Source organism: Lynx rufus, unplaced genomic scaffold (assembly GCF_022079265.1).
Source record: "Lynx rufus isolate CCGP_SWC_20201006 ecotype Redwood Valley unplaced genomic scaffold, mLynRuf1.p SCAF_24, whole genome shotgun sequence".
In the NCBI taxonomy this organism is placed as follows: domain Eukaryota; kingdom Metazoa; phylum Chordata; class Mammalia; order Carnivora; family Felidae; genus Lynx; species Lynx rufus.
The window spans coordinates 1,034,684-1,562,851 of NW_025814839.1; the positions used below are offsets into that span (position 1 = coordinate 1,034,684).

The window sequence follows — 528,168 nt, forward strand, 5'->3', positions numbered from 1 at the left end:
TGCTGTGAATATAATATATATTAAAAAAAAAGGCCTTCAAAACACAACCCACCAAAAGCCTCTGTCCACATGATGTCTGCCATTGTGAAAAATCTAGTAGATGCTTTAGTCACATTCTGATGCTGCATTAGGTTGCTCACCACTCATCCCTTGAAACGCCACTTCCATGGCATCCGTGATATAATCTCTCCCTGGTTCTGCTTTACCTCTCTGCCTGACTTTACTCAGGCTGAGTGCTCACCTCTTAGATACACACTCTGAGGGTTCTGCCTTTGGCCCCCTGCTTTCCTCTCTGCATTCTTTCTAGCACAGTTTTATCCTTCTTCATGTTTTAATCCCCATCTAGATCCTCAAGCTGTAGACTCCCAACTGCTTGCTAGACCTCTCCACTTGGATGTCCCATTGGCCCCTCAAAATTCCTCATGATAGACTTACTTTCATGGCCTCCAATGAACAATACCTCCTACTGTTCATATTTTTTTAAAGATTATTTTAGGGACGCCTGGGTGGCTCAGTCGGTTAAGTGTCTGACTCTTGATTTTGGCTCAGGTCATGATCTCACAGTTGTGGGATTGGGCCCCGCATTGGGCTCTGCACTGAGCATGGAGCCTGCTTGGAATTCTCTCTCTCTCTCTCTCTCTCTCTCTCTCACTCTCTCTCTCTCTCTCTCTGCCTCTCCTCGACTTGCGTGCTCTCTGTCTCTCAAAATAAACATTTAAAAAAAATTTTTTTTAATGTTTATTTATTTTTGAGACAGAGAGAGACAGAGCATGAACGGGGGAGGGGCAGAGAGAGAGGGAGACACAGAATCGGAAGCAGGCTCCAGGCTCCGAGCCATCAGCCCAGAGCCCGATGCGGGGCTCGAACTCACGGACCGCGAGATCGTGACCTAAGCTGAAGTCGGACGCTTAACCGACTGCGCCACCCAGGCGCCCCTCAAAATAAAAATTAAAAAAAAAAAAGATATTGTATTTTCAAGTAATCTCTACACCCAATGTGGGGTTTGAACTCACAACCCAAGATCAAGAGTTGCATGCTCTACCAACTGAGCCAGTCAGCCCTTCCCACCCCTTCATACCCTTGTGTTGTCTTTCCTTGAATCTTGTGCGGCCTTGTTAATTGACAGAATGTGATGGAAACATCACTTGGTCAGTTGCAAGCCAAAAATTCAAGAGAGGCTGTAAGCTTCTGCTTTTGTGTTTTTGGGAGCCCAGAGCCACCATGTAAGAACCATGAGGCAACTGGAGAGACCACACGGAGAGAGAGAAATACAGCTATTCCAGCATCCTGGCTGAGCCCAGCCCAGCTTGCAGCGTGAGAAAAAACCAAAATGGTGGTTAAGTCATTAGGTTTGGGGGTGTTTGTTACATAGTAATAGATAAGCAAAACTTTCCCCATTATCTAAAGCCAAACTCATTGTCTTCCTCTTCACATGTTGGTCTTCCTGAGGTCATAGTTTCAGCTGTGGCACTATTATCTACCTAGGTTCCGAAGAGAGAAACTGAGGCTTCCTTATAGACTCCTCCCTCCTCACAACCCCTATACAACTAGCCACTGTGTGTCGTTGGCTTTATCTCCTAAATATCTCTTGAACCTGGACCTCTTCTTTTGCTCAACAGAATTTTGCTCCATATCACCTTCTGTTCTAATCTTCTCTTGATCTATCTAGTCCTCATATCTGCAGCCCAGTTCTTAGATCCCTCTGCTACACTGCTCCCAGAGTGATATTCTAGAATGTCTAGCCAACCATGGCAGCTCTCTGCATAACAGGCTTCTGAGCTCCCTGTAGCCTACAGAATAAAGTCCAAACTCAGTTACAAAATGCTCTTGGAGAATGACCTTCATCTATTTTTATAATCCTACTGATAATTCCCTGTTACTTGCTATGTCAATCAGGGTTCAGACAGGAGGCCGAAACTACACCGGGTTTTGAATAGAGATCCATTAATGTAAAGAACTGTTAACTGGGTCTAAGCTGGTTAACTAGGTGACCTGAAAGGGTGAAAAGAGAACTTTAAGACATCACCTCTCCAGCTGCAGGAAGCAGCTCCCACCACTTGGGCTACGGGGACGCAGGGAAGGGGTTGGTGTCATTAAACTTAGAAACACAAAAGAGGGACCCGTGTTGCTCAGACCTAAACTCCAAGGAGGGGGCTCTGCTCAGCTGGTGCCAGCATCTCAGACCTTACAGGGTGGCCCTGTGGAGGGTCCTGCTGGTCCCGCCCCCTGAGAGGAGGGTTTGGTGGGACTATCCCGCAGGCCTGGGGGACACTGAGGAGAGCTGCTGCTACAGGAAGGAGAGGCAGCTGCTAGGGTGAAGAAGTGTTGTTGGGATGACGTTCACAGGAAACTTTCTCCTCCTCCAGCTTTGTCGTCTCCCTCTGGCACTCCCTGTTGCAGAAACAAACACTGAAACAGCTGGCAGAGCAGAAATGTGGTTTTGCGCATCACGATACAGACTAGAGAGGCCTGGGCTTGGAGCTGAGAGACGTCTGTCTTAATGACCCGTGCGCTTGCCTTGTTACTGTCGCTTCTCCTTGCTTTGCTCCTACCTGTTTCAGGACATTTGCATGTGCTGTTTCCTCTTCTTGAAATGCAGTTCCCTCTTCTCTTTGCCCACTTAATACCTACTTTTCCCACTTCCTCAAGGAAGCAGCCTTTGAGTCCTCTGGTGAGGTCAAATCCCTCTGTAATAGGCTGTTAGCTTCTTTGTAACAATGTCACAATTACAAGTTTACATTTTGTGTAATTTTTGGATTAACACCCACTACAATGTAGGGATATTAAACAATTTTTTAATGATTATTTATTTTTGAGAGGGACAGAGTACCAGCGGGGGAAGAACAGAGAGAGGGAGACACAGGATCTGAAGCAGGCTCCAGGCCCTGAGCTATCAGCACAGAGCCCAACACAGGGCTCGAACCCACGGACCATGAGATCATGACCTGAGCCAAAGTTGGACGCTTAAACGACTGAGCCACCCAGGTGCCCCAACACTGTAAGGACATTAATCTATGGGTAGGAACCATCCCCGTCTCTATTCTCATTTGGTTTTCTTACATTTGTGCCCCTAATTTCTAACAATGTACCTGGCCCATAGTAAGGGCTCAATAAATACTTGTTGAATGGAGTGAGAAGTGCAGTTTTAACAGCCATGGAGAAGTCAATACCATGCCTCAACAGGGTTTTGTTTTGTTTCTGAATTAGCTGCTTCCAATAGCATCTCTGTTCTGGGTGGACCCAATAAGTCTTCCTCCTGCTTCTGGTCCTCAGTAGCTTGACTCCCATCCCGATACAACTGCTACTTGCATTGTCATTCTGAGATGCTCTATGTGTACACGCAAGCAAAATATATTATTATACATACTCATAGATAGAGGTGCTTCATTCTCTTGAACAACTGTTTTTCACTGTAGGAAAGTGCCACAGTTCAGTTAACCAGTCCTTTCCTCAAAGACATTTAGTTTGTTTCCCATCTTTGGATTCTACAAATAATGCTGCAGTGAATAACCTTGTGTGTGACATTGTGTGCAAATACACAGTTATATTGCAATATCTCCTGAAATACCATCTTTTACTTTGGTCCCAGAGAAGGAGATTATGCAGATCTGGCAGCAAGGACCTGGCTTGGATGCTCAGAAAGTATCACTAAAGGTGGGGGTTTCTAGGTCAGACCTCCACTTTTTGGAATCTAGTATTTACCTAGTCCTAGCCGGCAGCTAGAGTTTGAGGGCCACTTGGAAACCAAATTGTACCAGCCATGCTCAGAAGACACTGATTCATTAAATACAGTGTTTTAGATTTTTTTTTTCTGCATCCTTTCTCCTTTCATTTCCTTGTCTTTTCATAATTTGACAGATTTGTAATGGCTTGTTTGGTGTCATCTAGACCATAAACTAGGGCTAGTCTAGTGGCCAGCAGTGAACAGGACACATGAGGGCCTTGTTCTTATGGGACTAGTTTTATCATTTTTACCTTTACCAGGTTTCTTTGTGTGTAAGGATGAAATGAAATCATGAAAGCAAAGTAATTAGTCAGCAATTTAAAATGTTCACTTATATGAATATATATATACATATATGACACATACTTATGTATATAAACGCCCAGTTGGAAGATTCATAATCATCTTGCCATGACTACTTTTTTTTCCTCCCCACTTTCTCTCTACTTTCTCCTGAGGAGCTCACACCTTAACCTCCAAATGTTTTGGGGACTTGGTTTTCAACGCAAGGCGAGCGGGATGCGCCGCCAGTAGGGGGCAAGACTCACCCAGGCGTGCCTATTACCTAAGCAACGGAGTCAAACAGCATTCAGAATGACTTTACAAAAGGGTTACCAAGAAGTTAATTTGTTTATTCTGTCAGGTCATTTAATAAGAACAATAATAATAGTAGTAGTGGTAAGAATAAGGGGAAGGAGAAGAAAATAAGGAAGCGAGAGGTGGTGGCGACAAACCTTTTCTGCAGCAATCATTAATCAAGAGCAATAGTTCAGAAAAAAGAAATGGGGCTGACTCTGCTCACACTCCTTAGGGTATGATAATGACAGTGGACCAGCCGAAGGTCTCCGAGTTATACTGCGGTTTCATACTGAATAAAGTGCTTTGAGCGAGCCTAACAAGCAAAGAATAAGCGAATATTTTTTTCTCGGATTGACTGGGTAACGAAGAGCTTTCCAAAGTGATAGAGACGCCACTAGGTAACTTCCTGGGCCGAAGCCACACACCAAAAGGTTTTGAAAATAGCTTCGGGCCCCTCCTAGCCCGACTTTTGAAAGCAGGTGTGGGACGCATGCGCCCGGACCACCGGCTGACCTCCTCGTGGCAAAACCAGAGTGCGGACCTTCCTCCCGACGGCCCGCGGGGCAGAAAGGGAGGGGGAACGGAATTCTCGCGAGGTGTTTGAGCGCCGGCGGAAGCAGTAGACACGTGACTCTTCCAAGAGGCCTTCGCCTTCCCCCCTCCCCCTTCTCGGAAACCCGGCCCCCTCACCCCTCGCCCACCCCGGAGACGCGGTAAAGGACCGTTTGGGTTCCGGAATTCTCTTGGATCCAACCACTGGTACCGGGTCGGCTGGGGCCGGCGGAGTCCGTGCTTGGCAGCGAAGGCAGGGGGCGGTCAAGATGGGGGGGGAAATCATCTTCCTTCACCTAGGAGGGAGGCGGGGCGGAGGGGGGCGCTGGGGAGCGGGTGGGGGGGGGGAAGGGAGGAAGTCACGTGGGGCGCGCGGCGCGCGCTGCGTGCGCGCGGCGCCTCATCCGTCGCCCCACCCCCTCCCCTCCGGCGGGGCGGGGGGGCCGGGGGGAGGGGCGTCAAGATGGCGGCGGGGAGGTAGGCAGAGCCGGACGCCGCTGCTGCCGCCGCCACCGCCGCCTCCGCTCCAGTCGCCTCTAGTTCTTCAAGCTCTCGCCACCCGGGAGAAGCTGTTCCGGCGTCGGATCCCGCGGGGAAAGTAAGTCCTTTCCTTAGCTCTCTTCTGCTTCCACACTCCCCCTCCCGGACAGCCAGCCTCCCACTCCCACCCTCCTCAGGGGGCCGTGTGGGGCCGGGCTGGGGGGGGGGGCAGCCACCTCACCCCGGCTTGGGGCCTCCCTCGCCCCTCTTCGCCCCCTCAGCTGCGCGCCCCAGGGTTCTCGGGGGCACGGTCCCAGCAGCAGCCCCGCCGCACTCGCTTCCTCCGCCCGTCAGCGCCGGGCCCTGCGGTCGCTGCGCGTGGGGCTCTCGGGCCCCGGGGGCCCCGCTGTCCCGGGCCGGAGGCACCCAGTTTGGGCGGGGAGGCAAGGTCTGCGGACTCCGGCTCCGACTCTACTTGGGTCGCCCCCCTTGCTTTCCCCGCTCCACTCGAGGACTGCGAGGTCCCGGACCCGCAGGAAAGTGAGCTCCGCAATCCTTCAAAAGTCCTCCTGTCGGAGGATTGCCCCCGGCTTACGACGAGTGCGGGAGGCGATGGGAGCGCCCCAAATCTGGACCCCACACCTGCAGTTTTCTGATTACCTCGCTCTCAGGGTGTCGAAGCGGTACGTGGGACACGTGGGGGCCACCTTCAAGCCTCACCGAGCGATCAGGTTAATTTTGTCTCCAGCTCGCTCGCCTCCCAGACCCTAAGCATCTATGCAGAGAAAGGCGGTTGCGGATTTGCTTGCTCTAAGAGTGCTTGGCGTAACGAGCATCTAAAGTTCCCCAAACCAGTGCTTGCTGGTGGTTTCCCTGAAGTGGTTTGGGATCGGTTTAACCGCTGAGGAGATTTGGATGTGCCCGAACCCTTGTGATTGTTTCTTTCCTGACCCTGGCATCCAGCTCCTCCCCTTTCCACCCCGGCTTTGTGCTGCTGTTTGGTTCATGTTTGCGGACCACTAACTTGATCCTCGCACAGAGAAGCCCTTTTTATGTGCGGGCTCCGTTTACTGTAGGAAGCTTTTGTTTTGGGGAGTCGCTGGTTGAGAAACGTGGGGAAAGAAGGGCCAAGAAAATGAGAGTCAAATAAAGCAACGTTTTTATCCATTGAATTGCGCAGCCAATTGTAACCGCACCCGGAAGTTTGTACTAAACACGTGTTGCTGAGGGAAGGTTAAAAGCTGGGTCCCCTTTGACCTTTGAGAGTTGATTATTAGCAGTTGATGTTGGGTTAAATGGTTGTTTGTTTGTATTTTTTTTTTCCAGACAGCCATGATTAGGGACGAAGTAGGGCTTGTACAGAGTCGGCCAGGAAGGTCTAGAAAGCTGTCAAATCCGGAGTTGCCCTAGAGCAGATAGACTCGGAGACACGAGCCAGCTAACAGTGCGAAGGGATTCCTTTCCCCCAGTATATTTACGGCAATCAAGTGATTTTTTTTTCCGTAAGCTGCGGGGAAAGCCAGGATCATTGCCCCAAAGACAGTTTGTATAGAATTTCTAGGACAAAATGCAGAGTTTGGCATGGGAGCCTTGCATGGGACCGTGATTTTGAGAGCAAGGGAACGTTTCATTTTCGCGTTTAAAGAAGCTGCTTCCAAAATTTCCTTTATCTGGAAAAACATCTATATTCTTTTGGCTTCTGCTCTTTTGTCCCCCAGGCTAACTTAATTACACACAGTTGTCTATAGAATTTTAAGTGAATTTTACTCTAGCTTGTGGGTAAGTATTAGAAGGGGAGGCTTAGTTGGTGGCTGACAGTCCCATTCATTCATTCATTGAATGCTGTTAAGCGTCTGGCAGTTTTACTTAAGGGCTTTGCTGAAATTACGTACTGCTTAAAAACGGACAGTGTGGAGATTCTTTCATGCTTTTTAAAATGATTCATCTCAAAGACTCTGGCTGCAGATGCATTTCTGCGTTTCTTAGTTTCTAAATTGAGCTTTGATTTGAGACTTGCCTCCTGTGAAGGTCCTGAACGCTCGGATCTGAGATCTGGTCTTGCAGGTACCCTGACTTCATGAGTCTCTCAGTTCCCGTGCTTTGTCTGCCTAAAATTAGTGTAAAGATACTTTCTGAGAAGAACTGCTTTCACATGAAATAGCTACGTAGTTACCAAAATGATAGGATCCTAAAGTTTTTGCAGTTGTCTTTTTTTTTTTTTTTTTTTTTAATGCTGAAGATTGACTTTGATGTCGTTGAACTTATTAGGACAGTCTTGGGATACCACTGAAATTTTGTGTAGATGGAAAGATAGGCTCTTGAAGAGCAGGAACTCTGGTTTTATGAGTACAGTACAGAACCCATCAAGTTAGCTTGCTTATTTAATTCTGGGGAGGCAGTGTATAGTACAGAGTAGTGATTTTGAAACCTTTTTACTGCATCCCATGGTATTTTTACGTTGTGTAAACATAATGACATGTTTTACGTTGTGATCTAGTATATACGCACACACGGAACTGAAAAAGTCATGTCGTGAAATGTTTATCCTCTCTACGCACTCTGCGCTAGTTTTCTGTTCTGTATTGAAATATTTAAGAATGCTGATCATGATACACTGAATTGACTTGACAACTCACTGTGGTGTGACCAGCAGATTGAAAAATATGTTCTAGGGTTAAGAGTACAGTATCTTGGGGGGATGTGGGGTCAGAGCTCCTAGGTTTCTAATTCTGCTCCATGCTTGCTTTGTTGTTACCTTGTTACAGTTCATCTCTCTAAGGCTCAGTTTTTATCTGTGACAAAGGGATAACAGGTAATATTTATTCATGGGTTATCTGGAGGGTTAAAAGAGAAAAAAAATCAACACTGTAGTAAATCTCAAGGTGTCTAACCATCTGGATTTGATGGTGGTAATCAAGAAAGTTGTCCCACCCCCTCCATTCTTTCATGTGTTTTTTTTGTAAAGCATATTTGAAATTTTGTTATCTGCACGTTCCTTTGTGAATCCATTCTTCCTATAAGTTTTGTAGTGAGAGCAGGAAGAGGCAAACTTCAGTGAGCAATTGCTCCCTTGAAAAATAGCTATTAAAAAATACAAATTATATTCCTCAAGGTAATGAAAATCCTTGTTAATGAATTTTTTATATTATCTTTTATATCTCGTGATGTTCTTTTTGTTGTTGTTGTTAGTTTCACTTATTTATTTTGAGAGAGGAAGAGAGAGCGAGAGAGTATGCATGCATGAAAGGGATAGAGAGAGAGAGGGAGAGAGAATCCCAAGCAAGGCTCCCCACTGTCAGCGCAGAGCCTGATGTGGGGCTTTGAACTCACAAAACGTGAGATCATGACCTGAGCTGAAACCAAGAGTTGGACACTTAACCAACGGAGCCACCCAGGTGCCCCTCTCCTGATGTTCTTAATTAAGGAATTGCATTCAGTAGACACTAAATAAATACCTTGTTCATAGATTATATTAGCTAAATTCTGAGTGGATCATTATCCTTCAACTTCTTAAACTAAATGTCATTCGTTACGTGTGGGCTTTGTAAAAGCAAAGTTGAAGCGGAGTTCAAAGGCAGACATACTTAGCGTTGTTAAGGAGAAAAAGTCCTGTTTGTTATTAGTTCAGGCAAAGAAAGATACTTGCTTTACATAAAGAGGTCTACCAGTCTCCTCTAGGCAACCTAACTGATTAGCTGGACAAATTGAATATCTGACACTTATAGGTAAAAAGGAACTCGTATTTTATAGAACTAATGTGGAAGTTATTGAATAGATTGCCCACAAGTAAAGTTGTATTTTAGGGAATAAAGCGTTGGATCAGTGATGTGGAAGAAAACCTGTATTTTTGACGTGATACTAATATTTATCCAAATGATATTTAATAGCTAGTAATGTAACATTTATGCAGCAGCAATCCTGTAAAATAGGTTCTGTTTTTATTCCCATTTGAGGAAACAAGTTATTACTTGATCACATAAGTTATTATTTGACCGTATTGTACTGCTAGTGGATGATGTGGCCAGGATTTGAACCCAGATATTGTTTGACCCCATTGTCTGCACACTTGCCACTGCTACAGATAGACCCCTTGTATCTGCCCAGAGCTATAAAGATCTGCTTTAGGTCTCAACAAGAGCAATCTTGTCCTGGTTGATAGGTTTCAGTGTTGGTATTCTCAGTGGGAACTGTACCCTTGCATTCTTCTGATTGGCTCTTGTTTCTCAGGATTCTCTTCTTGCCAAGGATGGCTCTTCATTTCTACTACTGTGTCCTTGTTTCTTATTTATCGTAGATGCTTTCATAGGTGTACTATTTTGAAATAGGTGGTATTTTTGAATGTGTTTATTTAGGATAGAAATGGAACCTTTTGTTCATTGTTTCAGATAGAGTCACTCTGAGGTTAGCAATTTTGGGGTTTGTTTAAACATTGCTACATGTTCAACTTCACCTAAGGTCTACGAAATCCTTTGTTAGATACACTGTAACACAGTTCTTTTATATCTATCTAACAGTATTTGCATTTATATTGTATTTAAAGGGTTCAAAGTAAAATTGTTGTTTTTCCTCTCAATAAATCTTACTCGTAAGGTGAGGAGAAGATTGAATAATATAACCTTTTTAAGAGCTCTCTTCGCCTGAACACTGAAATTCTGTGAGTCTGTAATAGTTTCAGAATAGGAAAATTAAATATTAAGAGTATTGCCTAATGGCATTAGAGAATGGCATTAGATGTTCCTCCATATCCCTTTCCCCCTTTTTCACTGCAAAAAAGTGCAAGTAAAGAATTTGTGCCCAGTTGACTAAGAAAGGATCCCTAGGGGCGCCTGGGTGGCTCAGTCAGTTGGGTGTCCTACTTGGGCTCAGGTCATGATCTCATGGCTTGTGGGTTCGAGCCCTGCATCAGGCTCTGTGCTGACAGCTCAGAGCCTGGAGCCTGCTTCGGATTCTGTGTCTTCAGATTCGGAGTGCCCCTTCGCCATCATGCTCTGTCTCTCTTTCAAAAATAAACATTAAAAAAAAAAAAAAGGATCCCTAGATTTTGTGTATAAGATGTGTATAAACCTAAAATCTCCTTCATTAACAGCTTGTAAAAGTCATTGTCGTTACTAAGTCACTACTGAGGTTAGAGGTCTCGAATTATTATTCCTGTGAATGAATTTTCAGTAGGTCATTGAGTGTTATTTATAACTGTGCTGTTATTTCTTGTAAAAATACCAAGTTTTTCCCAAATTTTTCCCTTCCCTGATAATATTTTTGTACTTTCAATTCTCACTGTTCAGAAAATATGTTTCAAAAACCTCTCATGAATTTAGTAACGCTTTTCAATGATTTTTTTTCATTAATGATGTTTTTATACTTTTTAGTATAATTAGGTAGGGCTTGGTGTGCCTCTAGTGGATTAATGGATCCCTTGGCCTCCCAAGCGTTCTTTGGTCTGTAGTTTAGGTGTCACTGGTTCAAAACAATGTTTTTTTTTTTTTTTAACGTTTTATTTATTTTTGGGACAGAGAGAGACAGAGCATGAACGGGGGAGGGGCAGAGAGAGAGGGAGACACAGAATCGGAAACAGGCTCCAGGCTCTGAGCTGTCAGCCCAGAGCCTGACGCGGGGCTCGAACTCACGGACCGCAAGATCGTGACCTGAGCTGAAGTCGGCCGCTTAACCGACTGAGCCACCCAGGCGCCCCAAAACAATGTATTTTTATTTCAAATGTAAGTAAATCATTATTTCTAATATTGACTTTAAAAAGATGACATTTTGATAGTTTCTGGAGTTTTATCAATCGGCCTAGGTCAGGATTAGTCATAGCAAGCAGACCAGGACCACCACACATTCCGCCAGGTCACTGGTCTTAGTGAAGTATTTTGTGGATTGAAAATGTTTTTATTTATTTTTTATTTTTAAATGTTTATTTACTTCGAGTGAGCAGGGTAGGTACAGAGTGAAGGAGAGAGAATCTCAAGTAGGTTCTGTGTCGTCGGCATAGAGCTGGATGTGGGGCTTGAACCCACGAACCGTGAGATCATGACCTCAGTCGAAACCAAGAGTCAGATACTTAACTGGCTGAGCCACACGAGCGCCCCTGAAAATGTTTCTAAAGCATTGGCTTAGCTCTCAGTACATGTTTGTACTACATTACTAGGATTAGTTTGTAAAATATGGTCAGCTATTTATTTTACATCTTCATTGGGACATTTCTCCTATTTGTCTCCTCTGTTCATTCCCTTCATACCGTTTCCATCTTGCTGTGCAATGATCTGTCTTCCTTCTGATTTTAAATCAAACTGGCATTTATTCCAAAGTTAAGTATTGAAACTTCTTAGGTTAGCAACATTGACTTCTTGATCTATTCATTGGAAAGAGAATGCATGGGCTTTGGGAGTTTGAACAATCTAGATCTGGGTAGGTGTAGGTAATATAAGCTTTCTGCGCCTCAGTTTCATCTCTGGAATTATAATACCTACCTTTTTCGGGGTTGTTGTGGGCTCATAGTGTACATGAAGAGCCTAACACTGTGAGCTTTGTAAAAGATACTTAGTTGTCAATTTCCTTTCTGTCCTTCTTCCTGCTCAAAATGTATTCCAAAGACTTCTTTTCCTTTTTCTGAAAAATTTTGGGGGAGTCTCATTCGGCTTATCTGCTCTTCCTTGGGGCTGTTTAAGACCCTCTTTAAACAGTCTGCCCTTAGTTTCATTTCTGGGTATCTGTGGTTTCTATCTTAAACTCATTCATGTTTCTGTTAGAACTTCTTTCTAATTGATACTTAGGCTCCTGTGACATAGGCCTACCTAGTAGAGGATTTCTCTGTTAAGTATCTTGCTTTCATTTGAAACAGTATTTCTGCACATTGGAAGTCATGGTCATAGTGACTAACACCTTTCTTTTAGTAGGACATAATGAAAACACTGGCATTAAATTCTGTCACACAGCCTGAGAACAAATGAACTAGCTGAAAATTAGTATATTTATGTAACATGAAATTAGTGTTTTGAGAAAAACAAGTACAGTCATTTTTTTCCCCGTGTTTATGTATGTAAATTGGTTATTTCAGATAATGACAAAAGTTAAAAATTGAGAAAGTTGTTTTTTTCCCTCTACAAAATGGATAAAAATCTGTTTTGGTGCTAAATTACTTTGATACATTGGATCAAAGTACATTGGTTCCTTAGAGTACAGTTGGAAAACCCAAACCTGAAATGTATTTGCTTGCTTCATTTTCCCCTACTAAACCATATAACTCCTTTTTGGGTCTCCTGGGCTCAATGCTTATTTTTTCACTTTGTGTTGGCTTATCTCTAATCGTCCATCAATTCATGCTTTTTGTGTATTTCATATTTTCTTTGATCTTAAGAGCTTCTGTATAAACTTAGCCTTATGGATTGTCCTTCCTAAATATCTTGGAATCCATCCCCCCTTCTTTCCACACTCTGTTATTATAGCACATCATCTCTCTCTTGGTGTGTGTAGTGGTTTCCTAAAATGTCTCTCTGCTTCTGGTCTTATTCTACCCATTCTCAGTTTGCTTCCATACTTCTGTGGAGTAACCTGTCACAAATCTGACTGTGTTCTGCAGTCTTCTATCTGATAACTCTTCAGTGACCCCCACCACCCACGGGATTAAGTGAACTCTCTAGCATTGTATAGAAGGTTGTGGGTGACATTTTCCTCATCTCTCGTCATCACCTATCTGAGCCTTGGATTTCTGTTCTGAGCTTCCGTACCAATGGTAAATTACTCATAAACGTTGTTCTTAAAGTACTAATGTCTTTCATGCCTCCATAAATTTTAATGCACTGTGCAGAAGATGCTTCCCCACCTGGTGATTTCTTCCTTGAGACTCAGTAGTTCCCGGTCGTCTTTGTCCCCTCTCTCCCCAGGCCAAGTTTAACATTGCTTTTGTGTTCCCACCACATTTTGTGCACAAATACTCTTGCTGTGTTTTACATATTTCTCTGTCCTTTCCATCTTGTGAATTTTTTGGAATCAGAGACTATTTCTCGTTAGTCGTTCTTACTTGATATGTAACAGGTTCTTCATAAATATCAAGTGAATGGATCTAGTAGAAAATGTTCGTTTATATTTAGAAGAGAGTTAATTGTCATTTTAAGTTTTTTATGTTAACATTAAATCTTTTGTTCTAAAGATGGTGGAGCCAGGGCAAGATTTACTGCTTGCTGCTTTGAGTGAGAGTGGAATTAGTCCGAATGACCTCTTTGATATTGATGGTGGAGATGCAGGGCTTGCAACTCCAACACCTACTCCTCCAGTTCAGCAGGTAAGAGTTTTCCAAAGCCTCTGTAAAAAGTAGATTGCTTAAATTTCATTTCTCCTTACAGAAATAGGTATTAAGATACATTAAAAAAATTTTTTTAATGTTTATTTTTGAGAGAGCGCACGTGTGTAAGTGGGTTAGGGAGGGGCAGAGAGAGAGGGAGACAGAGGATCCTAAGTGGGTTCTGGGAGCCTGATGCAGGGATCAAACCTGCTAACTGAGCCATGAGATCATAACCTGAGCCCAAGTCGGACACTCAACTGACTGAGACACCCAGGCGCCCCAAGACATAATTTTAAATATGCATGTGCATGTTATTTTTATGTTATTAGTCTTCATTCATGAGAGGGACATTTTTGCAGTGAAAAATTAAGACATTTTCTGCTCTGATATACATATATATTTATATAAGAGAGACGTATTATTTAGAGCTCTTGTGGGAGGGTTGTTAATTTCCTTACTAGTTGTCTTTGTACTTCTTGGGGACCTTCTGAGGTTTCACTATATACTTTCTCTGAAAGTTAAAATAAGATTCTGGTGTTAGCATAATTTTGTGAAGATATTGTACTTGGAAAGATTATTACTTTATACTTGGTATCATATTTTTTTGAGGGTAAAACTTTTTTGTTTTTGTTGTTTTGATAAAATGAATACATCTTTGGTTCTTAAAACAGTTCACTCCCATCATATTTTATTTCTTTCTCTGATGTTATTTTCTCTCCAGTCAGTGCCACTTAGTGCGTTAGAATTGGGTTTGGAGACTGAAGCAGCAGTTCCTGTTAAACCAGAACAAGAGACAGTACCTACTCCAGCACTGTTAAATGTTAGGGTAAGAACAATTTACATTTGACATTGTTACTAAAATGGTTTAGGATCATAGTCAGAAAATAACCTATAAGATGAAGTCATTTTTATCTTACTAGTTCTGCTTTTTGCTGCTTTCCAATATGCTACTCTCACATCCTACTTGCTAAAATAATGCTTTCATTCTTCTGGTAGCTATGTTGATCAAAAGACAATTAGGACAAAACAGAAAATTTTTTGAATTTACTCATTGTAAATGATAATAAAATTTGTGAACTACACATTAACCCACTGCACTTAATTTTTCCTTGTTTATTTCAGCTTTTGTCCATTATGTGATCATAATTGTGCTTTAAATACAGAGTTTACCTTAAACGTAGCATTTATGAACTTAAGCCTAGTGGTGTAAAGGACATCCTAGTTAAAAGTTTGATAATTATGATAAATTATTGTTGAGGGTTTTATTTGAAAGTGGTAAGTGGTGGGACGCCTGGTTGGCTCAGTTGGAAGAGCATGTGAGGGTTGTGAGTTTGATCCCCATATTGTGTGTAGAGATTACTTAAATCTTTAAAAGAGTTCCCTGCTTTAAAAAAGGGGGGATAAGTGGCAGCCTACAAAATTCTTATTATAGGAGTCATGGAAAAATACCAAATACTTTGAAGAGGGAAGGAAGTAGAAATAGACTGAAATTTATAAAAATACTCAGTTGTACTTCAGTCGTTTAAGATCACAGATATTTTATCATTCTCAAATCTTTGACTTTTTTTTCCTGCATTTTTGTCCAGCTTCTAATGTCCCCTCCCCACCCCCCAACTATAAAAGATAAAATGCTATATGGTTTTTCTTAGGCTCAAAGGTAGTACCTGTATTATCACCAATGTTTGATATTGATGATATTGGTGGATTCCCTGGATCATTCATGCAAGATAGGTATTTAAAATGTTGCTTGGGGTTGCCTGGCTGGCTCAGTCAATAGAGCATGGGACTCTTGATCTCGGGGTCATGAGATCAAGTCACACATTGGGTGCAGAGATTACTTAAAAGTAAAATCTTCAAAAAAAAAAAAAAATGCTGCTTGATAGTTTTCTCTTTTAAGTTCTAAATGTTGGTGTAGTCTGTATGATAGCAAACAAAACATTGTATAAGAATCACAGAATGTTAGAAATGGAAAATGGACTTCAGAGAGCCTGGGCCTCCAGGGGTGAAGTGATTTGCTTAAGGTTATTGACCTAGTTGAGGCAGTGCTGGGATTAGAAATACTTTCTCTTCCTAGCCCTTGTATTATATAGGGTTGCAATACATCACAGCTTGCTTGGGATAGTCCTATTTTATGCTTGCTGCCCCTGACAGTTATAGAAAATGTCACACTACTACTATACCTTTTTTTTCCCCCTCAAAATGGTGTGTTTTAACTTGGTAGTTTATAGTTAGGCATATTTAATTAAAAATACAGCACCAATAGTTTGGTAAGAAAGTCAGTTTTAAATTTTATTTTTTTATTATTAACTTTTAAATGTTTATTTATTTTGAGAGAGCGAGAGAGCCCATACATGTGCACGCATGGGAGCAGGGAAGGGACACAGAGCGAGAATCCCAAGCACGTTCACAGAGCCCAGTGCACGGCTTGAATCCACAAACCATGAGATCATGACCTGAACCAAACCAAGTGTTGGATGCTTAACTGAGTGAGCCACTCAGGTGCCCCACCATTTTTTTTTCTTTTTTTTTTTTTTTAATTTTAGAGAGGGAGTGAGCAAGTGGAGGGGGCAGAGGGAGAAAGAGAATCTCAAGCAGGTTCCATGCAGATACCAGGCTCGATCCCATGACTCTGGGATCATGACCTGAGCCGAAATCAAGAGTCAGACACTCAACTGACTGAGCCCCTAGTTTTAGATTTTTAAATGGCCTTCCATGTGTGTGGATCTAGGCTGTGTTAGAGAGTAAAGTACTTCTCAGTGGTCTGATGTGTTATGGTTTTCTTTTATAGCAGCAGCCTCCATCTACTACAACATTTGTGCTGAATCAAATAAATCAGCTTCCGACCTTGGGATCTACAATTGTAATGACTAAAACACCGCCTGTAACAACGAATAGGCAGACCATCACATTAACAAAGTTTATCCAGACTACTGCAAACACACGCCCTTCAGTCTCAGCACCAGCAGTACGAAATGCCATGACCTCTGCACCCTCAAAAGACCAGGTTCAGCTGAAGGATCTACTAAAAAATAATAGTCTGAACGAACTCATGAAACTGAAGCCACCAGCTAATATTGCTCAGCCAGTTGCAACAGCAGCTAGTAAGTCTTTCTATTTTCTATGGTGTCACCTGTCTCCCTGAGGTAAGATAGGTCAGTGTGTTTTTAAGGGTTTGCTTGGGTCTTAAAAGAACTGGGCAAGAAGGAGATGTCTGCATGACTCTGTACAATTACAGTATTTATACAGTACAAAGGAAGAAGGAATTTAGAAGCCTTAGCATTTACCTTGAAGTAAAATATGAAATTTCCAGGTGGCTACAGTCATTAACACCATGAGATACTGGTTTTATATACTGGGAATAACTGGTTAACACTTTCTTGGTCCTTTAAATCTGTGCTTCTCAAACTTTATGTGATCTTGCTCACAGCCAGAATCAGATTCAGTAGGTCTGGGTGGGGCCCAAGATTCTGCATTTTTCTAACAAGCTTTTTGGAGGTGTTATTGCTGGTGGTCCTTGGACCATGTGTGAGGTAACTGGCTTTAAACTGATACTTTACTGCTTTACTGTGACTTTTACAGCTTTATGATTTTGCCTGTCACTGGCTTCATTGCTTGTGGATAGTCGTATATTTAGTAAATTCCCTTTTAAAATACATATGTTTTCATTATAAAATAACTTACTGCATTTTTTTTGAAGAATGAGCACCCATATAATAACTTTCTAAAAAAACAGCTTTATTGAAATATAACGTGCATACGATAAATTTTACCTTTTTAAAATTTTTTTTTTTTCAACGTTTTTATTTATTTTTGGGACAGAGAGAGAGACACAGCACGAACAGGGTAGGGGCAGAGAGAGAGGGAGACACAGAATCAGAAACAGGCTCCAGGCTCCGAGCCATCAGCCCAGAGCCTGACGCGGGGCTCGAACTCCCGGACCGCGAGATCGTGACCTGGCTGAAGCCGGACGCTTAACCGACTGCGCCACCCAGGCGCCCCTCAACCGTATACTTTAAAAAGGTAAAATTTAGGGGCGCCTGGGTGGCGCAGTCGGTTAAGCGTCCGGCTTCAGCCAGGTCACGATCTCGCGGTCCGGGAGTTCGAGCCCCGCGTCAGGCTCTGGGCTGATGGCTCGGAGCCTGGAGCCTGTTTCTGATTCTGTGTCTCCCTCTCTCTCTCTGCCCCTACCCTGTTCGTGCTGTGTCTCTCTCTCTGTCCCAAAAATAAATAAAAACGTTGAAAAAAAAAATTTAAAGTATACGGTTGAGTAGATTATAGTATATTCACAGTTGTTAAACCATCACCACTAGCTAATCCATAATACCTTAAGGATAGGGTTTAACGGGAAAAAGTTCCACAATGGTTTGATTACATTTTTAAAGAGTTCATTTATGCATAAAGAATATAGATTTTGTAGTTTTTCTTTGGAGTTTGTTGTTGCTCATTTATTCAACGAATATTTATTGAGTGCCTTCTATATGCCAAGTACTGTTCTGGGGTTTTGAGGCTATGGCTGGGAGAAAAACTGTTGGAATCTCTGCTCTCATGGAGCTTGCATCCTAGTGGAGAGATGCAGACAATAAACAAAATAAGTTAGTTATACAGTACATCTGATACGGACAAGCTCTGTGGAAAGAAATAGAAAATGGGGTACAGGGCAGGAAGAGGTTACAGTGTTAAGTGGAACGTTCAGAGGAAGCTTCGTGTTTAGTGTATTGAGGTAATTTTTAAGGGTAAAATAGAATTAATTGGTGTTTTTAAAAATTTTAGCAATGTCATATTTTAGTAGTATAGTTTTAGAAACTGAAAAATGTGAACTCTTAAGAGGGATATTCTTTCCTTCCCTCTACATTCTGCTGAAATATATTTGAGTGCCTTTTTTTTTTTATTATTTAAAAACAATTTTTTTTAACGTATATTTATTTTTGAGACAGAGAGAGACAGAGCATGAACGGGGGAGGGTCAGAGAGAGGGAGACACAGAATCGGAAACAGGCTCCAGGCTCTTAGCTGTCAGCACAGAGCCCGACGTGGGGCTCGAACTCACGAACTGCAAGATCATGACCTGAGCCGAAGTCGGCCGCTTAACCGACTGAGCCACCCAGGCGCCCCTATTTGAGTGCCTTTTATGTAACAGTACCATGACAGGCACTGTTGGAAACGGTAACTGACCTCAGTCATAGTCTGAGCTGACCACTATTGTATAGTTTTAGCATAGGAATTGGTGCCTTTTTTTAAAGTAGATTTCTTGGGGCGCCTGGGTGGCGCAGTCGGTTAAGCGTCCGACTTCAGCCAGGTCACCATCTCGCGGTCCGTGAGTTCGAGCCCCGCGTCGGGCTCTGGGCTGATGGCTCAGAGCCTGGAGCCTGTTTCCGATTCTGTGTCTCCCTCTCTCTCTGCCCCTCCCCCGTTCATGCTCTGTCTCTCTCTGTCCCAAAAATAAATAAACGTTGAAAAAAAAAAAAAATTTAAAGTAGATTTCTTTGGCATTATTGTATGTTTGGATTAAGGAGATAGAATGGAGGTTCCTGATGATTTATACTGGCACATAAATAGCATTTTATTAGGGTTTTGGAATGAGGTGATAGGTATTGTACAGTTCCTTTTTCCAAAGGAAAAAGGTATTTGTATTTCTAATTGTGGGAAATAAATAAGTTCTAATACCTGATATAGACCAATATATAATTTAGGGACAGAATTGACTGCTTGGAAGTTGTGCTTATGTTTATAAAGAAGAAGGCTGGGGCGTTCGAAAGCAGTGGTCAAAAAGTGTTTGTAGCGCGATGTAGAACTAACATTGTCTCCAGTGAGAGATGCGATTAAAAATATCAAATTATTTAATCTTTTCTTTGAGTCCATACCATTGTGGCTTTATGGTTATAGTTTACTCAAGGTCATTGTCCTGAACCAACTGCAGCCTGGCAGCTAGATGCCAACTGAAAAATAATTTTAACTGCCTTAGGACAGATTTTTATTTTCTGCCATGGAGAGCAGGACCGTGGCCCTGACCTGGCTGGGGTGCAGGGCAGCATCTGGGATGGCTCTTGGGAGACTTAGGGGTGGGGTGGGGTGGGGTGATCAGTTTTGGAAGCAACTTTCATTAAAAGTTTTTGGGTTTGAGGAAATACTGCTGCTTTTTTGAGTGGCTTTCTGAGCATTCTACCCCTCAGAGCAAATGTCCTCATAATGTAAAGAAGACTGTGTTATTGTGAGGGAAGTTCAGAAAGCAAAACAAAACAGGATAGGTTTGGAGCTGATCCAGTAATACTTAGTAAGTACAGTAACATCTACCACATCCAGTGGAGTAATTTTAAAAAGACAAAAGAGTACAAATCAAGGCCATCTTTGTGTGGAAGCCTGAGAAACCGTCAGACTAGACCAGGGCTGAAAAAGAAACATGTAAGTGAATGCCGAAGATAAGCATACTTTTGTGTTGTAGCAGAGGATCATCTTTTTACTAAAGGGGAAGAACAATAAAAGTATGAAACTGCAAAGAGCAAGATTTTCATGTTCCTCCCTCACTTAGCTATGGGTGTTGCGCCTTTTGGAGCCATGAGCTCTTTGGGTCTCTGGGTTCTGAGTCCGCTTCTGTAACTCTGTGAACTGTTCACTGGCTCTCGCACAGTTACGTTAAACAGATAAATCCGTTATCTCTGTTCTGACCTCCTTATTTTGTTAACACTTTGTTATTTTGGAGTCCCAAGTGACAGGCCTCCAAACACTCCTATCTTTTGGTAGAATAGATCAGATCCGGTCAGTGCTCCTGGTGTGATTGTCACACTGTGGTCTCAAGGATCCCAGGTACCTGAAGCGAGCACTTCAGGGATGTAGGCTGGTTACGGGGCTCTAGACTCCTCAGTCAAGAAGTTCTCCTTGGCCTAGTACTCGAATTGAAGGATTCAGTTCTCTTGCTGTGTGTAAAAAGAGTTTGCAAACCACTGGTATAGAAGAAGAAAAAATTCATTGTTCGGATCTTTGAGGAGAGGAGGAACGTAGAATTTCCAAATTTTTTTCTTTTTTCCTTCCAAGAAAGAATTATTTTGCCTTGAAAGCAAGTATCATCAACTCAGGTGAGATTGATTCTGTCTTGGTGATAATACCAAGTTTTGTGGGGTTTTTTGATGAACCAAGTGAAGTGTCCCAAAGCAATGCTAGCTCTTGGTGTTTGTGTTGAAAGAAACTATCAAATATTCTGATTAAGGTGTCTTTTTGATAGTTTTCAAGTTTCCTGTACATGCATATCCGTTTAAGGTAACTTGTTTTCTAAGGTTAATTCTTACCTCCACGATAACACATTGCCTTGCATGTTTTTATCCTTATGCTTAATTTAAGGTAGTGATAAGCAGATCGGTATTTTTTCATTTGTGAAGTGGGTAAACTACTGAGTTTTTAAAAAACTGTTGGAAAAGAAATTTAGAAATCGTTCTAAAATGTAATGACTCTCCCCCTCAGCTGATGTAAGCAATGGTACAGTCAAGAAGGAGTCTTCTAATAAAGAAGTAGCGAGAATATGGATAAACGACATGAAAATGAGGAGTTTTTCCCCAACCATGGTGAGTTTTAAAAGCTGTATCTGTATTGTGTTATGGAAGTACACTTGGCTAAAAGTACTCTAAAACAACCCTCAGAAAACTTTTTTGGGGTGAAGGGGGGCTACTCAACTGCATAAACTAATGAGTAAGCATTAAATCTCACTGAAGTAAACTAACATACTGAACAAGGTGATAATAACTTGCATATTTGATAGGGTGTAGTATTACATGCAGTACTCACATCCTTTTTGTGTGGATCTCATCTGGTAGAAAAAGACAATGTGAGTTAACCAAAAGTGTTTGATAACTGTCCATTTTAGGATTGAACTTGCATGTATAGCTAGTTCTGAGCTGTCAGATCATATAATGTTCTAGTTACAGTAATCTTTTTCCTTATAGTTTGGAAATGTTGTATGTTTTGGGTTAATTAATTCTGTACATTTATTTCATTGCTGTGTATAACACTGCATGTGTGTGGTGGGTTTGTACAAGAGGTATACTACATGGTTGCCCCTTCCATAATCACACAATTTGACAAGCACATGGTGTAAGTAGTAATAGAAGGTACAGCAAAAAGTACATTGGGACAGTCACAATTAGGGTTATGACTTTGGAGGAAGAGGAGGTCTCCCTGGACTCACATGGCCTGAGAAGATTTCATTTTGTGGCAGAGATATAATGGAGATTGGGTGTTGAGTTTGGAGAGACTGTAGGAGGGCATTTTAGGAAGGGAGCTAATGCATTGGCACAGAGGAGACGGCTATATGTTTAGGTGACCGTAAGCCATGAGGAAGTTCGAATAGTTGGATTTGGCACTTTGGAGGGTTCTGAGTTGAGTTTGAAAGATTTGGACTTGGTGCAGCACCAGTCGGGGCCACTGGAAGTGGAGGATCCTGTTAGTGACTCAGGATGGGTTGGTGGGGGGAAGACCCTTTGGTTAAGTACTCCAGAAGGAAGTATTAGAAATTAAACTTGGGGGACTACGAAGAGAATGATTGGAACAAGGTGAGAGGGAAGAAAAAAAGGAAAACATGTAACAATACCAGAGGATTGCTAAGACTTGGGGACGGAATAAGGAACTGGAGACACAGCGCAGCCGTCTGTGCCTGAGGTTTTGAACAGGGACTAGGAGAGTGAATGCTGGCCGGACCCAGTTTACTTAATAGTTGTGTGCCAGCAACTTACATGGAAGTTGATTTTTAGAAAATACAATTGCGTTTTTCTTTCTTTTTTTTTTTTTTTTTTTTTAATTTTTTTTAAGTTTATTTTTGAGAGAGAGAGAACCAGCCAGGGAGGGGCAGAGAATGGGGGACAGAAGATCCCAAGTGGGCTCTGTTCTGACAGCAGACAGCCCCATGCATGGCTCGAACTCACGAACCATGAGATCATGACTGAACCCAAGTCTGACACTTAACCAACTGAGCCACCTAGATACCCTGGGATTGCGTTTTTCTTTAAAAAATGTATGTAGTACTCAGGTTCCCAGTTCAGCTTATGTTTGCCCATAATATGCCAGAAGTTCTTTGTTGTCCTTGCAGTTAAGAAACCTCTAACAGGGAGTGCCTGGGTGGCTTCAGCTCAGGTCATGATCTCTCGATTCGTGAGTTCAAGCCCTGCATGGGGCTCTCTGCACAGAGCACGCTTCAGATACTCTGTCTCCTTCTCTCTCTGCCCCTCCCTCGCTCATGCTTTTTCTCTCTCTCTCTCAAAAATAAATATTAAAAAAAAAAGAGGGGCACCTGGGTGGCTCAGTTGGTTGAGCATCCAGCTTTGGCTCAGGTCATGATCCCACAGTTTGTGGGTTCAAGCTCCACGTCAGGCTCTGTGCTGACAGCGTGGAGCTTGCTTGGAATTCTCTCTCTCTCTGTCTCTCTCTCTCTCTCTGTCTCTGTCTCTCTCTCTCTCTCTGCCCCTATCCTACTCATTCTCTCCCTCCGTCCGTCCCTCCCGCTCTCTCTCTCTCTCTCCCTCAAAACCAATAAACTTTAAAAAAAAAAAAAGAAAGAAAGAAAGAAACATCTAACGGGCGCCTGACTGGCTCAGTCAGGGGAGCATGTGACTCTTGGTCTTGAGGTCTTGAGTTCTGGCCCCACGTTGGGCATAGAGCTTACTTTAAAAAAAAAAAAAAAAAATCTGTATCTCTAGCAGAGATCACAAACTGGTAGACTGTGGACCAAAGCCAGTTGACAAATGTGTTTTGTTGGGTGGGACTCCACAGTATTTTGAAAAAATTTGAACTTGTTGCTACCACATAAAAATCCTCTGATTTCCGGGTTCTCCTGAAAAACAGGAGTACCTGACGACCGTGGGCCCACATTCCCACCTGAACAGGCTTCTGGCTGAGTAGGAACGTGGACTTTGTGTGTTGGGTGGGCGTTCCGCAGGTACCATAGTCTCCCCACTCCCCCTCATTTATCTCCTTGACCTGAAGCTTGGGGACCCTCAGTTGCCTTTTTATTGGCTTTGAAATTTACCTGTGTGTCCCTGGATTTTGTGACCAGACAGTAGACCAGCTTATCTTCCAGTTAACACTCTTGGTGATTTTTTTTTTTTTTTTTTTTAATTCAGGTAAGGGAAGATAAGATAGAGGGAGAGGGAAGGAGGCTGGTCATTTAGCATAGTATGCATTCTTTTTGTTTTTTTCAATGTTTTGTGTTTTATTTATTTTTGAGAGAGAGAGCATGAGTGGGGGAGGAGCTGAGAGAGGAGGACAGGATCTGAAGCGGGCTCTGCACTGACAGCAGAGAGCCTGATATGGGGCTTGAACTCACGAACTGGGAGATCATGACCTGAAGTCGGAAGCCCAACCCACTGAACTCTCCAGGTCCCCTAGTCTTATTTGATAACGTGGGGAAAGGGCTGAAGGTGGGATGGGGAAGACACAGAATTTAAGTGATTTAAGCAAGGCCACACAAATTAACAGCAGAATGAGGATTTGTATGTGTTTCTTTGCCAACCCCACTTTGTCTCCGGTTTCTCAAATTGAGTTTTATTTTGGCATACTTTCTAAGAACATTCGGAACTTTTTTGGATTTTTTTCCTAAGGATTCCATGGATTGATGTTGATTGGATGTTTATCTACCATCGCCCTCTTCCTTCCCACTTTTATTGAGCATCTGTTTGCCATCATAACTCTAGACAAAATAAAAAATCGAAGAGCCTGCCCTTACCTTTCAATGTTTTGTTATCCTTGGCGTTGCCTGTAGGCCCTGACTGGCTTCTCTCTCTCTCTTTTTTTTTTCCCCCTCCTTTTCTGGATATACTGGATTTCACAGATTTTTCTCTATAGTCTTTCTTTTTTTTTTTTTAATTTTTTTTTCAACGTTTATTTATTTTTGGGACAGAGAGAGACAGAGCATGAACGGGCGAGGGGCAGAGAGAGAGGGAGACACAGAATCGGAAACAGGCTCCAGGCTCTGAGCCATCATCCCAGAGCCCGACGCGGGGCTCGAACTCAGGGACCGCGAGATCGTGACCTGGCTGAAGTCGGACGCTTAACCGACTGCACCACCCAGGCGCCCTTCTATAGTCTTTCTTGAACAAGCACATTAATAAATATCTTTGGTGTTGGTTTACTTGTAGTGAAAAGAGACTTGTTCAGGGGCTTTCTATTCCCCTATTTCTCCCTACCGCTCCTCCTTTAAGATTCTGTGAAGAAAAAAAGGAACGTGATTGGTAACCATTCGCACAAGTTGTCTAGGACAGTCTGGCTTTATTCTAGTTTTCCTGGTGTACTTAACTAATAGCTCCCCATTTCATTTTCACGTGTGCCAAGGATTAGAGAGTAAGTGATATGGCTTTCTTATATGTGATTGTTGTGTTTGTGGAGACACAGATGTCTGAAGTAAATGCTCCGTCCTTCAGAAGAACCTTTAAATCCAGAGTTTTCTGGGGTTTTAGTTTCAATGTCCGAGGGAGAGAAGACAGGTGACGTGAAGGTTCACTAAAATGAGGGTGGGATGTGTGGCTTCAGTGGTTTCTGCCATTGATGTTGTAGGATGAGCTGCCGGGGCTCATCCACCTTCCTTCCTAAGCCTTTTGGTCCTTCTCTTCCTGGAACTGACACGGACTGAGGTTAGAAAGAGTTCTGGGCATCAGGGAGGGTGGTAGGCAAAGGGGAAAGTAGTTTGAGAGGTAGTGACTGGAAGGAAGGTGGAGCCCTGAGGTGACCCAGCAGTGTGTTAGAGCTGAGAGTAGGGCATGGATTATCTTTGCTCATCAGAGAAGCACGAAAGAACCAAAGTATGATCCAGCTTTGAGGGAACATAGAAGAGGAATGTCATGTTTCCAAGACTGAAGATTGCTAGTATTCCTACAGAGGAGTTTTCCTGTGTGTTGGCTGGACCTCCAGTCTCTGATCATGCTCTATGTTACAGAAGGTCCCTGTTGTGAAAGAGGAAGATGAACCAGAGGAGGAAGATGAAGAAGAAATGGGTCATGCAGAAACCTACGCAGAATATATGCCAATAAAATGTATGTCTTTGGGATTTGTCAAAATGATGAAAGACTTTTGGGTTCCTCTTGAACTTAAGTAACTTTCCCACACATGTTATTACCTATTAGGATCTATCAATATTGGGTACCTTGGAATTTGACAAGTGTGAGCCTTATAATCTGTTTTAAATTATTACAGGTTTTAAAATATCTAGGTGAAAATTTTACTGGTGTATTTTTTCCTACAGAAAGTTAAAACTGTTTTGGGTTGAAGTCCTTTAAAACTTAGAGTAAAAAAGCTTGGGCTTTATTTTGTTTCAAGTTAATTTTGCTCATGTCAGCAGCAGGTATAAAATCATAGTGAATTATAGAGGCGTAAGTCTGTACCTTAGCTTTATATACTTTATGCAAACAAAAGCATGGGAATCTTAAAAATACAATGTGCTATTTATTTCAATAGTGTACCTTAACATTTCTCCCTTTTTGCCGTAACAACCCTGTTTTATTTTTTCAGTGACCACTATACTATGTCAAACTGAAAATTAATAGTTTTTAACTTTAGTAGAAAAATGTTCACTTTGGGTGGCTCAGTTGGTTAAGTGCCCGACTGTTGATTTAGGCTCACTCAGGTCACGATCTCATGATTGTGCATTTGAGCCCAGTGGGGCTTCAGTTCAGCATGGAGCTTGCTTGAGATTCTCCCTCTCCCCACCTCCCTCCTGCCTCGAGCATGTACTCCCTCCCTCTCAAAAAAAAAAAACAAATGTTCACTCTCATTATATGGTGGTGATAAGATGGAAAAAATATACACATGGCTAGAATCTTTTATGTACTCTGGGTTTCTATAAAAAGCCACTAATATTACCACTTGAACTAAAAAAATCTGTTTACCAACTGTGTATGGACTTCAAGCTCCCATAATTTTCTGGCCATTTAAAAAGAAATTATTTATTTTTAATGTTTATTTTTGAGAGAGAGCGTGCATGCATGTGAGTGGGAGAGGAGAAGGTGCAGAAAGAGAGAGGAATAGAGAATCCAAAGCGGGCTCCACACTGACAGCAGAGTGCTGGATGTGTGGGGCCTTGAACCCATGAACCATGAGATCATGACCTGAGCCGACATTGGACGCTCAACCTACTGAGCCACCCAGGTGTCTCTATTTATTTATTTAAGTTTATGTATTTTGAGAGAGCGAGCCAGGGAAGGACAGGGAGAGAGGGAACCCCCAAGCAGGTCCATGGTGTTAGTACAGAACCCGACTCGGGACTTAATGTCATAAACTGTGAGAACTGAAACCTGAGCTGAAACCCAAGAGTCAGACACCTAATTGACTGAGTCACCCAGGTGCCCCTAAAATGAACTTTAGAAGTAAAAGAAAAACAATTTTTTTAATTAAATTTTATTTTTTAATTTAAATCCAAGTTAGTGAACATACAGTAAAAATAATTGTTTTTTGACGAACTTTAAAGAGCACTTGGCTTGCTCAGCTGGTAGAACATGTAGCTTTTGATTTCAGAGTTGTAAGTTCAAGCCCCACGTGGATGTGTAAGCTACTTAAAAATAATACATACACATATACTTACATACCTGTATACATTTTTAAACTACGAACTTCAGGTTATGGTATCCGAAATGGGTAGTTTCCCCCTCCCACCCATAATAGTTCATAAAAGGATTGAGAGTTTATCCATGGCCCTTGAAACCAAAGTCAGCAAACTAAATTTGGACTTTTGCTTGTTTTTATAAAGTTTTATTGGAACATAACCATGTGCGTGAGTTTATTTATTTATTGGCTATGGCTGCTTTTACATTGCTACAATACCGATGTTCAGTAACACCAGATACTCTGCAAAGCTGGAAATATTTATTGTCTGACTATATATAGAAAAGGTTTGCTGACCTCTGTTTAAAGCTATTCACATAATGCATTTTGGGGAATTAGTTGCTGTTTAATTTTATGGCCAAGATTTCCATTAAAATCCCTTTCAAAATAAAATTACATTCCAAACTTTTGTTTCACTGATGCAAGGGAATGATTCATTCAAATAAATTCCCAAATCTAGGATTGTGTTTGTTGCTATTGGAGAACCTGGTGGTATAAACCAAGTCCATATTTTTCTAGACTTTTTTAATCAGCGGGTCTTTATTTAAAGCATGAGTATTTGATAAATAGGTCCTTTTAGTCAAATTTAAATAGTAATTTACCACCCATCAATGCCTTTATAGAATCCTGAAGTGTATACTTATTTACTTTTACTTTTTCTATGATAGGAAAAATATGGCAATATCATATAATAAAACTGGAAGTGTTATTACCTAGAAAAATTAAAATGAAGTTTTTTAAATTTTTCGTTCAGTAAAAATTGGCCTACGTCATCCAGATGCTGTAGTGGAAACTAGTTCTTTATCCAGTGTTACTCCTCCTGATGTTTGGTACAAAACATCCATTTCGGAAGAAACCATTGATAATGGCTGGTTATCAGCGTTACAGCTTGAGGCAATTACTTACGCAGCGCAGGTAAGCAATAATATTTCGTAGCTACATACAATATTTATCTTTGAATCCTGGTCCATATAATATAGTTGTTTTAATGCAAAGGTTACGTTTTCCTTGCATGAAAAACTTGTGAATGTGATTTTTATAGAAGTTTCACGTGTCTGATAATTAAAGAGGTAGCATGGATTCAGGAGGTGCACATTTCTACTAGAAATGACAAATGTTACAGCCTTTTTGGAATGTGTATTAAAATTAAAAATACATATATCATAAGGCGCCTGGCTGGCTCAGTCATGCAACTTTTGATCTTGGAGTCCTGCAACTCTTGATCTCGGGATCACGAGTTCAAGCCCCACGTTGGGCGCAGAGCTTGCTTGAAAAAATAACATATATCCTTTGACCTAACAAGTGTATTATTGGAAGTCTATTCAACAGAACTATTAGATTGAGAACATATATACTAAAGAGATGGATAGATGGGTGGTTGACTTTGTTTTTGTTTTTGGTGGATGACTATTTGTTGCAGCTTTTTTAACTTTGGTGGTAGAATGCTGGAAAAGACTTAAAAGCCCATACCCTTGTGGGTGTTTGAATAAACTGTGGTATTAGTGTATGGGTATGGTACTGTCTTTTAAAACCATGAATTAGAGTTATGCTAGTTGTCTTGAGAGGGCTTCTGTCGTACTCCATTTCTGTAAAATAAGGAATGGCCAAACAGCTAACCATCCCCCATGTTTATGTGTGATTAAAAGTTTGTATTTGACTCTGCAAGCATTGAAACAGGTATGGGAGAATGCTCATCAGTTTGTTGACTTCAGTTACCTGGTGCATGTGAGTGTGGCAAGAAACAATACTTAGTAAATATAAAGAAAGTATTCATACTAAGCCAAAGTGTATGTCATTTGTATACGCATAAATCACATTAATGTTTTCCTGTTTAAAAGACTGATGGCTAAGGTATTTGAAGGAGTAGATTAATTATCAACTTTCTCTTTTTTAGCAACATGAAACATTCCTACCTAATGGAGATCGTGCTGGCTTCTTAATAGGTGATGGTGCTGGTGTAGGAAAAGGAAGGACGATAGCAGGAATCATCTATGAAAATTATTTGTTGAGTAGAAAAAGAGCATTATGGTAAGTAAGTGCCAAAGACTGTGTAAGCTTTCTTTTGTGAATAATTACTTACGCATGTGAGATGGGTTTTATTACTGAGTAGGTGTATTTTTTAAGTGTCGAGGCCTGGTTTTATTTATCCTGAGTACTGCTAGATTGATGGAATTTGCATTTAATTTGTGTGTGTGTGTTTTTTTTTTTTTTTTCTTTTTTATGTGGCAGGTTCAGTGTTTCAAATGACTTGAAGTATGATGCTGAAAGAGATTTGAGGGATATTGGAGCAAAAAACATTTTGGTTCATTCATTAAATAAGGTATGAAAGTTTTCTATTCAGTCATTCAGTAAATATTGATTCATCTGTGAGATTGGAATGATAACAGGTTCTACTTTGTAGAGTTACAAAGATCAAGTGAGTTATTTTACAGAAAGCATTAGTTGAGGGCTAGCCATTCTCATTGGGTTGTGGATTACTGTACGTCAGCTACTGTGCCAGGTACGGTTGGGTGGTGACAAACAAAATAGGCCTTGTCTCTGTCGTTACGGAGTTTATTCTCAGTCTTCAGTGTTGGTCTTTGTTTCTGAGGTGACTTTATATGCTGAAGCTCACAACTGTGTGTAGAAGGGTGCACTGTAGTAAAGCTGTGTGGACAGGTAGTGTGCCCATCACAGCACATAGGGAATTGTTGACTTTTGGAGACTGATTTGGAGATTTGTCTGGTAGATTTGTGTATCTGTACCTGCGTTTATGTAAGAACAATACTGTCAAGTGGAAGAAAATGTGGGTAGGTATCTAAAGCAGTTTAATGTGATAAGAATCTTCATGTTCATTTAGCAAACCCTTACTGACCTCCTCCTGTGCACCAACTGCTGGAGTTACCAGGGTGGAATAGACAGACCTGGTTCCTGCAGGTGCCTCCCCGTTAGCCTTTTGAAAATAAGTAAGGACAAGCATTCCATGTGGCCCTAAGTTGGTTCAGTGTTGCCTTGCTCATCATCGGCTTTTTGGGGGGGGGGGTATGACTGAGTGGATTGGTGGTGCTGGTTCTTGACTTGATAACCAACAGCTCAAACTAAAAAACTGACTGGCATAGCTCGTTATATATGACACAGGACTGACAGTGACTTGGCATATAGCAAGTGCACAATAAATATTTGTAAAATGAATATCGTGACTTTTTTCTTAGAAGGGAGCTTGGTTTATAACCTTTCGGCTTTTTGTTTTGTTTTTGAGAGAGGGAGTAGGGGAGGGACAGAGGGAGAGAGGAGAGAATCTTAGGCAGGCTCTACATCCAGCACAGAGCCCCATGCGGGGCTTGATCCCATGGTGGCGAAATCATGACATGAATTGAAATCCAGAGTAGGATGTTTAACTGACTTAGCCACCCAGGAGCCCCTGTAATCTTTGTTGTTGTTGTTGATAGAAGTTTTTTGAGGAGGGCCTGGGTGGCTCCCTGCTGGGTTTGGAGCCTGCTTAGGGGAATCTTTTCCTCTCCCTCTGCCCCTCCCCTGCCAGCACTCTCTCAAAAAAAAAAAAGGTTTTTGAGACTTTGATGAAAACTGGATCCTTATGTCATGAAGTTATGTGTGTGTGTGTACGTACATGCATACAATGGTACGTGTGTGTGTATACGTATGTAGAAGAAATTTTGTGTATGGTCTTAGGGGTCCTTTGACTTCCCTAAAACCCATGATAGACTCACCAGTTTCCTGCTATAGAAGCTTAGGTAAGATAAATGTTTCAGAGAAAAAGGTATATTTATAACTTCTTTTTTCTTTTTTAGTTTAAATATGGAAAAATTTCTTCCAAACATAACGGGAGCGTGAAAAAGGGTGTTATTTTTGCTACCTATTCTTCCCTTATTGGTGAAAGTCAGTCTGGTGGTAAATACAAAACTAGATTAAAACAACTTCTTCATTGGTGTGGTGATGACTTCGATGGAGTGGTATCCTTTTCAATAAATGTTTTTATGTTTTTTAATGACACAAAAGTGCATGTGAGAATAAACCTTTGGAAAACTACATCCTGAGGTTAACTGCAATTGCTGGGATGAGAGCTTTTAGGATAGCTCAGCATCCAAGGGGTCAGAAAGTTGATTCTGTTTTGTAGCTGCCATATAGGAGACCAGTATGTAAGCTCCTGGTTTAGGGAAATGTTAAGAGGTGTGGGACGTGATGAATGCTATATTCCTCTTTTTGGGGATTCACGGTGCATATTGATATAGTAAAGCACCTGAGACGACTAAGGGGAAAAAACTGAACTTAGTGATGTTCAAACCCGTTTACCCATGGCAAACCTTTTGCTGTCCTGCATGAGGAATGCCAGTTTTTAAAATGCTCATTAAGTTAGTTACCAATTGTACTTCTACTTAGAGAATTTGCCAAAATTGTGTGGTGGACCTTTCTTGCCAGGGTGGATCCTTTCCTCCATTCTAATCAAGAATTAAATATCAGGTTAATAGAAATACGCAAATCAGAGGTTGCCTCTGAGACTTGAAAGGGAGGGGTTACATCAAAGAGAGGCACGTAGAGGGCTTCATTTATGTTTGTGATCTTAAAAAGAATCTGAGGCAAATAAGGTAAAATGTTATAGGTTTTACAAAGCTGTATGATGGGTATGTTGGTATTATTTTAAAAAGTTAATGCTCAGGGGCTTATTATCCGTGGCAGCTCTCCCTTCCTGATTATCTTGAACTTGGCCCACTCCTCTACCACAGAAATTTGGGATGTTCCCCAAGACCTTAAGGAAATAAAAGTTAAATCTTCTTTAAAGATTAGAAATACTTGCTACTGTGATATGTTCCTTAATTTCACTCTGTACAGATAGTCTTTGACGAATGCCATAAAGCAAAAAACTTATGTCCTGTTGGTTCTTCGAAGCCAACCAAGACAGGCTTGGCAGTTTTAGAGCTTCAGAACAAATTGCCAAAGGCCAGAGTTGTTTATGCTAGTGCCACTGGTGAGTTGTTATTTTATTTGAAAGATACATGTGTGAGTTATTTATTCAGCTATAACATGTTTTGTTTTGGGATTTTTCAGGTGCTTCTGAACCACGAAACATGGCCTATATGAACCGTCTTGGAATATGGGGTGAGGGAACTCCATTTAGAGAATTCAGTGATTTTATCCAAGCAGTAGAACGGAGGTAAGGTAGTTTACGGTATACACTATTTGTTCTCAGTTGCAGTTTAAAAGAGGTGTTACTGCTAAAACCTTTTCCACTTATATTAAAGCCCTACTATATTTAATGATAGTTACTGTGTGTTTTAATTTTATTCAGAGGTGTTGGTGCCATGGAAATAGTTGCTATGGATATGAAACTTAGAGGAATGTACATTGCTCGACAGCTGAGCTTTACTGGAGTGACCTTCAAAATTGAGGAAGTTCTTCTTTCTCAGAGCTATGTGAAAATGTATAACAAAGCAGTCAAGCTGGTGAGAAGTTATTTCTTAATTCCTAGTATTTTTAATGTCTGTCAGCCCACAAGAGTATATTTTGCTGTAAAACAACAGATAAATCACCAGATCCTTACTTTCCTAATTTTCTAAGCTTTCTCTTTGTTAAAGTAATTTATTAGGAGAAAAAAGCTATTGGGGAGCCTGGGTAGTTCAGTCGGTTGAGCGTCTGACTCTTGATTTCGGCTCAGGTCATGATTCCAGGGTCATGAGATCGAGCCCCGCATCAGGGTCTATGCTGGGTGTGGAGCCTGCTTCAGATTCTTTCTCTCCCCCTCTGCCTCTCTTCACCGCTTGTGCACGCGCGCTTTTTCTCTTTCAAGTAAATATAAATAAATAAAACAACATAGAAAATCTGTTTACAATGGGGTGTCTGGCTGGCTCAGTTGAAGAGCATGTGACTTGATCTTCAGGGTTATGAGTTCGAGCCACATTTAGTGTAGACATCACTTAAATGCATAAACTTTTTAAAAAGCCATTTATTTAAGTCGCATAGTTTTGAAATTACAGTGCAACTATTCCCTAAAATGACTGTAGTTGCTAAGAAGAGTTTCGAGGCAACTGTGAACATCCTGAAAAACATTTGTTTAGAGCTTCCCAAGCTACTGAAGTTGGTTTATTAAATTAATGTTAAGTAGTCTTGCACCTGACATTATTTTGCTTGAATCGGTCATTTTTTAAAAATGTTTATTTATTTTTGAGAGAGAGAGAAAGTACACGAGCGGGGGTGGGGTGGGGGGGAGGCAGAAAGGGAGACAGAGAATCCCAAGCAGGCTCCATGCTGTGCACGTAGAGCCTGATGCGGGGCTCGAACTCAGAAACCGTGAGATCATGACCCGAGCCAAAATCAGGAGTCGGACGCTTAACTGAATGAGGCACCCAGGTGCCCCGAATCAGTGATTTTTAAATAATTCACACTTACAGATGAAATATCTAAAATGTTGATTGTGTATCTTCAGTGGGTCATTGCCAGAGAGCGATTTCAGCAAGCTGCAGATCTGATTGATGCTGAGCAACGCATGAAGAAATCCATGTGGGGTCAGTTCTGGTCTGCTCACCAGAGATTTTTCAAATACTTGTGTATAGCATCCAAAGTTAAAAGGGTTGTGCAACTAGCTCGAGAAGAAATCAAGAATGGAAAAGTAAGTTGAAGAACACATTAATAGATTTATTCTTTGGTTATGTTTTCTAGTCTTGTGTGTTCAGGTTTTCTGCTTGGAAAGCCTGCTCTTTCTGAGAGTTGTAAAAGTATTAATGTAGTCAGACTTTATTTTATTTATTTTTTTTTTTCAACGTTTATTTATTTTGGGGACAGAGAGAGACAGAGCATGAACGGGGGAGGGGCAGAGAGAGAGGGAGACACAGAATCGGAAACAGGCTCCAGGCTCTGAGCCATCAGCCCAGAGCCCGACGCGGGGCTCGAACTCCCGGACCGCGAGATCGTGACCTGGCTGAAGTCGGACGCTTAACCGACTGCGCCACCCAGGCGCCCCAGTCAGACTTTAAAATACACATTTCTTTAAAGAATTTAGATAGCTCAAAAAAGTATAAAGAAATAAACCACTATAATTTGGCCATCCATAGATATAACTACTGATGACATGTGGGTATTTATTGCCATACAGTTTTTTCTTTTCAGCAAAATATAGATATACTTGAAGTCCAAAGAACTGAGGCAGGGGCTTTAATTATGTCCACTGCTGTAATCCTATTTCCTAGCTAAGTTTTTTACACATAGTAGCATGCCTCAGATATATACAGAATAAATAAATGAGCACGTATGTACAATAATGGATCATTCTTGTTTGAAATCCTTTTTCTTAACTAAATATGTAAAATACATCTTAAGAAACCACATGCGTGGTATTATTTATAATTCTGTTTTTCTCTCCAGTGTGTCGTAATTGGTCTGCAGTCGACAGGAGAAGCTAGAACATTAGAAGCCTTGGAGGAGGGTGGAGGAGAATTGAATGATTTTGTTTCAACTGCCAAGTAATGTTTTTGGTTTTAAGTTTTTATTTAGATTAGTTTTAAGTGTTCGCGTTTCCTGGAGGCAAAAGTTTTGATTCATCCATATCATCATTAAAGTTTTTCTGATCTTAGTTTTTGCAGTTCTGTGTGATCCATGACAGTATATCCTTTGGAAAACAACATACGAGTGCTCAGTTGTTAAGCATTTTGACAATATTGTGCCCAGTATTTGAACTAATGGAAGGGTATGATTTTTGTCTTGTAGATCTTGGAAATGTGTGACAGCTTGGATTAGTTTCTGTTTTAGTTTCAGCGTTGTGTGTTTGAAATTACCATTATCCGCACGAACAATAAGTAGAGTTTGCCCCAGTTTAGTAATCTGTGTATAAAAATTGCACGCAATCATGGGATATTCAAAAAGAGTTTTAAAAAGAAGTTTTTAGACATCGTTTCTGAGTTTATTTGCCTACCCTAGCCATGTTAACTGTGGTAGTAAAATTAGCAAAATAACCTTTGCCCCACCTATCTTTTGCCTCAGGCGATATATTCATTCAAGTGGTTCCTTTTAAGGTGGATATAATCCAAAACTGCTTCTAAAAACAAAACATGCACCTGCTAATCTGTTGTCTTTTGTACTTACGTGCCTATTACTATGTTGTTTAAAATGGTAGGAGCTAGTCACGGGTGCCTATCAATGGCTAGTCCAAATTGAGATACGCTGTGAATGTAAACACAGGAGATTTCATTCAAAGACTTAAAGTATATGTTTTACATCTCACTGATTGCATTTTGAAATGATACATTGATATATAATACTAGAATATGTCCTGAAATGTATTATTAAAAAACGTTTGTCTAGTTTTCTTTTACTTTTTAATGTAGTTACTAGAAAATGTAAAAATTGCATATTTGGCTTGGCCTGAACTTTATTTCAGTTAGCGTTGACCTACAATATTAAAGTTATTTCAGCTGGATTATCACTGTTTTGTAAAACTGAACAAAGTATACAGTATTTAGTTTTTAGGAAATGTATTTTAAAAATATATTCAGTAAGACTTTACATATAATAAACTATTTGGCAAACTGAACCACTAATTGTCACTTTTTTTCTCCTATAAACAGAGGGGTGTTGCAGTCACTAATTGAAAAACACTTCCCTGCTCCAGATCGAAAAAAACTGTATAGTTTGTTAGGAATTGATTTGACAGCTCCAAGTAACAATAGTTCACCAAGAGATAGTCCTTGTAAAGAAAATAAAGTGAAGAAGCGGAAAGGTGGGTTTTTTTTCTTTAAATGATGTTGAAAATAGTGTAAATTTGAGCATTTTGAAGCAGCTATATTTTGGGATTGAGCTGCCTTCCTTAAATTGGCATGTAGTTGTATATTTTCACTGTTGCCTATGTGGTTTTGAACACACAAGTAACTCCCTGTTTTAAATTAGGACTTGAAAAATTTGGTGCTAGGCACTATATTAAGCACTGGCCATACATTGTTTCATTTAACCCACAAGGGATCCATATGAAAATAGGTCTTGCTTTTTGTTTTCTAGACAGAGGACACTAAGGCACAGAAAGATTAAGAGGTTAAGGAATCTTCCCAGGTTAACATAGCTAGTGGGCAGTACACAGCAAAATCTGGGCCTTGCTATTGTTATAGCTGTATATGCATACACACATATGGTGTTTTTACAGTCTTTAAAGAGTCATTTGTTAATTTATTATTTTTAAGAATACACTCTGTGCTTACTAGACATTTTATAATATGCAAACTTCAGCTTGTGTTTAGATGCTTAGTAAGATGTTTGGCTTTCAGAAGTTAACTTCTCGGGCACCTGGGGGGCTTAGTCGGTTAAGTATCTGACTTCAGCTCAGGTCATGATGTTATCATTCGTGAATTCGAGCCCCGCATTGGGCTCTGTTCTGACAGCTCAGAGCCTGGAGCCTGCTTTGGATTCTGTGTCTCCCTCTGTCTGCCCCTCCCCTGCTCATGCTCTGTCTCTCTTTCTCTCTCTCTCAAAAATAAACATTAAGAAACAAAAGTTAACTTCACAGGCTTTCTCTAGGACAGTGATAACTTCCATTGGAATGTCTGTGATGCTGTGTATTCTAAACACAGTGGCTGATACTTGAGCCTTAATTTTTTTTATCTGTTGTAAGTACATGTTTTTCACATTTTTTAAGTTTATTTTGAAAGAGAAAGCACGCGAGCTGGGGAAGGGCAGGGAGGGTGGAGAGAGAATCCCAAGCAGGGCTCAAACCCACGACTCTAGGATCATGACCTGAGCCAAAATCAAGAGTCAGACACTTAACTGACTGAGCCACCCAAGTGCCCCTACATTTTTAATATGCTTGAAAGTGGGTTGGTTATTATAATTGAGAACATTTTTTTATGGTAGTGGCACAAAAAGCAATGCTGTGTTTTAGAATCAGTGGCCTCTTAAATGGTCGTGTGGTCGTTTCCCTTTGCTGAGTTAATGTTCTTACCATATATATATTAATATGTGAACTTTTAATGGTTTGTTCCAGATCTCTTTTCTGAATATTCAATAAAATAATTCAAATCAGCACCTTGTTTGATTTCTAAAATGGTGTGTTATAGATTTTTTTTAAGTATCCCGTAAGTTATTTTTTTAAGGTATTTTATTTTTTAAGTACTCTATAAACCTATAATTATTAGGTCTGTTCTCTCAACCTGATATGCAGTTGGATTGTGTGAAAATGCCAGAGATTCTGTTTTGTGTCTATTGTCCTCAATTATTTTGAAACATATATTTAAAGGCAGTCTTGGATATGTATTGACATATTTCATTTCTTCTTAATAACTAAACTTAACCTGATTTCTTATGGGAGTCTAAAAGGTTAACACTTGTGAATTTTATGTACTTAAGGAAATGTTTTTCCTCTGTTTTCTCATGTGATTTAAAAACATTTTTTTTTCTAATGTTTATTCATTTTTGAGAGACAGAGCACGAGTGAGTGAGTGAGGGAGGGGCACACACAGAGAGAGATACAGAATCTGAAGCAGTTTCCAGGCTCTGAGCTGTCAGCATAGAGTCTGACGTGGGGCTTGAACTCACGAACCATGAGATCATGACCTGAGCCGAAGTTGGATGCTTACCCGACTGAGCCACCTAGGCGCCCCCTCTGTGTTTCTCATTTGAATAACTCATGAGTTAAATGTAATTTTTTGGATATTTAGAATAGTGTGTTTGGGCTGACTGTCTTGTTTGGGGGTTTGAGGGTAGGTGAAGAAATAACCCGAGAAGCCAAAAAAGCACGAAAAGTAGGTGGCCTTACTGGTAGCAGTTCTGATGACAGTGGGAGTGAATCTGACGCGTCTGACCATGAAGAAAGTGACTATGAGAGCTCAAAAAACATGAGTTCCGGAGACGATGATGACTTCAACCCGTTCAGAGATGAGTCTAGTGAGGATGACGAAGACGGTAAGTGTGTCGGTTAAATATAAACTAAAGGATACTTCTCTCTGTGTCTGAAATGGGATGGATATATATATATATATATATATATATATATATACATTTTTCCCCCCCCGTGCAGTACAAATCATCGCACAGATTCTCATCTTTGCCTGGTGGACAACTCCCAAGCTTGTTTGTCTTTTGGCAGTTTATCTCATTTATGGGAGATGGTGGCCTCCGTTTTGTGTAGTGCTTTTTAACCTCAAACTCTGGCATTGTACCTTACGGTGTGTTGGATGTATTACTGGACCAGTGTAGCTGGTGACAATTATAAGTTACTAGTTAATACAGAAAATTCAACTGTTACTGCCTTTGAAGATTCTGCTTCGTTCACAAATGAGTTGACACATCTCTTCTTAACTTTCAGATCCCTGGTTAATCAGGAAAGATCACAAGAAAAACAAAGATAAAAAAAAAAAGAAAAGTATAGATCCAGATTCTATTCAAAGTGCCTTATTAGCATCAGGTCTTGGATCAAAACGACCTAGTTTTTCATCTACGCCAGTAATTTTGCCTGCTCCTAACAGTGCACCAGGTATCTTAAGAGGAAGCTTGCTTTGTCCTTGAAATGTACTTTTTAAACAAAACATATTTAAACTTTGTACTGATTTTTTTTTTCTTACCAAATGTGCCTTATCTAGCCAACAGTAACACCAACAGTAACAGTAGCCTTATAACGAGTCAGGATGCTGTGGAAAGAGCCCAGCAGATGAAGAAAGACCTACTTGATAAACTAGAAAAATTAGCTGAAGACCTCCCTCCTAATACCCTGGATGAACTTATTGATGAACTTGGTGGCCCTGAGAATGTTGCTGAGGTAAATATGACTCGATCAGGGCTGTGTCTCTCTTTGGTCTTTTTTTTGTGTTCCTTTTGGCCACTTCCAAAATGCTGAGGAATGAGTGCTATTTTGGATATCATAATAATGTGTCTAATTTTCTCTTAGATCTTAGAACCTTGTTCTGTATTTGTCTTCCTAGAGTCAGTGAATTCTTATCCTTAGTATCTGGTGTTTACCCAACACTGATCTGTTACTGCACCTGTCATGCAGCCTTTGTGATCATTGCCCCACATCTGCTTTCTCTGCTGGAATCTGAACTTCTCCAAACCAGAGATTGTATTGCAGTGTTCTCTCCCCCAGGGTGCCTGTGCGGCCCAGGCTGCACAGTACATACTGGCTTCATCATCCCCTTCTGTCCCCCACCACGTTTCTCTAATGAAGGAGTCCTGGGTGTCCTGCGTCTTAATCAGGTAACTTAATTGTAAGGACACTTTGGTTTTTCAGATGACTGGCCGCAAAGGGAGGGTTGTAAGCAATGATGATGGAAGCATATCTTATGAGTCAAGATCTGAACTTGATGTCCCTGTGGAAATACTAAATATTACAGAAAAACAAAGATTTATGGATGGAGATAAGGTATGTTTTTCTGGGATGCTTTTCAATGAAAAGAACAATGCCCATATGTTAAAATTAATGTTTAGGGTTTTTGTTTGGTTTTGTTTTTTCTTTTAAAAGAAACTACGTGTGGGGGCACCTGGGTGGTTCAGTTGGTTAAGCTTCTGACTCTTAATGTCAGCTCAGGTCATCGTCAGAGGGTTGTGGGATTGAGCCCCGTGTTGGGCTGCCAGGATGAACTTTCTTGGGATTCTCTCTCTCCCTCTCTCTTTGCCCCCTCCCTCCACTTCTCTCTCTCAAAATAAATAAACTTTAAAAATAAATAAAAGAAATTGCGTTGAATGTTGTTATTATTCTGTAATTTTTAGTAATTGCCCATACTGCACATTTACATTTTCATTATTTTCTCACAAATTGGATGTAGTAAGTATTTTCTATTGTGCACAAAATTAAGTGTGGATCTTAATAATTTTGGAGGCTTTCTACATTTTTAATCAGAATATGAAAATACTGAGTTCTCACAGGTCATCTTAATGACTTCACATCTAATGCTACTCTCCAGTGTCAGTCTAATTTTGAGTCTAAAAATACATTTAAGCACACACAGATTCCTGATGGTCTTTGGTTTTGCTGATTCTTACTGCTGTGCCGTGTCATATTAGGGTGATTGCTCTGAATGACGTTTAGATTGGCTTGCATACCTCACCGCTGTGGAGACAGACCTTGGTTGCCTCCGGAGGCTCTTTGTATAGCCTCTTACTGTTAAGTAACCATCAGTCAATTTTGAGATTCTCAGACTAGTTCTTCCCCATTTAGTTGGAATTAACCATAAGCATTTGCTGATGAGATTGCTAAAAAGTAGGAGTGCCACTTAAACTTAATTCCTTAATTTAAAAGGTAGAATAAAATCTTAAATCCTTACTCACATTTTTCTTTATATTTCAGTGAGTTTTTCTGCCTTTGCAAATGAAATAATTGAAGGTAGTTACCATTATCAAAGTCTTCTGGAAATACATTTATGTATTTTAAAAATTTATTTATTTTGAGGGAGAGCACGCATGAACAGGGGAGGGGAAGAGAGCCGGAGAAGGAGACTCGTAAGCAGGCTCTCTGCTGTCAGCATGGAGCCCTTCTTGGGGCTCAGTCTCACAACCGTGAGATCATGACCTGAACCAATATCAAGAGTCGGATGCTTAACTAACTGAACTGACTGAGCCACCCAGGTGCCCCTTATAAGTATATTTAAAAGCTCATGCTATGTATTTTAAAGATTGTAGGAAGAGGTATTACCAGTTGTGCTATGTACTTTGTTTCATGAATTTTTACCCATGTGCATTGGGAGTTGTATTAGTGGAATTAGTTTTAGCTGTTAAATGACAGAAAATCCAAAATCCTACTGATTTAAACAAGGTAGAAGGTAATTTCTCCCATGTACAAGTTTGAGTATGTAGACCAGGGCCGTTAAAGCTCCTTGAAGACTATGCGTCTTCTGTCTTATTCCTTTAATATGTGGGCCTCCATTTTCAAGTTACCTATTTTCGATTCAGTCATAATACCTTTACATTTCATCTAGCAGAGAGGAGAAAAAAGGAGAAGGGCACATTCTTGACTTTGAAGGACATTACTTAGATGTTCGTATCACCTACAGCCTACTGGAGTATGCCCACAATTAGCTGCACTGCAAAGTGAGAAATACAATCTTGATTCTGGGTAGCCGTGTACCTGCCTAATTTGGGGTTCCATAATTGAAGAAGGAGGGGAGGATAGGTATTGGTGGACCACTAGTACTCTAAGAAATTTACTTAGGGTACTGGCCTACTTGTCTTTGTGCAAAGGTGATTATTTTTTTCCCCCCCTTACATTTAATACAGAATATTGCTATCATCTCAGAAGCTGCCAGCTCGGGTATTTCATTACAAGCAGATCGGAGAGCTAAAAATCAAAGGCGACGGGTTCACATGACTTTGGAATTACCCTGGAGTGCTGATAGAGCAATTCAGCAGTTCGGTAAGTTCCTACATTGAATATCACTTAATAGATAGCTAGGGATCATTGGGGAAATGTGTACATATCAAAACCTATATTTAATGTCAGATATCTTAAAGCATGAAGTATGTGTAATTTTGGAGTGGATTTTGTATTGCATATACCTAAAAATCGAATACGTGAATTCATTTCTTACCTGTTGTGAGAAATGTAAAAGAACTGTGTTGGATTTCTTGGGGGTTTCTGGCATTATATCTAAGAATAAGGTTCCTCGGGAATATCTTCATTATAGATCTTCAGAATGTATGTGGTCTCTGTCAGAGCACCTGCCACCTCATGTCCTTTTCAGCCCTCAGTGGCTTTACTGAAGGCATATTACTCCTCCCTTGCCCTACACATTCATGTCCCTGTGACTTGATGATTTAAAAAATAAAAATTTTGGAAGAACCCAGAGTGGCTTTGCTTCAGAAACATTGTGGTTAACCCCAAGTGGGGCAGCAGTAATAATACGTTTATCATTGGACAGTTCTGTGGCAGTTTCTGTCCTTTTGTAAGGGGGGAGTAGTGCTCTGAATATGGATGTTGTTCAAGCGAGTGTTTTCTGTTTTGTGCCTTTTGGAGAGTCACAGTAATTGTTACTTTTTTTTTAATATTTACTTATTTTGAGAAAGACACTGTGTGAGTGGGAGAGGGACAGAGAGGGAGGGAGTGAGAATTCCAGGAAGGTTCTACAGTATCAGTGCTGAGCCCGACATGGGGCTCAATCTCCTGAATCGTGAGATCGTGACCTGAGTTGGAAGCTTAAACGACTGAGCCACCGAGGTGCCCCAAATGTTACATTCTTCAGTTTTTCTCTTAAAAGTTTCCAGATACCAGCTTAGTGTTAAAATGCTAGAAATCGGGGCGCCTGGGTGGCGCAGTCGGTTAAGCGTCCGACTTCAGCGGACTTCAGCGGACTTCATCTCGCGGTCCGTGAGTTCGAGCCCCGCGTCGGGCTCTGGGCTGATGGCTCGGAGCCTGGAGCCTGTTTCCGATTCTGTGTCTCCCTCTCTCTCTGCCCCTCCCCCGTTCATGCTCTGTCTCTCTCTGTCCCAAAAATAAATAAAAACGTTGAGAGAGAAAAAAAATGCTAGAAATCGATCTCAGAATACTTTGTGTATAGGGAACACATCAGTATTTTTAATGTCTTTACAGGACGGACTCATAGATCAAACCAAGTCACTGCTCCCGAATATGTGTTTCTGATTTCTGAATTGGCAGGAGAGCAAAGATTTGCTTCTATTGTTGCTAAAAGACTTGAGAGTTTGGTAAGTTTTTGAAGTTGTATAGTTGTGTGTAAGAGATGGTGAATGTTAACCTGTCTTCTGTGCCTTGATTGGAAACTTTCTGTTTTAATAGGGAGCGCTTACACATGGTGACAGAAGAGCAACAGAATCTAGAGATCTGAGCAGGTTCAATTTTGATAATAAGGTACATTTCAGCTTTCAGTATCTCTGAAAATTTGTGGTAGTGTCTAGTTCTCTGGTGAACAAAAAGGGGAAGTGGTTACTGTGTAAAACTTAAAACCGCCTCCTCTTCTGTTTTTGCTGTAAAATGATAGCATCCTGTAAGACACAGATTTTCCCATATCAGACCTTTGGTGATCAACTCTGCAGTATAATCGTATTTTCATCCTTATTAGGAAATAGGAATATAATAAATACTTGTGAATGAATCAAATGTGAATTTAAAGGAAGTTATTTATTGGACATCTGCTTTCTGCTATTGTGTGAACTAACATATATGTATATATATATGTGTATATACATATATATATATACACATACACGCACACATATATACGTATATACATATATATAAAGTCCTGTCGTTTTTGAATCTTTGGTACCATACATAATAGTTTTTATAGCATTCAGCTGGTCATGTGATTGAAGTGTAGCAAGTGCTGGAATTGGTTGACTTTTGTTTTTTATTGCAGTATGGAAGAAACGCTTTAGAAATTGTCATGAAATCTATTGTCAACCTGGATTCTCCTATGGTATCACCACCTCCGGACTATCCTGGAGAATTCTTTAAAGGTAACTTTCAAAAATAATCACTCAGGGGTGCCTGGATGACTTAGTCAGCTAAGCGTCCAACTTTGGCTCAGAACATGATCTCACAGTTGATGAGTTGAAGCCCCACATGAGGCTTCATGCTGGAAATGCAGAGCCTGCTTGGCAGTCTTGCTCTCCCCTTGCTGTCTTCCCCTCCCCCATTCACACTTTCTCCCACTCAAATAAACTTTAAAAAATAAAAATAAAAATAATCACAATAGAGGAAAACAAGTACAAGGTAGGCACTAAAACTTATTCTGACATGCGCTGTTGTTTTACATTTTCTTTGGATGTAAATTGTATAAAATTTAGAAATTAAAGGTTAACAGACACCTAAGTTGACTTCTTACAATCAGATTATTAAATTTCATTTATATGAGGTATTTTTTGCCATTGGCAGTTTATTGCATGTTAATACTAGATTAATAGAGGAAAGTGGATTTGTTACGTTAATGTAAAATGACTATGCCAGGTAGCTTTTAAATTTTAATTTTAGAAAGTGCCTAGGTAAATAATCTGTGGAAGTTGGTACAGGATGTACATAAAACAAAATTAACCATGTATTAATAGTTGTTAAAACTGGATGATGGGTTATGTGTATCTGGTTCATAGAGTAATTCTTTTTATATTTCTATACGTTTGAAATTTTCATATTTAAAAAAAAAAGCCCCAGGTAGTGCTATAGAAATTCTTTTGACCTGTCTTGCAAATCTGTAGAATACATTTTCCCCATGAATGTAAGTAGTCTAAATGATTTTGATTTTTGATGATTTATTTTATAATTCAGAAAGTTATGAAAATACTTTGGAGGGGCTGCCTCGGTGGCACAGTCGGTTAAGCGTACGACTCTTGATCTTGGCTCAAGTCATGATCTCATGGTTTGTGAGTTTGAGCTCCACATTGGACTCTGTGCTGATGGTGTGGAGCCTGCTCGGAATTCTCTCTCCTTCTCTCTGCCCCTCCCCTGCTAGTGTACACGCTCTTTCTCTCTCTCAAAATAAATAAGCCTTTTTTTTTAACGTTTATTTTTGAGGGAGAGAGAGAGTGTGTGTGTAAATGGGGGAGGGAAAGAAAGAGCGGGAGACACAGAATCTGAAGCAGGCTCCAGGCTCTGAGCTGTCAGTACAAAGCCTGATGCAGGGCTCGAACCCATGAGCCATGAGATCATGACCTGAGCCGAAGTCAGATGTTTAACCAACTGAGCCACCCAGGCACCCCTCAAAATAAATAAATCTTAAGAGAAAAGAAAATATTTTGGCAAATATGTAGATGTAGGGTATTTGAAACATTATTGTAGAGTTAGAATTTTTCACTAGAAAGTCCTTTCCAGTTGAACCAGTATTGGTTCATTATTTAGTATTGGTAACAAGCTATATTGACATACTGGCAAGGATGCTTATAATCACTGATGGCATTTAACAAAGCAAAAACTACAGGGGCACCTGGGTGGCTCAGTTGGTTGAGCCTCCGTCTCTTGATTTTAGTTCAGGTCATGGTCCCAGAGTTGTGGGATCGAGCCCTGCATCAGGCTCCTCGCTGGGTGTGGAGCCCATTTAAGATTCTGTCTCTCCTTTTGCCTTTCCATCTCGTGCTGCCTCTCTCTCAAAAAAAGAAAAAAAAAAAACCCAAAGCAAAGAACCAATTAATTCTTTTCCTCTTTCTCTTTTTTCTTCCTGTTTTTTTGTTGTTTGTTGTTTGTTGTTGTGTTTAAAATGACTCCCTCATTTGTTTCTTTTTTTTTTTTTTTTTTTTTTCATTACATGTTACTTGGGACACCTGGATGGCTCAGTTGATAAAGTATGCAACTCCTGATCTCCGGGTTGTTTGTTCAAGTCCCACGCTGGGTGTGATTACTTAAAAATAAAATCTTAAAAAAAATAAGTAAATTACATGTTACTCACAAGCAATGAAAAAAGTCAAAGTATATAATGAAGAACCAGTACTCTCCCCTTAATCCCCCCCTTTCTCATCTGCTGAGGTCACAAGTGTTGACAGTCTGAACAAGGACCGCCTTCTACATCTTTTCTCCTTGTTTGTCTAAACACAGGGCTTTTTTTTTTAATGTTGATATCACGTACAGTGTACTTTTCTCATTTAATGACATAGACCCCTCTTAAAACTCAGTAGCTATAGCACTAACATTTTTTTAACATTTATTTATTTTTGAGACAGGGAGAGACAGAGCGTGAACAGGGGAGGGTCAGAGAGAGGGAGACACAGAATCTGAAACAGGCTCCAGGCTCTGAGCTGTCAGCACAGAACCTGACGCGGGGCTCGAACTCACAGACCGCGAGATCATGACCCCAGCTGAAGTCGGCCGCTTAACTGACTGAGCCATCCAGGCGCCCCTAACATTTTTTTTTTTTTTAATTTTTTCTTTCTGTTAAATTTTATTTATTTGTTTTGAGAGAGACAGAGATAGCATGAGTAGGGGAGGGGCAGAAAGAGAGAATCCCAAGCAGGCTCTGCACTGCTAGCACAGAGCCCAGTGTGAGGCACGAACTCAGGAACCACGAGATCATGACCTAAGCCGAAATCAAGAACTGGACGCTCAACCAACCGACCCACCCAGGCGTCCCAGCACTGATGTATTTTTAACATTTGGATGATACTCTACAGCTAGCTTATACAACAGTTTTTTAATCATTCCCTCATTGGTATTCAGGTGGTTTTCATTTTTTTGCCATCATAAACAGTGATGAAATTATACAGTTATCCTTCTGTACAGATTTTCTTCCACAAGACTGGTTTCCAAAAAGGAGGATTTTTGGCAGCAGAGATCTCTGGCTGCAGAGTTGTCACCTACAGAATTTAAACAGTTTTGTGTGTGTAGCAGGGTACTGACTGATTCATTAAATGTGTAAATAGGATGCAATCATGCTTTCCTATTGACTCTGTTCTCTTAGACCCTCATTCTGTAAGTCTGGTTTGGACCCTGGACGTCAGTAATAAAAAGCCCCATAAACTAGGATGCATGGGTGGGTTCATCGTCCGACTCTTGCTTTCGGCTCTGGTCATGATCTTGTGGTTCATGGGTTCGAGGTTCACACTGGGCCTTATGGTAGCAGTGTGTAGCCTGCTTAGGATTCTCTCTCTCTCTGTTCCTTCCTTGCTTGTACATGCTCGCTCACTCTCTCTTTAAATAAGTAAATAAATATATAAATAAACTTTATTTTTAATGATTCTATTAGTTTTTTGAGAACGAGAGAGGGTGTGAATGGGGGAGAGGCAGAGAAGAGGGAGACGCAGAATCCAAAGCAGGCTCCAGGCTCTGAGCTGTCAGCACAGAGCCTGACACGGGGCTTGAACTCACGAACTGTGAGATCATGACCTGAGCCGAAGTCCAATGCTTAACAGACTAAACCACCCAGGTGTCCCAATAAATAAACTTTAAAAAAAAAAAAAAAGGCCCCATAAACTGCCTTCTTAGTAACATAATTCAGAACATGTTAACTAACTGTTACACATTTTGCTTTTGTACCACCTTGTCAATGCTGATGGGTAACATTTGAGAGGGAAGCAAGATTAATAGCTTGTTTACACAATTATTTAATCAGCTAGTCTTCTTTATGTGTCCAAAATTGTTTATGGCCTGTGGGTGACAGCTGCATAACCAAACATCTCCACTTCCAATGACTTCTGTTGGGAAGATGAGATATTTTAATGAAGTAATATAGAGTGAAGTTTGAATACTATAGGATTTTGGAATGCCTGAAGACCTGTGGGGATGGCCATTTAATTCAGCTAATAGGAACTGTGAAAAATACTTTAGGCTGTGTTTTAATGCTAGAACTTGATGTAGTTTGGTCATCTCACAGCTCGTTGAGTCATTTGGGCTATAAGGTTTTTTATCAATTTCTTGACAGATGTTCGACAAGGACTGATAGGAGTTGGCCTGATAAATGTAGAAGATCGCTCAGGAATTCTGACTCTAGATAAAGGTAAGAGTATGAGTTTTGTACATAGACATAAGTGTTGCTGTATCATTACCGCCCCTTTTGTTTATACTTTTGTCAATTTGAAGTTTCAAGTTTGTAGTTCTCAATCCCTCCTCAGTGCTCCTCCTAAACCACTCTGGCTGGTTTTTGCTAATGTGGTTGTTCAAAAGAGATTAAACCTTTATTATGTCCATATAGCAGCAGTTTTCAACCCAGGTTGCATGTATGATCAACTATCAAGCTTTTAGAAAATGCTGAAGCCAGGGCTGGGGCTTAGACATTGCTATTTCCCACAGTTCCAAATGTTGTAGCCAAAGTTGAGCTTCACAGACGTATAGCACTTAGAACTTTATAAATCAAGATTTCATGTTGGAGAATAAACATTCTCATGTGCTAAATTGTGTTCATACTTTCAGTAAGTGGAGTTGAAGATGCAGAAATTCAATAGGATCATTATCTTTTGGAGCATGTATGTGGCCATACTAATTGTTAGAGGTAGACATGGTCAGGTTACAGCTCTGTTCTGGGAGCAGGGGGAAGTCAAGGCTGTGAGGGAAGAGCATGGGGGAGAAAGGAGACGTGGCCTAGGCCTAGATGAATGAGTTTTTTCTTTTTCCTTTCTTTCTTTTTTTTGATGTTTATTTTTGGGAGAGAGAGACCGAGCACGAGTGGGGGAGGGTCGGAGAGGAAGACTCAGAATCTGAAGCAGGCTCCAGGCTCTGAACTGTCAGCACAGAGCCTGTTGTGGGGCTTGAACTCATGAACTGCGAGATCACGACCTGAACTGAGTCATGACCTGAGCCACCCAGGCGCCCCATCTTTTGTTGTTGTTGTTGTTAATTCCAGGGGCGAGTAGATTTTAATTGCCATTTGAATGTATTAAATCTTTGATATAATCTTGTCCTTCCAGATTATAATAACATAGGAAAATTCTTAAACAGAATTCTCGGCATGGAGGTGCACCAGCAGAATGCGCTCTTTCAGTATTTTGCAGACACACTTACAGCCGTTGTTCAGAATGCCAAAAAAAATGGACGATATGATATGGGAATTTTAGGTAAGTGGAGAAACTTGGAAAATGTCCTGTGTGTTCCTAATAAAATGTTCTTTTTTCACTTATATGTTGCTTTTTCTTTTTTAAGATCTTGGTTCTGGAGATGAAAAAGTGAGGAAAAGTGATGTTAAGAAGTTTTTGACTCCAGGATATTCAACCTCTGGTCATGTAGAGTTATACACTGTAAGTTTGGAAAATGTGCACATTTAAATGTAATTTCTTTTTGTGACAGGCACTCACAGAAATGAGTGTAATTTAAGTTTTATTATTTCTTTTACAGATTAGTGTAGAGAGAGGAATGTCTTGGGAGGAAGCTACCAAGATTTGGGCTGAGCTGACAGGACCAGATGATGGCTTTTACTTGTCACTGCAAGTAAGACTTGTTTCCTTGCAGTGCTAATTGTGAAGATAGATAATGCATCACCATTGCCAGAATTCGAATTATCTGTTTGCTTTGTGCCAGTTTTCCAGTTGTATTTAGCTTTTTCTGTTTTGATCATTTATCTCTGTAACTGGGTTTGTCCTTTTATAGACACTTTCATTTAATGGATTATGAAGGATATTAGGTACAAGTTTTGGATTATTATATATTAGTTAATTGGACTGTTGTGCATGGGATAGTGACCTTCTTTTGCCAATATAAAGGACTACATAGTTTTGTAGTCTTATATTAAGCTTTATGTCTTAAACATTGATTCATTTTTAGCTATTAGTGTAAATAATTCTTTAATATTTGTCAGTAGAGCTAAGGAGGAGGGAGGTGGGTATATGTATGTGTGTGTACGTCTAGACACACATCCCTACATCCACAAATGCATGCACGCGTGTCTGTGTGAAATCACATAGGGCCTAATATCTTGAACTTTCCTCTTAAAGACTGTGGAACTTTTATGTCCTCTCTTCTCTGGTATCTGTGTGTTCTTTTCTTCTGCAGTAATAATCTTTATTCTCCATCGTGCACAGGATGATAAAATAATAACGATACTATACCTAAGTATTCCTGAAAATAATTTGGAAAAAAAAGCATGAGGTTTTTTTTTGGGGGGGGGGGAGCTTCTCCTTCCCCTCATTCTCCCATTTTAAAACATAGCTGTGTTTTTCTGCATTGTTAGCATATGGCACTTACATAGTATGCTTTTCTTTTAATACTTAACCTTAGCTCTTAAATTTAATGCTCACCTCTCACTAGTCCTGAGGTTACTATCACTAATCATCTTGTTTGAAGCCTGTTCTGTAGTAGAATCCTCAAGAAGGGCTTGGGAGCATTACTCCCTGAGTTCTTAAATGGTTAAAGTTTGTGCCTTTGTACTTAAAAACCACTTTACCAGGGGCGCCTGGGTGGCTCAGTCAGTTGAGCATCCGACTTTGGCTCAAGTCATGATTTCACAGCTTGTGAGTTCGAGCCCCATGTCAGGCTCTGTGCTGACAGCCTGGAGCCTGCTTTGGATTCTGTGTCTCCCTCTCTCTGTACACCACTCACACTGTCTCTCTTTCAAAAATAAAGATTAAAAAATTGCTTTAAAAAAGATTGTTTTTTCTCAGCTCTTGTTTTATATGTTTTTATTAAGGTATAGCATACATAACATAAATCTTAATACAGTTCAGTGAATCTTCCCCTCCCCACCCTCGTTTTTAAAATGTTATTTATTTAAAGAACACAGCAGGGGTGGGGCATAGTGAGAGGAAGAATCCCAAGCAGGATCTGCACTGTCAGCTCAGAGCCCGAGGTGGAGCTTGAACCCACAAACTATGAGATCATGACCTAAGGCGAAATTAAGGGTCAGCCGCTTAACCGACTGAGCCACCCAGGTGCCCATAATTTTCTCCTTTTTAATTTGGTTGTTTTGTTTTCATCTACATACTCAAAGGATTCCCTTTAGAGTTTGATAATTTTGTGAACGTATATTGGTATTAGTTATTCTTAGTATTTTCAGGTATGTGATACCCTCTTTCAATATAGGAAGTTTCAAATCTTTTTTTTTTTTCTTTTTCAAGTCTTTATTTCAGAAAATTTTCTAAGTTATTTTTATTTGCAAAGACTTTAGTATGGTTTCCTTGAATTTCTCTTTTATCAAGATTTCTTATCTAAGTATTAGAGGGGTGCTTGGGTGGCTCAGTCCAACTTTGGCTCAGGTCATGATCTTGTGGTTCCTGAGTTCAAGCCCTGTATTGGGCTCTCTTATGGCTCAGAGCCTGGAGTCTGTTTGAGATTCTGTCTCCCTCTCTCTCTCTGCCCCTCCCACACTCTCACGCTGTCTCTCTCTCTGTCTCTCAAAAACAAACATTAAAAACTTGATTAGATTTTCACCTTTTATTTATTTTGTCGTGAGTTGTTTTTAATCTATTCCTTCATTTCTTTTTTTTTAAACAGCTTTATTGAGATAGGATTCATATACCATCCAATTCACTTCAGTGTATAGTTCAGTGTACATTGTTAACTTTTAAAGTTGTAAGATATATAACGAAATCTACCGCTGTAACTCCTTTAAAGTGTATAATTCAGTGGCATTATGTTCAGTATTGTGCAACCATCACCACTCTCTATTTTCAAAACTTTTTTATCATCCCACAAAAACTACAACCGTTAAACACTCTCTATTCCCCCTTCTGTTAACCTCTAATAATCTCTAATCTCCCCTCTGTTTATGAATATGCATATCTACGTGCCTCGTATATGTAAGTGCAGGCATAGAATACTTCTCCTTTTGTGTCTGGCTTTCACCCGGCATAAAAGCCTTCGGGGTTCATTCATGTTGTAGCACGTGTCCGTGCTTCATTCCTTTTTGTGACTGAATAATCTTCCTTTGTATGTATGTGCCACATTTTAGTTTTGATTTGCAAAATTTGTGGAGAGGCCAACTGTAAATGAAGACCAGGTTGAAGATGTAACTGCATAAAAGAGACCATATATGGTGCTGTCATAAATAAGCTATGTAGAACAGGTATCCTTAAATAACTTCTACAATGGATCAGATAGTAAATATTTCAGGTTTTGTAGGCCATAGATGGTTTCCACTGACTATTCTTTTTTGTTTTTGTTTTTCTTTTTCCCTTCCTTTCTTCCTTCCTTCCTTCCTTCTTTCCTTATTAAACTGTTCTTGTTTTGTTTTGATTTTTTTTTTATGTTTATTTTTGAGACAGAGCACGAGCAGGGGAGGGACAGAGAGAGAGGGAGACACAGAATCTGAAGCAGGCTCCAGGCTTTGAGCTGTCAGCAGAGCCCGATGTGGGGCTCAAACTCACCAGCTGTGAGATCATGATCTGAGCTGAAGTCGGACACTTAACTGACTGAGCCATGCAGGCATCACTTTCCTTAAAGTGTTCTTAAGCTTAGGAGCCTCAGGCCTGATTTGGTCACAGTCCTGATTTACTGGCCCTTGATCCAAGAGCAAAGCTCTCAAACTGAATCTGGCTCCTAGTTAATTTGTTTTTTGAAAATCTTACTGAGATATTTGTCGATTCACATGAGGTTATGAGAAATGATACAGAGAAATTGTACACCAGTTTTCACCAACAGTAACATTTGATAAAACTACAGCATCATAATATCAAAACCAGTATTACATCACAATTACTGATCGAATTCAACAGATTTTATTATTCTCCCTTAGATGGGATTTTTATTGATGCGGGCTAGGGTATTGGCTATTCTTTATTTGTTCCAAACTATGGCCAGAATTTACACGCTGGTCGGTTTTGAGGAAAGTGCTGATCCTCGTCTCCCTTTGAGTGGAAGGGCATGGTAAACACTGGTCCTTTGTTACTTCCTGCACGGCAGCGGGCCATTGGATGTGAGGAGACGCAGCCTTAGAAGGGGCAATCCTTCCAGGAAGGTGCAGGTGTTGTTTGACACTCTACAGAAATAACCAGGTGTGCTTTACAGTGTTTAATGTGTGTTAACATTAGGAAAACCATGTCAAAATCACTTTTATTTCCACTGTAACGTGATGATTTATTTTGTAATTGTAATGAATTAATTTGACACTGTAAAGATAGATTACACTGTTAAATGCTTTAAACACTGTCCTCCAAGCATAATTATTATATGGAGTTTCACATCAACTGATAAAACATCAGAAAATGTAATTTTTACCTTAGCTATTGTTTTATAGACTTTGTAAATGTATAAACAATGTTTCAAGATCATACAAATGATCTTTAATATCTGTGAGAGATAAGTAAAATATTAAGTGTTTTTCTTTTATCAGCATAAGAATTAATGTAAAGTTAGTAGCTCAGAGAACATTTTGTTTTGTAGAGGAGCTGAGAAAGTATCTTTACTTTGAAACTTCTTTTTTTCCTTCAGTTTTGCTCCAGAGATTATTGCTTACAAATTGTTCACCATTCTTTAAAGGAGATCTTAATTTTCCAGTCTTAATTTTCCTTGAGTTTAATGGGCTTTTTCCTTCCTCTTAGTGTTTCTGCCATAACTCCCAACTTTTTTAAAAAAATTAAAAATATGTGTAAGTTCCATCATTTGTCTGATACATCCACGTCTTCCCTTTTTACCTATATGTATTTATTATTTGCTCAACATTTTGGCTTTTTTATATCGTAGCTTTACTGTTTACAGATCATGTGATGTCTTAACTTCACCCTACAGCAACCGTAGGGATAGACAGCCCTGATGGATGGATTATAGATGGGTGCAGGGAACTGTGGGTGATCAAAATCATTATCTTAGAGGTTATGGTTCATTGTAACTTCAAGGAGAGTAACTTTTTTTTTTTTTTCACACATTTTATTATGAAAATTTCTAAACATAGAGTAGAGGTAAGGCGCCTGGGTGGGTCAGTCATTTGAATGTCTGACTCTTGATTTCAGTTCAGATCATGATCTCACGGTTTGTGAGTTGGAGTCCCGTGTTGTGCTCTTGTGCTGACAACCTGGAGCCTGTTTGGGATTCTCCCTGCCCTGCCCCTTCTCTGTTCTTCCCTGCACATGGTCTCCCTTTCTCCCTCTCTCTCTCAAAATAAATGAAAGAAGAAATGGGAGGTGCATGGGTGGCCCAGTTGGTTAAGTGTCCAGTTTCGACTCAGATCATGATCTCACCCTTTATGAGTTTGAGCCCCGCATCAGGCTCTCTGCTGTCCCTCTCGCTCTACCCCTCCCCCATTCACACTTGCTCTCTCAAAAATAATAAACACTTAAAGAACAATAGAGTAGAGGTAAAAGGATTTTCCTCTGAAGACCCTTTCTACCCCCTCCCTAATCTCCTATCTCCTGGATCTCTGAGGCAAGAACATGGCCTAGAACAAGCGAAATTGTCTCCACTGGACATTTATGCTTTAAAACTTATTCTAAACAATCTCCTAAGGAGTGTCTTGGCCCTCAACCTATGTTTTGAGTGTACCTAAGAATTCAGGTTCAGTCTTCATTCTGGTGAGACCTTGTAAAAACTCAGGTAGATGAGCAGCTGCTGTCCTTTTCCACAGTTACAGATTCATGTGCCTATTTGGTGTTACAGTCTTTCAAAGGATTGCATTTGCTAATGTGATGGTACAAAAAAGTGTATCTTAAGGTATGCAGTACAGATCTTTATACTTTCTCACTTTTTTTTAAATAGATAAGGAACAACAAGAAAACTGCCATCTTGGTTAAAGAAGTGAACCCAAAAAAGAAGCTTTTCTTAGTTTATAGACCAAATACTGGAAAACAGCTCAAATTAGAAATTTATGCTGATCTAAAAAAGAAATACAAGAAGGTATTTTTTCATTTGTATTATACTATCTATGAATACTTGTTTTATAATAATATATTGAAACTGTTTAGGAGTGCTTTATGTCTATATATAAAATTATGTTGTGAATTTTCCCTACTTGATTACAGGGAAATTATTTTTAGGAAACATTTTGTCACATTTTGTTACATTAACATACCAGTCTTAATGTTATCAACCATTTAAGAAACTTGTAAGATGATTATTTGAAAGAGCTTGTGTTGTAGAAAAAGAAACTTCCAGCGTTAACTCAAAAAAATAGAACTGTTAAAAATATTTGTTTTACAACGATTTGTAGAAAAGCGGTGAATGACTACTTTTTTTCTAGCATTACTATTATTTATTCTTAGTATTACCTTGTATTACTATTCTTCCTAGCCAGTTTCAACAATTAACATTAAACTAGCTATTGGAAACATTTGTTACATAGGAAGAGCCTAATGGCAGGATTTTATGAAGGGCGTTCAAATGCAGCTAGTAACGGGCCAGATTTTCTGTATAGAGAGGATTGTAAATTGGCTTTAGAGAACATAGGAAGGCAACCAGCTTGTTTAAAACAATCCTGTTTCAATGGAATTTTTGTCTTATTTTCACAGGTAGTCTCAGATGATGCCCTGATCCACTGGTTAGATCAGTATAATTCATCTGCAGACACTTGTACTCATGCTTATTGGTTAGTATTTCATGTTTCTCACCGTATTTTCCAAAATGTAATCAAGACTTAATTGAAACACACGTTTGCTCTTTAGTTGTCTGTCTCTCGAAGTCCGTGAACAGATTATCTGATGTTAGGTGTCATTCTTCAGTTAGAATTGCTTGTATGTCTGTGGACCACACGCTGTTCAGGTGTCCCCTGTGTTCTTCACCAGTGCTTTGTTACTTCCGGCCAGCTGCAGTCTGGCAGTACGGACTTGTCTATCCTCCTTGTTAAAGCTGACTTTTTCTCCCTCTCCTCTCCTTCCTTCCCTTCACTTATTTGTTTGTTTATTTATTTCTCTTAAAAAAAAAAAAAAAAGGTACTGGCATCCCAAATCACTTTTCATTTTTAAGGCTAGGAAACTTCTAGGAAATTAGAGTTGCTGACAGCACCAGAAGACTGTTGTTGAGCCCTGGAAGTGGTCCTACTGTGCCACTAGGCTGGCTGGAGGTGTGTTCTTTCAAGTCACTGTGTCATCCCCTAACTTACAGTGTCCACTTCAGCTGAGGCCGTAGGTGTGGAGGGCACGTAATACCCTGCACATCATGGTTCCCCTATTTCCTTACCCACTGTTTCCTCACCCATTAAGTAGACAATGGGGTATCTGGCCCATGTTATGAAAAGGAATACAGGACATGGATGAATTTTAGCTAGTTTTTTTTTTTCTTTTAAGACATGTAGGAAGATAAATTTGATACGAGCAATGTTTTTTGTTTTCATTTTGAGAGCAAATTAGTGTTTTGGAAATTAGGAAAATCTTTCAAGATAAAATATTTTTAAAGTTAACTTACAGTAGTCCTCTCTAAAACATTTGCTTTGAGCATTAGCAAGACAAGTGCCCAATACTACTGTGTATCCTCTTGAATTACTATTAAAAATATAATTTTATTGAGGAATTACATAAATTTATACATTTAAAAATTTTATAAATTGTATAGTTTTATAAACCATGTCTTTTTCTTACAGTTTAAAAAAAAATTTAATAGTTCCATTCTTTTGGTTTGCTGAGGCCTTTCTCAGTGACATGATTTATAATATATTGGTTGTTCAATACTTTAGAAGTAACTGGCAGAATTATTTTATAAGCTAGCGTCAGTATAGTAAACTAACAGATGTTAAAGTGACAAATGTTTACTGGAGGGGTTGTGGGTGGGGGGATGGGCTAAATGGGCAAGGGCCATTAAGGAAGACACTTGTTAGGATGAGCACTGGATGTTACACATAGGGGATGAATCACTGGAATCTCCTGAAATTATTATTGCGGTATATGCTAACTAACTTGGATGTAAATGAAAAAAATTTTTCAAAAGACAAATGTTTAAATGGATATCAAACCCAGTAAATAAACCCTTTTAACTAGGGGTCAGGCCCCAGAAATCTTATTTTCTAAAACAAATTTTAGAAACTTAACAAACCAGTAATGACACCTTACATTGGACAGGATAATCCAATATGTCAATAAGAGTGTAATCAAAGAAACTGTCAATAAAGAAAGGCAAATTGGACTAGGACATCTTCCATTTGAAACCTAGGTAGACTTTGCTAGCTGTTCACGTGCGTGTATGTGTATACGTATATATTTTCCCCTATTTTTCCTAGGCGTGGCAACTGTAAAAAGGCAAGCTTGGGATTAGTTTGTGAAATAGGTCTTCGTTGCCGCACATACTACGTATTATGTGGCTCCGTACTGAGTGTCTGGACAAAGGTTGAGGGTGTTCTAGCATCTGTCAGTGGCACAAATGTGAAAATGCAGATTGTTCGACTGAGAACAGAGGATGGACAACGGATTGTAGGTGAGTCTAATTTTGGGGGGTTTGAGCTATCGGGAAAAATCAGATCCTATTCTTTTTTTATTTTGCTTCTAACATTTTAGAATCAGTATCTCTTCCAGTAATGGGGGAGAGCTTGTTTTATATGCTCTTAAAAGGTTGAACGGAAGTTAAACCTTTGAATGGGCATTGTTGATTCTAGCTGAAGTTACAATGTCATTTATTTTAGGCCGCTCTCAGCTGTTCTTGCTCCCCTTCCTCACTGTCGCTGTCTGTGCAGGCTGTGGTATAAAGACCGAGCCCATGGGGCGCCTGGGTGGCGCAGTCGGTTAAGCGTCCGACTTCAGCCAGGTCACGATCTCGCGGTCCATGAGTTCGAGCCCCGCGTCGGGCTCTGGGCTGATGGCTCAGAGCCTGGAGCCTGTTTCCGATTCTGTGTCTCCCTCTCTCTCTGCCCCTCCCCCGTTCATGCTCTGTCTCTCTCTGTCGCAAAAATAAATAAACGTTGAAAAAAAAAAAAAAAAAAAGACCGAGCCCAGCCTCTTGCCCAGGATCCTCTGAAGTCTACCCGTTTCCAGTCATTGAGCCAAATTGAGACTGGAACTACAGTCACTGCACAGAGGAGGGACTGGAGTTTTAGCAGAGAGCATGGGCAGACCGGGCTAGCTGTTCCCACCATCCTCTAAATGACAGGCCTCGCAGGAATTCATCGTTACTGCACTTTGGCCTGTGGTTTCGTGTTTGTTGCATTTACGACGACCTTCCTTTTTATTGTGGGCTGCAGGTTGGCAGCCCATGGGCCAGAGTCAGTCCATGACCTTTTTTTTTTTTTTTTGACCCTCTTGATATTTTTGGTTTTTGCGAGTCTGCGTTTGAATTAGTTGGCCAACATTTAAAAATCAAAAGCCTGGGTTTTGTTTTCTCAAAAACCGCACGCATGCACGCGCACACACACACAGTTTATGTGGAACATCTAGCCCCTGTTCCCACGTGGGAGGAGTTAAAGTTCCTTTACCGAGGGCGTATACTTTCCACAGTTTGCTAACGCCTGTAGCGTGCCCACTTGGAAATTACCTGCTTCACTAAGCAGTTGAATTCACATCCACTATTCTGTAGCCTTGTTGGTCCGTTAATACTTGCCCAGAGAAGGTCGTGTTCGCCTGCATTTGTGGAGCTGCAAACACAGTAGATAGAGAGACACTATAGTCCATTTTCCAATCCTCCACCGAGAAGTCAGTGTTGCTGTAGACTTTGCATATGCTTAGGTCTCTGCGAGTAATGCTGCTGAGGAATTGGGTTACTTCTGAGGGGGCAGTTTCAGGTCTCAAGTATTCGTTTAGTGTTTGGGTGGAGTCTTATTTGTTACACTTAATGTTATGCTTCATTTGGAATGTGCTGTGCAGCTGTAAAACACAGTATGATTTCTCTTGGATATAGCCTTGATAAGTTCTTGTTTCTAATTGCAGGTTTGATCATTCCTGCAAATTGTGTGTCTCCTCTTGTAAATCTCCTGTCAACTTCAGACCAGTCTCAACAGCTTGCGGTCCAACAGAAACAGCTCTGGCAGCAGCGTCACCCGCAGAGCATCGCCAACTTGAGCAACGCTTAAGAACAGACAGGTTTCAACATGGATGTATCTGAAATGCTGTTGAAGCATATCATTTGCATAAAAATCAGGGACAGTTTCCAAAGAATTATAATTTTTTTCAGTTGTGCTCTCTCTAGTTAATTTTTTTGGGAATAAGGACAAACCTGGAATAGATAGCAAAACTGAAAATCAGCAGTGCCGATGGTGGTACATATGTCTTTCCTTTTGCTTTTCCCATGGTACTTCCCATATGCTTTTACTTTGGGTGAGCAGAGGGGTATGTATGCGTGCGTGTGTCTGTTTGTTTGTGAGTTTGTTAAAGGCTACAAACCACAATTGGTTTAAAAATGCTTGGAACTTCCCAAACTGGCTTTACTTTTATGTTACACAGTGCTCAGGGTTAACGCAGTACATCCATGCAATTGCTGTGGGACTTATCCCCAGATGCATGTGTTTTGAGTCTATAAATATAGAAAATATATATTGGTTTCTTTTTCCAACTTATTAAACAATAGGTTTATTAAAGCATGAAATGAAAGGTTGCATATCATGCATTCGGGTTCTTTTTTAGTTTTTGTTCTGACAGTGCATGTCTTTGAAAGCATGCGTAAACAAGATGAAAACAAGTCAAGTAACGGAGAGAAACATTTGTAGATGTACAGCATTGGTTATTGCATTTTTATAGTGTTTATACCTGGGTATTGCTTCTCACCCCGCGGATTCCCCTCACCCTCTTCTCCCTGCCCCAGGTTTCTTGTCAAGGTAATGAGTATATACATTTTTTTGGTGGTAAAACTCTGAAAGTTAATTTTAATGTATTAATAGTATTCCTAATGTGTGCTGCAAAAATGGCTACAAGCCTGCTTTTCTTAAAACTACATTTTCCTTAACTTAAAGATCGTTTTAGAAAGAAGTACAAATCGGCTTCCATCTTGCAAACAATCTTTTTTTACTCCATTATCTTAATTTGTCACTCATAAAAAAGGAAACCGTACTTGAGCTGTAAACTAGACAATGAGGAAACACTTGAGGCTTCTGCTGTATGTTTATTTCTTGTTGTTATTGTTGTTACCCAGTAACTTGAATATCGTTTAATGTGTTGTAAGACATTGTAGAGTTTATCTCAAGCTGTTAAAAATGGTAATGTACAAATGTGAATAGACACTTATCTATAATATGGGTAAGTTTTGTTTCGCCTATAATAGATGTTTATGAAACAAGTGAGGGGACAATTGGGTTTTTTTGTTTCCTTTTGTTTTCCTTTCCCTTTGTTTTGCCTGCACAGGTTGCACTATTGAAAAATTGAGATTGTATAAACCTGGTCAAAAGCTGCAAGATACCACAGTCTTGTAGATGTCAAATAAAAAGTTGTTCTACTAACCAGAAGTGGACTCTTGCTTAGGCCCTCACCACCTTCAGAGGCAGAGTCTGTGACGGGGATTCTGCAGAACTGGCGTGTTACGCGGCACTCCAGGCAGCCTTTTTGGGCTTAAAACCTACCCCTCAAAACTGAGATGGTGTCGAGAAAGGGGTGTAGCGATAGTCGTTTTGAATGTTTCTCAAGTTGAATTGTTCTCCTTTGTCACTTTTGAAACTTCTTGCAGAATCAGGCAAGATGTCTGTTCGGTGATGGCTAGGGCTTTCATCTTCCTGTGTTTCTTTAAGGCCGAGTTTGCTTACGTCAAGTTTACCGTACGTTTCCTTTGGATTTATTTATGCTTGATACGTGAAAGAACACATCGAGAATCATTTCTGTTCTTTGGCATGTGTTGCCAAGTGGATGCAACTTTTATCCTCAGTCTAGGCTTTCTATCTCAGGCAGTGATCCGTGTGAATATCAACCAGTGTTCTTTGTCAGGGCCGCTGGACCCAGCTGGCAGCCAAGGGCAGACCGTCCCACCTGCAGCAGAACTTCCCAGTTAGTTCCTCTGTTTTAATCCGGTAGCCCGCCCGGCATCCATCCGCGCACTAACGTGAAGTAGAGTTGGGGACGGGGACCGAACCCTGACAAGCCTGCTCCCTCCGGGGAGACGAATGTGGTCAGTTGACCCCCACGATTCCTGATGTGGTGTTGGCTCTTTGAATAGCTGTCTTGATACAAAAGGGCATAGGCGTGTTCTGTTCTTGGAGGAGCAGCATTGTTTCGCTTTTAAAAATAAGGTCCAGAAATAAGGCCTCTGCAAAGTCTGAAAGGAGACCTCAGAAAGGCAACTGGTGTAAGGGGGGGTGGGCGCTGAGGTGCCACACGCCTGTGCTTCTCCCAACAGGACACCACGAGTCCGCTGCTCACCCCCTCTCTGGAGGTTGAACGTACGACCTTCACACTGTGCCCTCATCCTCATCTAAGCCAGCACGTCCAGGTTGGCCAGCATTCAGGGTCCCCCTCTGTTAAAAACCCAAGTCTTAACAACAGCTGACTTCTATAAAACGGCTCCGTGTGTTTCAGGATCTGAATGCCACGTCTGACCCCAGGGCCTTGCTGAACCTGATGTGAGTCCATTTGGCCCCTGCAATGCCTTTCCTCCCTCCCTTTTTAGCAATATGGCTCTGAGCACAAAGATTTGATTGTAAATCATGTTAGCGTTTTCAGAGTTTACAGTGTCGATTGTGCTGAAAACCACTCACTTCCTGAGTCCAGAGCCGCTCAGATGGTATCTTGGGGGGAATTAGTGTTCCCCTAATTTAGCAACCTCCACACCACAAGGTCTTTATCTGCAGTTTAGTGAGATTACCCAGATAGGGATCAATAATGTGTAAAGTCCTACAAGTATTAACAAAGTATGTCTTTAAACACAACTTGATCAACAAGTAAATATCCTAAGCAATTTTCCCTTTTTGCTGCTATGTTGCAGATACAGTCTTCAATACCTTTTCTTTACATCTGTATATAAGTTAGCAAGAACTTGCATCCAAAGCAATGTAGTAGTGTGTGTTTGTGTACATATATTTATTCCAGTCCAATTAATTAGCACTTGAGACATTTTTTTGAGCTGCAACAATAACCCTTTTCATTTTAGTGTGCTTTATCTGTGAAGATAAAAGTTCTAGATTACCAAGTTCCAGGGGAATATAACATTTTAGAGGCGCGATTTTGTGCCTGTAGTCCCTGGGGCATTCATCTGCTAGCCTCCGTGTGATGCTATTAGAACTTCTAACAGGCATGACCAGCACAGCACTTAACAGTTGTGTAACGGGAACCCTTGTCCCTACCCCTTCTACTTCCCAGTTAGCATGAGGGCAAATGATTGGTGCATCTCAATTCACGAAAGAGAGACGAAAAGTATTTTCCCTTTCAGTCCTGTTCTTGGTAAGATGTTAAGAGGAAGGTCCCTATCTAAATACTCTTATTTTAAAAACGTTACCTGGGTGATATTTGATAGCTTCTAAGAATGGTGCTACGTAAGAGTCGCCGTTAGGCCGGGATCCAGTTAGCCAGATGTCTGGTTAGTTCAGGCATCCCAGTGGCAAAGGCAACCGCTGTGACGATGGGCATTTGTTGATTCCCCCTCCTGTGTCCGGGGTCTCCCTGGCTAACCACAAAACCCACGCACAGGGCCGTGCACGCTTTGCTGCTGGAATGAGGCAAGCAGTCCCCGTTGTGGCGATAGCCGCGAGCAGAACCCATTTGTGAAAATTCCTCATGGGATGCCAATTATCCGATACAAATGCGGTGTCTTTTAAGGGGCATGTAAGTGAAGGAAACTCAACTAAATAGATACCTGCAACTCAAGCTAGCTAGTAATTTCTTTCTGAGTACTTGAGGTGAAATCCCAAAACCCACCTTCTGATTTTATGCTGTACTTATATATATGTACATAAATGTGTATATATAGAAATGCTGAGTTCTTTTGAATTCTGAATGTAAATATTTCTTGTAAATTGGGACCCTACCCACTCTTTCTTTCTCTTTCCCCCCTCCCTTCAATCCTATTTATTCTTTTCTTGACTTCCCATACGGGGCATCTTATAATTTTTTTTATATATATATATATATATAAAAGTATGAAAAACTTCTTAGTTGAATTTGTTCATATATTTTAGGATTCAGTTTTGCATCTTGACTATAGAATTCCTATGTCTGTTTTGTGTTAATATTTTTCAACATGCCTGATTGTGTTTTGCATTTTTATTACAAATTTTTACTGTGTGCAATGCATTGTATTGGGGGGAATGTACTTGAGTGCAATTTCTGATACTGTCATTATATGACTAGTTATGCTCATTTATGTTGCTCTTTGGAAGCTGTAGTGAGCCTGATGTTTTCACATAAAAAACATTTCTTCCCAAGACTTCTTTAAGCTCCTCTAACTTCTTCAGTGCATTTGGGATCAAACGTAGCTCTTCAGTAACCTGACTTGCTCCTACCCTTTCCATTCTTCAGGCCCGTACCAAATCCTTCATCTGTGTGGCTTTCCAGCTGAGAAGAAAATCTTGCAGATCTGAACCTTGGTTTGTGGCCTGCTGCCGCAGAGTTTCTGTGTTTTTGTTTTTGTTTCTTGAATTAAACAAGTCAGGCCTCTACCATTAACCTGCAAAAAATAATCAGGAAGTTATTTTGCAGGGAGCACAGGTAATCTGCCTCTGCTCTCACCTGTTAAGGATATTAAGAGCAGACGGGGAGACCGGCCCGGTACACGTGGGTCTCTGTTTGGACAGGTAACGCGGAAGAATGTTCTGTCAGGAACCGTTGTCCTCCCAGAGAGAGCAGCACAGCTGCTGTGGGGGCTTCACGCGAGCCTTCAGCCCATAGGTTGATTCTGCGCTGAGGGTAAAGCAGGCAGTGAACTGTGGCTGGAGTGGCCAGCAGGATCCCCTGAGCTGCTCGCACCACCAGTGGACTGCTACTGGGGCATTGACCTTGACTGGATCGGCCACAGATCCAGTGCCGAGCCAGATTAAGGCCCTCTTGACAGTTAGCGTTGCCAGTAGGGAAGACCCCGGGCTGGCTCGTGAAAGTGGTGGGAATCATCAGCCGGGAGGCAACCGTTGGGTTTTTATGTAAAGATTTTGCACCTTTAAGGAAATGTTCCCCTGTAACTTTGAGGAAGGATTGCCGTGGGCATTTCTTGGGCCTTTTCCTCACATACATGTTGCACTCACCACTACTGAACTTGGTACACTTGCTGAAAACTGAGAAGCTGTTTGCATTTAGATAGCTAAGTCTTGGGAACCTAGCGTGTCCTGAGTCAGGCCCTGTCAGAGATGAGCTCCAGTGGGAATCCCGGCCCAAACCCGCCCCGTCCTCCCCCTTCCTCCGGCGCCCGAGGAGTGGTTGAGCTTGTGCGCAGCAGCGCCAGCCCCGTTCTCTTTGCTACTGGCAGTTCAGGCCGCCTCCGGGCCCGAGGGTCAGTCCACAGGCCCCTCAGTGAGGACACCCCATTCGTCCTTCCGCCTCCCCTCCCCACCACCGCCCCAAGGGCCTTTCTTGCTATGACAGTATTTGTGGCACTGAAGAGGATAGAAGCTTGAGCCTCCTTTCTGACTTCCCCTTTAGGGGGCAGAGAGCTTTTTTTCTACGTAGCACATCTGCAGTCTCACCGCCATTAGAAAAAACTCATCCTGTTCACGGTTTATACTGAATTTGCAAACTACTGATATTATTTTTCAATAACCACTTGTATCTACCATCAACCATGAGAGGTGGGAAGAGGTACGCCGCTGTATCTCTGCAATAAAACTTTTGCCAGGTTCTACCTCCGCTGAGCAAAGGATACTTTTATACGTAGGCATAGATCTTCCTCCTTTACCGATCTGACTTGGTGCATCTTGAGACAACGTCTGATGGAATCCAAAGACAATTTGAAAACAGAGGTGGATGTAAACTCTTGGTTGTTTTTATTTGGTTCTCTTTTTTTAAATCTCCCTTTTTATATTGCTACTCTGTCTTGAATGTCTGTCAGTGTACGAAGGGTACGCACTGTTCTGATGATACTGCACTGCTCCATTCAGCCTTCCGTGATGAAAACAGTACCGAGTGTCCAGAAATGACTGTTCCAACCATTTTGATGTGTAACTTTAAAAATTGGGTCTCATGCAATAAAAATGTGTCGGCTGCATTTAGCGAGGTTTACCCTCGCAAGTAAAAAACGATCAACCATGAAGCATAACCAATTCTGTATTTAGTTTTTTGTTGTTGTGGTTTTTGTTTTGTTTTCTTTTTTTGTAAGATTCTTAAATAAATTAAACTGGCTAATACACTTTTTCCCACCCTGTGTGTTCTTTATCTGGGTGCCGAGCACCTCTTAAGTTTGTTTATTTTGAGAGGGAGAGAGTGGGGGTGGGGCAGAGACTCCCAAGTGGAGCCTGCTTGGGAGTCAGCCCCAAGCAGGTCAGCCCAGAGCCTGGCACGGGGCTCGATCCACGAACCGTGAGATCATGACCTGAGCCAAAATCAAGAGTCGGTCACTTAACCGACACCCACCCAGGCGCCCCAGAAGCCGGCACTCTTTGGGGTGAGAAGCGCGCACACCGCCGCACCCGCAGACGGTGCGGTAGGGCCTGGGCTGGGGTCCTCCGGCCTCCCGCGGCTCCTGAGGCCTCCCCTCTCCAGTGTCTTCCCTGAGCGATGCCACGGAACAGAAGGGTGGCCGCCAGCATCGGAGGACGTGGAGGCAGGCACGAGGCTCTTGTTTAAAATCATTCATTCCTGGCGTTGAGCCACCCAGTCCACGATCCGAGCTCTGCTTCTGAAAAAACTGAAAATGTTTGATGTAGAAAACTATCCGGAAATACGGAGTGCCTAGTGTATGCCGGTGGCTGTGGGGTGTTCTCTGTCTTCATTTCCCTGGTCTTCAGTCCCTCCCTTGTTCTCAGATGAAGTTACTTGGCTCGTGAGCTGTGAAAGGTGTTCAGTTTCCAATTTGGGGGGGTTGGTGCCTGTATTTAGTAAGAGTTTAAGAAGAAGCGTGTGTCTGGCATCGGGTCACATGCTGTCCCCACAGGTGATTCCTCGCGGGTACTTCCTCTACTGTCGAGACAGCAGACGAGCAAGCACGGGAGATTCCTGCGGTCCTGGCAGTTAGGAGAACAGCAGGAATGCTCACGTGTGCCCGAGCAGGGGAGGCCCGGGAGGTGAGTGACCGGAGAAGCTGGGACGGGTGGAGGCCGGTGCGCCGCAGTGTTGTGCTCCCGCTGAGCTCTGGAGCTCGTTGAGAAGGATTGGCCAGGAGGCCCAGTCTTGCGCTGGCCTTGGGAAGCCAGAGAACAGGACAGATGAGAGGACACCACGGAAAGATGAGCCACCTTCCCTGGGAGGCTGGAGTCCCTCCCTCTTTACAGATGAGACCAGCGCAGATCTGGGAGCCGGCGCGGGGTGGGCTCCCGTCCACCACCCAGGTGGCCTGGGCCAGGAGCCAGCACTGTTGTCCTGGAGAAAGGCAGCGGGAGGCAGGGTGGGAACGCGTGGATGGACTTTTTTTTTTTTTAATGTTTGGAATACAGCTTATTTGTGAGTCTTTGTGGGGTTTGAAATGCTTAAGAGAACCATCTCAATTTGTAGCTTGAAATCCTTGAGGGAATTGAATCAAGTTTGTAAATGGTGTTAATGTTTAGGGGGATTTAATCTGTCAAATATGTGAGATAATTGAGTATTAATGGAACGAGTGAAAGGGAGTGTTCTACATTTTAACTAAAATTTTATTAAAATACGTGTAAGTTGAGGGGGCACCTGGCCGGCTCAGTCAGTAGAGCATGTGACTCTTGATCTCAGGGTTGTAGGTCTGAGCCCCACATTGGGCATAGAGATTACTTAAAAAATAAAAATCTTTTGGGGCGCCTGGGTGGCGCAGTCGGTTAAGCATCCGACTTCAGCCAGGTCACGATCTCGCGGTCCGTGAGTCCGAGCCCCGCATCGGGCTCTGGGCTGATGGCTCGGAGCCTGGAGCCTGTTTCCGATTCTGTGTCTCCCTCTCTCTCTGCCCCTCCCCCGTTCATGCTCTGTCTCTCTCTGTCCCCCAAAAATAAATAAAAACGTTGAAAAAAAATTAAAAAAAAAATAAAAATCTTTTAAAAATACAAGATAAAATATTTGTAAGCTGAGCTTAAAGACTGAAACAGGACTTTAAAAAAATTTTTTTACATGTATTTATTTATTTATTTATTTGAGAAACACAGAGTGTGAGGGAGGGAGGGGCAGAGACTAGAGGGAGACAAAATCCAAAGTGTGCTCCAGGCTCTGAGCTGCTGGCACAGAGCCCCGCTCGGGGCTCGAACTCAGGAACCATGAGATCATGACCTGAGCCGAAGTCAAGCGCTTAACTGACTGAGCCACCCAGGCGCCCCTTAAAGGTATAACCTTAGTATTAACCTGAATAAGAAATTAAGAGACCTGACCTTCATTGGACGCCTCCACCATCCCCGAGTTTTTAGTTCCAGTTTGCTTGGACTTTGTTCCCCGTCGGTGTTTTCATGTCTGCTTTCAGCCTCACCGTGGGACCCTGGGCCTTCACGCTATTGACATTTGGGCCGGGCCATTCTTCGTGAGGTGCTGTCCCGTTTGTTGTCGTGGGAAGTGCAGCAGCATCCCTGGTCCTAACGCATGAGACGCCAGTGGTACGCGCTGCTGTCCTCCCGGTTGCGACAGCCCCAGGTGTCTCCAGACATGGCCAAATGTCCTCCGAGGGGCAGGATCTCCCCTTGGTCAAGAACTACTGCCCGAGGGGCACACGGGGGGCTCATTTGGTTAAGCATCCGACTCTTGACTTCGGCTCAGGTCGTGATCTCACGGTTTTATGAGTTCAAGCCCGGAGTTGAGCTCTACGCTGATGGCGTGGACCCTACTTGGGGTTCTCTCTCTCTGCCCCACCCCCTTCTCAAGATAAAGAAAACAAACTTTAAAAATAAAAGAACTATTCTAGGCAAATTAGTCATAAAGAGGCAAAAAGTTGGTGTCTACGATGGGTGTGTGTGTGTGTGTGTGTGTGCACGAGTTTGTGTTCTACAGAGGACAAGGCCCAAGAACAAGGGCCTTGAGATACGGAAAATACAAATGTTAACTGGCTGGGGGGTTGGAGCAAGTACAGTACCATTTCCATAAGTATGAATATTTAACAGCTAGTCATTTGAGAGCATGATGTAAAGAAGCCATCTGTGGAGGCCTTTATGGAGAGAAAAGAGGCTAAAAGAAATGTGCAAAATGCTTATTTTTAGAGTCCGATTCTCGGCACGTTGGCTTCGTCTCCCGAAAGCTACCCACGCCGGGCATCAAGTGCACTATTGGGTTAGGAGAGGCAAGTGCCTTGCGGTTGGTTCCAAATCACCAAACCCTCCTCATTTAAGAATTACCACAGAGTATCAGGCAAGGGTAGGAGGACTACGTGGCTGCTACATCAGTCTGGGAGACTTAACGTTTCGGGTTAGTCGTTCGCTTAAATAATACCACGGGACCGAAGTCGATCGGCAGGCGAGAACACACAGCGAAACCTGCTTCCACTCCTACCACTCGCCCCCGCAGCCCCTCGGGGGCTGTTCCACCCCTCAAGGTAGCCTGTCTCGCCTGTTTCTTCAGTATCCCTTCCTGGGGGAACTCTGGAGGGGACCTCTTTTAGCAACACAAACACCAAAATGCTCACCTTTGGTTCCAGGCGAGATAAGCTTTCACCAAAGATTGATGTGCGAGCCCTTAATTACTAGAGAAATCCAAACTTCCTACTATGGGTAACAGCGTGAACCCATAGTAGGAAGTTGAGTGTTTCGTGAAGGTGCCGCAGGTTAGAACAGGAAGACTCTCCAAAACATCCCCCATTTTCATCTCGAGCCTAAGATCAAGATAAATTACACATTTCTCTCAGTTCCTGCGTTAATCCTGGGTTTTTGTTTAACTTTGTGTTCCCACAGTTTATTTTTTGAGTGTGTTTCTTGTTCAGAGGTATCGATCTGAAACTAAGTTCATTCTGCCCTCGAAGGTTTACATGCCCTGTTTTTTGGTGTTCTACCCACAGGGAATCAAGCTTGAGAAACAAATTTTGTAGTCTAAAACAGGGATTGGCAAACTACAGTCCACGCACGGGTCAAAACCAGTGCATCACCTGTTTTCGAAAGACCCTGCAAGCTCAGAATAGTTTTTACATTCTTACATGGTTGAAAACAATAAAAAGATTGTTTTATAACACGCGAAAGTCACATGCCATCCAAATTTCAGTGTTGTAAATAAAGTTTTATTGGCACGCAGTCATGCCTTTCCTTCTATGTATTGTGTAAGGCTGCTTCAGTGCTACAATGGGAGAGACTGTATGTCCAAACTATACGGCAAATCCTAAAAGTTGGTTATCTGACCCCTCGCAGGAGAAGCTTGCTGGCTCCTGGCCTACAAACGGGAGTAATGGCAGAAACCGAACCGAAAATTAATACATTTGGGAATGGATCTCTGATCAAAACCTGACTTGATATAAAATCAAGTCTAGTTTTACCGTCCTGAGGGCATAACGCCACATTGGAGTCACTGATTGTGATAAGCTAACCATGATACTGCAACCCACAACTTGTCTGGCGGTCAAACTGCCTACCTAACTAGTTTCTTAGGTCACTGGTCTCCAAACTTTTTTGGTCATATATTCAAAAAGGTTTTTTTCCGGGGCGCCTGGGTGGCTCAGTCGGTTGAGCGTCTGACTTCGGCTCAGGTCATGATCTCGCAGTTCGTGAGTTCAAGCCCCACGTCGGGCTCTGGGCTGACGGCTCGGAGCCTGGAGCCTGCTTCGGATTCCGTGTCTCCCTCTCTCTGCCCTTTCCCTGCTCATGCTCTGTCTCTCTCTGTCTCTCAAAGATGAATAAACGTTAAAAAAATTTTTTTTAAGTTTTTTTTTCTGAGAATACCTTTACTACTGTTGATTAGGTTATTTGTAAGTTCTGTGTATGCTGCTGTGCTAATAGGTACACAGTAAAGCCCACTTAAATAGAATTTCTATATTCCCCCAGTCCTATGACTCCCCCTTCTTACCAGGTGCAGCCCACTTTGAGCAGATTGCTCCAGAATGTTGTCCAGTGATGGAAATGGCTCCAACGTGATGATGCAAAGGCCTTTCTGGGCTGATGCTTTAGAGATCATTAGAGAAAATGGTCTGTGCTGTGCATTGTCTCCCTGCTTTCTTAAGATGTTGGAGTTCCCAGAATTCTTAGAGCTCTGTCCCATCAAATCCCCAAACTTACAGTTGAAACTAAAGCCCAGGGAGGTTAAATAAGCTGAGGGCTAAGGAGAAGTATATGGATCCAGAGCATTATTTTTTTTTTTAATTTTTTTTTCAACGTTTATTTATTTTTGGGACAGAGAGAGACAGAGCACGAACGGGGGAGGGGCAGAGAGAGAGGGAGACACAGAATCGGAAACAGGCTCCAGGCTCTGAGCCATCAGCCCAGAGCCTGACGCGGGGCTCAAACTCATGGACCGCAAGATCGTGACCTGGCTGAAGTCGGACGCTTAACCGACTGCGCCACCCAGGCGCCCCCAGAGCATTATTTTAATAATGTTGTTCTGATTTACGTCAAGCTCTTTCACCAGGCTTCTGGTCTCCTTCATCTGCTCTGCTCCTGGCAAGCCAATCTGCGAAATGCCCATTAAACTAATGAGGAACCATTCTAGATCATTCTAAAACCACTCATTAAAAGGTTCTTTGAGTGTCACCACAGACACGTTTTGAATGGAGCCACTAGGTCTGTTTTCTTCTCCTTTGAGGGGTTTTAACTCAGAAACAGAAGGAAGAGAAGAAAAGGGGGGGAATCCAAGTCGTTTTTGAAGCCTGTTGTAGTGGGTTGAATGGTTGCCTCCTAAAAGATGTGTCCACCTGGAATGTGACCTTTTGGAGGGGAGGGGCAGATATCTCTGCAGGTGTAATTAAGGATCTCAAGATGAGGGGCGCCTGGGTGGCTTAGTCGGTTGAGTGGCCAGCTCTCGATTTCGGCCCAGGTCATCACGGTTTGTGGGTTTGAGCACCACATCAGGCTCTGGGTGCTGAAGCGCAGAGCCTGCTTGGGATTCTCTCTCTCTCTCTCTCTCTCTCTCTCTCTCTCTCTCTCTCTCAAAATAAACATTTAAAAAGTAATAAAAAAAGGATCTCGACATGAGATCATCCTAGATTCGGGTGGTCCCTAAATCCAATGACAAGTGTTCATATGAGGGGAGAAGACAAGGAGAGAGGAAGGCCGTGTGAAGACTGGCTTGGAATGATGTGGCCACAAGCCAAGGGACACCTGGAGCCACCAGCCGGTGGGAGAGCAGAAGATTCTTCCCTGGAGTCTTGGAGGGAACCCCTTGACTTCAGGCTTCTGGCCCCCAGAAGCGTGAGAGAACACACTTCCTTTGTTTTAAGCCAAGTTCCGGGTAATTTGTTATGGCAGCGCAAGGAGACGAAGGCATCGATTACGGGAAGTGAGCTGTGAGCAGGAAAAGAGAGGGGAACTGCAGACCTTCCTCCAGAGGAGAACTGATCTCCTTTCTAGGACCGTATGGAGGCCATTTATGAAATGTTGTATGTGCCTGACTAGAACACGCAAGGATGCAATTCTTTTCTTTCAGGAAGCTCAAGACTCGAGAAGGAGGCGGGCCAGATTAAACACAAGAGCAGACACCAGTAGAGGGCAGCCAGCCAGGGGAGACTTTACAGAGGTGGGAGAGTTGAGCCGGGCTTTGATAGACGAGCAGAAGTTTGCGCGCTGAAACATAGGGGCAAGTTTCATGAAGGCTTAGGTGTGAGGATGAACAAGAACCAGACTCATCACCCAGTCTGGCCTGAAGAAGAATAAGAAACAGTGGGAGGTGAGGGGTGAGGTAATGACTCCCATGTGGTGGGGGGAAGGGGGAGAGCTAAGTGTGGCTGCTGTGCCTAGAACAGGAAGTCTCATGACAGCGTGGGGCTTGTCTTCCTTTGGTGCCCCTAGAATAGCGTCTGGCACTTAGGAGACTCGCAAATATTTGTTGAATAAAGGGAAAAGAAATCCCACATGATCTTCTCAAGAGACGCAGAAAAACGCCCTTGACAAAATCCAACTCTCATGATAAAAACACTCAACAGACTAGTGATAGAAGAGAAATTCCTCCACCTGATAAAGGGCATCTATGAAAAGCCCACAGTGAACATCACACTTAGTGGCGAAACACTGAAATCTTTCCCCCTAAATCGGAAACAAGACAAGGATGTCTGTTCTCATCACCTATGCCCAAATTGTTCTTGAGATTCTAGTTAAGGCAATTAGGCAAGAAAGGGAAAAATGAAAGACATCCCACTTGGAAAGGAAGAAGTAAAACTCTTTACAGATGACATGATCTTATATACAGAAAATCCTAGAGAAACCATATAGACACAAGCAAGTCAGTTCAAAGAGTAAGTTCCAAAGAGTAAGTTCAGGGAAGTTGCAGGATACACGACAACACACAAAAATCAGTTGTATTTGTATACACTAGCAGTGAACAATCCAAAATCAAGAAGACAATTCCATTTTCAACAGCATCAAAAATAGTGAAATACTCAGGAATAATTTTAACCAAAGAATTACAAGACTTGAACACTGTGAACTATAAAACATTGCTGAAATCAAAGGGAAAAAACCTAAGTGTAAAGACTTCCTGCATTCGTGGGCTGGAAGACATATGTTGCGATTAAGATGGCAGTATGTCCTGGGGCGCCTGGGGGACTCAGTCGGGTCAGCGTCTGACTCTTGATTTTGGCTCAGGTCACATCTCAAGGTTCGTGGGTCGGGCTCCGTCCTGACTGCATGGAACCTGCTTGGGATCCTCTCTCTCTCTGTCCCTCTTCTGCTTGTGCTCACGCTCTCTCAAAATAAACAAACACTAAAAAAGAGGTAGCAATACTCCCGACTTTCATACACAGATTTAATACGAACCCTATTGGAATTCCAGTTGTTATTGATTGATTGATTGCAAAAATGGACAAGCCGATTCTAAAACTTGTATGGAATTACAAGGAACCCAGAATAGTCAAAACAAGCTTGAAAAAGAAAAAGTTGGAGTGCTCACCCTTCCTAAATTCAAAGCTGACTTCGCCCTACCCAAGGCCAGGGTGATCGAAGCAGTGCCATTTTGGTTTAAGGATAGAAATATAGGTGGATGTGGTGTCTGGGTGGCTCAATCGGTTGGGTTTCTGACTTCAGCTCGGGTCATGATCTTGAGGTCCATGAGTTCGAGCCCCGTGTCGGACTCTGTGCTGACAGCTCAGAGCCTGGAGCCTGCTTCTGATTCTGTGTCTGCCTCTCTCTCTGCCCCTCCCTTGCTCACACTCTGTCTCTCTCTCTCAAAAATAAACATAAATTTTAAAAAAATTTTTTGATTAAAAAAAAATATATATAGGTCAATGGAACAGAATTGAGAGTCCAGAAATAAACCCTCACATTTATCATCTATTGATTTTCAACAAGGCTGTCAAGACCATTCAATGGGGAAAAATAGTCTTTTCAATAAATGGTACTGGACCAACTAGATACACATACAAAGAATGAACTTGGACCCCCCTCACACCATACACGAAAAAATAATTTAAAGATGGGTTAAACACCTAAACGTAAGAACAAAACCTATAAAACTCGTTGAAGGAAGTGTAGGTGAAAATCTCCATGACCTTGGAATTGATAGGACACCAAAAGTACAAGCAAAGCAAAGGGGAAAAAAAATAGATAAATCAGACCTCAAATTAAGAATCTGTGTGTGTCCAAGGACAGTATCAAGATAATGAAAAAACAGGGGTGCCTGGGTGGCTCAGTCGGTTAAGCGTCCGACTTCGGCTCAGGTCATGATCTTGCGGTCTGTGAGTTCGAGCCCTGCGTCGGACTCTGTGCTGACCGCTCAGAGCCTGGAGCCTGTTTCAGGTTCTGTGTCTCCCTCTCTCTCTGACCCTCCCTGTTCATGCTCTGTCTCTCTCTGTCTCAAAAATAAATAAATGTTAAAAAAAAAAAAAAGATAATGAAAAAACAGGGACTCCTGGGTAGCTCGGTCAGTTCAGTGTCCAACTCTTGATTTTGGCTCAGGCCATGATCTGGAGGTTCATAGGTTCGAGCCCTGTGCTGTCAGTGCAGAGCCTGCTTTGGAATTCTCTCTCTCTTTCTCTCTCTCTCTCTCTCTGCCCCTCCCCCGCTCATGGGCGCACTCTCTGTCTCTCAAACTAAATAAATAAACTAAAAAAAAAAAAAAAGAAAGAAAGAAAATGAAAAGACAACCCACAGAATGGAAGAAACTATTTACAATTTGTATATCTGAGAAGAAACTGGTTTCCAGAATACATAAAAGAATTAAGTTTGAGCCCCACATTGGGTGTAGAGAGTACTTAAAAATAAAATCTTAAAAAAAAAAAAAGCATTAAAGGGGTGCCTGGGTGGCTCAGTTGGTTAAGCGTCCAACTTTGGCTCAGGTCATGACCTCACTGTTCGTGGGTTCGAGCCCCGCTTTGGGCTCTGTGCTGACAGCTCAGAGCCTGGAGCCTGCTTGGGATTTTGTGTCTCCCTCTCTCTCTGCCCCTCCTCTGCTCACGCTCTGTGTCTCTTCTCTCTCTCAAAAATAAATAAATGTTAAAAAAAAAAAACCATAAACAACGGGCAAAGGCTCAGAATAGACATTTTTCCAAAGAAGATATACAAATGGCTGGGGAGCACAGGAAAAGATGTTTGACATCACTATTTGTTAGGGAGAGATGTCAATCAGTCATGAGATACCAGTCTGTACTCACTAGGAAGCCTTAAAAAAAAAAAAAAAAGGGGGGGCGCCTGGGTGGCACAGTCGGTTAAGCGTCCGACTTCAGCCAGGTCACGATCTCGCGGTCCGTGAGTTCGAGCCCCGCGTCGGGCTCTGGGCTGATGGCTCGGAGCCTGGAGCCTGTTTCCGATTCTGTGTCTCCCTCTCTCTCTGCCCCTCCCCCGTTCATGCTCTGTCTCTCTCTGTCCTAAAAATAAATAAACGTTGAAAAAAAAATTAAAAAAAAAAAAGGCAGAAAATAAAAATGTTGGTGAAGACGTGGAGATACTGGGCCACTTAACACATCACTGGTGGGAGGGGGAAATAGCACAGACACTGTGGAAAGCAGTCCGATAGTGTCTCAAAAAATGAAACGGAGTTACCACATGGCCTAGGGATTCCATTCCTGGGTATAGATCCCAAAGGATTGGAAACGTGTTCACACAGACACACCCATGTTTACAGCCGCCCTATTCACAAGAGCCAGAAAGTGGAAAGAATCCAGATGTACCTCAACGGGTAAGGAGGTAAACAAAATGGAGTTTATCTATACAGTGGAATATTAGTCAGCCATAAACAGGAACAGAGTACTGGTATGTGTTACAACATGGATGAACCTTAAGAACACCATGCCAAGTGAAAGAAGCCAGGGACAAAAGGTCATGTATTGTATAATTCCATTTTTATTTATATATTTAGTTAGTTAATGTTTATTCATTTTGAGAGAGTGAGCAGGGGAGGGGCAGAAAGAGAGGGAGACAGAGAATCCCATGTAGGCTCCGCGTTGTCAGCGCACAGCCCGGGGGTGGGGCTCGGACTCTTACGGTGAGATCATGACCGGAGCTGAAATCAAGAGGCGGACACTCAACTGGCTGAGCCACCCAGGCGCCCCTCTATAATCCCATTGATATGAAGTGTCGAGCATACGTAACTTCGTAGAGACAGAATTTGGGTTACTGGTTGCCTAAAGCCAGGGGTAGTGAGAAATGAGGAGTGACAGCCATTGGGTGTCTTTTGGGGGTGACAAAAATGTCCTAGAATTAGGTACCGGTGATGGCTGCACAACTGTGAGTATACCCAAAACCAGTAAATTGTATATTTTAAAGGGGAAATTTTGTGCTAAGGAAATTATACGTCAATTAAAAACAAAAGGAGGGGCGCCTCGGCGGCTCAGTCAGTTAAGTGTCTGATTTTGGCTCAGGTCATGATCTCACAGCCTGTGGGTTCGAGCCCCGCCTCGGCCTCTGTGCTGACAGCTCAGAGCCTGGAGCCCGCTTCAGATTCTGTGTCTCCCTCTCTCTCTGCCCCTCCCTCGCTCACGATCTGTCTCGCTCTGACTTTCGAAAACAGATGAACGTTAACAAAAATTAACATCGAAAGAGAATAGCCCAGACCATTTGTCGGAGGGATGGGGCAGGTCGCTGAGAATCAGATTCTTGTGCCGAGGAAGACACAAACAGTGAATGGGTGGAGCCAGATTTAGTGCCCAGGTGTGTGTGCTTTGTGAGCTCTGTGCTTGCAGCTTCTAGCCCTGCGCTGTCCAATAGGAAACCCGCTAACTCTCGTGGGTATTGCACACTTGAACTGTGGCTAGTCCCGGGGCGCCTGGGTGGCTCAGTCACTTAAGCATCCGACTTCGGCTCAGGTCATAATCTTGTGGTTCACGGGTTCAAGCCCTGCGCCGGGCTCTGTCCTCACAGCGCAGAGCCTGGAGCTTGCTTCAGATTCTGTATCTCCCTTTCTCTCTGCCCCTCCCCTGCTCACGCTCTCTCTCTCTAAAATAAACATTAAAAAAATTTTTTTTAATAACAAAAAAAAAGAAATGTGGCTAGTTTGAATTAAGATGTCCTATGAGTGTACAATACACGCTAGGTTTTGAAGGCTGTAAGATGAAAAGAATATAAAGTACCTTAATTTATGTTCATGATATAATCAAATCATTCTGCTCAAGACATATGGGGTTAAGTGTTTATGATCAATTTTGCCAGTGTCTTTTACTTTCTAAACTGTGACCACTAAAAAATTGAAAATGATGTTTGTGGCTCGCATTTATATTTCTATTGAACAGTGCTACCCTGTGGGACCCTGGGGCAGCAAAGGAGAGGGTGACATCAATTCATTCACTAAGTAAAATTTCACTGAGCACCCTTGGCTGAACTAGCTTAAAGCTGATCACCGGGGGCACTGCTTAAGCTGGAGAGGGGGTATCACTTTCACTTTAAAAAAAATGTTGGGGCGCCTGGGCGGTTCAGTTGGTTAAGTGTCCGACTTGGACTCAGGTCATGATTTCACAGTCTGTGGGTCTATGGGTTTGAGCCCCGCGTCGGGCTCTGTGATGACAGGTCAGAGCCTGGAGCCGGCTTCGGATTCTGGGTCTCCCTCTCTCTCTGCCTCTCCCCAGCATGTGCTCTCTCTAATAATAAATAAACTCAAAAATATATATAAATAAACATTAACAAAAATTATTCTTTTTAAGTAGGCTCCACGCCCAGCCTGGAGTTTGAACTCATGACGCTGAGATCAAGAGTCAATACTCTGCGGACTGAGCCAGCCAGGTGCCTCTCACCTGCACTTTTAATCCTAAAGGGAAGGGAGGAAGGCATGTGTGGTATCCCTTCCCTCTAGGCAGAGAGTTTGATGCGTTCCTCACTAGATCCAGATGTGCCTGAAGGTCTGTGACTAATGAAAAAATCTGCAAGGCATGGCGATTAAAAAGGGCAGAAAAGGGTGGGCATCTTGTGTATTTTGACGAACTTCACCATTTAAGCTGAACCCCAAGAAGCAGTACCTTCAAAAGCTTAGTCATCTAATCCAAGATATATATTTGATATGTTTCAGCCAGACCTGAGGATGGGCTGGAGGGGTAGGCGTTGAAGGAGAACCAAAAATTGTAATGCAAACTCCAGAAGAGTAGAAACGTCAAATTCATCCTCCTTGGCGCCTGGACAGGTGCCAGGCACACAGTAGGCGCTTCTCGAATACCTGACTGAGGTAAGATGTACAGTTACATGAATTAAAGAGTGAATTTTCCAGAAAAGAGGCCTTTGGCTTTCCTCAGAATCCAAGGAGACTCGCAGGCCCCCAAGGAGTTAAAAACCACTTAATACAGACAGGGACATGAAATTTATTTGAAATCAATGTCAAGAATTGGTTGTTCTTATTCTGGGGAATGGCCAGACTTCGGCGTCTGGAATGATCTACGTGCTTAAAAATACCACTCGCCACCATTTTCTCCAGGTAATTTTCCATCCCTGCCCCCACAGTCAAGGGGGAAAAAAGTAATTCTGAAATCCTACCTCGCTATTTAAAAAAAAAGAAAGAAAGAAAGAAAGAAAGGAAGAAAGAAAGAAATGAAGCAGTAAAATAGCGAATATCCAGGCACAAGGAGAGCCTCGAAGAAGAAAGGGACCCACGCGGGCCTCGGGCGCCGCCGGGACCCAGCCCCCCAAACTTTGCCAAGTTGCGGGCGCCGAGCGCGGCCGGAGGCGCGGGGCGCGGCCGCGGGCGGAGCCGCCCCCTGACGCCGGGCCGCGGCGCGCCGGGCCGCCCCCTCCCGGCCCGGGCCGGCCCCGCTGGCTCCGCTCAAAGTTTGCGGCCGCCCCTGCGCCCGCCCGCCCGATGTATGGGTGATATACTGCAGCGGGTGTCAGGGTGAGGGACGGCCATATTTGCCGGTGCGGCCCGAGCCGTCAACAACAAAAAGTGCGCGGGAGCTCGGCGGGCGCACGGACGGGCGCTCGGACGCCGGGCCCGCCTCGCCGCCGCCCGGCCTCGCCGCCGCCGCCGCCGCCGCCGCCGCCGCCGCCCTCGCGGGCCTGGCCCCGCGGCGCCCCGGCGCGCCCCGCCGCTCGGGGGGATGTCTTACAAACCGAACTTGGCCGCGCACATGCCCGCCGCCTCCCTCAACGCCGGTGAGTGAGTGCGCCCCGCGGGCCGCGCGCGCCGCGCCCCAAGTGCCGCCAAGTTGGGGGCCGGCGCGCCCGGCCCCGGCCCCGGCTCCCGGGGGCCCGCGGTGGCCGGGGGCGCCGGGCACCGGGTCCCGGCCCGGGGCAGCGCGGCCGCCGCCGCCATGATTCCGGCGCCCGAGCCGCCAAAGTTCGCGGGGGCGCCCCGCGCCGCGGCGGGAATCGGCCGGGTCGGGGCCGGGGGCGCGGGCGGCCGCCGCGGTCCCCCCCACGCCGGCGGCCGAGGGATCGCGGGGAGCGCGGCGGGCGAGGGCGGGGGAGGCTTTTCTCTGCTCCTTTTTCCTCCGGCTTTTGGGCGGCTCGGCGAGGGCCCCTGCCGGCGGGAGTCGGGAGCGGCCGGGCCACGCCGGGAGCGGGGCGCGGGGCGCGGGGCGCGGGGCCCGGGGCCCGGGGCCCGGGGCCCGGGCCGCCCTTGCGGAGCGGGGGCGCGGGCCCGGGCTGGGGGTCCGGGGGCCCGGGCTGCAGGGGTGCACGAGGGCAAGGCCCAGCCACGCGTGGGCCGGGCGGGGGCGACCCGCGTGCCAGGTGCAGGCGCCCCTTAGGGCGCGGGGCCGCTGGGGTCACCGGCGGTGCAGGGGACTCGATCGTCAGGGGGCGGAGGGGGGCTCGGCCGGGCGCGCCGGAGCAGGGGTACCCGGAACGCGGCACGCCGGAGGTCCTCTCAGGCGTGCGCCGAGTGACAGAAGTTGGGAGACTGGGGGTTCCCGAGTGCCTGCGGGCGGTGGGTGGGAGCGGCGTTTCAGCGCAGACCCCGCATCTCGGAGCCCCCAAGTCTGGGCTTGGAAGGCCCCTTCTGCGGAAGCCAGGGAATGGGCTGGGGGCGTCCTCTCTCTTCCTCGGGGGCTGGACCTGGGTGATCCCAGGAAACTCCTCCAGAAGTTGTCAGGAGCTTTAGGCTGTGCCCAGGGGCTTGCCCCAGGGATCAAGGGAGACCCGGGGTGGGAGGGAAGAAAATTGTGAGTTAGGGTGTGACCGGCTTTTTCCCCGGTGCCTGGGTCTTTCTCCTTTAGACGCTTGGTTGGAAATAGACTTCCAAAAAAGCAGGCGCGCTGGAGGGGGGAGGGGGCAGAGGCCTTGTGGGGGAGGGGATTGGCCTTGCTGGTCAGAAATGCCACGTTGGCAGTTGGCTGCAAGTTTTGGGCCTTGTCTCCAAACGATGACTCCATCACTCCAAAAATCTGAAGAGGAACCCAGAAAAGCCATATATATATGTATATGTATTTTAACTTACGGGACACTGATTGGGGGGTTGGAAAGGGTTAAGATTTCAGGGTTCGGTTGGGGGCATAGTTGAATTGATTACGTTTGGTTACTGAGTCCCAAGAGCAAACAGCCACTATTTTCTCAAATGTTCTCACCACCGTTGGGGTCTGCAGACCTTACAAAGACAGGCTTTGTGGCCCAGGTAGGATTTTTCCCGGACTCCCGCGTCTGTCTCTGGGGTGCCTGGACACGCTGGAAAACTCAGGCCTGCCCTAGTATAGTTGAGGCAGGTGCCTTAAACGGGGACTTTTGCGGGTTGGGGTCAAGTGACAGGGGCACCCACTCAGGACCCCTGAAGCCCTGTTCTGGGCTGGCCGGCACCTGTGCACAGGTTTTCTTCTATGGTGAATTCCAGGAGGACTGCTGAGGTCCCCAGATAATCTGGTGTTTTCGTGGCGGGCTGCGCCCTTCCCCATGGACCCTTTAGAAACCCCAATCTCCCCCTGCCATTTGCATCCAAGATGGACTCTCCGCCGCCGCTCCTCCGGCTTCCTTGTCATCATCCCTCACGCCCTCCAGCCCTGCCTCCTCGCGGGTTGCCAAGCCGCGGCCTGGCCGGTGGTGGCAGTGGCGGAGTTAGACAAAGCCCCCGCCTCCCCGCCGGAGAGCACATCCCCCCCCCTCCCCAGGCGCCCCAAGTGGCGGGAAGGCCGCCAGCTCCCCAGGCCCAGGCTGCTCTTTGTCTGGCGTGGGGGCGGGGAGCTGCGCCTGGCCCCAGGAGCTGCTGGCCTCTGCCAGTCCCTCCCTCGGCTCCGGGCCCTCCCTGGTCCCCGCACACTGCGCGCATTGTCTGTGATGCTCAGAGACAGCCGTGCTCACGCCCAGTCTGGTTTTCTCCCTGGCCTCCTGCAGCCCGATGCACCGGCCGTCCCTGCCTCTGCAGGAGTCGAACTCAGGGCCCTTCTGCCAACTCTCTCCAGGACCACAGAAGCCCCCCCCCCACCCCCCGCCGCCCCCGCCTTCAACACCGAGTAAGGGACTGGCATTGGCCCAGAATCGGGGTCATGTACCGCGTCACCTGACGATGGGAGAGGCAAGCCCAGAGCAGTTGTCCGACCTTCCCACCCCCCAGCCCCAACTGGGCGATTTCTCCTCCTTCTCCCTTAGCCCCCCGAGACTTAACCCTAGCCCCGTGGAAGAGTGGGATCTAGAGCCTTTAGACTTTCTATTGGGAACCATTGCCTCAGACAGATGGAGAAACTGAGGCCCAGAGAGCGAAGGCCCTAGTCCAAGGTCACGCAGCCAGGAGTGGCACAGCCAGACCGGTTCCTGGTCCGGGCCCTTGTCAGCAGGAGAGAGGATGGGCCGGGGAGGGAGACAGGAGCAACAAGAGGTGAGGGCAAAGGGTGGTGCAGAGGGTGCACACCTGAGTCCCCTCACCTCCTGCCAGGGAATGGAATCTTCTAGACACTTGAGGTGCCGTGTGGTGATACATAACCCCGTGGGCCCTGGCATTTAGCACTCTGGCCTTCCAGAGAGGGGCGATGTCTTGTAGTAGTCAGGACTGGAACCCGGGTCCGGGGCTGCAAAGACCACACTCACTGCCCACGTCAGAGGGTTCAGGAAGTTGGGGTTTGGCTGACGTGGTGAGGGTGCTTGGGGGGGGCACCCACCCGGTCCCATTTCCTGTGCTCTGGCCCCTGCACATCGCGGTTGCCTTGGATGGAGGTCACGGACGTGCTGGTGGTGCACCCCCGTCCTGAGCGCTGCATGCCTGTAGCACAGGTGTATTATCATCCCCACTCCAGAGGCATGGCGACTGAGGCTAGGAGTGGCCCAGTGATGTGCCCACTTAGCAGCTTAGAGGTGGCAGAATCCGTATTTCCCGACTGGGCATCCCACATTTGAGCCTAAACCTGGGTCCCGGGGTGTGAGGAGGTGGTGAAATCCAGGGCAGGCCTGAGAGCGAGAAAGACATCTTGGGTCCAGAGCTGTCCCCGGCTCCTAGAGGGAGGGACGGGTGTCAGGGGGCTAGCCTCCTCCGTGCCGTGTGGCTCAAGGGAACACCTCCCCTCTCTGGACCATTTGTCTCTCTACCCTGAGGGGCTCCAGGGCCCCCCTCGGGCCCCTTCCACTCCATCAGCCTGCGCCCCTGAGCTTCCTTCCTCCCCTTCCCTCCCCTGCTCACACCAGATGAGCAGCTGGTCGGTTTGGCCAGCCTGGCACCAGCTGTCCATCCCCGGGGCCAAGTCTGCGTAGTCCGCCGTGTGCGCGAGAGACCGTTCGGCTCTGGGGGCGGCAGGCAGAGGGGGAGCTGCTCCTCGACTGGGCGTGGAGGCAGGCGGGCGGCTGCCGAGGAGGGCTAGGTAAATTCTCCATGGTTACCGCTGTTTGTAATTCTGCAGGACATCCTCTACCCGCTAATGGCCACTTGGACGCCATTATGGGTCTGCATGCTGCCAGTTACTGAGCCGGAGCCGGAAAATTCCCTGCTGATGACTCCCCACCCCCCATCCAGGAGACTCCATTCTTAGCTGGGTCCTGTCCCCACGTGGTCCCTCACAGATGAGGGACGGTGTCTCCGAGTGTTGCAGTCCATAAGTGGGGCCCTCTCCCTCCCCTCTTTGGATGTGAGCCATCCGGGGCGTAGAATCAGACTGTCAAGAGTCCTGTCCCCACTTTGGGGAGGGAGCCACGGGGGCTCAGCGAGAGCGAGAGGCTTCTGAGGACACACAGAGAGGCTGTGATAAACTCCGGATTCCTGACTCGGTGTCCGTCGAACCCGGCCCCAGCCAGGGTTGCGTCTCAGATCCTCTAAACCCTCCCTCTGTCTTCCTTACCATGCGGCCAGCGGAGATTTGGGCACGCGGGAAGCTTTAGCCCGATGTGGACCAGCCTCAGGAGCAGGTGCGCTCTTGCGGCAGTGATGTGGCTCTAGGTCATCGACCTCTGGGGAGCAGGACCCAGGGAAAAGGGACTAGCGAGGATTAGGCTGAGAATGGCAGCGGGTTTCATCTTGGCCACCGAGCCTGACTGCACGGATGGGAGGTTGTTCTGCGGTCGATGAGCGACGTCTGCCCTGGTGGCGAGTACGAGGAGCAGTGAGCTGTTAGCTGCCTTCCGCCATTCGTCTGGGCTGTGTTGGCCATCGCCAAACCAGAGGACGGGAGCGGGGTCTCTGGCCCGTCCTACGAAGACAAAAGACCACTGTTGGTGGCCTGGGTCCTGGGTGGGGGGGGGGACTGTTGCAAGACCCAGAGTCTTTGCTTTGGGTACGACTCCACGATTCCCGAACTCTCCTCTCCTCCCCCCACAGCTGGGAGCGTGCACCCGCCCTCCACCAGTATGGCGACGTCCTCGCAGTACCGCCAGCTGCTGAGCGACTACGGGCCACCGTCTTTAGGCTACACTCAGGTATGGCAGTGGGGGGACGCCTGGCAGGAGGGCTTCTGGCCTGGCCACTGAGTGGCCTCAGGGCCTGGCCACTGAGGGAACATGCTTCCCACCGTCCAGGGCGGGGGAGCTGGTGGGACAGATGAAGGAGTAAAAATGATGTAAGGGAGCAGTCGTCTGAGCTTCCTGGCTGGGTGCGTCAGTGGAGGAGCGGCGGGGTGGGGCGGTTCACGGGGCACCGAGAGATGGGGGGCGGCGGGGCGGTTCATGGGGGCACCGAGAGATGGGAGATGGGGGAGCCCAAGGAAAGGCTGGAAGCCCTGAGCGCCGCTGTTCCATTGGTGCCACCACCCATGTGTATCCCTGGGCGGGGGGTCTCTGATCCTGGTTCTTGGGGAAGTAAGTAAGCCTGACCTGGGCTCTGGATCCGAGCCTGGACAGAGGAGAGGAGACCCTGTGGCCCCTCACTCCCCACAAGGTCACGGCCCCAGCAAAGATAGAGGACAGGGCCGATATCCTCCTGGAGCCCAATGCACTTCAGCGGGGGCTGGTGGCCCCTGAGCCAGGCCATTTGGGTTTCCACCTGATTCTGCCACTTCCAAGACTGACCCCCGCTTGGTGACCTCGTGGAGATGCGGTTCCTCGGCATTGAGTGGGGTCGATGCTGGCACTGGCCTCACTGCCTGTTGTTGCTCGTGGAGGGACCTGGCCAGGCCGTGGCCGCGGTAGGGTTCTCTGCCGGAACGTGTCTGCGTTCTGAGGTCGCCGTGGAGGCCGCCCCTGGGACGGGCTGATGGCCGGTCATGCCCCACCAGGCGGTGCTGTCCCAGGAGCAGAAGCGGGTGTGGCGCCACCGCGGGAAGAAGTGGTGGCAGCGTGTCGAGGGCGCTGAGGAGCTGGGCAAGGACAGGAGGAAGGCCCTGGAGGCCAGGAGGCAGAGGCAACAGAGGAGGAGGGAGGAGCAGGCGAGGGCCTTGTCGCGGCGGGGGGAGGGGAGGGGAGACTCACGGGGACCCCCTCCTCACTCCTTGCGGTGCTTGCTGGGGCGGTGGGTGGGATCTGGAGAAAAGGGTTTTGTGGGGTGGGCCCTGATGGGGGTGGGGGGGTGGCAGAGGATAGGTGAATGAAACACATTCTGGATTCTGTCCAAATGGTCTTTGGTAGTTATGTGTAGCCCTGCTGACCCCGAGGTGTGGCCCCCGTCTCACGCACTTGCTCTGGACTGTCATCCCCCAGGATGTTCTGGCGCGTCCACCTGGGTCCCGGGAAATTCCCGGTAGACCCTTTCTTGCCGAGAAAACCAGTTCTCCTTTTCCTCATTTGAGATGATAAAAGTTTTCTGGAGGCCGCTAGTGGTTTCCTCGAGTGTAGGAGGACAGCAGAGAGGCCCGGCAGTCTGGTCTGTGGTCGTCCCTCAGGCTGGACCCTCTAGGTCGGCCTCTCCCTGCCCTGCTCTCGCTGCGGCTGGCCTGTGGTGGGGTCTTGACCGTGGCCTTGGTGTCAGGTTAGGGTTCGGTCCAGCTAAACTTCTCCTTCTCATTCCAGGGAACTGGGAACAGCCAGGTGCCCCAAAGCAAATATGCTGAGCTGCTGGCCATCATCGAGGAGCTGGGGAAAGAGATCAGACCCACCTATGCGGGGAGTAAGAGCGCCATGGAGAGACTAAAACGAGGTAAGTCGTGGGTCCCCGACTCCCTGGACCTCCCTGCTGGGTGCTAACTGCTGTGAAAGATTTTCTGGGAGGAGAGTCCCCTACGCCCCAGGGGCTCCCTGGGCTCCCTTTTTGTTAATCTGATATGTTGACAGCAGGCAGGGGCAGTTGGGGGGGGCGGGTGTGTGGGATGTAGACCATCCTTGGGATCTGATGGGAAGGCCTGGTGCGCCTCGGGGGAGGGTCCTCGTGCTTTAAACAAGGAATCTTTTTTTTTTTTTTAATTTTGTTTTTTTTTTTTGAATGTTTATTTATTTTTGAGAGACAGAGGGTGAGTGGGGGAGGAACAGAGAGAGAGGGAGACACAGAATCCGAAGCAGGCTCCAGGCTCTGAGCTGTCAGCACAGAGCCCGAGCGGGGCTCGAACTCCCGAACCGTGAGATCATGACCTGAGCCGAAGTCGGTCGCTCAACCCACTGAGCCACCCAGGCGCCCCAAATTAAAAAAATTTTTTAAAAGTGGCTCAGTTGGTTAAGCGTCTGGTCATGATCTCACGGTTTGGGAGTTCAAGCTCTGCATCGGGCTCCCTGCTCAGAGCCCACTTTGGGTCCTCTGCTCCCCTCTCTCTCTGCCCCTCTGCTCTACTCCCCTCTCTCTCAAAAACAAACAAACATTTAAAAAACAAAAAAAAGAATCACTTAATAGACTGAGTCACCCAGGTCCTCCCACCCCCAGCTTTTTCAATCTGTGTAAATCCCATTTAAATGTAAAGTATGTTCCAAGTATGCTGTTATTAATACTAGTGAAGGCATCAAATTTTGTTACTGACTCTCTCCCTAAAACAGCTATACAGGTATCCTTAACATAACTGCCCCTGTGTTTCCATGTTGGTTACTTGTTTGTACAGGATAATTGCTTACACAGGTTCAGGAGTGTCTGGATTTAAGTTACATGTCTCTGAGTTTCAAAGCAGGTTGAGAACTGCTAGATGACGTTAGAGACTTCTTGTTAGAAAATCTGTACATAATACTAATCCCAGGCACCCCTAAACAAGGAATCTTTATAGCCCAGATCCTGCAGCTTTGTCTAATGTTGGCTGACACCGGTCTCCCTCCTCTGGGGGAGCTGGTGACCAGGAGTCATGAGGTCCCGGGTCCTGTGCTGCCCTCTGCTGTCAGATCTTTGGAGCAGAGCCCAGTGGGGCGCATGGGTCCGTCCTGGTCTGGGCAGACGAGAGCGACAACACTGTGAAATTCTTCTGTGACTGAAGAGGGAGGGAGGGCGGGAGCATGAGGTCACGAAAACAAGTGACTCCCGTGAAGATGTGACTGCCCGAGCAGGTGAGATAGGTTGTCCCCTCGCTACGTGAGTCGGGCGGAGGGGAGAAGAGGATTTCTGTTTTAGAAGGTGGCAGTTCAGAGCAGCAGTGGCCTAGGTGCGGATTTAATTTCAGAAGGGATGTGGGGTTTCTGAAGAAGGTTGGAGAGGCAAGTTCGGAGAGAAATGAGAAGAACGTTCTGTGGTTATAAGTGTGGGGCATGAGAAGGGGCTGCCGTGGGGGATGTGACTCGGCAGCGATGGGCACGGCCGGCTGAGGACGGGCGCCTGCCCACAGCAGTGGGCTTCACCGCCCTTGATGAAGCCTTTGTGGAGGGACCGGCCGACTGGGTGGTGAACGGGCACCGGCGTGCGGAAGGGGAGCTGGCAGTAAGAGGCTGGACCTGGAGAGGACTTGGGGAGTGGTGGGATTGACCTGACCTAAGCTGGGGGTGAGGTGGGCATCGCTCTGCGTCTGGGCTGCTGTTTGGAGTTAGGAGAAGCAAAACAATCCTGGCACCCGGCGTGCTGGTTCCCTGAGTGGAAATCCCTGGGAAGATGCTGGACGCCAGAGTCGAACAGGCGATCTGCAGTCACCCAAAAAACCTGTTGGTTCAAGTCAACATACAGATAAGCCTGGTGACCCCTCCAGGGCATGTCTTGCGTGAGCACCTGTGAGCACCATTGGCTAGCCAAGTTTATGTCATAACGAGGTTGAAGAAGGGTCATAAAAGGTGCAAGGGAGTCAGGAGCACTGGTGATCGGTCAGCAAACTGTAGCCAATAGGCCAAGAATGGTTTTTAGTTTCTAATGGTGAAAAATGATTTTGTGACACATGAAAAGTATCTGAAATTCACACTTCGGCGTCCATAAATAAAGGTTTATTGGAATATGGCCACACCCATTGCTTGTATAATGGCTGCTTTCTCTATCGATACAGTGGCAGAGTTGAGTAGTTGTGACAGAGACCGTGTGGCCTGCAAAGTCGGGAGATATTTACCGTCTGGCCCTTTCCAGAGAAGGTCTTCTGAAGCTCAGAGATAAGATTTGTGACACGTGGGACGCCTACGTGACTTGGGGGACGTCATTCACAGCGCCCTCCGGCAGTCGTCTCTCAGGAGGAATAGATTCTTGGCGTCTATTAAAATGAGATCAGTATCTCACGGAGTTCAGTAAAGGCTAAACCGAACAAACCCCAACAACCAAATCATAACCACCAGAGCAGAGAGAGAAGAGATGCACAGGGGCGTAATAGGGCAGAAGATGCGCACTAGGCACCCCGGCGGGCGGACGTCACGGTGGACCAAGGTTGAACGAAAATGAGCAGTCTTGCGTTCTAACTGTGCAGGCTGGACATTGGACAAGTCCCTTCTAGAGTTTAGAATGTGAAGAAGCCAGAGAAAAATAAGGATTTGAAGTCACAGACTCTCCAAAGTGGGTCAGGTTTAGTGAAAGCGGGGGACACGTTTACTCCAGTCATCTGACGGTGTGACATGAAGAGAGCTTGCTGGTTGCCCCCTTGTGTGCAGGAAGGGATTGTCAGGGAGCCAGGAAGAGGAGTTTGGCCAGGAGAGAAGGCCTTCCAGGAGGGGATGGGATGCTAGCGCCTTTCCAAACCGCGGGAATCCTGGGGTGGCTTGGATGCAGGGCCCCAGTTCCCTTCCAGGGTGAGGGTGTTTCAGCTGGGTTGTGAAGGGCCCTCTCTTCTGGAATGGGTCCTGCCGCATGACTCTCAGCCTCTGCTTCTCTCCCAGGCATCATTCATGCCAGAGGACTGGTTCGAGAGTGCTTGGCTGAAACGGAGCGGAACGCCAGATCCTAGCTGCCTGTTTGCGTGGAAGGTTTTCCGTCTTCTTCCAAGAAGAGAAGTTATAGCTCAACTCCCACGTTCAGATGAAACTCTTGTTTTCAAAATGGTAACAGTTCGGTTTCTCCTTCCCGTGTCCCTGCCATGGTTCATGAGGCTCTAAGATTGAGAAATATTTTGCCGTTGATTAGGATTTACATTTTAAATAGTTAGGAATTACCCAGGTTTTTTTTTTCTTTTTTTTTTAAGCATTGATTTAGAAGATGCACGGAAAAGATACCTATCTCACAGCAAAGATACCAGTGTCTCCCTTTTATCTTCCCTTTTGAATACCGTTATGTTACCCAGATTGTTCTTCGTTCCTTTTCATAAGCTAATACAACAACTCCAGGGTTTTGTTTCTAGTGCATACGTTTGCCACATGGTGTGGATTCTGCTTAATGTAACTTCTTTTGTGCTTAAGCATTTGCCTGCATGACTATTAGTGCTTTGAGGTCAAATTTAAAAATGCACAAGTTATAAATACAGAAGAAAGAGCAACCTACCAAACCTAACAAGAACCCCCGAAAATATTCCTGCTAAGACTGTGTGTGGATTTCAGTTCTGCCTTTCGTGTAAGTTGATCCAAACATCTGGAAGAAAATGATTAAAACTGTTTGCATCTTTGTATGTATTTATTACTTGATGTAATAAAGCTTATTTTCATTAACAATTTGTGTGAAGGTGTGGGTTCCTTGAATTCTTAAGTGCTATCTTAAAAAACATCTCAGTGAGAGTGGCAGATACCTGTCACGGTGTTTTTCCACCTGGCCCAGAAACATCTTGTGTGACGATGCTGTTAACACCACGGGCCGAGGAAGGAATGTGTTTGCTTAAGTCAGAAGGTAGGGGTCAAAAGTAGCATCACAGCGCGTCTTCACTGCAGCTGAGTTAAACGCGTGCCGGGGATGAGCACAAGACATCAGTGGAACCGGTGTTACTGACTCTGCCACTGCCTCGCTCGCGATGAGGCCATTCTCTGATTGATCCTGTGAGCGTTTCCGGGGTGCTAAATAAAGGAATCTGTTTTTCAGGGGCGCCTGGGTGGCTCAGTCGGTTGAGCGTCCAACTTCAGCTCAGGTCATGATCTCTTTGAATTTGAGCCCCACGTCGGGCTCTGTGCTGATGGCTCAGAGCCTGGAGCCTGCTTCGGATTCTGTGTCTCCCTGTCTCTCTGCCCCTCCCTTGCTCACGCCCTGTCTCTCTCAAAAAAATAAAACCTTAAAAAAAAAGAAAAGGAATCTGGTTTTCATATAATGCAGCCGCTAAACGCAAGCTAGCTCGCTCTGGCGCTCGCCGAAGAATGGCCTGCTCTGTGCTGGGGAAAACCAGGTCGCGCCGGATGTGTTGAGAATCTGGTGGTCTCCAGCAGTGCCTTCCGAAGGAATTTTGCGGTAATTTTTACTACGTTCCGTAGGCACTAATCCCGTGTAATGAAGATTCACTGGGGTGAGGGGGAGACAGACAAATGAGGGACGGGGGCAGTTTTGCAGGCATAAGGCAAGGTCCCAGCCATGTCCGTTCTAAAGGTCGCCAAGAACAGGTTCTAGCAAGCGGGCTTATCTACCTCTCTTTCGTGTACGTGACGGCAAGTCCTGGAAGGTACGAGAAAGGAGACAGACTGAAGCCTCTGTCTCTCCTGTCTACGGCTCCCCATTTCCCTTCCCACCATTACCGGCTTGTCGTGTGCCATTGCAGGTACCTGGCCGCCTTCTGAACGGGGAAGGGCCCTGGATGCCGCTTGAACTTCCAAACCAGGTCACTCCAAGGTGAGAAGAGCCCCACCTGGCTGCCTTAAAGGTAAATTTATTTGGATCCGTGCACTGGGCGTGCCGTCTGTGCCTGCGGAATGGGCTGGTTTTGACTGCAGACCACGACATGGGCCTTCTCGCCTCATGGCTTCTTCCCCCTACTTGTGTTATGTGTGAACTCCAGATGTGTTCTGACAAGCCAAGCTACTACTCATGCCTAAAAACCCCAAACAGTTGTAGGGTCAAATGCAGCTTGAGTGATCGGTGTTGCACAAATTCGCAAACAAATCAGGTTCTGGGCCTTCATCTCGTAAATCAACTTATAAGTCAACTCCTAGGGAATGTCGGGTATATATATATTTTTTTCTTTTTAAGTAAGCTCTAAACCCCACGTGGGGCTCGAACTCACAACCCTCAAGCATTGCGTGCTCTACTGACTGAGCCAGCCAGGTGCCCCCATTGTGTGTATTTTGACATCAGAGAGGATATTTGGCAACATACAGTCTATTAAGTTAATGGGGTAAATGGGCAAGTAACTTACTGACGTGTACATCTTTCTCCACGTGGTTTTCTCTCATTCTCTTAGCCTGACGTTAAGCTAAGGGATGTCAAGTATCACCTAGCCATGACCTCCCAGTGGATGAACGGTGGCGCTAAATGCCATTAATGTTTGGCTCAATTCCACAGTTCCCCCCTGCCCCCAAAATGGACCTTATTAATGTTTTCTTTTTTGATAATAAAACAAGATACACAAATGTGTAGCTTAAAAAGATATGGTGACATCCTTCTAACTACCGCCAGCCATCCGACACCCCTCTGAGTGTCACCTCGTGGCGACCCCCTTCCTCCCCACAAAAAGTAGCTGCTGTCCTTTTACAGTAATGACTTCTGTGTGTCTCTTTATAGTTTTATTCTCAAAATGTGCATCTCTAGGGCGCCTGGGTGGCTCAGCCAGTTGAGCGTCTGACTTTGGCTTAGGTCATGATCTCGCATTTCAAGAATTTGAGCCCCGTGTTGGGCGCCTCGTTGACAGCAAAAAGCCTACTTGGGATTCTCTCTCTTCCCCTCCCCTACTTGCACACGTGCCCTCTCTCTAAATAAATGAATACACTTTTATTTTTTAATAATAGTATTTTTTAAAGTTTATTTACTTTGAAAGAGAGTGGGGGGGAGGGGCAGAGAGAGAGGGAGAGAGAGAGTCCCAAGCAGGCTCCGCACTGTCAGCACAGAACCTGACGTGGGGCTCAAACCCACGAACTGTGAGATCATGACCTGAGCTGAAACCAAGAGTCAGATGCTCAATCGACTTAGCCACTCAGGTACCCCAAATGAATAAACTTTTTTTTTTTTAATATTTGTTTATTTTTGAGAGAGAGAGAGAGTCAGAGCGTGAGTGGGGTAGGAGCAGAGAGAGAGGGAGACACAGAATCCGAAGCAGCTCCAGGCTCCGAGCTGTCAGTACAGAGCCTGACGCAGGGCTCAAATCCACAAACCGCGAGATCACGACCTGAGCTGAAGTTGGATGCTTAACCAACCGAGTCACCCAAGCGCCCCTACACTTAAAAAAAACACACACAAAAAAACACATTTAGGGGCATCTAGGTGGCTCCTTTGGTTGAGCGTTGGACTCTCCATTTCAGTTCAAGTCATGATCTCATGCTTTGTGAATTCAAGGCCCGCATTGGACTCTGTGGTAAGTGTGGAGCCTTGCTTAGGATTCTCTCCTTCTCTCTCTGCCCCTCCCCTGCTCTCTCTCTCAAAATAATAAAACTTAAAAAAAAAGTGTATCTCTATCCACCAGTTTAGTCCGCCATTAAAAAATTTTTGATTTTGGGGCGCCTGGGTGGCGCAGTCGGTTGAGCGTCCGACTTCAGCCAGGTCACGATCTCGCGGTCCGGGAGTTCGAGCCCCGCATCAGGCTCTGGGCTGACGGCTCGGAGCCTGGAGCCTGTTTCCGATTCTGTGTCTCCCTCTCTCTCTGCCCCTCGCCCGTTCATGCTCTGTCTCTCTCTGTCCCAAAAATAAATAAACGTTGAAAAAAAAAATTTTTTTTTATTTAAAATTTGAAGTCGGTTAAAAATACAGAAACACTATAGTAATGCTTGAGGTGGAATAGAACTCCCCACCGTTATTCCCTGGAAGCATCTGGCAGGTTCTTTAGTCAGAATCTGCTGTTCTTTCAGGGGTGCCTGGCGGCTCAGTCAGTGGAGCGTGCGACTCTTGATCTCAGGGTCGAGTTCAAGCCCCACATTGGGTGTAGAGATTACTTGAAAACAAAACAAACAAACAAAAAAGCATTTCTAATTCTTTCTCAGTGGACGTTTTTACTTGATTCCCACAGTTCTTTCAGGAGTTTCTTTTTTTCTAGAGTTTCCTTTGCTCTTTTTTTCCTCTCTTGCTTTTTCTTCTCTGCCTCCCGTTTTTCTTTGTAGACAAGACTGTTTTCGCCGTTGTAGAAAATATCCACTTTCTCTTGTAGGATTATCCGGGCTAGCTTTCTGTTCTGATCGACTGATCTTGTCTGATGGCACTGCAAGAGACAGTAATTCACACCGTGAAAAAGTTCATTCTGGACACAACAAAGACCATATTGCCCTCCTGCCTCTGCTCTGCTCCGCCCTCGCCCTGCCCCACCCTCCCGCATACGTATGATGTGGCTTCTTCTGTGATTATTTGTAATTAAGAGCGTTGCTTTGTTCGGAAGCAATGACAGCAGTAACATAACGTCCCCAAATGGTTTTGAAAATATCAATTGCTATGTCTAGCTTGTGGCCAGGGAACAAACACTCTGCACCATTTATAAATGTAAAATTCTGGGGGCGCCCGGGCAGCTTAGTCAGTTAAGCGTCTGACTTCAGCTCAGGTCACGATCTTGTGGTTTGTGAATTTGAGCCCCGCGTTGAGCTCTGCACTGATGTGTGGAATCTGGGATTCTCTCTCTCCCTCTCTTTCCTCGTGTTCTCTCTCTCTCTCTCAAAATAAACTTAGAAAAATTTATAAATGTAAACTTCTGTCTCAAGGAGGGAGATAGCATCTTTATTATTAATCAACCGTAACAGTGATTATGTCATACCTGAGTTAGGAAGGGTGAGCGCCTTGCAAAGCTATCTGATAAAGCCTGTGAAATCAGAGTCAAAGCATACTACTAAAGGCGAATCTGCAGTGAGGTTATAAAATAGTTAAACAAAAACCGTGTCAGGTTTCAGAATTTTATTTGTTGCTCATGAATGACACCGTTTCTCAAGGAGGAAAAAAGCGATTGAGAAAAAAAGAAAAGCGAGTGAGGTTTTTAGTTGATAGGCTCTTGGCTCAAAAACTTGGCAGTGAAAAAACAGTTGTTCGGAGCCAGACTGTGGGCTTGCTCTCGGTTGATGCCTGCGGCTGTGGGATCTTGGGCAAGTTACTTAACCTCTCTGTGCCTGATTCCGCACTTGTACTGTGGAAAAGGTAAGGCAGGAGGGCTCATGAGGACAAAGACTGTGCGCCTCATTGCACGGCGCCTACCACGTGTGGATGTGACGGACGTCGCTGCGGTTAGTACCGCCGGCACACGGAACAGCGGCTTCGCCATCTCCTCTGTTCCTCTGCCCGGGCCGCCCCTCGGGCCCTTGGGCCACTCAGAAGGGACTGCCAGCTCCACTGAGGCAGCGGGGCCACTACTTACAAGCCAGGAAAACGGGGAAAAAGCATTTCCGTATTTCTGGGGGCTTCGAACCGTGCTGAGAGCTGGTGATGCTCTGATCGGAGATTGGTTTTGGTACAAAAAGGGAAGACTCCTACAGGCAGCCAGCCGTCGCGTGTTTACTCCGAGGGCTAGAGAGGCTTCGCCCCTGTTACCTCACGCTCAGAAGGGCGGGTGTCACTGACATTTACCCAAGAGGGGACGGAGGGACACGGCCAGGTCGCTGAGGGCCGGGACGGCGGGCAGACACCCCAGGCCAGCGTGCTGCTCGGGGACCCCGCGGCTTCTGCCGGACTGCAAACACCCCACGGCTCTGCGAGAACCGCGCTGCCTGCCGGATGCCAGGCCCGCAGGTGTCCCCTGGCGCCACGGGCCCCCGGAAGGAAGCTTCTGAGGCTCTGCCTCAGGGCCGGAGGTGGGATCTGCAGCGCCAACTGAACCGGGCCGCAAGGAGAACGCACCTCAGCCCACCACCGCCGTCACTCAAGCCCCCCCCCCCCCCCCGAAACCCAGGGACCCCCAGCGGGCTTCCTCCTCTACCTTGACGACGATGCCCGAGGGGATGTGCTTCAGCACCACACAGTTGCTGGTTTTGTTGGTTGCCTGGCCCCCCGGACCGTGCCCTTTCACGAACTGCTCTTCAAGGTCACGCTCATCCAGGGGAGGCAGCAGAGCGGGGCGGTCCCTCCTGCCTGCCATCTGGACCGCGGTGACTGCCGCTCCCGGGGCTAACGGCGCTGGCTTCCCCCGAAGCCCGAGTCCCCACGGCGCCGTGCACATTCTGGCCAGCGGTGCGGGCCAACGAAAGAAACCCGAGGTACTCATGGAGAGGAGCTCTGCTTGTTGAGGACCTGAGTTGGAGGAAGAAAGACAGCCTTTCAGGAAGACGCGTTTGCTCCCAAGAGGACACTTCGGGATCTAGGACGACCTTTTAGAAACCAGTTCAGACGACGGCCCCCCACCCGTCACCAAGGTATTTAGGAAACTGGCAAAGACAGAGCGTCGAGCCTTGCGTTGACCTCCCGTGGTCTTAGCAGCACGCTCCCTGCCAGCGGATACATGTTTTCTTATGATGGACTGAAAATATCTTCGAAGCACCCGGAGGTGCCGTTTTCTCAGGGAGGAGAGGTTTTGAGTGTGTGACACACAACAGAAGAGGGCCGTAATTCGCTAAGGAAATATTATACAGAGCATCACGCAGGAATTAGGATCTGAGTCAAGCGGCGTTATTTCAACGTTTGAGAATCTTTGAAATGAAAATGTAAAGAACGACAGTATGCGAGTCTATTTTATAGCTGAGCTTACACAGTCTGACACGGTAAATATCACTATCAATCAATGTCATGATTGTTGTTTTTTAATGTTTCCAGTTTCATGGATTTGAATAGGAACATCTGTTCCCTCAGACGCACTGCCAATAACGTGATCCAAGTGGCGCTCCTTACTGGAACCATCAAATCAGCGCATTTTTAGTAAGGTGCCTGTTAGGTTCAAAATGCCACACGGGGTGTAGTGAGTGGTGCGAGGCGGAAAAGAGCGAAGCCTCTGTCTTCATGGAGCTTGGAGTCTAGTCAGAAGATGCTAAAAAAAGAAAGCAGTATTTATTTAGACAATTTTTTTTAACGCTTATTTATTTTTGAGAGAGAGACAGAGAGTGGGAGCAGGGGAGGGGCAGAGAGAGAGAGGGAGACACAGTCTGAAACAGGCTCCAGGCTCTGAGCCGTCAGCACAGAGCCCGACACGGGGCTCGAACCCACAAACCGTGAGATCACGACCTGGGCCGAAGTCAGATGCTTAACCGACTGAGACACCCAGGCACTCCCAAGTAAGCAGTATTGAACCACTGGATTTAAATAGCTGCTCCCGACGTAGCAGAAGGCTGAAGTGTCTCAGCTGACAGGTAACAGTATGGACAGGAGCTCCTAGAACATGGTGGTCCCACGGGCCTTTGCTTCCAGGGGAAGAGGGCAGAGCGAGCTGAAAGGTGTTAGCTCCTTTCAAAGATCGGTAACCTCGCCATGCGGACAGGGACAAGTCACAACGGGGGCCCGTCTTATCTGGAAAATGGGTGAATAAGCCCTTCTCCACCCATCCCGCACAGGCATAAAGATCAGAGAAAAATATATATATCCCGGAAAGATCTGTTTTGAGACCAATTTGTAGCAAAACTCCTGTCACTCAGGTGGATTATGGGAACTATGAGGTGCCGCTCCCTTGCTTGACGCTTCTTGATCCGAGAGGGCGCGGGCGCTAAAAAGGGATGTGCGGCCCTTTTTAACAACTGCTGCTTCCTTTCAGACTCTAAATAGCTGCTTTTACCGTTTGAGACCCTGTAAATTCCACCTGATGGCCCCCGGTCTCCAACATAGGTAGGAAGTGGCGTGTGCCTAAGCCACAAGTAGCTTAACCTGCACCAAATACTTCCTGCAGGCTTGCTCTTGGCTCATTTACCTTTGTTGTCGTGGGATGTCAGGTCTGGCTGCTGACTTCCACTGAGCCCACGCTGGTCTCCAACTAGCTTTGTGGAAGCTCAATGCAGACACATGCTGCTGGGCATTGCTGCCTTGTAACTACGTGCACTTCTGTCATTTTACGTGTATCTATCTGAGTAGTCCTTTCAGCCGGCCCTGAGATGACACTGGCCATCTCTAGAGTGACAGTAAGGTGTTCGTCTCTCTCCCTCTATGGAAAATAAAAACAATGAAATCTGCTTTTCAAGCCTTATGCCAATGCTAATTTTCAATTCTCTGACATTGTAGTCTAAACTCGTAACTTCTTCCTTCCTTCCTTTCTTTTCTTTAAACAAGTGTTTTATTTTTGAGAGAGAGAGAGACAGCACGAGCGGGGGAGGGGTAGAGAGACAGAGAGAGAGAGAGAGAGAGAGAGAGAGAGAGAGAGAATCCGAAGCAGGCTCCAGGCTCTGAGCTGTCAGCATGGCGCCCGGCGTGGGGCTCGGACCCACAAACCGGGAGATCATGACCTGAGCCGAAACCGGATGCTTAACTGAGCGGGCCACCCAGGCACCCCTAAACTCGTAACTTCTTTCTGAAAAGTACGCCATTCAGCGTGTAGGTCAGTCCCTGGGGGCGAGGACTAGCGTGGCATTGGCAAGATGCTCTGTGGCTGCGAGGGGCTAGATTTTGAAACAGAGTGTGCCGGTGCCACTTAAAAACAACAACCGGGTTTGTTTATCGTGTGTCAGGTCTCTCCAAAGTCCGCTCAGGAGCAGAGAAACGATAAACCCATAAACTCAGGCGCTTTTCTGAAATCGCTGCAACAAAGAATCCGCTCCCCTGTAACCGAGTGAAGTGAATGAGACTGAGTCGATGCCCAAAATTCCCCTTTCCCTTATTTCTGCTTTCAATCCACAGAACAAGATCCCTTTGTGTACCAGACAGCATCTAGTCCCTGGATCAGATTTGTTGTGGAACTCAAGCCCAGGGCCTCCCTTGGGGTTTCTCTTCCGCTGGTTGGTAAATCTGACCGGCCAGGGCAGCCTTGGAATTGAGTGCAGGGACAAAGAAAGGAAGAGAGTCGGAGACAAGGCAAAACTCCCAGACAAAGGGCGGAGAGGAGAGTGCGTTTATCAGCTGCTCTGTCCCCGGCCTGCTGTGTTTCCAATCTCTACCTTTCTGTCCTAGTTCAGAGCCGACACACACGCTAGAAGGTCTCCCACCCAACTGGAGTTCACGAAGGCCCCCGGTGTTCAGTTACTGGCTGCTTTGTTTAACAGCTAATTCCAACAGCCAATCGGACGATTCTAAATACTTGTAGTATCTCCTGGAGCTTTGGCTCTACGCCAACGACTGCTCAAAATGACAAACTCACCCGTGGTTCCGCTTCCCCAAAGCCCAGAGAAGAATACGGATTGGGTTTCAGTTTTTGTGATACCTGCAGAGCAACCCAAAGTCTTTGGGGGAACAATACAAGCATCTTCAATTAGAGCTCATTGTGACATTAAAAAAGAGAAAAGGACAAATGGTAACAAGTGCTGGCAGAGGGAAACCAGGAGTCATGACAGCTTGCCCCAGTTCCTTTCTGTGAGCGTGCGCCTCCATTCAGGGCTGGCTCTCCACCCCGGCGTCGCCTCAGTGCTGCTGTTCCTCTGACGGCTTCAGCCCCCAACGGCTGATGCAGTTGGGCTTAAAGCCTCTCTCGCTGTCCCAGTCCCTTCCCACTTGGTCAGGTCAGAGATAACGGGAGTTAGGACTTTACAAAAGGGAACGTTCATTTGTTCAATGAATGTTTCCAACACCTCCTATGTGCCGGGCGTGGGTCTCAGGGAACCCAGGGGGCCTGTTGCATAAATGAGAAATTAAGATGCCCCGAAATCTGACACGTGCTGTAGCCCGGAATGGAGAAGATGCCACAGAGAGCGGTGGTTCTTGGTTACTGTGCCCGAGTCCCTTGGCGTGCTCATTACTGAGACTTGGAATCTGCATTCTGTTAGGTGCCTCCTCTCCTGACCTGGACCCAGCCGCCACACATTCCCGCCTCAGGCCTCCGTGGCCAACCCAAACCCAGGAAGACGTCTAGCTGCAGGGGTGGTGTGGTCTGCTCTGGGATGTGGCCCGTGACTGTGGCCAACAGTCAGACATAAAGCAGATGCAGCAAGGCGAGGCTCGCTTCGCCTGCAGCATTAATGCTCCTGAGACGGGCAAAGGGGATGCTGATGCCTTTCCCGTTGTGCCTCCAAGACAGATAAGGGTATCTGAATCCATTTGCAGGAAGTCATAGGATTTCAATCTCTGGACTCCCCTTCCGGATGCCATTTGCCCCAAATTCACTGTTTATTCTTCTGAGAGACAGAGAGAGAAACTATTTTCTCTTAGCCACAACTTTCATATTGTCTCAACCTCGGAGAGACTTCATCAAAGCCAAATGAAAGAACAGATGTGGAGCTCAATGGGAACAGGGTGCTTTAGGAAAGGCAACCGGTAAAGCTCTTGAGAGAGACAAATCCCTGGGAATCCTGCAAACCAGGATCCTGCTTCATTAGGCCTGGGGTGGCGCCTGAGACTCTGTATTCCTAACCAGCTCCCTGGTGAGGCTCTTGCCTCCAGGAACCCCATTGCGAGAGTCATGGCCAAAAGCTCTGAGCAAAGGTGCTGCCTGGGTGGTGGCTCTTGGGAGCGTCTAAATACTGGATGGGGTCCTGGGACGACGATGGAAAAGATGGCGATGAGGAAGGTGTGAAGGACAGTAATGGTGGGAACAGAAAACACAGAAAGAACTGAATGCATATGGATTTGAGCTAATAGGGAATGTGAAATGGTAACCAGGGGACTGAGAAATGGGGTCATCCGAAAAAAGAACGCCAATAATGTGTTCTAGAACAGCGTTGTCCGACCTGAACATAATGTAGGCCACGTGTGAAATTCTAAATTTTCTAGTAATCACCTCAAAAACAGTAAAAAGGGGCACCTGGCTGGCTCAGTCGGTGCAAAATGTCACTCTTGATCTTGGGGTTGGAAGTTTAAGCCCCAAATTGGGTGCAGAGAGCACTTAAAAATAAAATCTTAACGAAACAAAACAAAACAAAACTGGGGTGCCTGGGTAGCTCAGTCGGTTGAGCGTCCGACTTAGGCTCAGGTCATGATATCGCGGTTCGTGGGTTCCTGCCTTGCGTCAGGCTCTGTGCCAAAAGCTGAGTCTGGAGCCTGCTTTGGATTCTGTGTCTCCCTCTCTCTGCCCCTTCCCCACTCGTGCTCTCTCTCAAAAATAAATATTTAAAAACATTTATAAAAAAGTAATAAAAATAAACTCAAAACAGTAATAAGAAACTGATGAAATGAATGTTAACATATTTGAAAGATACACATTTAATATACTTTACTTACTATATTAACCTGGTATGGCCAAAATATCATTTCAATATGTAATCAATATAAAAATTATGCACACCTTATTATTTATATGAAGTCTTCAAAATCTACCCTATCAGACAGCGTAGCTCCAGAATCTTTCTCCTCATTATGGTCCGCAGAGCGGTAGCAACATAACCACTTGGGAGCTTGTTAGGAATGGAGACTCTCACGCCCTACCCCAGACTTCCGAGCTGAGAACCTGCATTTTATGAAGATCCACAGGTGATTCAGAGTCACACTCCCAAAGTCTGAGAAGCACTGTACTAGGACACAGGAACGAGCAAGTTCTTTCATCTGTTGGGACAGACGCTTCTAGAAACTGGTGTTTCTCATGTAATATTTAAGAAGTTGAGGCCAGAATTCTGGAGTGCCGACAACCTTCTTGGTCACGGTCCTGTTTCCCTCTCCGTAACAGGACTGAAAGTGACAAGTCGCGAAACAATGACCTGATCGATCCTGAGGGACCAGAAACGGTGACTGCTGGAATAGGCGGATGTGTGGTGGTGAAGCTTGAAAAGGACAAAATGGCCAGCTGATGGCACCAGAAGCTAAGTGAGAGAATGACTTTCTGAGAAATGCTTAATCATAATCCATGTTGCCTAGTATGTTTCGGTGCGCCCTGGAAAATGGGAGTTAAAAAAAAGCAGCCGTTTCCCATGGGCTCCAACTAACTTGTCCCTCTGTTCTGCGTGTCTGAAGTCCTTGCAGGGGCTAGAGCACCTCCTGGAAAGGAACGACGGGGCCGCGGCTCAGGCCTGAAACAGACCAAGTCCTTTCCTGGGCTTGGGGGTTTGCCCTGAAGATAAGGTGCCTTTCACTCACAGGAAGTGCTGGCAGAGGATTATTTCTCAAATAAGACGAGCATAATAGATTGAGCAGGAAATGCCCAGCTGGGGACTGCGCCAGGTCTGGTCTCCACGTAACAGAGCTCAAGAGACAACTCATGAAGGAGATAAAGAGAAAGGCTTTCAATTCACATGACACTAACATCCCATTCTGTTTTGTTTTTTTTTAACAGAAAACTCTGAATCCACAGAGAATGACACCTGTCCTATTTGTGTGCAGTGCTGTGATTTTTCCTCTATTTATGGCATCTAACAGTTACTTTATAATTTTATCACCTGCGGTTTAATTATAATTTTTTAAGTTTATTTATTTTGAGAGGGAGAGAGAATGAGCAGGGGAGGAGCAGACAGAGAGGGGGAGAGACGGAATCCCAAGCAGGCTTGATGTGGGACTCATTGTGGGACTCGAATTCACAAATCTGTGAGATCGTGACCTGAGCCGAAATCAAGAGACGGACGCTTAACCGACTGAGCCACCCAGGTGCCCCCAACTGTTAAAATAAGGCAGAAACACATGAAAAAGCAGCAGTAATAACACTTTACATGTTCTTAAATTCTCAACGCCTCCATTATCATGATTGATACCTTGTATTCGTTTAGGACTTAGATGCTTTCAAGGTACTTTTCAAGTATATTATCATATTTGACACAAATAAAGAAAAAAAGGGATTAACTCAGGAAGACTTATCTTGGAAGAACATTGGGTATCCCATTATTATTATTATTATTATTATTAATTATTTTTAATGTTTCATTAATTTTTGAGAGAGTGCAAGTGGGGGAGAGGTAGAGAGAGGGGGACAGAGGATCTGAAGCAGGCTCCCTGCCGACAGCAGCAAGCCCGACGCGGGGCTCGAACTCATGAACCGTGAGATCATGACCTGAGCTGAAGTCAGACGCTCAACTGACTGAGTCACCCAGGAGCCCCAGGTATTCCATTTTTAAACTAAACTTATCATTTCGACAGCTTTCTTTTTATCCCTTTTCCCTTCACCTTTCATAACATCTCTAGATGTTCCTTCTCCAGCTCCTTAAAAGTGTTAGCTCATTTTCCTCAACTTTCTCTTCTTGATTCTTCCTTTAATTTTTTTGTCCCTGAAAGGCCACACTGCCTATAGTCACTGTCTTGGCTTCATGATTTGCTCACTGTGCAACTTTGGTCATATTTCATCATCTGTAAAGTGGAAGTGATACCACCTACAATGAGAAAAAAAAAAATACAAATCTCCACAAACATTGAGCACTTAGGAGTACTTCAGATCCCTAAACTATAACGCTAAAGAGCCTCTGACTAACACACCATATAAATTGTGGTCTTATCCCACAAACCTAACCTGCAAACTGATTGTTTCATAGGCTTTAAAAAAAAAAATTTTTTTTTTTTTAAATTAAGTCATCTCTACCCGCAACATGGGGCTCGAACTCATGACCCCAAGATCCCAAGAGTGACGTGCTCTTCCAACTGAGCCAGCCAGGCTCAGAGTGAAAAGGCATCTAGAACAGTGACCTGCAAATTATTTCAGTTGGTACGGTCCAATTTAAGAAGTACTTGAAAACCATGAGGTTACCAAAGACATGCTATTTGGTGAGGTCATAATTGTGGTCTATGAAATCAGGTGCCAGGAGATAATTATGATGCCACGAATACAGTGTGACTTCTCAGCAGGCTCACATTGAAAGATAAACCACCTGCATCCAAGCAAGTCCTGGTTTAAACATGAAGATCATTAGGGATTATCTCATATAGGAAGAAAAACTGTGAAGGACAAGAAAGATGAAAAAATTTATATTTAAATTTTTTTTTTTTTTTAAATTTGAGAGAGAGAGAGCGTGCGAGCAGGGGAAAGGGGCAGAGGGAGAGAATCCCAAGCTGTCTCCGTACTCAGTGCGGAGCCCGACGTGGGGCTTGATCCCACAACCCTGGGATCATGACCCTAGCTGAAATCAAGAGTCGGATGCTCACAATCTACCACTCTATCACTCATGAGCTACCCGGGTGCCCTGAAAAAACTTAAATATATATCCGACGATTTCATGTTTAATAATTAAACTATAAAGTTTTAATGTTCCTCATATATATATATTTTTTGCTGTAGAGAACTGCCCCCCCCCCCGTGACAAACAGTTTGGACATAATAATCAAAGAGTAGCAACCCTAGGGTTAACAGAAACCAAATGCTGTAAGCTATTATCAGCCATTATGACTGCACAGCCTGGTCTTATCCACACCAACGTGAAAGGTCTCTGCTCAAAAAAAAAAAAAAAAAAAGATCTCCGCTCAAAAGCTGTCAGTGTGAAGCCTTCAAGGTCAAAGAGATACTTGAGCAATTTGTTATGATAAAGTCCTATAGTAATCATACCATCATAAAGGGCATAAAATAGTGGTGTCAGCTTGCACACAAATAGTGCAAAATCTCCAGGATGGGTGGCAGGTTTAGATTAGATGAAGTTATTATACATTTACTGGAATTTCTGAAGCCTCTACTTCTGTTTTCTACATTCAGAAATAATGTCTATGGGTTTTAAAAACTACTTTTTTAGGGCCGCCTGAGTGGCTCAGTTGGTTAAGCGTCTGACTTCGGCTCAGGTCATGGTCTCATGGTTCGTGAGTTTGAGCCCCACATTGGGCTCTGTGCTGATAGCTCAGAGCCTGGAGCCTGCTTCTGATTCTGTGTCTCCCTCTCTCTCTGTCCCTCCCCTGATCACACTCTGTCTCTCTCTCTCTCTCTCTCAAAAATAAATAAACATTAACAAAACAAAAACAGGGGCCTGGGTGGCTCAGTCAGTTAGGCATCTGACTTCAGCTTAGGTCATGATGTCGTCATTCCTGAGTTTGACCCCTTGGTCAGGCTCTGTGCTGACAGCTCAGAGCCTGGAGCCTGCTTCGGATTCTGTATTTCCTTCTCTCTCTGCCCCTCCCCTGCTCACACTCTGTCTCTCTCTCTCAAAAATAAATATTAAAACAACAACAACAAAAAACGACAAAAAAAACCAAGAAAACTTGGTTAACCAGAATAGTAACTCCTGAATACACTGGCTTATTAGGACATTAATAGATAAAAAGTTACCTAAAACCACACAGCCAAAACCAAAAAAAACCCAAAAACCTACATCCTCAAACTGAACAGAACCCATTGGATTTTGCAGCCATAAGTGATCATCTGCCTCTTGCATGGTTAGGAACTAATCACCAGTACTCAATTTTGGGGTTAATATTTTTTCTTGTAAGGAAACACAACTCGGTCTGCCTGGAGATGTCTCAGTAATTCACACTTCTCAGTTCTTCTGAGTGTAAAAGATTCTACAATGTCTTGGGACACCTGGGTGGCTCAGTCAGTTAAGCAACTGACTTCGGCTCAGGTCATGATCTCGCGGTTCGTGGGTTCGAGCCCCACGTCGGGCTCTGTGCTGACAGCTCAGAGCCTGGAGCCTGCTTCGGATTCTGTGTCTCCCTTTCTCTCTGTTCCTCCCCTGCTCGTTCTCTGTCTCTCTGTGTCTCTCAAAAATAAATAAACGTTAAAAAAAAAGATTCTACAATGTCTCAAATAACAGACAACTGAAATTATGTTCAATTATGACCAAATGAAATTAGTGATAAAACTTTTTTTTTTTTGGTGGGCTTGAAATACCACTGAAGTCAGAGCCATGTGCTTAGAATTAGTTTGATTTTGATTTTAGTGAGGTATTACATGAGCACAGATGGATTAACACAATGGGGCGGGTGTGGATTAAGTTTATTTAAGCTTGAAATCTATCATATACAGAGGGGGTTTTGGACACAGACTGAATTTTTACTCTTTGAGACAGAATTGTTAGGAAGCTCAGATGACATGGAATGCCTCGAAGATCTGTCATTCCTGCCAATAACATTTCACGGTCCATCCTGGCTTTTCAGCCATAGCTACATGATAGGGCTAGCAAAGTTCTTTCACTTTGGACCCAGGAACCCTGGAGGGAAATCTAAGAGCTGGCCTTAAAGGTTAACTAGTCTTAAGAATGTGAACTCAACAGGGGTGCCTGGGTGGCTCAGTCGCTTAAGCATTTGACCTCGGTTCAGGTCCTGATCTCACAGCTCTCTGCTAACGGCTCTCGGAGCCAGCTTCGGATCCTCTCTCTCCCTCTCTCTGCCCTTCCCCTGCTCATGCTCCCTCAAAAATAAATAAATATTAAAAAAAAAAGTGAACTGAACAGAGAGAATGAAATGGTGGGGCCTCCAGGAAGGGGCACAGATTCTTTGTCGTCCTTGAAAGGCCTGGCAAGAGCCATGCTGACACCTACTATGTGCCAGCTTGGAACAGCACCTGCTTCGTGCTAAGAGATCTATAGAGCTCTGTTGGACAAGTAAATGAAGCTCTTTCCATTTCTTCTCGGGCCTCGGTGGACCCGTTTTCTCCAAGGCGGTGAGCTGTCCTCCCCTCCCCACACCAGTCCTTGAAGAGCCCCGGGAAAGACCCCCAGCAGCTTAGGGTAAACCAGGTGCAGAGAAAACTTAGCTTAGTGTCTGGACAAGTTGCACCTCACCGCCAGCGGTGTCTCAGGTCAATTGGTTGCACGAATCAGGACCGCAAGCTGGGAAAGTCAGGCTTCCTAGCTCCCAGTCCTCTCTTCAGAGTCCTTGACAATCGCAGGCAACCGTACAGGCGGCTGGCTGCTCCACGGACGCTTACCTGGCTGCGGACGTGGTCTCCCACCCGCCACTTTCTGGGGTAACAGGAACCACTGCAGAAGGTGCATCGAAAGCGCACTCCTGGGTTTGCGCACGCGCAGTACTCCCACCGTCGCTTCCCTCACTTGCCCTGGGCTCATTCTTACCAACTGCGCATGCGGAGAGCGGAAGCTATTTTTAGCGTGGCATGTACGTTCCCAGAGAACCAATCAGACGGGAGGGCTTCGCAGAAGCTCCGCCCCCTCCGAGTTCCCAAGCGTAGGACCTCCCCCTTTGGAGAAAGGGGCGGGAAGAGAAAGGGGAGAAGGACAGACGCTCCGCGGTGCGACCGTCTCCGCCCCCTTTCGTGCAGCCAATCACAGGCAGGACGACGGGCGCGCGCACGCTCCCTCGAGTTTAACGGTCGCGAGAGGCCGCTCGCCTGACGCTGACATCCACTGTGGGAGCCCCGGCCAGGTGAGTGGTCGCCGGCCTGCGGGGAGCGGTCAGTCGCGGGGGGCAAGGGGACGAGGCTCGGAAGACATGGACTTAGCAGAACCCTAAGTGTGCTGATGGGCTCAGGGCGGGGGTGGGGGGACGACGGCCACACGACGCAACCCCCACCACAGTCCTCGGATGTGTGGGGGCTTTGCCTGCGGCCGGGTGCCTTTTCTAGACTCAGTGCCCTTGAGTGACACCCGCGCGGCCCAATCGCAGAGCGCCTCATCCCGAGTGGCGGGGGGCTTGTGGGATCTGTCTCCTTTTTTTGATCTTCCCTGGTTGACTTTGGGAATCGCGGTTGTAATTGTGGGAGCAGCGGCTTTTCCTTCCGCCTCCCCGCTGCCCACAGTTCAGGCGACCGCATTTTGTTCTTGCTCGCCGTCCCACTTTGACCCGAGAGCCACCCCATCAGCAATTGAGGTCTGGCTGTGAAGGCAAGGGGGTCAGGATCTGGCCTCAAAACCTCTGGAACCCTGTCTTCCATACCCCCCTCGGGCTCCTAGCAAAGCGAAACACCTGGTTAACTTTCCGAGTATCAGGCCCCAATTTGTACCATACCATCCCCCATCCTCCCAGCGACCTTCTTTTTGGCTAGGGGTTTTGGGGACCAAGAGCGTCACATTTCGTTACTGGGAAATATAAAAATGGCTCTGTGCTTATAACCGTTGTCCATCGCGTGTTTTTGTTTTAATTTTGCATTTATGTCGGGTCCCCCCCCCCTTTCATTTCCCCTTCCACTCCCTCCCTCCCCCACTGGAGAAGCATCTTTGCGTTTCGAGTGGTTTTCCATCTCCATCTTCTGCATCCGGATTACTTGAGCGGGCGAAATAACGGATGGGGTCGCAGATCCAAGTCCCTGGAGAGCCTTGTGTTTTCCTGCTAGAAGAGCAGGGTGATTTGAATCCAGATATTTTCGTTGCCAGGTGGAAGGTGCAGCCCCAGACCTTTTCGGTACCCCATTTGTGGCTGGTGATGGGCTGAGCCACTGGGGAGAAATCCATTTACGTAGGTCCAGTTACCCTTGGCTTTCACAAAACCTACCTCCCGCCAAGGAAGTGGTTCTTTTATGAGCTGATGTTTTTTAAGGTTGTGCTTTGTAAAACCAGGCCCTAGAAGTGGGAACCTAGTGGAATCTTGTAAGCAGCATAAATGGTTGTTTTTTTTTTTTCTTGCTCTTTCACTTTTTCAAAAACACATGAATTCTCTAAGTAGGAAGCATGGTGTTTGATTTGTTATGGCCAACTTGCCTCTGTACACCTGGCATCAGTTAACCTGCATCAGTTAGTTATTTTTAGTTGACCTGGTGAATAGTCTTTAAAGAAGTGATACGTGCATAGAGTAATAAAGGCTATGTAGTGCAAGATGCATTCCAGCCAGTGGACAAACAACTGTTGTTAACCATTGAATTGGCTGTTTTTTGTTTTTTGTTTTTAATTTTTTTTAACGTTTATTTTTGAGACAGAGAGAGAGCGTGAACAGGGGAGGGGCAGAGAGAGAGGGAGACACAGAATCTGAAACAGGCTCCAGGCTCTGAGCAGTCAGCACAGAGCCCGACGCGGGGCTCGAACTCACGGACCGTGAGATCATGACCTGAGCCGAAGTCGTACGCTTAACCGACGAGCCACCCAGGCGCCCCTTAATTGGCTGTTTTTAATATCAAATTAAATACTAAGTAGTTCCAGTTTATCCGCCATGTAGATCAGCAAGCATGGATACTTGGTAGAGCTTCTTAAATGAACAAGGCATGTACGTATTCCAGTTGTTACGCAGTAGAGTAGTGTCTAGAACCTTGATAGTTAAACACATAAAATTCTGAAATAATACCTGGAAAAGATGAAGCTACTTTTGCAAATCACCCTTATTGTAGATTTTTTTTTTTCAACGTTTTTTTATTTAGTTTTTGGGACAGAGAGAGACAGAGCATGAACGGGGTAGGGGCAGAGAGAGAGGGAGACACAGAATCGGAAACAGGCTCCAGGCTCCGAGCCATCAGCCCAGAGCCTGACGCGGGGCTCGAACTCACGGACCGCGAGATCGTGACCTGGCTGAAGTCGGACGCTTAACCGACTGCGCCACCCAGGCGCCCCACCCTTATTGTAGATTTTTTGAGATCCAATTCATGTATCGTAAAATGCATCCCTTTAAAGTGTACAATTCATTGGTTTTTAGTATATTCACAGATGGGTTGTGTAATCATCGCCACCATTTAATTCTGGAATTTCTCATCACCCTAAAAAGACACTCCATACCCATTTTTTTCTTTTATATTTATTTATTTCCGAGACAGAGAGAGACAGAGCATGTGTGGGGGAGGGGCAGAGAGAGAGGGAGACACAGAATCCGAAGAAGGATCCAGGCTCTGAACTGTCAGCACAGAGCCCAACGCAGGGCTCAAACTCACAAACCGTGAGATCATGACCCAAGCCGAAGTCAGTCGCTCAACCAACTGAGCCCCCCGGGCGCCCCTCCATACCCATTTTTGGTCACTTCATGCCCCAGCTCTGGCAACCATAAATGTGCTTTCTGTCTCAAAAGATTTGCCTATTCTAGATTCCTCACATCAATGAAATCCTACATTATGTGATCTTTTACTGAGCTTCCTTTACTTGATTATAATATTTCGGCGTTTGTCCACATTGTAGTATTGTATCAGTATTTCATTTCTTCTTATGGCTGAGAAATACTCCATTATATGTATATACAACATTAGTTTATTCATCAATTGATGGACACCTTAGTTGTTTCTGCATTTTGACTATTGTAAATGATGTTGCTATTCTTAATGCCAATTTATATAAAAGGATCAAGGTTTCCAAAGTAATGAAAAAGCAGTTGCTAGATTTAGTGGCTTTTTATAGTATTTTTTCCTCCATTCATTTTCAGACTCTCTTGGGAGCTTAGGATATTTCCCAGTTCTGAATGTTAGCCACTGAAAATGCCTGTAGACGATGAAGCATCTGAAGATGACTCGGATTCAGTTTCTTCAAACATTGAAAGAACCTACATTTTCAAATAAGAGAGTGTAACGATTTCTATACACTATGGAAGATTTTGATTTGGTGAAACCCTTACGGAAAACTTCATCTTCTGTAGAATCTGATATAAAAAATTCTCCCCATTCTTTTGGACTGAACTTAAATATTAATAGGTAAGAATGGGATAGATAGATTTTTTTTTTTAATGTAACAACAAATCAAAACAAGTTTATTTGCCCAGTTGACCCAAATAGCATCACAGTTATCGGTTCGCATTTAAATAACAACAGCCCCTGAGCAGGAACTGTTCAGGGATAGTTGTTTTAAGTCCAGAATAGTTTCATTCTTTTCCTGTTTTTTGTTTCTCCCAGAGATTATACACTTTTGCATGGGGAACATTGTGGAAAAGAACTTGTTTTCCTAGTTACGGTTCTCTGTACGCTTTTAAAACTTCCTCATAGATTACCAACATGCCTTTAGAATTTAATTGACTAAATACTGTTTCTACATACAAATAACGTTTAATATTTCAGAACTACCTCACCAACCTGGGAAGTAACAATTAAGTTGAATACTAGGAAGTAAGCAGAAAAACAGACTCTGAGTAGACAAAAATAGATGCTATCCAACAATGCATTTTATGCATTTTCTTTTTAAGCTATCCCGTGTTTGCACCTTTTTTTTTTTTTTAAGTTTATTTATTTTTGAGACAGAGAGAGAGGGAGGGGGGAGACAGAGAATTCCAAGCAGGCTCCAGACTGTCAGCACAGAGCCTGATGCAGGGCTTGAACCCATGAACCGTGAGATCATGACCTGAGCCAAAATCAGGTTTTGGGACGTTTAACCGACTGAGCCACCCATGCACCCCTTTGGTTTGTTTGTAATCAGAACCTGTTTGCTTTCATTTTGTACATAATCTGAAAAACTTGGGTTATTTGATTTCTAAATTTCTAGTAGCTTAAAAACAGCAAAGGGGTAGAGTCCATCAGAGAGGAGACCACCTATATACCAAGCAGGTACAAGGGAGCAAAAACTTACCAGTCTGGGCCCTACTGTTAAAGGGTCAGATATTTTCGAACACAATAGATCTTGATGAAATTAATAAATTCATTAATTCCTTAAAAAGTTTGTTCATTCTCTGCCCTTCTCAGGAGGAATATAAGGCAGCTTACAAGAATATATAAAATGAAAAAGCAAGGTGAAAGGGTGGGAAAGTGTGTGGCAAATGGTCCAGGAGAGATGTCTGTCTTTGTAATCTATACCCACGTACTGAAAGTTTGTTTCCTGTATCACCTGGTGGTCCCTATGAAGAACTCCCTTTAAAATTTTTTTTATGTTTATTATTTTGAGAGAAAGAGAGAGAGAGATCCCAAGCAGGCTCCCCACTGTCAGTGCAGAGCCCAATGTGGGGCTTGAACTTATGAACTCTGAGATCTTGACCTGGGTCAAAACCAAGAGTCAGACACTTAACCAACTAAGTCACCTAGGCGCCCCTGAAGAAATCCCTTTTAGAACACAATTTTCCTAGGGGAACCTAAATATGTCCTTTTTTTTTTTTTTAAGATTTAATTAAAAATTTTTTTTTAATCTCTACCCCCAACATGGGGCTTGAAGTCACCAACCCGAGATCAAGAGTTGTGTGCTCCACCAACTGAGCCAGCCAGGTGACCCCTAAATATGCCCTTCTAATGAAAATTATGTAACTGAACTTGTCTCCCTTTTCATTGTGACTGGTGGTTAAATCAGCCAAATTTAGACTTGATAATTACACAACTGTGTAAATCCGTTACGGACGACATGTATGTTCTCCTTTCCCTTGAGTTTTTATTAATCTTTCTCTGATCCTACTTGTCACTATTTTTCTGTTATTTTAATTAGTATTGTTTTTTTTAAATGAACTCTTTGTGAAACAATATAGGTTATCAATAAATAAATGAAAAATGGTCTCTTAGACTGGAATTTAAACAGATTTTATTTTCCTTAATTATGCTTTGTGTTTTTATAAAACAAATCTGAAATAACTTCCTCTTAAGTTTGGGAAAGCAGTCCTCCTGGAAAGAATGAGTGCTATTTTACACAATGAACAGGCTAAATAAGTCCTGAATATTTGCTGCTAATTTACTTGGCACAACTTTTATTCAAAGACAGTGCAAAAAAGATAAGCATCAGTTTATCACACCAAATTAGGGGGATGCGATTAACAACACTTGACTGCAGTTCTGGGCAGTGGAAAAAGAATCTCTGCTACAATAAAAAAGGCTCTTCTTACAGTAGAGTGCAATAATCCTCTGGAATAATGTAGATTGGAGAAGCTAGACCTTTTTCTTATCGTATGGCAGAAACTTACTTTCTGTTGGTACTTTGGAGTGTTCTGGCGCTTTTGGAGAAAGTCTTTCTGTTGGGTTCTTAAATAAGTGTTGTCTTTTTACTGCTATTTTCCTTTTGTGGACAAACGTGATCAGATTTTCAACAAACGAGGTGCCATTAAGAAGGATTAAATGTCAGTGGTTTTGTACTGCTCTGCTAAACTTGAACTGCTGAATTATTCAACACTTGGTAGAATGAAGAAAACCATTTGAATTATTTATGTTTCAACAGAAGTAGTCCCCACCTTAGTACAAATGGGGTATCCTCTTTCTCAGGGAAGACCAGACCATCTGTAATTCAAGGTACAGTTGAAGTCCTAACCTCTTTAATGCAAGAGCTACAAAACAGTGGAAGGACTGATTCGGAACTTTGGAAAAACTGTGAGGTATCTAGTTTTGTTTTATTTGTGGAATCTTAAAAAATATAATTGTACATGTGCCTCTACTAAACTCTAAATTATTAGAGATTTATCTTCTAAAGAGCATGATACTTATTGCTAAAGTGGTCAAAAGTAGTAATTGGGGAACAGCACTGAACGCATACGAAAAAGATGATCAAAAGCATGTTTTGACAAATATCAGTCATTAGACACATTAATTTATATTTTAAGTGTCAACTAAAATATTAGCTTTGTTCAGAGAAGGGAGAAGTCCAAATTTACTAATACTATTACTAATTCTAATGTTTTAAGTAACACATACAGAAGTGTTACCATTTTGAAAAACCTAAATCCTCTTTGAACTATTTATAAATTAAGGCTTTTGCTTAGTTGTGATACATTGAGTTATATTGATTTTTCAGGTCAGTGGTTCTTTCTTTGGTCTACAGGTTAAATTGTGCTATAAAAACTTAGCAGATAAAAGAATACATAATATGTAAATTTTGATTCACAGAATAATGCCCAAGTTAGATTTTTCCAAGGCTAGATTTGGTAATGCTTTATAGAAATGTATAAAACATTATTATTATTAAATTGTTTATTTAGGGGACAGTAGATTTTATTTTAAATGTTTATCATACTTTTAAAACCATTGTTTGTGTAATTGTCAAAATGTAAAATGGAATGGATGAATACCTGGTTTAAGAATTCAGTAGCAGCCACCCCTAATTGTAATTATTTGTATTCATTATCCATAATCACTGAAGTTATAAGACGACTGAGTATTGGGGCACCTGGGTGGCTAAGTCGGTTAAGGTCCAACGTCGGTCTCAGTACAGAGCCCGCTTTGGATCCTCTGCCTCCCTTTCTCTCTTTCAAAAATAAACAAACATTAAAAAAAAAAAAAAAAAGAAAGAATGAGTATTAATGCAAACTTTAAGAAAACTGAGTTTTAAGTGTTTACAGTTTTTATGTTTTTTCCATGTAATTATCAGTCCATGATAATGCAAGAGACCAGTAAAATGATGCAATTAAAAGTGAAATCTTTTGTGAAATATTTCCCCTAATATACTTACTCATTAGCTTATGAACCTGAATTAGTATGCTTTTAAAAAAATAAGGCATTGCTTTTCTGGCAAATTCATGTTTAGCTAGAAATTGTTGCTTTTAATACTTCAAAATCAGCATCTTTGAATCAGTATTTGTTTGTGAATCTAAGATACAGGTTTTTATAAGCCAGCATACCGACTAGCCACTAACACCTTAACATTTGAGCCTGTTTCTTTACACCCTTTCTTCTTCACCTGGGATATAATATTATTATTTTTATTATGTTTAATAATAACTAATTTTTGTAATGTAGACATGTAATTGATTATTCAGTGAATAGTTTCTTAAGATAGTTCTTTGACAGAATATGAAATCTCCTGGTCATTTCAGTAAAATTTCTCCAATTTATTAGTGTGTTTTGTGGCAAACAAAACCAAAATATGATGTTTTAGTGTAGTATTGTAGGAAGAACGGGAGGGGTAAGGATCGTGCAAGCCTTATTCCTATTTCCCCTGAATTTCATGTTTTCACCTTCTTCTGGAACTGTAACATTTGTCTGATTTCTACTACTTGTAGTGTTATTAAAATATAAACCTTCCACAGAGCTCAGAGCTCTGGAGATCTGATTTCTGTAGAATTTTTTCTAAAACCTCTTTCCTGGAATTCTTTTTTTTTTAATGTTTGTTATTTTATTTTTGAGAGAGAGAGTTGGGGGGGGCAGAGAGAGAGAGAGAGAGAGAGAGACAGAGGATTTGAAGCAGGCTCCGCACTAATGGCAGAAAGCACCATGTAGGACTCGAAGTCACAAACCTTGAGATCGTGACCTGAGCCGGAGTTGGATACTTAACCGACTGAGCCACCCAGGGGCCCCCATCTTTCCTGGAATTCTTGAGTTTATCACTGCTTAAACTTGAGAAGGTTATGTATTTTGATTCATGGGAAATAATTTTTTAACACATTTATATAGAAATACTTCAATATATTCTTAAAGACTTGCTATTGCTAATATTTCTGTGATGGTAAATTTTTAAAACACATTATTAGCTAATTTGTCTTAATTCATTATTTTAGTATTTTAACTATTTAGTGCTACTGATTACATATTTAAGAGTAACGGTTGTACAATGATTGTTGTTATTATGTGTACTGTTTATTGTGTGTCGATTTGCCAAGCAATATACTAGACACTTTTTTTGTCAGTGGCACTCAACCTTATTAGACCCAAAGCCCTCAATTTGTAATATTACAATTAAATTACTAATTTACACATAAATTTTACAATTTCAAAAATAACATCAACTTATATTGTCCTGAAATGAAGTTCACAGATATATCCTGCCTGTACCCACTTTAAAAACAATCATCCTTTTAACTGTGATATAAAGGAGGAATGACAGTTACTTATAGCATGATAACAGGTATTTCAGTATACACGTGCTCAGGCACATCCACATTACAAGACCTAGTGAAGCATAGCCTGGTGTTTATACGTAGACTCATTGCGAAGGCAGTGGCTACAGACATGGACCGATACAGCTCTTCTGTATTGACAATCCAGAACTGCATTTGGTGACACGATTTTCTGAAACGGTGACCAATTTCTGATCAAGTTCTGAAGCAAACATAACATCTTTGTAGTTGGATTCCTGGACAATTTGGTGATTTGAAAGCTGTGCAAAATATATGTTATTTTTATAATATAAAGTGGACACAGGACAGTTTTTCGTTGTCGGGGACCATCCTGTGATTTGCATCCCTGGACTGCCCACAAAGTGCTGGTAGTGCTCTCCCTAGCTTTGTGACACGCATGACCTCACAGATTTTCAAAATCTAGTTCCCCCCCTTGAGATCACTGTTTTCACATCCATCATATTGGAATTTAAAATTTATCCTCCCAGCCACCTGGGAGGTGTTCCTCTTCCGATTTTATACTGCCCCCCCCCAATTTATAAATTAGTAAAGAGCATAAATGAAATATACTTGTTGAGGACCATACAAGTTGTTAGTGGAGAGCAGGGAGTCAGGCCTAGGATGTCAAAGCCAATGGAATATTTACTAGGCATACGATAGAAACCCCATTCAGGCTAATAGCATCAAAAACTGTACAGGGGAAAGCTTTAATTAGATGCCTAAGTCCTCCAACAGTATGTACAATGCAGATCATATAAATAATGTTGGTTAGAAATGAATAATAGTTCTTAATAATTATGTGAAAAATGTTATTTGCTGCATTTATAATGTTCTTAAATATGCTTATTGAAAATTAAAATATTAATTATAAAATCTGACTAGGGAGAACAAAATCTTCTCTACCAATTTATATCCAGAGCAAGCTCTATTCATTTGTATCCTAAATAAGAAAATGATAATAAGGATGTGGTTAACATTGCGTGCCACATAAATATAAGGCCATTTTTTGGTTATTTTTTTGTTGTTGTTATGTAATTCCGTCATTATTGTAATTTAGTTTTTTGTGACTAGTAACTTTGTCAGATTAAAATAACCCCTAAAGTAGTGCTTAAGTTAGTATAACTTAATAAGAAAACTGTTCCCTGATTTATTTTTTGTTTTGATTAAGATACTTCATATTATAGGTAAGTTGAGAAGATAAGGAACTGAATTTGATGTAGCCTACCTTATCCTTATCAAGTTAGTTGATTTAGAATTAATACTTTCTATTAGCACTCTTCTATTTTCTTTATTTTTATTTTTATTTTTTTAATTTTTATTTTTTGAGAGAGAAAAAGAGAGCATCCACCCAGTGTGGAGCCCAAAATGGGGCTCAGCGTGGGGCTCGATCTCACGACCGTGAGAGCATGGACCTGAGCAGAAATCAAGAGCTGGATGCTTAACTGACTGAGCCACTCAGGCGACCAGCACTGTTTTATTTATTTGTTTTTAAAAATGTTTATTTTTGATAGAGACAGAGCACGAGCAGGGGAGGGGCAGAGAGAGAGGGAGACACAGAATCCGAAGCAGGTTCCAGGCTCTGAGCTGTCAGCATGGGGCCCGATGCGGGGCTTGAATTCTCGGACTGTGAGATCATGACCTGAGTTGAAGTTGGACGTTTAACCGACTGAGCCTGCCAGGCGCCCAGCACTGTTTTATTTCAATCCTGGGGTTTTTTGCTTCCTTTGTTTTAATACAGTTATATAGTCTTCAACTTAATTCTGCTCTATTATAATTATAGAAACGGTTTTCAGTATTAATCTGAAGGACCTCTGAATTGTGTAGTCTGTAATACCAAGAAAAAAAATTCATCTTGAACTTGACCTTTTTTTTTTTTTTTTTTTTGAGTAAACCACACCCAGTGTAAGGCTCAAACCCTTGTCCCTGAGCTTAAGAGTTGCATGCTTTACCACCTGAGCCAGCCAGGTGCCCCTGAAATTCACATTTTTATACCCTCATTTAGACACTCTTTCCTTGGTATTGTGTCCTAGGTGCTGGAGGCAAACGGGTTAACAAAGTGAATAAATGAGATGCCCTCTTATTGTGGTAAATGCTCTGAAGGCAAAAACAGGATGACATTGAGAAAGAGAGCAACTGCAGGATGGTTTGGGAAAACTGTCTTTGAGAAGGTGGTCGTTAAGCTGAAATTGCAAGGGGCGGGGGTGGGGGGGAGAAGGAAGCCATAAGAGCTGGAGAGAGAGCTTTCCAGGTAGCGGGTACAGTGAAGGCAAAGCTTTCAAGGTGGAAGACCTTTTTGTCATGTTCAGGGAAAAGGTAGAGGCCAGTGTGGCCGGTGTGCTTTGAGCACGGAATACATAGGGATGAGATGAAGTTGGGAGGTGTGCATGGGCCGGGTCACTCTGGGGCCTGTGAGGAGTACAGGAGCGTAAAGATGGTGAATGGTTTTAAACAGGGAGGCTCTTCTCACGGTAGCTACTTACTGATATTGCATATTATTGTGTAGAGTCTCTTACTGTAAACCAGCCTTGAGACTGAATTTAGCTTCTGGAGATTTCCCCGAACCCTTTTCTGGCTTGTTTTGTAGTCTGATTATAAGAACACTTACTATACTCTTGAGTCAGCATGGATCAGAACCTCAGAATGAAGGGAGTCCTAGGTCAGTTCCACAGGTTTTCAGACTGATTTTTTAAATTCCTTTTTCAGCTGTGGCGCTGTAAAACACTTCAGCACCTGACTTGAAAAAGTTTTGGTTTTTTTTTCCCCACTTAAATCCCATGTAAATTAGGGGTTAAATTTCCATAATATCAAACTATCTCTTGTTTTAAGACGTGGGATTCTTTTTCCTAGGTACAAGTCATTGTTTAAGAAAATCACTAGGGGCGCCTGGGTGGCGCAGTCGGTTGAGCGTCCGACTTCAGCCAGGTCACGATCTCGCGGTCCGTGAGTTCGAGCCCCGCGTCGGGCTCTGGGCTGATGGCTCGGAGCCTGGAGCCTGTTTCCGATTCTGTGTCTCCCTCTCTCTCTGCCCCTCGCCCATTCATGCTCTGTCTCTCTCTGTCCCAAAAATAAATAAACGTTGAAAAAAAAAATTAAAAAAAAAAAAATCACTAGCTGTTACAAAGAAAGGAAGAGAACTTAAGACAAATACGACGTATGACTGCCAGTTGTTGATGAATCAGAAACGATAGCAGATGACATGCCATTTGAAAAATAAGATTTACCCAGACCTTCAAATTTACCCAAACTACAGGTTACATATGAAAGGGGTGACCAAGCCTGTGCCTGTATTTTTACATTAAATACAGTTTTATAACTACTTAATTCAGCTTATAAATTTAAATTAAAATACATTTTAAAAAGGTCCTTTCCCACTGGAGGAATTTTTCTGTGAAATATTACATTGAAAATTATTTTTAACTAAAACATTTTATAACTTAATAGACCAGGTGGTTACAACTATTCAGTTTGGTGGAAAAACAATGCCAAGAGCAAATAGCCGCTCAGCAGGAGCAGTTCCACAACCAAATTCAAGTAAGTTGTTATTTGTATTGATTCTTTTTTATACTGTAAGATTTGCAAGAAGAACCCGTTAATACTTTATATCAGTTTTGCTGATGAACTAGAAACATATCGTCTTTAGAGTAATACCTCGTATTTTTAAGCAATATTTTCATAGTATTTATAAAAAAATGCAATGTTTAGTATACTTACCAAATCTGTAACTTTGTTTTCAGCGTATACAGGAGGAGATAAAAAATTTAGTCAAGTTACAGACCAGTAATGCTTCCTGGGCTTCCTATGATACTTCTTTAAGTAAACAGTTATCTTCAGGAAGTCAAATGGGTTTTTTTTCTGAAAACAGTGAGAGAAATGAACCTATTATCAGTTATCCTAAGTCTGAAGAACCAGAAATGCAGCAAGAAACATCCACATCACAACCAGACTGCAATGTGGACAGTAGCTCAGTGAGCAGTGGGTATGGTACCTTTTGTGTCTCCGAATTAAATGCCTACAAATCTAAGGACCCTCGGGAGTTCATGGAGCACACAGAGGTTTCTGAGGGACAGTTTGGAGCATCTTTGGGGCAGATGGAGTCACTTGCAGAGGGTGTAAAAAACAAGAATTTTCGTATACATACCACTGAAGAGTTTTGTGCATCTTTAAAAGAAGATATTTCCATTTTTCCTGGTGAATTTGAACACAATTTTCTTGGTGAAAATAAGGTTTCAGAAGTATACAGTGGAAAAACGAATAGGTAAGTAGAATTTCTCCAACATTTGAAGGGAGGTTTACTTGTTTATTACATTTAGAATCTAGTAAATCAAGCTGCTTTTAGAGTCTAAATGTATACATGTGCATGTAATTTGCAACCAAAAATTATACACAAGCATACTCAATTTTATGCTTTTTATATAGAAGAGGAAATTTTCTAAGTTTGATGATAAGTGTGGCTGAATGTTTATAAAGCAAACAATCATTTAAAATTTGTCATTTACCCTAAATGTTGAGTTTTATATCTCTGAAAAATACGTGTTTAGCTATAGCAACACAGATCTTGTATACCTGTAAGTACAGTCACTAGTCCTTGTAAACAAATAAGCTTTTGCTGTAGAGCTATATTGAGTATGTGAACAGGTCACTGTGGTGGTTTTGTTCTATTCCATGGCTACAGGCTAAATCCTTTATTAATCACCGTTAGTCTTTGTGTTCACTTTGCCTTTGGTAATAAGAAATTGTAAAAAGAAATGTAGGTGAATGGATAAAGATCCATTCTTTCTCTGCGGTTAGAAAAAGAACTCAAAGCATTTCCCATGGACACAATATTTATTAGTGTTTAGTTTTATGTGCAAAGGACAGCATCTAAAGAGAATAATTTTGTTTTCTCTTTCTGAATAGTAAGTCTGTAACATCATGGGCACAAAAGCTGAAGCAGAACCAACCAAAGAGAGCACTTACAGAGGAGGGGTGTTCAAAATCTATGCAAGGAAATGAGCAAGCCAAGAAATCACCAGTTGAGAAAGTAGGTGATGAGTCACTTTATTGCTAATTATGGTGGAGTTTACTACGCGCTTGTCAACATAAGTTTTTTGCCCTTTCTTTTGTATTGTTAATTTGTTCCATTGACCTATCTTTCTCTGGGTGTCCCAGAGGATTGGAAACAATGATTTGCTCTGGGTATTGCTTTTTTAGTAGTCTGGAAATCAAAAATAATGAGGAATAAAGTACAATAGAAAATGAAAACCGTTTTGTAAAGGTCCTAATTCTCTTTGTGCTGTAACTGTTTACATTTAGCCAGAGAATAATCCATTTAACTTTTTTTTTAAACTCTCAAATAGGGGCGCCTGGGTGGCTCAGTCCTTTGAGCGTCTGACTTGGCTCAGGTCATGATCTCATGGTTCATGAGTTCGAGCCCCATGTTGGGCTCTGTACTGACAGCTCAGAGCCTGGAGCCTGCTTCGGATTCTGTGTCTCCCTCTCTCTCTGCCCCAACCCCTACTTGTGCTCTGTCTGTCTCTCTCTCAAAAATAAATAAGCATTAAAAAATTAAAAAAAACTCTCACATAATTTATATTACTATTAAGTTGTAAGAAGTAGTACTGAATTTATAATCCAAATTGTAAGAGGTTAAATGTTTAAATTCTGTGTGGCCCTTTTACTAATCTAGCAGCTGCTTTCGTTAAAGAGGTGTAGATATTGAGTAGGTTTTAAACATCTTTGAAGTCCTTTTGGCTTAAATCGTCATAGAGTAATGTTGTTTATTCTATGATACTGAATTGAAATTGCAAAATCACGTCTCTCTGCAAACTTGATACCTTTAGAAATTGGCCACTGTTTTTAATGTTTATTTTTTTAGAGAGAGAGAGAGAGAGTACGTGCACTGGCAGGGGAGGGGCAGAGAGAGAGAATCCCAAGCATTTTCTGTGTTGAGCGTAGAGCTAGACGCAGGACTTGAACTCATGAACCGTGAGATCATGACCTGAGCCAAAATTAAAAGTCAGATGCTTAATGGACTGAGCCACCCAGGCGCCCGTGGTCTTGATTGCTGTAAACATGGTCTTTCTATCATCCTGTGAAAAAGATTAAATAGAAGTCCTAAGAAGACAGTCCTTCAACCTTTATAAAGCACTATTGTCTTTTCTTGCCATAAGTTTTCTTCAGCCTGTGATATTTAGGCTTCTCAAGATCACCATTCCAGAACCTATTCAGATTTGTGTTCAGGAGGGAAGTGAGGGTGATAAAGCTCCAGGGACCACTGGCCTCACCTGCAGGCACCCTGTAGTACTGTATCTGTGGGTCTGTTCTTTTGAACTTGCGTGCCATTGGGATGGTACATCTTTGGTGTGAGCGCATAAGAGTATTTAGAGACGGGGTGAAAGTTGCTTTTTCCATTGGAATAGGTTGGCAGAAATATGTTTTCATATATGCTAGTTTCTCTTCTGTTTTTACATTAAGTAAAACTCAGTCTTGGGGAGGCTAGCAAAAAACAAAAAAACGAACAGAACAGACTAGTCTTTTGGAGACTTTCTCACCGCTGATAAACTTTGGGTCTTTGGTATATACCTTGGTGGATACAGTAGTTTTCTTTTCTTTCTTTTTTTTTAACGTTTTTATTTATTTTTGAGACAGAGAGAGACAGAGCATGAGCAGGGGAGGGGCAGAGACACAGAATCTGAAGTAGGCTCCAGGCTCTGAGCTGTCAGCACAGAGCCCAATGCAGGGCTCGAACTCACGGAGTGTGAGATCATGACCTGAGCTGAAGTCGGACACTTAACCAACTGAGCCACCCAGGTGGCCCTATAAATACGTTTTCATTCTGAACTCATTAAGTAACACCAGCTCCCAGTGTTCTTCCAGCTCCACAGAACCAAAATAAACTTGTGTGAACACACAGGAAAAGAAAATCCTTCATGGTTAATTCCTATCATTTTGTATTCTTGTAATCACAGGGAAAACTGGACTTTCGTAGTTCTTCGTGAACCCTCTGAGGCTTTCTCTGTGCCTTGGTTTGATACCTGGCTCTCTTTCTTTGGGTCAGTAGTTTGTACCTAATGATTTTTATCCATCGACTAATGGTTTTCTTTCTTGCATTGCAGCCTAATTTCACTGCTGCTAAGCACCCTCATGCTTTTTACCTCAATAAACCAGATGAGAGTCCAAATTCTTGGATGTCTGATTCAGGAACAGGTATGAGACCTGTTGTTTTGTTTTGTTTCGTTTTGTTTTGATAACAACTTGTCTGCATTTCTCACGGGATGTTAATTCTATCCAGTGTATTAGCGTGCTTTCTGTAAATGTGTTCTGTGGTGCCTCTGTTAACTATAACTTCCTTACTTGCATTAGTGTTACAGATTCTGTAAAGATAGATGGGAAAAATACTTTTGCAGTTGTTTCAAACAGCTGCAAAAGCCATCTCAGCATTTTTCAGATGCTCCAGAATGAATTAAGACATTCAAACCCTTTATGAGTCATTCTTTACTCTCCATGGTAAGCTTATTCTAGTTTTAATGACTGAACATACTGATTCCCTACCCTACCCCCCACAATCCCACATCCAGTTTGTCAGGATAAATTAGCTTTGCCTGATGAAAATTGCCAGAATTCAACCACTGTCATGCTGTCACCCTAATAGAGTCCCCATCACCTGTCACCTGAGTTCCTGCAACTTCCTGCCCAGCATCCATGCCCTCACCCTTGCACCCTTCCATCCGTTCTCCACACAGTAGCCTAAACAGTCCTTCTCTAAGATGGGTCAGATCATGTGACTCCTCTGCTCAAAACCCTTCTATGCTCTTTCCCTCAGGGTAACAGCCAGAGTCGTATAGGTGCCTGTAGGCTCAGCAAGATCTAGCCTTGTTCTGTTTGACCTCATTTTCTGCTGCTCCCTTTCTCTGCTTCAGCAGAGAGGCTGTTTGCTTAAATGTGCCAGATAGGTTCTCATTTTAGGGCTTTTGCTTTGCTGCTTCCTGTATTTGAAATGTTCTCTCCACCCGTTATATAGGGGATCTCCCTCATATATGGCTAAAATGGCTAACATTATCTTGTGACCTTGCAGCGAGCCAACCCTGAGCACCCCTCCCCACACGCTACATATATTCCCTTTTACCTGATTTTTAAGTCTTACCATTTGGTGTTTACTGCCTTCTAACCTCCTGTGTATACGTTGTGATTTCTTTACTGTTCATTTCTCACATTTTCTGCTCCCCAGCCTGGCACGGTAAACACTCAGTATGTATTTGAACCACTGAATTATTATTCTTATTAATTTTTAAAGTTTGTTTATTTTGAGAGAGCACGTGAGCGTGTGCACAAGTGGGGGATGGGCAGAGAGAGAGGGAGACAGAATCCCAAGCTGGCTCTGTGCTGTCAGTGCAGAGCCCAACGTGGGGCTTGAGCTCACGAATCGGGAGATCATGACCTGAGCAGAGATCAAGAGTTAGACTCTTAACCGACTCAGCCACCCAGGTGCCCCTGAACCATTGAATTCTTTATATTGTTTCTATCTAAGTCTGTGCTACTCATAAAGAATTTTTTTCTTTTTTAAGAAATACATTTTAGATTGTAGTAGTTTATCTTGACTTTAAAAACGTTTTTAAAAATAGTCTCTACACCCAGCATAGGGTTTGAACTCACGACCCCGAGATCAAGAGTTGCACTCTTCTCCAACTGAGCCAGCAGGCACCCCACATCTTGACTTTTAATAATATACTTCATTTTTAAATATTTCTATCATCAAATTAGAACTCTTCCGTGGGAAGGCATTTAAGAGATTCTTGTTCCATTAAAATTCAATTTCCTGTATCCAGATAGCCAAAAACTAGTTACTTCTCGTATTTAATTTTCTGTAGGTAGAAGTAAGTTATTCTAGAAAGCACTTTTCTCTTTTCTTAGTCTTCTCTTCTGTGTATTTGTGCACAACAGGCCCGACTTACTGGAAGCTGGAGGAGAAGGACATGTATCACTCTTTGCCTGAGACTTTAGAGAAGGCATTTGCACCGTCCTCTGGAGATAGGTCACCAGGCCAGGTGATTTAAAAACACATTGTGTGTATGTGTTTGTGTCACACAATTATAGTTCAGAGCTTCGTTTCATTATAAACGTTGTATTTTTCCAATTATTCGTTTAATGTTTTATTTATCCTTGAGAGAGGGAGAGACAGAGCGTCAGCAGGGGAGGGAAAGAGCAAAAGAGGGACACAGAATCCGAAGCAGGCTCCAGGCTCCGAGCTGTCAGCACAGAGTCCAACGCGGTACTCGAACTCACAAGCCGCGAGATCTTGACCTGAGCCGAAGTCAGACACTAACCAACCGAGCCACCCAGGCTCCCCAAAAGAAGCGTGGGCTTTAAATTGTACTTGCTTTCAAATGTAATCTCTCATTCATTGCCTATGTGATCATAGTAAGGTTACTTAAAAATGGAATTTAAAATGCCCAGCTAATGTGTTGTAAAATTAAATGAGATGATTTTGCGCCTACTGTGCTAAACGTAGTAGGTCTGCAGATAACAGCTTCCGCTGTTCCTATACCTGGTTTTGATTCTCTGTCTTATTCCGCCCTCCTGCTAATCCATTTGTACCAATAATGCTGAGCATTTTAATTTGCTGTCGTCATTTTCTTTGAGCATGAAATGTAAATATTTTCTTTACTTCAGCACGGTGAAATCAAACTACCCAGCATGTGTACATTCAGGTGATGAGAAAGGTTGGGGAAAAGGAGTGATTACAACGAAGGTAACCAGGAGAGCTATAAGCATGAGTAATAGGCATCGGTAGGGGCAGTGGGGATACAGCGTATGTGTAGACAGCAGAGTCCCAAAGAGGGGTACAAACCAGCATCTCATCCTTCAGGAAGGGAGCAAAAGAGAGAGACAGATAAATGCAGGGAAAGGAAGGCTGGGGAGTGAGATTGTGAGGGGCTGGAAGCCTCGGTGGGCTTTGTGATTACAGAGCTCACTGTGTGTGACGTGATCAGCACCATCAGTGAGTGAATACTGTATTTTGGTGCTTCTAAGATACTGTCAATTTTAAAACTTCCTATTTCATAGTCTAACAAAATTATTCTAGGGGCGCCTGGGTAGCTCAGTTTGTTGGGCCTCCGACTCTTGGTTTTGGCTCGGGTCGTGATCTCGTTGTTCGTGAGCTGGAGCCCCACTTCGGGCTCTGTGCTCACAGCTCAGAGCCCGCTTGAGATTCTCTCTCTCTCTCCCTCCCTCCCTCTATCCCTCTATCCTTCCCTTGCCTGCTTGCTCGCTCTCCCCCCTCTCTCTCAAAAATAAGTAAATAAACTTAAAAAATTATTCTAACAAAAATAAAAAGCAGTGTATATCAGTGCTTTCTTACCACTTAGAATTTATATTTTATTCTTAATGAAAGATCTTGTAACTGAACCTTGATTTTTGTCATATAACTCTTATACATACTTAAAAAGGACGATATAGGGGCGCCTGGGTGGCGCAGTCGGTTAAGCGTCCGACTTCAGCCAGGTCACGATCTCGCGGTCTGTGAGTTCGAGCCCCACGTCGGGCTCTGGGCTGATGGCTCAGAGCCTGGAGCCTGTTTCCGATTCTGTGTCTCCCTCTCTCTCTGCCCCTCGCCCGTTCATGCTCTGTCTCTCTCTGTCCCAAAAATAAATAAACGTTGAAAAAAAAAATTAAAAAAAAAAAAAAAAAGGACGATATAAGTGAAATAAATTTGTTAAAACCTCTTCACCTACAGAGGCTTATGCTCTCTTTTCAACCCAGTGTTCCTTTCTGTGTTTTTCCGCATACTGTTTTTCTTGAGCCATCAAGAGCTTTGGGGATTGGCAAAGATGAGAGGCCTTGGTGCTGAGTTTTTACCTGGCCTAGTAGTTCTGTAGATCTGGCCTACTTTTGGCACCCAGATGGGGAATGCTGCTAACCATCTATGATTCACTGTCCCTTAAATACTGGTTCTCAGGGCTTCTGGTGTAGGCTCTAGGATTTTTTTCCAAACTGCTGACACCTGTTCGGCCAATTTGGATGTCTTCTATGTGTGCTTATGGGCAGACAATGACAATTATATCACAATTGCTACTTGACCAAAAGCAATGTTAAGATGCCGTTAATTACAAGAGGCATCCTCACTTCTGAGATGTTAAAATATAGTGATCATAGAAGTGGAAAATGGTGAAGAATGGTTCGTTATGCTACCACGACCTCTAAATAGAGTAATTCCAGCAGCTCTGCCTGGGGGTGCTCCACCAGGTTTGGGGCGTCACCAGGCAGGGATTCCTCAGGCTCGAGGCCATTTCCTGAGTGCTCTGCTTGTTACAAACTTTCAGCTTGAAAGGGTCTTTTAGGTTGTTGGTGTATAAACAGTAAAATTCCAGGGGCTCCTGGGTGGCTCAGTCAGTTGGCCGTCCGGCTTTGGCTCAGGTCATGATCTCCCAGTTCATAAGTTCGAGCCCTGCATTGGGGCTCTGTGCTGACAGCTTGGAGCCTGGAGCCTGCTTTGGATTCTGTGTCTCCCTCTCTCTCTGCCCCTCTCCTGCTCTTTCTCTCTCTCTGTCTCTCTCTCAAAAATAAGTAAACATTAAAAAAAATTTCAATTAAAAGTAAAATTCCAATTATAGAAATTGTAGTAAATTTTAAGGGCTCACATTCAGAAAATTAATGTTTTTAATGCACACGTAAAAAGTTCGATTGTCCTATTCACAAGCTAGTTACAGGGTTTGTTAAAACATGTTAATGCATGGCAATCTGCAGCCTGTGTAGGGTCTGGAAATGGGACACATATTTAAAGCTATATGTGAATATATTCTTTGAGTACTTTCAATATATCTCTTGCTGAATCTATAATCTCATTTAAAACAGTTTAAATTTGAGACCCAAGTTAAATGATACCCCAGCATGCCCTACAGTAGGTCCCACTTTGAAATAATTTGAGGCTGAGGTTTTAAATTTGGAGCTTTAGACCTCTTTGCAACATTTCCAGCGTGACAAAGCCCTGATTTCAAGCTGTAGGAATTAGGGTCGTATCTTCTTATCTTATTAATTTAAAAAGGGGCTTGTTTCCATTGGGTAACTTCTTTCTTAACACTTTTTCTTGGTCTGTGAACTCTTAAAAAAGTAGGAAAATAACTACACAGATAAGGAATTTCATCTCTGTATACCTGTCTCCCTGAGTCACATGATGTTAATCTAGCCAAAAGTCTTCTTAATCCTGCTTCACTCTTTTCATCATGAAGTCTTTTCATACCTCAAAACTTGGTTTTTATCTTGAGTACAGGGGACTACCAAGGTTTTTTATTCTTTGGAAGTATTCTGAGGCTATTAAATAACTTAGGTTCAGATTATCACCTTAATATTTATTATTAGGGGATATCATTTTTTTTTTTCATTCTGAGGGAGACTCATAAGTAACGGGTAATGACATCTAAACTTGTTTTATAAGTCTGACAGTCCAGACTCTCAGTTCATTTAAATTCTTTCAGAAATCTTTTTGTGGTGCTGATCTTGTGTCAGTGAATTTTTTCCATCATTGATAATACCACTTAAATAATTTTGTTTCATATCTTTAAGTCTAATACTAGTAATGAGATGAAGCTACCATCACTGAAGGATATTTATCATAAAAAACAAAGGGAAAACAAGCAGTTACCTGAGAGGAATCTCACTTCTGCTTCCAACCCAAATCATCCACCAGAGGTAAAGTTGGCAACACCCTGCCGAATGAAAATGAAAGATGCTTCATGACTCTTAACTTTTATCTCAAGCTTTATTTTCTGTAGGAGATCTAAAGCCTACTCCCTTAAAAACAAACACTGAGTGCGGAGGGCAAAATCTTACTACTGTTGTCTGTCTTAATTTCTAGGTACTGACTCTGGATCCAACGTTACACATGAAGCCAAATCAGATTTCAGGAATTCAGCCGCAAGGCTTTTTGAATGCCCTTGATGACAGAATGTCCTTTTCACCAGACTCTGTTCTAGACCCCAGTATGTCTAGTCACTCTGACATAGACTCATTTTCACAAGCAAGTAATATCGCTTCTCAGTCATCTGGATTCCCCAAGTATCCTACAAACACAAAAGCTTCACCAGTGGACTCTTGGCAAAATCATGGCTTCCCAAACGAAAGTAGGAGCAGTTCCACGTTTCCTTCGGTGGCTACCACTGCTAGTAATGACATCTCGGTCAACACTGTAGATGAAGAAAACACGGTCGTGGTAACTTCAGCCTCAGCCAGTCAGTCCCAGCTTCCAGGGACAGCCAACAGTGTCCCAGAATGCATTTCGCTGACCCCTCTGGAAGATCCTGTAATACTGTCAAAGTATGTGTTTCAGCGCGTGGCTTGTAATGTTAATAGCTTTTCTTTGATGTCTGCTTGAATTATGAAAATGATTTTTATTGACCTTCACTAATGTATAAAATCTTAAAAAAAGAGACGCGGCGCTTTTAAAGTAGGGCATCTAAGTATCCGCGTCTTTGTTTTTTTTACTTAATTAGTTGTTAACTTGTGTATCGATCTGTTACGTTTTGTGTGAGTGTGCAGAGGAAGAAGGCTGTAGTTTTGCTTTTGAGAAAGATTGTATTCTTAGTTTCTCTTGTGGGGTAGAGTGAGGAAATGCTTTCCTAACAAGTTGTTTTGCCCTCACCAACAGGATTCGGCAGAACCTGAAGGAGAAGCACGCTCGACACGTAGCCGATCTTCGAGCTTATTATGAGTCAGAAATAAATAGTTTGAAACAGAAACTGGAGGCAAAGGAGATTTGTGCAGTTGAAGATTGGAAGAAAACCAATCAAATTCTTATAGACAGGTAAAGCTTATAATTCAACTCTAAAGTTAGTGTTTCTGCAACTTGGAAATGTTATTTTTTCCTAAGTATATTTAATTGTGATAAAACATTTTGCAAAGGTGTGCTTCAGATTTGAAATTTTTAACAGAGACCTATTTGCCTAAGGAATTATTTTCACAGATCAAAACCAACCTCGTGTAGCACACTAATGGCTGACGTGAGAACATTTGTTTCACATGGACAGAATACTGGAACAGTTGAGCAGATACCCTGTATGTAAAGGAACGTCATTTATGAGTGGATTAGTATTGTGTACAGATTTTCTCAGAAGTCTCTAACATTCTCTAGCAGTTCTCAACCTGCTTTGAAACTCAGAGACATGTAACTTAAATCCAGACACTCCTGAACCTGTGTAAGCAATTATCCTGTACAAACAAGTAACCAACATGGAAACACAGGGGCAGTTATGTTAAGGATACCTGTATAGCTGTTTTAGGGAGAGAATCAGTAACAAAATTTGATGCCTTCACTAGTATTAATAACAGCATACTTGGAACATACTTTACCTTTAAATGGGATTTAAACAGATTGAAAGCTGGGGGTGGGAGGACCTGGGTGACTCAGTCTATTAAGTGATTCTTTTTTTTGTTTTTTAAATGTTTGTTTGTTTTTGAGAGAGAGGGGAGTAGAGCAGAGGGGCAGAGAGAGGGGAACAGAGGACCCAAAGTGGGCTCTGAGCAGAGAGCCCGATGCAGAGCTTGAACTCCCAAACCGTGAGATCATGACCAGACACTTAACCAACTGAGCCACCTTTAAAAATTTTTCTTAATTTGGGGCGCCTGGGTGGCTCAGTTGGTTGAGCGACCGACTTTGGCTCAGGTCATGATCTCATGGTTTGTGAGTTCGAGCCCCGCTTGGGCTCTGTGCCGACAGCTCAGAGCCTGGAGCCTGCTTCAGATTCTGTGTCTCGCTCTCTCCCTGCCCCTCCCCTGCTCATGCTGTGTCTCACTCTGTCTCAGAAATAAATAAACATTAAAAAAAATTAAAAAATTTTTTTTTAAATTATTTTGAGAGAGAGAGAGAGAGAAGGAGCAGGGGAGGAGAAGAGAGAGAGGGAGACAGAATCCCATGCAAGCTCTGTGCTGTCAGTGCACTTAACTGAGCTGACCAGGCGCTCCAAGTGTCCAACTCTTGATTTTAGCTCAGGTCATGATCTCACAGTTTGTGAGTTTGAGCCCCACGTTGGACTCTGTGCTGACAGTGCAGAGACTGCTTGAAATTCTCTCTTTCCTTCTCTCTCTCTCTCTCTCTCTCTGCCCCACCCCTGTTTGCTCTCTCTCTCTCTCTCAAAAATAAATAAATATTAAAAAAAAAAAACTCAGGTCAGTATAGCAGCATTCTTTTTTTTGTTTTTGTTGTTGTTTTAAATTTGTTAATGTTTATTTATTTTTGAGAGAGAAAGCGTGAGCAGGGCAGGGAAGAGAGAGAGAGGGAGACACAGAATCCGAGGCGGGCTCCAGGCTCTGAGCTGTCAGCACAGAGCCTGACGTGGGGCCTGAACTCATGAACCATGAGATCATGACCTGAGCCGAAGTTGGACGCTTAACTGACTGAGCCACCCAGGCGCCCCTAAAGTATTCTTTTTTAAGGCAAGAAAAGACAAAGCCCCTTGAAAAAAAGATGAGGGAACTGAAATCTTCTGGTCCAGTTAGTAGTTTAGCTTGGAGAATTGTAGGAAAACTAGCCTTTATACTAGTTTGTGGTTGCTGTGGTAGTTAACATGCTGTTAACTACCTGAGTGTTACTATAGCTTCGGTTTTGCTGCTGGGAGTGGGGCTGGAGGTGGGGTTGGGGGTGGAACTGGGGGTGCCATGGTAGACAGCAGTAATTTGAAAAGAGCCAGAAATAGGTTTTCTAGGATAAAAGGAAAAGAGTAGATGTCAGGCTAGGGGAAGTTGGTTCTTGTTTGTTTTTAAGAAGTCAAAGATGAAAAAAAAAAAAAAGTCAAAGATGACTGTAGGTCCTTCCTGTGGAAAACGAGTATGAAAGAAGCTCGTAGACCTTGTTGGGTTAAAGAGAGGCCACCAGAAAAGACACCTAGGAAATGATAGCTGATTAACGCACTTTTCTGTCTAGAAGCTGCTAGAGCCATGGAGCGGTGAGGCAGTGTAGGTAGGACAGATTGGAAGTCAGGATTTGACTAAGTGGCTGTGTCCTAATGGTGGCGGCAGCAGTCAGGGCGCTGGGGTGGGCGCAAGGACAGTGTGCAAATGAGTGGCAGTAGTTGCAGTCAGCCAGGACTGGAGAAATGATTCGCCAAAGACGAAAACCAAGTTTAAGTTGTCAGCATACACATCAGGGTTTTTCAGACTTAAAATTGCAGTTGGGAGAATCCCCCTGGAACTGCCGATGGGGCCATGGACACTTCTCTCGTAGGCCAGCTGCGATATCAGATTATGTGACACAGCCTCATGCCGGAGTCAGTGTGGGAATTAAAACAGAGAAATACAGTTAACATACCTACACTTGACTATTTAGTGCTCTTTCTTTCTAGAACGGTTTTATCAGTTCTACGTGGCATCAATGCACAGTGGTGAGGAGCGTGAACTCTGGAGCCGACTGCCGGGTTTAGAATCCCAGTTTGATGGCTTACAACCCAGGAGGAATTAAGCTTCATATTGTTTTCTTATCTGTAAAATGCTAATGATAATAGTCCTAACTCATAGGATTGTGAGGTTGAATGTAAGTGCTTAACATGGACTTGGCATATAATCAGTGCCAAATAGATATTGGCTTGTACTCCCAATTCATGAACACGGAGTCAAAATGATAACCGAATTCTTCCATGTATTTTGTTATTTTAAGGTTCTGTGATGATTAACTTTATGAAGAAGGTCTTTAATTCTAAGAAGAATACATTCATGCTCATTTGGAAAACTACAGGGGGATATAATAAGAAAAGTCTCCCTACCCAGCCTCTAAGTTTCCAGACTTAAGTTTTATATCCTACAAATCACAATACACATATTTATATATGTTTTCTTTCATAACAAAGATCAAGCTGTTTAATGCATTCTTTTATATCTTATATTTTTTAATTTAAAATTTATTTTTAATGTAAAATATAAATAACAAAATTTACCATCTTAATCATTTTTTTTTTTTTTACCATGTTAACCATTTTTAAGCGATCATTTCGCTGGCATGAAGTACATTCACATTGTTGGGCAACCATCACCACCATCCATCTCCAGAACTTTTTTATCTTGCAAACCCAACCCCCTGGACCCATTAAACAACAAGTCTGCACTCCCACCACCCCCACCCTTTAGCACCCACCATCCTACTTTCTATGAAATTAACACCTCAGATGAATTTGGGTGCCATGTATAAGTGGAAGCATACTTTTGTGTCTGGCTTATTTCGCTGAGCATAATGCCCTCAAGGTTCATCCATGTCGTAGCAGGCTTTGGACGGTCATCCTTTTTGAGGCTGAATCATATTCCACTGCATGGATAGACCACATTTTGTTCATCCACTCAGCCCTCATGGACACTTGGCTAGCTTCCCTTTTTGGCTAGTGTGCACATTGCTGTGAACATAGGTATACAAATGTCTTTCATATTTTGCCTTTTTCACTTATCTATTAGGTATCTTTTCATATTGTAATTTTCTCTGGAAGATGATATCAGGTTTATTGGGATGTATTTTATTAAAATGGCATCCTCTGTGTTCAATAAATGGAGAATTTGTTTTATATATTGGCAAATCAGATTTACAGAATACTTCTAAGGGAAAGGATTTTATCTTCTAATTTTTTCTTTCCAATTTATGGTTTTTAGATGTGGCCAATTAGATAGTGCTCTAAATGAAGCAACTAGTCGTGTGAGAACACTTGAAAATAAGAATAACTTGCTGGAAATAGAAGTTGTAAGTATTCTTCTGTTGTTTAGTGGCTCAACGTTAAGAATTTAAGCCTTTTTATTAACTGAACTTTAGAGACAAATTAATAGTTTTATGAAAATATTGGCTCTGTGTTTTTAATCTTCTTAGGTTGTCTTATTAAGTAAGCTTATATTTTGAATGCTGCTGGCTTCATAGGATAGGATAAACTTTTACCCTTTAAATTTTATATTTTTTTTATTGAGGTATAATTTGCGTATCATAAAACTCACTGTCTGAAAGTATAGAATTCTGTGGTCTTTAGTATATTTGCAAACTTGTGCAAGCATCACTACAGTCAATTTTAGAATATTTTCTCACTCAGAGAGAAACCCCAGAGGCACCTGGGTATCTCAGTCAGTTGAGTGTCTGATTCTTTATTTTGGCTCAGGTCGTGATCTTGAGGTTCGTGAGATCGAGCTCCACATCAGGCTGTGGTGCTGGCAGTGTAGAGCCTGCTTGGTATTCTCCCGCTCTCTGCCCCTCCCCGCTCTCTCCTTCTCTCTCTTTCTCTCTCAAAAATAAATAAATGAACATGTAAAAAAATAAAAAAATAAATAAAAAGAAACCCTGAAACCCTTAACCATTAGCCTTTCCCTCCTAACCCCAAACCCCCTTGTTCCCAGCCCTGAGCAAGCACTACCCTACTTTCTGTTCTTTGGATTTGCCCATTCTGGACATTGGTATAAATGGAATCTTATATATATGACCGTTTGTGTCAGACTTCTTCCACTTAGCATGATTATTTTCAAGGCTTATCCATGTTGTAGCATGAATCAGTATTTCATTATTTTTTATGGTTGAATACTATTCTGTATTTATTCATTAGGTGATAGATGTTTGGGTTGTTTTGATTTTTTGGCTGTTATGAATGACAGTGCTATGAATATTTGTATACAACATTTTATGTGGAGTTAGGTTTTAAATTTTCTTGATGTATAACTAGGAATGCATAAACTTAAAATTAAAAAAAATTTTTTTAGTGTTTATTTTTGAGAGAGAGAGAGACAGATGTGAACAGGAGAGGGACAGAGAGAGAATGGGAGACATACAATCTAAAACAGGCTCCAGGCTCTGAGCTGTCAGCACAGAGCCCTATGCGGGGCTTGAACTTGGGAATGGCAAGATCATGACCTGAGCCGAGGTCAGACACTTAATATTTTAATATTTTAAAATATTTTTTCATGCGTTACCAAATTTTATTCTTCTGTGTGTAACCTTGTTAGTAACATTTTGATGGAAAATGCCACTTACGTTCTGTGCACTGTTTGTCTTTCTTTGATATATATTTTTTTAGTTGTCTTTCTCCTAAACTGTAAAGTTCTCAAAGTCAGGGACTTGTCTTTCTTGCTAATCTTATATTTTTTGCACCCTAGTGCCTGGCACCTAGTGGATATTCAAGAAACGATTGTTGGGGCGCCTGGGTGGCTCAGTCGGTTAAGCGGCCGACTTCGGCTCAGGTCATGATCTCGCGGTCCGTGAGTTCGAGCCCCGCGTTGGGCTCTGTGCTGACAGCTCAGAGCCTGGAGCCTGTTTCAGATTCTGTGTCTCCCTCTCTCTGACCCTCCCCTGTTCATGCTCTGTCTCTCTCTGTCTCAAAAATAAATAAACGTTAAAAAAAAAAATTAAAAAAAAAAAAAGAAAAAAAAAAAAAAAGAAACGATTGTTGAATGAATATTAATATAGCAGATGCATTTTGAATTTTCTCTTTTATTTTCATAGTAAGAGAATAGGGTAAGAAATGCTTGATTCTCCCTAAATATTAATGTGGGGCAACAGACTCCAGCTGCCCTTTCAGAATCATTTCCCTAATAGCCATGGTTATTTTTTTCATTAAAGTGACCTACAGGTGGGTCCAGCAGTTCAATGCCAGAAATGGTTTTCTGTCTGTACTTCATGACAATCTCATGAAGCTGTTATTGATTGATTTTTTTTAGAAAAATATTTAAGTTTTATTTATTTATTTTGAGACAGACAAAGATAGCACAAGCAGGGGAGGGGCAGAGAGAGAGAGAGAGAGAGAGAGAGAGAGAATCCCAAGCAGGCTTTAAGCTGCTAGTACAGAACCAGATATAGGGCTTGAACCCATCAACCATAAGATCATGACTTGAGCTGAAACCAGCAGTCGGATGCTCAACTGACTGAGCCACCTAGGTGCCCTTTTATCTTTTAAATTTTTAATTAATTATTTTTTTAAATGTTTATTTTTGAGAGAGAGAGAGAGAGAGAGAGCGAGCGCAAGCAGGGAGGGGCAGAGAGAGAGGGAGACACAGAATCCAAAGCAGGCTCCAGGTTCTGAGCTGTCAGCACAGAGCCCAACATGGGGCTCGAAGTCACAAACCATGAAATCATGACTAGAGCTGAAGTCGGATGCTTAACCAACTGAACCACCCAGGTACCCCTAAAGATTTTATTTTTGAGTAATCTCAACACCCAGTGTGGGGCTTGAACTTAAAACCCTGTGAGCAGGAGTCACATGCTCCACTGACTGAACCAGCTAGGTACCCCTGAAGCTGTTACTTTAGTAGAGTGATCCTTTTTAGTCTCCATCCCAGGACATAACAAAATATTAAAATTGTTAATTCCAATTTGTAGGTTTTATTTTATTACTTTTCTTTCATAGTTTAATGCCCACAATTTATTAGCTGCTACTGAAACATCTATTTTTTTTAATTAAAAACAATTTATTATCCTTGTTTTTATTTTGTAGAGTGATTTTAGAGAACGCTTCAATGCAGCCAGCAGTGCTTCCAAAATTTTGCAGGAACGGATTGAGGAAATGAGAACAAGTAACAAAGAAAAAGACAATACCATCATTCGACTAAAATCTCGACTGCAGGATTTAGAAGAAGCATTTGAGAATGCTTACAAACTCTCAGATGATAAAGAAGCAAGACTGAAACAAGAAAACAAAATGTTTCAAGATGTAAGTGACAAAAAATGGAAACTTAAGACAGGGTTGGCTAAAAGTTATTTTAGATGTTGTACTCTTACAGGCTATTATGACTTTTTCCAAGTTTATTTTTGTTTGACATAACTTTGCTGTGGCTGCAAATATAGATTCTCCCGATTGAGTCTGTTAGGTCTTATCTTGAAGCAGGAAGTCAGAGCATTCAGAACTGTGGTGTTTCCCCCATGCTTTTTGTCTCTATCGAGTCACCTTTTGAGCTATCTTAAATAAGCATCTATGTGGCTAGATGGGTAAAATGAACCAGATTTAGAATAGGTTTGATTGAATTTTTTCATTTTGCTATAATGTCACTTAAAATTTGGATTTGTACAACATTGAAACTGCATTAGGTTTCGGGTTGTGTATTTTTTTTTTCTTAGATTTTTCTTTTTTTTTTTTTTTTTTTTTTTTTTTTTTTTTTTTTTTAATTTTTTTTTTTTCACCGTTTATTTATTTTTGGGACAGAGAGAGACAGAGCATGAACGGGGGAGGGGCAGAGAGAGAGGGAGACACAGAATCGGAAACAGGCTCCAGGCTCCGAGCCATCAGCCCAGAGCCCGACGCGGGGCTCGAACTCACGGACCGTGAGATCGTGACCTGGCTGAAGTCGGACGCTTAACCGACTGCGCCACCCAGGCGCCCCATTAGATTTTTCTTAATATTCTTTGTCATGGTACATAAATCTGAAAGCATTTCGGCTGTTGCAGTTTTCTCCCTGAGAGCATTAGATTGTTGTTACTTTGATTTTTTAAATATTTATTTTCATGAAGATAATACATGTACATTTTTTAAAAATTTTTTATTTATTTCTGAGAGAGAGACAGAGCACAAGGGGGGGGGAGGGGCAGAGAGAGAGGGAGACATAGAATCCGAAGCAGGCTCCAGGCTCTGAGCTGTCAGCACAGAGCCCAATGTAGGGCTCAAACCCACAAACCATGAGATAATGACCTGAGCTGAAGTCGGATGCTTAACCCGACTGAGCCACCCCGGTGCCCCCATGTAAATGGCTTAAATATTCAGATGTTAAGGGAAAACGGTGGTCTTCCCCACCTCTCCCTTCCTAGGTGTCCCCTACCTTAGAAGTCATCACTCTCAGCTCTTTTAGTGGTTTCTCGTAGCATTTTTCTCCATGTTTCTATGTAACAAACTTATATTTCTCTTTCTCTTTTTTTCCTCATCAGTTTCAGACATTACATATTGACTTCTGTGCAAGGAAAGCCACAGTTTAGCCTTCTTACACCATTTGCTCCTGATACAAACACTTCTCTCCTTTCTTTTTCTTTTTTGTTTTTAAGTTTATTTATTTTTGAGAGAGAGACAGAGAGACAGAGAGACAGAGTGCTAGCAGGGGAGGGGCAGAGAGAGAGGGAGACACAGAATGTGAAGCAGGCTCCAGGCTCTGAGCTGTTAACACAGAGCCTGACATGGAGCTTGAACTTACGAACCATGAGATCATGACCTGAGCTGAAGTCAGACGGTTAACCGACTGAGCCACCCAAGCGCCCCCTCTCTGTCTTTTCAGTGTGATTAATATGTTAACTTGATTCTAAGATATTGTTCTTTTACATTTTAACAACTTGAAGAATTGGTATACATCTTTACACCGTGGTGTCATAGTTTAATTGGCCGCATTTTATTTTCTCTTTTAGTAGAAAATAGTAGTAAATAATGGTATGATTTCTGGTGAATGGTGTTTTAGATTTGAAATGAGATGTATTATCATTGACAGTTAGATCAGTATTCAGTATTTCTTACTGTCTGTGTAAATATTGTTGAGAGCCAGGCTGCAGTGTTCAGTGATTACATTTCCTTTCTCTTATTTTCCCTAGAATTAATAATTACTTTGTTTTTTTTTTTTTTTTAACTTGATTAGTAGCCTGTATTTAGTACTTGCTCCCGCCTCCAAATACTTCTGCTTTGTTATGAGCTGCTTGCTCTTGGGGTCGGATACACAGATGTCTGGGACTTACCTTTGCCATCATCCTGGGAATGGTCTTTGCTTCTTTCTTGTATTAAGTCTCTTGTTTTGTGTGCATCCTGTACTTCTTTCTTAGTTGAATTCTCTGTTTTGCCAGCGTGTATCTCTTGAGAAAAAGAGTACTTGGGAGACAAATTCTGAAGCCTTCCATGTCTGAAAACATTTATGGTTTGCAGTCACACTTAAAAAAATTTTTTTTTTAATGTTTGTTTATTTTTGAGAGAGAGACAGAGTGCGGGCAGGGGAGGGGAGAGGGAGAGGGAGACACAGAATCTGAAGCAGGCTCCAGGCTCTGAGCTGTCAGCATAGAGCCCGATGTGGGGCTTGAACTCATGAACCGCAAGATCATGACCTGAGCCAAAGTCAGAGGCTCCACCGACTGAGCCATCCAGGTGCCCTTGCAGTCACACTTTTTAAAAAATACTTTTATTTTTTACAACAGTTTTAGATTTACAGAGAAATTGAGAAGATAGTGTCGTGTTCCTGTATGTCCTGCACGGTTCCCCTGTTATTAACGTCTCACATTAGTATGGTATTTTGTGGCAATTAATGAACCAATGTCGACTCATTATTATTAAGTGAATTCCATAGCTTATTCAGATTTCCTTTGTTTTCACCTAATGTTCTTTCTCTGTCCCAGGATTCTGTAGTACATTTAGGTACCATGACGCCTCCTTAGGGTCCTTTTGCCTATGACAGTTTCTCAGACTTTCCGTGTTTTTGATGACCTGGACGGTTTTGAGGAGGATTGGTCAGGGGCTTTGTTGGGTGTCCCTTGGGATGTTTCTCTTATGACTAGACTGTAGTTATGGAATATTGGGAGGAAAACCACAGAGGGAAAGTGCCATTTCAGCACATCTTATCAATAAACCCTATGTATTTTATTCTCTGATAGTCAAGTTTCAGGAGAGAGTGGATATAAACACTCTGTTCACTATGTCATATTTGATTACAACTTCACATGGTTTTGATTATTACTCTTTTTTTTTAATGTTTGTTTATTCATTCATTCATTCATTCATTCATTTATGTATTTTGAGACAGAATGCAAGCAGGGGAGGGGCAGAGAGAGAGCAAGGGGGCGACAGAATTCCAAGCAGGCTCCACGTTGTCAGCCATGGAGCTCGATGCAGGGCTTGAACCCACAAACTCATGAACCATGAGATCATGACTTGAGTAGAAGTCAAGGGTTGGACACTTAACCAACTGAGACACCCAAGAGCCCCTGGTTATTACTGTTCTTATTCATGTGTATTAACAGTATAATTTTGTGTGCAAGTACATGATGAGATCCTGGTTTTTAAAACTTCTTGCACATTTTACTTTGCCATAATATCAGACATACAGAAAGTAGCAAAAATTGTATAAAAACTTTGCAAATACCTTTCACCTTGATTCTAAATCTTAACATTTGACTCTATTTGCTTTATCAGTCTGTCAGCGGCCGCATGAGGCTGTCGCTGCCCCATTAGGCAGCACAGATAAGAGAACATCTCCAGTGCTGCAGAAAGTTCTGTTGGACAGCACTGTTGCAGAATGTTCTTCAGTTCGGGTTTGTATTTTGCAGTCAGATTCAGGTTGTTGTAATGCCCAAGAGTGGAAGGAAGCTGAGCCTTCTTAGCACATCCTATCAGGAGGCCCATGTTCACTTTGTGGTGTTAACCCTGATCTCTTGGTTAAGGTGCTGTTTGCCTGGTGTCTGCACTGTAAAGTTATAACTCCCAGTTTGGAATTTGTAAGTATTAGGGGATATTTTAAGACTTTGTAAATCACCTTCTTCTCATCAGACTTTACCCACTAGCTTTAGCATGAGGAGTCTTTCCTGAAACAGGTAATTACTATGGTGGTTGCCAAATGATGCTTTTCCTATTACCCCTCCTACATTTTTCTGAAAGGAGGACCTCTCTGCTCTCCTTTGTTTATTTATGTCAGCGTGGACTCATGGATTCTTATTTTATTCAGTGGGTTATATAGTTCTTTTTTCTGTCGCTGTTATGGTTCTTATTCTGACGCTTGCTTTGTCCTAGTTTTGGCCAGTGGGGTAAGTGTTAGGCTGGCTGGCTCCTGTGTCCTTTTGACGTGTTCCTGTCATTCCCTGAGCACATCCACGCTTCCTGGCACAGCAAGATATTCCAGGCTCAGCTTGTACTTTCCCATAGCTCTAAATCACTCATGACTGCAACGAGCCGTGGTTCCTTTAAGTGGAAAATATGTAGAAACGGAGATCTAGTACTAGGTATGTTCATTGTTCATTGGATCATTGGAATGTTGTTTTGAATTGAGATTATATTAATGTTGCCAGTGATGACACTGTTTGTTTGCATTTGCTATGTCAAATACTTCAAGCCTAGGGAGATGTACAGAGAGTAATAGATAGAACATCCACATACCAGCTGTCTGCAAATCCAGTTGAAACACCCTCTTCTATTCCTTTCTCTCCTACCTGCTATGCTGAATACACTCTTGGTTTCCCCATGAATTTCTTTCTACTTTTGCTCCAAACCCACGTGTCTATAAACAATATATAGTAATGTTTATGAACTATGTATGAATTGTACTACCTATATCTTCCAGCAGCCTGTTTTGTTTTTTTATTTTTAAGCGGCCTCCACGCCTAGCGTGGGGCTTGAACTCACGACTCTGAGGTCAAGATTTGCATATTCTACTGACCGAGCCAGCCAGGCACCCCTCCTACAACCTGTTTTTTTGCAGCATTGCTTCTGAGATTTACCATGCTGATATATGCAGCTTTTACTCATTTTTAAACAGCTTTTAAATATTTCAGGTACATAAAAAGAAAAAGCACATGTGGACCAAGCACTCATCTTCGGATTTAAAATACCACAGATACAATTGAAGTCCCCCCATGCACCCATTTCTGATCACCCCTGCCTTCTTAGGAGTGACTGATGGAATGAACACATTTGTTACACAGTCTCTCTCAAAGGTCTTCCAGGTTCAAGGAAAGAAGAAGTAGATACCACCTCTTGATGGGGTGTCTCGAGGTTCTGGAAGACCTTTTGTGAACAGAATATTGCCGCTGCCTCTTTGGGGTACACAGTATCTGCCACAAGAGCCTGTGTTCTGTATGCAGTGGCTGGGACATAGAATGTGAACGCTGTCATCCTCATTAGATGCTGCTAATATTGCTAAATTGCCCTCTGAAATAGTTGTACCAGTTCATTTTCCCACCAGTAATCGATGAGTGTTCTTATTTTCTAGAGTATTTCCAATGCTTTGTATTGTCAGACGTCTTAATTTTTTGCTGGTTTGATTGATGTGCAGTGATTAATCTGTATTGCAGCTCTCTTGGCTTGTGGTTTGCATTTAACTTGGCGTTCTCTTTTATGGGGTACAGGTTTTAGATTGTAATATTCAAAATACAGTCTTTTCATTTACAGTTTAGGCCTCTTTTATGTCTTGTTTACACAGTCTTTTCCTACTCAAGGATCAGAAAATTAATCTCCTATATATTGCCTTCTAAAATTATACCTCTATTTAAATCTTTTTTAAAAAAGTCTCTTAACAAAGTGTTGTAGTTTTCTTCATTAAGCCCTTTCACATCCTTTGTTAGGTTTTTCTCCTTAGATACCCTATTTTAATATTTATGTATTTCTAAATAATGTGCTTATGTTATTTCTTGAATTTTTGTTTATTTTTTATTTTTGTCTTAAACTTTTTAAAAATGTTTATTTTGAGAGAGAGAGAGAGGGAGAGTGCATGCAGGGGGGCAGAGAGAGAGAGGGAGGGAGGGAAGGAGAGAGAGAGTAAGAATCCCAAGCAGGCTCTGCGCTATCCTCTCAGAGCCTAACACAGAGAACCATGTTTCATGGACGGTGAGATCATGACCTGAGCTGAAACCCAGAGTCATACGCTTAACCGACTGAGCCACCCAGGTGCCCCCAATTTTTTTTTTAATGTTTATTTATTTTTGAGACAGAGAGAGACAGAGTTCGAGCAGGGGAGGGACAGAGAGCGAGGGAGACATAGAATCTGAAGCAGGCTCCAGGCTCCGAGCTGTCAACACAGAGCCTGACACGGGGCCCAAATTCACAAGCCGTGAGATCATGACGTGAGCCGAAGTCAGACTCTCAACCGACTGAGCCACTCAGGTGCCCCAACCCCCAATTTTTTTTTAAAGTAAGCTCTACACCTAAAGTGGGGCTTGAACTCACGACCCCAAGATCAGGAGTTGCATGCTCCACCAATTGAGCCAGCCAGATGCCCCGATTTCTTGAATTTTTAACAATATCCATAATTATTGTGGATGAAGATTTAGGTCTTTCGCATGTCATTTGGCTAAGAGTATAGAATTCTAGGGTATATTTTCTTATCAGATTTTTTTAAAGTTTATTTATTTTTGTGAAAGAGAGAAAACACAAATGGTGGAGGGGCAGAGAGAGAGAGAGGGAGACACAGAATCTGAAGCAGGCTCCAGGCTCCAAGCTGTCAGCACAGAGCCCAGCTTGGGCTTGAAACCACGAACCATGAGATCATGACCTGAGCCAAAGTCAGATGCTCAACCGACTGAGCCACCCAGGTGCCCCTGGGTTGATTTTCTGAGACTTATTTATGCTTTACTTTCCATCATAGCCTCTTCATTCTCTATCTTCTGGTTTTAGTATTAAACTTATTTTCTCTCTCATTTTTAGTTTCTAAGAGCTGTTTCTTGTCCTTTCATTGCTAGTTTTTCATTGCTTTCTGGTCTTGCTTTATGTATATAGCAGCTACTTCTCTGAGGATATTAGTAATAGCTTTCTTGTAATACTTCTTTAGTTTTGATTTATTATTTCTTCCAAGTTAACCTTTCCTTTTGAAATCAGCTTCATATTGAATGTTTTTGCCTTTTTTTTTTTTTTTTAATGTTGGTTCTTTTACTAGACTCACATTTAAGGGGGAGGCAATCAAAAGCCATTTGGAGACTGTATGTGTACAGACGTGACTTACTTCCTGGTAGCCTTTACTTACCAGCAATCATGGAGTAATTATGTAGAGGTCTTCTTTCTGGGATTGTTTGGTTTTCCCAAGGAAGAGTCTCCCAGTCTCTTATCTGGGACCTTTCATCCAAGATCTGGTGGCAGTGAGGGATGGGGAGCCAAGGTGGGTTTTGTTTTGTGTTTTGTGTTTTGTTTTTTTGAAAACTTTTCCATCTTCTCCTTATCCCTTTACTTCCTCCATGTGTTGCACTTGGGTTTCCAAAGTTGAATTTGTGTCTCATTCACCTTCACTGAGTCCTGTTGCCTGACTGGTCAGTCTGCTGCTGTATAGGATGGGGAAAGGTCCTGGGCTCTAACCACTCAACTTTTATTTATTTATTTATTTATTTATTTATTTATTTATTTGTAATTTTTGTAATGTTTATTTTTGAAGGAGAGTGAGACAGAGTATGAGCAGGGGAGGGGTGGGCAGAAGAGAGGGAGACACAGAATCCGAAGCAGGCACCAGGCTCTGAGCTGTCAGCACAGTGCCCGACGCAGGGCTTGAACTCAGGAGCCACAATAAGTAATCTATATTAGACTTGGGATTATGCTTTTTTTTTGGTAATTTTTTAAATGTTTTATTTATTTTTGAGAGACAGAGACAGAGAGTGAGTGAGTGGAGGAGGGGCAGAGAGAGAGGGAGACAGAATCCGAAGCAGGCTTCAGGCTCTGAGCTGTTCACTCAGAGCCTGACATGGGGCTTGAACCCACGAACTATGAGATCATGACCTAAGCCAAAGTTGGCCGCTTAACTGATTGAGTCACCTAGGTGCCCCACAAATTTTAATCATTTAAAATATTGCTTTCTTGAGGCACCTGGGTGGCTCAGTGGGTTGGGCATCCAGCTCTTGATCTTGGCTCAGGGCTTGATCTCCAGGCCGTGAGTTCAAGCCCCACACTGGGCGTGAAGCTAAATAAATAAGTAAATAAGTAAACAAACAAACTGCTCAAGGGGTCTGGACTGCCACTAAATTGTTTTTGTTTTACTTTTTATTTTGAAGTAAATTCAAACTTAGAGAAAACTTGTGAGAACGATTATATTCCTTTTACCTAGGATCACAGTTGTTAGCATTTGCCATATTGGCTTTATCATCTCCCATATGTATGTGTTCACACATACATTTTTTTTTCTTGAACAATTTGAGAGTAAATTGCAGACCTGGCCCTTTACCCTTACCTTTTGGTGTGTATTTCCTAAGAACAAGGGCCTTCGGTACATAGCCACAGAACGAATCAAAGTAAAGAAGTCTAATGTGCAATTTACATCCAAATTATTGTTTTATGACACTTTTTTTTCTAGTCCAGGATCCAACCCAGCATCATGCCTTACATTCACTTCTGTTATCTCTTTAGTCGCCTTCAATCTGGAACACAGTGTTAACCATTCTGTTTCATGACATTTGCATTTTTGAAGAGTAAGGGCAGCTATTGTATAGACCATCTCTGAGTTGCTATTATAATGTTTAACTTTGTGGTGCAATTTTTTTGTTTTTCCTTATAGCTCTTAGGAGAGTATGAGTCCCTTGGAAAAGAACACGAAAGAGTAAAGGTAATGGTTGATGATTCATGTTCTGAACATCATGTAGGGGCAGAAACACTGGGTTGGAAATGAAGAGGGGTGACCCTTTCTTCTCCCTTTCTCTCCCTCTTCTACCTCCATCTAGCCGCCTTAGTTAGACTGTCTCTCCATCACCTCATCTTTGTCAGCATCCTTATAGGCAAATATTTGCCCGCTTATGTTGCAGATTTGTTGGATTTCTTTGAAATCTTCAGAAATGTTGAATGGCTGTTGTATTTGAGATGAGTTGAGATGAAATTTTTAGAAGAATATAAGAACCATACAGATGAAAATAATTATTTAATAATATTTAAATACAAAGTTTTGTTTTTTAAAGCAGTAGCTTTTTGTGGGATTGTTTGAGTTTATTGATAATGCTTGAATTCTTAATGAAAGCTCTGTTTGGGAACTATATGTTTGAATTCCGCAAAACCCCACAATAATGCTGTAAGTGGGGTCCAAAGTACTTGTGTTGCATAAAATACAGGGTTGTGATCATTCAAGGTTGGTGAAAGGGCCTGCACAGCTAGGCAGGAGGGAATTCTGGAGGGTCAGGAGCCAGTTACCACATGTGAAATCTTACTAAGTGGCAAAACAAATACCTGTGTGTTTACTACTGAGGTTTTAGGCAAGTTGTAGTTAGAATATGTCCATTTTGACACTGGATTGTGCAGAATTAAGGAAAGCATCATAGGCTATACCTATTACACAGGTCATGTACATACAGCTACTTGTATCAACCAGCATTTTGCTGTCTCATTTTTTCCCCTGAATTGTGCATATTGGCTCTGTGGTCAATGCTGTATTTGCTGAGTATCTGCATAATTTTCTTTGTAGCTCTCTGGTGTGACCTTAGATTTGTTTTATATTATGTATTTTAAAATAAAAGGAGTATAAACCTGAATATTCCAGTTATCTGAATTTTTCCTTTATTTTATAGGATACATTAAATACAACCGAGAACAAATTGCTTGATGCACATACTCAGATTTCTGATTTGAAAAGGTAAAATGTGTTATCTTTCTAATAAGATAATTATGCCTCTATTCTTTTAGCATATAAATATGTGTCTGTACCGAAAGCGATGAAAAGGAAGTTTTCCTTGAGGATTTTTAGGTACTTTGAGGTCAGGTTTTATCCTGATCTTCCCCTGACCTGGAAATACATTTGATTTTAGCCAAAGATTTTTAAATGATTAGAGTAGATTGGTAGTTGTGCTTGAGAAGTGTGCACTCCTGAAACATTTGTTTGGTCAGCGAAGCAAAATCTAAATGGTACTAAACCTTTGAAAGGAAATTTAATCTATCCTTAAAAAAGAAGAAGAGAATTTTAAGAGGCAGTCTAGTTCACCAAATGATATTTGTGCTCCCAAAAGAAAACAGCATTCACACCAACTTTATGACCATCTACTTTCTTAAAAACCTGGTTTGGGGACTACATTTGTGATCTCATTTGCTTAATTAGATAGAAACAGAGGCATAAATGGTCTCTATGGCAAATGATTAATTATTTTTAATTGGCTTTGGAGGGTGCTTTTGTGTTTGTATTTGGAGATACGTCCCTTCTTTGGAGATTTTACTGCGCTCCTAAGGACTTCAGGTTGGAGAGAACGTGAATGCTGCCTGGCCTGCTCATTTGCTTAGGTCTTTGCTGGGATGCATTCAGTTCTGCCAATAGCTTCCTTGTCAAATTGGCACGAAGTGTCAGCCCTGCTAGAGCTGTTGTTCTTCCTCAAACCCTCCTCGCAGCAGGGCAGACAAGAATTTGAGGTTAGAAGGAGATGAACACATATGCAGAGTTTAAGAGAACAGAAGGAATGCCAAGGTAGCTTCAAAACAGAAGTACCAGAGTACTTACCCCTGTTGGTGAATTTGAAAATAGGCTTTTATTCTGAACATGGCACAAATGAGGTGAGTTGCCTGTAGGTAGAGAGTTGTTCAGGATAGTTTAGCCTTTGTGTCTTTTAAAAATTAGGAAGTTCTTATTAGCTCTTTTATTGGATGTTATATTAAAATTGCTTCCTCTTTTGTGAAAGCATTACCTGTCTAGATTTCATATGCATGAATATATACGTTCAGAATGAAACATACTAGAACTGCATTTTATTTGAGTACTTGGTTTTATTTTATTTTTAAAACTTATACCATGTGGTTTGATCTGTAGTCAAATTTATAATTTTTCTTTTTTTCCTTGGCTACATAAAAGCCATTTGTTGTCTTTTCCTTCAGTTGTAGTATGTGAAATGCTTCTTTGTAGAGTTTAATGTATTTGTCTTTCAGTTTATTTTCCAATTTTGTTCAGCTTTTTTAAGCTTACTGGTGGCATTTTGCTGTGGAAACAGGTGTATGGACCAGCAGTTTCTAGAAGGGTCTGTTAAATAAGTAATTTGTAGTTGAGCTATATTTAAAATCTATCGTGTACTTAATTTATCTTATTGCTTTTGAATTAGAACAATTTCAAAACTTGAAGCTCAGGTCAAGCAAGTAGAGCATGAAAATATGTTAAGTCTTCGTCATAATTCTAGAACTCCTGTGAGACCCTCACGTGCCAAGTAAGTGATTTTGTTTAATCTCAGTAAAGCTAGAAATAGGTGCACCCTTTTAGTGAACTGAGAAACTCATCTGTCTAAATCATGAGAAAGTCAGGGTTAAGTGTCATTATAGAACTTAGATGTGTAAAAACATCTAATTATGGGGCGCCTGGCTGGCTCAGTCATGAGTTAGAGCCCTATGTTGGGTGTAGAGCTTACTTAAAAAACAAAAACAAAACCATCTAATTATTAGATATTATAAAAGGTCTTATGCAGAGGCATTTGCCAAAAGGAGGGAATAGAATCTGATGGGGTGTAAAGAGACCTAGAATGTTTTTTATTCATTGATTTTGCCCAGCTGTGTGACCTTAGGCAAATCACTTAATTTGAGGTTTTTTTGGAGCTCAATTTTATTATCTGTAAAAACCAGGACATTGGGCTAGAGCACCTCAAAAGGTCTTTTAGCCCTAAAATTCCAGAAATTGTATCCCTATGTTAATGGACATATCTACAAAGATAGTGGATTTTATTAGGTTGTAAGGATTTTTCTTTTTAGTTTTTTTAGTTATTCAGAATTAGCTTTGTTGTAATCTCAGAGCATTATCTTGATGATACTTTTATAGAGCTATTTTTTTCTTTTTTCTTTTTATTTTTTTTTAATGTTTATTTTTGAGAGAGAGAGAGAGAGAAGGCGAGCGAGCGGGGGAGGGGCAGAGACATAGAGGGAGACACAGAATTCGAAGCAGGCTCCAAGCTCTGAGCTGTCAGCACAGAGCCTGACACGGGGCTTGAACTCACAAACTGCAAGATCTTGACCTGAGCCAAAGTCAGACACTTAACCGATTGAGCCACCCAGGTGCCCCTAGAGCTGTTTTTTTTCGTATTAGAATTGGTTTTTATTATGATTTTATAAAGAATATTAAATGAGTAGATCATAAGGTCATAAATTGATGTGTATCGGAAAGATTGTTAAATTGTAAACTTTAACCTAGGTTGTAATTGTCGAATGAGAAACTTTCTTTAGATCTTTTTATTTATTTATTATTAAAAAATTTTTTTTTTATTGTTTATTTATTTTGAGAGAGAGAGACAGAGCCTGAGGGGCGGGGAGGGGCAGAGAGAGAGGGAGACACAGAATCTGCAGTAGGCCACAGGCTCTGAGGGGTCAGCACAGAGCCTGACGTGGGGCTCGAGCCCACAAACCATGAGATCATGTCCTAAGCCGAGGTCGGACCCTTAACTGACTGAGCCACCCAGGTGCCCCTAGATCTTTTTTTTTTTAATGTTTATTGTTTTTGAGACAAAGAGAGACAGAGAGCAAGCGGGGGAGGGGCAGAGAGAGAGAGGGAGACACAGAATCTGAAGCAGGCTCTAGGCTCTGAGCTGTCAGCACAGAGCTTGACCCGGGGCTCAAACTCACAAACTGCGAGATCATGACCTGAGCCGAAGTTGGACGCTCAACCAACTGAGCCACCAGGCACCCCTCTAGATCTTTGTTAATTAATCTTAAGTTAGAACATAGTGAATTATTTAAAGAAAAAAAATTGTAAGTAACTGAAATTGAACGTTTGTGGGAGAACAAGAGTGGGGTGGGATTGGGGTCAGGAAAGGCCTTTCTGTGGAGGTGACTTGTAAGCAGGGAGGTGTAAGCCCTGTGCTGAGTGGTTGGGGTGGGGACGTGAGGGCGGGGGATGTTCCAGGCAGAGAAATTAGCCTCACTATGTCCTGAGGTAGGAAAGAGCTTACATGTTTAAAGAACCTGGAGGAAGCCTCTGTGGCCCGAATATTGCCAGCAAGAGGTCAAGTAGGTCCAGATGAAATCGTAGACTATCATCCATCACCTTCTAAGCCATACATGGTCGAGAGTTTGGATTTTACTCTTAAGTCTGTTGGGAAGCCTCTGAAAGGTTGTATATGGTAAAATTAGGTCATCTGATTTCTATTTTTTTTTTTTAACGTTTATTTATTTTTGAGACAGAGAGACAGAGCACGAACAGGGGAGGGGCAGAGAGAGAGGGAGACACAGAATCCGAAACAGGCTCCAGGCTCTGAGCGGTCAGCACAGAGCCTGACGCGGGGCTCGAACTCACGGACCGTGAGATCATGACCTGAGCCGAAGTCGGACGCTTAACCGACCGAGCCACCCAGGCGCCCCTGATTTCTATTTTTTTAATGCACCTGCCATGAGGAGAAGAGGGAGAGGAGAAGAGTAGAAACAGACACACTAATTAGGCTATCGTAGTGCTGGGAGAGGTGGTGTTCGCTGGGTGATGTCTGTAGAAATGGACAGAAGAGAAAGGTGGGAGGGTTCTGGAGGTGGAATCCACAGAACATAGCTAAGAATGAGGTAACAAGATAAGAAAGGGAAGTGTCCAATAATGTCTTGGTTTCTGTCTGGAGCGACTCAGGGTTCCATATATTGAACTAGGGAAGGAATGGGAAGAGCAGGCCATGGGGTAAGGATCAGAATTTCTTTTTTTTTTAATTTTTTTTTTTTTAACGTTTATTTATTTTTGAGACAGAGAGAGACAGAGCATGAACGGGGGAGGGTCAGAGAAAGAGGGAGACACAGAATCCGAAACAGGCTCCAGGCTCTGAGCAGTCAGCACAGAGCCCGACGCGGGGCTCAAACTCACGGACCGTGAGATCGTGACCTGAGCTGAAGTCGGACGCTTAGCTGACTGAGCCATTCAGGCGCCCCAAGGATCAGAATTTCTATTCCAAATATTTTAGTTTGAGATTCCTACAGATTCCAAATGGGAATCCAGCAGGTGATTATACATTTGCATTTGGAGCTCAGAAATAAGGTCTCAGGCTGGAGTTACAAATTGTAGAATTATCATTCTATAGTGCTTGACCACGGGATAGGTGGTGTAGGACGCAGCTCTGAAGAGCCCTGAGGTCCCGATGTTGGGGTGGGGGTTGGCACAAGAAGCTGAGAAAGAGCTGCCAGCACGCTGGGAGGAACCCCCAAGTGGCCAGTGTTGTGGCCGCAGCTGAGAGAGCGAGCGAGCGGGACTTGGGATCCCTAGGTGCGCCAGCCAGGGGTTGGTGGCCTGGAGAGCAGTTTGCACAGAGGGACAGATGTGAACGTTGGTTGAGAATGTTGTGTAGAATAAGTGAAGGCGACCTGTGTGTCTAACAACTGGAACAGTAATATATTGTGATATATTTGTGCATGGTGCTGTATGTGTGAGAGTGCACTTGCTAGATCAGGAATTGGCAAGCACAGCCCCCAGCCCAAATCCAGCCTGCTGCCCATTTTTGGAAGGCCCATGAGCAAAGAAAGGTGTTTTGTTTTTAAATGGGAAAAAAAGCATAATATTTCATACATGTAAAAATTACATGAAATTGAAATTTCAGTGTCCATAAATAACATTTATTCATTTACCTATTGTCTGGCTGCTTTGCGTTACAATGGCTAAGTTGAGTAGTTGCAACAGAAACCTCTTCCATCTGGCCCGTAAAACCTATTTATTAAGACAAAATAGGGGTGCCTGGGCGGCTCAGTCAGTTAGGTGTCCGACTTCTGCTCAGGTCATGATCTCGTGGTTCGTAGGTTCGAGCCCCGTGTAGGGTGCTGTGCTGACAGCTCAGAGCCTAGAGCTGCTTCTAATTCTGTGTATCCTTCTGTCTCTGCCCCTCCCCAGCTCACACTTTGTCTCTTTCTCTCAAAAACTAAACATTAAAAAAATAATAAAAAACAACACAAAAAACTTATTTATTATTTGACTACAGGAAAAATTTGCCAACCACTGAAGTTGATCATTAACATGATTTAATCTTAGGAACGTAATTTGGAACAACGAAAAACCAGTTGCAGAAGAAGTAGGATACTATTTATATTGACTTCAGCATGTAGAACAGTTGTACGTATTCTTACAGGTTCATATAGAAGTAGTAAAAGTATAATGTATGTACACATTACAAATTTAGTGTAAGTGGTTGCTTTGGGGAGGAATGATATTGGAGAGGTACACAGGGGACTTGAGTTGTATCTGTGGTATTTCCCTGTGTAAATTTTTTTAAAATGTTTATTTATTTTTGAGAGAGAGCGCACACACGAGCGGGGGAGGGGCAGAGAGAGGGAGACACAGAATGTGAAGCAGGCTCCAGGCTCTGAGCTGTCAGCCCAAAGCCCGACGCGGGGCTTGAACCTGCAAACCGTGAGATCATGACCTGAGATGAAGTCGGACGCTCAACCAACTGAGCCACCCAGGCGCCCCTGTGGTGTTTCCCTGTTTAAAAATCTAACAGAAATATTGCAAATAATCAAGATTGTATAAGCAGACAGTTGGTGCATGAGTATGATCTGTGTGTCTATGCATGCTGAAGTGAACATGAACCAATAAAGGATTCATATCCACCATATAAAGAACTATGAAAGAAAAAGTCTCCTCAATAGAAAAATGATAAAAGAACATGAACAAACGATTCGTAGAAAAAGACATATAAATGGCTGATAAAATGAAAAGGTGTTCATTTTACTAGTAATCAAAAAATGTAAATTAAAACAAGCATGGGACACCACTCACACTGTCAGACAGGCCACACTTTAACTCTAATCAATGCAAAGTTTGGCAAAGATGTGAAGAAAGAGGTACTCTCAAAGTAGTGGTTGGACTGAAAATCAGTAAGCTTGACTGGAGCGTGATTTGGCAGTATCCACTAAGACTGAATATATGTGCACCCCAAATCGCACACTTCTGGTTTTAGATATTTACCTTAGAGGAATTCCTACATGTGTTAATCGTAGCACTGTTGAAAGGTGATGTGTTGGGGGGCGCCTGGGTGGCTCAGTCGGTTAAGCATCCAACTTCGCTCAGGTCATGATCTCGCGGTTCGTGAGTTCAAGCCCCGCGTCAGGCTCTGTGCTGATGGCTCAGAGCCTGGAACCTGTTTCGGATTCTGTGTCTCCCTCTCTCTCTGACCCTCCCCCGTTCATGCTCTGTCTCTCTCTGTCTCAAAAATAAATAAACGTTAAAAAAAAAATTAAAAAAAAAGAAAGGTGATGTGTTGGAAACTAAACATCCACAACCGGACGAAGAATCAATAATGGGCAGTATAGTCATTCTGCAGGCAAATGATTAAAATGACACACCTGTCTGTGTTAACATGGGGTATCTGAAACATGTTGAGTAGAAGCAGCAGCATTAGAAGGATGTGTACATTAAGTGGACATTATTAAAAAAAATACAAACAACCACATATATAGAATTTTGTCTTTCCATTGAAAACACATATGGTAAGATGTTAACATTTGTTAAAACCAAGTACAGGTGCTCATAGTGGTCTTTGTCACTTTTGTTTTTTAATAAAAAAATTTTTTTAATGTTTATTTTTGAGAGACAGAGACGGAGCAGGAGTGGGGGAAGGGCAGAGAGCAAGGGAGACACAGAATCTGAAGCAGACTCCAGGCTCTGAGCCGTCTGCACAGAGCCTGACGCTGGGCTCAAACTCACAGACTGTGAGATCATGACCTGAGCCGAAGTTGGATGCTTAACCAACTGAGCCACCCAAGTGCCCCATGTAATTTTCTAAAAATGTTTGGAATGTTTCTTAATTTAAAAATTGAGGACCAAAGCAAGGGAGTGACTGGGAGTTGAAATGAAAATAGAGGCAAGTCGTAAGAAATTTGTGAAAGGGAGCAGAGGGAGGAAGACGGCTCTCTTCTCTAGGTTTCTCTTCTTCGCCTAAGTGTGATGCGAGGTTATCACCTGACCATCAGGGTTGGGTAAGAGGTTTGAGGAGAGTGGAGAAGCTGAAAGGTAGTCCTGTTGGAGAATTGGAGCTCGTTGATTACAGAAAGGTATGTTGCCAGCCGGTGTCGGGTGTCTGTTGAGATGGTGATAGTGATTCTGTAATGATAGCCCAGTCTGCACGGATGGGTGGCTTTTTTCCAGCAAAGCCCAAGTGTAGGACTGTAGACGCTCAGAAGTGAGGCCACTGTGGTCCTCCAGGGTTAGGGCTCTGCTGCCAGTTGGGTGTGATGGGAGGTGAGCGGGGAAGGGGGCAAGGCAGTGAGTAACTATTATCGGGGGTGTGCGTCTCAGAGTAGGTAGAGAGGAACTGGAGGGGTGATACATAGAAAATGGTGAGGCCAAGGATCACAGGCCTTGGGGACACAGTGCCTTGGTGACACTTGAGTGGGTGAGCCAGAAGAATCTTTGAGTTGTGATTTCTTAAGTGGGGGGTGTTCACTGTTGATGACAAAGTCCATTGAGTGTGTGCTGAGGGGGGTGAGTGAGCAGGAGCAGAGTCCAGTCACTAGGAGAGGTCCTGGACCACTCCTCTGCATGGACACTGACGTTGCCCAGAGCGGGGTCAGAAGCAGGTGTGGAGAAGATGAGACCAGTTCTGGAGTCTAGCGAAGGGCCAGGTAATGCATGATGTGTGAGCCTCAGCTGGGCAGGGTTTTCATAAGATGGGGCAGGTACTAGCCTAGAACTGCACTACTCAGTACATTAGTGCCAGTCCCCACGTGTGGCTATGAAATTTAAATTAATTGAAATTACCTCACAGTTCGTGAATTCGAGCCCCGCGTCGGGCTCTCTGCTCTTAGCTCGGAGCCTGGAGCCTGCTTCGGATTCTGTGTCTCCCCCTCTCTCTACCCCTCCCCTGCTTGTACTCTGTCTCTCTCAAAAATAAATGTTAAAAAAAGTTTTAAAATTCATTAAAATTAAGTCGCATTTAAAAATTGGTTCTTCACCTCACTAGCCACAATTCAAGTGTTCGATAGCAGTATGTGAGCAGTGGCTACTGCATTGGACTGTGAGACGGAGGATGTTTCTGTGCCGGTCTGGCAGGAACAAGAAGGGTAGTCTGGCTGGCGTGGCCGTGGCCTGAGCTACGGGGTGTGTACGAAGCATAGGAAGTGTGGTGGGAGGTCGGTTGGGGGTGTTCAAAGCTGTGTAGAGAGGGGAGTACCTGAATCTTGACTGAAATGCAGAAATACTCCAAAGTAACAGAAAACCTAAAATAACAGTTCAGTTGGATCTGAAAACGATGAAACAGAGTTCACGTATCTAACGTAAGGTTGCTTTATGCGGTCTTTAAATTCCTGTACAAATGCGTAGATGACGTTTCAAAGCAGGTTGTTTTCTGTATGTGTTCAGTCTGAACTGAAGCACGAGCCTGTAACGCCTCAGATCATTTCTCATTGTCCTAGCACGCTGGCCACCTCCGACGTCAGCAGACGCAAGTGGCTGATACCAGGCGCGGAGTATTCCATCTTTACTGGCCAGCCTTTGGACACCCAGGATAATAGAGTGAATAACCAGCTGGTGGAAACCTGTGTTCCCGGGTAAGGTAGCTTTCTCAAGGGTCATATTTAGGAACTGTTACGGTTTCATAGAGATTTTAATTGCTTTTAAATGTTCAGGAAGATATAAAGAGCCTTCTCTTTCTGGCTTCAATGCCTTAATTTTGAGGACCTGATTTTTAGTTTACTTTGAAAAACAAATGCTTTTAGGATTCTTGACCATCAAAGGCTGTGCAGAACGTCCCCCACTCTGTGCTCCCGACACAGTGGTGCGCTGTGCATGGGCTCTCGGTTTGGGTAAGGTGTCGATCCTCTCAGGCTCTGGATAGCTCGAACAACCGTATTACTCCAGAGCACCATATAAATACGATATTCCTGCCTGTGCGAGGCTGGGAAAATGATTGGGAAGCACTGGACTATTACATGCAGGTTCGATCGTAATGTATTTATATTGTAAAGCATACATTTTCATTGTGGAGCGTAATTGTCAGCTCTCGTGTTATTCCCCTGACAACGCCACGAGCTCTGTCTTAGCTCAGGCTGCTGTATCCAATCACCGCAGACTCGGCAGCTTAAAACAAGAAACACTTACTCTTGTGGTTCTGGAAGCTGAGAGTTCGACGTTGGGGTGCTGCCAGCGTAGTTGGGTTCTTGGTGAGGCTCCTCTTCCTAGTTATATGGTCTTTCTTTGGTGACTGTGTCCAGACAGATGTTGTATCGCTTTTTTTTATAAGGGCACGAATTCCATCAGGGGGGTCCCACTCTCATGATTTCATCTAAAGCTGATCACCTCCCCAAGGCCTCACCTCCTCCCACCATCCACTGAGGATTGGGGCTTAAGCATACGAATTTTAGGGGGAGGGGACACAAATATTCAGTCCATAGCATTGCATGTCTTGTAATTATTATTTAAGGTACCATTCTCCTCCGGAAAAGGATTCTTCATTTGGAAGTTCACCAAGAAGCGTATTGATAAAGAAACAGAGAGAGATTTCAGATACACCAATCATGAAAGCTTTAAAAGAACTTGATGAAGGAAAAATATTGAAAAGTTGGGGCACACAGACAGAGAAAGAGGACACCTCAAATAGTAAGCATTTTTTCCTTGTTTGATATAGCTAGGTAATAGATTATAGATACCTTCCCCTTCGCCCCCCAGTTACACCACCTTCTTTAAATCCCCTGGTTCATAACTTATCACAATCATGGCATAATAGGCACCTTTTATACAAAGCAGACTACGTGTTACGTTCTGATTAGTAAAGATTTATGCGGCATTCTTAAAGATATTTGAGAAATTTCTACATCAGTTTGTCTCACGTCAGAACGTTAAGACAGACCGTTGGTATTCATAAAGTGAGATGTAACGTTTTTTTCTCTCCCTTTCTTGGTTAATGAGCATCTCTCAGCAGGACGAGAAGTATGGGAGGCCTGGTTTTCTCGCAAGTGCAGGTCAACGGTACTTGCGTCTCCTCCTACTTACTCCAGTGCTCACTTGGTCGGGCCTGCTGATCACACGGTTAACATCTTCAGCATTGCATCTCCAAAGCACTATCTCCTAGTAAATAAATTAGTGACCTGGTTTCTAAAAATAATCTCTCTTGAAAAATCACCTTGAATGGCACTTGTAAACGGAGCCAGAATGAATTCGTTATAAACTCCCACATTTTTCTTCATCCAGCATTTTTTTTATCCTTATAACGTGCATTTGCAAATAATCATTCTAACCTAAATGATGACAATTGCTTGCTTGGTGTAATCATCTGTTAAAGGGAGGTAACTGAAGCTAGGTTTGTTTTGTTTGTTTATTTTTTGACCTTTGTCTGTTACAGAATTAGTGAATCCTCGGCAAACCGAAACGTCTGTCAGTGCAAGTCGGTCCCCAGAGAAATGTGCCCAACAAAGACAGAAGAGGTTTAACTCTGCTTCGCAGAGATCCTCGTCTTTACCACCTTCGACTCGTAAATCAAGTACTCCAAGTAAGAATTAGATGTATATATCTCCTGGACTCCAGAGTGGCATCCAAGCCGTGCACACATGCCTGATGTTTTCTGTTTGCCTTCTGCTCTCCCTGGCACCTAGTAGAGTACTTTGAACGCAGGATCCCAAAATAGAATCTTGTTCAATAACAACATTGCCTGATTGCACAGATACTACAACTCGAGCTGAAGAAATCACAGTATATTAAAATATTTTGTGTGTCCAGCAAATTTTTTTTGCAACTAATACCACTTCACAGTTTTTCAGATCGTTGACAGTTGTCTAATGAAACATTAGTTCAAACAAATTAAGCTAGCTTAAAAAAGATGCTTCTTTGCATCTATTTGCCTCAGGTTTCTTTAGCCAGTTATGGATGTGGTTTTAAAGGTTAAACATTGGATTTCTGTTTTCTCAATTTTCCATTTTGAGAACAGCTGAAGATATCTGTATATAACTGTGTTATAGGAATGTTCACTGGTGTACTGGTGTTTCCATCTTATTTCCAGTCGACTTCTAAAATCCTGAAAAACCAGTTTTGAGTCAGGGTGCTGAAACTACAGTCTGATGTACTAAAGTGTTGGCAGTGGTTCCCTCTAGATGATATAGGATTGTGAGTTATTTTTATTGTGTATGCTTTTATTTATCTTTTGGAAGGTTTTACAATGAAATTGTATTCCATTTAAAGTTAGAAAACGTCCTGAAAAAGAAAGCTTGTTTTGCCGATGTATGTATTATATAGAAGAAAAAGAATATTTCCTCTTCATTTTCTTCTGCAGCAAAAAGAGAGATTATGTTAACACCAGTGACTGTGGCTTATAGTCCAAAGCGATCCCCTAAAGAAAATTTGTCCCCGGGATTCAGTCATCTACTTAGCAAAAATGAAAGCAGTCCAGCTCGGTAAGTTCTCTAAAATAGTAGATTAAAATATATATATTCTCGATTTTTTTTTTTTTTTACAAGTGTCAGCTTATGCCTATAGCTATCACTCATTTTTCATTCATCAGTGGGAACTCTGTGGTTTTAAATCACTTAAATGAATGTCATACTAAAAAAAGTACTATAAAACATGAAAACAGTTTTTAACCATATAAACTAGCTACTAGTAAATTTAAATACCGCCTCAGAATCCCTTCCAGCTTTTGGATATAGAATGATAATTCTTTGTTTTCCTGAAAAGGTTTATGATAGAGGGAAATTTTTGAGCCATTTGTACAAGAAGGTGGGCTTTCCTGGTAAGTTTCCCTGGGCGCCTGAAAAATTGTCCTCTGAAGTGTACTCAGCAGTGTGTGCGGCCGGGGGAAGCCTGACTCCTCAGATGTAAGAGCTGGTGACCTAGCTCTCTATCAGGCTCTTGGAGAAATTACTTAAGCACATTGAACCTCAGTTTCCTTTTCTGTAAAACGAGGATAATAATACCTGCTCTGTTTATTTTGTAAGGTTGTTATAAAGATCAAAGGAGATAACATATGGATAAATGCTTTACGTGTCTAATATATAATTTTGTGTTAGAAATACAAATTTCAGTTTTAGAAAATCGTATGACCAGCTTTCTTTTTAAAAAATATGTGAGTTAACTGGATGCCAGTTCGTCTTTCTAGTGGAGATAGGGAAAATCAGTTAACATTTTTTTCTCACAAGTAACTTGCTTCATTCAATAGATTTGATATACTTTTGGATGATTTAGATACTGTTCCTGTGTCTGCGTTACAACGTACCAATCCAAGAAAACAACTCCAGTTTCTTCCTCTAGATGACTCGGAAGGTATCTTTTCCTAAAAAATTATTAGTTATGGTTTTAGTCCTTCATTTTGTGAATTTCTGGTATCTTTTCAAGGTTCTAAATGTTCTAATGTCCTGCACTTAAATAATTTTTCCGCGCAAGGGCCTTTAAAAATAAGCATGCGTGATGTTCATATTGTGTGTCAATGTTGTGATCCTCATTTAAAAGTTGGGAAACTGAGGTACAGGGATTGTTAATGCTTCCTTACCAGGGCCATACTGTTCAGTTTTTCTGAATATTTATATTCTGTAATTTCTATGCAGCTTAGGTATTCGGTGATTTTTTTTCCTTTTTTCTCATTTATCTTCTAAGTTTGGAATAAAGTTCTAAGATAATGCATGTGGATCACTGGGGCAGGCCCATGAGACTCTCGCTCTTCACCGTTGGTGTGGCTGTGTATCCACTAAATGTGTAGTTAGTATTTAACTTTTTTTTTTGTTTGTTTTTTGTTTTGGCTTTAAGGTTAAAGTTCATTTAACTTTACAGAAAGTTTACCTACCTTGACTTAGGGAAGTTGTGCAGGGTGCCAAATCGAGGGTAAGACTTTTAGAATTCTTTGGAGAAAAAGCACTGAGTAAATATGATTGATTATTGTGTCTCTTTTCATGTTTTTTGGTTTGTGGCAGCCATTTTCAGAAAGTGAAGTTGGATGACATATATAGTTATGTAAAGGATCTATTAAGAAAATTGATAAGAAATAAATTTCTTTTCTCTCTGACAGAAAAAAAATATTCAGAAACAGCCACCGACATCCATGTTAATCATAGCTCTTCTCCCGAACTGTTGCCAAACGGAGTGAAGAAAGTGTCTGTGAGATCAGCCTGGGAGAAGAATAAATCAGTTAGCTATGAACAGTGTAAGCCCACGTCAGTAGCACCACATGGTAATGATTTTGAGTATACAGCAAAAATTAGGACCCTAGCTGAAACGGAACGGTTTTTTGATGAACTTACAAAAGAAAAAGACCAGGTAAAAACAAACAAAACTTAAAAAAAAAATCTTTCTCTGAACTCAAATGCTTATGTCTGAGGGATGGTCAGAAGGGAGTTACTTGAGTCAGACCATCCCAGGAAGTTACTGTGGATGCACACCAGTGCTGTGCTAGGAGTGCATTAGAGCTAAGCTGTCCTTGCGGATTAGGGCGGAGGGACTTACGTGAAGACGAGACGGACAAGAAAATACTAGGCTGAAGTCTGTCTTGTCCATTCTGTTATAAACTCCCCAGCCATGAATTAGATAGAATTCTTCTGTTTTTACTTAATTTGTTTTTGTGTGTGTTAACAGATCGAGGCAGCGCTAAGTCGAATGCCTTCTACTGGAGGACGAATCACTTTGCAGACAAGATTAAATCAGGTGAAATATCTTACTTAGCTTGAATCTGCTTTAGAAGCGTGATGCCGGTTAGCGCTCCATTTATCCAAGATGATGTTTTAGGCATCTTGAAGCAACTGGGAGGAAAAACTTTTAGCCTTTTAGAAAAGTGGTGATTATAGTGCATTTTAGAACTGCAGGCTAGCTTTCGGGAATAAAAAGTGATTTTACCTTTGTACTTCATGAAAAAGATGTTCATGCCTTCATGCCACTCTGCAGTTTGTCTTTTAAAAGATGGTACATTAAGTTAATACTCTCACATTAAATGTCCCTTTTGGTGTTTGTTTCTTCCTCCCCAATCTAATTTATTTCTGAACCCCTTTCCATTTAGTAAACATGTAAAAAACAGTTGCACTTTGCAGCTGGATGAGCTGTAGAGGTTAAAGAGAGATGTGATTCCACCATCGGGCAGGAGGGTGCAGGCGAAGCGACTCGTGTGCGTTTCTTTTCATTGCTTTTCAGAGAGAATTAAAATGCACGAAACCATGGGACATTTAAAATCGGCTCTTTTTGTAATGTTTTAACCATAACGATAGGGATAGGTCTCTTACATAACTGCATGTTTTGGCTTTTCAGTGCTTTAACTTTAGGAGAAGTTCATTTTCAGGTTGATCTGTGATACCAGAAGGAACAAAATGCTAAGAAAACAACAGAGGTCTTTTTCTAGGACCTATTTCCCTAACTTCTCTTTAAGACTTTAAGTCTTTTTTATTATTTTTGTTGTTCTGAAAGTCTTTACTCAATAATTGATAAGACTCAACACAGGAAACCCTTCCTCCTTTTTGGGAAGGAAGAAGGAAAACTTATAGGTACTCTGATGCTAAATTGATCTAAAACATTTGTTTAACATATTTTTATGTAATGAATATAAGCTCTTAAAATAACTTAAAAGGCAGTAGTTTCTGTTCATACATGTCAAAGCTGTTTCTGTCCAGTAAGGAGACCAGTGACAGCAAAAAGGGGCTGAGCATGCTTATATAGGATTCATAAGTGGAAAAGGTAAAATTGGGCAGAAAAAAGATGAAAAATATTCAGCCTGACCAATGAGTAAAAAACAGTACACATTTGAACAAAAGCATTATTTTTAAAAAATGTTTTATTTACTTTTGAGAGAGATGGCGGGGGGTGGGGGGGAGGAGGGGCCGAAGGGGGTGGGGACAGAGGATCTTACGTGGGCTCCGCATTGACATCAGCGAGCCTGAAGCAGCACTCAAACCCACAAACCATTAGATCGTGACCTGAGCCGAAGCTGGACATTCAATCGACTGAGCCACCCAAGTGCCCCCAAAGCATTATTTTTTAAAAAAAACGATTACATTGATAGGTATTTAAAGAAAAATGGGGGAAAAAATAAAGCCCAGTACCCAGGATGGAGAAAATTATATTCTCATACACGGCAGGTGGAAGTAGAAATTATCATAAACTTTCTGGAGTACAATTTTACCTAGGTCCAAAGCTTTAGAATTTTGGATTTCTTTGGACATAGCATTTTTATTTCTGGGAATACTTCCAGGTGTTTGTAAAGAAATATTTTTTTAAGAGTATTTATTGCAGGAGCGCCTGGGTGGCTCAGTCGGTGAAGTGTCTGACTTTGGATCAGGTCATGATCTTGCAGTTTGTGAGTTCAACCCATGCATTGGGCTGTCTGCTGTCAGTAACACAGAACCTGTTTCGGATCCTCTGACTCCTTCTCTCTCTCTGCTTCCCCCCGAAAAAAACCCCTCCAAATATTAAAAAAAAAAGAATATTTATTGCAGCATTATTTATGATATCCAAAATTAGAGGCAACCTAAATTTCTACTAAAAGATTCTTGGTTAAATCTAATGGAATATTGCACATTGATTTAAAAGGATATCATAGAAAGATATTTCATAACAAGTTCAATTGAAAAATGTGTTTTTTTTTAAACTGAGTTGAATCCTCAGCAGCTTTTTTTTTTTTTAAGTTTATTTATTTTTGAGACAGAGACAGAGCATGAACGGGGGAGGGGCAGAGAGAGAGGGAGACACAGAATCGGAAGCAGGCTCCAGGCTCTGATCCATCAGCCCAGAGCCCGACGCGGGGCTCGAACCCACGGACTGCAAGATCGTGACCTGGCTGAAGTCGGACGCTTAACCGACTGAGCCACCCAGGCGCCCCGAAAAATGTTTTTAAGTAGAGAATTTGTTTTTATTTTTCTTCTTAAAAATGATGTGCATATCTGCAGGAAAAAAAAAGGAAAGAGGAACAATGGTTATTTTTTTTTTTTTTAATTTTTTTTTTCAACGTTTATTTTTGGGACAGAGAGAGACAGAGCATGAACGGGGGAGGGGCAGAGAGAGAGGGAGACACAGAATCGGAAACAGGCTCCAGGCTCTGAGCCATCAGCCCAGAGCCTGACGCGGGGCTCGAACTCACAGACCGCGAGATCGTGACCTGGCTGAAGTCGGACGCTTAACCGACTGCGCCACCCAGGCGCCCCAAACAATGGTTATTTTTACTCATCTGTCTTCTAAATACTTTATCGTGAATGTGTGATCTTTTAATAATTAAAGTTGTTAAAGAGGAATTTTTAAGTTTTATTACAGATACCATTGGAGTTAATACTGAATAAAGTATCTAAAATGATAAATATATATTCCAGGCACTATTTACTTAACACTGGTACTGCTTATTTAAAAATAGCAGTTGTGAGGCACCTGGGTGGCTCAGTTGGTTGAGCGTCCAACTTTTGATTTTGGCTCAGGTCATGATTCCAGGGTTGTGGGATCGAGCCTCATGTCAGGCTCTGTGCTAGGCATGGAGCCTGCCTCTCTCCTTCTGCTCTTCTCCCCTGCTTGTGGTCATTCTCTTTCTCTCTCTCTCTCTCTCTCTCTCAAGAAAGAAAGAGAGAGAGAAAAGAAAAGAAAGAAGTTGTTACATTGCTTTGTTGTGAGAGCTCTTGCTTCTTGGGAAGCAAACTCCTCCATCATTTTCCTTCCTTTTTAACTTAGAAATTCTTGTCAGAAAACAGTTGTTCGATATATGTATACGTGAGATAAGGCACCAGTTCAACGTGTCCATTTCTTCTGGTGAAATGTATGAAGAACCTCCTTGGTTCCTCTTGTTCTGTTCGCAGTTCTGGAGTCAGGGAATTCCCTCGTTCCAGTGAGCCGCACTGCCCTTGCTGGGGTTTCCACGTACTCAAAGCGGCACATGTACTGAGGATATGTTAAGGTGCAGCAGTTGTTTTGAGTGGTTGAAACGTTGATTCATGTTGTTAGTTTAAAGAAATCAGATGATGTGCATAAAAAATATAATAATTCTGTAAGTTTAATGTTTATACTAGTTCTTTTGTGAAAAGAAAGGTCAATTTGGTGGTAATTATAGAACCAGTGAACTTGATGTAGAATTCTAATTAAACGTTTCCTGTTATTTTCCCTTAGGAAGCCTTGGAAGATCGTTTGGAAAGGATTAATCGAGAACTGGGTTCAGTTCGAATGACATTAAAGAAATTTCATGTTTTGCGCACCTCTGCAAATCTCTGAGATTTGTAGCCATTAAATTTTGAGACATTTTTGTTTGCACTAATGTATAATTATGCACTCAGAAAAGGCGAACTATTTTGTACTGTTTATAAGCCTTCAAATAGTAGTTTTACAATCATGCTATTCTTTACACTTGCTATTTTATACTTCAAATGGCCACATATTTTCAAGATATTTTTGTTATGCTCAGGAATCTCTTGTATATTTTACTATTTAAAAAGTCTTATTTTTAAATAGTATAAGTCTCCAGTTTATATCAATAGTAAGGAAATGTAAACAGTGGAGGCAGCTTGTTTCTAAACAAATAGTGTTATCCTTTTACAATGAACTTTGCACACTAATTTTATATACTTGTTCTACATTGTGAATATGATTCTTTTTTTTTTTAATAAATGCTTAAGAACAGCTTCCATAATGATAGACATGCTGAATGCAAAAAGCAAAAGAAAAATGCAGCATTCCCTGGATTTTAGTTGTGTTGAGATTTAAAAAAAAAAAATTGCTAATGCAATTCCTATTAGGAACATGTCTTAGAGTGAATGTTAGAATAGTAGTAGTGGAAATACTGGAAATGATGGAATATCGGAAAGCTTTGAAAACTATGAACAACTCATTTTGTTTCCCTTGAACTTTATTATTTGTAAGGAAAGAAAAATGAGAGCTGTAATACTCTAATTCTTTAGTCATATATGTAGTGCTTTTCAGAAAACGTTAAACAATTGGAGAGCTGTAGCTTTCTGCCCATCATTTTGAATCTGTGACCCACTTGTGACAATAAATCGATGGATAAAACTTTGATGAAATACAGGCCGCCGCCCCACTGGATCGTCAGAGCGGCCGTGCTTCTCAGTGCACATGGCTTCAGTTGTCAGAGCCCTCACACAGACATTTTTAACCCGTCTCCCCCTCTCCCCCCCCCCCAGCCCCGCCCGACTCCGGCCACAAACTACTCCCATAGTAGGTGCTGTAAGGGCGCCAGGTTTAGATCAGGGCAGCCCACCCTGCTAATTCATGGATGGGGAACGTGTGTAGCTGGAGCCTTAGACCTTTCTTCTGGCCTTGCCGGAGGGCTCCAGCTCACCGCCTTGGCAGTCCCTCTTGGCTCTTGGCGGTGGCACGTGGGCAGGAGGCTGTGCTCTGATCGGCGCTAGTGAGTCTGTGTTCTGACTGCTGGTCTGGTTTGGTGGCCAGTCAGAATCCAGTGCCCACATATTGTGTATGTGTTGATAAATAGATTCAGTCTAAACTTTCCAAATTGATTCCCATTAACAATGCTCAGGTTTTAAAGTTTGGTGTTCTTTTGAGTCTTTTCTTCTTATGTAACCTCTTAACAGCTTATAGATATTATAGTTATGAGCCAAGCCAACCATTACTCCACCAGGATCTACGTATGCCTTTGAGCTGGGTTCTCAAACTGTCTTTGAGCACCCTTCACCAAAGCTTACCTGGCTGAGCTCCAGGCCTGATGCCCCAGCCGAGCACCCTTCTCAGCTTGGAGGGCGTCTCCGCAGGGAGCGAGGGGGTCTCCGCAGGGAGGGGCCGGCTGACCGATGATGCCCCTCTTACTCCTATCCGTGAATCGAACCTTAGATCCCAGCTCCTGCCACCAGTTGAACACCTCGAACTAGTCACAATTATTCATCAACGGAATAAGTGCCTTTATTTGTGGTTTTTTTTTTTTTTTTAAGTCTCCTAGTTGTAGTAAAGAAAAGTTAATTTTAATCAAGCTCCAGTACAGCTGTGTCAAAATCCAGTTAAGGGATTGACTTTACTGATGGTATTCCCTTTGTGTTCTATACGTGATATTAAAAACTAACTTGAAAATTAGTATATTCATTGTTCCCTACTTTTATCATAAGTAAAGTCTACTACCTTCTTAAGAATAGGAAATTGCCATTTCAGAAGAGATTATGGTTTTATCTTGTGAAGGAGTTATCTTAGTCTCTGTTGGCTTATTCCAAGAAAGATATGAAATACCTTCAAAATCTCTTCTGTGCTCACTCTCAGAAAACGTACGCTTTTATTCTTGAAATGTATAATAGATTGGAAGTATCAGTCACTTATTTAAAAATTAAAAAAATTTTTTTTCTTCTTCGTAGCTGTGAAGAGAACCAAGGAAAATCCTTTCAGCCATCTTTCCCTTTTTTGTGCTTAATTTACCCACGGGAACACTCAAAAACAATTGAACCCCAAAGATGGCAATCTTAGAAAGCAGCTGTTGTTCCTGGGAGGTGAGCCACTTTGTTCCCGCAGGGGCTAAGCTGCAGTGTAGTAAGAACCCGAGTGGGAGTGCCTTTTTAAACGCATACAGAGTTCTCTCTTTCACTTGGGTCTGCCCCCTACCTTTCCTTTCCAGAGTCCCGAGGCACATTAGGTATTCAGCTGACTCTACAGAGGTAGCTAACGTGGCTGTGGCCGTGCTGGGAGGGCACCGTGCTGGGACGGAAGGGACAGGAGAGCCAGGTAGACCTGGGTCACCACCAGGCTCAGGCCTGCCTGCCTCGGCAGCCAGCCCAGCGGCAGCGGAAGATAAGATGAAGTGATAAGAAACTTCCTAACAATTTAAAGAAGATTATGTAAAGTACCTGGTGCTTAGTCAGTTTTCAGTAAAAGTACATTTCAGATTCATTCCTAGTTTAAAAGGTCTTTCAATTTGAAGTAGTGATTTAGCACTTTTTAAATAGAAAATAGGTTGTGTCCCCAGCAATTGACTTAAACATTACCTTGGGTTGGTTGATATTTGTTAGGTGGTCTAAGGTGTTCTCTCCACCTTTTTGCAAAAAAAAAAAAAAAAAAAAAAAAAATTCTTGGAGTTTGATCTTCTGGTATAAGGTTCTTTTTTTTTTTTTTTTTTTTTTTTTTTTTTAAGTGACAAAGCTGGTAACCTATTGAGTGTAAGTTCAGAAGCATCTTAAATAGGTGATTTGGGGGTTATCTGATATAGGCGATTTTTCTTAAAAAAAAAAAGTGTTGGCAATGTAACCAAAATAATTGCTCCTTGGAATGTTCTGTAATTAGACATGTAAATTAGGTGATGGCCTGTGAAGCAGGACTACATGAAGAAGTGCCTGCCACTAGAAGATCCACATGAAGGTTATGATTTTAGAGTTCGATAAACAACCGAAACATGTTCCCCTTTTTAACTCTAAAAAGCCAGGTGCTTTGCCAAATGCTATTTAAATTTGAATCCTGCACTTAACATCTGTAGTAAAATTAGACATTTTTGTCATTTTAATTTTTATCTCAAAAGCGGTTTTCACTACATTTTAAAGTGCCACTTGTGCTGCGAGTCTTTCAGAAGCTTTAAAAACTAAGTGTGTACCTAGAGCCCTTTAAGAATCATACAGGTAAATCCTACTTACCAGCCATGAGTGAGCGTGTGTGGCCTATGGTCATGAGGTTTACAGGTCTGATTCAACCAGTTCTATTGCACAAACTTTGCAGGAAATTATTGTTGCCAAGAGTTCTGTGGCAGTTTGATAATAAACTACACCAGTATTCTTAGGACCTGTGTTATGAAGCTTTCTCCTTCTTATGTGTGTTTTATTTCAATAGATGCCTCTCAAATAGGGGGAATCAAGCCATAAATTTGCATTTGCTGGACATGATACACCATGTCATTGCTGTGACTACAACCTTCAAAGATATTTATCCACAATTGCACTGTAACAGTGACCAATATAATGTGAAAAACTTGCTTCCTCCAGTGCTGCTGATGGTTGGGCAAAGACAAGTGCTTCTTGCCGCTGTTTTTAAAGCTAGGCAAGTACTGGAGTGGTGGAACTGTAAGCTCCAGGAGAGCCGGCGGCCATCCTGTCTTCATTCTTGCATATAGGCACTCAATAAATATTTGTGGATATGAACTGTCTTGCGATGTTAGTGTATTTATTTCTGCCGGGTAACCATGGGGTCTGCTTTTTGATGGTAGTAAGGCCTCTGAGTTTATGGGTTTGGGTGTAATCATGGCAAGGTTACAATGGTATGCAGGTGCTCAGTTCTGAGTGGCTGATGGGCAAAGGGCCTCACTGGAGATCTGCGTGTGCTCCTAAAATCTTCCCCAGTGGGTCTCAAAGGCACATCGTGGTGGAGGGAAGGTGAGAGTTTGGTGTTCGATGGGTCACCTTCTCTTGTCTCAGAGGGATTGTCATAAGGTCATAAAATGGATTTTTAAGGAGAGTTCTGTAATGATGGCTTTCCTGGCCTAGTCCCCAATTCTGACAGTGACCAAGGGGATGAGCAGCCTTTGGTGGTTTTGCTCTCTCTTTGTCTCAACAGAGTCTTGGACTGCTTTAATTTTAGCGCTTGCCCTTTCAGAGGAAAGCATGCCTTTCAACTGCAGAAGGTGATATACTTGGTGATAGGGAAGCTGGGTTTTAGGTGTGCCCATTTAATTCTATGACTTCAGATCTTGGCAAGCAAGTCCATTCTTGCTCAGTCTAAATACACACTTCACGATTTCTTTTAAATTGCACCCACTACCCTCTTGGTCTCTTTGTTTGACTGGAGAGTCCAACCCGGAGGGAACATCAAGATGAAGCTATTTCTGACCCTCTTCCAGTTTCTTTTGAGGTCGGTGGGCTGGAGCTGCGGACGTACCCTCTGGCTGTCACTACTCCCACCTTTTCTGACGACCAAGGGGCGTTTTCATCTTTTTAGCCCAGAGCGAAAGTATTCGGTGTCGTGGAAAAGAACTGGCTGCCTGTGCGCTGCAAACCGGGTCTCTAAACCGATAGGAGTATCCAGCATCTAGGTTTGGGCCTCAGTTAACTACCTCCGGTTTGGCCACAACATTCCAAGTGCTTCACGACGTCGCACGCGCTTTGTTCCCCTAGACTTGTCCTCTTACTCCTCAAGAACTTGATTGTTTAAAAAAAAAAAAAAAGCCACTTAAGGGTGCGGATTGCCGCAAGCCCTCTCGTGCCCTTCCGCAAATGCACTTGGCTACTCTAGCACAGTTACAAGTCTGACGGGCAAGGCCGACGGGGTTGCAGGAGCCACGAGGCTCCCCCTCCCCCGACCCCCACGCCCCGGAGAGGGGAGGGGGGCGAGCCCAGGCCGCGGCGGGGAGACCGCGAGTCGGCCCCGAAGTTTGCCGGGTTTCTTCCGGCGGAGCCCAGCCCTCGGGGCGGGCGGGCGGGGGCGGCCCCTCGCCGGGACTCGCCGCCGCTCCCCGCGCGGCCTGACGGAGGCGCAGGCCCGCCGCCGAGTGGGGGAATGCGAGGCGGGCCCGGCGCGCACGGGCAGCAGCGGCCGCTGGGGCGCGCGGGGCACGGCGGCGCCGCGGCGTAGAGCTGTCCAGCCCCGTCCGCGGGCGCGCCCGGCCCCGCGCCCCGCCGGCCGCCGCCTCGTCGTCCGCCGCGACCCGCGGGGCCAGCACGTGCGCGCCCGCCCGCCCGCCGCCCGCGCCGACGGCCCGGGAGCATGCCCGCGGGGGCCCGGCCGCTCGCCCGGGGCCAGCTGGCGGCGGCGGCGGCGGCGGCGGCGCGCGGAGCCGCGGGGCGCAGCCGGCCGGGCCGGGGCCGCGGGGCCCGCGCCTCCCCGGCGGCGTGAGGCGGGCGGCGGCGGCCCAGCGCGGGCCGAAGAGGACGGAGCCGCGGCCGCGCCGAGCGGGGTGAGTGTCGCCGCGGCCCGGCCGGAAGGCGGCGCGGCCCGGGGACCCTCCTCGGGCCGGCGGCGGGCCCCCGGAGAGCCGGGCGCGGGGCGGCGACCCCGGAGGCCCCGGCTGCCCGCTCGCCCGCCCGCCGGGGAGGGAAGGAAGGAAGGAGGGAGGGGAGGGAGGGGGGGAAAAGTGGGAGACCCGGGCCCGGCCGCCCCGCGCGGGGAGGAGGGTGTGGCGCGCGCGGGGACCCCTGCCTCAGGAAGTCGCCCCGGAGCCCGGCCCCCGGGGACTCGCCGGCCCTCCGGAGTCGGGCCCCAAATGCTAATTGCCGAATTTCCGTCGGTTGCGGCCGGGGCGCGGAGGACTCCCCTCCCCCAGTGACAAGTGTCACCGCGGTCGGGGGGCAGGTGTGTGTGCAGCACCGGGCCTGTCCGGGCCGGCCCGCGCTCTTGAGGAAGGGCCAGGAAGGGGCCGGGAGGAAGTGGTGGGCACAGCGCTCTGTCCAGCCTTGTGCGGTTTCCCGCCTCCAGCCGGACAGCCCTCCAGCGCCGGCTGTGGCCCGGTGGGTTGTGTGGGGCCTAAGCACGGGGCGTGGCCCTCGGAGAGGGGCCAGAACTTAGAAGAAGGTGCTCCCCCTTAGGCTGGAGGAAAATCTGGCCCATCTGCATCCTGAGAGTCTCCCTTTCCTGTTGTAACCTGGCGTGCCGGCTGTGTTAGAGCAGGCAGCTTCCCCTTCCAGCCTTTCTCGTCTGGGGCTCATGGCTGTTTGGGGGAGAGGGGGACACTTCCCGCCTCCCCCATAATGTGTAAGTCCACCCCCCACAAGAAACCCCAAATCCACATTCTAAGTAAACAATGTGCTTGCTCCGCAAATGTCATTTCAAGGCTTTTCCTCTAGCCCGGTCTCCTTTCAGTGGACCTGCTGCCCCTATATCGAAATTCTAGATTCCTCACCCTACACTCCTCTCCCTGCCTCATAGGGGCTGGGGCACTTCTGCGAAGTCTCAGGCCTGCATGCTTCGCCCTCTGCAGAATCGGGATTCTTCAAAGGAGACCTCATTTGAGCATCTTTCTTGGTCCACTAGCAGCTCTCACCCCAGCGCCCACCTGGGAGTCCCTGGAGCTGATAGGGTAGACCCCTCTCCTTCATCTGGACCTGGACTAGCACCCAAGCGCCCGGCGGGACTGTCTCTGTTCTGAAGTGTCATTGCATTTTATGTCTCTTGTGTGGCTCTTATCGCGCTCTGCCTTATTTTACGGTTACTTTTTGTGCCTGGCTTATCTCCCCTTGCTGGCTTGTGAGCTCCTGGAGGATGGGAGTGGAGTTTGATTCATTCCCAGTTCCTCCGGCCTGGCTTGGCACCCTGGGCACAGTGAGCTTCTAGATGGAGTAGAAGCCCCCACCCCAGCTTGCCTGGGGTGGGGGTGGGGGGCAGGCTATCTAACGCCTGGGCTGTTGCAGTGAAATTATTTTGCATCTGCTAAGAATCTGTACGCCCTGATCGGAAGAGATGCCCGGCCCTCTCCCTTTGCAAAAGAAACACCATGAGTTAGGTAGGGCTGTTTTCTTGTAGGGAGTGAGTCGCCAGATGACTAGGACAGTACGAGCTCTGCTGTTCTCTGGGTGGTGAGCGTGGGATGGTCCTTCTCTCTGGCCTCCCACAGCTCACTGTGGGCGGGAGGCAGTGGGGCAGAGAATTGGACTCCACGGGTCAAGGTTCCAGGCCTGTCTGTCCCACAGTGTCTGTGCGAGCTTAACTAAGACACTTGGTTTCTCTTGGTCTTGGTTGGTCCTTGTGGAATCTGAAAGAAAATTCCTCTGCAAGTACGGGCCCCTCAGGATCTGGGCCCTGCCTCTTCCCTTCTCTCTTATCAAATTTCTCTTATCAGGACCCAGGCTTGTCTTTACAGGCCTTCCCCGGGTAAAGGGGATCACCCCCACCTTTGTGCTACCCCAGTATGACTCACGGCGTGGAACAGCAGTTATCTGTTTATAGGCGCCCCCTCCCCCAACCTCCCCACTTAGACTGAGCTCCTGGGGGAGTGGTGCTGAGTGCTTTTCTCTGTACCCCCAGTGCCTGGCTCATGGTCTGCTCTCAGGAAAATGTTGGGTGAATGTCAAGGAGTTGGCTCGGATGCTGCCAGGAGCCCTTTTCGTCCCAAGTTGACTTCTTGTAGATTCTCAGGGGATCCACCTTTCCTCCCTCTCTATCTAGAGGCCAGTTTTAAAACCAAGCGGATGCTTCTAACCATCCCATCCGGTTAAGTCTTTCCGACTTGGCCTCTGAGAAGAGCTATTCATGGAGAATGTGCAGCGTTTGTAGAGATTAGAAGAGGAAACTGCTGGTCCTTCAAGATCATTGCCTTGCTGCTTTTGAAAAAGATGTCACGGGCCATGTGCCCTGCAATGGAGGGGTCCTAAGGATCTCACTCGTGAGGCCTTAGTGCTGGGCAGGGGAGGTGGTCAGAGCCAGCAGTCATGTGTTCGCACGCCTCTTCTCAGCCCTGCTTACGTGAGGTCAGCCCCTTGGCAGACGGCCGTTCTGAAACCAGCTTACCAGGATCCCGTGCAGGGGGACACGGATGTGGCCAAGTGGTCTTTGCTTCACCGTAGCTCATTCTGTTGATGTTTATTAACCTTCTACTGGGTACCTGGGGATGTTGTTAAATAGAGCCATGACAAATCCCAGTCTGGTTTGCTCCAAAACCTGGAACAGGGGGCATTGACCCCCTCTCTGCTCAAGGCTTCCTACGTAGTCTTGTTTGAAAACTTTGTTTTAGAATCTAGGGCCAGGCAAACTTTGCCTCCGGCAAGAAACTAGGTTGCCACTTCCTTTGACCACGAGAAGGAAGGTGGGGAAAGACATGCCGTGTGTGTGTACTGTGTGACGGGCTTCCTCGTTAGTCCTGGGGGTTAGTAAGTAGTGTTCTTCCCCCATTTTCTCAGAGAAAGAAATGGAAACACAGGGAGATTAACTGATTTGCCCAAAGGCTCTCTGGATTTGTACCCAGTTCTACCTGACCCTCCCCGTACCGCCCACGCAGTCTTTTCAATTGATTTACGGTTACCTTTTCTCCTTGGCTTCCAGGATGCTTGGTGTACAATGCATTATTCCATCTAGCAATTGTATTCACTGACCCTCGTGGTCAGCATATTTATTCCTACTTTCCTTTGTGTCTGTGTGTATGTTTATGTGTAAACCTATCTGTATTCTTTGTAAGTCACAAAAGGTTTCTGGAAAACAGGACAGGTAAAGTGAGTTAAATACAATAAGTAACATTGCACCTAAAACTTAGGCCGGCTCACCGTGTGGTTAGGGAGATGTACCCCACAAGTTACACAGGTTGTGTGTGTTAACTGTTGCTTAAATGGCAGGCACAGGGGCACCTGGCTGGCTCTGTTGGTACAGCATGCGACTCTTGATCTCATGGTGGTAGGTTCAAGCCCCACGTTGGGTGTAGAGATTACTTAAAAATAAAAATCTTAGAAAAAAAAAAGATATTTAAATGGCAGGCACAGAGGAGGAGACGCCCTTTCTGGGTCAGGCAATCAGGGCTGACTTCCTGGAAGAGGTAGGATTTGAACAAGGCCTTGACAAATAGGTGGAGTTTTCATGGCCACAGCACCTGTGAAGGTGTGTGGGATTTAGGGTCTAATTACAAAGGCCACACCAGAAAAGTGTGGGTGTGAAGGGAGAGGACTGGTCTAGAAGGTAAAGGGGGGGGGGGGGCTGGGTGATGCCTTTTCACACTGTCTCTAGCCCTGGACAGAGTGCCTGAGAACACTGGAGTTGGGAGAGTTGCACCCCATTAAAGACTAGAAGTTGAGGCCAGCAGAAGAGAAGTGACTTGCCCAACACCCCTCTTTCAGCCTGGGCCCCAGGTCTCTGATTGCCAGTTCAGTGCTCGCTCTTTATACTTAGCAAGGCTGATGACAGCGGCAGCCTCACACGTTGGCCCTTTCTTCCTGTAAAATGGGTAAAGGGGTGCCGACTCCCTCACACCCAGCCCAGCAAACACCATGACAAACCCAGGCTCAAGCTTTATGGCCAGAGACACAGGGAGCGCTGTTGGAGAGGAGAGCTGGCATTTGCTTTCATTACTCATATTAACAACTGCCCTTGCCAGAGGACGGGAAGAAAATTAACCAACAGGCAGGGTTCCGGTAACAGACAAATCAAAACCCGAAGCAACGGCCTTGGAGGAGAGCATGGAGAAAGCAGTTTCACATCCTCTCCTGGCTGAAGGCCCTCATCCTTCGCAAAGCTTTTCTGTTGTGGGAATGGGGTCAGGAGTCGGGGTGCAGGGCAAGAGCAGAAAGTCTCCAAAACAGCAGCAGGACTGGGGGACCGGGAGGCAGATCCCGTCTCAGAGCCATGTAATAGGCGGGGTATGGACCTGCCCACCTACGGCTGCGGGAAGGAGAGCCCTGCAGAGCAAAAGACTTCCACTCATAATGTATCATACATCGCTTGTGCACACAGTCCAGTCTCCTGAATCCCGGCCATTCCGTCTCTAAGGTGTCACGAACACTGCATCAGGGAGCATAGAACCGCTGCCCTAGGGGAAGGGCAGGCTAGGTTCCTGTGAGCCTCTGGTCACACGTTGGTTCACCGATCAGTACATCACCTTGTTTTATGTATGTTTCTGTTTAAAGATGCCTAATATAGTAGATACTGTTATTCATTAGCACAACACAGCCAACAGCAGTTACACTCACACCTGAATGAAGCTTATCTAACATGGGTATTTCCTCTGTGAGGCCCATCACTGCTCGGAAACAGGGGGCTGGTGATTCAACACTGGGCCCGTGGCCACTTCACATGGTGGAATCACAACGAAAAGCACCAAAATGTGAGAAAACGTGGCACTAAATAGAAAGCAAAAAGGACACTCGTTTACGGTCCTAGAGCTGAAACAAAAGGCAGCGTGTTACCTTGTTCAGCCTCAGCTGGGATCACACACACTGGATGACTCAAAATCCTTCCCTGCCCTGCGCATGTTTGCAAATGTCCACGTAAGCACCACGACATGGTAACGTTAGTAAGGAATTCGTAAATACGGAATCCGTGAATAATGAGGACGACCCGTGTGTACAGAGCGCTTCCACAATGGCTTCTTTCCACTTGAGTGCCACAGCATTCCTCAGAGATAAGGACGGACTGTTACCCAAACTTTACAGAAAGAGGAAACGGGCTCAGAGAGGTATAGTAACCTGCTTGCGCTCGCAGAAGCAGCTGGGCGGGGCCGAGATTTGCACCCACCCCTGGTCGGCTCCCGCGTGGCTCTTCCTCCTCACGTCTGGCACACATGCGGTGGGATTCTTTTCTCCTCGTGTCTCCCCCAGTGCAGGGACCTGGTCTGCCATTCATGCCATCGTGTCCGCCCCCCCGTGGTGGCTCCAGCATCTAGCACAGGGCACCTCATTGGTGCTCAGTGCCAATTCCCAGTGGGGAATGGGAGCTAAGGCTGCAGATTCTGGCGTTTGCTATCTCGGGTGCCATTGAAAAGGACGAGTTCTCGGGCATAGGTCCCCTCCTTTGGCTCCCCTGTGCCCTCTTTCAGAAGGTGCACCCACCTCTCCTTTCCACAAGCCTGCTGTCTGGAGATGCTTGTGGGCCCCCAACAAGGGAGGGTCCGCAAGCCTACGTAGGTCCCTCTAACTGTTCTCTGCTGAGAGGAGCTAGGGTAGTCCTTCACCCAAAGGAATGACCCTCTTAGGGAGGTGTTTCAGGCCAACGTGGGGCTTCCTATGGCTTCGAATCCTGGCCTTGTTCCTCCTGGGAACCTTTCCAGAAACGTTTTGCCCCGCGTGCCCTGTTAAGAGCTGGAACGCAGGTAATACAGATGATTGCTCGTTCTTCTCTCTGAGGCTGTTTCCCTTTGCAGAGGTGGTTCCTGGGGATGGATGGCCTGTTCTCTTTGGGCACCTGGGGGGGGGCTTCCCCCCCCCCCCCGCCCCCTCGCGGCCTCTGTAGGGCCTGGCTGACTCATCGGCTGTGCTGTGGAGCAGGGTGCCAGCTCTTTCCCCACTGCTGCCCTGCCGGGACTGAGTCAGGCTCTGCAGCCTGCTGGGCTCACCTGGCCTCATTCCACAAAAGAATCCAGCCCCCCGCTGGGGGCTTACCAGGCGCCAGGGTCCCGAGTGAGGCGGGTAGAGGGAGGGCCAGCTCAGCAGGTGCAGCCAGCTGTCCCCTGCTGTCCCTGTGCAGCCCTTTTCGAGGCCATCTCGAGGCGGGTGAGGGGGAGGGAGTGTGTGGGGTAGAAATAAGGTGACCATTCTCATCTTCAGTGGAGAATACTCGGGCACAGGTTGGCCGAGGGGCAGGGCTTCCCCGAGGTCCGGAAGCTCCGCTAAGGCTGGTTTCGTGATAGCACGTCCACTCCCCTCCTCCGTCCTACTGGAGGGCCCATTAATTGCTTTTCTTGGCACTTTGTAAGAGTTGACTTTTCACTTGCATTTTCATGAGAGGGGGGAAAAAACCCAAACCTTCTCTGCAATTACAGTTTTTCCCTCTTGGGTAATCACAGTGGAAAAAAGCATTTAAGTCCTTTGGAAACCACACATCAGCGAGGCTCACCGAGCCGGGTGGGGAGCATTCGTCAGGGCCAGACACGAAGGCAATTCGGCGGCTACCGTGTAGGGAAACAATCATTTCACATTTATTTTGGGTTTGCAGCATATTTCAATTAGTTCGCCAGTGTTGTGCATCTGACAGGCCAAACGTTTATTATGGTTGAACCATCTGGGAGGTGGGAGGCCCGCAGCCCTTCCCCCGTGGCAGTCGGTAACTACTAGTTTAAAGGAAATTTGTTTGATGTGTTGGAGAACCCGACGCTAAAACACCATTAATAACAAAAGCCTGGAGAGTTCTGAAAGCTCACTCCCTGGTTTAGCCAGGGACATGGATAATCCAAGACCTAATTTTTCCTCTGCGTGTGTGACATTTTCCAATACAGTGAAGCAAAGTTCTGAAGTGGCTTGTTTAATTGGTCCAGAGCACGGTCTGTATTAACCCCGTGCGGAAAGGAGCTCATTAATTTGGAGTTGGATGCAGCGAGGCCCGAAGCCTGTGCCTTTGCTGCAGGGAAGTAGCAAGGGAGGTGGTTAACAGATCCCTGCATTAGTATGCAGTTGAGCTCCCGTCCTGTGCTGTGCTAGAGAACGCTGGTTTTATTTCGGTTCCCAGCCTCTGGTGACTCACCGTAGCGTCGTGAGTTCACGGTAATGACTGCTGACCAGCCCGGTCCGTCCCGCGCTCCTTGGGTACCAAGGCTTACAGCACTCAATTACACCCATTTTTCTTTTTACCTCTGTTATTTCCCCTGGCTAGAAAGTCTCTTTCCCGAGGAATGTTCTGTCTGACTTTCCAGCAGGGGGGAAGAAAGGAATTCAGAATCTTACGACTGGATGAACCGGAAGGAGCATTGGAAAAAACCAAGTCCAAGGGTTTGACCTTTCCGCGTGGAGGAATGACTTTCCGTTTCCCTGAAACCTTAAGAGCCTAGGGCTGGACGTGGAGCAGAATTGAGACTCAAGGACACAGTAGTGAACTGGAGGCCGGCTCATAAATTCTGGGCCAACCAGTTCACTCAAGTTTGTCCTGGTGGCCTGGTAGCTGCAGGACTGGTGTTTGGAGGGTTTAGGCTAATAATGGCACGTGTCTCGTACCCAGTTAGGTCGACCTTTAATTATGGACTTTTCCAGATACCGAGATTACTGCTCCAGGAGAAGGCTCTTCCCTCTCGAAACCACAGTGGGAACCCCTGGTCTGGCCCAGCTGTTCCGCAGGCTGAGGGACTTGGCTTGTTTGTCTTTGAACCTAGTGCCTGGCACAGTGGCTGGTCGTGACGCAGGGCCTGATGACCATGTTGGGAGAGGCAGCGACTGTAGGGTCCAGAGGTGAAGGGGCCTTTCTTGTTTATCCACCTTTTTATAATACCCTGCGGTACACACGGTGCTTTTACCCACCGTGCCTCATTTGACCCACATAAGTGCTGCTGTGCCCGTTTGACAGGTGAGGAAACTGAGGCTCAGAGGGGTCATGAATTGGCACCCTGAGCTTCCACCTGCCCTGTTTCACACATGGGGACACCATAACTCAGAGAGGTTGTGATTTGGGCCAACTGCAGAGGAAGCTCACTGTTGACCTCGCCAGGTCCGGATTCCTCACAGTCGTGTTCATGTTCAGTCACGTCTGTTACACGCCCTTGCTGTGGTGTTATGTCCCATCAGTATTCCTGATCTGATTCAGTCTGAACAGTGCAGAGGGCTTCTCATTTTGGGTCCGTATGTGATTTTCTCGCCTTTTTTCTTTTCTTCCTTCCTTCCTTCTTTTTTTTTTTTTTTTTTTCCAAAGGGGAAAAAACAGAATTCCTTTTCTGTTTGTTACGTAGCTTTTGCTTTTCAAAGAGGCCACAGAGCTCCACAAACTTAGGCAGATTCCCTGAGACAGCACGCTCTGAGGTCATGGCTGTTTACAGACTCGGGCCCTGATGTCTCCAGCTGTACACCTGGGAGGCTCCCGATCAGAGACCCCGAAGCAGGGCCTTGGGCCACTGGGTATGTCTCGTGCTTTGTTTCCCTCCTCAAATGAGAACAGCATTCCTAGGAGAGTGATGGCTGGTCAACCCCTGTGTGTGGGGGTGATGAAGTTTTGGGGTGATGGTGAGGTGGTCTGGAGCTGACAGCCAAGAAAGAATTCTTGAAGATGTCTTTGGTGCAAACAGGTGATTTTATTAAAGCACAGGGACAGGACCCGTGGGCAGGAAGAGCCCTGCTGGGGCTTCATATACTGTGAAGTTGGGGAATAAAGTCAAAAGGGAGGCCTCCAGAAGGACTTTGATATGCTAACAACTCCTGAGATACCAGAGGCCTTGCTATTGTCAGGCTACGGTTGTTTTCCCTCTAGTGAGGCATTAACATTAGGACCGTAGGGGGTTCCTGGAGAAATGTTATACTCTGGATTTGCTTCAAGTGTTTGTCAATGGGGCTGCAGGTTATAAGGAAATTTAATTTTACCTGCCATTTCCTTCTTGTCTTTGTTCCCACATCACTATGGAGGGGAGGTTGATACCGGGGCTCCGGGAAACTGAGTCTACCGGTTTCTAGAGATTAGGCTACTGATAGGATTGCCTTTTCTTGTAATTTACTAAGATGTTTGTAAACCCGATGGAGACTCATGTCCTGTATGACTGTGATCTCTGTCAGTTAACCATTGGTTTTCCCCTTTCTTTTGTTCTTGGGCAGCCAGGAGTGTCTGAGGAATTTCACACATATGCCACCTGGGGGGGGGGGTGTTTTTAGCTTGTGTTTTGCCCTCCGCCTGCCTTATGCTCCCTCATCAGGGGTGGGGCAGGCAGTTTTTTTAGAAAGGGCACAGTTCAGAGTGAGCTTGTTGGGAAGGGGGAGGACCCGTTAACCATCCAGCCTGGATTCTCACCGGAGGCTGGGTCAGCTTGGACTGTGTCTGTCCCCTCTTCCTGCTCTGCTGCTGCCCTTTTCCTCACTCTGTGGCTCATTAGAGAAAGAGAAGGGACCAGAGTGGCCATGTTAGGAGTGCAGCAGGAAGCCAGGTAGAGGAGGAGGAGGGGAGGTGCATAGGCTTTGTGTCTCCTCCCTGCACCACCATCACCTGCCTGCCTTAGTGTGTCCGGGCTCCTGGGAGTGGGGAGAGCAGAAGGGCCCATGGCCCCTGGGCCGGAAGGAGCGCGGCTGATGGAGGTGGGTCCACGCAGGAGCCTCTGGCTCAGATCAGGGACCCTTCACCTAGAGGTATGAGGGTTTGCTTTCCCCAGAAGGCCTAGAGGTGTATGTCCAGAGTGGCAGATTTGGGTCCTTGCTCCCGATGGAGATACACCCCTGGAGCTTGTCCCCCCTTGCGGTTATTCTTGGGCCCAGGTGTCCTAGCCACCCATGCGGCTCAGGGCAGGGGCTGAGTTATCTCGTTTTGGCTTTCCTTGGAGTGCCTCACCTCGTGCTGAACTTGGAAAAGGGGTTCACAGAATCTCTGAATGAAACATGGGGAAGGTGGCCTGGCCCACCTGCCTGCCTGAGTTTTCTTGCTTCCACTGAAATCCTTTCTGGTGCTTGGAATAACCCAGAAGGATTTCAAGCCTCTGGCTATGCTCAGGCTTGGATCCTGAAGGAAAATGGAGATTCCAGCCTGTGTGGCACATGGGAGCAGGCAGGAAGGGCCGCAGGATATCCTTTCCTTCCCTTTCCTTTCTGTAAATTGAAGTGAAATTCACAGAACATATAATTAACCATTTCTGAAGTGTACAATTCAGTATCAGATAGTACATTCAGAAGGCTGTGCAATCAGCACCTCTGTCTGGTTCTAGAACCTTCTTATTACCCGAGAAGGAAACACCCCACCCCTTCCCCCACCACAACTAATCTACTTTCTGTCTCTATGGATTTTCTATTCTGGGCGTCCCATATAGAAGGAGTCCTACAATGTGTGACCTTTTCTTTTTTTCTTTTCTTTCCTTTTTTTCTTTTTTTTTTTTTTTTTAATGTTTATTTACTTTTGAGAGAGAGAGAGGGAGAGGGAGAGGGAGAGGGAGAGGGGGAAGGGCAGAGAGGGAGACACAGAATCTGAAGCAGGCTCCAGGCTCTGAGCTGTCAGCACAGAGCCCGACAAGAACTATGAGAACATGACCTGAGCCAAAGTTGGATGCTCAATCAACTGAGCCATCAAGGCGCCCCTGTGTGTGACCTTTGTCACGTCTGACTTCTTTCACAGAAACATAATGTTTTCGATGTTCCTTCACGTTGAAACAAAAGTCAGAACTTCGTTCCTTGTTTTGTGTGTGTAACATACATATAATATCAAGTTTACCGTCGTAACCGTGTTTAAGTGAACGGTTGTGTGGCAGTAAGTGCCTTCACACTGCAGCTGCCACCACCGTCCGTCTCCAGATCGCTTTCACCTTCCCCAAGCAGAGACTTGTGCCCATGAAACACTGACTCCCCAGTCCCCTCCCCCAGCCCTTGGTGCCCACCATCCTACTTTCTGTCTCTAGGAACGCGACTCCTCTGGGTGCCTCACGTAAGTAGAATCATACAGGATCTGTCCCTTTGTGACCAGCCTACTTCACTTAAGACAGTGCCCTGACAGTTGACCCGTGTTGTAGATTGAGACAGAACTGCATTTTTTTTTTTTTTTTTTTTATGGCTGAGTCATATTCCACTGTATGGGTTTATCCATACATCTGGTGAAGGAGACACTTGCGTTGTGATTCCGGGCCAGTGAGGTGTTGAGTCTGGATGGGAACAGTGAAAGACAGCTGAACTAGGAGGGCCCGGGGGTCGGGAGGCAGGAGTGGTACTCTTTCCGAGGGCTGTGGCCTTGGACAATTGGAGCTTTCTGTGCCTTGGTTTCTGTATCCATCCGATGGGTAGAGATGCTCCCTTCTAGGGGTGCTACGTGGATGCAGCTGTGTGTGGCATGGGGGACTGTCATGCCACTGTCTTCCCAGTGAGGGGCATGAGGCCCGGGGGTGCCTGGCCTTCCACCCATCTGGGCTCACCTGTGACTTCCACTTGCCGGAAGTCTCTCTCCCTGGCAGAGGTTCCAGAGAGCCAGCTCCAGAAGCGGGTGGCTGTGGGTCCTGCCTCTTGGTGGCTTTCAGAGCACTCGCTGATGCCTCGCTGATAGCAGTGCCAGTCGCACGGCCTCCTGAGGCATCATCCCCATCCCCGGGGCCGCTCCTTCATTGCTTCAGGAAATCAAAGCCAGGAGGATGACATCGGCAGGCAGCCTCCTGGGGTGGCTGAGTCAGAGCAGAAAGTCAGTCTGGAATTCACTAAGTCACACTTGCCTTCATTAGGCTAATTAACTTTTGATGTGAATTAGCTTTATGAGCTGCTTTAGGAAATCCATGACCAGGCTGGGGCCAGCTTCGTGTGCAGCGGTGCCTAGGAAGCTGTGCTGTACGTTTCCATATCTGCCAATTAAGGATGCTTAATTGTTAACCTAAGGCCGGGTGGCTAACGAGGAGCCGCATACGTTGTGCTTTATTTGAGCATTTGAAGGCCTTTTAAAATTAGCCATAATGGAGTCAAGATCGTACTAGGCATCATAAGCTGTGATCCATGTTGCAGATTGCTTGGATTGTAAACCGAGGCTGTGTGTGTGTGATTAGTGGAAGTTCACACAGATTGAGAGTGAGGTGGGGGGGGGGCTCAGTGTGTGTGAGCTGCCAGCTAACAGCTAATGTGGGGACTTCAGTGGCAGGTTCTCAGGCTGGCCTACCGACAAAAATACCACCCGGCAGACGGCCAAGTGACTGAGTTCTTGGGGCGCCTCTTCTGTGCCAGGTCTTCCACAGCCCTGTGCACGTAACCCCGTCGTACGGATGAGACCCCTGAGGCCCATGAGGGAAAAGCGACTTCCCCGAGAACACAGAGCCAGTGGACTCGAATCCAGCATTCTGGCTCTCCCATTTTGAGAGCCCACCTAGGCATCTAAGCATTATGTGAACTTTTTTTGAAGTGGACAAGCTTGTCCCACGGTGCAGTTGGAGAAGAAACACTTCTTACTTCCAAGGCTTAAGTGGGCCTCGTGAGGCCTGCCATGAAGAGAGCACTTGTTTGTGCCTGAGGGTTTGTGCCCAGAGGGCAGGGTACTGTCCGCCTGCTGGCCCTCACCCACGTGGGGTCCGTTTGTCCAGGACCCTGTGGGTGAGAGTCTTCGCAGACTCCTCCAGGGGAGTGTCACAGGTGGTGATTTATGTTACCAGTGACCTGAGTGTGCTGTCACCTGTTTTCACAGCTCAGGGGTCTTTCTTTGCTGCTTAGGTGTTGGTCACCAAGTGTCACCGAGCTGTCACAAGCCCCCATGCAGCTGGAGCTGCACAGACGGGGGGGGGGGGGCGGGGGGAGGGGTTTCAGGAGGTAGAGGTTTTATTTTTAGTCCTGCAGCCTCTGTGATTGTGTCACTATGGAGATACCAGGCTGGGGGCCCACGAGGCTCCATGCTTCCCCTGACATAGAGGAAAGAGGGTCCTGTTTCCTTCCTGGAACTTGGTTCCCTGGACAGCCTGGGTTTCTCACTTGAGACCTCAGTCTCTGTGTGAGTGTGTGTGTGTGTGTGTGTGTGTGTGTGTGTGTGTGTGTGAGTGAGAGAGAGAGAGAGAGACAGAGACAGATGCCACTGCCACTGCTCGTGGTGAGGACGAAGTAGCTCTGGGACCAGGCCCTGTGTGGGGACCACTGGCCACGGCCGTCTTGTGCTGTGGCTGGACTGTGCCGGGAGACCAGAGGCTCTGTTTAAGCTGTGCTGTGCGGCCTTGGGCAGGATTCCGTCCTCTCCCTGGATCTTCATTTCCTCACCTGACAAGTTGGGATGAAAATTCCTGCCCTGTGTCCTTCTCTGGATCTGGTGACATGATTTTTGGGGGGCAGACTTCGAGTCTATAATGAGGTGTGAGTGCCACGGGTGTGTGTGTGCGCGCGCGAGTGTGTGAGCATGTCCAGTAATTATTGTGACGCCAAGGTCACCCTCAGCAGATCTTCTAGAATTTTTCCTGGTCCTTCATCTTGCTACTGGTCCCTGTGATTTGGCTCCTCTGTTCGAAGGCAGAGAAAGAAGAGGTCGGAGGGAAAAGGATTTAGTCCTTTGCATACATTGTCGTAAAAGATAAATCAAGGGACGACGTGGACACCGACCCCCCTTCCCCACTACCTGTGTGCCATCCCGTAGAGTTTATGAAGGTACTCTGTCTTCCATTCCCGTGGCAGATATCTGCCTCCAGAGGGAAGTGACACTTGGCCCGTTAGCTCTGTTCCTACAGTGGACATGACTGAGGCGCGCAGCGACTGAAGCGCTTGTCCGGAGTTGCCCAGCGGTGAGCACCAGAGCCGGAACTAGAACTGAGTTTCCCCTGACTCTACGACCAGCACGGTCTCTGCGGCTCCATACAGAACGGCAGGCATAAAGCAAACAGATGCTACTCTTTGAAATTCTCCTTTTAAAATCTCAGGCGTGGCTGTTATCCAAACACAGGAAATACGGGTGTTGGTGAGGATGTGGAGAAATGGGGACCCTGGTGCCCTGCTAGGGGGAACGTAAAGTGGGGCGGCTGCTCTGGAAGACAGTCTGCCGGTTCCTTAAATGGTTAAACACAGAGTTGCCCTATGACCCGGCGGTTGCACCCATAGGTCACTATGCTCAAAAGCATTGAGAGCAGGGACGTGAACAGATGTTTGTACACCAGCCGGAAGGTGGAAAGACCCCCAAGTGTCCATCAGCTGATGGATGAGTGAACATGGACGTTTGTCCAGTGGAATGTCATTCAACCATAAAAAGGAGGGAGACTGACACCTTCTCCAGCATGGATGAAACATCAAGTGGGGTAAAAGAAGCCAGTCACAGAAGGACAATGTCATATGATCCTACTTATCTGAGGTGTCCAGAATGGGCGAATTCACAGAGACAAAAAGTAGAGTGGTGGTTACCGGGGTCTGGGGGAGGAGGGGTGGGGAGTTAGTGTTTAATGGGTATGGAGCTTCTGTTTGGGGTGATGAAAATGTTCTGAAATAGTGGTGGTGGTTGCATGCCATTGTGAATAGTCTGTGAATGGTGCACCTAAAAATGATTACAATGAAAAAAACCCCCCAAAAAACCAAAAAAACCAAACCCAGGCTTGTCTTGGAATCCCAAGTGAGACTTGTGGGCTGGATCCCACCTTCCTTTTACTTTATGGAGCCCCTAGCTTCCCCCCCCCCCCCCCCAGGGAATTGGGAGAGGCCCGGCTGGTCCTCGTGCTCTTTGGGGAGTGCACTCCCAGCGGCTAACGGCCACGCTCGGTCCCTGCGTGCGAACGGCATCTGTCTCTGCGGAACATTTGTGCGCCTGACGTCGGGCATGTCCTTTTATGGCTCTGCTTGCTCTCCGCGAGTGGAAAGACAAATACCTTTTCAAAGAGCAGATGCCATCTGCCCGGGGTCCCTGGCATCCACAGCTGCGAAGCGAGTGGGAGCAGGCTCCGCCGAGGGGCAGGTGCCGCGGCCCCGGGGGGAGCCAGGCGGGGGGGGGGGGGGGTGCGCGGAGGAGTCAACCCCGCGGGTGGCCGGGGCCCCGTGCAGACAGCCAGGGCGTAGAGTGAGGCTCTGCCACCCACCTGCTGTGGGGACCAAGCGGGGCATGGGCTCTCACCAAGCTTCTGTTGGCTCACCTGCCTCTCGGCTGGTCGTGAGGTTTCCAGGAGATTGTGTGTGCCCAGCACAGTGCCTGGGGCCTCACCGAGCTTCTTGTTCTGGCCCCGCAGAGGTGCTGGGGTCCTTGGTGTCTTCTAGGAAGAGGCCGCAGCCTTGGGAGGGTTCTGGAGGTGTAGCCGTTTGGGAGGGTGAGGCCTGTTGACTGGGGCAGGGAGGAAGGGGCCATGTGATTTGAGGGATTCTGGGCCACACCGAACTCCCCCTGTGCCTCACGGAGCCCCTGCTCTGTGGGCAAACACATTCGAGTTCTGGGGCCGGGTAACAAATCACTGCACACCACGGGGCTCAAAACACAGAAACGTGCTCTCTTCTAGTTCAGGAGACACAAAGTCTGCATTTAGGCTTTGGGTAATGTTGGTTCCTTCCGGGGGCTCCGAGGGAGAATCTGTTCCAGGCCTCCCTCCCGGCTGCCGGTGGTGTTCCTTGACACTGGACTCCCGTCTCTGCCTCTGTCTCCATGTGGTTGTCTTCCGTGTGTGTGTGTGTGTGTGTGTGTGTCCGTCCCCGGGTCTCTTCCTGTGAGGACACCAGTCATATTGGATCAGGGACCCTCTAGTCTAGTGTGACCTCACCTTAACTAATATATCTGTAAAGATCCTATTTCCAGATAAGGTCACATTTTGAGGTTCCAAGAAGGACGTGGATTTTGGGGGCACCCCCTTCAACCCCGTATCATCTCCATACTTGTTGGATGAGCGAGTGAGGGGAATCACTCTGAAAAGCCGTCCAAGTGTGTCTGTGTTGGTGAAGAAGGTAGGGGCCTCCCTGTCGACCTGGGTGTGTGAGAGGGCGGCTCCAGGATCTCCCCCTTCTCCCGGCAGGCCCTCGACCGCTACCTTCTAGCCCCTGAGTGAGCACTCCCGCTGCCTCCTGACTCAGCCCCCTTCGAGGTAGCAACAGCAACATTTATTACTGGGAAAGTCATGACACAGCGGGGGTTCTCTGCTTCCTTTCTGCCCGAGCTCTCAAAGCTCTCTTTGTTTCTCTCCCCTCCCCTTGGAGCCAAGGAAGACTGTAGGGGTGGCCCCGTGGCCTTGGGCAAATCAGCTTCCCTCTTTGAACCTCAGTTTCCGTCTGCAGATGAAGGAAGCCGAGCTGGGTGCCTCTGAAGGGCTTTTCTGTTCCATGATTATTTGTTTTACTGCCGAGAAGATTATGGGCTAGGAAAGCATGCCCTTCGGCTCCATAGGAGGCAGGACTCAAGTCCAGAGGTTCCCGAGTCTTCCCTGCCACCTCCTGTAGGAAGCCCTCTGTGATTGACCCCATTCATGTGTGGTTCCTCCAGTCTTCACTGTGCCCCGTGTGTGACACACGAATTCACAAATCCTAGCCTGCTCTTCAGATGTGTGCCGTTGTGTTTGTGTGCGCATGTGTGCACACGCACACTCTCTTCTTCATGTTCCCTTCCCTCCTTTCTTCTGTAGGCAGGAGCTATTTGCTTGGGGTCTCTCTCTGTGTCCCACCAGAAAGGCACCGGGGAGAGGGTTCACTGTACTGGGCTGTGGACCAGTCTCAAAAACATAAGCAGATGATTATTTACTAGGAGATCTGCTAAAAGAAAAAAAGGGGGGTAGAAAAACCACTTAGATGCTTTCAATAGATGCCAGGAAAGCATTTGATAAACTGCAACATCCATTACTCTTAATAACGTAGAGACTGAGCGATAGACACAGATCGCACCGTCCTAGAGAGCATTTCCACTCAGTGGCGGCTCACTCCTTCGTGGCGAAGCGCTGTGGCAGCACCTTCCAAAGTTGTTTGAGGGGCACGGAACGCTGTTGCAGGTTGTGCCTCAAAAGGATTTCAGGGCCAGCCAGTATCTGGAAACCCCTTGCTGCGAGAGGCATCCCTCTGAGACACGTTCACCCTCTGCCATCAGTATTAAACATCTCTGTAGATGGAAGGAAGCCAGGCCAGTGGGCCGGGGAAAGGAAGTTGCAGAATTAATGTTTTGAGATGGATACAGTGTTCATCTCAGGAAAGCGGACATAACTGACAAGCAATTAGAAGCAGTAAGACGGGGCACCTGCTCGGGGTCGGTGAAGCGCCCAACTTCTGCTCAGGTCATGATCTCACGGTCCGTGGGTTCGAGCCCCGCGTCGGGCTCTGTGCTGACGGCTCGGAGCCTGGAGCCTCCTTCGGACTGTTTGTCTCCCTCTCTCTCACTGCTCCTCCTCCACTTGTGCTCTTTCTCTCTCAAAAATAAATGAACATTAAAAGAAAAAAGGAAAAATAGCAAGACAGTATGGTGGCCAAGTTGCCACACGCCCATCACTGCCTTCCTGGGTGTCAGGGGTAACTGGCTGGCAGCTGTGATGGGAAGAGCGCCTCTGGCATCCTGCTCGGGTGTCGACAAACCAGGGGCCTTCTTTCCTGGTTAGGAATAAGAGTGACACCCAGGCGGTCTCAGCCGCCAGCATCTCCTCCACCTCCCTGGAGCCCAGAATCCCAGGGAAATGTGGGGGAGTGACGCAACGCGGAGCATTCCAGATCTCTCCTTGCCCTCTCTCCTGGGGTCAGGCAGGAGCTGTTTCGTGGGGCCAAGCTCCCCGCCCGGTGTTCCGGTTACGGAGGTGTGAGCCCCAGGTCCTGAGTCTGGTGATACCACTTTCTGCCTGTGGGGCTTAGGCTGGGCTACTTCACCTGAACCGGAATAACATCTTCTGGGAAAGAGGGGCCACAACATCTGAGCAATCTCCGAGAATGACTTGCGCACCTCTGTGCGTCAGTGAGCCGCTATTACAGCGGCTGGAGTCCGTGGTCTCAAGCTCAGCACCAACCCGGGACCCGCGGAGAGAGGACCCCAGCGCGCTGTCCGAGACTGGCTGTCAGGGTTCCCCTCCACCTTGTCACACGTCCCTGCCGGGGCATCCCAAGGCAGCCCTTGAGGAGAATCTGGGTGTAGGAAGTAACTCGGGAACCCCTGTGAGAAGCCAGAGCACAGGCCAGGCCACATCATCGTCCTCGTACGAGGTCACCTCATTCGCCTCGGACTCGGGAGGACTTCACACGGCCCCAGTAATGCTCCTGCTCTTTCTCGAAGGCGTTTCTGGCCTCTCTTCAGTGAACGGTGAACATTAGGTAGAGAATTCAGTCTCTTTGGGACCCGGCATCACCGAATCGCCCAGCCGGCCGGCACTGCGGAGACACAGATGGAGGTTGGCCGTCGGGAGCAGTGCTGTGCGCAGAGGCCTGCGATGGGGCGCGTCTGCCCCTCAGGCCGAACCTGCGGGCTCCCACTAATTCCTTTTTAGGTGGCCTTCCCGCCTTCCTGTTGCTTTTCCTTTGCTCTCCTTGGTATGGTTTTGCTGCTGTTAATTTTTTGCCTTAGTTTAACCACGATTGTTTTACAACCACTCGCGGGGGCCGGTGGAACTTTCTTTTTTTTTTTTTTATTGTCTTAAATGTTTATTTATTTTTGAGAGAGAGGGGGAGACACAGAATGCAAAGCAGGCTGCAGACTCTGAGCTGTCAGCACAGAGCCCGACGCGGGGCTCGAGCTCACCAACCGCGAGATGGTGACCTGAGCTGGAGTTGGACACCTAATCGACTGAGCCACCCAGGCGCCCCCAGTGCAACTTCCTAAGGACTGAAGTTCTTGGGCTTTATGACAGCTTTTTCCTGGAAGCCTGGCAGTGTTGCTTGGCCCACTTCTAAAGGGTTAAGGTTGCTGCCAGCTGGCCGGCGGGGTCATGGAGGTTAATAGGGCAAGAGTTAGGGGTTAATAGGCAAGAGTTCCCAAGCTGGGTTTGCACCCATCTCTGGAGAGCTTTTAAAAACTGTAATCACCTCACTGGGGAGTGATGGCTTTTTGATCTACTTCCTGATTCTTTAGGAATGTGTGGTTCATGGACTTAAAAGGTGGGCTGTAATGTGGTTAAAAAAAATATATTAAGGGGCACCTGTGTGGCTCAGTTTGGTTGAGCATCCGACTTTTGATTTGGGCTTGGGTTATCCTCTCATGGTTTGTGAGTTTGAGCCCCACATCGAGCTCTGTGCTGGCAGTGTGGAGCCTGCTTGGGATTCTGTCTCCCTCTCTCTGCCCCTCCTTGCCCCTCTTTCTAAAAAAACAAACAAACTTTTAAAACATTTAAAAAATATGTTAAGCGGTGCCCGAATGGCTCAGTCAGTTGAGCATCTGACTCTTGATTTCCGCTGGTCACGATCCCAGGGTCGTGGGACCAAGCCCTGTGTCGGGCTCCACACTGAGTGTGGAGCCTGCCTAAGAGTTTCTCTCCCTCCCTCTCTCTCCCTCTGCCCTTCCCCTACTCGTGTGTGCTCTCTTTCAAAAACAAAACAAAACAAAACAAAACAAAAAAACAAATTTTTGTTTCATCGTTTGGACCACTCATTATTTTCTTTGCATTCTGCTATATCCAAAGAAACATTAAATACTGGCTTTTATTTTATTTTTTTTTTATTATTTATCTTAGTTTCTTAATTTACATCCAAGTTAGTTAGCATATAGTACCATAATGATTTCAGGAGTAGATTCCAGTGATCCATCACCTACGTATAACACCCCATGCTCATCCCAACAAGTGTTCTCCTTAATGACTTACCCTGACTTACCATATAGCCCTTCCCCCATCCCCCTACCCACAACCCCTCCAGCAATCCTCAGTTCTCTATATTTAAGAGTTTCTTGTGTTTTGTCCCCCTCCCTGTTTTTGTATTATTTTTGCTTCCCTTCCCTTATGTTCATCTGTTTTGTATCTTAAGTTCTACATATGAGTGAAGGCATATGATAGTTATCTTTCTCTGACTAATTTTGCTTAGCATAATAAACTCTAGTTCCATCCACATTGCTGCAAATGGCAAGATTTCATTCTTTTTGATCACCGAGTAATATTCCATTATACATATACATCACATCTTTATTCACCCGTCGATGGACATTGGGCTCTTTGTATACTTGAGTTATTGTCTATAGAGCTGCTATAAATATTGGGGTGCATGTGCCCCTTTGAAATAGCACACCTGTATACCTTGGGTAAATACCTAGTAGTGCAATTGCTGGGTTGTAGGGTAGTTGTATTTTTAGTTTTTTGAGGAACCTCCATACTGTTTTCCAGAGGGGCTGCACCAGTTTGCATTCCCACCAGCAATTAAATGCTGGCTTTTAAAAACATAGTTATTAAAATTAAAAATGTAAAACCCTTGTTCAGTAACCTGTCTTTTCTTTTTTAAAAATGTATTTATTTACTTAAGTAATCTCTACGCCCGACGTGGGGCTTGAACTCAAGGCCCTGAGATCCAGAGTTACATGCTGTGACTGAGCCAGCCAGGTGCTCCCTTGTTCAGTAAACTCCCGACGTCAGCTTAACCATACGGTCAGTGGTGTGTCTCTTCCTTTACCGAATCTACTTTTTCTGCTGAGATGATCAGTTATCAGCCAGTGTCTGCTTCCAGCCTGCCTCTTCCTTCTCTAACAACTTAAGACTCACCGTTTTCTAGTATTCAAAGAACGTTCATAATTTTTCAAACACTTTTCTTCACTCTTCATTCACGTATGCTTTCATTTATTTAAAAAAATGACAGGGGCGCCTGGGTGACTCAGTTGGTTAAGCATCTGACTTCGGCTCAGGTCATGATCTCATGGCTCGTGAGTTCGAGCCCCGCGTCAGGCTCTGTGCTGACAGCTCGGAGCCTGGAGCCTGTTTCAGATTCTGTGTCTCCCTCTCTCTCTGCCCCTCCCCTGCTCACGTTCTGTCTCTATCTCTGTCTCTCTCTCAAAAATAAATAAACGTTGAAAAAAAAAAGAGTAGGGGCGCCTGGGTGGCTCAGTCGGTTAAGCGTCCGACTTCGACTCAGGTCATGATCTCGCGGTTTGTGGGTTCGAGCCCCGCGTCGGGCTCTGTGCTGACAGCTCGGAGCCTGGAGCCTGCTTTGGATTCTGTGTCTCCCCCTCTCTCTGCCCCTCCCCCACTCACACTCTGTCTCTTTCTCTCAAAAATAAATAAACATTAAAAAAATGACAAAACACACACACACACAAAATGTACATGATGTTATGCCAGACATTGGCGAGGTTTTAAAAATAAATAAGATACGTTGCTTGATTTATGGAACTTAAAACTCATAGGTTACGATAAAATAATAAAACAGAGGATGGGGCACCTGGCCGGCTCAGCTGGTGGAGGCAACTCTTGATCTCCGGATCTTGAGTTCAAGCCCCACATTGGGTAGAGAGATTACTTACAAGTAAAATCTTAAAATAAATAAATAAATAAATAAATAAATAAATAAATAAATAAATAAATAAAATAGACGATAAAGCTATACTTGATATGAAAAACACTTTGGGTACGTATAATCTTACATTTGGTTACCAAGCTGACTTACCCTGGTCTGTGGGCTCCCTGTTTTCCTCCCCAGAGGCAACTACTGTCGCTAAGTTTTGTGCGTGTGTATATTCTTTCGGGAAGATTCTCTGCATATATGAACATATATGACTTAGGAAAAAAACCCAGAAAACCGAAACCACAGACAGCTGCCTACCATTGTGCCCCTGCTGTTTTGACGTAACGATTGGTGGATCCTGGAGGTGGTGCTCTGTGGGTTCACTTAGATTGTCTGGGTCTTTTTAGCGATGGGCTTAGTGTTCGGCTGATGGATGATGCACCATCATTAGGTGAACCGACTCCCGACTCACGAAGCTCTATATTGTTCATGGCAGAAGCCTGGCAGCAAACAGGGCCGCAGCGAGTGCCCTGGTACAGAGGTGCTCGTGCGCATAGACTCTCCTATCTGCGGAATAAATTGCCCGAAGGAGAAGCGCTAGGTCAAGGGGTGTTTTCCTTTTATTTTCGATAGCTGTTGCCGAATTGCTCTCCGTGAAGGTAGCACCAATTTACACTCCCACTTACAACGTGTGAGTGCGAGGTAGTGGTTTTTAACCTCAAAACCCCAGGCAAGGAAGAGCTTTTAAGTAAAATGAAAATCTGGAGAAAACCGTGAGAGCCTTTGCTACCGCAAAGGGCGGCTCTAGCAGAGTTCCTGGCACAGCCGGCTAAGGACGCTGGTTCCCATTAGGTGCCTCCTCGCACGTGGCAGGGAGGGGGCCCTTGATTCCATCAGGCACGTTGTGGCCTGGGTGGTCCCTTCCTGGAGGGGTTTGGGCCTCCTCTGTCAGCTTGTCCATCACCAAGTATTGAGGAGCACCAGACGCTTTAAAAATGACACCAGGACGTGTAAAATTACAAAATAATTTTGCCAAGGTAAGGACACTATTTTTATTTGTTATTGTTGAGAAGGAGAGAGAGAATGTGAGCAGGGAAGGGGCAGAGAGAGACGGAGACACAGAATCCGAAGCAGGCTCCAGGCTCTGAGCTGTCAGCACAGAGCCTGACACGGGGCTCGAACTCATGAACCTTGAGACCATGACCTGCGCTGAAGTTGGACGCTCAACCAACTGAGCCACCCAAGCGCCCCTGAGGGCATTATTTTTATTTTATTTATTTATTATTATTGTTTTTTTGATGTTTATTCATTTTTGAGAGAGAGACAGAGCACGAGCAGGGGAGGGGCAGAGAGAGCGGGAGACACAGAATCCGAAGCAGGCTCCAGGCTCTGAGCTGTCAGCATGGGGCCCGATGCGGGGCTTGGACCCGTGGACTGCGAGACTAAGAACGTTATTTTAAAAATTTTTTTTTTTTCAACGTTTTTTATTTATTTTTGGGACAGAGCGAGACAGAGCATGAACGGGGGAGGGGCAGAGAGAGAGGGAGACACAGAATCGGAAACAGGCTCCAGGCTCTGAGCCATCAGCCCAGAGCCCGACGCGGGGCTCGAACCCACGGACCGTGAGATCGTGACCTGGCTGAAGTCGGCCGCTTAACCGACTGCGCCACCCAGGCGCCCCAAGAACGTTATTTTTATTTATTTTTTTTTTTAAATTTTTTTTTAACGTTTTATTTATTTTTGAGACAGAGAGAGACAGAGCATGAACGGGGGAGGGGCAGAGAGAGAGGGAGACACAGAATCGGAAGCAGGCTCCAGGCTCTGAGCCATCAGCCCAGAGCCCGACGCGGGGCTCGAACTCACGGACTGCGAGATCGTGACCTGAGCTGAAGTCGGCCGCTTAACCGACTGAGCCACCCAGGCGCCCCAAGAACGTTATTTTTAAAGAGCTGTACAATTCACAGACGTTACCAGGGGCCAGAGGAGGGACAACGGGAAGCATGTGTTTAAGGGGTACAGAGTTTCCGCTTGGGAGGCGGAAAAATGTCTGGAGATGGGCGGTGGGGGTTGCGAGCGGCATGAGTGCGCCTGATGCCGCCGAACTGTGCACTTCAGACGGTTAGGGTGGCGCATGTTATGTTCCGTGTAATCGACCACACACACAGAGAAGCACCAGTCATCCTCCCGTGAGCAGAGGACACGGAAAAATAGGAACGATCTAACCCAAGAATGAAAAGAGGAATGGATGGAGCTTTTTGAACAGCTTGCCCCGTTAGCCGTGTTTGCGGGTCACCTTGCACTGCTGAGAGCGTGGCGGCGCCTGGCGCGGACCGCTCCCCGGGTGTGAGAGCGGTCAGGAGACGCTGAGGACTGGAAACAGAGAGCTCCCTGGGGCAGGCGCTTGGCTGGGCCTGCGGGGGCTCCGTGGTCCCTGAGAAGACCCCATGTGTGACCCGGGAGGCCCGAGGCTGACCTACTCTCCACCCTGAGGTGCTGGACTCACCTTCACCTGTGTCATCGCTCTGTGTTTAAACAGGGTGCTTGTCCCAGGCCTGCCGCTGGGTGTTTTCTGGGCCTGGTATGAGTGAAGCTGGCAAGCAGTAACTGGGTGCGAGCTTTGTCACGATTTTCTGTGTCCCCAGTGGCTCAGATAACTTTTGCAAAAAGAGCATTTGCCTGGTCCTGCCTAGAAGCTGGGAAGCGGAGCGGGTGTCTGCCTGGAAGTGCGCAGAGGCTCAGAACAGGTGCGGGGGCTCCAGGGCTCTGGCCAGAAGGAAAGTCTCCCCACAGAGGTCGCTTGGACTTCTGCACAGCGGCCACCAGCCTCCTTGAGGTGCTGCGTGTGTTACCGGTGCAGTCGTCACCCCAAAGTGTAACGATCGTCGGGAAACCCGAGCTGTGAAGTCCCTGATTTTAGAGGGTGTGGATGGGTGCGCGAGCAGACTCTCGCTCAGGCAAGGTTGCTCCTGCGGAGAATGGGCCTCCTGCTTTGTCTGGCCGTGGGTTATGACTTGCTTTAGGGCCCTGTCTCCGTTGGGTGAGTCTGTGGCCTTCACCTCACTTGCAGAGAGAGAAGCACCAGACCCAAGAAAGACCAGGATCCTGGGTTGGTTGCAAGACCACAAAGAGCCCCCTGACCCGGGCTAGTACGTCCCCGCCACCCTGTGACTGGAGCCACCCTGTGACTGGACGACCAGCTCGTGATTGCTCCAAGTCACACAGTCTCACCCCGCCTTCCGTTGCCAAACTCAGATTCCAGGAGGCGAGGTGGCCACAGAAAGCTGGAGCCCAGTCCGGGTGCTGCCCTGGCCCCCAGCACTCCATCTGGGGCATTTTGCGTCTTAGAGGGTAATCGTGAAAAGACCCGAACACTGTGGGTTCATGGTTGACGGAAACACAGCCCCACCTTTCCTACGGTGCGCCCATCCGAAAAACCGGTGTCAGAGCGCGAAGCCACCGCCGGAGGCTGTGCAGGCACCTGTGACGAGTTTCCATTTGACTCACATCTGTCAAGAAGGTGACACGACGTGCCATAGCCACAGGCCGCTGTGATCGCTGAGCTGACACAGCTCCTCATGTGGGCAGAAGCATATGCTTCCCATTAAGAAAATCGCTACTTTTGAACAGGCTCCGAATAGACTTTTTTGCTTTTGCTGAAATTAAGACAATAATAATAAAACAACCCACCCGACACCCCAAATTTCTTAAAAAAGGAAAAAAACATTTGATGTCAACCCAGAAATCCAGCGTGGTATCGGAACCCGGCAGAGCCACGGGGACAGAAGGATGGCTGAGGCCGCCGCCCTCCATCCTCCTGGAGCTGTGACACCGGATCGTCGTCCCCGCCCCCACGCCCGAGCGTGACAAAGCTTCAGTAGAAGGGGCCTCCGACACGAGCCAACAGGGCCGGATTTGCCTGCGAATCTGCCGCAGCCCCCGTGGGATCACTGGAGAAACCCCCCAGGTGGCTGCAGCATCGAGCGGTCATGTTGAGTGAAGCCTCGTTTAGAGCACTCGAGCCCTGAAGGAGTCTTTGATAAATGGAAGGGAGACTTATTATCGGTGCTCAGCCCAGACAGAGCAGAGGGTGGGAGTTTGAGAGCTCTGCTCCCCGCCTGCAGTGGCCGAGGCCAGCGGGGCACAGGCCGGCTGAGACTTGGGCTGCAGACCCACCCCTCTCTCGGGTCCCTGGGGTTGGGAGCGTGATGGGGATGGGGCAGACGGTCGCTGCCTGAATCATCGGTACCAAGGCACAGCGTTTGTGGACGGGCACGTGTGTGACAATAGTTACTGCGTCTAGTAGCCAGATGGTCTAAACAACCCGTCAGTGGTACGGTATGTAAATATTTTCCGTCATTATCATGGTGCTGCCGTGTTCACGTTAAGGATGAAGAATTACTCAGGAGCTTGCTGCAGTCAAGAGCCAGTTGGGCCACAGGCAAGGATAGCTTTTCGGGCGAGCTTGACCTCCTCTTGCTGCCTCCTGCCCAGACACCGGATCCTTCACGTGGAGACCCCAGAGAGCATTCCCTTAGAGCTCTTAGCAAGGACAGAGTTTGTTTCTCATCTTGAACCAGTATGTTTTTCACCGTTGGTGAAAGCTCTGTGACCCAGAATATTTCCCTTTTTGCTTTGCCTACCAGGAAGCACACAGCTAAGATGATGACGATGATGATTGTAACTCATTTGCTTGTGGATTGTCCTTGGGAGTCTCAGGATAGCTTTTCTCGTCCATTTTGGTTTCTTTCGTTCTTTACTCATCTAGTGTTTTGGGGGAGGTAAACCTACATAGTAAGGTTTTGAGAAGCAGGTAGTATGAGTGGAGCTCACATACATGCAGGAACTCTCATCACGTGCTTAGCCTGTGATTGGCGGGTGCAGAACTGGGCTGTACCTGATCTCCCTGAACTGTTAACTACACTGGTGATGCCTAGGCCTGATTCTCCTGTGCATCCTTCACACGCCTGACGCGCAGTAACGGTTTGGTGAATGTATCAGTTAGGATAGGTTTGCTGGCTGCTATAACAAACCGTTGTTACAGTCTCAGTGGCTTATCCCAACAAAGGCTGTTCTCACTCTTGCAGTTGAATTGGATGGGCTGGGGGTGGCCTCTGTGTGGTGATTCAGGGATCCCACATCCTTTCCTGTGGTGTTTCTGTCATCCCCTGGGGCTCCCTTGGGGTCCTCCACTGGACCTGGGCAGTCAGCTGCCTGGTGAACGAAGAGAGAGAGGGCATTGAGGATCACGTGGGCATTTTAGGGGCCAGGCCTGGAAGGGGTGTACGTGCCGCTGCTCCCAGAACTCCTCACGCATCTTGAACCTGGGGGGCTCCAGCTGTAATTTAGGAAGAGGAAACTGGACCGAGCCGGAGTGGCATGGCAAGTGTTGTGGAACGAACAAACGTGTGAAGGGCACGGAGGTGAGGGCGGGGATCCTCAGGGGGCAGAGGTGAGGAGACTGTGTGCCTACCTTGTAAATCTGGGTGCCACAGTCGTTTGGCCTTTGTTCAGTGCTTTGGATTCTGTTCCCGTGTTCCCTTCTGCCCAGACTAGGAGGTCGCAGAATGTTGGAGCTGAGCGGAGAGGCCCTTTAGAGGCCAGCCTCCTCACTGTGCACATGGAGAAGTGGGTCCTGGAGAAGGGAACTGGTCCACCTGGAGTCAGCCAGTGAGAACGCTGGTCTCAGCACCACATCTGGGGGCATTCTCTGGGACTCCCAGGGCGCATCTCTGCTCACAGCATACTGGACGGTACGGCTGAGCCAGCCAGCAGAAGTCTGGCTTCTGCGACGCATCACTGGAGAAACCCCCGGCCTCCACAGCAGCTGTTTGATTTCAGCCTGTGTTCCGTTGGGGTTTGGGGAATGGAAAAGGAGTCTCTCCCTGGCACTTATTTAGGCACTGCCTTGTCTTCGTGACTCACCTGTGAGAGCACCAAAGAGCTTCATTGGTCCCACATTAGAAATAGAAATCTCCCCCAAAGCCATTAGAGCGCCCGACCACCGTGTTCATCGTTCATCGCTGCAGCGAAGTACTCCCAAACTTAGTGGCTTAAAACATCAACCGTTTTATTTATTTGCTCACGGCGTGGCAGTTGGGGCAGGGCTTGGTGGGGACACCTCATCTCTGCTCCACTGGTGTCAGCTGGGACAGCTTGACCGGGGGTGGAGGATCCCTCTCCAAGATGGCCTCACTCCCGGGGCTGGCGTGTCGGGGCTGGCACTCGCCTCTATCTGCTGGGGCTCTTGGCTGGGACAGCGGTTCTCCTCCACATCACTTCTCCAGGCACTGTAGTAAAATACACGTAACATAAAATTTACCACTTTAGCCGTGTTTAAGTGTCCAGTTCAGTGGCATTAGGTATCTTCACACTGTTGTGCCACTGTTTCCGTCATCCATACCCAGATTCTTTTCTTCTTCCCATACTGAGACTCTGTCCCTGTTCAACGACAAGTCCCCCCTTCCCCTCCCCCAGCCCGTGGCACCCACCCTCCTACTTCCTGTCCCTGTGAACGTGACTCCTCTGGACATGTCAGATAGGCGGAACCATGCAGTATTTGTTGGCCTGTGACCGGCTTATTTCATTCAGCACAGTGGCCTCCAGGTTCATCCAGAATGGCCTTCCTTTTGAAGACTGAGTAATAGTTCATTGTATGGAGAGACCACACATTTTGCTGATCCATTCGTTCGTGGATGGACACCTGGGTTGTGTCCACCCTTTTCTATTGTGGATGGTGCTGCCGTGAACATAGGTGTGTGAATATCTGTTTGCGTCTGTGCCTTCAGTTCTTAGCCAGGCATTCCTGAAGGCCTGGGTCTGAACCTGGTGCAGAGTTACTTCCAGCACATTCTGTTGGTCAAAACAGGTCTTGGGGTCAGACTAGATTCTAAGGACCGGGACTCCACAAGGCTGTAGCTCATTGGGCCCTCCACAGAAACCATCTGCCACGACCCCTCTGGGGAAAGATCTTTGCAGGAGAGGCAGGTGGACCCGCTCGCACACACCCCTCCAAGGCCCGATTCCCCTCTCGGATGCCTCCGAATGCCCAGATGCCTGTGGCCCCGGCTTCCAGAGGCGAGGTTCCGTCGTCGGCAAAGCTCAAGCCAGAGCCCTGCTGTCCCCTCCCTTGGGGGGGCTGCAGCGCTCGCTGTCTGTTTTGTATCGCTAATGACTGTGCCTCTTATTATATAATCTGTTATTCTGTGCCGCACCAGGCCCTGGTTACTTGTCAAAAGTTTCTAGAAGCCAGCTGTATCCGCTCCAGGCAACTGGGGGTGCTGCCTGTCCCTCATAGTATTAGTCACTCTGTACTTAGCTAAATTTAACTTTTTATCATCCAAATGATATTTTTGTGGGCTTGGAATTTTACATAATGCTACCAACTGCTGCAGGCTAAGAATTTCTCCTTTGTGTTGTGAGTGTGCATGTGTGTGTGCGTGTGTGTGTGCGTGCTGGTTTTCTCCCCCGTGAACTTTTGCACGCCCAAGGAAACATTCTTCAGTTTCCCTTCCCTGTTCTGCCTTCCCAGGCCCTGGGTTTCTTCTCAGGCTCTGCTTTGCCTTTTGCCAGCTGGGAGGAAAATTGCTCCTAACAGCTTTCTGATGGCCCTGCTAATGCTTCCTTCCTTACTCGAGGGCTCTCCACTTTGAAGGTCTCTGAGGGTTTCCCTGCTGATTCCGACAGTCTGGGATTCAGAGAAGGAAGCTCAGCTCCAGAGTAGAGAGTGTCTGTTGAGAAAGCAGAGAGAAGGGTCCAGAAGGGAGGGTGGGGGTGGGGGCGGTGGTGGTGGAAAGGGACAAGAAGTAAGAAATCCAGTGACTTGTCCAAGGTGTGGGGTCCAAGATGCAGGCGATTCCTTTGTGCCTGTGGGAGAGACTCACCTGTTCTGTCACCACTGGGAGAAGTCAGGGCTGCGGGGGGTGGGGGTGGGGGGGTGTGGAGCTGGGAGATCTGGCATCTCCTTGGGGAGGGGCTCCGGAGCTCTGACTTCCCTGAGCACCCGCCACTCAGAAATGGTAGCATGCTGGGCCCTTACCCAGGGGTCTCGTGCGGTCCACACGTAACTGTGCAAGCCTCCGTTTTCCAGATGGGAAAACTGAGGATCAGATCAGAGGGTGAGCACTTTGTTGTGTGCCAGGCATGGCACCCACACTCGCATCCTGTAGCTCACCGGCTCTTGGCAGAGGTCTGTGAAGTAGGGGCCCATGTCAGGGCTCTCTTACAGACAAGGAAGCTGAGTCCCAGGGAGATTAAGCACACTGCTTAAGTTGCTTGAGGCGAGGCCACAGCTGAGAGGCCACCCCAGACCTGCCCTCAGACCACCCAGCCGTGTCACCTCTTCATTGCTCAGTGGCCTCAGATGGGACTCGCACTGGGCCCTGGGCTCTTCCCAAAGCCTATGAGGCTGACTCCAGCCTCACCTGGTCTCCAGGTTTCCTGTAAGCAATCTTTAAGTACGGGTGTGTGTGTGTGTGTGTGTGTGTGTACACGTACAGGCTGCTTCTGGGAGAATCTACCTGGACTGGGATTGGCTTCTTGAGCAGGGGAACCCTGTTCCGGGAAACAGGGACAAGGCTGAAACTCAGGCTCACCTCGCACCCTTTTTATGTTTTCAAAAATATAGATGTAATGCTTGTTTTAAATTATTTTATCAACAAGTTAGGAACTCCTGGGTAGAGACCCCAAAGAATTAAACACACCTGCGCACAAAAGCTTGTATGTGATCGCTCACGGCAGCAGTTCTATTCACAATAGCCCCAAACGCGGTGTGTTCATACAGAGGAATATTATTCGGCCACAGAAAGGAATGAGGCGCTGACACCCACTACTACACGGATGAACCCTGCAAACGTGATGCCAAGCGAGAGAAGCCAGACGCAGAAGGCCACGTAGGACGCGCCCGCTTCTATGAAACGCCCAGAACAGGCAAATCCGTAGAGACAGAAGCAGGGCGGCATTTACCGGGGACTGGGGGAGGGGGAACAGGGAGTGACCGGTGGTAACGGGTGTGGGTCTCTCTTTGGGGTCGAAGGATACGTTCTGGAAGTGGGTAGCGCTCAGGGCCGCGCAGCTTTGTGAATGTGCTCAATGCCGCCGAATCGGGCGCTTCGGGAGGGTGAATGTATGGCATGCAGATTATATCTCAGTAAAGCAAAAAATCAGAAGCCATGTCTCAGGGTGGAGTCAGACGCCCCAGCGTGTGCCAGCGACCTGTGCGGCGTGCCGCGGCCCCACTGCCATTTGCATCTGTCCGCGTCTGCACGTTTTTCGCCGCCTGCTTCACGGTCTCCATGTCAACGGGGGATGGAAACCACAGTGTTTAACTTCAGTTCTACCACCCACTCGTTTGGAACTTATGCTTTCAACCAGGGCCAGCCTGAGACACGCAGACGTCTGGGCAAGCTCGTAATTTGGCACCCCAGCAAACCGGTATTCTTTAAGTGTTTGTTTGACATTTATTTAGTGGGATGAGGAGAGACTGATAGCCTATTAATAGAAGTTGGGTAGAGAAACAGATTCACTTACTAATTCACGTCCACTGACCAAAATCAGGCAGGGATCTGAAAAATTTTCAGGAAAGCGGTTCTGACTCCTCCAAAAGGTGGGTTTTATTATTATTTTTTTTTCCCCTTGCCGTTTTTCAAATTACTCAGGAGGTAAGATTTAAATCTTGTTTTTTACCTTTATTTATTTATTTTGAGAGAGAGAGCAAGTGGACGAGGGGCAGAGGGAAGAAGAGAGAGAGAGAGAGAGAGAGAGAGAGAGAGAGAGAATCCCAAGCGGGCTCTGTACTGTCAGCTCAGAGCCTGACACGGGACTCGAATCCACAAACAGTGAGATCATGACCTGAGCTGAAATCAAGAGTCGGATGCTTAACCCACTGAGCCACCCAGGTGCTCCCTGAAGATTTAGATTTGCTCTGTGAAGGAGAAGATCTAGTCTGTAAGGTGATGAGTGTAGTTGATTATACTGTATCGTATGATTGAAGTTTGCTAAGAGGATAGAATGTTCTCCCCACACCCGCCCCCAAAAAGGGTTGCTGTGGGAGGGGATGGATGTGTGAATTAACTCCATGGGGAGGAATCCTCTGCAGTATGTCAAACATCACCTCGTACACTTAAAAAAAATTTTTTAATGTTTATTTATTGAGAGAGAGAGAAAGAGCGAGAGAGACAGCATAAGCAGGGGAGGAGCAGAGAGAGAGGGAGACACAGAATCGGAAGCAGGCTCCAGGCTCTGAGCTGTCAGCACAGAGCCCGACACGGGGCTCGAACTCACAAACCGTGATATCATGACCTGAGCCGAAGTCAGACGTTTAACCGACTGAGCCACCCAGGCGCCCATCCTCGTTCACTTTAAATATATCACCGTTTTGTCAGTTGTATCTCAGTAAACCCGGGGAGAAAAACTTTGAAGGCACAGAACGTTTTCTTTTTCTTCCTGATAATCAGCAACTCACCACCAGCATATTAATGGGTTCCGGAACCCCGCCTCCCTGGGGCCACAGCCACAGGTGTGCACGGACCATGCACGCGACAGCTCTCAGCCACGAGGCTTGTGTTTTACTTTGACTTCTGATCTTCCCGAAGGGAGAGGGCTGATTTGCTTTTTGCCTTTGGTGCGAGGGGTCACGGGAGGAGACCTGAGTCACCTAGCAGCATCTTCTATTTAATCCCCGTGATGTTTTCCTGCCTCCCGCCACCCACCCCTAGAGGTTCCCCCAAGGAGCTGACCGGCTTCTTAGGCTGATCCTGCATTCACTTTCTGGACTTCAAATGCTTTCTCTTTTTTTGAGTCAGAAAAATGATCTCCCCGCGGTGCACCTCTCTGTAAGGAGCCTGCGCTTCTCTCTCGCAGCCCCTGCCGGTCTCATTCTGCCGGCTGTGAGTCACAGCTGACCTTCTCACCCACAAGAGGCGTCACGGTGGCGTGGAGAGGGGCCAGCCTCCAAAATCTGGCTTGCCATTGACTGTTGTGTTGCTATGGCAAACTTCTGCCCTCTCAGTGGGCTTCCTTACCTCTGAGGCTCACGGCTGACCTCACACGGGGTGAGTTTGGAGGTTTTGTGATGGCCGCTAAGAAACAGAACGGAGACACCACATGGAGGCAGGGCGTGTGTGCGGTGAGCTGTGGAATTTGGTGCAATGGAGAGGAGAGACGCTGGAGGGCCCGACGTGCCCAGGCGGGGGCCCGGAACCTGGGAACCCTGAGGTGTGTTGTTCGTTCGGGATCCGGCGTGCATATGGGGGTGTATGTGCGGCCGTGGACAGGAGCGGCAGGTGCAGGGCCAAGATGGAGGCTCACCCCTGCAGGCCCAGCCCAAAGAGGACTTTTCAGAGTTGGCCGAGCCTCCTCCGGGAGTGTGGGCCCGCACCGCTTCGGGTGGGCGTGTGAAAAGCTGGTCTCCGCTGCTTGCAGCCACACCTCCCACTGCTGTGCTGTCCCCAGTTAGATTCTCTCCCTCCTCTGAACTCTTACTGCCTGTGCCCTCATTCGGCAGTTTATCGCTTCTGCTGTCCCGAGCCACCACAAAATGCCCCTTACTTTACCTTTACCTTTGTCGAGGATACTAGCCCCTTGCGGGCACAGGCTGGTGACCCCAGAGCCGCCAGCGCCTGGCCTCAGCCCTTGGCGTGAGGTTATTCAGGACCTGGGGGGATTGGTTCCTGAAGAACCATGGCTTCTATGGCCCACGCAGGGGGTGGGGTGGGTAGGCTGCCTTCCAGTCATGGTCAGGGGAAGGCCTCCCGGCTGCTGCCCACTTCCTGGGCTCAGTATGGGGTCTGGCAGGCATGTCAGACAAACAAGACTATGTTGAGGTCGAGCTGCAGGTGTGGGGCCACGGCGGGAGCCCCGGGTTGGGTGGCGGCTTTAGCAGTGCCTGTGGATTTTCTGACGTCTCGTAGTCTGATTGTACCCGGGACTCCCCCAAAATCCATTTCTCCACCTTTTCCGTTTTGTTGTCAGTGCTCATCTCTGGCCTTTGGATATCTGGCAGAGGTGGGTCTCCAGTTACACACCGCCCAACTGCAGGGACTTGATGGGAAGGAGAGAATTATCTGCATCACCCCATGACGCTGCTCGTGACCCCGCCCCGGGCACCAGGATGCTCGAGGCTGGTGGCCAAGAAGCCCAGGCTGCCGTTCCCCCCTTTCTTCCACTTGCCTCCCCTCTGCAGCCTGGGGTCCTGCAGTCCCAAAATTTGATAGGTGAGGAATCTCAGGTTTGACGCCGAGAGCTCTGAGCTGGGCTTCTGAGATAAGAAAGCTCGCGTGTGTGCAGGGGGGTGTGGGGTTCTGATTGTCTCCCTAAGCAGAGGGAGCTCTGGGCAGTGCCGGGTGCATCAGCCTCCGTGATTGAAAGGACTGGGCCCCTTTGTCGAGAGAAGACTCCTTCAGCCCAGCGTCCCCTGTCCTGTCCCCTAGGCACAGCTAAATTTCTGGTCTTTGGCGTTGCTCGGGATGAGGCCAGGCCCTGTGGGTTTCCTGGTGAGTTTCCCAGGCGCCTCACCTCCTCCCCGACTGGGCTTCTCCCTGCAGGATGCTGACTCGTGCTTCCTGGTCCCCGACACCCTTCCGTGTGCCTAGTGAATCGTCCCTCCTCCTGCAGCAGGACGTCGAGGGAGCCTTCTGACGCAGACCCACAGGTAAGGACCGCCCACTGGCTTTGGAGTTTGGGGGAGCTGGGGCTCGCTTGCTATTTCCTCTTTCTTAAACATCTGACTTTATCTGATTAATGGGGTAGATTGTATTAATCGATCCTGCTTCTTGCAAATATTGATTGCTCACTAAGTAGGTAGGACTGATGTTCTGTCTGTGGTTCCTTTAGATGCCAGATATGATACAACCCCCCTCTGGTGGCCCTTGTGACTCTCCACTGTACAGGGCACCCTGAGGAACTTCTCTTCTCTTGGACCCCCTGGCCCAGCCTGGGCTCCCCACCCCCAGGAAATACGGCAGGACAGGAGTTTTGGGATTCCTCGGCCTTGGCAGAGGGCAGGGGCTGGGCACTGCCTCTCGGCGTTTCCCATAAGCTGTGATTGGCGACATGGAAAAAACCTTGTGTGTGTTTTCACGTAGACATTTGCCTAGATGTGAAACCGAGCAGGGGCTGTGGCGTGTCTGAGGTCCTCTCTGGAGTCAGTGGTAGCCCCAGGACTAGGGGTGGAGCCTCCCTGTGCTTAGTTCTTTCTCCCCTTCTGCCCTGGATCCTCCTGGGCTTCTTGTCCATCCAATTCCATTTCCTGTCCCCGGGTCTCTGGCACAGGCCTCTGTCCGTCCCCTTTTTGTCATGCCAAGGCCTTCGGTGGGTAGAGCAGGTAAAGTGGTGTTGCCTTTTCTAAACTCCAGCAAACACTTCTCGCTGGACACTATTCAGCTAAACACGCTGTGAACACACTGACCCTGCTAAGCACACAGGGTCCATTATGACCCCGTTTTCCACGAGGAAGCTGAGGCTCAGAGATGGCAAGTGTCTGGCTCAAGGTCACCTAGCAAGTCAGTGGTGGGCTTGGGATTGGAGCCCAAGTCTAGACCCTGAAGCACATGACATGGTTTTCCAAATATGGCATGACTTCCCCAAAAGATGGGGTTCAGACTGTGCCCTTCCTTGCGGTCTGGCTTCACATCAGTCCCTTGCCTCCCCTGGGCCTCTGCTCCTTGCGGCGGAACAGGGCAGGGCAGACAAGGCCTCAGCTGTGTCCCCCTCACTCCTGGGTTCCCATGTTGGCACCGCAGGCTGTTTTCTCTGTAACTGCTCATTCTTTCCAGTTGCTGTAAAAAGGCCTCCAAGTGCTAAGGAGGGAGAGTGCTCTGTTGTATTTTTGTTTTGTTGTCTTGTGTTAATTCACTGTGTGAGAGTCTCGGAATCTCAGCCGCCAGGGTGGGTTTGGGGGAGGGCTGGCAGGGGAACGCAGGCCTGACCCTGAGCCTCCCCGAGGTCGCTCATCATCCTGCTATGTCCTGCTGGCCTGCGGGGCCCTGGCGAGCCCTTCTCTGCCTGTGAGGCCTGAGCTCTGACGACAGCTTCTTTGCTTCCTGTTTCCTTTTCTACCAGAAGGCAGTTCTTTTTCCTTCCTTACAACTGCATTCCCCACGTACGTGGTTTTAGAGATGGTGGCCTTGTGGCCACCTGATCTGGGAGGGGAGACCCACTTAACCCCAAGAGTTCTCAAGGATTCCTGTGCTTCACTCGTTTATCCCGTGAACAGTTATTGCGTCCTTCATCCACATAGACCAGGTGCTGTTCTAGGTATTGGGCGCACAGCTGTGAACAGAGAGATGGGAGTCCTGCCCGCGTGGAGTTAGGCTCTCGTGCTTCAGGAACACTCCCTGCCCTACGGTCTCACCTCTGCTCTTTGCACAGGGGAAGATCATGGTTGCCCCTACCCACCTCTGAACTCCCCCTGGGAGTGTGTGGCCCTGACAGGCGTCAGGACCCCTGGGCCCTGGCTGGCAGGAGTGTGTGGGGGGGTGATGGGTATCGGCAGGCAGCCCTTCCCCAGTGGCTGAGAATGTGAAATCCCCTCCTCATCCCCACAGTGGGGTGAGGAAGGAAAGGGCTTAAGGAACAGGGTCTATTTTTAGAGGAGCTCTTGCTCCAAAGGAACAGGAGCCCTTCCTTCCAGACGGTGGGGGTGGGGTGGGTGCAGGGCAGGGGGCTGCTGGAGTTGTTTTCTCCGCTCAGCCTGCCTGTGTTCTTCATCTGCTTGACTTGGATGCAGGGCCGTCTGCAGAGAGGGTTTGCCTGAAAGAGGCAGGGGGAGGGGGGTGTCCCAGCTGGGGGACAGCATCTGCCCTCAGGCACCCACCCAACCCGGGGCAAAGCTGAAGACGTTTGCCATGAGCTGAGCCCGTGGGCAGAGCTTCTAGCATTTGACCTTAACCTCCTCGGGTGGGGGCCTGGGGTGGGGGAGGGTCCGCAGGCACAGGTTCAGGGTCCTCACTTCCTTCCTGACTCCCCACACTCGCAGGGAGGGGCGCTTCCTGCCATTGTCTCTGTGAGGCCTCAGCAAGGTCACTGTCTCCTGAGGAGGAAGAGAGCGGATGTCACCAGCAGGACCTCAGCCCACAGCAGCACTGACACACATGTTTTGTCCCTGCCACCCGTGCTGGCCTCCCAGCCTCCCTGTAGCCCAGGACACAGACCGCAGGCAGGGTAGGGGCTCTTCTCCTTCACCTGCAGAAGCTTAACCCTGCCCGGAGCCACCCTAGCGGCTGTCCCCTCGGGGTTTAGGTCGGTGACGATCCGTGGCTGCAGCCAGCTCGCCTGGGCACAGAGAGGCAGGAGCTCGAGGTCAGGAGGCAGGGCCGTGGGACGCCGTGTTGTGTCCTAGAGCAAGGATGCTTCCCGCTTCCCGTGTTCCTTTGCTGTCCCCCCACAGTGCTTGGGAGAGAACTGGGTGAGATCTGAGTCCCCCTCCTGTCCCCTCCTGACTTCCCTCCGCCATATTTCTTTTTCTTTTGTGGTCCCTTGACACGCAGCCAGCCCTGCCCGGGACCTGGGCCGGAACGTGGAGGGGCTTTCAGCAGAGAGATCGCAGGAGCCTCCCTGCCCACCTACGGCCTCTCTGCTCTTCCTCAGCTCAGGGGCCTCTGGGAAGCCATTCCCTGGCTTTGCCCGCTGACTAGGTGGTGCGCGTCTTCCCGAGAGCATACTATGTTTTCATCCAGGTGGCAGAAATGCGTTCCTCCGGCTGCGTGTCGGGTCCCTGCTCCTGGTCACCTGGGGAGGTTTGCACAGGTGCACCGTGGCTCTCAGAGAGCCAGGCTGCAGTGCACTCGGCTCTCACACTCCAGGGTCGGCAGAGCCAGCGTGAGAAGCCGGCTCAGCCTCCCTCAGGCCGCGTGAGGCCAGGCTGTGGCCCTGTCTCAGCCTCCGTAGTCCCGGCCGGGGCTCCCCCGGAGTTCTGCCCGCAGGCTCTCGGCACTGGCGGCACCCCCCTTCTGGCTGCCTTCTGTTCCCTCTTTCCCCATCTCTGACTTCACTCGGTTTTGAGGATGGGCCCACTGCTTGAATTTCTTGCTCTTCCCCCACGTGGTCGTGCACTGACGGACGCCATGTTTATAAGGAGGCATCTGGAAGCACTTGCTTATGAACTGACCCTCAGACCCACCGGGACCAGGTCCAGTCAGTGTTCTCTGGGTCATTTCCGTGCTTTGTTCCTCCCCACGTTTCCTGAGCCGCAGACCTGACTGGAACAATCACTTTGATTCCTGGAGACAGTGTCCAGAGCTTGGGATTCTCAGAGGGACTCCTGAGATGATGCCATTCAAGCTGGAGGTTGTGTGGCCCCAGACTGTTAATTTTAACAGCACGATGGAACCTGCAGATGATCGAAATGTATTCATCCAATGCATTGTAGTCATATGTTCATTCAATATTTAGTGAGTACCCACGATTCTGAGAGCTGGGTATAAAGGGATAATAAAACATTTAAAATGCTGGCCCTCCTGGGCTTATAGTCTAGTGTGGGTATACATGCAGTAAACAAATAATGCAGTAAACTATGTAAGACTGACAGATGGGGATCAATGCTAAATTAATGCTAAATGAATGACAAGGCTTCTCAGGACAGTTAAGCAAAGGCCTAAAGGCGGCAAAGGAGAAAAAGCCAGGAGGTTATCTGGAGGAGGAACATCCAGGCAGAGGAGACAGCCTGTCCAAAGGCCCTGAGGCAGGAGCTTGTCCGGGATGTTCTTGAAACTGGAGAGAAGGAGGGAGGGGAAGGGGCTGGAGAAGAAATGAAAGCCCACATGCAGCAGGTCTTTGGAGGTCTTATTGAGACTTTGACTTTGAGCGAGATATGATGGTTTCTGGCTGTTGTGCTGGGAATGGACTGGATGGGGTGGAGGGAGGAAGAGGGGAGGCCAACGGGGAGACTGTTACCAGGGCCCGAGGTGGCAGGCCCTGGACCAGAGGGGCTGCGATGGAGGTAGTGAGGGACTTGGGCTCCAGGCATGTCTTAAAGGTAGGGCCTCAAGGAATCTCTGAGGGAACCAGGCAAGCCCTGTGGTGTGGACTTTTAGAAAACAGGTTCTCACAGACTTGGAAGGACTCAGGAGGTCAGCTTTTTTTGCTTACCCTCTGGGGAAACTGAGGACCGGTGAAGGAAGTCCCTGCCCAAAGTCACAATGCAAGCTGGTTAGTGGCAGAGCCAAGACTCAGGCTTCCAGCCCCAAGTCCAGTGTTTTTGTAGCTGAACTGATGGACAGCTCTGGGCGGGGGACGTGCAGGGGTTTGAGGGCTCAGGGAAGGACTGGCTGCGAACCCTGCTGCTGAGTGTGGGGTCCTGGCAGACTGCACCGGCGGGCAGGAATTCAGGGCTCTGAAAGCTGAGAGTTCTGGGTGCTCCGGGCCTGGAACAGCTCTCTCTGGGATGGTGTTTTGACTTGGTCGGACAGAGGTCTGAGTTGGTTGGCCATGTCTGAGCTCTGGGGCAGATCAGTTGGTGTTCCTGTGCATTTTATTAACACTTTATTGAGCTTCTTCCAAGTGCTAGGCCAGGGATAAGATGTGCTTGCTCTCGAGGCGCTAACAGTTCAGGGGAGACAGACAGGTGAACCCATATGCCCCTGGGACAGTGGCAAGCTGTCCACACTGGGGGGATTTCTATCCACGGTCAGGCCGGGCACTGAGCAGATTCTTCAATCTCCAGACACCCCAGAGAACACAAGCCAGAGGCCGTCGGTACACCAAGGGGGTCGGGCTAAATCCACAGTCCATCTCTTGTAACAGAGGGGGCAACGAGGGTCGGTGGGGGCTGGGATCTCAATGCCCTACAGCTGTGTCACCTAGAACAGGTTTCACTTAAACTGTGACGACCCAGTGGCACCCTGAACTTGATTATACTCCCTGGGAGGCAACCTTGAATTTCATCGCTGGGACTTCCTGTGTGCCTCTCTGTGAATAGGGCTGGTGACTTATTTTTAGCTTGCGAGCCTGCTCTAATGATGAACTTTAAGTCACTTGTGACCTTCGCGATGCAGAACAAGGCCTGTGAAGTTCCCGGCTCTGCACAGGGGGGTCTGGGCGTTGTCTTTAGACTCCCCAGCATGAAGGTAAAGACAGATTTTGCTTTGGCTCTCTTTGGTGAAGTTGAAACTATAGGCCAAAGGAGGGAAACCCAGTTTGATTTTTCTTTCGGCCTTTTAACTTGACCTGTCCCCATCACAATAAATGTACCATCGAGGAATGACAGCTTGGAAATTGCTTCCATTGATTGATTTTCAGCTGTCTCCAGAAACGGTTCTCGTTGCCCTGTGCTCTGGTTAGCGCCCTGTGACCACGGGTAACAAGCGTGTGGTGCCCGGAGGTGGGAGATCCGGCCACATGCTGAAGAGAGGCGTGAGCCCCAGTGGGCTGGGTGTCCAGCCAGCCTCTGTCCTTCTGTTGGCGTCGTCCTCAGAGGCCAGAGGAGGTGCGAGGACAGCAAGGAAACCAGGCACAAGCTGTTGAGTCCCTTCCTTCCCTACTGTGGGCTGCAGCTTGTCTCTGGGCCTGTCTGCCCTGGGCTGACATGGCTTGACAGGGGATTTCATTCCTGCGGTGCTTCTCATGTGTAGACCCCTTGTCTAGGACAACTGAGTTGGGTGCTGTGCCCACAGATCGGTGGTGGGTTTCAGGATTCACACCTCCCCTCTGGGCTCAGTCTCCCTGAGAAAAGGGGGTTTGTCGGCTTGTTCTCATCGAGCAGCTTTCTGGGAGGTGGGTTCCCAGATGGGAGGCATGGCCTTAGGTTGGGCCGTCATTTATCTCACATGTATTAAATACCTTCTGTGTGCCTGAGCTGTGCTATGTGCCAGAGGTAAAAATGAATCCAAGTTGTGCTTTGACGGGGGAGAACCATGCCTCCCCTCTTCCCTCTAGATGAGCTTTGCCCTTCTAGGCCACGCACTTTGAGTACTAAAGCCATCGGCTCGTGCTGTTTCCTGTGCCTTTCCGCCTTCTCCATCTGGTAAACTCCTGTGCGTCCTTCAAAGCCCAACCAAAATGCCCCCTTTTCAAGTTACAGATACTCTTGGGAAATATGGTGCACTCACTCCCTGGTGCTTTGCTGTGAATGAATTTATTAAGTGGAACCAAGTGGGCGAGGATGAGATAAGACGGCATCTCAGCAGGAGGGACATCTCTTACAGCATGAGTTGCCCCAGGGCCAGCCCATCCCATGACCCGCTCTCTACTCCTGCCACAAGGGGATATCTGAGGTCAGGGACACGTTTTCTTCAACCACTAAAGCATTTCACAAAGATGGCCTAGATTTGAAAGGACTGACGGGAGGAAAGAAAGCAAATGAGAAAGCCAGTGTAGAGCATCTCACATGGTGCCTGGCACTTAGTAGGTGCTTAATACACACAAGTTCCTTGCCTAACACAAACAAGCAGAGTTGACTATAGATCCCAGGGCTTATAGCTGCCTAGGGACCGGTAGCTGTGCCCCTAGTTGGCAGAGCTCTCTGATCCAGATCTGTGTGGGGCTCGGAGCACATGAGCGAACGGCTCCTTCTGTCTGTGAGGTCAGGAAAGGCTCCTGGGGCTGGGGACCCTTGGAGCTGTGGAGGCAGAGTGTGAAGGAGGGTGTTTAAGGATGCACCTGCCCCAGATGAGACGGCCTGAGTCCCCTCTTTTACACAAGAATGGCCCATGCCGTGCCAGCTCCTAAGCTCTGTGTATGACACAGGAAGCTGGGGACAGGCCTGGCTGGAGACGTGAACAGCCAGCGGAATGCCACAGTGTGGCCACCGAGCCTGCCCAGCCTGCCCCCGCCCTAGGCAGGAGGGACTCCCCCTGCTCTGTCTCCCCGAGCATGCTGGGCTTGTACGCTTCTGGTTTTGTACTGCTTGGTGATTTTTTAGCAAGCAGCTGGACCGAAATATAATTTATGGAGCATACAATTCCCCCATTTAAAGTGTACCATTCAATGGTATTTCATATATTTGCAGACTTATGCAACCATCAGAGGTTTTTGGAACATTTTTATCACTCCAAAAAGAAACCCGTACTCCTTTGCTGTCACTCCCCTTCCCCCACCCCCTGGCAGCCACTAATCTGCTTTCTGTCCCTATGGATTTGCCTGTTCGGGACATTTCGTGTAATGGGATCGTACACTATTTGGCCTTGAGTGACCAGCTTCTTTCACTCAGCATCATCTTTCAGGATTTATCCGTGCTTCGCTTCTATTTTTGGCTATTACAAATAACGCTGCTGTGAACATTCATGTACAAGCGTTTGTGTGGACTTCTGTTTCATTCCTCCTGAGTATGTACTGGGGAGCGGAATTGCTGGGTCATATGGTAACTCAATCTTTAACATTTTGAGGAGCTGCTGCAGGCTTTTCCAAAGCAGCCGTCCCATTTTACAGTGCACATTAAAAAAAACCTTTTTTAATGTTTATTTTTGAGAGAGAGAGAGAGAGAGAGAATGAGAACAAGTGGGGGAGGGGCAGAGAGGGAGACACAGAATCCAAGCAGGCTCCAGGCACTGAGCTGTCAGCACAGAGCGCAACTCGGGGCTCGAACTCACCCACCTCGAGATCATGACCTGAGCCGAAGTTGGACACTTAACTGACTGAGCCACCCAGGCCCCGCCCCCACATTAAAAAAAATACTGACAGACATGGAGAGTTGGGCCAGAATGGGCGAGGGCTCCTACTGGGAAAGGAGGGAGAGGGTAGGTCTCCCAGGGGCTAAAGATCCATACTGGGTGGAGGTGTCAGGGACCAGCCCAGAGGCCCTGTCAGAGAACGCCCCACCCAGGCCACAGATACAGCCACAAGGATGCTGAGTGAGTCTCCTCAATCCCATTTGCTCAAAGGCTCTGCTCCTGAGATCTGTGATGGGGCCCAGCCCTTCTTAGTCTGACTCCATCTCACCACCCTTGACCCTGCACTCCTACCACTGCCACTCCCCAGTCAGACCATGCACTTTGAGTACTAAATCATTGGCTCATGATACTCCCTGTGCCTTTCCCCCTTCTCTCCTGGAAAACTCCTATGCATCCTTCAAAGCCCAACCAAAATGCCCCCTCTTCTATGAAATCTTCCCCATCAGGCTATCAGCTGGTGCCTTCTCTCTATTCCAGCTGCACTCTGTTCCTTCCTCTATTAATACATCAGGTGCTCAAATGAGTGCCTGTCCCCTATCCCAGAAGGTGACTTATTCCAGGATGCTGAAACTAAGGACCAGGAAAAGCCCACCGGTTCCCCTAAGGTGCCTGCTCTTCTTCCCTGCCCAGCCAGGCTGTCTCCGAACTGTCCTCCCTACCAGGAGGTGGAAAGTGGCTGGGTAAGCTGGAGACCGTGCACATACTTCCACTGTGAGCTGAGCGCCTGTGTCCAGGTGGGAGGGGGCGAGGCGGGAGGGCGTGTCCCTGCAACCTTGGTGCATGGGTGACCTGCTTTTTTGTGAGCGCGTGTCCGGGAACCTGCAGAGCCCTCCTGCCCGCTCCCTTTGAGTCTCCGTTCTGTCTCTGAGCTGATTAACACACTGACGTCCATCAGGAGATCACGTCACTTTTGGTCTCCCTGTAGCCCGGCAGCTGAGATGTATTGTTCCGTACTCGTCCACCGCACCACTACAGAGGGCCGTGGCCGGCAGGGAAAGAGGGATTATGTTGTTCCCATCTGGCTTCAGCTGCCTTGCCGGCCCATCCAGCTGTTCCCTGTTACCCACTGCCAAGCAGCAGATGCGGGGGGTGAGGTCAGCCTGGGAGCTGGGGACCTGCCCATCATCTTCACGTGAATGTCTTCAAGGCTATTTCTGGCTTCGCCATTATCCCAACGGCTTCGGGGGATAAATATAGACGCGGATTGAAAAGCCCCAGTGGCAGGCAAGCAGGCAGGCAGTACTGGAGAGTGTGCGGACGGGGTACTTGGCTATAAATAAGTCTGCTAGAACACCCCCCCCCCCCAGCCACGCCGCCACCAGCCGTGTGTGGAAAGACAGATTTCCTTGCCGACTCCGTCCCAAAGCCCACGTGTGCCTGGGGGCCCCGGGGGGCAGAGGAGGGAGAGGGGAGGATGCAGGTGTGTCGGGACCTCGTGCAGATGGGCTGCTTGCTGGGAGTCGCTCCCCCGTAGCGCTCCTTAGAGTAGCTTGCAAAGGGGAATGGCCAGTGGCCCCCGCGGGAGTCCTAGGGACAGCTACGCCGGAGGGACAGGATGTTGTGCTAAGAACCGTGGTCTGGCTCAGCTCCTCTCCTCAGCTCAGTCCCCCCAAGGCCTGGTTCCTGTTGCAGGGCTGCCCGCAGACAAGGGCTGGGCCGTGGGTGGTTCTGGGGCTCCCGGCGGCAACGTGCCTGTCTCCTCTTCTGCTTCCTCCCTGCCTCGATCCACCCTCCTGACAAGAGCACAGCTTTGTTTATCTTCTGCTTCCCCTGTCCTCGCTGCTCAGTCGAGGGAGTGACCCTTGTTTAGGCTGGCGTTGCAGGGGAGGGGTCCGGTCGCTCCCTGGCCCTTTCCCTTCCTGTCTCTTGTCTTCCTTCCTGCCCATTTCCCCGCTGCCTCCTCCTGGGCGGGAGCAGGTAGCTGGGGCTGGCGTAGAGTGAGGAACAGGACGCGTGCCCGAGAGCTACTTCTCATGGACGAGGAGAGTAGTCGGTAAGCTGGCAAGAATCCTGTGAGCTCCCCGTGAATCAAATATTGTTTCTGTGCAATCACCGAGCCGGGGAAGCGGCTTCCCGTGAGCCCGCTCGCCCCCTGTGGCCTTGGCCAACAAAGGCTGAGAGCTGGAGTGTGCGAGAAGAGCCGGTGCGGGGAAGAAGTCACACTTAGTAACACTGCCTGCATAGACCCTGCCCTCGTGCTTGCTGCCTGCACATGGGGAGTGGGCAGCTGCTGCGTGGGGGTGTGGCCAGGCCTGCAGAGGAGGAGGGGCTATGCCCCTGCCCCACGGTTATCCTAGAGATCCTAGAGCTGGTGGCTTTAACCCCGAGGGTGGGCAGGGAGCGGAGATGAACTGTCTGATGAACCCCCACTCTCAGGAGCTCATTGGACACTGGACGGGACAGGGTCTGCCCATGGTGGTGATGGTGCTACACGCCTGTGGGGATGGGGCAGGGAGCCCAGGGAGGAAGGTCTCGGGTGCCGGTACTTGCATTCACCCCATGCAATGCCAAGTTCACCCCACAGCTGAGGTGCGGTCGGCATAAGCGGGGAGGGCCTTCCCTGCAGAAGGAACAGCCTACGCAAAGGCATGGAGGCATGGTGGGTCCCACTGTGAGTCTGGTTAGGGGGTGTGCTGGGAGGCCAGGCAGGGTGGAGGGAAGGAGCCAGGTGTGTGGGTGGTCGTGTGCTGCTTAAGGAGCGTGGATGTCCTCTTGAGAGCTGAGGGGAGCGTGGAGGGGCTTTTATCCCGGGAATGTCACGCTCTGATGCAGGTATCAGAAAAGGGCTTCATCTGGCTTCATGTGGATGACAGGTCGGAGGCGGGGGGAGGAGGGGGCAGGCTGATGGCAGCGTCCCGATATCTTGCTTTGTCGAGTGCATACCTGAAAGATTTTTTTTTTTGTTTTTAACTGAGCCTGTAAAACTGGGACGTACGCGTGTGGGTGCACGCCCGAGAAAGTGGGATTTCTCAAGATGGCAGTGCTGAGCTGCGGTCCGCAGACGCCCGGCTTGAAGCCACCGTCGGCTCCCCTTGTCACCAGAGGGGTGACTTTGTCCAGCAGGCTTGGCCCCCTGCCAGTGACCCGGGTCTGGAGCCAAGATAACTGACCCCCAAGGGTCTCAGCCCTTGACCTGGGGTTCCCTGTAACCCCGAGTCAGCTGGCTATAAAGAGATGTCAACGTGTGGCTCTCAGCATCCTCTCCCCCTCTGCCACTGCTCTCCCCTCCTTACCCTAGTGCTGAGTGAGTCTAGCACCCCAAAAGAGAAGTATCTCTAAAGTGTTGTTTGACAAAAAGATAAACATGTTTGCTTAAGCGAGCCACAGGACCCAGAAGTTAATCTGGTCATGTAAATATTTTCATGTATTTACGATTCTGCGGGTGTATTTTGATAGAAGAAAGGAGAGATTTGTGTGGCCCTGACCCTGCCTTCGGGGAGAGGGTGTGATGTTGACTCTGAGTACGTGAGTCAGAGGTCCCACGCTGCTCTGGAGCCCTGCTGTCTGTCTGCAGGGACCGAGAAGATCAGAGCCAGGACGCTCCCAAAGGCCACGCAAGGCCGGGCCTCCATTTCTCTGATGGGGCCCGGAAGGAAGTCGTTTCTCTCCTCAGCAACGCCTGTGACACAAAACGTGTGGGTCCTTCACGCCAGGCAGTTCTCCGGTTCTCCGTGGACACCAGCTGTGCGTCCTCTGTGTCCGTTCCATTCTTACACTAGCGCCCCCCCCAGTTGGCACAGACCCCATGGGTTAAGGGCTCGGTCCCACAACTGCCTTCCATTTCAGATGCCTTTCAGTCCCAAGTGACGGGTCCTGGGTTCCCCGCTCTTCTGTCCATTCTGACTACAAAGGCGGACTTCCCATACACCCCTCTCTCCGCCTCCTGTTGGATCATTTGCTAGAATGGTTCGCAGAACTCGGGAAACGTTTGCTGATGTTTGGTGGTTTATTATAAAGGGTGTGATAAAGGACACAGATGAACAGCCCGATGAAGAGGCATGCAAGGTGAGGTCCGGAAGGCTCCCCACCTCAGGAGCTTCTGTCCCTGTGGATTCGGAGAGTGCCACCCTTCCAGATGTCAACCTGGAGGCTCTCTGAACCTCTTGTTCAGGATTTTTATGCACAGATGATTACATCGTTGTCACTGTGGTTAGTTCAATCTCTAGCCCCTTCTCCCCTCCTGGGGGTAGGGGGAGGGGTGGGTAGGGGCTGGTCACTGGGGCTTCCTCTGGGGAGCTCAGCCTCCAGCTCATTAGCATACAGAAGACACTTGTCGTTCAGGAAATCACAGGAGTTTTAGGAGCTCTGCGGAGGCCAGAAAAGGAAGCAAAGACCAAATATGTATTTTTTATTATATCACAAGATCATAGGGAAACTGATCCCTGAGGAGGCTGGGTGAAGGGACACCCGAGGGACGCAGCAGCAAGAGCCTGGGCTTTCCCAGGGCCGCACCCGGACCCACCGGGCCCTCTCGGGTCTGTCCTGGCACCTGTAGAAGGCACTTCCTTGCAGGCCCAGGAAGATGGAAAGCTGAGGGCCCTTGCTTGGCCCTTGGGGACCCCCAGAGGTGCTCCTGGACCCTCTCTGTCTTGCCTTGTCCCCTGCCCTGCGGCCATCCAGCCCTTGCTGGTGGACCTGGCTCAACCCTGCTCCCTCACCCACCTGCTTCCTGTTAGGCCTCCTGAGCCGAGCAGAGCAGGTGGTCTGTGCCCGGCTCGTGTGGCCTGGAAGGCAGGCCAGCGCCGGGCTGAGGTCCTGAGCCTTAGAGACAACCTGGATTTGGATTCTGCCAGGTGCTGTCACCCTGGGAGCCTTATCAGTCAGACTCTGCAAAACGGGAATGTCACCTCCTAGAGTTTGAGGGAGGGTGGAAGAAAGCGCATCCGGGCAGACGAGCTAACTAATGCGCGTTGGTTGCCTTACCTGCCCTTTTCAGCTGCCCTTTGAAGGAGATGGCGGTGGCACAGACGCAGAAACGAGGCCCAGGGAAGTGCTCGGAGAGGCCTGAGCGGCTTCCCTGTGCCTCCTCAGCTCCGTTCCCCTGATGGGTCACCTGAGCTGAGATGGCCCCCTCGGGATGGAGGGTCGGCCTGGGTTGGCAAGGCTGAAGTGAGATAAGCGCTCCTGAAAGAAGTCACCTGGCTCCGTAGAAAGCTTGTAATGTGGGCAGGGGCAGCCGCCGCATGTGGCGGGGTGAAACCTGGCCTGTTTCACAGTGTTTTGGGGTGCACTCGCCCGACCAGGCTTTCACGTCCTCCCCGTCTGCACTGGGCCAGCTGCAGCCTCAGACCCCGGTCTCTGGCCGGGGTCGCAGGCTTTGTCCTTGAGATGACCAGGTGCCGACGGGGTTCGGCTCTGCCTCTGCCAACTCCGGATTCCTCACCGTGGACCCCGGTCTTCTCTGGCCACTGTCCCCCAGCTGGTGCTGGTGGGTGGGCGTTGGGGGAGGGGGGCTTGTCCAGGGTGCCTGGCCCCTGCCCCAGAATAATACACACTTTTCACTCCTCTTGGCATCAGGCGTCACCACTGCTGTCTGTGGCTGCTGTTGGTTTAGCAGAGGTGAGAGAGGCACCGCCACCTGTAGTCAGACCCTGTTCGCTCACAAACCAGCTGGAGGTCGATGTGTTGTTGCCTTTGGTCTCAGGGTTGGGGACTTTAAAGATGGGGAGCAGCAGGGGCACCTGGGTGGCTCAGTCGGTTAAGCGTCCGACTCCGGCTCAGGTCATGATCTCACGGTTCAGGGGTTCGAGCCCCGCATCGGGCTCTGCGCTGACAGCTCAGAGCCTGGAGCCTGCTTCGGATTCTGTGTCTCCCTCTCTCTTTCCCTCCCCCGCTCATTCTCTCTCTCTCTCTCTCTCTCTCTCAAAAATAAATAAACATTTAAAAAAAACTGGGAGCAGCCCAGGGCCAGGACCACTCCGCCTGTTCTCCGGTTCCCGGGGGTGGGTGGGTGAGGAGAGCCGCGTCTCCTTGTTTTCCCTCCCAGTGCTGGCCCCAGAGGGACTGATGATCCCCTGAGCTGTGGTCACACTGGTGAGGGGGCTGCGGAGTGATGGACAGGGGGCAAGGCTTGGGGGCAGAGCGAGCCTCCACTTAAGAGCCTCTTCCGTCAGTTGTTAACGAATCCTAGTCTGATTTTTGCGTGTTTTATTTTTATTTATTTACTTTCTTAAATATTTTTTTAATGTTTATTTTTGAGAGAGACAGAGAGCGAGCAGGGAAGGGGCAGAGAGGGGGACAGAAGATCCAAAGCAGATCTGAGCTGTCAGCAGAGAGCAGGACGTGGGGCTCAAACTCACAAACCATGAGATCACCACCTGAGCTGAAGTCGGATGCTCAACCGATTGAGCCACCCAGGGGCCCCATTTTTGCATATTTTAAATAACGGCTTCATGGAGGTACAATTCACTTGCCCTACACTTCACCCGTTTAAAGTGTGCAAATTCAATGGTTTTTAGTACAATTGACCCTTGAACATCACAGGTTTGAACTGTCCACTTATACGTCGATTTTTTTTCAATAGATTTGAAACAGGTCTGTAAATGTATTTGCTCTTCTGAATTTCTTAAGGAATTTGTTTTTTCACTGGCTTCCTTTATTGTAAGAATACAGTATTTATTAATACACAGAACATATACCAAATACGTGTTAATGGAGTGTGATATCGGTCAGTCTTGTGGTCAACAGTAGGCTGTTAGTAGTTACGTTTCTGGAGAGTCAAAAGTTATACACAGATCCTCAATCACTCGGGGTGGGGGGAGCCCCATAAGCCCTGTGTTGTTCAAGGGGAACTGTATATTCCCGGATGTCTGTAATCGTTGCCACGATGAGTTTTAGGACATTTTCATCCCTCCTAGACACCTCCCCCTGTTGCTCCCTGAACCCCAGCCCCTGGCAGCCATTCATCTGTTTTCTGCCTCCATGGATTTGCCTGCTCCGGACATCTCATATAATGGAATCATACACTATGTGGCCTTTTGTGACCAGCTTCTTTCCCTGAGTGTCACATTTCCAAGTTTATTCATGTTGTAGCATGTGTTAGTGTTTCATTCTTTTTTATGGCAGAACAATACCCATTGTATGGATGGACCACATTTTGGTTTTCCATTTTTATTTTTATTTATTTTTAATTAAAAAAACATTTTTATTCATTTTTGAGAGATAGAGACAGACTGCAAGTGCGGGAGGGGCAGAGAGAGAGGGAGACACCGAATCCCAAGCAGGCTCTGGGCTCCGAGCTGTCGGCACAGAGCCTGGTGCTGGCCTTGAACCCACAGACCATGAGATCATGACCTGAGCCAGAGTTGGACGCTTAACCAACTGAGCCACCCAGGCGGCCCGATTTTTATTTTTCAAGAGAGAGAGTAAGAGAGCAAGCAGGGGATACGGGCAGAGGGGGAGAGGGGGAGAGAGAGAGAGAGAGAGAGAGAGAGAGAGAGAATCCTTTTTTTTTAATTTTTAAAAAATGTTTTATTTATTCTTGAGAGAGAGAGACAGAGCACAAACAGGAGAGGGGACAGAGTGAGAGAGGGACACAGAATCGGAAACAGGTTCCAGGCTCTGAGCTGTTAGCACAGAGCCCGACGAGGGGCTTGAACTCACAAGCTGTGAGGTCATGACCCAAACGGAAGTTGGATGCTTTACCCACGGAGCTACCCAAGCACCCCAAGAATCCTTTTTTTTTTTTAAGTTTATTTATTCATTTTGAGAGAAAGAGCCGGGGAGGGGCAGAGAGAGAGAGAGAGGATCCTAAGCAGGCTCCTGTCAGTTCAGAGCCCAACACGGGGCTCAAACCCACGAACCATGAGATCACGACCCAAGCTGAAATCAAGTCAGATGTTTAACCAACTGAGCCCCTCAGGTACTCTGAGAGAGAGAGAGGGAGAGAGAGGATCTTAAGCAGGCTCCATGGCCAGTGGAGAACTCGATCCCATGACCCTGGAATCGTGACCTGAGCCAAAATCAAGAGTCAGACCCTCAACTGACTGAGCCACCCAGGCGCCCCCCTTTTGCCATTATTAAAGGGTGATTTTCCATCTCAAGCAGAGTTCTGAGCTGCTGAGGGGATCGGGGGAACACTGAGTGGAGAATGTGAACGGCACAAACTGTGGCTTCCAAGAGGGGTGCCCGAGGGTGGAGGGTGTCCTTTCCCTGAGCAGCCGCCCGGGAGGGAGAGGGAAGAATTAGGAGACCAGGAGCAAGAGTGCCCGTTTCAGGTTTCCTGGTGACTTTTCTTTCCTCTTTCCGTGTGAGACAGGGAGATACTCTGCCTCAGCCAAGACGGTGGTCTCTCTGAAGGAGGCCTGGGTCCCACGGCTGGCACCCTGGAGCGTGTGTGTCCCGAGGCCTTGCTTTGAGGTGGCCTCTACTGCCTCAGGGAGCCTTGCGGGCAGATCTAGAAGGAGCCTAGATTAGAGCCTGCCTGATTGATCACAACCCAGGGATTAGGGGAGGGCAGTTAAGCAGTTGTTGAATCTTGCTCTAATTGTCTCCTCTTTTCAGACAGGATGACTAGTAATCCTCCTGTTTAAGGCTGTGCTTTGTGAACAATAGAGTCTTGGATTGAAAGGCACCATACCTCTCAGCTGTTTGCAGGCCACACCTGAGCCGTGGCTGGTTCTGAGGTCCGGAGGTTACAGCCAGGGGTCCAGGGGTCGCAGGGAAGATTCTGTAGCAGGTGGGGCCTGCTCCACCCGCCCCCAAGTGTGAGTGCAGAGCACTGGCTGGAGGAATTCTCCACCGAACTGCTTTACTGTAGGGCCACGTCTGGGTCCAAAACTAAGCAGCAGGGCAAGGAGGCGCAGAGAAACAGCTCCCGGACCGTCTCCCAGAGGCGGGCGCCGCTGGACGCTTTGTGCGCTTTTTAAGTTTCACTCTCGCATCAGCCCTGCAAGGCGGGGGCGATGGCTGAGGGCTTCTCTGTGCAGGGCCTTCTCCGGGCTTGTGAGTGGATCGGGGCAGCTGTTACTCTCCAAGGCCGGAGTCCCCTGTGCACAGTGGGTGGCCCAGGGAGGAGGGCTGGTCTTCACAGGAATTGCAGGCTGGTGGAGATGTGGGGCGAGGCTTCCTGGGTCTGACAGCCGAAGGCTCTGGGTGGCGGCCCCACCTGGGGGTTGTAACGTCACCGTCTTTTAAAATTGAGGCACCCGGCCATCTCAGTCGGTGGAGCACACAGCTCTTGATCTCGGGGCTGTGAGTTTGAAACCCCGCGTTGGGTGTAGAGATTCCTTAAAAATAAAGTCTTAAAAAATAAATAAATAAACTATATCAGCAGGGCTGCCCCTTATGTTTGTTTGGCAGCAGGCACTTCTTGCATTTGGGCCTTAAACAGATGGTGACGCTGGCCTCTGTGTCCCCCCTGCCCCCCGCTCACCCCCACCCAGGCCTGTGCGGGAGAAGGGTAATCAGCATCGAGAACCACCACCCCTATGTGGAGAAGTTAGATTTATGGACTTGATAACCTCCCTGTCCTCTGTGGTGATGAGGACAAAGTGGGCAAAGCTGAGAAGCCTCTGTCCTCTCAGAGACAGAAGGCAGCTCTCAGGCCGTGCGTTTCACCTGTGTCCTGCCTCTGAGCGGCTGTTCCCGGGGTCACGCATCACTCGGGCGCTTCCGGAAGCCTGTCTCCTAATGAAGTGGCCGCGGAAGGTGATCCTGCCGTGAAGTCAGGCACCTCAGAGCAGGTGAGGAGCAGGACCGAGTGAGGAGGCGCTCCTTGCTGTTTCTGCAAGGCCGCTGGTGGCTGGTGGCTGGCGGCCCGGCCCCATCAGGGAGGGGGTGACCGTGTGAGCTGCCTGCCCCTGTGCTGCTTCTCGGGAGCCTTCCTCCTGGGTGCCTACAGCCACACAACCCCCCCCCCCCCCCCCAGCGAGCTGTCAGCCTGTCCTCCCCGCTCGGAAGAGTCCCGGCAGGTTCCCGCAGGGAGCCTCGAGTCAGACACGAGTCTCGTGAGCCATTAGAGCAGCTGCTGATGTTTAGTGGGTGTTGCCCTGCCCCCCGGGGCCTGTGCTGGACGCTTCTCTCACGTGGTCTCATCTCATCTTCCCAACGACCCCACCAAGTCCGCACCGTGATTAACCTTATTTTGCGAATGTGGGAACACAGAGATGAGGGGACGTGGTGGGGCCCCACTAGCCTGGCTTTGGACTCCTTTTGGAGGCCCCGCTGCCCGGCGGGGGAACCCTGGGGTCCCCGGGCAGGACACAGTGCCTGTCAGAGCTTCAGTTTCTACATCTGTGGAAAGAAGAGGGACAAGCCGGCCTCCCAGCTCTGCCCTGAGGATAAAAGGACATGGGCTGAGACTAGACTTATCAGTGTCCACGGTGGCCCCCTGCCGTCACAGCCCCACCGACCTGTGTAGCCCAGGGATGTTGGCGAAAGGATGGAGCGTGACGGCCGGCCAAGGCACAGTGTGGCGTGTGCCGTCCTCTCCTGCGGATCTCTTGCTCTGGGAAGCCGGCCACCACGTCATGAGGACCGGCCAGCCGCTCTCTGGAGAGGTCCGGAGAGGTGGTGAGGAACTGAGGCCTCTTGCCCACAACCAGCACTAACTTCTTGGTCCCATGAGTCAGTTCCCTCACGAGTGGCTCTTCTGGCCCCAGTCAGGGCTTCCGATGTCACTGCAGCCCTGGTCAGCATCTTGGCAGTGACCTCCCGAGACATCTGGAGCCCGAACCACCCAGCCGAACCGCTCTTAGGATCTTGACGCACAGAGACAGTATGAAACTAACGTTTATTGGGTTTTTTTTAATTTTTTTAACATTTATTTATTTTTGAGAGACAGAGAGAGACAGAGCATGAGTAGGGGAGGGGCAGAGAGAGAGAGAGGGAGACACAGAATCCGAAGCAGGCTCCAGGCTCCGAGCTGTCAGTGCAGAGCCCAGCGAGGGGGCTCAAACTCTCTAACCGCGAGATCATGACCTGAGCCGAAGTCGGCCACTTAACCGACTGAGCCACCCAGGCGGCCCATAGGATTATTTTTTTATAAAGTTTATCTATTTTGGGAGATAGCGTGCACTCATATGCACGCATGGCAGAGAGAGAGGGAAAGAGAATCCCAAGCAGGCTTCATGCTGTCAGTATAAAGCCCAGTGTGGGGCTTGAACGGTGAGATCATGACCTGAGCCACAGTCAGACTCTTAACCGACTGAGCCACCCAGGCGCCCCTAAACGTTTATTGTTTTAAACAACTCAGTTTTGGGGTAATTTGTTACCCAGCCGTAGACACCCAACACAGAGTGCCATACGTGCTCTTTCCTTTCTGATGTTTCTCTAAGCGTTCCCTGTTTGTGGGGCAAATCTCGTCGTCTTTCCAGTGGCCACAGAGGTGCCCGTTGGTCGGCTCTCCCTCATAATTGCAGGTCTGTTGGCTGGCAGGAAGGCCTTTACACAGAGCACTGTGGTTTGTCACATTCAGAACGCAAAGGTCACGACATCTGCTTTGCCAGTGCACAGAACTTGCCGTCCTTGGGCTGAGCTTGATGGCTGGCAGGGAGGTGACGGGGCACAGGGAGGCAAAGGAGGACGGAGCCTGGTGCACAGATCCCTGGCTGACCCGCCGGTTTCTCTGGTTTCGTTTGCATGTGTGCTTTTGTTGAGGGCGAGGCAGGGATGTTCTGGAACTTTTCAGTCTGAGGATGGGAGGAAAATTTGTCTTCTGTCTTTCTCCCCGACATTCCTTGTCTTTTTCTTCCCTTGGCACGGTTTCACAGACCACTTGGGGCTGGAGTGGTTCCCCTTTTCCCGGGTTGGTCTGCAGAGAGCAAGGCCTGGGCCCGTCGGAGGACCGAGGGCAGCTGCTGGTCTTTGCAGGACGGGGCTCTGGACCGGCGGCAAGGGTGGCGAGGGCTCCCTTTGGAAGTGGGCCGGATGTCAGAAGGCCACAGAAAGAAGGCAAGGAAGGCGCAGGCTGGGCAGGGAGGCCTGGGCGCAGTTGGCCTGCTTGGTGGGAGCCAGACTGGCTGGCGGGTCAGAAGAACTGCCCTGGCCTGAGGGCAGCGTGCACTTACAGCCTCTGCCAGTGATGCCCCTGCTGCTGGCACAAAACATGCAAATGACCTGACCTGGCTGGCCAGTTCTAAGAGAGCGCCCTGGGGGTCGGGTGGGAGTGGAGACAGTTTTACAACCTCAGGCTTCTCCAAGTTTGCACACAGGGGCCCTAGATATTCCCTGTAAGATGCCTCACTGAAGTCCGGGTGACTGCCATGTCCTGAAGGACTTGTCCCTTACCTTCTCAGTCTCCAGAAAAAGTAAGATGACTTCATGTGGGATGAGGAGAGAGACCGCTGTGTTCAACTTGGTTTGGTCTGCTCTGTCTTATTGACTTTATGTGCCTTTAAACTTTTTTTTTTTTAATTTTTTTTTTTTCAACGTTTATTTATTTTTGGGACAGAGAGAGACAGAGCATGAACGGGGGAGGGGCAGAGAGAGAGGGAGACACAGAATCGGAAGCAGGCTCCAGGCTCTGAGCCGTCAGCCCAGAGCCTGACGCGGGGCTCGAACTCACGGAGCGCGAGATCGTGACCTGGCTGAAGTCGGACGCTTAACCGACTGCGCCACCCAGGCGCCCCTAAACTTTTTTTTTTAATGTCTGTTTGTTTATTATTTTTTTTAAAGTTTACTTATTTTTTTTTGAAAGAGAGAGTGTGTGCAAGCAGGGGAGGGGCAGAAGGAGAGGGAGACAGAGAGAATCAGAATCCCAAGCAGGCTCCACACGGTCAGCATGGAGCCCGATGTGGGGCTCGAACCCACAAACCGTGAGATCATGACCTGAGCCAAAACCAAGAGTTAGACACTTAACTGAGCCACCCAAGAGCCCCAAATGTTTATTTATTTTTGAGAGAGAGAGTGTGTGTGCAAGTGGGGTAGGGGCAGAGAGAGGCGGGGGACAGAGGGCTCTGTGCTGATCATGACCTGAGCTGAAGTCGGGCACTTAATCGACTGAACCACCCAGGCGTCCCCGTATGTGCCTTTATTTTTATTTTTATTTTTTTTAAATTTTTTTCAACGTTTATTTATTTTTGGGACAGAGAGAGACAGAGCATGAACGGGGGAGGGACAGAGAGAGAGGGAGACACAGAATCGGAAACAGGCTCCAGGCTCCGAGCCATCAGCCCAGAGCCCGACGCGGGGCTCGAACTCACGGACCGCGAGATCGTGACCTGGCTGAAGTCGGACACTTAACCGACTGTGCCACCCAGGCGCCCCCCGTATGTGCCTTTAAAAAGCTTTGTTGTACGTATTTCATTGTCTAGTTATCCCTAATTAATTCACTCAACAGAGCTTATTTAAAAAAAAAAAAAAACGCAACACTTTTTATTGAGCTGTAACAAATATGTAGAAAATGTACAAATACTAAGTAAGTGTATTGCTGATGACTTCGTGTAGACTGACTCCAGACCAACTAACAGGACATCATTAGTCCCCAGAAGCTCCCGCCACTTGTCTGCCAACCAGCTTCCTTTTTTTTTTTTTTTTTTTTAAGGTTATTTACAGAGAGAGAATGAGCAGGGGAGAGACAGAGAGAGGGAGACAGAGGATCTGAAGCAGGCTCTGTGCTGACAGCAGTGAAGCAGATGTGGGGCTCGAACTTACAAACTGCAAAATCATGACCCAAGCTGAAGTCGGATGCTTAACTGACTGAGCCACCCAGATGCCCCCCACCTTGCCTTCTAAAGCCATCAACAGTTTTTGAACAGCACTCGCATGCCAGACATTGTTCTGAATCCTGGAGATTGAGCAGTGAAAAAGATAAACTGTTTGGCGATGCTAAAATGCCAGGAAGGAAAATAAGAGAATAGAGTGGAGAGAGAGGATAGGGTGGTAGGGGGTTTTAGATAGCATGGTCAGAGAGGACCTCTCTGTAGAAACCTACATAGACTTAGGAAACAAGTCACATAATGTCTGGGAAAGAAGGAACAACAGGTGCAAAGGCCCTGAGGTAGTAGTGTGCTTGGCAAGTTTGAGGAACAGTGGGGAAGCCAGGGTGGCTGGAGCCAAAGGAGACAGAAGAGGTGCTGGGGGACAGTCAGGGGCCCAGTCTTGGAAGACTTGGAGGTCAGACTTAGAGACTCTGGTCTCGATTCTAAGTGTGAAGAGAGTTGCTGGAGGGTTTGAGATGGAGGAGTGACGTACCCTATGTACGTTTTTAAGTGCTCGCTTTGGCCGCCCTGGACTGGTAACGCCCTGGGAGACCAGATAGAAATTCAGTGCTGCAGGAGCCTACCTAGCACAGTGGTTACTGAAGAGGTTTGCAGATAGCCTTTAGGAAGTGGCACAGAGGGGAACGAATCACCTCTGCGAAGGAGGTGAAAACAGCTTGCCCTTTAGCTATGTGCGGGGACTCCCGTGTCTCCCTTGGCGGGTGTGGACTTTCAGGTGTCCCCTGGGTCTCTGAGCTCCTGGGACGTCCGAGCCGGGCACGGAGATAACTCCTCTCCTGCTGCACCCCAGCCGCGTTCTGAGGGAGTTAATGCACTCTCGGTGCTGACCAGTGCAGCTGGCTGAATGGGACTAACTACGTGGATCTTGGGCTTGACATTGGAGACCTTCAGGAGAAACCAGGCCAGTATAGCCCTGCTGTGGGCTTCCCCAGGGGATCTGCTCTGAGAACTTTACCGCTGGCTTCTAGGGACTCACGTAGTCCTGACGTCAGAGCTGCGGAAGCTGGCGGGAGTTCTAGCACTGCTTGCTTGGGGCTCCTTTCTGTGCCTCCCTCCACCACTCCCAACCTCCTCCCTTCCTTCTTTCTGTCTTTCCTTCCTCCCTTCCTTCCTTCCCTCCCACTTTCTTTCCTTCCTTCCTCCCTTCCCTTCCTTTCTTCCCACCTCCCTTCCTCTTTCCTTCCTTCCTTCCTTCCTTCCTTCCTTCCTTCCTTCCTTCCTTCCCACTTTCCTTCCTTCCCACTTTCCTTCCTTCCTTCCTTCCTCCCTCCCTTCCTCCACCCCGCCCTCCTTCTTCCATCCATCTCCAGAAACCTTTTCTTTCCCAAACAGAAATTGTGTCCCCATTGAGCACTAATCCTCAATTCCCCCTATCCCCATCACCACCCCTCTCCTTTCTGTCTCCTCGAATCTGCCAATTCTAGGCACCTCCTATAAGTGGAATCCTAAAGAATTTGTCCTTTTGTGTCTGCCCACTGTCACTTAACATAATGCTTTCAAGGTTCGCCCATGCTGCTGGGGGTGGACTTTTTAGAAACAAGTGGGGTGTTAGCACTGCATTCCTGCCCCTGTCCCCGGAGTTACCAAGAAACAAAGGGGGAAGAGCAGGACAGGTCCTGGATAAAGTAACTCACTTCGTCCCTACGCCCTGAAGGCTTGGGCTCCACAGCCCTTGGCTTCACCTGTCTGCACTTCTCCAGGTGGGCACACACCTTGAAACCAAGGCTCCCACCCCACATTTCGTCCTCCGTGGAGCATATGACCACTGGAGATTCACTCACCCTGGGTCCCAGGTTACGTGCTCATGCACTTCCCAACTCAGGCTCATTTTTCCCTTCTGTGAAATGGGTCTCAGGCCCTGACTCTCAGGTCACCTTTGACCCGATTCAGCCGGCTTCCCGCAGCCAGACTGGACCTGACCCCGGTGTGCCAGGCTGACTGCGGGCGGGGGGGGGGGGGGGAGGAGTGCTTCTCAGACTATGACTTTTTTATTTATTAAAAATTAATTAAGGGACTTTGATGTATCAGGACTTAAGAGGGGCTGACAGGTCACATGGTCTCTGAAAGCACAGGGCTGGTAATCCATTTAAAAAAACATTTTCTTCTTCTTCTTTTTAATTTAATGGAGGAAATCATTAGCTGGGAAATTGGTAGAACTGATTTATTCCTGTTTTGGGGAGGGGGAATGAAAGAGAAAATCTGCTCTAATTGCTGCTTGTTCTAGAAGTATGTCAGCAAAACACTCCCATTAGCTGGGCCCGGTATGGGTGGAGGTAGAACGCTGAGATTTCTTCCCCACATTCAAATCGTACTCTGAGTGGGGGCAGGGGGCTCTTTCTGGGCCCAGGTGGGTGGCCGTCGTGTCCTCGTGTCCTCAGTGACACATCTTAAAAGTCCCAGCAGACCTGCGTTGGCCCCTGGGGCACATCCTGGTGGCAGCCCTGTTGCCCAAGAGCCCCAGGGATCTCCTCCTCAAGCCCTCGTTCCCAGGGACACGGGACCAGGACCCCCATCTGGGAAAAAGGACTACGTGCCTCTTGGGCTCCATCCGGTTCCAAGGAGAGGCAACTGCGTTCACCCTAAAAATAACCAAACATGCAAACAGCTTCAAAACATGCAAATGTTTTTCATATCTGTGGGCCAAATAATTTAAAGGTACAGCTGTTTTTCCACTGTCCCAATCTGTTTGTTTTCCCCCCAGGCGGGGTGGGGCTCTGGCCTGGTCTGGGGCACTTCTGGGGTCACTGTCTTCCAGCACAGTGACCTGGCTGAGGTTCAGACGAGCACGGAGGCCTAGCCACACGCTCCCGGCACCTGTCTTATGGTAGACTTCTCCTACCCTGGGGACACCCCAAATCTGGCAAGAGGTGAGCACCCCCTTGCACTGTCTGTCACCCCTTCAGGCTTGCTGTGCATGCGGAGGGGTCTGCCTAATCCCATTTTCCAAGGTCGTCTGGCCCAGAACGTAGGTAAATGAGTTTGCAGAGAGTAGGAGGCTATCAATAGGCAGGCAGGATGTGGAGAAGGTGAAAGGCACGGGACCACCAAGGTTGCGAGGCTCAGACTCTCAGAGGACCCCAGGTCCCCTAAATTCACGCCAGAGACAGCTGCCCTGCTGGGTGCCCGCCTCCCCCCCACTCCCAGTGGCAGAATCGGATGCTCCAGGCCCTTACTCACCTCTCGCTCTCCTCCCTCCCCATTCAGAACCAGCTACTGTGAGCCTTCAAAGCACATTGTCACATCCGTGGCAGGGGGACTCTGTCTGTTCCTGTTAATCCTTCCGTAGACATGCCACCTCTGGGGAGAAAGCCCATCAAGCGGGGGAGTCCTGTGGTGCTGAGTGTGGTCACCCCTCCGGATGGTGGGCGAGACTCCAGGGTGAGAGTGGGGAGGGGCCACCATCAGTGGGAGCCGGTCCGCAGTGGGGGGAGGGGTGGGCTCACCTCCGCAGAGTTTTTATTCATGCATTCATTCATTCGTTCATTCATTCATTCGAAAGATTCGTTCAGTGTCTGCTGGGTACCAGGTGTTCTTATAGGCCCTGGGGGGACAGCAGTGAATACAACCAACCCACAGCCTGCCCCCCGCCCCCCCGAACCTCCGTTCCAAGGGGAGAAACGGTTTTTTTTTTGTTTTTTAAAAAAGAACACACTGCACCATGGATGGATCTGAAGACATGCTAAGTGAAAGAAGCCAGACACAAAAGGGCAAATACCGCACGATTCCACTTGTATGAGAAACCCAGAGGACTCAGATTCACAGGGACAGACAGTAGAAGGGTGGGTGCTTGGGGCTGGGGACGGGGAATGGGGAGTTGCTGTGAAAAGGGGACAGAGTCTCAGTTTTGCAAGATGAAGGGGACCTGGAAATGGGTGGAGGTGACGGCTGCACGACAGTGGGACTGTACTTCATGCGGCTGAACTGGACACTTAAAAATGGTTAAGGTGGCAAATTTGATGTTACGCATTTTACCACGGTTTTTAAAAATTTATTTTTAAGAGAGAGAGAGAACCAGCAGGGGAAGGATAGAGAGAGGGGGAGACAGAGGATCTGAAGCGGGCTCCATGCTGACAGCAGAGAGCCCGACGCGGGGCTCAGACTCACAAGCCGTGAGATCACGACCTGAGCCAAAGTCGGACGCTTAACCGGCTGAGCCCCCCAGGTGCCCCTGTATTTCACCATAGTTTAAAAAATAAAAACAGAAGGAGAAGCAAAAGTAGGTGGAATCTTCAATAAGGCACAAGCTGTGCAGTAAGTGAGGAAGGTCAGGCCGGTGCTGGGTTGGGGTTAGGGTTCAGAAGGGGCCCAGAGCGGAGGCCGCAGGAGGGGAGGGGGCTCTGCGCGCAGGGCAGGAGGGTGCTGATGCTGGGGAGGCCGGCAGGGTGGGGCCTGAGTGGGCGAGACCAGGCCACTTGGGGCACGGGTTTGAGGCGGATGCCTGCGGCCCTTCTGTTGGGGGAGGCTGAGGGCACTCGGGAAGCGAAGAGAAGGCTTTGCTGGGGGCCGGAGGGGGGGGGGGGGAGGACAGGCTGGGGCTCCTTGTCCTCGGTAGCATTTCCCAGCTCTGGGTGACCCACACCTGTTCATGGGCTCACACCAGGAGCTGTGGTTCTTTGTGGCAACTTTTTCTGAGTCCTCCCTGCCACTCCCCAGATGCCACTTCTCCCTCCCCCGCGTGGGCTGGTTGGGGTAGGTCAGGGCCGGGAGTGGGGTGGCTTGGCTAGGTTTCAGTTTCTGCCGTTCAGGCGTTTGAAGCTGCACAGACTCCTGGAAGCACACAGCTGCCCCTGGGCCCTTGACCTGCCCTGGGGTGGGGCCCTCCTGCCCTTCCAGAGTCGCTTCTGAGGAGGCCCGTGCAGACTGGGCAGGGCCGGGGGCTGGGCTTCAGCCCCGACTCTTCCTGCCTTGCCCATGCTCTTGTCCATCGAGGTCTGAGTTTCTGCTTCTGCAAAGCGAGAAGGTCGGATGGGAGTCTGGTCCGGATTCCAGTCCAGACTCTGTGATGGCGGACGGCATCTGCCAGAGCTGCTGTGTGCATATGGGAAGGTCTCCGTGGGTGCCCAGCCCGGGACCGGGGACCTTCTGCGCGTCCCCACAGGGGTCCCTGCTGCCACTTTTAGGAGTTGGGGGAGGGTCTGTTCGAATCCTGTAGCTGTAGCCCAGACATTCCAGGAATGACCTTAGGAGTTGCTGGGGGAAACGGCAGGAGATGGGGTTCTAGAATAGGGGTCTGGGGCCAGTAGGGGCAGCAAGAGAGGGGCAGCGGTTCAAGGATCTGCGTCATTATGGAGTCCACCGAGCCCACTGCCCAGCCAGCCCCTCTTTTGTTCCCTGAGAGGCCAACCACCTGCCCTCTGTCTGTTTAGAGGGGGCCTCGGGGGCCAGGCTGCAGATGGAGGCCTGCTCCACTGCCAGGACTGTGTGGGGTAAGTAGGGAGAGAGATGGACGGAGGAGGAGGACCGTGGAGCTGGGTGCCCCCTCTCAACAAGTCCTTAGGGCTGTCTAGGGTGGTCACCACCAGCCCCACACGGCTACTTAATTTTAATCTTAAACTAAAGTGAGGTAAAACGAAAAGTTTCATTTCCCAGTCACGGGAGCCCCACGTCAGGTAGTAAATAGCCGCACGAGCTGGTGACAGCCGTTCAGGACAGCACGGGCAGAATACGTCCGTCCTTGAGGAAAGTTCTGCGTAGTGCCCGTCTTGTTTCTGGTGCAACCCCATGATGGCGATTGTTGCCCCCATTTTACAGATGAGAAAGCTGAGGCTCAGAGAAGAGAATGACGTGCTAGTCATGGAGCCGGTGGGTGCCAGAGAGTTCTAGAACCTGGGTCCATCAGGTCACAGAGCACGGATGTGGGGTTGCTGTGCTCATGTGTCCTGTTGCCCAGAGAGCTGCTTCTCAGGACCAACGAGACCAAAGGCCCACCTGCTGGCCGCACGTAGGTGTGTACTGGGACCCCTGCCACCTGTGCTCTGTTACCTAGTGGGGAGCGATCTTTAATGAAAAGGCAAAGGAGCCTCGCAGCCTGCACCCTTGAGACCAAATCCCTCAGGAGGGGCTTCCGGCGATGTCTCCAAAAAACTCTTTTTATTCATTCATTTATTTTTATTTTCAAAATACATACATTTTATTTATTTTTTTAAATGTTTATTCATTTTTGAGAAAGAGACCGAGCACAAGCAGGGGAGGGTCAGGGAGAGGGAGACACAGAATCTGAAACAGGCTCCAGGCTCTGAGCCGTCAGCACAGAGCCCGATGCGGGGCTCGAACTCACGAACCGTGAGGTCATGACCTGAGCCGAAGTCCGATGCTCAACCGACTGAGCCACCCAGGTGCCCCGTAAAATATAGACATTTTAATATTTTATTTATTCTTGAGAGAGAGAGAGAGGTGGGCAGAGAGCGAGGGAGACAGAGAATCTGAAACGAGCTCTGCAGACAGCAGCGAGCCTGATGCAAGGGCCCAAACTCTCAAACGGTGAGATCATGACCTGAGCCGAAGTTGGACGCTTAACCCACAGAGCCACCCAGGTGCCCCCCGAAAACTCTTTCTAAAAGTGAGAGAGCTGGGGCACGTGGGTGGCTCCGTGGGTTAAGTGTCCAACTCTTGCTTTCGGCTCAGGTCACAGTTTTGTGGGATCAAGCCCCACATCAGGCTCTGCACTGACAGAACCAACCCTCCTTGGGATTCTCTCTCTCTCTCTCTCTCTCTGTCTCTCTCTCTCTCTCTCTCTCTCCCCCCATCCCCCCCCCCCGCCGCCTCTCCCCTGCTCGCACGCATGCATGCACTCTCTCTCAAAATAAATAAATAAACATCTTTAAAAATTGAGGAAGCAAGAGCCAAAAGGTGGAAACAACCCACATGTCCATCGAAGGATGAATGCATGTGGTGTATCCATCCAACGGACTACGCAAAGGAATGAGGCACGGACACCTGCTGCGACGAGGAACCTTGAAAACGTGATCCTGAGTGAAAGAAGCCAGACACAAAAGGCCACACACTGTACGATTCCATTTATGTGAAATGTCCAGAATAGAGGAGTCCATAGAGGCAGAGAATAGATTGGTGGTTGCCAGGGGCCGGGGGAAAGGGAAGGGAAAGCGAATGGTATCAGGTCTTGGGGTGATGAGAATGTTCTGGAACTAGATGGAGATGGTTGCACAGCATTGTGAACGTACCACATGCCACTGAACTGCGTACTTTAAAACGGCTAAAATGGTAAACTTTAGGTTATGTACGTTTTGCCACCCTGAAGAAGTGGCACAGAATGGCAGAATCTAGGTGGCGTGGGTAGGGATGTCCTCTATAATGTGTCACAGCATTGCCCTGTGTCTGAGCATTTTCATAATAAAGGGTCAAGGGGAAGAGACTGAAGGGAGGGGCGCCTGGCCGGCTCTGTCGGTGGAAGGTGCGACTCTTGATCCCGGGGACGTGAGTGTGAGCCCCTCGCTGGGCCTAGAGCTTACTTACTTAAAAACAAATAATAAATACATAAACTTAAAGACAAATGAAAAGACTGTGAAAGGAAAGTGTTTGCAAGGCTGTGGCTTTCACGCTGCACTCCAGCATGGGCTACCCTTTGATCTTTTCTGTGTCAGGACAGTGAGGCCAAGCCCTCTGTGCTGGCTTCAGGCTTTGCTGGTCGATGTTGGGGAGCAAGGAGAGGTGGGGTGTTGGGGGATATGCCTGCCGTGGAGAGAGGGTTCCTCAGGTGGTGGTGTTTCCCAGTGCCCATGCCCCTCACTGTCCCCAGCCGCTGGGGCGTCCCGGCGCCTGGGAGTGCAGATTGGGAGAGGGTGGTGGGGTTATCATCCTTGTCGCGAGGAATGGAGACCAGAGGCCCCAAGCCAGGCCTCCTGGCTCCCTCCCCAGCCCCATTTCTGCTGCCCGGAGTCTGAGTGAGCCAGTGGCAAAGGCCCGCCCTGGAGCCGCCCTGGAGTCGGGCTCTGCACGGAAGCAGCAGGGCCACAGCAGGCAGGTGGGAGCACGCGTCCGCCGAGCTCCCCCCACCCACCTCTGCATCGGTGGCCTGGACCAAAGAGCCCTCGGCAGGGGACACGCTTGTTCCTCAGGGTGGGCAACGTGGCTGACGCTCCTGGGGCCCGAGACTCGGGGTTCGGCCACTCTGATTTGTAGAAATGGGGAGGCAGGTGGAGGTCCACCCTGCCTCCCCAGACGCCAGGGCCCCTGGTGTCGCCCAGGCCATCGGAGGGGCTCTGTCTCCGTCCCCGTGGCGTGCCCGGCAGCGAGACCTCACATGAGGGCACAGCTCTCCGCAGGCCGCGCGTGAGGAGCAAGGAGCCCGGTGAGAAAGCCCCAGGCTCCTGCCCCAGCCCCCTTCTCCTGCCGGTGCACAGGGCTCCTTGCCCCACTGGGCCGCCCGTGGGCCCGAGGCTCGGGCGGGGGGAGGCTGCGCCCGGAGAAGGTGGGGATTGGCTCTCCGCTGACGCCTTCCCTCTGGCATATGGCTCCTCCGCCCGCCTCAGGCTCTGCCAGCGGCTCCCCCTTCTCCATGGCAACTTCGCTCAGTGGTCCCAGTGGAGGAGAGAGAACCAATTCTCCCTCTTCCCTCCCTCCCTCTCCTCTCCCCACCCCTTCCTCCTGGCCTCCCTTCCTCCTGCGTCCCCGCCAGCCCTGGACTCCCGCGTCTGTCTGTCCCTCCGTCTGGGGACCTCCACGCTTGGGGTGCGCTCCTGCCACGGGCATGGGTCGCCGGCGGAGCTGCGAGCCGGGGGCGGCTCCCTGAGGCCCGGCAGGCAGCATGGGGAGCTGGGCCGGCCTCCGCAGACATGGGGGGCTGCGGGCCGAGCCTCGGCCCAGGTCCTGCAGCGCGCGGCTCCAGCTCTCACACTCTGTCCCCTCTCTCCCCCTTCCTTACATTTTCCTCCTGAAAGGTAATGTTCTGCGAAAACTGTCACAGCCTTAGGACGGGTTTATTAGCAAGGAAGGCTCTGTCTGGTCACGTGGGCTGCTTGTTTTCTCCAAGTAGCTGGGATGGAGGGAGACGGGGAGGGAGAGGCATGGGCCGCCTCGCCGCTGGGAAGGGGCATGGCAGAGTTGGGGGCATGGGGTCCCCTCCTGGGCACCCGTGAGTAGCCTGGCTCCTGCTTCCTGGTGCTTGGGGCCTCCGCTGTGAGTTGCACTTCCATTTTCCCGTGTAATTGCTACACAGCATGGACGGTCTGCTTTCCCGGACCTGGTCTGACCAGAGGAGGGGACGTTTCGAGGCACGCGCGTGCGCCCCAGATGGGGCAGAGCTCCCAAGTGGCCCTCGGAGGGTTTGGTTCTCTGCCTAGTTGTCTCTCACCTGAAAATGGAGTTCAGTGGGGGAATGTTTTGTCCTCGTAACCAAGAATTTCTGAGAGGATGGTGTAGCGAGAATCATCTGCTGGCTGGTTCCTGGCAGCACGGCCGTCTGTTTGGGACGGTCCCTCCGCAGAGTTTGGTTCAGGCAGGGTTTTAAGACCGCTGCCCAGTTCCCCATCTCCAGCCGTGGTGCTCAGGATGGCTTCTGAATGGCTCCCCTGGAGGGGACTGCCGAGGTCCCGAGGCAGTCTCCAGATTTGCACCCCAGGGCGGGCAGCCCCCTCCCCTCTACATCTGCCTCCCGGGCAGCAGACGGACAGACCTCCCTTCCATCAACTGGAGCATCTTTATGTTGATGGAAAGTGAGGCCCAAAGGGAACGGATTTAGCACCCAGTTCTTAGAAGCCATGGGTTAAATGGTGCCTGAGAAGAAGCCCTGTGTGATCTTTAAATAGAAAGCGAACGCCAGGTGGCCCATCTGACTCCCAGGGGCGCTTCAAAGTTTGGTGCAGGTACGAGGGAAACAACCCCAGACTCTGAAGGTGGCGCCCGCAGTGGGGGCTAAAACGGCAAGTATGTGTCTTAGAGTGAGGCTCCTGGGCGTCTGGCTGGATTATGTATTTTGTTTCAGTGTCCTCTCTGACAGATTGCCTTAATGATGTCGGCCCGAGGCAGGGCTCCCCGTCTGGTTCTGTGGTCTGGTTCTGTGGCTGGACCCCTTCAGCCTACATTTGCATAGCTCCCAAAGCCACGTTCCTCCCAAGCTGCTCTGCACGCTGAGTTCTTGAGGCTCCCCTTTGATGATCAGGTCGGTTCCTGCTGGGCTGGCTGAGAATGCTCTCGAGTCTGCAGACGCCCGTGCTGTCTTGCCCTCCCTTTGCTTGGAGCCTGGAGTCTGTCACTGAGCCCCTCCTGGCATCTGGGCGCTGTGCAGGCTTCTTAATGACATTACCTGCGTCTGGACTCTCTAGTTGGTCGGCTGTAAATTCTGATAAGTTTATGAGTCGTGAGACGGGCGGGGAGGCAGTGTGCTGGTTTGCTTTTGGTTTGCCGGCGAACGGAAAATCCGATGTGACACAGAAAAGGTCTGCCCCCCAGGGGCAACGACCCGCTGTGTCTTCGCTCAGCCTCCCCGCGGAGGCCGGCCCGGCATGCTGCAGCTGGGGTGACTCTGCCCTGGGGTCTCCCGGGTGCACAGGGTGGGGGCTGCTTTGGTGATACGCATGTGTGTGCGCGGTCAGCAAGCCCGAAAGTCTGAAGGGATGGCAGAGCAGGGCTGGCGTTGGAGGAGGGAAGCGCCCCTCCGCCAACCCGCCTGCTTTCATCCCGAGTGAATCCTGAGTGCCTCGTGCCAGCCTCCCCGCTCAGTCCCCCCGGCACAAGGAGCCAGCCTCCTTTCTTAGTGTAATTGCACGTAGCAGTGACTTACTTGAAAGCTTTGTAAAGAGCGGCGGAGGGTGTGAGAGCAGGTCGGAGAGGTGGGAGCCCGGCTGCCGAGGGCTCCAGCCAGAGAAAGCGTGGAAGGCTCGTTCCAGGAAAAGTGGAACAATCACCCGTTGGCTGGCTTTCAGGCGGTGAGCGACTCTCTCTTCCTTCATTCCTGGGGAGCACTGGGACTCGGGGAAGGGTGCGGTGGGGAACCTGGTGGTTCGCACAGATCTCACGAAGCTCTGAAGCAGAGATTGGTTTTATTCTGCCCTGCGTGCTGGCATCCGGCACCCGGGCTGTGCCAGGCAGGGGTGGCGGCACTGGCTCAGCGTCGGGGATTCTAGGGCTCGGGATCATGTCCACCTGGGAGGCTGAGCCGACGCCCCATCCCCGCCCCACCCCCCGGACTTGAGAAAATCCGTTGGTGGTGGCTGTTGATCTCCGGGGCACAAATGGTTTAAGGAAGTGAACAGGAGAAAAGCTCGCGAACGTTGACAATCCTGGTCTGTCTTGCGATGTCCCTGACACTCATACACACGTGCATGCAGCCACGCATAGGTACACGCACACCCCACACTCATGCACATGCACACTCACACTGCCTGCACGCACAGGCAGTCACGCATGTGCACACCCCACACATTCACATGCACACGTGCACACGCACCCCCCGCGTGCACAATACACGTAGCCGCACGTGCACACACACCCATGCACACAGTCACACGTGTGCACACTCGCACACACGGATACGTTTTTCCCGTCTGCCATCGGGGCTGCGCGTATCAGTTGGCACTGTGCTTGCGGTAACGTGATCTCCTACGAACGGCCCCTGGTGTTGATACGATCGTACAGCTGTCCCTTTGGTGCATTGCTTTTTAGCTCCGTGTCTTACCTGTGTGAGACAGACCATTCCTGGCCACTCCTGGAAAGAGCTGCCTCCCTTCCCAACCGCTCCTCTTTTCCATGCCCTCTGGGCTGTGTTGTCAGAAGTATTACAGAGCCCGGCATGTTTGTGTCTGCAGGGAAAGCCCCGGTTGCCAGCTTTCCATCCTGAGCCTCTGGGTGTCTCAAGCCAAAAGGAAGGGGAGTCGTCAGAGACTGCTAAGCTTCAGATGTGCTGAGCAAGGCTGTGTGTGCACACGTGTATACGCTGTCTATAGTGCTCGTAGTTAGGCTTCCTTAGCTTTGCTTCTCATTTTCCGGTTCGTGTCTCAGGGCACAATCTCAGCAGACTCTGACTGCAGGCACCTTCACAAATCCCATCTAAGTTAACTTGAGAAGTGCTTGGTGTGGTCCCATTTTACATATGAGCAAACTGAGTCTCAGAGGGGTTGAGTAACCCACCCAGGGAAGTCAGAGCTCAGATTCCATCCATTCACTCATTCATTCGTTGGGCCCCAGGCCACCAGGCTCTGGGATGAGGAGGAGTTCATCCATCCCAGTTGTCTGAGGCATTAAAGCAGAGAGCAGGCCCTGAAGGAGGCGATGTCCCAGGGCCTGAGTGGTGAGGCCCTCACTGCCCACCTCCCCAGCCCCCCATTGCTGCCCAGAACTCAAGAGTTAATGCCGCACTGCGAGAACTTTCATATTGCCTGGTCCGGACCCCCTCTTTATTCTGCTTTTTTTTTTTAATTTTTTAAATGTTCATTTATTTATTTTGAGACAGAAAGAGAGAGAGAGAGAGAGTGCGCTCATGAGCAGGGGGAGGGGCAGAGAGAGAGGGAGAGAGAGAATCACAAGCAGGCTCTGCACTGTCAGCACAGAGCCTGACATGGGGCTCAACTCACGAACCATGAGATCATGACCTGAGCTGAAATCAAGAGTCAGACACTTAACCGACTGAGCCAGCCAGGTGTCCAATTCTGCTTTCTTTCAAAAATTATTCTGGCATTGTCACGTCGTCGGGAGGACAGTCTGCAGAACGGGGTCTGTCTGCTTTATGCTGAGAACTTAGGTGTGGGTGGGTCGATGTAGTAGGAGGGGCATATTGTATATCAGGAGACCAAGCCTCCGTTTCCTCCTCCTTCACACGCCTTAGCACAAGGGAGGGACGTGTGAGGGTGCCTGGCCGTGAACCCCATGAATCGGTATGCGGGACAGGGGTGGGATGGTGATCGTGCACTTAGACTTTCAGGCACTTTACTCTCTGACCTTTCAGAACAGACCGTATGCACGTCAGTTACACCGAGAGATCGTGTGCGTACAGATGTGCCGATAGCTCTCAAATGGTTTCGACAGTGGTGCTGGGTGGAGGGTACGTGAAAGTTCTTCCATTATTTTTGCAACTTTTCTGTGAGTTAAAAATTATGTGAAAGAAAAAAAAAAAACTTAGGCAGTTTGAGGGCTTTTCCCCAAAGGTGGACGGAATGGTGACATAACAGAGGAGGGTTTGTACCTCTGGGACCCCACAGGAAGCCATATGGTTAAACCGTGGGTTAGCGCCCCGCCTCCCCCCGCCACGGGGGATGGCTGGCCGGCCGGGGGAGACCTTTTAGGCCACCAGCAGACTCTCTAGAGGCAACTCCCCTGGGCACAAGGGCCCGTGAGGTCAGGCTGCTCCCCACCTCCCTCCCTGGGCTCCCTGAAGGGGCACCAGGCTGGGATGCTTTCTCTTCTTCCAGAGGACACAGCCTGCTGACTGCCTGAGGCCAGGAGAAAATTGTTTGTGTTTTTTGATGGTTTCTTGATGGGGTGCAAATGCACCAGCTATGTCAGCCTCGTGGCTGCCATCGCCTGGACTCCTGAGAGCCCCCTGCAGTAAATGGCCACCCTCCCGTCCTTGAGGCAGCTGTGGGGAGGGAGTCCTAGACCTCTAGTCCCGCCCCCGCCCCATGCAACCTCCCCACGCCGCCTCCACTGTCTCCCTGCCAGAGCCCAGCTTAGTGGGAGTGGATGAACCGGGTGCCTGATGTGCTCTGTTCAGTCCAGCCCAGCCTAGCAGCAGCTGCCCAGTGTGTGCCTCGGTTTCCCCACCTTGTTGCCCTAGCAAGAGGAGGTTTCCTCACCAGGTCCCCATCACCTCTCTGAAAGCAGCCCAGCCCAGAGGGTAGCAGGAAGGACAGAGGCGGCAGCCCGGAGGAGCGCTGGGGAGTTGGGCAGTTGGGCCATTTCTGCCCTGTCTCTTAGGTGAACACCCGGCACTGGGCGGTTGTGGAGGGGAGGGAGGGGCGGGGATCAAAGGGAAGACCTTGTCCTAATCCCCTATTCTGCCATCAGCCTGGGTGTGAGACCTTGGAGAATTCCCCTGGCCTCTCTGAGCCTCTCCCTCGTCTGTACAACAGGGTTAATGGCAGGTGCCCTCGGGAGCCTGGGAAGGACAGAAGGGACGGTGTGAGGGGAGCACTTTGTTCCGTGCGGGCGCCCTCCCTTGGCCCGTCGCCCTGTGCCCTTGTGAAGCACTTCACAGCTTTCTAGGCGTGGGCACACCATTATCACAGCCTGTGGCTTTGTCAGGGCTGCGGCAGGCTGCGCAGACGGGGAACCGGGGGGACAGTTAATTTTAAAACACTCTTGCTGCCTGGTGTCACTTGCCTGCTGGGCCCCTGCTTAACTGCATGGCTGAAGGCCTTCCCTAAGCCTCTGGACTCCTGGGATGGGGAGACTGGGAGGTAGGCGCTGACCTGGGATGGCAGGAAGGGTAAGGAGCCTGGGTCCCGGCTCTGTGACCCACAGAAGGTGCTAATCCCGGGAACCTTAGCTTCCCTGAGTGCAGAACAGAGGTGCTGGGTGAGAATATGAGACTGTGCTTGCCTCACCCGCAGGAGTGAGATGCCGGGGTGACCGTTTTACAGGGCTCTCCTCCAGTGCAGGACTTACAAATGGATTGGTCTCAAAGGACCACTCCGGATCAAAGCCCGTCCTCTTAGGATCAGGGCCTGGTCAGCTGCTGCCTTTCGTGCTTCCGAACGTTTGGAAGGCCGGTGCTGTGTCGCAGCCGGGGGGGGGGGGGGGACCTGCTGTCGGGAGGCGTGGTCACTACGCTGCCCATGGCCTGGAAGAGGAAGCCTGTGCTCTGCCAGCTGCCTGAGCGCACATGGCACAGCAGGGTCGCTGATGGGGAAACCAAGGCACAGGGGGGTGACCCAGCTGGAGCTGCTTGTGGCCATGGCACCGAGGAGGGGTCTCCCCTGGACCCACAAAGAGAGCCAGGGCCAGAATTTATGCCTGAATCACCACCTAGCCCTCTGCCTTCCCAGGCAGCATGCGGCATGCTGGGATTCCAGGTCAGTCTAGGCAGATGGGGAGACTGAGGCGGGACAAAGTCCACCTTCCTCCCCCTGACACTGGCCTCTGCCCCACTGCTCCCCACTTGTAGCTGTGGGGGGCCCGTGCTGGGGACATGGTGACGCCCCCTCCTTTGCAGTGCTAGCCTGCGTCACAGCCTTCTCGGGCCCAGCTCTCGCCCCGCAGTCAACCCGGGTTGGGCTGATGCATGAAGGGGCAGGTGGGTGCTGGGCCCTTGAGAGTGTCCTCCTGAGTGGCCCAGGCTGAAGACTGGTTGGTCACTGGGAAGTCATCTGGAAGGCAGGGCTCCAAGCGGAAGCCGTGCCTACAGCTGGAGGAAGAGGCGCTGCCCAGTGGAGCAGAGTGTGCCGTCTGACGGGCAGCTGTGCTCTCTGACCGCTTGGCAGTCATGGGGACCCAGAGTGGCGGCCGGGGGACGGGCTCCTGCCTTGGCCTGGCAAGTGTCACATTCCTCTGAGCCGCCCTGCCTGGGCTCTCCAGGAAGCCTGTCTCTAAGAGAGGGCTCAGGGAGGAGCGCCAGCGTGCACCAGCCAGTGGGAGGCGGGAGGGAGGGGGACGGGTCCCCAAAGGCACAGAGCCACTGCCCCCATGGCCCTCAGGCCATTGGACGCGGTCTAGCTCAAGCCTTCACTGTGGCTGGGAAACAGGCCCACAGAGGGCCGGGGTCCTCCTGCAGCCCCCAGGGCCTTGGTAGCACCACTCGATGTGACCTCATCTGCAGCCCGATAGCTGTCAGGACCCGGGCCCAGTCACCACGGGGCATGGGGCCAGGGTAGGATTTATGCCCCCAAGAGCAGTGGACTGTGTTAAGGAGGGGGTGGCAGAGCCTCTAGAACCTGCCTGCCTGTCTCACTGCAGGGCACGTGCCTGCCCCCGGGCACTCTTTGCTGCCCTGTCCACCAATAGCGTCTCCTGGCTGGCCCGGCTGCCCTGGGCTTCCAGCTCATCTCTAGTCCGCGAAAGCTTGCTGGCTGTGTTAATACTGCTGTGCAGAGCTCATGCCTGGGTTGGCTTTGCATCCGGTTTGTTGGTGGATCTTACATTGGCCTTGTGAAATGGTCAAGGCAGATGACCAGACTGTTTTCCACGGAGGGGCAGAGAGGTTGAGGGAGCTGCCCAAGGTCAGACAGCTGCTCTGGACCAGAGTTTGGACTCCAGATCACTTACCTAACTGATATTTGCCAGGCACCTGATCTGGCCAGGCCCTAGGGAGACAACCATGAGTGACCCACAGGGCCTGAGCTCCAGGGCGAGCCTGTGGTGGTGACATTGCCTTGTAAGAAGGGCCAAGAGGAAAGTCAGCGCCGGGTTCCCCGGGGAGCTGACCAGCCCCCAGGGAAGCCTTACCTGGGAGAAGAGCTCTTTGAGCACAGGAGGCTCAGATCCCAGGCCCAGAGAGACACCAACCGGCTTGGCTCTGCCGTGTGACCTGAAGCAAGGCCTGTTCCACGTCTGCTCCCTCCTCCTTCACGAACTGGTTGAGCCAGGCCACTTGTTGTCACCTCGGTGGTCTTCCCAATATCGGCAGAGAACGTGTGTAAAATGCAGGGTCCCGACCCTCTCATGCAGAGGTTCTGTCATACAGATTTGGTTCTGATTCTGGGAGGGAGAACCAGGCATCTGCGTTTTGAACAAGCTCAGTGAACATTTGTAAAGTGGCTCATCCCTGTACCTGAGTTTGAGAAGTGCTGGACTTGGCTTCTCAGAGCCCTTTGAGCTACAAGGGTCCTAACCCTGCCCCCAGGTATGGTAGCATCCGCGGAGCCGGGACCGTCACCTGCCAGGGGTTTGTAGATGCTGAATCATCTGAGCTCCTGTGCCTTGCAGGAGCCCAGGTCCCAAGTCCTGAAGCTTTCAGAGGCCTTGGCCAGCTTCCCACCTCCCTGCCCCCGGTGAGAGGTTCCCCCAGAAATCCAGATGGGGAGGAGATGCCGAGTCAAAGGTCAGAGTAGGGGCCGAGTATTTCTCATCAGAGAAACCTGTGGTGCCTGGATTAGGACCTCACCCAGGGAGTGCTTCCAGCTGCTTGCTCAGGGCTGGCGTGCCTGGGGGCTCTGGCAGAGCTAGACTAGCCTGACCGGACACGGGGGCCTAGAAAAGGCTGTCCAGGTGCCAGCGTGGGGAGGCTGGGTGGCTCCACACCCAGCAGCCACTGCCACTTGAGTGTGTTTATAGCGAATGCAAGAGGACTTCTCGCTGGCTTCTCAAGTGCCCCGAGCTCATTGGCTGCAGCCCTGGTGATGGCCTGGTCACAGGCTTGCCCAGTCCTGTGCGGGTGCTGGTGTTGTCTCCTGGCCAGGACACCATTGGTTCTTCTCCCACAGACGCCCGGAGCAAGGGGACACTGGCTAAGTCTGGGTGGCCAGCTTGGGCCGTGTCCTGCTTGCCAATGCCACAGACCCAGAGTACTGTTTCACGGGGCTGCCATCACACCTGACCGCAAACGGGGCTTAGAGCAAACGAACGTCTCATAGTCCTGGAGGTCAGGCTGTCTGCAGGGCCGTGTATGTCCCTCAGAAGGCTCTCGGGGCGAATCCTCCCTTGCTCCTTCTCGCTTCTGTAGGCCCCACCTGTTCTTGGCTGGTGGCTGTGTCACTCTGATTTCTTTTTCTTTTTTTTTTTATGTTTATTTTTGAGAGAGAAAGAGAGAGCATGAGTCGGGGAGGGGTGGGGGAGGGGGGGCAGAGGATCCAAAGTGGGCTCTGCGATGACAGCACACAGCGCAATGTGGGGCTCGAACTCACAAATCACGACATCATGACCTGAGCCGAAACCAAGAGTCGGATGCCCAACCGACAGAGCCACCCAGGCGCCCCTGTGTCGTTCTGATTTCTGCCTTTGTCTGCCCGTGGCTGGCCCCTCTGTGTCTCTCTGTGTCTTCTCTTCTCCAAGGACCCTTGTCATTGAATTTGGGGCCCACCCTAAATCCAGGATGATCTCATCTTGAGGTCCTTAGCTAATTACATCTGCAAAGACCCTGCTTCCATATAAGGTCACATTCCAAGGTTCCCAGGTGGACATGAATTTTCACCCAGCAGGCAGAATGTCACCAGGTAAAGGGCAGGTCTGCTGCGCCGACCAGGGGAGCCGTGGGCTGGCAGCTGGTCCCAGCAAACAGATCTGGGGCTTTTAGCAGCCTCAGGCTCTGTTGTCAGCTAAGGCAGTTTTGCCTCTGTTAATAGAATCAGAGAGCCCAGAGCAGAGGAGGTGGTGGCCGAGGGGGCAGCTACCCTGGAGAAGAAAAGCAGAACGTGGCTCTGAAAAGCCAACCAGGACCCTCGGTTGAGTCCCCGGGAGGCAGACTGCACAGCATAAGAACTTCCTGGAGGTACCTTGCGGGTGGTGAGCATCCCCTCCTGGGAGGTGGTCTTAGCAGCCCCCCAGGTTGGGCATTGCAGAGCTATCCCGTCCCCAAGAGCTCTGAGCCTGCACTTGTCTCAGGGATCGACGGCCCCATCCAACAGCCACAGTACGAGCTCAGGGACCCCAGACCCCAGACCCTCCCTCCAGGCTGGCTCGTGGGTTTGCAAGGCAGGGGTGGGGTGGGGGGTGCCCCTAGTATCCAGGCCATCAGCTCCTCTGGAAGTCCCAGGCCCCTCTCTCTGCCCCCACAGAGCCCTCGGCCTCTGTAGCTGGGTCTCCCCTCCCCTTTCTCTGTCTTATGGCTCAGATCTTGACCCCCTTGCCCCAGAAGCCTCTCCCAGGGTGACTGTCCACAGAAGCTGCCTGTCTCACACCCAGGGCCTTTAAAGTTTTTTGTTTTTGTTTTTGTTTTTAATGTTTACTTATTTTTGAGACAGAGAGAGAGCATGAATGGGGGAGGGTCAGAGAGAGAGGGAGACACGGAATCCGAAGCAGGCTCCAGGCTCTGAGCTGTCAGCACAGAGCCCGATGCGGGGCTCGAACTCACAGACCATGAGATCATGACCTGAGCCAAAGTTGGAAGCTCAACCGACTGAGCCACCCAGGTGCCCCAAAGTTGTTTTTTTTTAATTGAAGTAAGATTCATTTACAATTAATTCTTTTAAAGTGAACAATTCAGTAGCATTTCGTACATTCACAATGTTGTGCAAATATCCCCTCCGTCTAGTTCCAGAATATGTTCATCACCCTTAAAGGAGACCCTATGCCCAACTCTGGAGCTTTTTTTCTCCTTTCCTTTCCTTTTCTTTCCTTTTTTAAAAATGTGATAAAATACATGTAACAGAATTTACCATTTTAGCCTCGTTTAAGTGTCCAGTTCGGTGGCATTAAGCACGTTCACACTGGATGCACTGAAACCATCCATCTCCAGATCTCTTTTCTTTCTCCAAATGACACGCTGTCCCCATGAACACTAACTCCCCCAGCCCCGGCACCCCATCCTACTTTCTGTCCCTGTGACTTCAACTCTTCTGGGTGCCTTGTATGTGTGAGTGGAATCATACAGGATCTGTCCTTCCTGACTGGCTTCTTTGGCTCAGCACAATGTTCTCCGGGTCCATCCGTGTTGTAGCAGATGTCAGAATCTCCTCCTTTTATTTTTAAACTTTTAAATTTTTAAAAATATATATATATTTTAATGTTTTATTCATTTCTTGAGAGAGAGAGAGAGAGAGAGAGAGAGAGATGGACAGAGCATGAGCAGGGAGGGACAGAGAGGGAGACACAGAATTGGAAGCAGGCTCCAGGCTCTGAGCTGTCAGCACAGAGTCTGACGTGGGGCTCAAACCCACCAAATGCGAGATCACGACCTGAGCCGAAAGTTGGACATTTAACCAATTGAGTCACTCAGGTGCCCCAGAATTTCCTTCCTTTTCAACGATGAATAACATTCCATTGTATGGATAGACGACATTTGTTTATGGGTTTGTCCATCATTCATTGATCAACGAATGCTGGGGTTGCTTCCATGGTTTGGCCATTGTGACTCCAACTCTGGGGCTTTTTTTTTTTTTTTTTTTGAGAGACAGAGAGAGAGCATGGGAGGGGCAGAGAAAGAGGGAGAGAGAGGGAGAGAGAGAGAGAGAATCCTAATCAGGCTTTGCACTGTCAATTCAGAGCCCAGTGTGGGGCTTGAACTGAGATCATGACCTGAGCCGAAATCAAGAATCAGAAGCTTAACCGACTGAGCCACCCAGGTGCCCCAACCGGGGGCTTTTTGAGGGTCTAGTGAGAAAAGTATAGGGCCAGGGCTCAAACTGGGCTAGTCACATCTCCAGTACATGCACTGGTCCCCCTTCATCTGTAATTAACTCAGGTCCTTGGGCCCAGGCCCCAGTGGAGAGATGATCATTCCAGAATGCCCTCCCTACTTGTACCTTCCTCTCCGAGCTATGCTGCCTTTGCTCCCCATCAGCCCCCATGTTTTCTCCAGAAAGACCAGGGCACAGCATGCTGAGAACAGCCCTTGCTGGAGGCTGCTGGCCTCCTAAAGTTCTGACCAGCCAGCTGACCTTGGACATGTCTTTTCTCTTCTCTGAGCCCCTGTCTCTCATCTGAAGGGCAGTGATCTGAGACAAGGGACTCACGTGGTGACTTGTGTTAGCTACTCACGAGGTGCCAGTCTCCTTGGAAATGCCCCCCAAATGGCTGTCCCCATCCTTGGTCCTGCTGTCTGTACTGCCAGCCCTGTTCCCTGGCATATTCTGTGCACAGGTGTTTGCTGAGCACCTGTCTTGGGCAGGACGGGAGGCTAGAGGGGCCTGCCCGGCAGAGGTGGCTTGAAGTGACCCCGAGGGATGACTGGCCAAGTCAGGGCCCCCGGCAGGTATCACCCTTCACATGCGTGCCCAGGGCCTCAGTGTTATCTCATTTGATCCCACCTGACCCTTGAAGACGAGGCCTGAATTTGAACTCACTTCAATCTCGTTCCAAAACTAGTCTCTCCCACTGCATCTTGCCGCCTCCAACTAGTTTTGTTTTTGTTTGTTTCCTGCCACCTTTGTTTTGCTCAGGGTGGGAGGGCTGTGTTTGCCCCCACCACTCCCGGCCTCCCCCCCTCTCCCCTGTTCCTGCTGTTCAGTTCTGGGGCTGTTCAGAGCCTCACTTCCCACCCTGTTGACACAGGGCTGTTGCTGGGTTGGTTTTGTTTTTGACCTAGTCAGCCTGGTGGGGAAGTGGTGGGTTGTGTGCGATGATGGTCTTGGGCCAGGGGAGGATGACTCCGTTGCCCGCACCCAGACACCCCCTCTTCTTTGTGCCCTCGCCCTGGGCTCCCCTGCCCTGTGCCTCCCCCCAGCCCAGGCTGCCGAATGCTGCTTCACACAGCTGTGCCCCCTTAGGTGGCTCTTCTCCCCCCAACCCAGTGCCTCAAGGCCGGGATGGATTTGGGGTAGCCTGGGGCCTGGAATTAGGGATTCTCATTTCCTCCCTGTGACCGACTTGCTCAACGACCTTGACGAAATTTCCGGCACACCCTCGGGTTCAGTCTTCGTTTGGAGGGGGGAAAGGCCTGTACAACCGCCTGGTGTCATCATGGGGTGAGTGAGAGAGTGGGGGCCGGGGCCCAGCCAGGCAGTGGGAAGGTTGGGAGGAACAGTCTTGATGAGTGATTTCTTGTAACCCTTACCGTTTTGAACATGTGAGGATACCGTTCAAAGGGAAGCGCTCCATTAGCAGGCTTGTTCCGATACTGTGTCGCATCACAGTGGGGGTGGCATCGCAGCCGCGGCCATTCCTTGGGTGTTGCATGCTGGGCACTTGTCACTGCCCCTGAGTCTAATCCCCCTCGACTACCCTATGGAGGTACGTGGCATTGGAGCTAGTTTTATAACCGTAAGAACTGAGGGTCAGAGATTTCGAGTAACTTGCTAAGACCAGCTGAAAGCTGGAGCCGGGATAGGAACGCTGTTCGAGCTTCAAAGCTCTTTGATGTCTTACCCCCTCCTCCAGGGTAAGCCTGTCCCTGCTCTAGGCTTTTCTCTCCAGACCCTGAGCCCAGTCCCTTGGGGGATCCCCTTGGCAGCCACAGCAGCCAGAAAGTTCTGTCTGTGTTCACATGGAAAACCTGCTGTAGGACAGAAACCCACAAAGGCCTTACCTCAAAAGAGAGCCCTGGGACATGGCTGCGTTTCTGGAACTGCAAAGCTGCTCCGTTGAACCTGTTCTTTTTATACAGTACATTGAAGCGACTTCACAGAATAGTCAGCAAGCATTTCGCAGGCAAGCGCCCAGTGTCCCAGGCCCTTCGGGGCACTTCCATGCGCCTCGACAAAACCTGGTGAAGCCCAATTATTTAGACTTGCCAGGTGAAATGCAGCTCAGTGAGGAGGCCAGGCCGCTCGTCTAAGGCCGCTGGCTCCTATGTGGCGATGCTGGGACTAGATCCCAGCGTGACTGGAGCTCTCGCTGCCCCTCCGGAAGCCGGAGAGCAGGAAGCCCACGGCCACCAAGCTCCCGCCCTGTTCCTCCTTCCTCTCGTCCGGGTGCAGGTCTAGAGACACGCGTGGCTCAGCAACGTCGCAGGGCTTGGCCCAAGCAGGTGTCCGTGGCCGCTGGAGGCTCCACCAGGGCTGGGTTCCATCTGCAGAGCAGGGCTTCCATCATTGTTTGCTCGTGTGACCATGTTTATACACATTTCTGTGTGTGTTTATGTGTGTGTGTGAGGTTGTTTTTTGGTTTGTGACTGATCTTGCACAGGATCAGGGAGGGCTTGGTGAGTTTGGGGGGCAGGGTGTGTGTGTGACTCCCTCCCCGCCCCCCCCCCCCCCCCCGCCGCCCAATCATCTAGGCTGCACCAGCTGTGGGATGAACCAGGGCTGACGCACACTCGTTTTCCCCAGTGAGACATTGAAATGCAGACCCACAATTCCTTAGCCTCAATTCCAGAATCCAGCAAGCTCGGAAAACCAAGCACTTTTTCATAACTCATTTGGCAGCAAAATCCCGCCTGAACCGAGGTGAGGCTATTTATAGTGCAAGTGAGGCTATTTATAGCCTTCATGTATTCTAAGTTCACGTATTTCACTGCAGAAATGTCAACTTATTTGGTTATTGGATGCTGCTGAAATATGCAATATCATCCATCTAAATGCGGGGAGTTCTGAATTCTTAAATACATCCGGCCCCAAGGGTAAGACCTCTGCTGTGAGCCTTCTGCAAATAGCCTCTTGCTCCCAGGCACCCACAGTGTCCCCCCCCCGGCCCCACTGGGATTCCTGGAGCTGAAGGGAGGACCCCCGACCCAGCCCCACAGCCTGGGCCACCGGCAGTGCCCAGCACTTAGATATTTTCAGTGTTGCCATGGGTGATGGAATACATCTTTACTGTACTGCCAGGCACGGTGCCGGGTGCTGTCCACACTTACATCTGTCCCCTCACTGGATGTGTCACCACACTCCTTTACAGTAAGCGGAGGCTCAGGTTCAAGCATCCCGTCTCAGGACAGAGGGGTGAGAAGGGCAAGCGCTGGGGCTCCAGCCAACCTGTCCTTCTACCTCACTGCCTGTCTGGGAGGGCGTCTAGGGACGGTGTCTAGGGACGTGGCAATGTGTGTCCCTGGATTTGCAGCCAAAGCCCGTTGAAATGGGGAGGGAGGAAGCATGTGGGCCCCAGGTGCACGTGGAGGGGAGCAGGCAGATGCGAGTCAGGCCCCTCCATTGGCAGGGGGGAGGGGAGGGAGCAGGAGCCCCTCTGCTGCTGCAGGGCCTCCCTCGGGACCCACCGCCCACCTACGCTGTCATTCCCGCTTCTCAGAGAGTCCCTGCTGTAAGAGCACCTGTGCCGCCCCACCCCCACCTTGTCTGTTCCCAGCAGCTGGCAGCTGATCACACGTATCTGCCCCTGCCCTTGGGTCTTCTCTGCAGTCAGTACTCACCGAGGCCCCAGGTGCTCAGAGAGATGGTGAAACTTTGCCTAAACCCCATCTGCTCACTGTTCTCGGGGAGCACCTCCCCACAACCTGCAGCGCCTCCCTTGTATCTGGGAGCTTCGGCGGGCTCTGAAGTCCCCAAGGGTCCAAGCTTTCCAGCGTGCGAGCTCTTTCCTGTGCATACCCCGTCAATCATCCTGTGTCAACCCAAGGATCCCTCAGCACCTGCCATGGAGTCAGGCCTGCCTCAGAGCCTTTGCTCAGCCTCTTGCCCCCCAGAATGCGTCCCCCGCCCCCGCCTCAGGCACACCCACCGTGCAGAGCCATGGTGCAGTGAGATCAGAGGAACCCTGTGATGGCTGTAGCTTTCTCATCTACAGAGCTGTCTGAACTGGCCTTAGGGCGGGTGCCTGGGGTAGTCTGTACCTTGGCAGGAGCCCTACGGTTTGTGGAGTCCCACCAGAAAGTGCTTCCTTCTTGCCAACCCTTATTGGGTTGGAAAGTTTCTCAGAGCTGCCGGGACTTAAAGAAGGCAACTGTGGCACGCTGTAGAGAGCTTTGGGTTGAGAGGCCAGGACTCTGGGCTCCAGGTCTGTCTCTGCCCTCACTCCCTAGAGGGAAGAGAGGGATGGATGTGTATGTGATGCAGGACGGATGGATGCATGGGTACATGGTGGGCACATGGATGCACGTGTGGATAGATGGATACGTGCATGAGTGAATGCATGGTCTCATTCACACGTGGATGTATATGTGGGTAGATGGATGGGTAGATGCCTCGATGGATGGATGAAAAGATCAATTCCCTGTCCTTCTCTGGCCTTAATTTCCCATCTGTGCAATGACAGGATTGGGTTACAGGTTCTGTGTTCTGTGATCCTGTCTGTGACCCATGCCCCATGCCAGGCACCTATAAAGAACACCATACCTGTTCTGGAACCCTTTCTTGGCTCTGCTTTCAGCTCACACCAGACGTTCCCCGGGCTGGCCTCGCAACCCCTGCCTCCAGCCTCTATCCGTGCGTGTGCTGTCTGCACTCCGTGTCCACACATCTGCCTGGAGGTGTACTTGTGCTTTTTTTGGCCTTTGTTTTTGACAGAGCCGTTTGTTTGTCTGGGGGAGGCTTGTATGTTTATGACGAGGAGCCACTGAGGGATCGGTGGGTGGCAGTGTTGTTGTGGAAGGGAACAGCGCCCCCTGGAGTTGGGCAGCCCTGTAGTGGCAGCAGGCCCTGAGGTCCACCGCCGAGGGCACGTGGCCCCCGTTCCTCCAAGAACGCATAGTTTGTGGGGTAGCAAGGTCTCAAAGCGGCACAGGCGTGTAACATTTTGTACGGTAACACACCCGCTTCATGCGTGGAGAGCTTGGCGGGGGGAAGGGCAGCTGTGGCCTAGGAGGCCGTGGGCCAGGGATGGCTTTCTCAACAAGGCAGGTCTTGCTGGGGCTCAGCTCGCTGGGCAGGGTGTCCCTGGGGGGATGGGGACCCAGATGATGACACCAAGTGCAGGCACCGAGACTGGCCTGGGACCCGATGCACAGGGTTGTCCCATCTTCAGCTTGTGCGCGAGACCGGATGCTGGGATAGGGAGCCGAGGTGTTCTTTGGTGAAGAAAGGTGAATTCTTGAAGGTCTTTAAGCAGGAGAGCGATCCAGTCACTTCCCCCTTTCTTACAGTACGTGAGGGATCTTTGGTGAAAAGACAAGACTGACTCAGAAAACTCACCTAGGAGTGGTATACTGAGCCCTCCAGGCCTGGTTCACGTAAGGGGCTGGGATGCTGGCTCACTGAAGAAGGGGCGGCTGCCAGGACCTGTGGGACAAAGAAGGGAGACTGACTAGCTGGAGTTTTGCCTGACTTTTTTTTTTTTTTTTCTGAAAAAAAGAAAAATCTTTTTGGAGATCTAATTCACGTAACATAAAACTAGCCATGTTAAGGTAACAGTTCCGTGGCATTTAAATACATGCACAATGTATTAAATTGTGGTTGTGCACCCACCACCTCTGTCTAGTTCCAGAACATTCTCATCACCCCAAAAGGAAACCCCAAAACCATCAGCAGGCAGTCCCCATCTCCCCTCCCCCAGTGCCTGGCATTCACAGGTCTGATTTCCTTCTCCACAGATTTGCCGGTTCAACATTATCATATCACTGGAATCACACATACATCAAATGGCAGGGGCTTTTTTTTTTTTTAAATGTTTATTTATTTTTGAGACAGAGACAGAGCATGAACGGGGGAGGGGTGGAGAGAGAGGGGACACAGAATCGGAAACAGGCTCCAGGCTCTGAGCTGTCAGCACAGAGTCCGACGCGGGGCTCGAACCCATGGACAGTGAGATCACGACCTGAGCTGAAGTCGGACACTCAACCGATGGAGCCACCCAGCCGTCCCTTCTGGCCTGACCTTAGTTCCGCTTTGCCCGCCCCCCGCCCCCCCCATCCCTAAGCTCACCCTGTACTTTGTGCTCTGTGGCCTGCAAGCCAGTCCCGTGTCCAGCCTGGCTGTGGCTCTGGTCCAAGCGGGAGGTTCAGACAGATTCTCTGAACGGATTAGTCAGCTGTAGGCTGGACCTGCTGGAGAAGCAGTTCTTCCGTCCTTGTGGGGCATTGGTTCTGTGCAGGGCTGTGAGGCTGGCGTAGTAGCCCCAACAACAGAGAGCACAGACTGAGCTCCAGAAGCTGCAGGTCACGTCGGAGGCCCCGGGCAGATTCCCTCCTGGCCTTCTCTGTGCCCACCACTCGGTCTTGTAGACCCTCTAAAGTGGCTCGGTGCCCCCCACGTAAGAGGGTGAAAGCTGAACCGCTGGGCAGGTGGCTCATCCACTCACCCCCCACCTGACTCCTCCCTGGAAGATCCCAGGGAGAAATGACCGAAAGCCTCTGAGCGCCCCCTGTCTGACTGTTCGGAAACACCCGGGCTCTTCGTGCCCTGCCACGCACCCCGGCCACCCTTCTCTCCGACCCCCGCTTGCCAGGTTTTTGTAGAGTTCTGCAGGGTGCCTTGTGGCGTGCTCAGCACTGAAGACGGTAATGAACCAGACATGGGCACTGCCCTTGAGCCTTGCAGTTGGGCACAGATGGTGGGAATGGGGTGAGAACAGAAGGTGAGGTGCTATGGGGGACCCTGGGCACCCGGCTTCTCCCTGAGTGGTCTAGGAGGGCTCACTGAGCGTGAGCTGGGCCAGGCAGAGTCTTACAGGACACTTTGGGGCTTTGCCACGTAGACCAGGTGGGGAAGGGCTTTTTCGACAGAAGGAACAGCAAGTGTGAATCTCAGCAAACGCTTTGCTTTACGCAACAGTGAGGGATCTCCCGCCGTGCGCCAGACGCTGGGGACCGGGTAGAAGATGTGAGCACTGCCCTTGAGGGCTTCAGAGCAGGGGTCCAAGAGGGAACAGTGAGAAGGGCAGATGGAGCTGGAGAGTTGGGGTGGCCAGTGAGAGGGAGGACCTGAAAGGCCGTGGGCAGAGCCCAAGGGCCTCGGGGGATGATCTGGGATCAAGGCCTCTGACCCTGGAGGGAGCTGTCACATGTGGTCAGATACATTCTGACAGTTTGGAGGATTTGGGGGGACCCAGACTGGAAGGCCGGTTGGGCAGCTGTCCTGCCCCCGAGGAGAGTTGACAGGGCCTGAACCAAGGCCGAGGTGAATAGGGACAACAGGTGGGGCAAATAAGAGTCTCCAGTTCCTCGTGGTGGCGCTTGGGGACCTGGTATGCATGCTGGCCTGGTCCTTAGCACCTGTGGGACTTTGGCTGAACTGCCTGATTTCTTCCAGCTTCCTCACTCTTGCAAAATGCCCAGAAGGAAGGAACGAGAAGCTCTGGTTCCTAACCACTTGGGAGAGTGCAAGCCAGCGAATGAGGCTGGGTTAGGTTTTGCTGCCCTGACAGGACGACCCCTGGGCTCATGGCCCAGCTGCTGCCAACTCTCGATCCCTCGGGTCTGTGCAGCCACAGGGTCGCAGCGTCCCTTCCCAACGCCTGCTCCCCACCTGGGCCCACCGCGTTGCCCAGCCGTCCTCCCCCGGTTAATAACTCAGGACAAGCAGACGGCTCTGCTTCCTTTCCTTCCTGCTCTCGCATCGCCTCCCGCGGCTCGTTCCTCAGCTCGGGGTGGGTGTGGGCTGGGGGGAGCCTAGGAGGCTGGCTGCGATTAGCTGGGCGCGTCTGTCTGAGCTCTCGCTGCCAGTGCCCGCGGCCTCGATGGGCCCTGGGGTGCCCCGGCGTCAGCTCTGTCGGCCCGTAGCCCGTGGAGGGGGAGAGTCTCCTTCGAAACTGCTGGTCCTGCCTTCCGCCCACCGCTGACCTCACAGGGGGTCTGCTGAGGACACCTGTTGAGCCGTTGCAGACTGGAGAGGCCACCGGTGCCCTTTTCTCTCCTAGGAGCATCCCTTCCTTTGGTCTTCCTGATGTCCCGTGAGGCAAGGATTCACACACATACTTTCCGCCGTTGGGGTCTGAAGCTTCAGAGCACCCCGACTTACCCAAGGCCAGCAGCGGTGGCAGTCTGCACCTGCCTGGCGTCCGCTCAAGGCCAAGGGCAGTCCGCTCAGTGAGCAGTGAAGTCCCGAGAGACAGAGCCCAGCAGGGGAAGCTTTAACACGCGTGCCACTCTCTGGTCGTTGTCCTCGTTCTTAATGAAATCCTGGGGGAGCAACCAAGTGCGTGTGACCCCCTAATTGGGCTGAACGTGGAGGGAGCCAGATCTCAAGGCCTAGGTGGTGGGAGGTTACCCCACCCCTGGCCCGAGGCCAAGGAGGGCCTGGGACAAGGTCCAGTGCCCCCACAGGATTGGGAGAGGGTGGAAAGACTCTGAGCCTTTCTCTGCTGACCCAGAGGACTTGCAGGAAAAGGGGGGCAGGTCAGCTCACTTCTTTCATGCTGGGAGTCTGACAGAAGGAGGAAGCAGCACGTCCTGGGCCTCGTGGCACTGGTGGGAGCTGCTGGCCTAGAGAAGCTGAATGGGCGTGAGGGCACCTCCCAGGGCGAGGGGCCTACCTCCGTCTGCTCAGGAGAAGCCATCACGGTGAGCAGCTGGCACAGGACACCCTGGGGCAGCTCTAAATCGAGAGTTTGTCTCCCCAGCAACGCGAACATGAGCCGTCAGCCTGCACTCCTCCACCCGGGTACCCAGCACTGCCCAAGAGCCCTGACAAAGTTCCGGTCTTCGCTGTCCTTCCCAGACAAGTAAACGCAGGCCGGGGTTATGTGGCGCACACAAGTGTCTGAGCCCAGCCTGATGTTCTTTCCGCTGACGCTCCACTACGGCCCTGACCCGAGGGGTCAGGACTCAGGGCCTGGGACTCAGCCCTCAGGGACCCTCAGGGCTGACTCAAGCCTGACAGGGCTTGAAAACAGGCAGTGTTCTAGGAGCCAGAGGACCCCCGGAGCAGAGGCGGTGTAAGGGTAACACCGCAGGGAAGAGCCCAGGGAGAGGCCAGGGCCGCATGGTGGCCAGTGGGGGCATGAGCACATGACAAAAGCTGCCCCTCTTGGACTCGCTTCTCTCCATTTCTCTCGGTCCTGTTTTCATACTGCCTCCACTGACGTCTCACAAGCGTGTGTGTTCGTATCTGTCTTAAAATCATCGTATCAGTGGACCCGGACACTTTTGTAGACAGGGCTCCAGGGGAGCCCCTGGCCCTGGTTCCCCCTGCCCTGTCTGCTTCTGCACGGGAGGGAAGCAAGATCCCGGAGGCTCAGGGGTCTGGCAAGAAGGAGACCCTCCATCTAGGATCTGTCGAAGGGCTGGGTCTGGTTTTTAAGTGGGTCAGAAGATCCGGCAGCCTGAGCTACCCTCAGAGTGGTCCAGAGACGTGTGAATCTGAGCAAAGGCTACTGATGTGTGATTAATTTACAAACAGGCGTGCAGAGTGGGACATTGTGTACACAGGAGCCTGCTGTTCCTGCAAAGCTGTGTCAAGATGTCACCAAGCTGGGTTTTATTTTAGTACCAAGTTATTGTACGTGTTTAGCACCAAGCCCATGTGGTGCCGTGTACGTGCTGGGCGGCCGACCTGGTGGTGTTATCACCTCCGGGAGGGGAGAAACCTTTGAGGTAGTTCCAGGCCCCACGCAGGTGGGCCCAGATTTGTTAAAAGCCCAGAGCAGCTCCCCAGATGCACAGAAAGTGTCTCACGGGCGATGTCTCCGCATGAGGAAAGGTCAGTGCACGTCCAGGACACGGGGCCTCGTGTTGCCCCACGTCTGCCCTCCACCCCGGCCAGCTGCATCCTTCCCCCAACCAGATCACCTCCCCATGACCTGCGCGGACTCAGAAGGTAGATTGTGAGATTTCAGAATGGCTGCACAAAGAAAAACGCCTTAGCTGATTTGGAATTCTCAATCATTTTTGACCTTGGGGTAGGGTGAAACTTATCTTACTGCCCTTTTGGAGGAAAGGTTTACTTAGCAGGTGAATAACCTTGCAGAAGGTCAAAAGAGGATGCACCATCCTGCCGTTAGTCAGGACTTTCCTGGTTGAGAATAACAGAAGTCCCGTTCGAGCGAGCTCCGGCCTAAGGGGGGCCTGCTGGGAATGCGCGCATCAGCGCGGGGGTTACCGGGGCAGAGGACAGGGCAGTCGGCCTCAGCAGCCGCCGGGGTTGTGGATCCGAGGCTGCCAGGACTTGTGTTCGTGCTCAGCTCCGCCGAGGCCTGTGTGCCAGCTCCGTTGTCCCAGACTGGCTCCTGCACGGAGAGGACGGGGCTGTTGACACCTTCCCGCCTTTGCCACCAGGGGAGGGCCAGCTCCTGTTCTCTTTGACCCCAGGCTTAAATAAAGGTGCCGGCATTAAAAAAAAATTTAATGTTTATTTCTATTTGAGAGAGAGAGAGAGAACACATGTGCATGAGCAGGGGAGGGGCAGAGAGCTGGAGACAGAATCCAAAGCAGGCTTCAGGCTCTGAGCTGTGAACTGTCAGCACAGAGCTTGAAGCGGGGCTCGAATCCATGAGCAGTGAGATCATGACCTGAGCCAAAGTCAGAAGCCCAACTGACTGAGCCACCCAGGCGCCCCAGGATGCCTGCATTTTAAGCAGAGGCAAGATCACAGTTTGCAGATTGAGGGCAACATTTCAGCCTTCTCTTCCTCCTCCAAATCCTCTGTGTGGTGGAACAAATATTATTAAATATCCAGGTGGGCAAAGTGATGCCTTTAGTGTATCAGAAACCATGATGAGTCAGCAAAGGATAGAGTGAAAACAGAATGAGGCTGAGAAAGGAAACAATGGCCAAATTGTACCCAGGAGGTAGAGAGGTTTCTAGGTATGTGCCAAGCCTAGATGTGTGACATGTGAGGACCAGGAAGGGTCCTCAGGTGACCTACCCGGTTTGGTGGGTAAATGCGGATGTAGAATGAGTACAACTGTCAAGTTTTCTCTCTTGTTGGGGAAGGAAAGGTGGACCTTTATTAAATCTGGGCACTCTGGAGAATCATGTGTTTAACTTTAAATATTTAGAGGCGCCTGGGGTGGCTCAGTTGGTTGAGCCTCTGACTTCAGCTCAGGTCATGATCTCACAGTTTGTGGGTTCGAGCCCCACGTTGGGCTCTGTGCTGACAGCTCAGAGCCTGGAGTCGGCTTCAGATTCTGTGTCTCCCTCTCTCTCTCCCCCTCCTATGCTCATGCCCATTCTCTCTCTCTCTCTCTCTCTCTCTCTCTCAAAAGTAAATAAACATTAAGAAAATTTAAAAAAATATATATTAAAGAGTGTCCCTGGGATCTGGCCCACGCTCTGTTTGTGTAAATAAAGTTTTATTGGAACACAGCCACACCCAGTTGTTAGTGTATTTTCTGTGGTTGCTTTCCTGCTATAGTGGCAGAGCTGAGTAGTTACAGCATAGACTATCTGGCCCACAAAGCCTAAAATAATTACTGTATGGCCCTTAAATGGAAAAAGTTTGCTGACCCTGCTTTAGAAAAATGAAAACCAACACAAAAAATCTAGTGTAGTAGAGGGGAAAAAAAGATATATCTAACAAAACAAAACGAATCCAATAAAGAGCAAAGAAGTAAGGAGATAAATATAATAAATAGAAAATGGCAAGAATTAGTCACTAAGCACATCAAATATCACTAAGCGCAATATCACTAAGCACACTAATATCACTAAGCACAATATCACTAAGCACAATATCAAATATCACTAAGCACAATAATTGTGAACAGAGACAGTCTCTCAGAATCAGCTAAAAAATTTCTTTGAATGAGACTGAAAAAAAAAAGAAACCATTTAAGAAGAAAATAAAAGGATGAGGAAAGAAATCCCTAACAAACAGAGCAAAGAAAGCAAATGAGCAATTTAATATCAGATGAAAAGAGAAGTAAAATGAAAATATTTTAGGGATAGAGGAATTGCTTCAGCTGATAAAAAGAATATTCCACCGGAAGTTAAAGTGAAAAGATGTGGACTTTCTGTACTTAACAATGTAGCTTCAAATACAGTAAATAAAAACTGATGCTATTATGAGTGAAAAAATGACACATATAAAGTAACAGTGTTGAGCTTTGAAAGTCTCTAAGACGTCTACATAGATGCACCCAGATGATGAAGTTGTGTAGAACTTAATACACACACACACACACACACACACACACACACACACACACACACAAATAAGTACAAGGAAAACTGGGGAAGTGTGATTAAAATCTATAGATCTTATCAGTGTCAGTATCCTGCCTGTGCTATTATAGTCTTGTAAAATGTTACCATTAGGAGAAACTGGATAGTGTGCGAGCAATCTCTCTGTATTATTCCTTACGACTGCATGTGAATTGACAAGAAAAATCTTCAAGAGATACAAAAAACAAGAGTTTTTTGTACATTAGGTACAAAAAACTGAGTAACTCTTAGGTTAGATGAGAGTCAAAGCGAAAATTTTATTATTTTTTAAAAACTGTTTATTCACTTTTGAGAGAGAGAGAGAACACAAGCAGGAAAGGGGCAGAGAGAGAGAGAGAGGGAGACACAGAATCCGAAGCAGGCTCTAGGCTCTGAGCTGGTAGCACAGAGCCTGATGTGTGGCTTGAACCCACAAGCTGTGAGATCATGACCTGAGCCAAGTCCGACGCTTAACCAGCTGAGCCACCCAGATGCCCCCAAAGTGAAAAATTTTAAACTACAGTATTTTCAATGAAGAGCAGTAAGGCCATTGAATATAAAGCCTATGGAGTGAAGGCAAATTGGTAGTCAAAGGACAATCTGTAGCCCTAAATTCATTTATTAAGAGGCAAGCAAGGCTAAACATGATTGAAGTCAGCTGTCAATTCAAGAAGCTAGAAAAATAAACTCAGAGAAGATAAAAAGATATCATTACACATGAAGTCAGAAAACAAAATTCATTAATAATTCTAAAAGCATGTTCTTTGGAAAGACTAACAAAAGAAACGCAACTTTGGTTAAGTCTGATGTAAAAAAAAAAGCAGAAGGCACAAGCAAGAAAGAGAATATAACTACAGAGGGGATTTTTAAAAATATTTATGCATTTTTGGGAGAACACAAACGGGAGGGGCAGAGAAAGCGGGGCAGAGGATCTGAAGCGGTCTCTGTGCTGACAGCATGGACTGATGTGGGGCTCGAACTCACAAACTGTGAGATCATGACCTGAGCCAAAGTCAGATGCTTAACCGACTGAGCCACCCAGGTGCCCCTTTTTTGCTGTTTTTTAAATTTTTTTTTCCAGAAGAGATTTTAAAAAGAAAAGACTGTTATATGCACCTTTACGCCAATTAATTAGAAAATCTAAGTGAAACATAGGACTTTCTGAGAAAATAAAAACTACCAAAACTGGCTTCTCCAGAAAATAAATTTGCCCCGAAAACAGGACTGAAGTCTCCCAAAGATTTCAAGCATCTTTCCCTTTCAAGAAATAGATAATACTCGTGTCATATAGCCTATTTCGAAACATACAAAAACATGAAGGAGCCCTCGTATCAAAGTCAGAGGATAACTCAGCCAAACCACAGGCCAGTCTCACTTTTGAATAGAAACCTGAATTCTTTCTGGAAAAAAAAAAAAAATTAATTCAGCCAAACATTAAAAGAATAATAAGAATGACCAGTAGGATTTATCCCAAGAGTAGAAGGAAGATTTAGTTACTAGAACTTTTCGTCGAATTTAGTGTATTGACTGTTTGCTTTTTTTCCCCCCTAAGTAGTTGTTCAAAATGAAGATGGTTCTTATTGTACAATAGACCAACCTTTGCCATTTGCTTGCTGCTGAGGGAGTCCAGGGAGAACCTTGTCACACTGTCCTTTCCTGTGTACTGTCCCTGAGGGTGTTCAACAGGTGGGGCCGCAGGAGGCCACGTCCCCTTTATTGGGGTGACAGAGGGAAGGCAGCGTGCTGCAGTGAATAGAGTGAAAAGTGTCACGCCAGGCGACACTGAGAAGAAACTGTAGAAATTATAAGGTCCAGGCTGCTGAGAGAGGTTACACCCTGACGGAGAGTGTGCTTTGAATTGTACCCTCTTCCCCACCCCCCACCTGCATATGTGACCTTATTTGGAAATAGGGTCTTTGCAGATGTAATCAGGTTAAGGTTCTACTGGAGTTGAGTGGGTCCTAAGTCCACTGACTGGCGTCCTTATAAGAAGGATTTACAAGGTCTTGTAACAGGGTCCTTATAAGAAGGTCCCTGTGAAGACACAGGGACCCAGAGACACAAAGAGAATGGCCCGTGACAGCAGATGCAGCAGGGAGCCGAAAAATGCCCAGGATCCAGGATCGCCAGCAACTCCCAGAAGCTAAGAGGGAACCGACCTTACGGACACCTTAATTTCAGACTTCTGGCCTCCAGAACCATCAGCGAATAAATGTATTATTTAAAGCCACCCAGTTTGTGGTCCTTTGTGACAGCAGCCCCAGCAAATAAATATACTTGTTATCTGTTCTGGAGGATGACAAGGGTGAGCTCAACCCCCCCCCCGCCCCCAACCCATTCTTCAGACCGACTGCTAGCTGGGAGTTGAGGGTGGTCTCAGACAGGCAGTAACCCAGGCGTTTGCTGAAGCAAGTGTAAATCTTCTCAGAAAGCACAGGCCCTCGTCCTGAGTCTCAGAGGATTTTCTCCGCGTAACTTCCACAGAAAATGAGCAGTTCGTCCTCAAAAATAACGAAGCATCAGAAGAGAGAAGACACCATGAGCCAGAGCCAGCACGAACCATTCACAGCAGAAACAGACCCTCGGGACCTCAGCTACAGCAATATTTAGGCAGAGAAGAGAAAATAACTGTGTTCGATGCGTTTGAATAAATAGAAGGCAGGGTTGGAAAACCGTGCAGGGAATAAGAAGCTGTAAAAAATGATGAAGCAGATCTGAAAAAGAACCAAATAGAACTTCAGTAGGAACGTAGGCATAGCTGAAGCAGGAGTTAGTGACTGGAAGCCACATGTGAAGAAATCATCCAGAAAACAGCAAAGGGAAGGGAAGGAAGCCATAGAAAAGATAAGCCACATGGAGAAGGGAAACACCTGACTTTCATCTGATTAGAATTCCACAAAGAGTAGAGAAAAATAAGCTCGAGTCATGTTTGGAGAGAGAATTGCTAAGAATTTTCCAGAACTGGTGAAAGATAAGAGGGGTTTGGAGAGAGAGGACGGTGCTGGAGAAGCGAGATTCAGCTCATAAAAGATAGCTAATTCTTCCGTCAGGTCCTAGGCTTGGGGCTAGATTCCAGCCTGGCCCCCAGAATGACTCAAGAGATACCAAAGTCTTCACCCTGATTCCTCTTCGATTTTGGTCAGTTCTTCTGCCCCAAAGGGTGGTTCCTGAGAATTGAAGGATCCTCATGCTAGGACAAGGTTTCAGTGACGAGTGGACCTTGAGACTGTTGAAAACATTGCCCCAGATCAAGCAGGGCCCTTTCCCTGCACTGCCCAACTCAGGGGACTGCCAATCTTATAGTCCACAAGAATGTCATCTCTTGGAGTTGGGCAGTGCACAGCCTGTGCAGCTGAACTGGGCAACCCAACTACCCCTGATGCCGCCTTTCCCCAAGTTATGTGCCCATGGGGTTTTCCAAGTTTAACCAGAGGGTTTTTTTTTCCTTTGTGTTTTCTTTCCTCCCTCCCTCCCACGATGGGGTGGCATCCATCATCGGCAGGAGGATTTTATGGGGCGATGAAGGGAAACTAATAGCACTGCAAAGAAGAGCTGGGAAATTTTCCAGGCGTACAGTGTTCTCCGGCAGCCCTGGGACGCCTGGCTGTAAAGGCCACGCTTCTCAGTGAGATAGAGCAAGGCCTGGGCAGAGTTGTACAGACACATGGGTTTTCATGTGCATACACACACAGCTCCCCCTCGGGACACTGGCTGCTCCTTTTGGCTCAGGAGGGAACCAGGCCTGCTTGCTCCCTACTGAGTGAGCACTTGCACCCAGTTGTTGGTGGCCCGAGGTGCTTGGACCCTTGCTTACCCAAGGGCACAGTAGGTCAAGCCTGGATCACAGGCCGGGAAATAGGGATTCTGGTTCCATCCTGCTCTTGACTCGCTGTGTGGCCCCGTCAAGTGACTCAGCCCCTCGCGGCTTTCCTCTTCCCACCTTTCTCTGGCTACTTCCAAACAATGACTTCCTAACGAGAATGTGGCGGCCTGGTGTGATACATTGTAATGCACTGAGCATATCTGAGAGCAGGTGGCAGCCACTGTAAGATATTTGGGCCCCTGGGTGTTGCTGGATCTCTGGATCTCACTCAAGGCCACGCTTGTCTTTCCCAAAACACCCCCGTAGGAAAGGGGTTGAGATGGCCCCGGATGCCCCCCATGCCCTCCATGGATAACAGCATGCAGCCCTGTGTGTGTCTGAGGTTTATGCCCCTGCATACTCTCGGGGGAACAGGGTGGGGGGGGGGGAGGGGGGAGGAAGGGGGGAGGCAAGTCTGGCTCCCTGAACAGTCTGAGTCACAGACGCTATCAAGAAACTGGGTTTGTTATTCCAGGGACGGCAAGGCGCTATTCTTGGAGAATCTTTTAGTTGCTCTGAGGAACAGCTAACAGAGCAGTTTGTAATTAGCACTTTGGCTGCTCAGTGGCATTATCTGCCTGAACATTCACCAAGCAAACCTTCTTGAGTACCTACTAAGTGCCAGGCCCCTGCTCCCCAGCACCTGCAGGGAATGAAAAGGCAAACAGGGCAGATTTGCTGTAATTTCTTCCGGCTGGGAATGAGGCAGGCGAGGCCCCCAGCGTGGGGTTGCCTGCGCTGTGTACACGTAAATCAGATCGCTCGAGAGCGTGGTAAGCAGCGGGGTCCTCCCCGGAGGGGCACGGCATCTGGCGTTGGGCCAGTATCACGGCAAGGAGCCAGCCGTGCCGAGTCTCAGGTACCGGCTTCAACAGGCACAGCAGAGGCTGGAGTTAGGAACTCACCTGGGTTATTCCAATAGAAGGAAGCATGCCGGGCGGCTAGAGCAGGGTGAGGCAGGCAGGCCCGGCCCGGGGGTCAGCATCTTCCTTCCTTTTTTTTTTTTTTTTTTTTTTCAACGTTTATTTATTTCTGGGACAGAGAGAGACAGAGCATGAACGGGGGAGGGGCAGAGAGAGAGGGAGACACAGAATCGGAAACAGGCTCCAGGCTCCGAGCCATCAGCCCAGAGCCCGACGCGGGGCTCGAACTCCCGGACCGCGAGATCGCGACCTGGCTGAAGTCGGACGCCCAACCGACTGCGCCACCCAGGCGCCCCTCTTCCTTCCTTTTTAAGGGTGAGTAATATCCCCCAGCAGGTCTTTGATAACTCAGGCAATGTCTGTCTTGTCATGTGGCCTAGAGGCTCCCAGTGGGCTCTGTTGTGGTCCCCCGGAACCTTAGCACTTGGTACAGATCCTGACATCTGGCTCGGTAAATACCCCTGGATACGTGAAGTTCAGAGGGAAGCCAGCATACGATTTCTTGGGGCACCTGGGTGGCTCAGTTGGTTAGGCATCTGACTTCGGCTCAGGTCGTGATCTCGTGGTTCATGAAATGTGAGCCCCGCGTCAGGCTCTGTGCTGACAGCTCAGAGCCTGGAGCCTGCTTGTTTTCTGTGTGTCCCTCTCTCTGCCCCTCTCCCACTCGCGCTCTGTCTCTGTCTCTCAAAAATGAATAAAAATGTTAAAAAAAATTAAAATAAAAGACTTCTTGCTGAGGGGGGAGGTTGGAGGGGCTTATTGAGACTTGGATTTAAGGAACTTATCTGCCAGGTTATAAAGTTGAGATTTTATCTTCAATAAATCATCCAAATTACCCTCCCTCAGCAATGCAGTTAAGATTTGGGCTGGAACCAAGGAGTCTGTATTTTGAAAGAAATACCAACCTTTATTTCCAGGATCGGTCAGAAACATTAAATTAAAACCAAGTAATCACTCTCAGATGGAGTTTATGTGGGTTTTCCCTCGGCTGCAAGGTTTGCATTCACTACAAAGTAATCCAAAAGGGAAAATAAAAGCACCTCTCTAAATCATGCATCTTTGTAAACAAGTGTTAAAGCTATCCTGTTGGCTTACGTTATATCTGATATATAACGTATATATATATCTGATATATTCTGATGCAGCCACCATAAGTCCATCAATAAATGTCTCAGGCCTTGGGCACACCACTTAAATTCTTGGTTCCTTCCAAAAATGGGGCGCACTTGTCTTTTCCACCTTGGAGGATCGATCTGAAAAAGCAAGAGTATAAAGCGAAAGGCTTTTATAAGCCATAAAGCGCTATTAATAATGCTAAGGGTATATATTTATATAAATTGGTGCAAACGTGATTACGATTGTTCAGTTCTTGAGCCGTTTCTCTTGGCTGCACAGAAAGATAAACTTGACTCCGGTGCTTACTGAGTGATGGGCGGGGGACAGGGGGCTTCAAAGACACGGAGCCATAGTTTCTGCCGCTATGAAAACGGATGTCATAGCCATGAAGCAGGATGTTATTCTGCCATAAAAAGGAAGGGGGTACGGATCCAGGCCGCGCGGGTGAACCTCAAAGACATGATGCTAAGTTAGAGAAGCCAGACAGAAAAGGCCACACATGGTGCGAATCCATTTATGTGAAATGTCCGGGTGTGCAAACCCATAGGGACAGAACGCGGATGAATGAGTGCCGGCGAGTTGGTGGGGGTGAGGGTGGGGGTGGGGACAGAGAGTGAGTGCTCACGGGTACTGGGTTTCCTTTTGGGGTGAGGAAATGTTCTGGAATTCGGTAGTGGTGATGGTTGCACAGCTCTGTAAATATACTGAAAACTACTGAAGTGCACACTTTAAAAGGATGAACTGTATGGCATGTGAATTGCATCTCAATTAAACAAATAGATAACTGGGGGTCATGTATTTAACACAAGGCAGTTGTGAGGATTAAGTAACTCATAGTTTACACTGACTATGTAAAGCGGACGAAGGGGTTTATGCGCCGAGGGACCGAGAAGAAAGTGTGGTTTTGCGTGTGTTGGGAGGTGGGATAAGATGAGACCCTGGTGGGGCCTCCAGGAGAGTCAGTGTTGGACAGACTGGACATTTCCTCCTCCAACCTCCTCACTGAGGGTGGGGGGTGGGGGTAGGAGGGAGGCGGCTAAGGCTCTGACCTCTCAGTTTCTCTGGAATCTGTACCTTCAAAGAGCACTCCACCTGGTTCCTGGGCCCCGGCAAGTTTGGGAACCACGGTGTCGGGCACTATGGGGAGCTGTGGGCGGTTTCTCAGAGCTAATGGCTTTAATACTCCACTGGACCCGCCCCCCACTGGGCTGTAGCGTCTGCAGAAAGAGCCCTGGGTATCAAGCCATGAGAGCTTGCCCTAAAGCGGGCAGGACTAGGGACCCCGACTCCTAAACCCCACCACGGAGTCTGTGCCCCTCTGGATCGGAGGTCAGCCCCACGGGGCCACTTGCCGAGGCTGCATGATCCCGGCTGTGTTTTGTTGGAACAAAAACCGAAGCATAATCTATAGCTTACGGCCAATCAGCTTGGAGCCAACCAGAGTCTCGCATCCGCTGGGCTCCGAGCAGAGGTTTGTCGGTGGGTGTGCAGGTCTGTCCAAGGGCTGGGCTACCTGCCTGCCACCTGCACGTGCTCCATCAGTGGGTGTTAAATACAGGAAGTAACGGAGGTGGAGACGTGATGGAGCACCGAGAATCGGCTTAGCCGCGCCGGGGTCGCTGGCGGCCCCGACCGGTGCCTTTGTAGCGGAGTAGTGGGTTGAAAGAGATTAGGAACATGGAAACTGCAAGCGTAGCTAAGTCTTAGGAGGAGTTTTGCTATAAAGGGGGAGCAGAGAGATGGGGTGGGGTTAAGAGAGCCGTGGGGGTATTGTTTGCGTGTTGTAAACACGGGGGCCGATCCTTGCATGTGTGTGTGCTGGCGGCGGGGGAGACTCCCGTAGGAAGGCACAGGCCGACGGCAGGTCAGCTCCCCGTGGGAGCCCCTGTCATGGGGCAGCGGGTGCGGGTGGGGGGACTTGACCCAAGGGGGGAACTTGAGGAAAGAAAGAAGAGGATTGGAGAGAGGTACACGATGGTGGCGGGAGCTGGATCGCTGTAGCAGGCTTGCTGGGTGCTGGGCCCACCCGGGGTGTCCAGTCGTAACCCGGAGCCCAGGCTGGCCTGAGAAGTGGGCACTCGGCACTGTCTGCTGCGATTGTCACTGACGCTTACTTAGGTTATCGCTGTCACACTGCCGTTGTAACAAGGGGCCATCACCCGTCTGGGGGGAAATCCCAGCTCTGCCTCTCAGCAGACTCGGGTGCCCCGAAGCTGCTTCTTCCGGGGGGGGGGGGCGGGAGTTGATGAGCAAAGGTGCTTTGGGCCGAGCTCTGTGCCAGATACCGGCATAACCAGAGCCCCACTGGCCTAGAGGTGCCCCCACTTCCAAACATCTGAGGGGTCCCCCCTTCTTCTGCCTCAGTAGCTGGGGGGCATTCTTACCCCAGAGCGGTGCTCATCTCCAAGGCCAACACGCTCTTGGGAGGCCCAGATGCAGGACCTTCGGTGAGCAGACACGCGCACTGCTGACAGCGCCCGGGAAAGGTGACCACCGGGTGGAAGGCCCCTGAGCACGCCCCAGCCGAAGGCTGTGTGAGCCACCGCCTGCCGCCAGGCTGGTAGGCGAGGTCCCTCTGGATTTGTGTTTCCCTCGTCACATGTACGTGTCCAGTGGCCTTCTTAAAACAGCTCAGGCTTGTTGGAGCCGTGCTGAGTGCTCACTGTGGGGAGCACCCCCTGGAGGCCCGCGTGGTGACGGTCAGGGCAGCAGTGGCCGGCAGGATCCCCCAAGGGCGAGGAGTACAGAGCAGGAGGTGAGTGCTGGCTCGAGCCCCTCATGTTGGCCCAGAGGATCTGGCTCTCAGTTTTCAGTTCCCCACGTGCACATCTCCTCTCCCCTTTCCCCCACAAGTGACGTTGGAATTTGCGGGCTCGTCAAGGGAGTAGGAGTCAGGAAATCGGGGCACTGATACCCCTTGGCTTGCAGTCCTTGGCAGGGCACCCACCCTCTCTGGGTCTGCCTCGCTTTCTGCGCCGCAGCCATGAAAAACCCTCCCGCTGAACCCCCTGGCTGCCATTCGGGTTGAGGTGTTACAGGTGAAAAGCTACACAGCCCTCAAGCATTTCCTAAGGGTCTCGCTCCTACCACCCCAAGCTCCTAGCCCCGCAGAGCAGCACCTGCCCTGCAGTGCCCCCAGCGGCCACTGTCCCTTGGGGTCTGATGGCCAAGCCCTGCAGTGGCTTGGCAGAGGTCCCCAGCTTGGCCCTCCGGGTGCACGGTGACGGGATTTATGGCCTTCCCTGGGATGTCAGTAACTGCAGGGGTGCCCAAGGCTTTGGGGCTCCATGGGTCCTGCTTCCATTGCTCAGGCCAGAGCAGGGGGTGAGGCTGTGTCCTCTGGCTCTTCCCACCTGTGAAATCCAGGTCTCACTCTCATTTATAAGGTGACCGTTGACCTGGGGTGTGGTGGAGGGTGGGGGGAACGTCCTTTACCTTTTCCTCCAGAGAAATCTTGGTGGAAGTCCAACATCTAACAGCTAAAGACGGAACACCCTTGGGGGCAGGGATTGGACCCCCCCTCCCCCAGCTCCTTCCAGCCCAGACTTTCCTGGGGGATGTGCCTACTACCCCCAGGGACAGAGAGGCAGCCCATGGGTGCTAACTTCATGCACACGCTCCCCCACCCCACCCCTGGCCTGGCAGGCACGTCCCTGGGGCACAAGGGGGTTGTCCCCTATTCATCTGGAGCCTGCCTTCCCTCAATGTGGATGGTGGGGGAGAGCTGCCCACGTGGGGGCAGATGAAGTTCTCTTACCTGCTTCTGCCCCTGATTAGGGGCCAGCAGACTTGGGAAGCCGAGAGCAGAGGAAAGGGGGCTTTCCTGGAGGATGTGGGGGAGAGACCCAGGGTAACCAGAAGGGGTGCTCCAGATGCTCTGAGGCTGCCAGCCGTCCTCCACGCGGTCACAAATGTCTAGGCAGGCTCCGACGGCCTGGCTCAGAGTTGCTCCCAGACCTAATGGCCAGAATGCAGCTGAGTTGCGTTTGGACAGATCCCATCCCCCTTGTCTCCGCACAGCCTCGCTCCTCAATTCCATCTGTGACGTCAAACCCCAGCTAATCGTGGAAAAACAGATTAAGTTCCATAAACTCAATTTTCTCGCTTCCCTCCCCGCCACGGCCTTTGCCCTACCCGCTGTGTCGCCTGCCCTCTTGAGCCCAGCCCCGGCAACCCGCCAGGCTTCACCAAAGTCCCTTCAGCCTGGCCACCCCAGCCCCTTCCTCACCATGCCCGGGGGGTCACTGAAGACCTTTGGGCTTCCAGCCTGGGAGGCCCTGAGATGTGTCCTGCCCTTGACCCCTCAGGCAAAACCAGGTGTTTTGGTCATCTCCATCCTCCTTTTTTTTTTTTGTCTTCCTCATATGGGTTCAGATGGGACAGGCTGCCTGAGGAGGAGGGGGTGACGGCCCTTCCCCCTGTCTGCCTGTGCCAGAGCCCTGGCCTGGAGCTCTCTGGACCTTGTGCCTTGTCCAGGGCTGGGCTCTCTCCTCATTGCCTCCCTGCTTACCATGCCTGCTGGTGCCCTGTCCGTCTCCTCCCTGGTTAACATGGGTCCTGGGATCATGAATATGGGGGTTCTGGAAAGCCAAGGCTTTTCTACAGATCAGGGGCCAAGTGCCACGCATGAGGCCCATTGGAAGGTCCGTCCCTGTCTTCCCTGGAGAGGGCCTGGGGGGATGTGCGTATGGGTACATTGGGGGCACAGCGGTCACTCAGACTCCTCACCTGTCTTCCCTCGAAGAAGGGCGTCTGGAGCCGTTTTCCTTTCTTCCGTCTCACTGTGCCAGGCACTGAGGGCTGCCCTGTGGAAAGGAGTAAAATATAACCCTGTCTAACCCGTCACGACTCCAGCGGGGACGGAGATGAAATGGGTGTCTCGCGAGCAGCCCGAGTGGGTGTGATGAGCTTGTCTGAGGGTTCGGCTGCTGGTTGAAGGGGGCTCAGGGCACAGGCAGGCACACAAGTCACACTGCCTTCTCTCGTTGGCCTGGGCTCCAGCTGCACCCTCTTGCTCCAGGCTCAACCAGGAGGAAAGCACGGGGACCCTGTGTCATGCCTAGCAGGTTCACATTCCGTCTGTGAAGCAGACCCGGCCTGCCAAGGGGTCATTTGTCCCTCAGATGTCTGTGCCTGGGTGCTGGGCTGTCTTTCCCTGATGGTGGTAGGCTTAGTGTCTGTGCCTGAGGTCAGCAGCACAGCCAGAAAGCTGCCCAGGCCCAGGGCCCAGCCTGCCTGACCCTGCCGAGCACGTTAACACCACCTAATGGCTAGCTGAGTACCGGGTGGAACTGGGCTAAGCATTTTATGTGCATCGTGTCATTTAAGCCACAAGACAGCCCAACAGGGCAGGTGCTGTTCTCACCTGCTATTTTGCTGTTTTGTGGAAGATAAAATGAAAGATCAAAGAGTTTAAGCAGTTTGACCACAGTCAGAGCTGGGAGGTGGTGGAAAGTCTGGCTGACTCAAAGTCCGCGGTTTTAACAACTGCATTGACTGTCCTTCCCTGGTTAGTACTCAAAATGCTACTCAAAGTCTGCCGCTGCGCCTTGTAAAACATCAAGTAACACACAAAAGTACAAGTAAAAGTTGTCCCAAATTCCATCGATCTGAGATAACCCTCACCAGCACCCAGTGAGCATTATTTCAGACCCTTTATACAAACGCACACATACAGAGTAGTAAGAACTTAAAAAAAAAATGGATCTTAGTCTGCATGCAGTTTTGTTTTGTTTTGTTTTGTTTTTTAGTATTTATTTATTTTGAGAGGAAGAGAGCGTGAGCATGGGAGGGGCAGAGAGAGAAAGAGAGAGAGAGAGAGAGAGAGAGGGAAGGAGAGAGAGAATCCCAAGCAGGCTCCATACTGTCAGTGCAGAGCCTGATGCGGGGCTCAATCCCATGAACTGTGAGATCATGACCTGAGCTGAAACCAAGAGTCAGACACTTAACTGACTGAGCCACCCAGGTGCCCCTGTGTGCAGTTTTAAAATAAAAAGTCAAGTTTAATTTTCTTAAATTTAACTGAAGACAAATCCATTTGTATGTCTTTGAAATGAAATGGAAAGAAATTGCTAAACTTCAGAAACACATTTCTTAACTCACTGAGCCACCCAGGTGCCCCAAATGTTTATTTATTTTTGAGAAACACATTTCTTAATCTTAAATGATAATAAGTAGTTCCTAAAAGTTCCTTAAAGTTAATGGGGAAAAGAGAAAAACTTTTTTTTAAGAGAAAAACTTTTTAAACAGCTTTATTGAGATATAATTCATATACCATACAATTCATTGATTTAAAGTGTGTGATTCAGTGGGGTTTTTTATACTACATTCTTATTTTTTTTAAATTGTAGTCATTATATAACACAAAATTTGCCCTTTCAAACATGTTAAGTGTCCAGTTCTGTGGCATTAGTACATTTATAGTATTGTGGAACCATCTCCTCTCCTATTTCCAAAATGTTCTCATTCCCCAAATAGAAATCCTATAACCAGTACACAATGCCTCCCCAGTTTCCCCCCTCCCCAGCCTCTGGTAAACTTTAGTTAGCTTTCTGAGAGAAAACTTTTGTTTAATTATTTTATTTCATTTTTTAAAATTTACATCCAAATTAGCATAGAGTGCAACAATGATTTCAGGAGTAGATTCCTTAGTGTCCCTTACCCATTTGGCCGTCCCCCCTCCCACACTCCCTCCAGTAACCCTCTGTTCTCCATATTTAAGAGTCTCTTCTGTTTTGCCCCCCTCTCTGTTTTTATATTATTTTTGCTTCCCGTTCCTTGTGTTCATCTGTTCTGTGACTTAAAGTCCTCATATGAGTGAAGTCATATGATATTTGTCTTTCTCTGACTAATTTCGCTTAGCATAATACCCTCTAGTTCCATCCACGTAGTTGCAAATGGCAAGATTTCATTCTTTTTGATTGCTGAGTAATACTCCATTGTGGGGGGGGGTGTATATGTATGTATGTGTGTACACACATACACACACACACACACACACACACACACACACACACCACATCTTCTTTACCCATTCATCCATCGATGGACATTTTGGCTCTTTGCATACTTTGGTTATTGCTGATAGTGCTGCTGTAAACATTGGGGTTCATGTGCCCCTTCGAAACAGCATACCTGTATCCCTTGGATAAATACCTAGTAGTGTCATTGCTGGGTAGTAGGGTAGTTCTATTTTTAAAGTTTTGAGGAACCTCCATATTGTTTTCCAGAGTGGCTGCACCAGTTTGCATTCCCACCAGCAGTGCAAAAGAGATCCTCTTTCTCCACATCCTCACCAACATCTGTTGTTGCCTGAGTTGTTCATTTTAGCCATTCTGACAGGTGTGAGGTGGTACCTCATTGTGGTTTTGATTTGTATTTCCCTGATGATGACGGATGTCGAGCATTTTTTCATGTGTCTGTTAGCCATCTGGATGTCGTCTTTGAAGAAGTGTCTGTTCATGTCTTTTGCCCATTTCTTCACTGGATTATTTGTTTTTTGGGTGTGGAGTTTGATAAGTTCTTTATAGATTTTGGATACTAACCCTTTATCTGATATGTCATTTGCAAATATCTTCCCCCCTTCTGTCAGTTGCCTTTTAGTTTTGCTGATTGTTTCCTTCGCTGTGCAGAAGCTTTTTATTTTGATGAGGTGCCAGTAGTTCATTTTTGCTTTTGTTTCCCTTGCCTCTGGAGACATGTTGAGTAAGAAGTTGCTGCGGCCAAGATCAAAGAGGTTTTGCCTGCTTTCTCTTTGAGGATTTTGTTGGCTTCCTGTCTTACATTTGGTCTTTCATCCATTTTGAGTTTATTTTTGTGTATGGTGTAAGAAAGTGGTCCAGGTTCATTTTTCTGCAAGTCGCTGTCCAGTTTTCCCAGCACCACTTGCTGAAGAGACTGTGTTGATTCCATTGGATATTCTTTCCTGCTTTGTCAAAGATTAATTGGCCATATGTTTGTGGGTCCACTTCTGAGTTCTGCATTCTGTCCCATTGATCTGAGTGTCTGTTTTTGGGCCAGTACCATACTGTCTTGATGATTACAGCTTTGTAATATAGCTTGAAGTCCATGAAAGAAAACTTCTAATAGGTTAGAATCATTTTTTTAAATCAATACACTGTATTTTTAAAAGCAGTTTTAGGTTCACAGCAAAACTGAGAGGATAGTACAGAGAACTCCCATATACTCCCCTGCCCCCACATGCACAGCCACCCCCACTATCAACATCCCCCACCAGAGTGGCACATTTGTCACAATTGATAAACCTATATCAGGACATCATCACCCAAAGTCCATGGTTTGCATTGTGTTGTATATTCTCTGAGTTTTGACGAATGTATAATGATATGTATCCACCTTTATAGTATCATACAGAATAGTTCCACTGCCCTAAAAACCCCTGTGCTCTGACTATTCATCCCTTATTAAGTTTTAAATCTATATAATGAATCAACTTTCATGCCATCCACCTCTGTTTTTCCACTTTCAATTTTTGTTATTATTTGTGTACATTGTCAAGGTTTTTATATTCTAAATTTTTTTTTTCAACGTTTATTTATTTTTGGGACAGAGAGAGACAGAGCATGAACGGGGGAGGGGCAGAGAGAGAGGGAGACACAGAATCGGAAACAGGCTCCAGGCTCCGAGCCATCAGCCCAGAGCCCGACGCGGGGCTCGAACTCACGGACCACGAGATCGTGACCTGGCTGAAGTCGGACGCTTAACCGACTGCGCCACCCAGGCGCCCCAAGGTTTTTATATTCTATTCAAAAACAATAATTGCTCCAATTTCAAAAATATTAATTCAGTATTCACCAGGATTCTTCCATTGATGAACTTATTTTGGTTGGCTGGATTTCAGCATGAAGTAATTTTTTAAGACCTTATGGATGCCTAAGCCTCTAAATTTATGTTACAGAATGTCCATTAACTTTGTACTCAAAGGACAGTTTTGTTGGGTATAAAATTCTGGTTCATAATTTCTTTCTCTCACAACTCTGTAGATATTGCTCCACTGTTTTCTGAAATTGGGTTGCTATGGAGGATTCTAATTCTCAATTCACCTTTCTGCCCCCTTAGTTATATGGTTCTTTCTTTATCCTTTAAGATCAGGACCTTTTTAAAGATGCCTTGGTGTTAATTACACCATCGAGTTTTCCTGGGCCAGTGAATGGCAGTTAATTTGTAGAGCCAAGTTTTGTTTTTGTTTTTGTTTTGTTTTTCAGGGGATTTTCCATTATATATTTGAATACTTTTCCTCCTGTTCTATTATTCTGTTTTCTTCACCAATGTATATGTTGGGTTTTCTTTTGCCTCCTATATCTGTCATTTTTGTCTTATTAGTCTTCTCCATTTAATTTTGTGTGATTTCTTTTTTTTTTTTAATTTTTTTTCAACATTTTTTATTTATTTTTGGGACAGAGAGAGACAGAGCATGAACGGGGGAGGGGCAGAGAGAGAGGGAGACACAGAATCGGAAACAGGCTCCAGGCTCCGAGCCATCAGCCCAGAGCCCGACGCGGGGCTCGAACTCACGGACCGCGAGATCGTGACCTGGCTGAAGTCGGACGCTTAACCGACTGCGCCACCCAGGCGCCCCTAATTTTGTGTGATTTCTTGCAATCCACTCACCACAACTCTCTAGTTGTTTATGCTCTGCTTCATCATTTATTCATTGCTTATTATATGGGGTTTTTTAAAAAAATATGGGGTGCCTGGGTGGCGCAGTCGGTTAAGCGTCTGACTTCAGCCAGGTCACGATCTCGTGGTCCGGGAGTTCGAGCCCCGCGTCGGGCTCTGGGCTGATGGCTCGGAGCCTGGAACCTGTTTCCGATTCTGTGTCTCCCTCTCTCTCTGCCCCTCCCCCGTTCATGCTCTGTCTCTCTCTGTCCCAAAAATAAATAAACGTTGAAAAAAAAAATATGTGATGTATTTATTTTTCTTTCTCATTTTCCCCTGAGCTCCACTAACTCACTTTTCAGCTTTCATCTCTTTCTGTTATCAAACAATTTCTTTTTTTAAAGAAATTTTTTCATTTATTTTTTAAATTTTTAAAATTCTTTTAAATTTTTTAAACTTTTTTTTAAATGTTTATTTATTTGTTTTTGAGAGAGAGAGAGATAGAGTGAGCAGGGGAGGGACAGAGAAAGAGGGAGACAGAATCCCAAGCAGACTCCATGCTGTCAGCACAGAGCCCAATGTGGGGCTTGAACCCATGAACCATGAGATCATGACCTGAGCCGAAATGAAGAGTTGGATGCTTAATCAACTGAGCCACCCAGGTGCCCCTCAGATCATTTCTTTTTAAAATTTCTGTGTGTATTTTTTTCCACTTATCTGACCCTGTCAGTTCTTTTTATTTTTTTATTTAAAAATTTTAAGTTTCTTTATTTTGAGAATGGTAAGGGAAGAAAGGGAGGGAGAGAGAATCCTAAGCAGGAATATGGAGGTTGAACGCATGAAACATGAGATCATGACCTGAGCCAGATGCTTAACAAACTGAGCCACCAAGTGCCTCTGCCCCTACCAGTTCTTAAGAGGTTATAGCTGTAGTTTCTCTGGGTCTGTGAACTGATTTTCTGACGTCTTTCTGTATTTCTCTGGACGATTCCTCATGCTGTGTGCTCTTCATTTGCTCCCCCACCCTTAATGCGATAAGACCCATATGAGTTCCTTTGTGATTATTATTCTTTAACCACCTTCCAAATAGCAGCATGTGAAAATGTGGGAGTGGTCCAGAGCAGATGCACTATGGGCTTACTTACTGTCTGGAAGGCTCTCTGGCCAGAGCTGTTATTTATCTTCTGCCTAGGGATTCGGTCTCTCTCGTGTTTCAGAGTCCACGGTCATAATGGTTGTCAGCAAAGCTCTTTACATCACTGGCTGTCCATGTTATGACCAACCCCTTGCTGCCCCTTTTCTCTCCCCAGCCTCACTTCACTCCCAGTATCTGTTTTAGCTGGAAAATGAGGTTCTGTCATAGAAATGGCCCATTGGTGTGATTTCCCATCAATTCCCACACCAATTCCATCCCACAATGTAAAATCGCATCTCTACATGTGCTCAGTTGTTCACAGCAGCACTAGTCCCATCAGCCTCAAATTGGAAATCACCAAATTCCCATCAACAATGGAATAGTTAAGTCGATTATAGTACATCCACTCAATGAAATACTAGACAGCAATGAGAACAATCTACAGCCACATGCAAAAATTTGGACGAATCACATGAGCATCATGGTCAAAAGAAGCCAGGATCAAAAACACATATAGTATGCTTCTGTATGAAATCACCCAAAGACAACTGGATATTGGCAATTCATTAAAGTACAAAAGAAGCAAATGGCAGGAGAGTGGTTGTCCACAGTTGAGGAGCTATGACTAGAAGGAGACCCATAGGGGACTTCTGGGTTGTTAACTTCCTGTTTCTCGATCCTTGCTGGTCCTACAGTTGTGTTCAGTTTGTGAAAATATATCTGTACTTATGATACATGCATATTTTGTATGTATGTAATACTTCAAATAAAACATTTTTCTTTTGGGGGTGCCTGGGTGGCTCAATCAGTTTAGCACCTGACTTTTGAGGTTGGCTCAGGTCGTGATCTCATGGTTCATGAGTTTGAGCCCCACCTTGGGCTGTGAGTGCAGAGAGCGCAGAGCCTGGTTGGGATTCTCTCTCTCTCCTTCTCTCTCTGCCCCTCCCCTGCTTGTGCTCACTCTCTCTCTCAAAATAAACTTATAAGAAGTTTTTTTCTTTTGAAAAACAAGACAGGCAGATGCGTCCCCTCACCTGGGTGGCATCCACAATCCTATTTCTTCATTCCAGCAGGAGGATCATGGCCATGACTTTCAAGAAGTGATATTTACTTGGGGGTCCAAGGAAGAGGCATGTGTAAGCTGTCAGCATGTTCCTTTCTTCCAGTTCAGACTTCATGGTGTCTGTGGTTTGGGGGAGTAGTGATTGCCTTGTTTCATCAGCCACGAGGACTCCCCTGTCTCTGTAGTTTGTGTTGTTTTCGAGGGAGGACGGTAGAACAGAAATGCTCCTACCCCACCGTCTTCAACAGGAAGTCAGGATGGATTCCCGAACCCACTGGTGAGGGTGTAGCTGTAAAGAAACAGGCCTGACTTTCTTTCTTAACTAAATAAAATGCTGGTCCTTGACGAGACCCCTTTAGAGTGATCAGCTTGAAAGACAACACCCAATGTGGCCAGCACTGAGAGATCACCCGTGGCCATCTCCTGAGTTCGGCTCCTCTCACTGGGAGCTTCCTGAAGGGGTGCAGAGCTCTGAGGGCTTCCAGAGGGGACCCCTGGCGGACACGGGGGACCGCATACCTGCACCAGGGGCTGCTTCAAAGGATAACATTTGCGGGGCGCCTGGGTGGCGCAGTCGGTTAAGCGTCCGACTTCAGCCAGGTCACGATCTCACGGTCCGGGAGTTCGAGCCCCGCGTCAGGCTCTGGGCTGATGGCTCAGAGCCTGGAGCCTGCTTCCGATTCTGTGTCTCCCTCTCTCTCTGCCCCTCCCCCGTTCATGCTCTGTCTCTCTCTGTCCCAAAAATAAACGTTGAAAAAAAAATTTAAAAAAAAAAAAAAAGGATAACATTTGCTTGCCTGTGGAAATTCTGGTTATGAAGTTCATGCTTTATGCTCAGACCTTGTCTGAGGAGTGTGTCTCTTGTCCCTCAGAAGGAGAGCACTCCTGGAAGCACATGATGGTCTCTTGTCACCCTGCTCCTGTCCCACTGAACATCATGGGCACTCGGCTGCAGGGCATGGCCTCATCTCAGCCTTGAACGCCACCCTTTCCTGTGGTCAGTGACTGTGGGGTGGCCTCCGTGCATTCGCACAGCCCCAAAGCCAGCATGTGGCATGACAGTGCTGGGGCACACTAGTGGGAGGTCACTGTGATAGTGTGGCACATTTATGCCTCAGGGCCTTTGCTCGGCTTGCTCTGCAGCACGTCCATGTCTGCTGGGGATACCTCGGGTCCCAGGAAGCCCCCGCTCCTGTCACTGTAAAGCTCCACCTTCCCTGAAGCCTTTCCCTAGTCCCCCCCTCTGCACTGACAAACACCACCCCTGGCTGGTCCACTTTTGTCGTCTTGGGGACACTGGCAACTCTGGAAGGCAGATGATGTTATCCCCATTTGCTGTATGGAGACGCCAAGTCTCAGCAGGCCCCGTCAGTCGTCCTGGGGGACCATGGTCAATCAAGGCATTGTCAGGTTTTGAACTCAGATCCCAGACTGGGGCTCCACCTGCGATGTCCCAGGTCTCGCAGAGGTCTGATCCCTCTGACCTGTTCTTAGTCCCCGTGCACTGATCTCTAACTGTGCGGCACTCTGTTCTTTCCTTCTGTCTGTCTGTGCACCCAACTCTGAGTTCTGGTGTTGCACAGGCAGAAACACGGTCTCTCACCCAGTGGCAGATGGAGCTGTATCCTGAGCGTTCACATGGTCTGCTCATCTCCTGGCCGTCATGGGGCCGGCACCGCTGGTCAGCCCCAGGCTTTGCCCCTAGCTTTGCATGGACACTTGGTCTGACTTGTGCGCAGGCGAGCGCAGGCAGGTCACTTTCCGTGGAGCCTTTAAGATCACCAAAGGTCGGATTGCTCAGACTCCCACAGTTTCTCAAGAACACTTAGGGATTGCATCTGACTTCTTTGTTATCGAGGTGATGCAGTGGGACTCGCCCAAAGTCATTGTGGGTCATCGCATTTGTCCTGTGTTGCAGAAGAGGCCCCCTGAGGCCCCATAGACATCGGTGTGCATGCCACCGTGTCGTGCAGGGCACGATGCTTGACACTTAGCAACTGGCTAAGTTGCCGTTCTGTGACGGGCATCTAGTACCTTCCCAGCAAGGTGATCCTGGGCTTGAAAGAAGACCGCGTGGAAAAGCCTTGGAAGCACGGCCCTTATTGAACCCCATCCTTCCTCTTCTTGTCTCCAGGCCTCATCGCATCGAGCTTCTCCCAAGCATGTGGGTCTGTCTCCTTTGTGTCAGGAAGGTCCCCATATCCAGTGCCTGTCCTACCCTGTCGGCCACTTGAAAGTTGCTCCAGGTGTCGGCTTGGATGTGCTGCCACCTCGCTGATCCCAGTCTCTCGTGGCAGGAGGTGACACTTCAGGGGCTCTGGGGCCATCACCCCTGTCTCCAGTGGCCTCAGCTTCTAGCCAGACTTGAGCAGAGATCTGAGGGCCTCGGGGCAGGTGGGTCTCAGAGCTGAGTGGGGGCAGCCCCCAGCCTCTGCTTTCTCGTCCTGGACAGTGTCAGCTTGGGCTCGAACCCACGGGCCCTCTCAGCTGCAGGCTGCACCCATCTACCTTGAACGAAGGTTAGCAATGCTCTTGAGTGTAAACTCTGGAAAGGTCACCCCCCTCCTCTCTGTGGTAAGTTCAGGGCTTTGGGTTGATGAGGGAGGGGACAGGACCCGGAGGGGGGCGGGGGGCTGTAACAACAAGTGTGTAACAGCAAGTGTTATCCTGTGGCATTTGGACAGGTTGCCTGAGAGAGAAAGTCCCTCCCAGCATGAGGCCTTGCAAATGCAGTGATGTGCGACCCCCACCCAGGAGGGGAAGGAGAGTCAGACAGGGCGCTCACGTGTCTGGTGACATCACTCAGAAGTGTGATGGGGAGCCTCCCTGTCTGCGGTGTTTTGTTGCCCCAGGCTTTGTCTTTTCTATGGCCAGCAAATGTGGGGTGCAGCTTCGTGGGTTATGTAAAGTAGATGACCTCTAATTAGCTAAAAAGATGTTTATTTGGACCGTATTTAAAGCAGTTGGATGCGTGAGAGCTTGTGCTGGGGCTTTGGGCTAACAGTCCCACCTGCGGTGCAGAAGTGAGTAACATAGGGGTCATTTGAGGCTAATAATACAGTGGCCATCTCTGACTTATTTATGTAACACCCCCCACCTCTCAGTCTCTCTCCCTAGGTGGCTTATTAAAGAATTTCTTTCAACCCTACATGCTGATCGTTCCAAGAGTTCTGGTACATTCTTTTCCCCCAATCTCATTACATAGTCAGTAGTTCCTTAGTACCTGGGTGACGCTCAGGCCTCGGACAGATGGTGCCCCAGGGAGGCTGCCTGCCTGGCCAGACCCTCGCTCTTATCATTTACCCAGTGTCACCATGAATCTTCACCGACTGCTGTCCCTGGCGTGGTCCCTCTGAAATGCTATCCTGATTCTGCCACGGTCCATCTTGGAAGCCTTCACTCACCTTCCATTTAGCAGTGTGTAACCTCTCTGGGGGTAACCACAGCAAAGCCCCCACCATCTAGGGGAAGGATTGTGATGGGTAATTCCATTTTCCAGATCACTGAGAGTATGCCTCCAAGCCTTGTTTGTTTGTTTTTACATTTGATTGCTCTCGGTGCACATCTCCATCAAAAGTATTCTTTGTCATCTTAAAGAGAAGCTTCCATGGGTACACTGTTTATTTTTTAAGTAGCCTTACTGAGCTAGAACTGACATGCAATGCAGTCCACCCACTTATCTCACTTATCTCTTCTACTTCCAAGACCTAGGCTGGGTCGGCAGCAGAACAGATGCCAATAAATACTTGCTGGATTGAGCTAAAACCACACTGAGATCACCTCTTTTGGATAAGTCCAGATCTCCTGCCAGGAAGCAGCCGTGCCCTCTGTGTCTGGTGACACGAATGGACCTGATGGCCCCAACACCGAAGGGTCCCAGACTGCTGATTTTTAATTTTTTTTTAACGTTTATTCATTTTTTAAGAGGCAGAGAGAGATAGAGCGTGAGCAGGAGAGGGGCAGAGAGAGAGGCAGACACAGAATCCGAAGCAAGCTCCAGGCTCCGAGCTGTCAGCACGGAGCCCGACGCGGGGCTCGTACTCACGGACCGTGAGATCATGACCTGAGCCGAAGTCAAACACTTAACTGACTGAGCCACCCAGGCGCCCCGCAGACTGCTGATTTTTAAATTTCTCACCTGGGTTTTTCATCCTTTTGTGTGCCCTCCCTCCTTTCCTGTGGCCATCTGCCGTCACCGTGTCTGCCTGCAGCTACTCCAGAGCACGGGGCTGCTCTTGCCGGAACAGCGTGTGAAACGAGAGCACAGTGCTCTTCACGCTTAGGGGGTGTGACACCCTCCCGCCGCCTGGCCCTCACTAGTGGGGTGACAGTCTTTTATTTACCCCACGGCTGATAAGAGTTCACACGTCGTCTACAAGATTGCTTAGCAAACAAGGGAAGTGAAGGCTGGGGAGGTGAGGGAACTTGTTCAAGGTCACACCGTAGGCTCACGGTGGAGTCAAGACCAGGCCCGTCCTCTGTGCTGCTGTGCCCACCAGTCTTGCAGGAAGTGACTCTCCTGCTCTCTCTTTCTCTCCCAGGGGTCCTTGGTGAATTTTGTCATGGTTATTTAAGGAACCTCGCCTAGAAGTCCCAACACGCAGTTCCCCACTGACGGGAAGGCTTGGACTCCAAGATGATTATAAAGGAATATCGGATTCCTCTGCCCATGACCGTGGAGGAGTACCGCATCGCCCAGCTATACATGATACAGGTGGGTCTTGGGGCCAGGGCAGGCCACGCCCGGCATACAGATGGCTCTCGAACACTTGGGTGGGGTGGGGCGGCACTGTGGTCTCCACGGCAGTGTCTGCTCTGTAGGCTCCTGGTAAGTGTCTCAGTTGCCCAGGCGTTGTGGCTTCCCAGCCCGATGCCAGGAACACAGCGGAATGCCGTGGGTGTTTGTGGCATTGGCCTGTCCCGCCAGCCCTGTATTCACGGCGCTGGCAGTGCTGACACTCTTTGCACTTAATACCCAACCTCTCTCTGATTCAGATGTTATCCGTGCGTATAGTCAGCTTGGGCCGCTTTAACAAAGAACACAGACCAGGGGGCTTAAACAACAGACATTTGTTTCTCACGGTTCTGAAGGCTGGAAGCCCAAGGTCAAGTTGCTAACAGAGTTGGTGTCTGGTAAGGGCCCTCCTCCTGGCTTACAGGTGGCCACCTTCTTTCTCACCGTGTCCTCGATGGTGGGTGAGGGGGCAAGGGAGTCCTCTGGAGTCTCTTCTGTAAGGGCACTAATCCCGTTAGGAGGGCTCTGTCCTCATGACCTAGTCACCTCCCAAAGCCTGACCTAGTACTATCGCATTGGAGGTTAGGGGCTTCAGTATGAATGTGGAGGGGGCACAGAAATTCAGTCCATAGCAACCCACTTGACAGACAGGAAGGTGTGAGGTCCAAAGAAGTTAAATGACTTCCCCGGGAGCACCTGGCCAGTCTTCCCATTCTTGGCTCCACACTTTCCTCACTACTCTAGGCTGCAAGACAGTGGCATCTACTATGTGGCTGGTTTACAGAGTCACAGACGAATTTCAGGGTGACAGATTCCTGTGACAAGCCAGAGAATGCCATGCCCCACCCCTCCCACTCCCACACACCCGGAGCCCTACTCAGAGCCTGGCTGACCTGGAGCACAGAACGGGGAGACCCAGGATCTGGTTGCTCGTGGCCTCGATGTGACCAAACTCCTGCTCCTCTGTGGAGGTCCCCCGCCCGGCCACCCCGCCAGCGTCTTGCTCAGCCTCAGTGCCCCAGCCCTTTGCCTGACCTGGCAGCTTTCCTCCCAGTTGGGAGTCTGATTACGAACCAGCTCTCACCTGGCTCTGCTCTTCCGGGCATCAGGATGCCTTGGTGCAGCCCGTGGATCATCGTGTCACATGGTGTCCTACGGTGTCACACAGTGTCACATGGGCCCCTGCTGGCAGAGCTCCACCTCTGCCCCTGGCTTTGCTTGGTGGGTGCTCACCCTTCAACCCGGGTCTGGGGAGTTAGTAACAAGCTCCCTGCGGAGCCCAGGCCCCCAGGCCCTTCTGAGAGGAGCTCTGTGAAGCTACCAGAGTTTGACCAGGTGCCCCCAGCTTGGGGAGCTTGATGACGAAGAGAATGGAAGGTGAACTGGCCTCTCTGGCAGGGGCTGCAGGGGCTGTTGGCTCCATGCGGCTTCAGGAGTGCCACTCGATTCCCTCTTGAACCACTTACCTCGTAATTATTCCTAGAGATCAAGGAGAGAAGGGACTTAGCTCACTCAGCCCCCCAGCTCTGAGCTGTCTGGAAATTGCTCAGCCTATTCAAGGATGCTATTTGTCCTGCGGCTCCCCAATTCCCGTCCCAGCCAAGGGAGCCCAGACCCTGGCAGGCAGCCCCTCCATGTGCCTGTCAGCTGGTGGAGGGCCCATCAGGATCCAGGGACTGACTTTCAGCTCCTAGGACATCCCAAAGCTTTCTTGAGCATGTGACCACCTCCAACTGGGCTCCTTAGAGGCACCTGCCATCCCCACCCCCCTTTATTGAGATAGTTTGTTCTTTTTTTTTTTTAATTTTTTAACGTTTATTTATTTTTGAGAGACAGAGCATGAGCATGAGCATGAGCAGGGGAGGGGCAGAGAGAGAGGGAGACACAGAATCCGAAGCAGGCTGCAGGCTCCGAGCTGTCAGCACAGAGCCCGATGCTGGGCTCAAACCCACAAACCATGAGATCGTGACCTCAGCTGAAGTCAGACACTTAACCAACTGAGCCACCCAGGCGCCCGGTATTTTGTTCTTTTTAAAACATCCTTATGCCTCCAGTTAATGTTAACTATCCCATGGCCTCCTCCACGATACCTGCTATGGGCGCAGGGCCGCCTGTGTGCGTTCACTCATCCAAGCCCTACTGTAACACCTGTCTGTCTCTCAAGGCTGCCCTCCTCTGCTCCTGCCCTGACACTTTCTTACCCGCCACTGGCCCCAGCACTTCTGGGGGCTCCACCCACCGTGGGGGGTGATGGACAAGCATATTATCTCCGTTGTGTGATGGTTTCACAGCTGCGAACATGCGTCAGAGCTCACCAGCTGTATTTTTATGTATGTACGGTTTGTTGCATGCCAGTCGTATCTCAGTAGAGCTCTTAAAACACTAAGTGAAATGCACAGACTTTTCTGTGCTCAGCCTGGGCCGAAGGCTGGGTTCCAGAGGAGAATGTAAAAGTACTTGCTCCTCTCCAGGAGCGCCTTTGGGGAGGTGGGCACACAGGCAGTTTACTGAATACAGGCCGGGAGACAGGGAGCGGATGTTCGTGTGGGCTTAGGGCCGCTGCTCCAAGAGTGCGTCCACTGGGAGCTGGGCCAGTTGAGGAGGATGGATAGGCCCTCAAGGAAGGCAGCTGTGGTTTTGTGGAAAGAAGAGCAAGACTTTAGTTCATTTTCTCCAGACCCTGCTTACCAGCTAGAGTGGCAGCTAGCAACGGGCCTGCCTTCTGCACTCACTAGCCAGCCTCCTCCTCCATGGGGTCATGAACAAGATGGGATGAGCTCGCGTGTCGAGCTGCCTCGTGATGTGCCTGACCAGTGTCCAAACAAAATACATGTTGTTCAAGGCAAGGAAGAGGGAGAAGGAGAAGAGGAGGAGAGGAGGAGGAAGAATAAGAAGAAAAGAAAAAAAGTTGGGCTGGCTGGGAGAGAGCCTTCTGTCATCCATAGAAGTGTTCAGCAGATGCTTGCCTCAGAGGGAGGAATCCGAGGTGGTTTGGCCAGGACCCTGGACAGCTCTGAGAGCTGCCACTTTTACGGGCGTCCTGGAGCATTCTTGGTCTTGGGTCCTTCACCCCTATCATTCGTAGGGTCTGTGCTTTTTCTGCACCAGGCCCCTCCTGTGCAGCCCCCAGGCCCCAGAGATAGAGAGGGGTAGGGAGGTGAAGTTCCCCAACTCAGCCCCAGCCTGGTGGGTAGGGGTCATGGGTGAGGCCTCACCCTGGGCACGTGTATGCCCCTGGGGAGCTGGGCTTATCTCTGCCACCCTAACTCGGTCTCCCTGGGAGGCTCCACAGTGCAGGGAGCCTGGCAGGGATGACTGGCAGGGATGGGGGTGGTGACTTTCGGTGCGAGCAGAGAAGGTCAGCACGTTTCGAGAAGAGCTCTCCTAAGTGGCATGACCGAGAGCCTCAGCTGTGCCAGGGGACTGAGCACCCCCTCAGATGCCATTGTCAGAGGGGAGCCAGGGGTTCAGCCCTTTGGGGTGTTAGCTTCAAAATTGGAGGGGGTGCCCAGACTCAGATGGAACTGGCGATAGTTGAGAGCAGAATCCATTTTTGCTCATTCAGCTAATTTTTTTGTTTATTTATTTTGAGAGAGAGAAAGAGAGAGAGAGCAGAGGTGGGGCAGAGAGAGAGGGAGGGAGAATCCCAAGCAGGCTTCACACTGTCAGCACGGAGCCTGGCACAGGGCTTGATCCCATGGACTGTGAGGTCATGACCTGAGCTGAAATCAAGAGTTGGGCACTCAACTGACTGAGCCACCCAGGCGCCCTCATTCAGCTAATCTTTACTGTGCAGAGACAACAAAGTGCTGTTCAGAGAGTACAGAGCACTGCCAGTCTGGGTCCTGGGGCTCTGCCACTGCTAACAGTGGCCTTTGTGCCCCCAAGTGGCCCATGGTATCCATCCTGCATGAGTGACCATAACGGCTTGCTCAGCTGGTTGGCCAGTGTCCCCCCAAATTCATGTCCATCCAGATGTTAGACCGTGACCTTATCTAAGGACAAGACAGAATGGGCCCTAAATTGAATGGCTTATTGTCCCTATAATTATGAAGAGGAGAGGACAGAAAGAGACACAGTGATGTGACGGTGGAGGCAGAGAGCCGAGTGATGCGGCCACAAGACCAGGAACGCCTGGGGCCCTGGGGTCTGGAGGAAGCCAAGAAGGAGCCCCCCTAGAGCCTTGGGAGTGGACATGGTGGCTTTCCCTGGCTAGGAGTCTGAGGACAGCTCAGGCCGGGTCACCCACTGAGGCCGGATGGGACCTTCCCTACCCCTGCTCCTTGTCCCTCCCTGCCTCTTCTCCACCCTCAGCTCCCTGGCAGGCTGGGCCTTCAGAGACTGCTTGTGGCCCTGGCTCCTGTGACCTGTGTGTCCCCTTCACACTGAGTCACCACAAACCCTAGATGTGTTCGTTTCCTGGGGGGGGGGGGCGCTTAAAACAAGAAACATGTATTCTCTCTCGCTTCTGGAGGCCAGAAGTCTGAAATCAAGGTGTCCGCAGAGCCTGCTCCCTTTGGAAGGCCCTCTCTCCCTCTGAGGATTCTGCCTTGCTCCCCTCCAGCCTCTGGTGGCGGCCAGCTTCATTGGCTAGTGGCTACATCCCTTTAGTCTGTCTTTTAAGGACATGGTCCTTGGATTTAGGACCCACCTTAATCCGGTGTGACTTCATCTTAATGAATTATATCTGCAAAGATGCTATTTCCAAATAAAACCACATTCCTTTTTTTTTTTTTAAGTTGCTTTCTTTGTTTTCTTTTCTTTTTTTTTAAGTTTCTTTATTTTGAGAGAGAGAGATTCAGAGAGGGTTGAGCAGAGCGAGAGGGAGTAACAGAGGATCCAAAGTGGTCTCTGCGCTGACAGCCATGAGTCCAACGCGGGGCTCGAATTCATGAACGGCGAGATCACGATCTGAGACAAAGTCAGACGCTTAACCGACTGAGCCACCCCAGGCGACCATAAAGCCACATTCTAAGGTTCTGGGTGGATGTGAATTTTGGGGGGCCCTTTAGCCCACTACATCAGGCCTTAGACAGATAGGTAGCCCCATCTCCCCTTATAGTTTTGGAAATTGAGACCAGAGAGAAGTGACTTGTCCAGGATGAGAGGCAACTGGTCACAGAGTTGGGACTAGAACCCATTTATTTGCTCAATAAGTACCAAGTACCTGCCTTATGCCAAGGTGTCTTCATGCTGTGGACTGAACAGGTCCCAGAGTCCAACAGGATCTCGAGTACAGGTTGAGCTCTGCCACTTGAAGCTGTGTACCTTGAACAAGTCATTCCACGTCTCTTAGCCTCCACCTTCCCTTCTGCAAACTGGGAACAGTAGCAGCACTCAGCCTTTCTCAAGGGGTTGTGGCACTACCTAAAGGGAGACGTGCACGCAGAGCACATGGCACAACCATAACGAGTGAAGCCACCACGAAGCATGAGCTTACAAAGTGTCTGGGAAATGGTCGCTGCTTTCATTACAGAATCTGGGCCGCATTCCGTGGGCTCCTTTGAAGAGCAAGGGATGGCGTATCCCCGCTGACCCCATCTGTGCCCTCCGCCAGGGTCCTTTCTATTTTTTTTTTTATGAAGGGGACTCAGCTGCTCTGGGCCGTGGAGATATGGCATGTCTTTGTACCCCAGGGGTGAGACTGTGTTCTTGGGAGCGCCTGTGTGTGTGTGTGTGTGTGTGCGCGCATGTGCACACCTGCTATTCAGGAAGCTGACCGAAGGTGGCCGCGGTGATGCCATCATGTCACCATGGAAACAGATGCTGGGCTTAAAGTCACCAGGACCTTGACCATGAATGAGGCTTTCTGCATAAGTAGAAACCTGAGCTTTTGGACACTGGGAAGAACATTTGGGGCAGAGAGACATTTAGAGGTGACCCAGGAGTCCTCTCTCTCAGGCAGCGCCACTGAGGCCCCTTCCCACTTCCCGTGTTTGATCTCTCTGAAATCTTAGTGAGTATAGACACAGGATTGGTTTCTGTTTGTTTGTTTTGTTTTATGCCAGCTTTATTGAGGTGTGAGTCCCACACCACACAGTTCACACATTTGAAGGGTACAGTTTAGGGATTTTTCGCATATTCACAGGGTTGTCAAACCATCACCATGATTTTAGAGTATTGTCATCACCCCAAGAAGTCACTCTCCAGCCCCCCACCCCCACCCCCATCCCTAGGCAACCAGTAATCTGCCTTCTGTCTGTACAGATTTGCCTGTACTGGACATTTCGTGTCGATGGGATCGTACACTATGTGGACTTTTGTGTCGGGCTTCTTACGCATCGTTCTCAGGGTTCATCCACGTCGTAACAGGTTTCGGCCCTTCATTCCTTTTTATGGCCGACTCTTACTCCATTGTGTGGGTATAATTTCTCTATCCATTTTTCAGATCACGGACATTGGGTTGCTTCCACCTTTTGGCTCTTGTGACTAATGCTGCGGTGAACATTCAAGCACACGTTTCTGTGTGGACATGTTCTCCTTCTCCTGGATGTTTACCTAGCAGTGGAATTGCTGGGTCATACGGCAGTTCTATGTTGAGCTTTTTGAAGAACCGCCAAATTGTTTTCCGCGGCTGCTGTACCGTTTTATATTCCCACCAGCAATGCGTGAGGGTTCCAATTTCTCCACATCCTCACAACACTTGTTATGGTCTGTCTTTGTAGCCATCCTAGTGGGTCTGAAGTAGTAACTTGTAGTTTTGATCTACCTCTCCCCAGTGGCTAGTGATGTTGAGTATCTTTTCATGTGCTTGTTGGCCATTGATGTACTTCTTTGGAGGTATGCCTGTTCAAGTCCTTTGCCCATTTTTGAATTGGATTGTATCTTTGTTGTTGAGTTGCAGTAGTTCTTTATATATTTTAAATACAAGTCCCTTATCCGATACATTATTTACAAGAACTTTCTCTGTGGGTTGTCTTTTCATTATCTTCATAGTATCCTTTGATGCACAAAAGTTTAAAAATTTATATGAAGTCCAATTTATCTATTTTTTCTTTGGCTGTTTGTACTTTGGGTACCCTATTTAAAAAAAAAAAACATTGTCAAATCTGAGGTCATGAAGGTTTACTCCTGTGATTTCTTCTAAGAGTTGTGTAGTTTAAGCTCTTACATTTAGGTTTTTGATCCATTTTGAGTTAATCTTTATATATGATGTGAGGTAGGGGTCCAACTTCATTGTTTTACATGTGGATATCCAATTATCCCACCAGTATACTGGGACATTTTGAAAAGACTTCGTTCCTTCATTGAATGATCTCAGCACTCTGGTTGAAAATCAAAACATATAGTATATGTGGGTTTATTTGTAGACTTTCAGCCCTATTCTTTAGATCTATCCTATGCCAGTACTACATTGTTTTGATTACTGTAATTTTGTAGCAAGATTTTCTGAAAAAAAATATAATGTTTATTTATTTTTGAGAGAGAAAGAGTGTGGTGAACAGGGGAGGGCAGAGAGAGAGGGACACAGAGAATCTGAAACAGGCTCCAGGCTCTAAGCTGTCAGTACAGAGCCCGACGTGGGGCTCAAACCCATGAATCGTGAGATCATGACCTGAGCCAAAGTTGGATGCTTAACCAACTGAGCCACCCAGGCGTGCCTATGGCAAGATTTTTTGTAGCAGGGTGCCTGGGTGGCTCAGTCTGTTAAGCGTTCAGTTCTTGATTTTGGCTCAGGTCATGATCTCATGATTTGGGAGATCAAGCCCTGTGTCAGGCTCTGCACTGACAATGCGGAGTCTGCTTGGGATTCTCACTCTCCTCTCTCTGCACCTCCCCTACTTGTGCGCTCTCTCTCTCTCTCTCTCGCTCTGTCTCTCAAAATAAATAACTTTAAAAAAAAGATTTTGTGTAGGAAAATGTAAATGTTCCAACTTTGCTTTGCTTTGTTTTCGAGATTGTTTTGGCTATTTGAGATCCTTCTCTGATCCTTCCTGATTTTATGATCAGTTTTTCCACATCTACCAGAAAGGCCACTGGGGATTTTGACAGGGATTGCACTGGATCTGTAGAATGCTTTGGGGAATATTGACCTCTTAACAATATTAAATCTTCCAATGCATGAACACAGATGTCTTTCCATTTACTTAGGTTTTTACTTTCTTTTGGCAATGTATTATAGTTTCAGTATCTGAGTGCTTCACCTTCATTACATTTATCCAAGATATTTTATTCTTTTGTATGTTCTTGTCAGTGGAAATGATTGCTTAATTTCCTTTTTGCATTGCTTATTTTTGTGTGTTGATTTTGTATCCTGCAACTTTGCTGAATTCATTTACTTTGTCTAACAGGTTTGGAGGTGGGGAAGATCCTTTAGGATTTTCCGTATATAAGATTATGTCCTTGGCAGATTGAGGTGGTTTTATTTCTTCCTTTCCAATTTGAGTGCCTCTGATTGTTTCTTTTTCTTGGCTAATGTCTTGGGCTAGAACTTCCAGTACAGTGTTGAATAGAACCTAGAGAGCGGGCATCCTCAACTTGTTCCTGATGCTGGGAACACTTTTAGTCCTGGGACTGACGGGAGCCAGAAGGGAGGAGTTTGCACAGGCAGTGCTAGAGCTCACAGGGAGACCATGGCCTGTTGAGTCTCCTGTAGGAGTACAGGGGCATGTGGAGTCTGGGCCTGGATCTGGGAGTCCTAAAGCGACACAGAAGAAGCCAGCCTGGTTGGCCAAAGCCCCTCCTCCTCTCAGCACCCCTGGGCCTGGTCTCCTGGGCCCCTTCCCTTCTGCAGAGTGCTCTGGCTCCAACACATGGTGAATGCTTTTGTCCCTGTAGAAGAAGAGCCGTAACGAGACGTATGGCCAAGGTAGCGGAGTGGAGATCTTGGAGAACCGTCCGTACACGGATGGCCCCGGCGGCTCTGGACAGTACACGCACAAGGTGTACCATGTGGGCATGCACATCCCCAGCTGGTTCCGTTCCATCCTGCCCAAAGCGGCCCTGAGGGTGGTGGAGGAGTCCTGGAATGCCTACCCCTACACCCGAACCAGGTGAGCCTTTCCCCACACCCTGCGCCACCCTCTGGTGGGGAAGGAACCCCGGGGGTGGCCCTCTAAGCAGGCTCACCCTCCCTCCAAGAGGCTCAGACTCCTGGGGAGCTAAGTCTCCATTCCAGGGATCTCCATCCTCAGAGAACAGGCAGGAAAGGGGAGGGTGTCCCCCTTGTTACTGCACCTTCCCAGGAAGGCCGGGAAAGCATGAGTCAGGTGAGGGCCACCTGAGATCCCTTTGCCATCTAGGAAGGCTCAGGGAATACAAACTCACGTTAATGATCACCTGGGAATGCGGGGCCACTAACCAACCAGCTAGGAAGAAACATGAACCAAGGGTAGACCAGATGGCCCAGAGATTCTCTCTGACCCTGAGACCTTCAGCACCTGCAGCAGTGCGTTCTTATTTTCCACTTTGAACAGGGCTTCCTTTGGATTCCCCAAGAAGGGAGGCTCTTCACTCCGTGCTCCCCCCCCACCCAGTGTAGCTGAGTGTAACAGATAGGGGGCTGCTCCCAGCTGGCCACCCACTTGCTATGCAAGTGGAGTCCCCACAAGTCTCCTGGGGCTTCATTCTCCCCACTAAATGAGGACCTGGGGCTTATCAGAGGGTCCACCGAGGTTATTCGTCTTCCCAGAAGTACTATCCTCCTCTGAGCTCATGTCCAGCCAAGAGAAAGGGGTGTGGCCTTGTCGTCAGACCTGGTGGCTTGGGGGGTAAGGGGTTGGGGAGGTGTCACAGAGTGCTAATTTAGATTCAGCCTACTGGGTTCATGCCACATGCTTGTGGTATGTCTGTGTGTCTATGGCCATCCATGCCTTACACACATGAACAATGGCCATAGGGCTTCTGGAAGCTTCCTCCGATGTTTCCGTCCCCCTCCCCCCAAACACATTCCCCCCCTCCAGCCTGGCCTTGGCCTGGACAAGGAGAGGTCCAGGAGGTGGACAGACAGGCAAGTCTCAGCCACCACCCCCACCCTTTTTCCCTCTCCTGCCCAGTGGGGTCCCACAGGCCCTGACCCACCCCTGCAGGCACCAGTCCTGATGTATGCTTTCCTCCCCACAGGTTCACGTGCCCCTTTGTGGAGAAATTCTCCATCGACATCGAAACCTTTTATAAAACCGATGCTGGAGAAAACCCTAATGTGTTCAGCCTGTCTCCTGTGGAGAAGAGCCAGCTGACAATCGGTAACCACCGCTACAGCGCTCCCCGCCTGGGAAGGGCAGGAGCCCAGCAGGGCCACTTTCCAGGGTCCCTGCCTACATGTCCCTTGGCTCTCTGCCCCTTGTCTCCAGGCCTGAAAGCCTCCAGACTGGCTCCTGTCCTGGGCAGGGAGGTCATAGTCCCAGCAAGCATGAGGGCACAGGGATGGCAGGATCAGACTCCTTGGCCCCATTTTCCTGACGTGCACATTGAGGCTCAGTGCCTTTCCCACTCAAGCCCCTTCCCTCAATCCCTTCCAGGTGTGCTCCTCCCCTGGAGGGCGCGTGTGTGCTCAGGGGGCCATCTCAGGCTGGCGGCTGTGTGTGGGTGCAGCCTGTGGGGGCTCTGGCACACTGCAGGGCCTGTGTCCCCTTGACGGTGAGTGGCCTCTCCAGCTGACTGTACGTGAGGAAACAGCCCGTCTGTTAACTTAAGAGAGGCCTGAGATCAGGATTTGCATGTGAAATCTTCCAATTCCTAAGTAAACTTAGTAAACTGGCCAAAGAAACCACATCTGTGGGCCGCCTGCAGCTCAGCAGCCACTGGTCTGCAACCGGTGGGTTCCAGGCTCTGCGGGGCAAGCCACCACGGAGGTGCTTCAGGCAGGTGCGTGGCCAGGTTAGAGAGCTGCATTCCAGGCCGTGTGGGGTGAGCCGCCATGGAGGCAGGCGCATGGCCGGCGTTAGACAGATGGCTCCCAGCACCACAGGGTCCTACTCTCAGGCAGCCTCTGATGGGCACGAAGGGCTTCTCCCCGGGACCCCCTCACCCGGCTCCCTCCCTCCTGCTGGAGTTTTCAGGCCCCATGGGGCTTTGGGAGCTCTATCAGTGTGAACAGGCTGCCGTAATGTACCGCAGGCTGGGGGGATAAACACAGAAGTTTAGTGTCTCGCTAAAGTCTGAGGTCAGAGTGTGAGCAGGCTTGTCTCCTTCTGGAGTCACTGAGGGAGAATCTGTGCATGCCCTTCCCCTAGCTTCTGGTGGCTCCTGGCAGTTTCTGGCATTCCTTGGCATATAAATACATCACCCTAATCTCTCCCTCATCCTCACGTGGCGCTCTCCCCGTGTGCTTGTCTGTGTCCAAATTTCCCCTTTTTAGAAGCAGATTAGTCATAGTGGAGTAGAGCCTACCCTAATGACCTCATTTTAATTTGGTTCCTTCTTTAAAGGCCTTATCTCCAAATAAGGTCACGTTCTGAGGAACTGGAGGGTTAGGACTCCAACATACGAATTTGTAGGGGACACATTCGACCCACAACAGGAGGGATGGACCCCGCATGATACAGGCCTTCTGCCAGCTCAGGTGCAGCCAGCCTCAGACAAGGCCTGAGCTCCATGGGCTGCCTCCGGAGGCCACCTGCTGTGATTCCTAAGTCTCTGTGATATGACTCATCCATGTCCCGGCCTGCCCCTTGGCCTTTGCCTGTCCGCGCAGGCGGCGCATGTGGTCTGCTCCACGAAGGATGTCTGTCCCTCCCCCGAAAGCCCCTGCCCCTGGGGAGCTCCTGACCCCTTGCTGATTTCCGTGGAGTCCACGTCTGTGCCTGCAAACCACCACGTGGATTCAGTGCGGGCCAGCAAGCAGGGGAGACGAGACAGAGCGTGGCCAGGGCAGAGCCCGCCGGGTGCCATCATCCCCATGCATCCCGAAAAGGGCCTCTCTGAGCCACAAACTCTCTTCTGGGGTTTATGTACCCCAAGTGTGTACCCAGTCCTCTGTAACACATGCATGCCTTGGGAGCCCGCACAGCAGGGAGAGACTTGGGACAAGAGGTGGCATGGCCCAGGCCCTGCCCCGAGTTGCTGCTGTTCCTCTTGGATCCATACCCCACACCCAGCCAGGTCCCACCGCCCCCAGTCCTGTTTCCCCAGCACCCAGCCCTGTGGCATCCACTACCTGCTCTCAGGACCGACACCTCCTGCCGATCTCCTCCCTTCTGACCTAAGAGGGGCTCCTACCCGGCCAGCCTGCCTTAAAGCCGCTACGTGTATATATAAGGAGAATACAGCGCCATTTCCCCTCAGGGTACCGTGTGGGTGCCCAGCCTGGTGAGAGAAGGACGCATCCCCATCCCCTCCCCTGATACAGACATTCTAGTGGCCCCCCAAACTCTCCCCATCCCTTGCTGCTGGAACCTTCTCGGCTTCACTGCTTTGCTCCTGTAGCTGAAATGCCACCTTTTCTGGGAATCTCTTCCCGGCCTTCCCTTCTGTTTCCCTGCCCCCCGGCAGCCACCACCCTGTCCCACATCCTCCGTGGAAACTCATCTCCCCGTGCCTCCTAAGCTCATCATCTAATTTGTCTGCTTAGGCAAGTGGTAGAGTCATGGGAGGACACAGGCCCTGAGGTCAGGAGAGCCCAAGGTCAGAGTGGCCCAGAGCAGCATCCCCAATCCCAGGTCCGGCCTATGGCACAGGAGGCCCAGAGGCCTATGAGGACTTGAGCGGGGAGGGCAGAGACACAGGGGACGGGACTGAACAGGGAGGGGCGGGCTGGAGGTTGGGCAGAAGTGGCCACCGGCGGGCTCTCCCCCACAGACTTCATCGACATTGTCAAGGACCCCGTACCCCCCAGTGAGTATAAGACAGAAGAGGACCCCAAGCTATTCCACTCGATCAAGACACAGCGGGGGCCGCTGTCTGACAACTGGATCGAAGAGTACAAGCAGCAGGTTTTCCCCATCATGTGCGCCTACAAGCTCTGTAAGGTCGAGTTCCGCTACTGGGGCATGCAGTCCAAGATCGAGAGGTTCATCCACGACACGGGTGAGCTCACCGGTGCCCGCCGCCTCCCTCCGCGTCCGGGGCAGGTCCCTCCTCCTCCCAGAAGCTGACCCAGAGCCCATGCGCAGCTTCCTGCCCGGTTTATCTTGGCTGCTTGCCGAGCACCTATAGATGACAAGCGGCGTCCCCGGGCCCTGCCCCCAGACACTCTTGACTGGCTTGTGTTTGTAGCATATAGTGCCAACCCCCTGAGGAGGAGCAGCCCCAGGAGACAGCCTCCCTGCTCTTACCTGCACCTCTTACCCCAGGTCCCAGCTCTGCCTCCCCTATGGGCTGGACGTTCCAGGCACAGAGGGCCTTGGACGCCGTGGTGCCCTCACAGTGTGGAGCCCGGCCTGGAGCAGGTGTCCAGGGAACAGGTGGACCAGCAGGACCAACCTGGGGCTCCTGGCCCAGCTAGAGCTGACCCGGGTTCCTCCCTCCCCTAGCACCCCCAGCTCCCTACCTGCCCCCCCGCCCCTACCCAGGTCATGGCATGAGATCAGTGCCAAGGGCCTGGCCCAGCCCAAGCTCATGAGCCTGGAGTAGCACCTGGACAGACATCTTTTGACTCCAAGGCCTAGGGTTTTGGTTCAGATATGAATCTTTGGAACAGATGTCCCACACTGTTGATGATATGCTTCACATGTGCCGTAACAGCTCACAATGACCTGTGAGGATAGCCATGTCACCCGTCCGTTTGTAGAGGAGGAAGCAGAGACCCAGTGCTGGGTCTCACCCCAGATCTCCCTTCCTAGCTACCCTGGATCTGAACTGATATTCTCATAGCAGTGGGGCCGTGGCTTCTCATCAGATGGTCTGTTGAGTGTGGGACCCAAGGATACTATGCCTGAGGCCATCGCCAGGACCTGGAGGACATAGTCTTGGCTGAAGGAGGGCAGAGGGTGAAGGGATCTGGGAAGTATTTCTGGGGAGGCAGAGCGGCCTGAGCCAGGAGGAATGGTCACCATAGAGCTGCCTGAGGACATGACATGGGTTGACCACTTGGAAAGCCGCTCTACTTTCTTTAGGAGAGTGGAAGATGCATGCCTTGAGACCCAGTGATGTCCCTCCCAGGTTTGCCCCTTGGAGAGACTCTTATACACATTCCAGAATGTTCAGAGCAGCAGATTTGTAAAAGCCAAGTGGACAAACAATGAAAGTGAGCCAAAGGCCCAATGGCAAAAGAAGGAATAAATGAAATGTGGTATTTCAAACAAATAAACACCATGCAGCAACGAACCTGAAACTCACCCAAAACAGCAGGCGGCAGGAAAATACATGCAGCTTGACACATACATGTAAAAATGTCAATAACCTGCAAACCAACCCAACCTATCGTGTAGAAAAACACACCTGTGTGCTCCAACCAGAAAGAAAAGCAAATAAACACAGAGTTGAGGCTGGACTGGGCAGGGGGAGAATGCGTCCAGGAGGGCCAGCCAAGGGCTCCCTGTTACTGGTCATGTCTGCTCCCTCACTGGGTAGTGTGGGTAAGGATGCTCTATTTCTTCTTAATGTTTTCTTAACGAGCTTTATTGAGGCCTAATTTTACACACCATACACTTCACCCCTTGCAAGAGGACAGTTCTATAAGTGGCAGTATATTCAGAGTCGTGCACACTGTTCTAGAACATTCCATCACCTCAGTCTTTCGTTCCTGTTCACAGTCACCCCCACTCCCACCCCCAGCCCAAGGCAACCCCCATCTGCCTTCTGTCCCTAAAGTTCTTTTATTATCCTTTCTACCTTGAAAGCTCTTACTTTCGTTATTTTACACGCATGATATATTCTTCTGTATCTTTATCTTCTTTTGTGTCTTATTTTATGTGTATATATGTTCTACTTATAAGAAAAAGGACCAACCCACTTTGAACTGGAACTTGATTTCCATGTGGAAATTGGACAGGAAAAGTGTATAGGTACCAACCGAGACAGAAAACTGGCAGGAATCCCCCCTCCGTCTCCCCTTGGGGCAGGAATCCCCCCAAAATTCAGTGTGGCTTCTGAGCAGGCACATTCCCTTAGGAGGCACCCCTGCTCTAGTTATACAACCACCGTGAGCTTGTGGGGTCATCTGTGAGCCATTTGCAAATGGGGAAACTGAGGCACAGGGTAGGGAGGGCAGTGATTTGCCCACGGCCACACGGTGGGGATGACCTTGGGTTGCCTCCCAGCCCCGAGCCCGGCCCTGGGGGCTGACAGTGCCCGTGTCTCCTGTCTCTCCCCTCCCCCTGCCGCTGCCCGGGACCAGGCCTGCGGAAGGTGATGGTCAGGGCCCACCGGCAGGCCTGGTGCTGGCAGGACGAATGGTACGGGCTCAACATGGAGAACATCCGGGAGCTGGAGAAGGAGGCACAGCTCATGCTGTCCCGCAAGATGGCCCGGTTCAATGAGGATGACGAGGAGGCTGTGCAGCTGGCCAAGGACGAAGCCATCCAGGTCCAGGTCGCTGGGGAGCCCGCCCAGCCCAGCAGCAGCAGCAGCAGCAGCGGGGAACCCCTGGCGGGCCGGGGTCTCAAAAAGCAGTGGTCCACATCCTCCAAGTCTTCGAGGTCGTCCAAGCGGGGAGGTGAGTGCCGTAGCTCCGCCTTTTACCACCCCGGCAACAGCCGTCACCCCCGCTCCGGGCAGCCCCTTGCCATCCACCGTCAGAGAATTCTGGCTCCTCCCGGGGACTCTTGCCCCCAGACCTTGTGGGCCACGCCTGAGGGGGGTCAGAACCATTCTGCCGGTAACCCCCCCCCCCCAGTTCAGAGTGAGCCCAGGGTGTCTGTCCCCTCCCCCCAACACAAAGCAGGTGGCCCAGACTCACCTACAAGGGCCAGGTGAGACAGGCTGGCCGTGCGGGAACCCAGCTCCCAGCCTCTCCTGGGGCCCAGATGGCTGCAGCTCTGAGGAGATGGGCTTCCCACGAGGAGGGGGGGTTCTTAGTGGGTACCTGTCAGCACAGCCAGGAGGGGCCTCTGCTCCTGTGGTGGGAGCCAGGCTGAAGGAGTCTGAAAGCCTTTACATCCTGAGAGAGGCCTTTCTCGGGAGAATTTTTGCAAAAGCACCGTGGCTGTTTGGGAAACCAGGATTATCCTGTGTAAAGCCAGGAGTCCCCTCTGTGAGTCCAGCTTCCCCACACCAGGCTTGGCCGTCTATGTGCTGAAGGCATCTGTGTATGTATATGTGTCGATGCCTTTTATGTGCTCACTTGCCGACAGCACCCCGCAGCCCCATCTGTCTGCTCTGCTGCAGGGGAACTGAAGGGGCTCGCTCCCGGAAAGACCCAGGTCAAAGGCACAGGAGCAGACCCAGGTCTGTGCGACTGTGCGTCCTGGCCTCATACCTGACACCCTCTCCCTTCCTCGTCCTCCCCGGGACACACCTGTTTTGTGCCAGGTGGGCTGGGCGGGGCCGTCTTGAAAGTTCCAGGAGCTTCCACCAAAATGAGCCAGGGTCACCCCACCCCTCATTTCTCCCTCCGTTCTCTCCTGAGCCCTCCCGGCCCATCACCTCTGCCTGCCTTCCGCCCGCCCGGCCTCACCCAGCCGGGTGGTGGGTCAGCCTGCGGTTTTGCCTTCCAGCCAGCCCTTCCCGCCACAGCATCTCCGAGTGGAGGATGCAGAGCATCGCCCGGGACTCGGACGAAGGCTCGGAAGATGAGTACTTCGACGCTCATGGTAGGCGGTGGCTCCTCCCGGGGCAGAGGGGGAGGATCTGGGCAGGGTTGAGGCAGGAGGCGTGGACTGAAGCAGCAGTGGGGCAGAGCATGAGACGAAATCACCGGGAGTCTGGGGTCTCACCCTGGCCGCGTGCCGGGATGTCTCTGCTGGGCCTGGCAGGCAGGGACCGTTCTCTCGAGCACCGCCCCCCTCAGAATGGATTTATACAGTCAGACGGGGGCTTTTTTCCATATGTGAGTTTATTTCCACAAGCAGCTTTACCAAAGCATGACATCTTACAGTTTTCTAAATTTTTGCAACGACCTTGTTTTTTGCCTTGGTTAAATGCAAGTACACCGAATGTAGAAACTTTAGAAACTGCGATGAGCCGCAAATATGTGAGGTGCCCATTTTCCCACTAATCCCCAAATCAACACAGTGAGCGCACGGCCTGACGAATCACCCACCTGTGCTGGGAAGGTGCGGGTACACTTAACCTTCAAACGACACGAGTTTGAACTCTCCGGGTCCACTCACACGTGCTTTTTCCCCCAATAAATACAGTACCGTAAATGTATTTTCTCTGCCTTATGATTTTCTTAACAACATTGGTTTTTTTTCCACCTAGCTTAGTTTATTGTAAGAATATGGTATATAATACATATGACATACAAAATGTGTGTCAGTCGACTGTTTATGTCACCGGTCGGGCTTCCGGTCAACAGCAAGCTGTTAGTGGTTAAGTTTCTGGGGAGTCAGAAGTCTTACGTGGATTTTTGACTCTGCGGGGGGCCAGCGTCCCAGCCCTCCCTCCCTCCCCTCTTCCCCCACCGTGTTGTTCAAGGGTCAACTGCGCTAAACATTCACTTGCTTCATACCTTGGCCGTTCCTCTCGACTGGCAGACAGGTCTGTGGAGACAGTTCTCCGGCTTGTGATTTACAAGGCGGGACACCGGCTCGGAAAGGGAGGGGAACTTGCCCACAGGCGCTAGGCAGGGCAGCGGCAGGCCAGAGCCCTCTCACGCTGCAGCCACCTCACTGTTATGGCATCTTAGTTAACTGGCTGGACTTCGAGGGAAAACTTGGTGGGGGGGAGGGGGTGTCAGTGTCCAGGCAAGAGGGATCTAAGATGGGGAGCTGCCGAGGGTGGCAGGTGGTTCCTGAGCCGCCCTCGGTACCTGGGTCCTCCCCAAGGGTGAAGAAGGGTGTCTGGGGCATCCCATCCACCCCAGCCAAGCTAAGAGGTGCACCCTCTCCTGGCTGTGAGTCCCTGACAAGAGGAAAATACACATCTAATGAAGGAACTTTATTTTTTTTTTTTAATGTTTATTTATTTTTGAGAGAGAGACACATAGAGCACAAGCTAGGAGAGGCAGAGAGAGGGAGACACAGAATCCAAAGCAGGATCCAGGCTCTGAGCTGTCGGCACAGACCCTGACGTGGGGCTCGAACTCACAGACCGTGAGATCGTGACCCGAGCTGAAGTCAGACGCTTAACCGACTGAGCCACCCAGGCGCCCCTAATGCAGGAACTTTAAAAAAAAAAATCAAAAAACAAAAACAGAAGGGAGAAGAGACAGCAAAGTAGGAGATGCCAGAGCGGCCGTGGCCGGGGAAGCACCTGCCGACCCGCTGTGTGGCCAGAGGAGTGACCAGTACAAGCCAGCGTCTGCACAGCTGCCTCCAGCCCCGGGGTCCCCAGGCCGATGGTCTCGGAAAAGCAGAAACTAGAGAAATGGATGGAAGTGTTCAGAGCAGCGCCTCTCGCCGGGCTGTACTCGTGCAGATGTTGAAAACAGGAACATTAGCTGATGAGCGGAGAAACAATATACCGTGATGCGGTCCGTCTATACTGTGAAATAGGACTGGGCCCTAAAAAAGAACGAAACTCTGACACCTGCTACAATGTAGATGGAGTTTGATAGTATGATGCTCAGTGAGAGAAGCCAGACACAAAAGGCCGCATCCCGTGTGATTCCGTTATGTGAAATGTCCAGAACAGGCAAATCCATGGAGACAGAAAGTAGACACGTGGTCACCAGGGGCCGGGGGACAGGGTGTGACTGCTAATGGCTACAAGGCTTCCATTCGGGGAGGTGGAAATGTTCTGGAACCAGATAGAGGTGGCAGTTGCACAGCATTGTGAATGGACTAAATGCTACTTTAAAATGGTTCAGATGGTAAATTTTATGTTATGTGAACGTTACACAATTTTGAGAAAAGGTCAGGCAGAAGCCCTGCGGGTGCTGGTCAGGTGTTCATCCTGCTAAGGAGGGAGAGGGCGGAAGCCAGCATGGAGTGTATGGGCCAGAGGAGCATGGGAACCCCCACAGTGGCCACACTCTACCCCTGTACCTCCCAGCCAGGCCTCCCGGTGCCCCTCAGTCCCTGCCTTCGAATGGGTCGGTGCTGAAGCCCCACTCTCTCCTCCCCAGAGGACCTGTCCGATTCAGAGGAAATATTCCCCAAGGACATCACCAAATGGAACTCCAATGACCTCATGGACAAAATTGAAAGCCCTGAGCCAGAGGACACACAGGGTACCTTGGTCTGGGGGGGCTACAGGGCCTGGGGGAGGGTGGCCGCAGGGGCCAAGCCCTTCTCTGCCCCAGCTCCTTAGCAGTGCTGGGCATGGCAGGGTGGGGGGGTTGGGAACACCCAAGGCCCCGCTTGTCAGGGTCACGGCCTCTGTCCTGTGGGCCTGGGGCTGCCCGGCTGCCCCTCCGCTCACAGCACCCACTGCTTCTGTGTTGCAGACGGTCTGTACCGCCAGAGTGCCCCCGAGTTCAGGGTGGCCTCCAGTGTGGAGCAGCTGAACATCATCGAGGTGGGTGCCGGGTGGCAGAGGGCCCCCAGGGCTGCAGGGGGAGGGGGGTTGAGCTTGTAGGACCTGTCCTGTGAGAACTTGGCACCCATGGCTTCACATCCACACTGGCGTAGGTGCCATCAGAGAGAGGCCTGGGGCCTCCTTTCCTCCCTCCCCTGCCGTCCCTGAGAACCAACAGGGCCTTCAGACAACCCCCAAGGAAGGCCTTGACCCGGCTCCGCCTGTGGAAAGTGGAATGAGAAATTTGTAAGTTCCAGACCAAACATAAGATCCCCACCTTGAGCCCAGCTTTTCTGCATTTGCTGAAGAACATGAGATGGAAGGGAAGGAAGCAAAAGTTGCCTAGGCAGAAGTGATGTGGTTGGTGGCCGCTGCCCTGCTGGGGGCACGTGGGGCTCCCAGTGTCCAATAAAGCTGTCTTGGTAGAGTGCCTGTGTCCGCTTTGGGGGTTCTTCGCACGGAGCTCAGGCCCCTTCTCCTCTTCCAGCTGTGGGCGGCCAGAGCTGTTTGCGTGGGGCGCGGGAGCCACGATGCCCAAGGTGGAGACAGAGCCGGGAACTCGGGACGCTTGGGGAGTTTGGACCGGATGCGGGGGGGAAAGAGGAGCAGCGTCCACACTGCCCTCCCCACCTTGGGCTTTTCTGCTTTGAGGTCTGAGGTCAAAGTGGGCTTTTCTAGAAGGCAAACTGGGACAAGGGGAGTTGATTCCCAGTTGGGGGTTAATGGCAAATAAAGCAGAGTCTCCTCCCCACCTAGGGCACGCACAGCTCTGACGGCCCCTCGGGAGGGGCAGAAGGGACCTTGGGCTCTAGATCTGCCACAGGATGCGGTGTGCCTATTGGAACCCAGCACCGATTCTGGGGCATGGCCATCCAAAGTCAGATCCCTCTGCTTGCAATGGCCCCCAAAGCGGAGCCTCCACTCCCCTCTCCCAGCCTTGTGGAGGGGGTACGGCTTTATGGAGACACTGACGGGGACCCCCTGGCTCTCCAGAGCTGGCCCCACGGCTCCCAGGCCTGCCTCCACACTCTCCCTCTCGTGGGCTCTGTTCCTACTGGGTTCGAGTCTTGGTGGGGGTGGGGTGTGCCCCAGTATTAGACATGAATGGGAGGAGAGCTGTATCTCCAATTGTCCCCAAACAGTCCCAGCCTCCGGTGCCGGGTCCCAGAAGATAGGCACAGGAGGCATTCTCTAGGCCTCTCACTGCCCACCCCCTCCCGGCCTGGGTTTCTCAGGGCCATTGGACTCCCCCTCCCTGACTGGGTGGTGGTGAGGTTGCCCGCAAGACATTCCTTCCTTGAGCCACTCACCCGGCAGTGTTGACAAGCCCTCGGGGCTGCTGGTCGGGGCAGCTGGTGGCCCTGCCTTGCCCTGGCTGTGAATTCACTCCTGCCAGGTGGGCCACTGGTGAGCAATCCTCACGTGGGGACAGGAATCGCTCCGAAACTCTGCTGGGCAGGTGTTCCTGCCCGGGGCCCCGGGGCCCACCGCCGGCCGATGACGAGGCAGCCCAGTGTTGCTGTGGCTCCAGACCCCGTACCACCCACCGGCCCGCCTTCCTCCTTCACTCAAGGTCATCTGCTGCTCAGTGGCTCCTGGGCCAGCCCATACCCTGCCATTTTCTGGCAGCCTCGCCAGCCCCTGGGTCCACTGCCTGTATTGCCCGTGCCTCGCCTGGGCTCTGTGTTGGCACTTGGGCCCTACTCTGCCCCCCGACACACCACGCGGTGGCCCACTTCAGGGCCAGCTGTCCCCATATGGGCCTTCCAGGTGGCTTTAGGCCCTCGGTCTGTCTCCAAGGTTCCTTAGGGATAGGCCTCTCTCTTCAGTTCCTCCTCCTTGTCCCCCACACACCTAGGCATACTAAGGGCATGGCAAGTACTCCCAGTGGCCTCTCTTAGGCCCTGGCCCTGGCTCCTCCAGTCGCACATCAGAAGTTAAGGTGGGGAAAGGTCCCTGGGGATGGGACCACAGCCTGGATTGGAGGGAAAACACTGAACCGGGGGCAGAAGCTTTGGATTCCAGTCCAGCTTGACACTGATGCGCTCCGTGACATTAGACGTGTCTCTTGACCTCTCTGGGCCGCCACCACCACCTCCTCTCTAAACGGAATCGTTCCATACCCCATGCAGATGTGTGCCAGTCTCAGGTCTCACTTTGACCTCACGTGCAGGCCTGGCCAGCCAGACGTGGGATCGTTACCCCTCCCAAATTAGGTGGGTTCAGACAGACACATCTGCATCCCCTCCCTGCTCTAAGATGTTTGCAGAGAGTCTGAGAATGACAGCACAGGGGACGGAGGAGAGGCCCTGTGTAGATGGGGGAGAGCTCGGAGCTGCAGGCTGAGTGCCCAGGATCACCGCCCTCCCGGGCACAGACACACGGAGGGCAGGCGGGCTCCAGAGGCCCCCCCATGGGATGCGCCTGTGCCTCCTCGCCAAGGCCAGAAACTGCTGCCTGGGCCCCCTGACAGGAAGCGGAGTCTGTGCTTTTGTTCAGACTGGCTGATGGGAACAGGGCTGCTCTTGGGGAGGAAGAAAGGGGCCATCGCCGCCTCCCCCAGGGAAGGGGTCGAGGTGGCTAACACCAGGCCCTGTAGCTCAGGAACTGAAATCGGGGTTCTCAGAGGGAACAGTGGGCCAGATGGGCCTCCTCCTGGGGTGACAAGGACCCGGCAAGGGGTTGAGTCCGCAGGGAGTTGATGCCACGCCCCCCCTCCCCCCACTGACCTGCACAGGACGAGGTCAGCCCACCCCTGGCTGCGCCAGCCTCCAAGATCCACGTGCTGCTCCTGCTGCTGCATGGAGGCACCATCCTGGACACGGGTGCCGGGGACCCCAGCTCCAAGCAGGGCGACGCCAACACCATCGCCACCGTGTTCGACACCGTCATGCGTGTGCACTACCCCAGCGCCCTGGGCCACCTCGCCATCCGCCTGGTGCCCTGCCCACCCATCTGCTCTGATGCCTTTGCCCTCGTCTCCAAGTGAGTGCATAGGCCCCAGACCACCTGGCCCTGAGGGTCAGGCTTCTCCCCTAGTGTCAGGACCCCCGTCTAGATGTCCAGACTCGGCATCCAGCCCCTTCCGTCTGGAGGTGGCAAAACCTGTACAGATGGCTGAGCTTACAGAGGAGACTAGCACTTGCCCTGTCTGTGACGTGGAAGACGCTGACCCGCCTCTGGGACAGAGGGCCTTACTCCCCCGCCCTGTGCCTCAAACTTCCAAGGCCTGGCCCACAAGTGACCCCGTGAGGTTTGCCGAGTCACAGCGGAGGCCCTCAGGTGGCAGGCAGCCCCAGCCCTGCTGCCCTGGCCGGGGAGAGGGGCCCACTGGGCCGAGCTGAGGCCTCCTGCTCTCTTCTGACCGGGCCCCCTCCCCCAGCCTTAGCCCCTACAGCCACGATGAAGGCTGTCTGTCCAGCAGCCAGGACCACATCCCCCTGGCCGCCCTGCCCCTGCTGGCCACCTCCTCACCCCAGTACCAGGAGGCGATTGCCACGGTGATTCAGCGGGCCAACCTTGCCTACGGGGACTTCATCAAGTCCCAGGAGGGCATGACCTTCAACGGGCAGGTGAGTCGTGGGATGAAGGAAGGGAAGACAGAAACCCTGCAGGGCAAGAGGTGGTGGCTCTCCCTGGCCGGCACCCCAGCAAACAGGGCGGGCACTCAGGCCTCTGGGGCCTCTCCCCCTGTAGATCTGCCTGATTGGGGACTGCGTCGGGGGCATCCTGGCCTTCGATGCCTTATGCTACAGCAATCAGCCAGTGTCTGAGAGTCAGAGCAGCAGCCGCCGGGGCAGCGTGGCCAGCATGCAGGTATCAGCTTCTCATGGCCCCCAGAGCAGGGGAACCCCGGGATAGAAACTGTGTCACCCTTTAGCCCCAAACATCCCCCAGGGCTGCGGTAAAGGCAAGGGAAGGGCAGAGGTTTCCAGTACGGGTGCCCAGAGGTGGCGGGGTGGGTGCACGGGGCAGGTGAGCAGCTGTCGCAGGACCAAGCCTAGAGCACATGAGGCTCCGGCAGGTGCAAAGCAAGGTCCTCACCGCGCGGAGCTGGGGTCTGGTCCTGGAAGGTGTGGCAGGCGGCTCCTCTGAACTTCCCAGCAGGGGAGAGGATCCGACGTCCCTGGGGCACAGGAGCAAATGGCCTGGGTGGGCCGAGCAAGGCGGTGAGATCAGTGGGAGATCACGAAGATCCGGGTAGCCAGTTCAGGCAGGAATGAAGGCTGTTGGGACTTGGCCAGTGGGTTGGGGGGACAGTGGCACGACTAGGAGACAGGGCTTTCTCCTCTCCGGCGTGGGTGAGACGCTGGCTGGGCAGTGGCCAGTAGGCCCGGAGTCAGGAGGGAGGACACTGAAGCAGGGCCCAGGCCAGCAGCCACCGGGCAGTGAGCCTGCATGGGGCTGTTCCAGGACACTGACCTGCTGTCCCCGGGCACCCTGGTCAATGCGGCACATGGCGGCAGTGGCAGCGGTGGCCTGGAGAGCAGCCGGCACCTGAGCCGCAGCAACATTGATATCCCCCGAAGCAATGGTGTCGAAGACCCCAAAAGACAGTTGCCCCGAAAGAGGAGTGACTCGTCCACCTATGAGCTGGACACCATCCAGCAGCACCAGGCCTTCCTGTCCAGGTGGGTGAGGCCGGTGGGACCCAAGGGTCAGACCGTGAGGCCCATGGCCTGGTGAGGAGGGGTGACTCCAAGAGGGAGGGACACCCAGGTTTGAGGCCGTCAACCAGGTCAGGCTGCTGGCCAACGTGAGTGTTGGGTGCCTCTGGGGTCTTGTACAAGCAAGGGCCATCTTGAGCCCAAGGGGACAGTTTGTCCAGGGGTGAAGCCCAGTCAGGGGGCAAAACTGACCAGGGACAGCTGTTCCAAAGGCAGTGGCATCCCTAGGGAGGTTGGGACCAGCTGTCACCAGAGGTGGCCACATCTGCAGGACAACACAGGGGTCGAGGCTCGTTTGGGCCTGATGACCCCTCGGGGGCTTCCTTTGGGAGACTGAGGGCAAGCCAATGCGGAGAAAGGAAGGGCTGTGGTGCCGCCTCACGAGCCACCCCCCCACCCCACCCCCCGTCTGCAGCCTCCACGCCAGCGTGCTGAGGAACGAGCCCAGCTCCCGCCACTCAAGCAGCTCCACCATGCTGGACGGCACAGGGGCTGCGGGGAAGTTTGACTTTGAGATCTCAGACCTCTTCCTGTTCGGGTGCCCGCTGGGGCTGGTCCTGGCCTTGAGGAAGACTGTCATCCCTGCCCTGGATGGTGAGAGCTCTGCAGGGGCAGGGCAGGGCAGGGGGTGTATGAGCTGGGTTGAGGGTCTCAGTGGAGCCCTGTCACAAGGCCATGGCCACATCCCAGGCCCGTTCCTGCATCAGCCTGCCTCATTCTGCCCTCCCCAGCATAGGCCCCCTGCTCCCCTTTGCTCCTACTCTAGCAGCTCAGTCTCCAGCCTCCAGCCCCTGGCCCCTGCTGTTTAATCTTCAAGGCACCTCTGGGAGCTGAGGTCCAGAAGTGAGAGGGCTGCCCCGCGATCAGATAGGGACGGACCCAGTCTCTGGGGCCCAGGATCTTCCCCTAAGGAAGAGCTCCTCCTGGGTGCCTGGCTTCCCAGTTTCAGAAGGGCCGTAAGCACACTGCTCCAGAGCCCCTCCTCATGGCTACAGGGACAGGGAAGAGTGACTTACTGGCCGAGCAGCCTATCAGAGCAAGGATCCCTGCACTGTATGCCCCAGGGGTCAGCCAGTGTGGCCAGGGAGCCCTGACATCCTTACGGGAGTGGAGACTTGCAGGGCTCGTGTTACATCCCCAGGTCACAGAGGGGTCAACCGAGGCTCAGAAGGGTGTAGACACTTGCCCAAGAGCAAGTAAGCGCTGGCTTATATATGTGTAAGTGGACAGAGACTTAGGAACAGTGACATTATGGCAACGTTATCTGTAATCGTTGTAACGGTTTGTCCATGGAGGGGGCTGCAGCCGTTAAAGGGTCGGGTAGGACTCGCAGTGCTGGAATGAAGAACGCCAACATTTTTGTGTCAAATGGGGGGTGGAGGAGAGCTCGAAGACGATACAGCACCTGTAACTGTGTGTGTGTGTGTGTGTGTGTGTGTGTGTGTGTGTGTGTGTGTGTTTAAAGTGAGACATCTCGTGGAGTAGCAGCCCCACCTCACAGCCAGGGCTGCATCCACTCCGCTCAGTTTAAGAACACCTGGTTAATAAACGGTCAGACCCCAAATCAAGAGACATGCTTTTGGATGCTTCCGGACCCCCCACCCCTCGTGCTGCGGACCCCAGCCTCCTTAGGGCTCTGCGATCCCACCCCTGCCCTCCCCAGTTTTCCAGCTGCGGCCAGCCTGCCAGCAAGTCTATAACCTCTTCCACCCCGCGGACCCGTCGGCCTCCCGCCTGGAGCCGCTGCTGGAGCGGAGGTTCCACGCCCTGCCGCCTTTCAGCATCCCCCGCTACCAGCGCTACCCGCTGGGGGACGGCTGCTCCACGCTGCTGGGTGAGACCCGCGGGGGGGCCTGGGCCCTGGGCGGGGGCGCTCCTGGGGCCCCTGCCGGGTGGGAAGTCACAGCCTGCGCCGAGCTCCTCGGAAGCTGGGTCCCCGGTATACCAGGTGGCGGGGGGGATTAGCCCCACACACCCCAGCCAGGGAGGAATGACGTGGCCTCACAGGTCAGGGCCTCACCCCAGGTGCCAGGAGGCAGACTGGGACCCAGATTCCCACCCTGTTGCCCAAGACAGAGCTGGGGACCTGGAGGGACCGTGCGAGAACCCATCGTGGCAGTGGCTGGCGAGGGGGCACAGGATGGGAAGGGGCTGCAGAATGGGTCTGAGCAGGGAACATGTGTGAAGGCAGCCCATCGCCCGCTCCCGACCCTCCCCGAGAAGGCCCCATCCCCCCGCCCCACCCTCGAGTGTGTCCTGTCACGTCCTGGTCTTGAAGGAGCCCCACGTGTCTGTCGGAGGAGCACGTCTGGACTGCCCACGAGAGTGTCTGTTCTTGTCCCGTCTGTTCTCTCCCGTCTGCCTCCAGTTGAGACAGTGCAGAGAAACCCCGAGCTGGTCCTAGAGGGTGGGCCCCTGGCCCCTCTCCCCCCAGGAGACGGCTTCCTGGAAACCAGTATCCCCGTTCCCGCGCTCACCTGCCAAGACGGGCCCCGCCCGAGCCCGGACTGTGCTGAGTGTGTGTAACACCCCCATTCGTGGTGGCGTCTGCTTCGCTGGCTGACTGCTGGTCCCCAGGGGCTTTCCCATGCCCTCCTTGGCCACTTGGAGCCTGTGGGACCCTAGTGGCATCCCACAGAGACCAGACAGGACAAGTCTTAAGGATCAGGTCCCGGCCCCTCCTCCCTAGGCTCCTCGGAGCCTCGGAGCCTCGGAGCCCAGAGAGGGGACCGGCTCTCCCAGGGACACCTAGCACGGGCGTCAGTCCAAGGGCTCTGTCTCCCATTTGTGAGGCTGGTGGGGGCAGCTAGGAGATGGGGTGGAACCTTGAGCCTCATCCCACCTGCTCCCCAGGAGAAACCTCTGGTCCTGGGAGGGTTTGATACTCAGGGTCCCACTCCTTACCTTCCCTGAGGGAGTCCCCATCTGCATGTGAGTTCTCTAGCTGAGCCCCGCTCTCCCTGCTCTGCCCTGCCCTCAGCCCAGGGCCCAGGTGAGCCCTCAGCACCTGCCTCTGTTCCCGGACACACACGCAGGGCGGGCTCAGTGTGGCCCATGCGGGAGACGTGCAGGGGTGTTGCCTCATCCTCAGTGCCCAGCATTGGGTGCCCCTGGGAGACCACTCGGGCCCCTGTTGTAAGTGCCCCTCAAACCCAGCTGCAGGGGGCCGCGGGTCACACCAGGCCGGGCAGAGCCCGGGAGGCTGGGAGGGCTGGACGAGATCAGGAGCTGTGTATTGGGTAAGAAGCGTGGCCAGGGGGGGCTTGAGCCTGGCCGCCTTGCCTCCCTACCTGTTGTGTCTGTGTCGGTCCGTCTGTCCGTCCCTGCCCCGGCTCCATACCCTGCCCTGTCAGCCCCGAGCAGTCAGGCCCCGGCATGCTTGGGCCTGCCCTCACTGCCAGTCGTGCTCAGATGCCACCGTTCGTCTGCAGTGGGAGGGGTCGGCCTTGCCCGCCCAGCCCAGGGCACACCGGGCCCTGCCTCCCACTGCTCAGGGCGCCGGGGGTGGGGGTGGGGGTGCTGAGCTGGAGGAGGAGTGCCTGTCTTACCCACTGGCCTCTCTGGTCCCTGTCCACCCACAGCGGACGCACTCCAGACCCACAGCACAGTCTTTCAAGAGCACGCAGCCCCCTCCTCGCCCGGCACAGCCCCCGCCACCCGAGGCTTCCGCCGAGCCAGTGAGATCAGCATCGCCAGCCAGGTGTCGGGCATGGCCGAGAGCTACACAGCATCCAGCATTGCCCAGAGTGAGTGCAGCAGCACCCAGGGCCTGCGTTCCCTGGCCCTCCCCTCTGTCATAGCAGGGGTCTGCGCCCTTCCCGCCCCCGGCACCACCCCGAGATAGCGGGCAGTGCCTGGCGGGCAGTCGCCAGGGATGCCGCTAAACGCCTACAACAATCCCAGATGTCCGTAGCGGACTCGAGGGAGGGGGGATGGCCGGGGCAGCCCAGCGGGGCCAAGTCCAGGCGGCACGAGATGGGCGGTACCATCCCGGCAGCTGGGAGGCGACGGGCCGGGAAGAGGGGTCCTAACCCCGGAGGGCCCGGTGCTCCCGGAAGAGGAAGCTGTGGGCTGTTTCTGGACAAGCAGGCAGAACCAGATAACCAGAGGGGCAGCTGAGGGGAGCTGGGGAGGCGAGATCTCGCTGCGGCCGCTCCTTTGCTGCTCCTGCCCACCTCAGAAGCTTCTCAGCAGCTGGAAGTGGAGCCCAGGCCACCCCCTCTCAGTTCGCCAGGGCCAGCCGCCCACTCTGTCCTCCTCGACTAGTGACTGCCTGCCTGCTCAGGGGCACCTGAGCTGAGGCTGGCGTGGGCGTCCTTCTGTGAGGAGGGAGCCTGGCACTCTTCCCGGTGTCCTTCCTGGTGGGCCCGGCGTGACTGACCCCTTCCTCGTTGTTCTTGCTTCTCAGAGGCCCCAGGGTCGCTCAGCCATACCCCCAGCGTCAGGCGCCTGTCTCTGCTCGCCCTGCCCCCCCCACCCCCCTCTACCCTGGGCCCCCACCCACAGGCCCAGCAGGGGAGCCCCAGCCTGGAGTGGGCCCCCCACCTCCCCGACTTGGACATCAGAGAAGGTACCGGGCGTCACATGGCCTCTGCCCACACACGCTCGCCTCCTCTAACTGGGGTCACTCACCATTTCCAAGCACATCTCACCGCCAGGTCCTACGCTCTGTGGCCTAACCTGAGAGCTAGAGGCTTGGGCTGGGAGCACTCAGGTCTGGGGAGGACGTAGAGGGGTTGACTGGGGGGGTGATGGCCAAGGGACTGCCTGCCTGTCCCATGTGGCAGGCCGCAGGCAGAACTCACAAGAGCCCTGACCCCCATCAGGCACCATTTACCAAGTGTCTGTGTGAACCTAGCAGAAAGGCATCTGATAACCCTTTTCTGGAGCTAGGGGGTTTCCCAGCCCCGAATGGGGACCAGGACGGCAGGCCTTGCCTCGGGGTTCACCTCTGCAAAGCCTGTCACCAGCCTGAGGCCTGCAGGGCAGATGTGGGGGGGAGGGGCAGGAGAGCCTGGAGAGGACAGCAGCAGGGCCCAGGGCAGGGGGTCAACAGGATCAGCGACAGGGCCAGGGATAGACCTATCATCTCCAGCCTGGGATTGTCCCCAGCCCCCTAACTCCACACGCTCCTCCCCCACCCCCGCACCCAGGGCCTTCTGGCTGCTTGTGCACCGTCCTGGGGTCCTGCACCTTCCCTGCTCCCCTCTGTCACCCAGCCAGGGGGGAGGAGGTTCGCTGTGGCTGCACCCCTCTCCCTGGTCAGAGGAGGGTCTAGTCTTCGGGCTGAGCCAAGCCTGCGGGGCCTGGGAACCTCCTGAGGTCCAGCCCGGTCAAGGATCCCTCCTGGCAGTTGCAGCCAAGTGGTGGGGCCAGAAGCGGATCGACTACGCCCTGTACTGCCCTGACGCACTGACAGCCTTCCCCACCGTGGCCCTGCCCCACCTCTTCCACGCCAGCTACTGGGAGTCAACGGATGTAGTCTCCTTCCTGCTGAGACAGGTATCCTGGGGCCCAGCGCTAGGAGCACTAGGGCCTTGCAAGTAGGACCAGATGACGCCACCGCTGACATGGCCCCATTTCATAGATGGGGGGGGGGCGTGCTCCCATCAGACCCCAGAGCAAGCAGGATGGAGGAACCCTCGCAGACACGGGGATGGGGCGGCTGTTACTGCACATTCATGAGACATGTGAATCTGGGGAGGACCAGGAGGCAGACTGTAGTGGGTTGAATAGTGCCCCCCCCGCCCCGCACAGGCTCCTGCGTTTCTGGTTCCTGAGTCTGCCCCATGGGCTGCTTCTTCCCTCCCAGGTCATGAGGCATGACAATTCCAGCATCTTGGAGCTGGACGGCAAAGAGGTTTCCGTGTTCACCCCCTCCAAGCCGAGAGAAAAGTGGCAGCGCAAGAGGACCCACGTGAAGCTGCGGGTGAGGAGGCCTCTGGGCGTCCAGGCCCCGAGGCTGTTGTCCTGTTAAATCCTCGAAAGAAGACACCATATCACAGATGAGGAAACCAAGTCGCAGAGAAGCGTGCTGTGTTACTTAATCCTCAGTCCGTGAGGTTGGAGCTGTTGCCCCATTTAGAGACAGGGATGTGCCAAGGCCGTGTAGGGCAGGTGGCTGAGCTGGACTTGAACCTGGGCCATCTTGCTTTAAGCCCGTGCCCACCCACCAGGCCCAGGAGATCCCAGCCACCCCTCCATCCCCTACCCTGACCCAGCCTCGCTCCTCCCGTCCCCAGAACGTGACCGCCAACCACCGGATCAATGACGCAGTCGCCAACGAGGACGGCCCGCAGGTTCTGACGGGCCGGTTCATGTATGGGCCCCTGGACATGGTCACCCTGACTGGGGAGAAGGTAAGGACGTGGGGAGGTTGTGGGAGCCCCTACCCTTGCCTCCCTCTGGCTGGGGAGGCCAAGGGCCCAGCCCCTTCGTGACCAGCCTGCCCGGCCCCCAGGTGGATGTGCACATCATGATGCAGCCGCCCTCGGGCGAGTGGCTGTACCTAGACACGCTGGTGACCAACAGCAGCGGGCGGGTCTCCTACACCATCCCAGAGACCCACCGCCTGGGTGTGGGTGTCTACCCCATCAAGATGGTGGTCAGGTACGTGCCTCTGGGGGGCGAGCAGGCCAGGCCGGCCACCTCTGGGGCAGGAAGAAGAGGGTCTGGTGGGTTCTGATGAGCTCCCCCTCCCAGGGGAGACCACACGTTTGCCGACAGCTACATCACCGTGCTGCCCAAGGGCACGGAGTTCGTGGTCTTCAGTATCGATGGCTCCTTTGCTGCCAGCGTGTCCATCATGGGCAGTGACCCAAAAGTGCGGGCCGGGGCCGTGGACGTGGTGCGGTGAGTGACGCCCAAGGGCACGGTGGGTGGGCTCAGGGGCAGGAAGCTCCTGGAGGCCAAGTTGGGGAGGGCTCTGGGCACCAGAGCAGGGGCTCACGGAGTCAGCACCACCAGCAGCTCGCCGGGTGACCTCTTAATGTTGATGTCTCAGTTCCTCACCTGAGAAGTGGGGCTCCCGACAAGACCGGTTGTACTTGCCACAGAGGGCGTCAGACCGTGTGACCTGTGTGACCGTCCTCGTGGCTATTACTATTTCTGCCGAGCCCAGAGATGCAGTGTCCTGCGGCTGGGCAAGCAGGCAGGGTGGCCCGGGAGGGAAGACCTGGCAGCCGTGGGACACCCAGTCCTGCCCCTCGTCGCCAGGCACTGGCAGGACCTGGGCTACCTCATCATCTACGTGACTGGCCGGCCTGACATGCAGAAGCAGCGGGTGGTGGCGTGGCTGGCCCAGCACAACTTCCCCCACGGCGTGGTGTCCTTCTGTGACGGCCTGGTGCACGACCCGCTGAGGCACAAGGCCAACTTCCTGAAGCTGCTCATCTCCGAGGTGGGTTCCAGGCGGCAGGGACGGGGCGGGGGCGGGGGCGGGGCTGGGTGGGAGAGCCGGGCCACGCCCACACGTCTCGCCCACAGCTGCACCTGCGCGTGCACGCGGCCTACGGCTCCACCAAGGACGTGGCGGTCTACAGCTCCATCAGCCTGTCCCCCATGCAGATCTACATCGTCGGCCGGCCCACCAAGAAGCTGCAGCAGCAGTGCCAGGTGGGTGGGCAAGTCGTGGTGGGCAGGGAGGGCAGGCGGGGGCGGGCGGCCCCGACAGCCCACCCCGTGACGGCCGTCTTCCTCACCGCCCTCCTCTGCAGTTCATCACGGACGGCTACGCGGCGCACCTCGCCCAGCTCAAGTACAACCACCGGGCGCGGCCAGCCCGCAATGCGGCCACCCGCATGGCACTGCGAAAAGGCAGCTTTGGCCTGCCTGGCCAGGGGGACTTCCTGCGCTCCCGGAACCACCTGCTCCGCACCATCTCGGCCCAGCCCAGCGGGCCCGGCCACCGGCAGGAGCGGACACAGAACCAGGCGGACGTCGAGCAGCGGGGACAACGCAGCATGAGCGTAGCGGCCGGCTGTTGGGGCCGCACCATGGCCGGCCGGCTTGAGCCAGGGGCAGCCGCGGGCCCCAAGTAGGACACCGTTAGCGAGGCCTTGTGGTCTCCGTGGTGCTAGGCCAGGGCGGCCAGCCCCGCCAGGAGGCCTGGCCTGGGCACACAATGTCGGCTGGAGACAAGCTTGTCCCAGGGCCTGGCGGAGGACATAGGCCGTGCCACACAGCCCTCCCAGCCCTGCCTCATGTCCTAGGGTCTGAGGGGTTCCAGCTTGCAGGAAAACCTGTCCCAGGATGACAGAGGGACCAGGACTCCCCACGTGGACTGGCCCGAAAGGCACTCCCAGACACTTGCCCTGCATTGACCTCCCAGCATCCTGGGCCCAGGCCCCGCCTGCCACCTCCCATCCACTAGCTCACCCTGACCCCCAGGTCCCCTCCCACTTGGTAGCAACTCCGACGGGGGACAGCCTGCTTCTTGTTAACTCTAGTTACTCAACTGTTCAACCTCACTGGTCTTGCACTGATTTTTGAGAGTGGAGATCCATTACCGTCTCCTGTGGCTACAGACTCGTGGACATGCATGGAAATCCAACGTTTGCTGATCTGGGACCTATTGCCACACAGAAGGCTCCAGGGTGGCAAATCCTTGTGCAAGCAGGAAGAGAAAGGCCATATCTTAATTTCTGCAGCTCCGCCTGGCCCGCCAACGCTGTGGCAGCCCCGGATCCCTACCCATCTGTCCACCTGCCCCACCTGGAACCCAGTCTGGCAGCGAGGCTGGCGAGGCCCGGAGCCGGCTCCCGAGAAGCCACGCCTCGGGCTCCTGGGCCTGGCCAGGCCCGGCCTCCTCTCCCACTCCTCGCCTGCCATCAGTCAAGGCCACGTGCCTCGGCTCTCCTGCGTTTCTACACCTTTCTACTTATCCAATCTGATTTCTATGAGGTTTTTTTAAATGAGCAATCCTTGGCTGCTTCCTTTTCTTAACTCTTTCAGTACCAAGCGCAGCCCCTCCACATGAAAACACCCAGCACTGTGATGGAGTCCAGCCTGGTTCTGGGTCCCGGGGCCCTGCCCCCTGCCCACGCAGTGAGGTGTGGGGTCCCTGCCTCACCTGACCCCCATTAATTCCACTGAATTTCTACTCTGGGGTGAATGGGCACACACTTAAGTTTTTTTAATGCCAATTCCGTTTTGATGCCGAATCTAAGAAGCCACAACTTGCTTCGTTAGCTTAAGGGCGGGCAGCCACGACTTCATTCCCCACCTGTCAAGGACCACGATGTCCTGCACGCTGGGTCTGAGCATCAGCCCTCCCTCCCCAGAACCGACCACGATCTCAGCTATGGCGCTCGGCTCCGGGCGGCCCTTCGACTGCTCCTCTACCTTCTTCTACAAGGCGGGGGAGCCTGCCTGGCCAGGCTCCCACTCTGAGAAGCTGCTGCCAACCTGGATACGGCCTCAGGGCCTCATAGGCTGGGATGGGGAGGCACGCAGATTGATGTTCACATTTTCCCGTGTGTAGATATGTACAGCCAAAGGGTTGTGTAAATGTTCTGCAAAAGTGGGTCTATACAGAGTGAAAGCTATTTATTTTGTGCAGAGAAAAATTTCTGGAGGAATAGGACCTTCAGGGTTTGTTCATATTTAAGATGTAGCTTTTTGTTTTTGTTTCAGGCGTTCTGTATAAAGCAACGATTATTTTATGGACCAAGTTTTAATGTAAGTGTTGCAATGAAAGTGCAATATCTGACCCCCACTCTGCTCCCCGGCGGGAAATCGCTTGGCCCGACAATCACAGCCCCAGCGAGGGGCCCCTGTGGCCAGTGCCTCCTTCTCTGTTGGTCCCACCTCACCCCATCTTGCCTACTGCCTCGGTGACCAGCCATCTGGAGAAGCACCTGGAAGAGCCTTGGGCCCACCTGCAATACAGGCTGGGAGGCCTCCTGGCCCGGGGAGGCCATGTGGGCAGTGGGCTCGGCCTCTCCCAGGGGGCAGCTCCCCCAGGCTCCGCACTCCCCGCCTGCCTGCCCAGCCGCCAGCCATGCCAAGGACAACAGCAATAGTCCCCTGGGCCTCTCCCAGTGGCCCTTAGCCATAGATGGTGAGATGGGCAGCCCCCCCCCCCCCCCCGTTGACATCTCTCTTCTATATCCAGGTCTGCTTCCTGCCTCCCTTAAGATTCCTTTTGGCACATTCTCCTCTTAAGGAAGCACCAGTTTTTCAGAAACTAAGAGAGGGAGGGCAGAGTCCTTTAAAAATACCAAAAATGTTTACAGTGTTGGGTGCTGAGCTGCAGGGCTCAGGCCTGACCAGTCGTAACCAAAGGGTGAGGCAGGCCTTGCTGACTGCCACCCCCACCCCAGGCCTGTTAGAGTAGAAGCCTTAGTCCCACTCCCAACCCCACACTGAGCCTCCGCCCACCACCCCAGATCCAACCGCCTGCCTTCTCTTTGATTTCTAAAGACGGATTCAGCAGAGACCCCACCCCCAACTTTCCCAGCTCTTTATGAGCTGCCCCTCCACCACCCCACTCCCCACGCCCCCCCACCCCACCTCGTTAGTTTTCTCGTCTCGGCCCCTCCTGTCTCTCTGTCTGGGCCGTGTGTGAGCCGTGTCCTGACTCGCCCCATCCGCCCTTGCTTTCCCTGCACCTTTGGGCCTGAGTGTGCTCTGTATACAGTGTCGTTGTCTGTTACACCAATTAAAGAAGCAGGAAGGCTTCCTTCTGGGTCTCTTTACTGCACCAGCAACCACAGAGCACAGGGTGGGGAGGGGATCTGGGGTGGGGGCACGGCCTGTCCCAGAGCTAAAGCTGTGGTGGGGAGAGGATGTCCTTCCCAATCAACAGTGCCTGCTACGCTGACTGTAACACCAGTACGCTTATGCCAGCCTTCCCCTGCACCGGGCCTCCTCCCAGCCCCTTCCTGGGCATGAACTCGGTTCATCCTCACAGCAGCCCAGCCAGGTGGATGCTGAAAGCCTCTCTGCTCTACAGAGGTCACAGCTAGTAACGTGGGCCAGGATTCCCACCCCGGCGGCCCGGCCCCAGCACCAGGACTCTGCGCGGTTGTCATCTGCAGAATAAACAGTGCAGGAAGCAGCCTCCCTCCAAATCTGAGGGGATGGGGTTTAAAAGCCACGTCTCTGGGTTTGGGATTCAGCTGAGGGTCAGGGTCAGGGTCTGGTCTAAGCAGGCAGACCGGAGGATGAGCAGAGCAAAGGTGGCTGGTCTTCACGAACGTCAGGGTACACCCCACCTTCCCCCCAAAAGTCCTATAGGCCTCCTTTGTCCTCTGGAAGTTGGGTAGCAACCTTCCCTCCCTTCAGCACAAAAAGCCGACCTAACAAAGTTTCCAACCAGGGAACATTTAATATTTGGGAAGTGACGCTCTTGCAGGAGGAGCTGATGAGGCCAGTGACCCCGTCCTCACCCCCTGCGTCTGAGAGGAGGCTGGGCCAGAGGCCAGTCCGCAGGAGGAAAGGCAAACAGCACCCACTGGGCTTCCTGCTGCCCACTCTGAAGCCAGTCTCCAGGCCACGCCACCAGCACTTAGCCAGCAGGGCCCTCAGGGCAACAGCCCTGCTCGCATCTGGAAAGCCAGGCCATCCCCGCGGGTAGCTTGCTGGAGAAGAAAGCGCATGGGAGGAGACCCATCAGAAACAGAGCTGGGCGTGGACCCCGGGCAAAGGGGTGACACAAACCTTGTTGATCTCTCGGTGTCGTTCCTTAGTTACGATTTCCTCTAAGACCTCGCCATCTCCCTTAATGAGCCTGGGGGAGGAGGGGAGAGGAGGCTGAGCCTCTTAATGCCAGAGCAACAGAACCAGACCCACCTGGCAAAGAGATGCCAGGGCGCAGGCCCCTGCTACCCTGAGCGGGTGGAACATAGATGCTTCCCACCTCTCCCTCTCTCCCACCCTTGGGATAGTGATAAAGGCAGCTGGGTAGGGTCTGCCACCAGACCGGCCAACTGGCTCTTTGAAGACATTCCTCAAGGCCCTTCCAGCCCCTGTAAGTGCTCGCTCTGGGCAACAGGGAGGAACAGCCTAAAAACTCCCAGAAATGAGTTAACTGCCCTTCTCCTGTCTTTGGCTTTTTAGCGCAGCAGCCGTCGCCCCTCCTCCTGAGAGTGCAGAGCGTGTGGGGCTGAGCTTTGCCAAGCGCTCCCACCTGGTGCGTCCTGTCTCCGGGTCCACCACCTTGCGGATGACACTCTGCCGAGCATCCCACTCCTCCTTGGTCATGGGCTTCATGGCCTGGATGCGGGACTTCTGTTCATCCGTCAGGACTGCAAGGGGAGTTGGCAGGGAGTCGGCAGCTGGGTCTCAGGGAGGGGGCCCTTCCCCTCCTGCACGCTGGGAGGCACCATACCTGGGCCGTCCTCTTCCTCCTCGGCTGATCGGTGCCACTGGTCCAGCGAGGGTCCCGGCAGAGCCTCCCCCTGCTGAACCTTTGTCTTCTCCTTGCCTTTCTTCTTCAGCTTCTTCTTCCTTTTCTTCTTCTTCTTCTTCTTCCTCTTCTTGTCCTTGTGCTTCCCCCGCTTCTTCCGGCCACCACTGGAGGAAGAGGAGGAGGACGAAGAGGAAGAAGAGCTAGAAGAACTGGAAGAAGAGGAGGAGGAGCTGGATCGTGGTCTCCTCCGGGCCTTGTGCTTGCTTCTCTCTGTGATGCAGGGAGAAGGTGAGGCTGGAAGGCCAGGAGGGGAAGAGGTAAACCTTTATCCCCTGGCTCTGGCCTGTGGCAGGCTTAGGGGGACTACTGAGGGGTGAGACCCTCCAGGCCGGGCTTTCCAGCCAGAGCAGGAATCAGCGCTCCCTGGAGAGGCACTTTCTGGGCTTCACCCTGTCGCTGTTTGACCAGGAGCAGGGCAGCCAAGCCCCTATCTCAAATCCTGCTGCTCAAAAAGCACCATTACGTGCTCCCTTCAATCCTTACACAACGGGCTGGCCCAGCCCCTAGAATCTGAAGGTCTTTCGATCTGGATACGGAGGTCCTACATTCTGCACTCCTCTGAGCACTGCTCACAGCCATGCAGGGACGCCCGCCCGGGCCTGCCCGCAGCTTCCTCCCTGAAGTTCCCACACCCCTTTCCCATTCCCTCCGGTCCTCACCCTCCGCCCCAGAGGAGATGGTGCTGGCCTTGTGGTCTTGGGATCTAGAAGCCGAGCAGCTCTTCGGGACATCCTTACTGCTCTTCTTCCTTCTCTTTTCGGACCCTCGCCCCCGGGACCGGCTTCGACTCCTCGAGCGCTTGCGAGAGCTGACGTGAGCCATAGCGCCGCGGGCTGGAGACGGGGAGACACGCTCAAACTGAAGCTCACAGAGCCGATCCCCAGACTGGGCTCCACGGGCGGCTCTTCTCGGGGCCTGGCTCTCGAGGGCCCACTACCCATCACCACCCGGGGCAGGGACTTGAGGGGGTCCGCGGCCACCGCACGATCCTCACCCACCCCGACCCCCGGGGACCTCGGGTCCTGCGCCGACTCCCGGATCCTCTACCCCTTTAAGGGCTCGCCCCCGCCCGGCCGCTCCACGCCTGCGCACCGGCGCTCTGGCGCCCCTAGGAGCGGCCGCGGTCCCCGGCTGCCAGGTGCGTCCCGAATCCCTCCCCGCGCGCTCCTGTCCTCCACCCGCGCGGCCTCCGCCGCCTCGCAGCCTTGGGGAAGGTCCCCGCAGCTGCTCCGTTCCTTCCTCAACCGCCCATCGGGCGTGACCACCCGATCCGCGCCACGCCTTCACGTGAGGAAGCGGCGGCGAGGCGACTTCCGGCCTGGGCAGTGCTCCCAGAGGCCGTCCGGCTGGGAAGCGAGGGGCTGCCTCCTTTAGTCCCGAAGCCCCAGGTTCCGCTTCCAGGGCTGCGGGAGAAACGGTGTGGCTCGCCCACCTCCGGAAGAGGGAAGCAGGGGATCCAGGCTTCGGCCGTGCTCCCCGCTCTTCTCAGACCGCCCTTCTCCAGCCTCCCTGAAGACCCAGGGAAGGAGGCGACCCGACCGTGCGCCTCTTTCCTCCTTGAGATGCCTGCCGTCCTGTCCACCCTGGCAGGCCGGGGGACACCTTAGTCATTCCAGCGTCCCCACCTGGTAATAGAGGTCGCGAACAAATAGCCATAGGGGCCGGAGAGATCATGACAGTGAGCCAGGAAGGGACCCCTGTGAGGGAATGCGCCACAAGCCTGTCCAGCGTGAGCAGCAGCGGAGGCTCTGCTCCAGCTGATTTCTCCAGTGTGGGCTGGAGCCTGGTGTTCCAGACCTTCCCACCTTCCCCGCGAGGCCGGAACTCAAGATTTCAATATGGGAACCCCTGGTTTTCAGGTGTACAGCCCAAACCCATCACAGCTGCACTCTTCATCCAATTTGGGGGCGGCCAAGTTGCAAGTTTTTCAAGAACAACAGCAAACATAGAGGGCTGTTATAAAGCACTTTATATACATTAAATCGTTTCACTCTCACAACAGCTTTCGGAGATAGGTACTTCCCAGATAAGGAAAACTAAAGCACAAAGAGGTCAAGGGGCTTACTTGCAGCCACACAGCTGGAAGCAGCAGGATCAGAATTTGAACCCAGGCAGGCTGGCTCCAGAGCCCCTGCTCTCAACCCCTCTGTGGAAAGCGCCCGACACCAACTAGAAGTTGCTATCGATGGCTCACCCAGATCCCCTTCATAGACAGATGCACTCACCCAGGCTGTGGTGTCCTAACTCATACCTGTACTCTTCTCTGGAAGGTTCCCTGGGCCACTGGGAACCACCACCTCCCCACCCACCCCACCAGCCCGGCCCTGACACACCTGTGAGCCAATAACCGATGCAGGGGGCAAACTGCTACATTCATGCTCTAGGGCGCTTGGTGGGATTGGGCTGAAGCTAGGTGCCCTCTGAAACCACATCTTGGCCCAGCTCCTTCCTGTCCTGTCCTTCCCTCACGCCCTTCTCCAGAAGGTATTCCCTCAACAAACCACCTGCACAGGAATCCTCATCTCAGGCTCTGGTTCTAACACACCTGACCTAAACCAACCTGTCTGCTGAAAGAATGACTCCGAGGCTTGTGTGTCCTTTTGAACCAAGAAGTGCCTGAGGGCTGCAGGGAGTTTATTCTTGCCCTGCCCAACCCAAGGTGGCAGAGCCCTGCCATGCCACCCCGACACTGGCCCCAACCAGACTCAGGTCAGTGCGCACACATCCACCGTGGTGGGCTCCTCGCGAGTGAAGCCGTCGCCGAAGCCATCGTCGTCCACCAGCTCAGGTTTCCGGCAGCACATGGGGCACAGGCGGTTGCGCACAGCAGAGGCCCGGAGCCAGACGACAAGGTTCCAGCGCTCGCCAGTGCCTAGGGGCCGGGCCCCGTGCAGCTGGCCACCCCGGTGCAGGATGCCCCGGCCCACCACGTGTTCCACCTCCAGGGGCCTGGCCAGGGCTGAAGGTGCCTGCAGACAGCGGAGCTCAGGCCTGGGCACTCCTGGCTGCCCCAGGCCCTGCCCCCCGGGTCACACACACTAACCTGGAAGAGGTCCCCGAAGTATAGGGCGCCCCCCGTGAAGGCCTTGCCAAGGGCCACGTTGAGGGTGAGTTCAGCATTATCATAGTGGCAGCCTAGCTCACGGTCCTGGCCCGGTGCATATTTGACCACAAAGGCACGGTGGCTGTCGAGCCAGCCCCCACCGCAGTCTGGGTACAGCAGGGCCATCAGTGGCTGCAGGAAGCGTTCCCGCAGCGGAGTCACCAGTGGCTCATCCAGGCCTAGCTCGTGCAGCAACACCTGGGGGGGGGATCCTGGGAGTCGGCAGGGAAACTGGTGGGGGCCTCACCCTGGGTCCCTGCGGGGAGTCCCTTCCTAAGGACAGCAGCGCTTTGCAGATATCGATGGGCTTAACTTCAAAATAACCCGACCTCATCTTACAGACTGGGAGACCAAGACCAATGGGACCCAACAGCTCTTCTCTCGCACTGCAGCCACGGCTCCCCAGCCCCGGCTCCCTGCCGCCTCGGGCCCCCCGGAGGGAGCCTCACCTACCCCATAGTTGTTCATGGTGTTGGGTCTTCCCTTGGGCATGTCCGAGTGCTCGAAGTGCTCCAGTTCCTCCAGCAGGGCCTGGCAGAATGGCGCCGTAAAGACCGGCAGCCGGTAGATACGCTTCTCCCCTGCGGAAGGAGGGACAGTCTGTTGGCTGGGAGCCTCCGTGTGGGTTTCAGTCTCCTTGTGAGCTGTGAGCCTGGGCACGTCTTTTCACTTCCCTCAGCCTCAGTTTCCTCATCTGTACAATGGGGATAACACAGGTACTCACTTCTCAGGGCTGTTGTGACCATTAATGACATAATGTGTGGGCAGCAGAGGGGCCTATTCTCGGGTCCCCTTATTTGTCCCTGGAGCCTCTCCTCCTGCTGCCGCAGGTGTCCACAGCCTGGCCACCAGACTCAGATGTGGGTTCTGGTGAGACCCAGAGGTGGGAAGGGATTAGCCCAATGACCCCCAGCAGGCCAGTGATGGAGCCCAGCAGGGATCACAGGGCCAGCGCCAAGCTTTCTCTGCACCGCACCCCATGAGCCACCAACACTTGAACCCCAACTGAAGTGCCTCCTGGAGCCTCTGTTCGCCACACAGAAAGGCTGAGGGGGGCTGCTCTTTCTTGCCGGGTCCTGGTAGGGAGAGGCCAAGCTCCGAACGGAAATGCAAACATTCCTTGGCAGATGCACCAACACCCTGGGGTGCACGGCTGGTGTGCCCCCACACTTTTGGCCAACTCACAGCCGACAGCCTTCACCCAACCGTTACACGATCTCCACTGTTGGGGAGTGGATGGGAATGAGGAGGGATGCCCCCGGGCTGGGAGGGGATGTTTCATTCACACTCCACCCTGTGCCTCACAACAGAGCACGGGCTTGATAAGGGGAGCAACACCTTGCACCTATCTCCCCAAAGTATCCCCTAGGCCTAGGAATAACCGTAACCGTAAGACTGAGGAAACCTCTAGATGCTATGCACCCAGCCCTTTAGGCATGTTACCTCACTTAATCACACTTTAGCAGACGGGTATTACTATTGCTCCCGTTTCACAGATGATGAAACTGAGGCAGAGGGCTTAAGGAACTCGGAAGGGCCAGACTTCCTGCTAGGGTTAGCCCATGGGAGATCCCAGCAGGAGACTCAAAGGCCAGAGAGATGCGGCATTTCTGAGTTTGCCATGGCTTTGTGCTTCTGCTCGAGGCCACAGCTGCTTCCTGGCAGCTGCTTCCCGCCCCTCTCCCACAGCTCCAGGTCGTGGCAGGCTCAAGACACTCACTCTTGCCCACTTCTCCAGGTCTAGGGATAAGGAACTGTCTGCTCCCCACCCCCCTCACCCCCAGGGAGAGGGGGGAGGGGGGTGGTCCTGTGTCAGCTGTCCCTTCGTTAAGTTCTTCAGTCACCCCCATTCGAGTGTGCCGGCTGGCTCATACCTGACACAGGCAAGTGGGCAAGTGAGTAAGTGAATACAGATGCCCTGCTCCCGGCGGGTCCCGCCAGCCCTTCTAGCTCCTGCTGGCTTAGATTCTGGAGGCAGACATGGTAGGTGGAGGGACCCCACCCCTTCGTCCTAGTCCTACCGGGTGATGGGGCCAAGGTCTCACCAGACACTGTCTCCAGCCGCTGGAGAAGGCCTTCAAGGTCTGCACCCGGCGATGTGCTGTACTCAGCTGCGGCCAAAAACTCAGGGGCCAGGGCCTCATCCTGGGGGCAAAACACACCGGCTGTGGGGCAGACGGCCTCCGGTGCCGGCTGCCTCCACCTCCTTCCAGTAACCTGCCCCGACCAGGTACCTGCAGCGTGTTGTAGATGTGAGGCCGCACCGGGTGGTAGGAGCTCGCGATGAGGGCTTTCCTGGCAGCCGCCTCCTGCCCCAGCCGCTGCCGCCGTTCCACCTCCTCCTCGAGCTGGGGATGGCACAGGGCCTGGTCATCCAGATGGGGCCGCCCGTCACCCCCCAAGGTCATTGTACAGATGAGGAAACTGAGGCTCAGGAAGGCCAGAGCAGGACCTGGGCTGACAGCCCAGTCTCCCTACACGCCTGACTCGATCAGGGTAAACTGCAGGTGCCAAGCTGCTGGCTGAACGCAACTCCTTCTAGTAGGGGCCCATGCCGCCACTCAGGGCCTGGTTGCACCACTCAGGGCCTGGCAAGGATGAGAGCCCCTCCCCATACCTCGGCCAGCTGGGCCCCCGAGGGAGGGGAATGGAATCCCAGCCAGTCCTGTGTTCCAGAGGCTGCGGAGGGCTCGCCTAGGAAGTTTCCCGTTACTAACCCTCAGATGGAGGAGGAGGTGGAAGATGGAGCAGCCCTGGCACCAGCCAAAGGGGGTGGGTGGACAGACGAAGAGCTGGGAGCCAGAGCCGGGCGGTCCCGGGTGGGATCTCAACTCCACCTGCTGTGACACTTCGGGCCAGTAATTCCCTCTTTAAGCAAAAGTGTCTCGTCTCAGGAGGGCGTGGGGTAGACGACCTGGCATTTGCCACTTTCTCTTTTTCTGGTGTCAGGACACAGATACTGCGGTGAGTGGACACGGGAAGGACACCCCCCCCCCAAACTGCTGACACAACCTAAAGAGGAAGGGCTAGGCTGGGTGTGGAGGGGGTCCGCGAGGGTGGGGAGCGTTACCTCTGCTAATAGCTGCTGGAAGTCTTGGGGGCTGACACATCCTCGGCTGCGCAGGATCTGAGAGCAGAAAGTCCAGGGAGCTCAACTGTGTGACCTTGTGAGTAAGTCACTTAACGCCTCTGAGCCTCAGTTTCCCCAGGTTAAGATGCAGACGAGAGCCTGGACCTCACAGGATCATTGCGAGGATGAAATTCGATAAGCACGCAAAACAGACAACACCGAGAGCGCGCCGAGCCTGGCCCTGCCCTCAGCACTTTACCTGTATGTTCCATTCATTCATTCATTCATTCATTCCTTACGACAACCTCACTAAAGAGACACTATTATCCCCCTTTAAGGTGAAGAAAGCGAGGCACCCAGAGATTAAGTCATTCTTGTTGTCACATCTGAACACCCGGGCAAAGCACAAGACCTGGGGGACAGAGGTCCCTCCTCCGCCACCCCTCCCCCATCACCCCGCCCCGCCCATTTCTCCGCAGAGCCACTGGGGGCCACTCACCGGGCCGTAGTCCCGGCGAAGCTGCTCCTCGCCCCGGAAGCGCACGTGGAGCCGGTAGCGCGCCACGTACAAGTTCTCCGAGCAGAAGCAGGCGCAGCGGCAGAAGCGCCTCGGGACCCCAGCTGTCGCCATGGTGAAGAGGCGAGCGTCGCCCCGCAGGGTTCCGTAGGGGCACTTCCGGCACGCCCCCGACGGGGGTGGGGGCGCGGCGGTGGAACGGGAGGCAAGGGTCCGTTCTGAGTTCGCAAGTGCCGAAGAGGACGAAGACTCCGCCCCAGAAAACGGGTCTGCAATGGGGAAAGACGCTCCGGGGCCGGACTGGGGCGAGCAGCCTCGGCGGACAGAGCGTGTGGTCTTCTCGTTCCGCCTCACAGTTCCCCCATCCACGACGTGGGGATTAATCACCGCACTTTACAGATAGGCAAACTGAGCCGCACCTTCACAGGCCGGGGACAAGTCGGGACTTGGAACCGCAAGACGTTTTGCTTCAACGCTGCCTTCCTTTTCTGCTCGGAGCTTCTGAAGAGGCGGCCAACGCCAGGAGGACAGGAGTTCTGGGGTCCGGTCTCGTTCTCTCCCGACTATCCAGTTCTGTGCGTCTGAACTCGGGTTTAGCATTCTGCCCGGGTCCCTACCCGGCACTCCTCGAGCCTCCGCCACGGTCTCCAGATTCGCTGCTGACGGCCCCGGGAGGTGTTTTCTCGAAAGCGCTCCGTCCGGCGTGACTTCCGGTGGCCCCTCCTAGGGATACAAGTGTGGGCGGGGAACGGGGTGTGGTCTGCTGGCGGCCACACCCCGCACGACGGGCTCCCAGTTGTGCTGTGCACTGCTGCTGTGTGAGATGAGTGTGTTTTTCTTTTAGAGTGTGCGCCCCTGCCTCGGGGACACCCATCGTAGCTCCTACGTACTTGTCTGGGAGGCCCCCATCTTGGTCCTCGGTTCACCCCCCAAGCCCAGAGCCGCAAAGCCCCGGGAAGAAGCTTGGATGGCAGCCCTGTGACTGGGGGAGGAAGTCGTGTCCCCTGCAACAGATCTCGTCCCCTGTCCTAGAGTTCCCTCCCTGGCTCAGCGTGGTGTGGGGAGGCCTGGGCCTCAAGACTCCAGCCCTTACCCCAGATACGCAGATGACCACAAATGATAACTCCTGTTGGCCGAGCCTCCACCTTACCTGCTTCCATCCCTACCGCAAACCTTTGAGCGAGGTACTGTCTTACCATTGTTACAGATGGGGAAACTGAGGCTCAGAGAGGGGCGGTGACCTGCCCCAGGGTTCACAATGGGAGTCCTCCGAGTGGTTGGTTTCTGAAGGATTTCCGATTTTCTCTTTGTGCTTGTTGGCATTTCTTTTCTTTTCTCTTATCTTACATGTTTATTTGTGAGAGAGAGTGCACGCACAAGCTGGGAAGGAGCAGAGAGAGAAAAGGACAGAGGATCTGAAGCAGGCTCCAGCTCACAACTCGGGAGATCGTGACCTGAGCCGCGCAGGTGCCCCATCATTTATTTTCTTGATGCTTTCCTTTCCCTCAGATGTATAGTCGGGTTTACACCCACGCACTCACACTGGCAGTGACACACGTACACACTCATGCACACCCTTACATGCTCACATATGCTAACACACATTCACACACCGTCACAAATACGCTTGTACCAGTGACACACTCACACATCCACTCACCCTCACTCACACACACAAAACACCTCACATACGGTCACAGCCGCACACTCACACATCCGGCACGCTCACTCACACTCACGGACAGCACAGTCCCTGGTTCCTCTCAGCTCTGTGGCAAATCGACCCCCGATGCCTGCCAGTGGCTCCTACCGAAGCTCCTACCAAGGGAGACGGGAGAACTTCACGTCCTGTGGTATGGTGCCAGGCTGCCTTCCCCGGCCGTCTCCAGCAGCATGTTCGGGGGTCCAGGGCTCCAGCCAGCACCTTGGGGGGCTGGGAGAAGGCTTCTGCTCTCAGGGCAACAGCCTGATTGGTTTTCACACTGGCTGGCCAGGGCCCGGGGAGGGGGGGGTGGCAGGACCACCCCAAGTGTGGGAGGTTGGCCTGTGTCAGGAAGTGTGTTTTGACTGACAGATAAGGTCCCTGCCCTTCTGAAACTCAGTCAAGGTGGGGGGGGGGGGTGGGGAGGAACAGGAGCAAGCAAAGAAAGAAATACATGGTCAAGGTATTTTCATTCAGCCGTAAGTGCAAGGAAGAAAGCTAGGTGATGGGATGGAGAGTGCCTGGAGGTGACCGCTTTACACAGGGAGGCCGGAGAACACCTCCCTAAGAGTGACATTTTAGCCGAGCCCCAACTGCTGCAGCAAGATCTGGCAGGAAAGGGTTCTGGGCAGGGGGACGAAAAATGTAAATCCCCTCCCGTGGGATGAACTTGCCACGCTGGGAGAACAGCAAGGCATAGAAGAGGGCAAGTCATACGGAATGAGGCCAGGGTGGCATTCGGGTCAAACTGCTGGGCGTAAGATACCACTGTTAACACTTTGGATTTTACTCTACACGCAAAGGGAAGCTGCTTAATCCTTGCAACCAACCTTATGAGGCAGAAATTATCCGCATTGTACAGAAGTGGAAAACGAAGGTCAGAGAGGTTAAATGACCCAAGGTCACTCAAGGTGACACAGTTCATAAGTTGTAGGGTCTGGAGTCTGATCCTGCCAGGTTGTTCCTAAACGTATGGCCAGGTCTGCCTTTCCCCTCCTCAGGCATGAAATCTAGGTCACTGGCCTCGAGGATCCGAGGACCCAGCCCAAGCCTCCTGAAGGTACTAGGCTTCCCCAAGGGGGAAATCCCCCTGGGGGTCTGCTTCCCCCTCAAGGATGAAGCTCCCCAGGCCAGAGCTGTGTGGCCTGAGAAGGTATTTAAACTTTCATGGGTGTCTTGATTGCCCAGCAATAGTGGAAGGCCCTGCTCTCCAGGAAAGGATCTATTTCCCCAGCTCTGCATTCATTACCCCCCTAACTGCCTTCCTCTCCCAGAGGCCCAGGGCAGGCCCTGCACAGGCATCTTCCCACCAGTGCACCTGCTCAGATTCCTCCCTTTGCAACATTTTGCAAGATGAGCATCTTTTGCTTATCGGTTTAGACTGGCCCTCCCAGTGGCCCCCCTCCTCCTCGGAAGCAGTGTCCCTGCCCCCACCCTGCCCCAGCCCGGGCTCAGCCACCAAAGGGAACAGCAAGAATATTAATAGTAAATACTGGATCAATGTGCTTTCAACCAGCACTGACGTCTGTGTGAGGTATTGGGACACGTATCGTACAGATGAGGCTCAGTGAAGGGGCCTGTCTAGGATCATAAGCCTAGTAAGCGGCAGAACCAGAATTTTAGCACCCATCCTTCCCTCTGATTCCAGAGTGTGTTTGTGTGTGGGGTTGTGTACATGTGTATATGCACATGTATATATGCATGTTGCACATACGTATATATGTATGTGTCTGTGCACGTTCTTTTGAATTCATAGAGAGCATGCTATAAAAAAAAAAAGGCACATCTTAAGTGTACCACTTGGTAAATTTTTACAAACTAGACACACACAGGTAACCAGCATCCATACCCAACGACAGAACATTCCAGCCTGCAGAAGCCCCCACCATATCCCTGCTCAGTCCGGACTAATCACCACCCTGACTCCTAAGAACAAAGATTAGTCTTGCCTGTTGCTGAATTTGATACAAATAAAATCATGTGGTATGTATTATTTTGTATAGTGCTTCTCTCACTTGGCGTTCTTTTTTTTTTTTTTTTTAATTTTTAAAAGTTTGTTTATTTTGAGAGAGAGAGAGAGTACGGGCACAAGCACAGGGGAGGGAGAGAGAGAGAGAGAGAGAGAGAGAGAGAGAGAGAGAATCCCAAGCAGGCTCTGTGCTATTAGTGCCGACCCCGATGCGGGGTTCAATCCCACAAACCATGAGATCATGACCTGAGGTGAAATCGAGAGTGAGACGCTTAACGGACTGAGCCCCCCAGACGCCCCTCTCACTCAGCATTCTGTTCTTGAGATTCACGGGTGTTGTGTGTAGCTGGAGACAGTGTATGCTTTTTTGTGGCTCCTTAATATTCCATAGGGTGACCCCTCCATCCATTGAGCCATTCTGCAGTCGAGGGACATTTGTATTGTTTCCAGTTTGGAGATGTCATGAATAAAGGCGCTACGAACACTGTAAATTTTTTCATTGCAGTAAAATATACATAACATAAAATTTACCGTGTTAACCATCTTTTAGTAGACTTCACTTTTTAGAGCACTTTTAGGTTCACAGCAAAATTGAGTGGAAAGTACAGAGATTTGCCATATGCCCCATGTCCCCCCAGCCTATCCCCCAGTGTCAGCACCCCTCACCAGAGTGGTACATTTGTTACAATAGACTAAGTCACACTGACACGGTATTGTTACCCAAAGCTTATGTTTATGTTAGGGTTCACTCTTGAAATTGTACCTCTATGGCTATTGACGATGTATAACAACACGTATCTACCATCATGGTATCACACAGAATAGTTTCACCGCCCTCAGAATCCTCTGTGCTCTGCTGTTCAGCCCTCCCCACTCCCTAACCCCTGGCAACCACTGATCCTTTTACTGTCTCCATCGTTTTGTCTCTTCCAGAACGTTATGCCTTTTCAGATTGGCTTCTTTCGCTTAGTAATAGGCGTTTGTGTTCCCTCCATGTCTTTCCATGGCTTGAGAACGGAACGATACTGTATTATCTGGATGTACCACGGTCATCCATCCACCTACTGAAGGACATTTTGCTTGCCTCCAAGCTTTGGCAATTACGAATAAAGCTGCTGTAAACATCCATTTGCGGGCTTTTATGTGGACATGAGTTTTCAGTTCATTTGGGTAAATACCTAGGGGCACGTTTGCTGAAGCATACCGTAAGCGTATGTTTAGTTTTATAAGAAACCACCAAACTCTTCAAAAGTAACTACTGTTTTGCATTCCCACCAGCAATGAATGAAAGTTCCTGTGGCTCCACATCTTCACCAGCATTTGGTGTTGTCAGTGTTTTGGAGTTTAGCAATCCTGTTAGGTAGGTGATGGTATCGCATTGTTGTTTTAATTTGCAATTTCCTAATGACATGATTTGGAGCGTCATTTCATATGTTTATTTGCCATCTGTATATCTTCTTTGGTGAGGTGTCTGTTCAAGTCTTTTGCCTCTATTTTTTTGTTGTTGTTGTTTTAAGTTTATATATTTATTTATTTGGGGGGAGAGAGAGAGAGACAGAGAGCACGCAAGCACAAGCGGGTGAGAGGCAGAGAGAAGGAGAGACAGAATCCCAAGCAGCCTTCACGCCATCAACGCAGAGCCCATGCGGGGCTTGAGCTCACAAACTGTGAGATCATGAGCTGAGCCGTGATCAAGAGTTGGCCGCTTCACCGACTCTGCCACCCAGATGCCCCTTTTGCCTCTTTTTAAAACTGGGCTATTTGTGGTTTGTTGTTGTTGTTGTTGTTGTTGTTGTTGAGATTTATGTATTGTTTTGGATAAGAAGAGATTTGGCTTTATCAGATATATTTTTTGCAAGTATTTCCTCCCAGTCTGTGCCTTGTCTTCTCACTCTCTTGACAGTATCTTTTGCAGAGTAGAAGTTTTTAACTGTAATGAAGTTCCGCTTATCAATTCTTTCGTGAATCATGCCTTTGATGGTGCGTCCAAAAATCATCTTCATACCCAAGAGAACCTAGATATTGTCCTATGTTATCTTCTAAGACTTGTATAGTTTTGCACTTTACATTTAGGTCTGTGGTCCATTTTGAGTTAATTTTCGTGAAGAGTGTAAGGTCTGAGTCTAGATTTTTTTTTTTTTTTTTTGGCATGTGGGTGCCCAGTCGTCCCCATACCATTTGTTGAAAAGACAATGTTTGCTGCATTATCCACCTTTGCTCCTTCATTACAGATCAGTTGACTATATTTATACGGGTCTATTTCTGGACTCTCTCTACTGTTCCATTGATCTGTGTGTCTCTTCTTTCATCCAAACCACACTGTCTTATTATGGTAGCTTTGTAGTAAGTCTTGAAGTCGGGTAGTGTCAGTCCTCTGACTCTGTTTTTCTCCTTCAGTACTGCGTTGGATGTTTCCACACAGCAGAAATGACAGAGCCTGGATCTCGACCCAACTCTGAGTCATTCTGACTTTTGGATAGCCCATCCAGAATGCTTTCTTCAAGTATAATCATATATTTGCTTTTGTTTTTGCACAAACATTAAGAGACTTCAGCTTTATTCTGTCCCCCCCCTTTTTTTTTTGAGGTTTATTTATTATTTTGAGAAAGAGTATGTAAGCAGAGGAGGGGCAGAGAGAGAGAATCCCAAGCAGGCTCCACATTGTCACCGAGGGACATGATGCAGGCATGAACTGTGAGATCATGACCTGAGCCAAAATCAAGAGTCAGACTGTCAACCACCTGAGCCACCAAGGCGCCCCTATGTCCCTTGTTTTCACTCAATACATGCAGGAGGTCATTCCACACCTTTATAGAACTTTTGTATATAGATACATACATACATTATTTTTCCCCTGCCATAGTGTTCTGTGAGCCATGAGTTGGCCAATTCCCTATAGAAGGGTATTTAGGTTATTTCCAGATTTTTGGTACTACAGTTACTATCTGAAAACTGGTATCTTTGCTCCCCTCCACAAGTCTTCTCTATAGAAGAAATTCCCAGTGGGTCCCCAAAAAGTGCTTTTTACATTCTGAACTTTGCCAAATTTCCCCTTGAAGGAGGCTGTGCCTTGTAGTAGCAGAGGCTGTTTTAAATTCAGAGTTCTTTGGGGCGCCTGGGTGACTCAGTCAGTTAAGCGTCCGACTTCGGCTCAGGTCACGATCTCGAGGTTGGTGAGTTCTAGCCCCGCGTCAGGCTCTGTGCTGACAGCTCAGAGCCTGGAGTCTGCGTCGGATTCTGTGTCTCCCTCTCTCTCTGCCCCTCCCCTGCTCATTCTCTCTCTCTCTCTCTCTCTCTCTCTCTCTCTCTCTCAAAAAAAAAAAATTTTTTTTTTTAATAAATTCCAAGTACTTTAAGCCTTTGACTGAAGGATGGAGAGGTGAGGGGAGATGTTGCCCCACTTGCCGATTCTCTGGACCTTGACCTACTCTCCCTGGCTCTGGGTTCAGGCCACATCCTTTGCCTGGAAGCCTACTCACCTTACACCTTTCTCTAAGAGCCTTCCCAGCTAAAGTAGGCCTGGGTCACTTTCCACTACCCCACCCAGTTTGATTCCTTTATAGCACTTACCACTAACCGAAATGATCTTATGTATTGACTTGTTGATTTCCTGTCTCCCCTACCCTGCAAAGGGTGGTTGTTTTCCTTTTTTCGCGCTCAGCCATATTCCTAGCACCCAGCACCTAGCAGTCACTCGGTATGTATTGCTGTTTCCCCTCTCCCAATCCCTACTACCCTGCTCTATTTTTCTCCATAAAATGTATTCCCTGCCACCAGATATACTTTACTTATTTGTTATATGTATTGCCTGACTCCCTCACTAGCATGTCAGCTCCAGCAGACAAGGATCCTGTTTTCTTCACTGTTGCATCTCAAAAGCCCAGAATGGTACAAGGCACATTGTAGGTGCTGGACAAATATTTGTTGAAAGAAAGAGAGGGAGAGACAGGGAGAAAGACAAAGAGGATGGAAGGGAGGGAGGGGAGGGAGGAAGGAACTAAGGAAAAAAAGAGGATCGTAACGCCCACCCTCCGGGGCTGGCAGACGGTCCCTCCAGAGGAAAAGACCCATGAAAGAGGTGGCGCCCCCACCAGGTCAGGACATCTCTGTGTGCCCACATTGGCCCTGGAGCCTCCAGACCAGAAGTGCGGGGCTGGAGGGCCTGGCTTGGGGGGAGGGGGCGGGGCTCGTCGCAGGTGGGCGGGCGGCTAGCTCGGGCCCCGCCCCGCCGGGGAGGCCCCGCCCCACCCGTCAGCTGGCCTGGGCGCCCGCCCCGCTCTGCTCCGACCTTGCCGCGGCGCCGCCGGGGTGGGAGGCGGGGAGGATCAGCGGGAGGAGCGGAGCGAGCGCAGCGCCGGGCGCAGCCTCCAATGAGCTGCGGAACCCGCGCCCCTGAAGACCCGAGCCCTCTGCGCCCCCTCCCCACGGCTCACCTGGTGTCAGGTAAGGTAACAGGTAAGAGCGCGGCGTCCAGGACCCCCGAACAGGTCCTTCCCAGGCCGGGGTGCCAAGCTCCACACAGGCTGGGGGCGTCTGGGTCCCCTTGCCCCAGAGGTAGACATCACGGTTGAAGGTGGCAGCCTTTTGGGAGCCTTTCTGGCCCCCGCCCCTGTCCCCAGGCGCCCGCGGCCGCTGGCCCAGCCCCCCACCCCTGCGGCAGCATCCGTTCCACGCCCGCAGGGTGAATGTTGCTTTTTTTTTTTTTTTTTTTTAACTCCTCTGGCGCTGCTGCCTCTTGGAAAATGGTGGGGGCGCCTTTTGGGGAGGATCTTGGGATGGCCGTTCTCCCCCAAGGATCGGACTGGCGCGACTTCCCAGGGCTCCCCACGTTCTACAGCGGTGTCTGCCCACGGGTCCTGAGCGCCCTGGCTGTAGCAGAAGCCTGGGAGCGGAGGGGGAGGGGGGGGGGCGACCTGGGCCTGCTGATCTTGGCAAACCTTTTCCCTCAGTATCCCCCGCTGGCCCCTGGGCTGGGCCCCTTCCAGCGCATCCACCCTGGCAGTTAGGCCTATGGGTTCCCCGGGGCTCCTCCCTTGTTTGTGGGTCTGTGGGTCTGTGTTAAAGCGAGGTGCCTCCTCCCCAGACCTAATGTTGTTTAAGAGAGCCTTAAGCTGGTCGGACGGGGTTCACCATCCTCTGCCCCACCCCCTGGAGATAGACTGGCCTCCATTCCCCTGCTTCAGAGGGGCAGGTGACAGGTGACAAGAGGACGGTTGTAGGAAGGCCCACAGCAGCTCCCCAGTTTGCCTTGCCCGGGGCCAGGAGTTACCTGAAACAACTTTCCCAAGTCTCTGCGAGAGGACCAGTCCCAGCATGAGATGTGGTGGGTTCAGCAGGACTGGACTCAGGGTGGAAGAAAGTGGACCTGGCCCAGTCCTGGCCCTGCATCCGGAAACCCCGTGATAACACCAGCCTCCGTTAGCCAGTGTTTGCTGAGCAGTGAATGGGCCATGACGACTTTGGGGTGAAAAGTTCACCAAGTTAGGAGTGGACCGAGCTGCTTGGGCCACCCAGGTCCTTCAGGACCCTTTTGTCGTGGTCGCTGAGTCCCTGAGTAGTCTGGGCACGTCCCACCCAGAGAGGCAAGTGTTGAGTTTCAGTCCTGCCTTTGCCTGTTCTCTGCGTGCCACTTAACTTACCCTGGCCTCCATTTCCCCGTCTGTACAGTGGGCATGATTGCATGAGGACCTCCCAGGAGAGGAGTGAGGATGAGCTGAACTGGGAGGTCATTGTCTGGCAGGTAGCGGCCCTCCACACACGGCAGCCGTTGTGATTGTAATAATTGCTTCTGATCTCCTGGCTGTTGCAGACTTCCCTTTTGTGCAGCCGACGGCTGGAAATGCCCCATCCACCGTTTGGCAGGACCCCCTGTGGACGTGGGGTCACTTGCTAAGCCTGTGCCGCTCCTTAGCATTTGGGGGCAAGGCAAGTTGCCCCTGTCTTCTTGGGCCATATCACAACCTGGGCAGTGCCTGCTCTGGCCTCTGGCCACCACCTTGTCCTTGTCCCTCGGGCCACGCTCGGCACCCATGTGCCCAGAGCTTGCCCTCCAGCTCCACCCGGCTGAGCTCAGCTGTATCCTCCAGATCAGGCAGCTGGAGGGCCCCACGGTCCCCCTTCTTCCCTCCTCACAGTCTTGGCCGGTGGTCTCGTCCCCTTCACCCTCCTACTCGGTAACTTTAAAAATAACAGAGTAGCCTGTCCCCACCGAGGGCTGTAACCTGAGCCGAGTTGGATTCTGCTCCATCAGGGCCTGGATACAAGGACTCAGCACTTGGGAGTATGGGACCATGGTGCTATAGCTGCTCTGTCCCCAGGCCACCGGGTGACCCTAGACAGGCCTCACCCCTTATTCTCTGTGCCTCAGTTTCCTGTGCTTCACGTGCTTCACATAGTCCATGATGCTGGAGTGTGAAGCTTTGCTTTTCCCGGTGCAGATGAACAGCTGGGGTCCCCGTGCGGGTGGCTGTCCAACGGGGCTGCCATAACCCCAAGCGGAGGGGTGTTGGGAAGGAACTCCCCCAGTGGCGGGGGTTGGGGGCGGGAAGAGCCGGCTGCGTCCCTCGGCAGGTCTCTGGTGGATGTGCCTCCTGTCCCACTTCTGAACCCCAGCTCCTTTCCGGGGCCAAGGAACTCCTTGTGCCCACCAAGAGGTGAGCAACAGCCAAGGTGGCTGGCAGGGCCTGGGTAGCCGGCGGTGGCTTGGCCAGGAGGCCTGGCGCGGCACCGGGCCAGGAGCGTCCCTCCCCGGGCTCCGACTCACGCTCGCCCACTCGCTGGCTCCCCGAGGCCTCTGCATTGCAGCAGACGAGAGCCTTTGCCGGCAGCCCAGCTGGGACTTGGGGTGGAGCAAGGGACTGGGCAGGGGGTGTCTGTCCCCACCATCCCTACCCCTGCCCCCTCCCCCGCCCCTGGTCCCATTCAGCCCTGCCTTCCTTAGGAGATACAGCTGCTGACAAGGTAGCCTTCGCTGGGACTGATCTGAGTCTAGTCAGAAGTGCCGGACTCTCCGTGGGGCCCAGGCTCGGGGACTGTCACACCCCTGGGTTCTTTCTGCATCTGAGACCCCTCCTGAGCATCATTAGGGGTCTTGCCTACCCCCTGAAGAGGCTGTTTTGGAGCATTAGGGCTTTGGAGTTGAGAGCCCAGATTTTGGAACTCCGTGGCCTGGGTTCACCTTCCAGCTCAGCCACTTACTTCCTAGCTGTGTGATCTGGGACAGCTCACTTAACCTCTCTGTGCCTCAATTTTCTTGACTATAAAATAGGGATAATAATAGAACCTACCTCACAGGATTCTTGTGAAGATTGATGCATTTAAAGCACTTTGAACAGTGTCAGACACACATTTACGTCAATCAGCATTAGCTGTCGGTACCGTTGTCACTGTTCTCATCACAGATGCCATCGGCTCTGCCTCTTGGCTGAGCCCCCTCTTGTGCAGACTCTATTTTCCTTTGACAAATACTCCCTGGTAGCACTTGTTATGTTGACAAGTGTTTTAGCTTAACAGTGTAGAGCCCAGATTCTGGAGCCAGGTAGCTCTGGGTTCAAATCCCAGCTCTGCTACTCACCAGTTGTGTGATCTTGTGCAAGTTCTTAACTTCTCTGGGCCTCAATTTCTCCATCTGTTAAAAGGGGATGGTGAAAGTACAAATCTCACAAGTTGTGAGGATTAAATAAGCAAACACATATGAAGTGCATGGCCTATATAAAAGGCTGGGCCTGAGGTGCCTGGCTGGCTCAGTCAGTGGAGAGTGAGGCTCTTGATCTTGGGGTCCTGAGTTCAAGCCCCACTTTGGGCATGGAGCCTACTTAAAAAGAAAAATAAAATAAAATCCTATTAAGAAATAAAAAAATATGTATATGTATATGTATATGTATATGTATATGTATATGTAATGCCAGGCCCACAGGAAGGGTTGTGTTTACATAACTGCTTGTACTTAAAAAAATGTTTTTAGGTTTATTTGAGAGCGAGAGAGTGAGCGTGAGCAGGGGAAGGGCAGAGAGAGAGAGAGAGGGAGAGAGAGAATCCCAAGCAGGCTCTGCGCTATCAGCACAGAGCTTGACATGGGGCTCAGACTCTCAAACCGTGAGATTCTGACCTGAGCTGAAACCAAGAGTCAGATGCTTCGCCGACTGAGCCCCCCAGGCGCCCCATGCTTGCTTGTACTTACTGGGCAGCTGCTGTGCACCAGGCACAAAGGTTCAGAGTTAGGTGCCGGGATCCTTCACATACTGGCTCAAGTCCTGGCTTGGCCCTTTGTTGCAGAGTGATGCGGGGCACATGCTTTTGCCTTCTGTGCCTCAGTTTCTCCAACTATATATGGAGTGTGGAAGCAGCCGCCTCATGGGGTTGTGTGGGGTTTCTAGCACTCCAGAACATGAGCCAAGAGACTTTGTGCACCAGAGCTGTTGGGGAGGAGGTCTCTTGAGGTGGCCCCCTTTCCAGTCACTGCTCACTCAGAGTGACCCCTCCCGGTGTTCCGTGCCTCTCCTTTTCACTTGGGGACTCCAGAACTTTGTCCGTTTTGCAGATGGGACGATAAAGTCCCCAGGATGAAAAGGGATGGAGCCAAGTCAAGAGGCAGCACTCAGAGGCACATGCCCAGCCTAGTCCCAGTCCTGCCCTGGACAAGCCCCACTTCCAAAGTCCCCACCGGGCCCACATCCTGCAGTGTCCCTGCAGCTCCCGGGCTCTCCCAGGCACTGGCTCAGTCCCGGGGGGCCCAGTATGGGGGGTGCTTTGGACAAAGCAGACATTAAGCTCCAGAAAGCCAAAAGGGCCCAAGTCAGGAGGTGAAGGGCAACCTGGGCTGGAGGAAAAGATTCTGGAAACTTCCAGGCGGATGTGAAAGTCCCTGGGTTGCTCCTAGGACCTGCGGTCACCCCCTCTTGGTCTAAGAGAGTGAAGTTTTATTTGGGGAGACGAAAGGCCTGATTTGGGGAGGAGAGAACTAAGCAAACATTTATTTATTAAGCACCCACTGTATACAGTGGTAACAATCAGCAGCAATTATTACGTGCTAGGCACTGTGGCCAGAACTGATGCTCATGCATCGAACCTCATGCTGTTTTAAAGCTGATCTCAATTTTGTCTGCAGAGTCCTCCAGATCCCCTGCACCCTCACCCCCCAGGCCACGTGGGGTGTCCTTGCCTCCCTCAAGCACATCGGCACACTCCTACCTCGGGGCTGTGGCGCTGACTATTCCAGCAGAAAGTGCTTTTCCCCCAGATAGCCGTATGGTGGACCCCCTCACCTCTTCTCGATCTTGCTCAAGTGTTACCTTCCTAGCGAGGTCTTTCGCAGCCCCCCTGTTTCAAATTGCCCTCAGGGCACCTGGGTGGCCCAGTCGGTTAAACGTCTGACTCTTGACCTCGGCTCAGGTCATGACCTCACGGTTCGTGAGTTCAGGCCCCACGTCGGTCTCTGCTGGGGATTCTATCTCTCCCTCTCTCTGCCCCCTCGCCACTTGCACTCTCTCTCACTCAAAATAAATAAACTTTAATAAATAAATAAGTAAACAGATAAAAAAAAAATTGCCCTCACCATTTCCTGGACCCCCCTATTTAAAACTGTCCCCATTGCCCCCCATCCCCTACACCCCGTTCTTTCCCCCCCAGCCCTATCTCTTAACCGTATCGTTTACTCATTGTGTTTCTCCGTCTCTGACCCGCGTGTCCCATCTCCACAGAATCAGGGATCTTTGTTTTTGTTCGTCGTGAAATCCCAACACAGAGAACAGAGTCTGGCCCTCTCCATAAACCTTGGTGTTCGGTAAACATTCCTTAAACGAATGGAATCTTCACGAAACTCCCGGGAAATCAGGATGCTTGTCACTGCCATCTTGCGGATGAGGAAACCGAGGCGTAGAGACGTCAAGCGACTTGCCCGAAGTCACACAGCCAACGAGCGGCAAACCTGACCTCCTTGCCCTGTCGCCCCTACAGGTCTGGCCTCACCCCACGGACAATGGCCTTGCCCCCGTGAGCTAGAGCCCGCCCCTCGGCACCTGCCCCTCACCAGCCAGCAGGATGCAGCTGTGGAAGGCGGTGGTGGTGACCCTGGCCTTCATGAGCATGGACGTCGGCACGACCACGGCCATCTACATCCTCAGCCACCTGGATCGCAGCCTGCTGGAGGACATCCGCCATTTCAACATCTTTGACTCGGTGCTGGACCTCTGGGCGGCCTGCCTGTACCGCAGCTGCCTGCTGCTGGGAGCCACCATTGGCGTGGCCAAGAACAGCGCCCTCGGGCCGCGGCGGCTTCGGGCCTCCTGGACGGTCATCGCCCTCGTGTGCCTCTTTGTGGGCGTTTACGCCATGGTGAAGCTGTTGCTCTTCTCCGAGGTGCGCAAGCCAGTCCGGGACCCGTGGTTCTGGGCCCTGTTCGTGTGGACTTACGTCTCGCTTGCCGCTTCCTTCCTCCTCTGGTGGCTGCTGTCCACGGTGCGGCCGGACGCCAAGGCCCTCGAGCGGGGGGCCGAAGCCGAGGCCGAGGGCTTCCCTGGGGAGGACCGGCCCCCGCGTGAGCAGGCGTCTGGGGCTACGCTACAAAAGCTGCTGTCCTACACCAAGCCTGACGTGGCCTTCCTCGTGGCGGCCTCCTTCTTCCTCATCGTGGCAGCTCTGGGTAAGTGAGGCCCCGGGGGGCCTGGCAGGCACCCGCCAAAGCACTCGAGGGGGTTACAGCCGCCTGTTCGTTCCTCTTAAACGTTTGACGTTTTTCTCACGTGGTCCAAACAGCATTTTGATACGAGAAGGTGAACACGGAGAGTTTCGTTCCTAATTCTGCCTGACTACCCTGATCTCCCTGCCTAGGGCTAACTACAGCAAAGTGTTCTAGAAGCTTCCAGGTGGGTGGGCAACCACTTTCTTTCGTTTCTTGTATGTTCTTGCAGTGTTTCCTTACAGAGCTACAAGCAAAAAAACAAAACACAAAAAACACGGTACTCTTAACCACCTCTCACACGCCACCTTACTATTTCGTGCCTTGCTTTTCTTACTTAACGATATATTTTTGGAAATTTCCAATCAGCACCTCGTCCTTTTATTTGGCTGCATAATAGTAGTCTGCTGTGTGGCCGTAGCAGAGATTGTACAGTTGGCGTCTTGCGGTCTGACCCTCGAGTTGTTTTGAGTCTTTTCTCTTACGGTAAATAACCTTGTTCATACACGTTTCATATACATGGGGGTGTATCTGTAGGATACATTTCCCGGAAGTGGATCACTGGGTCAAAGCATTTTTCTGGTAACGAAGCAGAATGTACGAGAGAGCCTCAGAATATGCTGTCTGTGATAAGAATAAGTATCGTTTGGGGAAACATTTATTTTAGTCACGTGTGCCTATATGTAAACGTGTTCTGGTTTGTCATGTAAAATGAATTTGTTACCGCGGTTCTGGTCCGAACAGTTTGTTTTTAAATTTTTTTTTTAAGCTTATGTATTTATTTTGAGAGAAAGAGAGAGCGTGAGCTTTAGTGGGGGAGAGAGAATCCCAAGCAGACTCTGAGCCGTCAGCATGGACCCCGACAGGGGGCTCGACCTCAGGCACAGTGAGCTCGTGACCCGAACTGAAATAAAGAGTTAGACGCTTAAGCAGCTGAGCCACCCGGGCGCCCCTGGTCCAAACAGTTTGAAAGCACTGCTCAAACGACGTGGGTAGGAAGGTGACATCTCAGGGTCAAAAGTCCGTGGGTTCCGGGGGGCGATAAGGCCCCAAGTAAGCAGACCTTCCAGAACCTCACTTCTGTGAAATGGGGATTGTTGGCTTTCTCCACGTTTCACGATGTTGTAAAGCTTGGAGAAACAGGAGAAAGACAAGTACGGAGCTCGGTACAATACGGTAAGCTCTCAGGAACGTTAGCCGTTAGGCGTTGTTACACGTTTAAGACAGTGTCTGGGAGTGGGCACAAAGCCAGAGTGTTCTCAAAGAGGACAGGCAAGCCCCGGAGCTGACCCCTTTCCTCTCACGGTCCACCCTCTGCCCTCTCAGTCCCAGCCCCTTGACCGCTGTGCAACTTTATGCGAGTCACTTAACGCCTCTGAGTCTCAGTCCCCTCATCTGTAAAATGGGCATAATAATAGTACCCATCGCAACAAGGGCTGAGGAGGCGCGGGACGTTAATATGAGTACGACACCGCAGACAGCTCCTGCCACACAGAAGGCTCCCGAGAAATTGTAGTGGCTGTGAGTATTGGGATGACCCCTTTCCATTTAACCAGATAGTGGCTCCTGCTCTTGTTTCAAGGTCCAAATGTCCCCTTCTCAGAGAAGCCTCCTCGAATTCTAGTGACTTGATCTCCACCTTTATCTCCACCTCAGTTGTAGCTATGGTGTCATGAAAATCACGCATCCACTGTCCTGCCTCCCCGACCGGGTTTTGAGCCCCTTGGGGGGGTAGGGGCCAGGTCTGCCTCACCCCGGGTTCCCCCCCCCCGCCCCAAATCCTGGCACAGAAGCAGCCTTGCCGAATGAATGAACAGATGACCGACCAGCGTGCCCGTGTGGGCAGCTGTCACCCATGACCTCGTTTCCCCCTCCTGCCGGGGCCGTGTTGTCAGCTGTCTGCGCTCGGGGACTACAGATGTCCTGAAATACAGCTGAGCAGATTCTGCCAGCCTGCAGGGTTGCGTCGAGGTGAAGGGCTTAGACTTGAGATCAGGCCCCCACCTGTCCTGGTAACTTGAGGCAAGGTTATTGAACTTGGCCAAGGCTGTTTCTCATCCTGAAAGTGGGGTTTCGTTGGGCTTGTGAGAATTGGGTGAGCTGGGGCACGGTGCTTGCAAAAGGAAGTACTTCGCACAGGTTAGGGACAGGGGCTACTGATAATTATTCTCGATCAACAAATGCCCAGTAGGGGCCAGCTTTTTCTGACACCTTATAATCTGAAAGAAAAACCGCCCATTGTGGGGAAAAATGGTGAATTTTAGGGTGGAGCATCTCCTATCCAATTGAAATTCTTTAATATGGACTTCACACCAACCCAACTAGAAAACCTTGGGCAAGTGACTTAGCCTCTCTGAACCTTGGTTTCCTCATCTGTAAAATGGGAATAATGATAATACCACACCTATGGGATTACTGGGGGGCGTTTGAGACTTGAAAGAGATGGGAGAGCAGATATCCAGTGTGACAATGCTCCAAGCAGAGGGAATGGCCCATGCAAAGGTCCTGAGGCAGGAACATGCCTGGTTGTGAAAGGAAAAGCAAAGAGGCCCGGGTAGCTGGGGCTGTAGGTGGGGTTGGGGTTGGGGGCGGGAGAGTAGAAGATGAAGCCAGGGCACTGGCAGGTGCCTGATCATGGAGGGCGCCATGGACCGCTATAAGGACTTTGACTTTTACCCAGAATGAGATGAAAGCCTGAAGGCGGATAAGGTCTGACTTGGCTTTCATAGGACCCCACTGTGTGCAGGGTGGAGAACAGAGTGGCAGGGACGAGGGTGGCAGCTGAGAGGACCAGGAGTTGTCTGGGAAAGTCCAAGGGAGGTTGGACCCAGGTGGGGACAGTGAAAGAGACTGGATTCTAGAAATGTTGACTCTTGAACAACACGAGAGTTGGTTGAAAACACATGTATATCTTTTGACTCCCCAAGAGCTTAACTTACGAAGAGCCTCCTGTGGACCAGAAGCCTTCTTGATAATATAAACAGTTGAATAGCACATATTTTGTGTATTCAATTATTGCAACAAAGTAGTGTATTCTTAATGATGAAATAAGCTACAGAAAAGACAGCCTTCTTTTTTTTTTTTTTTTAATTTATTTATTTTTGGGACAGAGAGAGACAGAGCATGAATGGGGGAGGGGCAGAGAGAGAGGGAGACACAGAATCGGAAACAGGCTCCAGGCTCTGAGCCATCAGCCCAGAGCCTGACGCGGGGCTCGAACTCACGGACGGCGAGATCATGACCTGGCTGAAGTCGGACGCTTAACCGACTGCGCCACCCAGGCGCCCCAAAGACAGCCTTCTTAAGAAACCATAAGGAAAATACGTTTGCAGTCTTGTACTGCTGTTTATGGGAAAAATCTGCATGTAAGTGAGCCTGAGCAGATCAGACCGTGCTGTTCAAAGGTCAACCGTGGTGTTTTTTTTAAGTTATTTATTTATTTATTTTGTGAGAGAGAGAGACAGAGAATGAATGCAAGCGGGGGAGGGGCAGAGAGAGAGGGAGAGAGAGCATCCCAAGCAGGCTCCGTGCTATCAACGCAGAGCCCGACACAGGGCTCGATCTCACAAACTGTGAGATCATGACCCGAGCCACATGATCAAGAGTCAGTCACTCAACCGACTGAGCCACCCAGGTGCCCCAAGGGTCACCTGTATTTTGAAGGTGGAGGAATAGGATTCGTCAGTGGATTGGAGAGTTTCGTGTGATTCCTGTGCAGATTTGACAAGAGCAAATCGCCTAGCTTAGCACGGCGCCTCGTACCCAGTAAGGGCTCAGTAAGTGTCCGTTGTGCTTAATATTATCATTGGTGTTTCTTGGAGCTCGCCGATGCCCTTTTCTTCCCTGTGGGTAAACTGAGGCCGACCTCCAGTTTAGGTGGACTCCACAGCGGTGCCTGGAGACCCCATCGAGGGGAGGACCGTGGGGACGGAGGCCCTCTAGGTTGCCACCTTGTGGTCCCTGTGCCAAGACCAGCAGAGGGCAGCAGAACCCCACAGAAGGCCTCACTGTCTGGGCCGAGCCGGTCCCGCAGAGCTGGCCAGGGAAAGGATGTCAAGACCAGCCCAGGATTCATTCGCTGAACTTTACCGAGTACCTACCGTATGCCCAGGCCCATGCCAGGCTGTGCCCTTCGAAAGCACTGCGGTGACAGCGAGGACACAGCCTGGTCCAAGAGTCCATCATCTGCACAAGATGAGAGCGGGCCTTCCGGGTTATTGGGAGGGAAGGGATAGGAAAGAGCCCCCAGATGGGAGGCCAGTTTGGGTTTGTGTCCTGGCCCTGCCTCTTAACTGCCCCGTGCCGTGTGACCTCAGGCAAATGACTCAGCCCCTGAGTCGAGTCTCCCGTTCACCTCTGTGCCATGACATGGGGGTGGCATCCCGCTAGCCCCCTCTCGCCACCCTGCCCGGCGTTGTTCTGAAGGTGGGTACAATAAGTGGGTGCACAGTGACGTGGCAAACTGTGAAGTGTGCCACCGAGAGGGGCTGGGTGGCCGTTTCCAGCATCGTTGGAACCAAATACCTACGTCTCCTGAGGCTGGGAATTTGGACTCCAGGGCCCTCCGCCAGTGAGAAGAAGGAAGTGAACTTGGGCCGTGTGGCCTGGTGAGCGTCGTCTCATCTCTCGGTTCCACTCTCCTGCTCACCTGTCCAATGGGGGTGGTGGCAGGCCCACCCGCAGAGCCCGTGCAGAGGGAACCGAGCAGCGCCCGGGAACCCCATGGCGCCGTGCGCTCGGGCCTCGTAGCCATCATGAGCGGTACTGACCCAGTCTGTATAGGCCGAGTCACCCGTGTTTCCTGTGTTCCTGTTCCCTGAAAAGAGGGGGGCATTAAGCAGTGCGGGCCCCTGCCCCGCCTCCCACCAAGGTGAGAAGCAGGAGTTTGCCAAGAGAGAGCACCCCATCCATCGGTGGAGCGAGCCGAACAGGCGGTGTGCGGGCTTCTGGAGGCTCAGTGGGGGAGGGTACGGGCTTCCCGGGCTGCAGATGCCCCCTGAGCCCACCATGTCTCCCGGCAGGAGAGACCTTCCTTCCCTACTACACCGGCCGGGCCATCGACGGCATCGTCATCCAGAAGAGCATGGAGCAGTTCAGCACGGCTGTCATTGTCATGTGCCTGCTGGCTGTCGGCAGGTAGCCTGCTCTCACCCCCACGCCCTGCCCTCTTGGACCGCAGCAGGGGAGGGAGGTCAGGGGCCAGCCAGCGCCTGAGAGGGCTGTGCCCTGGTGGGCCGGTCACCGTGGTAACCAACAACGAAACTGGCTTCGAACCGCCTCCTCTTGTCCCTAAAATTGGCTTCGGTCCCTGAGGGTTCCCCTTTCGCCCTCCCTGGCTATTCTCCAAGTGCCCTTCTGGAAGGAAGAGGGGTCTGACCGGCAAAGCTGGATCCTTGTGCCCAGTGAACACAGTCCCCTCACAGCCCTCACCTTGGGGGACTCCAGGCAGGGAACAGGGGAGACCGTGCGGTGGCAGCAGCCCTGGAAAGGGGCTGGCTCGAGGTTGGGTCCCTCCCTGCCTCCCCCCTGCAGAGTGGCCCTCGCCTGCCAGCAGCGGGAGGGGGCAGCTGGGTTATGGTTGCTGGTTGTCGCAAGGACGTCGTGCTATATATAACATCTCTTATCTGCAATTAGCTCATTTGCCGCAGGTATTCGGGGAGGCATTTTTACACTCATATTTGCCAGACTGAACATTCGCCTTCGAAACCGGCTGTTCCGCTCGCTGGTGTCTCAGGAGATGAGCTTCTTTGACGAGAATCGCACAGGTTGGTCCTCCTGCGGCCTGGGGTAACCTCGGCGGCCTGGGGCCCAGCCAGGGTGGGCTGGCCTCCCGTGGAGGGATTAAATGGCTGGCTTTTCCCGCTATCCTGTTCGGGATAGAAACACCCCCGGGGGCCCTGCCTGAGGCCGGGAAGCTGGCCTGCTGGCTGAGGTTTTGGTATGAGCTGTGGCCACTGCAGGGGGACCCTGGCCAGGCCACTCCTGCAGGAGCCAAGGCCTTGCCTTCCGCTGTTCTCTGGGAAGCACCAGGGCGGTGGCCCGAGAGGCTCAGCTCCAAGGGGACGAGAGGGTTGGGGTGCGGGACAGAACAGGCAAGGCAGTAATAGTATCCGGCCTAGATCCCAGGCTCTGAGATAGAACAGCCTGGGTGCAAGCCCTGGTTCCACCACTCGCTAACTTAACCTCTCTGAGCCTCTGTTTCCCCATCTCTAAAATGGGGACAATGGTAGGAGCTACCACGGGCTTGCTGTGAAGCTCTTGGCCCGGCAAGTGCTCAAAGTTTCTCCTCCCCACCAGCCCAGATTATTATTTCTGTCCCCTCTGCCAGTGACAGGGAGGAGGTACGGGCTTGGTTCTGGCTCAGTCAGGGACAAGCCACGTGGCACCAAGTGACCCTTTCCCTTTCTGAGCCTCGGCTGCCTCCTCTGTACCGTGGGACGTGACGTCACAAGATGCTCGCGAGGAGGGCTGGGCTCAGAGCAGCCCTCCGGGGGGTGTCTTCTCTTCCCTCCCGTCCCCACCCAGAAGGTGGGGGACGCCTGAGCTCCCTGGTGCCTGTCTTGGAAACCCCCCAGTGTCTCCTGCCCCCACCCGCAGTGGGCCCGTTGCCACGGTGGGGACTGAGCCTGCCTGTGTTCCAGGGGACCTCATCTCCCGCCTCACCTCCGACACCACCATGGTCAGCGACCTGGTCTCCCAGAACATCAACATCTTCCTGCGGAACACGGTCAAGGTCACAGGCGTGGTGGTCTTCATGTTCAGCCTCTCGTGGCAGCTGTCCTTGGTCACTTTCATGGGCTTCCCCATCATCATGATGGTGTCCGACATTTATGGCAAGTACTACAAGGTAGGTCCCGCCTGCTTCCCGCTGGGGTCTGTGAGCCGCTCCCGAGGGAGGGAGGCGCCCCAGGAGGGGCTCGGGGGCACCACCGGGGGCTGGTGAAGGACTCAGCCCGAGCGGGTGCGCTCCGTACATTCATTCATTGTGCGTTCACTCATTCAAGGAGTACAGGCCCCGGGATGCATCAGTGAGACAGAAAAGCTTCTGCCCTCAAGGGGTTTATGTTCTTGCGGAAGACGCAGACGATAGCAACAATAATAATAGCAACAATGTGTAATATGATGCAAGATGGTGAGTGCTAAGGAGGAAAAGGAGAGAGAGAGAGAGAGAGAGATGGGGAACTCTGGGGGGGGCTGCCCTTTTAAATCGATCTTTCTGGGGCGCCTGGGCGGCTCCGTCGGCGAAGCGTCCAACGGGGGCTCAGGTCACGATCTCACGGTTCGTGAGTTCGAGCCCCACGTTAGGATCCGTGCTGACGGCTCAGAGCCTGGATGGAGCCCACCTCGGATTCTGTGTCGCCCTCTCTCTCTCTGACCCTCCCCCACTCGTACTCTGTTCCTGTGTCTCTCCCTCTCTCAAAAATGAATAAACGTTAAAAAACATGTTTAACTGGTCTTCCTGAGGCGGTGACATCCGAGGAAAGAGGTGGACAGCTCGGGGAAGCGTGTTCAGAGCTGGTGCAAAGGCCTTGCGGTGGGACGTGCCCGTATGTCTGAGGAGCCTCAGGGAGGCGGGTGATGCCAGGGCGTGAGCAAGGGAGGTGATGAGGGTCGGGCTGCGGGCCTTTGTGAGAACTTTGGTTGACGCTCTGAGCGCAGCGGGCGCTGGCTTTCCGCAGAGGGTACGTTCGCTCGTGTGGGGGAGGCTCGGGCCCCGCGAGGGCGGCCCTCAGCCACCACGCAGCTGTGGGTGGCTGCAGCCGCTCCTGGCCACTGCTTGGTGCAGCCTCCGCCAGGCAGGTTGGCCCGCGAGCTAGCCCCCCACCTCACCCTCCTCCTGCTCCCCACACCGGTAGGTGCTCCAGAGCCAGAAGGGACTGAGGCCGGGGTTAGACAGGCGCGAGCGGCCCTTTCCCCAGTGACCCAGGCCGGAGCGACAGGCTTTGACACGTGATTGGCTCAGCGTCCCAGGCTCATTAGAACCTTTGGTGCCCGTGACCTTAGGCCAGCCCCAAAATACATCCACTCCCCACAACCATCGCGTCGCCTCCTGGCAGAGTCGACCGCCCGGGAGGGCCCTCTCCCCCATGGTTCCGGATCACGGGTCTCTGTTTTCCTCTCTCCGCGTAGAGAAAGTAAATATATGAGTTGGAACTGGTGCCATTTCCCTTCCTCTGCTCCCGCCCCACCCTTCCTGCCTCCCTGCCAGCCCCTGGGACGGGGCAGGAAGCCCAGAGCCTCCCCCCATCTGCCCGTGCACACCTCAGGCCCCGCCAGCGAGTTCTGTTGGGTGGGGCTAAAGGAAGCTCAACGTAGGTCTCCTACTTGTACCTCAAAGTGTTGAATCTAGCCACTGAGTCATCGCCACAAGCTACATGTGCACTGTCCACAGCCAGACATGACTCAGGGCATGGCATGGCTCCACCCAAGATGCCACAACACACTGCATGCTTCCAACGGCCTCGTGGGACATGCCCCTGCACGATCCTAGCCTGGCCTCCCCAGCAGCCTTCCTCTATGGCTTGACGATATAAGCATCTTACCTACTACAGGGCCTGAACAGCTCTGCCCAGGGGCTGCTTCCAGAACTCTGGTGGGCGGTAGTCGGGTAGTCCTACACTTGGGACTACCCCTCAGCTATCCATACCCAGTCATATACGCAACGCAGGCGGATTTCACAGCCTTCTGCCACCATCTAGAACTCAGCTAGGAGTTCTGGAATCTCTGTGCCCACCCTCAGGCTCTACCATAATTTAGTGTATGTTGATAATATGAACAGCACCCCCTTCATAGTTGGTGTTTCTTGGATAGTGTACAACCTGAACAACCATCCAGAGCATCCCTGTCTTACACTAGCACAGGATCAGGTGTTGAGGCTCCTTTTCTGAGAGGATGACCAAAAACTGAGCCTGCGATGGTGAATAACCCCCATTTGGTCCTGGAGATGACTTAATAATCAGCTCCCCATCCCTCAGGAGCTGGAACCTCAGGACCTCATCCCAAGAACCCAGCTGGAGTCTATTCTGTGAGTCTGTCAAATCGAGCTAGAAGGAGAAGGGAGACAGTGGGGATCTCGGTCTTATCCTCTTGTCCCTGGAACTCCCTGCATGGGCCTGGCACCAACTAAGGGTAGGAAAAACCCAGAGAGGCGTAGAGGCTGTTGGATGGTAAGACTGTCTGTTTGGGGGTCTCCTCCTTCTCGTCCCCACTCCTGCCCATAGAGGCTCTCCAAAGAGGTCCAGAACGCCCTGGCGAGGGCCAGCAGCACGGCCGAGGAGACCATCAGCGCCATGAAGACAGTGCGGAGCTTTGCCAACGAGGAGGAGGAGGCCGAGGTGTACTCGAGGAAGCTGCAGCAGGTGTACAAGCTGAACAGGAAGGAGGCGGCAGCCTACACATACTACGTCTGGGGCAGTGGGGTATGTGGGGCAGGTCCGACTGCCGGTGGGGGTGGGGGATGGGACACCAAGATGGAGAGATCCCTCCGTCAGGGCGCGAGCCTGGGGCCCTGCGTCTCCGCGTCGGGCTGGTTGCCCTTGGCTTCGCTCTGTCCCACCTTTCTTTCTGCTGGTCCCTGGGGCAGATCTTTCTGGAAAAGAATGCAGCCTCCCAGTAGATGTCTTCACAGGGCATCTCCTCAGTCCCTCTCACCTGGGCATGGGCTTGCTAGGGAACATCCTCGCCCAGGAAGGGAGTCACCCCGAGGCTGCCGTCTGGCAGGTCCTAGGTCACAACCCCACAGCCCCCCACTGGAGTGTCTGGCCCACCGTGGGGGTGAGTCACGGCCCCTCCCTGGAGGCCGGGGAGCTCTTGGAGCCCATTGCTGTCCGTTGGCCACAGCTGGGAGGGAGGTGGGCACAGCGGGGGTAGGTATGAGGAGGGTTTGGAGTTTAGGGGGGAGAAGGAGTGTGATCCCAGGGCACAGGGCAGGCTGCCCAGCCAGAGCGGAGAAGGGGCCCAGAAATCCAGCTCAGCTAGCCAAGCCGCCCAGCCATCCGCCCGCCGACAGGGATGCCTTTTGCCCCCTGCACAAAGGTGCTGACCTAGCTCTAACCCAGCTGGGGGTTCGGGGCGGGGAGGGGCAGCGAGCAACCCTGGCCTGTCATGGGTGTTCGGGTTCCGCTCCTGTCCCACCTGCCAGGCGCTGGAGGTGGAGGGAGACAAGAGCGTCCCGGACGCAGCCCCTCCTTCAGGGAAGCCGGTGGGGCCAGGAGACACTTCCCATCGTCCCCCTCCGTCTGGCTTGCTGTGCGACCTTAGCCAGCCGGCCGACCGAACCTCCCTGAGCCACGCTCTTTGCGGCGAGGAGGAAGACACAGCGCCCGCTTGGCCTGGCTGAGGCGCTTGGGCTGCGTGTGCGGGCCAGGGCCTTACAAAGGAGGCCTTGTTCTCTGCCAGGCCCGCGGCTCCCTCCAGCTGGGGGCCTTCGCAGGGAAGAAGTCCGGGGCCCGGGAGCGGGAGGGCACGTGTGACAGCCGGCCACCAGCGCCCGGCCGGAGTCTCGGTCTGTGGCTGGGGGGAGGGGGGAGGGAATGGGGGGCGCGGGGGGGGGGGTCTGAGCCGAGACCCCCGTGACCCGGGCCCCCTTGCCCTCTGCCCGCAGCTCACCCTCCTGGTAGTTCAGGTCAGTATCCTCTACTACGGGGGCCACCTCGTCATCTCCGGGCAGATGACCAGCGGCAACCTCATCTCCTTCATCATCTACGAGTTTGTCCTGGGAGACTGTATGGAGGTGAGGGGCCGGCTCGGGGAGGGGGTCCTGGGGAGCAGGAGGGATGCGGCAGAGGGGTCTGAATGGTGACGGACAGATGGGGTACTTCTCAGTAGGTGGGGGAGAGAACGTAATACCAAGCATGACAATAATACTACCAAGTGGCAGCAGCTGTGTTTGTTGAGCAAAATGACAGGGACAAAGGTCACTTCAGGAAAGGCTCCTAAGAACACCGTGAGGGGTCTTAGTACTATTCTACTTCCCAGTTCTCAGAAAAAGAAGCTAAGGCTCAGAGAGGTTAAGTGACTTGCCCGCCGCGTTTGTGGGGGGACCAGGTTCAAAGCCAGATGGGTCTGACTTTATTTTAACCCACTTTGTAATTTTTTTTTTTATTTATTTTTGAGAGAGAGAGAAGGAGCACAAGTGTGGGAGGGGCAGAGAGAGAGGTACAGAGTATGAAGCAGGCTCTGAGCGGTCAGCGCAGAGCCCGACGCGGGGCTCGAACCCCCGAACCGTGAGATCGTGACCTGAGCCAAATCGGATGCCCAATCAACTGAGCCACCCAGGCGCCCCTGTTTTAACCCACTTTTTTTTTAATTTTTTTTTTTAACGTTTATTTATTTTTGAGACAGAGAGAGACAGAGCATGAACGGGGGAGGGGCAGAGAGAGAGGGAGACACAGAATCTGAAACGGGCTCCAGGCTCCGAGCTGTCAGCACAGAGCCCGACGCGGGGCTTGAACTCATGGACCTCGAGATCATGACCTGAGCCGAAGTCGGCCGCTTAACCGACTGAGCCACCCAGGCGCCCCTTAACCCACTTTAAAGAGTAGGCACCACAGGGCGCCTGGGTGGCTCAGCTGGTTAGACATCTGACTCTTGATTTCAGCTCAGCTCATGAGCTCACGGTTCATGAGTTGGAGCCCCGCGTCAGGCTCTGTGCTAACAGCAGAGCCTGCTTGGGATTCTCTCTCTCCCTTTCTCTCTGCCCATCAAATCCCCTCAAAATAAATAAACTTTAAAAAAAAAAAAAAAGAGTAGCACCACAGAACAAACAGGGGTTGTTTTAGATTCCCTTAATTTGGGTTCCCCCAGGAGCAGACCCTGAGACAGGGAGCAGGGGTGCTCACGTCCCAGCGCCCGTTGGTCACTGCTGAAGGATGCTTGGAGTAGGGGCCTTAATCCCCTGGCACCGAGGGATGGGCCTTTGTGTCCTCCACTGATAAAGCTGGGGGCGTGCATGGGGGAGAGGGTGTTAGCCTCTGCAGGAGATGACACTTTGCATTGGCGACAGTCATACCTGTATGTCATTTGACACAGCAATTCTGCCTCTGGGAACCCGGGCTGCAGAAACACCCACACCAGCGGCCAAAGGCGGTGGACACTGAGGGAAGGAAGCATTGCTTCTAAAAGTGAAAACTTAAAGCCTCCTCCGACGCCCACCGGTCAGGGATTGGGCCAATAGGGCCCGTCTGTGTTCCAGAAGCAGTATGCCTGCACTATAAAAACTAGGCAACAGCCACAGAAATGGGGTGCCTCTGTGTGTATTAGTATGGAAAGGACCCCGAGACCTCGCGTGAAGTGAAAAGGCGAATCCCAAAGCAACAGGAAGGGTCTGATCCCACTGGCGTAGTTTTTAAATGTCAGAGTTATTTATCATATGTGTGCGGTGTTTGGAAACGCCCGGAGGAAGGACTGGAAAGATAGAGGACGTGGCTACCTGTAACGCTTGTATCTTAATAGGAATGATAAGATCTTGATATTCGTGATAACGGTCCCAGCTGTGCTGTATTTTTTAAGTTTATTTGAGAGAGAGAGAGAGAGAGAGAGAGAGAGAGAGAGAGGAGATGGAGAGAGAGACAATCCCAAGCAGGCTCCACACTACAGCGCAGAGCCCGATGCGGGGCTGAGATCGTCACCACCTGGGCCAAAACCAAGAGTCAGACACTTAACCAACTGAGCCCCAGGTGCCCCCCACCCCCACCCCCCTGCAGCTGCGCTGTGTTGAGGGCCTACTAAGTGCCGAACAGTGTTTCCATGGAACAATGATGCTGGTACTAAGGTCACTCCTGCTTCCCCAACCAGGACACCCAGTCCTAGCACAGAAGGGCCTGAACTCAGGAACCAGCCGTGCCTGGGTTCAAGTCCCACCTCTGCCACTTCCCAGCCGTGTGACGTGGAGGAAGTTACATGAACTCTCTGTGCCTCCGTTTCCCCATCAGCAAAAAGGAAATAATGATAGAACCTACCTCGTAACATATACAAAGTGTTTGATGAAGTGAGTCATCATTCTTACTCACATTTATACGGTGTATATTTTTACGCGAGGAGAACGTATAGCAGAAAGTAAGTTTTTAAAACCGAAATTTGAAAAAAAACGCTGTGGCAGCCGAGAGAGGAAGGTTCGATGTCCTGCCACATCTGGCTGGGTCAGTTAACTTCCCTGCCCTTCCGTTTCCTCCTCTGGGGGGTGGTAATGCCCCTGTGCAGGATGCTTACTAGAATGGCCCCGAGGCACTGGTTCCAATGTGTTCTGACAAAAGGCATTGGTATTTTTTGTTACTGCCCTTGTTTTTCATTATTGTCGTTATCTGCTGGACTAGTGGGGGGCCCCAGCAGCATCCTGCACCCCCCAGAACTGCTGCTCTGGTCCCCCCTCTCCCGCACCCCCTTCATCTCTCTGGCACCATGGCGGGGGGGAGGGCTCCCAGCATTGGGGTGTCAGCGGGACAGGAACATGTGTCTCCTCCGCCCACAGTCCGTGGGCTCCGTGTACAGCGGCCTGATGCAGGGAGTGGGGGCCGCCGAGAAGGTGTTCGAGTTCATCGACCGGCAGCCAACCATGGCGCATGATGGCAACTTGGCCCCTGACCACCTGGAGGGCCGGGTGGACTTTGAGAATGTGACCTTCACCTACCGCACTCGGCCCCACACCCAAGTCCTGCAGGTGAGAAGGGTGCTCGAGGCCCTCCCAGATCGCCCCCTCCTTCATCCCGTGTCTTGCGCGCCTCCTAGAAGCCAGGCCATGGCAGTGTAGCCGGGATTGCGTAAGGCAGAGTCCTTGTCCTGGAATTTGGGCTGTAGTCAGGGAAGGCAGATCACTGACAGAGGAGTCCAAATAGTAAGTGCTAGGAAGGCAACAAATCAGGGTGGTGTGACAGGGGCCGTCTACAGGGATGGTGTTAACAGTCAAGGAGGGCTTCTCGGAGGAGAGGACATTTGGGCTGGATCCTGAACAGGGAGAGGAGGCACCCAGGGAGTAGAAATGAGCATAAAGTTGCTGCCAGATCCTAGAAAGGAGAGCATTCCGGGGGCTGGCAGTGTCCAGCCCAAAGGGGCGTGAGCGGGTGGGGAAGGGTGCCTGCCTGTGTCGGAGGCTGGAGCTTCAGAGCCCGTGGCCCCACACCGTGCTATGTGCTACGTGTCCTTGCAGAATGTCTCCTTCAGCCTGTCCCCAGGAAAGGTGACCGCGCTCGTGGGGCCCTCGGGCAGTGGGAAGAGTTCCTGTGTCAACATCCTGGAGAACTTCTACCCTCTGGAGGGGGGCTGCGTGCTGCTGGACGGGAAGCCCGTCAGCGCCTATGACCACAAGTACCTGCACCGAGTGGTAGGTGGAAGGGCCTTTGTTTGCCTCTGTGCGCTTTCTTTTCCTGGCTTCACCCTCATGAGCCGCAACAGAGATGCAGAGAAGAGTGTTGTAGGTAAACGTACAGCTCAGAGACCGCCACCCCGGTCAAGAGAAGGAACATTCCAGCACTCCTGCACCTCGTGTGTCCCTTCTCTTCCCCCTGGAGGCCACGTCTCCCTGACTTTTATGATCGTCTCCTTCTTTAGTCTTACCATCTCTTTGTGCCTCTCAAACAGCAAAGCTGCGTTTTGCCTACTTTGGAACTTGATCTGGCTGGAATCCTAAAGCATGCATTCATCGCATCTTGCTTCTTCCCCTCAGCAGTTGTCTGTGAATCATCCAGGTTGAGGCTCTGGTTGTAGTTCATTCATTTTCGTTGCCGCATCTAAGGCATCTCTAGTACTTAAAGGAGGCTGTTCCTGACCATACAGTTTTTGGCAATCATTTCAGAGAAGGTTCCTCAACACCTGGGCCTGTGCTGGCATAAAAGCAGGGATGCCCTGGATGGTTGTTCGGGTTGCATACAATACGAGAAACACCAACTATGAAGAAGGCACCATGGCATCATCCACATACATTATAGGAGAGCCTGAGGGTTGGCACAGGGATTCCAGAACTCCCAGACAAGTTCTAGATGGTGGCCGAAGCCATAGGTTGCAAATTGTGATTATTTGCCCGCCCGTCTGCTTGTAACCAGGGGGTGGATGGCTGAGCAGTGGTCTCAGGTGTATAAGGACAAGGCTGCTGCCCACCAGAGTTCCGGAAGCGGCCCTTAGGCAGAGCTGTCAAGGCTTTGCAACAGCTGATACGCTCAGACACATACGATTCTTAGCCTGTTAATATTGTCCTGATTTTTGGCTAGCGGGTGAGTGCACGTGTGGAGGTGTTTCACCGCGTCTTTTGCATTTTACTGATGACTAAACATATCAAGTACCTTTCCATATGGCTCACTACTTGGATTTCCTCTTTTGTGAATCCCTTCTCTTTAGTTTAAATTAATTTTTTTTTCAATTTTCGTAAACCCAAAACAGTAAAATTCAACCATCTAAGCACATTCCCATATATTCAGAGAATTTTGTGACTACGACATAAGAGTTCCCCTCCGCCTCACTTTTTAAAATTCCACCCCACGGTGGTGACTGCTGTTAGCAGTTTAGTAAATATCCTTTCTGACCTGTTTCCTATCTTTGTATAAATATATTGATATACAAAGGCACACATATAAGTTTTTTTTTTAACAAAAACAGAATCATACTCGGTATGTGTATCTGTATATGTGTATATACAGATACACACACATATATATACAAATTTGATTTTATGGATACACTGTGATTATTAGCCAATTCCCAATTTATGAAATTGATTTCTTTCTCTATTTACAATGTTGCAGTGATACCCTCCATACTCTCATTTTTGTAGGCTACATTCCTAAAACTGGAATCGGGGGACAACAGCTTCTTTAAAGTATTCTCTTTGGAGGGACGGGGTACCGGGGAGGTCTTTATGGCCCCGGGGGCCTGCTACGGCCTCTTGTCTTCTGACGTGAACGGACTTACATTCTATACTCTCTTTCCCAGCGAGCTGTCTTGGAGGTCAGGGAACTCGGCTTAGCCCCAAGCAGCTAGCTTAGCGGGCCCCAGATTTTTGGGCGGGGGAGCTGAGGTTTTGTACAGAAAGCGGACTCTTGTTTTGGAAGAAGAGAGGCAGCTGATGTTAGCAGCCAGGCACAGGCCCTGATCAGATTTCAGACCCAAGACCCCTGGCATCAGGCAGGCCTGGGGCTGGCACGGTTCCCGGTGACAGCTGGACGGATGAGCTCCAGGCCTCTCATGCCCCATCCTTTCTCCTGCACAGATCTCCCTGGTGAGCCAGGAGCCAGTGCTATTTGCCCGCTCTATCACGGACAACATCTCCTACGGCCTGTCCACCGTGCCCTTCGAGATGGTGGTGGAGGCTGCACAGAAGGCAAATGCCCACGGCTTCATCATGGAGCTCCAGGACGGCTACAACACAGGTACAGCCCAGGAGCATCACCTCCGCTGTGCCTGAAGGTCCACCTTCAGGGATGCGACCCTCTGAGTTGAGCATTGCCCTCTGCCAGCTGCTCTTTATTATTTCAGGTGAAATTCACTTAACCCTTTGAAAGTGAGCGCTTCAGTGGTGTTTAAGGACATTCACAGTACCAGGCAACAACCGTCACCTCTGTTGAGTTTTAAAAGATTATTATTTTAGGGGTGCCTGTGTGACTCAGTTGGTTGAGCATCCAACTCTTGATTTCAGCTCAGATCGTGGTCCCGGGTTGAGGGATCAAGCCCCACATCAGGATGAGCATGGAGCCTGCTTAAGATTCTCTCTCTCTCTCTCTCTCTCTCTCTCTCTCTCTGCCCTTGTCCCCTACATGCACGCATTCTCTCTCTGTCTCTCAAATTAAAAATAAACAGGGGCTCCTGGGTGGCTCAGTCGTTAAGCATCTGACTTGTCTCAGGCCATGATGTCATGGTTCATGAATTCAAGTCCCACTTGAACTCAGGTGAGCCCGAGCTCCACTTCGGGTAAAACACAAGCCCTGCGTCAAATGAGCCTCTCTCTCTCTCTCTCTCTCTCTCTCTCTCTCTCTCTCTCTCTGCACCTCCTGGGATTCTCTCTCCCTGCCCCTTGCTCACTTGCACTCTCTCTCAAAAAAAAATTAGCATATAAATAAGTAAAGCATTATTTAAAATAATAAATGTATTATATGGGGCGCCTGGGTGGCTCAGTCGGTTAAGCGGCCGACTTCAGCTAAGGTCATGATCTCACGGTCTGTGAGTTCAAGCCCCGCGTCGGGCTCTGTGCTGACAGCTTGGAGCCTGGAGCCTGTTTCAGATTCTGTGTCTCCCTCTCTCTGACCCTCCCCCGTTCATGCTCTGTCTCTCTCTGTCTCAAAAAATAAATAAGCGTTAAAAAAAAAAATTAAAAAAAATATATGTATTATATTAATGACAACTTAATTTTATGTTAATAAATTAATATTTTAATATAACAGATTTAGCAATATTGATTTATATTATATATTTTATTGTGTTTGATATACTTTAAAATTTTAACCCTTGTAAAGGGGCTATTCACATGGTTCAGAACTAAAAATATATACATATAATGATACATAATGAAAAGTTTTATTCTATCCCTGTCTCTACCCCTTTTTCCTCCTGTCCCAACAAAGCCTCTTTCATGAGCTTCTTACGTGTACTTTTGGAGTTTCTTTATGCAAATGTGGATGTATATTTTATTTTTATTTTATTTATTTATTTTTTGAGAGAGAGACACAGAGCATGCTGGGGAGGGGCAGAGAGAGAGGGAGACACAGAATCCGAAGCAGGCTCCAGGCTCCGAGCTGTCAGCACAGAGCCCGACGTGGGACTCGAACTCATGAACCGTGAGATCATGACCTGAGCCGAAGTCGGACGCCTAGCCGATGGGGCCACTCAGGCACCCCTGCCTTGCTCCTTTTTTAAACAGTTGGATTGTGGGGCGCCTGGCTGGCTCAGTCGGTTAAGCATCTGACTTCGGCTCAGGTCACGATCTCGCCATCCGCGAGTTCGAGCCCCGCGTCGGGCTCTGGGCTGATGGCTCAGAGCCTGGAGCCTGCTTCCGATTCTGTGTTTCCCTCTCTCTCTGCCCCTCCCCCGTTCATGCTGTGTCTCTCTCTGTCTCAAAAATAAATAAACGTTAAAAAAAAAAAATTTTAAACAGTTGGATTGTGTACCAGTGTATGGGCTTTATGATAATTTATTTAAATAAGCCGTTCAGTTTGCTACTGACGGACATGCAGGGGTCGTGCATTTGTCCTTGTGATCACAGGCTTGCACGGTACAAAATGACAGACACAGAGGTGTGTGCAGCCCCAGGAAGGTGGGGGATGCCTGGTTCCCCCACAGCACAGTGTACTATCAAGCATTTGGATTTTTGCCAAATGAATAAGTAAAAATTGGTACCCTACGACCGGTGACTGTAGTCACGATTTGCACGAACGGGGGGGGGGGGGGAGGGGGGAGAGCATCCTTTCGTGTTTTGGAGCTGGTGGTTGTCCCGGCCGGCGGCCCTTTGAACCACACCTTTTCCTGGAGAGCACGGCTCCTATGGCAGCAGGGAAAGGCAGGAAAGACAGAGGAGGGGACTTTTCTCTCTTCGCCAGGGCTGCCCCGGCCTCACCCTCTGCTCACTCGCCCCTGTCCCTTTGTCACACAGAGACCGGGGAGAAGGGTGCCCAGCTGTCGGGCGGCCAGAAGCAGCGGGTGGCCATGGCTCGGGCTCTGGTGCGGAACCCACCCGTCCTCATCCTGGACGAAGCCACCAGCGCCCTGGATGCAGAGAGCGAGTACCTGGTGAGTTGCGGGGGATGGCGGGGTGATGCCAGACAACGGAGCCAGGAGCTGGGAAGGGGTTGGAGACTCTCTGGAGCCCTCCCCGGCCGTCAGTTTCCTGGACTGGGGTGTTCAGGGCTGAGGGTAGGGAACCAGGGGAGAGGAGACCCAGGGCTGGACCAGCCAACTGGCTCCTGGCAGACGTGAAATCACATGATTCGGTTTGGAGTTGAGGCCCCGCCCTCAGCTCATCACTTGAGCCAGTGTCTTCCGCTCTCTGAGGCCCACTGTCATTGGTAAAGAGGGTCCAACGGGTATTTGTCACTGACTAGCTACCTCGGCCTCTCGGTGGGTTGAATCGTTAATTACACAGGCATTCACTGAGCTCCTCCCGGCCACTGGGCACCGTCCCAGACCCTGGCTGAACAGACAGACAAAGGCCCCGTCCCTGCTGTGTTTCCGTGTTTCCATTCCAGGGGAAGAACAAGCATGAGTTCAACCTGTGGCCTGTGCCACGTAGAAAATGAAACTGTCATTTGAGAGAGAGAGATCGAGAGAGGTCACCGGTGCCAAAGAGAAACACGGCCAGACATTAAAGCTGGAAAAAAACCCAGATTTTATTCAGTAACTACTGACAGTAGGGGAAAGAGCTGAGCTCCACTCTGATTTGTGCAGAGGTGAGAGTGGTGACAGGCGTTTCAAAGGAGAATGAAGGCATAAGGAGGCGAGCTCCAGGGAAGGCCTAGGAAGGGCTGGGCAGTGTGGATGCGATTAGCCGGCCGTGTCTGCTGGCCGGCAACTGTCGGCCAGAATTCTGTCCTCCCACGAAGAATGGGAGACTGAGGCCCTGTCCTTCCTAGCAATTCCATTGAAGAGGAAAGGCCTTTGGGTCCCTGAGAAAGACACTCTTGACTTACAGGAGATTCGTATATATATATATCTATATATCTATCTCAAAGGGACAGAGGAAGGATTTATAATTATAAGCCCTTTTTAAAAATTTTTTTGATGTTTATTTATTCAAAAATTTTTATGTTCATTTAATTTTGAGAGAGAGAGGGCACAATGGAGGAGACATAGAGAGAGAGAGGGAGACATAGGATCTGAGCAGGCCCCAGACTCTGAGCTGTCGGCACAGAGCCCGATACAGGGCTTGAATTCATGAACTGTGAGATCATGACCTGAGCCGAATTTGGATGCTTAACTGACTGAGCCACCCAGGCGCCCGTTATGTTTACTTATTTTTGAGAGATAGCGCGAGCAGGGGAGGGGCAGAGAGAGAGGGAGATACAGAATCCGAAGCAGGCTCCAGGCTCTGAGCTGTCAGCACAGAGCTCGATGTGGGGCTTGAACTCATGAACTGTGAGATCGTGACCTGAGCTGAAGTTGGACGCTTAGCCGACTAAGCCACCCAGGCACTCCAGTTATAAGCCCTTTGTATTAAACGCTCGAAGAAAGGGAGGTCAGGAGTCTGCTGTCAGGCATTGGCCAAAACAGTCGATTCTCCTGGCAGTGCTGAGCATTCATTGGGGCTGGGTCATCCCAGGGACAAGGCCTTACACTGTCAAAGCCCTGATGGAATGTGGGCATCTCACTGATAGAAGCAGGGTCTCCGGGTACCATTTGAGCTGAGACCCAAGAGGAAAGGAGCCAGTGGAGGGCATTTCTGAGGAAGAGAGGGCAGCATATGCAGAGGCCTGGAGCAAGTTCAGAGGCAAGCCCGAAGGTCAGCGTGTCAGGCTGGGGGGGTCCGACAAGGTGAGGACAGAGTCCTAAGGAGACACAGGCAACTCAGGCCCTAGTTCTAGAGTTTGGATTTTTTTTTTTTTTTAATTAACAGAAAAGTTTTAGGTTTAAAGAAAGTTGAGCAAAAAAGTGCAGAGAGCTCCCTTATATGTCCTTTTCACCCCATTCTTATTACTAACATCTTATTAATAGTAAGTTTCTCTTATTATTAACATCTTGATGCAGTGAATTCGTTCCAAGTGATGAACCAGCTTTAACGCATTATTGCTAACTAAAGTGCATAGTTTACATTAGGGGTCCCCCTTCGTGTTGTGCACTCTTGACCTTGACAAGTGCAGAATGCTAATGTGGAGTCTGGATTTTATTCTTTGTTGAAGGGCTTGGAGCAGGAATTCAACAGGAACTGATGGAAACGTTAAATCCCGGGGGGCGGGGGGTGGGGGGTTGCAGGCATTCCAGCGAGAAGATCGTGGTGGAAGGAAGGAAAGGGTGAGATAACCTGGGGAGACAGCACCTGCAGGGTTCGCTCAGCAGCTGGATTTGGACAGTGAGCGAAGGATGAGGAATTGAGGACGATGGTCTCGTTGGCTTGAGCTTTGGGGCTGATGGTGAGACCATTAACCAGGGTGAAGGTTAGAGGAGGGAGCAGGAGCAGGAAGACCGGAGGAGACCGGGTTAGGGTTCACCTGTCGCCGCCCAAGCAGCTCCCTGGTGCCGGGCACGGAGCTGTGCCCTCCGTGAACCAAAAACAGGTCGCGTGCAGGCCCCGGCTTTACAAACGGGGAACCGAGTCTCAGAGCGGTTAAGGGTGACTGGGACGCGGCAGACCCGGGAGCCGAGCCAGGCCCCGGGTGGACTTGCGGCCGCTCCCCTCCCCCCCAATGTCTCTCCAGATCCAGCAGGCCATCCACGGCCACCCGCAGAAGCACACGGTGCTCATCATCGCGCACCGGCTGAGCACGGTGGAGCGTGCGCACCTCATCGTGGTGCTGGACAAGGGCCGCGTGGTGCAGCAGGGTACTCACCAGCAGCTGCTGGCCCAGGGCGGCCTCTATGCCAAGCTGGTACAGCGGCAGATGCTGGGGCTCGAGCCCGCCTCCGACTACTCAGCCGGCCACAAGGAGCCGCCGGGCAGCGGCGGCGGTCACAAGGCCTGACCGGTGGGGCGGAGGCCCCGGCGCCTCGCCTGGCAGACGTACCCGTGGGGGCTCCCCCCTCCCCCCGCTGCCCTCTGAGCCCAGGCCCACAGCACCGGAGGGCCATCTGCCATGTCCCACGTGTCACCGCTTCCTGCATCTTGCCCCCGATTCCTGCCCCGTCGCCTGGGCCACCACCAGCCCTCCCCTGCTGCCACGAGCCACCGCCTCCAGTCGGGGCAGCGGAGACACGTCTGATCTCTCCATCTGGCCTCCCAAGGCTTCTAAGCGAAGGTAGAGCTACCTTTTTAAACCAAGATCTTCCCAGGTTTTTTTTACTGCTTGGTTTGATGGGCCCCAGTCAACTCCTAGATTTCAAAAACAGTTTTTTCATTGGGAGTAACGATGGGCAAGGTCGCTGAGATGTTCTAGAAACTTCTGAGCCAGGAGTGAATGATCTTTCCTAATAGCCTGGGGGATGTCAGGGGAGAACCAGGCCTCTGCCCCTTCGCCCCTCGAGAGAAGGGGCTTCCCTGTCCCAGAAGGGGGACACAGAGGAGGGGACTTCCTCTCTCACTCTTCCCAGCTTCATGAGTCAGGCCAAGGTCAGCAGGGGCAGTGGAAGGCACCTGTCTGCCCATCGTCCCTGCCGCCCTGCCAAATCGAAGCCAGTCTCACTGTGAACCACTACTACTGACCTTAACTGGGGGAGTGAGGGGCTGGCCAGGCCTGGCAGAGACTCAGGGTGTCCCCAGCCCTGCACCCAGCTCGAGCCCTTCGGCCCTGCCTCATCCCCTGCTCCTGTCCCCCACCCCCACCCCTGCAGCCCTCTCCCCCACACCCGCCCCTGCTGCCCTGCTCTTCGGAGGCCTTTGGCATGTTGGATGTTTGGCAGACGCATTCTCTTCCGTGTCTGGTGGATGGGGATGGGACAGTGGCAAAGCTCAGGCTCTGGCTTTGCGAGGGGGGGGGGGGAGTGGGGGGGGGTGAGAGGGGCGGTGCAGGATGTTAGAAGAACCCGGCCAATAAAGTGTACTACCTCTGACCCCTGACCTCTGACCTCTTCCTGGGCCCTCTGCCCCATCACCTGGTTAGGTTTTTCCATCAAACTCAGCTCTCCTCCCAGCCCTGCCCGATGTAGTTGTGGGAGAGACTCTGGGTGGTACAGGGCCTCCCCCCAGGATCTGGGAGCCTCCCTTCTGTCCTCTTCATGTCCCCAGGATCTCCAGCACATACATTCATGTCTGTCTGTCTGTCTGTCTCCGTGCGGCTTGTGCAGGGTAACGGAGACCCTGTGACTCCCAGGAAAGCCGAAGCCCAGCAAATGCCACCTGTTCTTTCCCGTCAGGGACCGGGCACCTCACGCCCACTCCACCCCACGGAGCTGAGACGTATTACCTAACAGCTCAGTCAGAAGAGACTGAAGACGTCCATGGGGGTCATTCATACTTGCAGGATTGTAAGGGAGTCTGGGGCTCCCGGGAGGGGGCTGGGGCAGTGGCGATTTACCAAACTGGTAGAGAAGTATTTCGATATTGTAACTACTGGGGCGGTCACGCTGCGTATATCAGCTCTGTGTCAGCCATGTACCCACTCTCTTGCCAAATAAGCTGACCCAGGCCGTGACCAGCTGAGTCTCCTGCTTCACCTCAGGGGCTCAAGGAAACTGAGATACAGAAAGGTTAAGCAACTTGCTCAAGGCCACCAGCTAGTAAGGGGTAGAGCTGGGATTCACCCCCAAGAAGTATGTGTGTATGTTTGACCCAAACCACAGAACGCCCGTGAGAGTAAAGATTTAAGGGCGCGGGTTGGAGAGCATATTGACATTGCACCAAATGCTACAGATCAAATGTTGGTTCTCAAACATAAGTGCCTCCAGGAACCGGGTAGGTATCATAAGTGTGCGAAAGCAGCCAGGTGTTAGAAAAATCAGTCAACGCTCTTGGTTTCTTTTCTGCTTTTCCACTTTTGACACGACGCAGGGAAATCTTTCTGTTCCATTAAAAATAGAATATGGTGCAAGCCTGAGAATAAATGGCAACCGAGGCTTTGTATCTCATTTAACGGCGATGGCTGGGACTTGGCCTCGGCCTCTTGAGGCCATGCAGGAAGGTGGCCTTGAGTCAGCAGATCTGCAGATATTTTCAGAGAAGCTGGAAATTCCAGTTTTAGTGTAGGATTGATGGTTTTTTATAGATTGGCTCAAATTATTTTTACAAAACCCAGGGCCAATAGACACATCTCGAGTCAGTCTTCAACCTGTGTGCGTCACCAGTTTGCATCCTCTCTGCTGGACATTCTTGTTCTCCAAAGTCCTTGGAGCTTCCCCATCAAGGAGACTTCCCCTGCCATGGGGGGCCCCCAGCCCAGCCCCATTCCAGCCCAGGCTCCTCTCTTGCCCCCTCCCCGCCGCCCATCTCTTTGCCTCATTGCCTCACCTCCCCCCTCAAAATCCCCAGGCTGGGAACCCCAGATGCTTCCTGCTTTCCCATGCTCTGGTTCCCTGGTTGGCAAACCTAAACCCAAAAGCAGGCCCTAGGCAGACAAAAGAACCTTCCAGAGACCAAGCTAGCTGTTTTCTAGAAGGCAGATATGATTTTTTATTTTATTTTTTTTAAATGTGTATTTGTTTTGAGAAAGAGAGAGAACGAGCTGGGGAGGGGTAAAGAGAGAGGGACAGAGAGAGAATCCCAAGCAGGCTCCACACTGTCAGAGCAGATCGAGGGGTGGGGCAGATTGTCAGAGCAGATCAATCTCATGAACCGTGAGATGACGACCTAGGTCAAAACCAAGTGTCGGGCACTCAACCAATCGAGCCACTCGGGTGCCGTGGCAGATACGATTTTTTAAATAAATATTTTGTTGTGGGATAATTTTAGCATTTCAGAAAGGTTGCAGTGAAATAGAGGGAGTTCTTGCACAGCCCTCAGCCAGCTTCCTCTCACATTATTGTCTCGTGCAATCGTGGTGATAACTTGTCCTAACTAAGAAAACAGCATTGACACATCACTGTCAGTGAAACTCCAAGCTTTTTTTTTTTTTCCTTTTTCACCAATTTTCCGCTCATGTGGTTTTTTTTTTTTTTTTTCTGTTCCAGGATCCAATTCAGAGCACCGCATTGCATTTAAAGATAGTTTTTGAGTTGTTTTTATTGTAGTAAAACACACCTAACATAAAATTTACCATTTTTTTTAACGTTTATTTTTGAGACAGAGAGAGACAGAGCATGAATGGGGGAGGGTCAGAGAGAGGGAGACACAGAATCTGAAACAGGCTCCAGGCTCCAAGCTGTCAGCACAGAGCCCGACGCGGGGCTCGAACTCACGGACCGCGAGATCATGACCTGAGCCGAAGTCGGACGCTTAACCGACTGAGCCACCCAGGCGCCCCAAAATTTACCATTAATAACATCTAGTGCCTTCACAATGTGGTGCAACCGTCAGCATCTCCTAGTTCCAGGACATTTTCATCCTTTCCCTCCAAAAAAAACCTATCCCATTCATAGTCCCTCCCTGTTCGCCCCTCCCCCCAGCCCCTGGCACCCACCAGTCCGCTTTCTGTCTCTAGATTCGCCTCTTTGGGACATTTCGTATCGGTGGAACCATACCTTTATGTGGCCTTTTGTGTCTGTCTTCTTTCACTCAGCATCATGTCTCCGAGGGTCATCCATAGCGTGGCAGGTGTCAGCATCTCATTCCTTTTTACGGCTGAATCCTATTCCAGTGTGTGGATGGACCACGTTTTGCTAATCCCTTCATCCATTGATGGGCACTTGGGTTGTCTCTGCCTTGGGGCTGTGCTGAATAGTGCCGCTGTGAACATTCATGTTTTTGTGTGGACATAATCTCTTGGGTATACGCCTAGGACCAGAATTGCTGGGTCACATGGCCACTCTCCGCTTAACTTGAGGAACTACCTACCAAACTGCTTCCACAGTGGCTGCACCATCGTACCTTCCTACCAGCAAAGTATTAGGGTTCCAGTTTGTCCACGTCCTCACCAACACTTGCTATTTTCTGCCTTTATTTATTTACATTTTATTTTTAAAAAATTTTTTAATGTTTTATTTATTTTTGAGAGAGAGCGCGCGTGAGCAGGGGAGGGTCAGAGAGAGAGGGAGACACAGAGTCTGAAGCAGGTTCCAGGCTCCGAGCTGTCAGCACAGAGCCCGACGCGGGGCTCGAACCCACAATCGGCAAGATCACGACCTGAGCCGAAGTCGGAGGTTTAACGGACTGAATCACCCAGGTGCCCCCGTTTATTTACATTTTAAATTACAGTCAAGCTGGTGGATCTGAAGTGGAGAGCCATGGTTTTTGAAGTGGACTTTTTCTCTTTTGTGATTGAGCAAATATGGCTGCTTTCTTCTGCCCCAGGGACTGTGCCGGGCCATCAGGGAAAATCATTGCGGTCAGGCCCTCAGGGAATGCACGGTCTGCTGGGGACACAGGCATAAAGGAAATAAAGGATGGGACGCAAGGGACACGGGCACAGGGGCTGTGGGGCCCCAGAGCAGGTTTAATCCTGGTGTAAGGACCCAGGGGCGGGAGGAAGACAGAGGCAGGGCCGGCCTCACATGGGCGTGCATCCTGTGTTGAAATTTTGGAACAGGCGGCCCTGCATTTTCCTTCTGCACCAGCCCCTGCAGATTCTGCAGCTCGTCTTGGGAGGTGGTCCCAGCTGGAGGCAGGGGTCGGGGAAGCCTCTCTCCCCAGCTGCATCTCTGGCGTCTGGAGGAGGGCGCTTTTTTTTTTTTTAATTAAGCCGTGTATTTCTCACCTCTCGGGCCCCTGCCGCAGGTCGCACCTCCCCTCCTCCTGCCCCCTCTCTCTTCCAAGCTGGTCCCTGAAGCCGAATTAGTGCAGCAGGCGGCAGATGGGCTCTTCCAAATGGCTGGTCTCGGCAGACTCTGATCCAGAGCGTACGTGTCGGGAGGGGGCTGTTAATCCGATTTGGGGTCACAGTCAGAGCTGAAAGTGCCAGACACAGAAACCCAGCACCTCAAGATGGTGTTCATCAGCTACAGCTGGAGAGGACGCCGAAGGTGAGCTCTTCGGGGCTGAGCGGCCTCACCTGGATAGTAGGAACGATGGGACGGTATGTTCTTCTATCCGTTGCCCAATGACAATGCCAGGGCTCTGGCCCCACCGTTCTCTTCAGTTCCCAAATCTGCTTTTCTCCCCAAGTCTGAGACCTCCCCTATCTCAGCAAACTTCCATAACCAAGGGGCTCAGAATTCCATCTGTCCTCTTCACCAGGGCCGCCTGGAACAGTTGTGCAGGTTGTGACCTGCACACCGATGCTCAGCTGTGAGAGTGAGCCCCATTCACACCCATATAGTGCTCTGAACTTTATACCAGGCGTGAGTGCGCTCAAAGAGTCCCTGGGCCACGGGGGAGCACAAGCGAGTACGGGGACCGGCTGTAAGACGTCAGGTAATGTGGAGGCCACAGTGAGTGAGAGAGCCCGCTCCTTTGAAGGGGGCACGGGCTGCTCAGCTCCGCTAAGGGTCACTACAAGGAAATATGTGCTGTGTGGGGCTGAGTCACAGTCCGTGATCCCCGGATTTTAGCTATGGGCACCTGCTTCAAACTTTAAAAATACAAACTGGCCAAACAAAGTAAGTCATTGGGACTCTAGATCGTCACCTCTGGTTTATACCCAGTTAATGCCTGAGTTATTCTCTTGGCTATTTTTCTCTTGGGTACCAAGTGTGTGTGTGGGGGGGGGGGGGTGTCGGGTAGAAGTTCTCATTCACTGACTACAGCTCAGGACAACAACTTTGGAGGGTAATTTCCCACGTGTAGTAAAAAAAGGTGAAATGAGCAAACTGTGCTAGCCCACAATTCTGCCCTTAGTTTAGAGGAGTGGCTTTAAGCATTTTTTTAAATGTTTATTTATTTTTGAGAGAGAGAGCATGAGCAGGGGAGGGGCAGAGAGAGAGACAGAGGGAGACCGAGGATCCAAAGCAGGCTCTGAGCTGACCGCAGTGAGCTTGATGTGGGGCTCGAACCCACGAACCGTGAGATGTGACCTGAGCTGAAGTCGACATTTAACCCACTGAGCCACCCAGGCGCCCCTAAACACTTTTAATTGAGGTAAAATTCACAGAACATAAAATTCATCATTGAAACCTTTATTTTTAAGTTTATTTACTTTGAGAGCGAGAGAGACAAACAGAGCACATGAGTGGGGGAGGGGCAGAGAGAGAGGCGGGAGGGAGGGAGGGAGAGAGAATCCCAAGCAGACTCCACATTGTCAGTGCAGAGCCCCATGCAGGGCTCAAACCCAGGAAATCGTGAGATCACGACCTGAGTCAAAGTCAAGAGCCGGACGCTTAACCGACCGAGCCACCCAGGTGCCCCTGAAGCCATTTTTTAAAGCATAGAATTCAGTGGCTTTTTGTAAATTCATAATGTTGTGAAACTATCATCGCTATCTAGTTCCAGAACGTTCTCATCACTCCAAAAGGAAATCCATATCCATTAAGCAGGCTCTCCCCACGTCCCCTCTCCGCCAGCCCCTGGCAACCACTAATCTGCTTTCCGTCTCTACGGATTTGCCTGTTGCGGCACTTAAACGGGATCGTACAATACGTGGCCTTTGGTGTCTGGCCTCTTTCGCTCTTCATCGTGTTTTCAAGGCTCCTCTACGTTGGAACGTGTATCAGTCAGTACCTTCTTTGTTGTGGTGGAGTCATATTCGATTGTCTGGAAGCACCGCATTTTGGTTATCCATTCATGTGTGGCTGAACATGTGGGTTGTTTCCACCTTTTGGCTGCTGTGAACACTTGTGGACGCCATGTTTTCACGTGGACGTACATTTTCTGTTGTTGTTTTTTTCGAGTTTATTTATTTTGAGACAGAAAGAGAGAGCACACGGGCAGGGGAGGGGGCAGAGAGGGAGAGAATCCCAAGCACACTCCAAGCTGTCAGCACAGAGCCCGACGCGGGGCTCGATCCCATGAACCACAAGCTCACGACCTGAGCAGAAATCAAGAGTCCTATGCTCAACCAACTGAGCCACCCAGGCGCCCCTGGACGTACATTTTCAATTCTCTTGGGTAGAGTTGCTGGGGGAGGAATGTTTTTGAAACCTTGTTTTCACTGCGATCCCCAGTAAGAAAAACACTTTACCTCCCTATCAAGTACACACACAAACACACACACACACACACACACACATGCAAACACAAAACAAAAGCTTCACCAAAGGATATTGAAATACTTATTACAAGCTATTCTGTCCTATGTCACTTAAGGGAAAAAAGGGATTTTGTGACCCACTAATGCCTCCGGCAGATTGAAAAACACGGCTTTGGAGCAATCCGCCCAAGGATGCTTGCGGCAGCCTGGTTTGCATTTGCAAATACTAGAAACAACTTCCATGTCTTTAATTTGGTTGAAAAAAGTGTGCTGTAGGACATATGGTGGACTATTATGTGGGAGGAATAGGCATAAATTGGATCTATGCATGTTAACTTGGATAGATCTCACAAACATAAAAACAAGCCACAAAGCACACTGCGGGATAACATATTAGGTATAGTTAATTTATTTATGTTAATTAATACACAACAAGCAGTACCAACGATATTTTTTGCATATATAAATATGTGTGTAAAGTTTACTAAGTGTTTATTTTAATTCCAATTAGTTAACATAGTGTTATATTAGTTTCAGGTGTATAATATAGTGATTCAACAAGTCCATACATCACCCAGTGCTCATCATGACAAGTGCTCCTAAATCCCCATCACCTGTACCCCCCTCCCCCCACCCCTCCCCATGTGTGTAAAGTTTAAAAAAATAGGCTGAAGCGAGCCTGGCTGACTCAGTCGGTGGAGCTTGTGACTCTTGATCTTGGGGTTGTAAGTTTGAGCTCCACATTGGGTGTAGAGATTACTTAAATAAAATCTTAAAAATAAATAAATAGGGGCACCTGGGCGGCTCATCGATCGAGCAGCCGACTTCGGCTCAGATCATGATCTCACGGTTCGTGGGTTCGAGCCCCGTGTCGGGCTCTGTGCTGACAGCTCGGAGCCTGAAGCCTGCTCCGATTCTGTGTCTCCCTCTCTCTTGGCCCCTCCCTCATCCACTCAAATAAACATGAAAATAAATAAATAAATAAATAGGCTGAGAGCCTTTACACTGCATTCGTGTTAGAGTTTGTCTCTGGTGATTAGAGACAGAGGGAAAACAATATATGCAGTGCTTTGCCCTTTTGTTAAGAATAAAAGTAAATTCAAAGCAAATAGAAGAAAACATTAACAATGGTCAGTTCTGAGTGTTGGTCACGTGTGTTACATTGTTCCATGCACATTTCTTTCTTTTTTTTTTTTTTAAGGTTTTAAGTCATCTGTACACCCAATGTGGGGCTCAAACCCACAACCCCCAAGATCAAGAGTCCCATGCTCTTCCGACTGAGCCAGTCAGGCTCCCCTCCTATAACTTTTTAAAAACACTATTATCTCCTTTCATCTGAATGGCCAGCCTGTAGATATCAGCACCAAGATGGGGCAGATGATCCTGGGAGGGCAGCGACTATTCCAGTAGATAACGTTGCTTTTTTTTTTTTTTTAAATACCCATATACCTTTTTTTTTCTAATTTTTTTTTTTTTTAGCGTTTATTCATTTTTGAGAGACAGAGCATGAGTGGGGGAAGGGCAGAGAGAGAGAGGGAGACACAGAATCTGAAACAGGCTCCAGGCTCTGAGCTGTCAGCACGGAGCCCAACATGGGGCTCGAACTCATGGACCACAAGATCCTGACCTGAGCAGAAGTCGGACGCTTGACCAACTGAGCCACCCAGGCACCCCGGTTGGTAACATTTCAATACACCAATGCTGGACCAAGCACTTTGTATGATGCTAATTCTTTTACTCCTCACAACAAGCCTCTGAGGGATCTGGTACTATTAACCGTGTTTTTCCAAACAAGAAAAATGAGATTAAGTAATCTACAACAAATCATAGAGCTAAGTGACAAAGCTGGGACCTGACCCAGGCAGCCTGAACACCTGAACCCCAAGCTGGAGCCCTTAACCAGCATACCAGGCTGACCACAGCATTGTTCGTGTAGCCAATTCCCCACCCAAACTCTTTTCCATCTTTGTGGCTTTTTTTTTTTTTTTTAAACCTTTGCAATAAGTCACTAAGAGTAACTTGTTCCAGCGCAAGGACTGGGAAATGCTGGAGAGATGTCTGTGCTGAGTCACTAACAGGGAAGGATGAAGAAACAGAGCATAACCAGTATTTCCTTCCACTGGTTTTTGTCCCTTCCTCAGGGCAAGAGGAAGTCGTCCATTTAAACAGCTGAGTCACTCCTGGGCGGACCCAACGGCAACCTCTGATGACAAAGACAGGCCTCACAGAGTTGCAGTTCCTTACCTTTGACAACCTGAGACCAGTCATTCAGCAATGATTATTATGTATCAAGTGCCTACCGTGTACCAGTCACTGTGCTAGGCAGTGGGTCCCCACGGAACATAAGAGGTATGAGGTCGCCTACGTTCTCACGGATCACGAACCCAAACAGTGAAAAGACATGAGGGTGATTTGGGGGAGGGTGTTGTTGTTTGAGTCAGGGTCGTCTGAGGACGGGACATCTGAGCTGAGTGAGGCGAGGGGCCAGCCGCGGGTATCTGGGGGAAAGAATGAGCCGACAACAGTCCGGTGAGTCCTCAGTACGTTGAACGTGGAGTAACCCTATGACCCAGCAATTCCACTCCTAGGTAGAGACCCACAAGAAATGGAGACATGTACATCCAGAAACTTGTACATAAAAGTTCTATTCACAAAAGCCAAAAGGTGGAAACAGCCCGATTGTGCGTAAACTAATGAACGGGTAAACAAATGGTGGTAAATGCATACGGTGGAATATGATTCCACCATAAAAGGGAACCACATTCTGACACCTGCTAGAAAGTACATGAGCCTCTGAAACATCATGCAATGAAAGCAGCCAGTCACAAAAGCCACCTAGTGTAGGATTCCTTCTTCTTCTTCTTTTTTTTAAGTTTATTTATTTATTTTTGAGAGAGAGAGAGGGGGGAAGAGAGAGAGAGAGAGCAGGGGAGGGACTGAGAGCAAGGGAAAGAGAGAATGTCAAGCAGGCTCCGCACTGTCAGCAAGGAGCCTGACGTGGGGCTCGAACTCACAAACCATGAGATCATGACCTGAGCCGAAACCAAGTGCCGGACGTTTAACCGACTGAGCCAGCCAGGCACCCCTGTAGGATTCCTTCTGTGTGGCATATTCAGAAGAGGCAAATCTATGTTCAGAAAGCAGGTTAGAGGTTACCAGGGCACAGAGGTGGGGGCAATGGGGAGTGACTGGGTATGAGGTGTCCTTCTTGGTTGATGAGAAAGTTTTGAAGCATCCGAGACCTAGTGGTTGCATAGCACTGTGAATACACTAATACCAATGAACTTGCACACTTGAAAATGTACATGCATTAATTGCATGTTATATGAATTTCACCTTACTAAAAAAAAGGTGGGGGGGGGCAGGAAAAGATTGATCTGGGCAAAGGAATAAGGAATGGCAAGTTTAAATTTTTTTTAGTGTTTATTCTTGAGAGAGAGACAGAGACAGAGCGCAAGCAGGGGAGGGGCAGAGGGAGAGGGAGACCCAGAATCCAAAGCAGGTTCTAGGCGCTGAGCACAGAGCCCAACATGGGCTCGAACTCCTGAACCGCGAGATCATGACCCGAGCTGAGCTCCGAAGCTCAACCGACCGAGTCACCCAGGCACCCCAGGAATGGCAAGTTTAAAGACCACAAGGCAGGAAGAACTGGGGGAGCAGGAAATGAGGAGTGAGAGGGAAGCGTGGAGAAGGTAAAGGGAGGAAGCTCAGGGCTGGATCCTGAGGCTTCTGGGAGGTGGCTGACCTACTCTGCAAAGACGGACAGTGCTGGAGGGTTTTGATCAGGGCGTGACTGATCCTTCTGGCTCTGTGTGGAGAACATACTGGACTGGATGGGGCCCAAGAGAGGCGGCAGGCACCCCACCTCCCCACCCCGGGCAGCCAGGCCTGGGCTCAGCCCACTCTCTCGCCTTGGAGATGACCCTTACCCTTACTCAGGACATCCTGCCATTACTTATAACCGAAGGGGCCAGGGCCGTGTAGAATTTTCTGCTCTACCTACGACAAACACAAAAATCAAAACTGGTAGTCAGCTAAGGCCCTGGGGCTGCTTTAGGTGGATACACAATAGACGCCCTTCACCTTTCCTGGCCCCAGATCAATACAGCATACGCCCAGAGACGATTAGAGACTCTGTGACTCACCCCCACCCCCGTCCCCCATGACTCTTGGCAGCTACGTAAGCCCTGCAGTTGACAGGCCTGGTCTGCTGCCAGATGTGAGTTCCCTGACCTCTGACCCTCAATTATCTGGCTATTCTGGACATTGGCCTAGAGAAAGGGAAGGCTTTTTCCAAAAGGGAGACAGGCCTGAAGCCAGGCCTGATGTGTGCTGACTCCGGTCAAGGACGGGCTTTTCCAGAGCAGGAAGATGGCTGACATCCGTTTTTCCCTACCGCCTTTGGGCCATCTCCTGGTTGCCCACCACCCCAACTGGTCTCCTCCGTTCTCACCGAGTCGGCCGGTCAAGCCTTCCCTGGCATTTTGCTTGCTTTTTGAACATACTGGAAGCTTCTTAAAGCCCTTTCACACCTGGATCCCCCACACAGTAGGTGTGTTCCTTGCTCACAGTAGGTGCTCTAACCCTCACCACCGGACGAACTCCTCTATCTCCCCGTCCACTCATGTCTCCTCTCCCATGTCCCAGGGGCCCCTCAGACTCATCATGGTGGAAATGCAGCCTCAGGCTTTCCTCCCAAACCCGTTTTCCTCACAGTCAACTCCATCTTAGTTCATGACGCCCTCTGCCACTGGCTCAAACTCCGGGCGTCACATACCCGACTCTTCCCTTTCTCTGTCCCCTACAATTCAGCTCTTGGGGAGGCCGTCAGCTCGGCCCCCTGAGTCGAATTCTCCTCCTCCGTCTCCCACCGAGACCCAAGCCACATCTCACCTGCGGGCTGCAAAAATATCCATTTCCGGCTCCCACGTTGCCTCACCCCTTACAACCCCATTCTCCCCGCAGTCACCAGCCAGATCTAACCTTTTTATAAACAGACTTTATTTTTTTAGAACAGTTTTAGGTTTTACAGAAAAAGTGCAACAGTAGTATAGAGAATTCCCATAACCCGCTCACCAGTTTCCCATTATTAATATCTTATATTAGTATGGTCCATTGGCCCCAGTTAATGAACCCATATTGATACATTATTACTAACTGAAGTCCATACTTTATTTAGATTTGTTTAGTTTTTTTTTTAATTTTTTTAATTTGAATGTTCTTTATTTTTGAGAGAGACAGAGACTGAGACAGAGGACAGAGACAGAGTATGAGCAGGGGAGGGGCAGAGAGGGAGACACAGAATCCAAAGCAGGCTCCAGGCTCCGAGCTGTCAGCACAGAGCCCGACTCGGGGCTCAAACTCACGAGCCATGAGATCATGACCTGAGCTGAAATCAGACGCTTAACCAGCTGAGCCACCCAGGTGCCCCTCTAATTTCTTTAGGTTTCTTTTTTTTTTTTTTAATTTTTTTTTCAATGTTTTTTATTTATTTTTGGGACAGAGAGAGACAGAGCATGAACGGGGGAGGGGCAGAGAGAGAGGGAGACACAGAATCGGAAACAGGCTCCAGGCTCCGAGCCATCAGCCCAGAGCCTGACGCGGGGCTCGAACTCAGGGACCGCGAGATCGTGACCTGGCTGATGTCGGATGCTTAACCGACTGCGCCACCCAGGCACCCCTCTTTAGCTTTCTTAAATGTCTTTCTTCCATCCCGGATCCTGTGCAGGGCACCATGGTGTATACAGTCCTCACGTCTCCTTAGGCTCTTCCGGGCTGTGACAGTTTCTCAGTCTTTCCTTGTGTTTGGTGACCTGTCACAGACTTTGTAGATTGTCCTCTCTTGAGATTTGTCTGAGGTTCTTCCCATGGCTGGACTGTGATTATGGGTTTGAAGAGGAAGACACGGGCAACGTGGCATTGTCATCAGATCTCAAGTCTCCGCCAAACATGACTGATCACCACTGATGTTAACCTTGATCACCTGCAGAGATTGCGTTTGTCAGGTTTCTCTGCTGGGAAGGGACTCTTTTCCCCCTTTTCCATACCGTGCTCTTTGTTTTTTATTTTCATTTATTTTTAATTTTTTTAATGTTTATTTATTTTTGAGGAGGGGAGCGGGGGAGGGTCAGAGGGCGAGGGAGACACAGAATCCGAAGCAGCTCCAGGCTCTGAGCTGTCAGCACAGAGCCCGACGTGGGGCTCGAACTCACGAACTGTGAGATTGTGACCTGAGCTGAAGTCGGACGTTCAACCAACTGAGCCACCCAGGCATCCCTCTTTGTTTTGTTTTTTTGAAGATTTTATTTTTAAGTAATCTCTACACCCAGTGTGGGCTTGAACCCACAACCCTGAGATCAAGAGTTGCACGCTTTACCAACAGACTGAGCCAGCCAGGCGTCCCCACACTGTGCTCTTTGGAAGGAAGTCGCTAAGCACAGCCCACACTAAGGAATGGGAGTCATTGAGATCATTAAAACTCAATCTAGCCTCTTAGTCCTTACTCCTCGGGCTCAAACCCTGGGAAGACGTCTCCTGTTCTTGGAATAAAGCCCACCCCCACCCCCGGCTCCACCCTGGGTGGCCTGGCCCTGCCCTGCCCCAGCCTCACCTCTGTCACCACCTGTACTCACCGCTCCACATTCCATTCCAGCCACGCTGGCCCCTTTCTTTCCTCAAAGTGCCAACTTTGTCCCCACCTCTGGGCCTGTGTGAGGCCCTTCCCTCTGTCGGCGTCCCCTTCCCCCCAGTCCCTTCCTGGCTGGCTCCCTCCTCATTCAGGCCTCTGTCAGCTCAAATGTCACCTCCCCTGAGGGATCCAGGTAAATCCTGGGGGAAACCCTGAGCCCTATCAGGGCTCACCTGCCTGGGTGGCTCAGTGTCTGACGCTTGATTTCAGCTCAGGTCATGATCTCATGGTTCGTGGGTTCGAGCCCTGCATCAGGCTCTACGTCTACAGCAGAGCCTGCTTGGGATTTTCTGTCTCCCTCTCTCACTGCCCCTCCCCTGCTCCTGCTCACTCCTGCTCCCGTGCTCTCCCTCTCTCTCCCACTCTCAAATAAATAAACATTAAGAAAAAAGGCTTTCTTGCTCGAGGCCCTAGGCCACCCCATGCACTCAGACTTCAGTGCAAGTGGCCTTGTAGAGGGAGCCACCAAGACAAACAGGAACCAAACTAGAAATGTGTGAGATGGGGCGCCTGGGTGGCTCAGTCGGTTAAGCGTCCAACTTGGGCTCAGGTCATGATCTCACTGCTCGTGAGTTTGACCCCTGCATCTGGCTCTGTGCTGACAGCTCAGAGCCTGGAGCTGCTTCGGATTCTGTGTCTCCTTTTCACTCTCTGCCCCTCCCCCAAACATGCTCTGTCTCAAACATAAATATTTTAAAAAATTAAAAAAGAAATGTGTGAGAGCTCTACAAGCGTGTAGCCTTGTGAGGCTCGGTTAGGGTCGTCGTGTCTCCCACACTTCACAATCATGACTTCACACCGGCTGCTTGAAATCGACCATGGTGTGAGTATTTATCATGGAAAGCATTCAGTGCTACAGATCAGGGCTTTTTTTTTCTCCCCGATTGCTACACATTTACCCAGACACCACCACTGACAGACTTCACTGACCCCAACCCCAGGGGATGGTCGAGAAGTTTGTCTGGGTGCTGAGCAAACTGGAAGAAGAAAAAAGAACGGGGAGAGAAAATAATTCCTGAGAAGCTGTCACGGCTCACCCACAGATACGCCTCAGCTGGGTGCACAGGGCACTGAGGCTGGGTGCAGAGTGGAAATGACCCTGCCCGGTGGTGGCCTGGGCGGGTGGCAGAAACAAGCACGATTCAGAGCATGGCTCATTCATTCTGGGCCTCGCAGAATCCCTGCAAATAATTTTCCAAGGGCACTGACCAACATGCGGGTGAAGGGAATGTGGCCCACAAGGAAACAAATCACCACGAGCGAGACCGACAGAAACAAGAGGCGGGAGAAACAAGATCCACGTAGACCTCAGATACTGGAATTCTCTGACACAGATTCAAAAACAGTGCTGCTTACCCAGTTGAAGGAAGCAATCACCAAGCTGAGAATGTTTACAAGCAATAGAAGGCTACAGAAAGGGGCACAGCAGATATGGTAAGAAACAAAACAGAACTAGAGGGGCACCTGGGTGGCTCAGTCGGTCAAGCTTCCGACTTCGGTTCAGGTCACGATCTCACGGTTCGTGAGTTCGAGCCCTGCGTCGGGCTCTGTGCTGACGGCTCAGAGCCTGGAGCCTGCTTCCAATTCTGTGTCTCCCTCTCTCTCGCCCCTCCCCCACTCGCTCTCTGTCTCTCTCTCTTAAAAGTAAATAAACATTAAGAAATTTTTTTAAAGAAGTAGAAATATTAAAAAAAATAAATTCAATTGTATTTGATAGAAGATAGGACATAGCAGAATTAATGAGGTATCAGAAGAAATGATCCAGAATGCAAAACAGAGGACCCCCCCCAAAAAAAAAGAAATACCAAAGAGAGAAAACGAGAGGATGTGCAGATTCTGTGAGAGGTTTTGTTATCCATTTGGAGTTTCAGAGACAGGCGAGAGAGGATGGGCGAGGAATCTTTTTAAGAGATAATGACTGGGAATTATCCAGAACGGATGAAAACATGTCAACTTACAGATCTGAAAAGGCCAAATATTTGTTGAGTGAGTGAATAAGTGAACGAAAGATCCCTTGGTGAGTGTGCCCTGCCCCCTCCTTCCCCTTCCAGTGGGAGCTGCAGTGCGTGGGAAGCCCCGGCACTCGTTCCCCAAACTTTGCACCCAGTGGGAGCCGATCCACGTAATTGAAAGTCTGTCAGCCTCCTGCCAGCCTTTCGTGCCAGATGTCCTTCACCCACTGTTCCGCCTTTGTTGTCTTGCCTCGCCTCCCTGCTTGTCCGTGTGGGTTAAGACAGACAGGCAGGGAGAGGAATGTCGCCCAGCTGACAACCCCAGAGATTCTCTAAATTTTCCCCTCGGGGAAGAGGAACATTGAAACCTGCTTAGCCGTCTTTTTCTCCTGGAACAAAGGGAAATATGTGGAACCCAGAGAAGGGTAGCTTCCCAGCTGAACTAGGAAGGGGGGGGGAAGGGTGAGAACACGTTCAGGTAGTTTTCGATCCCTCTGTTGAGCCCCCACCAGGCATCGGGGGAATTGCACGCCACCTGGGCAGGGCTGCGGGGGTGGGGGCCGATTTGTCAAAGCGGCATAATTGGCCCCATGCCTGCCTGCTTTTCTATAAATATAACGCCTTGTTTTTGTGCTGAAGGAGCTGAGACAGGAATTAGCCCTGTTTTCCAGAAGGGGAAACTGAGGTCCAAGAAGCAAAGTAATCTGCTCGTCTTTTCAATTGCCAGAACCCAGTGTCTCTGGTCGGCCAGACCAGACTGTTTCTTCTCGTTGAAACTGTACATGGTCACCTACCGCCACGAATCAAGTTCTTGTCATTCCAAGGCAGGCCGCCAGACTCTGTGGGGGACAGCCGTCCACTTTCCCTGATCCTAGGAAAGTGGATCAGTTCATTGGCAAGGACAGATCAAATGCAGGTGGAAAAGGCTTCGGTCTGTTTACAAGAGAGAATGCAAACACGTACAGATCGATAGAGCGCAAATGGAAGTCGCGCAGGTTGCCAAATGAAATCCTGATAACACGGCACAGTGTGGAGCAACTGAAAAATTATGCGAAGTTAAAGAAGTTAGATACGAGAGCACAAATACTGAACGAGCCCACTTACGTGAAATACCTACAACAGGCAAATTCACAGAGACACAAAGTGGAATAGAAGTTGCCAGACGGTGGAGGAGGGAGGAGGGGGGACAGTCTCCGTTCGAAAATGCTCTGGAGAAAGAGAGTGGTGATGGTTGTACGGGAATGTGAATGTGCTTAATGGCACCGAACGGTGGGTTTGAAAAACAGTTGATGGTAAACTTTATCTTATGTACGTTTTGCACAATACACAAACATTTTTAAAAAGCGGTAGCTGAGGGGCGCCTGGGTGGCTCAGTCGGTTGAGCGTCCGACTTCGGCTCAGGTCATGATCTCGCGGTCCGTGGGTTCGAGCCCCACGTCGGGCTCTGGGCTCACAGCTCAGAGCCTGGAGCCTGTTTAGGATTCTGTGTCTCCCTCTTTCTCTGACCCTCCCCTGTTCATGCTCTCTCTGTCTCAAAAATAAATAAATGTCAAAAAAAAAAGTGGTAGCTGAATTTGTTCTGTGTTACTAGAGATGGTTCCTAGATCAGAGAAAGAAGCATGCCACATGATATGACGTCATTTGGGTTTGGGTTTTTTTTGTTTGTTTGTTTACAAAAAAAATCCACCGGCACCTGGGTGGTTCAGTCGGTTAAGCATCTGACTCTCCACTCGGCTCAGGTCATGATCTCATGGTTCGTGAGTTTAAAGTCCCTCACCGGGCTCCACGCTGGCAGCGTGGAGCCTGCTTGGGATTCTCTCTCTCTGCCCCTTCCCCATGTGTTTTCTCTCTCTCTCTCTCTCCCAAAATGAATAAATCAGCTTTAAAAAAATCCACCCAAACCAATACTAAATAAATATGCTATGTATTTGTACGTACACACGTTAGAGCATAAAAATGGAAAAACGCACCCAGTAGAGTTAATAGTGGTCACTCCCGAGGGAAAGGCTGGAGACTAGAGCTAGGTGTCAAAGGGGCTCTTAGGTTTTATTTGTTCTTAAAGGAGGATGGCTCGGCAGGCTGAGCACCGCTCTCCCCTCCGCCCCCAGGAAATCCGCATCCTAATCCTCAGCACCTGTCAGTGTTGCAAAGGGGCTTGGCAGGTGTGGCTCAGCTAGAGAAGGTGGGGTGGGTTATCCAGGTGGCCGACAGAGCCACAGGCGCTTATACGGGGGAGGCAGAAGGGTCAGTGTCAGGGGATTTATGCGAGAGCAGAAGCAGAGTTCGCGGCAGAGATGTGCTTTGAAAGACGAAGACGGCCACCGGCCAAGGAGTGCAGGCGGCCTCTAGAAGCTGGGAGAAAGGCCAGGAAACAGCTTCTTCCCCCTTCCGCCTCCGGAAGGAACCCTATCTGCCAACACCTTCGCTTTGGGACTTCTTGACTCCAGATTCCCGAGCTTCAGAACTGTAAGAGGATAAATTTGTGTTGAGTTGGTGGTGGTTTGTTAATGCCGGTGGGTTGCTACGTTCCTTGGGCAGTTAAACGTGATGGGAAGCCTACAGATAAAAGACGAGAGACCCAGGAGGAGAGAGCAGGTTTGGGGTGGATCAGGTAGGAAAGGCAGCCCCTCTGAAGAGGAGTGAACTGTGAACTCGGTGGGCTTCTGGAACCGCCGGGTACGCGGGGTACGGCGTTGAGAGCTGCCTGAAGGGGGTGGGGGTGTCGGCAGGCGATGGGATGAGCGTGTCAGAACCGCCCGGGGAACTAAAGGTGTTCTCGAAATAAACTCGCATCTTCACACATTCTTCTGCCTACGATCTGACTTGCAAAATTTCACAGTGCTCAGAAAGGTCCAGATTTAGTGCCTGAATTAACACCTTCTGCCAAGAAGAATCCTCACTTAAAAAATGCACAGAATTAAAAGAATAAAACCGCTCCGCCTGTGTCGGTACCAACAGAGGCGATGGGAACTTGAACAGCAGCTCTTGAGGGAGTTCATGTGCTTTTGGAATTATCCGAGGGTCCAATAATATTCAGGGGTCGCGTTTGTTCACCTTTTTTAGCAACACGACTTCCAAATGACAGATTTCAGGGGCCCCTGGTGACTCAATCGGTTAAGTGTCCGTATCTTGATTTCGGCTCAGGTCACAATCCTACGGTTTGGGGGATCAATCCCCGCGTTGGGCTCTGTGCTGTCAGTTTAAGATTCTCCCTCTCTGCCCCTCCCCGGCTTGCTTGATCACTCTCTCTCGGAAATATTAAAAAAAAAAAAAAAAATTTAATGGCCAATTCCATGGAAGTTGAATGTGCTTCCCCTTTAAAAAAACAGGTGGGGCACCTGGGTGGCTCAGTCGTTAAGCGTCTGACTCTTGGTTTCAGCTCAGGTCATGATCTCACGCATCAGGCTCTGTGCTGACAGCACAGAGCCTGCTTGGGATTCTGTCTCCCTCTCTCTCTGCCCCTCCTCTGCTTGGGCGCGCTCTCTCTCTCTCTCTCTCAAAAATAAACATTGGGGCGCCTGGGTGGCGCAGTCGGTTAAGCGTCCGACTTCAGCCAGGTCACGATCTCGCGGTCCGTGAGTTCGAGCCCCGCGTCGGGCTCTGGGCTGATGGCTCGGAGCCTGGAGCCTGTTTCCGATTCTGTGTCTCCCTCTCTCTCTGCCCCTCCCCCGTTCATGCTCTGTCTCTCTCTGTCCCAAAATAAATAAATGTTGAAAAAAAAATTTTTTTTTAAAAATAAACATTAAAAACACTTAAAGGGAATGGGTGGCAGGGTCGAGATGAACAAAGTGGCTTAAATACGCATGGAAAAAAATTGGGGGAAGGAAACGCAAAGCTGTTAACAATGGTGTGTGTTCTACCCCTTTTATCTATCATTTGGATTTGATTTTATACCATTTTGTGACTTGTGAAAGTTAGAAAGTAAAGCGAGGGGAGTATATCTCCCCACTCCTTAGGCATGGGCTGTGTCGAGTGACTTCTTTCCAGAGAGCACAGCATGGAAAAGCAAGGGGTGGGGGAGGGGAGACAAGGGTCTCTTCACGGGGAGAAACCTGCTAAACAGTCTCCCACAGGTGATCAAGGTTAACATCAATGGTGAGCAATCATGTTGTTGCCTCTGCATCTTCCTCCCCCAAACCCACATTCGAATCATGAGGAAAACCTCAGATTCCAATAGAGCACAACCTGCCTCAATATGTGTGTGTTTTTCTAGGCTTAGAAAAATTTTAGGAAGAGAAACTCATACTTGTTTGTTGTGGTTACCTCGGATGGGAAGTCAATTGGACCCGTTCTGTCTTTAACATTTTACTTTACGTCTTTAATGTTTGGACAGTTTTAACAACAAACAAATATTTAAGTATTTGAATGTTAATTTGTATGTATTCTTGTGAAATACTCTAGATTGGCCAAAAGGGATCAAGGATAAGATCCAGCCAAGAAATGAAAGATGCAAATACCTTTTTTGACTAAAAACGAAACAAAAAAAACCCCAGCCCTGTAAAGGTTCCCATTTAAATACCACCTTAAGAGAGTTTCAGTTTCTCCCTAGAGAGTTTGAAAGCCCAGTGCCTGGAAATCCTGTCTCTCTAGTCCTACCTAAAGTGTAAAACAACTCGAGGGTCCTAACCACTTCCTACGTGTTAAGTTCTTCAAATCTCGTCAGGGCTGCAAGTGACATCTATAGCTGAATTTCTTGGTGCATGAACCTATATTCTCGAGGGAGTCAAGTTTCTTGCAACGTATGCACAGAACAGCCTCTGTGGCTGGAATGCCGCACCAAGGCAAGACAGGCCAAGATACTGAAGGATCGTTTTCTAAAGGCCATTTTGGTGAGGAAAACAAACTTCCAGGATTTGAAACCCTTTGGGTCCTCTCCAGCAGTGACCTGTGAAGGGCTCTTCAGCAAAGCAGAAGTTAAGTAGTCTTAAAGATGCACCACCAAACCCACAGGGAAGAACAAAAGAGGTTAAAACACACACACATCTTCTTGCCTCTTACTTAAAATAATGGTACAAAACACCCATTTTTGAGGAGAGCTACAAAAAGCAAATGGGACATCTTAACTATTGAGGCCCCTCTCTGTTGCAAACTTTTTTAAATTCTGTTCTCTGCTGTCCATCAACAACTTAAAGACTTTGTTTCTATGTTCCTAGACAAACCTGGCTTGTTCACGGTTGTAATCACAGTAGATGCACACATCTATGTTTTACTTTGGTACCTCAGTATTAATTCATACTGGATCTTCCATATCGCTTCAAAGTCTTTTCTTTTAACGACTGGAAAATATACCATGGGTCCGGTTTACCACAATTTACTTAACCGTTCCCTTGGTGTTAGTCATTTAAATGACCCTAATAATGGTCACTTACTCATCCTTCCCTCCTATGACCGCTCTATAGGTGATGCATTAGTTACCTGTTGCCGTGTAACAAATTACACCCAAACTTGGCAGTTGTGTTATCTCCCCTAGTTTTGGGTGTCAGGAATATGGGAGCAGCTTAGCTGGGTGGTTCTGGCTCGGGGCCTCTCGGGAGGTTTCAGGCAAGCTGTTGACCAGGGCTGAGGTCAGCTAGGCTCGACCGGAGATGTACTCCAGTTCATGCACTCTTCTGCATAGGCTGCTTCAACGTCTGCATGGTGGGACAGCCAGCTTCCCCAGAGCTAGCCAGGTTAGAGCGAGCGTGAGGGGAAAACTGGAAACTTATTCTCAGAGGTGACATGTCCTCCCTTCTGCCATAGTCTGTTGATCACACAGACCAACCCTAGGACCATCTAAGAGAGGGCCACTCGAGGATGTGAGTATCAGAAGCCTGGCTGCCACAGGTGCCTATCTGACCTTCTGGCCATCTGCTTCCCATTCCTTTCTTCCTTTGCTTTCATATTCTGGGTCTTCTTAAAATTTTTTATTCTGTGAGCACACGTGTGAGTGCAGAGGGGTGGGCAGAGGAAGAGACACAGAATCTTAAGCAGGTTCCACAATCCGTGCGGGGCTTGATCTCAAAACCATGACCTCATGATCTGAGCCCAAATCAAGCACTGCATGTTCAACCAACTGAGCCACCCCCATGTTCTGGGGCCTTAAGCTAAGAAGACCTTTGTTGTAGGAACAATTAGTCACATCCCTTATGTACAGAAACAGCTGTTTCTCTGTGCATCCCAAACTCTATCTTCCTGGATTCTAGGAATAAAGAAAGCTAAGTTCTTAGTCATTACTGGTTTCTGGAACTTTTCAGACCTGCATCTGACCTGTACAGAGTCAGAAATGAAGTGATGTGTATCTTTTAAAGCTTATCCTCTTGCCATAAGAAACCCTAATTAAAAAACAAACAGGGGTGCCTGGGTGGCTCAGTCAGTTGGGCGACCGACTTTGGCTCGGGTCACAATCTCGCGGTCTGTGAGTTCGAGCCCCGCATCGGGCTCTGTGCTGACAGCTCAGAGCCTGGAGCCTGTTTCCGATTCTGTGTCTCCCTCTCTCTCTGACCCTCCCCCGTTCATGCTCTGTCTCTCTCTGTCTCTAAAATGAATAAACATTAAAAACAAAAAACAAAAAATGGGCACCTGGGTGGCTCAGTCAGTTAAGGGTCCAACTTCAGCTCAGGTCTTGGCCTTGTGGTTTGTGGGTTCAAGCCCCAGGCCAGGCTCTGTGCTGATAGCATCTGGAGCCTTCTTTGGATTCTGGCCCCCGCCTCTCTCTCTCTCTCTCTCTCTCTCTCTCTCTCTCTGCCCCTCCCCCCACTCATGCTCTCTCAAAAATAAACCTCAACCAAAAAAACCCAGGATGGCTATTATCAAAAAAAAAAAACAAATTTGGTGTGGATATGAAAAAACTGGAACCCTTGCGCATGTCTCATTGGAGGAACGTAAAAGGACGCAATCACTGTGAAACAGCCTGGCAGTTCCTTGAAAAGTTAAATACCATACAATCCAGCAATTCCACTTCTGAGTATATACCCAGAAGAATTGAAAGCAGTGACTCAGATACCTGTACACCCACGTTCATGGCAGCATTACTCACAAGAGCCAGAAGGTGGAAACCGCCCAGTCCATCAACAGATGAGCAGATAAACAAAACATGGTACGTACATACAATGGAATATTATTCAGCCTTAAAAAGGAGTAAGATTCTGAGACCTGCTGGGACCTGGATGAACCTTGAAGACCTTAAGGGGAGTGAAATAAACCAGCCACAAAAGGACCACTATTGTACAATTCAAGTTACGTGAGGTACCCAAAGTGGTCAAGTCCACAGAGCTAGAAAGTAGAACAGTGGTTGCCGGGGGGCTGGAAAGGGAGGGAAATGGGAGTTCTCGCTTAATGAGTTCGTGTCTTCAATTCTGGAGATGGATGGTGGTGATGGTTGCACAAACGTACTTAATGACACTGCACAGTTAAAAATGGTTAGAATGATAAAGTTTACATTATGTGTATTTTATCACAATTAAGAACCTTTTTTTTTTTTAATTTTTTTTTTAACGTTTATTTATTTTTGAGACAGAGACAGAACATGAACGGGGGAGGGTCAGAGAGAGAGGGAGACACAGAATCTGAAACAGGCTCCAGGCTCTGAGCCGTCAGCACAGAGCCTGATGCGGGGCTTGAACTCACAGACCGTGAGATCATGACCTGAGCCGAAGTCGGAGGCTTAACCGACTGAGCCACCCAGGCGCCCCAAGAACCTTCTTAAAAAACCACTTTGGAGAACAATCTGGCAACATTTAGTAAAATTGAAGGTGTGAATACCTTATGACCCCTCCAAAAATGCAGAAGGATTTCAAAAATTGTCATAAATGTATGTAATAGGACACCATACAGTTGTGAAAAAATGTTTCAAAGTATGTAATCTAGCAAGGCTACATCTCAAACTTAATGCTGACTTAAAAGCAAGTAGCCGAAAGATACCTGCATGTCTGTATGTAAACATATTTTTTATTAAGTTCATGGACATATAAGGTAAAATAATAAAACAGTAGCTACCCTCCGGAGCGGGTGGGGGGAAGTAAATGGGATTGAGGAGAAATGATACACAGGGGTTTCAATTGTGTCCATGATGTCTATTCCTTAACCTGGTCATTATGAATGTTTGTTTTGTTCTCTCTCCCTTTTTCTCTTTGTGTTCATTTTGGTGCCTTAAATGTTTATTAAATCAAGGGGGCAGGGGGGCACCTGGGTGGCTCAGTCAGTTGAGCATGTGACACGTGATTTCCGTTCAGGTCATGATTTCCGGGTCCTTGGGATCGAGCCCCACATTGGGCTCTGCACTGACAGTGTGGAGCCTGCTTAGTATTCTCTCTCTCTGCCCCTCCTCCATTCATGCTTGTGCTCTCTTTCTCAAAAAACAAACAAAAGCCCCAACTCCACGTGGGAGCAAAAAAATTAAAAAATGAATACCAAAAGAGCCAAACCATCAAAACGACCAGCCTTCCTTTCCTCCCCACCTTTATAACACACAAAAACCATCATCCTAAATGTAATTTCAACACTACTGCTCTATATCTTTAGATCTTCTCTCACCGTAGCAGAGGCTGTGTCTAAGAGTTTTTTCCTTCTCGATGACTGGTGCTTAGGTCACGTTAGGCATTTAGTTATTAGTAGACGATGGTGACGTCAGGCAGTGCAGCCTGAGAGGAACATGACCACTTCACCTGTTGCCTTGGGGAATAATTCCGCCCCTGCCCACACATAGCTGCATAGCCTATGCTATGGGTACCTCGTCATTAGGTCGACACATTTTCTCCCAGCTCTTCAAACCAAAAATATGTATGAAGAATTCTACTGACTTGTGTTGAAGAGAAAGAGGTCTAAACTCAAGGCTAGCAGATGTTGAGGTTCAACCAGGCTGTCGGTTTTCTAAGTATGCTGTCCAAATGATTCCTGATGTTGTGTAACAGGAGATTCACTTCTCCAGTGGTAACAATGCGCCCGTTGAGAGCGCGGCCCTGGCACACGCATACATTGCCCTTGGTCTGCCAGAGCAAAATCTTAGTTAACCCACAGGCAGACGTAGGTGGGTCGAGAAACCCAAACATCAGTCAACCAAAAGGAGGAAAATGAGCAAGTCCACCCACACATTAAGTTGACAGGTTTGACCCCGATGTAAGGATTTTCTGATGTTCCTGGTCTTCTTTCAACCACTTTTAAGAGCAGCAAGGAGTTTTTAGAGCCGCGGAAAACGAGATATTTGTATGGTTTGCCCTTTTGGCAAAGGAAATGGTTTTTGACTCCAACAGGTCTGTGACAGAAAACAGGGTTGAGAAGAGCTCTGTAACGAGTGAGGCGAGGCGCTGAGAGGTCAACATTGCAGCTGAGCATTTCAGTGGTCAGAGTATACAGAGCGACCTTCAGAACCAGGCGTGTTCTTGACTGAGTCACTTCATCCCTCTATATTCTGGAGTGCTCTGACCCCTAACCTTATTAAGGGGACTGTGAGAAATTTCTGGATAACCTCTTAAGCCTCACGGGTAAGTAGAATTTCCTGGAAATCTAGTGACTATTCCTAATTTGGCAGGTCTATTCTTTTTCTGGAGAGAAAAGAAAAACACTGAGCTAGTACTCTGATCATCAACTTGACTTTTGACATCCCCTTCCTCTTTATTGTGGACTTTCCTCCTCAAGGCCACCTTTTGGGACCAAGTATAATAAGTTTAAAAGAAGAAAACTATTGTGGGCTCCTTTCAAACTCCATAAAACGTTTTGCTTAGAGATATTATGAAATACTTTTAACTTTTCTGCAGGTGTGTGCCCTTAGTCACAAGGGGCTGGAACGAGAGTGAGAACAGGGTCAGTGGAACCCAGCCTAATGTATGGGTGGACAATTCAGACCTTCTGTTCCACGGATGTTGGAGCAGAAGCATCATCTTCATACACAAAGCTCGTCAGTCGGCCAATAAGCATTCAGTGAATGCCTCGACTGTGTTCGGTACTGAGTTATGTACAAGGTCAATGTGGTATGATGCCAGCCTCCCGAATGTCAGACTGGGAGCCAGGAGACCTGCCAATCACTGGATTTGGCGGGGAAAAACCAAAATTTCCTCCTCCCAGGTCTCCTCCTCAGTTTCTTTATGTGTAAAACTAGGCTGTGGTAGTTAACCTCAGCCCTTGGAAGAAATCTAACTAGAACTGTTGCAGATTCCAAAGCAGGAGGAGTTCACAGGTTCCTGGATCTAGAGAGATGTCTAGATACCTGGGGCAACTGAATAATTGCACCCCAAATCATGTTGCTGAAAGAGCACAGTGTGGCTCACCTGGAGGCCTAGGTAACTTCCTCGGAGTTGGTGCAAAGGGGTCCTATGCATGGTCTCTGTTCGTGATGTTCTGGCCATCCTGGCTGAATGCTCTGCCCATTTCATGAGTGTCCCAAGCTGGTCCTGACTCCGGGACTCTGCACATGCTTGTTTGGCTGCCTTGGGCTTCCTAGAGGAATGGTGGCTGGTTCCTCCTTTCTTGTCCTTTGGATCTCTTTAGCTCTCCCCTTCTCTGAGGGGGCCGTGTTTTACACTTTCCAAAGGTGGTCTCTTATTTCAGCACCCATTTCCTTCTTTGTGCTCTCCCAGGTTGTAGCCCTTTTACTTGTTTCTTGTTTGCTTCCCCTGTCAGTCCATTAGCTCCCCTAGCTAGGGGGTCCTTTTGGTTTTGTTCAGGACTGTACGCCCAATGTTTGGTCCACAAAGCAGGTCTCAATATTTGTTAAACGAATGCCTTGGCAGCTCTACAGTTCCGAGGCGCCCAAGGCATCTAAAGTTGTTTCCCCGTAAATACCCTTCTTTGGAATTCCCCGGGCCAGGCTGGGCTTAGGCTGCAGTAACTTCACTGCCTGCTTTCTTTGGATCTCCACATTTCTTTTCCTTGAGGAAAAGGCTGTTATGACCTCACAACACATGCTCCGGTGCCGCAGTGACCTCATTGCTGCTGCTTGTCGCGTCACAAGTCCATCCGCAGCACCTTTCCTTTTCCCTACCAGCCCCTACCTTTCCCGGAGGCAGCGCCTCCACGCGTCTGGCCCCGGGGCCCAGCCCGCTACGTCACGTCCGCCCGCCCGCGCGGCGATGACGTCATGCACCAGGGCTGGCGTCACGTGCCCCCCCACTCCGGGGGGCGGGCTTTGAGGGCGGCGCTTCCGGTCGGCGGAGCCTGGCGGGCAGAGCGGCGGCGGTGGCTGAAACGCGGGGATGGCGGGCGCCGGGAGCGAAGCCCGGTTCGCCGGGCTGTCGCTGGTGCAGCTCAACGAGCTGCTGGAGGACGAGGGGCAGCTGACGGAAATGGTGCAGAAGATGGAGGAGGTGGGCCGAGCGGGAGCGCGCGGTGGCGGCGGGGCCTCGAGAGGGGCGCGCGGGGCCGGGGGCCCTCGGCGGGCTGGAGGTGGCCCGAGGCGCCGGCGATCGCGGTGCCTCTAGCTGGGGTTGGGGAGACCGAGACTGGGGCTGAGCGGGGGGGGGGGGGAAGCCCCCTGAGACCGGGCTCGGGGGCTGAGCGGGGTCGAGGCGAGGCTGTGAGGCGCCGAGGCTGGGAATGAAGCCCGGATCCGAGAGCCTGGAACGGGCATTTGGGGACCTCGGGGGCTGGGGCTGGGTCGGGTGGGACGAGGAGAGAATAGGGGGTTGAGATTAGGTTGGGGAAGGTAGGGGGGATTGCAGTGGAGGATTGGGGGGTGACAGACCGGACTGAGTCAGCCAGGGGTTGGGCGGGGGGTGGGTGGGGGGGCTTGAGGAGAGGGTCGAGCGGTACAGGCGGACTGAGGAAGTAACTGGAGTCTTCCAGTAGGTTTTCAGGGGCTAGGTGGACGAGCTGGACAAGAGTCCTAGGGTTTGCTATTTCCAGGGTGAGTTTGTAGGGGCCTGGATGTCTGTAGCTGACTCTGGGCGGTCGTACTGAAATGGACTTTAGCCTTGGGTAGGGTCTCTGAGGTTGAGGGGCAGGAGGCCCCGGACGTGGCCACGTTAGGGTTGGAGGGGTCTGTGTATGTGAGCGTTCCCACGACGGTTAGAGGGGCCCTGCTGGGGCTGCCTTCATTTGGAAGAGGCCTTAGTAGGGCCATCCTAGGGGCTTCTCCCTGGTCTTGGGGTGGGAGCAGGAATCCCTTTCCCTGTAAAGTTGCCCCCTTTTGTGGAAGAAGGGAATCTGGGAATCCGGTGGCTTTGCGTCACCGTGGGGCAAAGTGAGAATTCCTGGAGCTGTTTTGGGGGAGAAGATAAGCCAGGGATGGGGGGACTGGTGGCCAGTCCGCACACGTCTTCCATAGTTGAGGGCCTGCTCAGCCTCTGGGAGGCATATGCCCACTGTGTTCCTGGTTGTGTCACTCCGTCTCTTGTGACCTGCTTTGCTCTCTGCGGTAACTGACTTCACGCTTGCATTTGCGCTGTGAATTGTCTCTTCTTTTCCCAACCCTTTTGGGCTCTTTTCTCTGAGCCGCCCGTCCTCCGGGCCTGGGGTCTCCTCCAGGCAGGTGGACCCAGGCTGATCCCAGCTCTCCCCAGCCCGTTTACCACTCCTGCCTCTTTGTCTCCAAAGTCTGAGCCTTCCCACGCCTACAGGGCTGAGCCTCTGCCCCAGAAGCCTGAGTGGGGGCTCTTGGCTCTCTTTCCGAAGAGGGATTGTTCAGCCCTGAGCCAGCTTCCTTAAAAGGGGGCTTGTGTGGAGGTTGCACATTCAAAATCACTGGAAAACCCTCAACAGATTATTGTCCTGAGCTACAGAGAGGCCACTGTAGTGAGATGGTATCAGTCTTTCCATTAATACACCCCTTGTATTCACGGGCTTTGTAACTTGGCACATAGCACGTTGCTCCGAGATGCAGTTTCCCTCATTTATGGTCTCCATGTGGCACTTTCCATCTCCGAGAATAATAAGTGACAAAATCCATCTTTCTTGACTGAAAGAGGCTCATGTCTCTAAAGAAATAAAATCTTTGCTTAGTTTCTCTGCTTTTCAGTTGCTGGGAGACCTTTTGTTGTGTGTCGGCAGGCATCCTTGTGCTTTAATGATAAAATGACAGGTATTTTTTTCCTGACGTGTGATCCCACCTACAAGTTATTTTGCTGTACGACTGTTCTGTTTGTTAGAACAGGATACTGTATTTATATTGGCGTAGTTATACCGATTATATTCTACAGTAATAGAAATAAGCTGCTTTTTAGTGGAGGGAAGATTGTGGAAAGAGGTGATTCTCTCAAGTCTGAGGCTATTAGGGACAGCTTGTTTCCTCTACCTAAGAAACTGGAGATTATTACATGAAGGGAAAGGCAGATAAATCTAGCAGAACTTTTTTTTTTTTTTTTTTTTTTTTTTTAGTGAAGGCGACCGTCATACCAGAGTCCCCTATACAAATGCTGACGACTGATGTATTGATTAGGCCACATAATTCAAGTTAAATTACTCAGCAGTACTTCAGGGCGTAGTGCTGTTAAAACAAGGAAACCGAATGAGAAGACCAAAATACCCTAGCCAGGCAGCTCAACGAGCAATAGTCACACTTGGCAAATCCTGTTCCCCCAGTCACATGTGGCATGTTTCTGTAGGAATGGATATAACATGAACAATTAAAATTGTGGCCATGGTCCTTTGACTCAGCTGTTAATGTTAGGCATTGGCTTATTTTGGGGTAGTTGGGAGACACAGGAGAAAATATTCTGTCAGCTGTCCACTCTCAACCAGGTGGAACTTTCAGACTTTGGACTCCTACACTCCAGGCCGGACTTGGCCATTTCGCAGCTGTGTGATTTCAAGGAAGTTAATCCACCTCTCTGAGCATCTCTTAGAGAAGGCTAACATGATGTTTATTTCATAGAGTTGATACGGGGATTATGTGAGATAGCGCGTGTTAACACATCGTGTAATTAGTGCTCAATAAAGAGTAATTGCAATTACTAATAATCACCTAGTTCTTTTTAGGAAGTTTACTGCCAGTCATCAATACCAGGCCATCCTGACAAGTTCATAGCATCTTATTTCAAGAATGTTAAGTAAATTTTTATTTACCATTAGCTTAAGACACATCTTATCTTTCTGTGGTCCAAATGATTATGTATCTCAGCAGGTCCGAGGATGAGATTGTAAACGGAACAGGCCTTTCCCAGCATAGAATCTCTTAATCTGAACCAAAGGCTTTTTTTTTTTTTTAATTGGCAGAAGGAAGTGTTTTAAATTGTAGAGTAAGACTTCTTCAAGCCTGAGGGGATATTTTGTGGCGGCTGGAAAGCGTGGCTAGGTTTTGAAGGCATTCACTGTTAGGTTTAAATACAGCCGTGTATTCTGCTTCACTTACATTGTTTTAATTGTGGTGTGTGAGCTTTAGTGCAGCTCAAGACATTGAAATCGTGCTGGAGCTGGAGCTGTTCTCTTTTTTCGGTGCCCCCGTGTTTCTCTTTTCCTGTTGGTCCCGTCCACTGTGCAGTTCCCTAAATGCAGTACCCTCCCTGGTGATCTTTGCTCTTTGCTTTCGCTGTGGGCTAACGTTTCATATGCACACATTTTATTTTTATTTAAAGTTATTTTTACATGGCAATGGAATGCGCCTTCTTCTATCCGTCCACATTAACCCCGGTGGACTTACTGGGCACTCCCTTAAAAGGAACTGTCGCTTAGGGGATTAGGCAGCTAAACCGCACGTCTTGGGTCCTCTCTCCCCGTGTGCTTCCGGAGGGAATGTCGGTTGGTTGGTTGTTGCTAACGGATAATTCCACCCAACTAAGGATTCAAATTCAGGATCTCTGTTCCTTTGGCAAGTGAGAGTGCCCACATGCAGAAACACCGAGGGTCTGAAAAACAGATTGTTTTGTGGAAAGAGTCTGGTCTGGGAGACGCTGTTTCCCTAAGGCGTGTTCTGGTGTGATTGGTTTGGGGCTGCAGAGCTACTGCGTGAATCATAATGGCTCATTGAAACGTACTGACCTTGCTTTAAACCCAGGGACTGTTTCCTCAACACCAGCTGAGTGCTGCTGGTGGGACTGGTTTTTCGAAGTTAAAGTTTAAACGCTTTGAGAGTCTGCTAACTGGAGTTTGTTTCTGCTCACATTGTGCAGTCATTGCGTATGCAGAGGCTTCAAACTTCTAGGTTTCAGTATTCTCTTGTGTGGACTTACTGTTTTAACTCTTGAGTAAAAACTTACTGTGCCTGGGAATAGTTCCTGAAATTCAGTTTTATCTGATTTTATTTTTTTAAGTTTATTTATTTGGTTTGAGAGAGAGAGAGAGAGAGAGAAGACAGAATCCCAAGCAGGCTCCATGCTGTCAGTGCAGAGCCCGACATAAGGCTCTAACCACGAACTGAGAGATCATGACCTGAGCCAAAACCAAGAGTTGGACGCTTAACTGACTGAGCCACCCAGGCGCCCCTGATTTTATTTTTTAAGGAGGCATTAAGATTCATGAAAAGGGGTGCCTGGCTGGCCCAAGTCAGTAGAGCATGTGACTCTTGATGTCGGGGTCATGAATTCAAGTCCCACGTTGGGCATAGAGCTTATGTACATACATTTTTTTTTTTTTTTGGTAATGTAAGGAGCATAGCCGAGACTTGTGTGACCTTATTTCAGTTACTTAAACTCTCTGTGCTTTGGTTCCTCCACTGTAAAGTGAGGGTGGTCACCACACCTGCCTTTGAGGGTTCTTGTGAGGCTCAGTGGAATAGCAGGTGAAGGCAGGCAGTACTTTGGCACAGAGGGGGCTTCAACAGAGGCTAGCCCCCTCTCGTAAGAGATTTTCGGAATTGTTAGACTGGCTGGCCTAGGTGAAATCTGATCACTTGCTCTCTACTTGCATTGATTAAAAGTGTGGTGGGTGTGGTACAGTACAGAACCGCCTTTCGATACAACCCGCGGACCTTTGGCAAGTACTCTTATCTTCCCAGTTGCAGTTTCCTCCTTGAAAACAAAGGGGTGACAACGGTAACCTACTTCATAGGGTTTGGGTGGATTAAATGTGATAAGTACATAGGATGCTTGCTCTGGTACCTAGCACAGTGAGCACTTGGGAAATTGTTATTATTGGCTAGTATTGCTAAAACTAAAAGGCATCAGGGGCGCCTGGGTGGCGCAGTCGGTTAAGCGTCCGACTTCAGCCAGGTCACGATCTCGCTGTCCGTGGGTTCGAGCCCCGCGTCAGGCTCTGGGCTGATGGCTCAGAGCCTGGAGCCTGTTTCCGATTCTGTGTCTCCCTCTCTCTCTGCCCCTCCCCCGTTCATGCTCTGTCTCTCTCTGTCCCAAAAATAAAATAAACGTTGAAAAACTAAAAGGCATCATATCCTGGCTGCTGTTTCAAGAAGATTCCATCTCAGTTTCACAGCTATGGAGCACTAACTGTGCAAGACGTTTTAAGGATGGAAACACGAATAGGGCATAAACCCCGTATTATAATTTGGGGAAGAAACCACACACACAAACCTTTACAGCCCAAGAGCGAGTAAGAGGTAGAGAGTTCGAGTTTGGGAAGACGAGCAACGTGTGGAGGATGGGTGGTGGTGCTGGCTGTGCAGCAGTGTGGACGTACTTCACCGTGGCTCTTGAAAATGGCATCTTCTTCAGGGGCGCCTGGGTGGCGCAGTCGGTTAAGCGTCCGACTTCAGCCAGGTCACGATCTCGCGGTCCGGGAGTTCGAGCCCCGCGTCGGGCTCTGGGCTGATGGCTCAGAGCCTGGAGCCTGTTTCCGATTCTGTGTCTCCCTCTCTCTCTGCCCCTCCCCCGTTCATGCTCTGTCTCTCTCTGTCCCAAAAATAAATAAACGTTGAAAATGGCATCTTCTTACGTATGTTTTATCACAATTTTTTAAAATAGAGAATAAGGAGGCTGCATGTGAATTGTAAATGACATCGAAGGTCAGATGAAGAGAGGCTCTCTGGCGAGATTAGTTAGGTCCTAGTGCAAGAGATGGACTTTGATAGGTGGGTAAGAGTTAAGAAGGTAAAGGATCAGATACAATAATGCCTCTGAAAGGGTTTAGAGTAACGTAAGGAACATGTGTCTACCTGCCACGCGGCTTCGGAAGTAAACACCGTCAACCCAGTGAAAAGCCCTCTTTGTGCTTCATCCTGGGCCCGACACCCACTCCACCCCCAGCCACTGCCTTGAGTTAGATATTTATTCTGAGTAGGATTTTGAGAGCTAAGCATGGGCAGTCAGGAAGAAGTGACAGCGAGGGTGCAGTCCCAGAGCAGGAAAGCATGGGACAGGCTTTCTGACTGGCGGGTTACCAGCTACTTGAGCCGGATCGGATCTGCGCATGAGCAGGGAAGTGACGGGCAGTGATGGGGAGGGAGGCTGGTGTGCCGTGTGTGCGCGGAAGGCCGTGAGTTTGGTAGCGGTGAGTTTCCGTGACTTTCTGGAGCGGAAGAACAGTATGATCAGAAGTACTCTTCAGTACGGTTAAGTTGGCCGCAGAGTAGGGGCCGCGTGGGTGCGGGAAGGTTCAGGAACGGCCAGGGTGGAAGTGGAAACCCAGGTGAGGAGAAGCTGGGGTTTCAGCTGGGTTTCTGGGAGCGGGGTCTCCAGCCTCCTCAGCTTTGCCTTCCACGTGCTCGCCCTGCCTCACGGGCACACGGTATCTTTGGGGACCTCTTCTGTGGTACTTGTCACACATTTTGTAAGTCATTCACTTCCTTGTGGCCCCATTTTGTCACTTTTGTCTTTGTGTCCTTGGCACGTAGGTACTGCTGAGTGCAGTTCACTGGCTTCAAGTTGGAGATGAGTAAGAGTGGGGGGGAGGGGAGAGGGCTCACCCAGACCCTGCCTGCCAGCCCAAGAGTGAGGGACCGGGTCGGGGGAGGCGGGCAGGTGGAAACCCGGTTCCGGAGCTCAGGGGACCAGTCAGCTGAGATACAAGTCTGGGGGCCAACTTCCTTCAAGAAGAAAATAAAAGTTTGAAAGGCCGCTAGGAGTAATTCGTGGGTTGGGAGGAAGAAAGAGGTACCATCGAAGCACAGGGAGAAACGAGTCTGGTATTTTCCAGACAAGTGGACATCCTGTTACAGTGCTTGTACTGTATCAGACTGGTCGAAAGAGGAACCTGGATTTAGACTGAACTGTTGGAGCATCATGTTGTCCTGTCCACAACTGATGTGCTCTTGAGCTAAGCCAACTTTGTTGTTTATAGAAGGTCCTGACTTCTCATGGTTCGGATTATGACCGTTTGACTTCGTGATGGTGCAGAGCGCAAAAATGATACACATTCAGTAGGAACTGCGCTTGGAATTTTGGATTTGTCTTGTCCCAGGTTAGCAATCGGCGGTCCCATCCTCTCGTGATGATGCTGGGTAGTGGCCGCGGTCAGCCATGCGGTCAGGAGGGTTGACAGAGCTGAACGCGGACAGCCACCTGCACCAGTGTCCGCTCCATTTGTCACTTTCAGTACAGTAGTCAATGACATGAGATAGTCAACACCTCATTATAAAATGGGCTTGGGGCATATCTGGTTGGCTTAGGCGGTAGAGCATGGGACTCTTAATGTCAGGGTTGTGAGTTCAAGCCCCATGTTGGGCATGGAGCCTAGTTACAATGAAAAAAAAAATCTGTGGTAGAGGATTTTGCCCAATTGGAGGCTTATGTCCGTGTTCTGAGCATCTAAGGTGGGCCAGGCTAAGCTATGATGTTCGCTAGGTTAGGTGTACTAAATACATTTTTGACTTAGGGATATTTAGAAAAAAAATTTTTTTAATGTTTTCGTTTTTGAGAGAGACCGAGCATGAGCGGGGGAGGGGCAGAGAGAGAGAGGGAGACACAGAATCCGAAGCAGCCTCCAAATCCGAGCCGTCTGCCCGGAGCCCGACGCGGGGCTCGAACCCCCCAACTATGAGATCACAAAGTTGGATGCTTAACCAGGCACCTCTTTATGATGGCTTTTTGGGACGTAACCCCATTGTAAATGAAGATCTGTATTTGGCTCTTATCACCGTATTTGTAGCGGAATGTTTGCTGTGGGGATGAGCCCTGTAGGTGTGCAGTTCAGGGTTTTCTGTAACGACTCCTGTGTCGGCCACTGTTGATGTATGTAATGGCTGGCTCTCAGAACATGCCGAGACAGGAGTTCTGGTTGGCTTACTTCCTCCCTCTGCTCTATGGGGTTTTTGGACTCCACAAAAACTACCTTATTCAAGAAAAACTTATCTTACCCAGTGGTAGAAAGGCAAAGGAAAGTCCTTTGCAGAATTTCTTCCTAGGGAAGAATGCAAGCGGAGAGGAAGATGTAGCTTTGTTGTCATGGGTTATGTTGCAGTATGTCAAGAGAAAGAAAGCTTTTGAAATCGTTTCTCATGGAATTAGGAGGAATATTGTCCACTACTGTGCCAAAGAGTTCTTGTCAAAAGCAGATACTTGAGTAGCTCGTTCTGTTACAGGCAGTGTCATAGTTAATGTTTCTTCCAAATTAGATCTTTCATTATCACCAGAGGTGGAGCCACCAGGAGTGGCACCTGGAGGTTATGTCCATATCCGTTGCCTGGTGCCCCGGTTGGCAGAGGGACAGAGGAAGTGCTAATTAGTGTTTGCCATCAGACAGCAGCTTTCATTAGCGTGAACACAGCTGAGGTCGAGCAAGGTTATTCATTACTCAACTTTTATGGAGCACTTTGGGGATATGAAACCACGTAGTTTTCATCTTCTAGGATTGCGCAGGTACACAAAAGTCAGTTACAGATGTCGGAGGTGTGAAACAGCGGTGGTGGGGACGCCCTAGCGGGAGGGGACGCGGCAAGCCTCTGCGGGGCTGGGGGAGATCCACGGAGAATGTTTCCTTGAGGAGATGACTAATGTGCTGTGATTCGGAGGAGGAGTTAACCAGGTAACGAGGGAGAAGGGCTTCCAGCCATGGGGGTGGACAGCAGGAACCTACACAGGAAAAGCCTAGAGAGAGAGGTGCAAAGGGAATATTCTAGCCTTGCCGGAGGGATGAGGGCGGGGCTTGGTGGGGGAAGAGGCCAGAGAGGCAGGCAGAGACCAGATGGCTTGATCCTCTCGGCAGAGGGAGCCACCTGGGAGTGCTGTGTTCACAGTTGTGACTTAAATGGGTGGTTCAGCCAGCCCCAGGGGTTGGGGGATGGATTTGAGGAGATGAGACCAGAAAGCAGGGAGATCCGTCGGAAGCCTGGAAAAGATGCTTGATTAAAAAAAGATCTTTGGGCAGCCGAAATCGCTGACTTGGAAGCTCACACCAGGCTCCTCACAGGGCTTGTTGAGTCTTGTCTCGTACACCGTTCAGATGGAGACACGCCAGGTCATAGGGTTTGTGTGTCCGTGGCAGATTTTCAAAGGGTGTAGGGAAAGACGAACAGAGCCAGTAACACCGTCCGGAAATAAATGATAGAGAAAGAGGAAGCAAAAGTGATAAAAAGCTTCACAAAAAATGTAAGGTCAGCTCTTAGGCATAGTGGTTAAAGGTGGGATTGGGGGACACCTGGTGACTCAGTCAGTTGAGCATCCGATTCTTGATTTCTGCTCACGCAAGTCACAATCCAGGGTCTTGGGATCCGAGCCCACTCGCTCTCTTTCTTTAAAAAAAAAAAAAAAAAAAAAAAAAAGATGGGGTTTGGGTTCCTGGGAAACCCTGGGCACCATTACCCTTTCTAAATATCAGTTTCCTTATCTTTAAAATGGGCATATTATAACAATGGCCTGACAGGTCGTTCTGAAGGCTAAACAAGGTGATGATCGTAAACTGATGAACAAACAGGGCGCCGTGGCAGTAATGGAAATAACGGCAGTTTTAATAAAGTGGTCGGGGCTGTTTGGTTTAGGGTTGCGTTTCCCTTAGTTGTCCTGGGGCCCTGCTTCTGTCAGTGGTAATTACATTAAAAGGGTCTCCATGGTAAATAAGTTTGGGAAACCAGTGGTTAAAAGGGATTTTTGTTGTTTTGCCTTGTTTGGTTCTTACTGTTAGGGCAGGGCGTGTGGTAAAGCTCCAGAGGGCGGACACCGAGCGTGTCCCGTTCTTGGTCCCAGAACTCCCAGAACTCGTGGGACTAGCTTCCCTGGGGCATGCTTTGGCAAATGCTTATTCAGGGGATAAATGTGCCATCTGCTTCCATAGCCCACGGGTACTGGTGTTTCACAGACAGCATGGCAGTTACTTGATATTCATGATGCCAGTTCTTGGTCATCAAAGGCTGCCCTGCATTCACATACTCCGTTTAAGAACACGGGGAATATATAGTATTTCATTTGTTTTGAGTATATGGTATTTCAGTTTCGGATTCCAACTAATCTTTAAAAATATTTTTACATGTTTATTAGAGAAAAATTCAGAAATGAAGAAAAACATAATCACATGTGATACCAGCACCCGGACATAAACCCTTATTAACATTTTATGGTTTTTTTTTTTTTTTCCATGTTTTTCCCCCACTGGGATCATTCTGTATATAGAGGGTGTGTGTGTGTGTGTGTGTGTGTGTGTGAGTGTGAACCTAAAGTTATGCTCTGGGCATTTTCTTATTTTTATGTCATTTTTTCTTTTTAAGTAATCTCTTCACCCAGTGTGGGGCTTGAATTTATGACTTTAAGATCAAGAGTCTCATGTTCTACCAACTGAGCCATCTAGGTGCCCTGATTTTCTTATTTTCTATCAGAATATTCTTATATGGGGGCGTCTGGGTGGCTCAGTTGGTTAATCCTCTGACTCTTGGTTTCGGCTCAGGTCATGATCTCACCGTTCATGAGTTCGAGCCCTACATCGGGCTCTGTGCTGGCAGCATAGAGTCTGCTTGGGATCCTCTCTCTCCTGCTCAGGTGTGTGTTCTCTCTAAATAAATAAGTAAATAAGTACATCCGTCCATACATACATAAAACAAAAAGAAAAGAATATTCTTATATGGCAGTATTTTTAGTGGCTGCATGATCTTTTATAACTTATGATAAATATCATTTTTGTGACCATTCCCTCATTGGATATTTCATTGCTATCATAAATTGTATTGAAATTAACATCTTTAAATTTAAATCTATTAAGGGGCGCCTGGGTGGCGCAGTCGGTTAAGCGTCCGACTTCAGCCAGGTCACGATCTCGCCGTCCGTGAGTTCGAGCCCCGCGTCAGGCTCCGGGCTGATGGCTCAGAGCCTGGAGCCTGTTTCCGATTCTGTGTCTCCCTCTCTCTCTGCCCCTCCCCCGTTCATGCTCTGTCTCTCTCTGTCCCAAAAATAAATAAAAACGTTGAAAAAAAATTAAAAATTTAAATCTATTAAAACATCAAAAAAATTTATTTTTATTTTTTTAATTTTTTTTTTTAATGTTTATTCATTTTTGAGACAGAGACAAAGCATGAACGGGGGAGGGTCAGGGAGAGGGAGACACAGAATCTGAAACAGGCTCCAGGCTCTGAGCTGTCAGCACAGAGCCCGACGCGGGGCTGGAACTCACGGACCGCGAGATCATGACCTGAGCCGAAGTCGGCCACTTAACTGACTGAGCCACCCAGGCGCCCCCCAAAAAATTTTAAAATGATTAAGTCTTAAGTATCTAGGCAGGTTTTTTGTTTTGTTTTGATTTTAGTTAGAACATCAAATTCCCTACACCAGATAAAGTTGCAGGTATTTTTTGTTATGAATATAAGTAGAATAATTTAGGGGTAACTGATTATTCTTTGGCTAATCCCTTTCTCTACCCACAGACTAAAAGTATCCCACTATTAGAATAGCATTTTCTCATAAGAAGATGAATAATTTAAATCATGTGACAGTAAATTGTATCCATTAAACTGAATTCCTGAGTCAGGGGTTGGAAAGTTTATGTCATGATGTATTTCAAATGTAAAAGCAAAATTGTCAAAAATGTAGTCTTCACATAATTCACGATCCACCTGGTTAGGCGTTTTCTTATTTTGCATCTGTGTAAAGACTGTCCGAGAAAATTCTCATACATGCACTTATAAATTGGGGGTAAAAGGAAATAGAAAAGAGGAAGAAGAAAAAACAAAACAAAACCCTGTGCTCTTACTAAACAAACGATTGCTTTGGTGGTTTGTCCTGGCCAGGAGCTGCTAATAAGAAAAGCAGAGTTGATAAATTTTCTCTCTTCCATAAGGCTCTTTCTTTTTGAGGAAGGGAGGAGTGATCTGGATTTAAAAATCACAGCAGAAGCTATTAATTGACCTCCCTCCACTTCACCAGGGTGCTCCAGTAATTGGCGATTCCCACCATCGGATACAGCGATTGACGACACCACCCCTATGTTCGTGATCAGGTTTCTGGACATTTCTGCTCCCAGTGCGGTTGAGTCCAGGACCTGGCCATTCTGGTTTCTTTGTTACAGTAATTAACTTATTTCATTAAAATACTGGTTGGGGCGCCTGGGTGGCGCAGTCGGTTAAGCGTCCGACTTCAGCCAGGTCACGATCTCGCGGTCTGTGAGTTCGAGCCCCGCGTCGGGCTCTGGGCTGATGGCTCGGAGCCTGGAGTCTGTTTCCGATTCTGTGTCTCCCTCTCTCTCTGCCCCTCCCCCGTTCATGCTCTGTCTCTCTCTGTCCCAAAAATAAATAAAAAAATAAAATAAGATACTGTGGCAAAAGCTGTAAGCAAAAGGACCGCGAGAGAAAACTACCTGGAGGGAAAACTGAGCTGCTTGCTTTGGAAAGAGTTAATAGAAGGTGGTGTGCTAGAAACAGACTTGTTAGCCAGTGAGGTGTGTTTCAGGCTGGGGGAAAACAGAAGAATTCCAGGATTCTGCTCTCAGCTCACTTGTCCAGTGTCTTGAAACCCTCCCCATCACAGGATGTGGTCTGGATGAAAAAGAACTTTTGGAACTTGAGCTAGCGGACCCTTTGTCTAAGAAAAGACCTTTGCCTTACATGAAGAAATGGACGGATGTATATCTTTAAACTTTTGTGTGTTTAGTGATTTATTGCTTTAACTGAACTGCTCAGCTGACCAGCTAATTGGTTCTGATAATGTGGAGTGAGGGCTTCTCAATAGCTTCCCTGACTCACCTGCTGAGACTCTGATTCCGTAGGATCAAGTGTAACAAGCCCTTTGAGGAGACTAGGGACAAAAGCAGTTAATGTTGGGATCAGTTTGGGGGTCCTGTCCTGCCTTCTGTTCCTCCCTCCTCTCCCTGGAGTCCTCAGGAATTGTAAGGTCAGTGATATACTAGGAAAGTAACATTTTCTAACACGTGAGAGTTGTCACAACCCATCACACCTATTATATTTCTTTATTATTGACATCATTATCCACAAAGTGGGAGGTCCCCCCCCCCCGCCCCCGCAAATATTAGGAAGTACTCTTCCAAGGGGTAGGGGGAAACAAAGCACCCTGGTACCTCGAGAACTAGAAGATTATCAAATTGTGTTTCTTTGAGACCATTTAATTCTTCTCTGGGACTAGTCCATTTATTTTCAAACGTAGTAGCTCTTTGCATGTCTGTGGTTAGTTGCACTTAAAGTGAATGTCATACCGATTTTTAAGGTGCAAGCCAGCTCCGTGTGGGAAGGAATCGTTCGTCTATATCCCATTGCCTGCTACTTTGAGTGCAGCAAGTTTCATCTCAACAAGGATTTTGAGATCTTCAATCAAAAATAGCAATCTTTATTAATCTAATATGCTGTCTCTGTTGAGTGGGTTGTTTTGGGGGAACATTTGATAAGCATCTGGTAAATTTCTTTTCCCGTGTGGGCTGTCGCCTTGGAGACACACAACCCACGAGGTGGTTATATTTTAGAACAGTTTCATAATGCTCGACAGTTCTTTCACCGTATTTTTGAGTTTTCAGATCTTTAATTTTGTGAACATGTTAAGCAGTCCAACTCTGCAGCTGTTAAGTTTTTTTTATTTTTTCATTTTGGGGTTGAATTAAGCCACCTCTGCAGCACACCTCTGGGATATTGTGGGCTTGGATTGCAGGCTTCCCTGAAAGCCTGCATTTAGTGGGAAGACTGCAGAAAGAGGAATTTGTCACTGGCAAGGTCTTCACTGAATGGAAGATGAATTTGGGCTTTCTAATAGCTGTTGATATTAAACCCTAGGCTTAAATTGCATGTGACCTTGGTGATACTTGTCCTAAAATTAATCGGTGAGCTAGATCAAGATATTGTACTCAATAAAAGGAGAGATTAACCTGGCTGAATACGTGCCAACCTTTTGGTCGTCTGATCCATAAGCTTGTGTATTTAGAGTCTGAAGGCAGTCTAATGTTTTCTACTGGTAGGAAGGTACAGGAGCTGAGATTTATTTTGTTCTTTGTCTTTATATTATGGACAGCTTTCAGTTTAATTTTATCTGGAGAGGAAAATATAAAAATCGAAACGAATTTCCCACCAAAAGCAGCCAGCATTTCTTCAAGAAGGGCTGGTCCAGATCAGGGGCAGCAAATGTGCAGATGGGTCTGGGACCCCTTGTTCTACAGGAGGGCTGGGCGGCGGGAGGAGCGGGGGCGGCTGGCAGTCCTCTGGGGTATGTCAGCTTGAGACCCAGCCCGAAGTGTCTCCCACCAGCCGAAGTGTCTCCCACCAGCCGTGGACACTTTGATCATCAGGAAGATTACAAACTGCAAGTGATTGAAACACACAAAAAATAGAAATCCTGGGGGCGCCTGGGTGGCTCAGTGGGTTGGGCGTCTGATTCTTTCTTTTCTTTTTTAAATTCAAGCTAGTTAACATACAGTGTAGTCTTGGTTTCAGGGGTAGAACCCAGTGATTAATCTCTTACCTATGACACCCAGTGCTCATCCTGAAAAGTGCCTTAATCCCTTAATGCCTGTCACCCATTTACCACCCCCCCCCCACAACCCTTAGTTCTCTGTGCTTGAGAGTCTCTTATTGGGGTGCCTGGGTGGCTCAGTCGGTTGCGTGTCTGACTTTGGCTCAGGTCATGGTTTCACAGTTTGTGGGTTCAAGCCTTGCGTTGGGCTCTGTGCTGACAGCTTGGAGCCTGGAGCCTGCTTGGGATTCTGCGTCTCCCTCTCTCTCTGCCTCTCTCCCACTTGGGCTCTGTCTGTCCTTTTCTCTCTCAAAAATAAATAAAAACAAACAAAAAGAGTCCCTTAGGGTTTGTCTGTCTCTCTGTTTTTATCTTGTTTTTCCTTCCCTTCCCCATGTTCATCTGTTGCATTTCTCAAATTCCACATACAGGTGAAATCATACGATACGTCTTTGACTTATTTCGTTTAGCATAATACCCTCCAGTTCCATCCAAGGTGTTGTAAATGACAAGATTTCATTTTTTTCATCGCCGAGTAGTAATCCATTGTGTATATACACCACATCTTTCTTTATTTATTTATTTATTTTTTATTTTTAATTTTTTTTAACGTTTATTTTTGAGACAGGGAGAGACACAGCATGAACGGGGGAGGGTCAGAGAGAGGGAGACACAGAATCTGAAACAGGCTCCAGGCTCTGAGCTGTCAGCACAGAGTCTGACGCGGGGCTTGAACTCACAGACCGCGAGATCATGACCTGAGCCGAAGCCGGATGCCTAACCGACTGAGCCACCCAGGCGCCCCATACACCACATCTTCTTAATCCATTCATCTGTCAGTGGACATTTGAGCTCTTTCCATACTTTTGCTATTGTTGATAGTGCTGCCATAAACACTGGGGTGCATGTACCCCTTCAGATCAGCAGTTTTTGGAAAAGAATTTGGATAAATTTCTAGTGTAAATTGCTGGGTTGTAGGATAGTTCTATTTTTAATTTTCATACTGTTTTCCAGAGTGGCTGCACCAGTTTGCATTCCCAGCAGCGGTGCCAAAAGGTTCTCCTTTCTCCATGTCCTCGCCAATATTTGTTGTTTCCTGCGTTGTTGATTTTAGCCATTCTGGTAGTTGTGAGGTGGTATCTCCTTGTGGTTTTGATTTGTATTTCCCTGATGATGAGTGATGTTGAGCATCTTGGGTGGGCGTCCGACTCTTGATTTCAACTTAGGTCATGATCTCACAGTTCGTGAATCTGAGCTCCGTGTGTCGGGCTCTGCACTGACATTGTGGCGCTTCCTTGGGATTCTCTCTTCCTTCTCTGCCCCTCCCCTGCTCTCTCTCTGTCTCTGCCCCCCCCAAACAAACTTAAAAAAAAAATAAATCTGTTACATAATGATCATGCTCCCCCAAAAAGCTTTTTAGTCATTTTCAGAGGTTGCTTGGGCATTAATTCAGTCTTGTCAAAGTTGGGCTTAAAGCAGGGGTGGGGGATGGTGGAAACAGTTATAAACGATTTCAGATACTCAGCCAGAAAGGCAGAAGCTCATTATAAGAGGAATTCAAGCCAACACATGCAGAAGTTGAAATTAGAATATTGTTAATTTTAGTAAGGGTGCTTAAATTAGAATACTGTTAATTTTAGTAAGGGTGATGATGGCATTGTAGTTAAGTTGTAAAGTTCTTCCCCATTAAAGATACATATTAAAGCTTTTAAGGGTGAAATGGTAGGATGCCTGAAATTTACTTTAAAATACTTCAGGGGAAGAAGAAACTTCAGGAAAAAAAAGTGAGGAATATCTCGAAGCAGGATTGACAAATGTCACTAATTTTGAACCCTGGAGAATGTGCATGGATTCTTTATTCTCTCTCTCCTTTTCCTTTGTGTTTGAAAATATCCTCGGTAAAAAGGTAAACAATAATAGAAATCTAGATGACTCTTGGTACTTGAAAATGGAGAAATGATAGACCAGTTCTATGCAGTGGACAGATGCTGCAGCATAATTCAGGGCATAATCCTGTAGAAAACACACTTGGGAGACAGAATATCCTGACCCTTAACCTCATGGCTCTGCAGTTACTGACCCTCTCAAGACTCTGGTGGTCTCTTAAACCTCCCTGAGATGGTATTTCTTTCCCGAGTAAAATGGGGGCAAATCCCCCCCCACCCCAGTTGGAGGATTAAATGGAGATAATGCATGGAGAGAAGGTGGCACAATGCCAAGCGTGCAGTAAGTGCTCCATAAATGTTAGTAAGTACTGTTGAAACATGCAGGGTGCTGACAGAGTGGTTTTCACATCACCAGTATCTTCAAGTTCACCTATATTGGGATTTATTTTTTCTTTTTTTTTTTTTTCTTTTTTTTTTTTTTTTTTTTTTCTTTTTCGCTCTTAAGCCTTCTTATTTGAAGAGCAACTATGGTCTCTGTTCAGGGCTGCAGTACAAGGGGCCTGGCGCCCCCTGAAGTTGGGCAGTGTAATACAAGGCCTGCCTACACTTGGGGTCATGGGGACAGACTGTTCTGGTTACTGTCTCCCCAGAACCCCTCAATAGAGGTGCTTCATAAGTATTTCTTGAATGAATGAATGAATGAATGAACAAATGAATGAATGAACGCACGAACCACTCAACCAACCAACCAGCCATCCTGTTGGAGCATTTCGTTGTGGCTGTTACGAGCTATACTCGAGGTACTGAAGTTTGAGTGTTTTTTGAAAATGGACATGTAAGTTCTAGTGGCTTCAGGGCTGTCCTATCGTGACACTGGGCCCCCCCTCACATTCTGACATGTTGTCCAAGAGGAAGAGGGCTGAATCTCAGCCGAAGAGGAAGGAGTTGTGTGAAGCCTGTCTGTCTCTAACATGTCTCCATGTGTGTTGCGTATCTCTCTGCAGTGAGGGATGGTTTTGCTTCAGAGCAATCTGAAGTTTTCCACTGTACCCTATAGAAGTGTCTGCTTTGGAAAACATCCACTGAAAACTCAAAACTTGGACCTCACGCTGGCTGGCAGGGCACTGGCAGTCTCCCGTCCTCGTTCCGGTGCCTCTCGTTCGTGACCATTGCGTATGTCACCCAGAGGGGAGTTTATATCTGTTTTCTTCTAAACCGACTTTATTTTCTACCACACTTACCAACCCAAATTAAGAAATAATGGTCAGGGGCACCTGGGTGGCTCAGTCGGTTAAGTATCTGACTCCTGATTTCAGCTCAGGTCATGATCTCATGGTTTATGGGATCGAACCTCTGCGCTCAGCACAGAGCCTGCTTGGGATTCATCCTCTCCCTCTCTCTCTCCCTCCCTCGCTCTCCCCCTTTCGCGTTCTCAAAATAATAATAGCATGCATTTGAGGTAGCACGTGCGTGCTACAAAAGAACTTCATGTATTATGTGAGCATCGCAAGAGATAAAGGGGTCTTTACATTTCTTCCTGAACAAAGCATGTATAAAATACCTTGTTTTCTTTGTGTGTGTGCGTGCGCGCGTGTGGGGTTGATGGTCCTTTTTAAAAATTTTTTATTATTGAAGTATAGCTGACACATCATGTCATGTCAGTTTCCGGTGTGCCTTGTAGTGATTTGACACTTGTGATGGCCAGTGAATAATCTATACGATTAGCATAGTCCCCGTCTGTCCCCACACCACGTTGTTATGATATTGTTGACTCTGTTCCCTATGCTGTATTTCTCATCTCCGTGACTGACTTATTTTACAACTGGAAGTTTGTATCTCCTAATCCCCTTCTCCTAGTCTTGAAACAGCTTAATTTTCTAGAGCCTCTGCTCTTCCAGTTCTAATATCTAACAGGCTGTATTAAATTAACCCTTTTTTGTAAACTTACATATGCTTGTAGTAAATCAAGCACTATGTCCAAGTAGAAAGAGGAAAGTTAAAAACATTCGCAGGTTGCTGTTGTCAATTTAGGGTGAACATCCTTTCAGGTGGCTCTTGGGTAGACAGATGGGCAGAAAGAGCTGTGTAAATGGGGTCCTGCTCTAAATGCTCCAATCCTGCATCTCACCTCTCCTGGATTATGAGCAGAAAAAGAAACTCAAGTAACACTGAGTACGTACTTAAAAATGTTCCCTTACCGCAGACCGATTATTTCCTGAAAAGATCTCTCTATGGTTAAGAGAAAGGATCGTGAGAACCGCCAAGAGGTCAGCAGTAGTGTTTTCAGTTTCAGGTGTCTAGGCCCCTGCGAGCATTCTCCGAGTTCCGGCTCAGATTCAGCCACAGGCGCTGAGGCTGGAGTCAGTCTTACGGGACCTGGAGAGCTGGGCCATGTGTCGTCCAGAGTGACTGCCACTTGGGCCTGCTAAGCGTGGTGTGCACGTCCCCGTGGGGAGGGCCCCTGGGCCTGTTCTGGCCAGCTCTCCCTGTTCTCCTCTGCTTTGCAAATGATGGAACAGGACTGGCCGTTTCCCCTCCCGTTTTCAGTTGGCGCGGTGGAAAGGAATATTAAGGAGGAAAGCGTCTTTTTCGGCATCTAATGCAGCATCAGAGGTGTGTTCCGGGAGGCACAGAAGTGTTGGAATCCAGGCCGTTGTCCCCACCACCACTGTCCACTGGAGAGTGCTGTAGGTGTGCCCTGGGTGGCCACTTAGAACTTACCAGTACTTCCTGATGTAAAAACAGCTGAATCCCCAAAGGATATACAAAATCACAAGCCGTTTTTGATGGCTGTCAGTCGCCGTCGCAGCTTTAGTTGGCTCTTTCGGTGGCTGGTAGCTTAAACTTCGCCCGTATGCATCCCGTGCAAGCCACCTTTGGATTATAGCCTGTGCTGCTCTCTTCTGGGACTTTCTAACATGCAGGAGAAGTGATTTCTACCTGATTTAGACCCTAGGAGAGTGAGATTTCTTTAGATCTGCTTTACGCTGAGACGGAAGCGGTGGCACTTAGCTGTATGCTGGAACCCCCGGAGAGCTTGGGAAAACACGCCCGGGCCCCTCCTGGAGGGTTCGGCTGGTCCAGAATTGGTCTGGGCACTGTACACATCAACACCCCCTCCCTCGGGACTGTCAGGTCCGGCCGAAGTCATGATCCTTCAACGGCACGCTAGAATTACGTGCCTCATTGGACGCCAGTGCCTTTCCAGGGGTCCCTTTGCAGACCTGTGCCCACCGCGGTGCCTTGGGTGAGGACGGAAATCCTGCTTCGGCATAAGCCTCCGATCTGGCGTGAGACCCCCACAGATGCTGTCTCAAAGGACTTCATCGAGGGAGCCTATCTCCATAAAGGATTTGGGGCATTTGTTGCTTGATGTACACAGCTTTTTTTTTTTTTTTTTTTTTTTAATCCCCTCCATATTTTGTTGCCCATCTTATTTGCTGGGCCTGGCCTCAAGAGACTGGCTTTTGGGGGGTGGGAAGGATCTCTGGTGCCGTCAGCAGCCTTGGACTGGTGGCCCACGTGTGCTAGGTGCTTGGCACGCTAGAGACGACAGGGTCCCTTCTGTGTTAGTATTCCGGTGGGGGAGGCTGTGAACAGGGAAACGATACTTGCTGACTGCAGCTTGTGTCAGGCAAGAGATGGGTGCTGTGACTGAGGACGTAGCGCCGACCCGGCCTCCCCGTGAGGAGCCGGTGGGAAAAGCAGACCTGAGCTCCAGAGGTGGTGGAAGGAAGGGCTGGGGGTGCTCTTGGAACTGCCCGGGAAGACAGGTGGGGGGACCAGACCCCCCACCGTAATCAGGGCATGCTCCATTCCGTTCCATTTACGTCACCTGGGTTTATGTGACGAAACAAGTGCTCCTCTCGTCTCCGTTCTCCAGACCTAACTCTGGACCCGGCAGATAATAGTTGCTCAGTAAATGTTTATTGAACAAAGAATTAAGACTGAGTCAGAATGACGGCCAGCGGGCAGGGAGCCAGAGGTCCCTGACCATGGCCTTGAACACCTGCCGGTTCTCAGCTGGCAGATGAGATGGGTTGGGGGGTGGGGTGTAAAGAAACTCCCCAGCAGTTTGTTGACTTACAACTAAACATTGAATCTTGAGGTAACTGTAGATTCACAAGCGGTTGTCAGAAGGAACAGGGATCCTCTGTGTCCCTCACCCACTCCCCCCAGTGGGAGCACCCATCCCCATGAGCCCCCTTCCCACGGCCGTCCCCCAGCCACTCACCTGTCTCCGTCTCTGTGACTCGGGCGTTTCGAAAGTGACGTATACCCCGAATCCTAGAGTGTCCGACTCTTTGGGCTCAGCGTGATTCCCTGGAGCCTCATCCAAGTTGCCACGCGTGTCAGGCTTTGTCCTTGTTAAGGCTGAATGTTCTGTGGACTGGACGCCGTGCGCTTTGTGCAGCCACCCACCGCGGAGCGACAGCTGCGTTGCCTTGGGTCCTCGGCTGTTCCAGATAAAGCCGTTTTGAACGTTCACGTGCAGGTTTTGTGTGAACATGTTTTCATTTCCCCGGGGCGAGTGCCCAGGAGTACAATTTCTGGGTCGTGTCGTCGTTGCATGTTTAGTTTTAAAAGAAATTGCTGAGCTCTTTTCCAGAGTGGCCATACAGTGGTTTGTGTGTGTTTGTTCTTTCCAGTGGCTTAACAATCGAAGGAAAGACTCTTCTACAGGATCGGGATACAACTGCACAGGGCAGGGAGCTGCTGCGTGGCGGGAGGTGGCGGCCCTTCCGGAACCCCGTTTACACCCGGGCCCCAAACTCTCCAGCAGCAAGAGATGAGAGTATCGGTGCTGCACTGATTTTGTAGTGTCGAGCTAGAGGCTCAATTTTCTTTTTAAAAATTTTTTTTTTTCAACGTTTATTTATTTTTGGGACAGAGAGAGACAGAGCATGAATGGGGGAGGGGCAGAGAGAGAGGGAGACACAGAATCCGAAACAAACTCCAGGCTCTGAGCTGTCAGCCCAGAGCCCGACGCGGGGCTCGAACTCCCGGACCGCGAGATCGTGACCTGGCTGAAGTCGGACGCTTAACCGACTGCGCCACCCAGGCGCCCCTAGAGGCTCAATTTTCTATCTTAATTTAAATTCCATTTTAAGCTGAGAGGAATCTTTAGGGCCCCTGGGCGCAGCTCCTGGGTGCGGGAGATCCGGATTCTGTGTCTGCTGTAGGGAGCCCCCGGCCCGGGTCCAGGGCTGCCGCTGTGTTCTCTCCCGTCACCTTCACCTTCACGGAGGGGGTGCACGTGCCTCGCGGAGCTGGACTGGTGCCTTGGCTGGGCGTGGCCAGGACGGAGGCAGCCCAGTGGGAAATCTGCACCCAGACTCTCAACAGGAAGGAAGTGCAGAAGTGCGGCGAAAATAGCCGGGGTGGGGTAGCAGCAAATATCAAGGGGAAAACGAGATAAGTGGAGTCGTGTCTCAACAGAGCTGCGAGAAAACAAAAACGCGGCTCGATGGGGAAGGACTCTGCCCTGCGGGAACTCCAGCTCCAGACAGGTTGCTGGGGGCAGGTGGCGGCGGCCGAGGCGTGTCACTTGCCAGTCCCAGGGGTGCCCCATGGGTGTGGGTTTGGGGGTTTCCTTTAAATAACGTGGCTTTGCTAAGTCTTCCTGGGAGCTCTTTATCCTCAGGCCTTCCATCTCCTCATCAGCCCTGGGGTCTGGGCACGTGGGCTTCTCTACCTCCCAAATGGCGCCTTGGCCCAGCTTTGGGTCTGGAGCTGGGGGCTGGGAGGACCCTGGCCTTCCCCTCAGTCGAGGAGGAGCAGGAGGTGGGCGTGGGAGAGAGAACAGGGTCATGGCAAACAGAATTCTTTCCCAGGGGGTGTCGGGCTTTCGTGTTTGATCCCTAAGCCTGACGACTGAGCCTGAATTGACCCCATGCCAGCTGGTCCTCCTCTGTTAAAAGTGATTCTTTAACTTCCGCTGGAGCAGCAGAAACAGGTTTTGAACAAATCTAGCCCTAAATCTTTACAGCTGTTTATTCTTGGAAGCACAATGGCGGCAGTAAGGGATTCCAGTCACAGCACGGCTATTGAAGCAAAAGGCCTTGACAAGTCACAAGACAAAGCCTGTCTGCAAATCGTTGGAAAGGAAGTGGCTTTGCTCTTTAAGAACAGGGAGCTGTGTCCAAGCTAGAAACCCAGAGGGGCTGGAGTCTGGGCTGGGAGCGGCCCCGCATGTGGTCCCAGCCTGGTGACCAGCCAGACGGAAGCAGATGTGGTGGCTGCTGAGGGTGGGGCACAGGAACCTCGGGGGACTGGTCCGGGAACTGATACTTGCTTCTCACCATCCTGTGTTCCTTGCAGACGCAGAATGTTCAGCTTAACAAAGAAATGACGCTCGCCAGCAACCGGAGCCTGGCAGAAGGAAACCTTCTGTACCAGCCTCAGCTGGACGCCCTGAAAGCACGTTTGACCCAGAAATACCAGGAACTCCAGGTTCTCTTTGAAGCCTATCAGATAAAGAAGACCAAATTAGGTAACTTTTTCAGGGTGATCCTCCAAGAATAAAGAGTTGAGGGAAGGACACATTTTCAAGCCGTTAGATTACCAGGAAGGAAATACTATTATGGAAAAGTTTCGGATTAAGACCATGGTTAATGCCACAAAGAAAAAGTTTACGTATGGAATCATTTCACCTATTTAGAAAAGAGACTTAACCACTTAAAAATTCATTTTTTTAATGTTTATTTTTGAGAGAGTATGATTAGAGGAGGGGCAGAGAGAGGAAGACGAAGAATCTGAAGCAGGCTCGAAGCTCTGACCTGTCAGCACAGAGAGCCTGACACAGGGCTTGAACTCACACACTGTGAGATCATGACCTGAGCTGAATTTGGAGGCATAACTGAGCCACCAGGTGCCCCAAGACGTAACCACTTTTTAAACAAAATTTCACCTTCTCCAAACAGTGCAGAAAAGGGTAACTTTCTTATTCAACAAACGTTTTATCCTGTGGAGTTAGGTCCTCAAAGATAGTGTTGACAAATATCCATCATGGGAACTTTTTTTTTTTTAATGTTTATTTTTAAGAGAGAATCAAAAGGTGACCGGGGGAGGGGCAGAGAGTGGGGCTTGAACCCACGAAACCGTGAGATCATGACCTGAGCCAAAGTCAGACACTTAACTGACTGAGCCACCCAGGCACCCCAGGAACATTTCATTAAAAATTTTTTTTTTTTGTTAATGTTCATTTTTGAGAGCGAGACAGAGCATGAGCAGGGGAGGGGCAGAGAGAGAACGAGACACAGAATCTGAAGCAGGCTCCAGGCTCTGAGCTGTCAGCCCAGAGCCCAATGCGGGGCTCAGACTCACGGACCGCGCGATCACGACCTGAGCCGAAGTCGGACGCTCAACCGACTGAGCCGCCCAGACGCCCCGGAACATTTCATTTTAATGTCGCGCTTACACCGACAGTCATTATGAAGAGCGGTAGGAACTCAGTGTCAAGTCCTAGGGCTTGAGGTGGCTTTCGAGGGGGCGGAGATGAAGAAAAGGTTAAAAACGCAGCCCTTCCGTGAGGTGGTGAGACTCGCACTGTCTGCGCAAGTGCAGCAACAGTCTGCTCGCCCTCCAGAGCCAGTCCTGGTGACACCCAGCGCTGCCCGGGAGCCCTTCCCTTGCCGGGAGGAATGTAGATGGGTTAAAACCACCTTGGGGGGAGAGTTGTTGGGCAAAACCTGCCTGAACGCAATGCGTGCTCACTCTGGGACACAGCCTGTCTGCCCCTGGGGCCGCCCTGGCAGTGGCGGACCTTCGTGTCTGTCCACATGTCTGTCCACGGGGACGAGAGTGTCTGTGTATGGCTTTATTTGTAGTAGCTGAATTTGGGAGCCGTCTGAATTCCTGTGTCCAGAATGAAGGGAGAGTAAGTCAGGTCCACACAGTGGACGCCGAAAGGGGCGGGCGGTGGATGTCAGAGACACGGTGCCGAGTGGGAGGGACCGGCACGCGTGTGACCTGCGTACGTGAGGCTCCCAGCCAGGCCGAGCTTCCGCAGCGGGGCCGCCTCGGGGCAGGCTCTGGGACTGGGCCCCCGGAGCCTTTGTGGATGTTCTATGTCCTGATCTGGGTGGTAGGTGGGGTTTATGCGTTGTAAAAGCGCAGGTCACACGCTTCAGTTACACATACCGTGCAAGTTCTCACTCAAACACGCAAAGGAAATCTGCGTGGGGTGACGAGTGGTGCGTCATGTTGCTGGGTCAGGGCCCCCTGTGGTCGGGATGGGGACACGCGGGGTGCGGAGGAGGATGAATGGCGTGGCCCCCAGTTTCCCCCTGCTTTTGTCCTGTGTGCTCCTCCTCTTGGATTTTAAGGCTTTGACTTTGAGCTTCCTGGAAAGCCGGTTCTTGGCGTGTGACTCTCCCAGTGCCTTTCCAGTTAAAGTGCTCGCTGTTTGGCAGGCGGGTGGCAAGGAGTCTGGGGGGCTGTGAGCGGCTGGCTGTCCCTGCTCTCACACCTCCTGCTTCTTCCAGATAAACAGTCGAGCAGCGCTTCCTTGGAGACCCTGTTGGCGCTTCTTCAGGCAGAAGGAGCCAAGATTGAGGAAGACACTGAGGTAAGAGCCAGCTGGTGCCGGGTGGATTGGGGGGGGGGGGGCAGTGCCCCGGGGCGTGGTGACCGGGGGACCAGTTCTTCCGGGGGGGGGGGGGGCGAGTGCCACACCTCTGTGGCCAGGAGAGTCTGGTTCTCAGGCCAGGGGTGCACACCCTACGGGGAGTCTGCGCCACGGCCGCCGGTGGCTCTGAATCGGGGGGCAGGGCAGAGCCTGGGAGATGTGGCCGCTTGAGCACCGGAGGCCTGGGCCTCCCTAAGTGATAAGGTGATGAGTCAGGGTCAAAAGTCGTGCCGTGTAGCAAGCTGGGGCGGGTGGCAGGTTGCCAAGTTAGGCCACCCGGGGGGGGGGGGGGGAGTAACCCCTGGGTTTCTTGGGTGGGGGCCCGGGTTGGCGTGAGCACGTCTCTGTCCTGCTGCCCCTGTAGGGGGTGTGTCTGTCAGGGCGCAACCAGTGGAAGGAAGGGACTCCGGCCGGCTTAGTGGGAAGGGGGCAAGCGGGTATGGTGGCTTCCTCCGCGCTGGGCGAACCCACAGCTCAGGGCTGCTGAGAGGCCCCCTTGATCTGAGGCTGGCTCTCCCTAAGGCCGTCCAGCTTGTGGGGTGGGGCGGGTGGTCAGGGCCAGCCCACCTCTGTCCCCTTCTCTCTGTGGGAGCTTGGGGGGCTCCTCGGAGGTCAGCCAGGGTCTGCCCCGTGGAGCACGTGGCAGATGGGATCGAGGGGGAGGGGTACAGGTGATGGAAGCTGGGTGGGGGGTGGTGGTGAAGGGAGTTCCTTCCCCAAGGGCTGAACCATCCTTTAACGAGTTTCTCCTCCTTCTTTCAGAACATGGCAGAGAAGTTTCTCGATGGAGAGCTTCCTCTGGACTCCTTCATCGATGTCTATCAGAGCAAGCGGAAACTGGCCCACACACGAAGAGTGAAAATCGAGAAGCTCCAGGAGCTGGTGCTGAAGGGACAGAGACTGCCACAGGCCTCGGTGCCCGCCCCGCTGCCACCCAGGGTGCCCGAGCCAGTGCCCGCTGCCCCCCTGCCCTACCCTACCTCAGAAGCCAGCGGGCCCCCCTCTGTGCTACCTCGGCGCATCCCCCCGCCGCCTCCCCCGGTGCCTGCAGGACGCTTGGCCACACCGTTCACCGCTGCCATGGGCTCAGGACAGGCCTTTCCGTACCCTGGATCGCAGTGTCCTCCCCTGCCCCCCCGCGTGGGCCTCCCCAGCCAGCAAGGATTCTCCGCACAGTTCGTGTCTCCGTACCCGCCCGCTCTCCCCCAGAGACCCCCGCCCCGGCTGCCTCCACACCAGCCGGGCTTCATCCTCCAGTGAGCGGCCCCGTCCCTCCGGGGAGCCTGCACCTGCTGGCCAGGGCTCGGCACACACAGGCTGCGACGACCGGGGGGGCTGTGGCCCTGCGCCAGCGCCCCCGTTTGTAGAACTGTAGGTCAGTGGTAAGTAGACGTAGACCCCGGTTTTGCACCCAGGTGGTTGTGCGTGCAGGGCCTCAGCCTGGCATCCCCGCGGCCGCACCGGTTTGTGTTCTCGGTATGATTTCTAAGTCTCGTAGTGTTGATGGACTCCTAAGTCTGGGGGGGAAAGCCTCCCTCCCTTCCCACTTAAAATCGTGTTCCTCCCGTTGCAGCTTTATTTAATAAGCTGCGTCATCGTTCCTGCTTTGTGCACAAAAGACAGTGCTGTGTGGCCCTGCCCGCCGCTGTCCCTGGTGAGGGTCCGTCAGGTGGGCTTGCCTGGAAGGTGCTTACTGAATCGGCGGGCTGGGGTGGCCAATCGTCCCTCCCCCCGAACCTGGATGCTTCAAAGCCACATGCAGGGTTTGCGCTCGGCCCCCTGCCAGGTCCGGAGGCTGGGCACGTTGCAGCCGGGCCGGGGAAGATTGGTCCGAGCCGGACTTTGCACAGCAGACCACGTCCTCGGCTCCTCCTCTCTCCCCCGCCTCGGGCCAGCCCCTGACGGTTTCTACGAAGAAATACTCCCCCCAGTATTTTTACTATGTAATTTTCCTGTTTTATATTGGGAAAGAAAACTTTTTTGACACAAGACCATTCAGGGAAACTTTATAAAAATGCACATCTTGTTTTGAACAGATTGAGGTGCAGAAGCGAATGCAATTTCCTTTCTTACAAGCAGTGTATGGTCACACCTGTGGGTGCCTGTGCTGTGCCTTAGTTTCCCCTGGTGCCAATGAGGGGCCGTCCATGGCTCCCCCGCAGGCCCACAGGCTGGGCAGGCCGAGGGGTAGCTCTCACTACTGGCTCTGTGTTCCCAGAGGGGCTTGTCCAAGGTCGTCGTGTTGCAGGTGGAAGAATTCTGTCCCGTCTTGAACCAGGATACTCGTAGCCAATATTCTCTGCCTCTGATTGGGCCTCAGGGTGGGAGGGGGACAGAGGGAGTCCCGCAGCATGGCGTCATGCTTTGGAGAAAGCCAGCACCAGGATCGGCAGATGCCCTGGGAACACCCCTGGCTCCTCCTGGCCCTCTGGGCTCTCGCCTGCCCTGGTGACAGACTGGAGGCAGTGCTCAAACAGGGTCTGTCGCAGCAGGCCAGAGGCGAGGCCACCAACCCCTGTCTTCAGTTAGCATATGGTTCTCCTCGACTGTCACAGCCGAATGGGATGGGCGTGCCTACCATGTTTTGTGAATCTGGAGATCAGGGCCCGCCCCGCCCCTCCCCAGTACCTCTGCTGCCTACCCCGAGGTCGGTGGGGGGACACCCACAAGCCCACACGGGGTGGAGCCAGGGGCGTGAGCTCGGTGTCGATGTGGTGAAGGGCTGGCCTCACTCCAGGGCCAGGCCTGAGCTGGGGTTGTAAAGCTGTAGGACCCTTTTTAATAAACAGGATTAACAACAAGTTCTGTCCTTTATTTATCCGGGGATGTTCATGATGTGTGTGGTTCTAGAGTATCAGAATTCCGACCGCGAAGCTGCCTTGTGTGTCGAAGTTAAAAAGCCACCCACCATCCTTGAAGCGTCTGCCTTGACCAAGGTCCCTGGCACGGACAGGATAAAAGGCTCTCTTGTTTCCCACCTCCTGCCCTTCACTCGTGTTCACGAAAAGGTAGTACACTGCTCCTGTGTCACAGTGTGGCTACACTGCGGCCGTGGTTGCCCTCTGGCCTTGGTCTCGCCCTGGCACAGACTGCATCGCCGAGGGAAGTGACGGACATTCTTGGCTTGTTGCAAATAAGTGATAGAACTGAGTGGGTGACATTTCGTCCTGGAGAAGAGGACCCCTCCCACCACCCCAGACTTGCTGCTCCCCTCTCGAGGCTGGAGAGACCCTGCCGGGCCCCTCTGTACCCCCTGGGTTGGACCGTGTACCAGGGCCTGGGCATCTGGGAAGGACCTTCCTCGTTGCACTGGTCGGAAGGTGAGCACGGAGAACAGCCCCGTGAAGCCCTCCTACGGGATGCCATTCCCTGCACATCACTGCACGGGGAGGATGCGCCCCCCCCCCGAGGCACCGCTGGGGCTTTCCCAGGACAAGGAGGAAAGCCTTTCTGGAGAAATCTGTGTGCTCGTTTGAGAGTTTGTGGCAGATAGGGAGCTTACAGCCACACTTGGTGAGGACACTGGCTCCCTTCTCCGGGCCCCCCATGCTTGTGAGGTCGTCAGGGAGGCCCGGTGGTAGGGGGCGTGATGAGATCAGATGCGGGGCTTCTTGTTTGGGGTCTCCAGTTAAAAGATTTGCTGAGGACATGCTTTCAGAACCAGCTAACCTTTCTGTGTCTCGACTAAGTGGACTCGTGCCAGTTTTCACTGGTTGCATGTGGTGGAGCCAGTCGTCTGCTTGAAAGTCTTTCCTGAAGCTGGTTTCCCTTAGAAACGAGAACCAGGCCCCAGTTCCATCGCCCTGTTTATGAAGTTTTCAAAGCACTTCGCCCCACCCACACCGCATACTGGTCCGGAGGGGGACAGGGCCCCACTTCATGCTCTGGGAAAACCCCGGGCACAGGGAGTGAGACTCTCCTCTGAGGCCACATGCGGTGGAAGCCACCCCAGTTGATCTTTCTCTGCCCTGACCTGCATGGTCTTTGTTCCACAAATGCCGGTGGCCTGCGGGGGAAGGGGGCGCGCTGTGGGCAGCGTGCCAAGGCCAGGCCGCCTGGCCGGGAGCCCTTGGCGGGGGCGCCCCCGCAGAAAGCGGGTGTCTGCACAGCCAGCTGTGCTCTTGGGAACCCAGAGGCCTGTTAGGCTCTCTTAATACGAGGCTGTGTGTGGCCACGCCGGTCCAGGCCAGACCAGATAGGAGTCAGCGTGCCCACCGCCAAGCCCCGGTGTGGGCCGTTCTTAACTGCAGGGACTCAGTGGTCACTCCTCCCCCTTCCCAAAGAAGCGTGGCTTCCGACAGGGCTGGGGGAGGGGGAGGGGGTGTGTGTGGACAAGAACCCAGGGGACTTGGGGTGGCAGTAGAGGCCAGGGAGGAGAGACCCAAGCCGCGACTCACCACGGAGGTGTCCGTCCTACGGCCGCAAGTCACAGACTTCCCAGGAAACGAGCCAGGCGGAACCAGAAGCAGCTGTACAAGCTCTTCCGGAGTTCCAAGTGCCCTGTTACCTGCAGCAACTAAGTGGGTCCCTGCCCTGCGGTGCACGTCCCGGCCCTGGAGAAATGACAGCCCAGGCGCGGCCCCTCCTGGTAGGGCAGTGACGACAGTCCAAGTGCATTTTATTGCCAGTCTGACTCTTCAACACAAGGAAAGACTAAAGGCAAAGCGGAAGAGCTGGTTCCTTGTGCTCATGTCCAGACCGTGGCTGGTACCGGAGCACCCTGCGGGCGGGGGGCGCTGCCGGTCCTTTCCTCCCAAGCACTCCCGGGGCGGGGGCCCAAGGAACACACGTTCTTGCAAATCCTCCTCCCAGTGGGCGCAGGGCAGGCCCACGGTGGAGCGGGGCCGCGGCCAGGCTGCCGGGCACAAAGGTGCCCTTGATCTGGAGGACGGCAGGCAGGCGTCCTAGTTCTCGGGCTTTTTGTGGCTGAGCCGGGGAGGCCTTCGAGAGGTCTGGCCGTCACCTCGTGAGGAGGGGAGGGAAGGAGGCAGGGGGGAGGAGGGGGCGGCAAAGGGGAACAGGCAGAACGGGGCCTCCAGGGCAGAAGCAGCCAGATCAGGGTCATGAAGGACAGGACACAGGAGGGTCACCACCGCACAGCACCTGTGCCCGCCGGGCCCGCATCTCCCCAAAGGTCCTGTCCTCCACACTCCCGTCCCCGATGCCTTGGAGCGAGGCCCAAGGAGAAAGGGCAATGCTAGGCCGCTCTGGAGCAGTCTGCTTTGCTTGAGGCCACCCCAGCCCCATCGCCATGGACTCAGTGCCCGAAAGCTACAAGTAGGTGAAAGCTACAAGTAGCTACCACATCTTGCCTATGTCCCCAACAGCCAGCATGGACTGGCCGTTCATCGCTAACCTCAGACCTTGAGTTCAAAAGGCAGGGGAGGTCCTACCCAAAGTCCCTCTCCTGGGGCCCTGCTTCTCAGGGTGAATACAAACTCACGGAGGAAAGCTTGAACTCAGAATATTACAAATGTTCCATGTGTTTCCTGAAGACGTTGTGGCTCGGGCCTGCTAGATCCTGGCTGCGCTCACGAGTGCCTGTTGCAGACGGAGAACCGGCCCCTGATCCTTTGGGTTCAGCGAGGGCTGGGGACCTCGGGGACACTGATCCGGTCCGTGGGGTGGGGGACCACACCCCGTGGAGGCTCCGCAGCCGAGATGGGGCGGCCACCCAAGGCCCAGGCCTGCCTGCTGGCCCCCTCGGGAGCCTAGTAGTTCACGAGCTGAGCCGGGTAGATGCCATCCTTCTTGTCCAGCTGCAGGAGTCAAAGTTGAGGGGCTCAGCGAACGTGGCTGGGCCCCCACACACCCTACCTCCCCTCGGCCCCCTGCAGCCTTCCCACCCCCACCATCCTCCCCGTGTTGCTGAAGCAGCATTTCTGCCCCGAGTCCCGCAGACTGGGGAGCAGAGACAGGGACGGCACCCCCGGGGCCCCTCCCGGCCCCAGTGCCGACGCTCCGCACCTGCTGGTCCTGCCGGGCTGCCACACTGGGCTTCTGGGCTAGGGGTGGCTTCCTGGAGGTCCCACCACGGGGGGCAGCACTGGGTCGGCTGGGCTCCTCCTCGCTCAGTGTCCCCACGCCGCCAGCCAGCACGTAGTGCTGCTTCCGCAGCTCCCCCAGCCGCATACGCTCCGCCTCCAGCATCTTCTCCAGCTCCAGGACACGAACCTGCAGCCCCACGTGCCCGCTCAGCACGGCCGTGTGGCCCACCCTGCCCGCCCTCCCAGAGGTGGGCCCTCGAGGAGGAGCGGGAGGCACGGAGGCCAGCCGCAGGCACCCACCTGGGTCTCCATCTCCTGCTTCTTCAGCTTGATGAGGGACAGGCCGGAGAAGTCCATGGTGTCTGTGGCCAGAACGGGACAGGGTTAGTGCCTCTGCGCCCGCCCCCACCCCGGCTGCGGCCAGGGCCCGGGCTCACCTCTTTCTTCGATCTGCTCCTGGCCTGATCTGGTGGAGGCCACCACGTTGGCGGCCATCTCGTTGACGGTGCGGGAGCACTCCTGCAGGCGGCTCAGGTGCGGGCTGCGTTTGTCCGCCTTCACCTGGGGGGGCGCGGGGGCAGGTCAGCCTCACCCCTAGCACGTGGGGCCCGTCTGCCACAGCCCAGACCTGAGAGGCCGCTGCGCGTGAAGCCTCACCTTGGAGGCCGCCACCAGCTGGGCCGTGCTGGCTGCGATCTCGTGCGAACAGACGATGAGCTCTTCGTACTTGCCCGTGTGGAGCACCACCCTGTCGGCCGACTCCCTGCGGGCAGAGCCGGGTGGGGCCTGGGTCTCCGACCCTCGGGGCCCCGGGCCGCCTCCACGCTCCCTCCCCAGACCCTGAGCGCCGAACACCCTGCCGCCCCCCACCTGGGGCGACATACACCAGCTGCGTGGCTCCCCAGCCCACGGCCTTGGAGGCGGAGATGAGGCCTTCGGTCCACCTGGAGTTCTTGGCATAAAATTCCTGCTGCGTGGCTGCCCCCTAGCGACAACAGGAGGGCAAGGCAGGGCGGGGGGGACCAGTCAGTGACGGTGCAGGTGGAAACGGAGCCCCACGTGGGGCCCCTCTGCCTTCACCTCAGCCACGAGGGTACGTCCCTGGGCCGCGGCGGGATTCAGGCGTGAACCCCGGGCGCACCGTGCGCATCACTGGGTGGGGGGAGGGTGTCGGATCACTGCACGCTCCGGGAAGCTCGTGCCTGAAGGAGCCCTGAGGTCAGCTGAAGCCCAGGGTGGAGTGACCCGGAGGGCTCTGAGCTCACGCCCCCTTCGGGAATCGGGCCCGCTCACCCTGCCGCCCTCCACGATTTCCTTCTGCAGGCTGGTGGACGTCGTCACCAAGAGCCGGATGGCCTGCCAAGACCAAAACACATGTCACTCTTGGGGTGGTCTTCCCAGGCACGCAGCCCACCCTGGGGTCGCAGTCAGCCACTCACCTTCATCAGGTCTGTGCACGAATTGAGGATCCTGAGGCAAGCAGGGAGGTGCAGGGGCGGGAGAGAGAGAGAGAGAGAGAGGAATCTACAGCGTGACCCTGGAGAGCCTGCCCTCCGCGTGGACCACCACGGGGCCCGACACGGCTGTTCAGCAGGCCGGGCTGCACTTGTTCCCGGTCCCTTGTGGAGAGCTAGGCAGGCAGGACAGAACACCCCGGGGTCTGGGGGGCTCGGGAGTGGTGAAGTGGGGCTCACCTCTCGTTCACCTCTAGCTTCACCCCGGAGCTGGCATGGCGGGCCTGGTTCATCATGTCCTACAGCCAGTGACAGAGGTCAGCGGGCTGAGAGGGCGGTGTGAGAGGAAGGGGGATGCGGTGCCGGACCAGCCCCCCGCCCCCCAAACGGCCACGGAGCCGTCCGCCCCGTGCACGGGAGCGCAGAGGCGGGCAGAGCCTGCACTCAGCCCAGCGCAGCCCCCGGGGCTCCTGCAGAAACCGGAGGAGCCCCCGCACCCCAGGCCTCACCTCGATCCTCCGCACGGCGTCTTCGATGGCCGCGGACGTGGCCGCCATCTCCTTGTCCACCACGGCCCCGAGCTCCTCCTGACGCACGTCCAGGCTCTTGGGCTTCAGCTCCTGGGGAAGAGGCATCTAGGAGTCAGGCGGGGCGCACTGGAGTCCCAGCAACCCCGGGGAGCCTGGGAGAGGCTGGAGCGGCGCTCTGTCCCTGCCCCGTGTCCTCCAGCTGCCAGCGCCACACATGAGCACCGGTTCGGCCCGAAGTAAAGGCGGGCGCGGGGAAGTTGGGGCCCGGAGCCTCACCCCAGCGTCCTCACCCCTGCGGACCCCCACCCGGCGCCGCGGCCGCACACCTCACCTGGCCCAGCTGAAGGATGCCCCGCAGCGGGGTCCGCACCAGGCCGGGCTGGGCCTGCTGCAGGGTCTGCTGCTGCTGCAGCTGCCCCACGAGCTCCAGAGCCCGGGCCCCGCACTCCCGGCACGTGTCGATCAGGCCTGGGCGGGGAGAGGTCCGTCAGGGGCCGGCACCCGGGAGCCCCGGAAGATGCCCCCGCGCCGGGTCCGACGCCAGGACCGGTGTGTAGGCCCCCGCCTTCCCTGGGTCCACACGGGTCCCAGGTGGGAGTCAAGCCCGGGGCCCACTTACGGTCGGCAGGGTCGGTGGGTGCCAGGTGGGAGGTGGCACCGCCGTGGACGATGGTGTCTGCGGCCACGTGGGAGAAGTGGGTCAGGGCTGCCACCAGCACAGAGGCGTCTGTGGGGGGAGGAGAAACGGAACCCTCACGCCACTGCCACGGGGCGAGGCCGGGCAGGCTGCTCACATCCTCTGCCCACAAGCCTAACGGGCACCAGGGCCCGGAGAAGAAGCAGGCTCGGGGGATGGGAGGTGGGGGGGGAGAAGAGGAAGGTCACGGGGAAGAAGAGCCTACACCACGTCAAGCGGCTAGACAGCAGCCAAGCCGGGAACAAAGCTAGGTCTGGGTGATCCCAGGCTCCCCGGCAGGCAGGAATGGGCTCCCGGTGGGCGTGTGCAGGGGGCACGGCTCTGGGAAGCTCCCCAGGGGCAGGAGGCAGCCATGGCCGGCGGAATGGGCACCCCGCCGCCGTGCTCACCTGACCCGGACACCAGGTACTGGGCATGGCCCTTCTCCAGGGCGCTCACGGCGTCCAGGGCTGCCTGGGCCCTGCTCACCAAGTAGTCTGTGGGCACAGGGAGAGGCGGTCAGGGGCGGAGCCTGCCTGAGGCCTCATCGCCTTCCGCCCCTCCTCTCGGGGCGGGCTGAGCACCCCACCGGGCAGGGAAGGAAAGGCCCTACCCGGCGAGCTGGTGCAGCGCAGGTGCAGGGGGTCATCCAGCTTGGCCACGGCGTCCCGCAGGATGCGCTGGGCCTCGGTGGCAGTGGCCCGGAGCACTGCAAACTGCTCGTCCACAAGCCTACGCCGCAGTTCTTGCTCCTGAGACTCCTGGGGGGAAGGGGAGAGGCGGCTTGGACATCCCAACCGGGGGTCAGCGCCGTGGCAGCCAGGCAGGCGGTCAGCTGGGACCCTCGCTGGGGAGGGAGGTCTGAGGAGAGGCCCCGCACCGACCCCCTGCTTGGACTGCTCCATCACGAGCCCGCGGGCAGCTTGGCAATAACGACAACCGATGGGGCGCCTGGGCGGCTCAGTCAGTCGAGCGTCCAACTTTGGCTCAGGTCACGATCTCAACGGTTCGTGAATTCGAGCTCCGCGTTGGGCTCTCTGCTGTCAGCAAAGAGCCTGCTTTGGATCCTCTGTCCACCCTCCTCTGCCCCTCCCCCACCCTATCTCCGAAAAACAAAAGACAACCAAGTTAAAAAGCAGACAAAAGATCTGAACAAACATTTCTCCCCAAGTACACAAAAGGCAATGAACACACACAAAAGACATTCAACACCATAAACCCTTAGGGAAATGCGAGACAAAAAAACCACAATGAGATACCACCTCACACCCGCTAGGGTGGCTAAAACGACCACAGACAGTAACAAGTGCTGTTAAGGTTGTAGGGAAATTGGGGCAGCGGTTAAGTGTTTGTCTGACTTTGGCTCAGGTCGTGATCTCACAGTTCGTGAGTTCGAGCCCCACAGAGCCTGCCTCAGACCCTCTGTCCTCTGTTTCTCTGCCCCTCCACCCCGGCCGGTTCGCTTTTTCTCAAAATAAACTGAAAAAAGAAAAAAAAAAAAAAAAAAAGTTTCCCCAGAAATGGACAACTGCATACGTTCCTGGCGGGAACAGAAACGGCACAGCCCCTCTGGTTCATGGCGTTACCCCCAACTGCCAAAGTGAAAACACCCACCAACTGATGAACAAGTACACACAATGCATTCTGGCCGTGGGACACTACTGGGCCACGACACTTGGATGAACCCGGCCAACACTGCTCGGTGAGAGAAACCAGTCCTATCGTGAGGTCCCGTCCACCTGCAATGTCTGCAACAGGTCGATCCAGAGGGGAGAGGTTGCCAGGGGCTGGGGCTGTCAGAGGGGCGTGGGGATTAACTCCTTCGTGGGTGAAGAGTTTCTTTTTGGAGTGGTAAAAATATTCTGGAAGTACAGGGCGGACGCGCAAGCCTTCGGTCGATCGGGAAGCAGGCCGGGTCTCGACGCAGCTGTTGCTGTGGTGGGGGAGGGGGGAGCCGGGGCGTCACCTTGTCCGCCAGCTGCCTCTGCAGCTCGGCCGTCTCCCGAGAGCCGCGCTGCTGCTCCTGGCTCAACGCCGCCTCCTTCTCCCGCACCAGGCCCTGGGCCGCCAGCAGGTCCGCCTCCCGTCGCTGCACCGCACTGCTCAGCTCGGCCTTCTCTGCGCTCAGTGCGTCCAGCCTGGAGCTCAGCTCCGAGCCGCTCTGCAAACACCCGGCACGTGAGCAGGGTGGCCTTGCCCGCACCCCGTCCCCACCCAGGTTCACGGACCACCCCCGAGAGCCACGTTCTCCTTAATCTCCCCTTAGAGAACTTCCCGAAGGCCAGGGCCCCCTTCCCGTGTCCCCTGGGTCAGAGCTGCACCCCAGGACTGAACCAAGCTACTGGCATCCGGGCATGGCCCCGCTCACGGGAAAGAGGACCCTAACTCCTGCCCGGCCGGCTCCCGGAGGCCACCCCACATGCGGCGGCCATACCTGCTCCGTGCGGCTCAGGGCCTCCCGCGTGCGCACCAGCTCTCCCGCCTTGGCCTCCAGCTCCCTCTTGAGCTTCTCCAGCAGGTCAGTCTGCTCCTCCAGCTGGGACAGGACAGCGTGTCACGGCGGGCAGGGTGGAGGTGGGGGAAGTGACACCAGAGTCGGGGCCACGGGGGCCCACGCACGCCCGGGACGCACCTTCAGCTCGGACTCCCGTCTCTCTTGCTCCATCTGGAAGGCCAGCTGCTCCTTCACCCGCGCCACCTCCTCCTGGCTCTGCTGGGTCACCGTCAGCTGCTTGGCCGTGTCCGCGTTCTGCGCAGGTGAGGCACAGGCTCACGCTCCGCCACCGCCAGGGGGCCCCACTCGGCGTCCGCCCGTCACGCCCGTGCCTCCACCTACCTTCCTGAGCAGCTCGGCGTGTGTGCCGATGAGCTCGCTGTGCTTCTCCTTGAGCTTCTGGTAGCGCGCCTCGGTGGCGCTGGCCCTCTCTGCAGGGGGCAGGGGAGGCGGTGGTCCCCAGCTGCCCGCCCGCCCGCCGGCCGCCCGCCCCCCGCCCCGGCCCCGCGCCGCTCACGCACTCTCGGCCTCCTCGCGCAGGCCCTGGTTCCGCTCGCCTTCCCGCTGGGCGGCCTGCAGCTGGGTCAGCTCGTGGCGCAGCTGCTCGTTGTCCACCAGCGCCTTCTGCTTCTGCTTCCGCTGCTCCTCCAGCTCGGCCTCCAGCGCGTTCACCTGGCCCTTCAGCTGCGAGACGTAGCGCTGGGCCTGTGCGGCCCGAGGACGGTGGTGTGGGGACGCCGCGCGCGTGTGCGTCGGTGGGGGTGCGCCACACAGCCCGGCCCCACGACCCCGCCCTCACCTCCAGCCTGATCTTCTCCAGCTCTGCGCGGAGCGTCTCCACCTCTCTCTTCAGGGTCTCGATCTGCACGTCCCTGGGGACAGACGGCCTTCAAGGTCAGTCCCGACCACCGCGCGGTCCCCGCCACAGGCGGCCCCCGGCCCTCGCCTCGCCTCACCTGTCATCCTTCAAGGAGCCATTGGGGGGTCCGAACGTCTGCTCAAAGAGGTCGGCCACCACCTGCCACACAAGCACGGTGACCCAGGGCCACGCCCCCGGGCCCTGCAGGGCCAGGGGAGGGCGCGGGCAGAAGGACACCCGACCAAAAGGGGGAACCTCACCGCTGGTTCCCCAGCTGGGGGCCCCGTGCTGATCTCAATGAGGTTCTCGGGCTCCTCGTCCTCAGGGGCCTCCTCGGGGATCACCACCACAGGCTTGATGTGCTCGGCCAGCGCTGAGGCCCGCAGGAAGTTGGGAGGTCCCTGGGGGAGGGGCAATGAGTGGGAGCTGCTCACGGCCCCGGGGGAAGACCCTCTCAGTCGTCCCCAGCGCCCACGTGGGGCCCCAGCAGGCACCCAGGGTCCCCCACGCGCCCAGAGTAGGAACAAGGCTGCAGCCCAGGGGCAGCCTGGGGAATATGACAGGTACCTCAGGCAGCCGGGGGATCTGGATGAGCCGCTTAAAGTAGAGCATGTCAGAGGCTCTCCGGAAGAAATTTCTGAGGCTGCAGAGGCAGACGAGGGGAGGTCACAGAGGGGCCGGACCTGGACAGGAAGCCCAGCTCACCAGGCCGCAGAGCCTCCTCCCTGCCCGGGCCATACCTGTGAAACTGCTCGTGGAACCGGTCCCTGTGGCCTTGCAGGGTGTCAGCTGGGAGACCTGAGGGCAGGGATGTTGGACAGGACTTCCCCTCTGCCCCCTGCTCTGTGACTTGCAAAGACTTAACCTTCCCTCCCTCCCGTTCCCACTCTGCTCCACCACATTCTAGAAACCATCGTAGAGGGGAGAGCACCTGCTGCCTGGCCAGGCCCCCCACCAACTGGGAGAGTGAGGTGAGGGGTTGTGAGGTGAGGGGAGACCCCTACAGGGGTGTGGCTCTCGACTCTGAGAAGGGGTGGGGGGGTGGGCGCTCCAAAGTCAGCATCTTGGCCACAGCAAGCCTGATCGGCGCATGCCTGTAGGGGGCGCTGTGAAATCGCTTCTGGACTCCAGCTTGGGCTGATAGCATTGCAACAGCTCATTCACCCCAGGCCCCTGGTTCTGGGGGGGGGGGGGGGGGGGGCGTGGGGACCAAGACCTCTTCAGAGGGTCGACCGGGGCCAAACCCTCTGTGAACGGGGAGCAAGTGACGTGCGCCTCTTTGGATGTGTCACGCCAGCCTGCGGGATGCGAGGCGCCCCAGTGGGCTGCCCTCAGAGGGCAATCCCTCCTTCAAGACCAGGGATTTCAGAGAACTGCAAACGTGTAAAACCACACCCCTCTTCTCACTAGACCCTTGTGTTGGGGAACAGTGCTTTTCCACCACAACTGTGGTGGTTATGTTAAGGCTAGTGTACTACGTCACATTTAACTGAGAAGTATTTTTTAGGGGCGCCTGGGTGGCGCAGTCGGTTAAGCGTCCGTCTTCAGCTCAGGTCATGATCTTGCGGTTCATGGGTTTGAGCCCCACATCGGGCTCTGTGCAGACAGCGTGGACAGAGCCTGCTTGGGATTTTCTCTCTCTCTGTCTCTCCCCCTCCCCCCACCTCACAAAAATAAACATTTTTTAAAAAATAACTTTTAAATGTCTTGATCTTCATTTCTGATACAGCCAATATCTGTCAACGTAAGCCACCTAAACACAGCCCTCTGTGGCTCCGGCTGAACCTCAGGGGGCCCGAGGCAGGGCGGCAGGGGGCTGGGGGGACTTACAGGCGTGCAGCTTGAACATGAGCTTGACTGTGTAATGGTAGAGGTGGCTGCAGTCCTGGATGACCTGGATGAGGGGAGCCAGGCGGCACTGGCCCGAGGACATCTGGGACACAGCGATGGCTGTGTTGAGCTGCCGGAAAACTGCAAACAGAGGTGGAGGGGGCAGCATGCGCATGGGAAGCTGGGATGTGGCCTCGGTGACAGGCTCGTGAGAACAGTGCAGAGGGTGGGCCCCACGCCCTCATCTCGGGGCATCGGCAGAGCAACCCTGGGAGGCAGCGGCCTGGGGACCTGCCTTGCTGGTTCTAGCCAGGCCGGGACAACTCTGTCCCAGGTCCTCGGACACAAACATGCTCCAAACTGCTAGGACAGGAGCCCCTGTGCTTTGGCTGCCCCAGATGGACAAGAGCCCCCTCAAAAACTAGGGCAACAGCAGGGTCGGGGCAAAGAGAATACAGGTCAGCTCAGCAAGGGTTTCCAAGAGCCACCATGCAGTGCACCCGGAATGAGGGGCTGGAGGGATAGGGTGACTTCGAAGGTCCTGTACCCGTGGGCCTCGAGCTCATCCTCAGTCTTCGAGGGAAGAAGGAGGCTCAAAGCAGTGTAGCCAAGTGCCTCATCTTACAACTGTGATGAGAGCCACAAGGCAGCCAGATCGGGACCTGGTTCTGAAAGCCCCAAGTGACCCCAAAACATCACTTGCACCCAGGGTCAATCTCCCCTGTCCCTGACAATCAAGCCTTTCGTGAGATCAGCCAAGTAGGAGGGCCAGGGACAAACACGAGGCTGCCCCCACCATAGCCGGCCTCTTATCTAGGGCACAGAGAGAAATGACAACGGGCAGACCGCACGCCAGGGTGGCCCATGCACGACACAGATGCCAGGACAAGCCCTGGGGCCCTGTCCTCACCTGGCCTAGGGTGGGACCGTTTGCAAACCTCCAAGCCCAGGAGGAGCAAGACGCAGCTAAGCATGGTCCTTCACCCTCCAAATCTTAACATTCAATTACGTGTCACATCAAGTACATCTTCCTATAAAAACTGAAACACACATAAGATACCATTTGGGGTTTGATACGAGGCAAAACCATTTCTCCACTGAGGGGCATTCAGGATGGTTCTCCAGGGAGACGCTGGCCTGCGGACCGCTAGGCTGCCCCTCCTTTGTGCTTCATCAAGAGGTGAGTGTTGCAAGGGGCGGGGCGCCCAACTGTGGGTTTTCTCTATCTTCCCTCGTGGGGGCCGCTGTGAGAAGCACGTCTCGTCCCTGCCAGTCACAGGCCGGTGGCCACGCTCCCCAGTGGGGTCTGGGCTCCTCTGGGTACAGCTCAGAGTCCAGATCCAGGAGTGCCAGGAGGCTGCCCAGACCCACCTCTCTCAAATCCCGATTTTCCCTTAAAAAGGCATTTGCTATTCGTTCTCCTACAAAGAGCACTGAGTCACCCAACAAGACATCCTGAAGCTGCCGCCCAGAACAATCCCCTCTGCGGCCCCGAGAGCGCGAGCCCTCTGAGATTTCCTGTCCAGCAGCTGCTGGGTCCCTGGGCTGTGAAGTCCATGACTCACAGGCCTTTTACAGCAAGGAAACACGCAAGATGACCCAAACCAACTCTCTCCTGGGAGGGCTCTGCAGATGCCCGACGCAGGGGGAGCCGAGTCAGGAGGGGGCGCCGCTGCCTGGACACCTCTGAGGCCTGGCGCCCTGCAGGAGCAGTGGACACCTCTCCCCGTGTCCTGGGGCCACCTGGAGGCCCCCTCACCCCCTCCTAGCAGGGGCATGGACACCGGGGGCAGAATAAGCTGGTGGGGCTAACTTCTCATCCGGCTCTGGGCCCTGAGGAACCACGCAGGACCCAGGGGGGCCGGGCCTCCTCCTTGCTTGGCTTACCTGATTCAGAAAGCCTCAGCTCACAGTCCATGTAATCAAACATCTCCACGGTGAGCTGGAAGCTACAAGGGGAAGGCGGAGGGCTGAGCGGAGGGGCAGGGGACTCACCGCACGAGACCCGCCCCCCAGGCGGGAAGAGGGAACACGGTTCATCCAAGAGCCTCTGCGCCGGACAGCCATCTTTCAGCCAAAGAGGCCAGATTCCAAATAAACCCCAGCCCTTGAACTTCAGCCTCATTTCCTGGGAACGGGACCCTCTGCCCCAGCCAGCCGCTGATGAGCACCTGGCCTCATGGACCCAGAGTGTGGAACGCTGAGGGAGCCACCGGGGAAACTGAGGGAGAAAGGAGGTGGCGCCAGGCAGCCACACTGTCCTGAGGGACTCACATGTTGTTGACGTCGGTCCCAGCAGTTTTCTCCAACACTTCGTCTGTCACTTCCAGGCCCGCAGGAAACTGGGGGTGCTGTGGAGAGGACACCCCCACTCAGCTGAGGCCCATGCTGGCCCCGGCCCAGAACGGGTTCTAGCTTCTGAGGAGAGGAGGAGATGCTGGGGATGCCTCTATGTGCCCCGGGCACTGGCTGAGGGGGCTGCAGGTGACGGGACAGATGGGGGACAGGGAGGAGGGGACGTCCAACCAAGGCAAGAGGCTGCCTGGAGCCAAGGGCAAAGCAGACACTCCCCCCGGCATTAGAGGAAAACGTCTCAAGTTGCCCTGACTCTCAAGGCACCCTGGGCACCTCTGGTTTCCCCTCAGGTCAAGGTTGGGACACAGTAGATGCCACCACCCGGCTTCCCAGGATATCACGGAGAGAAAAGCCCAGGGTCCTCCACCCCCAGCCCCATGACGCCTGAGGAAACTACCTTGAGGTGGAAGGAGATTTTGGTCAGCAAGAGTTTGGTATAAACATTCACCAGCTGTCCGTAGCGGTCATGCAAATGTCCCTGTGGAGAAAGGAGCGCTGGGATGAGGGTCTCCCGCCCCAGGAACATGCCCACAAATCCTACAGGACCTGTTCACACTTTGGGGCCAACAAGACAGCAGAGGTGGGAAGGTGCAGGACGCCAGCTGAGTGTCCCTCCCCCACCTGCCACACGGACAGACGTTCACGCACAAATACCGCTCAGCCCTCCAGAGGCCGCCAACGCATCCCTCCTAAGGGCCTCCGCCAGCCCTACGCTTTGTCTACGGCTCTTTGTTGTTTGTTTGTTTGTTTGTTTTAATTTTACTCCTAGTCCTTCTTGCCAAAGAAACTCTTGCGAGAAGAAGGCTCTTTGTCCAGGGCAACAGGCCAGCTCAGAGTTGGGACGCTTCATTAAAATGCTGGTGGCAGCCGAGGAGGCACATTCTGCCGGGTCCGTGTACACATCCTCCCAGCTGCCTCCCCGGTCACCTCCAAACACCGTGGCCCCTGCGAGCACGCCAACTGGGCCTGTGTCCGCAAACACCACCACGGGCACTATTTTCTTGACTTCAAGGGACATCTGTGAGACACAGCAGCTCGTGTCTATGCCAGCAGGGCCTCCCTCTACAGCCCAGCTCCGAGGCCTGCCCTGACCCCGGCCTACCCCATGAGGTCCCAGCAGTACTCCCAGGTGACAAGGCCAGAGGTCCTGTCCCCACCCCCATATTCCCTGAGGTCTTAGAGTAGATCTAGAATACAAGCTTTTGGGGCTTCCAAACTTTATTATGGATAAGAATCTTCTGGAAGTTTTTTGAACCCAGTTTCCAATCCTGAGATTCTAAAGCAGCCCCAGTCGGGGGGGGGGGGGGTGGTGGTGGTGGGCAAGGAGTCCGTACCCCTCACATTGGCTGTAACTGCTAGTCAGACACTCAGACTGAGGTGTCGCCACATTTCCCAGCTCACAGGGACCACAGGGCTGCTGAGTTTCTGGAGCTAGGGGGCCCGTTAGTTATGCGTTTGGAGCTTCCCAGACAAGACCTTAAAAGCAAGGCTGAGGTTTCATTTACTGACGTCCGTCTGCCCCCAATGTCTCCCCAGATAACATTGTGACTTCTACTCTGAGGGAAAGGAGGGAAAAGACACCCATCTGCAGGGAGCTCCCATTCACTCGGCCCCACGAGCTGGGGGTCAGGACGCCAAGCGGGACCGTGGCTGGGCTTTCTGGACGATTCCCTCCGCAAGGTGCTAAGGCCACCATGCTTGCTCCCTGCACTTACCCACAGATCTCCGATCTCCCGAATGTTGCTCCGATGGCGTTGGCAGTCATGTAGCACCTGCAGTGGCAGCGGGGGGGGGGGGGGGGGTATGAAGAACCCGGACTCACGCGGGCGGGGTCCCAGCGTATGCACCGCCCGTGCTGGCTGGCACGCCAAGGGCAGAGAGGGGTGGGGACAGGGACACTGCTCTGCCTCCCTGGGGTGCTGGCCTGCTCAGGCAGCAGCAGGTGGAGGGCCCGAGAGCCCCGCCCCCGTCAGCACCAGTGGAGAGTGGCAACTCACATTCGGGTGCCCGTCTCGGAGGACCTTGTGGAGCACGTGGCAGAACTTCCAGCTGAGGATAGAGCTGCTGGGAAGGGGCAGACCAATGGCGTAGGACCAGAAGGTGAAGGCCCCCTTCTCATGGTGAGTGCCCAGAATGATGCCTACCAGGGTCAAGGCCAAGTGCAAGAGGCAGAGACTCAAGTGTAGGGAAGGCTGGGGTGCTCAGCGAGTGCAGCTGAGTGACGCAGGGAAAAGGCTGGCCCCTCACCCACAGCCACCCAGCACCTTCTCCCGACACCCCTCTCCCACCACGTCTGCAGGAGTTCGCCGAAAGCGATGGTTTTCTGCCAAGGTCAATCCTCACAGATTTAACCGGGACCGACAGCCCAAGACTATAGATGGTGTTGCCCAGATGGGACTGAGAATGTAAAAGCAGCAGAGCAAGGCAGGAGACCTGGCTGGCCCGGGGCCACACGAGCATGCGCCTTCTCGGGCCTCTGTCTTGTCGAGGGCACGCTTGACAAAGCTCTGGTGGCCAGGCACCTGCACTGTTCCCCGCCCCCCAATTCACTTCCCACCAAGTCCACAGTCAGAGATAACGCAGGGCAGGCCCACACCCTCCTCTCACTCTCCCTGCCTCCCCCCAGAGACCAAGAGGGACAGCGGCCGGCCTGCCTGAAGCAGGGAAGGGAAGGATACGCCGGGCATGCTTCTCCTTCACGGGGGCCTCCTGGGTGTTGATGGCTTTGCTGATGCTGATGGCCTGGGAGGGAACAGAGGAGGCAGAGTTCAGAAACTCACCAGGCAGACTTCTCCAGAAGACACAGGATGGATTCTTCCCGTCAGCCAAAGGAAGGTGTAGAGACGCAGAGGAAAAGGAAGTTCTCTCAACCTAAGCGAACCAGAGCTCTGAAGACTTTTCTTTTACTTGACTCGTACAGCTCAAAATGAGTTAATACCCGATGCCAAAAAGCCCCTGGGAGCCTTCTAGGGGCTAGGATATAAGGACAGAGGCTGGCTGGTAGCTGCAGGACCCCACCTCTGGGCAGACACCTGTGTGTGCTTAGCCCACCCAAGAAGGGGAGGCCCCCGGGCCCCAGCGGGAGCGGCCACTTGCAACAACGTGGCATCCTCCGCCCTATCCCTCCTGAGCCCTCGTGAAGACACGTGTGTCACCCCCCACCCACATTACTGTGGGGCAAGGCCACACGGCCACTACACGGAAACACGGGACAAACCCAGGTCCTGTGGCCCGTCTGCCACGCGGGCCGCCTCCCTCCTGGACGGGGACAAGTCCCGACTCGGTGCCTACCCTCACTGAAGCAGATGGTGACCGTGGCCCCTACTGGGGGCGGTGGGAAGTGGGGGGATCCGCTCAGCATACCTGCTGCTGCCACTCGGGCACTGAGCAAGCAGCCATGTCACTTGTGGGCAGAGGTCCTCACCCATGTCCACCTGCTGGGGTCCTGTCTCCTCCCCCTTAGGTCAGAGCCTCCACAGCCCGAGGCCTCCTGGATGGGACTGCTCCCTCAGCAAAGGGCCCCAGCACTTAACGCCGGTCCCAGCTTTCCTCGAGGGGATGTTTTATTCCTCTACCTGCAGGCAGGTTCTACAGGCCTCTGTCCAGCTGCCCAGCACTGAGCTGGGGACATCAATGTTTGTGGCCGGAGAAGAGCCGCCTATGTCCCCTGGTGGGAGCGACAGGCAGGTGCCCGGCAAACCTACAGACGCGATCCTTCCGTCCACCACTGGTCCTTCCCCAGGGCTCACGGCAGCCTGCCCCCCAGGCCATGCAGGGTCTGCAATGGCTGAGCAAGGGTTGGGGCTGCCATGTGCCCTCACCCTGCAGCCCGGGACCCATGCCGGCAGGTCAAGGCCTTGTCAATAGGACACGTTTGTGTGGTGGCCTGACTCAGACAGGAGTGGGGAGGGGACAGGGCAGAGGGAGCCCCACAGGGCAGCCCCGACACTTGCTTTCCTCTTAGCCCAGAGGCCGCCACGCCATCCACCTCCAGCATCCTCACAGCATAACTGCCCAGCCTGGCCAGGAGGCGGTTCACCCCTGCACACGTCCACCACGAACCGACTTTGGGCCTACTTGGCAAGGCTGTGAGATTTCCTCTGTCGGTAAGAAAAGCAACCCCACAGGAGCAGAGGCAGGCCTCTCCCATCAGGCACGCAGCTGCTGAAACCGGCCCAGCCCCCGCCCCCCCCGAGCCCACTGTGACCCCACTCACGGGACGCAGGAGTGCCGACCCCACGCCAGGCCCCTCAGGGGCCACTCTCCTGGTGTCCCATCCCAGGGTCCCAACGGAAACCCAGACAGGCTCTGGCTTCTCTTATTCCCAAAGCTGCGGTGAGCCAGACCTGGAAGGCTCCCTTGGCCATCTGTGTGCCCAACCTCCGCCAGCACAGCCTCCCTGAGGCCTCAGCGCCTGGCTTTGTTCAACAAGCATCACTGAGCAGCCGCCGGGAGAGAAGTCGAGCCCAGCCCCTACTTCTCCCGGCCCCACATAACCACCATACCCCACCCAGGCAGAACTCTGTCCACCACAGCGGTGGCGACACTGATGATCACCAACTGCCGTCTCCTGGGTGATTACACTGTTCAGGGAACAGGCGACACCCCCAGCAACAGCCTTAGGAAGTGGGCATGAGCCCATCTTCCTGATGAGAAAACTGAAGTATAGAGAGGTTAGGTGTCCTCTCTGTACAGCTACTAAGGACAAAGCCAGGTCCGGCTGCCTGTTGTGTCCTTAGCGACTCTGCCATACAGCGTCCCAGGCTCCTCCCTCCCATACGGGCACAGAGCTGGGAAGGGGCAGGCAGGGGTGGCCGTGCACAGGCCAAGGGCGTGGGGCCACACCTCCCCCAGCAGCACGCAGCTGCCAGCTCATAAGCCGGGAGTGTCTGGTCTCTGGGGGTGTGTAACTCCATCCCCCAGCTGCCCTGACACCTGAGCTGGCTCTTCTGACGACTGCCACCTGGTCTAGCCTGATCCGGAAGATTCGGGGCAAAAGCAGAGCCGAAGCGACACATGCTGAACAGGCCCAGGAAGAGGCTGTGGATGCAGAGACGCAACCCCACGTCAGAGCAAGCTGAAGGGGCGCCCACAGTAACTGCTCTCCCTCCTGAAGGCCAGTGCTTTCTCCTCCTGGGGTCTGCAGCTGGAGAGCAGAGGCAGAGACGCGCCCTAAAGGGACAGGCTGGCTAGGGCCCAGCAAGGGAGGGGAGTGGTGGGGCGGGCAGCCCTTTCCTCCGAGCAGGGAGGAGGCAGGGAGGAAGCCGTACGCAGCAGGAGCCAGCAGTGCGTGGCTGAGCCAAGGTGGGGCGCCAGGGTGAGGCAGTCCCGCCTCCCAGGCGTCCCCCGGGTCACTCAACACAGCCTGTACTTCACCGATGCTCCAAATGTATACTGAGCACCCGCTCACTGCTGGGCACTGGACCCCTCGAAAGACCACCCCCACCACCCCTTTTGGGTCTCTGCTCACCAGTCCCATTCCTGCTGCCACCCTAATGTGTCTCCCCCGATTAATGCTTTTCCATGTACTCAGCTACTCAGCACCCCCTGACAAGGATGTCTTCCTTATTTGTCTATTATCTGAAGGTGAACGCCATGAGGGAAGTGTTTCTGCCTCTCCGGCTACCCCCAGCCCCTAGATGGTGGCCGGCACATGGAAGATCTCCCAAAGCGGGAGCCCCGGTGAGATGTGGTGTCTTGGGTACACGGCAGGATCTGGCCATCAGGCTCCTCCCCTCTCCCCCACCCGCCCTCCCAGTGCTGGCGGCAGGAGCAGGGTCCCTCCCGGGGTGGGAACACGGCCCCGTTGTGTGCAGGGCAGCAGATGTGTGGGTCGGGAAGCCTCACAAGGAGGCACAGTGTTCACACAGAGGGAGTCTGTGCACACTTCACAGGGCCTCGCTTTTCCTACCAGGCACAGCAGCCAAGCCTCGTCCCGGGAGGGGATGTCAGGCTCCGGGGACCCCGTCTGCCTCCCTGGCCGGTCCTGAGTGGGCTGCAGGGGTGGGAAGAGCTTCAGGGTTCTTCTCCGTAGCGTCGGAATCTACGCGGGGTGACTGCGACACAGCTCAGCTTCTAGGGTTTACAGTCTCAAGGCGGCTCCACATAGCGGGGTATCCTCACAATAGCCTGCCAGGTGGCTGGGGGGAAATTCAGAGGGGAACCCAGCACTGCCATGTGGGTTCTCTCCAGCCTGCCGGCCTGAAAAATAGGCTTCTTCTGGCCCTGGTACAGCCACCTAGGCCAGAACTACCCCGGCAGCTCTGACAACAGCAAATTTAATCCCTCACGGCTGGCGGGATCAATTGCCATGGAGAGAAACAGCTTGGAGTGGAATGGATTGATCAGAGGTCCCGATGCCTGGGTGGAAAACCCAGAGCTGGAGAGAAGGGTCCTGGGGTGGGAGGGAGGACAGGTGGTGACTGTCTGGGGATCTGTCTGCTTATCTGACTCCCGGGGAAAAGAGGGAACAGTTCCCTTGACCTTTCAGTGGTTGGGATGGGGGGGCCAGGGAGTGGTTCTCCCACTGCAGGAAATCAGGACAAGAACAATAGTGGGGAGTTCCGGGGCAGCCGTGAGACCCCAGAAATGCTCAGGGGGACTTTGGTGGGAGCTGGACGGTCTGCAGAGACAGGTTTCTTAGACCGGGGAGCAGGAGACAGCGAACGGTTTTACGGGCATTCAGGCCACTGCTGCCCTTTCTGTGCTGGAAAAAGCCAACAAGTCCACACTCGAGGCCCTGGGCAGCCACCTCGCCTGCAACCCTCCACTTGCTCCACCCAGTGTTTGGATGGTGAGCGGCTGGACCTTCCGAGGGGCAGAGGCGGGTACAAGGCGGGTACAGGCTAAGGGATGGGAAGGCTCCGGCATGCTCTGGAGACAGAAGCAAAATCGCTTTCACCGGGAAGCTGGTAAAAGGTGTATTTCATGCCACAACGACAGCAAACTAGGCTAACTTAATAATAAAATGATTTTTATCAAGTTCGGCCATGGGCCAAGCTGCGTGCTGAGCACTTTACCAGTATTACCTCATTTAATCTCCTAAGTAACCCAGGAGGAGGCAGATGAGGAAAATCGAGGCTTAAAGAAGGTAATCACTTGCCCAAGGTCACAATAATGAAACGTTGACCAAGTGCTTTTGCCCTGCCAGGCACTGTTCTAAGTGCTTTGCATATTGACTTGACCCTCACACAACCCTCCCTCCCCCATTCACACGGAGAGAGAATCTGCAGGACTAGACCCAGGCTGCCCGGCTCTGGAAACTGTCCTCTCGGCCACCACTCCACCACTGGGTCCTGGAGGAGGGAGGCTGAGCCAAGGAAGCAGTGCGTCAACAGACGTCCTTCTTTGTCCCGCCACAGGAACCCTGCACCCCCTGGCCACTACCGCTCAGGGAGGACCTGGCCCGACTCCAAGTCAGAACACACACTCTGGATCAGGGATTCGTTCAAGCATCGGGGCGGCACCGAGAAGCTCACGGGCCCCCATGGCTCCCCACTCCTGTGAGCAAGGGCATCTGACTCTGGGCTCTGACCTTCATCTCCGCTTACTCTGGCTCCCTCCCAGGGCAACTTCTGTCCTGCAGCCAGGACAAGCGAAGCCTGGGGACGCAATCCAAGGACCAGGCCGGAGAGAGCGGCCAATGGCGGCCGTCCCTGGATGAGCAACTGGCAGGGACACGCACCAGGAAACATCCCAGCAGGTGCTGGTTCGGGAAAGAGGAAACCCTCGAGGTGGCCAGGCCAGGACCGGAGCCACAGCAGGTGGTACCTGAGAGGCTCGGTACCTGGTGTGGACGGACTCCAGACGGAAGCAGGGCCTTGAGGCGTGGATGTGGTCAGTGAAGCCAGAGGACCAAACCTGGAAACCCCAGTCAGTAGCTGCTCACAGCAACCCAGTCCCTGCCCCATCAGCTGTGGGGCTTCACAAAGAGCAAAGGGGACCCCAGGAAGTTTGGGGAGAGCCACACAGCCAAGGAGGGTAGTGGGGAGGAGAGTCACTGAGGACAGAGCAAGAGTGTGGGCAGCTCACAGAGCCACAGCTCCTCAGCCCGACATTCACCAACGTCAGTTACGCTATGATTGTTTTAAAATTTTTTTTTATTATTTATTTTTTGAGAGAGAGAGACAGCATGAGCAGAGGAGGGGCAGAGAGCGAGGGAGATGCAGAACCCGAAGCAGGCTCCAGGCTCCGAGCTGTCAGCACAGAGCCGGATGCAGGGCTGGAACTCACAAACAGTGAGATCGTGACCTGAGCCGAAGTCGGACACTCAACCGACTGAGCCACCCAGGCGCCCCCAGTTACCCTGTTCTGCAAACCCCCAGCCCTCGCTCAGCAAGGGGCTAAGTGGCTGCAGAGGACGCAGCCCTGGCTGTCCTCTGTGACTGTGAGGTCAGACATCCTAAAGACCCCTTCGCCAGGAGACCCCGCGCCTGGGGACAAAGACAGGTCTTCTCACCGGCCCCACCGGTGATGCTGCTGCACCCCGGCCCGCACGCACACTCACATCATCCCATCTCACTGGGGAGCCTTCGCTTCGGAAACTTTCCCTTTCCAGACGGAGGCTTCCCCATCTGGGAAGCGGGAATGAAAACCCCTGGGTCTTCTAGGATGCAAACACGCACAAAGCCTGTCCGAACACCTTGCTTTGTCGCAGCCACACACTTCCCCCTTTTCTTCCTCACAGGGCCAACCAGGTCCCAGCCTCCAGGCGCATCTCCCCTCACCCAGCTCTCCACTAAAATGCTTCTTCCCGGAGGATCTTCCCCAACCATCCTCTCCGGAGAGCAGCCTCCCATTTACTTCCCCGAGGACATTTATTACCCGAAACCGTCTTGTTTACCACTTAGTCTCAGCTTTTACCTCTGACCCCCAAACAGATGTCCACGGCACAAGGGACTCTGTGAGTCCCGCTCCCTGCTGTATCTCCAGTCCCCAAACCCGTGCCTGGCGGTCAATAAATCTTTATTGGATGAGTCAGAGTGAACACTTGAATGAACAAAAGCTCTTTCACATGTACTTTCTGGTTAAATTCAAGGCAGCGAGTGAGTGTCTTTCTCCAGCTAATAATTTAACCTCTAGTTAAGTAGTAAAAGCAACTATAAAACAATTTCTATTCTTAAAATGGGTCCTGAAATGAATCAGACTCAAGCCTCCTTGTGCCGTTATCACGACACTTCACAGAGGCACTCAGTGGGGCACAAAAACGTCCTTCAAAGAGCCAAGGCACGGGGACAGGCAGAGAGGTGGGTTGCTCTCCGAAGAGTTGTTTGAAGGACAGCAAGACCTCGAGACCTCATTCAAAAGCGTTTGCCTTCTCAAAGGCCATCTCAAAGGCCACTGCCGCACGCAAACACAGGATTTCTGCAGCTGGGGCGGCGCTGGGATGTGGTCACATGCAGAGCAGGGAGGCGCCCGGCAGCTTGCTAATTCTGGCAGATGGGAAGTCAGTGACGCAACACTGTCCTACCCCGATTCCTTCAACCGCTCAACTGGCATCTCTCGTCATTCACATGCCCCAGTCCCCGCTCAGTCCTGGCCCTGCGATCACACAGTTTATGAAACTGCAGGGCCCTGTTGACACCTACCCCTCCTGACGGCCGGCGGGAGCTTCCCTGTCACTGGGACGCAGCTAACAAGTGGCAGCTGGACCAACGCCACTTCTCCCCAGGGCCCTGCAGGTGACAGGCAAAGAGGAGGATGACGTAGCCTCGAGTCCCGCCTCCGTAGGCTGCTTCTGAATGGACAAGGAGCCAGCCTGGGCGGCTTCCTTCCTCGGGCCCTGGTGATATCACTCCACAGACCTGTCTGTCCCACAAGCCAGGGGGCTGAGTCACCACCCCCTGGCAGGTGAACCCACTACAGTTTGAGGAGTGTGTTTATTTCAACCAGAGGAAACACAATCCTGCTGGACTCAACTTTTCTCCACGGGCTCAGTCCTTCCCTGTGGTGGGTGCCTTGGGTGGCTTAGGTCTCACCAAGTGACAGCATCAAAGAAGGGAGACCTGCTGGCCCCGTGGCCTCGGTTCAGCCACACACAGCAAGCGTGTCTCCTCAGCGCTAGGACGGAGGAGGAGCCAACAGGTCCTGCCTGAGGATCTCGGGGTTCAGCAGGTAGTACTCAGGGGCTCAGAGGGGAAAGCAATGCGATCCCTGCTCCCGTGGACTGGAACACACGCCCACCCTCACAGCAGCCGCGGACGGGGAGACAGGGAGACAGGGAGACAGGGAGACAGGAGACAGCGTTTAGGTCAGGAGAACCGGGGGAGCATAGCAAGGCTTGTGCAGGGGGGTTAAGCGGCTGACGGCTTCACCAACGAGGGCATATTTGAGTCTGCCCTGAGATCAAGGGAGGAGGAAGGCCAGCAGCGCAGCCCGGCTGGCAAAGGCATCTCCACTCTTTGCGCCAAGCGTCTCAGGTTAACAGACTGGGTTTCCCTGACCCTCGGCCAAACCGGCTCCGACTCCCGAGTTTCCACCGCAGCCGTGGGACTGAGCAAACCAGTGCCCAGTTGGGTTTCATTCACAAATGGGTCCGGCCTGGGGCAGGCTGGGATGCTGGCCTGGGGGCAAGGTGCTGGCTCCCCCCAACCTCGGGGCCTCCTCCAGGAGAAGGGGAAGTGCTTCTGGAGTGTGGGCACTTGCAGGCTCATTCTCCCAGGAAGAGGCTGTTCCCCACCTTCCCGTGTCCGCCCACCCCTGCAGCAGATCGGCCTCTCTTCCCAACAGCCCTCGCTCCCCCTTTACAGACGGCTACACTAGGGGCCCAGGGACAGAACCCTACAGGGACACTGGGTTTTATTTCTGCTTTTCTCTACAGCAAAACCGCTACCACACGGCATTTCCTCTGCACCAGGCAGTCCTGCACTGTGAAGTCCCAAGTGCCCCCCCAGCCGCTCTGGGACGTGTGCAGGATTCTATCTCCATTCTGCAGGGAAGTCCTGCTCTGAACCGCTCTGCCAAAGCACACCTGTCCTCCTCGCACTTCTCCCACCTCCTGCACGGAGACAAAAGCTCCAAGAGAGGACACGGGTGGTCTTTGCCTCCCTGTGGCACACCCCAGGGCACCAGGCATAAGTCACACAGTCAATGGTCCTCACCAACGTGCCACGGGGACAAATGGCCATCAACAAGAGGAAGGGGAAAGGGAAGGACCAGCAGCCCCATCCCCACCTCAACTTGGACCAACAGGTCACATGACACCCCGAGAGCACAGGGAGATTCTGGAGGATTCTGGCAGCCCAGGGAGTCAGGAAGTCAGCTGCCTACCTAAGCATCACCAAGGGGAGGGCATGTTGGTGTGAGACAGCTGTGCACGTGGCAGGAAGGGCATAGCTCACCACCCATGACCCACCCCAGCTGACTCGGGACTCTGGCGAGGGAGCAGCACCCTAGGTGGGCTGTGTGCCTGTCTCTTTCCCTCCTTTTCAGAATGCCTTGGTTCACCTCCGTTCTTCAGCCATTCAATCTGTCTGCACCAGATGCCAGGCCCTGTGCCCACATGTGGGCACCTCATGCCCCCCACGACGGTGGGGGGACCGAAATGGGAGAGTCCTGGCTGTCCCCCACATGGTTTAGACTCCTTCCCAAATTCAGAGGCCAGGGGACATTTTTTTGGTAAACATTTAAATGAGGCCCAAAAAGGGGTTAGTGACTTAGAGAGTGTTAGAGTACCACAGTGTTTAGGGGTGCCTGGGTGGCTCAGTCGGTTAAGTGTCTGCCTCTTGGTTTTGGCTCAGGTCATGGTCTCCTGGCTCGTGAGTTCAAGCCCCGCTACAGGCTCTGCGCTGACAGTATGGAGCCTGCTTGGGATTCTCTCTCTCTGCCCCTCCCTCTCTCTCTCTAAAAATAAATAAATAAACTTTAAAAAAAAAAAAAAAAAAAGAGGGGCACCTGGGTGGCTTGGTCGGTCAAGTGCCCAACTTAGGCTCAGGTCATGATCTCCCAGCTTGTGGGTTCAAGCCCCACATCAGGCTCTGCGCTGATAGCTCAGAGCCTGGAGCCTGCTTCGGATTCTGTCTCCCACACTCTCTGCCCTTCCCCCACTTGCACTCTTTCTCTCAAAAATAAACAAACATTAAAAAAAAATGTTAAATACCACAGCGTTCATAAGGAATAAAAAAAGACACGAAAGTGTATGTGCTTAAGTGCCTGCCAGTCAGAGGAAACTCCACAGAGGGGGTGATGGGCACACGTAGGACAGGAAGTCAGGGCAGAGAGACCAACTTGTGCAGTATGGGAGTCGGAAACAATATTGCATATTTGGGAACGGCCCTCAAACTCCAACTCAAGTGGAGATTCTAAAGAAGGAGATTCTGGGAGCCTGGGTGGCTCAGTGGGTTAAGCATCCGACTTCGGCTCAGGTCATGATCTCATGGTTCGTGGGTTCCAGCCCCACATCGGGCTCTGTGCTGACAGCTCAGAACCTGGAGCCTGCTTCAGATTCTGTGTCTGTCTGTTGGTCTCTCTCTGCCCCTCCCCCATTCACGCTCTGTCTCACTCTTAAAAATGGATAAACATTAAAAAAGAATTTTTTTTAATTAAAAAAAAAGGAGACTCTAAAGAATTCCTGGTTAGAGGACTTTAAAAAAAGAAAAAGAAAAAGGCCAATGCCTGGGGCTTAGCCAGCACTTTCATACTGACATTTTAAAGACACCCCCAAGTGACTCTAACACTGGGCAGCCCTAACAGGTAGTCTCTGGCCATGTGTGGTTAACTGAGCACCTGAAGTTGTGAGCCCAAACTGATGTGCTGTGTCCAACACACAACAGATTTTGAAGACTTAGAAGGAAGATTTAGAAGAGGGGTGGGCGCCTGGGTGGCTCAGTCACAGTTGAGCATCTGACTCATGATTTCGGCTCAGATCACGATCTCACAGTTCATGAGTTCAAGCCCCACATTGGGCTCTGGGCTGGGTGCTCCTAGACTTGCTTGGGATTCTCTCTCTCTGCTCCTCCCCTGTCGTGCATGCCTCTCTCTCTCTCTCTCTCTCTCTCTCTCTCTCTCTCTCTCTCGTGCTCTGTCTCAAATATAAATAAATTTTAAATTAAAAAAAAAAAAAGAAGGAGGGGCGCCTGGGTGGCTCAGTCGGTTAAGCATCCAACTTTGGCTCAGGTCATGATCTCGCAGTTCGTGAGTTCCAGCCCCACGTCGGGCTCTGTACTGACAGCTGAGAGCCTGGAACCTGCTTCAGACTCTGTGTCTCCCTCTCTCTCTGCCCCTCCCCTGCTTGTGCTGTCTCTCGAAGTCTCAAAAATAGTAAAACATTAAAAAAAAAAAAAAAGAGGAAAAAAAAGTAAAATATCCCATTCATAAGTCTTACAGTGATTACACTGTGAAATGGTTCCATTTTGGATACATCAGGTTAAATAAAATATACGATTAAGATGAATTTCACCTGTTTCTGTTTACTTTCCAACGTGGCTAAAGGAAATCTAACATGACATGTGAGATTCGTGTTCTGTTGCTACTGGGCGCCACTGCTCTAACATGATCCAGGGCCGACGAGTCCTGAAGGTCAAAAACGTTACTCTTCACAAGATTTCGATTCCCCTGGGGGCTGCTGAGGGGATGGGTCACTGACCTGGAAGGCCCTAAGAACTGTTTTCTGCCTGCTTTCCCCCCACTCCTGTCCCCCCCCACACACTGCCCTCACAACTAGAAAACCCCCAGCACCGGGACAGTCTTAGCCCCCCACTTAACACTCCCCCACCAGGCTTGGCTCACTGAGCAGGGTGGCCCCTCGCTGTCCTGACCTCAGCGATCTTGCAGAGGCTTTAGCCACAGAGCAGCACAGGGACTCACAGACAAGGAATAAGCAAATCTGAAGTTTAGCATTTCCTATCTGCTGAGTCCTCGTCCATGATACGCCTCAAAGACAGGTTTCCTCTCTAGTGGAAGTTCTGAACTAGTTCTCAAATGTTAAAGCTTTTTTTTTGGGGGGGGGGGGAAGGGAGGAAGACGCTGGCTATTTGCAGAGCACTGCACCATGCGTTTTGCATTCTGGGTGTATTAGCAGCCTGTTAACCGCTGTAACAAATCTCCACAAACTCAGTGCCTTCAAACAACACAAATGTTTATCACCTTACAGTTCCGAAGGCCAGAAGCCCAAAACAGGTCTTCTGGAGCTAAGATCAAGGTGCCAGCAGTGCTGTATTTCTTTCTGGAGGCTCTGTACGCGACTCCACTCCTCGCCCTCTCCAGCTTCTCCAGGACACCCACCGTCCTCGGCTAGGGGCCCCCCTTCTTCCATCTCAAAGCCAGCCAGTACTCCTCTCTGCAGACCCTCCCTGTCACCTCCTCTCCTGCCTCCCTCTCCCACATTTAAAGGCTCTGGGCCCACCTGGCTAAACCCAGGCTAGTGAGCCTATTTTAAGGTCAGCTGATGAGCATTTCCTCACCAAGTACTGTAACAGATTCACGGCTTCCAGGAATTAGGATGTGGCCACCTTCGAGGGGCGGCCTACCACAGTGTTTCTCTATACCTTAACACAGCCATAGGAGACAGGTGGAATAATCTCCATACAGATGAGGAGACAGATTCAAGAGTTAAGCAGCTTGCCCAGGGATACCGTCTGTCAGAGCTTTCCATGACATGCCACCTTTGTAACGCCACAGGCTATTTTCAGGTTCGGAGTGCAGGCATACAGTACTCTGTATTGAGAATGTTACAACAACGAAAAGCCATTACTACAGCGTCGTCTCCATTTTGAAAAGGGGTTTTATCACCAAGAGGGCTAAAGTCGTGGGGAAGAATCGACCAGCTTTCTGGATGCTCCCCTGGGATCATTCATACATACACACACACACACACACACACACACACACACACACACTCACACACACCAGGCAACGATCACAAGCACCAGCCACACAAAGGAAGCACGACTCCTGACTGGGGCAGGGAAGGGACCCTGTTTTGCAAAACAGGGTGTGGCCTGTCAGGAAAACTAATATGGAAGCATTTTTCCTACTCCTGATCCAGGAGTCCAAGAACAAAGGTGAGGCTGGCAGATGGTAACGACAAATTCCAAGCAAGCTAAAGTGCTCCCCCGGAACACAGGGCCCTGTGGTCAACAGGAAGACAGAGGCAGTGTATTCCAAAGGGAAGGTGAGTCCGTGAACTGCATGTGCTATTTTCTGTCCACAAGGAGACATGTAAGCAGCAACCTCAGCTTTCTGGGTCCTTTCCGCCAATGGGGCCGGCTGGCAGCTCACGAGATATTTCTGGGACCGAGCTAATTAAATATTAACCATGCAAAAAACCTTTATCCTACATCCCTCAATAAGTCACTCTGAAGACCAGCAAACCTAGACGCTGAACCCAAACTCGATCTTTCCAGGAAAAAAAAGATCAGGAAAGGGTAAATCCTATGAGATTCAGCCATTACAAACTTATTTATTATTAAGTAACCCTCTCAGCTCCTAAGAAAAACCCAACTAGCGAAAACAAAACAAAACACTTTCTTGTTTATCGAACCAACCACTAAAATGTATGGACCGGTATCAGAGATTCTTTCTCTTTGACATTAAAGAAGGTTGCCCTTGGGACGCCTGGGGGGCTCAGTCGGTTAAGCGGCTGACTTTGGCTCAGGTCATGATCTCAGAGTTTGTGGATTCGAGCCCCGCCTTGGGCTCTGTGCTGACAGCTCGGAGCCCGGAACCTGCTTCGGATTCTGTGCCTCCCTCTCTCTCTCTGTGCCTCCCCCATTCATGCTCTATCTCTCTCAAAAATAAATAAACATTAAAAAAAAATTTTTTTTAAGTTGCCCTTGATTTATAACTTAAAGGGTAAGATTAGTGAAACTGGCCCTTTAAATTCCATCTCCTCTATGAAGCAGTCAGACCTCCTTATACCTCCTCAAAAGCATGGGGAGAAAAATCTAAAAATCAGTGCGTAAATAAAGCTTCTGACAAACCCCAGATTCTATCTGCCAATTAAATTTTCCTCTCCGTCCTGGCACATGCTCCTGACACAATTAATTACGTATTAATGACTTTAAATTAAATGCCACATCTGTTTTTATGATGGGCTGCCCCCGATGAAAAGAGGCCAGATGATGATCACAAGGATAAATTAATAATTTGGGGGCAGGTGGGTTCCAGCTAATGGAACGGCTTTCATAAAGCCTTGGTGTCCCCAAATTTTACTATCGTTTTCATTGTTAATCATAAGCACAAAGGTTGGACGGTCCCCCTGAGTTTTCCTTATTTCAAAATGAAAGCTGTTGTAGACTGCATGTAGATAAACTTGATTTGAAAGCAACTGCGGAAGTCACTGCTATGGGCAGGGACAGGTGGGAAGGAACTTGCTACAGCAGCCACAAATGTCACCACACCGCTTCAGACAGGGTCAGGAGGGGTCCCTTCGGCTTCCTTTATTTCTAAAGTAAAATTTCTCTGCTATTTCAGTCTTGGTTGACTTATTCTGGCAAATAAGTGTGCTCTCCCCTCGCCCAGGCAGAACACCACCTCAGTATTTGTAAAATAAAAAGGAACAGAAAGCCAGAAGCACAGCAGCGACTGCGTTTTGTGTTCTCTGCGGGAACACATGTACAAACACACACCCGCGCCATTGCTGAATTTTGAAAATAACCTTCCCAGGATAGGCGCGTGGGAAGTGCAGGAAGGGAGCCCTAGGAAGTTTCTGTCTGTCAGGCGCCGGTATTTAATAAGGGGGTGTGAACCTATTTATATGTGGGCCAGCGCTCAGGCAAACAAGTCTGGCTACATACGTGAAACTTTTCGCCCGACATATAATAAGATATTGTGCGGCCCTGGAAAACAGCTCGGGCGAGGAGGAAACTGGGAGTTTCCTTCAAGGAAATGCTCTGCCTCCCCGAGCTGGGGGCTTTTTCCCGCGGCCTGGAAGAGGGTGGCAGGAGCCCGCTGGGGAGGGGCGGCACGACCAGGGCGCAAAATCCAGGCAGGCCCCGCCGGGAGGCGCACCAAGGCCCGGGCACACCTGACCCCACCTGGCTCACCGCCGCATCCTCCCCCGCCCCGCACCTGGGTCTCCCGCCACCTTGCTCCCCGGGTCCGCCGGCCCCCCTCCGCCCGGGTCGCCCGCCACGTCGCTTCCCGGGCCTCCCGGCGCTCCCGCCACCCCCCACCCCCGAACCACCTCAGTCCCCAGGCGGCCTCTTGCGCCCCGGTCCCCTCGGCCCCGGCGCCGGCGCGCGCTTCCGGTTCACCTGCGCGCAGGGCGGCTCGGGGGGGGGGGGGGCGGGGCGGAGGCTGGGGCGCAAGGTGGCGGGGGCAGCCCGAGCCCGAACCCGGCCAGGCCCTGAGGGGCGCGCGCGAGGGGACGGAGAAAAGGGCACCCACCCCACCCCCGCCCGCGGCCCCGACGCTCGCCTGGGTCTTGTCGAACTGCTCGCGCTCGGCCTCCAGGCTGTGGCCCGGCCTGCGGCTCAGCACCCGCGCCGGCACGCTCTTGATGCTGTTCATCCTGCCGCCGTCGCCGCCCGCGCTCCCGGCCCGGCTCCCGCTCCGCGCGACTGAGCGCGTCACCGCCGCCCGCCCCAGCCTAGGCACCGCGAGGCCGCCGCACGGCGCCCGGCCGCCCCGCCCCTGCGCCCCGCCCCCGGCCCCGCCCCGGCCCCGCCCCCTCGCCAGGCGGAGCCCAGGCCAAGGCCCCCCCCCCGCCCCCCAGCCCCTCCACACATCAGCCTACCCCCCTGGGTCGAAGCCCTTCCCCGCAACCTCCGCTCCGCACTTAGTAAGTCCCGTCTACACCGGAGCAGGATCTGGCTCACTGGAGAAAACTTGGCCTCAACGAATCTGACCAACGGAAGCACAACTAGGCATTTTTCCCCCTTTTTAGTCTTATATTAATTTATGTGTCAGAATGCACACAAGTAAGCTCTCCCCTCTCTGTGCATCTCAACGCGGGGCTGTGGGATGAATCTTCGGAGATTGCAGGCTCCGCATCGGACACCTTGCCAGAGCCGAGGAACTGCAAGGGGAAGAGGACAGGCACGGCTGGGACAGCCTGCGGACGGATCTGAACACAGCACAGCGCGGGGCCATCAAAGGGCATGCCACCGGAGGTCGTGTGAGACTTTAAAAAACCCTGTTGTTATTTGTTTGCTTTTTAAATGATCGGTCACAAGACTGAAGTAAAAAAAAAAAAAAAAAACATAAACCCCACAGTTCTCCCAAGTGTATGCTTATCAGATGGTCATTTTGTTTCTGCTGTCCTCAGTTTTGCTCTCAGAATGTAGGTGTGAAGTCACCCGATACAGGACTCCCCTTGAAGCCGGAGAGTGATGCCTACAGAACCCCGAAGGTGGTCTCCCTTTCTGTAACTTCACTGATGGCTCTCTGCCTGCCCCACAGCTGATACGGGGCACTTAAAACTGTGTGTGACAAGGCTTTCTCCTGTGACTCCACCAGAGAGGAATTAACCGTGCTTTTACCCAATTCCAATCCCTGAACAGCGTCTTCACCAAAATAACAACGGCTAATATTTATCGAATGCTTATTATTTGCCAGGCATTGAGCTAAATCCTTTACACGCACTATTTCGTTTTCAATCCCCAGCACTCTAGTCAACAGCTGTGGTCTGATAAAGACCACAGCAAAGGGGCATGCTGGCTCCAGACCAGCTGTTTCTCACACTCCGTTTTCCACATTGAACAAGATCAAGTTATCCTGTGAACTTCCTACTTAACACAGCATCTTCTTTCAAACAGACAGCAACCCCCCTGGGTCTGGAAACATCTGCCACAGTTGCGTAACATCAGCAGCCAGCTACCTCTCTTTTTAAGAATGGTTTGTTACTGGGATCCAAGAGCACTTTCCTAAAATATCTCTAATGAATTATAATTTGTCTGCCTGTACCGAAGCTTTTGAGCTCCTGGAGGTCAAGGACCACCCATCTGACTCCACTTGATAACCTCAGCAGAGTGCCTGGCACATTAGCGATGTCCAATAAACGTGTGTGAAATCAAGGGCTGAAAAGGTGAGTTGAATAACCCCCCATAATTTGGTACGCTTCAACATATGGCTTAATTTTCTAAAACGAGCAGCCTGGGACACAAGGATAGAAGCTTCCCCACTCTGAATTTGTTGAAGTGCATCTCGGGTAACAACTTCAGGCAGCAGATCTGGTTCTAGTACTGGCCCCTGACACTGGTTGGCTGAAATTCTCCTTGTCATCGGCATGAGGGTGCCATTTTGCTGTGTCTCCAGGGCTGTGTAATGCTTTCTGGAGGCTATTACAAAGGCAAAGGATTTGGGATATGTATGAGACCTCATTTCAAGGAAGCCCCAGGAAGATGAACAGTAGAGATTACATCATTGGGCTTACTGAAATGACGAGGCTGTAATCCCCACACTGCCTCAATGACACGTGTGTATGATCTGGCCCCAGCCTCTCGGTCCAGCTTCGTCTTGCACCATCCTAGTTCATCAGGTCTGAAAATGCATCACGCTCCTTTCCACCTCAGGGCCTTTGCACATGCTGTTACCATGGTCAGGAATGTTCTTCCTCTTCCTGTTTGCTGGTTAGCATCTACTTATCTTTCAGCTCTTAGTTCAGGTAAGAACTGAAGCCTCGGCCCTTAACCTGTGTCCCTGATATATGCTGTCACAGTAGCTCAAAGCTTTATTTTATAGCACTTACCAGTTTTTATGACGTATTTGTGATTAATTAAGGTCTGTCTCCTCCACTGTAAACAAGGATTCAGTCTGCTTTGCTCACTGTTGTCTCCCCAGCGGCCAGCAAAGCAGTGTTTACTGTGTGCTCAAATTATTTTGTTTTATGTCCTAAGTGTGCATTTGGCTGAGAACCCAGAAATCATCCTTTACAGGACTGATTAATGTGCCCTCCTCATTTGATAAACTCCTCTCAAAGACCACTCTGGTTTTTAACCTACCTTGCCTGTTGTGATTAATGTGTCTGGTTTCTTAGTCCGGACCAACCTTACCCCACGGAGCCTCTCAATTCCATGCTTTTCTACTACAACTTTTTAGGTAAAACTGTTATTAGTGTTTACATATTATCTTGAATCAGACTTTCTTTTGGGGTATTTCTATTTTTGTTTAGATCTGCCCACAAATTCTAAAAGTGCCCTTACACCAGTCTCTTTTTCTTTTTTCAGATTTTTATTTATTTTTGAGAGAGAGCCAGAGCAAGCACGAGTGGCAGAGGGGCAGAGAGGGAGGGAGAAAGAGAATCCCAAGCAGGCTCCACGCCGTCAGCACAGACCCCCACCCCCCCCCCCCCAATGTGTGGCTCGAACTCACAAGCTGTGAGATCATGACTTAAATTCAAGAGCTGGATGCTTAACCCACTAGCCACCCAGGGGCCCCCACACCAGTCTCTTCTGATAGAAGGCTGAGATAACTTCTGGCAGGCAAATTGTATTACCATTTATTTGCCTCCTCTTAAGATGATAGAATGTTGATGACAAAATCAGGATGCTCAAATCTGGTTTGATCTCACAACTCTTTCAAACATACTGAGGCCGGGGCGCCTGGGTGGCGCAGTCGGTTAAGCGTCCGACTTCAGCCAGGTCACGATCTCGCGGTCTGTGAGTTCGAGCCCCACGTCAGGCTCTGGGCTGATGGCTCAGAGCCTGGAGCCTGTTTCCGATTCTGTGTCTCCCTCTCTCTCTCTGACCCTCCCCCGTTCATGCTCTGTCTCTCTCTGTCCCAAAAATAAATAAACGTTGAAAAAAAAAATTAAAAAAAAAAAAAAAACATACTGAGGCTGAGTCTCCCTAACAGAAACTGCTCACATATCTAAATAACTTAGGTTGAGACAGAGAAGTAGATGATAATATTAAGATTTCCCATTTTGGGGTTATACGTGCTGTAATTCACAATAACGTGGTGGGGTAAGATAGGAACTGTAGATATTATAACCCTAGGAGCTCAAGTACATTTAGCCACAGAATAAGTTTTGACTTTTTTTTTTCTTCAAATTCTATAGTTCCCTGAAATCTTCCTACTTATTAGCATCTCGCCAGTGTTCTCTTTTTTCACTGGGCAAGTGACGTGTAGCCATGAACCTAGCGCTAAGAGAAGGAGAAATTTTCATATTTTGTTTCTCAGGCTGGAAATCAGCCTCCCCGGGGACATTTTAGGTTTCCAACAGCTCAGAATCAACTGTACCTTTCTCAGACTCGCTCTGCACAGACCGGCCAGCGATGCCTGCAGGAGAAAGCAAGCATTTATAAAGAACTTCGGCAGAACCTCACCCAATTTCTCTTTTCAGCACCCTAATTAAAAAGGCTACATGGGGTGGCTCCTCCACTCTCACGAAAATCATCTCTGAAGTAGCACTGAAACCTTTCAACAAAGGGGCATTTATACAGCACAACGGAACCTTGATAACTGCAATGCTTAAGAAAACTACATTCCCACTCCCGAGGAAATTCACTTGCCAGGCTGGGTTTTAAGCGACTACCCTTCCTTATTTCACTCCTGTATAATACAAAGAAACCCAAGAGAGTTATTTTTCTTATTAAAAATATTTTTTATTGGCTGAAGCTGATCGATTCTCTTTTTTAGAAGGGATAGAAATGCACATTAGTATATTCTTTAAAAAATTAAATTACAAGTTAAAAGGGAAGAGTTTTTAGTCTTTAATGATAAAGAAAAAAAAAAAACGCATATAAAACTTGATCTTCCAGCGAGCCTTTGTTTGTATGAGTAGATGGGACTTACTACAGACCCAGACACGATGGGGCTCTGTTCAGCTCGGGGACAGACGGGCCTCGATTGTCAGTAACTGACGAGATACTTTCCAGTTAAAAATATGTTCTATCATATCATTTTATGTCTATTTTACACAGCGAAGTCCAGAGCAAAAGCCACGAAAGAGGAGGAGACTATTTCTCATATGTTTACAGCTGTCTCTGATAAGCTGTTGGTTGTAGTTTAAATGCATGCACAGGTTTTTTAAAAATCAGAGAGTGAAAATAGCACTTTATATGCAGGGGTTCTTGATTTTATGTTCACACTTTTAAAGAGTTTCTCTAGTACTTAATTCTAGTCTGCATCTTTACAGAGAAGTCTTTTTCTCTGTGAGCATAATATACATAATTGTGTATACAGACAATACACAATAAGGTCTAATTGCTTACACATAAAACAATATTTCTTCAACATGAAAACGGTCAACTTGAAAAGCAATAAAATACAGATGTTGAAAAACTAACTTTCAGTTTCTGCTTCCCTTTGGTATTAAGTGTTGCTTACAAAGGATTACAATCCTCTTTTTGTTTTCAAGGTTAAGCATTAGGTATTGATGTCTGCTTCCTGCCTTCCAAAGTTGGAAAATCGGCTTCTGCAGGAAGGAAACAACAGAGTGAATAAAATCAAGTCAAAGAGGGCGGTGGGCAGTGTGTTCTAATTCACAGTCTCTAAAAAATTAACTATATACATCCTGATTTTTGTCTACCTAAGGTCGTGCAAAATACCATAAGTCTTACAGCTTCTCAGCAAAGAGAGAGAAAGAGAACAGGAGACAGGGAATAGCTACCTGCGTTTACTGCTTTCACAGAGTTCTTGCTTACACTGAAAGCATCTGAAATGATTATGTCTTTTAACTTCTCAGACTGGATTCTGAAGAAACTTTGCATATGAAATGTAGGTTTAACAGAAGGAAACAAATCAAGAAAGTGCAAACTACACCAATTAGCCTTTTTTCCCAAGATTTTTTCTTTTTATTTATTTTTTTGTTTATTAATTTATTTTGAGAGACAGACAATCCCAAGCAGACTCTGCACCCTGATGAGGTGCTGGGACTCCTGAAACATGAGATCATGACCTGCGTGAAACCAAGAGTTGGACACTTAACTGACTGAGCCACCCAGGCACCCCTGAAGATTTTTTTAAGTCGTCTCTACACCCAACATGCGGCTCGAACTCACAACCCCGAGATCACGAATGTACACTCCATGGCCTGAGCCAACTAGGTGCTCCAGTCAATGAACGTTTTTATAAAATTGAAACCCCATGAAAAGATTTCTTTCCGGACAGATATCCAGATGAAAGGCTGAAATGTTAATTTAGATTCTGATTTTGAAAGCTATCTGTATTCATTTCCTTATATTTAAAATACTAGGTATTGAGAACAAGAACTTTTTGATCTGCATTTCTCATACAAATAACTGACATTTTACTGATTAAATTTAGAAGGTATGTACAAATAGGTCAAACAAGAGAAAGGATTACAGGTCAAACAAATGCATGGCCTTGACTCTACATTATCAACGTTCCCAAGTTACTTATTAAATATCAATTGAGATATAAAGGGAGATAAACAAAAGTGACTTACCTCTGACCACAGTGAATACTGAAGTTGACTTTTTGTTTTCTTCAGTTAGTAAGGAGGGTATTTTTTTGAGCTGACTCTTCTGAGACTTCTAAGTTCTATAAAACAACTTCTAAATTAGTACCCAGGAGAGAAAAACTGGACAGTACTTAAGACAATACACAAATATAGCAGAAATGCCTTTAAAAGACCTAAGGAATTAATGAAATACAATGAAGTAATTTCAAACAACAAGCATCCATCCAGCAAAGAGGTACTGATTTCCTATTCATGTGTGGGGCCCTTTCGTCTCTGCCTAGTTGGAAGGCTCTGTTTGCTTTACCATGTATGTTATGCCTTAAACTCTGGCAATCAGCTAATACCCAGATATAACTATCTCTTTGTCAGCCTTAATATGGACTATGTCATGAGCCCCTAATGATGACAAGGGTCATCAATTAGAATCGACAATTGTAAGTGCCACTGTTAATTATAAGTACTTACTGAGGGCTTGGTTAGTTAGCATTGTTAGGTGTTCTGGAGATTTTTTTTAATGTTTATTATCTATGTATTTATTTTTAATGTTTATTCATTTCTGAGAGAGAGAGAGCATGAGCAGGGGAGGGGCAGAGAGAGAGGGAGACACAGGATCCGAAGCAGGCTCCAGGCTCTGAGCTGTCAGTACAGAGCCCGACGCGGGGCTCGAACTCACGGACTGTGAGATCCTGACCTGAGCCGAAGTCAGATGCTTAACCGACTGAGCCATCCAGGTGCCCCTTGTTTATTTTGAGAGAGAGAAAGAGAGCATGTGCACACGAGTGGGAGAGGGGCAGAGACAGAAGAGAAAGAGAATCCCAAGCAGGCTTCACGTCAGTGCAGAGCCCGATGCGGGGCTCTATCTCCTGAACCAGAACCGAAATCGAGTTGGATGCTTGATCGACTGAGCCACCCAGGCGCCCCTGGGAGATCTATTTTTAAAAAGGCGAAAAAGAAGGAAAGAGAAGGATGATACCTGGAAAGACAGCGGTAGACACAGCTGGTGGACTTCAGGGTGCAGGGAACCCCTGCCTCCTCAGCCTCTTCCTCCTCCCCGGGGGGCCCGCATTTGAGCCAGGCTGAGGCTCTTCTCAGCGCTCCCAGACCTCCGGGCTTTAATCATCCCACTTCCTCTCTGCTCAAACAGCCTTCCTATGTATTCTACCATCTGATGTATTTTATTTCATTCCTTTAAAAACATTCTTCTGAAAGGGAGCTGTAGGCTTTCCCAGCCTGCCACAAAAACAGGTCAAGAACCCCGACAGGACCGACAGTCTCGAGCTAGCAATGAGGATGTCGGGTCCCCTGTGCTCGTCACAAGTCCAAATTCAGTTTCAGGCTGAGTCCCTCCCTGTTTCCACCCCTCAACTAAGTAGGAAGCCGGCTGTGGGGCAAGGTGATGTGGTCAGCTATGCTGTGTTTTACTCTTTCTTTTCTCTCTCTTTAAATCATTGGGGCTTTTAAAAAATAGTTAATAGGGGCCCCTGGGTGGCTCAGTCGGTTGAGCATCAGACTTCGGCTCAGGCCACGATCTCACGGTCCGTGAGTTCGAGCCCCGCGTCAGGCTCTGTGCTGACAGCTCAGAGCCTGGAGCCTGCTTTGGATTCTGTGTTTCCCTCTCTCTCTCTGCTCCTCCCCTGTTCATGCTCTGACTCTGTCTCAAAAATAAATAAATAAAAATAAATAAATAAATAAATAAATAAATAAATAAAAATAAAAAATAGTTAATACACATTCAAATACGATAAAAAGAATATATATTCTTTTTTTTAATGTTTATTTATTTTTGAGAGAGGGAGAGAGAGGGAGAGACAGAGCGCACATGTGGGCAAGGGAGGGGCAGAGAGAGAATTCCAAGCAGGTTCCATACTGCCAGCCCAGAGCCTGCCCCAGGGCTCGAACTCATGAACCATGAGATCGTGACCTATGCCGAACCAAGAGTCGGATGCTCAACTGAGCCACCCAGGCGCCCCCAAAATAATATATATTCTTATCCCCATCCCTTTGGGTACATGTGAAGAATAACACATGAGCCTTTCAGTATCTTGCTTCTTTTCACTTAATAATATATCCCATAAGTATGTCCACATCTGAGCTCTTCCTCACTCTGTTTTATGGCTAAGCAATATTCCAGTGTGGACACACCATCGCTACTCCCTGAGTTCCTTTTTGCTGGACACTCGGGATTGTTTCCAAACTTTTGCTGTTACAAAGCAATGCTGCAGGGGTGTCTGGGTGGCTCAGTCGGTTAAGTGTCCAACTCTCGACTTCGGCTCAGGTCGTGATCTCACGCTGCACGGGTTCGAGCCCCGAGGGGGGCTCCGTGCCAGGCTCTGTACCGACGGTGCAGAGCCTGCTTGGAATTCTCTCTCTCTCCCTCTTTCCTTGCCCCTCTCCTGCTTGTGTGCACTCTCTCTCTCAAGATAAATGAACTTCAAATTTTTTTTTATTTTAATGTTTATTTATTCTTGAGACAGAGAGAGACAGAGCATGAGCGGGGGAGGGTCAGAGAGGGAGGGAGACACAGAATCCGAAGCAGGCTCCAGGCTCCGAGCTGTCGGCACAGAGCCCGATGCAGGGCTCGAACTCACGGACCGTGAGATCATGACCTGAGCCGAGGTTGGACGCTCAACCGACTGAGCCACCCAGGCGCCCCAAGATAAATGAACTTTAAAAAAAAAAAAAAAAGCAGTGCTGCAATGTAAAACTTGTACATAGGCCACTTTCTACACATGTGGATGTACTGGTAGGAGAGATTCCCAAAGCAACACTACTGTGTCAAAGGCTCAGTTCTGCAATTTTGAGTAAATGGTGCCAAGTTCCCTGCCACAAGGTTTGAATCACTTTGTGCTCCCCCAGAAATGTCTAAGAATGTGTTTGAGAAAAAGGCTTTGAAGTAAGACCCTTGTTCTCTGCAACAGATGCCCAAAAATGGTGACACAGACAGGCTGCTCAGAATTTTACCCTGCTTCCTTATTGCAAAAATTAAGACTTTTTACAAATTGGGGAGCCTGGGTGGCTCAGTCAGTTGGGCATCCGACTCTTGATTTCCACTCAGGTCATGGGGTTGAGCTCTGAGTCGGGCTCCAAGCTGCCAGCTCAGAGCCCACTTGGGATTCTCTCTCTGCCTCTCTCTCTCTCTTTCTTTCTCTCTCTCTCTCTCTCTCTCTCTCAAAATCAATAAACTTAAAAAATTCTCTCTTTCTCTGTCCCTCTGCCCTCTCCCCTGCTCACACATTCTCTAAAATTAATTAAAAAGAAAAAAGAATTTTTACAAATCATTTGCTTTTTTCTATAACTGTCCAGTTCCAAGGACCAGAGGGATGGAATTTGTAAAGCATGTTGCCAAGTATATTTCTGTGAATTACATTGTTTTTTCAATGTTTCCAGAATTAGCTAATAATCTTCCAGAAAATTTTTTACATCTGAAGGCAATACTTTTTCCAACTAATTCCAAACGATTATCTGATTCTAGCTATGGAATGTTAAGTGAGAGAATTAACCACTTTTCCTCACCTGTAAGATGAAAGGTTGAGATTACACCCTCTTCTAGGTCTTTCTAGCTCCAAAATTCTCTTAAACCAAGTTTTCACCAACCTCAAGAGGCTTTAGCATTTTTTTCATTCTCTAGCTGAGGTTACTGTTTTGTCTTTTTCTTTTTTTTGAATTTTTTAACATTTATTATTTTTGAGAGAGAGAGAGAGACAGCACAAGTGGGGAAGGAGCAGGGAGAGAGGGGGACACAGAATCTGAAGCAGGCTCCAGGCTCTGAGCTGTCGACACAGGGCTCGAACTCATGAGCTGTGAGATCATGACCTGAGCCGAAGTCAGACGCTTGACCGACTGAGCCACCCACGCACCCCTGTTTTGTCTTTTTTCTGATCATGTCCATTCCAGGTATTTACTGAGCGTCCTCTAGCAGGTACTGTGTGTTCTACAACTAGGAATGCCAAAATGAGTATGAGGGGCTCCCGAAGGTGCTCACAGAGGAGGGGAGGACATGTATGTAATCTGCTATCCTGCACTGTGACCTGTGCTCTCATGGAGATACGTATATGGACACATACATACAAAGTCCTGCTATGAGGACAAAAGCGAGGGAGCTATCGATTATATCTTAGATAGGAATTTGACATAAAACCCTCCAGAAGAGGGGCACCTGCGTGGCTCAGTTGCTTAAGCGTCTGACTCTTGGTTTTGGCTCAGGTCATGATCTCACAGTTCATGGGTTCGAGTCCCATGTCAGGCTCCATGCTGGCAGTGTGGAGTCTACTTGGGATTCTCTCTCTCTCTTTCTCTCTCTTTCTCTCTCTCCCCTTCTCTCTTTGCCTGCTCACTCACTCTCTCTCTCTCTCAAAATAAATAAACTTAAAAAAAAACAACAACCCTACAGTAGAGGTTAGGAGCCTGAGGCCATGAGAATGACTAGGAGTCGGCCGGGTAGATTATACTGAAAGACAGTTCTGCTCGAACACTTGTTTTGAAAATATGAATTTGTTCCAACACAGCCGATATTTTAGGGAGCAATTTGGGCCTAATGTGAAGTTTGCATTTATTTACCTGCAATTTTGTCCACAAGAAACGCTAGGTAAATTGTGCCCAGTTGCCTGAGCCATGGCATGCTGGAATACAGACACACACCCGCACCCCTCAAACGTCCACTGCCCTCCCCCAGTTTCCCCGTGTGTGTTAAAAGCCACCCCATCCACATCTGCTGCTATAACTTCCCAGCCAAGTACCTTCTTCCCTCATCCCAGTGAATCATAAGCTGCCACCTCCCCAACACCCAATTCCACATGCAAACTTCAGGTCTTTCTCAAGATAAAGTGCCATATTGCTTACAGGACTTATCTATTTCTTAATGACTTGTATAAAAACTGTATAAAAACTGTCCTACTGGGGTGTATAAAACTGTATACACTGTATAAAAACTGTCCTGTATATAACTGTATACAGTTATATAACTGTATAAAAAGTGTCCTACTGGGGTGCCTGGGTGGCTCAGTCAGTTAAACGTCTGACTTCAGCTCAGGTCATGATTTCGTGGTTTGTGGGTTCAAGCCCCACATCGGGCTCTGTGCTGACAGCTCGGAGCCTGGAACCTGCTTCAGATTCTGTCTCTGTCTCTCTCTGCCCCTCCCCTGCTCATGCTCTGTCTCTCTCTCTCTCCCTCTCAAAAATTAAAATAAACATTAAAAATTTTTTAAAATATATGTACTCTTTATTTTTTAAGTTTCATTTAAATAATGTCTATACCCAACGAAGGGCTCGAACTCACAACCCAAGATCAAGAGTCTCAGGTTCTTCCAAATGAGCCAGCCAGGTGCCCCAAGACTCTTTTTTTTTTTTTAAAGTAAGCTCTAGGCCCAATATGGGGCTTGAACTCACAACCCCAAGATCAGGAATCCAGGCGCCCCTTTTCTATAGTAAAGGATTAAATGATACGATCTCGTAGCAGGTCTAATATTCTGTAATTCTGAGCCAGTGCTAAGTATAAAGGGTATCTCAAGATACCTGTAATGACTGTAATGTGATCTGAAACCATCTGTGATCTCTACTAGGAACAAAGTCATAGGTATTGTGTACTCCTATGACTTGTTTCCTATATCCAGAATTGAAGGAAGTGCTAAATTTCAACCAGAGGTTAATTAAAATAAGCTTATGTGTGTTTTTTATTCACATCAAAGTTTATGGATCCCCTGAATTCTATTCAACAAACTCTGGTTAAAAATCTCTGCCTAACAAATCCAAAGAGAAAAAAAAGGAGATCGATAATTAGCCGCCAGGGGCTAGGGGAGAGGGAAGGGGGAGGGACTGCTAATGGGTACGGACTTTCTTTGGGGATGATGAAAATGTTCGAAGTTAGATTATGGTGACAGTCGCATACTTTGTAAAATACACTAAAACCACTGGATTGTACACTTCACATAGAAGAACGTGATGGTATATACATTATATCTCAGTAAAGCTGTTTAAAAAAACCCTTACGAATACTTAAAAATACTTTCTGCCCCAATGTAAAATAAATTGCTTCACTAATGCTTCAAAGAATCTGTCAAGAAAAAAAATCTTTCTTCCCAGAAAACACCACAAAGTCCATTAAAGTTTCTCCTTTGAAAAGCTTATGTGGGATACATGGTAGATATTCTTTTAAAAATCACTTTTTTTGGAGCCCATTCTTTTTTTTTTTTTAATGTTTGTTTATCTATTTTGAGAGAGAGAGCGTGCATGAGCGGGAGAGGGACAGAGAGAGAGGAGAGAGAGAGAATATCCCAAGCAGGCTCTGCGCTGTGAGCACAGAGCCGAGGCAGGGCTTGAACTCAAGGTTATGAGACCATAACCTGAGCTGAAATCAAGAGTTGGACGTTTAACCGACTGAGCCCCCCAGGTGCCCTGGAGCCCATTATTCTTTCAGGCAATCTTTGTGACTACCTGTTGAAGCTCATGGCGATGATCATGTTGATTCTAAAATGGTTAATGGTCTTGGGGTGCCTGGTAGTCTCAGTCAGTGAAGTGTGAGACTTGGTTTCGGGGTTGTGAGTTCGAGCCCCATATTGGGTGTAGAGATTACTTAAAAATAAAATCCTTAAAAAAAGAGCAATAAAATAAAATGGATAATGTTTTAGTTTCAGATCATCTGTGTCACATGGAAACCACTCCACGGAACTCTGAATCTACCAAAACACCAATGTGATGAGGAACCAAGCAAGCAGTGCCCCCAGAGAGTATTTCATGGAACAAGGCAAGGATGTCTGCCCTCACTTTTCTGTCCAACACTGATCTGGAGGTCTTAGCCAGAGCGATAAGGTAAGAAAAAGACATAGGGCATACAGATCAGAAAAAGATATTCTTTGTTCACAAATGACATGATTGTCCATGTAGAAATCCCTAACCACCTATAGAAAACCTACCAGCATAGGTGAATTTAGATAGGGGCAATTTACAAAAAAAAGTCAACTGCAGTTCTTTATACCATCAGCAATTAGTGAAATTTAAAGTGCCATGTATAATAGCAGCAATAAACAAAATATTAGCAATACATTTAACAAAAGCAAGACGCCTACGAAAACTACAAAATAAGAGAAATGAAGGAAGGCCTTTTATTTAGGTCTATAAACAAACAAACAAACTATATGGAGATATACTCTGTTCACAAATGTCAATTCTTCCCCAAGTGATCTATAAATTCAATGAAATCACAATATCCAACTGTATCTTTGTAAAAATTGACAAGTTGACTCTACAACTCCCATGGACCTGCAAGAGATCTAGAGTAGACAAAGCAATTTTGCAAAAAAAGAAGTAGAGCATGTATACTACCTGATTTCAAGACCCTCCACAGAGTTATATAATCAATACAGCGTGGCATAAGGAGGGCTACCAGATCAACAGAACTGATTGGAGACTCCAAAAACAGACCCTTGCATATACGGTCAACTGAGTTTCAACAGAGTTGCCAAAAGTAATTCAACTGGGAAGGGCAGTCTTTTCACCAAATGGTGCTGGAACTGGATACCTATGTGAAGAAAAATGAACCAGATCCTCACTTCATACCATCTGCAAAAATTAAATTGAGATAAACCATAGACCTAAACAGAACCTTAGAACTTTCAGGAGGAGACAATATTTACAACCTTGGAGCAGATTTCTCAGGACACAAAAACTGCCCCTTAAAAAAAATTTGATAAACTGGACTTCATCAACATTTTATATTTCTGCTCTTCAAAAGACACTTAAAATAAAAAGGCAAACCACAAAGTGGGAGAAAATATTTGCAACATATCTGACAAAAGACAGAGGCCTTGTGTGCAGAGTATATTAAGAACCCTTACAACCGAATATAATAAAGGAAACAACTCAAACTTAAAATGGGCAAAAGACTTGAACAGACACTTCACAAAAGTATATAAAGAGCCAATAAGCACACAAAAAGATGCATATCATTAGGTTATCAGGAAAATGGAAATTAAATGGCAACCACATGAGGGCACCTGGGTGGCTCAGCCCATTGTGAGTTCCGGGGCCCCTGCCCCACACTGGGCTCTCTGCTGTCATCGGGGAGCCCGCTTCAGATCCTCTGCCTGCCCCTCCCCCACTCACGCTCTGTCAAAAAACAACAACAAAATAATAAATGGCAACCAGATGCCACTTCACATTTATCAGGATGGCTAAAATCAAACTGACAAGGGGTGCCTGGGTGGCTCAGTCGGTTGGGCGTCCGACTTCGGCTCAGGTCATGATCTCGCGGTCCGTGAGTTCGAGCCCCGCCTCGGGCTCTGGGCTGATGGCTCAGAGCCTGGAGCCTGCTTCCGATTCTGTGTCTCCCTCTCTCTCTGCCCCTCCCCCATTCACGCTCTGTCTCTCTCTGTCTCAAAAATAGATAAACGTTAAAAAAAAATCAAATCAAATCAAAACAAACTGACAAAACCAAGCACTGGTGAGGATGTGGAGCACCTGGAATGTTCATACACTGCTGGCAGGGATGCAAATGGTACAAACCACCCTGAAAAACACTTTGGCAGTTTATTAAAAAGTTAAGCATGCACCTGTCCTATAACTAGTGATTCTATTTCTAGGTATTTTCCTTAGAGAAATAAAAACATATTTCCATTTTACAAAAGGTTTATATAAAAAATGTTCATAGCAGCTTTATTCATTATAGCCCCAAACTGCAAACAACCCACATGTCCCGTCAACAGGTGAATAAACAAACTGTGGTCTCGTCATACAATGGAATACTGATCGGCAATAAAAAGGAGTGAAGTACCAGTATACACAACAACATGGACAAATCTCAAAATAGTTCTATTGAAAGAAGCTAGACAAAGAGTACATATCATATGACTGCATTTATACGAAGTTCTAGAATAGGCCAACTATTCTTCCATGATCAAAATCAGAGCAGTAGCTCCCTGGAGTAGGGGAAAGGGGGAGTCCACGCCAAAGAACATGAGGGAACTTTCTGGGGTGATGGAAATGTTCTGTATCTTGACTGGGATATTGGTTAAATGAGTGTATATATACATTTATCTAAACTTACTGAACTAACGATCTGTGTTGGTTTTCATTAAGGAATAAGTACTTAGGCATTAAAGTCTACAAAGTTGATCTTATTTTATTTCATTTTTTTTTAATTCAAGTTAGTTAACATACAGGGTAGTCTTGGCTTCAGGAGTAGAATCCAGTGAGGGGCGCCTGGGTGGCTCAGTTGGCTAAGGAGTAGAATCCAGTGATTCATCTCTTACATGTAATACCCAGTGCTCATCCCAAAAAGTGCCCTCCTTCATGCCCCTCACCCATTTAACCCATCCCCCCACAACTTCCAGCAACCCTCAGTTTGTTCTCTGTATTTAGGAGTCTCTTATGGTTTGCCTCCCTCTCTGTTTTATCTTATTTTTCCTTTCCTTCTGCTATGTTCCCTTCTGCTATGTTCATCTGTTGAGTTTCTCAAATTCTACATATGAGCAAAATCATATGATATGTCTTTTTCTCACTTATTTCACTTGGCATAATACCCTCCATTTCCATCCACATTGTTGTAAATGGCAGGATTTCATTCTTTTTCATTGCCAAGTAATGTTCCATCATGCGCTTGTGCGCGCGCGCATGTGTGTGTGTGTATACATACCACATCTTCTTTATCCATTTATCAGTCAATGGATATTTGGGCTCTTTCCATAAATAATTTGGCTATTGTTGATAGCGCTGCTATAAACATTGGGGTGCATGTGCCCCTTCAAATCAGCATTTTTATATACTTTTGTATACTTTGGATAAAATCCTAGTAGTGCAGTTGCTGAGTTGTATGGTAGTTCTATTTTTAATTTTCTGAGGAACCTTCATACTGTCTTCCAGAGTGGCTGCACCAGTTTGCATTCCCACCAACAGTGCAAAAGGTTCCTCACCAACATCTGTTGTTTCCTGAATTGTTAATTTTAGCCACTCTGACAGGTGTGAGGATGTATGTCATTGTAGTTTTGATTTGTATTTCCCTGATGATGAGTGATGTTGAGCATCTTTTCATGTGTCTGTTAGCCATCTGGATGTCTTCTTTGGAAAAGTGTCTATTCATGTCTTCTGCCCATTTCTTCACTGGATTATTTGTTTTTGGGGTATTGAGTTTGGTGGGTTCTTTATAGATTTTGGATACTAACCCTTATCCATTATGTCATTTGCAAATATCTTCTCCCATTCCATCGGTTGCCTATTTTTTTAAAAAATGTTTATTTATTTTTGAAAGAGAAAAAGAAGGACAGGGCAGGGGAAGGATCCAAAGCAGGCTCTGTGCTTACAGCAAAGAGCCGGATGCAGGGGTCAAACTCACAAACCACAAGATCGTGACCTGAGCGGAAGTCAGAAACTTAACCAACCGAGCCACCCAGGCGCCCCTCTGTCGGTTGCCTTTTAGTTTTGTTGATGGTTTCCTTTGCTGTGCAGAAGTGAGGCCATTTTTGCTTTTATTTCTCTTGCCTCTGGAGACATGTCAAGTAAGAAGTTGCTGTGGCCTAAATCAAAGAGGTTGCTGCCTATTTTCTCCTATAAGATTTTGATGGTTTCCTGTCTACATTTAGGTATTTCATCCATTTTGAGTTTCTTTTTGTGTATGGTGTAAGAAAGTGGTTCAGGTTCATTCTTCTGCATGTCGCTGCCCAGTTTTCCCAGCACCACTTGCTAAAGAGACTGTCTTTATTCCGTTGGATAGTCTTTCCTGCTTTGTCAAAGATTAGTTGGCCATACATTTGTAGGCCCATTTCTGGGTTCTCTATTCTGTTCCATTGATCTGAGTGTCTGTTTTTGCACCAGTACCATACTGTCTTGATGATGACAGCTTTGTAGTATAGCTTGAAGTCCAGGATTGTGATGCCTCCGGCTTCAGTTATCTTTTTCAAGATTGCTTTGGTTATTCGGAGTCTTTTCTGGTTCCATACAAATTTTAGGATTGTTTGTTCTAGCTCTGTGAAGAACGCCGATGTTATTTTGATAGGGATTGCGTTGAATATGTAGATTGCTTTGGGCAGTATTGACATTTTAACAATATAAGTTCTTCCAATCCATGAGCATGGAATATTTTTCCATTTTTTGTGTGTCTTCTTTAATTTCTTTCATAAGCTTTCTATGGTTTTCAGTGTGTAGATTTTTCGCCTCTTTGGTTAGGTTTATTCCTAGATATTTTATGGTTCTTGGTGCCAGTTTCATTCTTTTGCATGTTGCTGTCCAGTTCTCCCAGCACCATTTGCTAAAGAGACTGTCTTTCTTCCATTAGATACTCTTTCCTGCTTTGTCGAAGACTAGTTGGCCATATATTTATGGGTCCGTTTCTGGGTTCTCTATTCTTTTCCATTGATCTATGTGTCTGTTTTTGTGCCAGTACCATAGTGTCTTGATGAGTACAGCTTTGTAATACATCTTGAAGTCCAGAATTGTGATGCCTCCAGCTTTGGTTTTCTTTTCCAACATTACTTTAGCTATTCAGGGTCATTTGTGGTGCCATACAAATTTTAGGATTGTTTGTTCTAACTCTGTGAAGAATGCTGGTATCATTTTGATAGGGATTGCGTTGGATGTGTAGATGCTTAGGGTAGTATCAACATTTTAACAATATTTGTTCTTCCAATCCATAAGCATGGAATGTTTTTCCATTTCTTTGTGTCTTCTTCAGTTTCTTTCATAATCTTTCTATGGTTTTCAGCGTATAGATCTTTTACCTCGTACAAAGCTGATTTTAAAAGAAGTATTTCAGTGTTTGTACAGACCTTTTTTTATTTTAGTTTTTTGGTCAGGGACACAAAGAAGTTTAACTCTGTGGCTTTCATATATCTTTATGCACACAGCACACCCAAGTAATGTACCTGGAATATTAAATTTAAAGCCTCAGTTCTAAGCTCTTATTTTAGAGATTAGGAAACTGGAACCCCAGTATCCCAATTTCAAGTTCAATGCTCTTTTCACTATTTATATTAAGGCTATAAAATCCACAAAGCAACTTACATCATTGCTACTGAAATGTTACTGGGCTCAGAAAAAGCAGTTAAAATTAACATGTAAAACACTCCCCCAAAAGAATGACAGATTTAGAATGAGTATGTTGCAATTGCTAATGAAATAATAGCTCTAAGTAACAGTAATCAAAGAATGCTAAAATCATTAAGTGAACTTTATAAATATAAAAGCTCGGGCTGACCAACTCTTGAACTTCCAATGAACCTTTACATCCACAGGTGGCACAACCAGAGATCCGGGTCCTCCTGATGTGATGGGAGTAGGCAGCAGGCAGCATCGCCAGTGAGGCAGTGATGCCGAAAGGAAAACACCAAATTGATCCCAAGTTTAACCAAGTCACTAGATCTAAATACCAGTTCTTAGGAATCATGGAGGACACAGGAATGTGTTAAATAACAATGAGGACAATTAGCAAGATCCAGAACGCGGGAAATTCTACAGGACAAATCACCCAGTGTTTCTTCCACAACTAAATGGCAAGAAAAAAAAAAAAAAAAAAAAACAAAGGGAGAAGAAGAAGAAAGAGGAAGAAGAAAAAGGAGGAAGGAAGACGGTGAAGGACCTGCCAGTGATTGAGACTCTATTTCTATTTATTTATTTATTTATTTATTTATTTAGTAAACTCTACACCCAATGTGGGGCTCGAACTCATGAGCCTGAGATCAGGAGTAGTGTGCTCTTTTGACTGAACCAGCCAGATGCCCCTTAAGACAGACTTTTTTTTTTTAATCTTTTTTTTTTTTTAACGTTTATTTATTTTTGAGACAGAGCATGAGCGGGGGAGGGGCAGAGAGAGAGGGAGACACAGAATCAGAAGCAGGCTCCAGGTTCTGAGCCATCAGCCCAGAGCCCGACGCGGGGCTCAAACTCACGGACCGCGAGATCGTGACCTGGGCTGAAGTCAGACTCCTAACCGACTGAGCCACCCAGGCACCCCAAGACAGACTTTAAAGGACATATCCAAATGCCAAGTATGGACCTTGGTTGATTTAAATAAAAAGGAAAAAGGCATTTTTTAGATTAATAGGGAAAACTTAACATGGTTTAGTCATCAGGTTGATATTAACAAGTTATTGTTAACTTGGCTGGGTATGACAGTGTTAAAACTATTTTTTTTAAATCCTTATCTGTGAAAGATACATAATAAAGTTTTTAAAATTTTTTAAATGTTTATTTTTGAAAGAGAAAGATACAGCGGGAGAGGGCCAGAGAAAGAGGGAGACACAGAATCCAGAGAAGCCTCCAGGCTCTGAGCTGTCAGGACAGAGCCTAATGCAAGACTTGAACCCACAAACTGTGAGATCATGACCTGAGCCGAAGTTGGATGCCTAACCTACTGAGCCACCCAGGTGTCCCTGAGTTATTATTTTTGTTTGTTTTCTCTTGTTGTTGTTGTTTTTAATGTTCATTTACTTTTGAGATAGAGGGAGAGTGCGAGTGGGGTAGGGGCAGAGAGAGAGGTAGACAAAGGATCCGAAGCAGGCTCTGCGCTGACGGCAGAGAGCCCAATGCAGGCTCGAACTCATGAACTGTGATCATGACCTGAGCCGAAGTCAGACGCTTAACTGACTAAGCCACCCAGGTACCCCACATAATGAAGTTTTTATGAGTGAAATGATATGATGTCTAGGATTTGCTTCAAAATGCTAAGAAAACATGTACGGATAGGGGAAGATAAAAATGGCAGAACGTTGAAGGTCTGTGATTTTAATATTCTTCCTACTTCTGTATTTGAAGTTTTCTATAGTAAAATATGTAATCTTATATCCCAAGAATTTATATTCATACGCCCAGGTAATTAGAAAGAGGAAGTTGGGGCACAGTGACTTTTTTGTGTGATTTTTCCCTCGTCCTCGAAGCCAGTGTGCTACCTCTCTGTCTCAGAGACATACAGGAACTTTCCTTCTAGCAGAAAGGGATGCCCGACCAGTGACATCTGCGCGAGAGTACTCAGTGGAGTATTCGGATACACAGAGGGGGTCAAAGGAAAAGTAACCACATACATTATTGGCACTGCTGCTGAAACTCTCAGAGCTGATGGGGAGCAGGGTACTCAACTCCAGGTCTGTAACCATCTGCCGAGACTCTGCCAGCAAACGCTGGAGCTTGCTGGTGGGCGAAAAGTCGTCCTGGGAAGACAACACAACGTCAGCATTCAAGAAATCAAGAAGCGTTTTGAAATGTTTATGTTTACAAGCACAGTGTGATAAACACAAATGTTAACCACCCACTAATGTTTATTTGACTTTAGGCATTACATATCAAAGCTGGACATGAAATACTAGAAGAACAAATTCCATTTATTTCTTAGAACCTACTTTGCTAAATAATTTGACTTCAACAGACCTTACAACTAATTAAGTAACATCCATGCGATAAAAAGAATCCTAGGCTGGGGCCCCTAGCTGTCTCAGTAGGTAGAGCATGCAACTCTTTTTTTTTTTTTTTTTTCAACGTTTATTTATTTTTGCGACAGAGAGAGACAGAGCATGAACGGGGGAGGGGCAGAGAGAGAGGGAGACACAGAATGGGAAACAGGCTCCAGGCTCTGAGCCATCAGCCCAGAGCCCAACGCGGGGCTCGAACTCACGGACCGCGAGATCGTGCCCTGGCTGAAGTCGGACGCTTAACCGACTGCGCCACCCAGACGCCCCAGAGCGTGCAACTCTTGATCTTGGGGTTGTAAGTTGGAGCCCCACACTGGGTGTAGAGATTACTTAAAGATAAAATCTTTAAAAAAACAAAAATCCTAGGCATTAACTCTCCTAAATTAACTTTCCAAAGTCATAATTATCATGCTAATTAGTATTTCAAAATACTTGTAAAATGTAATTTTAACATTAAACGCTTGTAAGCTTTTAAGGGGCACCTGGGTGGCTCAGTCAGTTAAGCTTACGAGCTCAGGTCATGATCTCACTGTTTGTGAGTTTGAGCCCCGAGTCGGGATCTGTGCTTACAGCTCAGAGCCTGGAGGCTGCTTCAGATTCTGTGTCTCCCTCTCTGTCTGCCCCTCCCCTGCTGGTGCTCAGTCTCTCTCTCTCTCTCTCTCAAAAATAAATAAACATTAAAAAATTTTAAACAAATAATATAAAAATATGTGGATATGTGCCTTAATTTGTTCTTGTTTAATTTTCAACTTTGGCATCTAAAGTTTTAGCATGACAACCACTCTTGAAAGTACCTAGACTGGGGCGCCTGGGTGGCGCAGTCGGTTAAGCGTCCGACTTCAGCCAGGTCACGATCTCGCGGTCCGTGAGTTCAAGCCCCGCGTCAGGCTCTGGGCTGATGGCTCGGAGCCTGGAGCCTGTTTCCCATTCTGTGTCTCCCTCTCTCTCTGCCCCTCCCCCGTTCATGCTCTGTCTCTCTCTGTCCCAAAAATAAATAAAAAACGTTGAAAAAAAATTAAAAAAAAAAAAAAAAGAAAGTACCTAGACTATTTTTTGCTAAGAAAAGTGAAGTCTAATGTTCCAGGAACAAAGATGATCACTACTGACCTGGATTTAGAAGACATTTAATAAATACCTGCTGAGTGAATACATCTGTGTGTGTGAGCACGTGCGCATGCACACACATACACACACACACACAAATATATACATATATATGGACAACATAAGCATGTAATATATATACTGCCTCAAAAACTAGGTACCAACCCTGTAAAAAGGTCTCACAAGAACTGAAAAGGTAGTAACTGACATTTCCTCTCATACTAACAGCTTTGAAAAAATTAACATCTCTGAGGGGCACCTGGGGCCTCAGTCGGTTAAGTGTCTGACTTCAGCTCAGGTCATGATCTCATGAGTTGAAGCCCTGCGTTGGGCTCTGTGCTGACAGCTCAGAGCCTGGAGCCTGCTTCGGACTCTGTGTCTCTGTCTCTCTCTGCCTCTCCCCTACTTGTGCTGTTTCTACCTCAAAAATAAACATTTAAACAAATGTTTAAAAATTAACAGCTTTGAGGTATAATCAACATATAATTAACTACACAGTTAAGTTGGGGTATCTAGGTGGTTCAGTCGGTTGGGTGTCTGACTTCAGCGCAGGTCATAATCTGGTGGCTTGTGAGTTCAAGCCCTGCGTTGGGCTCTGTGCTGACAGCTCAGAGCCTGAAGCCTGCTTCGGATTCGGTCTCCCTTTCTCCCTGCCCCTCCCCCACTCGCGTTCTGTCTCTGTCTCAAAAATAAATGTTTTAAAAAACTATACAATTAAGCTATATAATATGCTGAGTTTTACCTATGTACACAGCCCTGACACCACACCCACAACGGACAGGGAAGCAAACCTATGCCCCCTGGGAATTCCTGCTGGAGTCGGTCCACCCATTCCCAGCCAACACTGATGTCTTCTGTCACCAGAGACTAGTTTGCCTTTTCTGGAATTTTATATAAACACATTCATATTTTTGTCTATGTGGCATCTTTCATTCAGCATAATCATCTTGAGATTCACCTGTGCTGTGTATCATAAGTAGTTTATGCCTTTGTACTCCTGAGAAGTACCTCACTGCATGCGGGCATCATTTTGTCTATTCACCTACTGATGTATATTTGGGTTGTTTCCAGTTTTTCAGTTAATACAAATAAAGCTGCTTGAGTATTCACGTGCAAGTCTTTGTATGGACGTGTTTCCATTGCTCTAGTGGAATAGCTGGGTCATATGGTACATGTATATTTAATTTTTTAAGAAACTACCCAAGTGCTCTTCAAAGTGAATTTTCTTTTCCCACCACCAGTGAATGAAAGTCCCAGTTGCTCCAGATTCTAGTCAACACTTAGTATGGTCAAGTTTTAACAAAGAGAACACCCATCAAATACCCATTAGGGGCCAGGCCCTAAAATATCTCATTTAGACCAAGCAAGTGTAATGTTATTATTGCATATTTGCAAATGAAGAAACTGAGGCTCAAAGAAAGTAAATAACTTTACTGAGGTCATTGAGCTAAGACAAAGCAAAACAAGGATGTGAACCCAGATCAGTTTCATAGCCTGTTATCTTCCCCAAGTAAAGCCAGAAGTAATTAAGTTCACTTCAACTTTATTTTCACTCTGACAGAGCTGTAATGCGGATCCCATTTATGGTGAAGGCACCGGCTCATGTGTGACAGTGACAGTGCAGTAACAACCTCACTGACCATCAGGAGGGGCATGAACAAACTGATTTATTCAATCAATAGACTACATATTGATCAGCAGTCAAAATGAAGGGACTAAGTCTTCAAGTATCAGCATGGATAAATGTCACAAAATATTCACACAGTTGGAAAAATCATCGCAAAAGGATAGAGACAGTCTTTTACCACTTATGCACATTTTAAATACACACAAAACATTATGTAATGTTTAAATATATGTTTTTAAGTAGTAAAAGCATAAGAAAAAGCATGAATGCAACTTCAGGATAGTGATAACTGGTGGGGGGAGTGGGCGAGGGGAGAAGGCACGTGGGACCCACACTTTATCTGTAGTATTTCATTTCTTGAACAAGAAAAATAAAACAAATGTGACAAAGGTAAACATGTTAAATCTGAATGTAGGTGCACAATTGCTTGTTACAGTCTTTTTTGTTATATTTAAAATATGTGTATACACATATATATGTAATATGTATGTATCTATCAGTCACCAGGAGCGCCTGAGGGACATCTGGCCTGGAGTTAACTCTATAGAATAACATTTATTTTTTATGTTTTTTAAAATTTATTTTGAGAGAGAGAGAGAGAGAGCACATGTGTGAGCGTGGGAGGAGCAGAGAGAGACGAGACAGAGAGACAGAGAGAGAGAGAAAATCCCAAGCAGGCTCCACACTGTCAGCATGAGTCTGTTGTGGGGCTTGAACTCATGAACGGTGAGATCATGACCTGAGCCGAAACCAAGAGTCATACACTTAACCAACTGAGCCACCGAGGCACCCCTATAGAATAATATTTAAAGGAAACAGAAGGTGAGTAACTGTGACTTCAGTTAAATGATATAATTAAAGTCCCATAGTTTAGGAAAAAAAAAAAAAAAAACAACCCCGAAGAATGACCAAAATTAAGCACACGAACCACAGTACTACAGGAGAATTAAAAGCATGCTGGGGAGGAGTCTCGCTTGAATGAGCTGGGTATCTCTAAGCAAAATACAAACCTTCTCATTGGACAATGGTGCCTCTTTGTTGAATAACAAAATCTTAGGTGAGTTCTTTGTATCAGGAGAGGGCCCTGTCTCTATCAATCTCTCATCCTCTCGTGCCGCAGATTGTGAAGCACCCAAACAGTGGGAATGCTGGATGGCAAACAGCTCACTACAAACGATAAAACCAAACGGGACAGACATCTTAAAGTGCTGGCAAACATGCGTCACCAATACTCTTACACTTCAAACTATCTCAACGGGAAAAAAGTTGTTTTTCTTTTTAATGAAGAAGCTCAAGTTTGAGTATAACATTAGAGATTTGAAGAGAATAATTGAGTAGAATATTATCAATTAATGCATACCCTTTGCAGTCAGAATTAAAACAGAATTCGTAGAGGGTAACAACAGAATAGGGAATTTCCATCCCCCTTCCAAAAAGAAAGAAGGGAAGGGAAGGGAAGGGAAGGGAAGGGAAGGGAAGGGAAGGGAAGGGAAGGGAAGGGAAGGGAAGGGAAGGGAAAGGAAGGGAAGGGAAGGGAAGGGAAAGAAAAAAGAAAAGAAAAGAAAAGAAAAGAAAAGAAAAGAAAAGAAAAGAAAAGAAAAGAAAAGAAAAAAGAAGAGAAAAGAAAAAAGAAAAAAGAAAAGAAAAAAGAAGAGAAGAGAAAAGAAAAGAAAAGAGAAAAGAAAAGAAAAGAAAAGAAAAGAAAAGAAAAGAAAAGAAAAGAAAAGAAAAGAAAATGAAGGAAAATCATCCAAAAGGGAGGGGAAAAATTAACACAGGTTAAACTTGTGAAAATTTTGGGTTTTTGGTTTGTGAAGTTGATTTTTGTTAATGGTTTTTAAAAGTCCAACCCTTTTGTGAGAGTGGGACAGCACCGTGTGGCTCTTCATTCTCCTGCAGGCCGTCGGTATCGGAGAACAGAGCTGTGTAGCCAAGCTTCGGGGTAGGATATTTGGGCTCAAAGCAGAATGAATGGCAAAAGCTGGCACCCCTTCCTCCCACGTGCCCTGTAACTGAAGGGGAGCAGGCTGCCCGTGGCTTCTCCCTCCACAGGTAACCCCCCCGTGGTCTGGCTGGCATGGGATGGTGGAACAAACGGGAGCATTCAGCCCGATAATAAAGTAGGTACACAGTAAGTGCTTATACTCTAAGGGAGAACATAATTATCTTCTGTGTTTAGCCACGCATTTGTCAGGTGACGTGTGGGCACCCGCCCCTCTGCTGGCAGCACGAGTCCTGTCAAGTATTTCAAACCAGGGAGGTCAAAAGGGTCTTGAAAGAAAACTCCGAATGTAAATTTGAATTTCTTTCCTATGTTAAATTTCATATATGTCCACTGCGCTCTTAAACCTAACATAGGGGCTGAGCACAGAGCCTAAATAGGATTCTCTCTCCCTCTGCCACTCTCCCCTGCTCACGCTCTCTCTCTCAAAAAAAAAAAAAAAAAAAAAAAAGAAGGGGCACCTGGGTGGCTTGATTGGGTAAGTGTCTGACTCTTGATTTGGCTCAGGTCATGATCCCACAGTTTGTGGGTTCGAGCCTCGCACTAGGCTCTATGCTGACAGTGCGGAGCCTGCTTGGGATTCTGGCTCTCCCTCTCTCTGCCCCTCCCCTTTTGTGTGCATGCACATGCTCTCTCTCCCTCCACCCAAAATAATAAACTTAAAAAAATTTTTTTTAAATAATGTTGTTAAACCATGCACTTAACAAACATTAAAAAAAAACTACCATAGGGGCGCCTGGGTGGCGCAGTCGGTTAAGCGTCCGACTTCAGCCAGGTCACGATCTCGCGGTCCGGGAGTTCGAGCCCCGCGTCGGGCTCTGGGCTGATGGCTCGGAGCCTGGAGCCTGTTTCCGATTCTGTGTCTCCCTCTCTCTCTGCCCCTCCCCCGTTCATGCTCTGTCTCTCTCTGTCCCCCCAAAAATAAATAAACGTTGAAAAAAAAATATTAAAAAAAAATAAAAATAAAAATAAAAAAATAAAAAAAAACTACCATAAAATTTCCCCGTAATCTATGTGTATTCTTCGCTCAGCAGTGAAAATGCGCAGTTGTGCTCTACTGATAACTTGCAATTATTTAAAGAAAATCTGTAAAAAACAAATACAAATAGATAACTTTGAGTGGCACCACCGTTTTACTTTAAAATTTCACAACAGGCAATAGCTATCTGTATGATTTTTTTTAAGTTTATTTATTTTGAGAGAGAGAGAGAGAGAGAGAGAGAGAGAGAGAGCACACAAGAAGGAGAGGGACAGACAGAGGGATAGAGAGAGGGAGGGAGAGAGAGAATCCCAAGCAGGCTCCACACTGCCAGGGCAGAGCCCGACATGGGGCTTGAACCCATGAACCATAAGATCACGACCTGAGCTGAAGTCAAGAGCCATATGCTTAACCAACTGAGCCACCCAGAACCTCATGTGTGATTTTTAAATGACTTAGGCTTCTAAAAGGGCCAAAGAAAAATCCAAATAATGAAATTACCAGAAAGAAATTTTAATCATAAAGTCCTATGAAAGTCAGCGTGACGACTGAAATAAGGCTCTCAATATAGAAAATTCATTCTTTCTGTAATTTAAGAACAAAGAGCTAGGTTTTATTTAAAAATTGCAGGGGTGCCTGGGTGGCTCAGTTGGTTGAGTGTCTGACTTCAGCTCAGGTCATGATCTCATGGTTCATGGGTTCAAGCCCCACTTTGGGCTCTGTGCTGACAGTTCGGAGCCTGGAGCCTGCTTCAGATTGTGTGTCTCCCTCTCTCTCTGCCCTTCACCTGCTCATGCTCTGTCTCTCTCTCTCCCAAAAATAAATAAACATTGAAAATTTTTAAAAAAAAATTTTTTTTTTCAACATTTACTTATTCTTGGGACAGAGAGAGACAGAGCATGAACGGGGGAGGGGCAGAGAGAGAGGGAGACACAGAATCGGAAACAGGCTCCAGGCTCTGAGCCATCAGCCCAGAGCCCGACGCGGGGCTCGAACTCACGGACCGCGAGATCGTGACCTGGCTGAAGTCGGATGCCCAACTGACTGCGCCACCCAGGCGCCCCTGAAAATTTTTTTTAATTGCACACATTGGGGCACCTGAGTGGCTCAGTCGATGGAGGGTCCACCTCTCAACTTCAGCACAGGTTGTTATCTCAGGGTCATGGGATCAAGCCCTGCATCAGGCTCCATACTGAGCATGGAGTCTACTTGGGATTCTCTCTTCTCTCTCTCTCTCTCTCTCTCTCTCTCTCTCTCCCCCCCCTCTCCCTCCTACCCCTCCCCCCAAAAAAGTTTTTTTAAATTTCAGACATTATTATAGCGCCCCTCAACCACAAGATTCTGCAAGTTTTTTTTATGTTTCTCTATTTTTGAGGGAGAGAGCACAAGCTGGGGAGGGGCACAGAGAGAGATAGAGGGTGGCACAGAGAATCCAAAGCAGGCTCTTAGGTGCCAGCACAGAGCCTGATGCAGGGCTTGTACCCAGGAACCGCAAGATCATGACCTGAGCTGAAGTTGGATGCTTAATCAACTGAGCCACCCAGGCGCCCCAAGATTCAGCAAGGCTAACGATAAGATGAGCCTGAATAATGCAGCATATGCTAATGACTAATCCATTTTCTTCTCTTAAAAAAAACATTAACCTTTCTCAGCTTGTTATGTACAAATATTATTTTTCTTGCATGATTTCAAAAAGTGAGAAGGTTTGGGAAATGTAAAATGACACAAGGGCAGAAGCAGTTGGATACGGAAATATGTCACTGGGGGGTTGGGGGGGCAGGTGGAGGCGAAATTCTTATCTGTGGTCTAGGGAATGTAATCTCTGCAGAAAAACAGCTTATCGATTCACACGGGATCCAGGGGTGAGGAATGCTCCAGAGCGGCATTCTGCTCCGTAAAGTGACCTACTGTTAGCTTTAAAAATATATATATATATATATTTGCCCAACTCATGACAACTGGCTTTGTTTTCAAACAAAACCTTTGCCTCAGAAGCAGTCCTAGGTACAAACTTTTCACTGGAATCTAATAGGGTCTCTTTGCACAATCAGAAACTCGACTGTCTATGTGGTGATGAAGAGAGTAACCGTTTGGCCCCAGACGTGATTTCTGTTCGCAAACACTGCTCTCTGCTTCCCAGTGAGCGTCGAGTGGCTAATGCCCTTTCCATTTCCAAGCACAGCATGTGGAGTCCCCGGGGGTTAACAATGCCAACATCACTAACCTCGTGGAGGAGTTGTATCTCCGTCCGCTGGCACTTTCTGCACAAGTACACACGGATTTGTGGCGAACGATTCTTTGCACTTTGGAAGGCTTGAAAATACTCATCCATTCCACGTCAGACATGTGGCCTGGTGCCTCGATTATGAAGTTACTCGGGTGGCAGCACTTGGATTCCCATATGTCACTTTCCCCCAAACAGGCTTCATTTTTATGGCAACAGGAGACTCCAGACCTTTCCATGTCATCTTGACATTCAACATTCAGCTTTTCCGGTTGTTTTGCCCCAGAACAGCTGGCCAGGCCCAGGTACACGTTAACATCATGCCACTGTTTCTCATCAGATAAGGACATTGATGTTTCCAAGAGTTGTTTCTCTTCATTCTGACTCTCTATCCCGTTCCCTTTTGGTGACTTTGCATGGATCTTGCAAAATGTACTTTTGTTTTCGGCTTCCATCGGCATTTTTCCTCCCAGAGACCAAGACTTTTGCTTCTCCAGCAAGTCTTTTGTAAATAGAGATGAGACAGCAATTACGCTTTTCCCCCCAAATGAAGTATTAACCTGTAGTCTCTTCTCTTTGCATACATCACAAGGGCTCTTGTCTGACCTATTTTGCTGAACCAACGTGGTCTCAAATTTTGGGTCTTTAACCAGTGACTTCTGATTTTTCTCTCTCTTAATATCGACTTTTGGGCGGTTATTCTCAAGGTCTGACAAACACATGTCTCTGCTATGGTGGCATTACAAAAAACGTAAGTTATAAGATACACTTAATACCGTCATTCTAAATATTTCACTCAAACCCCATTAGTTGAGCTAAATCCTATTAAATCCCATTTGTATGAAATGAAAAGGTAAGGTAGAACATGTATTCTTTCTTCAGAGCCCGATTTCCACCTGACTTCAAGGAAGTCTTTCTGACCAGCAAGCCCACACGCTTACTTTCCCTTCCTGCCTTCCACTCCCCCGTGCTTACTGCCTATACTGCGGTTACTGCTTTACTGTACGTATTCTCTAATCATGCAGCAAACTTCCTATTATAACTATTTTGTTCACCAACTTTCATGTATATATCTTGTCTTTTCAGTAGACTCATAAGTTTTTTTTTTTTTAATGTTTATGTATTTTTGAGAGACAGAGCACGAGCAGAGCAAGGGTGGGGAGGGGCAGAGAGAGAGGGAGACACAGAATCCAAAGCAGGCTCCAGGCTCTGAGCTGTGAGCACAGAGCCGGATGTAGGGCTTAAATCCACGAACTGTGAGATCATGACCCCAGCCGGAGTCGGATGCTTAACGGACTAAGCCGCCCAGGAGCCCCGACTTGTAAATTTCTTAATGTATAGGCCTTTTTAGTCCTCCTGGCACTTCAGGACAGCCTTTAACATACATTAGGTATTCCGTAAATACCTGTTCATTCGTCTGTTATTCCCCTTCCTATTAGTGTCACAGTAAAAAGAAGTAAAGCCAGGACTGAAAGGGGACAGAGATTCAAGGGACAGAGATACAGTGGAAAGTGCCAAATGTGTTTACCATACTGCATTCATGACCGACCCATTTATCTGCTGGATATTTACACAGCGATATACTGAAAGCTGGTCTAAAGTAAGAAAGGCATGTGTGCATAAAATGAAGATTAAGAACACTATACAACAGGATACACCGTTAACTAAACTGTCTTCATGTCACATGTATTCAGGTATTCTGATCTGTAGAGTTCTGACCCCTCAGACAACTCAACCCCCACGTTTCTAGAATGGCACAGGCCATTTCACGCTCTTAGAGAGTAACTTCACGCATCTCACCCAAGTGCCTCCCAGGGGCAATGAGGTCCAAACAAGGAAAAAGCCAGTGTGATGGGGGCTCTTGCCTGCAAGACAACTCTGGGCTGGTGTGGTAAGTATCAGCAGCAACAGCTGGGACACAAAGCCAAATGTAACTACCCCCCTGCCCCCCCCAGCAGAAGGCCTCAAAAGAAAAGTAAAGCACAGCAGTCACACTGTCCGGAGGGACAGTCGCTCCCCACGTCCACCGCTGCAACTGCTAACTACCAGCAAAGGGGCTGCTGGGAGCGCAGGGCGGCCTCCACACCTGCGCGGTTACACCCCCCCACCCCCCCCAGCGGTGGGGACCTGCCCTCATTCCTGTGCCCGGTCATGACTCCCACGTAACACTGGTGCTTGGAAAAGTAGACTAAATGTAACTGTGGGGGCAGCTGTATGCCTGTTAAATTAAACCACACCTCATATATTTGTATTTTAACTTTACAGAGACCGATTTAATTCATACACTACACTGCTTGTTAGAGGTATGAAAAGGTGTCTCCTTCTATTAACAAGGAAAACAGGAAAATCCAGCTAAAATCAGAGATCACCCTCAGCTAGCTGAACTCCTACTCCAGTTATGTATACCATTCGCTGGCGTTATTTCTTTTAGGCAAGTGCTATGTCCTAGGTGTCTTTATTTTGCCCACCCCCAGCCCCGTGAGTGCTAAACACTACACACTAAGTGCGCCTGAAGGAGGACATGATTCACCTCTGCGGTTTCCACTTGAGCTCAAAGCCTTGTACACAACAGACACACAAGTAATGCTAATGAATTTCTTTCATCAAGTGGCTAAATCAGGATTGTACCTAAAATTCTCAGATCAGGTCTCATTACAACACAGGATTATAATGGTAATTACTAGCTCATATATATTTATTCCCTATCCCTTAGGGAATGACAGTCAATACCGGCCTACAGTAAGTACTTAATAAGCAGACTGAACGATAAAATAATATACAAGGTCATACTAACAGCATCTTACTAAGGTTACCTGGATTCCAGAACCTTTGATTCCTCCATCTTTGAGTCATATATCTGTAATAATTCCTGAGAATTTTCCACATTAAAATTAAGAAACTGCAGATCACTCTGTTGTTTTACATAAATCTGCCATAAATATTGATAAGTAAGTTGTGACAATAAAACTGTATTGAGTCAACATTCAAATGCTACAACACATCAGATGGTGACTAGAGACATATGCTAAATATGTTTGCTTTAATTTTTCCTATGTTAGCACTGAGGTTTGTTAGTATAACTGGTTTCCTAACCTTTCGTTACCATAAGCCAAACCCTACTGATTATGCTAAAGGTGACATACCTTTAATGTACTTAGGACACTAAAAGCACCATAAGCAAAAATCGGCAGACACACACTTTTCCTAATTTGATGTTTGTTTATAAACGTGTCCCACCTAACAGTAAGGGCAGGGGAACCGGGGACGTACCTGTCTCAGATTACGTAGTTCTGCGTCTGTACGTTCTTGCTTTGACTTGGCAATATCAAGTAACTCATCTTTCCTTTTTTCTCTCTGTGCTATTTAACAACAAATGTTATTCAAATATTTTTCATCAGCCGTATCAACACAAACCTCTTCATTTCCAAAAATTTAATGTTCCAGTGACATTTTCCTCCTGTTCCTGAACTTAAAATTTGCAAAATGCATGGCTGGGAAGAGCTTTTTCTGTGATTCTGACTAGATCTTTCACCAAACTTGAAAATTTTCACAGTGTAATTAATGCTGAGTCAAAGAAAAGATCCAGAATTGTATCAACTGTATGATCAAATCACACTGTGCGTTTATATACATGGACACAAAGATAAAAAGTCTAAGAACAAGTACATTAAATATTAAAATAAGCTTTTTTGGATGGGAGGATTAATAACAATTATTTTTCTCTCTTTTTTGGGGGAGGGGGCATGATAAAATATGTATTACTTTAATTTTTAAAAATTTGTTCACATTACATGACTAACTTATGAATGCATTTTCATTGCAAAAACCCAAACAACATATTACCTTTATCAACAGAATGAATGAGTGAATGAATGAATGAATGAATGAATAAATAAAACGGTTTCAGAACTTGGTAAATTGAGAACCCATAGGAAGAAAAGAATCTGAAGTGCTATACAAAGACTAGTACCAGAAAAAAAAAAACAACACATTAATATTACACTAAAGGAGAAATAAAGTGACTCACACAGAAATCAGAAATCAACAATAAATGCTTCACTTCAGAAAAAATCAGTAACTTTATAAGAAGTTCAAACTAAATGTATAAAATGACCCTGTAACTACATGAATTGAATTCGAAGTAAATCGGAGACAATCTCGATAAAAATTTGTAACTTCTATCTATGGTTCTTTCATAAAACACCTTCTACATGTCATTTTTCTACATTTTCATTTTACATGAAAAAGGACAAAAGTTTTTATCGTCACTTTCCATCTGGACATCGCAAAGACCACGTGAGGACACAGGCCCGTGCTTTGCTGCGGACTGTAACTCCACTGGACAGCCGCTCTGGGGGTCAGGGCACCAGCTGCAGGAAGGAGCCAGACAGGTCTGTGCACAGCCGCCCAGTCTCCCCAGCGTGGCTCATGCTCAGCCCTTCCAACATGGGTCTGCAGCATCATCTCACCTTTGAAAGGTAATCCGCGTGCACAAGATGGAAAACGTGAAGAGAAGTTCAGTGAAAGCCACGTTGTCAGCTTGAAACTATCACGTCTTTTCTACTCCGTTCTGAATTTCTTTCTTTGCATTATAGGCGTCAACACCATCATGAGAGCATATAAATGCAGTGCGCCTGCACTATTTATGCAGAGTTGCATTCAGTTTATGTGAATTCAATTATAAGCACGAAGAAAAAACTAAAAAAGGAATGGCAGCTAGTTTAACTGGAAGTAATGCCCACAGTGGATCTGTGACTCTCTCTGCTGGGCTCAGTTCCGCTTGCCTCTCATTATTAGCAGCACTGTGACACGCTGGGTGTAATTCCTAGTATTTTGAGATACTCGAGATACTTTGGATACAGTACGGCCCCTGACCAAAAGCCATATTTGGAGTTCACAGGTAATTTTAAATATATGTGAACTTTGCCTTAATCTCGGACTTTAGAATAATCTACTAGTGCATAAGAGGCAACTCTACTGTAAATATCGGTGTTTCGCTCGGTCAGATACTTTTCTACATGGCTGGGTTTAGCTGAGAGATCAAAGCGGTGGGACCACTCTTTCTGTGGTCCCAGCAAACAAAGAGATGTCGGACTCTGCTGGTAGCTGCCTGAGCAAGCAGCCTAAGAAAGACCCCAGAGGGGAAAGGGCCCTGGTAGTCTGCACCCACCACATCCGGTCAAGGCTCCGCCTTTTACTGACCAGGAGACCTTAGGCGATCAATCACTCAGTGCCACGGGGCTTCGTTTACAAGACAGTCAGGACCCCAGAAATATGAACTAGTATCATCACTTTATTTGCAAACTTCTTATAAGCAGTTATGTACAAAACAAAGAAACACATCATCTATGTGAAGTACTTCATCTTCAACGAGAGAAAAAAAAGTTTTGAACTTAACAGACATCTTAAGATGTCTTAAGACATCTTCCAGCTTCAAATAAAATGTGTTCATTTTCAGTTATAGCATCTGACAGGATATTATCATATTAAGCCTTTTAAAATTATTTTAGGCTTCCTTCACTTTTGTAATTTAAACACACAAAAATTGTTTGAGACAGTGGTATGACTAGAAAAGGTGTTTAAGAGGGGAAACTGGGTGGCTCAGTCAGTTGAGCGTCTGACTCTTGATTTTGGCTCAGGTCATGATCTCACAGTTCGTGAGTTCCAGCCCCGCATCAGGCTCTGCGCCAGTGACATGGAGCCCGCTTGGGATTCTCTGTCTCCCTCTCTCTCTGCCCCTCCCCTGCTTGTGTTCTCTCTCATTCTCTCTCTCTCTCTCAAAAATAAATAAATAAACATAAAAAAATAAAAAGAAAAGAAAGAAAAGGTATTTAAGAGATAAGCTTAGGAGGGGTGCCTGGGTGGCTCTGTTGGTTAAGTGTCTGACTCTTGATTTGGGCTCAGATCATGATCTCACGGTTCATGAGATCAAGCCCCATATCGGGCTTTGCACTGACAGCATGGAGCCTGCTTGGGATTCTCTCTCTCCTCCTCTCTCTGCCCCTCCCCCACTCATGTCCTCCCTCCCCCCCCCGCACAAAATAAACATTTAAAAATAAATCAACATAAAAAATAATAAAATTATCCACAAAATGGATTTATTATAGTATTATCTAACAAATTCCATAATCCATAATACATCCTAGTAATACACAATAGGATGTAGGAGTAAAAATTGCCAAATCAAAACAAAGGGAGACGGTTGAAATATACTGTAAATATCTTCCTTCCTCTGACCTCCCACAGCATTGTGTTCACATCTGTATAGTACTAGATTTTCTGTGGGCCTATGAGCTTCATAGCAACTAGCAGAGTGCCTGGCACACAAAAGCTGACCCAAAGATTGTTTGAATTCAACTGTAAAGCTATATATATACATATATGACTTCAGGATACATGTATATCTCATTTACACATACATTTTTAATAGATTACTTTGAGACAGCAATCCTAGAAATAATGAAAACAGTGACCTCTACTGGTAGAAAACTACATTTCCCCAATCTTTAATCACATGACCTTAAAATTAAGAATTTCATTTTATGTGAAAAAAATGTTAATAATGCATTTTGCCCTTTAAGAAATTTATTCTCCTAGAAGGAAGGGCATTAAGGGTGTGTATAAATAAACCCCAAATATGTCAATTTAATTAATTCTATTTGAAACTTCACCTCCAATTCTATGATTTTCCTCATACAAACTACCAGAATGAAAGCCTAATAAAATTTGGCTGGCAAGGACAGAGAGATCTATACATCAGTGGTTCTCGACTGGAAGTGGAGAGGGAGAGGTCTGAACTAGTGGAAACTAGTGGGGTATATACAGTGGGCAGTGTGGGAGAATGTGGTGGAGGGTGGGTGGAATGCAATATTTATATCTATCTTGAGGGGGCCTAAGTTAAACTAGTGATAAATTTGCTTTTTTTTTTTTTTAAGTTTCCTTATTTAGGGGGCGTCTGGGTGGTTCAGTCGGCTGGGTGTCTGACTCTTCATTTCAGCTCAGGCCATGATCTCATGGTTCATGGGTTTGAGCCTGTACACTGGGCTCTGTGTTGGCAGCAAGGAGCTCGTTTGAGATTCTCTCTCTCTCTGTGCCCTTCCCCCCACTCAAAAATAAACATTTCGAAAAAATAAAATAAAATTTATTTATTTTTGGGAGAGAGAGAGAGAGAGAGCGAAAGAGAGCAGGGGAGGGGCAGAGAAGGAGAGAGAGAGAATCCGAAGCAGGCTCCACACTGTCAGCCCAGAGCCCGACCTGAGACTCGAACTCATGAACCATGAGATCATGACTTGAGCCAAAACCAACTCTGATGCTTAACTGAGTCACGCAGGCACCCGCCCTTTTTTTTTTTTTTTTTTTTTTTAACGACTTTAATATTCCCTGCCTGGTCCCTCCCTGTCCCTTAAAGGCTGTTTAAAAAACCAAAAAACAAAAAACTACTATTTTGAGAGAGGTGTAATTCCTTCAGTCTGTTGTGGTCGTACCATAGAAAGTTTAGGTTACAAATATATAACTATTCAATCGCTTAAATTAATTTCTATTTTTACCAGTAAAAACCACTTCATCATGTAGGCAACTTTTCTCTTGCTTGAGGCGAATGATCTCTTCTCGTTGTTCGTTATTTTCTGTTGTCTTTTCATTTAGATCCTCTTCACAAATAGAAGAAAACAAAAGTCCTCAAATAAATACTAGTTCCCAGAAGACTATATACACTGAATACCTCATGCCCTCGGCACCCTTTCCAATCAATGTGAAATCCTGTTGGAGCTACAACCAAAATATGCCTCATATTTGAATCTCACTGACCCTTGTCAGGCTTCCATATCCCCGACTGGCCTCTCTTTTACAGCCTAGAATCCAAAGAACAATCCGGGTAATCTTATTCTTTTTTTTTTTTTTTTTTAAAGTAAACTCTACCCCCAATGTGGGGCTCAAACTCACGACCCCAAGATCAAGAATCACATGCTCTCCTGACTGAGCCAACCAGGACCCGCAGGGTAATCTTTTAAAAGTAAAACTCTTCATGTCACTTCTCCGCTAAAAGCTCTACCACACTTAGGATGAAATCTAAACTCACTACCCTAAGCCTTGCATGGCCCTGACTGTCACTCTCCCCATTCTTTGTTCTGTTCCTCGAACGTGTCCCAACCTCAAAACCCAGCCTAGGGCTTTTGTATTTGCTGTTCCTTCTGCCTGGAAGGCTCTGGGCCCAGATCCTCACATGGCTACTTTTCTCGCCATCCAAGCTTCTGCTCAAATGTTCTCCTCAAAGCCGCCTTCCCAGTCCACCCGGACTGAGTTCGTTGCCCTCACTCTCTAGTCCACTGTCCATTACCCTGTCATCCTTTAAAGAGATGACAGAGTCTGTCCCTGCTGTCAAGGGGCTTACAGTGTGATTATGGTTTTAGCTGAAGCTACAAATGGAGACAAAGCCTACGATTTGGCACAAGTCAAGGCATCATAAGAACAAGATTTTAGAAGGCTGAGTCTTTTAAATTAAATCGACCACAATAAACTTTCACAATTTCAACAGCGACTCACTGGCTCAGGGGTGCAGGAGAACTGAAAATACTGACTCCGTCTGGTTCATGTCTGCACAATGACCTCCCTCGGGCCTGTGTGCTCCAGGCCCCTTGGAGGTTACTGCATGCCCTAAATGGAATTCAGAAAGGCTTATTCTGATCTTCCCTCTGGTGCACAGATGGCACCACTTTAGATAACTACCCTTGACCTCATCACAATGCCCCTCGCTCCATAAAAGCTATGGATTAAAGTCTGGACTTCGTGGAGAGTAGCTTATGTAGCACCAGGATCATGGGCCACCCGATCCCCCTGTCACTAAGTGACCCTGAATAAAACTCCATGTGAATGGTATGGAATGGCTTGCTTCATTTTTCAGTCTCAAAGTGCCTTCTCAGTCTGGAAGATACTTTACTTTCCTCTACCTTCTAACAGCAAGGCACTCCACTAAGGACAGAGGTCAGAGTAACTTCCACCAAAATACAGCTTTGTTATTCTAAGGTTGCTTGTTCCATGGTGAGAGCCTATGCTCATGTGGAGCTCGATGACCATTTACTCTGCCCCAGGGTAGGGAATGGCCAGAGAAAAGTGGGCCTACCGGGGCACCTGGGTGGCTCAGTCGGTTGAGCATCCGACTTCAGCTCAGGTCATGATCTCACAGTTGGTGAGTTCAAGCCCCATATGGGGCTGGCTGCTGTCAGCGCAGAACCTGCTTCAGATCCTCTGTCCCCCTCTCCACCCCTCCCCCACTTGCACTCTCTCAAAAATAAATGAAACATTAAAAAGGAGAGAAAGAAAGAAAGAAAGAAAAGAAAGAAAAGAAAGAAAGAAAGAAAGAGAAAGAAAAGCGGGCCTACCTCCATGCTCTCTGTAGAAAAAGGTAAGCTTTTACTCCATCACCTACATCCACACTCACGTAAATAGGACTAACCTATTTGGTACACCTAGCCTCCATTTCGCTATAAAGCTTCAAGTAATATTACTCAGAAGGAAATGAATGAGTTACTCCGAGAACAAAAATAGAAAATGAGAACGCAACAGGAATTTTCAAAAATAAAACATGCGCCAAAAAGCCGCTCTGGCAGGTGTGTTGTGGCAATTCCTCAGCCCCGCCCTGCGCTCCTCCCGGGGAGGGACAGATCTTTCTCCACTGCTGGACTCTGGGTTTAGCCACATGATGCTTTGGCCAACAGAGTGAGGGTATGTCGGGTCCTCATGTGTCTCTGCTTCTTCCTTCCTTCCTTCCTTCCTTCCTTCCTTCCTTCCTCCCTCCCTCCCTCCCTCCCTCTCTCTCTCTCTCTCTTTCTTTCTTTCTTTCCTTACTTATAAAGTAAGCTCTATGCCCAACATGGGGCTTGAACTCATGACCCTGAGATCAAGAGCCACATGCTCTCCTGACTTTGCCAGCCAGTCGTCCCTGGGTGAGGAAAAGTGCCCAGGCCAGCCTACCAGCAAGGAGAAGTGAGACTCATAAAGCCCCCAGAGGAGCAGCTCGGCTGGGCCCAAGCAACATAAGCCAATTCCCATCAGGCTGATACATGAACTTATCACATGCTTACGGTTGCACGCCACTGAGATATAGTCACTGGTTGTTACAAAGCATAAATTAACAAGAGCTAACTGGTCCAGCAAAGGCAAGAGTATTTTGAAAATATAATGCATTATGCACTTTCCCCCAAGTCTGTTATTTATTTTGTAACACAAAAACCGTAGCATAGGGGCGCCTGGGTGGCTCAGTCGGTTAAGCGTCCGACTTCGGCTCAGGTCATGATCTCTCGGTTTGTGAGTTCAAGCCCCGCGTCGGGCTCTGTGCTGACAGCTCAGAGCCTGGAGCCTGTTTCGGATTCTGTGTCTCCTCCTCTCTCTGCCCCTCCCCTGCTCATGCTCTGTCTCTCTCTGTCTCTTAATAATAAAGAAATGTTTAAAAAAAAAAAACCAAAAAAAAAAACAAAAAAAAACCTGTAGCAGAATTGTATACAAGTGCAGTGAACATTTCATGGTAGGACCTAAGGCCAGACCTACCCTCAATCACAAGATGAAGTGAACCCACATGAAGAAATATGTGCCCGAGGTAAAATGCTTGAGTTGATATCTCTTCCTTACCTTTTAGTTTACTGACTTCAATTTTAAGTGCCTTCAATTTCTGCTTGTAATCTTGTTTTTCCTTCACAATACAAGTCTCCACCATCTTAGCGTCACGCAAGGCATGCTCTAACAATTTAAATTTTCCTGAGCAGTCTGCAATGTGATTGACGGCCTCGATAATATCTTTGTCCTAAAAACCAAATGTGAAGACTGTTCTGTAAGATTTTTTAAGTTCCAACTAATCAGGATAAGATCTCGCTATGAGCCAGGTTCCATTCTAGGCACTTCGCTGCTAACTCACGTAATCTCCACAGGGGCTCTCTGAGGTAGGTACTACCTTTATCGGCAGGTGACAGATGAGTCAACGGTAAAAAGTCCAAGGTTACGCAACTAGTCAGAGATGGAGCTCCAATTTGCACCTAGTTAGCTGCCCCGGCAGCCATGCATGAACCACCACGGCCTGTGGTCTCAGAAAGTTTATAACCACAGTGTGATCGTGCAATAGGAGAGCTGTTGGCCGCTGGAATGGGCCTTACTCTCTGCACTACAGATAAATCCCATGGGCCTCTCTCTTCCCTTCTTTTCAGCTTGTTAAAATGGCACACTCCAGGGGTGCCTGGGCGGCTCAGTTGGTTACGCGTCCGACTTCAGCTCAGGTCATGATTGTGAGTTCGAGCCCCGTGTCAGGCTCTGTGCTGACAGCTTGGAGCCTGGCGCCTGCTTCAGATTCTGTGTCTCCCTCTCTCTCTCTGCCCCTCCCCGGCTTGCACTCTCTTTCTTTCTCTCTCTCTCAAAAATGAATAAACATTTTTTAAAAATTTAGAAAAATTTAGAAAATTTTAGAAAAAAATTTGAGAGAGACAGAGCATGATCAGGGGAGGGGCAGAGAGAATCCCAAGCAGGCTCAGCACTGTCAGCACAGAGCCCAATGTGGGGCTTGAACTCGTGAACTCTGAGACTGTCACCTAAGCCGAAGTCGGACACTTAACCAACTGAGCCACCCAGGCGGCCCTGTTAAGAAAGCTTGCCCATGACCACTTTAAAACAGTAAACTGCTGGGGGAAATCACACATGAATTACCAGGAGCGTCCCATTATACCTAAATCACTCTCTTATTCTCCAGCTGCCAAACATATGTGACAGCAGAAGAGACTGCCAATCACTGATCATGGCATGTTAGTGGCTCTATCAACTACTTGATTGCTAATAGTTTTTCTCTCCATTAAAAAAAACTTAACAAGCAATCTAACTGGCAATGACTTTATGAGACATAACATTGGATACCTCAGAAGAAAACAAGTTAATCCAGACATGCTAAACCATGGAACAAGCCTTGGAGACAGAGACCAAAAGTGGAGTCCTGCCTCCTCTCTCAAGGCCTTAGGGGCATCATTGTTGTTGTTGTTGTTTTTATTTATTTTTGAGAGAGTGCAAACGGGGGAGGGGCAGAGAGAGGGGGACAGAGGATCAGAAGCAGGCTTTGTGCTTGAGGCTGACTGCAGCGAACCAACGTGGGGCTCGAACTCACAAACCGTCAGACCTGAGCCAAAATCGGACACTCAACCGACTGAGCCACCCAGGTGCCTCCTTAGAGACACCATTTTAAACTTGTTTCCCTCTTTTCTGAGAATTTTATTTTTTTTAATATTTTTTTATGTATAAGTAATCTCTACACACAACCTGAGGCTTGAACCTACAACCTGGAGATCAAGAGTTGTACGCTCCGCTGACTAAGCCAGCCAGATGCCCCTAAAATGAGAATTTTAAAAGACAGAGCAACATTGGTAGGTAGCTCTACCATCCGATTTGCAATGGGACTTAAGTAAGATAATGTACGTGACGACACTTTATCAAGTTCAAAGTGCTCTGGCAGATGGAGGTATTATTATTTGAATTACCTTTAGCTTTATCATTGTAGTGAGAGCCTGTTCTCGAGCTTGTAATTGTCCTACCTGAGCAGAAAGTTCCACTAATGTGTTGCTGAGATTTTCATTTCTAGCCTACAAGAAAACAAGACATAAAATACTAATTGAATCATTTAAAAGCTTTCATTACTATCATTAGCCGCAATCTGTGCTCAGTGTTCCGTTTTGTTTTTTCTGTACCTTTTATTTAGTAACAAAGTAGGCCAAGTCAATCAAAAAGGAATACAAATATCTCTGTCCATTACCTCTAGCGTCCTCCCAATACTTATGTTTGCCCTACTGAATCATACTGGTTATGCTTATAAATGTCTATTTCCCAACCTCTTCCATGTATAATTCTAGGTTGGCAGAAAAGAAAATAAACAAATGAAAACCGGATTGGTAAAGAGATTCCCTTCGCTGAAGTCAAGTAGCATTAGTGAACTTCTGTGCATTTGTATTTCTTACTCTATGTTGAAAGAACTTCACTTCATATTGGGGTATTCCCACTTATCAGGGTTTTTTTTTCCCCCTTAACCACAGAACTGAACCACAGAACTACATGATATATTTGGAAATACAAACTACATGATGTATTTGGTTGGGAAAAAAAAGAATAATGAGGCTTTTTAAACAGTATCTTTGTGAAGGAAACTTAAATGCATGTTACTAAGTGAAAGAAGCCAATCTGAAAAAGCTACTTATTATATTCCAACTATACAACATTCTAGAAAAGACACAACTACGGAGAGAGTGAAAAAGGTCAGCAGTTGCCAGGGGTTAGCGGAGACAGGAATGGAGCACAGGCTTTTTAGGGCAGTGAAACTATTCTGTACAATACTACGGTGGCGGGTACATGTCATTACACATTTGTCAAAACCCACAGCATACACACCACCACGAGTGAACCCTAATGTAAACCGTGTACTTTGGGGGATAATGATGTGTCAGTGTAGATTCACTGAGTATAACCAAGGTACTACTGTGGGTGCAGAATGTCCACAGCTGGGGAGACTGTGTTTGGTGGTGGAAACAGGGGGCATGGGAGAAATTTTTGTACCTTCCACTTGATTTTGATTTTAACATGAAATTGCTCTAAAAAATAAAGCTTATTAATTAAAAAAAAAAAAGTCTTGATGCCACAAACTACATTGCATCCCTCCCAAAACATGCATGTTGAAGTCCTAACCTCCAATATGATGTTATCTGGAGATGCTCCTTTGAGAGATAATCAGGTATAAAAGAGGTCACGAGAGTGGGGCCCTCACAATGGGATTAGTATCCTTATAAGAAAAGACACCAGAGATCTTGCTCGTTCCCTCTCTCATGTATTTCCTTTTTTTTTTTTTTTTTTTTTTTTTTTTTTAAGTAAGCTCTATGCCCAATGTGGGGCTTGAACTCATGACCCTGAGATCAAGATTTGCATGCTTCACTAACTGAGCCAGTCAGGCACCCCTACATTTCCATTTTTTCATGCAACATATCACTGGATTCTAGAATAGTTTTTACTTATCTTCTACCTAGAAACTACAGAATAATCTGAAAAAATAAAAAAGGCATGATTATTATGAAACAAAAATATGGTGCTCTCTCCATGCCTCTCATAAAACAGGAGTTCAAAAAATATCTTGATGACCAGAGCTGAAAACTGGAAAATCAGTCTTACCGATTTTATTCCCAATGGGCCACTAACATGACATAGATATTTTTTATGTTTATCATTGTTTATCATATCATTTTTATCATGTTTATCATGATAAAACATGTTTATCATGTTTATCATTGTTTATCATCATATAAGGCATGAGAAAGCCTAGTTGGAAGCTACCAAAACTTCCAACCAAAACTTACTCATCTCAGACTCTGAGAAAGGCTTCTAAAATAACCTGTTACTGATGAAATGACAGATGCTCCTAGACCCAATGGCCTGAGAGCAAAAGTGGTAATGAAGTTCATCTCCAAGACGGCACAGCTCTGTGCAGCCAACCAAAGCCACACAGTGGACACAAAACCATGGCAGTGGAGGGAAGGACAGATTTCATACACAGGCATGCATTTTCATGGAAGCATTTAAATCCAATTTCTCAGTAACTGAGACACAAACAGAATTTGGGCAAGTGAAACTCATCACAAAATAAAACCAACCTCAAGGTCTTCAGAAAGGAGAGAGGAATGGGTTGCCTTTTGAGCCATTTCCTGAAGCTGTAGTTGAGTCTTCTGAAGAGCCGCCCGGTATTCAGTTTGATTAGATTCAAGGGTTTTTACCTTCTTCGTGAGTGACCGGATTATTTCAGTTCTTTTGTGTAGTTCACCTGAGGGAAATTTCATCAATAACTAACTTGTGACCAGAACTGAAGCTTAAAATGCATCATATTCAAAAACAAAATTAAAAAGGTAAGTGTGCTATGGGGTGCGTAAGTGGCTCAGTTGGTTAAGCATCAGACTCTTGGTCTTGGCGCAGTTCATAATCTTTTGGTGGGTGAGATTGAGCCCCACACTGGGCTCTGTGCTGACAGTGCAGAGCCTACTTGGGATTCTCTCTCTCTCTCTGCCCCCCCGCCCCCCGCTTGCACACTCTCTCTCTCAAAATAAATAAACTTAAAAAAAAAAATAGGCGTGCCTGGATGGCTCAGTCAGTTGTGTCCAACTTCGGCCCAGGTCATCATCTTAGGGTTTGTGGGTTCAAGCCCGTCGGGCTCTGTGCTGACAGCTCAGAGCCTGGAGCCTGTTTCAGATTCTGTGTCTCCCTCTCTCTCTCTGCCCCTCCCCTGTTCGTACTCTGTCTCTCTCTCTCTCAAAAATAAATAAACTTAAAAAATTTTTAAATAAAAATAAAAGGTAAGCATGCTAAAGAATTTTTTAAAGGATAACTCTTTTTAAAGAGTTTATTATGGGGGCGCCTCGGTGGCTCAGTCGGTTAAGTGTCCAACTTCGGCTCAGGTCGTGACATCATGGTCTGTGGGTTTGAGCCCCATGTCGGGCCCTGTGCTAACAGCTCAGAGCCTGGAGCCTGCTTTGGATTTCGTGTCTCCCTCTCTCTCTGCACCTCCCCTGCTTGCACTGTCACTCTCTCTCCTAAAAAATAAACATTAAAAAATTTTTTTAAAAATAAAAAGTTTATTATGAAACACACGATACCATATTCAAGAAATAGAACACTGTCGGCAACCCAGAAGCCCCCTGGATATCACTTCCTAAGCACAATCTCTCCAGTTTCCACTTTCCCAAACATTATCCTTAACTTAATCGTTTCTTTGCTTTTTAATTATAGTTTTACCACCTATGACCACATCCCTAAAAATATGGTTTGATTTGAACCATATATAATTACAATTATACTCTGAGTTCTTGTTTGTTTTTTTTCACTTAAGATTATGATCCTAAGATCTATCCACATTGTTGTGGTTAACTGGTGTTTGGGCACTGTTGTTGCTACATAATATCCCATTATATGATTATGCCAAAATTTATTTACCCATTCTATTGGTGGTCACTTGGGTTGCTTCCACTTTGCAGCGGACTATGAACAAGGTTGTTCTGAATATTCTTATACATGTGTCTTGGTGCATTTTTGCACAAATTTCTCTGGAGCCATCCTAGTACTCAAATGGGGTCCCTGAGCCACCAGCACTGACATCGCCTGGGAATTCGTTAGAAATGCAGACTCTTAGGTGCCAGACCTATTGTATCAGAATCTACATTTTAACAAGATCTTTAGGTAATACGTGTGTCCTCCAAACTGTGGGTATATTCCTAGAAGTGGAAATGCGGGGGTCATGAGCCATGTTTATCTTCAACTTTACTAGATACTGTTAAATGATTTTCCAAAGTAGTTGCACCGACGCTCCCACCTGCAGTGAAGGAGTCTTCCCTTGGCTCCACACCTTTACCAACACCTGATAACTACTACCAGTCTGAGAAATGTAAAGGGTGTCTAACTCATTACAGTTTTAATTTGCATTTCCCTAATTAGTAATGAGAATGATTGTCTTTTTTACATATTTACTGGCCAGTTTTCCATGAAATGCCAATTAACATTTCTTATTTTAAAATCAGATACTGATGGCTACTTGTTATCTTCATTCTTTAACATATTTGTTTAAGATATATTACATCTAATCAAACACTGTTTATGTGTATACATGTGTGGACGGGTATAGTCAAAGTAAAATCAAATGGTCATCAAAGAAATGGAAAATTACTCATATTTAGATGGTCACGTCTACAGAATCCTTTGTGTAAGGGAAGTAAAAAAGGAGGTGCTATATGGTTATCTTTCTATTAAGGAGATCTAGTGTTTTCCTTTCTAATACCATCTAACATTAACGTAGTGTCACTAGAACATTCAGACTTTAGGGCAGCACGAAAGGATGACAGAATTAAAATATGGTACAAAAGAACGTTTTTTCCAAGCCATTTTTGAGACTTCTATATTTTTAAAAAGATGACTGGGGGTGCCTGGGTGGCTCGTTCAGTTCAACGTCTGACTTTGGCTCAGGTCATGATCTGAGTTCATGGGTTCAGCCCCGCATCAGGCTCTGTGCTGACAGCCCGGAGCCTGGAGCCTGCTTCAGATTCTGCATCTCCCTCTCTCTCTGCCCCTCCTCCGCTCATGCTCTGTCTCTCTCCCTTAAAAATAAACATTAAAAAAATAAAGTCTAAAAAAGTAAAAATAAATTTAAAAAGATGATTGTTTTAGGTACTTCAGATTAAGTTCAATACCAAAAGTTTATAAAATCTTTCAGTTCAACAGAAATGGCTAGTCTGATAGAATCTTTATTCATATTCTAGCTCAAAACTAATTTCCCTCAGATTCACTCTCAACACTACAGCCTAAAAATTGGAATTCTGGGGTACCTGGGTGGCTCAGTCAGTTGAGCGTCTGACCTTGGCTCAGTTCATGATCTCATTCCTTGTGAGTTGGAGCCCCATATCAGGCTCTGTGCTGACAGCTCACAGCTCAGAACCCTGGAGTCTGCTTTGGACTCTGTCTCTGTCTCTCTGCCCGTCCCCTGTTCGTGCTCTCTGTGTATCTCTCAAATATAAATAAACATTAAAAATATTTTTAAAAAATTGGAACTCTAACCTGCTTCGGATTCTGTGTCTCCGTCTCTCTCTCCCCTCCCCTGCTCACCTTCTGTCTCTCTCTCTCTCCCTCAAAAATAAACATTAAAAAAATTTTTTTTTTTTTTTTAATTGGAGCTCTATCCAGGGACACCTGAGTGGCTGAGTTGGTTAAGCATCTGACTCCTGATTTCGGCTCAGGTCATGATCTCACCGTTTGTGAGTTCGAGCCCCGTATCAGGCACTGACAGTACAGGGCCTGCTTGGGATTCTCTCACCCTCTCTCCCTCCCTCCCTGTGCCCCTGCCCTGCTCATGCTCTCTCTCTCAAAATAAATAAACCTTAAAAAAAAAAATTGGAGCTCTATCCATCATCCTTTCTACATTTAAGTTGTCTGTCCTACTTTAATTCACAGTGTGTTTGTTCTATTGTGAGTGTTCATAAAGGCCTCCTATCTTCAAGTAAACTGAACTCCAGGACAGCAGGTATTGTGTTGAGATATTCCTTCTCTTATCTTTCCCATGAACCCACCCTCCACTCCTTTTTTGTTTTTTTTTTTTTCATTTTTTTAAATGTTTATTTATCATTGAGAGACAGAGAGACACAGAGCATGAGCAGGGGAGGGACAGAGAGAGAGGGAGACACAGAATCCGAAGCAGGCTCCAGGCTCCGAGCTGTCAGCACAGAGCCCCACGTGGGGCTCAAGCTCACCAACTGTGAGAGCATGACCCGAGCCGAAGTCGGTTGCCCAACCAACTGAGCCACCCAGGCGCCCCCCTCCACTCCTTTTTTGAAATGTATTTAACATTTAAATAGCGGTTGTGTCTAACCCGTGAGTCCTTTTAATATGCTGGCATACAGAAGTGTGGAAGAGATACTGCTAATGTATTTCTGACCCTCTAATTTGCTGCAACGTTCTTCCAAAGTCAACACTTTCTGCCGATCCTCTTCCCATGAAAGAAGTTGTCTCTGATGTACTGCAACCATATCATTGAGCTCTTTATCTCGATCTTTTAATTCTCCAATGAGCAGCTGCAGCTCCTTCCGCTGTTTCTCGATAGTGGAAATCTCAACTTCCGACCCGATGTTCTAAACACAGAAAGTAGTTTTATATAAAAAAAAAACCAAACTAATCAATAAACAAATCAGCCAAAGCATATTTTCCAAATAACTGTATCTTCTTTTGCTGCCAATTCAAGGCAGTTAAATTATTTTTTATGCACTGGTTATTATATGGCATCAACGTTACATATATTTAAATAAGTTCATGCTACTGTGCATGAACTCTATAATTTTGTCATACCACCATACACACCGCTCTTAAAAAGTGGGACCATTTGTCCCACCTTCATTAGCTAATCTCAAATAAACTCATTTCGGTATTTTTGTGTCTTTGCTGTCAACCTATTCCTTGTATCAATTAACAGTATTATCCCACACTTTGGCCCAACAATTCGGGGCCAATCAAGTAAAGGAAACCGTGAAATATTAGTGTTTAAATGAAAATAATTCTCGTAACATCTAGCACATATACTCCATCTACCAAGAACAATTTAATGTTGTGACTGGTCCAAAATCAACACGCCTGTTTATAAACACATTTTGTAAGGGAAAAATTTCAAACGCATATGGTAACAAGGGAACTGTATGATAAACTCATGCTCAGTGCCTACGTCCTACCATCATCAAGTTTCAATTTTCCTTTCTCTTTTTGTTGTTGATAAAATATATGTATATATTTCATTCTTACGTATTTTGGTATGCATCTCTAAAAATGAAACTTTTTTTTATATAACCATGATGCCACTTCATACCTAACAAAATTATCTACAATACCCTTTAAGCATACGTCATTTTTAAGTCTGGTGCATGAAGTTGGTCTGACGTAAGTGTGAAACCAGAATTAACCGTTCTAGTGGCTCTATAACCTTGCACAAGTTACTTAACCTCCCTAAGCCTTGGTTTCCTGAGGAACCTGTAAAATGGTAATAACAACAGTTAAACTTCTTAGAGTTGTGTGTATTAAGGAAGATAAACTGCAAAGCACATTACTTGGCACAGGGTAGGCATTCAGCAAACATTAGCTTTCTTATTTTTTTTCCAAGGAAAAATTTTAGATACCAACTTCAACATGTGGAAGGGAAGTGTAGCTTTTCCAAACATTAGCTATTATTAAGATGGTAAACCACATTTTTGAAATATGGTACTGCCCCCTACCTATGAACTAAAAGTGTTACTTTAAAAGATCACCAGAGGCCCACGTGTACCATCACTGCTTTCTGAAAAATAAGATTCATAAATAAATAAAGACGAACGAGTTCTAGTTACTTGCTAGTAACTAAACACAGAAAACGGAATTTGGATCAAGCGATTCCAAATCACAAGATCTGAATTCGGGTCGTCGGTAACCATTCATTAATTCATTAATCCGTTCAACAAATATTTACTGAACGTCACGTGGCTGAGCGCGCCGGCAAGGCGCACAAATTCTGGTGTCGGAAAATAGGCAATACGCCAAGCATGCAAAAAAGCTCATTTCATCGTACCTATGAATGCAAAGCTCACTTTTCATCGTACACTCATAAATGCAAAGCTCGCTTTCCACACTTCTAAGGAAATTAAGGACAGGAAGCGAGGTGGCCTAGGGCAGCTCTCCAAACACCCAGCTGTCGTTAAAAAGTGAGCACCTACTGCTCCGCGCCTGGGCTCAAGATCGCTTTTACGAAGGAAAGGAAACAGATGCGACACTCCGTTTCTCTTCGTACTGTGTATCGTTTCACATTTTAAGCAGAAACCGTTCCTTAAAAACCACCCAAGCTGGGCCGGAGTGCTCCCCGTCCCCTGAGGTTCGCTGTCCACTCGCAGCTGGACGCAGCGGCGGAAACGGTGAGCCCGCGGCGGCCGCTCACCTGACGCCCGGCGAATAAGGTCGCCGAAGGGTTCATGGGTGTTTCCTCCGCCCCCGGAGAAAGTCGGGGAGCGCAGCGTCACCTGAGAAAGGCCATAGGCACGCCTGCCCGGAGCGGGGGCGAGCCCCGAACCCCGGAGCCCCGCGCCCACCGCCGGCCCAAGCAAGCACCCAAACCGCCCGCCCTGGGGAACGCGCCCACCGACCCCGCCTACGGCGTCGCCTAAGGGCCACCCCGGCTCTCGCGAGACCTCGGCGGCTGTGCTCCCGCTCTCGAGCCTCCCGGGGGCCTCCGGGCTCTGGGAAGGTTTATCCGCGAACGTCAGGTCCACTCCCCACGGTTCACAGACAACCGGTTCTTTACGATTACCCAGCGAACGGGGAAGCAAATTAAAGGCTGCTTGTGCCCCCGTCACCCGTTTTTGAAAGCTGTTGTGTACACGGGGCACTGCGGAGGGTCCCTGCCCGTTGGCGCCAATGCCTGGATGGAGGCGGACGCCAGCCTTGGTGGTTAGCAGCCGCTGGCCAGCCTAGTAGACTGTTGGAAACTAAGAATGACAGATTGAGAGGAAAACACAATAAAGCAAAACACGTTTTTTTGACTCTCGATGAAGCTCTTGAGTAACAATGAGAACTTTGGCAGTCGGTCATGACAAAATCTGCCATCCTGGGGCGACTTTTAAGTTTTTTCACGTGTTATCTCAGCCATCCTTCTCCCTTTTACTCTTTTTACACAGGAACTGGATTATATTAAACCCCTGGTCGATCATCCCCTATTGTTTAACCCATAACATGGCATGAGTGGCAAAATTACCAAATACAGTATTACGCTATTTCAACTTTACTTTTTGATTGACTATGAATGAGCAAAGCATGTCCTTGTCATAAAAGACAACCTGAAAATGGGAAAAATTTAAAATTCTTGCTTTGAAGCTCTACTGATTTAGGTGGCACCTGCCTCCCTAGGATACATAGGATCATTTAAGAGAACCAGCAAGACAAGGTCTAAGATTTAAAGTCGGGAAAACCAGGGGCACCCGGATGGCTCAGTCGGTTGAGTGACTGACTTTGGCTCAGGTCATGATCTGTTTGTGGGTTCAAGCCCTGCATTGGGTTCTGTGCTGACAGCTCAGAGCCTGGAGCCTGCTTCAGATTGTGTCTCCCTCTCTCTGTCCCTCCCCTATTCACTCTGTCTCTCAAATATAAACAAACACTAAAAATAAAGTCAGGAAACAAATTCTGACTAGTTAAAAACATACTATCAATAGATGACTGTACAGTTAAATCTTGGTGGAATGAGGAAAGATAAAAAGGAATGCGGTTGAATGTCAACTTTTCAGTTGAGGATTTCAATTCATGGTTCCCAAATTTTACTATTATTAAAATGTGTTTTTCTACCAGGCAACCACATGCCTAACCGTCACTGTAAAAGTATGTGTACAGGGGCACCTGGCTGACTAAGTCGACAAGAGCATGCAACTCTTGATCTTGGGGTTGTGAGTTTGGGCCCCACATTGGGTGCAGAGATTACTTAAAAATAAAATCTTAAGGGACACCTGGTTGGCTCAATTAGTTAAGTGTCTAACTCTTGATTTTGGCTCAGGTCGTGATCCCAGGGTTGTGGAATTGAGCCCCGCATCGGGTTCCACTGAGCATAGAGCCTGCTCAAGATTCTCTCCCTCTTCCCCACTCACGTGCTCTAAAGAAATAAAATCTTAAAAAAAAAAAAAAAGGTTATGTACATAAAGGAGAAAAAATGAGGCTCACCTTGAGATTAGTAAATAAATTCAGTGTGGTGAGAGGAGTATGGTGACTAGTTGCACATCAAAAATCTCAATATTTTAAGTTTACTCCCATAGGTTTTCTTTAAAACAGAAAAGACCTTTGAGGATAGAATTTTAAAAAAATGACATGTTTTATGAAAGCTCCAAGAATTACACTGCATCTGATTTTATACTCAGTCTAATTCTAACTGATGAACTAAACAGACTCATTCCAGTCTCCCTACCAGATATCCTAAGTAATTTAGAAAAAACAGGATCTAAAAACTAGAATTCATCTTTAAAACAGTAACTTATCAACTTTTTAACTATCCGTGAGAAAGCTACCATGTATTTTATCTTAAGCAACAGCTGATTTACTGAGGCTTCTATGTAATAACTAAAACAATGTAAAAATCACTTATTGCCAGCATCTATGCTTTTTTTAATGAATAAAATACTATATATCAAAGCTGGGTTTGCATTTAAACTGCCAGCTTAATTGTGGTAAGTCTTTTACAATTATAACATAAGGCTGTTTAAAGGTTAGTATTCTTTTTGCTAAAAATACTAGACAGTGAAAACATTTACATAATACATAAAGAGAATGAATCAAAGTCAATCCTTGAACTCAGTATATTTTAACCAGAGAGTAAACTAATGCTGCATTTTAAATTTCTGGTTGAAGGAAAAGATTCACACATGTTATACACAAGGACAATTTTAATCCTCCATTATCCTGCAGTAACATCCACTGCTGGCTTTATATGGATTAAAACTGCATTTGCCAAGAACTGTGAACATTGAGAATCTTTACATGAAGTCACATGGTTGATACAGGCACATAGACGTCTTCCAGCACCAACAGCATACACAACACATACCAAATGGTCTTGATGGATAAATTTGCTTCATCAGATACTCGTATTTAGTAAAATTCACAGTTAATGCAGAATTTCATTTTCTTAATTTGCATCTTTATTACACATTTTTTCTAAGATTTTAATTATTTAAAAAAAACCACTCATTCATTCAAAGTTGTAATTTGCAGGGCAATAAACAATGGGTTCTAAATTTCTTAAAGGTGTCCATAGCAATTTAAAATACCAGGAGTCTTCTTTTCAATTTGTAGCACCTGACTTAAGACCTTTATAAAAACAAAGTTTAAATTCATTTAGTGCATTCATTAAAATTCGTTGTCACTGTTTCTCTTGAGAAAGACTCATTTCAATTGTTATTTCCCAGACTACCTATATATAGAGAGAGAGCATGGGTGTGTATTCTTTTTAATTGGGTAGAATTTTATTCTCAGCATCAAGAACTTGCAGCATCTCTGAATGGTCTTTCACTCCAAACAATGGTGATCATGTATAAAATGGATTTGGGATCTGACCCCCTACTTAACATCACCAAACATGTTTCCGAAGTATTCTTGGCAAATATTTAAAAATATATGAAAATTTACCATATGGTGCACCTTCATTCTCTAACCATTTCCCAATTGTTCATTTATATCAGTTGCAATTTTTCTATGAGTAACATTGTGATGAACACCCTCACCCACAGTTCTAAGCAAGAATGATTCTATCTTTAGGATAATGTCAACTAAGTGGCTTACTGGGTCAGACTGCAGATGGTTTTAAGGCTTTAGTATACTTTACCAAATAATCTCCAGAACTGAACAACTCCTACCAACATTAAGTTAATGTGACCACAGAGTGGACTTGGTTGGTAACAATGAAGCAAATTCAACCACAAATCTATTTGATGCCCAAGCATCTCAAAACTATCACACCAAAGAAGCAAGGAGACAATCATTAATGGTGATGAAGCCAAAATTCAAATTCTTTAAAACATTACGCGGCTTTAAATCATGATTTAATTAAATCACGACTATTTTTAAGAAAATTAACTCATTAAATCATGATTATTTTAAGATAAGAAACAGAAAAGCTTTGCACAAAAAATCTAGTGTTTTTCCAAAAATAAAAAGTTAAAAAGAGAAAGAGAAAAGTCAGTACCAAATGACCAAAAATTTTTATTTGACTAAATTCTATTTCATGCATAAGCATGACAGTCTCCCCTGTTTATTAGACTTTGGCAATAAAAAAAACAAGCAGCCTTATACAGAACAGTGAAAATGCCAAGGGTGAGGGTAGTCTACAGTTTTACTGTAGGATAAATATATATATTTTTAAAAGGCCTCTCTCCCTTTGGCCATATCAACTCTCAGTTCAAATCATTAAATAGAGACAAATTTTCAAAATCACTTCTTTACTTCTCCAAGATCTTCGATGCTATCATCATCCACCTATAAAACACAAATAATTACATCTCGTGAATTGTGGTATCAAATAACACGGAAGAATCTTGCTTTAAAAACTTATTTCCACAGATGCACACATTCTACCTACTCACCTCTGGCCATTTTTCCTGAATGACATCAATTATGTCATCTGTAAAGTCTCCCTGAATGATGATTTCATCCTCTCCTGTCACTGAGGCACCACAGGAGAATTTTTGAGCAAAAAATCTTTGTGCTTCTTTTAGATCAATTTCTGTTATTTATAAAAAAAGAAATAGCAAGACTATAATTGGAATTGTATCAAAGACATTTTTCCATTTTTAAATTTAATCTTCATCTTAAATTCATAAAACAGATCACCTTGATGGGTTTTGTATTCTTTTCAGAATAATTACAAACTACCATAGGCAGTGGTCCTAACAACTCAACTCATTATTTTCAAGGTCAAATAAAGCTTCAGTACATAAAAACAGCATTTTTTGTAACTCATATAGTAAGACCCAAATAAATCCAGGAACACATTGATTCCAAGCATTATACGTACGTTTCCAAGTACAACAAAGTTCCTTTGTTTATCCCTTTTTACAAGACAAAAATTTACAGCAGGGAAACAAACCTACTATCTCATGATTGTTTTTTAACCTGCGCGGTCACAAGAAGGGACTCTGGTTTACAATTCTGCTGTTCATTCAAGGCCTCCACGAGAAGCTCTGAAGCAGGACACTGGGCCAATATCCACCTTCCCTCACTCTCTACTGTCATTCCCAGAGGGCACGAGCCATTTTGCTACTCTTTCCCATCCAAGCCTGCAGGGACAGAGGCGCAATACTGATAGGCTTCAAAAGATATCCTACCTAGCCCTTCTCATTCCACATAAAATGTGCCCAAGCAGGAATTCTGGGAAGGAAAAAGTTAAACTAGTCCCCTCTGCAAAAGATTTTTAAATTTCTTCAAAATTTGATTTTGGAGCTATAGTTAGAAATGCAAAATCTCATTTTGTATCTTCTTAGCAAAAAATAGATCTGTGAAATTTTCATGATGTCGGATGGTAACAGAGAAAGAGACGGAAAGAGCAAGATAAAGACAGGGAGAGGGAGGGAAGGAGGCAGAGAGCAAGAGAGAAGATGGTTCACACATCTTAAACATACTTAACTCACCAAAAGTTGCAAGGCCACATACTCTCGTTACATATTTCTTCTTTGCTCTGGGAATTTTGGCTATCGTAACCTTTTGTGGTACAGTCTTCTTTTTTTGCTTTATTTGACCCCTTCCACCTTTATTTATTAAAAAAGAGCTCAGCATTAATTGTTTCGTGTTTAACATACAGAATACTGTCTCTAAGTTTGTTAATTTTCAAAAGATACCAAATATTAATTTCTAAAGTTTCTTCTTCTAATACAAAACTAATAAATACATGCATGAGTATTCATCCAATAAATACTAACTAATTAATATGTGCCAGCCAAGCACTGTATTAAGGGCTGAGAACACAAAGATGAACAGAAGAAAACACAGTCCCTGCCCTCCAGGGACTCTCAGTCTAGTGAAGGGAGACAAAAAAAGCTTAATAAGTACTGCAACCTGATATATACTATAATAGGATCCATGAATACTGCACTACCATAGCTTTGCAGAGGAATGGCTTACTATGCTTCCAGAGGACAGAAATGGTTTCTGAGAAGAAACGGCATTTAAGTTCTTATAGAATAAGAACTGTCCAGATGAAAGCAGAAGGGCTGGAGAGACACAGTAAAAAAGGAACCCCAGAAGAAAGGAGCAAGTACAAAGATAAGAGAAGGCATTATATTTGAGAACTACGATTGTCCTGATGAAGGATGCTTACGAACGTGTTGCAGATAAAGCCAGAAAAGCAAAAGATAACCTACCGGTCATTAAAGGACTAGTGCAAGAAGCTGTTACTAGACTTTATATCGAAGCAGAAGAAAAGCCACTGAACAAGTATAGAGGAGTCAAATTACCAGATTTAGGTTTTATGAGATCACTCTACAGTGTGGAGCGTGAGCGTTTGAAGAGTAAGGCTGACAGGGCGGCCACTAGAGGCTCCTACATTAGTTCAGATGAAAATTAATCAAAATCTAACAAAGTAGTGATAACAGCAATGGTGACTAGGCACAGGAGAAAGACAGTAAGGAGAAGAAACACAACAGAATTTAGAACTGACTAAAAGGAGTAAAGAAAGAGGACCCAAGAGGAGTCTCAGGTTTCTGGCTCGGATGACTGGATAAAGTATGCTGTCATTAACCAAAACACATAGATTTGGGACTTAGTAAGGTTTTTTGGCATACTGCTTTTGAGATGCCTGTGGGACCATGCACATTGCCAGTCTAGAGACAGAGGCCAGGAATTTCAAGAGCGTACTAGAGGTACAGGAATTTCAAGTGTGCAGTGGTATCAGCAGTGAGGGATGTGAAAGAATCACTCAGGGAGAAAGCTGCAGAATGAGAAGGTATGAGGGCCGAGGACAGGATCCCGGGAAATACAGCTCTTTAGGGACAGATAAGAAGAGAAGTCTGTATAGAAGAGCAAAGAGGAGTGACAGGGAGAATAAGAAAGAAGTCTATCACAAAAACCAAGGCAGTACATACAGCATTTCAAGAAGTGTGTGCTCGAACACTCTTTTTGGTTAGCAATTACTGAGCCACTGATGACCCCTATTAGAGGAATTTCAGCAGCGTGAGTTAGCTTAGGATGGAATGAGGCATGAACAATGAGGGACAGAAGAGCAAGGATGTGAGTCCAGTCTTACTAAAGAAGTCTGGCTAAGAAGGGCAGGGCAAGGAATAAGGTAAAGACATGGACTTCTGAGGGAATTTTTCTTGAAAGATGCAAAGTCCTTATTAACAAGCTAATTTTAGTCACAGGGGAGAATAATTAAGGAAGAAGAAACAGGCAGGGACAAGATCCAGAGTACAGGAATTCATTTTACAAGGAGGAGAAATAAGTATATGCAACAGTTGTTTTAAAAAAAATTCAGGGGCGCCTAGGTGGTTCAGTCAGTTAAGCGTCAGACTTCGGCTCAGGTCATGAGCTCACAGTTTGTGAGTTCAAGCCCTGTGTAGGGTTCTGTGCTGACAGTTAGGAGCCTGGACCCTGCTTCAGATTCTGTGTCTCCCTCTCTGTCCCTCCCCCACTCACACACTGTCTCTCTTTCTCAAGATAAATAAACATTAAAAAAAAATTTTTTTAATTCAACTGAGCTGACAACATGAGAGAATAAAATCTTTTATAAACATCCTCACTCCAACTAAATAGAATACACAGGTAACAAAGTTTTCAAGTCATAAACAAGGTGGTTGATTGCTTTTTACATATGTACGCAGCAAATAAAGCATGTTTTCGTAGGTCCAATTTACTGACAAAGCCCAAATCATATGACATCCAGTCATCTTGAGAATATGATTCTGTCTCATTCTGTAGGGTATACATATGGAACTAAAATAGCAGGTAGGTATTGCTGCCCTTGGGACTGTCTTCATTTCGTATTTCCTCTGGTAGAGGGAAGGTGTGTTTATATAAATCACGCCACAGATTTAGGCCTTACCTCTCTTCTGCTTTTTCTTCTCTTCTTCTTCCCCTGCTGTGCCTTGACCCTCACTAATTCCAGATTCTTGTTTGGGCGAATTTTCTAGATTTAACAATTAAATCCAAAAGCATTAACAATCACTTTAAAATAACCTTAAAACATCAACTCTGAGCAACTTCTTATACAATTAAGGCATCTTGCCAACAACCGAGCATGTCATTTATAAAGCAAATGATCATACTGCTAACTTCTTATCGAGTCTAATTCTGGTCATTATGGTAAAGTGTATGGTGATAGAAGACAAAATAGTCTTGGACATGAGAGGATTAGGATCCTTTTAGCCACATGAAAGCAGCATAAAACACTCAGACCCTGCAGGAGTGTTTAGCATCTAAACATTCTATCTAGGTAACAGGAAGTCTGATCCTGACTAAGACGACTGCCTCCTCAGGTCATATCATGACCTACACAGCTCACGTCCAGGGCTGACCATGACCATGCAGACTGACTGTAACAACCAACTTTAGGGTTCTTCTCCAACCACGGACAATGACTATGTAGCTACTATCCAAAAGGGCATAGGGATTGTGCGTCTTGGAAACAATCGGAAAATCAAAACAGCAAACAATGGAATAACGTCAGTACATCTGATAGGCCTGTTCCCAGCCCAGGCTTTCCCTTCTTCCTGCTACTGCCTTCATTTCCAGCAATCTTGTAACAGAAGCCAACATTTGAACAAAATGAAGAAATCTGTTCCTCTGCAGGCTTCCTTTCCTCTGGCAACAGCAACTCCCATTTTTCTAGTTGCCAAAACCCTGGATGCCTCCTTTTCTCACATCCCACATGTAACACATCAAAAAACCCTGTCAGCTCTACCTCCAAAACATATCGAGAATCTGACCACTTTTCACCACCTCCACCACTACCATTCTGGTCAGGTCGTCATGGTCTCCCGACCTGATCATTGCCACGGCCTCTTACCTGCCTGTGCCCCTCTTCAGTCTATTCTTTAGCACAGCAGCCTAAGAGATGACGCTGAACAAAAGTTAGACCTTACTGCTCTTCCGTTCAGATCTCTCCAATAGCTCATCTGATTCTGAATGAAAGCCAAGACTTGGCGTCGAAGGTGTGGTCCTCCATTACTTCTCTGACTTCATCTCTGACCCTCCTTCCCCTCCTTCCATAAGCTCCAGACAAGACATAAGCTCCTTGATGTTTCCTGAATATGACAGGTAAGCTCTTGCCTTAGGGCCTTTGCACTTGCACTGCACCTGGAATGTTCTCCCGGATATCCAAATGACTCACTCCCTCCCTTCCTTTAGGTCTTTGTTCAAATGCCGTCTTTTCAGCAAAATCTTCCCTGCCCCCACCTAAAATTTCAGATTCCCTTCCCAACAATTCTTATCTCCCCATTCCCTACTTATCACTATTTAACATACTTATTTTGTCTTGTTTTACCCTTCTAGAATATCATTTCCAAAGAGTAGAGCTTTTGTTTACTGCTTTATCCTCAGCATCTAGACAATGTGTAGTATACAGTATGCTCACAAGAAATAATTTGTTAAATGAAGGAGTGAAAATACATATGCCCCTAAACTATTACTCTTGTTATAAGAAAGTTGTTCTAAGCTATCTGTGAGAGATAAGACACACGAAGCAGTGTGTGATTCTATATAAGAAATTTTAACCCAAGAATGTAAAGTGGTTTTAAAGTCAATAGCTATAAATACAATTTTGTAATATCCTACTAAAGGAGCTCGTTCATATCTTTATAATAATGCCTTATGTGCATTTGTTTCAGGTATAGAAGTTTTGATGAAAGAAAAAAATGTTCATACCTACAGTAAGTTTGGCAAACTCATTTGGAAAATTCTTCTCTAACCACTGTCGACATTTAGCGACATCAGGCATATATTCACAGTACTGAGGGAGGCAGGGAGGGGAGGAGAACAAACTGAGTCACAACAGAACATTTTCAGTCAACCAGTACATTTTAATTAAAAGTCATTTCCTAAAGTTGCTATATTAAGAAGGATGAAACTAACTACTCCCACCTGACATCTTATCCACAGGAATTCGGTGTTCCACCAGGAAATGCCCCGTAAGAAATTAGAATTTAAAAAGGATTAGGCACCTCCTCACTGCGGTACTTTATTTTCTCTCCATCAAACAGAAGGGCCATTAGAAAAAGGAGCAAACAGACAAAAACAAGCATGCTTATTTTTGCTTTGGGCACCCAGGTGTCTCACTATTTCTGTGACTTGCCCACAGAGCCTGACTCAGAAACTTACTAACAGAAAATCTTATACATAATTTAATTTATGCTCTCCTCCGCTTAGACATTAGATTCTGGCTTTAAGGCTACTCTTGCTTTATTAGCTAACGATTCATGAGTTCCATGCAAAAGTCCAAACTGTCTAGTCAAGTGCAAGTGATGTACACATATGATTCAAAGTCTAAAGAAAACAATTTGTAAGACCATAAAATCATTCAGTTCTCTACAAAAAGCTGAAACTCTACAATTAAATGACAGAAAATGAAAAATTAAAAAAAGCTCTCAAGCTAGCTCTAAAGTCAATAACCTCAAATGCAGAAGTTAAAGAAAGAAAAGAATTTTAAAAGAACTTACCTCTGTTGGTAATGAGCAGACTGGGGAAATGCAGAGAAAAGAAAGATTAGAAAACTTAAATATATATAAACACACAGGGCGCATCGTAACTTTTATTTTAAATTTGACAAAATGCTTCATTTCTACTTTTTCCTATAATTCTGAACCACTTTTCGAATACTACCCATGCTTTTTTTTTTTTTTGAGGTAAAAGGCACATGATTAATAAAAGTATTATCTTGATTTTTTTTTTTTTTTTTTAATTTGAAAGAAAGAGGGCACTCCCGCAGGCATGAGCAGGGGAGGGGTAGAGAGAGAGGGAGACAGAATTCCAAGAAGGCTCAGCACTGTCAGCACAGAGCCCAAGGCGGGGCTCAAAGTCACTAACTCTGAGATCATGACCTGAGCTGAAATCAAGAGTTGAATGCTTAACCAACTGAGCTACCCAGGTGCACCAAATTTTATTTTTTATCCAAACAAGACTCTATCCCTCAGCTGATGGAGCATCAAACTATACTATCCTGTATATCTTAAGGTTTTCCAGAAACACTTCAATGGGTCTGAAGCTAAGCTGAGAACAAGTAAAGCTTGAATGAAACTGGTTCTTTTTTTTTTTTTTTTTTAATTTTTTGACAGAGAATCTTAAACAGGCTTTACTCGCAGCACAAAGCCACATTGGGCTTGATCCCATGATCCTGGGATCACAACCTGAGCCAAAATCAAGAGTGAACCAATGGAACCACCCAGGCACCCCTGACAATTGTTATTTCTTTTGATAACTTTACCACAATAGCCACTAGTTTTCATTCATACTAACACATTTATAGACTTCAATAGCACTTTTGCTACCACCTCTTTGCAGTTAGTATTTCTTTTTCTTTTTCATATTATGCTACACAAGATTATGCAACTGTAAAGCTACAGGGAATGCTGGTTCAAGCTCATCATTGTTGTACAGGCTAACGCACTAGAAGAACTCAAAAGGTTTCCCAATTTTAAATATAATTCTGTTACTGGGTCAATTGCTTATTTTGTTTTTATTTTTAAGGTGACGAATAGAGTAGTTCAGTGTGTCCAAGATCTTGAGATTGGTGAGGGAGAAGAGGGGTGGTGCGCCATTACTCACAACAGCAATTATCTTTATGTCCATTATTATGTGTCATCATCACAACCCTGGAAGAATCACACCTGTATTACCGAAGAGAAAGAGGAGACTTCGAGTAAGTAACCCACTGCATCTGGTTAGTAAAACAGGATTTGAACCCTGGTCTGTTTCTGAAGCTCACGCTCTTAAGCACTGAATCGGATTACATGACACACACAGGTAGTGCAGCTGTGTGCCAGACTCGTGACAGAGGTATGCCTTCTCCTCACCTCACCATCACTATTTTATAGATGAAGCTCTCAAAACAGGTTAAATAGCTCAGCCAATGACAAAGGTGGTATGTGGCAGAAGAAAACTAGCAATCTAGCACCTCTTTATTTCAAGTGTAGAGTTCCTTCCACCAAGCACTCCCTGGTTAGCTAGAGATCTGAAAGTTCAAATACCAGTAGGTACAGACATCCAGCCACAGTTCAGGATATAATTATAGGTTAAATGCCATTACAGCAAATATGAAAGCTATGTAACTTTGTACGCCATTTCAAAGACTATTCAGTTCAACAAAATTCTAATACAATGTAAAAATTTGGACAAGTCTTCCGGGTTCACTGTTACTTGCTTTCAAAGTCAATTTTGGGGCGCCTGGGTGGCTCAGTCGGTTAAACGTCTGACTTCGGCTCAGGTCACGATCTTACAGCTTGTGGGTTCAGGCCCCGTGTCGGGCTCTGTGCTGATAGCTCAGAGCCTAGAGCCTGTTTTGGATTCTGTGTCTCCATCTCCCTCTCAGCCCCTCCCCGACTCATGCTCTGGCTCGCTCTCAAAAATAAGTAAACATCAAAAAAATAATAATAAAGTCAGTATCTCTTTTTGCAAACTGTAGCTTTTCAACACAAAGCGCTAGCAGTTACCATCAAACTTCACATCACTAATACTGGAAAAACACGAAGAACAAAGCATCATCATCCATGAGACCTTCTGTGTGGTCTGAATGTTTGTGTCCCCTCAGAATCAGTATGTTGAAATCCAACGTGATGGTATTAGGAAGTGGAGCCTTGTGGAGTATTATTCATTCTTCTCAACAGCCCTCTGAAGTAAGCTTTTTAATGGATAAGGGAACTGACCAAGTGAGTAAATGGCTGAGCTGGGATTCAAACTCTGATGGACTTCAGATACTGAAGTCACAACCCTGAAGACACAATGTCTCCCGAGAAATGACCTCATCCTACCTAGCCTTGTTCCTCACTCTACACCAACCAGCACTCTACTCCAATCAGCCCTTTCTTTTCTTTCTTTCTTTCTTTTTTTTTTAACTTTTTATCATGTTTATTTATTTTGAGAGAGAGAGAACATGCCTGCACGCGTGGGGGAGAGGCACAGAGAGAGAGGGAGAAAAAGAATCCCAAGCAGACTCTGCATGGTCATCACAGAGCCCAACACAGGGCTTGATCTCAAGAACAATCCCACAGAACCATGAGGTCATGACCTGAGCTGAAATCAAGAGTCAGGCGCTTAACAAAGCCACCCAAGCACCTCTCCAATTAGCCCTCTCTTTTCCTCTCCCCTGAGAAAATCATATTAAATCTTACCACCATATTGTTCTTATGAATTCCTTCGCTTTTCCTTAGAATTCTACCCATTCTCTAAGGCCTCCCATTTCCTTGGAAAGTTCCCTATTTCCCTCTGTACAAAGATCCCGCCTTTTCCTGAACTCCTAACTCACAGTTATTATCAGTATCCTCTAATTTAGAATTTAGTATTTCTTAAGCGCTTCTCCTACAAGCGGACCATAAACTCATTGAAGAAGTAACCCTGTCCCCAGCCTAGTGCCAGGAATATCAATACAAACTAAGGAGGAAAATGAAAATAAACCTCTCTTAAAAACATTAGGAACTTCTGGTCAACACAAATTATTACTTGGGTGCTTGCATATTTAATGGAATTGTTCAAAAGTCACCTTAGCAGTGACATAAACAATTTAACAGGATGGTGTTCGTATACTGTATTTCATCAGTTCTAAATTTTTTTTCATTTTTATAGGGATGCAACTTATAATTATGACAGGTCAGTCTGACAGCTTTTTTTTCTTTCTGGTGGAACATAAAATAATGGTGAAGCTTATAAAATATGGAGCCTTAGATGAAATAGTACAAAGAACAACAGCTCTTAACTACATCTGACCGAGATAAATAAAGCATACTAACCTAGTATACTCCTCTAATAATAACATTTATTGTACTACATTCTCATGTTAGTTGCTATACCAGGACCTTTATACAAATCACTTGACTTAGGATATAATCATCATTTTCATTGTACAGACCTTAAGAAACAGACCTCCAATCCTTTACTGAATTAGGTAACTTGCCCAAGGTCACATAGCTGGTAATGCTGGAGTCAGGATGCAAACTTTGGTCTGTGACTCCAAAGGCAAACAGTTATCACCAAATAGGATCAGTATCATAACAAAACTCAATCAACCCTACAAAAAGTTCAGGAGAACTTACACTTACTGACTTCCTTACACTTACTGAATTCCTATATTCTTACTAAGGTATTCTACAATAATTTTTACTATCAAAGTAATAATAATAATTCTATCAATTTATTGACACTAAATGTCATTGTCAAATGTCATTGACACTAAATGACAAATTGATGAAATTTTAACTCAGTGACATCACCTCTTTTAGAGTGACATCACTCTATTATACTCCAAAACCATGGACCTTTTCACTACTTATTCACTACTCAGTCCCCAGCACCTAAAACATTGCTAGGCACACAGTAAATGGCCAAAAACATTTCCTGGGGCGCCTGGGTGGCTCAGTAAGTGTCCGATTTCATCTCAGGTCATGATCTCATGGGTTCGTGAGTTCGAGCCCCACATCTGGCTCTGCACTGTCAGCACAGAGCCTGCTTGGGATCCTCTGTCTCGCACTCTCTCTCTCTCTCTCTCTCTCTGTCCCTCCCCCACTCATGCACACACACGCTCTCTCCCTCTCAAAAACAGACATTAAAAAAATATATTTCCTGAAAAAATTAATATTTACCTGCCCTTTTGCTATCTTGTACCTTCAAATTTTTCTGAAACCTTCCAAAATGCTAATAAAATTAGGGCATTTCGAACTCATGGATGTTCTATATTGAAAATGAGGAAAAGCACTCGGAGAATCCTGGTTTGAGCTAACATGTAGATTATTAGTCAAACCAAGAACACTTTCCTTAGACTGTCCTACTACCCATCACCCCAACCTCATCATCTTCCATTCCCTACTGACACCCGCCCTATACTACACCCTGTGCTAACACAAAGCTGCTCATTTCTCCAGAGACATGCATCAAGCCTTTTCTTGCACAGCTGTTCACTTCATCTGGGACGCCCTTCCCCGAGTCCTCATCCAGTCCTTGTCATCTCTTAAGACTCCATGTCTTCCAAGACATCCTCCTTTCATAGCCAGATGAGCAAGTAACATTAGGCTGAAATAATTTATTTGCACGTCTCTAGTCCTACTGGACCGTAAGCTTCTCCAGGGCAAGTAGCAAGACACAAGTCGCACAGGTTGGGAAAATCTATTAAACCATGCCCCCTCTTCACCACTACCCACCCTCCCCACCCCCAGGTAAGGATTTACCAAATAGCAAAGATGAGAAAAGGATTACTAGAATCCAATGAGAAACTACTATGACAATGCATAAAAATCAAAAGAGTAAAAGCCACTTTCTGCTTTGTAACACTTGCCTCCACAGTAGAGGACTCGAAGTGGGTAGTCTGCATCTAACTTGGTATTGCCCCTCGGCTCTCCTTTGCAATCATGCCCACCGGATTCAGAAATATCAGCAGCCATCTCACAAACCTGTAAGCAAGGAAAACAACACATTTTCACTCTTTTGGACCAAGACCCCAGAGAAGCAGTGTTCAAACGTAGTCTCACCTCCTCCTCCCACGAGAAATACCTCAACCCTACATCTGTTTCAGTTCTGTTCCCAAATGAAGGATACAAGCTCCATTAGGATTCATAAAATATGAGCAATTCTGGGTGCACCATTACCAGCTCCACAGGTCTACAGGGAAGCAAGTGACCGGAGCTAGAGAACCGTGAAGGATGGGGGAAAGGGACACGAGTGAAAGAGGAAGCAGTGGGATAACAGGATGGGGAGAAGGATCCGTAGTGACGGGGCAAAAGGTCTGGGGGTGCTCTGGAAGGGATGCAAACTGCAGCAATAAAGGCCACAAAGCAGCTGGACGAAAAGAGGCTGGAAGAGCCTACGAAGAAGGGGCGGGTGACTGGAGGTGCCCCCCATACAGGGTGTGGGGGCAGCTAAACGCCAAGGGAGGGACACAGGAATCTGGAAAGGGGTTGGAAGTGGGAGGGGGCGGGGAGACCAGAATCTGAAGAGAGAAAATGGGGGCAGAAGAATCAGGAAGAGGCAGAATGTAAGAGCACTGAGGCGACAAGGACGGCCAGGTGTTAGGGGAAGACGTGAGGCGAAGGGGCAATCCCGGGGACACCAGAGGGGCCCATGTGGGCGGGGGTGTGGAGACGCTCGGCCCGGCCCCCTTCCGCCGGGCAGCACCTCGGCTTCCCCCACGCTCTCTACGAGCTTCTCGGAAGAGGGAGAGGCACGAGGGATCGTTACCCAGGCGGTCGCACAACCCCCGCCGCCTCCGCTCCCGCCACTACCGCCAGCTGAAGCGACACATGCAACTCCTCTTCCCCGGCCAGGGCCGCCTGAAAGCCCGTCTGCCAGCCGCGGTCCCGCGAGACAATAAGCCTTTATCGCGAGATTCAGGCCGCCGCTGGGCGGCTGTCGCGAGACGCCTGGAGGCGGAGGCGGAGAGGAATTGGAGAGCATGCGCGTTTTGCTCGGGGGCGGGGCCAGGCCTCCAAGCGGCTGACAGCCAGTAGGCGGTGCTCGCTACCCGCGGGAGAGAACTGGAGGTGGGCGGTCCGCGAGCGGAAGCGAACGCTGATGGGAAAGCGGGGACGTGCGCCTAAGTCATCAGTGACTCCTTGTTAATGAGCTGGGGAATGTTATCCCCCGTCTGGGGTGCATCCTGGAGTCCTGACTAACCCCCCCCCCCAGCCTGTTGGATAAGTCACTCCTCCGCGGGGAAATGGCAGCTGGAAAAGGCATTTCGTTTCAACACCTTTCCCTACATTGGCTGAATTATTCTTGAAAAGATAGTTATCAACATTATTTAGATCGTTCTCATCGCCCATAATCTCACCATCCTAACAACGATTTTCATCACCTTCCTCGTGTTTACCTATCTTTATATGTGCTGCAAGTTGGAATTAATCTCTCCCCTCTCAGGCTCTCTCCCAAGCAGCCGGAAACCTGGTAGACATAACCACACATGGGGCGTGTTTGCTTTGCTTCCACACAGTTGTCTCATTTGGGAAAATCCCTAACCGTACTCCACCTGAATCCCGTTTGTGAAATGGGAGTAATAATACTACGGTGCTTGTAGAGTCATGAGGGTTAGGAAAACGATGACCAAAAAGTGCTTTGTAGCTGGTGGAGGTTGCTTTTTTGTATTTTGTTCTGCCCTGTGCCTCATTCCCCTCCTTCCCGGCCAACTTCATTTGCCACCACCACCCTTAAATTTTCTGCTTACAATTTACTTTGTGCACAAAGCCATCTGGCATAATCTTTTCCACCAGACTGTGGTCTCCACTCTGACATCATTTTCTAAACAAAAGAGGCCCCCGGCCCCTCCCACGGAAGAGTCGAGTCTACATAACTAGTGAAAGAAGATCTTGTTCCCAAACATGGGTGATTCCAATAGTAATAGCATTCGATTCCCATAATAACTTCCATTTACTGACACCCACCTTCTACTATGTGCCAACAACCTGCTCATTTGGGGATACAGAGTCCAGGTGGATTCATTTCACAAAATTTTCTTGATGTGGAGAACAAATGCGAAAGGAAATATAGATAAAATTAAAAATTAAAATATAGATAAAAATAAAATATAGATAAAATTAAATTTCCTTATAACCTGCAGCCCATTGACAAATATAATATTTGACAAGAATAATTGTATAAGTATCGACAAGTATAATAAGGACGAGCAATTGAACTCCCTACTGTCTTAATGTTAATACTTTGCTAGAGGCTAAAACCACCTTAGCTTGACAATAGATGGCCTCCAGGATCCTGGGAGTCTTCTTTAGCATATGAAAGTCCCTTTGGAAGCTTCCTTTTGTCTTTATCCCACCCCCACCCCCCCAACTTCAAAGTATGTCATCAGTCACGCCTCACAGCCCCAGTGCAGCTCTTTCTGCCCACGGTGCTGTCCCTGTGCTTTAATAAAACCACTCTTTTGTACCAAAGATGTCACAAGAATTCTTAGCCGTGGGCTCTGAACCCCACCATTTCAAACCACCTCTCTGTTATGCACCAAGTACTGTGCTAGGAAGTGGGGGTACAGTGAACAAGGGACAAAGTCCCTACTCTTGCTAAATTTAGCAGTCTTAACAGTGTTAGCTGACTTAATCCTTACACAAACCCTGTGAGGTAGGTATTACCTTTAATTTCCAGATGGTAAAATCGAAGCTCAAGCGTGGAAATAAATTCAGTTCACATGTGTTTAAGATCACACAGCTAATGCAATCTTTCATTGATCTTAAGATGCACATTTTTTCACATTTTAATATCTCGTATTGATGAGGGAGCCAAAGGCAAACTGAGGACAAAGCACAAGCTAACACCTACCCCCAACCCCAGGTGGGACTTGTGTGACATTCCTCAGGCACTCCTGGCTGCCCAAGAACAAAGGAAAGGGAAAAACAAATAACTGATAGAGATCACAGTCATGCAGGACATGAGTCGCCATCAGTTTACAAATGTCTTAGTAAATTACAGGAAAAGGCAATCTTTTTAAAAAATGTTTTACATTTATTTTTGAGAGAGAGAGAGAGAGAGAGAGATTGAGAGCGCGCACAAGTGGGGGAGGGGCAGAGAGAAAGAGACAATCCGAAGCAGGCTCCAGGCTCTGAGCTGTCAGCACAGAGCCCAACGCGGGGCTCGAACTCGCAAACTGTGAGTTCGCGACCTGAAGTGAACTTGGACGTTTAACCCACTGAACCACCCAGGTGCCCCAGCAATCTTTTTTTGTTAATGTTTGTTTGTTTGTTTGTTTGTTTGTTTACAGCGGGGGTAGGGGCAGAGAGAGAGAGAGAGAGAAATCCCAAGGAGACTCTGCACAGCCAGCACAGAGCCCAACACTGGGCTCAATCCCTCAAACCCTGATATCATGACCTCAGCCAAAACCAAGAGGCCATCTATCACTGACACAGCTCCGGTCAATGAGATACAGCAGCTGGTAAGGGGGGGCATCCCTTCTGTCAGGAAACTCTGTGAAAGGTTTCTAAATGGACCGAAATATCGCATTCTCTTTGGTGTCATCACCATCTTTCACAATCTTTGAGCTATTTTACAATTTTGTAAGTTGTAGAAAACTGATAGAAATACAGTTGGCTCTTGTCCATAGAAATGCAAATGAGTCGTGTCTGGCGGAGCTGCAGTGGATTATTTCTCTGTTGGCTAGTTTTCCATCTATTTGTAAAGTCACTGCTTCATTCCTGATTGCCGACGTGGGAATATTTTCAAGAATTCTCCTTTGAATTGGTTTTAACATCTTATACTGATTTCCTTATTAGTTAACAAGTGAAATAAAATATTTGGCACATGTTTATTTTATGATTAAATGAGAGTCATGCTTTTATTCTTTTAGAAATTCATCATTTAATGCTTCTCAAGTAAAAAAGCAAGGCCTCATGTTTAAAGAAAGAAAACAAAGCCTTGACCTTCCTCTCTTCATTCAGACCATGAGAACATGAAACATGCGCCATCTTGCAACCATGAGGGTCTAGCTTGAGAACGAAGGTACTGTATCAAGAATTTGGGACTGGAAATAGATAAAAAGCCTATGTTCGGATAGCATTGTTGAGTCATGGTATCAGTCCTTGACTGCCTCCCTTCTGGGGCTTTCTATTGTGAAAACTCCCTGCTCCCCACCCCCCCCCCCCATCTGTTTAAACCAACGCAGTAGGGTTTTCTATTATATTGCAGAATGCATTCCTAAATTATACTATCAGAAACCCAGAAAATAAAGAAGGGAAAGAAGGGAAGGAATGAGGAAAGAAAGAAAGAAAGAAAGAAAGAAAGAAAGAAAGAAAGAAAGAAAGAAAGAAAGAAAGAAAGAAAAGGAAGGAAGAAAGAAAGAGAGAGAGAAAGAAAGAAAGAAAGAAAGAAAGAAAGAAAGAAAGAAAAAGAAAGACCAGATACTTCCTTTAGCACAAGAGGGAAACCTGTGGTCAAGCAAGGCATGACTGAAAAAAAGAACAAAGCTGAGCCCTGACTGAAGGTCGATGGGGAAATAATATTGTTGCAAGACCAGTCATTCAGAGGAACCATGGACGGAGGGGCATTCTGACACTCAACTTTCTGAGAACTCCTCTAGCAAAGAAAAGGAAAGAGTTTGCCCTGGGCTTCTTGAAGAAGGAGGGATTTCTTACCATATGTGACACCTTTTTAGGAGATCACCAATTTTCTCAAGAAGTCATGGGTTCTATTTTTCCCTTCTTGGGGCTAGCTTGGCCCTTAGCCAGACATTTACTACCACTTGGTTCCTTCTGGGCATTTTCCACCTGGGGTGGAGTGGATATTTGTTGATTGTCTTTCTAGCATCCACTCTCTGTAATAGACCCACCTTAGTTTGGAAGGGTTTGTCTCTCCTGCATACTATACCCATGTGGTCCAATTAGACCTTCACAACCCCCCATCCAGAGACGGAGCATGTGACCCAGGTCTAAGGCAATCAGCACGTGGTATCCTGTTAGAAACGATGATTAAATAGTTCAAAGGTGGACTGATTGGAGTGAATTCCAGCACCTTTTTGAGGAAGCTTCTAGAAAAGAATCTCTCTCCTTCCCACTGGACCTGAGTCTCAGAAGATGCACAATAGAGTTACTGGCAGCCATCTTGCCACCATGTGGCCTGAGAATTGAAGTCCATACGAAGGAGAGCAGAGCTGAGAGATGGAAAATGTTTGGCCCCTGATTCCGGTCACATTTGAGGTCAGCTCTAAACCTGGACCTGCCAGTTGTAAAAGCTAACAAATTCCCATTTCTGCTTGGGCCAGTTCGAATTGGAGTGTCACTTTCAATTAGTTCTGATGAACACATAGGTTTGGGGCTAGGGCAGCCCTTACAGGGTTTATTAAGACTTGTTCTAGCCTAATGTTTCCCAACATTTTTTCCCGCTCTGACACACACAATAGATTTTATGCCCTTGCAGAGCATATCTTGTTAAAAAAAAAAAAAAAAAAAATCTACGTTTTGATGAAAGCCCTAAATAACTGCAAAGATGTAAAGCATTAAAATAATTTATAACTGGGTCACCTGGGTGGCTCAGTTGGTTGAGTATCTGACTCTTTTTTTTTTTTCTAAGTTTATTTATTTTTTAGAGAGAGAGAGAGAGAAAGAGAGAGATAGAGCTCATGCCTGGGGGAAGGTCAGAGAGAGAGGGAGACACAGAATCCGAAGCAGGCTCCAGGCTCTGAGCTGTCAGCACAGGGCCCAATGCAGGGCTCCAACCCACGAACCATGAGATCGTGACCTGAGCTGAAGATGGATGCTTCACCGACTGAGCCACCCAGGTGACCCTGAGTCTCTGACTCTTGAATGCTGTGCGCTGACAGCACGGAGCCTGCTGAAGATTCTCTCTCTCCCTCTCTCTCTGCCCTTCCCAGCTCCCGCTCACATGCATGTGCACTCTCTCTCTTTCTCTCAAAATAAATAAACATAATAATAATAATAATAATAATAATAAATAAAACAATTTATAACTTTCACAATTACTTACGATACATGCTATGAACTACGGCAGATTCAATGAGCTGTCACTTGATTTTTTTCTCTTCTACTCAAGAAGGTATTTTAGAGTTCTTAGAGCAAGGGCTGGCCCACAGAGAAACACTGTAGACTTAACCTTCAATCTGGCTCATTCATTTAGATAAATAAAGTTTCAAACTCTAATACTTTCACACCTGTTAGCAATAAATTAGCAGACACATGCCATACATACATCTGAATCCAACATCCCAGTAGATAGAGATGACCATGGATGAGAGCTGCTTAGTGAATCGGGCTTAGTTTATTCTCAAGCCATATGAGCTACCTTCAAAACTAATAAATTCTTCACCTGTTAGCCCCTATCTAAATTGAAAAAAATTCATTTTTTTCCTGAAAAGAGAGTTTTTGGGGTTTTTTGTTTGTTTTTGTTTTGTTTTTAATTTTAATTTTTTTTAATTTTGTTTTTAATATTTTTATTTATTTTTGAGACAGAGAGAGACAGAGCATGAGCAGGGGAGGGGCAGAGAGAGAGGGAGACACAGAATCCAAAGCAGGCTCCAGGCTCCGAGCTGTCAGCACAGAGCCTGACACAGGGCTTGAACTCATGAACCGTGAGATCATGACCTGAGCCAAAGTCGGACACTCAACCGACTGAGCCACCCAGGTGCCCCTGTTTTTAATTTTAATTTTATTTTTTTAATTTACATCCAAATTAGTTAGCATATAGTGCAACAATGATTTCAGGAGTAGATTCCTTACTGTCCCTTACCCATTTGGCCCGTCCCCCCTCCCACACCCCCTCCAGTAACCCTCTGTTCTCCATATTTAAGAGTCTCTTCTGTTTTGTTCCCCTCCCTGTTTTTATATTATTTTTGCTTCTCTTCGCTTGTGTTCATCTGTTCTGTGTCTTAAAGTCCTCCTATGAGTGAAGTCATATGGAAAAGAGAGTTTTTGTCATCTTTCTCTCCTTAAAAGATGGATATCTTTCCTGAATTGTTCTCTCAGAAAAAATAGGGGTGCCTGGGTGGCTCAGTCAGTTAAGCATCTGACTTTGGCTCAGGTCATGATCTTGCAACTTGTGAGTTTGAGCCCTGTGTCAGGCTCTGTGCTGACTGACAGCTCAGAGCCTGGAGCCTGCTTCAGATTCTGTGTGTCTCTCTCTGCCCCTCCCCTGCTCGTGCTGTGTCTCTTTCTCCCTCTCTCTATCTCTCTCTCAAAAATAAATATTAAAATTTGTTTTTAAAAAAGAGAGAAAAAAAGAAAAAGAAGAACTGTTCTCTCGGGGCTCCTGGGTGGCTCAGTCGGTTAACTGTCCAGCTCTTGGGTTCAGCTCAGGTCATGATCTCACAGTTCAGGAGTTCAAGCCCCATGTAGCACTCTGCATTGACAATGCGGAGCCCGCTTGAAACTATCTGTCTCTACTCTGGCCCTGCTCACTCTCTCCCTCTCTTAAAATAAACAAACTTTTAAAAATTGAAAAAAAAAAAAAGAACTATTCTCTCAAGAGCAGGATGATGCCTTTCTCTTGGATCTTTGAGGCACAAACTGGTTCAGAATCCAGGAATGGATTCCAATTTCAGGCATGGCTGGATCCTAGAGATAAAAGAACATATTCACGAATCTCTCTTCTCTCAGAGAACAATAAAAGCAAATGTGTAAAGTGCCTATGCTTGGTAGTTCTGGGTAAATGTGTGCGGGAGTTACTTTGTACTAGGCTTGCAGCTTTTCTGTAACTTTGAAATTATTTCAAATTTAAAAGTTTTTAAAAATGAAACTGTCTCTTTTCATCTCTTGGCTCCTTCCCTATGCTTTCTTCATGTTCCCTAAATACTTAGGTTCCTTTCTACTCGTTTATCAGTCCCCGAACAGAGATCATCTTTTCCAATAGTTCTAGCAAACAACTCAAGTTAGTATCCGCCAGAGACTGAATGTTTGTGTCCTCCGAAAATTCAAATGTTGAAATCCTAGCCCCAGTGTGATGGTAATAGGAGGCAGGACCTTTGGGGAGGTGATTAGGTCATGAGGGCTGGGAGCCTTTATGATGAGGTTAGTGCTTTTGTCAAAGAGACCCCAGAGAGTTTCCCTTCTCCCTTCTGCCCTGTGAGGACAGAGAGGGAAGACAGCCATCAGTGAACCAGGAAGCAGACCCTCCCCCGAAAGTGACTCTCCTGGCACACTGATCTTGGACTTCCCAGCCTCCAGAGCTGTGAGAAATAAATTTCTGTTGTTTATAAACCACAGTCTATGGTATTTTGCTACAACAACCCGGAAGGACTAAGACAGTGAAACATTAGCCTTTCAAGTCCTGTGCCCACCGGGATGAAATGATCTGATTCACCAGGCCAGGGCACATGCCCATTCCTTGAGCCAAAGGATGGAACCAAATCCTCCAGAACCTCACCAGAAATGGTCAAATCTCAGGGATGGATGGGTCACCAAAGGAAACGAGGATAATAATGCCAAAAGAGAGCAGATACTGGGAAGACAAAAGCAGCATACAAGAACCCCGTCATATGAGGTCTTGATCCCAGAAGCCCTGCTCAAAGGGAGAAGGGACAGGGGACTGGGATAATAGGCAAGGAGGAGGCATGACAGAGGTTAAGAAGACCAACCTGTCCTGCTTCTCCAAAAAGCAGACGTTTCATAAGCTCATTTGTTCTTCTTGCAAAGCAGGGCTGATAAGGAACACGACCAGTTCTGCCACAAGAGATCCATAAATATTCAACGTAGAGGAAGGCTAGTTTACAAAGATGATACACTTTTATCACCACGGGCGGCACTTTCAACTTGTGGTAAAACCTGTCTTTGCTTAGTCTTACCAGAGACGCCCCCTCCCTCGTGTAAGGGGCCCAAATCTCCCTGACTTGCTGAGAGTTGTGTTACAATACGTGTACACATATCTCTCTTTGATTATAAAAATACTACAGAATATTTGAATAATACAGAAGTGTGTACAGTGGAAAATGAAAGTTTCCCCCTCTCCGGGGTGCTATTAACAGTTTGGTGCATAAAATAATAATAATAAGGGGTGCCTGGGTGACTCAGTCAATTAAGCATCTGACTCTCAGTTTCAGCTCAGGTCATGATCTCACGGTTTCGTGAGTTCAAGCCCCGCATTGGGCTCTGTGCTGGCAATGTGGAGCCTGCTCGGGATTCTCTCTCTCTCCCTCTCTCTCTCTTGCCCCGCCCCTACTCACTCTGTATCTGTCTCTCTCAAAATAAATGAATTAATTAAAAAAATTTTTTTCAGTTAACAAAAATACCAGGAATATTAGCTAAACTATAAATAGCATACACACTGTGTTGTTCACTGTTTTAAGCTCTTTACATAAATTAACTCATTTTGCCTTCATATTAGAACAATGGGGGGGTTAGGTGGCTCAGTTGGTTGAGTGTCTGACATTTATTTATTTATTTATTTAGAGACAGACAGACAGAGCACGAGTAGGGGAGGGGCAGAGAGAAAGGGAGACACAGAATCCGAAGCAAGTTCCAGGATTCGAGCTGTCAACTCAGAGCCCTCCGCAGGGCTTGAACTCACAAACTGTGAGATCATGACCTGAGCTGAACTCAGACTCTTAACCGACTGAGCCACCTAGGCGCCCCGAGGGTCTGACTCTTGATTTCATCCCAGGTCATAATCCCATGATGGTGGTGGTATCAGCTCCACAGGAAGCATGGAGCCAGTTTAAGATTTTCTATCTCTCAGGGCACCTGAGTGGCTCAGTTGGTTGCAAGTCACACTTTTGTTCATGTCATGATCTCATGACTCCTGGGTTCAAGCTCCACACCCGGCTCTGTGCTGTCAGCACAGAGGATCCTCTGTCCCTCTCTCTCTCTCTCTAACCCTCCCCCCTCTCAAAAATAAAAATAAACATTAAAAAAAGATTTTCTACCTCCCTCTGTCCCCCTCCCTGCTTGCATGCTCTCTCTTAAAAGAAAAAAAGAAGAAAGAAAGAAAGAAAGAAAGAAAGAAAGAAAGAAAGAGAAAGAAAGAAAGACGGGCGCCTGGTTGGGCTCAGCTGGTTAAGCATCTGACTTCAGCTCAGGACATGACCTCACAGTTCGTGGGTTCGAGCCCCGTGTCAGGCTCTGTGCTGACATCTCAGAGCCTGGAACCCACTTCTGATTCTGTATCTCCCTCTTTCTCTCTCAAAAATAAAGAAACATTAAAAAAAATTTTTTAATAAAATAAATAAATAAGAGCAAAAAAAAAAAGAGAGAGAGAGGGAAGGATGTGGGTAACATTGTTTCCATCTTACACAAGGAGGAAATTGAGCTTTAAAGAAAGTGAAATAGCTTGCCTAAAGATGTCACAGCCAAATAGAGAATCAACTTTAAACCTAGCCAGTCTAACTTCAGAGTAGTATTATTCCAGATTTTAAAAATGTAGATACATTTTTTTGAGTTGCAGTTCAAATAAAATTAACCATTTAAAGTGTACAATTCAGTAGCATTTAGTACGTTGTGCAAACATCACCTCTATCTAGTCTCAAAGCGCTTTCATTACCCCCCCACCCCCACCAAAAAAAATCTCTGCACCCGTGAAGCAGTCACCTCCCGTTCTCCCCCATACCCAGCCCCCGGTAAACACTAATCTACTTTTTGACTCTAGGATTTACCCAATCTGAATGTTCTGTTTAAATGGAATCATCCCGGGGCGCCTGGGTGGCTCAGTTGGTTGAGCGTCCGACTTCAGCTCAGGTCATGATCTTGCGGTTCGTGGGTTTGAGCCCCGCATCAGGCTCTGTGCTGACAGCTCAGAGCCCGGAGCCTGCTTCCGATTCTATGTCTCCCTCTCTCTCTGCCCCTCCCCCACTCACACTCTGTCTCTCTCTCCTTCAAAAATAAATAAACATTAAAATAAAATAAAATAAAATAAAATAAATGGAATCATCCCATATGTTACTTTTGGTGTCTGGCTTGTTCCATTTAGAACGTTTTCCAGGTTCACATACTTTGTAGCATGAATCAGTACTCTATTCCTTTTTATGGTGGAATGTATTCCTTTGTAAGCATATACCACGATTTGTTTATCTGCCCATCTGCTAATGAACATTTGGATTGTTTCCACCTGTATTAGTCATTGTTCTTCAGAGAAGCCGAACAAATAGGATGTGTATATATTCGGAGAGGTTTATTTTAAGGAATTGGCTTATGCGAGTTATGGAGACTGGCAAGTTCAAAATCTGCAGGATAGGCTGGCAGTTTGGATACCCAGGGAAGAGCTGACGTTGCAGTCAAGTCTGCAAGGAAGGCCATCTGCTGGCAGAATTCCTTTTTGCTTGGGAAGGTCAGTCTTTGTTCTAGTAAGCCCTTCAACTGATTGGATGAGGCACACCCACATTATAGACAGCAGTCTGCTTTTTTAAGAAGTTCACCAAGTTAGGGGCATCTGGATGGCTTAGTCGGTTGAGCATCTTACTCTTGATTTTAGCTCACGTCATGTTCTCACGGTTCGTGGGAGTGAGCCCCACATCAAGCCCCACATTGGGCTCTGCCCTCACTGTGTGGAGACAGCTTAGGATTCTCTCTCCCCCTCTCTCTGCCCCACCTCCCCCTCAAAATAAATAAATCAAGATTTAAAAAAAATATTTTTTAAGTTCACCAATTCAAATGTTAACCTCATCCAGGCATGTGGGTGGCCCAGTCGGTTGTCTCTGACTCGGGTCATGAGCTCATAGTTTGTGAGTTCAAGCCCCATATTGGGCTCTGCACTGACAATGCAGAGCCAACTTGGGATTCTCTTTCTTTCCCTCTGTCTCTGGTCTTCCAAATGTGCTCTCTCTCTCTCTCTCTTTCTCTTAAAATAAATAAAAACTTAAAAATTTTTAAAATAAAGGAATAAATAAGTGTTAATCTCATCCAAAAGACACCTTCACAGGAACATCTAAAATATTTGACCAAATATTCGGGTACACCCAAGTTGGCATATAAAAGAAACTATCACACCACCTTTTGGCTATTGTGATTGGTGCTGCCATGAGCATCCATGCACAAGTAGTTTTTGAGTCCTGTTTTCAGTTCTTTGGAGTATATACCTAGGAGTGGAATTGCTGGGTCATATGCCAACTCCATGGTTAATTTTTTGAGGAATCGCTAAATTGTTTCTCACAGCCGCTGAACCATTTTCCATACCCTTCAGGAGCATCTAAGGGCTGGTCTATTATGTTTTTAACATCCAAAAATGGGAGTATGCTACACAAATTCAGGTGCATTTTTGTGTGTGTTTTGTTTTTGTTTTACACTTAACAATCTATCTTGGGCATCTTTCTGGGTCAGTACTTATAATTCAGTCTCATTCCGTATGGATAGCAGAGATGCTTAGAACAGGGCCTGGCCCAGGGGATTGTTATACAAATGAATGCTACCTTTTTTTTTTTTTTTAAATAAGTACACAGTGCTATATTGAGTGAAGTCACTATAATTTATCCCATTCCATATTAAATTTTTTTTTCAACGTTTATTTATTTTTGGGACAGAGAGAGACAGAGCATGAACGGGGGAGGGGCAGAGAGAGAGGGAGACACAGAATCTGAAACAGGCTCCAGGCTCTGAGCCATCCGCCCAGAGCCTGACGCGGGGCTCGAACTCACGGACCGCGAGATCGTGACCTGAGCCGAAGTCAGACGCTTAACCGACTGCGCCACCCAGGCGTCCCTATCCCATTCCATATTGATAAAGATTTAAGTTGCTTTCAACTTTTTTTTACCTTTTGTTATGGAAAATATATACAAGCAGGGGGAATAGATAACGAATGTCCATGCCTCCTCAATCCAGCTACAACAATAGAAAAACTCATAACCTCTCCTTTTATATTTCTGCACCTCTCCTGCACATCCTAAATATCGTATCAGTTCATCTACACACATTATTTCTAAAAGATAAGGAAATATTTCTTTAAACACAACTGAAATACCATTATCATACTGACAACAATTAGCAATCATTCTTGAATTAGCCAATCAGTGTTCAGATTTCCCCAAATGTCTCATACTTTTTGACCCTTGGAATTGAGCCAGAGTCCAAAAACTTGGTTAATATATCTCTTAAACCTCTTTGAATCTATAGTTTCTCCCTCTCTCTCTCTTTTTAAATTTTTAAATGTTTATTTATTTTTGAGAGACAGAGAGAGTAACACAGAGCACAGGCAGAGGAAGGGCAGAGAGAGAGGGAGACACAGAATCCGAAGCAGGCTCCAGCCTCTGAGCTGTCAGCACAGAGCCTGACGCGGGGCTTGAACCCACAAACCGCGAGATCATGACCTGAGATGAAGTTGGATGCTTAACCGACTCAGCCACGCAGGCGCCCCTCTCCTTCTCTCTTTAATTTCTCCTACACTTTGTATGTTGGAAAAAAACTCATTGCTCACAATTTTTAAGATTCATTTTGAAACGGCAAGGAAATTCCTGTTAGACCTTGTGTCAGGTCAGGGTAAACCCCTCACCAACCCCATTACACTGCCCCTCTGCCTAACTGTTGGGCCCCCAGTTTTCCCCTGGGCTGCAGGGCTACGGAGCACAACAAACAAAACATATGGTAAATCACTCGGTCCTTAAATTCCGTCAGTAATTTCTTCTCCCTTCCAGAGAGGGCATTTTGAAATAGTTGGGTAGAGACAGGAATTCAAGGACGCACACATTTACACTGGAAAGGTCAATGGGTTGTGGTGGGTTGGGCAGTGGGTTGTAGCTGTGGGTTGAATGGTTTCCACCCCCACGAAAGATATGTCTGCATCCTCACCCCTGAAAACTGTGAACATGACTTTATTTGGAAAAGGAGTTTTGCAGATGTAATTAAGCAAATGACCCTGAGATGAGATCATTCTGGATTATCTGGGCCCTAAATCCAATGACAAGTGTCCTTATAAGAGGCACCCAGATGGCCAAAAGGCACATGAAAAGATGCTCAACGTCACTCCTTATCAGGGAAATACAAATCAAAAGCACACTGAGATATCACCTCACGCCAGTCAGAGTGGCTAAACTGAACAGATCAGGAGGCTATAGATGCTGGCGAGGATGTGGAGAAACGGGAACCCTCTTGCACTGTTGGTGGGAATGCAAACTGGTGCAGCCGCTCTGGAAAACAGTGTGGAGGTTCCTCAAAAAATTAAAAATAGACCTACCCTATGACCCAGCAGTAGCACTGCTAGGAATTTACCCAAGGGATACAGGAGTGCCGATGCATAGGGGCACTCGTACCCCAGTGTTTATAGCAGCACTTTCAACAATAGCCAAATTATGGAAAGAGCCTAAATGTCCATCAACTGATGAATGGATAAAGAAACTGTGGTTTATATACACAATGGAGTACTACGTGGCAATGAGAAAGAATGAAATCTGGCCCTTTGTAGCAACGTGGACGGAACTGGAGAGTGTGATGCTAAGTGAAGTAAGTCATACAGAAAAAGACAGATACCATGTGTTTTCACTCCTATGTGGATCCTGAGAAACTTAACAGAAGACCGTGGGGGAGGGGAAGGGGGAAAAAAAGGCTAGAGAGGGAGGAGGCAAACCATAAGAGACACTTAAAAACTGAGAATAGGGGCGCCTGGGTGGCGCAGTCGGTTAAGCGTCCGACTTCAGCCAGGTCACGATCTCGCGGTCTGTGAGTTCGAGCCCCGCGTCGGGCTCTGGGCTGATGGCTCGGAGCCTGGAGCCTGTTTCCGATTCTGTGTCTCCCTCTCTCTCTGCCCCTCCCCCGTTCATGCTCTGTCTCTCTCTGTCCCAAAAATAAAAAAATAAAAAAAAAACGTTGAAAAAGAAAAAAAAAAAACTGAGAATAAACTGAGGGCTGATGCGGGGTGGGAGGGAGGGGAAAGTGGGTGACGGGCATTGAGGAGGACACCTGTTGGGACGAACACTGGGTGTTGTATGGAAACCAATTTGACACTAAATTTTATATTAAAAAAAAAAAAAGGCACACAGAGAAGACCACATGACCCTGGAGCCAGAGAGTGGAGCCATGGGGCCACGGGCCAAGGAGGGCAGACAGACAGCCACCGTCATCTGGAAGAGGCAAGGAGCCAGCTACCCCCTAGAGCCTTTGGTAGGAGCACAGCCTGCTGACACCTTCTAGTCTCCAGAACTGCAGGGGAATACATTTCTGTTGTTTGAAGCCTCCCAGCTTAGGATAATTTGTTGCAGCCGTCCCAGGAAGCTAATACAGCCACATACTCTGGGCTTGTGGGGGAAGCGGGGCCCTGGATTTCTACCTGTGAAATAATAAGAAATATATATATGGCTTCTCTGCCCCTCATTCCTGACACAAAGCTCCTCAATCTCTTGGGATTTCCTGAGTGGTAGGAGCATCTGACACTGAGCTCCTATGTCGCTTGGCATTTCCTGGAGTGTCTTTTGCTCTAATGAGGTGATTCTTGGGGAGCGCCCGAGCTCCTCGTTGAAGGCTGGTCACCAAAAAGATCCAGCCACGATTAAAAGCTCGGAATTGTCAACCCTACCCGCCCTGATTCCTCTAGAGAGGGGAGAGAGATTGGAAATGGAGTTAATAATCTATCCTGTCTATATGATGAAGCCTCCATAAAAATCCCAGTTGAATGGGATTTGGGGGCTTCTGGGCTGGCGAGCTTCCGTGAACCAGGAGGGTGACACGGCCCAACTCCATGAGGACGGGACTTCCTGCACTTGGGACCCTTCCAGACCTCACCCTATATACCTCTTCATTTGGCTGCTCATTTATATCCTTTACCACTTGCTTTCTTACATAATAAACTGGTAAACACACATACGTGTGTTTCCTGAGCTCCAGTGGCTGTTTCAGTATATGACAGAATCCGGAGAGAGGGCTCATGGCAACCTCAAGTTGTCACCAAGTCAGACAAAAATTGTGGGGAACCTGGGAACCTGCAACTGGAGATCGGCATCTCCCTGGGGGGCAGTGAGCCTCTAACCAGTGGGGTCTGCGCTTGAGTTGAATCGCAGGACACCCGGCTGGTGACACAGAACCTTGCGTGATGTGGAAACAAAATGGCACACGTCTGGCAGAGTGAAGGTGGCCGGAGTGTGGGAGTAAGGGAGGAACGCACGGCGGGGCGTATGTCTTTCGAATACACTACCACGCAGTTCCTCCTCCTGACACTTGCTAGGCAGCCCCACAGGAATATCCATAAAGTGAAATGTCATCTTGGAAAACACTGGAGGAGGGGGGCACGCAGGGCCCAAGAGCTCCAAATCAGTCTGGCAGGTGTATTCTCAAGTTTTTTAACCCGTGTTTCCTGTTCGGTGGTGTCTCCTCACAGCCAGGAGGGGAATAAGCCGCAGAGAGGCACCTGGGGGCGGGGTGGAGGGCGGTGGCTAGGTCGGTTAAGCATCCGACTCTCGATTTTGGCTCAGGTCACGATATCACGGTTTGTGAGTTCGAGCCCCGTGTCGGACTCTGTGCTGACAGCGTGGAGCCTGCTTGGGATTCTCTCTCTTCCTCTCTCTCTCTCTCTCTCTCTCTCTCTCTCTGCCTCTCCCCTGCTGTCTCTCTCTCTCAAATAAATAAATAAACTTAAAAAAAAAAAAAGTAAACTCCAGAAGTCTGGGATCATGTGTTCGTTAGTTCATTTATTCAGGACTGACTTACCGAGTGTCCCTGTGGGGTCAGGCATGGGGTTATGTTCTGGGCTTGCAAAGCTGAATCAGATCCAGTGTTTGTCCTCCTCGGGACAGAGGCTGCGGGAGACACACGAGTAAACCATTACAAGAATGTGTGGTAAGTGTATTCGTGCCAGAAGCGGCACGAGGAAGGCAGCCTAATCCAGACTGGAGAGCGAGATTCACAGAAGGCCTGGCACTTGTAGGAAGTGTGATCGCCGCAAACCGCATGTGGCTTTTCAACGGCAAATTAATTAAATAATATCGAAAATTCAGGTTCTACTAGCCCCATTTCAATTCCTTCATAGTTACGTGAACCTCACGGAGCATGTCCATCGTTGTGGTATCTTCTGTTGGAAGATGCTAGTCTAGGCTGAGGCTGACAAAGGAGGAGTTATCCAAGACTGAGAGGGAAGGAAGTATGTCCCCAGCAGTTCCTAGAAGACAGCCTTTGGGGGGTGCCTGGGGGGCTCAGTCAGTTAAGCATCTGACTCTTGCTTTCAGCTCAGGTAGTGATCTCAGGGTCCTGAGATCAGGCTCTGTGCTGGATGTGGAACCTGCTTGGGATTCTCTGTCTCTCTTTGTCCCTCCCCCCCCCCCAAAATAAATAAACATTTGAAAAAAAAAAAGACAGCTTTTGGATACTAGACAGAGTAAAGCTTCTATGGGAGGTGTCCAGGTCAGTTCCTACGGTGCCTTGTCAGCCATCTTGAACTCCCCGCTAAGGACAACAGGGAAGCTGCTGGAACATTCATCCAGATGAGTCGCGTCAACAGATTTGAGTTTTGGAAATGGATTGAAGGAGGAACAAGACAGGAGGAGATGAGATGGTTGTGTTCCTCCAGAACCTTGGATTAGTCAAAGTGATAGCAATAGGGTGGAGAGACATTTGGGGCATGTGGTTGACCGATTGGGGATTGTGGTGAGTGGAGAAGAGGGAACCAAGCTGATGGCTTGTGGCTAAATGGATGGTGCAGACTGTTCCCCTTGTCTGAGGTGGAATCTGAGGAAGAGGATAAGAAACTTTTTTTTTGTCAGCGTTAGTACTTAAGGGAAGGGGCTTCAGTTATCTGGAGGCCCTCGTTCCTCAATAATGCCTGCTCTGTGGCTTACCACAGAACACACTAGAAAGGACATGTGGGTTGGAGTCTGCAGGATACCTGGGGGCAAAAAACAGGAAGCTCTGTGACTCCAGAGCAGACAAGAGAAGGGGGTGGGCAACAAAAGCCTGTTGCTTCCCTTTTCTCTCTTTCAACTATTCCCCCCATCCCTCGCCATGCTGCTCACTCCAAAGTGGCTCCCCGCCCCTACTGAGTCCAAACGCCCACGGAAGACAGCCCCACTCAGCATGGCCTGTTTTATCCTCATGGTTCTGTGACGTAGACTCCAGGTTCCAAGCCCCTCAAACGCCTCTCCAGCCTTACGTCTTCCACACTCTTCGTTTGGTCTGGAATGTCTGTTCCTTCCGTTTCTGTCCCCGAGAAATTTTAACAGCTCTCCTTCACTCCCCTCATTCTCAAAATTCCGACGGACCAGTTGTATTTTTTTTCAAACACATATTAAAGTCGTAGCTACAAAGTCAAAATACAAATGAATATGACTCTGTATCATCCACAATAATCTCACATATCATCTGTGCTGTCCACTACAACTTGAAAAATAGGCTTATTCAATGTGCTTTTGTTAAATTGTTATTTATGGACTCGTCTCATTTCCCCTACTAAACATTCAGCTCCAGACAGCAAATAATACCTTTCTTATCTGGGGGAAGCATCTAGTAAAAACACCTCAGAGGTTCATTGAATAAGCATTCTGACATCAATAAAGCCTCTGCTTTGCACCAGGCACTGTGATTAGTAGCTAGGAGCGAAAATACGGTCAGCAATAAAATTTGGTTTAAACTTTTAAGGCTCTTTTTAAAATTTATTTAAATTTATTTTTTATTTTTTTAATTTTTTTTCTTTGCCCTGTTTGTTTCTTCTCAAAGCAATTAATTTGTTATGTGTTTCCTTTAAGACTCTTTTTTTTAAGAGCAGTTTTACATTCACAGCAAAATTGAGGGGAAGGTACAGAGACTTCCCATATACCCCAAGCCCCACATAGGCCCGGCCTCCCTTGTTATCAACAGCAGACTTTCAGAGAAATGGAAACCTGTATCTTCCTAATCCTCTCTCCCTTCCAGTGAATTCTGCAGTCAAAGCGAAAGAGAAGGTGATTTGGCAAGACAAACAATGTGAAAAAGAAAGGTAGGTGTTTGTCATTTGAGAAAAGGGAAGCACTCGTGTTTACAAGAACCTTGACAGCATCTGCTTACACAGATGAGGACCATTTTCCATTTGTTGAAAATTCCAGCCTGACCACATTAAGGTATTCACCAAGAACATGGATTTTGTCTCCAAGGACCTCTTGGATGAGTGGGGCAGCTAAATAGGCATGTTTGATGGACACTTGTTTATTAGAAGTTATGAGACAAGTGAGGTATGAGGAGAAAAAGTAGCAGAAGGACATTGGACAGGTAGTCGGAGAACCATCACTGAAGGGCCTTGTATACCAATCTGAGGAATGTGACCTTTAGCCCAGAGCAGAGGTGCAAACTTAGAATCCCACAGATACCAGGCATGTGAATGAGTGAAGCTGCCCAGGTAATAGGGAGTGGTAAGGACTGGGGCAAAGTGGGAAAGTCTTACTCTGTCTCAGGGGAGCAGCTACTTTTGGCTCCAGCTGATTGTGACGATGTGGGACTATCGGCCCAGAGCAGCCAGGTCTTCCAGTTTTCCGAGACGTTCTGGAAATCCAGGTTTTTATAGGACAGTCCTAGCTTTTTAAAAAAAAATTAAAAAAAAATTTTTTTTTTTAATTTTTAAAAATGTTTTTATTTTACTTTTGAGAGAGAGAGAGAGAGAGAGCAGGGGAGGGGCAGAGAGATAGAGATAGAGGGAGACACAAAATCCTAAAAAGGCTCCAGGCTCTGAGCTATCAGCACAGAGCCCAGTACAGGGCTCGAACTCCCAAACTGCGAGATGGTGACCTGAGCCAAAGTCAGAGGCTTAACAGACTGAGCCACCCAGGTGCCCCAGTCCTAGCTCTTTAAAACATATGGCCCGTCGGAGCTGAGCATTAAGCCTGCTTAAGATTCTCTCTCTCTCTCTCTCTCTCTCTCTCTCTCTCTCCTCTGTCCCTCTCCCCTGTTTGCTCTCTCGCTTTCACATTAAAAAAAAAAAAACTAAAAAAACAAAGAAACAAACATGTGGCCCGAATCCAACTGGCTTTAGAACCAGATACAGCTCACGAGTCATACAGCGATCACCTTGGCAGCTTGAAGTGAGCAAACGAAGGTTAAGTTAAAAAAAAAAAAAAAAAAAAAAAAAAAAAAAAGGGGCGCCTGGGTGGCGCAGTCGGTTAAGCGTCCGACTTCAGCCAGGTCACGATCTCGCGGTCCGTGAGTTCGAGCCCCGCGTGGGGCTCTGGGCTGACGGCTCAGAGCCTGGAGCCTGTTTCCGATTCTGTGTCTCCCTCTCTCTCTGCCCCTCCCCTGCTCGCTATCTCTCTCTTTCAAAAATAAACATTAAAGGGGCGCCTGGGTGGCGCAGTCGATTAAGCGTCCGACTTCAGCCAGGTCACGATCTCGCGGTCCATGAGTTCAAGCCCCGCGTCAGGCTCTGGGCTGACGGCTCAGAGCCTGGAGCCTGTTTCCGATTCTGTGTCTCCCTCTCTCTCTGCCCCTCCCCCCGTTCATGCTCTGTCTCTCTCTGTCCCAAAAATAAATAAACGTTAAAAAAAATAAAAAAAAAAAAAAAGGATGTGATCACATCTGTGCTTTAGAAAAATCACACTGTGGTACAGGGGGGGATTACAGGGAATAGATTAGAGGAAAGGAAACCACTCAGGAAAGTCTCTCAATGTTTCCCCCCAGGTGGGAGGTGACAGCGACCATGGTGGGGTTGGGGGGGATGTCGTGGGACTGACCTGGATCCAGGATTCAGTGGGAAGAGCTTCGCTTTAACCAGCATCTGGAAGAAGGCGGATATGCCTCCTTTCAATTCAATGCGTTTCCCTCCCCGGCACCCCTTTCCTAAGCTGGGAGCTGAAAGGCACAGGGGCAGGTGGATCATCTGGAAAACCAAAGGGTAGGAAATTGTAGCAAAGACTCCAGTCTTGGGTGCAGTCTAATTTTACCCGTGATTATTTTAGAGATAGGCTCTCTGACCAACTGCCCGGCCCTCACTCCCCCCACCAACGGGCGCAGCCGACAGTTAAAATTAAAAGCATATCTATCATGGTTTTCGGCCAGCGGGGAAACTCCGAGCCAAATCCTCTTTTGCAAGCGGCTGAGGGAGGAACTGACTCCCCGAGAGGCTGCTGCGTGGGGACAGGCACATGAGAGGTGGCTTCACGTCCATTGCGTGGTCCTGCTCATTGTGCAACAGGTCACTTGGGTCCAGGGAAGGATGCAAAGGGCAGGAGGTAGGAACGGAGGGAAGGAAAGATGTCACGCTTCACGGAGCTTTTCTAATGACAGCCGGCGAGTGCTGGTTTTAGAGCTTTTTTCCTCCCCTGACGCTTCTGACTTCTGCATGCCTTATTTTCGGGTGTGGGCACAGGAAATGGCTCTGCGGAGCTGCGGAGCAAGGCCTCCCCCTCTGGCACCGCCCGGGAGCGCCCCATGGGATGGGGGGCAGACGGGGCGGTCAGGCAAAGGTTAGGGGAGGAAAGCAAAGGCAGAGGCCCAGAACGGCTCCAGGAAATGTTTGTATTTCTCCACCGGGAGGGAGGACAAACAAGCTTCTCTCGTGCCTTCTGGGCGGCCCTGCACGCTCTCCAGCACAGGAGTCTGAAGAGCAGAGTGAGGCTGCAGAGAAAAATCACCGCGGGGCCGGGGCCGGGGCCGCAGCATGAATCCTTCTGGACCTGCCCACCGCTTCCCAGAAGTGACCGCCTGCGCCTCAAAGCCTCGCGGTGCCACCCGCTTCTCCCGGCCCGGGACAGCCGGAGACGAACGGACCTCCCCGAGCCTCTCCTTTCCCGGCTGACGTTCCTGGCCTCCTGGCGGCGGCCGCATCCGCCCGCATCCCGGGGTGAAGAAGGTAGAAAACCAGCAGCCCGGTGAGTGGTAGCGTTCCGATCGGCACCTGTCTTTGTGGGGACTCCCGGGGCCGCCCAGCACGCAGAACCCCCGTCCTCCGTCCACCATGGACAACGGGTCGTGCTGCCTCATCGAGGGGGACCCCATCTCTCAGGTGATGCCCCCGCTGCTGATCGTGGCCTTCGTGCTTGGCGCCCTGGGCAACGGCGTCGCCCTGTGCGGTTTCTGCTTCTGCATGAAGACCTGGAAGCCGAGCACCATTTACCTTTTCAACCTGGCCGTGGCCGACTTCCTTCTCATGATCTGCCTGCCCTTCCGGACGGACTACTACTGGAGACAGAGGCAGTGGGCCTTTGAGGACATTCCCTGTCGGGTGGCCCTCTTCATGCTGGCCATGAACAGGGCCGGGAGCATCGTCTTCCTCACGGTGGTGGCGGTGGACAGGTACTTCAAGGTGGTCCACCCCCACCACCTGGTGAACGCCATCTCCAACCGGGCTGCCGCCGGCATCGCGTCCGCCCTTTGGACCGTGGTCATCCTGGGGACCCTCTACCTTTTGATGGAGAACCATCTGTGTGTGCACGAAGACACCATATCTTGCGAGAGCTTCATCATGGAGTCGGCCAACGGCTGGCACGACATCATGTTCCAGCTGGAGTTCTTCCTGCCCCTCGGTGTCATCCTGTTTTGCTCCTGCAAGATTATTTGGAGCCTGAAGCAGAGGCAGCAGCTGGCCAGGCAGACTCGGATGAAGAAGGCCATCCGGTTCATCACGGTGGTGGCGGTTGTGTTCGTCACGTGCTATCTGCCCAGCGTGTCGGCCAGGCTGTATTTCCTCTGGACGGTGCCCTCGAGTGCCTGTGACCCCTCCGTCCACGTAGCCCTGCACGTGACCCTCAGCTTCACCTACATGAACAGCATGCTGGACCCGCTGGTGTATTATTTTTCGAGTCCCTCGTTCCCCAAATTCTACACCAAGCTCAAAATGCGCAGTTTGAGACCTAAGAATCCGGGACGCTCCAAGACCCAGAGGTCAGAAGAGATGCCAGTTTCCAGCCTGTGTCGCAAGAGTTGTGCCAGTGTGGCAAACAGCTTCCAGAGCCAATCCGACGTGCAGTGGGATCTCCAAATGTGTTGAATGGCAGTGAAACAGACAGACAGACAACGCCGAGGAGGACAGACAGACTGGCGACTTGGGATGGTTCATGCTAAGGGGTTGAGAGTCTATTGAAAAGGCCACCCTTTCTTAACTGGATCCTCACTCTGTTGGAAACGAAATTCAGGTTACTATGCCTTTTTGGAAGGTTGTGGTTGACAAGTGAGTCACTTGCCTTTCTACGCCCCGATTGCAATGACGGGACAATATGTGCGTGGAGAAGGGCACGTGTGTGTTAAAAAGGAGGGACGTTAATTAAGAAGAGCTCGGCCCCTGTGTAGTTTTAATCG

The 528,168-nt window shown here is 48.9% G+C and overlaps 13 protein-coding genes and 1 long non-coding RNA gene across 33 annotated transcripts; 7 read left to right on the top strand and 7 right to left on the bottom strand.

The window, feature by feature from the left end:
- The first annotated feature begins 5,289 nt into the window (after nucleotides 1-5,289).
- On the top strand, nucleotides 5,290-59,715 carry SBNO1 (strawberry notch homolog 1). 4 transcript variants are annotated; one of them, XM_047088544.1, is made up of 32 exons: nucleotides 5,290-5,453; nucleotides 13,482-13,613; nucleotides 14,335-14,439; nucleotides 16,402-16,714; nucleotides 21,065-21,165; nucleotides 25,521-25,617; nucleotides 27,936-28,096; nucleotides 29,076-29,209; nucleotides 29,411-29,501; nucleotides 30,970-31,131; nucleotides 32,009-32,144; nucleotides 32,225-32,330; nucleotides 32,466-32,619; nucleotides 33,600-33,782; nucleotides 34,535-34,632; nucleotides 35,734-35,885; nucleotides 37,856-38,053; nucleotides 38,457-38,624; nucleotides 38,731-38,906; nucleotides 39,375-39,506; nucleotides 41,357-41,492; nucleotides 42,666-42,778; nucleotides 42,870-42,941; nucleotides 43,450-43,549; nucleotides 47,434-47,508; nucleotides 48,416-48,562; nucleotides 48,648-48,742; nucleotides 48,840-48,932; nucleotides 54,126-54,263; nucleotides 54,875-54,951; nucleotides 56,575-56,768; nucleotides 58,211-59,715. In XM_047088544.1, the coding sequence occupies exons 2-32, from the start codon at nucleotides 13,482-13,484 to the stop codon at nucleotides 58,351-58,353; spliced, it is 4,182 nt and encodes a 1,393-aa protein (XP_046944500.1). In that variant the 5' UTR covers nucleotides 5,290-5,453; the 3' UTR covers nucleotides 58,354-59,715. The 4 variants fall into 4 exon arrangements, with proteins under 4 accessions (XP_046944500.1, XP_046944503.1, XP_046944501.1 ...); XM_047088547.1 differs by having other exon boundaries at nucleotides 25,524-25,617; XM_047088545.1 differs by having other exon boundaries at nucleotides 16,405-16,714.
- Nucleotides 59,716-77,840: 18,125 nt separating this feature from the next.
- CDK2AP1 (cyclin dependent kinase 2 associated protein 1) lies at nucleotides 77,841-88,047 on the top strand. Of its 2 annotated transcripts, none has more exons than XM_047088550.1 (4): nucleotides 77,841-77,910; nucleotides 82,484-82,581; nucleotides 84,106-84,232; nucleotides 87,283-88,047. In XM_047088550.1, the coding sequence occupies exons 1-4, from the start codon at nucleotides 77,856-77,858 to the stop codon at nucleotides 87,348-87,350; spliced, it is 348 nt and encodes a 115-aa protein (XP_046944506.1). In that variant the 5' UTR covers nucleotides 77,841-77,855; the 3' UTR covers nucleotides 87,351-88,047. The 2 variants fall into 2 exon arrangements, with proteins under 2 accessions (XP_046944506.1, XP_046944507.1); XM_047088551.1 differs by lacking the exon at nucleotides 77,841-77,910 and adding an exon at nucleotides 81,575-82,074.
- Nucleotides 88,048-91,346: 3,299 nt separating this feature from the next.
- MTRFR (mitochondrial translation release factor in rescue) lies at nucleotides 91,347-104,250 on the bottom strand. Its single transcript, XM_047088549.1, has 3 exons — nucleotides 104,187-104,250; nucleotides 93,348-93,658; nucleotides 91,347-91,655 (listed from the first exon to the last, which is right to left on the bottom strand). Exons 2-3 carry the CDS (start codon nucleotides 93,630-93,632, stop codon nucleotides 91,437-91,439), a joined length of 504 nt encoding a protein of 167 aa, XP_046944505.1. The 5' UTR covers nucleotides 93,633-93,658; nucleotides 104,187-104,250; the 3' UTR covers nucleotides 91,347-91,436.
- Nucleotides 104,251-107,542: 3,292 nt separating this feature from the next.
- On the top strand, nucleotides 107,543-160,842 carry MPHOSPH9 (M-phase phosphoprotein 9). The gene is made up of 23 exons (XM_047088280.1): nucleotides 107,543-107,813; nucleotides 110,239-110,392; nucleotides 116,288-116,377; nucleotides 116,581-117,101; nucleotides 117,743-117,866; nucleotides 119,941-120,031; nucleotides 121,766-121,869; nucleotides 125,384-125,509; nucleotides 125,676-126,133; nucleotides 126,465-126,620; nucleotides 130,442-130,529; nucleotides 133,252-133,467; nucleotides 141,950-141,997; nucleotides 142,947-143,011; nucleotides 144,456-144,557; nucleotides 151,705-151,839; nucleotides 152,712-152,887; nucleotides 153,630-153,776; nucleotides 154,554-154,674; nucleotides 155,436-155,539; nucleotides 156,279-156,526; nucleotides 156,842-156,910; nucleotides 160,334-160,842. Exons 1-23 carry the CDS (start codon nucleotides 107,707-107,709, stop codon nucleotides 160,433-160,435), a joined length of 3,552 nt encoding a protein of 1,183 aa, XP_046944236.1. The 5' UTR covers nucleotides 107,543-107,706; the 3' UTR covers nucleotides 160,436-160,842.
- Nucleotides 160,843-165,979: 5,137 nt separating this feature from the next.
- On the top strand, nucleotides 165,980-311,327 carry PITPNM2 (phosphatidylinositol transfer protein membrane associated 2). Of its 10 annotated transcripts, none has more exons than XM_047088217.1 (28): nucleotides 165,980-166,046; nucleotides 199,983-200,089; nucleotides 276,346-276,518; nucleotides 285,318-285,532; nucleotides 286,602-286,723; nucleotides 289,278-289,505; nucleotides 291,757-292,074; nucleotides 292,746-292,805; nucleotides 293,075-293,170; nucleotides 295,588-295,692; nucleotides 295,909-295,979; nucleotides 298,717-298,964; nucleotides 299,362-299,551; nucleotides 299,676-299,795; nucleotides 300,393-300,610; nucleotides 301,062-301,240; nucleotides 302,310-302,480; nucleotides 303,015-303,164; nucleotides 304,228-304,392; nucleotides 305,055-305,216; nucleotides 306,000-306,148; nucleotides 306,459-306,575; nucleotides 306,889-307,005; nucleotides 307,107-307,255; nucleotides 307,349-307,498; nucleotides 307,862-308,045; nucleotides 308,132-308,260; nucleotides 308,362-311,327. In XM_047088217.1, the coding sequence occupies exons 3-28, from the start codon at nucleotides 276,441-276,443 to the stop codon at nucleotides 308,683-308,685; spliced, it is 4,215 nt and encodes a 1,404-aa protein (XP_046944173.1). In that variant the 5' UTR covers nucleotides 165,980-166,046; nucleotides 199,983-200,089; nucleotides 276,346-276,440; the 3' UTR covers nucleotides 308,686-311,327. The 10 variants fall into 10 exon arrangements, with proteins under 10 accessions (XP_046944173.1, XP_046944174.1, XP_046944177.1 ...); XM_047088218.1 differs by having other exon boundaries at nucleotides 306,006-306,148; XM_047088221.1 differs by lacking the exon at nucleotides 305,055-305,216.
- LOC124518292 (uncharacterized) lies at nucleotides 251,812-256,955 on the bottom strand. The gene is made up of 3 exons (XR_006963647.1): nucleotides 256,435-256,955; nucleotides 255,685-255,830; nucleotides 251,812-252,172 (listed from the first exon to the last, which is right to left on the bottom strand). It is a non-coding gene; the product is annotated as an uncharacterized LOC124518292 (long non-coding RNA).
- A 628-nt stretch (nucleotides 311,328-311,955) lies between the features above and the next one.
- Nucleotides 311,956-314,360, bottom strand: ARL6IP4 (ADP ribosylation factor like GTPase 6 interacting protein 4). 3 transcript variants are annotated; one of them, XM_047088230.1, is made up of 6 exons: nucleotides 314,151-314,360; nucleotides 313,718-313,891; nucleotides 312,978-313,268; nucleotides 312,777-312,894; nucleotides 312,308-312,377; nucleotides 311,956-312,228 (listed from the first exon to the last, which is right to left on the bottom strand). In XM_047088230.1, the coding sequence occupies exons 2-6, from the start codon at nucleotides 313,878-313,880 to the stop codon at nucleotides 312,172-312,174; spliced, it is 699 nt and encodes a 232-aa protein (XP_046944186.1). In that variant the 5' UTR covers nucleotides 313,881-313,891; nucleotides 314,151-314,360; the 3' UTR covers nucleotides 311,956-312,171. The 3 variants fall into 3 exon arrangements, with proteins under 3 accessions (XP_046944186.1, XP_046944184.1, XP_046944185.1); XM_047088228.1 differs by having other exon boundaries at nucleotides 312,978-313,292; XM_047088229.1 differs by lacking the exon at nucleotides 314,151-314,360 and adding an exon at nucleotides 314,057-314,142 and having other exon boundaries at nucleotides 312,978-313,292.
- Nucleotides 314,361-314,771: 411 nt separating this feature from the next.
- Nucleotides 314,772-320,417, bottom strand: OGFOD2 (2-oxoglutarate and iron dependent oxygenase domain containing 2). The gene is made up of 7 exons (XM_047088399.1): nucleotides 319,731-320,417; nucleotides 319,232-319,288; nucleotides 318,396-318,509; nucleotides 318,207-318,306; nucleotides 316,615-316,742; nucleotides 316,102-316,359; nucleotides 314,772-316,027 (listed from the first exon to the last, which is right to left on the bottom strand). The coding sequence occupies exons 1-7, from the start codon at nucleotides 319,860-319,862 to the stop codon at nucleotides 315,764-315,766; spliced, it is 1,053 nt and encodes a 350-aa protein (XP_046944355.1). The 5' UTR covers nucleotides 319,863-320,417; the 3' UTR covers nucleotides 314,772-315,763.
- Nucleotides 320,418-327,748: 7,331 nt separating this feature from the next.
- Nucleotides 327,749-356,602, top strand: ABCB9 (ATP binding cassette subfamily B member 9). The gene is made up of 12 exons (XM_047088462.1): nucleotides 327,749-327,862; nucleotides 333,374-334,058; nucleotides 339,116-339,230; nucleotides 339,729-339,859; nucleotides 340,736-340,941; nucleotides 343,316-343,513; nucleotides 344,698-344,826; nucleotides 347,563-347,751; nucleotides 348,238-348,411; nucleotides 350,290-350,449; nucleotides 352,663-352,799; nucleotides 355,418-356,602. Exons 2-12 carry the CDS (start codon nucleotides 333,458-333,460, stop codon nucleotides 355,679-355,681), a joined length of 2,304 nt encoding a protein of 767 aa, XP_046944418.1. The 5' UTR covers nucleotides 327,749-327,862; nucleotides 333,374-333,457; the 3' UTR covers nucleotides 355,682-356,602.
- Nucleotides 356,603-382,579: 25,977 nt separating this feature from the next.
- VPS37B (VPS37B subunit of ESCRT-I) lies at nucleotides 382,580-410,363 on the top strand. Of its 2 annotated transcripts, none has more exons than XM_047087957.1 (4): nucleotides 382,580-382,722; nucleotides 405,255-405,426; nucleotides 407,420-407,502; nucleotides 408,325-410,363. In XM_047087957.1, exons 1-4 carry the CDS (start codon nucleotides 382,612-382,614, stop codon nucleotides 408,820-408,822), a joined length of 864 nt encoding a protein of 287 aa, XP_046943913.1. In that variant the 5' UTR covers nucleotides 382,580-382,611; the 3' UTR covers nucleotides 408,823-410,363. The 2 variants fall into 2 exon arrangements, with proteins under 2 accessions (XP_046943913.1, XP_046943914.1); XM_047087958.1 differs by lacking the exon at nucleotides 382,580-382,722 and adding an exon at nucleotides 404,176-404,443.
- A 2,810-nt stretch (nucleotides 410,364-413,173) lies between these two features.
- Nucleotides 413,174-441,262, bottom strand: HIP1R (huntingtin interacting protein 1 related). Of its 2 annotated transcripts, XM_047087955.1 has the most exons (32): nucleotides 441,103-441,261; nucleotides 426,426-426,489; nucleotides 425,745-425,887; nucleotides 425,463-425,519; nucleotides 424,145-424,225; nucleotides 423,667-423,743; nucleotides 423,280-423,341; nucleotides 421,393-421,533; nucleotides 420,303-420,360; nucleotides 420,130-420,205; nucleotides 419,823-419,963; nucleotides 419,660-419,721; nucleotides 419,503-419,575; nucleotides 419,225-419,408; nucleotides 419,046-419,134; nucleotides 418,842-418,958; nucleotides 418,644-418,745; nucleotides 418,176-418,370; nucleotides 416,823-416,970; nucleotides 416,620-416,706; nucleotides 416,153-416,260; nucleotides 415,865-416,001; nucleotides 415,513-415,623; nucleotides 415,244-415,302; nucleotides 414,989-415,019; nucleotides 414,843-414,905; nucleotides 414,434-414,534; nucleotides 414,207-414,312; nucleotides 413,987-414,110; nucleotides 413,850-413,911; nucleotides 413,530-413,736; nucleotides 413,174-413,321 (listed from the first exon to the last, which is right to left on the bottom strand). In XM_047087955.1, the coding sequence occupies exons 1-32, from the start codon at nucleotides 441,193-441,195 to the stop codon at nucleotides 413,274-413,276; spliced, it is 3,207 nt and encodes a 1,068-aa protein (XP_046943911.1). In that variant the 5' UTR covers nucleotides 441,196-441,261; the 3' UTR covers nucleotides 413,174-413,273. The 2 variants fall into 2 exon arrangements, with proteins under 2 accessions (XP_046943911.1, XP_046943912.1); XM_047087956.1 differs by lacking the exons at nucleotides 413,174-413,321; nucleotides 413,530-413,736; nucleotides 413,850-413,911 and having other exon boundaries at nucleotides 414,019-414,110; nucleotides 414,420-414,534; nucleotides 441,103-441,262.
- A 19,370-nt stretch (nucleotides 441,263-460,632) lies between these two features.
- On the bottom strand, nucleotides 460,633-490,009 carry CCDC62 (coiled-coil domain containing 62). Its single transcript, XM_047088378.1, has 11 exons — nucleotides 489,855-490,009; nucleotides 487,842-488,034; nucleotides 484,027-484,193; nucleotides 481,876-481,977; nucleotides 479,996-480,167; nucleotides 476,920-477,021; nucleotides 472,643-472,731; nucleotides 472,186-472,301; nucleotides 469,373-470,101; nucleotides 465,178-465,334; nucleotides 460,633-461,178 (listed from the first exon to the last, which is right to left on the bottom strand). Exons 1-11 carry the CDS (start codon nucleotides 489,888-489,890, stop codon nucleotides 460,930-460,932), a joined length of 2,112 nt encoding a protein of 703 aa, XP_046944334.1. The 5' UTR covers nucleotides 489,891-490,009; the 3' UTR covers nucleotides 460,633-460,929.
- Nucleotides 490,010-493,627: 3,618 nt separating this feature from the next.
- On the bottom strand, nucleotides 493,628-505,931 carry DENR (density regulated re-initiation and release factor). Of its 3 annotated transcripts, none has more exons than XM_047088292.1 (8): nucleotides 505,855-505,931; nucleotides 504,912-505,026; nucleotides 500,092-500,111; nucleotides 499,301-499,385; nucleotides 497,481-497,564; nucleotides 495,076-495,192; nucleotides 494,032-494,171; nucleotides 493,628-493,924 (listed from the first exon to the last, which is right to left on the bottom strand). In XM_047088292.1, exons 2-8 carry the CDS (start codon nucleotides 505,015-505,017, stop codon nucleotides 493,880-493,882), a joined length of 597 nt encoding a protein of 198 aa, XP_046944248.1. In that variant the 5' UTR covers nucleotides 505,018-505,026; nucleotides 505,855-505,931; the 3' UTR covers nucleotides 493,628-493,879. The 3 variants fall into 3 exon arrangements, with proteins under 3 accessions (XP_046944248.1, XP_046944247.1, XP_046944249.1); XM_047088291.1 differs by having other exon boundaries at nucleotides 505,811-505,914; XM_047088293.1 differs by lacking the exon at nucleotides 505,855-505,931 and adding an exon at nucleotides 501,197-501,258 and having other exon boundaries at nucleotides 504,912-504,993.
- A 20,897-nt stretch (nucleotides 505,932-526,828) lies between these two features.
- HCAR1 (hydroxycarboxylic acid receptor 1) lies at nucleotides 526,829-527,999 on the top strand. The gene has a single exon (XM_047087934.1). It carries the CDS (start codon nucleotides 526,829-526,831, stop codon nucleotides 527,858-527,860), a length of 1,032 nt encoding a protein of 343 aa, XP_046943890.1. The 3' UTR covers nucleotides 527,861-527,999.
- The last annotated feature ends 169 nt before the right edge of the window (nucleotides 528,000-528,168 follow it).

Coding starts and splice junctions, on each gene's coding strand:
- VPS37B (XM_047087957.1), top strand. CDS start 382,612: ATGGCGGGCGCCGGGAGCGAAGCCCGGTTCGCCGGGCTGTCGCTGGTG. Junction 405,427..407,419: donor GATAAAGAAGACCAAATTAG/GTAACTTTTTCA, acceptor TGCTTCTTCCAG/ATAAACAGTCGAGCAGCGCT. Junction 407,503..408,324: donor AGATTGAGGAAGACACTGAG/GTAAGAGCCAGC, acceptor TCCTTCTTTCAG/AACATGGCAGAGAAGTTTCT.
- HIP1R (XM_047087955.1), bottom strand. CDS start 441,195: ATGAACAGCATCAAGAGCGTGCCGGCGCGGGTGCTGAGCCGCAGGCCG. Junction 419,964..420,129: donor AGATCCCCCGGCTGCCTGAG/GTACCTGTCATA, acceptor CCCCTCCCCCAG/GGACCTCCCAACTTCCTGCG. Junction 419,722..419,822: donor CCCCAGCTGGGGAACCAGCG/GTGAGGTTCCCC, acceptor CTTGTGTGGCAG/GTGGTGGCCGACCTCTTTGA.
- ARL6IP4 (XM_047088228.1), bottom strand. CDS start 313,880: ATGGCTCACGTCAGCTCTCGCAAGCGCTCGAGGAGTCGAAGCCGGTCC. Junction 313,293..313,717: donor CATCTCCTCTGGGGCGGAGG/GTGAGGACCGGA, acceptor CTGGCCTTCCAG/CCTCACCTTCTCCCTGCATC. Junction 312,378..312,776: donor CCGGAGACAGGACGCACCAG/GTGGGAGCGCTT, acceptor CTCCTCCCCCAG/GCTCATTAAGGGAGATGGCG.
- SBNO1 (XM_047088544.1), top strand. CDS start 13,482: ATGGTGGAGCCAGGGCAAGATTTACTGCTTGCTGCTTTGAGTGAGAGT. Junction 35,886..37,855: donor TAAAGTGAAGAAGCGGAAAG/GTGGGTTTTTTT, acceptor GTTTGAGGGTAG/GTGAAGAAATAACCCGAGAA. Junction 42,942..43,449: donor GGTTCAATTTTGATAATAAG/GTACATTTCAGC, acceptor TTTTTATTGCAG/TATGGAAGAAACGCTTTAGA.
- CDK2AP1 (XM_047088550.1), top strand. CDS start 77,856: ATGTCTTACAAACCGAACTTGGCCGCGCACATGCCCGCCGCCTCCCTC. Junction 77,911..82,483: donor CGCCGCCTCCCTCAACGCCG/GTGAGTGAGTGC, acceptor CTCCCCCCACAG/CTGGGAGCGTGCACCCGCCC. Junction 82,582..84,105: donor CGTCTTTAGGCTACACTCAG/GTATGGCAGTGG, acceptor TTCTCATTCCAG/GGAACTGGGAACAGCCAGGT.
- ABCB9 (XM_047088462.1), top strand. CDS start 333,458: ATGCAGCTGTGGAAGGCGGTGGTGGTGACCCTGGCCTTCATGAGCATG. Junction 339,860..340,735: donor CTTTGACGAGAATCGCACAG/GTTGGTCCTCCT, acceptor CCTGTGTTCCAG/GGGACCTCATCTCCCGCCTC. Junction 343,514..344,697: donor ACTACGTCTGGGGCAGTGGG/GTATGTGGGGCA, acceptor CTCTGCCCGCAG/CTCACCCTCCTGGTAGTTCA.
- PITPNM2 (XM_047088217.1), top strand. CDS start 276,441: ATGATTATAAAGGAATATCGGATTCCTCTGCCCATGACCGTGGAGGAG. Junction 305,217..305,999: donor CGACTTGGACATCAGAGAAG/GTACCGGGCGTC, acceptor CCCTCCTGGCAG/TTGCAGCCAAGTGGTGGGGC. Junction 307,499..307,861: donor GGGGCCGTGGACGTGGTGCG/GTGAGTGACGCC, acceptor CCTCGTCGCCAG/GCACTGGCAGGACCTGGGCT.
- HCAR1 (XM_047087934.1), top strand. CDS start 526,829: ATGGACAACGGGTCGTGCTGCCTCATCGAGGGGGACCCCATCTCTCAG.
- CCDC62 (XM_047088378.1), bottom strand. CDS start 489,890: ATGAACCCTTCGGCGACCTTATTCGCCGGGCGTCAG. Junction 480,168..481,875: donor CTACAATGATAAAGCTAAAG/GTAATTCAAATA, acceptor TTTGGTTTTTAG/GACAAAGATATTATCGAGGC. Junction 472,302..472,642: donor AACTACGTAATCTGAGACAG/GTACGTCCCCGG, acceptor TATTTATGGCAG/ATTTATGTAAAACAACAGAG.
- MPHOSPH9 (XM_047088280.1), top strand. CDS start 107,707: ATGGAAGATTTTGATTTGGTGAAACCCTTACGGAAAACTTCATCTTCT. Junction 120,032..121,765: donor GATGTCTGATTCAGGAACAG/GTATGAGACCTG, acceptor TGTGCACAACAG/GCCCGACTTACTGGAAGCTG. Junction 154,675..155,435: donor AATGAAAGCAGTCCAGCTCG/GTAAGTTCTCTA, acceptor TTCATTCAATAG/ATTTGATATACTTTTGGATG.
- DENR (XM_047088292.1), bottom strand. CDS start 505,017: ATGGCTGCTGATATTTCTGAATCCGGTGGGCATGATTGCAAAGGAGAG. Junction 497,565..499,300: donor GTTTGCCAAACTTACTGTAG/GTATGAACATTT, acceptor TGTTAAATCTAG/AAAATTCGCCCAAACAAGAA. Junction 493,925..494,031: donor TTCAGGAAAAATGGCCAGAG/GTGAGTAGGTAG, acceptor TGTGTTTTATAG/GTGGATGATGATAGCATCGA.
- OGFOD2 (XM_047088399.1), bottom strand. CDS start 319,862: ATGGCGACAGCTGGGGTCCCGAGGCGCTTCTGCCGCTGCGCCTGCTTC. Junction 318,510..319,231: donor TCCAGCAGCTATTAGCAGAG/GTAACGCTCCCC, acceptor TGCCATCCCCAG/CTCGAGGAGGAGGTGGAACG. Junction 316,028..316,101: donor ACTTCGGGGACCTCTTCCAG/GTTAGTGTGTGT, acceptor CGCTGTCTGCAG/GCACCTTCAGCCCTGGCCAG.
- MTRFR (XM_047088549.1), bottom strand. CDS start 93,632: ATGAGTACCTCGGGTTTCTTTCGTTGGCCCGCACCGCTGGCCAGAATG. Junction 91,656..93,347: donor CCTCGGGCATCGTCGTCAAG/GTAGAGGAGGAA, acceptor TGTCTCTTGCAG/TGCCATCAGACAAGATCAGT.